General features: G+C 37.1%; 3 protein-coding genes and 1 long non-coding RNA gene across 14 annotated transcripts in view; 3 read left to right on the forward strand and 1 right to left on the reverse strand.

Annotated features, from left to right (window-relative positions):
• Positions 1-60,631: 60,631 nt before the first annotated feature.
• Positions 60,632-68,192, forward strand: TRIL (TLR4 interactor with leucine rich repeats). The gene has a single exon (XM_058181168.1). It carries the CDS (start codon positions 60,807-60,809, stop codon positions 63,102-63,104), a length of 2,298 nt encoding a protein of 765 aa, XP_058037151.1. The 5' UTR covers positions 60,632-60,806; the 3' UTR covers positions 63,105-68,192.
• Positions 68,193-133,387: 65,195 nt separating this feature from the next.
• On the reverse strand, positions 133,388-408,684 carry CREB5 (cAMP responsive element binding protein 5). 11 transcript variants are annotated; one of them, XM_058183476.1, is made up of 18 exons: positions 408,584-408,626; positions 407,030-407,797; positions 406,566-406,731; positions 374,870-374,923; positions 338,768-338,864; positions 336,435-336,513; positions 333,620-333,691; positions 332,368-332,461; positions 321,778-321,908; positions 320,334-320,414; positions 302,806-302,978; positions 205,600-205,726; positions 203,859-203,969; positions 148,236-148,553; positions 143,334-143,561; positions 141,360-141,404; positions 140,626-140,734; positions 133,388-138,540 (listed from the first exon to the last, which is right to left on the reverse strand). In XM_058183476.1, the coding sequence occupies exons 7-18, from the start codon at positions 333,671-333,673 to the stop codon at positions 138,380-138,382; spliced, it is 1,632 nt and encodes a 543-aa protein (XP_058039459.1). In that variant the 5' UTR covers positions 333,674-333,691; positions 336,435-336,513; positions 338,768-338,864; positions 374,870-374,923; positions 406,566-406,731; positions 407,030-407,797; positions 408,584-408,626; the 3' UTR covers positions 133,388-138,379. The 11 variants fall into 11 exon arrangements, 9 of the variants coding, with proteins under 9 accessions (XP_058039459.1, XP_058039458.1, XP_058039457.1 ...); XM_058183475.1 differs by having other exon boundaries at positions 406,566-406,778; XR_009155127.1 differs by lacking the exons at positions 406,566-406,731; positions 407,030-407,797 and adding an exon at positions 138,799-139,118 and having other exon boundaries at positions 138,408-138,540; positions 408,584-408,684.
• Positions 407,807-459,167, forward strand: LOC131198639 (uncharacterized). Its single transcript, XR_009155129.1, has 6 exons — positions 407,807-408,236; positions 410,338-410,421; positions 415,994-416,180; positions 417,631-417,812; positions 420,650-420,762; positions 457,828-459,167. It is a non-coding gene; the product is annotated as an uncharacterized LOC131198639 (long non-coding RNA).
• A 39,798-nt stretch (positions 459,168-498,965) lies between these two features.
• Positions 498,966-524,585, forward strand: part of JAZF1 (JAZF zinc finger 1) — a 161,503-nt gene continuing 135,883 nt past the window's right edge. Inside the window, exon 1 of the mRNA XM_058183484.1 lies at positions 498,966-499,410. Within this exon, the coding sequence (XP_058039467.1) occupies positions 499,062-499,410 (349 nt within the window). The 5' untranslated portion in view covers positions 498,966-499,061. The remainder of the gene's footprint in view (positions 499,411-524,585) is intronic.

Consider the following 524,585-nt stretch of genomic DNA (forward strand, 5'->3'; position numbering starts at 1 on the left):
TTAAAAAAAAAAAAGTTGGCCACGCCCACCCAGTCACATTAACCTCCCCACCAAGCCACACCCACAGAACCGGTAGTAACAAATTTTACATTTCACCTCTGAGGAATGGGGACCGAGACATTTGTTTCTCTAAATTCAGATCTTAAGTAGCTTCTGGTTCATTGTAAATAATAAACAAATGTACAGAGTAATTGAGTTTTCTTGCGCACCATTATTTTTAATATATTTCACATTCTGACATGAACGGCACAATCAGAGATCTTGCTGAAGTAAAGTAACCAGTAACTAAAGCAAAAGGAAACCACTTCCTGAAATGGTCATGCTTTCTTAATTCTTTTTCATATGTTAAGACACTGAGTGTTATGTGCTTCCCCATTTCTAAAACTGTACATTTGGCATTTTTAGGTCCATGCATAGTTCTTTTCTCTTTATAAAAGCATAAGCAAAACTTGACATGCATGAAGAATTAGTGGAATGGTTTGATAACCACTGAACTCTTCCCTACCAATCAGAGGCATCTAATATGTATTGTGTTTGTGTGTTAGTGTCAAGGCTGTGCAAATGATGAAAAGTCATTGTGACGCAAGCTCTGTCCCTTTTGTATATCTGTCATGAGGTCTCACATGTAAAATGTTGAACCTTCTTCAGCATTATTTGTGGTTTATTTTATTCATTCATTCTTTGCATTTCTGAGCTGTACATCTCTTTCAAAAAAGATCCATATCAGGGCATCCTCAGGATGGCAAAAAAGTTAACTTAGTAGTTGTTCCTTTTTTATATATAATAATAATAATAATAATAATAATAATAATAATAATAATAATAATAATAATAATAATAATAATAATAATAATAATGTTTATTATTATAAGGACTCAGGGTGGTGAACAGGCAAATAAAATACAAACAGAAACATACACCATAATTAAAACAACCCTTAAAAAACTGATTCAAATTTGCCAGAAAATTTAAAATAACATTACACCCCATAAAATTACAGAAATTTAAAACCCATCAAAGTTCAATTAAAATTTAAAATTTAGAATTTAAAATCAGGCCAGTCCAGCCATACGAAATAAATAGGTTTTAAGTTCGCGGCGAAAGGTCCTAAGGTCAGGTAGTTGTCGAAGCCTGAGGGGAAGCTCGTTCCACAGGGTAGGAGCCCCCACAGAGAAGGCCCTCCCCCTGGGGGCCGCCAGTCGACACTGTTTGGCTGACGGCACCTTGAGGAGTCCCTCTCTGTGAAAACGTACCGGATGCTGGGAGATAGAGGCCGGCAGTAGACAGTCCCGTAAGTAGCCCGGTCCTAAGCCATGGAGCGCTTTAAAGTGGTAACCAATACCTTGAAGCGCACCCGGAAAACAACAGGTAGCCAGTGCAGTCTGTGCAGGATAGGTGTTACGTGGGAGCTCCGAACCGCTCCCACAATAATCCACGCAGCCACATTCTGGACTAGCTGAAGTCTCCGGGTGCTCTTCAAGGGGAGCCCCATGTAGAGAGCATTGCAGTAGTCCAGACGAGAGGTAACGAGAGCATGAGTGACCGTGCATAGGGCATCCCGGTCCAGGAAGGGATGCAACTGGCGGATCAGGCGAACCTGATAAAAAGCTCTCCTGGAGACGGTCGTCAAATGATCTTCAAAGGACAACCGACCATCCAGGAGCACGCCCAAGTTGCGTATCGTCTCCATCGGGGCCAACGACTCGCCCCCGATAGACACCCGCATCTGCAGCTGACTGTACCGAGGTGCCGGCATCCACAGCCACTCCGTCTTGGAGGGATTAAGTTTGAGCCTGTTCCTCCCCATCCAGACCCATACGGCTTCCAAACACGGGGACAGCACTTCGACAGCTTCATTGGGGTGGCCCGGGATGGAAAAGTACAGCTGAGTATCATCAGCGTACAGTTGGTATCTCACCCCAAAGCCACTGATGATCTCACCCAGCGGCTTCATATAGATGTTGAACAGGAGGGGTGAGAAAATCGATCCCTGCGGCACCCCACACATGAGGCACCTTGGAGTCGATCTCTGCCCCCCTGTCAACACCGTCTGCATCTGGTCAGAGAGGTAGGAGGAGAACCACTGATAAAAGGTGCCTCCCATTCCCAACCCCTCCAACCGGCGCAGCAGGATACCATGGTCGATGGTATCAAAAGCCGCTGAGAGATCTAATAGGACCAGGGCAGAGGAATAACCCCTATCCCTGGCCCCCCAGAGATCATCCACCAGCGCGACCAAAGCTGTCTCCGTATTGTATCCGGGCCAAAAGCCGGACTGGAACGGTTCTAGATAGACAGCTTCATCCAGGTACTGGGGTAGCTGACATGCCACCACACTCTCTACAACCTTCGCCAACGGGCATCTGTGCGAGATGCCCATGTAAAAGGGACAGAACATTGTTTGCATAGGTGTGACTGCCATCAACCTTTTTAATGTCAGGTTCCAACTTACACTTTAAGAAACACCTTAATATATTTCACTTTTCTTACAGAAAAAATATCAACATTTTTTCTTACATTGTCTCTTAATTGTAAAAGACAAAAGAAAAAAGAAAAAGCATATACTTTCTTCAAAGTAGAAATTATGAGTGTTGGAAAAATTCAGCCATTATCACATCTCATAAAGGATCATAAAAATCCATATATAACTTGGACTATATTTCACCTTTTCTGTGTGAACATTGCCTATTTCCATAAACCTGTTAGGAAAAACAACTGGGTGGTGGACGTTCTTAGTATTTATGAGTAAAACAGGATGTAGAATTGGAAATGAAACTATTTTTAATAAAATTTGTTTTATATAATTCATTTAAAAATAATTATTTGGATTCTTTCCAAAAGAACAATGTTATAGTTTTATGTAATCAGAAATGGATAAGTTAACAAATGTTTATTTTTAATCTTCCTATGAAATTTCAATGCATTTGGTATATTTGTGGTTTATTTTTCATTGCTTTCAGTCATAATTCATAGTATATCTGCTTCTTTAGTGTCTTTATACAGCTTTTCAGCTGATTAACCTGAAAATGGTTTCTAAATAATAAGAAAAGTTGAGGGGTTTTTGGTGCTCTCTGAGCTTGCTTGTTTTCTTGCAGATGTTTCATTACTGTAATGAAATGTGTGTAAGAAAACAAGCAAGCTCAGAGAGTATCAAGGACATCTCATGTCAATTCTGAGCTACAAATATTCTCCTTTAAAAGAAAAAATAGATAATATACAATTCTTTAAAAGTAGTTGACATCTGAAATTATGCTTCTAAGTATCATAAAATAAGGAAAATTTATACTATTGGTAAGCCCCATCAGTGAAACAGAATTTAATATTACATTTCTTGGAGACAAGTGAAATGTTTAGATTTACTGTAAAAGAACGAAATACATGGTAATTTCTAGTCTGATAGATTTATCAATAGAACAACCAACTGCATTTAGTTGCAACAGGAATTGTTAGTATGACTGGAGAGGAAAATTATTGGATATGTGGGAAATAATTATTTTAATCGGATCAGGTGAACCGGTAGCGGTGGGGGTGGAAGCTTTTGTGCATGTGCAGAAGCTTTGCATGCGAGTGCGTGAGTGCCCGGAAGCGAACCAGTAGAGGCAGTTTTTGAAACCCATCACTGCACTATATCTACTTATCAGGGAAAACAGGTGGGCATGGAATGTTGCAAGTATGACAGGCAGTTGAAGGAGGGACAATGGCATTGGAAGGCTATCTAAAGGACAATGAAGAAGATGCACTGAAGCTACCATGCCAGGAAGGTTTACTGAGCCTGCAAGAAAGATAAAGAAGAGTCGGAGACCGCCGGAGCCTGGACTGCCGCAGCCGTGAGGCCGTCGACTGAAAGAGGCTGGAGCCGCCACCGAGCTGCTGCCAGCCCCGAGACTGCTGCTGCCAGCCCCGAGACTGCTGCTGCCAGCCCCGAGACTGCTGCTGCCAGCCCCAAGACTGCTGCTGCCAGCTGCCACTGGTGCCGCCGGAGCCACCGCCGGAGCCGCCGCCAGCCCCGTGAGCGCCACCGGAGCCGCCGCCAGAGCTGCCGCCAGCCCCGGGATTGCCGCTACCGCTTGTGCCGCCAGAGCCGCCGCCAGACCCGAGACCACCGCTACCGCATTAAAGGCGGCTGGAGACACCCGAAACCACTAAAGCCACCCCACCAGACCCGGGACTGCCGCTGCCGCTGCCGATACCGTGAGTCGCACCGCTGCCATCACCGCCCTCCATCATCGCCCTCCCACATTGCTACAAACTTTAAATTTCCCACCAAGGAGATAAAAGCCCAGCAACATTTACAACAACCCTAATCAACCTATCCCCCAATCGGCAGGACTGCTGCAGGACTACTGGTGAGTTCCTAGGAGACTCCAGTCTCCCGGCCTCTACTGACTTTTGAATCTCCGCCATTACAGCCACCTGTAAAGCTTCAACCACCCTATCTCACCATTTTAAATTTCCCGCCAAATCTCACTGTTACCATAGTGACTCCCTATTACCATAGCAACTGCCAAATTGACTACCATTTAAAGTTAAAGAGACAGATATAAAATCAAAGATAATTGATTAAGTGACAGACACTTAATCATTACTAAAATAAAATAATAATAAATAAATAAAATAAAATAAAATAAAAATAAAATAAAACAAAGGAATAAGAAAGATCATCATTATGCCAGCCAGAAAATCAAACGCTGATAAAATCTTAGAATCAAGATTAACAACTATTGAACAAAACATAGATAAAAGATTACAAGCTATTGAACAAAACCTAGAAAAAAGAATTCAAAATATTGAACAAAACCTAGAAAAAAGAATTCAAAATATTGAACAAAACTTAGAAAAAAAAATTCTATCAGTTATTGAACAAAGTTTCACAGATTTGATAAAACAAATTTCAACACTAAAAAATGAAAACTCTAATGATCTAAATCTCTTCCAAACTCATCTATCACCACAAAATATACAACTTACAACTCAACCTAGACATCAAATTAATACAACACAACCCAATCAACAAACAACTACTAATCAACTAATCAGAGATGCAATGGAGAGGACAAAAAATAAATAATGCAATATTATTTGGACTTGAAAACACAAATGAACCAGATATCAATAAGATTCACAACATCATTGGAAATTATAATTCATCAACCATCTCCCCAAATGAAATAATTGCTGTCTCCAGAGATGGACCAGAATATAAAAACAGCGATGGGACAACAGCACCAAGATTTTGTAGAGTTATATGCACTAATGAGGACAGCAAACGCAAATTCATAAAGACTATAAACTCAATTGCTAAATCCAACCCTACCTACAGTAAACTTAGATCACGCCCTGACCTATCCTTTCTACAAAGGATACGCCTCGTGAACTTCGCACAGAACTTAAAAGAAGACAAGACAATGGTGAATCCAACCTATACATCGACTACCATGCTGATTGCATAAAAAATAAAACCTGCAATCAAAAAATCACCTCCAAACCCCCCATCACCCATAACAATCAACCAGCCATCCCAGTATTCAACCAAGTACCCATCCCCCTACCTCCCATTCAACCAACCATCTTACCAACTATCCAACCAACAGCCATCCAATCAACAATCCAACCAGCCATCCAACCAACCATCCAACCAACCATCCAAACAGCCATCCAAGCAGCCATCCAAGCAGCCATCCAAACAGCCATCCAACCAGCCATCCAAACAGCCACCCAACAATCCACCCAACCAGCCATCCAAACAACCATCCATCCAAACACCCAAACTACCATCCAACCATCTATACAACCATCTATTGTCCACAACCCCCAACCTACTAACACCCAAAACTAGGTATGCACGCCTTACCTCTTCAACACCAATCATATCAGATCTCAAATGCAAATTGATAAATGCAAGAAGCATAGTCAACAAATTACCTGAATTTATCCTCTTATTAAACAGTGGCACATTTGATATCATTTTTGTTTGCGAAACATGGCTGAATTCATCCCTTCCTGACTCCATTATCTCAAACAAAGAATATCAAGTCTATCGATCAGATCGGGAAAACCCAAGAGGTGGTGGAGTGGCTATCTTTTACAAAAAGACACTGAATCTAAAAAATATCCAAGTAGCACATAAACTCTCTCTTCCTGAAACCATAGTATGCGACCTATCCCTTGACACTACTCTTCGATTCTTACTATGCTACAGAGCCCCCGACTATGACATTACCCACGCAAATATGCTAACCTCAATGCTAACATGGACTACCTCTTGCCCATACCCTCTTATCTTCCTTGGTGACTTAAATCTACCTCTCATTAACTGGACAACCAATGAATGTTCAACTGACCCAATCCATACTACACTATACAACGCTGTTACAAACCTAGGTCTTGAACAACTTGTAACTAACAATACAAGACTCAACAACTGCCTTGACCTCATCTTCTGCAACAATCCAAACTCAATTTACGGAATACAAATTAAAGAACCTTTTTCAAACAGTGACCACTGCATGATTGATTTTCGTCTCAATATCGTCCATACTTAAATCGCCATAACACCAGAACTCCCAACTACAACTTCAAGAAAGCCAATTACGACCTTATAAACAACGATCTTTCACTTCTGAACTGGCAAAATCTGTTTGCAACCTGCATAACCGCTGATGACCTCTATAGAATCTTCCTACTTGAAATCAATAGAGTCATTAAATTATATGTACCACGAATGACTACCATGTCCAAGAAAACAAACTACCCATATCAATAAAAAGCTTCAATCAAAAAAAATCCTCTGGAAAAGAAACAAAAAAGGCTATGTTACAAACTTCAGAAACCGTTACAGAAACATATGCAACCAAATTAAAACTGAATGCACAAATTACCACACCAAGCAAGAAGAAAACCTTCTACGCACAAATTCCAATCGTGCCTTTTATAATTTTGTCAACAGTAAACTTAAAGATTCAAGATCCATCCCACCACTAAAAGATTCTAACAACAAAGAATGCAATGACGAAACAGTCAAAGCAAACCTCTTCAACATTTTCTTTGGCTCAGTTTTTGTTAACTCCGATAACACATATCCAACATTCCACAAACGAACCAGCAATGACTATGATGATCTAACTCATATAGATTTCACAGAAGACAACGTTGGTAAAGCTCTTCACAACTTAAAACCATCGCTTTCTATTGGACCTGATGGTCTATGTGCATATTTCTTAAAAAAACTTTCCATTAATATAGCTGAACCCCTAAGTATTATCTTTGATAAAGCTTTCACTACCAGTTCTCTTCCCAAACTTTGGTCACTAGCCACAGTCATCCCCATCTTCAAAAAAGGAGACCCCAGCTTAGTCGAAAACTACAGACCGATCTCCCTTTGCTCGTCACCTGCAAAGTCATGGAATCTATCATCAATCAATCCATTACCTCACACTTAGAAACTAACAACCTACTCTCCAACAAACAATTTGGTTTCAGGAAAAGTTATCATGTAACTTACAACTTCTCCACTGCAAAAACATATGGACTTCAAATCTAGATCAAGGCAAATCAATAGATGCAATCTACATAGACTTCTGCAAAGCTTTTGACTCAGTAGTACACGATAAACTTCTCCTTAAACTAACATCCTATGGCATCTCAGGACCCCTCCACAAATGGATATCTGCTTTTCTGTCTAACAGACAACAAGTGGTCAAAATTGGCAATGCTTTATCAAATCCTGTTCCTGTCAAGAGTGGCGTTCCTCAAGGCAGCGCCCTTGGACCAACACTCTTTATTCTATACATTAATGATCTTTGTGACCATATCTCAAGTAATTGTGTTCTCTTTGCTGACGATGTCAAACTATTTAACACCACAGACAACACTTCTATCATTCAAAACGACCTTGACCATCTAACCGCTTGGTCTAAAATTGGCAGCTCCAAATTTCAACCAGCAAATGCTCAGTCTTACATATAGGAAAAAGAACTCTAAAACTAAGTACATACTAGATGGACATTACCTTACAGACGACCCCATCCCGTTAAAGACCTTGGAGTTTTCATGTCAAATGATCTAAGTGCCAAAGCCCACTGCAACTACATAGCAAAAAAGCTCTAAGAGTTGTAAACCTAATTTTGCGTAGCTTCTTTTCCAAAACACCACACTACTAACCAGAGCATATAAAACATTTGCTAGACCAATTCTAGAATACAGCTCACCTGTTTGGAACCCTCACCACATCTCTGACATCAATACAATTGAACGTGTCCAGAAATATTTTACAAGAAGAGTTCTCCATTCCTCTGAAAACAACAAAATACCTTATCCCACCAGACTTGAAATCCTAGGCTTAGAAAACTTGGAACTCCGTCGCCTTCGACAAGACCTAAGTTTAACTCACAGAATCATCTATTGTAATGTCCTTCCTGTCAAAGACTACTTCAGCTTTAATTGCAATAATACAAGGGCAACCAATAGATTTAAACTTAATGTAAACCGCTTTAATCTAGATTGCAGAAAATACGACTTCTGCAACAGAATCATCAGTGCTTGGAATACTTTACCTGACTCTGTGGTCTCTTCCCATAATCCTAACAGCTTTAACCAAAAACTTTCTACTATTGACCTCACCCCATTCCTAAGAGGACCATAAGGCGCGTGCATAAGCGCACAAACGTGCCTACCGTTCCTGTCCTATTGTTTTTCTTTTCTTCTTCCTATATATGTTTATATGTGTATATACTATATAATCTTTTTGTATGATGTTGTGACAAAATAAATAAATAAATAAATAAAATAAAGAATAGAAAAGAGATATGGCAAGTCAAAGTATTCCATGGCCAGGACATTAAAAATAACAGGCACAGTAAGTAACAAGAAGATTTGGTAATAGTTAAAAGCAAGAAAGATGAAAAAAGAGAGACCCAAGTCTGCCTGCACAATGTCAACCCTTAAGTTGTGTCTGCAACTGAACAAATAGTAGACCGCCAAGTTAGCTGCTGCAGGATTTAGTGCAAGTAACTACTGATGCGACCAAAGTAATAATAAATTAATAAGCTAAAGTGCTCTGGGTTAGAATTCAAACAGATAAGCAATTGCACATAGCACCCCAGACCTAACCACACTTAAGACAAAAAAAATAAATAAATCTGGATGGTAGAGGTAGTAGTATCTGCAGACAGCAGAGTAGAAGAGAAAAAACTGGAGAAAAACACAGAAGACAAAATAGAATGACTGAGGCAAAAATAAACAAAGATAGTACCAATAGTAATATGCTCCAATCCCCAGATATCTGGAGAACCACTTGAACACCACAGGCATTGGCAAAATCACCACCAATCAACTGCAAAAGGCTTCTTTACTTGGAACAACTTATGATACCTTTAACACTATCAAACACCATCTGCCTATTCTAAGTCCTAAGAAAGGATAGGTGAATCAAAATGACAACTCCATTCTAAACATCTGGTTGACTGCAACCCAAGCATAATAAAATGTATATTAAATTTATATACTTCCTGACTCGTAATGACTTTGGGACACATATTGACTTTATAATTTGAATGCAGAAAATTTGGTGCAATGATAACTAATAATAAAAGTATAATAATAAAATAAAAGTACAGTAGCTTTTGTTGACTAAATATATTTAACAAATATTTCTTTTGTAATATTTGAGTTTTTAGTTACCCTTATCAGACCCTGCTTGAGTTAGAAGCAGTTGTTATTATAAAAATCTTAGGTTCTCTTTAATAAGGCTTAAAAGAATGCATAATTAAATACATAAAACATCCATCAGGGGGTGCTCGGATATTCTGACAATTTTCCTTTTCTCATTTCTCAGTTCAAAGTCCATTTTCTGATTAATACTCTTAGCACTTAATTTGGCAGAAAGTGTTGTCCATGACTTCCTACTAACGATGTGTCTTTAAAGAAATGCTGGCTATTTTAAATAAAATCCAGACGCTAACAGTTTCTTAAATGTAAGCAAAATATGCTTTGATATTGACTATTAACACATGTGGTATATTGGAATTCGAGAGACATTATAATTGCTTTCATTACTGGTTTGCTCTTTGTAGATCCCATCTTTATTTCTCTTTCAAGAAAGCCCCCTCCCCCTCTTAAAAAAAAAATCCTACAGAGTTACTTGGAAAAACATTTGGTGAAGCAAGGCTCACATTTCACTTATGCCTTATACGTATATAGAAACCAATAATCCTGTAATCTGCTACGGGTAAACATTACCTCTGCTAATTGAAATATTTTACTATATTTATTGTATGTATTTGTCCTTTTCATATTTTTTAAATCTGCTATCTGAAACATGTTGCTCAATTTTTCCATATTATTTTAAATTTCTGGACCATCATGGCTTAAATATGAATGAAACCTGACACTATAGGGGACCCATGATAGTCTATGCTTGCAAAAACTCAAGAGGAGTCTCATAATACATTTTTCAACCCACATATTTTATTAAATGATATCAGCTTTTGTGAGCTGCAGTTCACGTCATTAGACCTGTAGAATTTGATAGATAGAAAAAAGTGTTACTGAATTCCTCTTCGAATGAATATGAACATTTGAAAATATTAAATCACGTTTTTTTTTTCTACTTTCCTACTGAATTTTATTCCTTTAAAGATGTTGCCGATGGTTTTGTGTATTTTATGTAGTTGGAGAACTAGACACATGCCACCAACACCTACCAACTACAAAACACATATAAAACCATCAACAACATGTTTATCCACGCAATTTCCAAAAAACTACCTGATGACTCAACCCAATACAGCACAAGCCACACAAACGGTGAAAAGAATAACATTGCCATACATCAAAACATTTCAGAAAGACAATATCAGCAGGGGTAATATTGACTTACCTTCGCTACCGGTTCGCAAATATTAGTGCCCACGCTTGTGCGCTTCGCTCACGCATGACACTCTGCGCATGTGCATGACCTTCTGCAAATGCATAAAGCATCAAAAATGGGACGTGATGATGTCCGAGTGGGTGACGGAGTCTCCCAAACCGGATAGAACCGGCTGAATATCACCACTGAATCACAGCTATATGATATCACTGTAGCACATAAACCAATTAAAACCATCTAAAACATTCTAAGTAAATCGAAGGACCTAGCAGCCTCAGAAGAAAATACAACAGTCATCTACAACATACACTACAAGGACTGTAAGCCATTTTGTAGGACAAACAGGCAGAACACATCCATGAACACCATCTAGAAGAAATGATGAAAACTCCTTAGTTTTACAACACATGAACAGACTTAACCATAGTTTCAGCTAGAAACTGTAAGTATCCTAAAGCAAGTCAAGTCCAAAAATACTATAGTATTCCTGGAAGCCTGGCATTCAGACAAATGGTCCATAAACAGACACATAAACAAGAATTACAGACTGAAGCCATGATGGCGAACCTACGGCACGCATGCCACAGTGGTACACAGAGCCATTTCAGCGGGCACGAAAGCCGTCACTGTAGATCAACATAAGAGGTTCTTTTTTTCATTTTAACCTAAGATCTATTCAAGTTAAGTAGTTAAATAGTTTTGGTAATTATGTTAGGACATCTAACTGCTTAAGCTAAACAGGTACTGTTATATATTATGAGGAGTGGGAAATGAGACAGCTGAGGAGTGCATTCACAACGTTATTTATTACCAGCGCAACGGCGCTGGTTGGAAAACCAGAACAGGCAACAACCAAAAACAGCGAACGGGCGAGCCTCGCTGACAGCTCTTAAATAGGGCTCCTGTCAGAAGCTACACCAATAGCGGCTCTCTGTTTTCCCGCTTTCAATCCTGCTTGCGCCGCAGCCAATCAGCTGCCGCTTGCTGTTGGCAAGGCTCTAGCCGGCGACGTGCGCTCCCAGGACTCTACACCCCTCCCTTCCCAGTTAGCACATGCGTAATCAGCCAGATAGGCCGGCCGACGGCGGCTCCGCCCAGACCTCCTTAATTCCGGGGCGGCGCTTGGCAGAGGAGGAGTTGTGAAGGCCATGCCGGGCCTAACTGGGGCTGCTGACGCTGGCTTCGTCGACGACCTGGAACCCGGTTCCTCCGGTAAGTTTTCCGACGAGAACGCTTCCGGTTCTGAGGGTTGGTGTCCCTCCTTAATGGCTAGCGGGGGTACGGGGGCCTGGTCGTCGAACGGCTCTGGTAGTCGTGGTCTGGGGGCCTGGTAGTCATTCCGATGAGGTGAAGGATGTTGTTGTTCCTCCACCTGGGGTAGTGTCATTCGCCTCGGAGTTGATTTATGGCGCCGCCACTCGTCCGTCGACCAATCTGACCCTGTAAGAACAGGGTCCCGTTATACTTATTATGTGGCCGGCCGCCCATTTGAGCGGCGACCCATAGTTCCTTGCAAAAACTGGATCCCCTGCTTTGAAGGTCCTAGTGTCACCCCCCCAGTCAGGACGTTGGTCGGGGCAATAGACAGGGTGCAATCGATCAAGGGCTGTTCTGATCCGCCCCATTAGTAATTCGCGGGCTTAGGTTGAGTCCGGGCACGGTGTAGCATGCTGTGCCATTAGGAACTGGCAGATCCTCGCATGCCAATTGGCAGGGCCCAAACGCCCAACGCTTCCTTGACTGACCTTACTGCCCGCTCAGCCCGGCCGTTAGCCGCCGGGTGGAACGGCGCCGTGGCGCATGCCGGATGCCATGCTTGGCTAAAAGATCTGGAAAGGTGCGCTGCGAACTGAGGGCCGTTATCCGATACCACTACGCCGGGCAACCCATGGGTAGCAAAGAGTTTTTCCAAGACCCTGATGGTAGCCTCCGCGGTGGTGGATGGCATGAGTGTGACTTCCACCCATCGAATAGGCGTCGACTATAACTAAGAAGTTTTGACCCATATATGGTCCAGCAAAATCCAAATGGATTCTGGACCAAGGCGCCGGGACTTCCATTCCTAACAGCGGCCGGGGTCAGGTCTGGACAATTGGCAGCGCTGGCATCTGGATACCCACAGCTCTATGTCGTGGTCTAATTTAGGCCACCACACATAGCTGCGGCCCAGAGCCTTCATTCGTACAATGCCGGGGTGGGCGTTGTGAAGGCTATCTAATACCGGTGCCCTAACCGCCGCGGGCACCACTACCCTGGTGCCCCACAATAGGCATCCTTTCAGCACAGACAGTTCATGCTGCCTGCGCTGGAAGGGTAGGAATTCAGGAGAGGTGGCCACAGCTGGCCAGCCCCTTCTTACCCAGTCGAGGACCTGAGATAAGGTCGGGTCCTTGGCTGTAAGTCTGGCGATGTCAGAGGCCGAGACCGGCCCTTGCCACTCGTCGATGAGCAATACTGTGGAGGCGGGGGCTGGGTCTACTGCGGCCGTGGGCAGCGGGCAGCGGCTGAGGGCATCTGCATGCCCGAGCGCCCTGCCGGGACGGTATGTTAAACGGTAATTATACGCCGCCAAAAACTCTGTCCATCTAGACATGCGCGGCGACAATATGGGTGGAGTTTGACGGTCCCCGGCCAGCAACCCCAAAAGGGGCTTATGGTCGGTGATCAAAAGGAAGAATCGCCCATACAAATAGTTGTGGAATCTCTTGATTCCTGCCACCGCTGCCAACGCCTCTTTATCCAATTGACTATAATTCCGTTCGGCCGCTGATAGCGTCCTGGAATAATAGGCAATTGGAGCCTCAGAGCCGTTGGGAAGGAGGTGGCTCAGGACAGCCCCAATTCCGTACGGAGAGGCATCACACGAAAGGGAAACCGGTTGAAGGGGATCGTATTGGACCAACACAGATGAGGATGTGAGTAAATCCTTCACCGCCCGGAAAGCTGTTTTAGCTTTCCGCCCCCAATGCCACGGAGATTTGGTATCCAAGAGCCGATGTAAAGGCTCTGCCACGGATGCCTTGTGTGGCAGAAATATGGCATAGAAATTTAGTAATCCCAGAAAAGCCTGCAGTTCAGCTTTATTAGTCGGGGTTGGAGCCTTCTGGATTGCTTCTATCTTGGAGGGAGTGGGGTGGATGCCCTGGGAGTCCACCAGGAATCCCAAGAATTCCACCGCTGATACCCCGAACTTGCATTTCTGCCTTTTTAACTTAAGCCCAGCTGACCTGATCCTCTGTAGAACAGCTCTCAACTTCGCGCGCAGGTCAGCGTGATTAATGGCGGAAATTAGGATGTCGTCAAAGTAGGGAACGACACCCTCGAGTCCATGGAGCAATCGCTCCATGAGACTCTGGAACAACCCGGGGGCCACGCTAACGCCAAATTGAAGCCTTTTGCACTTAAAAGCCCCCCGGTGTGTAACTATAGTCTGTGCCATTGCCGTCGCTTCGTCGACTGGCAACTGCTGGTATGCCTGTGCCAAGTCAAGCTTGGCAAATAGGGTTCCCTGTCCCAGTGAGTGCAACAGGTGCTGCACCACAGGGACCGGCACGGTTGGCTTGTAAGGCCCTATTGATGGTTCCCTTGTAATCAGCGCAGATCCTTATGGATCCGTCCTGCTTAATAGGGACCACAATAGGGGTTTCCCAAGGGGAATGCTCCACCTGCTCTAGGACTCCCTGCGCGATAAGCCTATCAATCTCTAAATCCACCTTCTGCCTCAGTGCGAACGGCACCCTCCGAGCTTTCAACCGGATTGGGGCAATTTGGGGGTCTAAATGAAAAGACACAGGCTTCCCCTTATATTCACCTAATTTGCCGTCAAACACGTCAGAAAATTCTTGTAGAACATCCTCAAACGGACCAGCTGTGGTAGAATGGATCCCTAAGACATTGAGGCCGAATGCCTCAAACCAATCAAGGCCAAGTAGGCTGGGCAGGTTGCCCTTCACCACAACTAGGGGAAGACGCCCCGAAAATCGGCCATGGCTGACGTTGAAAAGGTCACATCCCTCAATCGGAATGGGGTGGCCTTGGTAGTCCCTTAGGCTAACATCGCACTGCTTGAGGTGACTTTTAGACAGTTTTGGTATCACTTGTTTTAGCGCAGCCCAGGAAATTAGAGATTTAGAAGATCCCGTGTCAACCTCAAATTTGCAGGGAACCCCTTCCAGATTTACTGTGAGGTAGAGCTTGTTGGAGGCTTTTGTCGCGGTGGCATGGTTAACTTCATGGCATTCGGTTCGCCGAGCGAAGGGTTTATTAAAGGGTTTCCTGCTTCTTGTCGGTTCCCCCCATGCGTCGCTAGTAGGCAGCGTGGCCCGGCAAACTTTTGCCAAGTGACCCTTTTTTCCGCACCTCAGGCAGATTGTGGTCTTGAAGCGACAGGTTGCCCTGTCATGTTTCTCACCGCAGCCCGCGCACTTGAGGGTGAACGGATGGGCCGTAGGGGCCCGTTTCTTCTTTTGCGCGGCTCTGAGGCGACTCACGCTGTTGCTGTCATCCGATGATTCGGTGCCCTCAGATTCTGCTTGGTGGACAGTGGAATCCGCAGATGGGGGTCCCCGGGAAGTATTGAAGCTTTGTAGTTCCGACGCTGATTTTTCCGACATTTCGCTTGCTTGGGCTTCATCGATAGCCGATGTGAGGGTCAGTTCTCTGCGAGCCAATAACCGCCTTTGCAGCCTCATGTCGCGAACCCCGTTCACCAGTTGCTCTAGCAAGGCATCATCTAGGTCACTAAAGTCACATTGTGAGGCTGCTGACCTGAGGGAGGCTATGAAATCAGCTATAGATTCTCCGTCCGCTGAAAACGGCGGCGGAAAACATGCCTTCTGGCAATTCGTGAGGTGCAGGGCGTAGTGGTTTGTCAACTTGTCCAGCAGGACCTCCCAGGGGACATCTCGAAGCTGCTGTGGGGCCACCAAAGCTTTGGCTGTCTTGAACATTTCGCGACCACAAAAACTGAGAAAATACCCCTTCTTCCTCACCTTGGACATTTCCGTGTAATCATTAGCCTGTAGGTAACACTCAAAACGCTCAATGAAATCGTCCCAATTTTCGGCGGCCGGCTCAAACGGGCCGAAAACAGGTTGGTTTGCCATTCTGGGCGATCGACTGGATGAGCCGACGCTAGCCGCTCTTACTGTTGTTGCTCTTAGCTCCTCAGAATCCCATCCTCGTCGCCAGTGTTATATATTATGAGGAGTGGGAAATGAGACAGCTGAGGAGTGCATTCACAACGTTATTTATTACCAGCGCAACGGCGCTGGTTGGAAAACCAGAACAGGCAACAACCAAAAACAGCGAACGGGCGAGCCTCGCTGACAGCTCTTAAATAGGGCTCCTGTCAGAAGCTAGACCAATAGCGGCTCTCTGTTTTCCCGCTTTCAATCCTGCTTGCGCCGCAGCCAATCAGCTGCCGCTTGCTGTTGGCAAGGCTCTAGCCGGCGACGTGCGCTCCCAGGACTCTACAGGTACCTCAATTTTTAAATTTCATTTGCAGATTGATTTATCCCCAATAGTATTCTATAAAAAGTCATTGAAGGATAATATGTGTGTGTCATACAATTTAACTATCATTTGCTGAGGATTAAAAATTTTCGGAATTGAAAATGCTGCACATCTAAATTGATGAATATTATAATTGTAAATGTTACAACTGAACCATACTAGACAAATTATATTTATCTTTTAGAACAGAAAATAATAAAAATGTCTAATGCTAGATCCAAAGTATAATTTCCTGATTGATCCAGATATTTAGAAACATCAAGGAAAGTGATAGTTTCAACATAATGCAACCCATTCCTTATCTAAATTGTAGTATTGAGTGTTAGTGTACAGATTGGTTTTTAGACTTGGAAAGTTTAGGATATTTGGGCTTCAGTTCTCAGAATTCTGGGAGTTGAAATCCACACATTATCAAGTTGCCAAGTTTGAGAAAAGTTTGGTGTTCAGTTAGGATATGTGAGAAGAAAAACATGAGAGTCATAGACTTTGCAGAAATATTTATATTGAATAATGAAGGTGACTATTATTTTACCCTGTTTTAGTTCTGATCAATTACCAAATTTTCTTCAATTTGAGCCTGTTAAAAAGGTAAAGGTTCCCCTAACACATATGTGCTAGTCATTCCCGACTCTAGGGGGTAGTTCTTATCTCCATTTCAAAGTCAAAGAGCCAGAGCTGTCTGAAGATATCTCCATGGTCATGTGGCCAGCATGACTAAATGCCAAAGGCATACGAAACGCTGTTACCGTCCCACCAAAGGTGGTCCCTACTTTTCTACTTGCATTTTTTATGTGCTTTTGACTGCTAGGTTGGCAGAAGCTGGGACAATTAACGAGAGATCACCCTTTTACGTGGCACTAGGGATTCGAACTGCTGAACTGCTGACCTTTTGATCAATAAGCTCAGTGTCTTAGCCACTGAGCCACCACATCCTTTGCATATATATTTTCATGTATATATGTATGTTTGTATTATGTATGTATGTATATAAGCCTATTGAATTGTTTCAAATTTCAAAGTTAAAAATGAAATGACAGTTCAATATTTCCCAATTGTTCATGCAAATATAAACACTCCTCTCTATATAGGTTGATGGTTCCTTCCTTCCTTCCTTCCTTCCTTCCTTCCTTCCTTCCTTCCTTCCTTCCTTCCTTCCTTCCTTCCTTCCTTCCTTCCTTCCTTTGAAACCATTCTTGTGCTTTTAAGTGTTTTACTTCAGTTATGGGCAAAATGATATTCATTACTGTTCTAGAAAAACATCTGCTTCTAGGAGTTCAAGCCACAGAGCTGAGGGTAGCTGTTATATAATCAGTTGCTTGAAAGGAAAAGAACTAATCAAGATAGATCAGATCCAGGAGTGTCTGCAGGGTATGATAAAATAAGTCCAGATGGCAACTTCAAGGGTGTGATTGAAATTCAGCCTACTTTTTTATATCTGTTGCCCATTCCCTTTACATTTGGTAGCTTTTTATTTATTGGCTCCATTTCAGCAGGTCCTGCTTGTTTTCAGGGCCCAAATCTTTAAAACAAGGACCAACAGCCCAGAATGACTTCAGAATTTACCTCATGTCTCCCAACTGTAAAGTTTGGGTGGCACCAAATTCCAGCTACAATGCTTAGTGACAATACAATATTCACATCATTATTCTGACCTTATATTGAAGTGGTTATTAGTGAGACAGAATAACTATTTCAATAGCTATTGATGGCGATAGGCTTGAGATCAGTTTACTGTCTCCAGAATGCATACCTTAAACATCAGCTGCTAAATGGATGGTAGTTATCCTTCTGTTCATGTTAATCAGAATGGCTTTGATTGTGTGACACGTAATGTTGGATTAACTGGGCTTTTAATTTTAATCACCAAAATTTAGATGATCAGTTTGGTCTAGGATTAAGGCACAAGGATAGAAAGTGGGAGACTGTGAGTTCAAGATCCACCTTAACTGTGAAAGCTGGCTGGCTGACCTTGGGCCAGTCACTCTCTTTCAACCAAACTGCCTGGCAGGAAATGAGAGGGGAGAATAGAAGGACAAAGGTGTGTTACGTATGTTCACTGTCTTCAGTTATTTGTAAAAATAATAAATATGGGTTATAAATTAAATAAATAAAATAAATAGCAAATAAACTGTCTAAGTTCTACTGGCATATGAGAATGAAAATGTTTCCGTTCGCAACCTTGTATATTCAATACTTTCTGGTATTTGTTTGGACGATTCTATGTGTGTTTAGAATTTGTTTGAAGTTAACCTTATTAGTTACCTTTTAGTGACAATGTAGGTTAAAAATAGTTTGAATAAGCAGTAGGGAAATTTAAAGTGGAAAGCAATTAGCTTCCTCATTTGTTTCATGCTTTAAAACTTATATAAATATCAGAAGTCTTTTTGTTTTCTTGACTGGTATGTTCCTGTTAATTCTACTGATGAATTATATAGACACTAAAGATGTAAAAATCCTCTTGAAAATATCCCATTTCTCAGGAAAGTGAATTTGCTTTTACATACTTTGTTCTGTGATTTTTGTTCAGATTCTTATCAGTTTGCAGCTTTTGCAATATCTCAACCCACTTTTTCATTCAGTTTTGGTAACTTTTTAGTTATTAAGGGGTTTTTTTTGCAGCTGAAGTGATCTGCAGGCAGTCCTTGACCTACAATTACAACTGGGCCTAAATTTCTATTCTAAGCAAGAGAGTTAAGTGAGTTTTTTTTCCCATTTATCACATTTGTTGCCACAATTGTTAAGTTACTAACTGCAGTTGTCAAGTCACAGTTGTTAACTTAATCTTGCTTCTCCATTGATTTTGCTTGTCAGCAAGTCACAAAAAGTGATCACTTGACTTTGGGACACTGTAACCACCATAAATACATGCCACTTAACGAGTGTCTGAATTCTGATCATGTGATCATGGGGATGCTGCAATGTATGTAAGTGTGAAAAATGGTCATAAGTCATTTTTTCCAGTGCCATTGTAACTTCAAATGGTTACTAAATGAATGGTTTAGCATTAGAAATTTCATCAATGTCATTCATTAGATGTTTGGCAATATTACCTATGAAAAAAACTTACAGCAGTAGTGTAATGTATCTTTAAAAGTTTTGGCGGGAAAAAAGCACGTTGCTGATTGGTTGAAACCTCCGGCTAAACTGTATATAAAGAGAGGTTTTTCCCAGCACTCGCTGCTGGGTTCACCATATAGTAAAGAGCTGTTGTCACTATCCTGGTCTCCTGCCTCGTTATTGCCCGAATCTAACAAGTAGTGCTTATTTATTAAATTTCTATGTCTCCACTTCACCAATAAAGTGACTAGCTCTAAGTCAGGGGTGTCACGGATTAGTCACACACAGGCCATGCCCACCCTGGCTCCGCAAAGGCAAAAAACATTGTGATACCTCGAGATATACCATGTGACGTGATCAAGTTTGACACCCGTGCTCTAAGTATACCCTCACAAAAGTATGAAATGTCTACTTCTGATCCCCACATAATCTCACTGTTTATAATAGAGGATATGAAAAATATTTTGTTTTGCAACATATAAGAGATACACTTAAATACAGGTAGTCCTCAAATTATATCAATTTGTTTAATGACAGTAATAAATGGTAAAGAAAAAAGTGAATTGCAACTATTTCTCTCACCTTTATGATCCTCGCAGCATCACATTATTTTGGTCACATGACAAAAATGCAAGCACCAATGACAGTGGCAATATCCTAGGGTCTCAGGATCACTATTTGCAAACTTCTCAGCTGATTCCTTGCAAACAAAATCAATGGAGGAAGCTAGATTCAACAAATGATAACATGATTCACTTAACAACTAGTGATTAATAACCATAGTGAAAAAGGCCATAAAACTGGTCAATAAAAGTCAATAACCACCTTGCTTAGCAAAAGAAATTTTAGTCTCACTTTAGCCATAAGTTGACTACCTGTACTGCTTCTCCTTGAAATAAAGATCAAAAATTCAATAATAATAATATTGACTTATTTAGCCATATGCACCATAACAGCTTTGTTACATTTCATAACTATTATCTAAGTCTGTGATGGCTAACCTATGGCAGGCGTGCCAATGGTGGCACGCAGAGTCCTCTCTGTGGGCATGCAAACCATCGCCAGCTGCAATTCTGGGTTCCGTCATGCACATGCATGCCAGCCAGCTAGTCTTCAAAAAAAACAGTGGAGATTTTTAAGAAGAGACTGGATAGTCACTTATCTGAAATGGTATGGGACAGTGATGGTTAACCTTTTCAGCACCAAGTGCCAAAAGTAAATAGCATGTGTGCGCGCACGCACAGGAGTGCCAGAACCTGGAAGAGAGCAGCTGGCCAGTGCGCATCCATGCAACAGAACCCAGAAGTGCAGCTGGCTGCCGCATGCATGCACACCAACTAGCTACTCTTTTCCGGGTTCCGGTACTTCGGCGCACATGTCCATACACGCACTCCACTTTCAGCACTCGGTGGCGAAAAGGTTAACCATCACTGGTCTAAATTATGGTAATCTGCGCTGTGCTCACTGTACAAAAAACTTCAAGCTTACTTTTTCTTAATTTTGTTGTATATTAAAGCCTGACCAGCCTCATCAATTTCATATGTGATTTTCATTAGATGTGTATTTCAAAATGAAAGCTGTTGTAGCTTAATGATTAATGTGTTGAATTAGGATCAGAGTTGTTACTTGTCAGAAAAATAAGTTTACTATCTTACTATATTTGGATATAAGAGCATAAGTAATATTATTGTAATGACAAGCTACAATAATGGAATGGTGAAATATTTTGTGCCTAACAACAACTGTGTAATGAATCGTGTAAATTAATAAATTGTGTAAATCATAATTCAGTGTCTCACCTATGTGTAAGCAGATAAACTTGAATAGACTGTTTATTCCAGTGCCTGTCTTTTTCATGTTTTTGTGTATGTCTGGATATGTGTGAAAGTTTGTGTATTTGTGTGTGTTCCAGCTGCTTTAAGAATGCATTAACTTCAATGAAGTGACTTAGTAGAATAACCACACCTCTTTTGAGCTTGCACTTTTATAAAAAGCAGAGATCTTATATAAGGTCTCAATCATTGTTATAAACTTTTTTCTAGGACAAAAAATAATTTATATCTAGCTTTCAAAAGATTTTTCAAAAGGTTTTAGGTGGCAGATTTAGCCTATGTTGCTGGTCTTTTTTTAAAAAAATACATTTTCTAATAAATCAATAATGGACATAACTGTTTGATCTGTTTCTGATATACACACATATTTCCCCTCACCAACTCTCTGAGGAAATTTACATTTTTAGCATGGTTCACATGGTTCCTATAATATATTGAATGTTTCAGAATATAAAACTAATATTGAACAGCTTTATATACATGATACTTTTAGGATTGTAAAAGTAAGAATAGTTAATGCATCAGATAAAGTTGTAGTATAAGTACCGGTACTTCTACTCATACTGATAATTGTAATTATAGCCATACTGCAGAATACAGCTGTTGAAAATTTTGCAGTCTATGGAGAATCAAAGTTTGTGAGGCATAGCTCCTTTGTATAAACAATGCAATCAGATATACTTAAAGAGTAGTTTTCAGCACGTTTTTGTGCTGAAAACGCCCTCGCTTATACTCGAATATATCGGCTTATACTCAGTTTTGTTTTTTAAGCCCTCGCTTATACTCGAATATATCGGCTTATACTCAGTTTTTTTTTCTTCTTTTTCACATTTTACCGGACGGCGCTGGGAAGCCCTGCCGGTGCAGTGAGAGGCGGGCGGGGAGCCGCCAGCCTTCTCAGCTGAGGAGGAGGTTTCAACCGTAGGTGCCTCATTCCACCTCGGCATACTGAGTCCCCAGTTTACCCCAGTTTTTGGGGTAAAATTGGGGACCTCGGCTTATACTCGGATCGGCTTATATTCGAGTATATACGGTATTTCATTTTAACTAGTTTGGGTGAATGTTTCGGAAAAGATTTTAACCCAACAGGATTTTTTTAGTAACAAAATGTAATCTTCATAGGAAGCAAGTTGTAGCAATGCAAATGATTCTATTTTGGCTTGAGTCCTTTCTGCTATTACACCCTGATTAATATAAAGCATGCATGCTATTTTAGTTATAAAATATTGTAGAGCATTTTGCAGATTTTAATATAACATTTTATTATAAATTTTTGGTTCCATTTTGTGCATTAGTTAATGGAATTCCTAATGCACAATTTTTGACCAAATTGTCTAATTGCATCAGGTTAAACCATGAACACATGGTAGTAATCCTAAAAACAGTTCCTGATATGGCATATTTTAATTTCTGTAACTTTACTAAAATATTTGAGTTTAAATTGTTTTCCCACTATTATCTTATAAATAAATACTGTATAAATTATTTACCCAGTATTTCACTTAGTATACCCAATACACTTCAGTAGAAGCTAGGGTTGAAATGTTCCCAGTTTGGACCGGATTGCCCGATCCGGTAGCAATTGTGGTGGGTGATTTGAAGAACTGGTAGAGATCCCGGCGTGAGGCTCTGTCCACCTGCCCAATTAAGGGGCGTGCACCAGCGTGCCTACCGTTTCTGTCCTAAAGTTCCCTTTGGTTGTATTCAATTTGTGTGGTTATTTCATGCTTATACTTATATATATTGTTGTGTTGGGCAAAATAAATAAATAAAAATAAATAAATAAATAAAATAAATTGTTGTTATTTCCTGGTTCTGTCAATCTTGTATCACTTAGCTGATCATCAGAACTTTTTTAAAAAACTTTTTAGGCATTTTTTACTACCGGTTCAAGTGAATAGGTAGTAAAAAATGCTTTAAAAAAGTAAAAAAAGGCTCCAACAATCACAGCTGTGCCACACGATCATTGGAGCCTTTTTTTTTTATTTTTTTAAAGCATTTTTTACTACCTATTCACTTGAGCTTGTAATAAAAAAAATGCTTTTAAAAGATTTTAAAAAAGGCTCTGAGGATCATAGCTGCGGTGCACGCTCATCGGAACCTTTTTACGGGGTGGTGGGGTCCATTTTTGCACCCAGGAGGCTCCCCTGAAGCCTGCAAGGCCAAAAACAGAAAGAAAGGGAAGGAAGGAAGGAAGGAAGAAGGGAGGGAGGGAGGGAAGGAAGGAAGGAAGGAAGGAAGGAAGGAAGGAAGGAAGGAAGGAAGGAAAGGGACTTGGAGATCATCTAGTCCAACCCTGCTCTAGCAGGACATTATTAGTGAGTTTCTGTCTTTTGAGCTCCCAGTCACATGGTTACATAACTACACCCACCCAATCACATCACCCATGAAGCCATGCCCAAAGAACCGGTAGGAAAGAAATTTAGATTTCACCACTGGTAGAAGCTGAACAGAAAGTGATCTGTTGCACTAACAATTTATATCTGAAGAAGCATCATCAGCCTGTACTACTGCACCGAAAGCAACAACAGAGAACACCGGTGATACAAGTGGCAAGCAGTGTTTCCCTTCATATTTTGTATTACACATCAAGGGTAATCAGATCTAAAAAAGAAGTAGCCCTTTTATTGTTGTGTTGAGATACAGAGGGAAGGTGAAACTCCACATACTTAATGCTGAAGCACCTGGCTGAGGACAGAAAATTGTAAATTGGCAAAGTTTGGACCTTCAAATTCAAGGAGTTTTTCCCATGATCCCTGGAACATGTTACCCCACCTAATGGAGAGATTAGAATTGCCAATTCCAACATACTGTCTTATGTCTTACATCCATATTGTAACTTTTTAATTGATCCTGATTTTGCATTTTATTGTATACTTATAGAACACAAGTCCTGCTGCTATCTGGCTTTCTATACAAACTATGTATATATGTACTACATAAAAAGTCCATCGTATGAATAAAAGATTCACTTGTGAAGAATATAGTCCCCAAAGAAAGGGTAGAGTACCCAGGAATTTTCCAATTGCTTCTCCATTTCAGATGGACCTTGATTGGTTTCTTTGCTTCAGACACAGAGAAGAGAGAGAATTTCACGAGGGCTTGGACTCCTGTGCTTTTCAGGAATGAAATCCGTGTTGTGACATCACAATGAGTCTCAATAACTATGCCTAGAGCACCACTCAGGAATATGATCTCTAAATGGAAACAAATCAAAGTCTTTGTTCAATTCATATACAATAATATGTTTCCCTTTGAGAAATAATTATTTGGTTCCATTTAACAATTCCATTTAATAGTTATGATTTTGCAAGGACTCATTGAAATAAAAGTTTCCATCACTACAAATCTGGGAATACATTTAATGAGGAAGGCCAGATTTTACAAATATAGCCATAGTATTTCAAGCTTTTCATTTCAGGGTTTAAAAAAGGCCAAATGTTGATAGTAACAACTGAGTTTAAGCATTCTTGGAATAAACATATATCCATCATTTGACAATAAAATAAATAATTTAAAAAAAGAAAAGGAAGGAAGGAAGGAAGGAGGGAGGGAGGGAGGGAGGGAGGGAGGAAGGAAGGAAGGAAGGAAGGAAGGAAGGAAGGAAGGAAGGAAGGAAGGAAGGAAGAAACAGACCCAATGGACAATTAGGTCTTTTTCTGATAACAATTTTCTATGTTACTAAAAGATGAAAAGTTGGCTAAGTTTTCAATAATTTGCTTCTATAATTTAAAGAACTTTAAAATGCAGATATTAAAGTAATTTGTACTGAACATCCAGCTTCCAAAGACTTTCTCCCTTGAGAGTTCTACATAAATATTTAATTTTAAAAGATGCAATAGTTTTGTTTCATGTTAATCAAGAAATGCTTATTTGCAATTTCACTGTAGTCAAGCATAATAAATGTCAAATTAAAGTAAATTGAAACTCCTATTTTCTCATGCTGTAGATTATTAGCTCAGAGAATCAGAATTATATATATATGGGGCGCTGCAGTACAACTAAAAAATAAATGTCAAACATAAATAGAATTTATAATCCAGAGTTTTTAAATTAAAAACTGTCAGAAAATAGTAAAAAAAAGTAACATTCTGCCTGAAATAATTAACCTTGCTGGAATAATAAACCTATTTTCTTTTATCCTCCCTGATAATTAGCAATAAAAGCAATAATTTGAAACTTTTAACAGAAATCCTAAAGTAACAACTTATTTCAGATACAAGATTAAATACATAATGTTCTTCTATCTGAAATAAGTTGTTACATATATATATATATACATACATACATACATACATTTGTTTTCTGAGGTTTTCGCGGGTGTTTGTATGTAGGTCTTTGGTTATTCAGGTTTTCTCCCACATAAAATTGGAAGTGTCTTGGCGACGTTTAGACGAAGTCTCATTCGTCATCTTCAGGCTTCAGCTTCGTGCTTCTGGGAGCAAGGTGTGATTGCAGCTGTTTCTTCCTTTTTAACTGCTAGTGGGGGTTTGAACTGATTGGGTGGGAGCTTGGCTGTGCTCTGATTGGATGGGGGTTTTTTGTGCTCTGATTGGCTGGGGGTGTGTCCTGTTTGGGTGGGGGCTTGGTTGTGCTCAGATTAGTCTGAGTTGCAGGGGGATTTGAGCTGGTGAGCTGCATTGCTGTTGTTTGGCTTCGTGTTTGTGGTCGTGCTACATCTTCATAGTGGGTGTCTGCTGCATGTATGGATTGGAGGGCTAATGTTGAAATGGCTAATGTTGCAGTCTGGCTTCTAGTCCTTGGTTGTGCTTCATGATTAGTGTGGATTTGGGTCTGCTTTCTGGGTGGATGTGTGGTGGTGACATCCTGTGTGGACCTTGTGAGTGTGGGTCTGGTGTCATTCCTCGTGTTAGGGACTCGTTTGTCAATAAGGGTGGGTTTTCAAATGGCTGGTAGGCTGGAGGTATCATCTCGTTTGTTCATGCTGTGTGGGCATTTTTCTATCTCGATGGCTTCTCTGATTATTCTATTGTTAAAGTGTTCAGTTTTGGCGATAGTTCTGGTCTTTTTAAAGTCAATATCATGTCCTGTGGTTTTAAGCTGTTGGACCAGGGAAGAAGTTGGTTCCTCTTTTTTGACTGAGTTCTTGTGTTCTTCAATGCGTGCACTTATTCTTCTGTTGGTTTGTCCAATGTATGTGGTGGGGCAGGCGGTGCATGGGATTTCATATACTCCTTGATTTTCTAACTCAATTTTGTCTTTGGGGTTTCTTAGGATGGTGGATATTTTTCGGTTTGTGCAGAATGCTGTCTTGATGTTGTGTTTGTGGAGGATCTTGCTGATTCTGTCTGTAGTGCCTTTTATATATGGGGGGAGGGCTGTGCCGTTTTCTTGTTCTCTGTCTTGGATTTTAGTGAGAGGTTCTTTTTGGATTAGTTTGGTAATCTTATTTCTCTGGAATCCATTGGATGTTAGTACGTTTGTGAGAGTGTGTAGTTCGGTTTTTAGGTGTTGTTCGTCAGCTAAGCGTTTTGTTCTAGAGATGAGTGTCTTGGCTACGGAGTTGATCTGTGCTGGGTGATGGTGTGAGAGTGCGTGCAGATAGCGGTTTGTGTGTGTTTTCTTCTGGTAGATGGTGTGTCCTAGGGAGCCATTGGGTTTCCTGTAGACTAAGACATCTAGGAAGGGAAGTTGGTTGTTAACTTCTGTTTCCATGGTGAACTGTATTTTGGGGTTTTAACTAGCAGTTAAAAAGGAAGAAACAGCTGCAATCACACATTTCTCCCAGAAGCACGAAGCTGAAGCCGGAAGATGACGAATGAGACTTCGTCGAAACGTCGCCAAGACACTTCCAATTTTACGCGGGAGAAAACCCGAATAACCAAAGACCTACATACAAACACCCGCGAAAACCTCCGAAAACAAACAAACATACATACATACATACATACATACATACATACATACATACACACACACACACACACACACACACACACTTGTATATAATCTATACAAATTTAAATGTATAGACATTTCATTTTCTAGTCAAAGTTTTAATAGTCTTTTTTGTTACAGCAATGTTGGGCTTGCTATAATTTTCCTGTATTAAAGAATACATTAAATGTACTTTAGCAACAATTCCTCTTTTTAAAGAGCATTGTTGGATTTCAGTTACAGAGAAAGGCTTAAGTTTCACTTTCTTTTAGGAAGTCTTAAATTCATTCAGCTGAGTGTTTTCCCTAACAAGGGTTTTTAGAATACCTTAGGGATATTTCTGAACAAATATAAGCAAACATGATTCTAGTGAAGAAAGACATTTTTATATAGAGTTGGGACAATTATTGCTTGAGGCAACTTCCACAGTTCCCAATAAGACAAGTCTTAACTTTGTTAAAGACTTTGTTGGAGATAAAAAGGAATGACTTCCTTCATACTTTGAACTTGAATGAGACTCCTAATATCATTTAGAATTTTGTAGAAATATGAATTATATGTTTAGTTTGGATTGGACATTCTCCATTCTCTGTGAAATGCATAGATTGGGATAACTAACAAATTGAAAACTTTAGAAAGCTTTGAAACAGTTGTATCAAGTCTTTGAATGCTTATGATTATTTGATACCTAGCAGTATGATTTATACAGGCAATAGATTTCAATTGCAATTATACTATCTCATGGCCCTTACGTTAATGTAGCTCTTAGATTAGCGTAAAATGATAATCCGAAAATTAAACAACAGATAATTTTGCAACCAGGTAGATTCTGTTTTGATAAATTGGTTACCTGTGGTGTAAAGATGATCTTCAATACAATGTTCTGTAATGGAAGAATTTCTGGTTGTTGCTCCAGTGACTATTCATATATTTTGTTCCATTTACTTTTGAATTTCTGCTTTTGGAACATGCCTTTTTAAATCCCGTTAACCCTTCTGAATTCCTCCACTACAGTTCTCTAAACATTGCATTGATCCTCCACCATAGTGGGGTTCAAGGTTTATGAGCCAGGACTCTAGAGAGTAGAAACAGCTTATCATAGTCCTTTGCATAAAGAAAAAAATTGGAATGGTATTTCTTTTTCAAAGCAGCATCTTGACTCTCTCCTAATATCTTTCAAGAAGTTGGACTGTAAATCTTTGACTCCAGGGCCACTTGTCATAGACATGTCATTTGGGAGAGGGAAGGGATGTGTTCCAGACTACTTCTAATGCATTTTCCAAACCACAGATATTGCAGTCACAATTTGGGAGAATCTCATTTTTTTCCTTGGGTTTCCTCAATCTTTCTGGTTAGCACAATTTTGTCCAATCAGTGTCTAAGGGGAATTGTCACCTTGATATCACCACCCATTCAAAATGTATGGCAATGATAATTATGGTTGAGATGAGTGATCTGATCAGAAGAGGAAAGACCTGCCAATTAATCCATTTCTCTTCCCTCTATGCCAATTCAATCAAAATGGCACTGTGTTTTTCAGCATGTCAGAACTCTGAACCTTTGAAAAAGTTTTGAATTGAAAAGGGGTGAATTAGAACTTCTGCTCTGCTTTTGATGCATAACAATCTGTTCCAAATTATCTTGACATACTTTTGAATTTGTCTGTATCCTGAGCAAGCCCTTTGTATCTTTTCCCCCCCCAAATTCCAATTTCTTAAACTTCCTGTATTGCTTGAAACCAGCCATCTTATATCATTCTTCTGCTTTGTTCAGCAATGTCTGAGTTCAGAGTTTTATCTTTGAAATATAAAGACGGGCAAAAAAAGAGTCTGTTTTTAATTCCCATATTTATTGGAGAGGAAAATGATTCTGGATTCAAGATGTCTCTTCTAATGAAAAAAAAAAAATAAGGCCACACATACAAACACAATTCAAGCTTCTTTGGTCAGATACAAGTTTGTCAATTGTGGTTAAAACCAGTCCATTGCGAAAAACAGACCCATATATGTAAAGATGCTTAGATACCTGCCAAAACCCACTTCCCCAAAATGGATATTTATTTATTTATTTTATTTATTTATTTTGTCACAACAATATATGTAGATATCATACAAAAAGATTATACAGTATATAAACACTTATATGAGTAAATATAAGGAGGTATAAGCATATATATATATATATGAAGAAGAAAAGAAAAACAATAGGACAGGAACGGTAGGCACGTTTGTGCGCTTATGCACGCCCCTTATGGTGCTCTTAGGAATGGGGTGAGGTCAATAGTAGAAAGTTTTTGGTTAAAGCTTTTAGGATTATGAGACGAGACCACAGAGTCAGGTAAAGTATTCCAAGCACTGATGATTCTGTTACAGAAGTCATATTTTCTGCAATCTAGATTAAAGCGGTTGACATTAAGTTTAAATCTATTAGTTGCTCTAGTATTATTGCAATTAAAGCTGAAGTAGTCTTTGACAGGAAGGACATTACAATAGATGATTCTGTGAGTTAAACTTAGGTCTTGTCGAAGGCGACAGAGTTCCAAGTTTTCTAAGCCTAGGATTTCAAGTCTGGTGGGATAAGGTATTTTGTTGTTTTCAGAGGAATGGAGAACTCTTCTTGTAAAATATTTCTGGACACGTTCAATTGTATTGATGTCAGAGATGTGGTGAGGGTTCCAAACAGGTGAGCTGTATTCTAGAATTGGTCTAGCAAATGTTTTATATGCTCTGGTTAGTAGTGTGGTGTTTTTGGAAAAGAAGCTACGCAAGATTAGGTTTACAACTCTTAGAGCTTTTTTTGCTATGTAGTTGCAGTGGGCTTTGGCACTTAGATCATTTGACATGAAAACTCCAAGGTCTTTAACGGGATGGGGGTCGTCTGTAAGGTAATGTCCATCTAGTATGTACTTAGTGTTTGGGTTCTTTTTTCCTATATGTAAGACTGAGCATTTGCTGGTTGAAATTTGGAGCTGCCAATTTTTAGACCAAGCGGTTAGATGGTCAAGGTCGTTTTGAATGATAGAAGTATTGTCTGTGGTGTTAAATAGTTTGACATTGTCAGCAAAGAGAACACAATTACTTGAGATATGATCACAAAGATCATTAATGTATAGTATAAAGAGTGTTGGTCCAAGGACGCTGCCTTGAAGAATGCCACTCTTGACAGGAACAGGATTTGATAAAGCATTGCCAATTTTGACGACTTGTTGTCTGTTAGACAGAAAAGCAGATATCCATTTGTGAAGGGGTCCTGAGATGCCATAGGATATTAGTTTTAGAAGAAGTTTGTCGTGTACTACTGAGTCAAAAGCTTTGCAGAAGTCTATGTAGATTGCATCTATTGATTTGCCTTGATCAAGATTTGTAGTCCATATGTTTTTGCAGTGGAGAAGTTGTAAGTTACATGATAATTTTTTCCTGAAACCAAATTGTTTATTGGAGAGTAGGTTGTTAGTTTCTAAGTGTGAGGTAATGGATTGGTTGATGATTGATTCCGTGACTTTGCAGGTGATACAGCAAAGAGAGATTGGTCTGTAATTTTCGACTAAGCTGGGGTCTTCTTTTTTGAAGATAGGGATGACTGTGGCTAGTGACCAAAGTTTGGGAAGGGAACTGGTAGTGAAAGCTTTGTCAAAGATAATACTTAGGGGTTCTGCTATATTAATGGAAAGTTTTTTTAAGAAGTATGCGCATAGTCCATCGGGTCCAATAGATAGCGATGGTTTTAGGTTATGAAGAGCTTTTCCAACGTTAACTTCTGTGAAATCTATATGAGTTAAGTCATCATAATCATTGCTGGTACGTTTGTGGAATGTCGGATATGTGTTATCGGAGTTAACAAAAACTGAGCCAAAGAAATTGTAATTGTATTACAATTATAATTATATTATAATTATATATATATTATATAATTATAACAAATTGTATTGGATAGAACCAATACAATTACAAAATTTATTAGACAATACCGACTAAAAATAATTGTCTGTAAATTTATGCATAATCATATATTTCCTTTTCATCCAGAAGAAAAGTAAGAAGAATGGGAAAAGTTGGAAAAGGAATTGGAGGAAGAAACAGAGGAACAGAGTTGGATGGTGATAAAGAGAAGGGAAGAAGGGATGAACAAGGAAAGAAAGAGTTAAATGTTAAGAACAGAGTATTAAGAACAGGCTTAAACTTCATCAACCCAGAGGCCTATCCCAAATAAAGTCTAATCTCCAAATGCATCTATGCTTTTTTGCTACATTGATGTCTACACCATTTGCATTCCCATTCATATTCTTAGTCTCAACAATACCTGTGAATTGAAAAGAGAAAGGAAAAAAAAGCAATACTATCAGATAAATTCAGGAAATGAGCCAACACTGATCCATAACAGTCAGTGACGTAGCTGTAAATAGCTCGTTATTGCTCAGTTAGAACCAGCTGGTGGTATTTTCTGGTTTTCTAGTATAGCAGATAGTCACAATGTTTAAAAGACTAGGAATCAAGAGATTGGGGGTTCTTAGCCCTACCTTAGAAACAAAACCAACTGGAAGCTTTGGATTGGTCACCTTCTCTTAGCTCTAGGAAAAAGGCAAAGGCAATGGCAAATCCCTTCTGAATTTTTGCCAAAAAAACCTTGCAGGGAATTTTCCAGGCAGTTGCCAGAAATCAAGATTGAACTGAGCCACCTTCCCCCTCCAAGACTACTATGTTCAAATGAGGAAATAACTCCAAAATAATAATCTACAGGCTGTTCCGTATGACTTTCTAAAATACTCCCATAAGCTCCAGAATTGTTAAATCAGTCATTCATTAGCTGTGCTGAATGTCATTGATCTTAAAAATAAAGTTTTGGTATGATTTTTTTCTTTTCTTCCCGTAGTTTTGGTTGTCAGTTACTGTGACTGTGGATATCTGTTTTGCAGCATTCTGCTTGCTTTTTATATTTGAAAAAGAACTATCCTGGCACAAAGCTTAAAGAATTATTTGTGTAGACAGTAAAACCAAATATCAGTTTTGTCATAGAAAGGCTTCATTTCTTCATTTCTGATAAACAAGACAGATTAATTCCTTCTTCTACTTATTAAAACCCTTGCACAACTTTTTAGTCTCTTACGAGATTTTCTTTTTCCCATTTGACCCAGAGGAAAAAAGAATCGTATTTATAATTTCCCACTTCTTCCACCTTTTTAATAAGAAAAAATACATGATGAGACTGCTAATTAAAGTGGTGACAATTCTTCAATCCATACACTTTTGAAGCAAGCCCTCTTTTTAGTCACCAAAATATTTTCATATATGTTTGCTCCTGAAGTGATCACCATCAGCTCTCTTGAAAAGAGAAGTCATAACATTCATGCAAAAGTGTGGTCCTGTCTATCCAGGGTGGACCTCCAAGCAGTGAAAGATCTTTTTAATTCACAGCTGTTTCTGCAAGGAGCCAAATTGTTTTGCAAGGACCTTACCCACATTTTGGCTTCATTCTGCTGCAGGCATACACAATTATTTTACACTGGTGATATATAGTTAGTCCTTGATTTACAACCACAATTGAGCCCAAAATTTCTGTTGTTAAGTGAGATATTTGTTAAGTGAGTTTTGTCCCATTTTACGATGATTCTTGCCACAGTTGTTAAGTGAATCACTGCAGTTGGTAAGTTAGTAGCCTGGTTGTTAAGTGAATTTGCTTTCTCCATTGACTTTGCTTGTCAGAAGTTTGCAAATGGTGATCACATGACCCCGGGACACTGCATAAATATGAACCAGTTGCCAAGCAGCTGAATTTTGATCACATGATCATGGAGATGCTGCTAAGGTTGTAACTGTGAAAAATGACCATCACATTTTTCAGTAGCGCTGTGACTTTGAACAGTCACTAAGTGAACTGTTGTAAGTTGAGGACTACCTGTACTGAATTTTCATACAAAATGTATACCTTCTAGAAGGTGGCCTTGCTGGGTTTGCAAAGTGCACTGTCTGACAGCACACTAACATACCGCAGCTGCTGCCCTTCTTTTCAACGTTAAGGTCAAAGAGGAAGTTTGGGTCACAGCAAATGTAAGCAAAGGGCCTGCCTTCTCCTGTTACTTTTTGTGGTGCTTGAATGCCATTTGAAATTCAGCCCTGTGAACTCTGCTGGCTAATTCCTCATGTCACCCTCCTCCCCCAAGAACCCTGTGTGTTCCATTAGAAGTTGGGTGGAGAAGGAGGAGAAACGCAGCTGTTTCCTTCTTTTACTGAAACAGTCTTTGTATGTATGAGTGAGATTGGCTTCAGCTTTAGTAATTAGGAACAGCATTGCAGTGATTGGATTAGAAAGACAAGGACTGTCTGAAAGGAGTAACAAGCACTTAGGAGTCAACCAGTTCCCAAATCCAAAAGAAAATGAGTACGATGATGGTGGTTTCGAGCCAGTTAACAACATCAGCTCCAAAATGTTTGTGTGTGTTCCCCAAGTAAATTATTATGTTTGGTTCTAGCAAGAGAAAAGATTAACCATGGAGATTGTCTTTTGAAATCTGGACTCCTTTGCACATGTGGGGAAAAAATGTTTCTTTGTGTGGAAGACGATGCTTCCTTGACCATATTTCTTTGTTCATTCTTGGATTCTTTTCAAGCTGATGTAACTATTCTGAACCAACAAATTCATTACTGAATATTAACTGAAAAAACTACCATATCGTTGTTGTTTTTTAATTAAAAAAATGCAAAGTGTAACTCGTCACCACCACAACCCAAAGTATTTTTAACATATATCCTGTTCCTTCTCCTGCCTTACCTGAGTAAGGAACTCAGGGTATATGTTTTTGAAAGATCTCCCTCATTATTTTGTAAAAGGAGAGAGCTTTGCTCTAGCCACAGAAAATAATAGATCCAATTATTTGGCATTTAATTAAAAAAGGAACAGAAAATAGTAAAAGGACAGATCATTCCAATGGACTCTAAAAGCAAATACTTGTTAAAATTAAACTAAGATAAGAAAGGATTATTTTCATACTGAGACACTCAGTATAAAGCAGCTTTCTAAATATGTTGCAAGAAATACCCTTTGTTTACCTAGTATCTTGGTAAGTGAAATCAAAACTAGCAAGGATGGATAAATATTTGCAAATCAGGATTTAAATTGGTATTTAAAGCTGGTTTCCTTGTTTATAAGTTTCTGGTCTAAATGTCTTGAGAAATTACAATCAAAGCTAAACTTTGCATTAATGTTAAGTTAAAAACCAGATAAACATGCTGATGAGTAAATTATTGGACAGAAAAAGTTAATCCCATAGCTTTTAAAGCTGTTTTCACTCACACAGATGTGAAATGGATTGGTTATCTCTGGTTAGATTGTCTCTAATATTTCTAATTCATCCTGAAAACATATACAGGTAATCTTTGATTTACAACTAGTCGTTTAAAAATATGTCAAAGTTATGAAAAGGTTTTGGGACTATACTTTGTGGCCCATAAAGCAGTTGGCTGTTGTAAAATGTTGTGCTGTATCCTGTCCTTTGGTCGCATGATCACGTTTTGGTTGCTTGGCAGCCAGCATATATTTACAACTGGTTGCCAAGAGCCATGGGATTATGGGATTATCATTTGCAACTTTTTCTGTCAGTTTCCATTGAAAGTACAGCAGAATAACTGGCAGGGATGGTACAAGCAGTTATGGAGAGGAACAGAAATCCTTTAGCAGACTGTAGGAATAGGTCAAAATCTAACCTTGTAACTTTATGATTTCACCTTCATGCTATGAAAGGAAGAAACCCTTTGGTTGGTTGCAGGAGTAAAGCTGAAAACCTGAAGATTTCAGCTAAATTCATGCAGTCTCATAAAGGATTTTCATAATCATAAAGTGAGCTGAAATACTTGGGGGGGGAGGGCTCCAGGAATGTTTGACAGCAGAAGGACTGACCACTAGGAAGATTTCAATTCCACATGGAGTGTTGAGATTGTGGACACAATCATATAGCATCTTGCTTAATGACTGCTTTATTCAGTGACTGAGATACCAATCCCAATTATGATTCTATATTGATGACTATCTGTATTCTGAAATTAAAGAATAAATAGATACAGTTCAAAAAGAAATCACTTTAATAGTAACAAGATGGACATTTAAGGCTTCAGATATGCTCGTGCCAAGCATTCATTAATAGAGAAAAATGCTCTCTGAGGTGACACTTTTATCATGAAGACAAATGTAGGAAAATGTGGTAATTAATATGCTAGACTTCAATCAGGGGACTCATGTCTATGTCTTCAGCCACGGAAACTCTTTGGATATACTTGTCATGAATTTTACTGGCTTAAGTTGCTCTCAGTTTTTCTACACCAAAGAAATAGTTTCATTTTACAGCAACGTTTTTACAGTTTTGTTTTACTAGAATTAGCATTCGGCAATTTTTAAAATTATGTAAAACAGTTTACTCTGCCCTTCAAAAACCTGGTGCAAATTAAAAGTAAAACAATAAGAAAGGTGCATACATTGATTACAATAATGCAAATAGTCATGTACACAGATAAAAAATATCGGTGCTTAAAATGCTACTAATTAAAATGCTTGAACAATTCTAAAAATAAATGAAAGCCTTAGAGCTGTCATTAAAGAGAGAGAAATATAGTCCTTTGTCTTTTTAAAAAAAATCGGTTACATTTTTATCTTCTTTTGGTTTTATTTTTTAAATAAAAATGAGTCTGCTATATACCCTGCTAAGGTCAAATAAAAAAAATGAGATTTGACCTGAACATTTATCAAATACTTTTCACAGTGTGGTAGAAAAGATCTGCATAGATTAGAGCTTTTATATTGCTGGCAGTGTACAATGTTTCTGTAGAAATCTGTTATAATTGGCAACAGGAACAAAAAAGAGCCATTCGCTGTCAGTCTTTTTTTTCCTATTTGATTTCTACTAGCATGCAGTCCAGGAATAATTTTGCTTTCTGACCTGACTATTAATGCAATATTTTTTAGGAAAAAAACTTTTCAGATGCAGTAAAAAAATAGAAGAAACTTAAAGATCTACACGTTTATTAAAGTACAGCTTTTATGGATTAGAATCCATTTCAGCAGATGTTTGGAATTGTGATCTAAGAGTGGGAATTTCAAATCTGTGCCAATACCAGTAGGCTCAAAGGCTTCATCATCCTATGTACGCATCTAGGGAGTGGTTAGATAATTGTGGATTGGGAAAACTATTATAGAAATTGTCAATCAGACATATAGACAGTGAAATTACCTATAAACATTTGTCTTTCCCTCCAAAAACAGATATTCAATTTAACATAGATACTTGGATTGATAAAATGATTCATACATTGCATTGATAAAATGTGATAAATAGGATTAAAAATCTTATGAACTGTAACTTAGATTTTTCATAGTGAAAATAAATTTTATCTCCTTCCTTCCTTCCTTCCTTCCTTCCTTCCTTCCTTCCTTCCTTCCTTCCTTCCTTCCTTCCTGTTAATGAAGCTGCAAATTATTTAGTTTTCCCATACTATGTTTTTACAAATGTTTTAAAGCTGTTCTACGGCAGTGTTTCTTATACTTTGAGCCACGTTTAATTCATGTATTTAATTTTGCATAATTCAATAAGGTGGAGGAAATGCCACATTTCCTCCACCTTATTGAATTATGAAAGTATTCTGCAGGATTTAATCTGAGTCAGTCACTGGAATCAGAGGTTTGTTGTTTCAAGCTTTTGGACTCGTGATGGAGATGGACCGCTTTATTTCAGGGAGAAGATGGAAAATTTCATAACCACAACAATTCCACTTGCTAAAAACTATCAGAACCCCCTATTTTAGACATGAAGTTAGTTCTTCGAGATAATCCAGACAAAAAGTATAAGAATGAACACTATCTGTCAAATCTTGAAAGAATCACACCAAGGATCTTTCCAGAATCACGTGTATTCCTTTTTCGGTGTAGTAATAAAAGGGTATATTAGTAATAATATTGAAGATATTTATTGCTCCAGAGTTCCATATTGGTGTCAATAGCATTATATTGTTCTCATGCCACTTTCCATTAGCACTGCTATGACTATCCCACTTCTCTGAGCATTTTATTTATTTAAGAAATTTATATTGCTGCGTTTTCGCACATGGCAATTCAAGGCGTCTCACAAGAATATAAAAACCTCATATAAAAACAATAAAATTAATAAAAGAGAGATAAGCACCTGGACACAAATCTAGAGATGTTCTGTTCTGCTTCCTCTTGAAGAAAGTGGCTGCAATTTTATTCTATATTATAATAACTGTACTTGTTTACTGATGTGCCACAAAAGATTAAGTGGACACACAGTTTAAATGCTCTGATGGGCAGCTAAATTCACTGCTCCACAACTTCAGAGAGAGGCAATTACAAAAAAATCTGACAGAACCTAAATTCAATTTTCTACTTTTTTCTCTGTTTCTTATTTGAAAATTACAGTAAACTATTTGTTTGTCTTCAGAGGTGCCTGGAATATATCACCCTCAACTCTCTCTTTTTCTCTCTCTCTCCCTCCCTCCCTCTCTCCCTGTGTATGTGTGTTGGGGAAATGCTTTGCTTTTGTTCCACAGCACATAATCAGGTAACTGAGGCTAAACTGATATCTCAAAGATTTAAAAATAGTGAAGAAAAGAAGTTTTGAATTTTTAAAAAGCCAAAACTATTTTGAATGCATAGGAAAACAAAAATAATAAATAACATGTAGAGAAAGCCTACAGTTTAGAATAAACAAATACTTTCAGTGTTTTCACAAATACTTGATTCAGTGTTTTCTATTTTATTGTTATCCTGCTTTATTATTTTTATTAATAACTCAAGGCAGCAAACTAATATTCCTTCTTCCTCCCATTTTCCCCACAACAACCCTGTAAGGTGAGTTGGGCTGAGCATGAGTGACAGGCCCAGAGTGACCCAGCTGGCTTTCACATCTAAGATAGAATTAGAATTCAGTCTCCTGGTTTCTAGCCCACTGCATTAATCACTAGAATAAACTGTCTCTCATTTATATTCTCAACACTTTTAAAATTTTAGTTGAATGTTTAAGATGCAAACTAACCATCTACTACGATGGCTTTATATTTTGGTTTAGTGTGGAGACAAAAGATCAAAGTTTACTTCTTTAATTTCCTGTTTTCATTTTATTTTTTTGATCTGTTGGGGAATGTGGATATGCAATGTGCATGTGCAGTACATCCTGAATGAGTAAAAGAAAGAGATTAATCTCTAGTCTGAAATCTGAAGTCTGAAAGGATCTCTTAAGTCCTCTCTGAATTTTTGCTTTTTTGAAAACATTATCTCAATTTATAAATAGAAATTACCATTTGCACTGCAGCTTTGATACTACACTTATTATCTTCTTATCCAGAAAGTCTCCCACCCCAGTAGCTTCCAGATGCATCAGAACACAGTTTTCATCTATCTTAATTAATGTCTTCAAGTTAACACTGGAGTCTTCCCCTTCATGTATGCTGTTTGTGATCTTCAGATGGTTTGAACTTCAACTCCCATCTGCCTCAACCAACATACGTTATCCAGAAGCAAGGAGTTGCGGCCATAGTATCCAAAACATATGGAGGATATCATGCTTATTGTCTTTGTTTCAGTTAAGTAATCTATTCTCTTATTGATTATAACAATTGTTCAGTTGATATGGAGAGTGTGAAAGATACTTGGGCAGTGTTCAGGACCACTGTTTGATCCAACGTAGAAAGTTTCTAAGCAGCTGGATGTGCTGTGAAATTAGTTATTGCTATGTTCTACATTGTTATGAAATTACTCAAACCTCATACTGCTTCCTTTATTATTTCAGTAGAAGTAGTGGATTAGTAGGGGGATATGAAAATTCTATAATCATTCAAAGTTACAACAACACTGAAGTTACTTGCAACCAATTCTTATGGCCTTCACAGCATCCCAAAAGTCACCTGATCAGACTTTGGGCACTTGGCAATCAGCATGTATTTATGATGGTTGCAATATTCTGAGATCAAAAGATCACCCTTTGTGACCTTTTCAATCAGCTTCCAACAAGAAAAGTCAAAGGAGAAAGCCAGATTCACTAAACAATCATGTGATTTGCTTAACAATAACAGAAAAAAAAAAGCTTATAAAAATTGAATCACTTAATGACTGCATCACTTAACAATGGAAATTCTGGTTGGCCTGAAATCATGGATTACTTGTACATTCAGCAGCAGAGAACCAATTAGTTTAATAGTCAATCACAATTCACCATTAAAGTTTTTGTTTATCCTACTTTTTCTCCTTTTTAATGATTCAAAGGTTATCATCCTGTTTTCTGTTTTCTGTTTTCTGAAGAAGCAAAAAGTAAGCAGCAAAAAGTAAGAAGCAAAAAGTAAGCAGCTGAAAGATCTGGGGTAGACTCCCTTTAATTTTGCAAAGCTCAAAGGTTCTGTCTACAGAGTGCAGTTACTATACTTTGTTTCCCAAGAACATTTCTCTGGCCATGATTCCAAGCTTCGAGGTTGACATGACAACCTGAAAAGCAAACAATTAAATCAACAGAAAGAAGAACAAAACTAAGTAGCACTTGGGGACAGTGAAATGGCTATGAAAGAAGAGAAAGTATTGCAAATTCTAACCTAACTGGAATTATAAGCAGGTATCAGGAATATTGCAGCCAAGAACAAAACAAAGTGAACCATCCATGTAGAACAGGAAGCAAAGTTATGGAGTCGCTGAAGCAACTCTCTTCAAAGGATAAAAGTTTAATGTTATTTCTCAACCCACCAATAAAATCCTTAATGTTTTAACCAAGAAACAAACAGGCTTCTAAAGGTTAGAAGCCGGGGTCTAAAGAATACAAGCGCTTTCTGCTAGAGAAAATAACAATATTTATGTTAAATATTGTTGTTGTTGTTGTTGTTGTTTATTTCAACCACTTTTCTCCTGCTGCCTCAAATTCATTACAAATGTAATCTTTTGCCTTCTAAGGTGTGGATGTGGCTTCTCCCTTTTTTCTTTTGGTGCTTGGGAATGGAGATTTGTGACATGAAAACTCATGGAATTACCTTCATGGATCTGTAAGAGTATGTGCTGAGCACCAACATTAAAATGATAGGTGCAGCCAGGCACTTGAAATGCCATTCCTTTTCGAACACCCATTAACAAAGGGCAACTGCCCACTTATGCCCACCATTTTTGATACTGTTGACCTCCACCCTGCAGATGCCCCCTTCATGTTGGTATAATAATTACAACAAAGGGAGCTATCATGAGCTGCATAAAGGTGTTGGTTAAAGAGCATGTCTGCATTTCAGGTAGGTGACGCTTCAGGAAAGCAAACTAAGTATAGAGAGGTGTATTTCACTTAAGCATACCTTTGATCTATCCAACCCAATATACTAAGGATCACGGTGATTGGAGCTTTCTAGAGTTTGCAGTAGGGATATTCTTGGAAGTGTTTCCTGAACAAGACCACAAATATTTTTTATTCAAAACATATAGTAATTATAAGTGTACACCAGATTTGCTTTGTTGTAAAACCATGATTCTCATTCTGAATCAGAGACACGGCCTATTCCCTTCATAGGTCCACCATTTATTATGGTAAACAAAATGCCTATAGGAAAACTGATGGTTTTGATGTTGTAATTAAAAGCTGATGGACTTCTGAAGGACATTAAAGCCATGAAATGCCATTAATACATCATTCTTTTTTACAAGCTGTTGGTATGTGTTTACTTGTTCCATTTGAATCCCACCCTGCCTCAGAAATGCTTTGAATCCCACCCTGCCTCTAATGTCTAAGTAATTATCTCATGTTATCCTTGCAACAACCCTAAGGATGAAGCAAGCTGACTCGATCAAGACTATACCCGAGGGATCCCATACTGAAATTAATCATTCTAACTTCTCAGTGTGTAGATTAGGCATAAAGTATTTTTCCCCAAACAGAAAAAGCATTGCAGAGGAGGAAGAGGGAGAACCTATTTTCTAAATTTGAACTGAATACAGCTCAATGCTATTTTAAATATATACTTTCAGAAATGTTGAATTATTTGTAATCAAAAAGAATGTAGAACTGTTGTAAAGTATGTAAGCATTCTGTCCTTATTTCCTGTTTGAAATTAATATTCATGAGCAAGTGTGCCAGTAAAATGAAATCTTTGTTATAGGTTTTTTGGCCTATGGGAATGGGAATTCTTTTCTAAATTAGAATACACTTGTTTTAGTTGTAGATTAAGCATTAGGCATCTATAAATAAGCCACAAATGTCAGATTTCAGAGTCAAAGCAAAGAAACAAAAAATTTAATGCACCTCAAAAATTATGCTAAGATAAATCAAGTCATGCCCAATTTTATTAAAAGAGCAACCTCAAAAACAGTTTGGAAGAGAAATGAAACATACAAACTAGGAATAAAGCATATGTGAAATGATTATCAAAAATTACTGTGTGAGATTCATTGTTTAAGGCAAAGACTCAACTCTCTGGAGAAGATTCTAATGTTCAAAAAAGTATAAGAAAGAACTGGATGATTGTCAGCAAATGGAAGGAGGCCCAGTTACAATGATGAAGCACCTTTGGAAGAGCTGAAAGACCAGGTTAGAGCCAGATTGTGATAGAGAAAATCTATCTATGTGGTTGCTAGGACTCAAATACTATTTCATGACACATAAGGCGATTCAGTGGAGCTCATTGATATACATTACTTCACAGTTCAACACTTCTTGTTGGAAAAGTATACCCTTCATCTGATGTAGGTAGCATTTGATCAAGGTAGCATACCTAGTACTCCCATCTCTCCCTTTTCCTCACAACAGCCACCCTGTGACACAGGCTGAGTTAAGAGACACAAGTCCAAGTTCCCCAAGATTGGTAACCAGATCTTCTGGTTTGGTTCAGCACTACATCACACTAGTTCCTCTTCTTTCTTCTATATGCTTTACATCTATTTTCCTAGTATTTTAGTAACATGGGAAGATAGAGTGATTTGTGCTTACTGTCAATAATGCTGCAGGATTTATTCTTCCCATAAACCAAATGTCTGGTTTGCTTCATAAATGATTGTTTAAACTACTAGATTGTATTAGAGTGTGTAGCAAAAAAAAATTATAGTGTTGTGACTCACTGATCATAACAAAGGCAAACCTCCCAGATGACAGCAGTAGTTTCTAGTGCAATTTTTATAGCTTTTGCTCATGGTTGCTTGCTAAAACTTAAAATGGTCTGTTGTTAATTTTAAAAATGCTTTGGCATCATGCATCAGCTGTTCAGCTAAACTATTTTGTCTGCATTTCTTTATAACCCTAACCCTACACCCATTATCCATACATAATTATTACTTTTAACTGTTTGGCACACAACTGGGAACACTGGAAAGTCATGGAGCTTAGAAAAAAATGATGAGTCAGACAGTGCTCTTATTAGATATTTATCAATGTTGCAAGACAAAACCAGAACTGATCAATTTTCATCTGGAACTTTTTTCACGTCCTCAGCTGATTTTGTGAAATCATATCATACCAGTTGGATCCAACAATAAGAACAGGAAGTACATGATTGAGTCTTCATTACCGCTGCCAAACAAGCTACTGGAAACACTTTTTGCATAATAACATTAGTGTCACTCAGCAAGTGTCTTGCATGGACAATGTCTGCCAATATGAATCATTATTGGAACATTTCATTTCATTGGCTCCTTTTCTTATACTAAAAAATAGCAAAAGTACCTTACGAATTTTAAGGAAAGGTAAATGTGTGCCTATCCATTCTGTTGTGATAGTTCAAAGAAAACAACAATATATTAAAAATACTACATTGAAGCTAAGTAATGGAGAAAACATTTGAGTCTTATTTTCAATAGATTGTACATATTTCCTATTTTTATGTAATGCATTTCCGCATAAGAGCACCTTGTACTACAGCCTGTTGAACATAAATGTTGTTGTTGTTTTTTTTAAAAAAGTTTTACAGAAAATTCCCCCCCCCTTAGCATAAATGTTGTTAATGATGTCTTTTTAAAACAACCAAAAGCTGTGTTTCAGTTATCATGCATGTTTTGACCTTATATGGATTTTGGGGTATTTTGAATAAGTAGTTATGTTCTATATTTTAGTTCTTGCTCAGTCTAGTTTTACTAATGTATATGATTTGCACTACATCCATTTTATTTATTTATTTATTTATTTTGTCATAACAATATATGTAGGTATCATACAAAAAGATTATATAATATATAAACACATATATGAGTAAATATAAGGAGGTATAAGCATATATGTATATAGGAAGAAGAAAAGAAAAACAATAGGACAGGAACGGTAGGCACTTTTGTGCGCTTATGCACGCCCCTTATGGTCCTCTTAGGAATGGGGTGAGGTCAATAGTAGAAAGTTATTGGTTAAAGCTTTTGGGATTATGGGAAGAGACCACAGAGTCAGGTAAAGTATTCCAAGCACTGATGATTCTGTTACAGAAGTCATATTTTCTGCAATCTAGATTAAAGCAGTTGACATTAAGTTTAAATCTATTGGTTGCTCTAGTATTATTGCAATTGAAGCTGAAGTAGTCTTTAACAGGAAGGACATTACAATAGATGATTCTGTGAGTCTTGTCGAAGGCGACGGAGTTTCAAGTTTTCTAAGCCTAGGATTTCAAGTCTGGTGGGATAAGGTATTTTGTTGTTTTCAGAGGAATGGAGAACTCTTTTTGTAAAATATTTCTGGACACGTTCAATTGTATTGATGTCAGAGATGTGGCTAGGGTTCCAAACAGGCGAGCTGTATTCTAGAATTGGTCTAGCAAATGTTTTATATGCTCTGGTTAGTAGTGTGGTATTTTTGGAAAAGAAACTATGCAAGATTAGGTTTACAAATCTTAGAGCTTTTTTTACTATGTAGTTGCAGTGGGCTTTGGCTCTTAGATCATTTGACATGAAAACTCCAAGGTCTTTAATGGGATGGGGGTCATCTGTAAGGTAATGTCCATCTAGTATGTACTTAGTGTTTGGATTCTTTTTTCCTATATGTAAGACTGAGCATTTGCTGGTTGAGATTTGGAGTTGCCAGATTTGTTTTAGACCAAGCGGTTAGATGATCAAGGTCTTTTTGAATGATAGATGTATTGTCTGTGGTGTTAAATAGTTTGACATCGTCGGCAAAGAGAACACAATTACTTGAGATATGATCACAAAGATCATTAATGTATAGTATGAAGAGTGTTGGTCCAAGGACGCTGCCTTGAGGAACGCCACTCATTTATAGTAAATAGCTATTTTACAATATAGAGATGTATACATTTGCTTAATTTCCAGTATTTAATTTTAGAAGAAAAAAAATGCTTTATCGCATAAAAAGACTCTTGCTGTTTAGAGCAAGTTTAGTCAAACTTAGGTTTGTACTTCTTAAGGAAAATCGAAATCTAGACAAGCATTGGGAGTATGAAGAACGGTTGCAGGAACTTGGTATTTATTTATTTATTTTATTTATTTGTCACAACAATATATATAAAAGTATAAGCATGAAATAACTATATGAATTGGATACAATAGAAGGGAATATTAGGACAGGAATGGTAGGCACGCTGGTGCTCTTATGCAAGCCCCTTACAGACCTCTTAGGAATGGGGTGAGGTCAATAGTCTTTGGTTAAAAATTTGAGGATTTTGGGAAGAGACCACGGAGTCAGGTTCCATTCCAGGAATTAATAACTCTATTACTGAAGTTGTATTTTCTATAATCAAGATTGGAGCTGTTCACTTTAAGTTTAAATCTATTGGTTGCTCTTGTATTATTGCAATTAAAGCTGAAGTAGTCTTTAACAGGAAGGACATTACAATAGATGATTCTGTGAGTTAAACTAAGGTCATGCCGAAGGCGGCGGAGTTCTAAATTTTCTAAACCCAGGATTTCAAGTCTGGTGGCATAAGGTATTTTGTTGTGATCAGAGGAGTGGAGAACTCTTCTTGTAAAATATTTCTGGACATGCTCAATTGTATTAATATCCGAAATGACATGTGTGGGTTCTGGACAGGTGAGCTGTATTAGAGAATTGGTCTAGCAAATGTTGTGTATGCTCTGGGTAGTAGTATAATCTTTCTGGAAAAGAAGCTACGCAAGATTAAGTTTAAAACTCTTAAAGCCTTTTTGGCGATGTAGTTGCAGTGGGCTTTAGCACTTAGATTGTTTGATATGAAAACTCCAAGGTCTTTGACGGGGTGAGGGTCATCTATAAGGTAATGTCCATCAAGCTTGTATTTAGTGTTCTGATTCTTTTTTCCAATGTGTAAGGTATGTCTAGTTTAATGAAAAGAAGGACTAGTGGAGACATGATAGCACTGTTCCAATATCTCAGGGGTTGCCACAAAGAAGAGGGAGTCGGGCTGTTCTCCAAAGCACCTGAGGGTAGAACAAGAAGCAATGGGTGGAAACTAATCAAGGAGAGAAGCAACTTAGGACGAAGGAGAAATTTCCTGACAGTTAGAACAACTTGCCTGCAGAAGTTGTGAATGCTCCAACACTGGAATTTTTTAAGAGGATGTTGGATAACCATTTGTCTGAAATGGTGTAGGGTTTCCTGCCTAAACTGGACTAGAAGACCTCCAAGGTCCCTTTCAACTCTGTTATTTTGAAGTATAAAAAAATTGAACTTTGCTGTTGTCACAGTGCTGCCATCTAGAGGCCATCTGGATTTCTGCAGTTTAGTGAAATTGAAACTGATAAAACCCCATGTTAGCTGAGATGACTGGAAAAAAGATTCAGAGAAACAATTCATCATTTATTATTGTAATAAAAACATAAAACCATAGCATATATACACATTTCATAGGCAGTTGTGTTATTCTAATTATTCTAATTATTGCACAGGAATTAAAACTACTTAGTTTTGATTCAACTTTCTTATTCTTGGCTTAGTTTTCTTATTTGGATAAAACTTCAGATTATCCATAAAATGTGATCCACAAAATTAGATTCACACTTTTTGAATACACTCTTAAGAAGTGTATTTAGAAGAAAACTATGCATAGAAACAGGCTTGTGAAATAATATTTCGCAGGAGAGTTCCACCTGGAAAGTCCCACCTGCCAATAGGAATGCTCTGGATTTCCTTTAGACCCATTGAATTACTTGGGCACATTTTGATACAACTGAGGAGGAACCTCTCACAAAAGAATGTGACTAATGATAATTGGATTGGGTCCAGATTTGGCTGTATGCAACTGCAGACTTTCTTTCTTCCTTATGGAATATTATGAAATAATCTACAGGACAAATTGCTATAGAGTAGGCTTAATGAGGAAAAATAACTCTACCAAATACTAACCCTCCTCTCCTGCTAGTATTCCCTATCCATTAACCTTTGTTAATAAGAAACTCTGCTTCTGGCATGAACACACATGTATTTAGATTTGTATTCTATCTAACTTGTGTGGGTGGTGAATTTTTTAAAGACTGAAATCTTACATGGTCCGAGAATAAATTTGAGTGGGTAGAAATAGATTTCTATTGTCTTTATGTCTAAACCGATGGTTAAGTACTGGCTAGGACGTCTGGGAGTTGTAGTGTAGCACAACTGAGATATAGCCAGTTAGGGCCTTACATTTACTCCCTATTTACCCAGTGTTAAGAAAATAATTTCAGGAAGAATACATTTTACATTCCTAAGAAAAATATCCTTATTTATTTTTATGATATTTGGAGCTATGCATTCTGTCCACAGAAGAGTTGGAAATTTCAGATGGCATTCCATTCTTAAATGAAAGCAAATTAATCCCACCAGAAAATGCCTTATCTGCAATGTTACTCAATCAATATGAAGTACAGATGGCAGATAGATTACTTCCACAAGTAAGCCATAAATCTGAAGGAGTGGTGTACATATGGGGTTCTCCTGTGATGTTTGGCAACAAAATGCCCAAATTAGTCAATGCAGTTGTATTAAGTTTAATAGCATTGGCACTGAAAATCATCATACTGTATTTTATCAGCAGAGAAAATACATTTGCTAGTGTGACTTATAATGCAATCTATGTATGTTTATGCAAGAAATGTCACAGTGTTCAACAGACTTTATTTCATCATATTTCAGTTTTCACTGAAAATATTAAACATATTGTATGAATTAGCTTGATAAAAAAAGTTTTCTTTTGCTTCAAGAGTCTGTAGAATCTTAACAGATTGAAAAACAAAATCTGTACTGAAGATCCTACAGATGTTATGTAGATGACGGCATTGTTGTTCTTAACATGATTATGTAAGTCACTTTGGGAATGTTTTCTGCATTGAAGGGTGGGGTATACTTTAATCAAATAAATGCATTGCTTAAGTATACAGGGAAGACATCATATATGTGCACTGGGAACATCTGTTTATTCAGGGATTAGTAAAAATATGGAGTTGTGGAAATGATAGAGAGTGGGCTACTGATGGGTCTAGATATATGGTTTCTCAAAAGGAGGTGAGTTTGTATGTGTGTCAGAGAAAGAAAAAAATTAACCATGTAATGCCATCTGTAACTATTTAGATATAACTCCAACTACATTTAGTATCTAGCTGAATATCCAGTCTTCCGGAATGCAACCTGATGGATGCAGGTCTGGCCTCTTAGCCTATCTACTATTAGTATTGCAGTCATTGAACACAAAATGAAAATAATGTCAACCTCTGTCATATAAGCACTGGAATACCTATTCAAATCAAAAGGACTGTTGATTGCTCATGTACAAAGTACAACAGCATCCACGGGAGCTTTCTGCTGTGCTCAGAAGGACAGAAAGCCCAAAAGCAATACCATTTTAAAATCAACATGTGACATCATTATGTACTGTATATTCAAGAGGGCAAGGCTTGTATTGCAGTGACTTTGCTTTCTCACCACAGATGCTGCTATTCATGTATGTGATTTGAATCTGAAACCCATAATAGGAGTGCTAAGCTTTATTATGGGACAATTTGCCAATCATCTGGAGTGTTATAACAAATCACATATGGAAATTTGCAGTAAGACTGCAGAATTATACAGTCTAGCCTGCAGGCTGCTTTTCTATAATATAGATAAGAAAGAATAATGGCATAGGAGTAAGTCCTACACTGCCTGAGTATATTGCAAGGTCCACAGTTTGATTAATTATGGTTTGTTCAATGGGCTGGAATTGGATGGATATACTAAGTGATTCTTGCTATTCTCATATTTCCACAAAGGACAATTTCATGAGAAAATAACCACGCTTCAGCAGTGGTAAATTGGCAAAAATGCCAAGCTGTTTCTCTTTCAACTTGCAGTGACACAGCTCAAATTACAAAACGTCCATTTTGTTATCTGCTAAGATGGAATTCTGTTGAGCTTTCAGGCTGGGATAGTTCCAATTGTCAGAGCTGACTCATCCTACTATCTTCTGCCCGAACACAGGACTCTCCAGTAGATCTGAAAGGCAACCTTATCAACAAGTTTTATTTTAATTATTCTTGTTAGCTTCCAATCAGAATGACAATTTCTTTAAAAACAAGCACACCTTGACGTTTATCCCAGAGGCTCATGTGAGCCTTATACTCTCTTTGCATCTTGGCTTCAATGTTGGGGAGAACATCTGGCTGGAAAACTATAATATCATTGTAACTCTCAGTGGCAATCTACATGCAGGAAAAATGGCATCATAATGGCCAGGAAGCTCTACCTTTTACCACCATTTGGATGATGACTTTGTAGTTTTTCTATTGATGGAATGAAATGGAATGGAATGGAATGGAATGGAATAGAATAGAATAGAGTAGAGTAGAGTAGAGTAGAGTAGAGTAGAATAGAATAGAATAGAATAGAATAGAATAGAATAGAATAGAATAGAATAGAATAGAATTTTTTATTGCCCAAGTGTGACTAGACACAAGATGACCCCCACCCTGTTAAAGACCTTGGAGTTTTCATATCAAATGATCTAAGTGCCAAAGCCCACTGCAACTACATAGCAAAAAAGGCTCTAAGAGTTGTAAACCTAATCTTGCGTAGCTTCTTTTCCAAAAACACTACACTACTAACCAGAGCATATAAAACATTTGCTAGGCCAATTCTAGAATACAGCTCACCTGTCTGGAACCCTCACCACATTTCTGACATCAATACAATTGAATGTGTCCAGAAATATTTTACAAGAAGAGTTCTTCACTCCTCTGAAAACAACAAAATACCTTATCCCACCAGACTTGAAATCCTAGGCTTAGAAAACTTAGAACTCCGTCGCCTTCGACAAGACCTAAGTTTAACTCACAGAATCATCTATTGTAATGTCCTTCCTGTTGAAGACTACTTCAGCTTTAATTGCAATAATACAAGAGCAACCAATAGATTTAAACTTAATGTCAACTGCTTTAATCTAGATTGCAGAAAATATGACTTCTGTAACAGAATCATCAGTGCTTGGAATACTTTACCTGACTTTGTGGTCTCTTCCCATAATCCCAAAAGCTTTAACCAAAAACTTTCTACTATTGACCTCACCCCATTCCTAAGAGGACCATAAGGGGCGTGCATAAGCGCACAAAAGTGCCTACCGTTCCTGTCCTATTGTTTTTTTCCCCTTTTTTTTCCTTCTTCTTAAATATATATATATATGCTTATACCTCCTAATATTTCCTCATATATATGTTTATATACTATATAATCTTTTTGTGTGATGCTTATAATGTTATGCAACGCACGGTCCGTGGCCAATAAGGCCCCCCTAATACATGACCTGGTTCAGGGGGGTGCCACGGATATTATAGGCGTTACGGAGACCTGGGTGGGCACTGAAGGGGTGTCCCCTGGTTGAGATGTGCCCACGGGTTTCCGTGCATTCCATCAGCCGAGGCCCAGGGTAGGGGTGGGGGTGGCGGTTGTTATTAAAGAGAGTCTAGAGCCGAGGAGGCCACTGTACCTCAGATTGCCGGGTGTGAATCCTCTTTGTGAGGTGGGGTCATAGATGTCAGATGGGCTTGCTGGTGGCGTACCTGGCTCCTTGCTGCGTGACAGCCGCCCTGCCCGAGCTTCTGGAGGTGCTTGCCGGGTGGCAGTGGAGACCCCAGACTTTTAGTCATGGGGGACTTTAACTTGCCATCTGCTGGCTCGTCATCGACTGTAGCTCGGGAGTTCATGGCCTCCATGACAGCCCTGGACCTGGCTCAAGTAGTTGATGGCCCTACTCACATTGGGGGAGGCACACTGGACCTGATTTTCATCTCTGGTCAGTGGTTGAAGGATCTGGACTTGAGAGATATAGTCACAGAACCTTTGTCATGGTCAGATCACCCTCCTTCGCCTGGACTTTCTGACCGCTACCCAACACCGCAGGGAGACGGAACCACTACGCTGGTACCGTCCCAGGCGCCTGATGGACCCAGAGAGGTTTCGGACGGAGCTTGGGCCATTTCCTGAGGATCTGGCCCACGGCACGGCAGAGGAACTAGCCGCAGCCTGGGAACGGGCTGCGGCTGGGGCTTTAGACCGTGTCGTGCCTCTGCGGCCTCTGACCCGGCGCAGATCCCAACCGCCCTTGGTTCTCCGAGGAGCTGAGGGGATGAAACGCCGGAGAAGACGCCTAGAGAGTTCTTGGAGGTCCAGCCGTTCAGAGGCTGATCGGACACTAGTTAGATCCTATACTAGGACCTACCTAGTGGCACTGAGGGAAGCGAGGCTACGCCTCCCTCATTGCGCCGGCAGATAACCGCCCAGCTGCCCTGTTTGGGTGACCGCTCCCTCCTTCACCAGGGGAGCGGGATGACCCGCTGCAGGGACGTGCTGAGGAGTTTAACGGTTATCTATACGATAAAATCGCTCAGCTTCGAGACGGTCTGGACCAAAATTGTGGCGATTCGGACGGGACGGCTGAGGGCGGTCTTGGTGATATTGTCTGGGATGAATTTGACCCTGTGGCTCCGAGGACATGGACAGGTTGCTGGGTAGATTGAATGCCACCACGTGTTTACTGGACCCGTGCCCTCCTGGCTGGTGCTGGCCACTCAGGAGGTGACACGAGGCTGGCTCCAGGGATTACGAGCGCTTCCTTGTTGGAGGGAGTCTTCCGCCGCCTTGAAAGAGGCGGTGGTGAGGCCCTCCTCAAGAAGCCTTCCTGGACCCGGCTGTTTTAGGTAATTATCGTCCGGTCTCAACCTTCGCCCGGCGAAGGTTGTAGAGAGTATGGTGGCATATCAGTTTCTGCACCTGGAGGAAACTGTCTATCTAGACCTGCTCCAGTCCGGCTTCCGCCCGGTTACAGCACTGAGACGGCTTTGGTCGCAGGTGGATGATCTCTGGAGGGCCAGGATAGGGGTTGTTCCTCTGCCCTGGTCCTATTAGACCTCTCAGCGGCTTTCGATACCATCGACCATGGTATCCTGCTGCGCGGTTGGAGGGATTGGGAGTGGGAGGCACCGCATCGGTGGTTCTCCTCCTATCTCTCCGACCGTCGCAGACGGTGTTGACGGGGGGCAGAGGTCGACCCAGCGGCGCCTCACTTGTGGGGTCCGCAGGGTCGATTCTCTCGCCTTCTGTTCAACATCTATATGAAGCCGCTGGGTGAGATCATCAGTGGCTTCGTGTGAGGTACCAGCTGTACGCTGATGACACCCAGCTGTACTTTTCCACACCGGGCCACCCCAATGAAGCTATCAAGTGCTGTCCCGGTGCTTGGAAGCCGACGGGTCTGGATGGGGAGAAACAGGCTCAAGCTCAATCCTCCAAGACGGAGTGGCTGTGGATGCCGGCATCCCGCACAGTCAGCTGAGTCCACGGCTGACTGTTGGGAGCGAGTCATTGGCCCCGATGGAGAGGGTGCGCAACTTGGGCGTTCTCCTGGATGTACGGCTGTCTTTGAGGACCACCTGACGGCCGCCTCCAGGAGAGCTTTCCACCAGGTTCGCCTGGTGCGCCAGTTGCGCCTTTCTAGACCGGGATGCTTTGTGCACAGTCACTCACGCCTTGTGACGCCTCGCCTGGATTACTGCAATGCTCTCTACATGGGGCTCCCTTGAGGGGCATCCGGAGGCTTCAGTTAGTCCAGAATGCAGCTGCGCTGGTGATAGAGGGAGCCCTCGTGGCTCCCGTGTGACACCTATCCTGCGCAGGCTGCACTGGCTACCTGTGGCCTTCCGGTGCGCTTCAAGGTGTTGGTGAACGCCTTTAAAGCGCCCATGGCATAGGGCCGGGCTATTTACGGGACCGCCTGCTGCTACCGAATACCTCTCACCGACCTGCGCCTCACAGAGAGGGACTCTCAGGGTGCCGCCGGCGCGACAGTGTGCCTGGCGACGCCCAGGAAGGGCCTTCTGTGGGGCTCCCGCCTCTGGAACGAACTCCCCAGGACTCCAACTTCCGGACCTCCGAACCTTTCGTCGCGAGCTTAAAACTCACTTATTCATCTGCGCTGGACTGGGTTAGTTTTAAATTTATGGGTTTTTTAATGGGTTTTTATTCTAAATTTTAATCTTGGCCAATTCAATAAGTTTTTTAACTGTATTTTAATTGTATTTATTGTATCATTGTGTATTTTAATTGGCTGTGAACCGCCCTGAGTCCTTCGGGAGAAGGGCGGTATAAAAATTTAAATAATAAATAAAATAAATATATATTGTTGTGACAAAATAAATAAAATAAAATAAATAAATTTGTCTTGGTGTATACGCTCTTGGTGTACATAAAAGAAAAGATACATTCGTCAAGAATCATAAGGGACAACAGTTAACTATAGTCATAGGAAACAGTCAATATAAATCCTAAGGATACCAGCAGCAAGGTTGCAGTCATACAGTCTTAAGGTAGGAGGTGGGTGATAGGAACTTAGAGAATATTAATAGTAGTGCAGACTTAGTAACTAGTTTGACAGTGTTGAGGGAATTATATGTTTAGCAGAGTGATAGCATTTGAGAAATAACTGTTCTTGGGTTTTTTAAAAATTTATTTTATTTTGTCATAACAATATATGTAGGCATCATACAAAAAGATTATATAATATATAAACACATATGAGTAAATATAAGGAGGTATAAGCATATATGTATATAGGAAGAAGAAAAGAAAAACAATAGGACAGGAACGGTAGGCACTTTTGTGCGCTTATGCACGCCCCTTATGGTCCCCTTAGGAATGGGGTGAGGTCAATAGTAGAGAGTTTTTGGTTAAAGCTTTTAGGATTATGGGAAGAGACCACAGAGTCAGGTAAAGTATTCCAAGCACTGATGATTCTGTTACAGAAGTCATATTTTCTGCAATCTAGATTAAAGCGGTTGACATTAAGTTTAAATCTATTGGTTGCTCTTGTATTATTGCAATTAAAGCTGAAGTAGTCTTTAACAGGAAGGACATTACAATAGATGATTCTGTGAGTTAAACTTAGGTCTTGTCGAAGGTGACGGAGTTCCAAGTTTTCTAAGCCTAGGATTTCAAGTCTGATGGGATAAGGTATTTTGTTGTTTTCAGAGGAATGGAGAATTGTTCTTGTAAAATATTTCTGGACACATTCAATTGTATTGATGTCAGAGATGTGGTGAGGGTTCCAAACAGGCGAGCTGTATTCTAGAATTGGTCTAGCAAATGTTTTATATGCTCTGGTTAGTAGTGTGGTGTTTTTGGAAAAAAAAGTGTCTAGTTGTTCTGGTGTGCAGTGCTCTATAGCATCGTTTTGAGAGTAGGAGTTGAAACAGTTTATGTCCAGGATGTGAGAGGTCTGTAAATATTTTCACAGCCCTCTTTTTGACTCATGCAGTATACAGGTCCTCAGTGGAAGGCAGGTTGGTAGTAATTGTTTTTTCTGGTTTTAACAGTAACAGAATTGGAAGCGATCTTGGAGGTAATCTAGTCCAAACCCCCTGCTCAGATTAGCTCATGGGTACCCTACCTGATTTCAGCACATCTTTGTCTGTAGGAATGGAGATGATCATACTCCTTGGTGGGATTGGAAAGTAGAAAGTAAGAGTGTAGTATTGAAGTGCTCTTGACTGAAAATCAAAACATAATGGCACTGTAAATAGCAAATACAGTATTTGAGTTCCCTGTAACTTTCACCAGGATCGGTAATAACTAAAAGCAGACCACATATTAAAAAAGAAATAACAGAGGCTATAGACTTAATATCTGTATTTAATTACAGTAATCTTCCCAACCTGGTGACTTCAAATGATAAAGTTGCCAGAATTTCCATTTAACACAGTCATTGTACATGCTAATTGAGGTTTTACCTGCTGAAGACTGACATATCTAAAAAAATATCAGGCTGAGGAAAACTGAAAGGATGAGTTCACATCACTGTGCCAAGCATGTTGTTTTGTTCAAGCATGTTGAACAAGCCATTGTGAACTTATTTATATATCAAACAAATATATAAAACACAGTTTAGAAACATACTAAGTTAAAGCCAAAAACCTACTCTAAAGCAGGGATGAAATCCAGCAGGTTCTGGAGAACCGGCAGTGGAAAGTTTGACTAGTTCAGGGAACTGGCAAATACCACCTCTGACTGGCCCGAGAGTGGGATGGAATGGAGATTTTTCAATATCCTTCCCCCAGGACTGGGGAGGGAATGGGGATTTTGCAGTATCCTTTCCCTGCCACGCTCACCAAGCCAAGCCACAGAACCGGTAGTAAAAAAAATTGGATTTCACCACTGCTCTAAAGATTATCAAGATTGGTGAATTAGCTATGGTTTTCAAGGCAAGGTGGCAGATCCTTAATTTACACCTTACCAGGTGCTGAGATGGTTCCTGAGCCTTCAATATCTGTAGGAACTGCTGGGATGAAGAAAAAAAAATGATTAACCTTCATTTACTAATAGAAAATCCAGCTAGTACTTGGATTGGAATAATGTTCATTCTTACAGATGTTTGGTTTGAAATGTCAACTTTATATCCAAAGACTAGTACAGGACTTTTTTATCCATATAATTTTCTTGTCCTCTTTCCAACAGTTCTTCCCCATCTGGCTAACCACCAAATGCTTCTGCTGAATCCCATTCAGAATAGTATTTCACTCATTTAAGACCGAGCTATGCCAAGATCATCTGCAGGATTTGTGTAGTGTTTGACCTGAGTTCGGAAATGCAAAACAGGCATGAATAAAGCTACTTAAAATTAACATTTTATTTCTCCACTGCTAATGAAAGGGAATGAATGAAAGAGAAATTTCCAATTATCCTCACCTAGTGTCATTACCTGATTATCCCAAAGGAAAAAATGTCATAAATTTATTGCAACAATATAGCATGTATAGGAATAATAAGGGTACCTTTAATGTTCCTTTAAATAGCTGGGCTGGGAATTTTTTGCAGTCCTTGCTTCCATGTAGGGATTAACTAGAAAACAATCTAGTTTATATCGCAATATAAACCCAGTGCAAAATTCATTTCTAGCACATGCCAACATACCTCACTTCATTCTGTTTTCAGAATCATTCGTTAGGAAGACCTAAACTATCAGGTTTCTGATATAACCTGGGAGAAAGTCTGATTCTTGCTATCAATTCAGCTATAAGAGTAAACAGAACACCTCTTTATATCAACTAAGTTAGAAGACGCTTTCAAGATGTTTATGCTACTAGACAATTCTATCTGATTTCATTTCAGCTGTCTTTACCCAGCAACGTTGCTTAAATAGCTCAATATTTACTGCATTACAAATCTCCATATTTTATTCCTACTGTTCTGTCCCCTCCCGGCCTCAGCCACGCGAGCTGGCTAAACGAGCCAGTAATTGAGTTCACAGCTGATATCAGTCCTGGCAGGGAATCTGCAGCTGCCTACCAAAGTCTCCCTTATCTTGGGGTTGCCGGACAACCAGGAAATCAGCAATCCAAGCCGAATGTTCAGCTCAATTCTCCACGAGTCAAAGAATTGAGCTCACTTCTCCACGAGTCAAAGAGTTCAACTCAATTTTTGCTCATCACGGAGCAGAAAAGCAGCCAGGGCTGCTTTTATACTCTGTGGGATGTGGCTCCGTGACTCAACACTCTCTAGGCCTGCCCCACCCCTTCCTTTGTTGTAGCCGCCTCTAGTATCTCCAAAACCTGGGATCTAGCCAGGCCTGATTGCCATCAGCCAGGTCTGGAGGCGTGGCCTGAGGCGGGAGAGTCAGGGGTTGGAGGCCTCGTTATTTCCTCCACCTGGCCTGCCTCTGGCTCCTGGAGCTGAGCCAGAGGAGCTGGTGCTCCAGAGGTAAGTCCTGATGGCCCTTCCCCCTCACTTTCCGAGTCACTTTCTGGCAGGGGGTCCAGCTCGGGGGGTGCAGACACAACACCTACTCGGGCAGGTGTCAGCAACTCATGGCTCTGGAGCCACATGCAGCTCTTTCATCCCTCTGCTGCCACTCCCTGTCACAGCAGAGGGATGAAAAAATGTCACCCTGTTGCGACAGTGGTGATGGCGATGGTTGGAGCCTTAATGTGGGAGCGAAGAGCTCCTTTGTATGGCAATAGGATTCTGCCTTCGTTCTCATACATTTGCTGTTGCCGCCAGCAAAGAGGCCTGGGAGAGAACAGCAGAGGCGAATGTTGCAGGGTGGGGGCCATCCCCCAGTTCTGGTCTTCTTCCTCCCTCATCGGCAGAGCCAAGAAAAGACAGGGTGGTGTGAGGAAGTGCTCCTCCCCTGGCTGAGCGCCAAGCACAAAAGCCCAGCAGGGGTTGGCCCATCTGGCAAAAGCATCCCTATTGGGGAGTCAGATGGTGGTGTTTTCTTTTCTGTGGGAAATGGGTCCAAATGGCTCTTTGAGTGTTTAAGGTTGCTGACCACTGTACTAAGGGATATGAATATGTTTCAATAGATTAAAACAATTTTGATTTCAGTAGTGGATATTGTATTTCTCAAAATAAGGAGCCAAAAGTTTTTCCTCTTTTCTTCTCAGGATGCTTTGGGAAAATTCTCATTTCTGTATTGTTTTTAATTCAGCAACATTAAAATATATGGATTTCAGCTCCCAGAATTCCCCATGCATTTAGGGAATTCTGGGAATTGGTGTACACACATTTAATATGTTGACTTGTTGAATTTAAGAAATACTAATCTAAAGCAATCTAACTAGTATGTTGTTCCGTTTTCCGACTAGGTTCTTCTTTACTTCAAAATCAGCCACAACTATCCCTTCTGGATTTTCATTGAGAATGTTTTAAAAATTCAATTTTTAAAAATGTTCACTATAGATGAAATTAGATTTCACTATTAGATGATTTTTTTTTTCATTTAATGAAGTTAGTGTTCACTGTAGTTTGGTTTCCTACCAATACCTATTTGTTTTTCAGTGTGCAAAAGCTGCAAATGTAAGAAATTTGTTAAATTATGGGATCATTCCCTAAAGATGAGATCTTAAACTTAAGCATGTTGAGGTGAAAAGAGTCTAGAGCCTTCAGATTAATTTGTCATGCTCTAATGGTTGGACAATCGGAAATATTGCCAGGTTGGAAAAGTAAAGGAAGTTGTAAAACTCTCTCTTTTGAATATCTGAAAAAAACCTCAACACAGTATCAATAAAAGGCTAACACTTTATGGAAAGCCAGAATATTAAATGCATCTGCAGACTGTAAAAATAGAAGATCCCAAAACCATGGGCTTATCATTTAAATTGTTTGAAGAGATAATACAATTGAACGTGTCCAGAAATATTTTACAAGAAGAGTTCTCCGCTCCTCTGAAAACAACAAAATACCTTATGCCACCAGACTTGAAATCCTGGGTTTAGAAAATTTAGAACTACGCCGCCTTCAACAAGACCTAACTTTAACTCATACTGTAATGTCCTTCCTGTTAAAGACTACTTCAGCTTTAATTGCAATAATACAAGAGCAACCAATAGATTTAAACTCAATGTTAACCACTTTAATCTAGATTGCAGAAAATTTGACTTCTGTAACAAAATCATCAGTGCTTGGAACACTTTACCTGACTCTGTGGTCTCTTCCCATAATCCCAAAAGCTTTAACCAAAAACTTTCTACTATTGACCTCATCCCATTCCTAAGAGGACCATAAGGGGTGTGCATAAGAGCACAAAGGTGCCTACCATTCCTGTCCTATTGTTTCTCTTTTTTCTATATATATTATAGAAATATAATATAGTGTCTTGGCGACGTTTCGACGAAGTCTCATTCGTCATCTTCAGGCTTCAGCTTTGTGCTTCTGGGAGCAATGTGTGATTGCAGCTGTTTCTTCCTTTTTAACTGCTAGTGAGGGTTTGAACTGATTGGGTGGGAGCTTGGCTGTGCTCTGATTGGATGGGGTTTTTTTTGTGCTCTGATTGGCTGGGGGTGTGTCCTGTTTGGGTGGGGGCTTGGTTGTGCTCAGATTAGTCTGAGTTGCAGGGGGATTTGAGCTGGTGAGCTGCACTGCTGCTGTTTGGCTTTATGTTCGTGGTCGTGCTACATCTTCGTAGTGGGTGTCAGTCTGCTGCATGTATGGATTGGAGGGGTTTGAAATGGCTAATGTTGCAGCTGCGGTCTGGCTTCTGGTCCTTGGTCGTGCTTCCTGATCAGTGTAGGTTTGGGTCTGCTTTCTGGGTGGATGAGTGGTGGTGACATCCTGTGTGGACCTCGCGAGTGTGGGTCTGGTGTCATTCCTTGTGTTAAGGACTCGTTTGTCAATAAGGACGGGTTTCCAAATGGCTGGGAGGTGGGAGGTATCATCTCGTTTGTTCATGCTGTGTGGGCGTTTTTCTATCTTGATGGCTTCTCTGATTATTCTGTTGTTAAAGTGTTCAGTTTTGGCGATAGTTCTGGTCTTTTTAAAGTCAATATCGTGTCCTGTGGCTTTAAAGTGTTGGACCAGGGAAGAAGTTGGTTCCTCTTTTTTGACTGAGTTCTTGTGTTCTTCAATGCGTGCACTTATTCTTCTGTTGGTTTGTCCGATGTATGTGGTGGGGCAGATGGTGCATGGGAAACGTCGCCAAGACACTTCCAATTTTACGCGGGAGAAAACCCGAATAACCAAAGACCTACATATAAACACCCGCGAAAACCTCAGAAAACATATATATATATATGCTTATTCCTCCTAATATTTACTCATATATATGTTTATACACTATATAATTCATGCAGCAGACTGACACCCACTATGAAGATGTAGCACGACCACAAAGCCAAACAACAGCTATGCAGCTCACCAGCTCAAATCCCCCTGCAGCACAGACTAGACTGAGCACAACCAAGCCCCCACCAACACAGGACACACCCCCAGCCAATCAGAGCACAGAAAAACCCCCATCCAATCAGAGCACAGCCAAGCTCCCACCCAATCAGTTCAAACCCCCACTAGCAGTTAAAAGGAAGAAACAGCTGCGGTCACACATTGCTCCCAGAAGCACGGTTGAAGCCTGAAGATGACGAATGAGACTTCGTCGAAACGTCGCCAAGACACTTCCAATTTTACGCGGGAGAAAACCCGAATAACCAAAGACCTACATACAAACACCCGCGAAAACCTCAGAAAATATATATATATATGCTTATACCTCCTTATATTTCCTCATATATATGTTTATATACTATATAATATCTTGTGTGATGCTTATGTATATTGTTGTGACAAATAAAAATAAATAAAAAATAAATAGAATATTTAGTGTCCCTATGTTTTTCAAAAACATTAGATACAGCCATCCCCACCCTCTTGAACACAAAACAATGCAGTTTCAACCTTTTATCTTAATACAATTTTATGAAGTGGGCATAATCAACCCTAATTTCTAGCCTAACATTTTCTGAATCCAAAGCCCTCCAGTTCAGATGGTGCAATCTCTCCGAGGACGCCAAGTAAGTGCAGTCAAGGAAGCTATAATTTCCAGCCATTTGGAAGTCATTAGGTTTACGGAGGGGATCACCAGATATATCCTGTTGGTTTTGAATGCTTTAATGGTGTAGCGGAGCAGGAAACACTCCAAGCGCATCTCAGCACCAGGGAAATGTTTTGGAAAAGAGTTGCAGGTCCAGGAAGCGCCCACCTTGGGCTCTCAGGCAATCAGAATCAGATTTCCGCTTGTGGAAGGGCAGATTCTAAACTGCTCTAAGCCACGGCTGTTAATTTGGGCAGACAGGCGACGACGACCTACAACACTGGGATTGGGGAAGGGGAAAGCCACGAGGAATCCCAGTCTCCTCCCTATGTTAAAATTTATGAGCGCTTTATCTCCGGTCCACGGCTTCTATTTCTCTCCCCCTTCGACCCTTCTCTTGCCTAGACGGCAATCCGGCAGTTTAGCTACGCTCCCCTCACTACCCCTCCCTCCTCTTCCCCCAACCCCGCGCCGCCCTGGTCCGGCTGTCTCCTTCCAATCCGCTGGATCTGGCCTTTCTCCCGCTCCCCTCCTTCCACCCGATCTCCAGGTCTAGCAAGTCCCCGGGGGCGAAGTGTGGGAAGTGCGAGTTTCCGCTCCGATTGTCTGTCCCGGGCCACCACCCCCGCCTGGCTTGCAGGCTTCGAGAGCAGCCGCTCAAACACAGACAGGAGAGGGTCGCGGGAAGCCAGAACCCATCGCGAGGGCGCGGCGGCGAGAGCTGCAGGAGCTGCAGGCGACTGAGCGCTGGGACAGGGTCTGGAGCAAGGAGCCGTCGGCGCTGTGAGCGGGAAAGAGTGCGGCTGGTGGCCTGCGTTGCACTCGGACCTGGGTTCGTAACCCGACCCAAGCCACCGCCTATAAGGAGGGGATGCCGGAGAGACGCCGAGGGAACTGGGGAAGAAGCCCGCCGCTCGCCCTGGAGAGATGGAGCCGCCGCCGTTGCTGTTCCAGTTCAGAGTCCTCCTGATGCAACTGCTGCTCGCCCACTCTCTCTTAGTTTTGCTTCTGCCGGCGGTGGCGCCCATCTGTCCGGAGTCATGCGACTGCCAGCAGCAGCAGCACGTCCTCTGCACCAACCGGGGACTGCGGTCTGTGCCCAAGGCCGCCGAGCCGCAGGACATCCTCACCTATAGCCTGGGCGGCAATTTCATTGCCAATGTCTCGGCTTTGGACTTTCACCGCTTGGTGGCGCTGCAGCGCCTAGATCTGCAATACAATCGGATCCGTTCGCTCCATCCGAAAGCCTTCGAGCGCCTGGGGCGTCTGGAGGAGCTTTACTTGGGCAACAACCTCTTGGCTTCCTTGGCGCCGGGCACACTCCGCCCGTTGGCTAAACTGCGAGTCCTCTACATCAACGCTAACGAGATCAGTTATCTAAGCACGGCTTCTTTTGCTGGTCTAGGAAATCTGATCAAGCTGCGGCTGGACGGCAACTTGCTAGCCTCTCTGAGCGATGCCACCTTTTCAGGACTAACCAACCTGCTGTATTTGCATCTGGAGGCCAATCAGATTCGTTGGCTGAGTCGTAATGCCTTTGCTGGTCTTGGCAAGCTTCGCTTCCTTGACCTGTCTGGCAACCAGCAGAATTTGCTGCGCCATCCAGACACTTTCAGGTCTTTACGCTTGCTTAGCACCCTCCTGCTCTCTGGGAATGACATGCAACAGCTCGGGAAAGGACTCTTCCAACATCTCTCCAATTTGGCCAGGTTGTCACTGAGTGGAAACCGCCTGACGTGGTTGGCAGTGGAAGCTTTTGCTGGTCTGGGGTCATTGAAAGAGTTGCACTTGGAAGGGAACCTGCTAAGCCAGCTGTCTGCCACCTTATTTCAGCCTTTGCAAAGCTTGGAGGTGTTGGATCTGAGTAACAACCTCCTCACTACCCTTCCTGCTGGCACCTTTAGTCCCCTAAATAAGTTGCGGGAGCTCAGTTTGCAGGGAAATGCCCTGGCCTCCCTGCCTGGAGACCTCTTTACCTCCAACTCAGCATTGTATCGCTTGGAATTGGATGGGAATCCCTGGAGCTGTGATTGCCATTTGCGAGGGCTGAAGCAGTGGCTGGCATCCTGGCATTCCCAGGGCCGTCTCCTGACTGTGTTTGTCCAGTGCCACCAGCCACCTGCTCTGGCTGGGAAATACCTTGATTACTTAGAGGATGTGCAACTCTTCTTGCTTTCTAATGGCTCTTGTTTGGAAGGGTTAACATCTGCAAGCCCTGGAGGCAATGGTAACTCTAATTTAGACCTGGGCCTGGATAAACAGAGCTCCCCACCTTCTGCTTCAACTGGGTTGTTAACAGGGTCCCAGAAGATGGTACCCGAAAAGGGAAGTTGGAATGTAGAGACCAATCCAACCACCCTATTGCCCAACTTTCTTATCAGTACTAGGTCTCCCTCTGTACTTGCTGCTGCCTGGCCTCGGCGAGCAGGAAAACACCACTTGGTCTCCTCAGTGTCTAGTACCCTTCCTCTGGTCACCGATCCATGTGATTTTAACAAATTGTTTCTGTACAACCTGACAGTGGATACTGTCACTGAGAGTGCAGTGACAGTGCACTGGGGGGTCCGCCCTCACCGCAGCCCTCGCTTGTTAGGGCCAGTGCGGTTCAGAGTCCTTTTTGATCGCTTTGGCGCTACCATCAAGTTCCAGCGCTTTGTTTATCTCCCTGAATGGAATGAGCCGGTAGCTACTCTGCGAGAATTGCGTCCGGATACCCCATATCTGGTTTGTGTGGAGGGAGTGATGGGGGGCCGGGTTTGCCCAGTGGCACCACGGGACCACTGTGCAGGGCTGGTTACTTTGCCTGAAGAGGGTGTGGGAGCAGCAGTTGCTGCAATGGCTGGGGGGACCCAAAGCTTGGACCAGCAGCTCCTCACCCTTGTGCTACTGGCGGTTAATGCACTGCTACTCTTCCTGGCTTTGGCAGCCTGGACTTCCCGCCTGGTGCGGAAGAAAGTCCTAGGGTGCCGTCGGAGAAAGGCAGCCTCGCCAGTCCATGTTAGGCAGATGTATTCCACCCGGCGGCCCCTCCGGTCCATGGGGACTGGTGTCTCCACTGACTTTTCTGGCTTCCAGTCCCACCGTGCACCACGTAGTGCTGTTTGTGCCTTGCGTGAGGCTGACCTCATTGAGTTCCCCTGTGAACGCTTCATGGATAGTAACACTGCAGGGAACAGCAGTGTTCTACGTGGAGAAGATAATTTGTTGCAACGGTTTGCAGACTAGAGATAGGGCTCTAAGCTAATTTGCAAGTATGCTATCATGAAGTGGCTGCTGACATTATGATTTAGTGAAGTCTATGGGAATGCAGCTTCTGCAAAGGTGCCCCCCCCATATTGCAAAATTACAACTCCCAACAGCCTTAGTTAGCATGGCAAATCATGAAGGGTACAGGAAATTATAATTCAGCAATAACTATATTTGCCCCTGTTTCTGATCTTCCTATCTTATCTTTAGATCTGCAAAAAAAATGTATATATAAAGATGGCTGATTAAAAATGGGTAACTCCTAGAATAAGATATACTAAAAAAAAAATAAGATAGCAAAAACGGTTTCCCCTGAATTTACTGTTTACTTAGATGATTTGCTGTCTATGATTCTCTAAAAAAACCATGATTGGAGAGATTATGATTTTCTAAAAAGAATGGGAACCTACTACACTCTTAAATTGCCATAGTTGTGGCTAAATGGGCATTGATCTCTATTTGTAAATTAAGTAGATACTAATAGAAAAACAAATTTTAGTTGTCTAATCATCAGTTGCCAAATAGATACAGAATCTAACAATTCCTAACTTGTTGATGTAACTCTGTAGCTACTGAGTATTATCCTTGGGTAAGAAATGAACTAAAATAAGTGGAATCAAACAAGAAAAGGTACAGATAGTTTTATACAAATGTTTGAAGCTGTACAAATTTGGGGGCATTTCAGGCTACATCAGATTCTTGCTTTTGCACCATTTGTTTAAAACTGATATAAACAAGATCAAGCCAGAAAATGTTATTTTCAGTGTCACTTGCCAATAAATAGATCTGCAAAAATCTGCCATAAAATGACAGTGAAGAGATACAAAGATGTAGCTCTTTGTTGTCATTTCATGGTTGTCTGCATTTATGGAGACCAGATATAATAGCATTAGAAAATAAATGCTGCAAAAAATATTTTCTACTTAATACATCCTAGACAGTAGAGATATAATTTCTTCAGACACATAAAGTTCTATAAACATGGAGCCTAATGGTTGGAGCCTTTTGCATGCTAGTTCTGACTTGGCTTTGCAAACATTGAGAGTAACAGGAGAGGAATCAGTATAATTATTATTGCGTCTAAATAAAACTCTACTCAGAGAAGAGGCTGTTAAGTGTCACTCCCTTGATAGATAGCTGAGAATCTCCTGGATATAACTCAAAGTACAATTCAACTTTCGGTAAATGCCTGTTGGCAGTTAGCATCACTGGTATTTCTATGTCACTCTTATCTAGAATATGTATTTAGGATGAGCCAGATTTGCTTCTTGCTTTTCAAAAAATGTGAACCCCAATTACTACTACGATGCAGGGAATATTCTTGAATTTGTGCTATTAGACACTGATTTTTAATTCTCATCAGCTCTTCCAAATTGTAGTTTTAGATTAAAAATATTTTTTTCTAGAAGGGCTTTGAAAACATGTTTAACTTGTGACCTAAGAATGGTGCTTTTTTTATACTGACCAGGGCTTTCTTTTATTAAACGAATGTAATAAATTTTAGTGTATGTTTATATAACATGTTAAAATAAATAAATAAAAAGATGAAGAAAGGGAGGAAGAAAGGAAGGAAGAAATGTTGATTTTGGAAAATTCAGACGTCGACACTGCTAGGGAGTGGAATCCTAATCCAATTTGTTATAATTTGTTTAGAATTATTTTTTACAGCGGTCTTAAATAAATACTTTTTGGTACTTCTACAGCTTTGCCTATTTTTTAAAAAATCTTGTTATTCATAAATTATTTTGGATAGAGATATAGGAGCTTTCAGCTAAACTGGAGGAAGTAGATTATGTTGCTGTCCTATGATTGTTGTGCAGCAACACTATTTTATTTATTCGTACTTTTATACTATCCTCCCCAATTACATAATGAGCCACTAAACCCTGCTAGGTTTCTAAAAGGTTGCTGAAGGAATTGGAAAAATTTCCTTATAGAAAATACTTCTATCCCATTTGGAAGGAATTCCCAGCCCCATTCAGCAGAGGTTACTGGCCTAGTGAAATGCATTTTTGGATAAATGCATAGGCTGCAAGAGGAGGAAAGAATAGAGAAGCACACATTGTGATTTTCATGATAGAAATTTTACTCTGTCTATAATGCCTTGGTATGACCATACTGTATCCAGTTTTGGTCACCATAATGTTAAAAAGATGTTGAGACTCTAGAAAGAGTACTGAGAAGAGAAACAAGATGATTGGGGACTGGAGCCCAAAACCGATAAAGAGTAATTGCTGGAACTGGCTATGTCTAGTTTGATGAAAAGAAGGACTAGGAATGACATGATAGCAGTGTTCCAATATCTCAGGGGTTGCCACAAAGAAGGAGTCAAGCTATTCTCCAAAGCACCTGAGGGCAGGACAAGAAGCAATGGATGTAAACTAATCAAGGAGAGAAGCAACCTAGAACTAAGGTGAAATTTCTTGATGGTTAGAACAATTAATCAGTGGAACAACTTGCCTCCAGAAGTTATGGATGTTCCAACACTGGAAGTTTTTAAGAAGAGATTGGACAACTATTTGTCTGAAATAGTATAAGGTTTCGTGCCTGAGCAGGGGGTTGGACTAGAAGATCTCCAAGGTCCCTTCCAACTCTGTTATTCTGTTGTTTGGAGCACAGGATAGACTCACTAGATTCATGCATCTTTAATCATGACATCACATATGCTGTATAAACCCACCCATGAATGCCTATATGATATGCTAATCCCAAGTATTAGAGTTTAGTTTAAAATGGAAACAAAATAAATATTCAGTAATAACTCATTTTCAAGTGTATTTCTGATTTAAATCTTAATTTGAAGAAACACAAGGAGCTGAGTATTGCATTTTTTAATGAAATTAATATCTTGCAGTATGTAACATTGCTCCAAGACAAGATAAATTATGTTTGTTAAGCAAGTTTATATGCCACCAAATTCCCTAAATTGACCCCAAGCAAAAAAATACATTTCAAACAACCCATCATTGAATCTTTAAAGCCACTCTTAATGGACCTTCTCAGAAATGAACTATGAGACAAAAGCTAAAATTCTAAATATTGGCAAATAATATCCCCGTGTGACTAAAATTATTTTAGTTAAATTGGCAATGCTGTTAATCTAGGCAACATTTCAGTTTCAGTATAGAAATGTATAGATTTGTTCTGATAATACTCCCGGGAAGACGTGAACAGGAACTAGACTGAAATTACTGTCTATGTTTGGAATGTAGTGACTCCTAATTGAAATTTCAGATTTCCAGTTGTTAAATAAGAGAACCAAAAAGGTTCCCCAGCTTCAAAATAAGATTGCTGATATTAAAAAGCATGAAAAACTGGAATATAGGGAATATAGAAAAACTGTAATCGATACTAAAATACATTTATACTCAGAGATATTCTTGAGTTTTGAGTGCAAGACTTTGTTTTGCGCATGATTTCCATTTTTGGATTTTGACATTCTAAAAAAAACTATATTGAAACTTGCTCTTTCCATCCATACTAGTAAATATAAACTTGGCTTTTGTGCTAATTAGATTATCTGATGTTAATACAACAGGCTTTGTAAATTCCATGTGAGATAATGCTTGTTAGTCTCAAGCTTCACAAGACTTGCAGAGGAAATCGTGGCTCTATAGAGCTCATGCGAACTCCATAAACAATTTTCCCATTTTTCCTCTAATCTGGCTACTCTGCAACTGTATGAATAATATTTTTAATGGAGTCTGACAAAAAAGCTATCCTATCTTGATCCTTCATACTGGCTCTTAACTAAAGAAAAGTGATACCCATCACTTCATCGTATGTACATTCATTTAACTTTTTGGGACAGGGCGGTATTACTTTTAATTGATTTTATCATAATTTATTTATCTGATTATTGTGATTCTCCCAGAATTACTGAGAATTGGGGAGTATACAAGTTTGATAAATTATTATTATATTACCACTACTACCAAAATAGACCAGCCATCAGTGATGAGAGGGCAGTAGAAGGAATGTCAACATAACAAATTGCAACTTTCATAAATATGGTCAAAGTTCTTGCCTCCCTCCTTCCCTTGAACATAGTTCTGGCCCTAAGACATTGTGCAATGTTGCATACAAAATTCTAGTACTTCATTGTAATCAAACCTTGGGAACTACTGGTATTCCTCACTTAACAACTGCCCTGTTTAATGACTTCAAAATTACAAAGCAGTGAAAAAATAATGTTATGTCCAGTTGTCCCATTTATGGCAGTGTCCCATGGTCATGTGATTGTCATTTCTGCACTTCATGGCTGATTTCCAACAACCAGAGTCAAAGCTGGCAGTAAAATCACATCTTGATTGTGTGATATTTCAATGATTTCCTTAAGAACCATGGAAGTGAAATCATAAGTCCATCATAGGCATATGATAACTAACTGCATTGCTTAGCAGTTCCAACTATAGTGATTAAGTGAGTATCTTCTGTTCAGCCTTAAATTTAACTGTACTTCTGTGAGACAATATTCATAAGGTCAAAATCACTGCATTCCAATCAAAATCAATCGTTCATTTGTTTACTCCTAATGGACAGAATCTTGCCAGACTAAATCTATACCCTTATATCTTGCTAGATACAGCATGAGAAATTCTAGGGGTAACTATGGCTACCCAGAATACCTTCCTGCCTCCCTGGGACTGTGTAGTATCTTAATGTAACCCTCTTTCTGGAAAAGCTTTTTTGCCAAAACTCTCGCTCATGGCTCCTCGAGGTACACATTCCAGCTCAATAGCTTTGGTTATCTAATGCTAAAGTTTAAACGTTGAGTATAGGTAAGTATGACCCTATCCAATCTGATGCTCTTCCATGTGTATTGGGTTTCAATATTCAATATGGACAACCTAGACTCTTGTATTATTCATAACACCCATTTTCAAAAGAAAGATGATATCTGTTTGCATATGCCAATAAACCCCAAGGTTTCCAGAAATGTAAAATGTTACAGATAAGTAATTTAGTAAAGACTGAATATATTCACCACAGCACAATTAGTAATGGAAAACTTGGCCTCAAAATGATAGTATTTTTTTTTTTTAAAGGACATGGCTAGAATACAGAATAAAAGCATTCCATAATAATAGAATAGAATAGAATTTTTATTGGCCAAGTGTGATTGGACACACAAGGAATTTGTCTTGGTGCATTTGCTCTCAGTGTACATAAAAGAAAAGATACGTTCATCAAGGTACAACATTATAAGAATTAGTAATGTGAATTAGTAACCTCAAAGTGTTTTATATTCACTCTTCTGCTGCATCAAAAATTAAATGAGAAAATGCCATTTAAATGTGTACTTAGGCTGCCTGGAGGGGAATTCATTCATGTTACTGTTAAGAGTATTTCTTTGAAATTAATAGTTCCTTTTGCTTATGTTTATATTTTGCATACAGCAATTTCATTACTGTAGTGCAAATTTAGAAACAAAAAAATATAAGTGGAACTGCACTAAAAATGGTCTCTTCAATGTGTGCATGTGTGTGTGTTTTGTGTGTGTGTGTGTTTGTATATACCCACATATATACTTGTGCATGTACAAACTGGAAAGAAAAATTTCATTCATGCTTCTTGCTATTGTTTAGTTCCTTCCTATGCAGAAGATACCAAAGTAAGGGCAGGAAACAAGATTTCCTGGCTGCCTTCACCCCAAGGCCTATCGATGAGCCATATAGTGATGTTTCCTGCCCTTACTCTGACATCTGCTGGGTTTGAAAACAACAAGGATTAGAAAGCTCAGGGCCAGAAAGTGGGAGGCGACATAGCTGTTGCAACCATCACAAGAAGATGCAAACAAACAGTGGGTGAAATCTCTTAATTGTCACTTCGTGGAGAGGAAGTGGCAGGATTTCTTCTTGTCGCAATTTATCCACACATTTTCAAGAAAAAGGGGTTCTCTTAATCTCTTTTAACCCAGATTCTTTCATATTTTAGAAAAGGAAATGAAGCAAAAAGACATCCATGTAGGAAAATTTCAGGGGAAATATAGTGAAGTGGATCTCACACTCAAATTGTCATAAGTGTCTCATGAGGACTATTCTAGTAATTGGAGGGCTATAAGGCTGTCTTGTCATATATTGTCATATCACTAATTAGTGGGGTGGAAAAATTCAAATCTTTCAAAAGTGGATTTCACTGGATGACTTTAGGACCATACCTGTCTGACAGGTATTTGGTGGGAATAAGATCAGGAACCCTACAGTATAAACTGGATTGAGTTATCAGAGGAAACTCCTCTGTTTCTGTGTAATGTTATTATTATTATTGACATTGAAACATGTTTTATATATATATATATATATACATACATACATGAATATATATATATATTTGTAGGTTTTCACGGCTATAGGTATGTAGGTCTTGGCATATTTGTGTAAGGGAAAAGACATATATATATATATATATATATATATATATATATATATATATGTATGTATGTATGTATGTATGTATGTATGTATGTATGTATGTATGTATGTATGTATATGTATGTGTGTGTGTGTGTATGAAACAAATCTTTTTGTTTCAATCCAATTACATTTTCTATACATCTTAGTGGGAATTCAGGCTATCATTTATAAAATCCAACCAATCCCAAATATTCCCCAGTTTGTTTTTAAGCACCTTACTAGATCTTTATCAAGCAAAGGAATCAGCCAACCAAATCTTTATAATTTTTCAAGAGAAATATTGAAAAATGTTGAAAGCAGGTAAATAATATATTTCTTGCATCCTAACATTGCAATTCCTTACATTCAATATATGTGTTGTGTTCCGCCTGTTGAGGGTGGTTTTATTTGTACGGTAAGTGGGAGGGGCAGATATGGCGGAAGTGGGGGCTCATATCGTTCTATGGGGGCACGCACTCGATGTTTGCAGGCGGTCGCGCGCCCCGAGCCCTCAGACTTCCCCCGTTCCCCGGATGGTCAAGACCCTCAGGGCCCGGGCCTTCGGCTGATGTTATGCAACACACGGTCCGTGGCCAATAAGGCCCCCCTAATTTATGATCTTATCCAGGGGGGTGCCGCGGACCTTATGGGCGTTACGGACACCTGGTTGGGCGCAGAAGGGGGCGTGCCCCTTGTCCAAATGTGCCCGCCGGGTTTCCGAGCATTCCATCAGCCGAGGGCCCAGGGTAGGGGTGGAGGGGTGGCGGTTGTGATTAGAGAGAGTCTGGAGCCAAGGGAGACCACTGTACCTCAGATTGCCGGGTGTGAATCCCTCTTTGTGAGGTGGGGTCATAGATGTCAGATGGGCTTGTTTGTCACGTACCTGGCTCCTTGCGGCGTGGCAGCAGCCCTGCCCGAGCTCCTGGAGGTGCTTGCTGGAGTGGCGGTGGAGACCCCCAGACTTATTGTCATGGGGGACTTTAACTTGCCATCGACCGGCTTGTCATCTTCAGCTGCTCGGGAGTTCACGGCTTCCATGACGGCCTTGGACCTGACTCAAGTAGTTGATGGCCCTACCCACAGTGGGGGTGGCACCCTGGATTTGATTTTCATCTCTGGTCAGTGGTTGAAGGATCTGGACTTGAGGGATTTAGTCATTGAGCCTTTGTCATGGTCAGATCACTTCCTCCTTCGCCTAGACTTTCTGACCGCCACTCAACACCGCAGGGAGACGGAACCAGTTGGTTCCGTCCCAGGCGCCTGATGGACCCGGAGAGGTTCCAGACGGAGCTTGGGCCGTTTCCTGAGGGTCTGGCCCACGGCTCGGCCGAGGAACTTGTCGCGGCTTGGGAACGAGCCGAGGCGGGGGCCTTGGATCGTGTCGTGCCTTTGCGGCCTCTGACCCGTCGTAGGTCTCAACCAGCTCCCTGGTATTCAGAAGAGCTGAGGGAGATGAAACGCCGGAGAAGACGCCTAGAGAGTTCCTGGAGGTCCAGTCGTTCGGAGGCTGATCGGACACTAGTTAGGTCCTATACTAGGACCTACCTAGTGGCAATGGGGGAAGCGAGATGTTGCTACGTCTCCTCCCTCATTGCGTCGGCAGATAATCGCCCGGCCGCCCTGTTTCAGGTAACTCGCTCTCTCCTTCAACAGGGAGAGCGGGATGACCCGTTGCAGGGACGTGCTGAGGAGTTTAGTGGTTATCTATACGACAAAATCGTTCAGCTTCGGGACGGTCTGGACCAAAATTGGGTAGATCCGGGTGGGATGTCTGAGAGCCGTCTTGTTGAGGTTGTTTGGGATGAGTTTGACCCTGTGGCTCCCGAGGACATGGACAGGTTGCTGGGTAGGCTGAATGCCACCACGTGTTTACTGGACCCGTGCCCCTCCTGGTTGGTGCTGGCCGCACAGGATGTGACACGAGGCTGGCTCCAGGGGCTTACAAATGCTTCTTTGTTGGAGGGGGTCTTTCCGGCCGCCTTGAAAGAGGCGGTGGTGAGGCCTCTCCTCAAGAAGGCTTCCCTGGACCCAGCTGTGTTAGGTAATTATCGTCCGATCTCCAACCTTCGCTTTGTGGCGAAGGTTGTAGAGAGTGTGGTGGCATGTCAGCTCCCCCGGTATCTGGAGGAAACCGTCTATCTGGACCCGTTCCAGTCCGGTTTCCGGCCCGGTTACAGCACCGAGACGGCTTTGGTCGCGTTGGTGGATGATCTCTGGAGGGCCAGGGATAGGGGTTATTCCTCTACCTTGGTCCTATTAGATCTCTCAGCGGCTTTTGATACCATCGACCATGGTATCCTGCTGCACCGGTTGGAGGGATTGGGAGTGGGAGGCACCGTTTATCGGTGGTTCTCCTCCTATCTCTCCGATCGGTCACAGACGGTGTTGATGGGGGGGCAGAGGTCGGCCCCAAGACGCCTCACTTGTGGGGTGCCTCAGGGGTCGATTCTCTTGCCCCTCTTGTTCAACATCTATATGAAGCCGCTGGGTGAGATCATCAGTGGTTTCGGTGTGAGGTACCAGCTGTACGCTGACGACACTCAGCTGTACTTTTCCACACCGGACCACCCCAATGAAGCTATCGAGGTGTTGTCCCGGTGTCTGGAAGCCGTACGGGTCTGGATGGGGAGAAACAGGCTCAAGCTCAATCCCTCCAAGACGGAGTGGCTGTGGATGCCGGCATCCCGGTACAGTCAGCTGCAGCCTCGGCTGATTGTTGGGGGCGAGTCATTGGCCCCAATGGAGAGGGTACGCAACTTGGGCGTTCTCCTGGATGGACAGCTGTCTTTTGAAGATCACTTGACGGCCGTCTCCAGGAGAGCCTTTCACCAGGTCCGCCTGGTCCGCCAGTTGCGTCCCTTTCTGGACCAGGATGCCTTATGCACGGTCACTCATGCTCTCGTGACATCTCGCCTGGACTACTGCAATGCTCTCTACATGGGGCTCCCCTTGAGGAGCACCCGGAGACTCCAGGTAGTTCAGAATGCGGCTGCGCGGGTGATAGAGGGAGCCCCTCGTGGCTCCCATGTAACACCCCTCCTGCGCAGACTGCACTGGCTACCTGTGGTTTTCCGGGTGCGCTTCAAGGTTTTGGTAATGATCTTCAAAGCGCTCCATGGCATAGGTCCGGGTTACTTACGGGACCGTCTACTGCCACCGAATGCCTCCCACCAGCCCGTGCGCTCTCACAGGGAGGGACTCCTCAGGGTGCAGTCGGCCAGGCAGTGCCGACTGGCGACGCCCAGGGGAAGGGCCTTTTCTGTGGGGGCTCCCACCCTCTGGAACGAGCTTCCCCCAGGACTTCGTCAACTTCCTGACCTTCGGACCTTCCGCCGCGAGCTCAAGACACATCTATTTATTTGCGCAGGACTGGACTAGATTTTTAAAAAAAAATTAAAATTTTAAATGTCTAAATTTTAGATTTGGTTTTAATTGGGTTTTATTGTTTATATGTCTATTTTAAATTTTGGCCTATATAATAAGTTTTTTAGATGAATGTTTTACTTTGTATATTTATGTGTTTTTATATAGCTGTACATTGCCCTGAGTCCCTAGGGAGATAGGGCGGTATAAAAGTACGAATAAATAAATAAAATAAATAAATAAATATGCAATAAGCCTAAATTTAGTGAGCATTTAATCTTATGGACATTGCTATTATTTCATTAAAGATTTCTTTCCAAAATTTCTCAAATTTATTTTATTCCCACCAAAAATGGGGCGAGGAAGTCCCTCAGTACCTCATTAAATAATTATATGTTATATGTGAAATTCTTATAGGGGGTTAAATGCCACTGATGTAAGATCTTAAGGTATAATTCTTGTATTGAAGTACATAAAAATTTGTCAGATTTCCACAAAGGTTGCAACATTGCATTACATAATTATTTTGTCATAGTCAGACTCCCAAGCTTATTTCAAGCTTTTTGTATAGTTATCAAGACTTAATTTTTTTTTTAATTTACATTTATATCCTGTCCTTCTCCGAAGACTCAGGGCAGCTTACAGTGTATAAGGCAATAGTCTCATTCTATTTGTATATTTACAAAGTCAACTTATTGCCCCCCCAACAATCTGGGTCCTCATTTTACCTACCTTATAAAGGATGGAAGGCTGAGTCAACCTTGGGCCGGGCTTGAACCTGCAGTAATTGCAGGCTGCTGTGTTCTAATAACAGGCTTCTTTACAGCCTGAGCTATCACGGCCCTTAATTCCAACAAGTTTGAGTGATTACTAATATTACACCTTCATCACTATATGACTGTAAATAAAATCAAAAAGCTTTTCCAGCTTTAGGCCTAATTAGGCCTGAAACAGCCTAATTTTTAATTTCTAAAAATTGGACAGTGGGTATTGAATGAGTTCTATCATCGCTAAGTTCACATCCAACGCTCTGGGCCATGTATTCTTGATTCCTTTGTTAATGGCAGAAACAGGGAGGAGAAATTGCTTTATGACTGTTTTACTAGATGGACTGGCAACTCTTGCATGCAAAAGTGTGATTTCATCTGGATAAACATTCAACACATGGGACTTTTCTGGCTTCTGGTGTAGTCCGTTCCATTCCTGTCTTTTGCTGCCTTGCTGCTGCCAGAAACAATCTGCCGGCCTCTCTGATTCATACGGTTGCATTTCTCATGGAGAAAATTCTTGGCTGCTAAGACAAGAACACATGACGTGTATCTTCAGAAATGTTTCCCCAGACACAGATGATACCAAGGTTTTCTGAACAATTCCTTACTCTCTGGGGTAAACAAAGTGAGGCACAAGTGCAATGTGCTATCCTGGAAAAGAGACAGCTGTAACTTTGAATGAATATTATTTATCAGTTATTTATTAAACAAATTAAGCCTAATATGAGAAAAGAGACTATTTAATTAGCCAGATACTTTATCCCAATTAAATGCATTATTTTTCTCAGGTAGCCATTATACCATGTGCAAAAAAAACATACTGTAGAGAAGTTGGACCAAATTCATGCTACATATAGTATCCAACTGTATTTTCCAAATTAATTTTCTGGTATGTTAAGAGTTCTGTTATTCCATCTGACATTCAAAATGGCATACCTAACATTCAGTGGTTCAATTTTTTCTTAACAACTAATCTGTGGTTGGGACAATGGGCCTAAAATCCAGTTTTATCCCAACATCTTAAGCCAATGATTCTCAAGCTTGGTAACTTGAAGATTGGTGGACTTGGCTGGCTGGAGAATTCTAGAAAATTTAAGTCCACACATCTTCAGATGGTTAAGGTTGAGAAAACTGCCTTCATCACTCTACTTGCCTTGTATGTGCTTATCATTTAGGGATCCTTGGGGAAAACCACCATATTTGTTACACATTCTCCTGTGTTGGAGCTCCTGTTGAGGAGCACATCACCTCCTATAACTGTCGAATGAAGATCATGCTGTGGCTGGCTAAACAATCTCTTCAGCTGAGAACATTGGTATTTGTTATCCATAGGATTGTGCATTGAAACAAAGATGGTTGTTTTGGTTTGTATTATATGAACTAATAAAAGCTAACCAGGGATGTCTCCATTGTGTGGTCAAAAAGGTGAAGTTGAATCTACAACTGAAATCTCAATCGTACTATCATAGTCATTACCTTCACTTTTTTTCACTGGACCATGCAGAAGTCCCTGAAGCTGATTAAACATTCCTTGCCAGCTATTCCCAACAAATTTAAGGCTTGAATAAAGTCTAATAAAATCAGACTGATGTTCTCTGAAGAAAAGTCTATCATACTTTCCCAATAACTTAGTATCAGAGCCCTTCCCCCTTTTATTAATTGGATCTGCTTACTTTTAGTTATAAAAAATGGTTGTATTGTTTAATATGCACCACTTAAGTAAGAAATTTTAGTCTGTGATCTACTGCATATTTTATCAGAATTTATGTCCCTCTTGACATAAGGGAAATTGCTTAAAAGTAAATATGAATAGAATTCAGTTGCATGTTTTTGGATTACAAATTGCATTATAGTAGACTTTATTTCATCATACTGCTTGGGTTATTTAGATTCTGACTTTTTTAACAGGGAGATTACTAGTCTGCATCCAAAGGATATTAATACATAAATATAGGTAAAGACTCTATGGATTTGAAGATTCTTAAATATTCACATGAAGATCTAGTGTTAGGATTGGCTGCAACACGGATAGGTGACAAAGGCCTAAGAACGAGGTTATTCTGTAAACCAATGTTAGGATTGGGGTGACTGTTGAAGTTCAGTTATTATATTGATCTTCTAAGAAGTAGTGGGTTTCAATTTCGGCCGCTACTGTTTCGCTCATGGATACACTCCGTGTGATGCTTCTGTGCATGCGCAGAAGTTTCTATGCATGCGCAGAGATGTGCAGGTGGGTGGGCAGAGCCTCCTGCTGCTGATGCAACCAGTTCGCCCAATTGGTAGCAACCCACCACTGCTTCTAACGAGAAGATATAAGAACATGTAAAGTTGTTTTGTGATTGCAAAGCACTGAATTTATTAAAAATAGGTAGGATTAATTCACCAAGTATGATACAATCCATGATTCTGTCTGAATTTTCCCTAGGTACATTGGACTACAACCCCTATAATTCCAAGCCAATTTACTCTTTCAAAGTAGGAGCACTAGACGTGTCCAACTGCAGCTCCTTTCATTTCTAATCCCCAATATACATACTATCAGTAATTGTGAGTGTTATACAGGACAAGAGTAGGCAACATCTGACTGGGGAAAGTTAGATTAAGCAAATTAATCATAGCATCATACTTTTGTCATAGAAGATATGGCCTTATTAATGTTTAGGACAATATTAATTAATTAGTGTCTGAAAATATTTCATTTCATGCTTAGATATGATTATTACATCTCATATGAAAAGCCAGTTAACAATATGAAACATCTATTCTCTGTCTCTGCAAATGAACTTTTGTACTGTTAATCATTTTGCTGTTTTTTGTGTACTGGGCTAGATGTGATCTTCGAGGTAGGGCTGAGATATTTATTTATTTATTTATTTATTTATTTATTTATTTATTTATTTATTTATTTATTTATTTATTTATTTATTTATTTGATTTTTATACCGCCCTTCTCCCGAAGGACTCAGGGCGGTGTACAGGCAAAAGTAAAAATAGACAATACAATATACAATTATTGTGGGAATACAGTTGATCATAGTATTCCATCAACTTGAGTTCCAGTTTTCCTCTGGGAAACAGTAATTTTGTTTGGATTTCAGAAGCCAATAGCTTAGTAAAGCAAGACAACTTTAGAGAGAAGGCATTAATAAAGGGAAGAATGTACAGGAACCCTAAGTTTGCAGCTTTTTAAGGAACAGTATACATATTCCATTATCTTTGTGATATTTATAACAAAGAAATAAAATTGAATGGGAGAAGAACTTGTACTTCAACTTGTACATTTCTAGATATAAAAGTTTTATTTCGTTGTCTTTATTTGAATCATAGGGGGAAAAAACTTTGTTTTTAAGGATCATATAATTATCAGTTATCAATATCTTCTCATTTCCTCTTTCTGCATTTCACAACAAATTATTGTTCTTCATATTGTTTATTCGTCAAGAGGTTTGGGGTGGGAAGTAGTTTGCAGAGTTTCAATGATGTATTGTCAAATGGAACCCTTTTCCTAGTTTTAAAATGTGGGCAACATAAATTTGCTCAACCACTTTATCCAAATTATTGGGACAGATTTCCAGGTCTCCTGATGTATTTCTATCACTTGTCATCTTTTATTTGTTCCTTGGTTTTCCTCCAGCTCTCTTTCCACTTGACTTTAAAATATAATTGGATTCTATCTACCAAACAGCCAAGCTAATTTATTAAGGCAGGCTTACATTTCATAAATGCCAAATGTATGTGAATATTCACTTATTTCTGAAACTCTTTCTTCATTATGTTCTGCTAAAATGAAAGCTGTAATAGAGTTTTTGCTTTGGCCAAAGGCAAAGACGTCCAGTTTCTGATGTTATACTTAAAAACTAGCTAGAGAGAGTACATTTTTCAAGTCTACATAACAAATGACTTAATTGTTGGCTTCAGGATTGTGACCTTAAATTACAAGATAGAAAAATTGCTTTTTCAGATTTCAGAATTGGCATCACTGTTCTTCATCCACTTGAGCTCCAGTTAAAAGCCAAATTCTGGAGCATCAAGACTTACTTTTTCCTTACTATTATCTCTGTACATTCATAAAAAGCAAAATTCCTTTTGAAGCATCTTACTCTTTGGTAAAGAGCTGAGAATACTACCAGCTACCTTCAAGGTTAGGGGCTATTTTCCTAATACTCAAGTAGATATTCTTCTTCTTTCATGCATGCATATATGTGAAAAAGGAATTCTAGCCCACATTCCATTTAATCATTGTAAATTATTCCATCTAAATATGGTATGTACAAGGGTAGCTTTATGCATCTGAAACAAGAAACTATTGTATATAGTTCTTGGTTCAAACAAGAGTTGATTACTGGATTAGTCCATTTCCTGACTTCAGAATACATTGAATCATAAAGTAATCAAATGGACAGAACTTCTCATACAAAATATAACCTTTGTAAAAATAACCAAGCCTAGCATATTTTGTGAATTCAGCATTTCATTTTGTAGTCCAGATATATTATGCAAATTCAACTGTATCTTCAGAACTATCCGTATTAATATTGTTTGTACCAGACTTCATAACTGATATTCTTGAAATATATTGGTCCATCTCCCATAACTTACAGCCAACATGGTCAAAGGTTGGGTGTTGTATGGAAGTGGTCCAATACATATGTCAGGAACTAAGCTAAAAGAAGCTGTTTTGCACTGAGTAACAAAAGATCTCCAGATAAATTTTCCCAGACATTTTTGAAATGTTGGAATTTGAACTAGGACCTTTTGCATTTCCAGCATGTGGCTTAACTATGAACTTCCTTCAGTCTCTTCTACTGAAAATTTCAGAATGAAAATAAAGAAGTCAGTCTAAAAAGCCTCTTAAAACAGTCACTTGAGTAAATTTAAAGTAGTTAAAGTACTTACAGAGAGTTTTCAATTTCTGTAGAAGTCCAGTTTGGATGACTGGATTAAATCCTTTTTAGGGTTATAGAATAGAATAGAATAGAATAGAATAGAATAGAATAGAATAGAATAGAATAGAATAGAATAGAATAGAATAGAATTTTATTGGCCAAGTGTGATTGGACACACAAGGAATTTGTCTTGGTGCATATGCTTTCAGTGTACATAAAAGAAAAGATACCTTCATCAAGGTACAACATTTACAACACAATTGATGGTCAATATATCAATATAAATCATAAGGATAATATGTGTGTGTTGGTCGATCAGTTGATGTTCTGCTGTTTTGAACAACTTTGGAAGGCATTTGTACACATGTAATACTAACACCCAAGCTCCCAGTGTCTTTTATATGACTTTTTCTTTCTTCGGTCCAGAGTGTATTTAATTTCACTGAGCTTGTCAGTGAATAATGTACTTCCGTGTTAAAGATCAGAAAGAGGGACAAAAGATGGGTTCAGGAGAAGCCAAGAAGAAAGAATTCTGCCTTATCTAAGGATCTTCCTGTGAGTTAATCACCTCAAGCAGTGTCTATACTTCTGTTTCAGTTTTAAACATCTTGCTACTATGAAAAGCCATGTTCTTGTATATACCACTTGAGGTTAGGTTTGTATAGTTGCCACTTTAGTGAGCTACAGTTTGAGGCTGAATTCAAACCAGATGTTTATTTTTCTCTCAAGAGTTTTTTTTCATGTTGTCTAGGGAGCATTGGTTAGTAGGAAGGGGGAGAAACAGAAATGGGAATAGAAGCAAAATGATTATGAAAATAAGATACATTTTTGATGGTGGAAAAGGAAGAACTATGCAGGTAATGAGAAAAAAAAGCAACAAATAAATTTCCAAATGTGTAAGGCGTTAAACACCGCTTCATCCTCATGAGGAAAAACAACTTAGAGATTTTAAAAAAACATGCATTGCAAATTGTTGAATGACAAGGAGGCATATGAGTACAGAACAACTGGATTTCATTAAGCCTACAGAAATTGAATAGTTTCATAGCTTGCACATATCTTCTACTTTAGAATATCCTTTTCAGGTATAGAACATTTTACTTTACTATACTGATACTTGTACAGTAACACTTAGTTTTATTGAAAATGGTATTGTCCTAAGATTATTTTATCTGCGGGAAAATTTCTATCTCTGGAGGAAAGGAAATGATCACAGTTCTAACATGATGTGCTCCAGACATTTATTCATTTTAGTTTTTAGAGTCTGCTCAATTCAGAGGATCTGAGCAGATAATAACATATGAAAATTATAAAAGCCATATAAGTAAATAAATAAAATCTCACATAAGAAATCTCTGCCAAAGTAGAAACTTAACTAGGGTTGAAATAAATCTGTCTTTAAAGATCTTCCAAAAATCAAGCAGAGGGAGTTATAAGATTTTAAGTGAATGAAAGTTTCAAAGTGGAAATTCCAAGCATGCCTACATGAGATTGAAGACATTTAAGATAGGATATTTGCATCTATGGATTTTCACTCATATTACCATACATGAAATTCTAATTGAGAACTATTTTATATGCATGTGTTGGGGTATAAAACCCCTTTGGAAAAATTAGGTTTTTTTCATAGCTATTATTCTAAATATATATCAAAAAATATCAAAAAAATATCTTAAAATTAGACTAAGCCATTTAAAAAAATCCTTTTTCAGATCCATGGTACTCTTCAGTGTCCAATACTTTTCTATGAGGGAAATGCAACAGAAGGTATAATAACATACATGGATTTAAGATTAGGAGTAAAATTTCAGTCTCAAAATGTGGAATTATTATATTTTAAAAATTTGGAATTTATTTCACTGTGAAGGGCTGTTGAGTCTGGATTGATGCAAAAATATTTTATGTATTTTTGGACAGACATTTGTATGCATACTAACAAGGTTGGTTTGTGAACTATCAGCCAATATACTCAGCAATATCTTGGGACGAGAGTTGGGGAACCAAAATCTGCAAAATGATGCATCACAGTGCAGTGTCATTATACAAACCTTATTCCATTTTATATGTTTTGCCATAGCATGCCTATGTAAATTTGTATCATAATGTGTACACTTTTTCAAGTGTGTTGTATTTTGAGTTATCAGTTGTTGTTTTTTCTTCTCTCTTCTATGCATATGACTCTTTTCTTTATTATTTTAAGAGAAGTACTTTAAGATATTGGCACCTTGCAACTCTTTTTCAAGGCCCCAAAGAAGGTTCTTACTCTGTGCATAAGTGATTATTTACTATTGTTACTTGTTTTATAGTCTTCTCCTGAAATCCAAAATACTGGGTCTGCTTATTCTCTTAGCAATAATGAAAAATAAATGCAAATAATAAAAATGTAACAACTCCAATCTGGTTTTAACTGAAATCATTTGCTGTGGCACATAATTGTCAGAGAGGGATAAAGCACTAATTTTAATAGCAAGCTCTAGGAGTGGCTGATGACAGGGAGCCAAAATGAAAATGAATTGGATAAAAGCCTAAAGATTTTTGAAAGATGAAAGAGAAATATCCAAAATTTTTAGAAATACCAAACATTGAAAGATAAAAACAGCAACACCAAGAAACAGTCTTTACCCTCAAATTAGTCATGTGGCAATGAAACATTTCATTTCAGCATGAGGAAAGAAGGAAATATTGGGCAAAGGGATAAAAGGATGAGGCCTGATCATTTTTAAAATTCAAGAGAAAATGATGAGTGGCTTTAACCAGGAACACTTCTCCAGCATTGACTTATGGCTGCTTAGATGATCTGTTGCCCCACCGTCATGTTCCCCGATCTAGATAAATAATAGCCATACCAAACTGATTGACACACAGCTGAATCCCACTATAGGTATCATATAGGGTACAATAACATCTACCCCCACTTTCTAGTTATCAGTTTTGAGCCATATGCCTCCCCCTCATCTACGAAGCAAAAACACTTTAGTGTGAGAGTATAAGAAAATAATTAATAATACTTACCTACAAAATCAATGCAGATATTACTGATGCTATAATAACAAGTTTCACTTGAGACACCTAATAAGACAGTCAGAAACTTGCTGGATAATAACTTCAATCTGCTTCAGGCCGGGATGCAAGAATGCTCCTCTAGCGCTTCTCTAGAATGTCACAACATTCCCTGCTTTACAGCTGAACCAAAAGGATTCAATGAACCTTGTAAAATCTGTTCAATCCTCAACAGGATTAGATTCCAACATGGCAGGTATGCTACTGATGTAGGTGTAAATGGGAAAAGCTCTTCTCTTCGGAATGTAACTCTGGTTCTCCAAAGTAAATGGTGCAACATATTGTGGAACAGTGCCCTCTAAGTGCATTTTTGGGAAAGCCCAGAGAATTTCTGTATGCAACTCCACATTGTATAGATTATATAAATAGTCTACCTTTGAATTTGTAAATAGAGTAAACAGTTTCATATTTGCTCATTGACAATGTAATTGTGATATGATTTTTAACAATTTTGCCATATGCTAAATAAATAAATAAATAAGATCACCACCATGTTAAAATAATTTGGAGTTTTTCAACTTAAAAAAGTGACAATTTTCATTCAAGACTATGCCAAGAGAGGAACAGATTTTTAAAATACCATGTCAGATTCAAGGATCTTTCTTGGAAGCAACTACTCCTGACTTTTCTTGTCATTAAGAGGGATAGTGGGAAAACCAATCCAAAATCCAGTTCTTTGTTAAATGGAATGAAATTTGTTTAGCTGGCCATGATGGAAGAAAATAATAAACAATTTTTTGTGATGGCTGTAAGATCGTCCCTGGATACAATCAGGCTCACAAAAAAGTAAAGAATAATTTTAATTCTTGTAATACAGGTATTTGAAGCACTTTTCATCCATCCAGCTTTTTTTTAAAAGCCAAAGTGCAGATTATTGTTGACCTAGTGGGACTTAATATCAAAATCCCTAGGAAAAAATTGATGTTCCAAAGGCAACAGGTAATCTTTAAGCATTTGTTTTATTGTCCTCAGACTACTGAAATCTGGCAGCAGACCTGTGTCCAGATGTGTGATTTCCTGATTTTTAAAATGAATATATAGAAAATATGTAAGAACTGTGATACATTTAACATATGCACACAAAATTTAATATTCCTTTGTCCTTGGAAACCTAAAGGTGCAATGAAGTCTTGGCTAAAGTACTTATGATGATGTTGTCAGATAATGTCTCTGCCCAATGAAAAACAAAAACTATGAGTGTAACTGCTGCAATATTAAGGGATACCAACAGATCGCCTGAAACATGAAAGTGAACTTGCTGTACTGAATAAAGAGTTGGCCTCTATGGTCCAAAATGGCCTCTTCTAGCTGTATCACTTTGAGGGGTACCAACTTGTTTGTTTGACAAGAACTCTATGACTTACAAAAAATTGTATTCTCAACTTTCTAAATTTTGATAAAATTAAGAATGAAATTTTTTTTTTCCCTGGGAGTGAAAATAATGGTTTCCTCTGCTTAGCAGTAGTATAGGTCCACTTATTTCGACAATTGTTTTACCTAGTTTATTATCCTATGCCACAGACCTCTGTCCTATGCAAATGCCTTCTTGCTACAGTTCTATAAACTGGGCCTTTTCTTTTTGACTTCCTTTACTTTTACTGAAAGACTATGGTATTCTTGTTCTGACATGCAATTTTCTGCATTGTCTCCATTTAATCTTAAAATAGGAAAAAAAAAATACAAGATCAAAATGCATAGAATGTTTTTATGTCAAATCCCTTATCCTATCACCTGGCCATGCAGATTAGGACTTGTGAACCAAACAATTGGAAAATATCAGTTTGCATTCTTTTGTTTGATTGAGAACAATGTACATGTAGAACTACAACAGTGATATTTTTGTAATAGAATATGGAAGTGATTTACCATAGTAGTCTTTTGAGTCTCCCCCCCCCCAATGCCTAATATAGCCCATGTCCTGGGACTATTTTCTCAACCAAGCACTAACCAGAACTGATTCTGCTTAGATTTGGCAGAATAAAAGAAATTACTTAATTATGAAATCTCAAATCTATAAGAACCTATAAGGCTCTATGGAAGACTACATTTGAAAATTCCTGTGTTTCTGCATGCCACTGTTTTGCCTGCAGAGAGGAAACTAACCATTTCCCCAACCCGAACGATATCATATTGACTACAAGGCTGAAAATGAACAGTCAGATGCCCCCCAGCTGCAGATCTGGTATGACAGAGATAACCAATTTAGCTTCTATAGCAGTTTGCTAGTGAGTTATGACTTTTAGATATAAAAAGTCTGTGCAACAAACTTTCATTACTCTGGACTTAATACAGAGTAGCTCTCATTATGGTGAAATCTTTATATTGCTATAGTGCTAGATGATAGTAAAGCACAATGATACAAACCCAGGTTAAACTTCATTGCTTATTACTCAGAATGGCTTACAATGCTGCCTGAGAATATCAGTCTTCAGTTTTTAGGGCTCAAGATTTTATCTAAAGAAACTTGATGCCACCTTGTGGATCTAGGATTTATTACAAAAGCATATTCTAACCTTTTGTAGGGAGGGCCAAACTTCATAGTATTTTGGGAGATAAAGAGGGAACCAGATTATGTTTCTTGCTTAGTTTCCTAACTTCTACCCAGTTCTGTAATATTTTGAATATATGAATATTTTGAAAATATAAAATAAAAATACATATGTTGATATAATAAACATATGGCCTTTATATGAATGTTTGGAGACAGCAAGCACATATTACTTTTTAGTCCCTCCTAATGCAATGTCAAACTTGATTTCATTGAGGGCTGCATCAGAGTTGTGTTTGATCTCGGGGGCATGGTGGGTGTGACCAGGGGATGTGGCCAGCTCAATGTCACTTGTGTCAGGAGTACCTGAGGTGGCCCAAGTTCTCTGCCAATGAAAAGGAGCTTGGAAGGGCCACACATGGTCCTCCCAAGCTCTGTCTTTGCTGGTTGCAGGAGGTGGTTGCAGCCAGAAACAGAGCTCAGGAGGGTCTTGCGCAGCCCTCCGAGCTCCTTTTTCACTGACAGAACAACGTGGTCCAGTTGTTTGGTGTTTCCAGGCAGCCCAAGGGCCAGATCTAAGCACCCCATGGGCCAAGTCCGGTCCATGGGCTTGAATTTGAGACCTCTACTCTAATGTATTTGTGAGGGTCGGGAACAATGCATTTAGATAAGATCTAAATTTCCTGCCTGTGTATTTCCTGAACTTGTAGGAAAGATAAACATAAACAGAAAGAAAAGTTTCAAAAGGTGTTTATATTTCATCAACAATTAAGCCCAATCTGGAATTATGAGAGAAGATTGCATTTGTCACCGTTATGAGACGATCCTATACCAGTGGTGAAATCTAAATTTCTTTCCTACTGGTTCTGTGGGCACGGCTTGGTGGGCATGACTTGGTAGGCATGGCTTGGTGGGAGGATCATGTGACTGGGTGGGCATGACTATATGACTAGGGGATCAAAAGACAGAAACTCACTGCTGGAGCAGGGTTGGACTTGATGACCTCCAGGTCCCTTCCAGCCCTAGATTATCCTCTGAAGCTGCATCTAGTACCAAGTTTGTAGTCCTTTCTTCCTCTCCTTTTTCCTCCCTCCCTCTTTCTTTCTTTCTTTCTTTCTTTCTTTCTTTCTTTCTTTCTTTCTTTCTTTCTCTTCTTTCTTTCTTTCTTTCCTTTTAAACCCTTAAAAGCATTTTTTTACAACTTCTTCTGCCGAAGAGGTTGTTATAAAATGCTTTTAAAAGTAAAAAAAAAAAAGGCTCTGACAATCGCATGGCTCAACTGCGCATGGGGGCGGGGAGGCAGGGATTTTTGCTACCGGTTCTCTGACCCATCTGCCACCATTGCTACTGAATCAGCCGCTCCGCTCCGAACCGGGAGCATTTCACCCCTGTCCTATACCATTGTTATTTTCACAAATACTGGTCCAATCTGTGCTAATTTCACTATTTCATCTAATTCAGATCACATTAGTTTACGCTGAAGAATATATAATTGAATTTTTGAAGTTTGCTGCTGAATTTCCATGGCTTAAATTTGTCGGAAGCTTTGATGAGGAATGATAATAACAACGACCTTGTAAAAAGCAGTCTTGCTTGACACTTCTTGTACTACTACAATTAAACCTCCGTAATTACAAACTCTTTGTTAAACTTGAATAATTGAAAAATTCCCAAACTTAAAGATTCTGATATCCATTGGATTGAACATCTTACATCCTGCGATGATCTCTATAACACTATCAAATATCCATATCTGCCATTTCCAGGTCTTTGCAAAGGACTTGATAGATAGACAAAAATGTTAATTCCAGAACATCTGGCAGATTAGGCAACAAATCATAATAATAATAAATACAAACTGATTAAGTCTTGGCTTATAACCAGTGGTGGGATTCAGCCGGTTCGCACCACTTCGGGAGAACCGGTTGTTAACTTTCTGAGCAGTTTGGTGAACTGGTTGTTGGAAGAAATTATGAGGGCAGAGAACCAGTTGTTAAATGACTTAAATCCCACCACTGCTTATAACACCTTAGATTTAACTGTTTTTGAAAAGAAGAAAGAGTGGATAATTGAAGTGAGCAATAGAATGGAAGATAAATAATTGACTATCACAAAATATCAAGTTCTTAAAATTGAAACTCAAAGATTATGACATAAACTGTGGTTATCGGCAAACTGGATGCCATATCCCAAACATGTGGAGATCACAACAAATCTGTGTATTGACAATATTTCCATCCGACATTTACAAAAGGCCACCCTGCTTGGATTGGCACATAGTCAATACTAAAATATTATTCTCAGTTCTTGGAAAGAACCTGATGCACATGAAGCCCAGCACCAGCTAAAGAACTGGCAGCTATGATTTTACATTTTTGTGTATATAATAATTCAGCTCAAACAACATGTATGCAACAGAAATAAACAGTAACAAAATAACCATACAAAATAAGAAATAACCATACAAAGTTTTAAAAACAAATAACCATATGAAGTTTTTTTAAAAACCTAATATATAAAACATAAAATAGTGAACAAGCAGGAATATTTGAGAATCCAGCTTGAACATTGTTAGCTGTGTATACAGATATACAGAACCCATACCATATATCTGATATCAATACAGTTGAGTGTGTCCAAAGGTATTTTACGAGAAGAGTTCTCCACTCCTCCGAAACCAATACAATACCTTATTCCACCAGACTTGATATCCTGGGTCTAGAAAACTTGGAACTTCGTCGCCTTCGACAGGACCTGGATTTAGCTCATAAAATCATCTGTTGTAATGTCCTTCCTGTCAATGACTTCTTCAGTTTAAATAACAATAACATAAGAGCTACCAACAGATTTAAACTCAATGTCAACCGCTCCAGTTTAGATTGCAGAAAACACGATTTCTGTAACAGAATTATATATGCTTGGAATGCATTACCTGACTCTGTGGTCTCTTCTCATAACCCCAAAAGCGTTACTCAAAATTTATCCACGGTTGACCTCACCACATTCCTAAGAGGACTCTAAGGGGCGTGCATAAGAGCACAAATGTGCCTACCGCTCCTGTCCTATTGTTTTCTTCATATATATATATATATATATATATATCAATATTTTTATATATATATATATATATATATATATATATATATATATATATATATATATATATATATATATATATATATGTATATATATATATATATGTATATATATGTATATATGTTAATATGTATATATATATATATATATATATATATATATATATATATATATATATATATATATATATATATATATATATATATATATATATTTGTTTTCAGAGAAGCCATTGAGATAGAAAAACGCCCACACAGCATGAACAAACGAGATGATACCTCCCGCCTACCAGCCATTTGGAAACCCGCCCTTATTGACAAACGAGTCCCTAACATGAGGAATGACACCAGACCCATACTCACGAGGTCCACACAGGATGTCACCACCGCACATCCACCCAGAAAGCAGACCCAAACTCACACTGATCATGAAGCACGACCAAGGACCAGAAGCCAGACCGCAGCTGCAACATTAGCCATTTCAAACCCCTCCAATCCATACATGCAGCAGACTGACACCCACTATGAAGATGTAGCACCACCACAAAGCCAAACAACAGCTATGCAGCTCACCAGCTCAAATCCCCCTGCAACACAGACTAAATTGAGCACAACCAAGCCCCCACCCAAACAGGACACACCCCCAGCCAATCAGAGCACAATCCCCCCATCCAATCAGAGCACAGCCAAGCTCCCACCCAATCAGTTCAAACCCCCACTAGCAGTTAAAAGGAAGAAACAGCTGCGATCACACATTGCTCCCAGAAGCACGAAGCTGAAGCCTGAAGATGACAAATGAGACTTCGTCGAAACGTTGCCAAGACATTTCCAATTTTACACGGGAGAAAACCCGAACAACCAAAGGCCTACATATATATATATGTTTATATTACCTTGTTTCTCCTCATATATATGTTTATATATTATATAATCCTTTATGTAATGCTTGTATATATTGTTACGACAAATAAATAAATAAATAAAAATAAAAAATATGTATACAGATATGTTTTGGGACACTATTCTCAACTATATAACTTGGTCATCATGACCAAACCATGTCAGACGTTGTGTTCACACTAGTCGCTGATATTTTGTATTCGACTTGTATTTATTCATCACCATTTCATTCTTGAGCTTGTTTGTTTTTGTGTATGGTAGACTACCCCATTCCCATTGCATTCAACTTATTCATATGTTTCTCCTGACTCTCATTTTCATATAGCAATATAGGTAGAATCACACTCTAACATATAGCAGTTTTCTTCTTTTGAGAAACATTCTTCACATCTTCACATCTTCACAACAGAAAGCACTTTACTATTAGTATTTGTAAAGCTTAAAATGTTCCTATCTGTTTCCTAATTTTTACATGCTTTGCCAAAGTACATAGTTTCATATGAATTACTATAATTTTTCACCATCTATATATAAATTGAAATTATTCACCCGTTTTTGCTATCAAAGACATTAGTCTTTGGTTTATTAATTTCCTTTGCTCTTACTTAAAAGTTTAATATGAACAAAGACTACCTGAGTGAACAAAGGGAGTGAGTTTGTTTCCATAGGGGTCAATGTTTATGGACATTTTGTTTTCTTCACATGTAAAACATGGTTGACCTTCAAAGGGAAACATAGATTAAAAGTTCTCCCCAGCATGGTTAGTACTAAGCAGTACAATACTGGAAAGCTTTATTTCTAATTGAGACACAACAATATTATAAGCTAAGATATTTCTGTCAGAAAATTGTCTCTCTCCACCCCACTGTATCCACCACTGAAATGCTAATATGCTCTGAGCCCTTTCTGAACTCAGGAACCAACACTGTGTTTGATGCTACAATTATTGCTTTCACATTGGTCAGTAAATTAAAGATGCAGAGGATTTGCAGAGTATGAATGACAAGTAAAATGTTAAATAAGTAGTCTGAAGCACACTCATTTTTATAAATCCCCAAATGTTTGCATTTTTCTGAAAACTGTATTTTTTTTTAATAAGAGGAGGAAAGAAAAAGGTAGGTTTTAATTTTTTTTCTTTTTAATTTCAGGGATTCTTTTTCCTGTTGTCAGAATAATGAAATGTTTTGCGTAACTTCCAAAATTCCCCTGTCACTATACTTGATGAGAATGGTTTATCAACATTGTAGAAAATAATATTGTTAGGTGAGGCTCTATAAGTTAAATTAAACATAATTTTAAAAATATCATGGCAATTTAACGAACAGTCAGGTTTTCCCAAAGTTTGGCACCCAGTAAGAATAATTACCACTTCTATTTATGTCTGACAGATTCAATTGCTCAATTACCGAGTTTTCTTTGTTATTTCCTCCAGTAACTCTTGCTAAAGGACTGGATTCATTTGTTGCTGGGTTTTTTTTTTCTGTTGCCAGTACAGCACTGAACATGTGAAGCATAATAAGAGATGGGAGTAATAATTACAATTACTTTATTGCTAGTTCCCCTCCTCTTTCCCCCCCCTCTCTAGGACGTTTTCCCATTCTTTGCCATGGTTATACCACTGTTTTTTTCAAACTTGATAAATGCTCTTATATTAATAATACAGAGGTAGCAAAGGAAGCAGCTGAAATTGTGAATTGAACATTTGTAGTATCTGTATTAACTTTAAAAAACAATATATAGCAATAATTTTTTAGGCAGAACAATATTTCTGGTAGAATGAGAATATTATACAGAGTTGTTCTATGATGTCAAAATATGGAGAAGTTTGGTGGCATCTTTTTTGATTAACACGTATTAAATAGACTTTCTTGACCTACATCTCCATTCTTCTAATGGAAGGGAGACGTAAGTTCTGAAGTTCACACCAAGAAGGCAAATGACAGACAAAATGACATTTACAAGAAAATATGTCTTCATAACAAAGTTTCCTTCCTTGTTTCCTAAGACAAAGAACTTTGTTTAGCTTTTCAAGTCTTGGGGGAAGAGAAGATTCCAGAAAATTTGGGATCCTAAAGATTCCATTTCTCTTGGGATCTCCAAGGAAATTCCTTTATTTTGATCTACCACTGTGTATTTTACAAGCCTCAAATATTTCTCCAGAAACATATGGATAGCTTGTGAGCTTGAACATCCCAAGGTCATATCTTCCTTCTCTTAGAAACAGAAATCCATAGGACTTTCTCTTATTAATATTAAGCACATGAGGACTTTCATACATAGTGCTAATTGTTTGAACAAAAATTCTGAACAGATAACAGAGTGCAATTCAATCAAAATAGTATGAAGTCATATCTACAGTGAATTGTCCTTATGATGGGGTGAATCTGAACTGACAAGCTGTTTATGATTGCAAAAGAAACTACAGAATAGGCAATAAAATAAAGGCAAATGTTACATAGGATGTTAATTATCTTTCCCTTTAACATGTAGATTTTTACAGAGATAGTATTGAAGGGGCCTCTGGTGGCTCAGACTGCTAAGTCTGTTATTAACACAGCTGCTTGCAATTACTGCAGGTTCAAGTCCCACCAGGCCCAAGGTTGACTCAGCCTTCCATCCTTTATAAGGTAGGTAAAATGGGGACCCAAATTGTTGGGGACAATAAGTTGACTTTGTATATAATATACAAATGGATGAAGACTATTGCTTAACATAGTGTAAGCCGCCCTGAGTCTTCGGAGAAAGGCAGGATATAAATGCAAATTAAAAAAAAGGGAATAATTATTGGAATCATAAGATATGCAGTGAAAGGAATGTAACATTTTTTGGAGGGTCCTGTTTTACTTTTGTCAATTTCCTTTTCTTTTCATATCTGCCATGGTCTAGATGCTTAGCATCTCTTACCAGCTGATAATATTGCATTTTAAAATATGCACATTTTACATGCAAGAAAATGGGCAGTTTGACTTTAGAAAAAGGAAAATTAAGGGAATGTTATATACAGATTGTAATGTTTACAATATGAGGTTTAAATATGACAAATTAGTTTTTATGCTATTTCCTGCAATTCTCAGCTCTCGAATTAAAAAAATATATACCATGAATGAAGGCAAATATAAGTGCTTCAGGATAACGTTGCAGGATCCAATCTGGATCAGTCAACAGGATCAAAGGTTTTGTACTTGTGCTGGTGCCGATCCTTTTAAATTATACCAGCTAAATCGTTTGATGTCAAATTTTTTTGCCAGATACATAGTGATAGAAGTGTGTGCGCACAGGTGTTTTAAACAGTGGTGTTCACAGTGGAATCAACAATGTCAAGATGGCAACTGAATAATCAAAGCCCCAATCCTTTGTCACATGAATCACAAACAGTTAAAAGGTAAGGGGCTTCAAACACCAAGTTACTCTCACCATTTTAACTGCACTGATCTTCCTATGGACATATCTGTTAAAATGCTGGTGTTACAGTTTGTGAGGGATCCTTGGTGCTCCCTGAGTTTGCTTGTTTTTCTTGCAGACGTTTCATTACTGAACCTAGGTAACATCATCAGTGCTAGTGCTAGTCAACACTGATAGCATGATGTTACCTTGTTTAGGTAATGAAATATTTGCAAGAAAATAAGCAAGCTCAGAATTGCACCAATCACCCCTCATTTCAACTCTGAGCTACAAATATTCTCCTTTATTGTTAAAATTTGTGAAAATATTCTTGAATAGGCACTTAGTTTTGCTCTTTTTATGAAACTGATGCTTTAAACAACCACACTGATTAGAAAAGAGTCCAGAGATTGAACTTGTGACACTCCAGAATTCAGAAGGCAAATATTGAACTATGAACATATAAGGTTTTGATTAAAAATATCTCCATGCAGGAAATATCCTATATCCCAAGATAATCTGTTCCACAATTCAACAGCTGTATCACAGAGTCTACTCTTTTTTTTTTATAGAGGGAAGACCAACCCTAGCATTATTACGTTAGCTCATACTTATTCATTACTGTAAAATTGGCTTTAAGAGTTATAATTTTCTCTGTATTAGATTATGTGAAGCAAAACTATTTGGCTTGAAGAAACATGATTCTGTTTCAAGAAGAAAAATTTAGAAACATCTGCCTGAAGTTTGAGGTTTGTAATTATCCACAGTCAAGTGAGAGATTTGCTGTTATTCTCCTGCCTATTCTTTATTTCAATAGACTCTTTTCCAAGTGAGGTAGTAGAACAAGACCACCTGCAGTTCTAACACTCCTCATGTTCCCTGAAACAATTTTCCTGGCCAGAAATCTGAATTTAATAAGGTTAGCCTAGCTCTGGTTTGAAGTATGAAAAGTTTTACACATGATTTTGTAGCAAGTAATTTGGGAGCTCTCACTTTATGGTGATACCAAACTATTGCTCAATTGGGTATCAATTGTAAAAAATATAGCAAGTCTTTGTAATCAAAGTTAAAAATCACTTAATTTTAATAATAATAACAATAATTTGAATAAATCATATTTATAATTTTCTTTTATTGGTGAAGAATATTTTCCCATGCATCTCAGTGTTTGAACAATCTTGTCAATGGTTACTACCTGATATTTCTCATGGATTGCAAATGCCACTGTTTGACAAAGCTAATATTTTCATACAAGCCTTTATGCCAACACTTACTCTTATTCCCATTTTTGTAATGCATATCACTACAGTTGTCTATTTATATGCATTATAAAAACATTTCTCACCAAGAATTTTTGTACCATATGAATTCTGTGAATCAGAAGAATGGCTGGATAGACTGGACTCAGATTGTTCAACTATTAATCAGCAAAAGAATAAAGTGATCCTAGATCATAAATGAGGGCCACATGAGCTGGATAAGCAGTAACACTTCACCAGAGTGAGCAAAGAAGCATTTCAACTTATTTGTCTTGTTCTGTCTTTCATTTTACTTCTTGACCCTTACCTTCCCCAGGGAAAATCACTTTGCTATATTGAGGTTTTCAGGGAATTTTGTCACAGAACCACCTCAAATATTCAAAAGGGCTGATAGCATTGCTCTAGTTACTTTGAAATCTGAAAAAATTAACAGTTAAAACAAGAGTGCTATGAACATGATGGCATGCATTTTGTTCCAAGTGAACTGTGGTTACTTTTTAAAGGTGTAAGGTTAGTTGGTCCAGGTGTAGCCTGAGACATAAAGGAGCATAGGCATGAATAATAGATATAGAAAACATAAATACACTGCTTTGTTAGGTCCAAAGCAGCTGTTTTATACCAATACAGTAAGATTACACCAAATAGTTCCAAATACAATGTCATGACTCACAAATATTTTTCTAACTTTTTCTTAAAACGATTAAGAAATTTGATCTATTTGTGTAATAACAGTATGTTCCAGGAAAAGAAACAGAGTTTATATAAGAATCCCTATGATTCCATCTGAGAATCTCTTTAACTTTTTTGTCCATAACATAGTGTAACTATGCTCAATGTAATTCTTGGTTTGCAGAATTACCATACTTAGTTGCATTTAGTAGTTATTGCTTCCGAGGCAATTTAAGTTTGATACACTAATCCTATTGCGGGGAAGTTCTTACATAATTTTTTATTTTAATGTAGGAATTTTTGCAAAGAACCTTGACATGAAAACCAAGATGTATTGTTATTAAAACATTTGCATATTAAGTTATATTTTGATAATAATATATCCAATACAGCACATTGGTATTGTTTTCTATCTCCTAAAGTCTTTTTGGCTGAAAGCTTCATCTGGTTTTTAGGTTGCTATTCTCCAAAAATTGGGAAGAACCAGGTGGGCCTAAGACTAAAGCTAAAGTTGACTAAATTGGTATTATACAAAAATTAAATTAATCAATAATTATTTTTAATATACTTAATAGAATCACAAAATGATAGAGTCAGAAGGGAACTTTTATCCTTCCAATACAACTCCAACTCAAAAATGTCTAAATGTTGTTCATTGCAGATATCAGACCAAGCAATCCAGGTCAATGGTTGTCTAGCCTGCATGTATATAATATGAAATTTTATTAGTGTATAAAAATATAGAATACAAAATAAAATGAGAGTAATGGGAAAGTAGGACAAGAAAAAGAGAAAGGAAAAAGAAAAGGAACTCGACATAGGTGTCAGGAATTCATCCGGCCAGTAAACAGCTCCCTTCAGTCACCCTGACCCCACTCTGACTCAAAGAGTTAAATAGATAGATAGATAGATAGACAGACAGACAGACAGACAGATAGATAGATAGATATAGATATAGATGATATAGATATAGATATAGATATAGATATAGATATAATAGATATAGATATAGATATAGATATATACCAATCTAATTCCACAAAACCCAAAATCAAAGTTTTATTTTTTTCCCCCTCAATCACAAAGTCCAGAAGTGGTTTCCAAGTAAAAACGAAGCTAATTTTATTCTTTTCTTTAATTAAAGTAGTCAATTTAGTTGTCTGCTAATTCCATCAGCTTTTGCAGTCAGTCAATCCACTGTGGGAATTAAAGTATCTTTACATTTATGTGCATAGAGCATTTTGCTGCTCTCAGCATATATAACATCAAAATTCCTCCTTTTTTTGTTGAGTTCTTTGTCCAAGAGAAAAGCTTCTGGTTTTATTTTAATAGTCACTTTAAGAATCTTCTGTATTAAAGATATCCTACTCCAATATTTCTTTACCGTTCCACAGGCCCATTGCAAGTACATTCTTTGAAGAGGGCTCCATTAATCCTTTGGGTAAATGGTTCTACTTTGAATGCTGTTATTGCTGAGACCTTTTCCCTGATATTCTACCTGAATTTACCTACATGTAATTAAATCCAGTATTTTGCATTCTGGAAGAATAAAAATAATTTTGACTTTATTCTACCTGACATATCTTCAAATATTTAAACAGTGCTCTTTCACTCCATCTTAGATTATTTTCATCACTATAGTACAAATTGTGGCTGTATAATCCTGCAATATATGTGCACATAATAAAGAGATATAGATAAATGATAATCATCTGGTAATAACAAAATCAATTTGGTTGTAAAACTGACATAGTACTTTAACGATGACTTTTCTTCAAAAAAATGCTTAGGGGTCTTTTTAAGACAAGACATACTGGTAACTACTATTTTATGTATTTAGAAATAGTGATTGACTGATATGTGGTAATAGCACAATTGCTTAACATTGGGCTTAAAATCTCTGTCTCAAACCTTGTCATGTGACAAATCACAATTTCAATCCTTGAAAAAAATGATTGTTAATATGTGTCTTGAAATCCTACTTCCATTCTCTAGAGTTCAGGTAAAGGAAAAGATGTTGTGACAAAATAAATAAAATAAAATAAAATATGTGTATTTTTAAAAATGGTGCTTGGCTTTTTACTCTAGCTAGTAATTGTTCTTTAGGGACAGTCAAACACAGAGACAGTTCTAAGAGCCATTCAATAAGCTTAATGAGAAATCTTAGTGCAAAAGATGAAGTATATGTAAAAAATTTTCAATTGCATTTTTCTGTGGAGGATTCCAGAATCCATTACAACTAGGCAAAATAATCTGCAGCAATTGTCCCCAATGAAGAACATTAACCTTTACTCTGCATAAATTCACAAGTGATGATGGAAAAATATCAATGAGGTTTTTGTACCTACAGGAAAAGAACTTGAGGTCTGTCTCCAGGCTAATCCTTGACACAATATAATTAATGAAAAGTAAAAGAATTCTTTGAAAGGGTAGTCTAAGGTTCTAAAGAGGAGACATTTTAAACTGGGAAAAACCTCCCACAACCCATGAAATCTGAAATCCATTTTAGTATTAAGTATTGAGTTATCTTAGCTTTAATTCAAAAGTGACTTAAAATCTCAATTGTTTCAGCTGTCGATGAAATCCATAATTCCAAACTATAGTTGCTGAAACCAGTCCAAGAGCAGATTCTAAGGTTGATGTGGGAGGGTCAGAGAGAATCTGTAAATGAATGAATAAATGAAAGATGAATGGAGGAAAAGAAAGATGGAACAGTTACTTATCTAACACTAAGTGCATTTCCTACTTCATTTCTCACCTGTTTTAAACAAGCATAATGCATATCTTAAGCTTCTGCTTACCCTCTTAGTATCCTATTCCTGGGATTCTAATCCATTTTAGGCCCCTCATTAATTGTATACTCAGCCAAGATTTCTGCAGTGGAAATGAACCTGATATACACTGTGTAGAGACATTCCTGCTGTCACCACTAGCCTCTCAAAGCATAATTCTTAGAGGAAACATTCTTGTGGAGCTCCATTTAAAAAAAAAACAACAGTTGCATATAGTGTTCCTAACAGCATTAAATGCTGGGTACATCATGAATAAACTCTCCCTTTCCACCATCTTTAAAATAATAATAATTCTCTTCCTCTTCTGGAAAAATATGATGCCTTTCACATGTCATACTGGGGAATTTTTTTTAGTATACTTTGGGCTGCAGGAAAGCTAAAAAAAATCAGTAAGATTGCAAATATTGTAGCTAAAATGTAAATAGTTTGGACTCATAATGTGAAGGCAAGAGTCCCTAGAGGAGAACTTGACAATCAGAAATGTGAAAGGTGACAAAAAAAGATGCTACCAGAAGACAATGTGATCATAAGCTAACACTGAGGACCAGGCAGGAATGTTACAAAAATTCCAAGGAGCAGTTAATGATAGACAATACTAATGAAAAGAGGAATGATTCAAAATTTCAATCCAATCCTGCTCAGTTGAAATAGCCATTTAATTCAACAAATATTAGAATACATAAAATTTGCCACAATGATGATGACCGCTACAATAAAATAGTTCTGTTTAAATTAGTTGAAGTTTGTTGAGAGAGATTCAAGGTGATATCTTCACATCTTTGCTAACTTCCTTGACAAACAAAAGTATCATGTAAAAGATATTAAAAAGAATAACAACTTGTCTCAGAGCAAAGAGAGAAAGACAACTTGATTAAATTGTTCTGAAGAACAAGTGAGAACCTGTCAAAATAAACAAAAGAAGTGTCAAAAAAGGAAGGCTCTGTAAAGGGGAAATGAACTTTAACTACAAATAAGTGCTTATGAGGAGAAAAATGCTGGATCGTAGTGAAATCTCTCAGCTTCAAATTTATGTGGCTAGAATAGCTCATGAAAATGTGATATTCAGTGTTGCACTATAGGGAATTCCTCTGAAACATAGTATGTTCTACTGAGCTCTTAAAAAACGTTCCCCTAATTTATAGTGCTGTAAGACAAAAGGGGGGAAAAAACTATGTAAAGTTGTTTTAGCTCTGGAAGTGAATAATCTTCAGCTAGTGAACTGCAAAGTTTTGGGATAAAACTAGAAAGGAGTATAGCATTTGCTAGTTTAAACTTCTGAAGTGCAAAGAAACAAATAGATTTTTTAAAAAAGGAAAGAGATGAAGAATTAAGGATGAGAAAATAAATTGGGGGGGAAGCAGGGATGGGAATGAAAGTAATAGAACAGTTAGAAAGAAAACCAGATTGTCATATGTCTATTATCTTTTATAATCAAGATCACATGAAGTGACAATGACCCTTATAATGCTTTGATAAGACCATACTTGGAATACTGCATCCAGTTTTGGTTACCACAATGTAAAAAAGAGGTTGAGATTCTAGAAAGAGCACAGAGAAGAGCAACAAAGATGATTAGGAGGCTGGAGACTAAAGAACGATTGCAGGAATTGGGTATATCTAGTTTAATGGAAAAAAAGGAGTTGGGGTGACATGATAGCAATGTTCCAATATCTTTGCCACAAAGGGCTGCCACAAAGAAGAGGGGGGGGTCAACCTATTTCCCAAAGCACCTGAGGATAGGACAAGAAGCAAATATTTATTCTTGCTAATTGCTCAAGAACAATAACAAGACTTTTTCCTGATTTCATATCTTGCCTAAGTAATGGATGGTCAATGTTTTGATGAAGAGGGGGGAAATCAAAGACTGATTTTGATACACTACTCAAAATTAGATTAACAAAGTTAAGTTTTTACATATGTACATTTCTACGTATTTGTAGTATAAAGGTAAAGGTTCCCCTCGCACATACGTGCTAGTCATTCCCGACTCTAGAGGGCGGTGCTCATCTCCGTTTCAAAGCTGAAGAGCCAGCGCTGTCCGAAGATGTCTCCGTGGTCATGTGGCCAGCATGACACAATGACAAAGGCGCACGGAACACTGTTACCTTCCCACCAAAGGTGGTCCCTATTTTTCTACTTGCATTTTTACATGCTTTTGAAACTGCTAGGTTGGCAGAAGCTGGGACAAGTAACAGGAGCTCACTCCATTACACAGCAGCACTAGGGATTCGAACCGCTGAGCTGCTGACCTTTCAATCAACAAGCTCAATCTCCTAGCCCCTGAGCCACCGTGTCCCTATAAGGTATACATATACCTTATTTTAAAATTATCTAAAATTCAAATACATTTAATATGTGGTTCACATATGTACATTTCTATATGCATGCACACATGCACACACACATGTACAAGTAGACAAGGATCAGCAGATAGTGGTTGTGATAAGGCAGTGGTGCCAAGTGATAGCAACATCAGGAAGGAATATGAACATCTGGAGAAGTACCAAAGCCTGAAAGAGGAACTGGAGAGGATGTGGAAAGCAAAGGCCAAAATGGTCCCCAGTAACGGTCTCAGTAATGGTACACAAGACTGTGACTCCTAAGCTAGAAGAATGGCTCCAACAAATATCCTGGATGTTTCAGTAGCAGTTGTTAAGTGGAATGAGGTATGGCAAACTTAGGACACTTGCTTTAATTAATAGTTTTGCTGTTATTAAACATAAGCTTTGCTGAAATCAAATAGATGGTGGTAGCTTACTATTTAGACCATGGGTGTCAAACTCGATTGCGTCACATGATGTATTGTGATGTATCATGACTTTTTTGCTGGGGTGGGAGTGGCCTGTGTGTGACACATCTGCGTGTGATGCCAATTTGACAGGCCTGATTTAGACAATAATTTGTTTCAGATACAATATTATGTTTGTGAACCTTAACATAAGTCATTCCCTCTCTCTCCCAAACCTACTTGGTTATAGAAGTGCAAAAATGACCTCAATTTAGATCAACATAGGAACCCTGCCTTCATTCATATCCGGAGTTTTGCCTCTCCCCCAAACATTAATGCACAATATAATTTTAACATACTTACTGATAGAGATACAAAATGAGATTAAACATGCCAAATACTTGATATTTTACACATTTATTGAAATATCTGCCTTCATTTAGAAATAGCTAGAATTCCCAAAAATGTTAACCACAATTCAAAAGGATGCATAATAAATAACAGTTTTGCTCATTTAATTTACTATTTGCTGTACTAAAGCCAGCTAATATTAAATATATTAAAAAGTGAAGATTTCAGTATTCACAAGTCTGTCTTTCTCTATATGTGCATATGTGTACACCTGTATGCCAACAATGCATGAAAATGTTAGGGAGTTACAGACTTTTTAGTTTTCACAAAATTATTTGAAAAATAATTGTGAGATAAATAATAGTGCTTATTCATTTGTTTTATGAGAATTCTGAAAATTTCTCCTCCATTAATGGTTTGTATCATTACCTGCATGAACTGCTTAAGTTGGTTAAGTTGTAATAATTTGTAAAATAGAAACATTCAATTCACTTCTAAATGGTTTTTTCCCTTCAATTTATGTCATCTGCTATATATCAATACCGTCTAAAGCTGGCAATATTTCAAAAGTATTAAAACGAACAGAAAAAAGTATGTGATTCAGCTCTTGACATGTTGGTCTATTAGCCATAATTTCGTGCTATAAGGTGATAGAAAGAAAAGAAATTATGAGCATAAGTGTAGCCATTTTATGATATTTCTTATGACACATACAATAATTGCTGCAGCCAATGAAAAGATTGATGGCTTCATTGTCATTGTGGTCTAAAGCAAAGAGAAGATTATAAGTAGATAACTTGCACATATAAAACATCAATCAGAGTTGAAATTGCACTCAGTTTGTTCATTTTGTACAATTGAAGATACAGTACATTAGTGTCTGATTAATATAGTTCATTTTTTCACCTGCACATGATTAGGATACAGAGAAATACTAACTAAATTCATGTATTATGTTGGAAATGCTTTTGGTATAATTCCAAATCACTTCTGTTAAATTAGCACTGATCAATATCTCATCAGAGACATTCTATAGGGAAGGAAGGAAGGCCAACTAAAGAGATCTATGAAGCCATGAATGATCCTTGACCAAAAATCTATCAGTTGCTAACAAATATTGCATTTTCTGTACAAGTTCTGAGTTTAGTTTTATTAAAAAAATCAGTACATAAAAATGTTGAATGTATATTTTCTTTCTCCCCGCTCCCAATCTTCTATTATCTTCTTTTAATTTGATTAAATTAATTAAATCAATTAATTGTGGGAAAGTAAAGATCATTCACTTTCAAATGACATTAATGACATTAAACAGAAATACTAGAAAAAAGTAATCAACCCAAAATAAACTACCATCAAAATCCAAATTGGTGTTAATTCTAATTTGTGTATATTTAAGTTAAATGACCATATTTTTTGGGAAGGGAGAAATACCTGCAAAACACTTTCCTACTGCAAATAAGATAGACTGTAGAATATTTAATTCATATGTTTCTTCATGGCAGTTGGAATATCCTTATCAGGGGTAGGTTCTACTTACTTTTACTACCAATTTACATGCACAGAAGAGTTTTGATGATGTTTGGTCAGTGGGCGGAGCCTCCCACCAGGTTTACTACCGGTTCTATAGAACCAGTACAAAGTGGGGCAACCTACCTCTGATCCTTATAGAAATATACTGCTTTGTTAGATTCTGAGATTAGATTCTATATTGGAGTGACGTATGTTTACTATCAAGATATGAGATAATTATTTCACTTTTACGTACTATAGTAATGTTATTTATTGACTGGAATATTAACATCAGCATAAAGCAATGATAAGCTATCTGTAATGACAAGATATTTAGTTTCAAAGAGCTCAGAAAAAGAAAATTGTGTTACCATAATTAATTGAGACGACTTTTGGAAGCCCTTTTAGAGAAGGAATAATTCATTCATGGAAAATCTTGACAGAATTTACTTGAAGCTTCCATTCATTTCATGCAGAAGTGGGCGGCACATGAATTAACAACCGATTCACCCAGTACCGAAAATGTAAGAAAGAAAAAGAAAAGGATTCAATTATATTGTCTGGCAAGCTTAGACAAAAATGTGACTTTTTCATGGCAACCACTAGAGGGCACTGTGAGCTACATAAATGTAACTTTTTTTTTTAATGATGCTTATTATTATTTAAGAGTATGAAGTTTAAAAAGCAAATCTATTTTTGGTTTGTACTTTAGGAAATATTGGTAGTATATTACATCTTTCAAACTTTTTCTTAGCCTGATGGCATTATTTAAAATAGATATCCAGTCTTAACATTTCTTCAGCATATACAATTTGTTTTGGCTTGACAGAATTTTAAAAATGTTTCAATATTTATTTGTTTGTTTGTTTTGTCAAACACATACCGAACAATATATATAAGTATAAGCATGAAATAAACACACAAAATGAATACAACCAAAGTGAACATTAGGACAGGAACGATAGGCACGCTGGTGCTCTTATGCACGCTCCTTACAGACCTCTTAGGAATGGGGTGAGATCAACAGTAGACAGTCTTAGGTTAAAGTTTTGGGGATTTTGGGATGAGACCACAGAGTCAGGTAGTGCATTCCAGGCATTAACAACTCTGTTACTGTAGTCATATTTTCTACAATCAAGATTGGAGTGGTTCACTTTAAGTTTGCATCTATTGTGTGCTTGTATATTATTGTGGTTGAAGCTGAAGTAGTCTTCGACAGAAGGACATTGTAGCAGATGATTTTATGAATTATGTTCAGGTCATGCCGAAGGTGGCGTAGTTCTAAATTTTCTAAACCCAGAAATTCAAGTCTGGTGGCATAAGGTATCTTGTTGAGATCAGAGGAGTGGAGGACTCATCTTGTGAAATATTTCTGGACACGCTCAATTGTATTAATGTCCGATATGAAGTGTGGGTTCCAGACAGATGAGCTGTAATTGAGAATTGGTCTAGCAAATGTTTTGTATTCTCTGGTTAGTAGTAATCAATAGTAATTCTTCATGGTAGCAGGATATTTGCAAAATAAAAGATCTCTGATTCCACACACATGGAAGTTGAAATAATAGAGATCACTCAATCTTGAAAAATAATATATATCACACACATATAATAGAGGGTGACAAGCAAGTTTGGTCTAATAGTTAAGGCACAAGATTAGAAACTAAGAGACAAGGATATGAAGTCTGGGCTTAATCATTAATTCCAGCCATGTAAAACACCCACACCCACACACCCACACCCACACCCACTTTTATTCTTATAGTGTCCTCTTGGTGTCCTCTTTTTCATCTGTACTGTCATGATTGGTTAGCCTGTTTGAACTGGAGTGTCTATGAAGTTGTGCATGTGAAAACTTGCAACAAAGTTGTAAATTGAGCTCCTTCAATTCAACAACACAACTATCCTAGCAATTGTCAGTGAGGAGTGAAATTTGAATAAATGCATTTATTGGAAAGTTTGCAATAATGTTTTTACTGTTAGTTAAACATTGTTAACTGTGATCTGCAAATAATAATCCTTATTTCAAGAAGAAATCCCTCCTTTAAAATTATTATTACCGTATATACTCGAATATAAGCCGATCCGAGTATAAGCCGAGGTCCCCAATTTTACCCCAAAAACTGGGGTAAACTGGGGACTCGAGTATAAGCCGAGGGTGGGAAATGAGGCACCTACGGTTGAAACCCTCCTCCTCAGCTGAGAAGGCTGGCGGCCCCCGCCCGCCCTCTCACTGCACCGGCAGGGCTTCCCAAAAATGTGAAAAAGAAGAAAAAACTCGAGTATAAGCCGTATATACTCGAGTATAAGCCGAGGGGCTTAAAAAAAAAAAAACTCGAGTATAAGCCGTATAGACCCGAGTATAAGCCGAGGGGACGTTTTTCAGCACAAAAAACGTGCTGAAAAACTCGGCTTATACTCGAGTATATACGGTATATATATTCAAATAAGAATGTAAATTCTAAGTATATTAGCAGGGATATATCATTTTTATACATTTATACATCATTAAATACAAAGAAAATAATAAAAATATGTTAATAACAACTATTTATAACAAAATGTATAATTAAATGTAAATGCAAATAAACAGATACAAGAGGTATTTGACTTATATAACTGTCAGTGAGAAATTCCATTGAAAATAATTTGACTTATGTTTAATGCAACAAGCAAACAAACAAAAACCCTCCAAACAAAACAAAGGTGGACCAGGTTAATAATTTTTCATTTTATGTTCAGGATTATTTTTTTTAAAAAAACCCACATCCCAATGGCACAGGCTTTGTATATTTGTAAGTCTTCTGTAGTTGAATTTCCCCCCCTTTGGCAGACATATTATAAACAAGTTTTCCATAATATAGTGTAACTATTCCAAGAATATTAATATATTTTTGAGAAAATAGGAAAATATTTTTTTAAAAAAGAAAAATATATTCTATTTGAATCTATGAGTTGCTTTCTAAATTGAGACTATTTGTTATGTAAATGAACAAGTAACTCTAATTCCCATTGGATTTTGGTTCATGAGATTGTTCTACCTAAACCTAAAGACATCTATTAAAATGCATCAGAAAAAGTGCCAAATGCAATTACTACAGTGTGGTGCACATGTTTATTTATTTATTTCAATAAATATTTTTTGTAATGAAGGTATTCCTTGGGAATGCAATCGTACTATATAAATATATAGCCTTTATTGAAGGTTGCTGATTTTTTTTGGACCAGACTTTTATTAGCAAGCCTTAATAATTATGCAAGACCTCAAAATGTTTATACGACAGATCAAAAATCAGCTATCCAAAAGCAGGCAATGTTTTCAGGAGGGCAGGGAAATATTCCATATAAACAATCCTTACAAAAGGGCTAGCATGTGCAAGGTGTCTGAGGCAATACCAAAGAGTATCTTAAATGTAATCCAAAGAAAATTTTTCCCAGGGTGATAATGGCATATATATGTAGGCACCGGAGCTTGAAAAAGTGAGTTATGAAGTGTGGAAAGATATCGTTAAGAAAAATTCAGTCACTTTCTGAAAGTAAATACTCCCCAACTACCATGGGCAAGATATATGAAAAATTGTACATGGAATTTGTGACCTGTGAGGAATCTAATTGGCCTTTATATGGACATGCCTTTATTGAAAGAACTTCTGCTGCTAGGAGAAACAATTTGTGGTCCAGAAAGAAGAGCAAAATTGAGTGGTGCCATCTATTTGACAGCTATTTACTTGATTCCCACTGAGTTCAAAGAGTCTAGTTCCTCATTGTGTGCATAGGGTTTCTGTAATGTCTTCCATGAGCATCAATCATTTGATTTCAAGCACTGGTTAGTTTAGTGGAGATCCAACATGAATTATTTGCTATTAGGGAGTGTTGTGGAAAAAAGCTTGAAAATGAACAAAATTAATCAGAGAAGGATACAGAGGAGTCATTTACCCTTAACATTTGTTTTATTGCTACCTGAAGATATAATATTTATGTTTCACTCAGCATTTTAATCCAACCGCCAACAGAGAATTGCTGCTCTACAACTAGGAATTCAGAAAGGAAGAAAAACACATGACCATATTTTAATCTATGTTGGATGATGGAAAAACAAAGGAGTACCAAAAAGACCTCTACATCTCCTTCACTGACTACCCAAAATTTGTTAATTTATTAAATATATTTCTATGCAATCAAAACAAGTCTTGATTGCTTATATAGAATAGGTATGCTTTAAATCAAGGTAAAAATATGGTGCTTCCAGATACTTTGTTTTTATTGCATTGGCACAAAATAGGTTTAATAAATAAATTAACAAATATTCATAGGTTATTGTCCTGATTTGAAATGGATCTTCTATATTTGATTTTGGGTAAGACCAAATAACATATGTTGTGGTATGATACATGCTATAGGCTTCACTTGACTTTCAGTTTAGTTGGCTGTGTGCTTCAGTAAGTTTATTCTATTTGGCAGTTTAATCAAATGTTTTGTGTCCCATCAACAAAATGGTTGTGCTTCCTGAGCTACTCCCTGTAGCTTTCTTGCCAAGGTTTTTCAGTTATCCTTTGCCGTTGCTTGCTTTTCAGGATTGAGATAAGTGACTTGTCCAAGGTTAGCCAGCTGACTTAGTGAGGGGAGGGGACTAAAGCCAGACTAGAATTAACAGTTTCTAGCCTGATCACTTCCCCAAATGGCTCTCGGTAAATTACTTCTATGCATTCATTCTGTTCCTTCAAGACGTTCTTATGGAGAACCTCTCATCCACACTGAATGAATAGCACATCAGAAACTCCTATATTTCTTTCCACCGTGATTCATTGTGGCTGAAGGGTAGGTGTAGCAAAAGCATTTAGCAGTCTTACAGATAAGATGCCCCACATAAAATATATTATAGTTACCAGATTGTTAAGTACCAAAAAGATTCAAAATAAATACCATGTAGGAGAGAAATCCTGTATTTGTGGGATAGTGTCTCCATTTCCAGGTGATTTATTTAGTTTGTATTCACATCAAAGCTGCTTACATGGCAGAAGGTAGAATATAAAAAGATACTCATGATTCACTATATGAACTAAAATAGTATGAGATGCAACTTCCTTTTTATTCCTGGATGAAAACTTATTTAAAATGTGGACATTTATATTTGCTCTTAAATTTAAGAGCTCCGTAACACAAAATTAAGTTTCTAATATCTTGTGTCTCTTCTAATAAATATAGCAATGAAGGATATAACACAACCTTGGCAACTTTTAAGATATATGAACTTCAGTTCCCAGAATTCCCCAGCCACCTTAAAGTTGCAAGTGAGAAACAGTGTCATGGAAGAAATAGGATAAATTTATTAGAGAAAATAGGAAGTTTTGCAATGACATTGACTTCTTTCACTGAATCACTATAGAAATAATGACTGTGGCCAAAGGAAGAAGTTGTAGTAGGAAAGTGAATAGAAGACTCACAATTGAGGATAGAGCTCGATTTTTAATTATATTTGGCATTCCTTTCATTAGATCAGGAAAAGCTGAATTCAAGCTCAAGGTATCTATAGATGTTCTGCCTGATACCAATGTTGCCTAGCAAATATTAGAATAGAATAGAATAGAATAGAATAGAATAGAATAGAATAGAATAGAATAGAATTTTTTATTGGCCAAGTGTGATTGGGCACCAAAGAATTTGTCTTGGTGCATATGTTCTCAGTGTACATAAAAGAAAAGATACGTTCATCAAGGTACAATATTTACAACACAAATGATGGTCAATATATCAATATAAATTATAAGGATTGCCAGCAACAAAGTTACAGTCATAAGTGGAAAGAGATTGGTGATGGGAACGATGAGAAGATTAATAGTAGTGCAGATTTAGTAAATAGTTTGACAGTGTTGAGGGAATTATTTGTTTAGCAGAGTGATGGCCTTCGGGAAAAAACTGTTCTTGTGTCTAGTTGTTCTGGTATATAGTGCTATATAGTGTCGTTTTGAAGATAGGGGTTGAAACAGTTTATATCCAGGATGTGAGGGATCTGTAAATATTTTCACGGCCCTCTTCTTGATTCGTGCAGTATACAGGTCCTCAGTGGAAGGAGAAAGCATTCAATTGCACCAGAATGTGAGAAGAGGAAGAAACATATTGGGAAAGTACTGAGTGTTAAGAGCCACCAGTATCTAAGGCAAACTATGGCAACATCCAGATGACACATGTCCTGACATCATCACAAATGGTGTCTTGGAAGGAGAAAGCAAAGAAGCATCATGTTCTAGTGATGCAAATCTGGTCTTTTCCCAAGTACATTATGATGTCGCGCAGCCATCCAAAATGGGAGGTGCTTATTTTTCATTTTGATAAAAGCAGCAAAAGTTTGCAGTCACCACTGGTCATTATGCAAAGGATGCAATTTAGCACTTGCAACACAAGAAGAAAGGAGATGAAAACTGTAGCTCAAGCCCTAAAATAGTCATGTCGGTCTTGAACAGTTCTTCAAAACTCTCAGATAAAGCCAATTGCAACCTTGTGGTGTGATGTGACTCCATCTAAATTGTAGCCTTGAGCCTTTTAAACAAAATTAAGTGTGGCCCTTGGCCAGAAAAAGATTTCACAACCCTGCAGAAAGCCTTTGAGAACAACATCCTGTTTGTTCAGAAATCTGACTTGAAACATTCCTGACCTATGGCTGTCCAGACTCCAGCTGAACATGAAAGGGACCTTATTACCTTTTTTGGGTAAGTAACTAATTAAATGTTTTTTTCTAAATATGCAGCTGGAATCTCACTTCCTGTAACGTAGCATCTATCTCTCTTGATCTCTGCACTCTGGGATGATGGGAATATATTACAATTTCCTTTTGTGTGACAACTTTTCAGATATATGCATGATGTGCAGAAGCCCAAAGATTTAAGTTCAACATCTAATGTTGCTAATATGGTTGCCAATATGAATAAATCCCATTCTGATGAGAATATCATTATATCACCATCTTTATGTCCTCTTGCACCTAGACAAGTACATAATGCTTTGAATGCCTCATTCCTAAGGCTTCAGCTTACATAAAAGTAATCTTAGAATGATGCTGGTTGGCACAATAAATTAATGGATATCCATTTTGTACAATATTTATCCAATTTAGCATTATAGAATAGAATAGAATTTTTTATTAGCTGAGTGTGATTGGACACACAAGGAATTTGTCTTGGTGCATATGCTCTCAGTGTACATAAAAGAAAAGATACGTTCATAAAGAATCATAAGGTACAATATTTAATGATAGTCATAGGGTATAAATAAGAAATCAGGAAACAATATCAATATAAATCATAAGGATATAGTCATATAGTCATAAGTGGAAGGAGATGGGTGATGGGAACAATGAGAAGATTAATAGTAGTGCAGACTTAGTAAATCGTTTGAGGGAATTATTTTATTACAGGAGACATTGTGCCTGGATGTTTCTTATCAGGATTTTACTCATAGACCATCCCTATCACCAAATTGGGTTGGTATGGAAGAGTTACTGGTGGTTGTAATATGAAAGGAATTATATAACAAAGGGCAGGTCAGATACTGATTATATTCAGGCAGTCCAAATAGATTGCAAATATTTTGGGTTAATTCTTTGCATTAATATCTGTCTTCCAACAGGACGGAACTTAGATCTATGACCTGGGTCTTCCTGCAAATCCTTTTGAGAGAGCTGAGCAAAATGCAGATCTCCTATTAGCTGTTATTTCAATGCCAGAATCAGCAAAGCTATAAGCAGAAGTGTTAGGAAGTTTAGTCCAAAAGGTGAATGGTATTTGCCCTGGTCGTCTATGGGCAAATTTCTATATAAGGTAGACAAAAGATTTACTTATTGAATCTGGCTTTTAATTAAAATGTATACTTTACTTACTGTAAGTTGATAATTCTATGCTTTTTAAAGCTCATTTGGAATCAATGTCATCAAAAATTCCAACATTTGATCAATTGATTCCCCCTTCGTACCAACAATAAGTACAACAATAAGTAGTTGTAATTATTGTTACTTATTGTTAAGTACTTATTGTTACTTATTATTGTTACTTAACTACTTAACTACTCAAGAAGCTTGGGAAATTTTGAAAAGTGAGATTATAAATGCCCAGTCTAGCACAATACCAATGAAGAAGAAAAATAATAAATCTCAAAAGAAACCAGCATGGATGCATAAAGAACTATCTGACAAATTGAAAGACAAAAAGGACAAGTATAAAAAGTGGAAAGAGGGGCAAATAACTAAGGCAGAATATCAGCAAATAGCCCGAGCCTATAAAGATGAAATGAGGAAAGATAAGGCTCACAACAAACAAAGACTAGCGACAAAAGTAAAAAATAACAAAAAAATCTTCTTCCAGCATGTTAAAAACAAGAAAGGAAACAATTGGCCCATTGCTGGGAGAAAGTGGCAAGAAGGTGAAAAGCAACAGGGAGAAAGCAGATCTACTTAACTCATTTTTTGCATCTGTCTTTACACAAAAGGAAAAAAACAATCCAACCTATCAAAAACAGCACCACAAAAAACAGATTAGGAACACAAGTTAAAATAGGGGGAAAAAATGGTAAGTGAACACCTGTCTACCCTAGACGAGTTCAAATCACCAGGACTGGATAGATTACACCCCAAGGTTCTGAAGGAACTGGCAGACGAGATCTCAGAACCACTGAACTATATCCTTCAAAGATCCTGGAGCACAGAGGAACTGCCAGAGGACTGGAAAAGAGCTGATGTAGTTCCCATCTTCAAAAAAGGGGGAAAAAACAGATCCAGGAAACTACAGACCTATCAGCCTGATCGCAATACCGGGGAAGATTCTGGAAAAGATAATCAAGCAATGAATCATTGAACACCTAGAAGCAAACAAAGTAATAACCAAAAGCCAACATGGGTTTGTCAAAAACAGATCATGCCAGACTAATCTCATTGCATTCTTTGACAAAATGACAAAATTAGTGGACCAGAAGAATGCTGTCGATATAATTTACTTGGACTTCAGTAAAGTATTTGATAAAGTAGACCATAATCTACTACTACATAAATTAGAAAAATGTGGGTTAGACAGCATCATCACTAGATGCATTCATAACTGGCTGACCAACCGCACTGAACATGTAGTCCTCAATGGAACTACATCTACATGGAGGAAGTATGCAGTGGAGTACCCCAAGGCTCTGTTTTAGGCCCAGTACTCTTCTACATCTTCATCAATGACTTGGATGAGGGGATAGATGGGGAACTCATCAAATTTGCAGATGACACCAAGCTGGCAGGAATAGCCAACACTCCAGAAGATAGGCTCAAGATACAGAAGGATCTTGACAGACTTGAACATTGGGCACTATCTAACAAAATGAAATTCAACAGTGAAAAAAGTAAGGTTCATTTAGGCAAAAAAAAACCAAAATGCACAGGTACTGTATATGTGGTACCTTGCTCAATAGTAGTAACTGTCAGAGGAATCTTGGAGTCCTAGTGGACAACAATTTAGATATGAGCCAGCAGTGTGCAGCAGCTGCCAAAAAAGCCAACACAGTTCTGGGCTGCATAAACAGAGGGATAGAATCAATATCACGTGAAGTGTTAATACCACTTATGGTATTGCCTTGGTAAGGCCACACTTGGAATATTGCATTCAGTTTTGGTCGCCACGATGTAAAAAAGATATTGAGACTCTAGACTCTAGAGACTCTAGAAAGAGTGCAGAGAAGAGCAACAAAGATGATTAGGGGACTGGAGGCTAAAACATATGAAGAACGGTTGCAGGAACTTGGTATGTCTAGTTTAATGAAAAGAAGGAGTAGGGGAGACATGATAGCAGTGTTCCAATATCTCAGGGGCTGCCACAAAGAAAAGGGACTCAAGCTATTCTCCAAAGCACCTGAATGCAGGACAAGAAGCAATGGGTGGAAACTAATCAAGGAGAAAAGCAACTTAGAACTAAGGAGAAATTTCCTGACAGTTAGAACAATTAATAAGTGGAACGACTTGCCTGCAGAAGTTGTAAATGCTCCAACACTGGAAATTTTTAAGGAAATGTTGGATAGCCATTTGTTTGAAATGGTGTAGGGTTTTCTGCCTGGGCAGGAGGTTGGACTAGAAGACCTCCAAGGTCCCTTCCAACTCTATTATTATGTTATGTTAAGTACAACGACCAAACACAAATAGATTTCACAGAAGATAATGTTGAAAAGGCCCTTCGCAAACTGAAACCAACTCTATCTATTGGACCTGATGGTCTATGTGCTTAAAAAATCTTTCCACAAATATAGTAGAACCCCTAAGCATAATTTTTGAAAAATCTTTCAGGACCAGCTCTCTTCCCAAATTATGGTCACAAGCCATGGTCATCCCTGTCTTCAAAAAAGGGGACCCCAGACAAATTTCTTTATGCTGCGTTACCTGCAAAGTAATGGAATCAATCATCAACCAATTCATTACCCTCCACCTGGAAACAAACAACCTACTCTCTAATAAACAATTTGGTTTCAGAAAAAAAATTATCCTGTAATTTACAATTTCTACACTGCAAAAACATATGGACTACAAATCTTGATCAAGGCAAAGCAATTGATGCAATTTACATAGACTTCTGTAAAGCTTTTGACTCAGTGGTACATGACAAACTTCTAAAACTAAAATCCTACAGCATCTCCAGACCCCTCCATAATAATTCCTGTCAAACAGACAACAAGTGGTCAAAATAGGCAGTGCCCTATCAAATCCCGCTCCTGTCAATAGCGGTGTCCCCCAAGGCAGCGTTCTAGGACCAACACTCTTCATATTATACATTAATGACCTCTGTGACCATATTATAAGTAATTGTGTTCACTTCACTGATCATGTTAAACTATTTAGCAGTACCAACAATACGGCTACCCTTCAAAAAGACCTTGACTTTGTGTCGGAATGGTCAAAAATTTGTCAACTCCAAATCTCAACCAGCAAATGCTCTGTCTTATACATTGGAAAAAAGAATCAGAACACTAAATACAAACTCGATGGACATTACCTTGTAGATGACCCTCACCCCATTAAAGACCTTGGAGTTTTCATATCAAATGATCTAAGTGCCAAAGCCCACTGCAACTACATCACAAAAAAGGCTTTAAGAGTTGTAAACTTAATCTTGCGTAGCTTCTTCTCCAGAAACATTACACTACTAACCAGAGCATATAAAACATTTGCTAGATCAATTCTTGAATACAGCTTGACTGTCTGGAACCCATACCTCATTTCGGACATTAATACAATTGAGCCCATCCAAAAATATTTTACAAGACGAGTTCTCCACTCCTCTGAATACAACAAAATACCTTATGGCACCAGACTAGAAATATTGGGTTTAGAAAATTTAGAATTCCGCTGCCTTCGATATGACCTGAGTTTAACTCATAGAATAATCTGTTACAATATCCTTTCTGTTGAACATTACTTCAACTTCAATCGCAACATTACACGAGCACACAATAGATTTAAGCTTAATGTGAGCCGCTCCAATCTTGATTGTAGAAAATATGACTTCAGTAACAGAGTTGTTAATGCCTGGAATGCACTACTTGACTCTGTGGTCTCTTCCCAAAATTCCCAAAGCTTTAACCAAAGACCATATCTACTTGTTGTGACCCAGGTTCCTGGACCCAGACTCCTGGACTCGGATGATTCATAAAGTGAGGGAGAACACCTGGCAAGGCCTACTTCCCTTGGGCCCTCTCCCTCCCTGGCACCCACCCAAAGGGAGGAGGAGGGGCCGGCAAGGCCTGATTCTCCCGAGCCTTCTTCTGATTTGGCAATGCCCCAAGAACAGTTTTGGAGTGATGCAAGACTACACAGACATGACCGGCGTGCGCAGCAGAGGAAGCGTTGGGACAAAGCCAAAGAATGATGGTCATGCAGTGACATCTGCAGAGACTATAAAAAGGAGGCGGGACTTCCTGGTTTTTTGTCTTGGACAAAGCAATGAATTCGCGCAGGCAAACTGTATCAATGGAGGGAAGAATATATTTGTGAGTAATTCTGGCCTTATCTATAATTTCCCCGTTATCTCCAGAGACTTGGCAGGCCCGTGGGTAGATGTGGCCAGGACATTTATCTATGTAAATAAATTAGAAGAGAAGGCCTTTGACTGACTCTTTGTTGGGAGTATTGGGGGACGGAAACAGAACATTTTGTCCAAGACCCCGACTAAACCATCTTCCACCAAAGATGGACCAGCAGCAGGTACAGCAGTAGTTACAGCAGCTACAAGCAGCTAATCAACAGCTCCAGCAGCAAGTGGCTCACTTGGCAGGCCAACTTGCTGCCGGGAATGTGCCTGCAGCCCCCCCCGTCCTCCCACTCCTCCTCCTCGTCGCAAGTGCCAGATAAATTTTCTGGGCAGCCTGAGATGTTCCCGACCTTCTTGGGACAGTGCCAGCTCTACATGGCTATGCGGCCAGAGAATTTCCCAGAATACTGGGCTAAGGTGCCTTCATGATTAACCTTCTTTCTGGCTCGGCTGCCCAATGGGCCACGCCCCTCTTGCTCCAGGACAGCCCCCTGCTGGCGGACCAACAGCGTTTTTGGCAGCACCTGCGCATCATGTACGAGGACCCCGTTCGGACGCTGACGGCAACCAGGCGCCTTAAGGAACTCCGTCCAGGGAAACGCCCCCTGCAGGAGTACATCACCAAATTTCGTCTTTTGTGCCAGGACTCTGACTGGAATGATGCAGCGCTGGTGGACGCATTCCAGGAGGGACTCTACGAGGAACTAAGACGAGCTGGCCGGGTGGAGGAGCCACGGACCCTCGACAACTTGGTGCCCCTTTGTCTCCGCCTCGACGCCCGTCTGCAACGGCGACCGTCCCATCGCCCCCCGGGACCCGCCGTCGACATCTGCACCCCCGCTTCATGCACCACCAGCACCCCAGGTTACACGTTTTGTAACCGCTGTGGAAGAGCCCATGGAATTGGGAGCGGCCAGACCTCGCCTGACAGCCCAGGAGCGGAACCGGAGGCGCCAAGGGGGATTGTGCCTGTACTGTGGGGAGCCCGGCCACTTTGCTGCTTCTTGCCCCAGAAAGCGAAGTGGGGCATGCACGCCGGTCCCCGAATCACAGCGTGACCAATTGGGAAACAGAGCAGGCCCGACCTCGGGGAAACCCTAGGTCGGGCACGTACTAAGCCCCCACTGGATGTTGCGGAAGTAGACTCTGGGCCCCCTTGGCATCTGATTCTGGACACACGGATATGGTTGGGGAACCAGTCGGACGGGCTCCAGGCGCATATACTGGTGGACTCAGGGGCCACAACAAACTTTATGGACCAGGCCTTTGTGACCCAGTTTGTTGTCCCCGTGGTTCCAGTGGACCCGCCGATGCGGGTAGAGACAATTGATGGACAAGAACTGGTTTCCGGCCCCATTAAATTTGCCACCCAGCCTTTGCGCCTGGCTATTGGGGGCCATGAGGAGGCGATCCAGTTTTATGTCACGGCGGACCTTCATTTTCCCTTGGTCCTTGGGTTGGCCTGGCTTCGGATGATCCTCAGGTGGCCTGGTCGCGGAACGCCATCTCTTTCCCGAGTCTGCAGTGCGTCAACCACATCTGCCACACCTGTGCTGGCCAGAACGTCCCTACCGCTGCCATTTCCTTGCCTCCTGAGCTGACGGACTTCGCCGACGTGTTCAGCGAGAAGGAGGCGGACTGACTACCCCCGCATCGGCCCTACGATTGCCCCGTGGACCTTCTGCCCAACGCACCACTGCCTGTGGGACGCCTGTATTCCATGTCGGAGCCCGAGTTGGCCGCCCTCAAGGACTTCCTGGATAAAAATCTGGCCCGAGGGTTCATCCGGCCTTCAAAGTCCCCTCTCTCGGCCCCGGTCCTCTTCATGAAGAAGAAGACAGGGGACTTGCGCCTGTGCTGTGATTACTGCCGGCTAAACGCCATTACGGTGTGGAATCGCTACCCCCTGCCGCTCATCCCGGAGCTGCTGGAGAGGTTGCGAGAGGCCACAATCTTCACCAAGCTCGATCTCCAGGGGGCCTACAACCTGGTGTGGATGCGAGAAGGAGATGAATGGAAGACGGCATTTGGCACCCGATACGGACACTACGATACACTGTCATGCCATTTAGGTTGACCAATGCTCCCGCCGTTTTCCAGCACTTCATGAACGACGTGTTCCGAGACATGTTGGATCGGTTCGTGGAGATCTACCTGGTCGACATCCTGATTTACTCCCGGTCCAGGGAAAGCCACCTTTGACACGTCGGTCTGGTTCTGCAACACTTGCGGGAGCAACAACTCAATGCGAAGCTGGAGAAATGCGTCTTATTCCGGACTTCCATAGAATTCCTCGGGCATATCATCTCCCCCGAGGGCATAGGCATGGACCCATGCAAAGTAGAAGCTTTGTGTAGCTGGGAAGCCCCTTGTCGGGTAAAGGATGTTCAGTGCCTGCTGGGCTTCGTCAACTACTACCGGACCTTCATCCCGGGCTTCACCACACTGACGACTCCACTTACCCAGCTCCTCAGGAAGAAGGTCGCGTTCCGGTGGGGTCCCCTGCAGCAAGAAGCATTCACAGCCCTCAAGAAAGCCTTCGTCACGGAACCCGTCCTGAGGCATCCCGACCCGCTCCGGCCTTTTGTGGTGGAGACGGACGTGTCCAATGTGGCTCTGGGAGTGGTGCTGCTACAGGCTCCGACGAATGGCGGCACACTTTTTCCCTGCGCTTACTACTCCCGGAAACTCAATCCTTCCGAGCGCAACTACACCATCTGGGAAAAAGAGTTGCTGGCTATCAAGGCTGTACTCGAGGCTTGGCAACACCATCTGGAGGGGGCTCGACATCAGGTGGAGGTCCGAACGGACCATCGGAATCTTGAGCACCTCACCACAGCTCAGAAGTTGAACCAGTGGCAGATCCGGTGGTCGTTGTTTTTTGCCCGGTTCAACTTCCGCGTGACCTACATTCCCAGCAGTCACAACTGGAGGGCGGATGCCCTGTCCCACAAGCCAGAGTACCTCTGCACCAAGGACCCCCTTCGTCTACAGACGATGCTGCCGGCAGAAGCCTTGGCTGCAGCACGGGAACCAGTGGACTTGTGGGCCCAGGTGTGAGAGGCGCAGCGCCAGGATGCCTGGTTGCAGCAAAGGAGAGTGGAGGTGGGCCCCGCGTCTCCTTGGACTTTGGAGGAGGACTTACTCAAGTTTTGGGGGTGATTATACATGCCCACAGGACCACTCCGAGCCCTCGTCATGACCCAGTGCCACGACAACCCTGCAGCAGGACATTTTGGGTTCTTCAAGACCCTCCACCTGGTGACACGGACCTTTTGGTGGCCCCGAGTGCGGCATGTTGTACATGCCTACGTGACATCCTGCGTACCGTGCCGGCAAGCCAAGGCTGCCACGGGGGCCCCTCCTGGGCTCCTCCAGCCCTTGCTGACACCCGACAGACCCTGGGGGGCAATCTCCATGGACTTCCTGACGAACCTGCCGCCGTCCTCTGGGTTCACCACGGTGCTGGTGGTGGTGAACATGCTCACCAAGATGGCACACTTCATCCCATGCCGCGGACTGCCCACAGCCGCAAAAACGGCCATCTCTTCCTGCAGCACATCTTCTGCCTCCACGGTCTACCGGACAGGGTGGTTTCAGACTGCGGAGTTCAGTTCACAGCTCGCTTCTGGAAGAGCCTGATGGCCGCGTTGGAGGTGCAGGTGTGTCTGTCGTCATCGCACCATCCGGAGACCAACGGGGGTACAGAGAAGGTCATCAGTATCCTGGAACAGTATCTCCGTTGCTTCATCAACCAACAGCAGGACAACTGGGCTGATTACCTGTCCCTGGCGGAGTTTGCTTTTAACAACTCTCAGCACACCTCTACTCAGATGATCCCGTTCTTTGCCAATGTGGGGTACCATCCGCGGCTCTCCCCTCTGGCACCACCAGACTCTCCTGATCCCGAAACACAGACCTTCCTGACGGAATTGCATGCGGTCCGACAGTTGGTACGTCAGCAGCTGGATTGGGCAAAGGAGGACTACAAATGGTCCACTGACCGCTCCCGACGGGCAACGCCCCCGCTGGCGGTCGGAGACCGGGTGTGGCTCTCCACCAAACACCTCCTGTCTGACCACCCGGTAAAGAAGTTGGACCACCGATTCATCGGCCCGTTCCCTGTCGAGGCAGTCATCAACCCGGTAGTCTACAGACCTGCCACGATCCATGCGGATCCATCCCGTCTTTCACCGGTCCCTTCTGGTTCCTGAGGCCACACCGAGTCCCCTTCGGTGCCCAACAGCACCCATCACTGTCGCCGAGGACGGGTCGGAGGAATACGAAGTCCACAGCGTACGAGACTCCTGCTGGCTGAAGGGTCGATTCCAATATTTGATCATGTGGAAGGGATACGGGACTGATTTCTCCTGAGTAGATGCCTCTGACGTTCATGCCCCTGACCTGGTGCAGGCCTTCCATGAGCAGAACCCAGCCCGACCGCATCCCGATTGTCAGCCCCGGGGGAAGGGCCCTGCGGTGAGGGATAGTGTTGTGACCCAGGTTCCTGGACCCGGACTCCTGGACTTGGATGATTCAGAAAGTGAGGGAGAAGACCTGGCAAGGCCTGCTTCTCTTGGGCCCTCTCCCTCCCTGGCACCCACCCAAAGGGAGGAGGAGGGGCCGGCAAGGCCTGATTCTCCCGAGTCTTCTTCTGATTTGGCAATGCCCCAAGAACAGTTTTGGAGTGATGCAAGACTACACAGACATGACCGGCGTGCGCAGCAGAGGAAGCGTTGGGACAAAGCCAAAGAATGATGGTCATGCAGTGACATCTGCAGAGACTATAAAAAGGAGGCGGGACTTCCTGGTTTTTTGTCTTGGACAAAGCAATGAATTCGCGCAGGCAAACTGTATCAATGGAGGGAAGAATATATTTGTGAGTAATTCTGGCCTTATCTATAATTTCCTCGTTATCTCCAGAGATTTGGCAGGCCCGTGGGTAGACGTGGCCAGGACATTTATCTATGTAAATAAATTAGAAGAGAAGGCCTTTGATTGACTCTTTGTTGGGAGTATTGGGGGAGGGAAACAGAACACTACTATTGACCTCACCCCATTCCTAGGAGGTCTGTAAGGGGCATGCATAAGAGCACCAATGTGCCTACCGTTCCTGTTCCAATGTCCCCTTTGATTGTATCCAATTTTTTTTATACTTATGCTTATATATATGCTTATATATCATATAGTTATTTCATGTTTATGCTTATATATACTGTTGTGACAAATAAATAAATAAATAAATAAATAAATAAATAAATAAATAAATACCGTATATACTCGAGTATAAGCCGACCCGAATATAAGCCGAGGTACCTAATTTTACCACAAAAAACTGGGAAAAACTATTGACTCGAGTATAAGCCTAGGGTGGGAAATGAGGCAGCTACTGGTCAATGTAAAAAATAAAGATAGAGCCAAGACCCGTGGACCGGCAAGCTATCTTTTCCAAAGGCGAAAAGAGGGCGAGTGAGAGGAGGGCGAGTGTGTCAAATGCCAAGGGGCGAGAGTGACAAACGCCCCCTCCGCCCCCTCCGAGGGCGAGAGGAGGACGAGTGAGAGGAGGGCGAGTGTGTCAAACGCCAAGGGGCGAGAAGAAAGTAAATAAAGAACTGAGGCGTGCAATTTTGAGGATACGCGCTGGGCTTGGGGGGTAACGGGAGGGGAAAGAGAATCGTTCCAAAAGCCACTCGCGAGGCGGAGTTTGCGGGAGTATCTGGATTCCCCTTCTGACATCGCCCTCAGCGAGCCCTCCTAGTGCTGCTTCGATGCCGTTTCAGCCTCCAAAGCGACTGTCAGTCTAAATCCACTTCGCTCGAAGCCCCTCGTTTCTTCCTTTCCCACTACACACCTGAGGTCCCCGAGGCGACGCGCGTTACCCGAGGCGGCGGGGCCCGCCGTCCTCACGTGCCGCTAATCCCCCCTCCCCCAGCAAATCCAAGAGTAGCTGAGAAAGAAAGCGGGCTGGCTTCACCCTCCTCCCCGACCTGCGCAACGTTCCCGGGCTCCGCGCTCGCCTTTACCTTCGAAGAAGCGCTGCAGAGCCTCGGTCTCGTCCACCACCTCCATAGCTGGGCCATACACCAAGCGGTCGGGCTAGTCGCCGAGCCCGCACAGGGGCATCCCCCCAGCCAGGGCGCCTCGAGCGCACAACACCGGCGGCGCGCGCCCCGGAGCCCTTTTCGCCCTGGGACTTCGCACTAGGCTCCACCGGACTCTGGCCCCGAGCTGGGGCGTGCCTCCGTCGCCTGAGCAGAAGCCACACGCTTTCCACCGGGGCGATTGGCTCCCGGGCTCCCCCAGCCGGCACTTCACGGCGGCCTCCCCCCACCCACCCACCCCCACTGCCGCTTCGCACTCAATTTCGGCTTTTCGGAGAGGAGGCGAGGTGACAACGCCTCCGCCTCCGAGGGCGAGAGGAGGACGAGTGAGAGGAGGGCGAGAGTGACAAACACCCCCTCCGCCCCCACCGCGAGAGGAGGGCGAGAGTGACAAACGCCCCCTCCGCCCCCATCGCGGGCAAGAGGAGGACGAGTGAGAGGGGGGGCGAAAATGTCGAACGCCCCCTCCGCCCCCCGCCCCCTCCGCCGACCACCGCCACCACCGCCATCAAAAAGCGGCGGAAGAAAGCGCCGGAGGCCAGCCGCCGCCCCAAAACGAGCCGGCCGAGCTGGCAAAGCATGCCGGCAGCATTTGGGCTCGTCCTGCCGGCCCAGCTGTTCCCGAGGGCAAAAAACCCTACAACTACAACTAACTCTGCAAGGGTAGACTCGAGTATAAGCCGAGGGGGCCGCTTTTCAGCACAAAAAACGTGCTGAAAATCTCGGTTTATACTCGAGTATATACGGTAAATAAATTGTATCTTAATTTATCTTGCAATTCTTTCCTGAGTTAACTCATTTGATATTTACAATAAAACAGTGATGATTTACCTGTGGTTCTGAGCCTTTTGGATTCTATTTCCACTCCCTCCCACCTGGTGAGACATCATAATCTTGCAGAGATTAAATATAATTTCATCCATCCTAACCTCAGCAAGAAAATTATTTCTTTTTAAAATCCCTACAAATGCTAAATCAAAGATATCTTTGCAATCCAACTCAAAGATATCGTTGCTAGGTATTATTAGTTCAATTAAGAAGAGTTTAGTTCTACTAAACTCTGAGATTACCACTGGTTGCCATCCTAGAAGGAATACTAAAAGGAAGGTATGGTACAACCAGGATCGTAGAACTAAAGCTTTGAGAAAGCTACAGGGCAGAGTTAGAGGGGAAAGAATGAATTCAAATTGAATAACCAAGTTATTGATCTAATTTCAATCTGCGTATAAACAATTATTAAAGAACAAGAAATTATCCTTTTAGAGAAATCAATGGAGGAAACTTGGCCTGAGATTAATTTTAAAAAATGGGAGGACATTTTGATTACTAATGGCATTTCTACATATACTACCATGCCCTAGACATGTAAAAATTGGATCCAATTTTTCTCTTGTGAACAGAGCCAACAACATCCTCTACTGAATTAAACATATTACCAGAGTGGTTAGTGTTGTGTTCTGAATCTCTGCCGGCGTCAGCTCCCCTAGCAGACGGATGGCATCAAGGTTGTTGCTGATTGGCTGCCTGTTTGACAGCCGGGTATAAAAGAGTTATCAAACGGCATGTGCATGTTCTGTTGTTGGCTGTTGCCTCAGGGTTGAGTTTGCCTAATAAAATGTTAGCTGTTTGAGAATCATCTTGCCTCAGTCCTTGCCAAAATCTTGTTGAACCCTAGTAGTTAGCACTGGCGACGAGGATGGGATGCAGGATGAGCAGACATATTGAGTTGAGTCACTAAAGAGCAGTCACTAGGCAAACTCCCGCAGACTGAAAACAAGCCGCTCAGGCTCCAGTCACGCAGAACGAGTCCGCTTAGAGTTGGTGGGAAATGGTATCCTCTTACAACTTTGCACCATTTAACCCAGCCACTGAATCGTGGGAAGCATATGTGGTGCGTTTTGAATGTTTCCTCATCGCCAATGCGTATACAGACCTCTTGAGTGACTGGAAGTGCGCCTACTTTCTAAGTTTTTGTGGGACTGAGATGTTTGAGACTGATGACGCTGATGGCACCTCAATCGATGCATTCAGGGACATGGGAAGATTTTATGTATAAGTTTAAGAAACACTATGCCCCAGCACTATCCTAAATTACGCGCAGCCAACTGTTCTACCACAGAGACCAGGCTGAGGGAGAATCTATCAATCAGTATGTAGCTGCCCTGAGAAGAGCAGCGTGACATTTTGAGTTTGTAAATTTGGATGATTATTTACTGGACCGTCTGGTGAGCAGAGTAAGAGACAACTGCCTCAAACAACGGCTGATAACAAATCTGAGTCTCACTTTCCAAATGGCTTTTGAGAAAGTGTGTGCAGCAGAACTCACCATCCTCTTCATTGCTGACATGCCAAAGGGAGAGAACCCACCAAAATCAAAGGAACCGGCTATTCATTTCAGTGAAGTTGACCCACAATTTGATCCAGGGGAAGATGAGGAGGACGTCTATCCCCTTAATGAGGCGAGGAAAAAGACCTGGCCCACAAATAACAGCAGGTCTCCTCAGATGAATTGCAAGTGCTATGGAGGAAATCATCCCAGAGCTGCCTGCAACTTATAAAGGTGTCATTTGTCACCATTGTGGCCGAAGGGGCCACTTTGCCAGGGTCTGCAGGTCCAGCCAAATCCCGAAGGGACCATCCAGCAGGCAGCCATTTAATAGGCACATAACCCAGAGAAGATACAGAATCCATGAGGACTGCTATTCCATTGGCCGTGAGGTGGCCAGAAAGAAGGTGGCTGGGCAGCCGGCTGAGGAGCAGAAAATCTGCCTCACAATACGAATCAAGGATCAGCCAAGCCTGATGGAGGTGGACATGGGCTTGACCACATCCATAGTCTCGTGGAGCACAATCAAGCGATTGGTGCCAAAGATTGCCAAGAGACATCTAACTCCATGTAACATGCTGCTAAGGGACTATCATGAACAACCCATTCCCATCGTGGGCAGCGGGAAATTCAAAGTGTAGTTAAAAAACTTATCAGGTTGTCTGCTGCTAGTTGTGGTGGATGGCTCAATGCCTAGTCTCCTAGGGCTAAATTGGGTCGCAGCCCTGGGGTTGACCATCCACCAGCATCAACTCAATCAGGGTCAATGAGTTGGAAACACTTATCAAGGAATTTCCCACTGTCTTTGATGGTGAGCTGGGCACTTACAATGTAACTCCCATTTCGTTCAACCTGGATCCTCTGGTGTCAGCAAGATGACTGAAGCCTCGCCGAGTGCCATTCGCACTTAAACCCAAAGTGGATGCCGAACTGGACAGACTCATTGCCCAAGGAATCCTTGAGCCAATGGACCAAGTGTGTTGAGAGACCCCCCTTGTGACTCCCATCAAACCAGATGGCTCAATCCACATCTGTGCGGATTATAGGGCAACTTTGAATAGGGCATTGCAAGCCCACACATATCCAGTACCCATAGTGCAGCACTTGGTTCACTCCCAGGGGAATGGATCCACCTTTGCAAAGCTTGACTTATCCCAAGCCTACCAGCAATTGTTGGTGGATGACGCCATTGCAGAGGCACAGATAATTGTTACTCATAGAGGGGTGTTCAAATGCTGCCGCCTCCACTTTGACATCAGCATGGCCCCAGGATTATTCCAAAGCCTAATGGAACACCTGCTCCAAAGAATCCCTGGGCTTGTGCCATATTTTGATGATGTGCTGGTTTCGGCAACCAGCACATCAGCCCTGATGTCCAGGCTCCATCAAGTGCTCCAATGTTTCAGATGTGCCGGCCTCAAAGTAAAGAAGAACAAATGCATCGTGGCCATTCCGCAAGTAGAATTCCTTGAATTCCTTATAGACAGTGCTGGACTACATCCCATGGCAGCTAAAACAAAAGGGATTAGGGACTCACCACCACATCGCAGCAAGGCTGAGCTCCAGTAATTCCTGGGTCTTTTAAACTTTTACACTATCTTCCTCCCTCACAAGGCATTCGTAGTGGACCCCCTTCATTGATTACTATACCGGAGGGCTCCCTGGATCTGGGATGCTAAAGCATCGGCAGTGTTCCGAGCTGTCAAACAGCTTTTGGTGTCCAATTTGGTGCTCACTCAATACAGTGAGAATCTTCTGCTGTTGTTAGCCTGTGACACTTCCCCTTACAGGGTTGGCGCTGTCCTTAGTCACAGATTCCCCAATGGATTGGAGGCATCGATAGCATTTTTTCCCAGAACTTTGGCTGCTGCCGAGAGGAACTATTCCCAAATTGACAAAGAGGCTTTGGCTCTTGTGGTGGGAGATTTCATGACTACCTGTATGGCCGCCCCTTTGAACTCTTGACCTACCACAAGCCTCTGTTGGGGCTATTGGCTGGGGATCGCCAGATGCCCCAGATCCTTTCACTGACTCAATGGACCATGTTCCTGGTGGCATATTCCTACCCCTTGGTCTATTGTCCAGGGAAGCACCTCGGACATGTGGACATGAGCCGCTATCCCCTACAGTCCATGGTGAAAGACCCTGCACCGGCCTCGCCAGTGTTCCTGATTGACAGATCCTCGTTCCCGGTGACTACCTGTAACATTGTCTGCTAGGGATCAGGTAATCTCCCGGGTCTTAGACTGGGTGCACAGAGGGTGGCCCCAGGGAGAGGCCAGCACAGAGATATATAAGATAGGGCAGCATGAGCTCTCCTCACAAAAGGGCTGCCTACTATGGGGACACTGGGTGGTGATTTCTCCCACCCCTCAGGCAGTCCATTCTAAGGACCTTACATCAGGGACACCTGGGGATTGTGAGGATGAAGGCCTTGGGGAGGAGCTACCTCTGGTGGCCTGGGTTAGATCAGGAAATAATGGGGTGGGTCTCCATCTGCCAAAGGTGCTAGAGACCCAACCCTTGCCACCTAAGTCACCGCCCCAGGAATGGGAGGACCCTAGGGCACCATGGTTCTGCATCCATATCGATTTTGTAGGGCCATTTCACTGGCAGGTTTTCTTGGTAGCAGCTGATGCGTATTCAAAGTGGGTAGAGGTTGCCGTAATGCAGTCTACCACCTTGGAAGGGTCATTCGGCCCTACAGAAATGGTTCACCACACATGGGTTGCCTGACCTATTAGTGTCAGACAATGGGCCCCAACTGATGTCCACCACGTTTGAACTGTTTTTGGCCAGGCTGGGGATCAGACACAGGTTGGTTTCCCCATTTCATTCGGCCAGTAATGGTTTTGCGGAATGGGCCATCCATTCGATCAAGGAATCACTAGGAAAAACAGACCCAGGGATTGGCAGGAGAGGATAGATGATTATCTCTTAGTGCAACACACCATGCCATGTCCACTCATGAACAAAAGCCCGGCGGAATTGCTAATGGGCAGAAGGTTGAGGACCACCCTGAATAGGCTACTCCCACAGTACGCACCCAGCAGGCCCCTAGACTCTATGGGTGTGGCCTGTACATTTAGCATGGGCGATGCTGTTTATGCCCGGATTATGGGGGCCATAATCTATGGCTACCGGGTAAAGTAATGGGAATCACAGGGTCGTGCTCATACAGGAAGGAGGTAGACCACAGCAGAGGGTGGCGGCGGCACTGTGACCAGCTAAGGGCCAGATGGATCACTGGAAAGCAGCGAGTTCCCAAGCAAGCAGCACCGAAAAAGAGCAAACACATGGCACCCTGAACCTCTTCTGAAAACAGCAACCGGCTTTTCCCCCTGAGAGGCAACCGCGAACTTACCAGCTGCATCAGAGAGTGTTCCTGAAATGCGTCATCCAGATATCTCTGACAAAGAACAAGGGACCCACGAGCCGGCTCTTGAGGCTGTGATTGGGCCTCATAGATATGGCCGGGTCCAACAGCAGCCAGTGTACCTAAAGGATTACGCATGTGCTGTCTAAAAAGGGGAGGAGTATTGTGTTCTGAATCCCCGCTGGCATCAGCTCCCCTAGCGAATGGATGGCATCATTGTTGTTGATTGGCTGCCCATTTGACAGCCGGGTATAAAAGAGCTGTCAAACAGCACCTGCGTGTTCTGTTGTTGGCTGTTGCCTTAGGATTGAGTTTGCGTAATAAAACATTAGCTGTTTGAGAATCATCTCACTCAGTCCTTGCTGAAATCCTGTGAAACCCCAAAGTAGTTAGCAGTTAGCTATATCTGAATGTAAGCAACTGATTTCAACTTTAGGATTCTGGATTAATCCTCATCCTGACCAGACTCTTCTCAGAATTAGATGAAACACTGTAAAAAAATTATAATATGTATAATATTTATAAAAGGTAACTGGCAAGAACCATCATTTTATCATTCATCATAGTTAGAAGTATAGTCTTGATAGAAAATTTTCTAAGTTCTATGCTTAGAAAGTTCCAAATAAACTTGAAGAAACAAAACCCTTACATCCAGAACCAGCAGGATTTTAAAAATGATATAATTGTCCTTTGAAGACCTTTATTCAGAAATATACCAATGGGCATACAAATAACTGCCATATTTATTGAACTTTCCTCTGTCTTTGATTCCATTGAGATATCTCAATTATGGAAGAAACCAGCTAGGACAGATATTGTTAGGTATCTCCTTAAATTAATTATTGAACTATATAATGACTTTATAGCTGAAGTATGAATGGACCTTCAAAGATACTAGTCAGATCCAATCTTATTGGAGAAGGACTGCTTACCTAATTCCTTCTTATTCAACTACTACATAAATGATATTGTGGGGTCCATGAACTCACCTTTGTGCCTCCCTCTCACTTAATGGACAGAACATTTCAATGTTTAGGTATGTTGATGATATAGCTCTGATTTCCAGTGCCAAGTTTAGTCTTAGAAGATTATTACCCAAAGTAGCTTTTACCGTGAAAGAGAAAACCTGAAAGTGAGTTTTGGACAATAGTAATATTAAACATAGACAATTAATGTCCAACAAACAAAGCAATGCCACTTTTTTAAATACCTGGGCATTACTTTCACAAGTATATTTTATGAAAAGCCTTGACAATTGCCCAGCATAAAGTGGGTGCTATTCTGATATTTTTCCATGTTAAAGGAAGGCAGTTGGTGAGCCCTGCATTTAAAATATTCAAAATGTTGATTTGAGGGTAAGATGAGAAAGTCTCTGTCCAATTGGACATAGCTCAAAACAATTTCATAAGGAGGACCTGCCCAGGGCATTTCTACTTTCTACTTAAGGAAGGATTAAAAGGTAAAGGTTCCCCTCGCACATACATACTACTCGTTGCTGACTCTAGGGGGCGGTGCTCATTTCCGTTTCAAAGCTGAAGAGCCAGTGCTGTCCGAAGACGTCTCCATGGTCATGTGGCCAGCATGACTGAACGCCAAACGTGCATGGAACGCTGTTACCTTCCCACCAAAGGTGGTCCCTATTTTTTCTACTTGCATTTTTACATACTTTTGAAACTGCTAGGTTGGCAGAAGCTGGGACAAGTAGCGGGAGCTCACCCCGTTACAAGACAGCACTAGGGATTTGAACTGCCAAGGTGTTGACCTTTCGATCAATAAGCTTAACTTCCTAGCCCCCGAGCCACCACGTCATCAGAATATATCTTGCATTGTTGGGTCACTATAAAAAACTAGAAAGCCTTCAAGGATTCCATCTTGCCAAACTCTCCTTTCTCCATTTCATAGCTGGGAATCAATGAACTAAACTTTTGCCTTGCATTCTACAAATGTACTATCCCACCTTTGGAAGAACTTAGATCTTAAAACACAGAAAATAATAGAAATTGGCTTTATGAATAGGATAATAATAAATACTACCATAGTATAATCATCCACATTTTTAACTTGGTATGATCATAATAAAAAAAAACATAAAAGTCTATTCCCAGTATCTAGTCAGCATAACCAGTGCTTCTCTGAGAAGGATTTTAATATCCTTTCATCTGCACATGTTCTCCATGTATCTCAAAGGGAGTTTTGTTTTACAAGATCTCTGACCTTATAGAGTTGGTCAAGTGGAAGTTGTTACCTATTATGTTCCTCTCTGCTACATTTTTAGTAAGATCAGTTCCAAATTGTGAATGGCCAATGAACTCAAGTGCTTCAATCTTGAAAAATTGAACTATCTTCTTGCAAATGTGTTCCCAATTGTCAACAGCCAAGTTGCTGCTTTTATTCAACTGTCATTTCAAGTTATAAGTGCTTAAGTTCTTAGCTGTAGCATTGGCTTTATTCTGCAGTAACCTTTTACTTTTAATTATTTTGTTACTTTATTTTACAATTCCATTATTTTGTTGTTATTTTACTGTTTTTATTGTATTCCATATGTTGTGACTTCTGGTTACAAAGGTAAACTTAATTACTAATCAATGTTGTCAATAGATCAAGTCAGGTTTGCCTTCATGAGTTGTGCTTGAGCCTCTGCTATATACACAGCTGAGATGGTCTGTCAATATAGCCTTTTTTCTGATTGTTTAACTTCAGAAGCTTTATTTATCAATTAGACGATAGACCCCTTTTTTGTGGTAATATCCTATTTCTTGAAAATCCTCCCTCTGCAGGTCTACTTGGTAACATTATCCTCTGTCTGTCTGTCTGTCTGTCTCCCCCATCCTTCTTTCTTATTTTAGATATCAGGTAAACATTTGATTGATATTTTCTATTGCTAGTTATGTGATTTGATTTTTGACAGAATATTGGCTTGCTTTTTAATTGTGATAGTGGCTTGATGGCATGTCACTTTGGTCCCACAGGAATCTTGATATATCTGCATTAATTTAAATACACGTAGATAAATTTCTAGGACTTTTAAGTATGAGAAAAGTGTGCTGTTGCTGTTTTATTCCAAACTGTCTTTCTTGAAAGAGATGGTTTCCTTGCTTTTACCGGATTTTTCTAGGCCTTTTAGTAGTTATGTCAAGTGTTTCCCTCCTGATTGATTACTGCTGCTGCCAAACTCCCCCCCTCCTTTAAAGATGCCTCAATTTCCAATGGGATGCCAGCAAGATAAATGCCTGGCCGGACATCCCCAGCTGATGATACTCCCAAGCTCTTTCTGAATTTGAGGCAGCTTCTCAGCTTGCCTGTATCTGCGGCTCATCTTGATTGTGCTCTACGCAAATCCTTGGAGATTGGGTTGATCAGGTTCACTAATGGTCAGACTTCACTTGGTATTTGCTTACATAACACTATCAGAACACATGTCTTAAATATTTAATCAGTTTTAAAGGGTCGCTTTCATAACAAGGCATTGTATTACACTAGAAAAGCAAGATTAGGTTGAAGGAAAGACGGTCTGTAATGCCCTACAGGAAAAACAATAGCTCTGGGTATATAACCTGTGGAACTCGCTGTTAAAGACACATTTCTCCAAAGAAGAACAAGAGGAGGAGGAGGAGGGGGAGGGGGAGGGGGAGGGGAAGAGAAGGGTAATGGTGGTGTTGGCCTTCATGAACATGTCTAAGAAAACTCACTTGCAGGAATGTGAATCTCAGGCAAATGGTCTACTTTATGCCTAAGCATATCTTTCCTAGTACATTTTCATTAAAAATAAATGGAATAAATTGTAGCATTTTCCCGTGGTTCTGCATAAGCCTTCTGAAGTATCACCAATCCATATTTATCATTCCTAAACTGATTTTTGGTGCTTTGAATTTTCCTGCCCCATGGTCACTGACACAGAAATATATCAAAATTGCTCACAATTCCACCCATCTCTATATTTTTAATATGTGATCAACAGAGGGCTCAACTCATCCCCACAGTTGGGACTGTACCTATCAAAAAAGCTCTGGAAAGCTTTTGGTCTTCATTAATTTCATGGTACAAAAACCATGAGCCATGTGATACTTCATCAAGAAGCAAAACTTTACTTCATAAATTTGTTACAACTAGGGAGTTATGGAAGGAATTAGAAAACATGTTTACAGGTAAGTTTTTTTAATTGTCCACTTTTTCATAAGCCACGTGATCACCCATAAGAAATAACTGCCACTCCTTAAACAAGGGTTCACATAATACTTTTTAATAAGACAGAGAAACATAGTTTAAGTTTCACTCTTTAGCTGAAGATGTGCTAAATAATGGATTCCAAGCTGATAGAAAGACTAATATAGGTTTTAATACCCTGGAACATCTCAAACCCATTCATTACATGGGTTTAGATGTTCCATTCTTATTTATTGAATTAGTTTTACATGATGTTTTATTGCCAGTTTTAGTATTTAAAAGTTGTGTTGTTAACTACCATAGGCTTGCCAGGAATGTGTGGGTAGACATATATCAAACAAATGAATATTTGGCCAATATGTTTCATGCCATCAAAGCCCAATTTATCCCAGACCTGCTTAAGCTATTCCCTGCCAGTGGGATTTTCTGTGCTGCATCCCACCAATCTGGAGAACCTCAAATAAACTGATCTTGCATGTTTCTTCTGAAGATACACCTTAGCCTGAGTGGGTGAAGATCATCAACCACCAAGCCTAGCAGTAAGGGCCACACAACTTGAAATGTTATGCTTAATGGAAGGATAGATTACTTTAGCAACACAATCAAGAAAATGTTTCCTTGTTTTAGTATTCCTATTTCTAAGAGCTAACAAAGCTCTACGTTTAAGAATATATCTGTTGGTGTAATTTCCAATGGCAGATATTTAAAATTTGCATTTGTGAAGTCTTTTATATATACCTCCTATGCAAACTAACATTAGCTGTTGAAATGATGGGGAAGAGGAATTGGATGGCATGCATCTTTCTTTTTCATTATTAGTGAGGCAATGCTTCACCCAAAGGGAAGGGAAGAAAAACACCTGTTTGTGCAGAAGTACTTAAACTTGGCTAGAAATTAGGAAAATCATTCCAACATACTGGAAGAGTAAACAAGGTTGGTATATAGATATATCACATCAGTGAGGCCATCAACAGAGGATTTGTTTGCTATATGCTTCAAGAAACATCAATAAAACCTGATAATCTAAAAGTCTGCTATTAGATTGTATTTTTTTCTTCGAAAGAAAAAACACATGGACAGATTTTGAAAGTGTTATAATGAAACCATTCATCAAACACATTTTGGTATCTGAATTTTCCATAATAAATGAAGGACTAATGTAATTAGTGTTAGAAAATAAAAGAGCCAAGAAGTACTAAGAAGTAATACTGTTAAGTAGTAACAATTATAATATTAAATAAACCATGCATTTAATTGCCTTTGAATACTTTATTATATTGGAATTGCAATGATATTAACATTTGTACAAATGCATAAAATTTTTGCTAGTTAGAAAGAAGTGTAGAAATTGGTTCAATACGTCCAACATCAATGAATGTGTTGTCCATTTTTAATAATTGTGTTCACAATCAGAAAGAGAGAGAGAGAGAGAATAAGGCATATTAAAAGCAACTATGACAGCCAAATATTTACAGGTATGTATTAATTTTGTTTCTGTTCTCCCAGGAGATTGTTATTTTCATTGTTATTTTTAACATATATTTTTTAAATGGCATACAATACAAAATGCAGATCATAGCCCAAAGACTATTAGCATCCTTTTCATTCCCCTTTAACATTCCACGGTGTTTTTCCTTTCTCCACTACTAAATTATTTTTGAAATCAATAAAGTTAAATAAAAATATTAACATGAAGGAACTAATGTTGTTCAAGCATCAGTTAAAATGGATTAAGTTGGAAATTGGAATTGATGATGGAAAGAAATAAAATACATTTCCAGAATTTGTGAAACAGTAACTGCTTTTTTCTTTGATTGTATCCTTTTTATTTTTATAGAATCATCTTTTCTGGAGATAAAAAAGTTGTAGAAATGAACTCTTGATAAACTCCAAACTCAAAATCTATCTCTCACTAAAATCCTTTTTTTTTTTAATGATTAGGTGATTTTAAAAAATACATGATGATGAAAACTAATTTATAAAAGGATTCTTTAAAAAAGAATATATTCTATTTCCTGCCAATATTTATAATTTTCCTGGGTAGAAAACAAAACAAAACTAAAATATAAATTGTTCATACAGTATATTCATGAAAAAAAGCATGATACCATTGACAGAAATTCAGATATTTTTACTTTTATTTCCATAATTTGCAATAAAAGAGCCCTGGAAAATAATCAGAATAATTTACTGCAATTTTTAAAATCCATACTAATGGTTGATTTTACAACTACATGGAAGCAACCTGAAACTTAACACAACAAAACTACGATTTGACACAGGCAGAACAATAACATGATCTTTAAAGAGAGCTGCTTCATAAAACATAATGTGACATGTTTGTTTCAATAAAACAAGAAACTACAGATGGCATATTCCACATGTTGTATGTGTTTTATGTAAACAGATTCAAGGAAAATGTTATCCAAAGAAAATTTTGAAAGGATTCAGATTTACACTCAGGAGAATTCATCTCTCTGCTTTACAGAAACGTGCTGGATGCACATTGCCAACTCTAATCCACTTAAGTGGTTTATAGAGATAGGAAAATGTTAGCATTTTCAGATCCTATTTCTTCCAACATTCCTGTTGACAAATAGGTATTTCTAACAACGTAGCAGACTGTAAAATCAAGAAAACATCCATCAGTTAACTTAAGATAACCAAATATGAACCATTGAAAACATTTGTACTCAGTTGTGTCTGAATCTCAGAGATTGCCTGGATAAATCCCTGATGTTTTCTTGGCAAGGTTTTTATGAGTAGTTTGCCATTGCCTCCTTCTTAGGATTGGAGAGAATGATTGGCCCAATGTTATCCAGCAGAGTTTGTACCTAAGATGGGATTAGAATTCATGATCTCCTGGTTTCTAGCCTGATGCCTCAACTACACTGGAACTGAAACAAAAAAAAAGTAAACTTGCCTTTTTTTTTTTGCTTTCGCATTTTATTGTTTTAAATATAATAACCCTTTTAATTAGATTGTTTAAAAATTAAAGTTTCTGACCCCATTAATCAAACTTCTCTGTGCTTTTTGGGATTCCATCAGTTAGATATCTTAAAGGTACCAGTGGGAAAGGCTGAACTAGAAGGATCTGTGATCTTAGCGCACAATCTTTTACATCTCCAGTCAGATCAAAACCCACATATTTCAGTCAAGTATCTATAGGGCTGCTAAAAGTCTGTATGGATTCAAAAACTTGGCTACCACTATTAATAGCTTTAGGTCTTTACAGAGAAGTCTGATGGAAAACAACATAACAGCAATTTATACACATTAAATACATACTTGCTATAGTTCCTAGCAAGTGAAGGAACAAACCACAAGTGACTTGCATCAAAGTGTTCTTAGCTTCTCGCAAATTTGTTCCCAGAATTTGCAAATGTGAGGGATCCCTTCTCATTTAAGTGGTACAAAACCAGGAAGGTTTATTGTGCACATAATATTCTTTCTTATTTCTTTCTTATTCTATGGCTTACACAAAAACATTATTGAATGTTTTTCCTGTTCCAATCTCAGAGCAAAATTCTTTCAGAGCTAGTGTGATAAAAGTGAATGTGCCACCAGTTCAAACATGTATTATTGAATAATATTTTATGAGTAAATAGATTGTGGGAGAGATGGTTGAAGTGCAATTTTCAAATAATATTAATAATTGAAATGTAATATGTTGCTAATTAGTTGTAATAGTTTCCATTTTCTAGGCACTGTTTAATATTAAAACAGAATTAAATCTTTATTTCCCATCTCCACCATCCTGGCAATATGTTGACAATTTGATCTTATTCACAATGGAGCTTCAATAGTTTAAAGCTACTGAAGACTGTTTAGTTATAAAAACAAGAAGTACTGATAAGGTGATTTAGTGCAATTCACTAGGTCATTATTAGAAAAAAGCATCAGGAAGGATGACTTGCTTTTAATAGGCAGCTTTCCAGTTACATGGATTATTTCTCTTTAGCAGACCTTGCACACCTTCAACAAAAAAACAAAACAAAAGAACAATATGTTTGTTCGTTTTGGTTGCTACAGAAAGCAGATGCTGCTCTGAGAAAAGAAAATCAGAGAAAACAGAACTGAATTCTGGATAATTCCAGGAAGCATATCTCAGCAACTACAGTCATCTAAGATGAGTAATTCTTGCTGGCGATATACAAAAACCACTCTTTTAAGTATATATATATATATAGAGAGAGAGAGAGATATTTATATTTATATATTACATACACTTACACTGAGAGTTGTGCACTGTAACTTTAATGGGGAATTCACCAAGATGTACTACTGCCAACCTGTTTTTTTTAAATTTCATTGAGGCTTACTCAAGTGAAGATACATAACCACCACTTGGCGTCTACTCCCAAAACAATTCAGAAAAATGTAAACAGATTCTGCAGAAGAATACTGTTTAAATGGAATGTTAAAAATAACATTTAGTAATAAATACTTTATAAAATTCTCTGTGAATACAACATTTAATAGATTCCTGGTTTGGGTTTTTTGTTGTTATTTTAATTTCACTTTGGTCCTCATCAGTTTGCATAAATCCACCATATACTTTTTTCATTTTCTTTTGTTTTGTAGGAAAAATGTTGGCTACAAGGCAGGAGATAATTAAAAGACTTTTTATAAAAACACAAATACAGATATATACTCACCATATAGTAAATATTGTTATTTTAAAAAATATAGATTTCACCCTACAGCTATAGCTAGCTTGTTAGTAAAGAGAAGAGCGGTTATGTTGTAATGTTTGCTTTTGATTATTTGCCATTCACTTTCTATTTTTTTTTAATGGCTTGCATACTTTTACAAAAATGCACAATCATGCAATAAAAAAGCTCACCATTATCATAATAAATACTGTAAAGTAACTGTCATTTAGATTACAATATAGAAATATGGCTTGCAGAAAAGCTTATGTAGCATAGATATTTTGTATTGCAATCCAGCCCTTTTTGATAAATATTGCAATTTGCAGTGTTTGGGTTTTTCCCCCCCTTCTCATTGTACTTTATATTTAATTGAGTTTTTGGACAGACAGAAAGATTCAGTTTCAATCTTTGTGTAATTAGGCTTCATTCTCTCCTCAGTAAATTAGGCAAGGCTGCCAGATCTGAGCTACAGAACTTCGAGTAACAAAGAGACACCCAAAATGTAAAAGTTTGATGGCATCTAACATTATTCAACTATTTTGAACTCAAATCTTGTACCTTTAAGTTTGGGAAAGGGGTGAGTTTATTTTAATTCAAATATAAAGTTAGCAGGGAACTGAAATGGTGGGTAAGTTAATTAGTTTTATCACTAGAAATATGCAAATTACCACCCAGATTAATTTTTTCTTTCTTTCAGCCTTTATATGATTGTCAAGCATTCAGAATTACTTGAACTCTAGATTCCAAGAGTAAGAAATTTCTCCACAGTGTTTGGTGATATTTATACTAAAGTAAGGATGAATATGGTATAAAGGAGGAATGCTCTGTATTAATTCATGGGTATTACATATTGGAGTTGGTAACAGTATTTATATGTATAGTAGTGATTTGATGTTTATCCTGGGGAAATAAACGGCATTATGTTCTATTTTGGTCAAATGTGCATTATTCCAAGGCAGTTGTGCATGCTTTCTTTGAAAATTCTTTGACGTTATTCCAGCTTGCCAGAAATTAACACTCTGCCCAGGAGTGGAAGAAGTGGACAAACATAATGAGGTATATTTGAGCTTATGAAATCTCATGCACAAGAATAATTTAATTTCTCAAGCACTGCTGAGCTCTTTAGTAGCTTCAGGTGAGCACACATACCTGCTTCCTTTGTTCCACTTTTCTTTAATAAATATTTAAATAGTAGTAGTTTGAGGAGGGAAAGATGCAAACAATTATTTTAAGATGAACAGCAGCCTCAGTGTTGAGTCCATATATTTTATATGTGCACTTCAATAGGAAGTAAGAATCACTGAATTACTGGCTTCAGGGCAAAAATATCCAGGACTTTTTGCATTGTCAACCCTGTATGTTACAATCTCTGGGAATAATATGATACATACATCAGATGTCACTTTCCTTTTCAGTAAAGTTTTTCCCCCAATTCAAACACTTGCGGGAAAGTATTTTTTCAGATGTAGTGGCTGCCCATTAGGCTGTGCCATTCACTTCAGTGGAGCGGTAGTACTACCTATAAATTCCAGAATAGATTGTGCTGTAGTGCTCATTCCATTAAATTAAACAGCAAAACTGTTCGTATACAGAACCTTTTGCATTTCTAGCAACGTAAAGAATCAATATGGTGACTATGTTTTCAAAGTTCTGTATTTCAACAGAATTTCTTCACAGCCATTGATATTTTACAGGTATTGTATCTTTTTAGCATTAATTAATACAATATAATAAAAGGCTTATGTTTTTGATATCTCTATTGTTGTTTTTCTTTTTAAAAAACTTTTCAGCAGTATTTATATTTCTTCTGCTTCCCTGCTATTTTATTTATAAAAAGAATATAATTTAGAAATATTTGTAGTTTACTAGTTTGTAAAAAATAACTTGGTTGGTATATTAGTGAAGTTTGATTTCTGAAGGTATAACAAATTCTGAATTCAGCCTGTTCTACTCTATTTTTAAAACATTTCATTTTGGGATCAATGGCCAGACAATGCTACTACCATGTTTACTACCACGTCTAAGTTGCAAAAAAGTGAATTTGTTTTCTTTATCTTTTTGCTGATTTCCAGTGGCATTTTGTATAGCTTTTTTTTTTTTTTTGGTATCTCATCTGGCTTTTTGTAGCCCAGATCTGGCAGTAAAATATTTGTGGAAGTTTCCACAGCTAGTTTAGATAACTCTGCTCGCGGATGAGCCTTCAGCCTTATCCAAATCTATAGAATGTACAGATCTGCAATTTTAGTCCACAGTTGTCAGCACAATTATTTGGGGAAAGAGCCCCTTGTTCACTGCAGAACTTTCTTTAAGTGAAATTTACAAAGGATTAGGATGCATATTCCTGTGAAAGGAGTCAAAATGAAGAGCTATAACAAACATGATTCCATTGATTTCATGCAACTTTGTCACAAGTAATTATAGCTGAATTAGAATCTACAACGGGCAAACCAAGTTACATATACTCTTAAATCTTGAACAACAACAAAAAAAACCCCACATCCCAGTAATTTTCAAACCTGTCTACTTTCTACTGAAAATTTTCTTGAATTTTCCAGCACCTTCTTTGTGCTGTAAAGTACATTTGTATCATTTGTATCCATTAGTATACGTAAAATACTAACATATTATACTGTTTAATTGTAAACTTTTATAAAAGGAAAAGGTAGATTAAAAAGAGCAGCAGTATTTGAGTTGTTCCTAGCTGCTAAAATATTGATTAGTTTTAGCAAAAATGCAATTTTTCCCAAAATGCATTTTTTAAAAATATATATTTTAAAAATATATGAAAATAGCCAGTTTATCTGGTATTTAATCCTGTTCAAAATGCATATTCTAAACCTGAGGTCAGATATAATATAACCTTAGTATTATTATCAAGGATGAGTTCTTCTAAAACTTACACATAGCATCTTACTTCACTTTTCAAAATGATCAATTTCATGACTTGAAATTCACCTGAATGGTTTTTTAAAAATCTTTTTGGAGAAAATTTATTTGGAACTGTGTCCTTTTAACAACACTGAAAACTTCCTTATATAAAATCAGACCACTGGTTAAAATAGGTATCTAGATTGATCACCAGCGATTCTTAAGGATAGCTCAAGTTTTGTTTTGGACCTAATCTTTAATTTTAGGAAATTAATTCTGAATTGTTTGAATGAATAGTTTTATTTGGAAATATGCTAAAACTTTGAATCTTATACCATAAAGAAGACCTTATTAGTATCTCATAAGAAATACCATTTCCCAATTATTGATTTTAAAGCACCCTCTTTCACAAGCTAATTAGAGGCAGAGCGTGATACCCATCCTGTGATGCCTGTGTTAACATGGCATTGTGTCACTGACCTACACAATTTGTTTACCCAAAGTTGCTTAAGTGTAAGCAGATTGTTCTCTGTGGTTTCCTTTGTTACTTTCAGATACTTATTTGTAAAATCATAGTTTATTCAATGAACCAAAACCAACTGGGTTCACACAATATTTTGTGCTAAATTATTCCTTACAAGACTTAATGGCTGGGTTTACATATAATGTTAAACCAAAAGCAACCAACCATATGACTTAATATATTTGGTGAACTCAATTCGGTGATAATATTAGTCACTGAATTAGTGACTTAGTGCAGCTACAATACCTACAAATGATGACCATTTTTCTTGTTAACAAAAAGCATAGTGCTGAGAGAGTGATATTTACTATTTTTCAGTGCTATGGATTCTTACAGGAACAATTTTACAGGGCTTCTTTCCACTAGCACTGTGATACTATTAGTAGCTTTACCTGAGGTAAAACTGATTTCAACCTTCACTGTTTATTAAAACACCATAAAAAGTGTTTCAGAGAAAATAAAGCCTCCACACAGCTGTGGAGCAGAGGCTGCTGAAAAGTGTGAACTAGTAAATACTTTTGAGAAAATAGCTGGTGAATCTGCAAAGCTTTTCATCAATGTCAATGCGTCTTCAACGTTACATAGAAACTGCAAGCAGCAAAAAGCAAGAGTTTAGTATGAAATACCATAAAGATTTTGTAAAAAGACAACTTACAATTATATGGTTTATAAGGGAAATAGAAAAGTGCAGAGGAAGGTCACAAAAAGGAAGAAAAAGAAAACTCTTCCAAAAGAAACTCAAAACCCATACCCAATTTAAACATTTCATGTTTTGCATGAATATTCCATTTTTACATGAGTATCCTAGTGGTAAGCAAAAATCCATAACTATTTGGTAAGCGAAAGGCTGATATTAAAAAATAATCTCTAGATAGGCACACCCTTTCTGCCAACATTCAAACTTTTCTAAAAACAGTAGGCTGAGAAAAATTGGATTCACCCTCCTCTTTTCAGAAAATTTCAGAAATACTGAATACTTTGAAACTCTTTCATAATCAGTTCCAAGCTCAGAAAAAAGAGAAAATAAGCTGAAAGCAGAACCCCAAGGCTGTAATTCCAACAGATATAGAAACATTTTCAAAGCAGAATAATGATTTGCAAAGCTGTAAGTATGATTGAGAGTTTAATGGCGCTGAAAAACCATGTACTTATTGCACTGTCAACAAGTGTATGGCTGTTTCATGTTTTTAAGCTTCAATTTTTGGCTAATGATATTGTTATAAGATGCTTTGGTGGTGCCAACTAACAATGATAAGAAGGAACATTGCTATGTACAGAAACAGTTAGGTTACAAACAAATGAAGAAGAAACCGGTACCAGAAAATTAGAGAAAGCACCAAGCATCTCCCAAGCTGATAGCATAATCATTGCATAAATCCCTTTATTATTACTAAGCATAAACAATGTTTTAATAATTAAAAAAAATCAAACTCATAAGTCTTTTGGGGCTGAAGAGTCCTTCAAATCAGAAATAATCTTGAGAATGCAATGCCTTTAGCAGAAAAGAAACCTGATAGGCTATCCTATTTATCATCACAGTTGTTTAACTACTTAATTTTAAAGGACTGGGTTCATGTCTTTTTGATGGCTTGCAAGCTGGCTGAGAGTGGAGCCTCCAACATCACTGACGGCAGAGGAAGTAGTAATGGTATTCTGCTGAATGACTTGTTTCTGTGAACAGGCTGGACCAGGACTAGAAGGAGGACTATTTTCGGGACCTGCACAGAATAGAAAGAAGATTCATTCCAGGTAGAAAGGAATATTATAATCTTTTTTTTAGCAGAGCAAATAACTGAGAAAGTAGACTGCAATACAAAATGTTTAGCTGCAAAAAAACTGGAATTAAATTTAGAGAACCACTAAAACTAAGGAATAAAGAAATAAAGGAATCTGTAGAGTTGTCTTCATATTATGGATACTACATTTCTACTTTAAGCTATGTCTGCATATAGCACTTTTAAATAATGGAAAGATACCTCAGTGTAAGTAGTAAGTCAGCAGAATGCTACTTGCATTGACCGAAGTATCATCTCCTTTGGAAATATCAGTCATGTAGTCAAGGCTGTTCCAGCGAAATACTGAGTACTTTGCCTCTTCTGTCCATGCTGTTGTGTCTCCTTTTCAAGCCTTTTGATAGGACTCTGAATGATGCCAAGCAGGGAAAGGAAGGGAGTGCTAGTTCCGGATCCCCTCTACACCAAATGGTTGATGGAAATCTGGAAGTAACTGGCTTTACTGGAGTTGCTGCACCATCCCTAGGAAACCCAGTTGGGCTCTGCCATGAGAAGAGCAGTCTCTGGAAGTACAAGAGGTGGTCACTCTGCAGATGCAGAGAAGATGGAGCAGCAGCAATTTTTTTTCCAGAACTATTTTATTCTGAATTTCAGCTGAGGGACAGGCCATGCTTAATAAAGAAGCAAAACCAGATCTGCCTCCAATTACTCCCTCAACTAAATCCATAGTCTTGTATCAGCTTTCTGATGACAATGACAATATATATATTATATTATATAACTTTGCATTTTTAGGTGTGCTACTGAACTTACAGCTTTGGTTTTGTGGACAGTACAAATGTGCATATTGACTATTATTACTTCAGATTTCAAATGCAGACTCTGATGGTAAAAAGCTCTTTCATTATATTGAACGCAAGGTATGGCTCCTGCCCTCTTGAATATTCTATCCCTTGAGGTAAAATCCACCCTCACCTTCTTGTCCTTCTGTAAGAGCCTCAAAACCTGGCTCTGCCAACTGGCCTGAGGCACCGAATGGGATTTTCCATGTTAGAGGTGGTTAGTGGACTAGGAACAAAATCTAAACTTCACCCCATAATATTTTGGTTGAAAACTTAGTTAATTTTGGTTTATCTAATATTTAATGTTTCAATGTTTTATACCTCAGTTATGGTTTGGTATGCTTTCTTATGTTTTTCCTTCAAGTGCAGTGTCTAATCTTTTGTTGTTTTTTGGATCAACCACGTTTTGATTAATTGGTTGTGCATGGAATTGATTGACTGGATTGTAACCTGAGTTTGACATTTTGGGCTGAGGAAAAGTGTCTGGCTCAAAATCACCCAGCCAGCTTTCATGGCTAAGGTGAATCTACAAGTCTTAATCTCCTGGTTTCTGGCCTGGTGCCTTAACCATTAGGCCAAGCTGATAAATGTGTATGTATTGTTTATGCACATGCATATGTGCCTGTGTACATGTGTGTGTATGTATACAATGTATATGTGTGCAAAAACACACAAACTGCACAATAAAAGTTCTTAATACAGTCCTATGCAGACTTATGCAATAGAAAAACAGACAATTAACTAGAAAAAGATTTTGAACACTTGCTGTTTTATAGAAAGTTGTCAATATCCATTTTGAAAACTGGAATTTATTATACATTGTCTTATGTAAACATTACATTTGTTAAAAATGTAATGTTATATTTTATTATGACAATAATAATTTATTAATTATACTAATTATGTCTCTTATTTTTGTGACCTCTGTACTGTTAATATTTTAGAAACTATATCTGTTCTTTTAAAAAAGATATTGCTTCTATGATATATTTAGTGATGATTAAATAACTAATCAACTTTGGCAGTGGCTTCCACAATCCTTAAGATATTTTTGGAAAAGGATTTGAGATGCCTCCATTAAATTCTTTTTATAACTATATGTCTTTTACTTAATAGCCACTGCTAATTCAGTGCCATTCTTAACGATGTATTAAATATTTGTTCAGGTATCAAGGTGAGCTGAAAAAAGGAAATCTACTATTAGTATATACTATCAGATAACACTTACTTAGGTATCCTTGTGATTCTTTCTGCATGGCTGTTATGGGACAGTCTTTATGGGTTAACAGCAACTGTTTCAGCTGTGCTACCTCATTTTTCAACATGGAAACCTCATTCTAGAAAAGAAAAAAAGATAATTTGATTTTAGTAAGTAGGAGGACAAGGAGCTGAGAAGCATTGCTTGGGGCCTGATTTTTCCGACGATCCTTTTTCCCTAGGAAAAACACAGGAGAAAATCTGTGTTCTGGGATATGCTTTTACAGCCTAGTTTGAAAGCTTTGAAGCAGACTCTCATTTTTATGACAATTTTAATTGTCAGAGTAGAAGAATTGATAGCAAGAAGCTTTCTTGGTAATCTGATTTTAACAGCCTAATCATTTGCTTTGTTGCTCAGTAACAGCACAAAGAGAGCCTGGATTCTGCAGACATAGGAGTGTCTGCAGGAAAATAGCAATCTATAAGATGATGGACACAACATTGTGATGGAAGGCCCATCATTTTTTGTATATGTAGCATGCATATATATAGAAATGGGTATAGCTTTGATTGTGATGCATGTCCACCAACTTGCAGAATTTGACAGATACCCCTACCGACAAACTAAATTGTACTATTGAAATGGAATAGCAGAGAAATAACTTTTCTTTATTCTCAGTCATCCTGGTTTGTCATTAAGGTCAAATTCAATACATGAAAGTGGCTGTTTAAAACTTTAAAGTTATGTATTCCTGTTCAGATTACCTTTTGAGCGGTATTCCAGAGGCTGCACTTTGTTAAATGGGTGGACTTAAATAAAAAAAAAAAAAGAATTTTGTTACAATGCAAGATCCTCCTTTGCATTGAATAATATTGTTCTCCTGTTACAATGATCTACGTTTTGGAAAACCTTGGGAATGAGACCCAAGAAAGTCCACCCCACCCCACATCCGATCCCAGAAGGCATTCTGTTCACAAAACATAAAATGAAGACTCAAAACATGTTTTAACTGCTTTTTTTAAAAAAAGCTATAAAGAACAAGTTGAATTGCCCAAAAATATATTTATCTATAGTACAAATCAAGAAAGTCAGACAGAATTAATCAAAAATGGAAATAAAGATGGCTGATAAGATATTCCTATCTTGAGTAATAATATTTATTATTATTATTATTATTATTATTATTATTATTATTATTATTATTATTATTATTATTATTATTATTATTACTTCAACAAAGGTAAATTGGCTTATGGATTTCTACATAAGCCAATTTACCTTTGTTGAAGCTTAGTCCATCCATCCATCCATTCATTCATTCAGAAAAGACTATCAGGAATCAGATTTCCTGGTCTTTTGGCTGCATTTACATAATACAGTATTAAACACACACACACATTACCAAAGCTTAATTTACTCATCAGGTGATGTCATACTGTACAAAGTACTTTTGAAAAAAGAAAAAATATTGCATAGAACAATAATATGCCTTTACACCTTCCCGATATTCAGACCATCCTAATTTAGATTTATTAAGCTGCCATTATTGTGTTTTAACTGTTCTTGAGGCCAATAATTTGAGAGCCATTTTTTTACATATAAAAATATCAATTATTATGTCCACTTATGCAGGAACTTCAATTTACCAGGAAATTAGGAAAACTTATAATCAAGGTAAGGCTATACATAGTCTTACTCTTGTGTTACTCTTGTGTTCAAAGATCAACAGCAATGACTCTAATTGTTTGTATTAATCCAAATGGAAGTGGTGTGATGTTTCAAGATGAAGCTTTTGATAAGGCTCACTTTTATCCTCAGAAATTAATGGGCAGAGGACGGAGATGATATACTCCTGACCCATAATCCTGATCCCCAAATGCCATCAACTGTATATATAGAGGTTTATACTAGATACTTTTAAAAATACTAGTATAAAAAAGAAATCATTTCAATGAGACCTAAATTTCAATGAATTAAACAATTTAGGCCACCTTTGTAGGGAAAAAGGGACCATAAAGCATCTTTTAGTAGCTAGTAATTCAAATACAAGTAGTCCTTGACTAGTTTGAAGTTACATTAGCACTGAAAAAAGTGACATTACCTACTTATGACTGATGCAGCATCCCCATGGTCATGTGATCAAAATTCATGTGCCTGGCTACAGACTCATATTTATGATGGTTGTAGTGTGCCATGACCACCTTTCATAATCTTCTGACAAGCAAAATCAATGGGGAAGCCAGATTCACTTAACAACCGTGATACTAACTTAACAATTGCAGTAATTCACTTAACAACTGTGGCAACAGAGGGCATAAAATGGGACAATATTCATTTAACAACTGTTTTGTTTAGCAACAGAAATCTTGGGCTCAATTGTGGTCTTAAGTTAAAGACTACCTGTAATATGCGTTAGGCTAAAAGAGAAAGGGTCCTACTATCTTTAAATACCTATCGGTGTCCTAATGTAGAGATGGCTTCATGCTGTTAATTGTAAGTCTTTGTATGTGAAGAAAATAAAAAATAATAAAAAAAAACACTTTTAGGTAACTTTTGGATTTTAAGATCCTTGGTTAAATGTTTGCAAATTAAACATTAAATTTGATCAGATTTATTGTTTTTCCATTAGAAGTATAATGTAGTGCATTAAGTTAAGTTTTAACTTCAATGTTAAGTTTTCTTTGTTAAGGTTTCATTGGCATAAAAACCAAGATATGTATCTTGATGATAATCTGTACCTGAAGTTGCATATTTGTCTGGGTCAGTTCTTCTGCTTTCTTTTCCAGTGACATCACCCAAACTTTCCTCTTCTGTCTGCATCGTGTGGCAGCTGCTCGATTTCGTTCCAGAAATTTCCTTCGTCTTTCATCTGGATCTTCATCCACCACTCTTCTTCGACGACCACCGGTGGGCTGTGGTGGTTGTAGGCTCTGTGTGGCTTGCATTTGTTGAGCTGCTGCTGATACCTAATAAGAATCATAACTGTTTTTAATTAAATAATCAGTAAAGGTGTACACTAGAAGACCAGCCAAAAGAGATAAATGGCATCTGCCCCAAATTTCAGATGAATTAGCACAGGGTAGAAATTCTGAGACTTCACAAGATATCCTTATATGATTCTTTGCATGAAGCAGGAGTTGGCCTTTTGGAACTAGGTTGTGGGAGAGAGCTGCTCCATGTTATTAAAAATATTTTTAGTTCATTTCAGTGCATCAAAGAGAGCATTAAGTTCAAGTGTGAATTATTTCAAATGTTGTGACACCTAGTATTAATCAAACAAGGAAAGAGACCCAGGACTTTTAATTTTGTTCACAATATAAAGTAATGCATTTCTCCTTTGCAACCCAGTCAGCCTTGGCCAATTCCCAAAAAAGTTAAGCTTTGCTGGGCCTAGTTAGTACTTAGAGGAGAAATTACCAGGAAATTCTAAATACATATATTGACTGAAAATATTAAAAAAAATATCCCCCTCCCCCAAAACCATGCATGTAATGATCAGGGATCAGAATTAACTTGATTCAAATTTCAGCTTTTATTTTTTCTTTATATGATACTGAGCATCTTAGATAGACAATTATTTTAAGACGGCAGCCAATATATCTGCTCTATGTTAGGTATTTGAAAGTGAAGTAAATATAAAACTGAAACAGATTAAATGTTGAAAATAAAAAGAAATTCTTCTTCCATATACTTATATGGGAGAAAAATGGGAATGAATTTATATGAAGATGATAAACATGAATTGCTACATTCCTCTATGTGTGTGCTTTCTCAATGAAAAGATAATTTTAGTTTATCTATTTCCATGCAGAATAAAACATATATAAGAATTAATAAAATGTGGCCTTCTACTTTAGAATGAACAGGAAGACTAAAGCAAGAGGTTCGAGCAAACCATTTTATAGAAATTGAAAGCCTTCATGATGGATTTTTCAATACAGAATTCTATATTTAGAATTTTATTTCATTTTTGAAATAAAATATGTTTCTTCTAAGTCTGATTACAACCCCTGAGTTTATTAAATTTAGTGTATGATGGATATACTTGTGGGATATTTATCCTATCCAATGAATACAGTAGTAATCTACTACTTCAGGCTGCTTTACTTACATATAAACCACCACCACTACTACCCCTCCTCCTCCTACTTCTCCTACTCCTTTTTCCATCTTTTCTTCTTCAGACTCTGCCATGTAGTAGCAGTAATAGCAGCAGCATCACCACCACCACCACCGCCCAGCTGTCTCAGCACAATTTTATAGCCAAGGTTATTCTGTGGCTGGGAGTGCGCTTAAAAAGGAAGGACAGCAGCACAGGTGCTGGCCATTCTGCAGCCTGCTCTCTCACAGTGTTAGAAGTATTTTACAAGAACACTTCATTCCACACATGAACTCAGGTGTATAATCATGCTCAAAGGAATGCATGACTTCTTCCCCACGTCTATAAGCCATATTGACATGGAAAGCTGATGCTGAGTAATGCCAGATGCCTTCTATAATAAAATACCGCTGATATTTACTTACCTGAAATGTACAAGACTTACATTTGGAATCACCAAATATTTGCTAAATAAATAAATAAATGTGTATGTTTCAACACCTTTCTAAACTTACATTTTAAACTACAAATGCTGTTTCTAATATCACTTTCAAATTAATTTACTCCTACATATACAAAACAATCTTTTCTGGCTTTTAATAGCTTTGCTCCAAGTTAATAGTGAGCAGAAAGCAATTAAAATATGTTGAGATTACTGGAAATATTAATTCAAAAGATATAGTTAAAACAAACCAACAAAGTATGCATGAGAGAGATTGATACAGTATTTTCAAGTTAAGTAGATCAAATACAATCTGGTATATTTCCAATATTTGAACAGAAACAACTTGAAAACTCTAAATATATTCTTCTAATATATAATATATATTCTTCTAACCACAGTGGTGGTTCTCACTGTAGTTGTTGTAGGAGAAAAGCTATGTCAATCTATATTAGCAAAAAAATAAATAAAAATAAATAGCACCCTTTCCAAGGAACAAATTTTACTAAGTGTTAATTACAGCTCATTTCTATGTGATTCTTTTTGATTCTACCTTTGAAATAATGGCAGGATAAAGTTAAATTAAGTAAGGTAAAATTGTTACTTTAAAAAAAACCCAACTAGAAAAATCATAGAATGAATTCTATTAAGTTCTATTATATTTCTCAGATGCTGTATATTTTTCTGTTTGATCTTACAAGATAATGAATAAATGGGACTTAATTATAATAAACATTTTGATAAACAAAATGTAATGCTAAAAAATTGCTAGGGCCCTAAGAATCCCTTTTGACTTTATATACAAATGTATATAATATGTGAGTTAATCCATTTGATACAGCAGCAGAAGAAAAGAGATGTGGTAAAAATTGGCTGGATTTTGCCTTGATCCCTGAATCTGTATTTTTCTTCTGCTCTTTACAACCTTAGATTTCTAGTTATTCATTTATACAACATAATTCATTAGGTTCCTGTTGGCTGTTGAAAAGTTTGAAATTTAATACAGGGATGTGGCATAACAATCAAAATTATGGCAAAAGGGAAATGTGACTCCTAGCAACAAAGTTTGGTTTTGACATGAACCATGAAAATCAAAAATCTGGTTCAATACAAAGAGTTGGTTAATAATTAGTAAACTGTACCATAAGATTAATGTGTCTGTTGAAGCAGTCTGACCTTAAAGGGGCCAGTACTGAGGGGAATTATAGATGGGTTTGGAAAGTAATAACCTTATGTTTATTACTCACTCAAACCATCTTTTATCCCAGGCAATGCCCTCTTCAAAAGTGTCATTACTTTTGCATTCCCATGAGGAATTAAAACTGTTCTGTTGTCTAGCTGACCTATAGATCTTAAAATCGTCATTTATCCTCTAAGCAGCAGACACAATGTTTTTGAAAAGAAAAATCACTCTCAATGTTCTGAAAGCAGGCTATTTCTTTTCTTCCTTCATCTGCTAGAGTGTGAGTGTTATATCACAAAGGTGTTTTTATTTAAGAAGTAACAATTGTTTCAGTGTGAACAGTTGGGGAAGGGATTGAGGCATACCTGCTTCTCCCAAATCTGCAATTTCAAATATAAAAAAGTTAATTTTCTAGGATTCTAATTCTAGGAAAATCATTTAAATTCAGTTCCATACAGATTCAACTGTTTCAAAAAGCCACACTGTAGAGCAGGAATGGAGAATGATGACTTGTGGACTTTAACTCCCAGAATTCCTAAACAGCCATGCAGGCTCAGGGATTCTGGGAATTGAAGTCCACAAGTCATAAAGGGGCAATTGTTTCCCACTTCTGTGGTAGAGCAAAGAGCAGTGAATGAGAATCAAAGAGAATTCCTGGTCTTAACTTCAGACCTAAATATTATTTACTTATAGACCTCATACATGTGGCAGGTAGTCAACTAATTATTATACCACACTGAACCTATATCTGAGGTGCATAATATTATATATGTTATGTATCAACATTTTAATTAGTTTTTTTTTTCTTATGGCAAAGGAACAAGAAAGAGAACAATCGTAGTGTGGATAATGTGGAGAGGGAAGTCACTTATATTTTTACATGCCCTTCTTTAAAAACAACTACAAAACCCCCTCTATCATATGGTTAATATGGTTCTGGGCATTCGGGTTGGTATGATATATAAAAACCAATTGCATACATGGCCAAATTCAGCACTCATGATACCATGCACTGAAAGAAATTTTTGCAGCAACAAACACTTGAGCTTCTGCACCATTTATGGAGCAGCAAACTGCTGGTTGTGGTTATCTATAGCAAAAATTCAAGTATGTAGCATGCAACATTTATTTAATTTACAATAAGAAATTTTGCTACATAAAGCATGCAGTACAACTTTACAATATGGAAAAGTAACTCAAAGGTCTCTTACAAAAAATAGTACAAAAGGAACATTCTTGTATAGAAAAATAAAAGAGCTCACACCTTCTTCAGTTTTAGGCTGCAATCCTATGGTCCTGAGAAAGACATGCACCTCTGAGGTGAGAGTGAAAGAGAAAGAAAGGAGAAATTTTCCCGTGGAAGGAGCCTCTGACATTGGAAACCATTTCCAGACTTACTGTGGAAGTTCTAGGACTATTTTTTTAAAGTCCTATGTAAAGAATGACAAAGACATCTACAGTCTCCATATGTGTCTCTGTGTTATCATTACTAAGGGAATTCTATCTAGCTGCCTGTCTATCATCTACCTAACTACCTACCTATCATCTACCTAGCTATCATCTCTCTCTCTCTCTCTCTCTCTCTCTCTCTCTGTCATTTCAAGAATATTTCAATATTATTTCAAGAATGAGATATCAGCTGGTGAAGTATTAAAACACTCAGGGAAGGAAAGAAAAGTGAATATGTTTTTGGTCATTTCCTTCTACTCTGTTGGTCTTTTCTCTTGCAATATGCATTAAGTCATATTGCTTAATCAGAATCCCCTGGTAAACTACTCAAGACCTTTCTTGATTTGGCAACTTCAAAATTACAAAAATAATTTAGGAAAATTAAAATCTGCAAAAAAAAAAAAAAGCCACCACAAACTCTTGCTTTTAATATCCATCTTCACATAAGAGAGGTTAGAAAGCTCTACCTGTGCTTGCCCGCCTGAATGCAGTGGCGGATGTGGCGAAGTCTGATGATGTGCTGGGTGGGCCTGAAGATGTGAATGAGAATGATGGTGCGGGTGCTGGTGATGAGGATGAGGATGTGAATGATGTGCTGGGTGTTGATGAGGATGGGAATATGGGTGATGGGGTGGAAGGGTCTGGTGTTGATGTGGATGTGAGTGCATATGATGGTGGGCTGGTTGGTCTTGTCGAGAGCTCATCATTTCCATCATATGACCCATGGTGTTCATATTTCCATTGGAGATGCCCGCAGGAATATGAGTCAAAGCTGCTTTCAACCTCTACAAAAAAAGAAAAAGAAAAAAGAAAGAAAGAAAACAGTATTAAAATGGAGCATGCAGGTGATTGTTTGAATATGTTACAAAAATTTGTGTGTAGAACAGAGGATTTTTGCTCCATTCAGTGTGTATTCCTATTCTTGACATCTCTGGGTTTAAATATGCTTAACTACGGCAGGATGATGCCCACTTTCCTTAGGAATCAGTGCCCCCACAAATACAAATCAATTTAACAGTTTTAAATAGTTTACTATTAAAGGGAGATATGCTTTATGAGTTTCTAGTTGCAATATTTCTAGTTGCAAATTTCTAGTTGCAATATTGACTAGCTTGATAAAGAAATAAAACATTAATCCATGATAATACAATTCTTTTTCAATACTTGGACTGGAGTAAAAAAGAAACACAACTTTCTGTTTTCCTATTTTCCAGATTACCTATAAATCGAAAATAAAAAAGTTAAAAAATAAAATAAAAAAGTGAAGTAAAGCATTTAGTGCAAGAAAAAAACTGATGGCTTTATACATCGAAGAAGCTCATGTATTTTAAGTGCAGTACAGAACATTCAGCTAAAAACAAATTCATAAAAATACAACTCAATATAATATCATATAATTTCAAAAGAGGATTATATACAGACATACCATATTACTTAAAATCTGATTTGCTGCCTAATGGATATTAAAAACGAAGAGGACAAGAAAGAAATATATTCATACCGTTCATGAATTTTTGCACAAGTAGTAGCAGAATGCTGTGTGTAATGAATGACCACAATGTATCCAGAGTTATTTCATGATATGGCATAAGTGACATGTAAGACATTTCCAAGTTGCAGCCATTCTTCTACAGTTCAATAAAAACATCTTGCACAAACAGTTGCACAAATAGAATAACCTTTTTGCATTTGAAATAATTTTCTTCTTCCCTACTCTCTACTTGGTTTGTCAGTAAATAGAAGTTTTCTATTTAGAAGAGCATCACTGAATCAAATTGTAATGCTTTATTAGTAATATATGGTATCTTTATTTCAAAATATAATTCCTATGGTGGGCAACAGTAACTCCTTAATAATAACAACAGAGTTGGAAGGGACCTTGGAGGCCTTCTAGTCCAACCTCCTGCCCAGGCAGGAAACCCTACACCATCTCAGACAGATGGTTATCCAACATTTTCTTAAAAATTTCCAGTGTTGGAGCTTTAAAATATAAAACAAATGTATTCTTTATATCCTTTAAAATATAAAATATATCCTTTTATAAAATAAAAAAAAATAAAAAATAAAAAATATATCCTTTAAAATATAAAATATATCCTTTAAAATATAAAACAAATGTAATTAATATTACTTGTTTTAAAATATCTTTAATCATTAATTAGTAAAAGACTTTTAATCTGTTAAATTCAACAAAATCTAGTCTGCTTCCAGTTAAAATTGTTAAATTTCTCTACTGGTTTTTAAAAATAACTGAAGTTCAGAATATTGCTTCTCTATAAAGTATATTGCAATTTAATATACCAAAACACATTGTTACGGTTTTTTTTAGCAAATCCTGAAATAAAAAAAATCAGTGCAAATATTCATTTCTTTTGTTAATGTCAAATATTTTTAACATATTTTATTTTTTCTCTCTATTTATATAGGATGGAAAATTCTTATTCTGGACATATGTATAATATATAAACAATTTACTTTAAAGAATCTGAAATCCTTCTGTAAATAATTTTTAACTTTTCAGTATATTACAGCACTTTATAGAGATTTTTTGGTGTTGAAATGTGTATTTTCTTTTTGGTGAAGAATTGGAGATGTGAGAAGCAAGGAACCTTAAATTGTTGAAATATCTATGATGATTCTCGGTGTGACAAGAGACTGAACAAAAAAAAGCACTTTCTAATTTCAGAACTTAAGAGATCAAAATTAGTCTCATTAACAATAACTTTTATTGACTTGAAAAAAAGTTATCTTCTTTTAATTTGTTAAGAAAGAAAACAAGGGATGCAAATTCCACTTTAAGAAACTCTTTTCCTTATTTTAAAGATTTAATCATAATATATGTTAAAATATTTTCATATTGGTTTGATTTTGTTTAATTCATGATGAAAACATCAATTCCAATAATAAAAATGTAAATGTTAAGAGAAAACTGCATACTAAAATAAGATGAATTGAACTATGCATGTGTATTGTACGTGTAATGTTTAAATTCAAATTTATGAAAAAACACATATGAAATTCATAGAATATAAATGAACTCATTTGAAAATATCATTTGAAACTTTTTTTTCATTAAAGACAACAACATGAGCTGTAAAACAGAAAGAAATAATGGCACAAAAGAAAGTGTACGAAGTAGAAAGTAGAGAGCAGGGGGAAAAAGGATTGACATTAAATTTTAGTAGTAAGTTCCTTAATATATAATACTTGGCATAATAGAGAATCCAGTACAAGCAAGATATATCAATATGTGATATTAAATGGTATGTAATGAATTCCTTTGGACTAATCCAAAACTGATCTAGACCATAAATTAAGGTAGCTGGAGGACTGGATTGAATCATGCTTAAATAGTCTTCTTTACCCCTTGCCTACAAACCCAATTTGCATCAAGAAAACAATCAAAATTTGGCTTTGCAAATTAGTCCATCCATCCATCCATCCATCCATCCATCCATCCATCCATCCATGCTCTCTAAACATATTTGTCCTTGATTTATTGTAAAAGAACACAGAAACATCACAAACCAATGTGAAAGAAAACAGTTATCAAGAAATTCTAAATCATTCTTACCTCCTGCACAAAACCACAAGTACATCAAACTTTGCTCATTGCTCTTTCTGCAGTACACTACACACAAATGAAAAATATCTTCAGCTATCCTAATTGTTAGTATGAATACATACTCTTGCCTAACTGCAAAATAATAATAAAACAGTATCTGACAGAATACATCCAAAAATAGGAAAGATATAGGAAAATGTACCATCTTTTTCAAACAAGGCATTCTTTTTCAAAGTAGAATCGGCTGAATGAGGTAGGTTGGGCAACTACCATTATTTTGGTAAAGGACCAGCAATATATTATTAAGTGTGTTCATGCAATCCAAATACAAAACTCCCACAAACTTCTATTTGCCAATTTTTTAAATAAATGGTGACTATTAGTCGGTAAATGTGCCCACACACTGTTTATTCAAACGATTCTTCTTTGATGGTATATTGCACCATTTGCCATTATAAATGACACATTACACAAGCAGGCTCTTTCTCCTGTTCCCACTTAGCCAATTTCCCTAAAGTTTGTAGGATGAGAAGGATGTTAATATAGAAAGGAACATTTTACCTTATTACATAAACAACTAACTCTCTGACACAATTTTCATTCTCCAAATAATACATTATTCTGTTTTGTTCTCTCTTTAGCTTTATGATAGGTCTACTCAATTTTGACATGAGGGTTATATTGCTCCAACAAAAGTTTACTACCCACATCCTATGATGTGCTCTTCACTAATGCTCTTCATTACAGAATCCCTCCCTTGATGTTGAACAGGGTAGGTGAGAGAATCGACCCCTGAGGTACCCCACAAGTGAGGCCCCTCGAGGACGACCTCTGCCCCCCTGTCAACACCATCTGCGACCGGTCAGAGAGATAGGAGGAGAACCACCGAAAAACGGTGCCTCCAACTCCCAATCCCTCCAACCGGCGCAGCAGGATACCATGGTCGATGGTATCGAAAGCCGCTGAGAGATCTAATAGGACCAAGGCAGAGGAACAACCCCTGTCCCTGGACCTCCAGAGGTCATCCACCAACGCGACCAAAGCCGTCTCCGTGCTGTAACCGGGTCGGAAGCCGGACTGGAATGGGTCTAGATAGACAGCTTCCTCCAGGTGCCGGGGAAGCTGCCATGCAACCACACTCTCTACAATCTTCGCTAAAAAGCGAAGGTTGGAGACTGGACGATAATTTCCCAAAATAGCTGGGTCCAGGGAAGGCTTCTTCAGGAGAGGTCTCACCACCGCCTCCTTCAAGGCGGTGGGGAAAACCCCTTCAACCAAAAAAGCATTTATAATCCCCTGGAACCAGCCTCGTGTCACTTCCTGAGCAGCCAGTACTAACCAGGAAGGACACAGGTCCAGTAAACACGTAGTCGCATGCAACCTCCCCAGCAACCTGTCCACGTCCTCGAGAGCCACAGAATCAAACTCATCCCAAATAACCTCAACAAGACGAGTCTCTGCCACCTCTACACTTGCTATGTAGTTGCAGTGGGCTTTGGCACTTAGCTCATTTGATATTCTGGATAAGAAAATCTGATACATCCAGACTTTCACGCTATAGACTCAGATGTTGTCTGCAGTCATATATTTAATAATTCAATTTAATCAATTTTATATGCAAACTAGACCACTGATATGTTTAACAAGCTGTAGTTGTAAAAATCCTGATTTAGCTTTATGTCTGCATGCCGTTAGAGATTTAATGATTAAAAGGGGAAAACTATACTGTGGGGCACAGATAGTGTATTCTGCCAATATATTTAACATACTTAATAATATTGAAATATAGTCTTTGTATTTCCAGTTATGGTATATGGCAATTATTATGTTTTGCCCTATTCCAATATTGTAGATTGAAGAAGTTGTGGTCCAACAATCTGGAGGATATTGGGTTAATGAAAAATGGTCCAGGTGCACCCACAATTCTATTAATAATATTCCAGATTCTTTTATATATAGTATATCTATAATCACCATTACAAAGGCTCTGCTTATTCTTTGGAGATCACTGATATATAGAGAAAAGAGACAAGTTCAATTATTCTTTCCAATCTGTTTTCTGTGTGGGTATGTGTGAAACCCTATTACAAGAGTCATAATGCTGTTTATCATTAAGTAGAGATACAACCGGAGAAAGAAGATCCTGTAGTATTAAGCTAGCAAACTACATCACACACCCCATTCATTTTAACAAGCATCTCGTATGCTTAAATTGTGGCAGCCTTGGATCTGATTGCTCCTTACTGGTGGAACAGACGACCTCTTTTTCCCACAGTCTGTTTGCATCCTACCAAAGTCTAGGATGTTTAATAATCTGTTATCAGCATGGTCAGGAAAAAAAGTTCTTCTCATACTTCTCCTTGGAGGATTTCCAAAGTATAAAAGAGAACTTGTAGGAGAGGTAGGAAGCACCTGGGGGAAGGCGTGTCAAGCAACATCCCCAGTCCAAAGAACAACTGGGTGGAGAAAGGTCAAGGACTAATTCTTTTCTAGTTTTAATTAATTATGGGGATTGATGCTGATATTCCAGCGGAGAGAGTTATTAGTTTATTAATTTGAATGATCCACAAAATGATCTATACTTATGGAAGACAAGTTGAATATCCAATCACAAAGCAAGGTGTAAAGAATTTCTGCAGCAGGTGTGACAAGAAAATGGGCATTAAGGCATTTTTTGCCCCAGCGACCTGATATTTTTATCAAATGTCAGGGACATGGAAGACGAAAATCTTTATAGAATTACTCTACATAGGTGAAAACAGGAAACATTTCCAGGCTTTTGGTGTAGTGATAGCAATATGCTCTTTTCTTTCCTTTTTTAAAATCTAATCTAATCCTACAGGAGAATACAAAGGAAAGGAGTGAAATAAAATGTTTAGAAGGATTTGTTTTCTTTTGCCTTCCCAATATTTAATTTTAGAAACAAAACTTCATTATTTTAAATCAGTTTCATTGTCAATCCTGCCCAGAACCGTCCAACATTGGAAAAGGTAATTCCGCTCCAAAGAACCGAGGTTAATGGGAAAGAAGATAATGGGAGAAGGGGTGAGATGGCGGTGGCAAAGCTTTATTTGATGCATCAGGTAAAACAACCACCACCCCTGCCCTGGAAGAAAGATCTTGTAGAGCAGAAGTCTCCAAGTGCGGAAACTTCAAATCTTATTGAGTGTCTGGTTGGGAATTCTGGGAATTGAAATCCGCAAGTCTTAAAATTGTCAAGATTGGAGGCCTCTGCTTTACAATGTCTAGACAAATAAAGAAAAAAATTAGAAGAATATGTATCTTTGGTAAAATGATTTCTGGATAGTCTAATAGGAAACAACAAATGTGTGCTGAAGTTTCACTATCTGTGACTATTCACTGTCTCCCATGGCATTATTCAGAAACCATATTTATTTAAGTAAAACAATCATAGAAAATGGAGAGCCACCAGTATATATAAAAGCAGTTGCTTTGATGTAAATGCTGAAATAATCTTGTTTTATGAGACAGAGAAGCTGCACAGAAATTAATCAAATTTAATAACTGCATGACTATATAAATGGGATATTAACTGAATTAATAATTAATTCAATATGGGTATACTAAGTATATTAATAGAATAACAGAATTGGAAGGGAACTTGGAGAACTTAGTCCTAATCCAACCCCCGCTGCTCAAGCAGGAGATCCTATACCATTTCAGGAAAATGGTTGTCCAATCTCTTCTTAAAAACTTCCACTTATTAATTGATCTAACTGTCAGGAAATTTCTCTTTGTTTCTAGGTTGCTTCTCTCCTTGATTAGTTTTTATCTATTGCTTCTTGTTCTGCCTTCAGAATTTGATTAACAGCAAATACGTTCTAATCACTGAGAAAGATTTTTAGCAAGTTTCATCTCAAATTTTATTATGATACTTGTCTTTTGTGCATTTACTAACTTTGGAATTTCCAAGCCTATTTAAAATATTTGTTTTAGCCTAAAGAACCCAATTCAGTTTCAGACCTTGGGACCTAAATCCACCCTCATAGTCTGCTGTCTTTTAAATGTTATGAAGTTAAACTCTTAGAATTCTGACCAATCTGGCCAAAAGTAACTCATAATGTTTCTGACCTATCACATCTGCAAACTATTAGTCTGGGCAATACTGGCCTAAAGGAACATCTCTTCCATTTGTCTGATTCCTTTTTCTTCAAACACCTGTAAACCATCTATGAGAAAACTTTCTGATGGTAACCTCCTACACTATACAATAGGTATAGGAAAAATTAATGAAATCAGCAGACTGAAAAAAGGAGATTCTGAAAATATGATCAAATGATAGGCTCCTTTCTTGCTATTGTAAACCTTCAACGTTTTCTGTCACATACAGATCCACTATATGCCAAGATAGATTTTTTAAAAAACAAATGTCTTACGTATGTCTCATGTTATTCTAACGTAACTTCTAACTGGAGTTGAATAAATAAATATCAACATTTGTTATGATCTGGTATAAGAACACTAATCTCTCTCTGAAGTTACACATATTACTCTCTTCATTTTAGAACTCCGATATTATTCATACACATCTGTTTCACATGAAAATCTGCTTTGAAACAAATCTCTGAAACACTTTTATATGATTGTAATTATAAAGCATCCAGAGCAAGAATAATTTAGAAAAGAAATATCTTCACTGATACAGGTGCCCTCATAGTTCTTTCACAATCTTAAAGGACCAACTATACTTCTTATGATCTCTTCTTTGATTTCTAAGCATGTTTTAAATCTATTTTTTTCTTTCTTTTGGAACTACAATGAATTCAGAGATTATCTTGTCATGATTCCATTATTATTTAATTCATTTTTTTAAATTTGCATTTATATCCCACCCTTCTCCGAAGACTCAGGGCGGCTTACACTATGTCAAGCAATATATCAACCTTTTATAAATTCTGTGGGTTTTTTTATTGCAACTACAGTGAATAATTTTGTATAAAGGAAACTTATAATTAATCATGTAAATCAGCCCAGGAAGGTATTTCTTTTGACCCATTTCAGCTGTCTTCCTTGAAAATAGGATTCTCATCTGTTTCCCTCCATTCCAGTTATCTGAGTGGCACTGACTTTTCAAACTGGATTTATTAATGACTCTACAACACACATTCTCAAAGTTTATCTTAGAATGAATCTCTTTAAGTCAAGAAGGAAAAAAAGAGAACTGGACCATTCCCAAATGTAATTCAGTCACTTCACACAATATGTAGACCATGTGTACAGCAACTGCAACAACTCTAGTGGCAGTTCCTTGCAGTTAATAAACACACCTTATTGTTTCCCATTACGCAGAAATCCAAGAATTGGAGCACTTTGGTACCCCAGAGGCAACCCCCCCCCCGAGGATTTATCTGGCCAAATTGCAAGGTAAAAATTCGGATAATATGATTTAATATTTACAATATGATTTGAGGGCAGCTAACCACAGTACATGTTAATACCAATAATGGGTACTGAATATAATAAAATATTTTATACTGGACTATAAGCATAATACAGATGTAATTTAATTTAATTAAAATACTTTGAACATGGCACATTATGAGATGGATGGGTATATAAATTTGAATAATAAACAAACAAACCTTTGTGAAGTTATCATAGTGGAACAATATAGTTAACTCCTTGCACAAATGAAGACAGTAAATTCTATTTACTGCAAGAGTTTACAGTAGACCTCAAAGGAATCCAGAACACATGGTGGTTACTTAAGACAAAAGAAATATTCCTAAGCAATTAGTCATATATATTCAGTTAAATTTTTTTCTTGCTAATTTATTCCATGGGAACTTTTACCATCTTCCTTAAAGTTGATAGTTAAATATGTTATAGTGCAATGAATGTTTTTCCCCTTTGTTCAATTGTGTCTGATTCTCTGAGACTGCCTGGAGAAGTTCCTTCAGTTTTCTTGGCAAGGTTTTTCAGAAATGGTTTGTCACTATCTCTTTTCTAAGACTGAAGGAAAGTGATTGGCTCAAAATCAGCCACATGACTTTGTGACTAAGATAGGACTAGAAGTCACTGTCTCCCAGTTTCAAACCTGATGCCTTGATCATTACACCAAATTGGGTTTTCCAGTGAATATACTGTACCTTAAATGTAATCTTCTACAGCTTAAATATATATAACTAGAAAGTACAGTATATTTACAAATAGGAAATCAGCTCTTCTCTTTAGATGACTGCTAATAGCATGAACAGAAAAATCTGATTTTATGTAACTCAGATCCTCACTTGCTAAAACATTTGAGCTGAAAAGAAATCCAGGCTTTCTCAGAATTATGTCTTTGCACTTTTTTTCCATAATGGGACAGCGCAGTGGCTCAGTGATTAAGGCGCTGGGCTTATCAGCCTGAAAGCTGGAAGCCCAGGTTCAAGATCCAAGAACCATGCAATGGGATGAGCTGCCGTCCTTGCCCCACGTCCTGCCAACCTAGCAACTAGAAAGCATGCAATTGTGAGTAAATTAATAGGTATCACTTCACTGGGAAGGTAACCCCATTTGACAAAAATATCTTAGGATAGCATTGGCTCAATGGCCTTGAAATGGAGCTCAGCACCCATTATAGTCGGCAATGACTAGAGTAAAATCTGCAGGGACTCCTTTACCCTTTTTTTAACCTTTACTTTTTCCCCATAATGTTAAATTTAATATACTACCTATATAAACATCTGCAATGTCATTGTTTATTTATTTAGTTTAGATTTAAAGCAAAGGCAGATGCACGTATGGCAACTTTATCCTTTGCTTTTAATTTCATGCATTCAGTATCCATACATATTAAGGTTAAAACAGGCATTAAAATTGACAACAAATACAGGAATATAAATACCAATGTTCTATATCCATGTCTATCCCTTCTGTGAAAAATGTTCGTATAATCATTGACATAATAAAATATTTTCCAACCAAGGACTCTAACACGGAATCTGCAACTCTCAGCTGCTGTAAAGTGAATTATGAGCATTGTGAGCTGAGTTATGGAAAAGATAGAGACAAAGACTCAAATTTCACTTTACTAATATACTTAGCCAATTAAATTTTTTTAAAAAAACTTATGAACAAAAATTGTACTGTTTGTCCATTATAAAACAAAATGAGATGAAAAATTTCAATAGTGAATTTACTATGGGAATTTTGAATAAAATAACTAATCGTTTGATATAATATATAAAGGACTAAATTATAAATAAAATAAAAATAAACTGATAATTTCAGTTTAATCAATACATACTATCTAAATGTATAGGATTTTGTAACATACCAATATAGAGAGTGATAAAAAGTGATTTCACCTTCATTCTTCCTTTCAGTCTGGTTGGCACCAAACCTGTTCACAGAAGGTGAATTTTTCCACCTGCTTCCAAACCACTCTCTTGTCTTTAAAGTAAAGACCATTCTCAAAATTATAAAAAGACTCCTGGAGTAGAATGAGGTCCTCTTCCAATAATCCTTCTAAAAATCTAGTTTTAATGAGCATTACTGCAAACTAATTTGAAAAATTTAAGGTCTTTTCAAATTATGAGCAAGAGTTTCAACTTCCTGTTTAATGAAAAAGGTTTTATATTCAACATTTCAACATTAAAGTGATATTGTTCATTGTTCTTACAATATGCTAAAGGATCAGATGTGTAAAGTAATGAGAATTAACTTCACAAATGATACAACAACAATTTTTCTTCTAAATAAGGTCTATATATAACCCAGGATCAAATTGCCATAGATAATATACCAGTAGAAATTGAAATTTCCATTTCCAAATTCTGTGCTTTCCCTCTATCTCTACTGATAAACATCAAGGACAGAAATGGGATCATTACAACACAATTATTCTAGGGAAGATGGAAGAATTTGTTTCTCTGCCATACAGATGAGGCTGCTGGCTGGCGACAGCTGAACAAACAGCTTGCAAAAGTCTTTTTGAAGACAGCCAACAAGTTACGCCCATAATTTCATCTCTGTTAACAAAAACAACTCATAATGAACTGGGGCCTGGGGTTTATTTGATAGTCTCTGAGTTACAAAGTGTCAAGATGCAATTTAGGTACCACCTTATTGATTTATAGCATACAATATAATGTCAGATCACACTAAAAGTAATGTGAAGGTATGCAAACATATTATATGTCCAATAGAAAAATGGTACAGTTCTATTCAACATATTTGTCTTTTACAGTTATTTTTGCAGGATATGAAACTAAAATATAAATAAAAATAAATTGACAGGTGAATCTTATTTGTGATACAGACCCTTATTAAAATATCTATTTAAGGATCCTCTGCATGGTGAAACAGGTATATTTTATTAAACTGTGCAAATGACACATCTTCAAAGGAACAGAAAATAATAAAGCACCATCAAAACATCACCCAGAGTCACTTATTGAGATGAGTGGCTATAGAAAGTAAATAAATTTTTAAAAAAGAAATAAGGATCAGAACAAAGATAGTAAATGGAGAAAAAGATGAAAATATTTTAAACAGATGTAATAAATGGAGCTAGAGCACAGAAATGCATAAAAGCACATCATCACAAAACTTTAAAAAGTATATTAATTTTCTTTTTATCAAAACAATGAAGCATATATTTTTAAAAGTTGAATTTATTTATTTAAAATTCCCAGTATCATTTATATTTATATTACAGAAACTTTTAAAAACATACAATCAATATATGTGGATTTTAATCATATATCAATAACGTGTGTGTTATATAAACTTGAACAGGTTTTGAATTATGTTGTTAAGTACCTCCATGCTCATGCTTAAAATCAAGTGTATTAAAAAGCAGAAGAATGTTTACTCCTGGGTTTTTATTTTATCTAGTGCATGTGTACAAATTTGGAAGAATACTATCCTGCATAAGGTAGGAAGAAACTTTGTTTTGTATTCACTAGAACGTCAATAAGTATTGTCCCAACACATATTCATCATAAGAGAAAAATTGTTATGGGTAATAGAGGGAGCACAGGAGGAGTATATGAAAGATCCAGTGGGACTTAAATTTAACTGGATCTACTGACAAACATATTAAATTCATTTAGACTTGGAAACCTTATACACTGTAAGCCGCCCTGAGTCTTCGGAGAAGGGCGGGATATAAATGTAAATAAAAAAATAAAAAAAACTGAAACTAAAAGCAAATTGCAAAATAAATCCAAAGTTTTGGTTGGTTGCTTTGATACAATCTAATTCAGAAGAGTTTTGTCACTTCAGGATCTGTCCAAAGCAGGCTATAAATATGGGCATTCAGAACTCACACAAATGCTATGCACAAGAAACTATTGTATGTCTCCAATTTCAGGACTAAGTTGGGTTCTGTACAGTAAGTCCCAGTACAGTAAGTCCCAGTACAGTAAAAGTTGCACTCTAGAGTAATTTAATTCAGAAACAGACTTTCCACATAATTATTTATCTAAATTAGTAAATCACAGTGAACAAGCAATCCTAAATGGGCAAATGATTTTTCACGGCTGGATATCAATTTCTGAAGGAAAAAACCCTAAGCATTTCCAGCCTTCCTCCATTTCAGGAGGTATATAATACATCCAGTGAACTAAACATAATCCTTAAAAAATTCTTTCCAAATGAAAAAAATCTGAAAGAACCAGAATGCCACAACGCTCCCACCCAAATACATATGCAAAGTTATAAAATAAAATATTAACAACACAGCAAAGTGGCAGCTGGTGCAGCAAGTTACATTCAATGCCAGCTGTGAGTCTCTTTACAGATATTTTTTTTTCTTTAGGCATTCACAGCTATATTCACAATTAAATGGACCATTAAAAGCACACTGATTCACTGGGCTGAGCTGAGCAGAACCTAATCAGATATAGACAATATAATTTATATTTCATGTTTTTTAACACTGACTGATAACACATGGAACTGAAAACTCAGGCAACATATTAAATTCTATATGGAGAATATTAGAAGTAAAAAATACCACAATTCAAATGGTTCTATTATATGATTTAACTATTACTATGTTAAAATGAAAAGGCACGAAGACCTTATTATTTCCTAAAATAATGTCTGAATCTATCTTATTTATGGGTTAATTAACGTTACAGACAAGCCAGATTTATTTATGCACATTCTGAATTTATCTAGTAAGTGTTAATTTTTTCTTAAATTCATGACTAATATCAAAATAGTTGAAAGAGCTATTTTCTCATTCTGTTTAGTATTTGTGTGTGTGTGTGTATTATGTGTGTATGTGAGCACATGTGCACACATACACATATGCTCATTAAGTATTAACTAGTTCTCTTAATTCTAAATTTTATGCATTTGAAAAGAGCAAGCTTGTATCATGTCAGACCATTGATCCAATGTGTTATGTATATTTAGTTGCAAGGATACTTATAACATTTCTAGCCCTACATGGAGATATCGACTATTCAAAGAATTTAATTTGAGACTATTCACAGACAAATTATGTACCTTATCATTAAATATGGCTGTTATCAATGTCTACTTTATGGGCTAAGTACTCTCCTAGTAACTGCAGTCTGAGTTACATGTCAGTTACTGATTTAATCAGGAGTTTTACTGTTTTGATTATTACTATATTGTCAAAATTCCTGGTAAATAAATTAAAAATGCTTATTCATATTTTATTAAAATGGATAATCTTATACTGAAATGATGACAATATAATGACATGCTTTTAAAAAACAGATTCTATAAATGTACTTGTTGATACAAAGTGCAAAAATTCATCAATTCTTTATAATAATTCCTTATTTCACAGGCATTATCAGAAGAAAACTCTCTTCCCTATTAACAATTAATTATGAACTTTAAAATAATAATAATAGTAAAAAAGTAAAATAGTAAAATAATAGTAGAAAAGACAATTATATTGTTGCATTCTATAAGATAATAAGACACTGTCATTCATTTTTTAAAAAATTTACATTTTACATAGGGGCCGGGATAGCTCAGGCAGTAGAGAAGCCTGTTATTAGAACACAGAGCCTGCAATTACTGCAGGTTCGAGCCCGGCCCAAGGTTGACTCAGCCTTCCACCCTTTATAAGGTAGGTAAAATGAGGACCTAGATTGTTGGGGGGGCAATAAGTTGACTTTGTAAAAAAATATACAAATAGAATGAGACTATTGCCTTATACATTGTAAGCCGCCCTGAGTCTTCGGAGAAGGGCGGGGTATAAATGTAAACAAAAAAAAAATTATTTACAAATTTTGTTTCTAAAATATGCAGTTTTCTCATACATCTACAGTATAGGACCATTTACTAAACTGACAAGCATGGATAGGGAAGACCCAATACTTAAATGACTTCTGAGTTTGGAGAAGATCAGGGAATAAAACTGGAACCTTGTCTTGGACAAAGGGTTTTCAGGTTTTCACTGCTCTAATTTTGATAGTGGGCAGAAAGCAGCATCTTGATCTATGCATTCTTGACAACTCATTTATAATCTATGAATTCAGATGAAACTTTAAAAAATCCTACCTAACTTCTCTGATTAGCTCTGAGTTTTATTACTTGTCTTCAGTATAAATATTTTCTAAAATGCCTACGTCCAACATTTTCTTCCACTGGGTCCAGGGCAAAGTGGTGCCTTAAAAAAGCCAAGCCATTTTTTTTCACCATTAGAACCCAGCTTCGACACCTGCATGGATGTGAATGCAACTTCCCAACAGCATGTACACATATATATCATAAGACAGATTCCTCCACCTGCCCCCCCCTTGGTACACTTACAGTTGTTCAAGAGTTATACTTGAAGAGTTAAGTGATGGCAAAATATGGCTGAGCTTCTATTTAAAAAAACCTTCAGACTTTAAAATAAACAATATGAGGTTTTGCTTACATTAGAGGTGTAAAGAGGTCTCCACAGTGCACTTTACACAAGCTGAGGAAATAGTATACTGCGTATTAGACCATACAGTACAATAGAGTGAGTATTTCAAGTCCTGTGAGAGGCATTCAGGCATATTATGGAAGGCTTGCTATAACTCTGTTTCAAGAAGAGACTATTGCTTTGAGAATAGCTGGTGCAACATATAGCAGAAAAGCCTGTAGATTCAGCTGCGTGCCTACCTCACTTTCCCTTCTGCAGTGACCTCATCACGTTACAAGGCTTCTATTCATCAAAATGTGATGGAAAACCACACAGAAACATTTCTCTTACTCACATAAACAACTATATTTAGCCTCTGATTAAAAACAAATGCTTAATACTGTCATATTAATTTTATGTCTGAAATAATACATTAAGAAATGTCTCATACCAATAACTACTTCACATACATAAATGTACAACAAAAGCAAGTCCATGATTTTAACAAAGCTTCAAGTCTCTCCTCTCCTCTCCTCTTTCCCATCCCATCCTATCTCATCTCACCCCATCCCATTCTCCCTATAGTACATTTAAACAGTAGCTAAACAGCTATTTCACAACGATAGAGTAATTGGTTTCATTATTCACTGCAGGGGGTTGGATTAGAAGGTCACTGTGGTTGGTTCCAACATCACAATTGCATGGTTCTATGATATTGCCTTTCAATTGATAACTGACAACTTAAAATTAGTGCTTCTCTTTGTGTGAAAGGCCTGCAAAAAGAAGACCAGCCCACTTCCCACAATTCAAGGCTTATGGATGCTCATTCACATTGCTGTTATATCTGAAGAGAGACATAATTCAAATAATAGATGTCCATTGAATTTATCCTGGAACATATCTAGCACTCCAGGGACATATCTACCATCTTTTTCATCTGTTCTCATACAAGAAGTTTGTATACCAGTGACTAATTATTCAATCATCTGGGCACCTTTTATCTTCTCCTTAGGAAAAGGCTGCACTGAGGGGCAGATCTGCTGATCCTCTTTTTATTAGAAACCTACTGTTGCCTCTTTTGAGAGCAAAAGCGATCAATGAAAAAGAAAAAAGAAAGTAGCAAGCACATGTCTGAAAGAAAAATATGGGGAGATGCTGAAGAAAGAAATGTAAAACATGGAAGGAAAAATCATATAGCCAACAGCTCTTTCATCACAACAGCAAGATGGGAAGCACAATAAGATACCCATAATGCATTCCATTCCACGTATACAAGTGTGTGTTTCATAATCTATTATATTCATGGACCCACTTTGAAAAAATGCTTCAATCTTGACAGCATGGTCTAAAGATTGTTGCAGTCCAGAATTTCAGCATTTGATTAATGAATGGGGCAGAATTCCATGTTGTGCCATTTTATGTAAAGTCTGTATAGCATACAGGTTTATCTCAGTTATGAGTGCTTCTCTACCAATGCAAATATGATTCTTACATAAATTATTCTTGCAGGATCTTCTTTCCAGGAAAAAATTAAATATATACATTCAAATATATTTTATTCTTTTAGAAGAACATTAATCTTATAAGATGCTTAGTAAAAAAAAAAAAGAATCACTGCCAAAAATGATGTCACTTTTTAAATTGTTAGCCAAGTTTTCAACCAATTGGATACCATTCCAGACATGTTAGAACCATTTATCCTCAAAAAAATCTGGCATTCACATTAAACACTTCAATTCATACTTCATTAGGTACCCCTAGCAACTCAATAAACACACAATAACTGGGGAAGTTTTCTAAAATAAAGAATGAATTGATTTAATTAGAAATACTGTTTCAATTAGCTTTCAATTTAAAAACAAAGAGCTGATTTTTTGAAAAACAAAAACCCTACATAGCACACTTCCCAGTGCATAGTCTTAAGTCAGTGTATTCACTCTCAATGACTTCTTACAGAATGTGCCTGGTAACAGAGCCAATAATCATAAAAATATGAAGCACTTCACTTTGTTTTAAATATTGTCTGTCCTCATAATCCTTAAACTCACTATTGTGCTCAATTCATAGAAATGTCCAAAAGAAAAAAAATAAAATCCTGGATAGGATTATGATCTGCTGTAAGATTAGAGCCAAACATACATTTATCCCTCAAAGGCATTCACCCCAACTCACTTCAAGTTGGCACTGATATTCAATGGTTAGGGAGAATAGAGAAGTGGGCATGTGCAGTGAACCAGAATCTTCATTAGGGAGGGTTCCAAAGGGTTGCAGGTGTTCCTATTCAAATGTTCTCTGTATCTCAGACACCTACTTAAAATGTACTATATAATGTACAATCCAATTATTTTATTCTTCTATCCTAGGATAAAATCTTATTCTTTCATAACTTTTCCCTAGCAGAGTACCAAGAGCTGCAGTGCAACAGTGGTTAGAATGCAGCACTGCAGGCTACTTCTGCTGGCTACCAGCAGTTTGGCAGATTGAATCTCACTAGGCTCAAGGTTGACTCAGCCTCCCATCCTTCCGAGGTCGATAAAATGAGGACCCAGATTGTTGGGGGCAATAGGTTGACTCTGTCAACTCCTAGAGAGGGCTGTAAAGCACTATGAAGTGGTATATACTGTAAATCTAAGTGCTATTGCTATTGCTAGAGTCAGAATCTTCATTAAAAAAAAACCAAAAAAAAAAACCCCAACCAAAAAAACCACCTGTGTCTTAACTAAATGATTTAAAGTTTTGTCCCAATCCCATAAAGGCCTGCTCTTGATTCCACTTCTAAGTTCAATTTCTGAGTGCCTATTAAAATAATCGTGAAAGAATTAGTGTTCTTTTTAACAATTAAATGCACCTACTACCAAAAAAAAACAAATAAAAACATATACCTATAAAAATAAAAGATAGTGTAAGATGTACATTTACTAAATTTATGCAATCTAGTGTTGATTGTCATTTATGTCTTTTTCTGAAATTGTCTAGCAGTTTTCTGTTGTCTAGCAAAATTTTGAAGAATGTCGTATCCTGATGATGTCAAAATGATGATACAATAAATTGGCTTGCCTTGGATAATATTTGCCAAAATATTTACAATACATATTACTGTTTATAAATAAACTGAATTTTTTAAATGGAATTAATTCATTGCATCAAACTAAAAGTATACATTTATACAAACTCAAAGTATATATTGCATACTTCCTAAAAAAACTTTCAATTAATATAGCAGAACCCCTAAGCATAATCTTTGATAAAGCTTTCACGACTAGTTCCCTTCCCAAACTTTGGTCTCTAGCCACAGTCATCCCTATCTTCAAAAAAGGAGATCCCAGCCTAGTTGAAAATTACAGACCAATCTCTCTATGCTGCGTCACCTGCAAAGTAATGGAATCTATCATCAACCAATCCATTACCCTCCACCTAGAAACAAACATTCTCCCAGTCGGGGAAAACGGCCGTCAGGACTGGGTAATTTCTCCTCGTTGCTGATTGGACCGAGTCTTTTAAATTGTAGTTTGTGGTCCCCGCCTCCTCCTATTTCCCTCCAGCTTTTTCGACTCGGTTTTTGCTAGGACCGGATCGTTTTTCAGGTACCTCAGGCTAGATTGTTCTAGTTAGAAAGGTCCTGGTTTGTGGTTAGTTAATTCTTAGTTGAAGTTTAATTTTTTCTTTTTTCCGGGTTTTTCCGGTGCCTCCTTAGAATTTTTATTATTTTTTAATTTTAATTTTAATTTTTATTTTTATTGTTTTTGGATTGGTGGAGAGCGGTGAGCAGGGATCTGCTCCCGAGCCCACAGTGGGCCGCCCGGGCGACTTTGACAGCTAGCCAGAGCCGATACCGCCCACGGGTTTCGTCCCCGCGGCGCGAAGAGCGGCCGAAAAATATCTTTAAAAACGCGAGCGGCTCACGGGCTTCATCCCAGAGCGCCCCGTGTCATTCCGGCTCCCATCGGCCTTCCTCTCTCTCTCTCACCTTCCCCGTCTCGCTCGCAACCGCGGCAGGACTCAGAAGCCGCGAGGCGAGTCAAATCACCCGGCCTTGCTTGAGGAAATTTTTTTTTTTTTTCCTTCTTCTCTCTCACGTTCAAGGCCGCGGGCAGGCGAGACATTGAGCGGCCTTTTCAGGCGGGCTAGCAACAGGCGGCGCCGGTTCAGCAGACCAGAGAGAGAGAGAGAGAGAGAGAGAAAGAGAGAGAAAAGAACTGAAGAAACAGAAGAAAATCTGAGGGAGCGTCGACGTCGCGAGCAGCAGCAGGCCCCTCAAGCACTCCAAGGGAACTGTGAGTAGGCCGCAGCAGCATTAAATTGGCGGGAAAGGCCGTTTTTCAAAATGGCGGACGCCAGTAATTCTCGGCCTACTTCTCCGGCTCCCACCCTGGGGGAGATGGTTCCGGAGGACCCAGGGGAGGGCCCATCCTCAGCCCTTCAAGTTTCCCCTTCCAGGGGGCGAAAAGTGTTAAGAGCAAAGACTAAGAAGGGGGCAAGAGCTGAGGAAAGGCGTCACAGGGCCCTAGAAAGGGTTTTCTAAGGCCTCAAAGAGAGTTCACTGCTCCTTCACCTAAACAAGGGGGAAGGCAAAATGCGGGGACCCTTCCCGAACCTCAAGGGCCGGATGTCTTATCCCAACCTATTCAGGGGTCTGGATCCTGGTCTCCAGATAGATTTTCCCCCTTGCCCTTAAATCAGGCTGCAACTGCCCCTTTGTTCCGCACTCTTTCTGAGATGGAACTCACAACTTCCCCAGGTTCCTTGCAGGCTCAGCCAGCTAGAGAGTCCCAAGAAATTGGGGTGCCCCAGGGAGTGGGTGTTCCCTTGGCCCAACCTGACACCAGATTGCCCCAGATACCAGTTTTTCAACTGCCTGACTCATTTAGTCTAATGATACAACAGGCCATACGTCAGGAGCTAGCTCAATCCTTTCAACAGCAAACTACGTCCTCTTATCATTCCAAGTCCAGTAAGAGGGACAAGAAGAGAGAATCCTCTAATTTGGCACCTGCTTTGTTCAACTCTCAACGAGAGAAATCACCTGAGGAGGTCAGCCAGGCCTCAGTATCAGAGGATGAAGATGCTGGGGACGCGTTATCAGAAGATGAGGGGCTGGGGCCTGACCAGTTTTCTTTGTGGGGCTCTTTAAGCCCCACTTGTTTCTGCTCACTCCTGTTCAAGGCCCTAGCTACCACGGGTCTAGGTGGGGTCCCGGTCTCCCCAGCTAACCCTCCATCCCTGCCCAGCACTTCATCTAACCTGTTTGTAGAGCCCACGGTGCCGGCAGAGGTGATTCCCGCTCCCAAAATGTTTGTTGACGTGGTCCAGCGTCAGTGGTCAAATCCGGGTTCGGGTTCAAATCCCAATGCCACAGACAAAAAATTTTATAATTGTGCACCAGATCTTGAAAATATCCTGCAAATCCCCACTGTGGATGCACCAGTAGTAGCATTAACGGCATCCTCTCACGTCACGGGCCCAGAGAACGAGGCTCTTCGTCCGGAGGACAAAAGGGCTGACCAATCGTTGGTCAAATCCCATCAGGCCTCAGCCTGGTCGGTCAGGTCCTCCATGGCTTCCTCATTTTTTAATAGAGCATCTATCATGTGGCTCAGGCAACTTCAGGGCCGTTTACCATCCTCTGACGTGAGAGCCCATCAGGACCTTAACAAGGTCATCGCGGCCTTAGAGTTTTCCGCTGATTCAACGCTGAACGCAGCCCGCCGCCAAGGCCATCGGGTCTACGGTTACATCGCGCAGGCTTCTATGGCTCCGCCACTGGCGAGCGGACACCAGAAACAAATGGCGCCTAGCCTCTTCCCCTATGCGGCAAGCACTTATTCGCGATCTCTAGACCCTATCTTAATAGAGACCAAGGACAAGAAGAAGATTTTGCCCTCTCTATCCCGACGGGAGAACTTCGACACCAGCCTTATTTTCGCCCTTCACCATCAACATCTTCGCCGCTTCCTTTCGTGGCCAGGAACCGGAGGGTCGGGGTTTCACGAAGGTTTACACCGACAGAGGAAACTCCCAACGGGCCGATCAGGTCAGATCAGGGGCCAAATTCTCGGCCAGAGGCCATTCCGAGGGGGCGGGCAAACAGTACAACCGCTTTCAAATAGTCCCAGCAGAATTTCCCATTGGGGCCGGCTGGCTCTTTTGCTTCCCAATGGGACCTTTCCACCTCAGACCGTGGGTCAAGGATACCATTAGACACGGTTTGGCCCTAGAGTTCCTTTCCAACCCCCCGACGGTTTTCGTTCCCTGTCCTGTCTCCTGTCGCAGCTCTAACTCTTCCCTGGTGGGGTCTGCGGTCAATCATCTGTTAGCCATTCGAGCCATCCAATTGGTTCCTATCGATCAACTCAAACAGGGCTTCTATTCCAGGCTCTTTGTCGTACGCAAACCGTCGGGGGGCTGGAGAGCTATTCTGGACCTCAAGGCCCTTAATAAGTACATAGCATACCACCGGTTTAAAATGCACTCGTTACGTTCCATATTGGAGTGCATTAGGCAGGGAGATTACATGGCCTCTATTGATTTAACGGAAGCTTACTTACATATTCCCATTAGACGAGATCACCGTAAATTCTTAAGGTTCTGCTTCAATGGCTCTCACTATCAATACCGGGCCTTACCCTTTGGGTTGTCTTCGCCCCAGGGTCTTCACAAAAGTCATGGCAGTACTCATGGCCCACATTCGAGGTTTCCGTTAGACTCCAAGCCTACCTAGATGATATTCTCATTCTGTCATCTACCCAGGATACGGCCTATAGAGATATATCTTTAACCATTGAAGCACTGCAGTCTCACGGGTTCTCGATTAACTGGGAAAAGAGCCATCTTACCCTCTACCTCCATAGTACACTTGGGTGCACAGATCGATTCACTAAGTTCAATGGTATTTCTGTCGCGAACGTCAGGTCAGCTTAGCCGAATTAGCTAGCAGCTCTAGACTCTCACGGTCGGTCCCTTTGGACCGACTCTCCCAACTCCTGGGGAAGATGGTGTCGTCATACGATATTGTTCCATGGTCTCGCCTCCACAGTCGGCCGCTTCAGTGGTTCCTCTTACCACATCAGAGGAAACGATGCAGTTCATCCAAGCGGCGGGTGAGTCTTCCACAGGAGGTGGCCGACTCCTTAGACTGGTGGAATCCAGAAGTGATGGCCAGAGGTTCGGTCTTCAGGGAACCGGTGAGGGACGTGATTACCACAGATGCCAGCCTCTCGGGCTGGGGAGCACATTTAAATCAACACCTAGCACAAGGCAAGTGGTCTCTCTCAGAAGTCCATCACGGCATCAATTTTCTAGAACTGCGCGCCATCCGTCTGGCTCTACTAGCCTTCGAGGATGTCATCCGGGACAGGGATGTTCTTATCCTCACGGACAATGTGACGGCAAAGGCGCACATAAACAGGTGGGGGCACTCACTCGCACTGATGACGGAAACCCTCTCCCTTGGACATTGGGCCGAATCCCACCTGCGCTCGGTGAAGGCAGAACACATTGCAGGGACGGACAATTGTACAGCGGACTCCCTCAGCCGCCAAACTATCGACCAATCGGAATGGTCCTTGTCCCCAGCGAATTTCCAAGAGCTGTGTTCCCGCTTCGGACTCCCTCAGGTGGACTTATTCGCCTCCGAGACCAACAATCAAGTGCCTCGGTTTTTTTCGAGGTTTCCCTCTCGGGGAGCGGAATCAGTGGATGCTCTGCGCAGCAGATGGCCTCAGGGCCTTCTCTATGCCTTTCCACCTATCCCACTGATTCCCAGAGTAGTTCGCAAGCTTATCTTGGAAAAATCAGAACTGATTCTGGTCGCCCCATTCTGGCCCAGGAGACCCTGGTTTGCAGACCTTTTGACCCTGTCAGTTCGGGAACCGTGGAGGATCCCGGACAGCCAGGTGTCTCTTCTTCAGGGACCAGTTCGACACCCCGAGCCGCAATGGCTACGCCTAGCCGTGTGGAGATTGAGCGGAGCGTCTTGATTAGGGCTAAGGTTCCAGGTCAAGTCATCCCCACTATGCTAGCTTCCCGCAGAGACTCTACCAAACGGATTTACGAGGCCACGTGGCGCGCATTCGAAGGTGGTGCGCACCTCAAGGTATAGTGACTTCCTCAGCTTCTGTCTTAGACATTTTGGCTTTTCTGCAGCGAGGTCTAGATTCGGGATTGGCGACCAATACGCTCAAGAGACAAGTAGCGGCGATTTCGACAGTCTTGAGATGCGGTTCGCTCGTATCCCTTTCCAAGGAACCGCTCATTCAACAGTTTTTCAGGGGGGCTAACAACGTCAACCCGCCTGTGGTTCACCGATTTCCATCCTGGCGCTTAAATGCTGTACTCAATGCTCTCACTAAGGCACCGTTCGAACCTCTTAGAGACTCATCTCTACGTATTCTGTCACTGAAGGTGGCTTTTCTGATAGCCATCACCTCAGCCCGCAGAATTTCGGAATTATCGGCTTTATCAATTAGGCAGGATCTTTGCACCTTCCTCAACGACAGAGTGGTGCTACGTCTCGACCCCTCCTTCCTCCCGAAGGTTAACAGCCAATTCCATAGGTCGCAGGAGGTCGTTCTGCCTAATTTCTGTCCATCTCCCAGACATAACTTAGAGAGACTATGGCATACTCTGGACGTGAGAAGAGCACTGAAGATATACATTGAGCGGACATCATCCTTCCGTAAAACGGAGGCCCTTTTCGTGTCGTTTCAACCACTGTCGCTGGGTCAGAAGGTGACCAAGTCGGTGCTGGCCAGATGGATTAGGGCCGCAATTGCCACAGCATATGAGAGTCAATCGCTACCGATCCCGAGAAGGATTACAGCGCACTCTACCAGAAGTGCAGCCTCTTCTGCCGCTTGGGGAGCCCAGGCCTCTATCGAAGAGATCTGCAGAGCGGCGACGTGGTCCAACCCTTCTTCGTTCATTCGACACTATCGGGTGGACTCCTATGCCTCGGCTGACGCGCGCTTGGCAGACGGGTCCTGCAAACGGTTCTTTCTCAACAATGACTAGCCGCCTTCGACCCTCCCGGTAAGACATGGGGGCTTTGGTATATCCCAGTCCTGACGGCCGTTTTCCCCGACTGGGAGAAGGGAACGTTGTCTTACCTGAACGTCCCTTCTTGGAGAGGGGAACGGCCAGCCCCACCCAAGGCGTCTGTCTATTAGGGGTTCTGGGGCGGGAGGGCACTAATTCTCTATCATTTCAGCAAGACTTGCCGGCCTACAGTTGAATCCTCGCCGAAAAAGCTGGAGGGAAATAGGAGGAGGCGGGGACCACAAACTACAATTTAAAAGACTCGGTCCAATCAGCAACGAGGAGAAATTACCCAGTCCTGACGGCCGTTTTCCCCTCTCCAAGAAGGGACGTTCAGGTAAGACAACGTTCCCATCTACTCTCTAATAAACAATTTGGTTTAGAAAAAAATTATCATGTAACTTACAACTTCTCCACTGCAAAAATATATGGACTACAAACCATGTTCCGTGCGCCTTTGGCGTTGAGTCATGCCAGCCACATGACCACGGATTTGTCTTCGGACAGCGCTGGCTCTTCGGCTTTGAAACGGAGATGAGCACCGCCCCCTAGAGTTGGCAATGACTAGCACGTATGTGCGAGGGGAACCTTTACCTTTACCTTTACAGACCTTGATCAAGGCAAAGCAATAGATGCAATCTACATCTTACAGACTTCTGCAAAGCTTTTGACTCAGTAGTACTTGATAAACTTCTTCTAAAACTAAAATCCTACGGCATTTCAGAACCCCTTCACAATTGGATAAATGCCTTCCTGTCAAACAGACAACAAGTGGTCAAAATTGGCAACACTCTATCTAATCCTGTTCCTGTCAAAAGTGGCGTTCCCCAAGGCAGTGTTGTTGGACCAACTCTCTTCATACTATACATAAATGATCTCTGTGACCTTATCTCAAGTCATTGTGTTCTCTTTGCTGATGATGTCAAACTATTTAACACCACCAACAATACTTCTACCCTTCAAAAAGACCTTGATTTTGTATCCGATTGGTCTAAAACTTGGCAACTCCAAATCTTAACCAGCAAATGCTCAGTCTTACATATTGGGAAAAAGAACCCTAACACCAAGTACAACTTGATGGACATTACCTTACAGATAATCCCCACCCTGTTCAAGACCTTGGAATTTTCATATCAAATGACCTAAGTGCCAAAGCCCACTGCAATTACGTAACAAAAAAAGCTCTAAGAGTTGTAAACCTAATTTTACGCAGCTTCTTTTCCAAAAACTCTACACTACTAACCAGAGCATACAAAACATTTGCCAGACCTATTCTTGAATACAGCTCACCTGTCTGGAACCCATACCACATCTCAGACATTAATACAATTGAACGCGTCCAAAAATATTTTACAAGAAGAGTTTTCCGCTCCTCTGAAAACAACAAAATACCTTATACCACCAGATTTGAAATCCTGAGATTAGAAAACTTAGAATTTAGGGGCCTCTGTGGCTCAGACTGCTAATGCAGTCTGTTATTAACAGCAGCTGCCTGCAATTACTGCAGGTTCTAGTCCCACCAGGCCCAAGGTTGACTCAGCCTTCCATCCTTTATAAGGTAGGTAAAATGAGGACCCAGATTGTTGGGGCAATAAGTTGACTTTGTATATAAATATACAAATGAAGACTATTGCTAATATAGTGTAAGCCGCCCTGAGTCTTCGGAGAAGGGCGGGATATAAATGCAAATTAAAAAAAAAACTCTGCCGACTCTGACAAGACCTGTGTTTAACACACAAAATCATCTATTGCAATGTCCTTCCTGTTAAAGACTACTTCAGCTTCAATCGCAATAATACAAGAGCAAACAATAGATTCAAACTTAATGTTAACCGCTTCAATCTTGATTGCAGAAAATATGACTTCTGTAACAGAGTTGTTAACGCTTGGAACTCACTACCTTACTCTGTGGTCTCATCTCAAAATCCAAAAATCTTTAACCAAAAACTGTCTACTATTGACCTCACTCCACTCCTAAGACAACTATAAGGGGCATGCATAAGAGCACAAACGTGCTACCTTTCCTGTCCTATTGTTCCCTTTCATTATATCAAGTTAATACTTTGCTTATATATATACATATTTTAGCCTATATTTTATATATATTTTAGCTTATATACATGTTTATATATGTCAATGTTTGCGTATACTGTTGTGACAAAATAAAATAAAAAAATAAATAAAATAAACTTGTCTGATTCTAGGTAGTTTATAGGTTCATATTTTTTACAATTAAAACTGATAATAATAGTATAAAAAGAATATGCTATAAAATATAATATGGTACAAAGACCTACAATGTTTCCTACAGCTATAGATCTTGTTATAATATTTATTACTAATAGGTTAATAGGGCTTAAAGGAGTAATAATTTTGGCCACAACCCTTTCTCAATTACGAGTATGCCTATTATAAATAGTCTGCAGAAACATTAGGTAAGATATGAAAAATTGTAATAGTTTAAAATTTACTATAAATGATCATTGTAACAGATTTATAAACCTATAAATTTTTTTTGTTGAAAGAAAAGGATAAATTATTTATACAAAGGTGGGAGTTAGTTTCTCTGAAAGGATTCTAAATAAGAGGAATCATAGGCACAGAACACTGTTTCTTTCACTGAGCAATGTGAGTTAATAGTAGAAACGTTTCACTCAATAATGAATTAATTTCTTTTTTGAAAAAGGGAGGAATCTTTTTTTTCATAAAAATATATTTTGTTTTGCTGAAAAGTATGGTAGAATGTCAAGCTATCTTTTAATAAATGGAATTGAACTTCCCCATTCCTATGTTTTATTTAAGGATGAAATTTCTGTCCCCCTTGCCCTAGATAAAGCAATATTTATACTTATCTAAATCACATTAGAATTTTATGGTTCTGAATATTTTGGAAGTTTTAAAGTGATCCTAAGAACACTTTTGTATATTAACTTTTCATACTTGTAATAACAACCATGCAGACTTACAGAGAATCAGGTGGCATGTAAACCGCCCTGAGTCCTTTGGCAGAAGGGCGGTATAGAAATTAAAATAATAATGTATAAATTTAATATATTATTATGGTTGCTTGCATAATCAGCCAGATGTTTAGACTGCATTGGGCATTTTTATCCACCTACCAAGTTTTCACAAAACCTGGGATATGCAGATTGTTCTACATGGTTCTGGGGGTTTAGAACAGGGGTCTTCTTACTTGTCAATTTTAAGACTTTCAGACTTCAGCTCTGGCTGGAGAATTTTGGGAATTGAAGTCCACAAGTCTTAAAGTTGATACATTTGGAGACCCCTGTTTTAGAGATATCATCAGGAGATGATTCCCTGATGGTGACATTTACAATTGACTGTTGGTGATTTTGTTAATGCTGATCTCCCAATTTACTGTTTTTCTGTTTTGTCATGCCATTGTCTGTAGTCCACCTGTGCCATCTTCTTGCAACGACTAACTTGGTGGTCCACTGTTTCTTCAGTTTCTTTGCACAGGTGGCATTTGCTGTATCTTGCTGCCTTCTCAACTCCTGCTTTTGTATGTTGTATATTGTTCTTAATAGGACTTTGTATTGTTGTATTGTGTAGCTAAAATTGTATCTTTCTTCAACTTTCCTACTCTCAACCATTGACAGGTCTTCTTTTTGTTGTTGTTATGTGTGGTGAATCTACAGTTTGTTTACAGTCTAAGACTGATGGAAACTTACTCTTAAATTAAATTAAGTCTTAATTCAAGTCCTAATCAAGCAACTAAGAATTATTATTATTCCCATCAGAAAGCAAGAGCCATTTTATATGCATAGTTAAGATATAAACCAGAGAATATTTATGTTATTGGAATTCTCCTATGATCCTTTCCACATTTGGGGACTTCTATGTTAACTGAAAGCAGTTTGATAGCGTATAATTTTCATGGTGTTTCATAAAGCATTTTGTATCCCTTTGAATTATCTTTTGGGAAGGTTTCAAGGAACTGTGGTTGGGAAAAAACAATGGGAATATCCTCTTCTATAAACTTTCTCAGAAACCACCCAACATTTATAAAGAGACCGACTTTCTTTTTAAATATTCCTTAGCTACTAATTGATTGTATTTCCACACATGCATCCAACTTACCTTCTGATTTAAATATCAAATCTGCCCTGACTGCTCGGTACATGGGATTTTTGTTCCAAATTCTTCTGCATATTAACAGCATTCATATGTATCACAAAAAAGCGTGAGAAAGGAAATCTGTTTCTTTGAGCCACATAGCAAACATCCTCACTCTCATTCAAAGCCTGAGCAAACTCTAATCCAAATTAAACTATCCCTGAAATTCTGCATTCTTTTCCTTCATTATGATAATTCATAATTAACATATCTGACACATTCTTCTAATGCACAGTTAAATAATTACATAACTCAATTAGGAAAGTATATGGGCCAAAGAGAGTTCCTTTTGAGACATCACTGAATAAAACACACAATCTAGGTCCTGAAATATATGAATATTCTCTGCAAAAACAAAACAAAACAAAAACTGAATGAAGACATATTTAAAACATGGTTATACTTGCAAGACACCACTGATTATTCCAGAGATATCTCCAGATACACAAGATGTTGTTTATCCGGGAAACAGCAAAGTGCATGCAGCTTTTGTTTCAAGTACTGCATTTCTTCCAGAGGAAAGTGTATGGATTAGGTTTCAGTTTGCATTTTTGTAAGCAAAACTGACTCTAATATATTTTATTCAAAGAAGGAATATGCAACTTAAGGAGGACAGGAAGAATAAGTTAGCAAGCAACTGAAGCAAAGGCTTCTTTATAGACCTTCCTTATCTTACAAACTGTTTGTAAAATGCAACACTAATAATATAATCCAAGTGGTGTATTCCATATATCAGGGATTATTGAAACAGGAATATTTTGAAAGACAACTGGTGAAAAAATATCAAAGAACCATGAATACTTACAGTCTTTTTGTGGACCCAAGAAGTTTTTATTTTCCTGACAATACATGGGGAATTGAGCTCTTCAAACATTCATTAAATTATCTGAACCTTCTTGCCATTAAAGATTTGCTATGCATCTAAATTTGATTGCAGAAAATAATTTGTGATAGAGTGAAACTGGGGAGATCCTGCCCATGTTCCACTGAATCACAGTGTTTAATGTGAGCTTCCATCACTATTTTCAAAACTAACTTATCTCACAGTATTATTGTTTTGAGGACAGAATACGGATGGACATCTTTTCCAAACTGAGTTACAACTCAGTACAGTAGACTAAGTAGGCTTTGTGCTGTGATATGGTGATATTACTAAAACAGGCATCGCCAAATATTTCAGATGTAACTTTTTGCTTCTGAAAGTTTTCTATTTTTGCAGCAAATTTCAGCAATGCAGATTTGTGGTATTTTGACACAGCAAATGGGATGTAGGGACTACCTACTAATCTAAGGAATAATCCACAGGCTGCTTCTGTCTTCTAAGAACCCTCCATGTATTTTGAATTTCTAGGTTGAACATAAAAGTAATCCTAATCATGATCATCTAGTGAAACTAAGTATCTTGAATTATAGTTCTTATTCACAGTGACAATCTTGGCCAGAAATTCTGGCAATTGTAGCCTTCACTTTCATGATACAATATACCAGCTATAATATGATTATATTAAATATTAAAACATATGTGTTTACAATCTTTTTCTCAATATATGTTACTAGATATAAATGTGTTAACATTGTGCAATGTTAGGAAACTATTAAACATAAAACAATTTAAATGAATCACAGGCTTCAGCTCCTATAATACTATTATAACTTTCTAATATTACATTTATTAAGGTTAAACTCATCAAATGGATCCCAGAAGCTTCATACACATTGACTGAGAAACATGTACCCAGTTTGGGCCTGAGAATAGGAATATCCTATTAAAAAACTGAACTATTATAGAATAAACAGATGTGAGATTCTGATTTATTGAACAACCAATCAATTAGATACCTTCTTTCTGTACAAAACCCCACCCTTTTAAAAAAAAATAAAGTCAGTTGTTAATTTTATTTTTGCGTACTTTTCCAAGACAACCCAAGGATGGGAAGGGAAATGAAGTGTTTATGTTTATATGGGAAACAAAAGTCTCATCCTTGAGTCACTTAGGCAACCCATGCAGGATAATAACTTCTCAAAGCAGTTCTAAAGCTCAATACCAGATGTGTCACTTTCACCAAATGTCAATGAAATGCTTCAGTAACTTGAGAAGCCCAGTGTTCCACCATTCATAGCAACTCTGAATTTGTCTTCTCTAGGCTACAAATATACACAGAATAAGTCCATTGCCAAAGGAAAGGTTTTTGGTGAGCAGAATTGCCTGGTGGTGGATAATAATGTTAGTTATTAGAACTAAACAGGAAGCAAGGGTTTAAAAATGGCTTAATATTGTAAATCACTAAATATTTTTCTGGTTAAAGAAAAGCATAGGCTTCAAATGAGCAAAATCTTTTTCTTAAGGAACACTGAATGACATTTATTATTTTCTGTACGTTATCTGGGATGAACGCATATCACAACTATATCCCATCAATCATATATTGGCCTCTTAGGAATTCAGTGCTTAAATAATTGGATTAGTGCCATGGAGCGCCAAATTTAGATCAACCCTCAGTCACTTTGGGTTTCCGCTCCTTCCAGTATTACAAATATTTCTTAAACTCTTTCTTACAAGTAGTATTAATATAAATGTAGATTTCTGAGGCTATCTGGGCCTTGATATGGGGATCAATTTATAGGACTGTGACAGAGACATTCCTATACTTTCTTCCCATAGTTCTTGTGTGCTTGGATATCTTTGTTATTGTTATTTATACAACAACACATAACAGTATCATAATTATCAGGATCATTTACTTATAGGGTTCAGGCTCAAATATAGCACTGAGACATCATTGATAATTTCTGGGCGCAATTCAAAGTGATGTTTGTCACTTTTAAATCACTGAATGGCATGGACTCGGGTTATTTGTAGGATAACTTCTGGTTAATGGTTTCTGCCTATCCCATGTTATCTGGCAGTATGGGCCTGTGCTGGATCCCTTTGGTGAGGCATTATTACCTATTGAGTTATAGGAAGTCAGTTTTCTCACACCTGACCTAGGGAACAATGTCTGCAGAAAAATTAATCCCAATGTTACTGGTTTTTGGGAAGGTTAGAAAATACCTGGGTATTGCCCTATGCTCCAGAAGCAGATTATTAGTTTGGGACCTCTTGCTTGGATGCACACTATATAACTTTTGTGTTTTTAAGAAGAGAGCCTTTAACTATTTTTTAGTACATGGGACTATGTTTTATTACAGGTAATCTTTGAAGTATGAATATACTAGAGCCTGCCAATTACATTTGTAATCGGAGGATTCATTTGATTGGATCACATTAAATGAATGTGATCCCTCTCTGCTTTAACCAATGCATTTGCTAATTGAATGCACAGGTCATTAAATGCACATGAAGTATTTCAGGGTGATGGTCTAGCACTAAAACAGGCCACCCAAGGCCTCCCTTGACCCACTGAGATATCTCATGCTTGCTTACAATCCATTGGGGACCCCATAGTTTCTTTCCCTCCCTCCTGCCCCTCTGGGTCTTCACAAGCACTGGATCTGCTTTGCTAGCCTCCTGTATTCAACTTGCTTACTTATCCAACTCCCATTTCCCATTGCTTACTTACTATTTGAAGATCTCCAGAGTTCCAGAAGAAGCTGACCCATGTGGCAGAAAAGTCAAAGTCTTTTATTCCAGTGCTGCTGAAGCTGTAAAAATATGAGATCTAAGATAACAGCTTCACCAACATTTGAATAAAAGACTTCGGCTTTTCTGCCATGTGGGTCAGCATCTCCTGGAACTCGGGAGATCTTTGAAAAGTAAGTGATGGGACATGTTTTTTTTTTCCACCAGGAGTTCTGATGGATATATCAGCAGCCTTAGAAATTTGAGTCTCTTAGCCAACTACTATACACATTTTCCATTAGGTTTGTGGGAACATATGCCTTGCAGGGGCATGTTGGGAGCTTAACAGCCAAACAGTAATATATAAATTATCTCTGCAGAATTAGTATTCTACAAGATTAAACACCATTTAAAAAATTGAAATCAAGAACAATTATAATTCACAAATTACTCTTTATAGGTAAACACTGAATTAATCTATTTAGCATGCCCTCTCTTCTTGTATATCTATTACCAAAAGTTTGTAAAGTAGTACATTGTGTTACTGTTTTCGCTGAATTCTATTGATTAAGTAGATTATTGTTGTAAACTTCTGAGTTGCCAGTCTTTGTAGCATAAAAGAAGAAATAATTTTCAATATTTGGGTAGATAAATTGTTTGCTAAAACAATGACTTTTGAAAGGATCTATAAGTGCAAAGAAGTCATAGTGGTAATATGTAAACCTGATTACACAGAATGGTATAGTGCACCAAGCCAGATTACAATACTTGGTTCATATATAAATATCACCATGGACAAGTTCATATATCATATTATGATCAAAACAAAACAAATTAACTACTAAATGTATGAACTGCAAAGAATGAATCCAGCTAATAAGCCTAACTTATCCAAAGATGGAATATGTAAAAAGCCTGTAGACCTTCAAAGTACCTACCTGTAATGACTTCAAGTTTCACACATAATTACAAGGATTACAAAATAAGGATTATTTCCTATATAAGACACTATGAAATCCAGCTATTGCTTGAACCAGCTTACATTTCGAGCCAAACTATACTTGGAAAACCTGGATAGTTTTTCTAATAACAAAGTTGGAAATCATTCTACTGTACTAAGGGAAAAAACTGTCAACAGTAATATAATTACTACTGTGAAGTGCTGTTGATTCTGTTACCAGCTTTTTGCAACAGGAACATATTGTAGCACTTCAGAGCCTTTTTCCAAATCTCTTAATATTCTCACACCAGGCAGACTGGTTTCAGTATCCCACCCTCTCTGCTTGTGGCTGGTGTAACTTGCAGAACATTCCTAAGGTAGCTTCAGACGAATGAGTTTAGACTAACGTTAATGACCCTCAACTGCAGCCATTTATCAAACCTAAAATCATAATGCTACACTTGGTATAGTATGTTGCCACATGCTAGAAAGAAAGAATTTAGTGAATACATTCCTTTTCTAAAATAACATACTGTAGACACTAATATTATATTTCCTCTATAGCATTGGTACTTTTGACCATAGTAGGAGATTCCTGAAACGTCCTGGACACTCTAGAGCAACACAAGAAAGGGTAAGCACATTTCCGCATAGGTATATAACTCATTCCTACAGTGGCACAGTGGTTAGAGTGCAGTACTGCAGGCTGCTTCTGCTGCCTGCCTGCAATTTGGCAGTTCAAATCTCACCAGGCTCAAGGTTGGCTCATCCTTCCATCTTCCGAGGTGGGTAAAATGAGGACCCAGATTGTTTGGGGCAATATGCTGACTCTGTAAACTGCTTAGAGAGGGCTATAAAGCACTGTTGTTGTTGTTAGTTGCGAAGTCGTGTCCAACCCATCGCGACCCCGTGGACGATATTCCTCCAGCCTTCCTGTCCTCTACCATCCTCTGGAATCCATTTAAACTCATGCCTACTGCTTCAGTGACTCCGTCCAGCCATATCATTCTCTGTTGTCCCGTTCTTCTTTTGCCCTCAATCTTTCCCAGCATTAGGCTCTTCTCCAGTGAGTCCTTCTTTCTCATTAGGTGGCCAAAGTATTTCAGTTTCATCTTCAGGATCTGACCTTCTAAAGAGCAGTCAGGATTGATCTCCTCTAGAACTGACTTATTTGTTCGCCTTGCAGTCCAAGGGACTCGCAGGAGTCTTCTCCAGCACCAGAGTTCAAAGGCCTCAATTCTTTGGCGATCAGCCTTTCTTATGGTCCAACCTTCACAGCCATACATTGCAACTGGGAAAACCATAGCTTTGACTATACGCACTTTTGTTGGCAGGGTGATGTCTCTGCTTTTTAGTACACTGTCTATATTTAGTACGCTGTCTAGATTTGCCACCTTTCCTCCCCAGGAGCAAGCATCTTTTAATTTCTTGGCTGCAGTCCCCATCTGCGGTGATCTTGGAGCCCAGGAAAATAAAATCTGTCACTACCTCCATTTCTTCACCATCTATCTGCCAGGAATTGAAAGGGACGGATGCCATGATTTTAGTTTTCTTAATGTTGAGTTTCAAGCCAACTTTTGCACCCTCCTCCTTTATCCCCATCAAGAGACTCTTTAGTTCCTCTTCGCTTTCTGCCATTAGAGTGGTATCATCTGCATATCTGAGGCTGTTGATATGTCTTCCGGCAATCTTAATTCCAATTTTTGATTCATCTAGCCCCGCCTTTCTCATGATGTGTTCTGCATATAAGTTAAATAGGCAGGGTGATAATATATAACCTTGCCGGACTCCTTTCCCAATTTTGAACCAATCAGTGATTCCGTGTCCAGTTCTCACTGTGGCTTCTTGACCCGCATACAGGTTTCTCAAGAGACAAATAATCTCTTTAAGAACTTGCCACAATTTGTTGTGATCCACACAATCAAAGGCTTTAGCATAGTCAATGAAGCAGAAGTAGATGTTTTTCTGGAACTCCCTAGCTTTCTCCATGATCCAGCGTATGTTGGCAATTTGATCTCTAGTTCCTCTGCCTCTACGAAATCCTGCCTGTACTTCTGGTAGTTCTCGATCCACATATTGCTGGAGCCTAACTTGTAGGATTTTAAGCATAACCTTACTAGCATGTGAAATGAGTGCAATGGTGTGATAGTTTGAACATTCTTTGGCATTGCCTTTCTTTGGAATTGGAATGTAAACTGACCTTTTCCAATCCTGTGGCCATTGTTGAGTTTTCCAAATTTGCTGGCAAATTGGGTGTAGCACTTTTACTGCGTCGTCTTTTAAGATTTTGAATAGTTCAGCTGGAATACTGTCTCCTCCCCTAGCTTTGTTGTTGCTCAGATTTCCTAAGGCCCATTTGACTTCACATTCTAGGATGTCTGGCTCAAGGTTAGTGACCACCCTATTGTGGTTATCAGGGATATTAAGCTCATTCTTGTATAGTTCTTCTGTGTAATTTTGCCACCTCTTCTTAATCTCTTCTGCCTCTGTTAGGTCCCTGCCATTTTGGTCCTTTATCATGCCCATCTTTGCATGAAACGTTCCCTTCATATCTCCAATTTTCTTGAATAGATCTCTGGTCCTCCCTATTCTATTGTTTTCTTCTATTTCTTTGCACTGTTAATTTAAGAATGTATTCTTATTTCTTCTAGCTATTCTCTGGAATTCTGCATTCAACTGGGTGTATCTTTTTCTTTCTCCCTTGCCTTTCGCTTCCCTTCCCTTCGCTTCCCTTCCCTAAAGCACTGTAAAATGATATATAAGTCTAAGTGCTATTGCTATTGCTCAAATATGTTTTGGTACCATTTATTTGAAGGATCTGTTATTCTTTTTGGACATCATCCTTTTTTACTGATACATTTACTGATGCAAAGGAGAGATCAGAACTGTCAAAACCATTAGACAATGGTTTACCAGATCATTCTGGTAAACAGCTGTTAGAGCAATGTAGACAATGCACTTTAATTTTTATGAAATATTCAGAAAAGTGTGGAAGATCCGATCTACAAGCATGTAAAAGGCTAAATCTGAACATGTCTACCACTAACTCTCATATGGTGTGAATTGTTTAACTATGACTAAATGAATAAAGATCAATAGCTGAAATCAAACATGTTAAGATAAAACCAGACAAATCATACTATAATGTATCATAACTATGAATTCAGCAGTTAACTAAATTAGTAAGAACATTTTACCATTAATCAAACTTAAATATTTTGGTAAGGTGGCTGAAATCAAGTTTCAACTATTCATTTAGTGACTGCTTGAAGTTACAAAAAAAAATAATGAATTATGACTGTTGCACCATCTCCATGGACACACAATAAAAAAATTGGGTGCTTGGCAATCAGCATTTATTTATGAAGGTTGCAGCTTCCTAGTTAGCTTCTGACAAGCAAAATCCATTGGTAAAGCTGGATTGACTTAACAACTCTGTGATTCACTTAATAACTAAAGTAATGACAAGATAGATCATAAAATTGGGCGTGAATCACTTAACAGTCACCTTTCTTAGCATCAGAAATTCTGGTTTAGAATTCAAGGACTTCCTATACAAATTTAGCAGTGTTGATTTTATAAGGTATCCTGAATGATCTGGAACTCATTTGATGCTATTTAATTTCTGTGCATATTACTCCTATTCACTCCTATGGAATCATTTCTCTACAGCTAAATTAGTTGAAATTGACATTTATGATCATGTTGTTTGATCTGAAGGTAAAGTTGATTACTGTATGCTACCTAGAGTTATAAGAAGATATATGGCATTGCAATTTGGTTATATAGCGTATACCACCAGAACGTCAGAGTACTTTGTAAGCAATTGCCACATGATTCAGAAAGGTCTATGTAGGGAAGCAATTTAAAGGATGAGAGATATAGAATCTTAGTAGTAGTAATTTAATAGTAGTAACCAGAGAAAAGTAGAAAAAAGTCATTTTTTTCAGTGCCATTGTACCTTCAAGCAGTCACTAAATGAATGGTTGAAACTTGAAAACTACCTGTGTAAGTCGAAGTCATGTGAATTGGAACTATTTTCTGCTTCTTCTGTTGTGTCATCTCATAATCCTCTTGTACTATTGATGTCATCACTACTTTGACCTTTTCAGTTCTGACAATTCAATCTTCTGTCCTTGTAACAAAAGTGATCATTCCAAGAAAAACTAGTTGCCCGTTCCTGCTGCCAACCTATTTTCGCTCTCCAATTTAACAAAACTTTAAGACTTTTAAAGGAAACCTCTTATACCCAGTCTTCAGCATGCCTTAAAGTTTAAGTCAATGGCAGCAACTAGATAGAGTTTTGTTAGCTTGAGAAAAATAATAATGATCATAAATTGGGTGACAGTGACAGATTCACTGGCATGTTCAAAAATTTCCAAGCTGGCTTTGCAGTCAGAATGAAACGAATACTATGATTTGTCTTTTTATATTACATCTGTCTTCACCCTCAATACATCTGACAATCACGTAATCCTCCATCTGGAAGCACTTCGGCAGTTAAAAGCAATTTACTGTATGTTCTCAGATACTGGGTTCCTGGAAGCCACTGTATTCATACTGACTTTGTGGATAGTAATATAAATAATGTTGTGTTTTTTAAAAAAATGCAATCAGTCCGACTTGGCAAATACTAAACTGATGGGTGCATTTTGGGGGTGCGGGAACATTAGAAAACTAGGAGAGGGGAAAACACATGCCAGACTGAAAGTTGTATATTCTGTATCAAATTTACCCTGATAGACAGATTAAATGGACATATTACCTTTGAAGTTATATGAAATTTGAGACTGACTTATCTCCCCTCTTTAAAATTTAATTAAGGGCCTTTTCCTCTTTGGAAACTGTTTAAGAAGCTTTCAAATTAGGTTAGATTTCTAAATAAAGAAATCAGAATTAGATTTTATATATATTTACAATGATACAGATAGTCAGTGTTTAAAAACATATAGATTTATGCAGTTTTACAATCCTCACAATAAATTTGAGAGGTAGAGGTTTCCAAACTTTCATCATTTTTAAAAAAATACTTTTTCTACTGGTGAAACATCCTTAAGATTAGGCTCTGTTCATGCAATTCAATAATATGTAACAAATTGTGTGGAACCATGCATGGGGTTGTTGAATGATTATATTGGAATGTAGATACAAGATCTGTGTCTATTTACTGTGTAAATATAGTAAGTATTTATCACTGTGAAATATTAATATAAATGCCCTTTATATATATATTTGTACATAAAAAATTGTATAGAGTCCTTGTCGATAAATGGAATAATCTGGGAAATGTGACCTACTAGGAATGTACAGTGCTTCCAATTTAATTTTTTCCTGATCCCAAGAAACAGCACATTTTAAAGCATTGCAAACAGGTGCTATATCTGTGCAGTCATACACTGCTTTTTGGCCATGAATTTGAAGCGCAGCAGAGCTACTTCACAGGTACTGACTTCCTTGACATTTTTTTTAGACCAAGCATATTAAGAGTTATCATTGTTTAAACATAAATAAGAATTCTATGACTTTACTAAAGATCAAATACAGTCAATGCTCCTGACTTTTGGAAACTGCACAAAGAAAAAGAAAATTTCATTTTCTTGTCCATTTCATTCTACCCTACTACTTTATTTCATTAAATAAGGATTAATAATAGAAGTTTTAAAACTGTTATATAATAAAAATTCTAATATTACTGATCCATTAATTAATTGATTAGCACTGTTTAATTAATTGATTATCTAGCTGAATATTCAATTGTCTAGTTAAGTAATTATTAACAATTCATTAATTGATTAGATTGACATTATTTACTTATCTAGGTTAATTGATATATTATTGACATTGATTAATTTGTTTACTGATTAATTACTTGCTAGATATTGATTTATTATTGATATTGACTAATTAATTTTGTCAAACATTGACTGATCATTGACCATGTCAGGCAGAAACTCCAAATCCACCAATATCACTATCAATGATGACCCAAACGACTCCAGCACATGCTATAAATGTAATGAATCTATCAACGAATATGATGAATTCAAGAAATGCTGATTATGTACCAAATATGCCCACCACACCTGCCTGAAAATAAACGAATGGGTAGTCAATTTCCTACAAGCATATCCTACATTTCTCCATCTATGCCCATCTTGTTTATCAAAATTCAACAACTTAATTGCCATGTCTGATAGGGTCCATACCATGGAAACAACTATAAAGACACATCAAAGAATCATAGATTTCATAGAAACAAGTTTAGAAACACATATACTAGCATGTTTAGAACCATGTTTTACATCTCTTGAAAAAAAATTACGAGCACAAAAAATGAAAATTCAACAGATCAAAATCTTATCCCAATTCAACAAACATTTCCTCAACCACAACCAAAAGCATAAATATATGCCAACCAACCAAACAAACAAACAACATCTCCATACTCATCAAAGATACCATTGAAAGAGAACAAAAACATCAAAATACTATTTTATTTGGGTTAGATGACACCAGTGAACCTGATATCACAAAGGTTCATAACATCATTAGAAGCTATAATTCACCAACCATCTCCCCTGACTAAATCATTGAAGTCTCCAGAGATAGATCAGAATACAAGAACAGAGATGGCTCAGTGGCCCCAAGATTCTGTAGAGTCATTTGCAAAAATGAGACCAGCAAACGAAAGTTCATTTATACTATAAATTCAATTGCCAGATTCATCCCCAACCACAGAAAAATTCAACCACAGCCTGACCTATCCTTACTACAATGGATCTGCTCCTGTGAACTCCGCACAGAATCAAAAGATGCCAAGATGAAGGCGGATCTAACCTAATATATTGACTACCATTCTGACTGCATAAAAAGTAAAACCTACAATCAATCCCCCAACATCCAACCCTCCATCACCCAAAACATCCAACTATCCATCGTACAGAACATCCAACCATCCGTCATCCAAAACTAGATACACACACTTCTTACTTCCTCAATACCAACCACTACTGACCTTAAATGCAAACTAATAAATGCAAGATGCATCATAAACAAAATGCCCAAACTTCTCCTCTTATTTTTTTTTATTTACATTTATACCCCGCCCTTCTCCGAAGACTCAGGGCGGCTTACATTGTGTAAGGCAATAGTCTCATCCTATTTGTATATTTATATACAAAGTCAACTTATTGCCCCCCCAACAATCTGGGTCCTCATTTTACCTACCTTATAAAGGATGGAAGGCTGAGTCAACCTTGGACCTGGTGGGACTTTAACCTGCAGTAATTGCAAGCAGCTGTGTTAATAACAGACTGTCTTAGCAGTCTGAGCCACCAGAGGCCCCTGATTAAATACTGGTACATTTGACATTATATTTGTCTGTGAAACATGGCTAAACTCATCCCTCCCTGACTCCATTATCACAGTAAGAGAATATCACGTCTACCGGTCTGATCACGAAACCCACAGAGGTGGTGAATTAGCTATCTTCTACAAATAATCACTAACCCTAAAAATTATTCAAGTTGCACATGAATTCGCTCTTCCGGAAACTGTCGTCTGCGCTTCGCTTTTTACGATCATACTTCGTTTTTTACTATCACGCTTTGCTTTTTACTATCATGCTTTGCTTTTTACTATGTTACAGAGCCCCCGACTACAACATCACACATGTGAACAAGTTAACTACACTACTAACATGGGCCTCTCATCTTTCTGGGTGACCTCAACCTACTTCTTATTAATTGGACAATAAACAAATGTACAATTGAACCCATCCACACAACCCTATACAATGATGTTACTAATCTAGGTCTAGATCAACTAGTAGCTAACAACACTAGGCTCAACAACTGCCTTGACCTCATCTTCTGCAACAGCTTAAACTCAATTTACGGACTACAAATAAAAGAACCATTTTCCAACAGTGACCACAGCATGATAGACTTTTTTTTTTATTCAAAAAGTTTTACAGAAAATTTTTCCCCTTCTTTCCCCCAAACCCCCCTTCCTTCACTAATACCCTCCCCCCTCCCCCCTGGCTTCCCGGAACAAGCACAAGGTATAGTTAAAAATAAAACAAACATATGCTAAGAAAATTTTCTCCCAAAACTATTATACCAATTTTCCTTCTCTAGCTCTGACTTCCTCCTAACATAACCAAAATCCTTCAAAAAATAAAAAAAATAAAAATAAAAATTAACAATTAACAATAGTAAAATATATAAATCAATAGAACAAATTAATCCTAAAGTATTTAAAACCAACTAAAGCATAAAAATCCAATCCAATTCAAAAAATATGTCCCTTATAACTTCTATAACCATATAATTTCCCCCCCCATGTCTTTCTTACATAAGATCTTTTGAAAATATTCTATTTAAAATTTAGTGCAACACCTTATAAAATTTCAATACAGAAAATTACAATATCTATTCAACTTTAGTCCTTCCTCATCAAAATCCAGTATAGATCCAAATATCTAGTCTTTTATGATAGATATAAAACATATAATCAACCCATTTCTTCCAGATTCCTCACAAATTGTCTTTCCAGGACACTAATATTTTTGTCTATTAATATTTTAAAAAAACCTTGTTTCAAGAATAATACTTTTGTCTCTTGCCATCTTTTTTGGTGCATTAATCTCTGGCTTTCCTTCGTTACTCCTTTTAAAAAGTCAATCACAATATTTCCTAGTAATTCCTTATGTCCAAGAATCCAAGAATTACTGCCGTATATTCCATCAGTCCAAAAAGAGAACTATTGGGAAACATTAAGCTTGTAAGTCTTTTCCATTTGAGGGACAATCTCCTGTAGCACAAATTCAGGCAGTTCATCCAAACTATTTAAAGAAAACTTCTTTACATCACCTTGTTTCTTCACGATCAAATCTTCATATTTATCCACTTTTATTTGTATCTCCTGCATTCCATTTTCCAAATGATTGCACTGGTTAATTTGCTCCAAGCTCTCATCCAAAACGTCCCCATTTTTTATCAATTCGTATTTTTGAATAATTAAATACATACTTTCTGTGTAGTCCTGTATAAAGTCACAAATCCATTCTTCTGAAAGAACCTCCATGACAAAGTTCCTGCTGAGAATCCCCTTGTAAAGTACTTAAACAACGTAATATAATCCAACAGTCCACAGTCAAACACAATAAGATAAAATCTCCATTCAGTTTCGATTCAACAGCAAAGCTCCCTTTGATGTATCGCTCTGCTTTCAGTTTCTTTAAAACGAAACTGAAGGGGGGGCGGAAATTTCTCTTTTTTTAAAAAAAAAAGGTAGAAGTCAGAAAATCAAAAATACTTGCAAACCAATAATTGTTCACTCACGCTTGTTCCACCTGCTTTTAGTAACCACAAAAAGAAATCAATTACTAGCAGAAGTGGACACCTTCCTCTTTTCCTGCTTTTTCAGGAGCAGAGTGAATACTGGAGGTTGGGGGAGGGGTTCAAGGGGATTCGACCTTTCAGGACTTTGCATTACAAAAACAAAGCCCCTAGGGGAATCTACCACAATTCCCCCCCCTTGCTCTTTCTCTCTCTTTCAACCAGAGAGAGAAATTAAGCCGGGATCAGTTGTTATGTCCGGCTTTTACCATATTCAATGCGGAGTGCCATAAATTAGCACCCAGCGAGAAAGGTGGCGCCACCCAGAAGCCAGCATGATAGACTTTTGTCTCAATATACACCCTTACAAAACACACCATAATAATGGGATACCCAACTACAAGTTCAAAAACGCCAACTATGATCTCATAGACACTGACCTCTAATCTCTTGATTGCCAAATTCATTCCCTAACTGTAACACTGCTGAAGACCATTAGAATATTTTCTTACTCAGTCAATAGAGTTATTAAACTATATGTACCACTAATTACCCCCAAAACCAGAAAAAACAAATTACCCATTTCAATAAGAAAGCTCCAATCAAAAAAACAAAACAAAACTGGCTATGTAGCTAACTTTAAAAGTTGCTACAAAAATATATACCACCAAAGACTGAATGCACCAATTACCACATCAAACAAAAAGAAAATCTTCTGAGCAAGAAATCCAATCATGCCTTCTATAATTTTGTAAACGACAAACTTAAAGACTCTATCCCACCCCTAAAAGGACCTAATGGTAAAGAATGCAATGATGAAGCAGTTAAAGCAAACCTCTTTAACACATTCTTCAGCTCAGCCTTTGTAAACAGCAATGGCTCATGCCCAACATTCCCTAATCGTACCACTAATGACTATAATGATCTAAGATGAATAGATTTCACGGAAGATAATGTTAAAAGGCATTACGCAGACTGAAGCCATCTCTATCTATTGGAACTGATGGACTATGTGCATACTTCTTAAAAAAGCTTTCCACTGTTATAGCAGAACCCCTAAGCATAAACTTTGAAAAATCTTTCAGGACCAGCTCTCTTCCCAAACTATGGTCACAAGCCATGGTCATCCCTATCTTCAAAAAGGGGGACCCCAGCCTACTCAAAAATTACAAACCAGCATAATGGTTTATGCTGCATCACCTGCAAAGTCATGGAATCAATCATCAACCAATCTATTACCCTCCACCTAGAAACAAACAACCTACTCTCTAATAAACAATCTGGTTTCAGAAAAAAATTATCCTGTAATCTACAACTTCTACACTGCAAAAACATATGCATGACAAATCTTGATCAGCAATAAATGCAATTTACATAGACTTCTGTAAAGCCTTTGATTCAGTGGTACATGACAAACTACTTCTAAAACTAAAATCCTATGTCATCTCTGAACCACTCCATAATTGGATAACAACGTTCCTGTCAAATAAACAACAAGTGGTCAAAATAGGGAGCATCCTATCAAATCGTGCATCTGTTAATAGCAGTGTCCCCAAGGAAACATTCTAGGACCAACACTCTTCGTACTATACATAAATGACCTCTGTGATCATATTATTTATTTTATTTATTTATTATTTAAATTTATATACCGCCCTATCTCCCTAAGGACTCAGGGCGGTTTACAGGCAATTAAAAGCAAACATATAAATACAATTTAAAATAACACATAAAAAACTTATTAAATAGCCAAATTATTAAAACAATATAAATACTAAAAACCCCATTAAAACCAATAAATTTAAAAAACTAACCCAGCCCCGCGCAAATAAATAGGTGTGTTTTGAGCTCGCGACGAAAGGTTCGGAGGTCCGGAAGTTGACGAAGTCCTGGAGGGAGTTCGTTCCAGAGGGTGGGAGCCCCCACAGAGAAGGCCCTTCCCCTGGGCGTCGCCAGACGGCACTGCCTAGCCGACGGCACCCTGAGGAGTCCCTCTCTGTGGGAGCGGACGGGTCGGTGAGAGGTATTCGGTAGCAGCAGGCGGTCCCGTAAGTAACCCGGCCCTATGCCATGGAGCGCTTTAAAGATTGTCACCAAAACCTTGAAGCGCACCCGGAAGGCCACAGGTAGCCAGTGCAGTCTGCGCAGGATAGGTGTCACGCGGGAGCCACGAGGGGCTCCCTCTATCACCCGCGCAGCCGCATTCTGGACTAACTGGAGCCTCCGGATGCCCCTCAAGGGGAGCCCCATGTAGAGAGCATTGCAGTAATCCAGACGAGTACCTGCTTTCTCTTTGCCGATGATGTTAAACTATTTAACACTACCAACAATGCAGCTACCCTTCAAAAAGACCTTGACTTTGTGTCGGAATGGTCAAAAAATTGGCAACTCCAAATCTTAACCAACAAATGCTGTCTTACACATTGGCAAAAAGAATCAGAACACAAAATACAAGCTAAGTGGACATGACATTTTAGATGACCCTCACTCTGTCAAGGACCTTGGAGTACTCACATCAAATGATCTAAGTGCCAAAGGCCACTGTAACAACATCACCAAAAAGACACTAAGGGTTGTAAACCTAACCTTGTGTAGCTTCTTCTCCAGTAATATTCCACTACTAACCAGACCATTTGCTAGACCAATTCTCGAATACAGCTCATCTGTCTGGAACCCACACTTCATATCAGACATTAATACAATTGAGTGCATCCAGAAATATTTCATAAGAAGAATCCTCCACTCCTTTGCTCGCAACAAAATATCTTATGCCACCAGACTTGAAATTCTGGGTTTAGAAAATTTAGAACTATGCCGCCTTTGGTATGACCTAAGTATAGCTCATAAAATCATCTACTACAATGTCCTACCTGTCAATGACTACTTCAGCTTCAACCACAACAAAACAGGAGCACACAATAGATTTAAATTTAATGTTAACCGCTTCAATCTTGATTGCAGAAAATATGACTTCTGTAATAGAGTTATTAATACTTGGAACACAGTACCTGACTCTGTGGTCTCTTCTCAAAATCCCCAAAGCTTTAATCAAAAACTGTCTACTATTGACCTCACCCCATTCCTAAGAGGTCTATAAGGGGCATGCATAAGAGCACAAATGTGCCTACCATTCCTGTCCTATTGTTTCCTTTCATTATATCCAATTAGTATAGTTATTACATACTTATGCTCATATATATGCTAACATATTATATAGTTATTTTCATGCTTATGCTTATATATACTGTTGTGACAAAATAAAATAAAATAAAATAAAATAAATAAAGAATAAAAGTTAAATTTAAGGAAAGATGTTATAGAAGAGGACAGGGAAACTCCACTACATTGTTGTGTTTTTTGCAAGATGAAGAGATGTAGTTTGGAGTACCTGAGAAATTTATTCTTTGCACTGATACAATTGATTGCTTGTATTCTTCCAGCTTTAAACTGAGATCACAATATGTTGTTATTCCCACAGCCATTATATACGTGAAAAGTATTGAGTTACTAGTCATTGTCCTGGCTAGTGAATCTTCTGTTGCCCACTAAAAGTGCAATAGACAATGCATTTTCTTCTGAAGATGTCCCACCTTAAAGTATAACATTTGTGAGATAACATCAGGATTTTACAAGAACTTTATTTATATTCTCTGAGAGTGGAGATGCTGAGTAGATAAGAACATGCTATGAGAGACACAGACTCCGGCCTATGTATGGTATGTCAGCTACTACAAGAAACATGTACCAATAATGACTTATATTTGACCAACAACAAATCCAAGAAGGTAGCTTCATTCTGGCAGTTTAAAGTTTGATCAGCATGAAAAAAGACGACCATGGTCAATTTCAATCTAGACTGATAGGAAATACAGTTGAAACTTCTTTAAATAAAAAAGGACACTTTCCTGTTAAGATGATAAGGTTCTTTTAGTTGGAGAATTTGGTTTATTCCAGAATTAGGGAATTATTATTTGATAAATACAGCTAATGAAGCAGCTACATTTTCTTACCATAATTCAATAAGGGGATCTAAGCAGTCTTGTTATATAAAGGAGTTAAAGGCACACTTTTCATTTATTTGTATTTCTTTTCACTCCAGTGACATTTATGGATGGAAAAGGCCTAGTTAACACTTCTTTCAGTTTAGTTTATATCTAAAATAAGCTGAGCAAAATCTTGCAGACTGCTGAAAAGTGAGACTAGGAAGAAAAAGGCTTTAAAAATGTTTCCTTAAATAGATAAATAACACAATCTCCATTTACCTTCAAACTTATTTTATTTTTGACTTTTATTTATTACATTTATATGACTGCCCTCCTAACAAAAAGTGAGTCTAGATGGCATACAGCAATCAATTTCAGATTTTTATGCTATCTTTATTAGTTTATAAGTAACTAAGGATGGCAAACATATCCAATGCACCTTCCTCCTATTTTCTACACAACAAGAATCCTATGAGGTGGGTTGCACTGACAGAGACTGACTGGCTCACAGTCACCCAGCCAGTTTTCCTGTCTCACAGAGTTCTAGTCAGAACCTTAATAATTAGAGCAAACTGATTCTGCAACATCTGTACAAGAAAGTTATTTTTTGTAATTAAAATGCTTCATGTCTAAAAGTTTAAATTTTAATTAGATCAAAAGTATTCAGATATACAGAACAAGACAATATGATAAAATAATAATATGAAAGCAGCCAGAAATAGAAAAATTAATAAAATATAGAAGGATTTAACATAATTTAGAAATAGATCTTGTTATGCATAGAGAATGAGGAAACATAATGCAAAACAGAAATGTATCCCTTGAGTGACTATCAAACCTGTTGTTTGTGACGCATATATGATAATAGTGATGATAACAATTATCAGAATACTAATTGTAAAACTAACTAAATGAGTAAAGTATTGAAAGGTTGTGACATACATAAAGTTGTAACCATTAAGGTCATAGAGTGCATTTCATTGTCACACAGCACTAAGAAAAAGTTGTATTTTGCACTGTAGGCATTTCTTCCTTCCTTTGACATTTATTTAGATGTATGTCTTATTAATAGGAAAAAAATGCTTTAAAGATAGAAATATCTTTAAAGCATTTTTTTCCTACTAATTACATGGAAAATGCTTAAGTAAACTTATCAAATGTATAATACATGAAAATTTGCTATTCAAAGTTAGATGAAAAATGTTTTCTCTTTTTTCTAATAAAAATGTACTTTCAGTTTATTTATTTTACTGATTTTTTATTATGGTGTATGTTCATAATTAATTCATGTTTCAAGTAATTTAAAATAACTATATTACATAATCATTAAATTTTATCCTTCTGCACTTTCCATTGCATAGCATATACAGTATAAGTGAATGTGTGGGTGAAAAACGAAACTAATTTGTTGGTATCTACTGCTTCAGAGGATGACTATAAAAGTATTATTGTACACATGTCCTGATTTGGCTTCCTTTTAGCATTTCGTTGGTATTGGTACCTATACTTTTATCAGGATATGGAAGCTGTACATTCATAGATGCTCAAGCACCTGGATTCATACAAACTATCCAATCCTGTGTAGCAAACAAGTAAAAACATGAACATGTGCAGTGGCTCTTTTTTATTGTCCTATTAAAAATATAAGATCATTGTTTGTACTATTTTAATGTACTGAATTTCTGGCTTCAAGCAGAAATAGAAATTAATTAATTTGAAGAATATCATTTTAGAAACATATTCTGCATTGTAAGTAATATAGCTTTTCTTTTCTATGAAAACAATAAAACATTTTAAAGAGCATTTATGGAATTTAATTGGTGCCATAAATATATGGAGAAGAGGAGTCATATAAAGCATGATTCAAGCATGTCACTGGTTTTTTAAAAATATAAATAAATGTGAATTATAAAATGTTTATATCAGCCTAATGACAAATTCTTCAGTTTATGTATAAATAAGAGCTCTTAAAATTGTCATTCTTTTGGAAAAGCATGGGACCATCCAATGCTTGCTTTGAATACTCACAAAATTTTTTTCCCCGTTTCAACTTACATTTGTATTCACATGAAGTTTTGGTAATATCATATTCTAAGTTTCATATTAATTCCAATGGGATCTTCCAAATGTTTAAATGCCTAAAATATCTTTTCCTAGACTTGTGCAAATTATTTTAAATTACACAAATATTTTCAATATGTCTGGCTTCTGACAGAACATCAGTATATAAAGGAGGATGGCACTAGCTATTTTTCTGCCAACTTTTTCCATTTCCTCCTTCCATTCCCACTTTTTCCTTGAAATAACCAACCGTATTATTAGTTCAAAAACAGTGTTGCTTTCATGTATTTTGTGTTTTATTGAGTTAAGCATTTTATAGAACGTACAGCTCTTAATTTGAGTTTCTCTGAATATCTGGAACTATAATTCAGCTTAATTTTGGCACTGAACAATATTTGGAGATTCCTACACTGGAATATATTGAATACATAACAAACTGGATTCATGATCATCTAACTGCTTGGTCTAAAACTTGGCAACTCCAAATCTCAACCAGCAAATGCTCAGTCTTACATATTGGAACCCAAACACTAAGTACATACTTGATGGACATTACTTTACAGATGACCCCCACCCTATTAAAGACCTTGGAGTTTACATATCAAATGATCTAAGTGCCAAAGCCGACTGCATCTTCATAGCAAAAAAAGTTCTAAGAGTTGTAAACCTAATCTTGCATAGCTTCTTTTCCAAAAACACTACACTACTAACCAGAGCATATAAAACATTTGCTAGACCAATTCTAGAATACAGCTCGCCTGTCTGGAACCCTCACCACATTTCTAACATCAATACAATTGAACGTGTCCAGAAATATTTTACAAGAAGAGTTCTTCACTTCTCTGAAAACAACAAAATACCTTATACCACCAGACTTGAAATCCTAGGCTTAGAAAACTTAGAACTCCATCACCTTCGACAAGACCTAAGTTTAACTCATAGAATCATCTATTGTAATATCCTTCCTGTTAAAGACTACTTCAGCTTTAATTGCAATAATACAAGAGCAACCAATAGATTTAAACTTAATGTTAACCACTTTAATCTAGATTGCAGAAAATATGACTTCTGTAACAGAATCATCAGTGCTTGGAACACTTTACCTGACTCTGTGGTCTCTTCCCATAATTCCAAAAGCTTTAACCAAAAACTTTCTACTACTGACCTCACCCCATTCCTAAGAAGACCATAAGGGGCGTGCATAAAAACAAACGTGCCTACCATTCCTGTCCTATTGTTTTTCTTTTTTCTTCATTCATATATATATATATATATGCTTATACCTCCTTATATTTCTTCATATATATGTTTATATACTATATAATCTTTTTGTGTGATGCTTATGTATATTGTTGTGACAAAATAAATAAATAAATACATAAATACATAAATACATAAATAACACTTCATTAGGCTAACCCTGCCCAAAAGATTGGGTAATTCTGTAACACTATCTAAATGTACTTATTAGTAAACCTGAGTTAACTCAGTGGAATTATTTCTAAGTTAAATTGCACCATTTTTCAAGAGGAGGAAAATGTATACATGATTATGTCTTCCATTTGAATTTTAAGGCTAATAATAATTTGAATTATTGCTAGAATAATATATGATTGGGTAATTATAGCATATACAATTCCATTTTTTCTTTTAATTATATCTGTATTTAGTGATTTATAAATATAGGGTTATGGTCTGGATAAAGATTATTTGGTTGAGTTTAGTGATACTAAAAAATTCAATATGACTTGGCCTGGAATTTGAATTTTCTATTGTGGAATACTTTGCTGTGATATGATATAAGCACAAATCATCTTAAAGTTTCTTCTATAACTTGAAATGTAACTGTAAAGTTTTAGTTGACACCCAAAGATTATGGCTTTGCTATTAATGTGCAAACATTCTTATGCTGAACATACTACAATAAAAATATAACCAAGATCCTACTTTTTAAATTAAGTCAAAACTGCATGTTTTTGATCAGTCTTCTCCAAATTGTCTTCCAGTTCCCATGATTCCTAGGTATCATCATTATTCTATGTAACCACATTGATATTTTACCAATTTTTGTGAAAATGAAGATAGAGACTCTTAGTTAATTAATTTATTTATAGCCTACAATACATTAGTTGATTATTGAAGGTTATTGCTAATCAAATTAATTAAACATACTTTGGTGACTTAGCCCTCTTTTAGAGTCACTTCTCTTTTCCATTCCTTTATGCATAATAGTATTATGAACCGCTTAGTAAGAATTCTAAGTGGTCCTCAAATATGTTACAATATTGAATATGGCAGCAACTAAATTACATAAGCAAATCTTTAACCTATCTTTAAATATCTAAATTACACTCATAAGACAATAGACCAACAATAAGCACAATGATACACAAACAACCTTCTTAATACATGCATATTACTCTACACTACTACTAGGAATAGAATGGATAAAAATTAACAAGTGGAAATAATTTCTTTAAAAAGTACTCAAAAGTTTTTTTTAACTAACTTGGGAATGATAAAGCTACGCGAATCTCAGGAAGAAAAACTGAATTTTATAAATGAGGGGCCACCACTGAGAAAGGCCTACTGTACTTGCCTATGTCAACATGCCACATTCCAAATGATGAAAGACATCTCTGAAAACAAACAGACTTCTTCCAAACTCCTGCCAGAAAACCTTTTAAATACTAATTCCAAATTGAGCTGTGGGAAGTCTGCCCAAGACTAATGAGTCCTAGTCCATCACTTGGTGGATTAAATCTGAATACATTTGCATGTGAATAGCTATGAAGAAAATACTTCCTTTACTTTTTGAGAATTCCCATACAAGTTTCTAGGCAGCATTTCAGAAAAAAAAGGCCCTTCCTGAGTGCAAGGCAATGAATATCTTTTGTGATGGCACCTGGTACCAGTAACTTTAAAATAAATTTACACTACTGTAAAGGAACCCTGTTTTTTAGTAACTTGCTAACAATTAATCTGATTCATTTCAATATCCTGCAATTTTTGTATAATGTGGTCCTTTAATTTAATTCCTTTGTTTTAGTTACTGAATAAACAATGTTATTATTCTTTTATATTCTTTGGATGCATTTTAAGTTATGATTTTTGTACCATATATCATTTTTTGAGCTGCTGTTTTAAGACAGCTTAGCCAATTGTGTGTCTGTGTGTGTGTACATGCAGATTATCCACAAAATTGAAGCTGCATTCGTATTCCCGCTGATATGGAATAAGATATTTAAAGGAACTAGATTCAGTGATGCTGAATTGCATCTGGATTGCACCATAAATCCTGATATTAAATCAAGGCTTACTTCCATCAAATTCTCTGATCCCTTATGCAACACTTCTTCAAATTCATGCCACACCATTGAGATACTCATGCAGTTCTACCTACTTGATACTGCCACATTTAAAGAATCAACAACATTTAATTATTACAATCCTCATTACTCAAACTCTAAAATTATTGGGTATGCAGCAAGTCAAGAATTAGTGTAGCATCATCATGCTTATAAAAGTGCATCTGATTTCACATTGTTCCCAAAATGCGTAAATGGAAAATGAAAATGGTGGTTGATTTTAATCCAGTATTTGGTAAGTATGCTTACCTATTCAGAAAAGACCACAAATGAAAGCAGAGTGGGAGTGAACATTTCATGACAAGACTTTATAAGCTTGTATAACATACTATTAACATTCTGTTCATGTCCAAAAGCCCCAAAGGTTGCTTAGCTCTGTTACACACACATATATATGTTGACTCTAAATAGCATTGCAAGTTGTCAAAATGACTGAAGCTAAATAGCACTACATGTTATCAAAAAAAAAAAAAATATCTGGAATGTGTCTAACAATGGTTACATCTGCTGTATTTTTTATTGATTAATTGATTGATTATTTTCCTATATCTATTTATCATTCCAATTGTAATCCTTACTTTGATAATATTTCACTGTGATTTACATATTGTTTTCTGTTACAATGTTAGTTTCCATTAGGATTTTATTTATTTATTTATTTCGTATGGCTGGACTAGCTTGATTTTTATCTTTAAATTTTAAGTGAATTTGATGGGTTTTTAAAGTTTTGTAATTTTATGGGGGAGTATGTTATTTTAACATTTGGGCAAATTTAATTTAGTTTTTTAAGGGATGTTTTTAACTATTGTGTGTATCTGTATTTTATCTGCCTGTTCACCGCCCTGAGTCCTTCGGGAGAAGGGCGGTATACAAATTAAAATATTCATTCATTCATTCACTCAGGATCTAGACAAAACACAAGATAGGATATAAATAAATACCTGCTCCAAATGCTGATCCCTTCTTTTATCAAGCCTGCTGTCAATTGACTCTATACTAATCTAATCTAAAATATAGCTGTTGTGTTGATCACTTTATTTTTATTATTTTAAAGCAAATAATTTCTTGATCAAGTATAATAGGCAGAGGAGAATAAATATACAGATTTGATAAATTACAAAATATTACCCAAAGTTAATTTATAGCTGTTTTTCCAGTACAGTTAATGCATTTTTATGCAGCCCCTTTTACGTCTTTTTCTATATAATACTTTTCTTTATGACAAGGACCCAATCTGCCAAAAAACTATCATTTTTCAGAATGATATCCTTCATTCTGATTACAAAGTATTTTAAAATATCCTAATAAATGTTCCTTTAAAAATGTTTGGAAAATACACTAATGTTCCCAAAAATGTTCTTAATTCCTATTCTCATGGCTAGGAAATGATGCTATAATTCAAATTCTGTCCCCTTGGAAAAAGCAAACTGCCATGAAAATTATCTTTGGGAAATGCCTAATTACACTAGCAATATCTTATCACTGAAGGCGAGCTGCAATAAGACAGTCACTTGGTTTTATTTGTAATTGCCTACCTGGTAACTATTATATTGTGTGCTTTTTTTAATAGACCCACATTAGCGGTATGCTGCAGTTTTGCAATCCAGCAGGTGCCTTCCAGCTACAGAAAGAAGGATAGCATAAAAGTATCTCAAAAAATTGCTGTCCTTGGCAGCCTTGAAAATCTTAGTCTCAAGATTTACTGTGCTCCCTGGGCTCTCAGATAATTAAGCAAGAGAGTATATAAAAGGCTTCCTAACAACCTGTTCATCTTGGCTCAACAATAATTCCTGGGGCCACACTTCATATTACATAGCTGTTATATGGGGAGATAGTGTGGTAGATTAAGTATCTTCCTTATGGCTGAATTCTTTTTACCAGACATCCAGGAGTAAGTGTGGCTGCTTTTAATGGTTTTTACAGCTAATCTAATTTGCTAGATTTACAATACATCTAATTTACATTATATCTACACTATATATCTAATATACAGTAAATTTAAGAAATCTAATCTAGATTTATAATCCAGAAATCTATTTTATTAGACTTGCAGTATAAATTCAAACAATGAAACTTTCTGTTCCCCAGTTTATGGAAGATTATCAGTGAGTAAGACAAGCATTTTTGAGTTTGCAAGCAATTTACAACAGGCAATTTTCACAAAATGGAAATTAAATTCTGAAAATCATAGCATTTAGCCAAATTTTAATTTAAGTATATAACCTCATACCATGTCTTAAATGCTATTTCTATTGAAATCAATTAACTCCACAGTTAATGGCATTCTAATATATGCTGTTTCCTTGGAATTATCTGACGTGGAAGGGTTTACCAAAGCAACACTTTATATATCTAGGACCTAAACCAAAACCAATGGATTCAGATTAAAATGCAATCCTCTTAATCTCATATATTAAACAATAGTATTGTCATTGTAAGCATCAGTACCTTCCTTTTTAAATCTTCAGAGGGGAAAGGCAGAGAAGGCAAAGTAAATCTAGAAGTTTTAGTCTCCAAAAGAGTTGCCAGGGTGGTGTTTCTTTTCTTTTGCCAAGAACTATTTTGCTTGGCTTGCTATAGCTTGGTTTGACAGGAGAAAAAACATAACAACAACTTGCCAACTGCCTAAGATTTAATAAGCTGAGCTGCAAATGCTATTGGTTTTTGGCACATCATGAGCCCTGTACACCACACAACATAGGAACCAGAGGTTTACTTTGGCTGTTGTAGTCAATGCTTTTGAGCCAACCAAGGGTATGTTTAGAGAGTGTGGTTTTAGCTGAGGTGTTAAAAAGCTTGGGTTGGCTACCTAGCCAACATTTGTACTGAGGGAAAGATGTGACCATTCATGTCTACCCAAACAGGGCATGAAACCTACTGTCAGGAAAACATTTCCCTTTACCCCATATGGCAGCATGACAGGAACTTCAAAGGTGTCCATTGGCTTCCTTCCAAACCAGCTGTAAGCATTTATAAGCCAGTGATGACAATACAAGGTGCTATGTCAGCCTTTCAGTCCAATATGGAACCATCCAATTGTGCTGGTATATTATCAAATGTGCATTCAGATAAAAAATTTACAATTTGTAATCCATACCAAATTGGGAGGGTTTCATGAGACGAATCTTAGCTTTGTATCTAAGGCAAAGCACTTTGGTTCTTGTGCATATGTATCTCTCTCAAGAATTTATTTTTACAAAAGCCTATATAAATCTGATTATTACAAAATCCTACATACTTTCCAAATAAGGATCAGAACATGGGTATCATTTCCCTGAATGCTGTAATGTATTTCTTAATTCAAATAGTAATACTTATTTAAATGGCCACCCAACTTGTAAAACACCATTCTGAATGGTTCACAACTAGAATAATAGAAAGTCAAAGAAGTAAAAACCAGGTGCATGAGTACACTATAGTAAAACATTAGTTTGATTCACTTACAAATGTGTGTTTCTTTGACATACTTAAATGTAAATTTGAATTTACATGAAGATATTTTTAAAAATTTCAGATGAATCAAGAAACTGATAGATAGTGACCATGACAGGGAATATCCATAACAACAAAATAGAAATGTATTTTTTCCATAATCCAAAAGCCTAGATTCTACTTTGTAGGAACAAGCCATGTAGAAAAGCTCAAGACAACTAACAGATACTTATAGCCAAGAGAATCAAAGCTTCTAATATTGGAAATGAGAATTCTTGCCATTTTATAGCCTTTGGATGACCAGGACTATACTTAATGTTTTGTAGATGGGATAAAATGGTGCAAATAGAAAGGGCTAGGGATTCCTGTTTTTTCCTTCTGTCTTTTTGTGGGGACAAGGAGGAATGTGTGGGGGTTTTTATATATAAATTTTAGGGTTTATAGCATATTTTCTGAACATTTCCTATCTTAATATAGTACAATTTATGCCATCAATTTCAGTAACTAGGGTTAGAGATGGTTCTGGAAATGCAGATGTTGAAAATGTTACCGTTACCTGCCTAGATTAAATCAGTCAGTACCACAAACATGCAGAGACATAGACAAAAATATTATGTTGTCTCATTGGCATTAAATATTTTCCTCATCCAGTTTTCAATATTCCACATAAAGTGATGGCTAATTATCCAATTCCTAAAGTTCTTGGTAAAAATGATGACTGGCAAGATCTGAAGCTGTGAAGTGAGAAGCCCAAGCATAAATAATAATGTAACTACAAACCAAATACTCACGTTGTCCCTTGTTTTAAATAGGACAGTATAAGTAGTGTTCAACATCTTACCATTTTAGCTTCTGAATGCATTGGAGCAACTTGAGGTGAAGCACATGGATTACTGAGGTTTGGACTTTGCATTCCCATGATACTTGAATTCATAGACATATGTCTTTCCATCTTGAGAAGTGAACAGAAAGAAGAAATAAGTTTTGGCATGTGGAAGATAAATCTAAAGATCAAAGATAATTGTAATTTTCACATGACATGTTGTTTTTCTTTAAATAAGCAAAAGCCAAGCTATAGATAAATATAAGAGTAATTCTATAGGAAGGTCTTATCTAGTTCAGTGTTTTGTTTCATTAATGGTAACAAGCTACGTCTGGGAAGTTGATAGATTTTCTTTATGACATTGTGTCCAGTCAGGATGGTACTAACTTGCTGATTGCCTTTATCACAGGAAATAAAACACCCACACCCACACGAATATATATATATAATCAATTGAGTAGTTACTTTGCAAGAAATTTATCTTTTAACTAGAAGTACAAAGTCACCTAAGTTAGATTTTTTTTAATAATAGCAATAACATTTAGACTGATATACTGCTTTACAGTGCTTTACAGACCTCTCTAAGCGGTTTCCAGAGTCATTATATTGCCCCCAACAATCTGGGTCTTCATTTTACCTAAGGGTGAGTTAACCTTGAATAATTTGCCTTTTAGTTTGAAAAATAACTTAGGTTATAACTTAGATATAATAACTTAGGTATAAAATATCACTACATGAAATTATGGTTAATGTTATCTAAATTATCTGGAATATTTAAACAGTGATTGTTAAAAACAATCCCTAACGGAATTGCTAAATTTGATAGATATAAAAGCTCCAGGTTCTTATCTTAAAGTTCTTATCTTAAAACACTAATTAAAAAGGTAAAGCTAAAAAGATGTTCCTGCATCTGCAATACAGATCTTGGTAGATTTCATGGTATGTGTGTATGTATGTGTATATGTTTGCATGCATGTGTATGTATATATGAAAACACATAGGCACACAAACACACACACAAACACACACTGCAGGAAAGAGAGCCAATAAAATTGAACCCTGGAAGAATCGGAATAAAAAGTATGTGTGTGCACACTTACACATATACACACACAAAAACATATACACATTTTCACATTCACACATTTCTATAGCACATAATTCAACTTTGGGATTTGATAGTATAAGACATGCTTGCTATCAACTTGGGTGGCTGCAAATGGGGATTACTCTAACTCACTGGCATCAATGGTTATTAGTTCTAACAACAGAATGCTTCTGAAGACCTCACTTGGGTGACTAGACTTGTCTGGCCACTGTAAGAACAGACTGCTACACTAGATGGACCAGGTGCCTGATCCAGCAGCATTGCTCATGTTTGTGCCAGTGGTGGGATTCAATTTTTTTTTACTACCGGTTCTGTGGGCGTGGCGTGGCGTGGCGTGGCGTGGGGGTGTGGCTTGATGGAAGTGACAGGGGAAGGATACTGTAAAAATCTCCATTCCCTCCCCACTCGAGGGGAAGGTTACTGCAAAATCCCATTTCCTCCCGATCAGCTGGGACTCGGGAGAAGAGAATAGATGGGGCGGGGCCAGTCAGAGGTGGTATTTACCGGTTCTCCGAACTACTCAAAATTTCTGTTACCGGTTCTCCAGAACTGGTCAGAACCTGCTGAATACCACTTCTGGTTTCTGCTAATTATGCTCTTACATTATTTGTTACTTTTGAAACGATATATGCGCAAAAGAAATATACTTACTGGCATCAAGACAGCAGAGGATCCAGGCATTGTAGGATTAGGTAAAGTCCCAGGCATAGAAGCAGGCATGGGCTGTCTTTGACGGTTGTGCAGGTGTAGCAGTGATGATAAGGAGCCTGGAACAGGCCTATAAAAAAGGAACATGGAAGAACGGATTAAATATAAAACTTTAGAAGAAACAACTGCACATTCAATGATTCCTATATCAAAATTATGAATATAAAGTTAACATGTTGTAAAATAATTCTCAAACGATTAAGATCCAGAATAAAGAGTGTCTAGTCTAGTACCATAAGAATTCCTAAGTGCTTCTTTCCCATCCCAACTTTTTGGTGATATTTCATGGGAAATGTGGAGGAATGCTGAATAAATAAGATGTGATCCAAAGAGAATGGGAATTCCTATAGGGAAGACATAAACCATCCAAGAAATTTTCACATTCAGATTTGTTTTAAAATTTTGATGCAAAAGTGAGAATGAATACAGAATTTGTTTGAAATGCTATCAAATACCTGCATGAAAAAAGCCATATTTTCAGATAGTAAAACTTTGAGACTTGCCTCATTTTATAGTCATAATTTTATAATGTTTACTAGATTCTCCAATATTTTGAATTATTTTAACAGAATTTTGCATTGAATAATATCTTCAGTTTATTTAAGATTAATGCTAAAAATCCATTTAAATATTTTAAGGAATAACAGTTTGAATTTAAAATCCACTTAAGTATTTTCCGGATTTAGCAAGCCACATTACTTTTAAAAAAAAACACCTCTGTAATATTCTTTCCCAACACTGGCAGTAATAGTGAAAGACATCAGCTTAATATGCGCAGCATAAAATATAAATAGGTGCTATAATCAATTGGCACATTTCTTGTCCAACGCAACAAATTGTTACACAACAAATCAGCATCTGTTAGCCAACTAAAACATCTTTGAAATCAACAGGGAACTTATTAGATAGGTTTAAATGGTACTTATATTACATCAGTGTCCTTTGCCTCTTTAAAGTAGGCAAAGTAGGCAAATTCTACTGTGTTTTCCCAAAATAAGACCCTGTCTTATATTTTTTTGAACCCTGAAATAAGTGCTTGACCTTATTGCCATGCACTCAAAAGCCCAATTGGGCTTATTATCAGGGGATGTGGTATTTTGAGGAAAATAGGGAATCTGCCATTTTGTGCAATATCAGTCCAAACATCTTGGAATGAATATGTACACAACTGCTCTTAACTGCATTTTCATAGTAGCAACTTTTCTAACTACGTTGAAATTAGTTTTTGAATATTCTTTTATATTCAATTAATTATGAAAGAGGAAGAAAAACTCTTGATAGTCATATTTCTTTTTAAAATTTTCTTGATTATCCAGTTTTCTGAACATTATCTGCAACAGATTATTCTTTCTTGATTACCATTTTTTTTTATTTTCCAAAACTGGCAAGCCATAGCATTAATTGGTAGATATTAATTAATAAATAAAAACAGTGCAAAATTATGGCACCAAAATTTACAGTACTGGCTTTAATAATTTCACCTTAAAAATTAATTGTGCAGAAAGGAAAAAATGAGTTAAATAGTTAATTTACTTTTCTTGATCACTAGATCTCTAGTCACATAACAAGTAATAATATTTCAGCATTCCTTGTGATGGAAGCCACCTTGTAATATTGATCTCAGGAACAGTGGTGCAGATCAAAAACATACAATGAAAGATCTAGTCTGAGCTTCCACAGTGCCAATTAATTACTGAACAGGGCTGGTTTTTTTCCATCACTATATTTGAAATTTTGTGCGTATTAGGCAGGAAGGTATGGTGTGCTGTCAGTAAAAGAATTTCCTATATACATAAATATTATACTTCTTGCAGGGGTGAGTTCTAAATTTTTTTACTACCAGTTCTGTGGGCGTGGCTTGGCAGTGATGTGACTGGGCAGGCGTGGCCAATAATAATAAATAATAAAAATAATAAAGTATACAAAACAATAAGAGGTACCAAAAACCAACTTTCACACTTTACACACACAACACAATACAACTGACTCATACACAATGTAAGAGCAGCTGCACTTCACCCAAAATGAGCCCTGCAACAAGCAGATCCTCACACAGCCACAAAAAGCTCAAAAAACAACTTTCACACTTTTACACACACATGAAATGCCACATACAGCTTTGTGAGATTCTGTGTGTTTGTGTAGTTAGAGTGAAACACTACCAAAACACACCAAATCTCAGAAAGCTGCACAAATATTTTTTTTTATTATTTTATTTTATTAATATTTTTTAGATCAGGGGTTTCCAATTTTAGTCACTTTAAGGTTTGTGGACTTCAACTCCCAGAGTTCCTCAGCCAGCAAAGCAGTTGCTGACTGAGCAGATGGATTCCAGACAGGCAGAATAAGTTGCTAGCTGATTCAGTTGCTAGCCCGAAAGAAACTATAATGAGATAAGTGAGGAGAGGGGATTGGGTGGGCCAGAGGAAACAAAGATTTTAAAAGGTTTCTCTGAGGATCCAGCTGAAGTTGCCTAATGGCAGCCCAGAAGCTCTTAACTCAGCTGGGATATCCAGAGGAGCCTTTTAAAACCTTTTAACAAAAGGTTTAACAACTTTTTCTGCCAAAGAGGTTGTTAAAAAAAACAACAACTTTTAAAGGGTTCTGATGATCCCTGCTCAGCCGCACGATCATCAGAGGGTTTTTTTTTCTTTTAAAAGCCTTTTTTTGGCTGAAGAAAAGAGGCTTTTAAAAATAAAAAAAACCCCAAATCTCTGATGATCAGGGAACCGGTTTGGGGGCATGGCCAGCCAGCCATTACTACTGGTTCTCTGAACGCCAGCAGATTTTTACTACCAGCTCTACAGAACCCGTCCGATCCGGGGGCAACCCACCACTGACTTCTTGGTATGGAAGGCATGATTTTCAAGTCGCCGCCTGGATTGATTGAAAGCTTGCAGCCAAGCCTCCATTCTGTATTGTTTACATTCTTTTATAGAAACTTTACTTTCATATTAATTTTCATATTAAGACATTTGAAAAATGGCTTAATTTGTGCACAGATAGGTCTTAGAAGTTTCTATTATTGGAATTTTACTTACATGTTCTAGAGCCAAATATTCTACAAGTTTTATTTAATGAAACTGGAAGTAGGAGATTTAAGTATAAAGGAAAATATTTACATATGCTAAAAAATAGCAAATTAACTACTGATTGTCTTCATGCTGAGTTCAAATTTTGCAACTCTATATTTTGTACTTGAGGAAAGACTAGATTTGCTGTTATTGCTTTTTCTTTGTAGGACATGGGGACTTTTTAAAGATTTCTTAGAAAAAAAATTACACTTTTGAAGGTCATGAGTCATTTTTGTCAAGACTCTAATAGTACAAGAAAAATGCTCATACACAGTTTTTGATTGGTTGATGATGATCATATGGGCCCATATGTCTTACAGTGTCAAATATAGTATGTCTGACATTAAATACCTTTAATATCTAGAAAATGGGCACTAATAAACACATACGGTACTTCTATAAACTTTGAAGTCATCTCCAGAAATTTCCCCAAATTTTCTTACCAAATACACTTCATCAGATGGTTAAAAGCCTTAAGTTCTATGGAGTATCTTTTCCACTTCTAAGTCTTTCCAAGATGTTGTAAAGGTGACCATATCTTAACTAAAAACAGGCATAAATATCATGTGCCAATCAGTTCTCCCTTCAGCTGACAAACAGGAGATTGGAAGAATCATTATGAAATTAGCATTTTGCCTGTTGAATTATATCAATTTCTGATGTAATAAATTCCCATTAATTACTCTTTACAGAAAACATATATATATCTCTACATCCCCCCACCCCAGCTGCTCTGTGGACACTTTTGGGGGAAAAAAAAGCTTCAGCTACTGAACAATAAAACAAAATTAAGTACAAGGCACAGAGTTCCACAACTTTTCTGGCTTTGTGAACTAGCCAGGGGCGAGGGGGGGGAGGGGGGGAGGGGATGGTTACTTGCAGCATTTTTATTCACACTGTTGATTTTTTATAGAAAGATACAATATGTAATTTTTTTCTTGAAACTGATATTATTTAAGCCATATTCTAAACAATTTTCAAGTGATTATATATTTCAACACTTCCTAAACAAAACACTTCCTAAAAACTAAATTACTGTAGACTCATGAAAACAAAGTCTCAATAGTCTCTCTAGTGCAGGCTTGTTACTATGAGGTAATATTTTCAATCTTTAAGCAAGCGCAGTCTTCTTTTCTTAATAACGGTGCACCCCAGGCAAAACATTTCTACTGAAATCCATTAGAACAAGGCAAGGCGTATAAGCTAATAAGGGGCTGTTCAGCCACAAAACCAATTCCTGTGGCACCCAGGGTGTTCTGTATCAACAGATTTTATATCTCCACATACACTTGTAAATACACTGCTTTAGGTTAAAATCTGTTTAAGTTTTGCTTTTCAATTAAAATGTTAAGATGATGGTTCTTCTGATGCTCCCTAAGTAATGTCAGAGTAGCATTTTTTCTTCTTCCAGGAGTTATCTGAGATTCAAACAATGGATATCTCGATGATAATAAACGGACTGTGGATGTATACAACAAATACTATTTCAATACTCTGTTCCAGAATTTTAAGGAACTCCAAGAATGAAGGCTGGATTTGGCACCAATTGGGTTGATAAGAAATATCTTGGGGGAGAATTTAGGATAGCACAAATGCAAATTTAGTTGGACTAATCTGATATGGATCTCTGAAACTACAAGATTCCTATAAAACAATTTTGATTTCTAGGAAACAACACTATAAAATGCAGACAGCATGAGTATTATACTGTATCTAGAAATCTGTATAACTGAATAATAAATTATGAAATGATATGAATGACTAAAATTAAGAAAGCAAGAGGTTATGGATAAAAGAATGGATTAAAGTTTTGCTACTATAGGTCTTGGTTATAATAATGGATGTTTTAAGCATAACTGTGGTTGTATGGATCCAACCCAGTGCATTAGACTTCTGTTAAGAAAGCTCAGATGCAAATCTCAATTGAATCATAATTCTCATTGATTGTAACTGTGCAGCACAACTTTGTCAAGGAAAAGATTTAGAACCCAGGGCTAGGTTCTACTTACCTTTACTACCGGTTCGCATCATGCCCACTCGTGCTCTTCTGTGCATGCGCAGAAGCTTCTGCGCATGCACAAATCACTTTTGATGATGTTTGGGTCAGTGGGCGGAGCTTCCCGCCAGTTTTATTACTGGTTCTATAGAACCGGTGCGAACTGGGGGTGGGCAACCCACCACTGGTGCACACCCTATCTCAATCCAAGTTCTCCCAATTGGTAAAAAAGAAGCAGTCATTTTGTTTTTTAAATTTCTCAATAATTTTTAAAAGAAAAACATGTGATAGCCAAATTTGCGTCACTTTCACTATGGCTGGAGTTGAAGGAACTCCATGCCATCCTCCATGGAAGAAATATGCAATGGCAGGCAAAACAGGCTGTCTAGAATAGCTCTATTATAGGACAGGGGTATGTAGAACTTTCTCTTTTTCATGCAGTGGAGAGAATTAAGCTTCCATCAAGCTTCTCCATCCTTATGTGGTTGACCTGAATTACTGAGGAAACTGCTTGCCTCCCTCCAACACTTCTGGGATCAACTCTCACTGATCCAATTAACTGTATTATGTGAACAGGACACCAAAAGAGTATAATCATTATTGTTCAATTAATCTGAAGTAATATATGTATGTACTACTTTCACATCCACATGAAAATAATCTTTGGTATCCTTATTGATCACAAGTTAAATATGAGTCAGAGTGTGATGCAGCTAGCAAATATTATGTTGTGGTACATTGTCAAGAATATACAGTAATTGTAAGAGTAATTGTTTCACTGTTTACCCAGTCTTGGTCAGACCCTAACTGATTTCATTCTTTGATTCTGTGGTTCCATGAACTTTTCTCAAAAGTTTTGAAAAGATAAAATGAAACCATAACAATCAATATAATTATTAAAATGCCAATGCAACTCCTATGGGCTATGCAGTTTTCCCTGTAAAATTTCAAAAATACGAAGAGAAGTTTGTAGGGACAAAAGTTGGTAGACTTTTGCAAGGAAACTGACTGTAAATGAGCTATACAATAATTAGAATCTCTCATGGTGATGAATGAGATAAACTCTACTATTATATAGTTAAATTGTATGCAGTGGGAAATCAACACCTCTCTCCCTAATATAGAATAGAATAGAATAGAATTTTTTATTGGCCAAATGTGATGGGACACACAAGGAATTTGTCTTGGTGCATATGCTCTCAGTGTACGTAAAAGAAAAGACATCTTCATCAAGGTACAACATTTACAACACAAATGATGGTCAATATATCAATATAAATCATAAGGATTACCAGCAACAAAATTACAGTCATACAGTCATAAGTGGAAAGATATTTGCTTGTTCATGTATTGTTAACATACATACATACATACATACATACATCAAATACATCGCGAGCTCAAGACACATTTATTCATCTGTGCAGGACTGGCTTAGATTTTAAATTTATAGGGGTTTTAAATTGGTTTTAATATTTATATTTATATTTTAAAATTTGGCATTAGAATAAGTTTTTTAATGGTTATTTTAATGTGTATATAAATGTTTTATTTGCCTGTGAACCGCCCTGAGTCCTTCGGGAGATAGGGCGGTATACAAATATGAATAATAAATAAATAAAAATAAATAAATAACTATATGCTTAAGGCTTTAAACTGTACATATTAACCAATCAAATTACAGCTTTTGCCCTATTTTAACCTATGTTGCTGACATTTTGGAGAGTGAGAGGAAGCAGACAATACACTAAACAAAAGGTATTTAGATAAAAAAACATCTAATTTTTGATAATTGGGTTAACTTTTCCTATGTTTTCCTTAAAAGTATACATAATGTGCATTTTCTTAATGTTGAGAATTTTATTCAAGTATGGCCTTCAAAGGCTCACATTGCCTGAGATTAGTCTAATGATTTTAAGCCTCTGTTTTTTTGCTTTCTCCCCTAATGTATGCCACCATACATTAGAATGCTAATAGTGGTAATATTTGATTACCTGTCATTAAGATAACTTAGTATAGAGTGGTCTGAAACTGGGACAATTCTAAATACTATCCACTTTAACAGCAGAAAAACTAAATTAAATCCTTTTCTGTTGTTAGTTGAGAAGTCATTTCCAACCCATCGCGACCCCGAAAGTAAATTAAAGTAAATCCTTTACTTTAATGCAATTATTCCTGTCTTCTAACCCCTCTTCCATACAACATACACATTTTCTCACTTGTATAACATATCTCCCCTATATTTAGCTTTAACAAAGCAATTCTATTTGTGCAGCAAAGCATGTACTATTCTTCGTTCCTTTCCAGTTACAATTTGAGCCTGCTATACTCCCTTTCAACATTGCAGCTGATTTTGTGGTTAGAGTCCATTTATTTTTACATCAATGAAATTAATTTCCATTGGAAACTGCATCTGAGGCATTTAATCAAAATGGGCCTAAAATAATCCTGAAAAGCTCATCTGTCTTCCAATCTATATAGTGTTTTAAAAATTGGACATGTGCCCTGCAATAATATTGCACTTTAGAGAGCTTAATGCTCTGTACTTCTAAGTATCAGTTACATCAAGACACTGGCAAATTAAAACAGTTCAAGATTCTGATTAACATCGATTTTGTAAATATATAGACAAAACTACTGTAACTATATTTCTATGTCAAGTAAAATGGAATTTGAATTGTTTGATAATGACAAAGTATTTAATACTACAGGTACATTTCCTTGTTAAAACATAGGACAAGATCCATTTTCAAAAGAGTGAAACTTTTATCCAAAAACTTTCTACTATTGACCTCACCCCATTCCTAAGAGGACCATAAGGGGCGTGCATAAGCACACAAACATGCCTACCGTTCCTGTCCTATTGTTTTTTTTTCTTTTCTTCTTCCTATATATATATATATTTCCTTATATTTACTCATATATGTTTATATACTATATAATCTTTTGTATGATACCTACATATATTGTTGTGACAAAATAAATAAATAAAATAAAATAAACTTCAAGTAAAGTTGTTGCAGAATGAAACAGATTTTTCCCCCTCACCAGCCTTTCTCAAATTTGTGCCAAAACAGTACACTTGGTGCCAAGTGACAGCCATTTTGTATTGGACATAGATATAACAGTATAAAACATTGGAACATGGATACCCAATTCAAAATCAAAAAACCTCTTCCCCTCAGAAGTACATCTTCAGGAAGCTGTTTCTCAATTTTTTTCCCTTAAAGGTAAGTTTTAAAGCAACCTTCAAGATGTCCAAGAATGTTGGAACTAGGGTATAATTACTTTTCCCTTCAACAACAAATCACAGAAATACACATTACAATTCTGATCTATAAAAGTCTCAATGAGAAAATGCACAATCTAAGAATTAGTTGTGTAACAATTCTCTGTAAATATTAGGTGTAGTTAATCACAACTTGATTTTTTTCCCTTTTTTTAATCCATTAAGTTTTTTAAGTTGCATTTTTATCAACATTTTATATATTTCAACTATTAAAGAATCTTTTGAGTCCACAGGAGATAAACACTGCAAAACATTAGTTTAATATATCATGTAAGTATCTGGGAAAAGCTGGGAGTTTAGAAAGTACTACTAAATATGCTGCCAAATTCCAAGGATCAAAAGGAACCGGGAAATGCCTGTATGCATATGTAGCCTCACAATGCAGTTCTTGTCTGAGTGATATGTTCTCCTGTACAGTCAATTTTTTTTTATCATTGCACCTGCTTTTGGATTCCATCTCATGGGAGTCTGCATGGCCTTTACCTTGCCTGTCTTCAAGCAATCTTTAACGACTTGGTTGTTTCTCTAGGCCTGAGGCCAGGAGGTTTGGACAGGCCTCATCTTAGCAGCAGGTGTTAGAAAAGTATGTTGTGGTTTTGGTGGTTTTCTCCCAAAGGCCAATCATGTTTTACACTACATTGCATACTATTTTATATATATTACATATTTTATAATTTTGTGAAGCCACTCCAGAATCCTTAGGTAATGTAACTAACTAACAAACAAACAAACAATATGCCAGGAACAACAAGGAATCCCTTGCATTTATATGTTGCACTATGATGTCATTCATGGGTAAAGCCTTTGCTTTCATATAAATAGTGCTGCATGATCTAGACTCCTCTGTTCCCCTCTGCAGGTAAGATGACCAGATCTTCAAGAATATCACCACTGAAGAAAGAAGGATCTGCTTACCATTTGAATTCCACATGCTAACATGATGTCTGAAGTGAAAATGCAATTTTATTGTGAATTCAGCCCTAGCTTTGTGTCACTGTTTTCACAAGACAGAGTAGATATAGCAATGTATCATATGAATGGCATCTTTCCTGTTAGAAAACCTGTGAGAAAACTTGGTCATAATGAGCACACTTCAATCTTGTGACTAGTAACTGACCTAAAATTCTATTTTTTAAAATTTATTTTATTTTGTCACAACAGTATATGCAAACATTGACATAAAACAACAACACATCATATAAACATATATATAAGCAAAAATATGCAACAACTATATTAATTTGATATAATGAAAGGGAACAATAGGACAGGAACGGTAGGCACTTTTGTGCTCTTATGCACGCCCCTTATAGTCCTCTTAGGAATGGGGTGAGGTCAATAGTAGACAATTTTTGGTTGAAGTTTTTGGGATTTTGAGAAGAGACCACAGAGTCAGGTAGTGAGTTCCAAGCATTAACAACTCTGTTACAGAAGTCATATTTTCTGCAATCAAGATTTAGTGTACTGCTTATTATGCTGTCTACCTGAATCCATGAACTGATACAGATGGTCTTATATTAAGAGTTGGAGTCATGTGGGCTCATGATATTGAATTCCATATTTACCTTGGGCTACTTCAACCCCTGGAGCATCTCAGAGGTTCCACAGGAACTAAGCATTTCTCTAAGATAATCATATAGCCAATAACAGACTTGATTTAGGAGATGTTCCATAGGAAGGGATGCCTTAGATTTTTCAGTCATGGTAGATCAACACTAAGATATGATTAGTGGCTACATTTTACCTAAGTATGGGCAAGATGTGTGGTTCAAAAATCTACTAGATCTAATTGAATTTCAAAATAAAAGAGATTGAAGTAAATCCTATCAGTTTAGATTGGTACTTATAATACAGAACACCCGACTGACTGTATCCTCTGTAAACTAGATTACAAATGATATATAATATAAAAAAATGGCTATAGAATTGCAAGATAGGTATTTTATAGTTCAGTGAAGAATGATCTGATTCATATTCATAAGGTAAACCATAAAATTAATTTAAGACTTATATATGGTGATTGTTGCAAAAAAACAACAACACCTTTCCTTCCTTCCTTTATTCCATCCTTATATAGTTTTTAGATTTTGTCGGGCCTCCCTATACTACTACTTCATCCTCTTTCCAGAGTTGATTATTCACTAGCTGCTTTGATGCTTTTCATATTTTTCCTCTTATATTTTTGCTATTTTGGATGCTGATTGATGCCAAGAGATATTTAGTAATACTTATATGGATAGATTGGAACTGTTCTGAAATGTGGTATATGAAATGTGGAAAATCTTTTTGATTTATGGCTTCTACTGGGAGTCTCTATGACAAGTATGTAGGACGCTTTCTTCGTTAAAAGAGGCAAATATCAAAGTAAGACCTAATATAAGGTGTTTTTCAAGGTTCCATTTGCTCTATGCTCTTTAGTATTTATATGAAACTTATGGGAGACATCACTGGATACTATCAACCAGACTTTAAAACCCACTAAAGCAGATACCATAGAACTGACTGAAAGAATCTTCAGGATTTATAGATGATGAATGAGATGGTATGCACTACCTAAATGAAAGTTAGGAACCTCAGATTAATATATTCCATATTCTGGCATATACACTAATTCACTTTTTCCCATCCTGGTTTCATCCAGGAAATTAATATTTTAATAAAACTGTTGAAGAAGCATTTCTGTTTGACTTACCGGACAGAAATAAACCACAATTTTTCGGTTAAATCGCAGGCTAGAAATATTTATTGGACTACTGGCATATTTTGCATCTTGAAGAAGATGCTGTAGTCACAATTGAAGAATAACTACCACCTTATTTTATAACACCTACAAAGTCTTTACAAAAGTATTCTAGTAAATGAAGATAATTCTAGACCAAGTTATTTTGTTGTTGTTTTTTTAAAAAGTTAAAATAATCTAGAAGAACTTCAGGATGGATTAGGAACTAGGCGATTAGGAACTCAGGTTGGATTAGGAACTAGGAACTAGATGATAAGGTAAGAAGGCAGTATACTGCCTATTCTTTGCTTATGCAAACTAATATACAATAAACTAAGGCAGCAAATTGTTACATGTAAAAAGAGCATGAGTGTAATGAAGAGCACAGATTTTGAAATCATGTAAAAAGAAACAATAAAGTCAGTTTACTATAATGTGCTCAGCACTGCTTGATTTTTCCCCCCTGAATCTATTCAGCTGAACACTTACTATTTCTCCATTGGGTAAAGAAACTCTCTCGTGATTATAGAATCATGGAATCATAGAATCACTCATAGAATCAGATTAGAAGGGAGCTTGGAGGTCTTTTAGTCTAATCCCCTGCCCAAGTAAGGAAATCTTATTCCATTCCTGACAAAATGCTATCCAATATTGTCTTAAAAATCTTCAGCAATGAGTACCCAGAAATCCAGGAGGCAAGCTATTCCTATACTTAATTTTTCTCATTGTCAGGACATTTCTTTTTAGTTCCAGGTTTCTACCCATTGCTTCTTGTTCTGCCTTCAGGTGCTTAGGGGAATAAATCAACTCTCTTTTCTCTATGATAGCCCATCAAATACTGGAAAACAGCTATTATGTGCCTTCCCTAAGAGAGATGTTATCCCCAATTCTTCTCTTTGTTACACTAAACGTATTTAGTTCCCTTAAATATTCATCTCTTAAGCATTCATCATATGGTTTAGCCTCCAGACCCCTTATCATTTTTGTTGCTTTTGTCCATATTCCAAATGTGGCTTCACTAGTGCATTACAAGAACATACTATTACTTCTTGTGATCTTGATGCTATCCCTCTGTTGATGCAGCTACCTAGGACTGCATTATTATTTTTTTGGGCAAATGCAGCACACTTCTAGCTCATATTTTCATGGTGATCCATTAGGATACCTAGATCCCTTTCATAGTTTCTACTGTTGAGTCAGGTATCACCTATTCTATACCTGTGATTTGGGTTTTTTCCTCCCTGAGTGCAGAACTTTACTTTTCTCACTACTGAACTGCATCTTATTTGAAAGAGCCCAATGCTCAAGATCCTTCTGAATCTTGAGTCTATCTTCCAAACTGTTGGCAGTTTCTATCCCCAGCTTGGTCTTTCCCTGGAGACCAAATTTTTTCAATGATTGACAGGTCAGGTTAAAATCCCTACATCTATATATAGTTGGACCAATGAGTCTGCTGCCTTTACATCTCCTAAACCAAGGCCAACCATCAGGTCAGTTCCTTATGACAGGTCTGCTCATCAAAGCCAGAATATATCTTCCCCCTTTTTCTCACTCCGTTTGCTGACTTATTCCAACAGATCTATAGCTATCCCAGGCCACTAAAACTTGCACAAATTCTATCTTTTAAATATGAATGACAGAACACTAACACAATGTAGAGTGTGAAAAAGTGATTCTCCATACTAGGCTATTTCATGCATGCTTTAACAATTGTGTATGAGAGCTGTATTTCACTGACATAAAGTGCCTGCATAATGCAACAATGTGTTGAAACTCTCTGGAGAAATCTGTCACTGATTCACAGACCTAAGCAACAGATTTCTGTGGGAAGATTTAGATCCAACTATAAATTCATTTGGTTCCATGTTTACTCCATTTGTTCATTGCTTTGTTGTTGTTTTCTTGAACGTATGTCCCAGATGTGCATGAGTATCTGTTTGAAGTCACATTGTCTGTCATGAGATTTTTTCAGTTCAAGATGTTAAAAGGAGACTATAAATGCCACAGAAAAGTGGCAGAAATTATCTGGTGCCTTCTTTACATTTTTCTTCTTCCTATTATTAAGCATTTCAGATTTGTTTTCTAATTATTCACGTACTAACCGTAATACTTTGAATTAGTCATGGCCTTCAAATACAAAAACTGAACTGCTACAGAAATACACATATAGCAAGAATGCATAATAGAACACACTCTAGCAAAGTTTAGAAATACTGTAGTTCCATTTGAAATAAATATCTGTAAGAGCATTAGCACTTATGGAGGGCGGAGCCATCTATATCCTTTATCTGCAAATGTTTTTAAGGAAATATAAACAAGGTTATAAATCTGCATAAACACAGAAGGAAAACAATGTGTGCTACTAAAGAACACTAGAAACAAGTGAGAAGCATTAAGCAAAAGTAAACACTAAATCAAATCAATCAAGAAATAAAATTATTGGTTGAATTAGAAGCAAATGACCATATGTAACAAGCTGCATTGATCCATGATTACCTACATGACTGGGAATCTTACAGCACCCCAAAGTATTGTAAGGCAGAATAGCTGGCTAAGTGATTTCATGAACCCAGTTACTTGTGGCTTATTCAACAAATCATGATTCATCCATTACCTCTGATCACACATCTTTTGAGATAAAAACTGGCCATACTGACATGCAGCAGCAGTTCAAATTTTGTCTTTTTTCCCCTTGAAAGTAATGGATTTTCTCTCTGAAACTTTTTATACATATTTTTACTACTGAGCCATGTTTCAAATATATGCATAAAGTGATTTTATTTTATCTCTCTGTGAATTACTAGAATATCAAATTCTGTTGTGATAAATCTGAACTTTCCTAGACAGAATTGCTTAATGCTTGATCACTCCAATAATTGTAACTTTCATTTAAAATGATAAAACTCTATTTTTATGAGTCAACCAAACTGGTTTGATATACATGCTAGAATTTCACTCCTAAAATAAAATTTCCGGTCTTATTACTCGCTTTACTCACCCAAATATTAACTCTGCAGAAGACCCTAGTCAACATAAGTCACAATCAGTCCCTTTTACAGTGACATCTCAGGCAAACCAAGAAATGTGCTTCTACTCATCAATTCAGGTATGTGAAACATAAGCAAGGCCAAGCTATTTTGATTCATAATAATAATAATAATAACAGAGTTGGAAGGGACCTTGGAGGTCTTCTAGTCCAACTCCCTGCCCAGGCAGGAAACCCTACACCACTTCAGACAAACATATTCTTTAAAATTTCCAGTTTTTCATGGAGCAGATATTCCCAAAACACTTTTCCTCTTCTTTGGCAGGAAGTATAGACAATGACATATACAACTTTATAGTTGGGAACGCTGTTAGATACCTTTCTTAAAAGCAATAATTTCAATTACTATCAAAACTCAGAAAAATCTGTAATATTGGATTTCTCTGAGTTCCTCCCTCTCTCTTTTATGTTTTTCATTCTATAATTATAACAATAATTATATTGCTATAGTTTGTTTGCATTAACAAATGTTGATAGTTGAAATGTTGATAGTTGTGGGGGTTTTTTGGAGCTGTCCTTGTTAGAGGGTTGAAATGTTAGTTTACTAGTTGGCTCTTTTTTATTTGCTTACACATTTTCTTTTATTCTCCAGGAAGTTCTACTATTGTAAAAGCTTTTATTTGCCTTTTGTTTTTTTGCTCTTGCCATTAACAAAAGAGAGTTATCAGGCTACTGGGTCACTGAATTTGAGTTTCACATGAACTATTTAAAACGATGCTGGCTTTCTCAGAAGATTCATTGTGTACTGTGTATTTACAGTATTTCCAATAGGTAGCTCATCAAAGCTCAACATCCTGCATAACAGCTGACTGTTGGAGGCGAGTTATTGGCCCCAAAGGATAGGGTGCGCAACTTAGGTGTCCTCCTGGATGAGCGGCTGTCGTTTGAAGATCATCTGACGGCCGTCTCCAGGGGGGCCTTCCACCAGGTCCGCCTGGTTCGGCAGTTGCGCCCCTTCCTTGATCGGGATGCCTTGTGCACAGTCACTCACGCACTCATTACCTCTCGCTTGGATTATTGTAATGCTCTCTACATGGGGCTCCCCTTGAGGTGCACTCGAAGGCTTCAGCTAGTCCAGAATGCAGCTGCGCGGGTGATAGAGGGAGTGTCGCGTACCTCCCATGTAACACCTCTCCTGCGCAGACTGCACTGGCTCCCTGTGGCTTTTCGGGTGCACTTTAAGGTTTTGGTTATGACCTTTAAAGCGCTCCATGGCTTAGGGCCTGGGTACTTACGGGACCACCTACTGTTACCATATGCCTCCCACCAACCCGTACGCTCTCACAGAGAGGGACTTCTCAGGGTGCCGTCCGCCAAGCAATGTCGGCTGGCGGCCCCCAGGGGAAGGTCCTTCTCTGTGGGGGCTCCCACACTCTGGAACGAACTTCCCCCGGGTTTACGCCAAATACCTGACCTTCGGACCTTTCGCCGCGAACTGAAGACACATCTTTTTATTCGCGCGGGGCTGGGTTAACTTTTATGGATTTTATAGTTATTATTAATTTTAACGGGGTTTTAGTTTTTATATATTTTTAAATTTTTAGGCAAATTATAATAAGTTTTTTAATTTTACATTTTATATATAGTGTTTTGTTTGTTTTTATTTGCCTGTGCACCGCCCTGAGTCCTTCGGGAGAAGGGCGGTATAAAAATCAAATAAATGAAATGAAAATGAAATGATATTTATCTGAAAGAAAATCTCACTATCTGACAAAACCAAAAACCTTGGTCATCCTTGAGGGGGAAAAAAAGCAAAGAATTTCCCCACAGATAATAAAACAATTAATTTATCTTTTAAGATTGCAGACTAACTTCCCTATCTTCAAAAAGGGAGACCCCAGCCTAGTTGAAAATTATAGACCAATCTCTTTATGCTGTGTCACCTGCAAAATAATGGAATCAATCATAAACCAATCCATTACCCTCCACCTAGAAACAAACAACCTATTCTCTAATAAACAATTTGGTTTCAGAAAAAAAAATCCTGTAATATACAACTTCTTCACTGCAAAAACATATGGACTACAAATCTTGATCAAGGCAAAGCAATAGATGCAATTTTCATGGACTTCTGTAAAGCTTTTGACTCAGTAGTACATGATAAACTTCTCCTAAAACTAAAATCCTATGGCATTTCCAGACCCCTCCATAATTGGATAACTGTGTTCCTGTCAAACAGGCAACAAGAGGTCAAAATAGGCAGCGCCCTATCAAATCCTGCACCTGTTAATAGCGGTGTACCCCGAGGCAGCGTTCTAGGACCAATGTTCTTCATGTTATACATAAATGACCTTTGTGATTATATTATAAGTAACTACGTTCTCTTCGCCAATGTTGTTAAACTATTTAGCAGTACGAACAATGTTGCTACCCTTCAAAAAGACCTTGACTTTGTGTCGGAATGGTCAAAAAATTGGCAACTCCAAATCTCAACCAACAAATGCTGTGTCTTACACATTGGCAAAAAGAATCAGAACACAAAATACAAGTTAGGTGGACACGACCTTGTAGATGACCCTCACTATTAAGGACCTTGGAATACTCATATCAAATGATCTAAGTGCCAAAGCCCACTGTAACAACATCGCCAAAAAGGCATTAAGAGTTATAAACCTAATCTTGCATAGCTTCTTCTCCGGTAAGATTATACTAGTAACCAGAGCATAGAATACATTTGCTAGACCAATTCTTGAATATAGCTCATCTGCCTGGAACCCGCACTGCATAACGGACATTAATTCAATTGAGCGCGTCCAGAAATATTTCACAAGAAGAGTCCTCCACTCCTCTGCTCGCAACAAAATACTTTATGCCACCAGACTTGAAATTCTGGGTTTAGAAAATTTAGAACTATGCCGCCTTTGGTATGACCTGAGCATAGCTCTTAAAATCTTCTGCTGCAATGTCCTTCCTGTCAATGACTACTTCAGCTTCAACCATAACAATACACAAGCACACAATAGATTCAGACTTAAAGTGAACCACTCCAATCTCGATTGCAGAAAATATGACTTCAGTAACAGAGTTCTAATGCCAGGAATGCACTACCAGACTCTGTGGTCTCATTCCAAAAACCCCCAAAATGTTAACCTTAGACTGTCTACTGTTGACCTCACCCCATTCCTAAGTGGTCTGTAAGGGGCATGCAAAGACCACCAGCGTGCCTACTGTCCCTGTCCTAATGTTCCTTTTAATGGTATTCATTTTATGTATTCAATTCATACTTATACTTATATATATATTATTTATTATGTATTTGACAAAATAAAAATAAATAAAACATACATTCAGCTGGAGGCAAGCCCAAATTAATCTATGTTTGAAACTCATGCATTGGCTTGCTCTGTTGATTTTGATAATGTATGCAATTATAATAAGTGACTTAAAGAAGGAAAGAAACATGCAAAATATATGGGAAAATACACTAAATAGAAAATCCAACAGTTGTTCTTTAACTTGTGGAGGAAAAAAAACCCAGTGAAAATAATTTGGCTTCTGGTCTGAGTTGTAATGCAGTCTTTATCCATTGCTATGGATAAATGTGGTAGTTGGGGTTTGAAATTAAGTGTCATTTGTACGATTTCTGATATATGCTATCATAAGCATGATCTTAATTTGTGGCAGTTATGACTGACTACAAGTAGACACATATCTCAGCTATATATGAGAAGCTGCTAATACAGTTGAATAAAAATAATTACTTTTTTTTTTTTTGGAATCTTCATGCATAGAAAGCAAACACAAAACCCAAATCCCTTCCTGACAGGTCTTTTCTCCCCTCTCTGAACTCACCACATACAAAGCAGGGGTGAAATTCACTTACCTTCCCTACCAGTTCTGAAATGTGTGTGTGCCGCCCTCCCGCGCCTTTCGCTCACTCGCACCATCGTTTGCGCATGTGCAGAGGCTTAAAATCATTGCAAAAAAGTTATGTCATTACATCCACACTGGTGGGCAGAGCCTCCCACAGCCGCCGCTACCAGTTTGCCCGAGCTAGATAGAACTGGCTGAATTTTACCCCTGATACAAAGTAATACAAAACTGAAGTAATGGATTGACTGAATTATGTCTGTCTTTTCACTAAAAAAATTCATATGAACCATATCAGGTCTGCCAAGTCTATGTGCATGCCTCTGTCTGCTCGTTTATTCCCCCTATTCTATCATCACATCTTCTATAATTATTATAAAATTCATCAGAATGCTTCCACATGTATCTACAAAAGTTAGTAACAGAAATGCCAGTGAACTTCAAGAAGGAGCATAAAGGAGATTATAGTGTCATGTCATCAAATTTCATTAATGTTCTTCCAAAATATCAGGATTGCAGTTCTTATAATTCACACCCACAAAATTAAGTTTGGTTTGCATTTGAGGTTTAATTACAAACATTTCTTGATAATTTAATGAACAGTATCTTGAAAAAAAATCTGTAATACATGACATCATCTGGACAATATCAAAGCCATTCAGATTTAGCACGTCCTTATTCTGAAATATTCAAATTATCCCAGTATCTATATTTGATGTTAGATTACTTTACTGCAACTAAGGCATCAGGCAGAGGAGACCAAGAGTTTTAGCTCTATCACAGACACAAAGCCATTTCTCTCAACCTTAAGAAACAGGCACTGGCAGATGACTTCCAAAAAAATCTTAGTAACAGAACTTCAGAGACTTAGCCATGCAGTCACTAAGATTTAAGGTACATTCAAAGGCATACTTGCCTATGAAATTTTAGGTATTAATAATATAAGAGTTGAATACTACGGTTCCATCTTATTCAAATTAGTGGATGAAAACTAACCTGCATTCTGTCAGGTTTGCAGGTATGACTCTTTCCCAATTATGTTCTCTAGTCCAGTTCACATTGGTACTTTCTCTTATGCGCTTTGCCTTTATCATCCAAGAATGTTCTTTATATCTGTCATATGTATATAGGAAACCTTTTTTTCTTAAATAACAGTAAGTGGATTAATATCTTTTTCTCTATTTTTCACTGTAAAAAAAGAGCTTTGTTTCAAATTGGCAGGTAAATCAGCATCAATCTGGCATTAAATATGAAAATCTAATACAATGATATTAAGTTCCAAACATACTTTTGGTAGATCAATATGTTTGTGTTCTTAGAAATAGAACTTTCAGAGTTCAATTTACTCAATTTATCTATTCATAAATTACTGAATATATAAATAAAAATTTGTGTGAGAATTGGCAAAAAACAAAAAGGCAAATCACATTTAAAAATTTAATCTTAAAATTAGGACATTTTAATGGATGCTGACAGTTTTTAATTGAGATTTGGGTTAGGGTTACAGTTACAGTGCAGTACGTTAAATCAGCAAAATGGACAAGTTAAAACTAAGCTAAATTTGGTAAAAAGCTAAATCTACATTTTGTGTTTACATATATTAAGTACACTTTCTACTTCACTATTCTGTTCATTATTGGGAAGGATTCATTGGGAAGAAGAGTGAGGTATAACAAGGGAGAGTAGTTGATTCGTAGCTAGTCCTCTTGGATTGGTTGCCTAATTTATTCTGTAACATTTATTTGTGAAGAACTGTACAGATTGGCTTTTAATGCAGTTTTATACAGAGTAAATCCGGGAATATGTCCCAAGGATTAAAATGCAATGTTCTTCAATTCGTCATGAGTTTTCATATATTTAATAATATTATCACTAGTTCAAAGCTAAATCTTTTTGCAAAATCACCTAACAGAAACTAAACTATGTTACACACAGATGTGACTCTGCAGCAGTTTTACATTTTGAAAAAAATGCCAATTTCTTGACAGTGTGACCAAAAAAAAGAACATGGGAAACAAATGAAGATGCTTAATCCTTCTCCACTTTCTTTTCTCTGAGAGTCAAATATGTATTTGAAATTTCAAGCTTGGTATGATAGTTAATGTGTAGGATTAGGGGCAGGAAACAGATTGAAACTGAGCCTTAGCTTTGGAAAACTCTGAGGATGATTTGAGCCAGTCACACACTCTCCCCATTTAGCTTATCTCACGAAGCAGTTGTTAAGAAAGAAAAAAAGAATGTTATCTACATCATCTTGACCCCCTTGAACAAAGGAGGATATAGCCTTAAAAACAATATCAGGATTTCTATTACTAACAAGAAGCTAATGATTGGAAGAAGAAAGGAAAAGTCTCTTCCTTTTTACTATTTCTAATTATTTCAAATACAAAACCAACAATTGCAAGTGTTATATGTAATATGTAGTTAACTCTAAACTGTAAACTGTAGTCATCTATCCATCCATCATCCATCTTTCTTTCTTTCTTTCTTTCTTTCTTTCTTTCTTTTTCTCCATCTATCTTTCTTTCTACCTTTCTACCTTTCTATCTTTCTATTTCTATCTATCTTTCTATTTCTTTCTATCAGTCTGTCAGTCTATCTTTCTATCTTTCTGTCTGTCTGTCTGTCTATCCATCCATCCATCCATCCATCCATCCATCCATATTTCCATCCTTCTATCTATCTATCATCTATCTATCCATCCATCCATTTATCTATCTTCTTTCTTTCTTTCTTTTCTTTCTTTCTTTGTTTCTTTCTTTCTATCTCCATCTTTCTTTCTACCTTTCTACCTTTCTATTTCTATCTATCTTTCTTTCTATCTGTCTGTCTGTCTGTCTGTCTATCTATCTATCTATCTATCTATCTATCTATCTATCTATCTATCTATCTATCTATTATCCATCCATCATCCATCCATTTACAATCTGCACCAATCAGCTAGATGAATATAACCACAGTTAAAAACCATATTTAAGACTGGCAAACAAAAGAAAATAACAAAGCATCAAAGCCTCCTTAAAAGACAAATAGATAAGGGATACCAGCAGAACAATCTAGAAGCCAAATGTCATCTGGAATAAAATGACTTTAACTTTCCTCCTAGATACGAAGAAATTTTTCTTTTAAGATTAGAAGGCCTATTAATACACTTTCTTTAGGCATTCATACCAGCAAGGTATTGTGTTAATGAAACCTGATATAACACCTTTCTTTAATGACTGGTACTTCCGGTTGAATTTGAAAACTATCTGGCAGCCAATACAGAGATTTCAAGAAAAATATAATTCTATTCTGATGCCATTGCATTCTGAACTAGTTGTAGTTATGAGTTATTTTAAAGCAACCGAAAATAAAGCACCTTAACAGTAATCTAATGCTATGGTGATCAGAGTAGTCTGTACCAGTTAAATTCAGAATAGGAATATGACTGGCAAAATAATCAAAGGCCATGGTTTTCATTTAAAGTTTCAGCTGAGCCATTAGTTCTGAAGGACATTCTAATTAATGTCCTTGCATTGTTTGCAAGGAAACACTGTCCCATCGAGAGTAACTACCGGGACAAATGTTAAAGAAATTTCCCAATGTTTATTGGCAACAAACAGCTAAGCCTCAGCTTGTTTAGGCTGAACTTGTTTTATATCAGGCAGCTCCTCATCACTTTGTCATACCAAATCTTGCCTTTCATCTGTTTCAGTCAAAGATAGTAGTTATAATTTAGCATCAGCAAATTAGTTACATCCCAAACTGGCAACTTATTTCCCTGGCAGTTGCATGTGGATGTTAGGCAGTATGAGAGAGAGCCAGGCCTTGAGAAACTCCATAATAGAGCTCCCAAGAATTGAATCACTAGTCCTCCAATTACAAACTACACCCACCTGCTGAGCTGCAAATAGTTAAAACTATATACTCTGTTTTCCCGAAAATAAGACATCCCCTGATAATAAGCCCAATAAGGCTTTTGAGTGCATGTGCTAAAATAAGCCCCTCCCCCCACAAAAAATAGGTCTTCTCTGACAATAAGCCCTCCCTGAAAATATTTAAACACATGCGCAGCTAGTCGCCACCATTTCCTCTGGTTAGGGTTAGGGAGACAGAGCTGGAAATCAGGTAAGATGGCAAGAGGAGCCCCGTCTTATTCCATGCACCCCAAAATAATAAGACCTCCCCAAAAGTAAGGCCAAGTGCTTATTTTAGGGTTCAAAAAAATATAAGACAGGGTCTTATTTTTGGGAAAATACAATACGTATTTTAAAAAATAGTGCTTTCAATTCCCAATCACTGCAGGCAGTCTAAAGAGACACCCTAGTTTATTGTATCAAATGCCATTATAAGATCTTTGGAGATGACCTTACAGTGACATTCTTCTTAATGAAGATTATTTAACTGAGCAGCCATGACCAGCCCTGAAATCTGAATGGACAGTATCCAGAAAATCCATTTCTGCATGATCCAATCCATGAAGTTCAGTTGCCATCTTCTCCACAATCTTTCACAGAAAGGAGAAGGTGGGTCTGGTAAAAATGGTGAACACAGCTGGGTTCAGGAAAGGCTTTTTTGGGATAAGGTGCATTCTTCAGGGCAGGTGGCATTAGAGCTTTCTTCAAAGAAATATTAACAATCTCCTGGATTCAACTTCACATACTCTGGTTAGCAGAAATAGCCAAGAAAGTCAAGTGTACTAGTCTTAATGTTGAAACTTCAGAGAAACCTGCTTTCTCAGATTCTACACACTTAAATGAACCCCAGGTTATTCCATAAGCAATTGCTCAACTCACCAATGCAGAATCTTTGAAAGACAATACTTCACAAAATGCATAAGCTGATTTTGATTTATGTTCATTTAGTTGCTCAGCTACAAGCAAATTTTGAAATAAAAATGGATCTTATATATGCCCCTATTGATCAGGTTTCTTCCTTAAAGAAAGGGACGTCAGTATTGTAGAGGTTAAACAAGGGAGAAAAATGCAGACTGTGAACTGCAAAACTGTTGGCACAATATTTAGCTTGCTCTTGGTCTATCGCCAGTATTTCCTTTGTAAATGAATCCCACATCTTTATTAAGTTAACATTTCTTTCCTTTTTCTTTTTTAATTTAAAACGTATTTGAAATATTTTGATTTATAAAGTCCTGGAACATGATATGGCCCCTTTTAGATCAAGAAAAATGAGAATGTAAATTAAAATTCTGACATTAGCCATGATCATATAAACACATGCTCCATCAAATCCACAATTATTTTTAAAAGGTATGTCAAGATACCATAAAGAAGACATCAAAAAAACATTATTATCTCACTGATAAATTGTTTAAAAATGACAGTGTAGTTGTGGATGAATTGGTTGTAGCATATGCAAATATAAGCAAAAAGTGGAAATCAGGTAAGATTTCATGTAAATCTTTACCATAAAAAGCAATATTAGGCTCAAATCTAATTCTGGAAGCATGTATTAAATTGTACATTGCTGGTGATGATACATTATTATTAAGTTTATTTGATGAGTTTAGATAATAATGGCTACATCAAGATTATTGGGATTATGTTTTATAATTTAAAAATCAATTATTGCTTCAATTGTGTGTAATTTTTTTTTAAAAATTAACCTTTGCAACTGTTCAAGAATTCCTAAATATTCAACATTATAAAAATGTAATGTATAACAATTTTATTATAGATTCTAAATATTTTTCATCTTGAATATAGATTACATGGTTTTATTCTACAAAGAAAAACATTATAAATGTCTCAATGATACATATTGGGCCTTTTCTATGGTAAACTCCCCCACAATATTGATAAAAAAAATCTAGAAATGTTTTCACTTTTTTTCCTCTAAAAATAGCATTGCAATTATTATTTAAAAATAATGAATATATTTAATCCATTGGTGCTAAGTGGGTGTCAATATACTTAATATGATATGATTAAAAAATCAGACTAGGAAACTTTATTGATTTATACAAATGTGATGGCTTTATGAGATAGTCCATGAGCATTTAACCGGAAGCATGATAAAAATAGAACTGGAAACCCTTGATTGCTCCAACAACAGAAAGTTCTTAATAAACAGAGCCATGCTCCTATCACTATATCTACAGGTATAGGGAAAAAGTTCAACAAATTAGTTTCAATCAAGGCCACCAAACTGAGAGGTTTCATAAACAGCATTTGCAGAACTGCTAACAAGGACCATGGCTTCTTTATCTCAGCAATCCTTTCATAGATCCTGAATGCAACTTGAAATCATCACAGCCTCACATGGGTTAAATTTGAATATCTTCAGCTTATTTCCTTGGGCTTATCTTGGGTCTATTGTGATGACTCAGGCTCCTCACCACATTGTCTACCCTGATTTGTTTTTTCTTTGTTTTATTTGATGCTCATTTTTCCAATGTTGAGCAAGCCTAAGAGAATAAAATATTACCCTCATATGGATTCGGAAGTTTTAAAATTATACTAATATAATATTAATATTAATGCTGCCATGTGCAGTACACAGTGGTACATAATCCTGCAACTCTTGTCCTTCTTCATATTTAATGCAACTCCTGGGTCAACATTGCTTAATCCTTCTATTAGAGTATTTATCTGAAAGAAGGAAGAAAGTTATAGCTGATATCTGCAAAGCATTTCTGAAAATATGGTAAAAATCCTTTTAAGACAGATATAAAAATTAATTCATGACAGAAAGTTTTAAATATTTATAATCTTTTAAATGTTTATGAAAAACTAGAATATATCTATAACACTCTATGCAAAGGGACTCTGCAGTTGGAGCACCTGTCAGAGCCCAGGACTCAGCAGTGTTGCGTCTGCTGTACAATAACTTTAAATCCACATACTGTTCTTTAGATTATTTCAAGGAGTTCTCCCTCATGTTTATAGGTGATTATATTGAATTCACCAGGTATGAATGTATATACACAAACTTGCACAATTAGGTTTGTGCCTTAGGCTCCACAATCCTATCCATGTGTTATTTCAACCAACAGAAGTTAAGGTACAAAAGGTACAATGAATACTACTCTGAAGCTGAACTATCTGACATGCTGAAAGAGACCTTAAAATTTTTACAAAGAAGCTCCCCAATTTGATGCAGTAGTGTTTGTGAATACGTCTGCAGTTATAGAAAACTCTGCTTTCTTGAGAAAGAGTTAAAAAAGTCTCCTGATATACTTTCATGATGAATATAGATAGAGGTACAATAAAGTTCCTTCTGTACTAGTTTGTTCTATGATTTGATGAAATCAAATTTTAAAAGAAGTTAATTAGATGTGCATGGTATTCATAGCATGTGCTATTTATTCTGAAATTCTGTATTTTTATTGCTCTAACCCAAAGAAGATATACTATCTATTTGTAAATGGATAACATGCGATTTTTGAAGAAAAAAACCCTATCAATACTTACACAGTGTCCACAACTTAGTTGAATCAAGTCTGTACATTTGAATCCTGAGACTGATGCTAACAACTGGCTAAAAAAAATCTATTTTATTTTTAATTAAATAAGGTACCTTATTAGAAATGATAGCACTAATCCTTGTTAAGAAGTAGAACATAAATTCTGTTCTCTGCTTCAAGTGGACTTTTCTGGATTGGGGCCAACATCTCAGACAACAATCCTATACTTTCTGAGAACCAAAATATAAAATAATTCATTTTAATTGATACTTTAAAATATTAGGTGTTCACAAAGCCCAGCCCGATCGTTTTCCATGAATTATTACAACACGTTAGACTCATGGCGATCTTAATAAGCTCTGGCAAATGTAACTGTATATTTTAATGGATTGAAGTCTCTTTGGGGAAGCCCCTGCATAGATTTAGCAGTCATTGATTAAGAACATAGGTCCTTGTATGCATTAGTACTGGTCAAAAACAGGAAGCCATGGGCAGCAGTAAACGGACAGGTCTCACAATGAAAGGAAACAGGGGGTTCCCCATAGATTTTTATTGGGACCAGTGTTACTTCACTTCTTCATGAAATATGGTGTTTTTGTTGGGGTGAACACCGAGTTTTTCCAAGCTGATGAATAATACCAGACTGTGAACAAGTCCTAAAGGACTTCTTCAGTACAATGCTCCCAAAATAGAGCTTATATTTAATGTAATGTAAATACTAGTTAGCAGAAATTATTCTGACAAAAAGATATCTACCAGTACATGTAGCAAGATAGAGTCAAAACTACCAATCACTAACCAAGATACAAATACAAACTTATGGCAGCAATAAATAAAATTAAGATGAGATTTATATTATCATGTAAGGTTTGTCACTACACAGAGAAAATAAATCAACCATCTTTGTGTTAGTATTGTGTTCAGTTCTAGTTCTTCCATTCCCAGAATAGGACTATAGAACTGCAAGAACTAAGAAAAAGCAATTATGATAAAGAAAGGACACAATGGAGGAAGAACATAAAAAATGAAAAGCATGTGAACAACAACATAAGAGATATTTTTCATCTCCTTTTTAAATTAGAATTTGAATAAATGAATTGATGGTAATATAGTTGGAACAAACACAATAAACTGCTTAGCTAGATGCTATATATTAACGGAAGGTGCTGTCAAAACACGGGTTGATGAGTATTGTTTAAATAAGAATTAGAGAGATTTATAGAGGCCACTGATCAGAAACCTGCATAGGTGTAAAGGCAATCAATGCAGTTGCTAAGAATGGTCTGTAGTAGATAATTATTGCCCCCAGATTCAGCTATAGATTTACTAAAAGCATCTTGCTGGGAAAAGGATGCTGGACATAAACCTCTATTTTGATTGAATAAAGTATTCTTTCTATTTTATCTTATGTCATTCTCAGATTAAAGAGTTAGAAAAGAAAAATATATACCAAGATATCGCATTTTGATTAATACAACAATTACAGGGAATATATTTCATTCTTATTCTGGTAGATCACTGATACCAGTAGGTAAAATAAATAAATGGCTAAATAATACTGCAGAAGCAATATAAAAAAGATAAGAAGAAGAAAAACAAAAAGGGTAAAGTAAGATTTCGTTTCTGGCTAGCCAGCAAGTATAAGATGAGTAAAGGTCTCCTTAACCGGTGAATTTTCAGTATTCTTACCAAGATAAGAAAGTGATTTGCTTGTCCTACTTTCCTTCAAAGACAACAAAACCTAATAAATGTATCTTGAATAAATATAGCATAAAAATTATCTAATAATTGGTGTGGATTCATATGTAATTTTGATAAAATGAAAACAATGAATGAGCAGGTAAAAGGACAAAAACTGATCTATTCCATTTATTTATTTAACAAATTTATATAGCTGTTCACCTACTCATAAAACTCTGAATTGCAAGCAAAACCCAAAACATAATAATCAGTTAAAATAACTAAGTTGATATCACTATTAAAACATCTTGCCACTATATGCCCCCACATAGGCTAACCTTATTAACATCATGACCAAAGCCAGATCTTCATAGTCCTATCCAAAGTCAAAAGGGCCAGGGCAAGAATGTCTAAGGAAGACTATTCTATTGGGTAGCCACCAAACCATTTTATTGGGTAACCATCATGATGGCTTCCTATGACCAATCAGATGGCATCTGATTCACAGAGACGATTCAAACATGACCATTTGGTTAGACCAGTCTAGACAGTGGACCTCACATGTTTTTTCTGCCTCTGAGGAAGAAAGCCAACATTTGTTTTGGGGGATATTCTGTGACCCCCTACAAAAATGCCAATCAGAAAACTTATATTTTGACAAAAGGCATAGTATGTGCTATGTACATGTTTTTTGTTTTAAAATACTTTTATAGCTATTGTTTTATTTAAATATTTAATATTTGTTTTAAATAAATCCATCAGATTGTATGAATGGTTATGGAGCAGTTAAAAGCAAATAACAACATTGTATTATGGATTCAATGCAGTTTATTTTCATCTTGTTTTGATGGTAATGGGATTTCAGGCTGAAGGATCCTTCATAAAAACAGGTTTTTAAATGGAAGATCCTATACTGTAATCTTTTTTTGCTAAATACAATATTGATGTATGTAAAGTCCAAAAGATTTTACTAGGTCACATGAAATTCATCAATAGCAAATAAATGAATAGCGAACAAAAAATAAATCTACTTCTCACAATTAATGTTGCTATAAAAGCCATCCTGGTTGCTATGTGCATAATAAAATAAATGCACGTTTATTTCATATATGTTTTACAGACGGAATCACAATATAATCACTATTGATTATAGGGAGGATATCATGTATAGTTTACAGACCGCTTCTTAATATCAACATATATTCTATAGGCTACAAAAGTCAATTGGTGTTCTGTGTACAGACTAATGCATAATATTTTTATAAGCAATATTCAGTATTTTTATAAGCAATTTTTTAGTATTTTATGATTTTTTCCAGATTTTTTATAAGAAATGTCAGTATTTTATAAGCAATTTTTCAATATTTTAGTCAACATAATTTCTTCACAGTTCATGCTAGATAATGCTATATACAATGCTGCTTAAAAATTTGTGAATTATTTTAAATTTTATTTTATTAAATTTTATTGAATAATTTTTACAGAATAAAAAAAGCATTAAAGAAAAAGTAAAGTAAATAGAAAAGTAATAAAAAGAGGCAAAGAAGAAGAAAAAGAAGAAAAAAAGGTAAAGAAGAAGAAGGAAAAAAATAAAAAAATATGAAGGATCAACTTCTGATCTTCCCTTTAGCAGTTTTAAATGCATTTATATTTTATCCTTTCTCCCTAAGGTTCCATCATGGTTCTCTTCTTTTCATATTCCTTACCCTTTCTAATAATCCAATTCATAAATCACAAGTTCATTTTTTTTTCTTTGTAGCAAAAAGCCCAAAAAGTTTTTTTGGTTACTGACAAATGTAGTTATTGTTTTTTCCTTAATGCAACAAGTTAATTTCTGTAAATTCTATTATATTCATCAATCATTTTGTAAGTATAGTATTTCAGAATTTTTATATCTTTGTGCATATAATAATCCTATTGCAGTTAGCATGTATAAAAAGAATATTTTGAATTTTAAATATTTCCTGATTGCTTATTTGTACCCTATGCTTATTTGTACCCTATGACGATCACTAAGTGATGAAAGTATCTTTTCTTTTATGTACACTGAGAGCATATGCACCAAAGACAAATTCCTTATGTGTCCAATCACACTTAGCCAATAAAAAAAATCTATTCTATTTTAAATATTTCACATAAATATGAGCTAAAATAAGAACTGCTCTCTACATAAATCTCAGTACTAGTTAAAGAGAATACAATTAAACAAATCAGTCAAAAACACTATGTTTGTACATTTTTTTATTGAAGAAAATCATCAAAAACTGTATATATGTGTCTGGCAAAGTATCTGAATCTCTAAGGTTATTGTACATTTTAAGGAGAAATTAAAATCAGATGTTTCAATCAATCAGATGATAATCAGGTGTAAGTGTGAGAAATCTTGCCTTATTTAAAAACAGAAACTTGGTATTTAATATCGAAGTCTGATCTTTACAACACAGCTACATGAATGTGTGTCATTCAAGAGACATGAATGTGTGTCATTCAAGAAAAGAGACATTTCTGAGGACATTCAGGAAACAATCGCTGATGCTCACCAGACTGAAAAAAGTTACAATTTCCAAAGAGTTTGGATTCTACCAGTCCATTCTTTAGGCAGATGGATGCAATTCAACAATTCTGTTACCTTGTTCAGGAGTAGGCTTGCTAAATTGATGGTGTTTATCACTTCAGGAAGTCTTGAAGCCCAGTGTAATGTCTAAATAATAAAGGCTCTCTTGCATAGGCAAATGTCAGTGAACATGAGACCACCATCGGGAGAACACTGAACAATGGTGTGCATGTCAAGATTGAAAACTTTTCAAAAAGAATATTGCTGCCCATCTACAGTTTGTGAAAGATCATGTAGATAAGTCAGAAGGCTACTGGAAGAATGTTCTACGGATTGATGAAAGCAACGTAAAGTAGTATGTTTGTTGAAAGCCAAACACTGCATTCCATCAGAAGAACCTTATGCCATCAGTGAAATGTGTTGGCAATATTATGATTTGAGCCCACTTTGCTTCTTCCAGAACAGTTTGCCATCATTGATGGAACCATGAGTTTGGAATTGTACCAGAAAATTCTACAGGAAAATGTCAGGGTATCTGTCTATGAATTGAAGCTCAAGAGAAAGTCATATAGCAAGATAATGACATAAAATGCATAAGTTGAACAACCTATGAGTGATTAAAGCAGAAGATGTGATAAAGCAAAAAAATGGAGTATGATTTATATTTTAATAGAGAAAATTTTGAAAATGAAGATAAAGATGAAAACAGAAATTTTTGGGGCCTAATGGAAAAAGACCTGGAGGAAAAAAAACTTTGTTATTATATATGTTGACTGCAGCAAGACTATTATATGCACAACAATGGAAGGACATTTCGATTCCTACCATGGACGAATGGTTGCAGAAACTGATGGAGTTGGCTAAAATGGCAAAATTGACTATTTTGATTAAAGAAAAGAATACAAATGCTTTTGTTTCCAAATGGAGATCACTTCTGAATTTTGTGCTTAAAGTGGAAAAGAATGAAACTTTAATTTTAAAACTTTGAATAAAACTTTGATCAGTCTGATCAGACTGATAGATCTTTATAGAAATGGCTAGTTTATATTATTATGAAAAAGCAAAAAGTTGTGATTTGATGTTAATATCTTATTTTACCGCAACAAAGTCGGAAGTCAATGCTTCTTTTTTCTTAGTCCTCCCTCACTTTTCTACTCCCCCTTTCTCCTCATTGTCTTCCTATTTTCTTTTGTATTTTGTATCTTTTAATTTATAAGTCAATAAAAATGTTAACGGGCAATGATTAAAGCAGAAGAAAGTTAATGTTTTGGAATGGCCAAGTCAAAGTTCTTAATCCTTAATGATCTTAATCCTATAGAAAGGACCAGAAGCAGGCAGGCAGTTAATGTTCGTGTGTCCAAAAACAACCCTTCATTGAAGCTGTTCTATAAGGAGGAATGGGTTACAATTCCTCAAGCCAATGGGAAGGACTGGTAAACAATCATTGGAAACATTTAGCTACAAGTATTACTTTTCAAGAAACACCAATTACTGAAAGCAAAGGTTCACGTACTTTTGCCACACACCAATATGTAGATTGGGTCATTTTCTTCAGAACAAATATGTTTTTGACTCATGTGTTTAATTGGATTGTCCTTATCTAGATTTAGAATTTGAGGGGAGAATACATCATATTTAAGTACACATTTACTATATACAGAAATATTGAAAATTCAAAATGGTTCACATAGTTTTAAGTACCAAGCAGTTTCATTAGTGTATATGTGTGCATAATACTAGATAGTAGTAGTATAGTAGTAGGCTTATATAAGGTTTATGTAAAAAGTGAACGTAATTACATAATAAAAAGTGAATGTAATAGAAATATACCTTCAGGGTTTGGGCATTTTGAGCATCATTGATATTGCTATTAATATATTACTCCTAATCTTTATGATAAGCAAATTTCATGAAAGTTCAATTTCTGTCACTTCCATTTCTTTAAATTGCTACCAAAAAATTAGATTTTGTGTTGTTGCTACTCATCTTGAGGATTATATAATGGAAAACCAAGATATAAAATGAATAGGTTCCATTAAGTCAGCTTGAAGTCTGAAGACCACATGGGAAAAAGCTTATGTCTATAACAGTAACCAGTAGCTAGTCCAAGGATAATCTTGCAATTTCTTTGATCTCGTGCACTCATTTTATTATCTAATCCTCCTTATTCATTATTTTGCCTGATGTCAATCATATCTCAGGAAATTTCCTCATTAAAATGTTCTGGAGAAACGCTTACTCTGGATTCGATCCTTTCCAACAGACTTCAACTTGATAGTTTAGCACAGGGGTGTCCAAACTTGGCAACTTTAAGACTTGTGGACTTCAACTCCCAGAATTCCTCAGCCAGCTTTGCTGGGAGTTGAAGTCCTCAAGTCTTAAAGTTGCCACGTTTGGGCACCACTGGTTTGGCATATGCTTTTTGCATTGTTTTCTTCCCTATTATTGGATCTTCTATTGTTTAAATGTGACTTAAAATAAAAGGGAAATAAATTGAACAAAATACAAATACATCATTTTTACAAGGTGCAGATTAGATAAAACTTTAGATGTATAAATTTCTAGTATTATAATCCCAAGGGCAATATAAATTTTGGAAATTAAAATCTAGTACATCTGAATTTCAGTCAGAGTGACTGTCAGGTTTTGATCTGAAAGCCATCCTGTGATTATTTTATTTACAGGAACAATCCAGAATGACATGTATGAGCCTGGTGATTTGAACCATTTTACCAACAGTGCTAGATTCTTTGTTAACAGAAAACTTTAGGAAGTGCTGTATCTTAAAAAAACACCCAAACTTATAAGAGCAGTTACCTTTCAACAGCAAAAGATAATTTTAGTCTTTCCTCATTCTGATATAACAAGGTGATAGTGATAAAACTGAAAGCAATTGTTTTATTTATTCCTTTCATGCAAAAATTCCTTTGCGATAACATATCATGGTCGCTGCCTTTTACCTGCCCATTCTATAGATTAATATCTGTTCAGAAAGTAACTAATCAGTCAGTAACTAATTAAACAGATCCGCTCAGTTCAAGTTTCATTGATACAACAGTCAATTTCCATCAACAATCAAGCACATACCCAAGATTATGCACATTCTTGACATATGAAGACTTTTAACTTTGCCTTTCAGAATTGAAACTACTAATTATGGATGCTTTCAACCATTACGTTGCAAATAATTCTATTTATGATACAAGACATAATGGACATTCAACTGTAGTCTGCTCTGAAAGTGAAAGCAATAGCCATATATGAGAGAAGGATCACCTTTAGTTAATTCTAGTTGGTTTTTGAAGCAGGATTATAGAAGATTGTCACACAAAAAGAATTGGTAATACAGTCAATAATGACTGGGTTCATAAATTGCATTAAGATGTAAGATGTTTATCATTGACACAGCATACTGCACAAATCTAGCCACTGTCATCTGTAAATCACAGTTTATGACACAGCATATTGTTGTGGCTTCAGTTACATATGACTTGCCCAATAAATTATGTTTAGATATGCATCAACCAAACTTGTTTCATTGTTGGGTACAAGTATTATTTGAATGCACTCTTATCCTTCTCTTACCACTACTGCTGCTCCTATTCACTGAAATATTCCCCATGATCTTCTGTCTCTGAGAAAGGGTAATGCATTCTTCTCCTTATTACTGAATTAGGGAATAATGTGGCTTTTAAAAAAAGATTGTGATCTATATGATGTAATTGAAGCTCTGACCATTTTTAAATGTGTGCTGAATGTTTCATCTTAACTTTTTCTTACCTGCAATGCTTGCCCTGCCGCCATAATGAATGATTGGAAAAGATAAACAAAGAAGCAGCAATAAGGGTAGCTGGTGGTAAGTCCAACTGCCATCTCTGCAATTTGTTCTAGGAAGTCTGAATTTGGATGTGAGGAAGGGCAAAGAGCTGATTGTGAACAAAAGTCTGTTTACTTAATCTGTCATAACCTGCCCATGAAATATGATATACAAGCAGATTTTATTAGCATTCTAAAAGTGTAACAATCAAATAATTTGTAGCCTGCATACATTTCACTTATAAAATATTGGCACCAAAATTGATATTATTTATTGTTAATCGTTCGGCTTAAAATATTTCCAAGGAAGTATTGTTTTTTCAGCATTAGAGATGCTGATTCAGCACATATGACTAATAAACTCCATAGAGGCTCAATTCAAGTGCAGTTTGAACTGTATAGATCAGGGGTCTCCAACCCTGGCAACTTTAAGACTTGTGGACTTCAACTTCCAGAGTTCCTCAGCCAGCAGAGCTGGCTGAGGAAATCTGGGAGTTGAAGTCCACAAGTCTTAAAGTTGCCAGGGTTAGAGACCCTCGGTATAGATTGACTACTGGGTCAATTCAACTTCAAGGAACATCTTAATTTTTTCTATCCATTTTCAAGGTTGTTGTTACAGACCCAAACATAGGAAAAGGAGTAACCTCATTATATTATAAAAGAATAATTTAAAAAAGAAATCTAATCAATCTATTGGAAATCAATGGATATAATTTGTGTTAGAAGCCTTATTAAATGACTATTTGGTACATTATATATTCCTGCCTAACTCTAAGAATTAAATGCTTAAGTATTTTATTTGAACAAGATTTTGTTTTTGTTTTTATTTACTTTTTTTCTTTTTGTTCTTCAGGCAAAAGAAAACACTTTGTAAAGGATTCATAGTCTTGAAATCACAGCAATCTTAAATTGTCCCACTGACATAAAAAAATGGTTGCAAAGCTTGCAGAACTTTGCAATGCTAGGCTGGCCAAGTATTAGCTTAAAACCTGAGTGGCACCTTTGGGATACGCTACACAAATCACATTCCTAAATGATTTATCTCTTAGAGAATGTGAAACCTTTTACTCTACTAGACAGCAGTTAACCGATCTCAAATTGACCAGTGGCATTTCAAGAACAGCCTTCCCTTACTTTTCTGAAAGAGTGACTGAGCGTGTGTGTAAAAACCTAGCAGAAAATAATTTGCAGCTGTGATAATATCAGGTTGGGATTTTTAAAAAAATTAAAAAGGATATGGAGAGAAAAGAAAAACACTCCAGTTTTACATCGAATAATAAAAGATTAAAAAGGAGAGCCTGTAAATAATTAGAGGCTGCTGTCTGAAGCCAGTTGCAGTCGCTGCAACTGATAATAAACTTAAACCCTCTTGAGAGCAGGTAAATGCTTTGCAACCCTGACCCCCTACATCTCACATTACTTAACTACCCTGCAGCTTCACCATTACATCACCATCCCAATGATTGGTCCCTGCAGTTTAACTCTCTCCCTGTCTCCTCCGATTAGGGACGAAGGAGGGAACGGCACAGAAACTTCTGTCGCAAAGTTTATTGAGCCCCGTCCGGTCGTGGCCAGAGAGTCTTTTGCGTGTTTAGCATAATCCCAAACAAATTCGAAGAGCAGAAAAAGGGCGAGAGAGGAAAGGCGAGAGGTCCTCTTCAAAGAGGAAACGTATTACATTGGAGACACAGGGAACAGAAGTGATAGTAGCAGGGTGAGTCGTAGAGAGCAAGGAGAAGAGGAAAATTAAAAACAAACCTCATGGACATCACTGGGTCTGAATTCCCTGCTGAGGTGCAGAACATGAGAGCCCTGGAGTGAATGTACGTAGAACCTGAGCCAAAGCTTAACTAGCCCGAGTGAGTCATATCCTTCCCATTTGATTCCAGTCCAAATGATGATGTAATGGTTCTGGCCCGCTCCCTCTGCTCCGTACGCTGCCTCCCTCCTCCTTTTTAGCTCGGTGTTAGTGAAGTCACCATTTAAATCTGGCACAGCCGAAACAAAAAAAAAATACACAACAAAAAAAATCTTAAATGTAACCAAAACAGCCCCAGGCGAAGTTCCAGACACACAGAGACTTCGATGGTGCAATTGCCATTGGATACGAGTAAACAGAAAAAGAAACAGTGCCGCGTCAGAACGGCCACAGCAGCTGCATATAGGAGATCAGAAGCAAGCCCCCAGCATGGGGGCCATCACAAATACATACAACTTTTTCCCCGTGGAAAGGTGCGCCGCTCTTTCAGACGCGCGCATCTAGAGCGACGCGTCCCTCGCGCGCATTCGGACCTCAGCAGAGAAAAGGGCGCGCGGAGTGGGAGGTTGAGAAAAGGAAGACGGAGCGAAACAAGCAGGAACACGAGGGCAGAACTATGTGAAATATGTTGAGCTTGATGGGGAAACGAACGGGACAAGTCTGCGTCGAGTATTCTACCTTGCCTTAGAAGCGAACGGAGTTCTCTTAAGTAACGGAGTGACTTTCTGGAGAAGGAAGAGAGCCTGCAGGATACAAGTCTCTTGTAAAAGGGCTGCTTCTGACAGTAGCATCTTTACTTGCAATACTCCGGGTGTCTCCCTCCCCCACGCCCCCACTATCCATTGATTAGTGACTGGTGCAGCTGGACCTCAGGGCAAAATCCATAGCCTAAGAAATTAATATTAATATTTTAATTTTAATTTTAATTTAATTTTAATGGGAGGGGAGGGGAGGGGAGATACCTTTCTTTTCTCTAGTATGATTTTGGTACCATCTGGGCAAATATACAAATACTCGGCTGTAGCAGAAATGGCGATAGCTTTCCTTTTTTCTTTCCTTTATTAATTATGGGAGGGCAAGAATATAGCTAACAGAGTTCACTTTCTTCCTATTATAAAAACTATTTTAAATAAATAAATCATTATTACCAAATTCTATTGCACTATAAAATGTGACTTCTGTCCAATGAAACAATTTACTTTCTGATCTAAAATTATCCAGCAGCATCACAGTTGCCCAAAAAGCAGATGTTTCTTCAAATCCTTTTTCATAATTGTCTGACAATATTATTGACGCTGCACCTTGCAAAAGTGGCTTGATAAGCAAAGGTGTGTTTCTGCCTTCCTTTGTAAGCCCTGTTTTCCTAATCTTTCCCACTCCATTTCACTTGACAAAACAAGTAAACTGGGTGGACATTTCAACAATAATCCATTTGCTTTGATTTGATTTGATTTTCACATATAAGGAGGAAATTTCACATATAAGGAGGAAATTCACATATAAGGAGGAAATCACATATAAGGAGGAAATTGCCTCTGGTGGCTCAACAGACTAATTCAGTCTGTTATTAACAGCAGCTGCTTGCAATTACTGCAGGTTCAAGTCCCACCAGGCCCAATGTTGACTCAGCCTTCCATCCTTTATAAGGTAGGTAAAATGAGGACCCAGATTGTTGGGGGCAATAAGTTGACTTTGTATATAATATACAAATGGATGAAGACTATTGCTTGACATAGTGTAAGCCGCCCTGAGTCTTTGGAGAAGGGCGGGATATAAATGCAAATTTTAAAAAAATTGTTCTTGATTGTTAAATTCCCAGGATTTTAAGTCTCATTTGTTGCACCCATTTCTCCAAAGTCTTCACTGTTGGTTAGATGTTGCCCCCAAATTACAATCTTGAATTAAAGATAAATTGCATTCTTTGTCCAGGCTTTGTCTCCATTTAAGGAGTATGGTTTAAAATACTTAATCCAAATGTAGTTCTTGGCCTTAAAAAAATATGTACCGTGTTCCCAAATAAATATGCTGGATAATTGCTATGTCAGCTTTAACAGTACTTGTGTAATTAACAGTAATTGTGTATCTGCAGCAATTAAAAAATGTTCTTCTGGATATCTGAAATAATTAAAAAAATATCCCAGTGATGTATACAATTGCATGTGCATATACCCAATGATATGAATTGAACACAAGGAGGTTTGGGCAGAAAGACCAGGATCTTAGTTCATTCTTTTACAATAGCAATGTGAAGACAATTAATAAAATTGAAGTGGGGAAGAAAGAATTAAATAAAATTATTAATAATAATAATATCACATTTATTGGAAATTAAACCTGGCAATGGAATTGTAACAGATTACATGAGAAAACCCAAGGAAGAATGTAGCATATATTGGAAAAAAAACACCTGTCTTTTAAAAGAGCCAATTTGGTCTAATGGTTAAATCACCATGCTAAAAAGCAAGAGGCTATGAGTTCAAGCCCTGCCTGCCTTAGCCATAAAAGCTAGCTGGGTGATCTTGGGCTAGTCACTCTCTATCAGCCCAATCTGCCCCACAGAGTTGTTGTGACAAAAATAGGAAGAAGAAGCTATATTGGATATGTTGCGCCCTTGAGTTATTTGTAAAATATTAAAGGTGGGATAAAAATACATTTTATAAAGGGCTATAATTGTGCAAATTGTAGTTTTTAAAAATGCATCACTGAAAATATATTTGATAAAATCAGTTATTTTTCTTTTTGGTCAACAGGCACATAATTTCTAGAATATGTCTTTGTTGTAATTTTGATTATCTCAAATGGCTAAATTCCAGTTATGAATTTTAGTTATCTCCATAGATAATGAACTATAGGTACAGGGAATTAAAGATCCTGTGATTTGGATCTATCTACTAAACTGGCTTGATGTCAATAATGTATTATATTGGAATATGACAGATTCATCAAGTGAAAACATTGTGCATAAGAGGTGATCAGCTATAATTATTACTGGCGCCACTAAAGCCAGTAACTTGACAATATCATATGTAGCTGTTATAAAGTTTGCTTCACTGTGTCACTGGCCTACATAACTCATTTTTGTCCCAGTGACTAGTTATTGATTTTTCATCTTCTGTAACTTAATAAAAAAATGTTTAATCACTCTAAAGCTTTCTTTTATTTCCAGGCATTGCAGCCTATTTCCACAATTTAGAAACGTTTTTTCTCTTTGCCAGCAAACTTTGTAATTGTTTTTAAGGGAAGAATATTAATTTATATATAACATAAAAGAATTATAATAATTGTACAGACATATTATATCCCTTCAGTTATAAATTTTCCATTAATTTTTAATGTATGAAGGTTTGACACCAGTACTAAATATTTAGAGAAAATATTAAGAAACTTTGGTCTGAAAGATACAAATAAATACAGTGGGTTTTTTTTAACTGAAACTTGGAAAACATTTTAGTAGATAGATCTAAGATAGGTAGAATAAAGATATATATATAAAAAGCAAAACAAAACCATTTAAAATGGAAAGCTTTAATTCATAAGGCATGTAACTACAGGGACCTGTCTGCAATGTTTTTATATTAGTACCAAAAATAACACCTTCCGCCACAGACCCGGGTTAATTTTTCTGGTAATAGGCCTTTCTATATTATTTTAAATGCTAAAATATTGGTTGTTGTTTTTCTTGAAGATATAAAACTGTAGTTGTTGTACAACATGCCATAGCAATTGAACATGCAACAATATTATGAAATATCAGATTCGGGTGCACAGGAACTGCTTTAAATAAGTTGCATACATCCCTAGGTAGAGTTTCCTCTTAGTTTCTCCCTGTTAGCCATAATAGAAAAATGTTAAAAAGTTGAGAGAGAGATGAGGCACTTTTTCAGTTCTTAAACTCAGAAATGTGATTCCTGTTTGGGAATATCTTTCCTCATTAGATGACTGATGATAATTTAACTTAGTTTTAATCTGCTTGAAGCTCCAGATGTAACCAGGAATGCTGCATAGAATTGAAAAATGCTGGAAATATACTTCCTTTTCTTTCATATGTACTTCTTTCCAGTTAAAAACTCTTGTGAAACACTGTATTTCTAAGATATAATTCAAAAAGAACTTTGCATCATCCCCTCCCCCCGCTCTGCTTTTTGCCATGCCCACTCACTAAACAAATATCTCATTAAGCAACAGAAATTTGGGGTTCAATTGTGATTGTAAGTTGAGGACTATGTATATTACACCTCACTAATAGATTTTTTTTTTGGTCTAGTGCCAATACAATATTATCAGAGATATTGAACAAAGCATTTCTAGGTCCCTAAGTTTTCTAAGTTTGATGCCTCTGTGCAAAATATGTGCGACTGGGCTTGTACTAACTAGTATTTAGAAATATTGTCTTATATTATAGAACTCTTTCAGAATCAAAGGGATTTTGAATGGAATGTTGCTCACTCTGACAAATATCAAAATCAGTGTGTTCCAACTTGTGTTGGAATTAATATGTTTGACAAAATTAATAAAAACTTAATAAAAGGTTTGATTGCTGCATGTGATATTCTAAAAAAAAACCTAAAATAATATAGATAGTTTCCATTCAATAATACTAGGTTCTTCAGGTCTATAGTATCAAACTGGTTTAATTCCAAATATAACAGTAATAGAGTTGGAAGGGACCTTGGAGGTCATCTAGTCCAAACGCCTGTTTAGGAGATCTATACTAGGGATTTGAACTGCCGAACTGCCAACCTTTCTGATCAACAAGCTCAGCATCTTAGCCACTGAGCCATCTAATCAGGCTAATATAGTTGCCATCAGTAAACCAGGAAGTGTTTTTCAATACTAAGTTAAATGCTTAAAAGGGCTAAAATGAAATTGACACTGATCTGAGAGCATGAAAAAGTTATTTCCAGCTCAGGTATTTTCTAAGACTGTTAATCTTTCCTCCTCTGTTAAAGGAAGCACCATTTTCCCATTTTCCTTCCTGTGATCTGTCAATGATTAATAATTTCCTGTAGTCCAGAAGAATTTCCCCTCAAATATAATACCAAATATGCATCTTTTCATGCACTCATTAATTTTGTTCATTCTATTATTTCCTACAGATACTGGAAATCTTCATATGTTTAATATCCAGATAAATGTGAACTGAGCTATGGGGTGGGAGGAAAAGGTATTTAATTCTAAAAGCATCCATCTCAGAGCAATGCCCACAGCCACAGTTGACTAGCTAAGGAATGTTTACTGCTCCTCCCTTTAGCCTATCTCTTCCTCAGGGAAAGGGTGGGCAGACCTCACAGCTGTCTGATGTAAGCACAGTTACAATTCCAGAGCTCTGGCTGCAAACTGAGTGTCTGCGTACACAACCAAAATATCTATGTTTTGAAATCACATCACTCTAGGACTATTTGGCAGGATCAGCTGATGCTAACTCATGAGTAACATCTGAAATATTTATAACCCTAGTAACATGAATGCATCGTTCTCCTTCAATCTTTAATTAAAAACACTTTTACACACCTGTCTACAAAAATGCTTGTGAATATAAAACTCTCAGTAAAGTAAGCTGTTTAGAAATAGGTGGGAGTTACATATAAGTAAATATTCTTAAGATTAGGGTCACTTCCAAGTACTCCAGTGCTGAGTACAATAGATACCCTACAGCTTCAATTCACAAACTGACCTATGGTTTTTATGTGGTGTCAATTTCATTTATTAGAACAGTGTAAAATCATCTTAGGTTTTTAGGAAATAAGATGTTGTTTTTAAAAAATCTTTAAACTGTACGTACATTTTCTTTAAAAAAAATCTGTATTTCTCAACAATTTACATGGGCTAAATAATTCCAAAATAATTATTGTCCATTGAAGAAAGTTTCCCTTTTCTCCAGACAATTTTTTTTCTTTTCAACCCAAAATCCTTCTACTCTCTATGGAATCATGAAAGCCAGAAAAATTCAGAGTTAAATAAGCTTTAATTATTATCACATGTACAAAGACTTAATAAACCTATCATTAAAAAAAACACCTATTTTTTTAAAAAGTGGCATCTTTTCCTTTTTTAATTTAAAATAACCATGCAGATGGTTTCTTAAGGACTTCTCTCCAAATTGCTTTAAGTGAACCTTTTCAGTCACAGATCACTGCAAAAATCATGTGGAGATATTCAATGCTCAGTTCTACCTGGGTGTCCTATTATTTTTAGTGGACAGAACCATAGAGAATTTTTTATCCAAAGACTAAAGAGTGATAAGGATAGAACATTTCTCAGTTTGAAGTGGAATGCCAAACATGGAAAAAAGGAAAGAAAGAATGTTGGGATTATGGATGATTGAGTCCTGGAAGGCAGGAAAAAAAAATAAGAGTTCTGAACCATAATACAGAGGTTGTGGGTAGAACTCCACATTTTAAAAACTATGCTCAAATTTAGATCACATCTGGATGATATTCAACAGGGTCCTGTTTTTCAGGTTCAGTTGCCCATCTTTTCTGCTATAAACACTTGAGCAGAAAAATATATAGAGCCAATATAGATAACTATCTTTTACAGTAGAAAAAAATCATCCCACAATTGCAAAAGGCTGATAGAGAAGACTTTATTTGGCCAATAAAATGGCATGAGGAAAAGATTACCAATATTTTTCTCTTTTCCTCCACCAATTTCACCATTCTAATCAGAATCTAAGCCTGTCATAGATACATCGTCTAAAACAAAATGGCTTTGATTCATGTACTAGCCTTTATCATGTACACAAAAATATTGTGGACCACTTCCAGTTGAAAATTAATGAAGGGCGGTAATCAATTTTCAATATTTTGTAATGCTTCAGTGGGACTGAACTAATCAGTAAAGGCATGGTTTCCATCTTCTCTGATACATGAAATGGTGAAATGGTGAAAATCCAGGCCTTATCCTAGCCATTATCAAATTAAGTCGTTTGCATCCTTATTACTATTTTTGAACCATGTACGGTAGATTTTTAAATTACAGCTGTAAACCCTCCACTTTATTTATTATTTATATCCTGCCTTTGTTATTTCTACAAATAATACAAGGCAGCAAATTTATCCAACACACCTTCTAGCTCCTATTTTTTCCACAATAACACAATTCCCCTGTGTGACTGGCCCAGAATCATGCAACTAGCTTTCTTGGCTAAGATGGGCTTAAAGTTACGTTGTCCTGTTTTCTCCCCTGATCCATAAATCAATCTTGTATCTCTATACCTACTAAAAAGCAATCTAGTAAGAATATATAGTAGACATATGTTCACTGGAGTTTTAAAAAGTGAATATAAAATTAACCTCAACCTGTTAATTTTAGTCAATGAAATTTGGGTGATATTTTTTATTTTCTCTTTTCCTTTTTCTCTAATATATACTGTACTTCTGTAAAGGGAACAGAATAATATACTGATATTTGAAAATATAGATACTGTATCACATTATACATTTGTATTAAACAACAGACCATCGCAGCTATAAAATAATTTTTATTAATATTTCCTACATGTTTTACTTTCAGTTCTTGTATCTTATTTCATTTTTGTATGAGTATGCTAACTCATAATTCCAGTGTTGAAGAAAACCTGGAAGTTTGATTATTCATAAGCAAATTGTTTCAGATTTGGATTAGCTTCCTTCAAATGAAGACAGTCCAAGACTAAAGCTTATATCTCAGGAAAAGAGAAAGTTGGAAAATTGTTTTTAGTAACTATTGGTATTCCTTTCCTACCGAAGCCTTTCTTAAATTCCTATTTATCTTGGCCGATTAGTCTTCAGCTTGTAAAGGGCCACAGATTGTCTATGTGCAGAAACAAGTCTTTCTGTTTGTCTGAAACCTGTTATGCATAATTTTCATGTGGTGCCCTTTTCATATTTTATGTATTATCTAAATGGCTATGTAAGTATTCCCTACTCACTTTTTCCAGCCAATTCATAATTTTATGTATTTGGCTGTATTCCCTCAAGCAGACTTCTTCCACCCCCCTCTTTTCCAAACCAAGATTTCTGAATCATCGTAGCTCTGCTTTCACAGGGTCTTAATTAGGATAAAAATGAAAGCATTACTCTAAATCCAAAGCATTTTAACTGGAGAGTAAGTCCCATTGAGTTCATAATTTCCAAGGATATGTTTGGAATTGGGTAATTAATTTTTTTAATGTATACACATATGGTTTCCTCAGAGTAAATGTTGGACTCAGTTAATTACATCATGCAGCATGGTAAAATGATTCCAGGGTTCCCAAGGAAACTGTTTTCATTAAACAACAGGATTCCTTCATTTTAATCTTATGCTCACACAAGGCAAACATTTGGTTTTATCTAACGTCGCAGCAGTTTCAAACTATATAATCCTCTAGTGGATATCAAGATCAGCAAGGATAAGTTGGGCGGTTCAAAAATGTGAAAAATAAATAAATAAATAAACTTGTTCTTGATTCCAGAGGAAATGTCTCTTGAGACAGCATCAAGCATTGTTTAGGAAGGCCACTTGTATTTTGATTCACTACATTTGGCAATATGCCAAAAATCTATGCTTGGCAAGCATGGAGGCATGCTAGAAAAGGACATTAATCCTAACTATAATTTGGTTGATTATTTTTAAAGCTTTGGTTGACTTTAGCCTACCTTCTATCTTTGCTTGGATTAATTTAATTTTGCTTATGCTGTCAGACTGTTTTCCATCTTTGGCTGTTTAGCCAAAGTTTAGTACCTGACTGAACAATCATTGCAAGTTTTAGCCAAAGTTTAGTACCTGACTGAACAATCATTGCAAGTTGAGTATGATGGTTTTCCATCAGCAATTATCTGTGCAAAAATAGCTGGTCTTTTCCTTCAACTACACTTTGTTAGGGCAGAAAGATGTTGAAATTTAAATTTCTGACTGAATGTGGAAGAATTCCCCTGTGATAACATAATTATCTATTCAGTGTTACACACATGACCAATTCTTTCATGCACAAGACACAAAATGCAAGAAAAATAAAAGTATAACATATTTTCTTAACATTTCAAAAAAGAAAATTATCTTTTGTGTATCAGAATTTATAAGGCATTGTTAAATTATTATTTATAACAAATAATTTATTTCAAAGGATGATTTTTTTCCATTTCTATCCCACCCTGCAGACTTTGAAATAGAGAATAAATATGCACAATAACTTTTGTGAAAGAGGGCTACAGTCACACTATATCAAAACTGCAGTAGGTAAGTTAAATATGTTACCTTAATTACTTTCTTTTTTAAAAAAACTGGGTGCTTTGGATGGCATCCAAAATGGGAAAATAGTTCCATGTGTTCAACAATGAAAGGAAAGAAAAATTCAAAGGAATTGCGGTATAGTATAAGAAGCTGCTTTTTAAAGTGATCTCATGAAATACAAAACCCATTCTGCATATACAAGATGTAATAGATAGTAAGCATGCAACTTGCTTTCTTTAACTTGTGTGGCCTTATATACTTTAGAGTGTATAGTAAAAATTTCAGGTCTAACATCCACAATTGAAACTAATAGAGTAACAGAACTAAAAGTCCAAAGAAGCTCTTCCTTTTAGTTAACCCCAAAATAATAGCAATAGCGTTTAGACTTATATACCACTTCATAGTGCTTTACAAAACCTTTCTAAGCAGATTACAGAGTCAGCATATTGCCCCCAACAATGTGGGTCCTCATTTTACCAATTTCGAAAGAATGGAAGTTCTGACTCAACTTTGAGCCGCTCAGAATCGAATTCCTGGAGTGAGCAGTAAATTAGCCTGCAGTACCGCATTCTAACCACTGCACCTCGGCTGTTATCTTAAGTTATAACAATGTCTAATTCTTTTTTAACACCATTGATATTTTGATAAAAAAAGAATAATCAAGAGGCTCCATTTAGTCACACAAATATAGCTGATACTTGAGAGAGATGTACCTCAAAATTTTTGAGGTCATATCATTACAAGGTAGGCAGCAAATAAATTAACTGTTTAATTAAATAAATAAATTATTTACAATAAAGTAACTAAGTAAATAAGTACATTTTGGTCATAAACCTTAATTTTTTTTTACTATGATCTAATTTTAGACTGCTGCCAAAAAGGGCCAAACCAACATATAGATTTGTTCCCATTTCAGAAAGGAGAATTTATATTTCTACAAAATAGTGCTTCAGGAATAGATTCTCTAGACTAGAAATGAGTAACAAGAACTATGCAATTTTTGGTCTACCTCTAACCACTTGCTACAACTCATGGTAGTTGATTCCAGATCAGGAATCACCTGCTTTAGATAACGTCTTGCTAAGCAGTTTATTGCACAGATGATTACTTTAGCTATAAAAATCAGCTTGAAAAGAATGGAATAACTGTTCACTTAAAATCCTATAATGATCTGAAGAAAAGTGTTAACAAATAACTACTATCAATAATTAAAGTCATTATTTAAAAGTTCATTCAAATAGTTACCACAAGATGCCAGCAGTTCTTTATTATAAGTTTATTGTTTGGATTCTAAACCAAACCACTTTTATGATATTACAAAGAAGAGCAGTTCTTCAAATAAAGAATTAAAGAGTTGTGTCAGAATAAAAATGAATCTTCCTTTTTCTTCACGGTTAGAATAGAAATAAAAACTTTCTTGCCAATTATAATTATTATGAAACGGTGTTAGTCTAATTTGCTCAAAATGCAGAGATTTTGTCACTGAGAGTGAAAGTGAAAATATTACATCATTTGAATATCAAACAAATGTGCTGTAGCTTTCAATGATGTCTTCTATATAAAATTTTAGAAACCTACAACGTACTGCATAATTATTGAATGAGTTAGCATTTGTTGTTTTCCCCCATTTTCAGTCTTTAGAAAGTATTTCTATACTTTCTCCTGTGTTATAATCATCCTAGCTATTTAATACTTGAGAAAGAAAATGGAAAACTGGACATTTGGACAGCAAGGAAGTGAAACTAAAATGAGCAGGTAATTTTTCTGAGTCTTTGGAACAGCTTTAACAATCATAGATTTTTTGGGGGAACAAATTGAATTAACAAATTAACATAAGGCAAGCTTGGGAATTGCTCTTGGGCCAAACTAGAATTACCGACCTCTCTATTTCACATTGCAGATACAGGAATATCCACTTTGTACATATTATGTCCAATCCATCAGTGAGATTACAAAGAGGATAAGGATAAACCCATATGTGGATAGGAAATTCTATATAGAGGCAAAACAAGAACTTTATGAAATATTTTTATTATTCCTATTCAACGTTGCCAGTTTCAAAGAAGAAATGTCTCTGCTAGATACTATCCTTTCTTTTCTGGCCAAACTGAATAATAAGAAATCTACACTATTTAAAGTAATTTATTCGGTTTCCCACAAGGATGTTTTATTTCACTTTTCTCTCTCAGATCTGATCCAAATACTTTTGAGAAACAACATATTCTGAAGATGTGTAATAAATGTTAATGGTTATTCACAGAGATCTATGACTAAATATCCCCAGTGACTAATATGTCTTACAGCTATACCAGCCCAAGGCTAAGATTTTTTTTCCTGGTCTTTAAAAATAAACAGGGCTCAGGCTCTTTAATAATTCCATGGAAGGCCAATAAAGAAATCCTGGGGTACTACAGGAAATACTTTTAGTGATTAAACAGGTGTTATAATTGTCTTCTAACCAATAGCTAACAAGGTTTGAAGGTTGACTCAAGAGAATATTCTTATTATATGTAACCAAAACTAGATTGGAAACTTTGAAAAATATACAGATATAGAAGTTAATCAAAGTTTGAAATGCACTTAAATGCCTACACTTTTTGTTGTTTTCCCCCATTTTCAGTCTTCTGGTAGGCCAAAGTGTTGTTTTCCTATCTCTTTTCCTATTTCTATACTTTCTCCTGTGTTATAATCATCCCAGCTATTTAATACTTGAGAAAGCAAATGGAAAACTGGACATTAGGACAGCAAGGAAGTGAAACTAAAAAGAGCAGGTAATTTTTCTAGGATAAGGAAGATTCAATCAAAATCAAACATGGGTGGTCTTATAATTTTAAATGATAAATAAATACATAACATAATTCCTATACTTTGTAATGCATTTGTAAGGAAAGGTATCTGCTGAACTTTTTATGTGGTTTGCTACACTGTAAATAATTCAGTTTGATCACTGTATCAATTTGGCTCCATAGTCTGACTATGTTTATTATTTGCAAATTTGTATTGTATTTATTGTTTTGATGTTATATAATGGTTGGAATGATGAATGCAAAAAATAAATCCAATAAATGTTAACGAATTGTGAGGACTATTCATCTCAACAAAAAATGTTATTTATAAAGAAGCAGGTATATTTTTATTATTATTGCAAATTATTCTAGAAATGCCAGTGGACTTCTAGCCATTTAAAAAAGAAAAGCTAACAATATCAGCTTTTGCCTCAGGAGAAGCACAGTTAAAGTAGTTTCAAAGTGTTTCTTCTGGAGTTGCAGACTTGAATAATTTCCTGCTGGAATGAACCCCGCCACCTCATTCCATTTTTTAAAAGGGTTCTTCTCACCCCACCCCACCCATCTAGATGCCCAACACCTTAGTTTCTTGATTTTCTTTATTCCCACTGAAAAGACAACAGCTTTTAATTGTTTGTAATTTTTCCCCTTACTGTGAGAAGTTAATTAATGAAGAGTGGTGATGAACGAAGATAGGGTCCGGTATCTTCTATAATTACATTGCTGCTGGAAAGAAAACTGGCTAATACAAGTGTGTGTGTGCATGTGAAGTGAGGACAGATCCAAAGTTAATGGAAAAGGGACCTGGATTGATGGCCCTGTAGAAAAATGTTAGATAGAGCCATTTGCCTAGTTGGTGCAATTTTGTGCACTGGAATAGGCAATGATTGTTGTTTTAATCAGCACCATAAGTTGTCATATAGAGTTCAGAATATAACAGAAAAAGAGAATTGGAGATTTTCTAGTGCAAGCAGGGGACCCCATACCATTTTAAATAAATGGTGTCCAGTCTCTTCTTAAAAACTTCCAGTGTTTGAGCACAACTTCTGGAAGCAAACTGATCCACTGATTATTGTTCTAACTGTCAGTAAATTTCTCCTTAGTTCTTGGTTGGTTCCTTCTTGGATTAGTTTCCATTCATTGCCTGCCTTCAGGTGCTTTGGAGAATAGGTTGATCCCCTATTCTTTGTGGCAGCCCTGTAGATATTAGAAGACTGCTATCATGTCTCTCTCTCTCTCTCTCTCTCTCACACACACACACACACACACACACACACCCTAGACCTTCTTTTAATTAAACTACACATAGCCAATTCTTGCAACCATTCTTTCCAAATTTAATATATTTTAGCAAAAAAAAGTCTGGCAATTCAGCTTTCAGAAAGAATATAGGCCATGTTTCCTTCATGAATTGTTTTTATACATACTTCATTTGGTCATTCTATCTAGCAGCTGCTACCTGAATATAGCTATATAGCTTTTTCTTCTTTTAAAGGAAGAAAGATCGTACTGTACTATCCAAGTTAATGCACAATAATAACCTCATACTAATCCAATATCTGTTTATCCCAGTACTTTAGAACATTTTCATTTAAACAAAGGTTTTTTTATGTCCCTGGAAGTTGAAGTTCAACCCTGCCCACATTTCATGCTATATAAAACTATGCCAACCAATAGGGATTTTCTCTTAATGAAAATGTAGGTTTGATATGCTACCATAAATACTAGCAGCACAATTATAGGGATATGGACATTTTAAAAGGCAAAAAGAATATGGTCCTGGAACCATATTTTAATGTACTTTAATAGCAATATGGATCTGTACATGTTTAGAGGAAGATAAAAAAAAATGGTGGGGTAAATGTTTCTACAAGTCATTCTACTTGATGCTTTAAGCAAAGATTTGCATCACATTTTAACATAGTAAGTTGTTCAGGCTGGATCATTGCTATATTGCAAATGATGCCAGCTGCATTGAAGAGAATTTTATTAGAAAGGATTCTGAATTCTATCTCATTGTTATCAGTGTAACTGCTTAGCTGATTATTTGCAGTGGTCTTCATTTCATTATTTCCCTGTCCTTAGTTTTTGGGAAATTTATTTCAACCTGAAACGATTAGCTAAATAGATCAAATAAATAGATAAATTGAGGTTTTTTTTCCCAACAGAAGAACAAAACTTATCCAAAATAGCTCTCTACTTTCTCTAATTTTTAATACAATATTTTGTTTCCTTTTGGCTTATGGCTATAACCAAATATTCTAGCTGTAAATTATGATTCCTGTAAAAAAAAATCAGTATATAATAGGGCTGTTTAGACATGGTTAAGAAACTCTTCTGAAGTATTAAAGCTGCTACATCTTTTTTAAGTTCACATGGTGGCTTCAGAGGCTACATTCTGAATAATTCACTGCTGCTTTCATAAACATCTTTACCACTTTGTTCCCCCACCCACCCAGACATTTACAATGGCTGTGTTGAGAGAAGCTTCACATTTGCCTGGCAAAAGACACAGCTTTTGTAATAATAGGAAGGAGGGTGCTTCATTTATTGCCTTACATATTGTATTGTACTTTTATTGAATAATTTGCATAGTTATAGCACTTAGCAATGGTAAATTTCAAAAAAACTATAATGACTATATTTAACCAAGTTCTGTTTTTCTTTCAGTATACTTATTAATATGAATTTTAAAGTACCTATAGAGTATATTTTATTACCCAAATTATTTCTCCTGTTATATTTTGTTGTATCTGATGGACAGATGGCATGTCATGTGTGAAAATCAATATGTCCAGGAATGCCTAGTTACTGCTCAGTATTGGGGAAACCTACCTTACTAGATTAGATTTGGTATATGGGGGCTTTCATTTTTTTTTCAATTTAAAAATGATATAGAGAACAACTGCAGCATTTTGCTTTCTGCTGCACTTTATAAAGGAAAACTACTGCTTCCCCACAAGTCATTTAATTATATCAAAGTAGTTTTTAAATTCCTGGCATGTTTCCAAGTCCCCTAAATGTTCTATAAACCTATTGTATCTCATTTTCCCACTTGCACAGTATGCTCTAATTCCGTTGACCAATTTCTTAATGCTTTTTAAAGTGTTCTACAAACATTTGATATTATTCAGAATTTTGTATCTTACAGCTCATTTATTTTCCAAAGCTCAAAAGTACTTGATTGTAACCACATAAAAATTAGGAAACTTAGATGTTACTGTTTATTTTGTGTATGTGTGTGTGTGTGTGTGTTTTCTGTCAGACATAATTCTCAATAAATTAAAAGACTGGAGGACCATGCAAGGCAAGAATAACAATTTAACAATAATCATTTGAAAGGAAATATAAATTGAATAGTTTCATGAGACCAATATAGTAAAATCTAAAGCCTAGGTTTATATCATGTCCTTACATTGTTTTATTCTATTCTTTTACTTCTTATTACTTTTATCTACCTGACTCTCATAATACAAATTATTTAGTGGCATAAGTTTTTTAGAAATAGATACTATGAATGTGAACTCACAACAACAAAATGAGTATACTAAAAAATCTCCAAGAAAAAATTAAGTTACTAAAATACATTAGCAATGAAAACATTTTCATTAATCCTTCAGAATACAAATATTTCCAAATTCTGCAAGTTAGCTTGCAGATTTCCGTAAAATGAAATACATTTACAAAACATACACAAAACATATCTTATTAAAAAACTATTTGTATTGAATACATTTATATAAATGTGTAAAACAATACATGACTACAAGTAAAATAGGAACTTCTTAAATAATTTTTCCCATTTTTTCTTTCATTGCCCTCCATTTTACTAAAAGCGAATGCTACTTCTCCAATCCCACATCTTGTGAAAATTGTGTTCATAGCCATTTTTTGCCAGCATTCAATTGCATTACTTCTGTGATTGATGAAATAAAGAGCTAGGCTTCCATTCCTTTTGAATATAACTATTTTATATATTCACTGGTATTCATTTAAAGCCAACCCAATTGTCCTCAGGGAATGGCATGCACAAGCACAACATTATAAGTGTTAATAGGAAACGGATCTGAACAAAGAATCACATTTCCCTATTATATTGTGTTTCTCTCTTAGTACAACATGTCAGCTTCCGTCACAGCTGCCTGTTTTTCCTTGTTGTTTCAAGGGAAGCAGCTATCATTTGGCCTCTTCTTTTCAATCTAATTTATTTCCTATTATAGACTCCTGCCAGCAAGGTCATATATTATGGTACTGTTGAATCTAAGCCTTGTTTATAGGTCTTAAAGCATACAGGAGCAAAGATATTTGATGGCGCTAAGGCAAGTAAGCATTACAGATAATTCTGATGCAAGCCCAATGTTGAATACATTACAACTAGCATAACGAAAAGAGAAAATAAACAAAGCAGTTAGGGTTGCAATCCCCCTCCTCTCCATAAAGAATTACATTTCGGAGTGATAAATAATTTCCTCCTCCCTATGGGAAAAATTTATCACCTATACAAAAAAATATTATAGAAGTGGTTCTGTATCAGTCTTAAATTTACTCGATCTCTAAAGGAATTAATTTAAATTTATTCCTTGAAATTAAAATAATAGAAGCAGGAAACCTTAATTTGATGCTAATTTATACATCTGAACATGTTATTTCTGTGTACAGACTTAATAACATAACAATTAGCAGATTTATATATGTAGATAAAAATGCAACAGAGAAATCTAAGCAATGCATCACACTTTTAGAGAAAAAAGCCCTAGACGGTAATAAAACTAGTTAATCAATATATGAACTTTCTAAACTGTTTGAAATCAACTATACATTTTGTTTATTTTTTGTCTCTCTTGCTATTTAGCATCAATTTAAGCATATTTTTGTAATTAGGCATTAAACTTTTAGAATAAAAAAATATTTCAAATGTTCACATTGAAATTTTTTGCAAATTTATTCAAGGGTAGAGCTTCTGAACTGTGCAAGACATTCAGTGAATAAACATGCCTAAGTTTAAAGTATCTATAACAATTAAATTTAAAGGATTTTAAATAATGAACTGACTGAAGCCTTCTAAATACTGTTTTTGCATAGTTTCATGTTTAAACAGAATGTCATACAAGTTCTATTAAAACAAGCATTAGTTGGTTCAATAATCTTTATTATTATTATTTGCATTTTATTAATCCTCATGAAAGTTATGAAAGAAACTTTTCAACAATTTGATTCCCAGTTCATTGGTATCTTTGAATAATATACAGTGTGTTTTCATATTAAGCAGTGTTCTATGCTATGAAAAGTGAAATATGCAGCATGAGCTATATGGATGAGTTGCCTGAAATTCTGCCACCAAAACACACGTCTAAGGAACAAACAGGAAGTCTGAATGGAAGCCAATTTCCATAGAAAATGCTTGGAAGATACCACTGGAAAAACTGTATCTAAAACAAGCAGAAGGTATCTTTCAGGCAGGAGCTTATTGATGAATTCTTAATCATATAATTATGCAATTATGTCAATCAATTAAATTTTTATTTTTTTTATTTTTTTTATTTTATTTGAATTTATATCCCGCCCTTCTCCGAAGACTCAGGGTGGCTTACACTGTGTTAAGCAATATTTTAAGCAAAATTTTAATTGAGATAAGGATTAACATTAATGAACTCGTAGATATGTGTTCATTATATACTAAACAGCTAGTTCCTTAGATTATAGAAAAGGAATTCACTACTTGTAATGGCCTGCTTCTCCATCTGGGTGGGCAGAGTCTCTCCCCAGTTTTACTACCAGTTTGCAAGAACCCAACCAAACTGGGGGAAACCCCCCACTGAAGCACACCATAATATAACCCCTAATTCCAGTGGAAATAATTGTGAAATATGGATGCTGTACAGAGATTTAGTGGTCGAATCATCAGTCTTTAAATCAAAAGGAACGCCTTTCCAGTGAAGAGTTTTTAAAGACAAGCATATTCACTTAGGTGGTTTTAGAAGAAGTTAATTTGCTTCTTTAGTGTTCAATAGAAATCTTAAGCTAAATTTTCTTCAGGGTTTTTTTTAGAATATTTCTATTCTTTTTTATTTATTTATTTACATTTATCTCCCGCCCTTCTCCGAAGACTCAGGGCGACTTACAGTGTTGTAAGGCAATAGTCTCATTCTATTTGTATATTTACAAAGTCAACTTATTGCCCCCCCAACAATCTGGGTCCTCATTTTACCTACCTTATAAAGGATGGAAGGCTGAGTCAACCTTGGGCCTGGTGGGATTCGAGCTTGCAGTAATTGCAGGCTGCTGTGTTTTAATAACAGGCTATCTTACAGCCTGAGCCAACATGGCCCCTTAATTCTTAATTCTTAATAGTTGCTTGCTAATATCTGCTAATGTAAGCTTCCATTCCTTTACCAACATATTATGTTTGCAGTCTATATGTTTTTTGTTTGTTGGACCATGCTATTTTTAATCTGCTGCCCCACTATTATTTTTAAATATGTTAAAAGTGTCTTAGAGTATAATAATATATAGACTACCTAATCTGTCACAACTTTGAGAAAACCAGTAATCAAAACAGAAAATAAAATCATTAGAAGAAACACAAATTGGGTATTTTCACTTTACAAAATCAGAAATTTCAAAAATTGGCTTACAACTCTAGCTAGAACATACAAGGTACACAAAGGAGTTATATTGGAAAGAAAATGATGATATGGATCTAACAAGGTATTTCTAGCAACAGAAAAACTTCCATCATTGTTCAATCTTATGGGACATTCCTTATCTTTATAGCTTAATATTGTTAGTCATATTTATAATCTATTTTACATTGTTTACATTGTACCTGTTCCTGTCAAGAGTAGCGTTCCTCAAGGCAGCGTCCTTGGACCAACACTCTTCATACTATACATTAATGATCTTTGTTACCATATCTCAAGTAATTGTGTTCTCTTTGCTAACGATGTCAAACTATTTAACACCACAGTCAATACATCTATCATTCAAAAAGACCTTGATCATCTAACCACTTGGTCTAAAACTTGGCAACTCCAAATCTCAACCAGCAAATGCTCAGTCTTACATATTGGAGAAAAGTGGACATTACCTTACAGATGACTCCCATCCCGTTAAAGACTTTGGAGTTTTCATGTCAAATGATCTACGTGCCAAAGCCCACTGCAACTACATAGCAAAAAAGGCTCTAAGAGTTGTTAACCTAATCTTATGTAGCTTCTTCTCCAAAAACACTACACTACTAACCAGAGCATATAAAACATTTGCTAGACCAATTCTAGAATACAGCTCACCTGTTTGGAACCCTCACCACATCTCTGACATCAATACAATTGAACTTGTCCAGAAATATTTTACAAGAAGAGTTCTCCATTCTTCTGAAAAAAACAAAATGCCTTATCCCACCAGACTTGAAATCCTAGGCTTAGAAAACTTGGAACTCCGTCGCCTTCAACAAGACCTAAGTTTAACTCATAGAATCATCTATTTTAATGTCCTTCCTGTTAAAGACTACTTCTGCTTTAATTGCAATAATACAAGAGCAACCAATAGATTTAAACTTAATGTTAACCATTTTAATCTAGATTGCAGAAAATATGACTTCTGTAACAGAATCATAAGTGCTTGGAACACTTTACCTGACTCTGTGGTCTCTTCCCATAATCCTAAAAACTTTAACCAAAAACTTTCTACTATTGACCTCAAAGATCAGCAGTTCGAATCCCCTGTATAGGTCTCCTGCGTGAACAGGGGGTTGGACTAGATGACCTCCAAGGTCCCTTCCAACTCTGTTACTGCTACTTCGAGATATCAAAATTACCACAAAATCATTGCACTATGTTCTTCATTATCACCTGTTTAGAACACAGATCCAATAAATAAATATTAATAATTTCTGCTATAAAAGTTCAAAAGCTTAACAAAGTGCACATATTAAGTTGCAGAATACTGGGGATATTATCTTCAATTTCTTTTACTGCTTTAAATAATGTATGCCCTGTACAAAAGCACTTGAATTTACAGGCAAGAAATACATACAGAAAGAATAAGGTAAGAAGTTATTTTTCAGTACATGCTCCTGAATAGAAGTCTTTTTGAACAAGTGGTTTGTACTGAAACTCTGCCTCAGTAATTCTCAGTTGTGGGGCAGCTGTTGGGTTCTTCTCCTAATCTTCTTTCATCTAAATTAGAGACTTGATACAGCCTCAACTTTACTTTTGGTGCTAATCAGTTCAGAGTCTGAGAAACTTAGCCATGCACTCCTGGGAGCACTGAGTAACCAGCTGGCTAATCTTTAGGTAGCTGTCTACTTGATGCTATCTCATCTATTTTTATGTACAGGCATGATTTACTTGGAAAATGCAGGCACTCAGTTGTGTATCTGAATTACTGTTATTTGAAAAAGAAGATAAGAACAAAACCAATTCTTTCTTGATTTCCTTTGACTGACAAAGATGGGGCAAATTTCTGATAGGCATTGCACTTATATATGCACATAATACTGCCAGATTAGTAATTAATTACAAATCTGGCAGTACTAATTAATTAATTTATTTATTAATTAATACACTGCAGATCCATAGAAATACCAACAAGATATATTTCTGTCTTGACTATTGCAACGTGTTCTACATGGGGCTGCCCTTGAAGAGCATCTGGAAGCTCCAGTTGGTGCAAAATGCAGCAGCCTGCATGGTTTTGTGCAGACTCCGGTGTGCACATGTATCACTTCTCCTGAGGGAGCTGCATTGGCTGCCAATTTGTTTCTGGGTGAAATTCAAGGTGCTAGTTCTCACCTTTAAAGCTCTTCATGGCTTGGGACCAGGTTATCTGAGTGACAATCTCTTTCCGGTCACATCTATCCAACCCATCACAGTGGAGAGGCAGGGAATGCCGTGGGTCCCATACCCGAAGGAGATACACCAGGGAGAAGGCCCAGAAGCAGGGCCTTCTCTGTGGTGGCTCCCTCTCTCTGGAACATCATTCCCCCAGAGATTAGAATGGGCCCCACTTTAATGTGCTTCCAGAAGGTGCTGAAGACCTGGTTCTGCCAGTGGGCCTGGGGAACCCAGAGCAGGATAGAGTCCATTGAATGGCTCGTGTGATCTGCTGTCGCCGGGCCAGGGGTGAGGGATGATTATTATATTATATTATATTATATTATATTATATTATATTATATTATATTATATTATATTATATTATATTATATTATATTATATTATATTATATTATATTATATTATATTATATTATATTATATTATTTGATTCTTTTAATTAATTTTACTGTTTTAAATAAGGTTTTATATTCTGTAAGCTGCCTTGAGTCACCATAGGCAAATATGCTGCAATATAAATTCAATAAATAAATAAATAAATAAATGAGCTTTGCAGCGTTTTTATTTGGCTATGTGGTTATGGGATGTTTCTCTGGCAACAATTCTAGAATGTTTTCACTCTGTCTTGAAGCAGGGGTGCTTGGCCCTTTGCCTTCATCTTACCATTTATCAATGACTATATGAGGATCTTACATTTTCCTCAATTTTTGTCCTAGCAATGTAACAAAGAACCTGAGAAGCAAGAAGAGTGCTGGTTTAAGCACATATTCCTTTTCTTTACTGCTCTATGGCCTTTTATGACTTTCCCTTCTCATTTTTGTCAGCAATGATGTCTATTAAAGGTGGAGAAAAGAAGTCAGTAAGTTGGTCAAATTGCATGTTGGAAGGGAATAATCATGGCAATATGAACCTGTTGCAGAGTGGGTTAGAGGACATCCTGGCTATGCAGCAAAATCTTTACCATGCTCATGGCTGAAAACAGGCAAACAACCTCCAATATTGTTGTACTTTGATGAAGGTATCTTTTCTTTTATGTACATTGAGAGCGTATGCACACAAATTACTTGTGTGTCCAATCACACTTGGCCAATAAAAAATTCTATTCTATTCTATTCTATTCTATTCTATTCTATTCTATTCTATTCTACTCTACTCTACTCTACTCTACTCTATTCTATTCTATATATTTATTTTACTCCATGTATAGATGCTGACAAATGTAGGATCTTTCTTTGGAGTACTATCTTATCAGATAAGTAGTTTTTCATCTCTTGATAGAGAAAAGTATGTGGTTGGACAACTGCTGACAAAAATGCTGCTGAGCCAGAAAAATCAGCAGCTCCTTGTTTAATTTTATTAGCAGTAATTACCGCCAGTGCTCCAGCTTTCTATGGCATGTAGTTTATTTGTTGCTTATTCATTGAAGAGGTACAGAATGAATGATGTCAGCAAAAAATTATTTAAAAGCACTGAAGAGGATTAAACCCAGCCTATACACCTGCTTAGTAAACAGTCCGGAAATTGTAACTAGCGGCTGTTATTTATTTATTTCCCCTCCAAACAAATGGCAGTTATTCAGCATGTACAAACAAAGAGATTTACAGACAATGAAACTTACAAAAACATCCTCCCAGAATTTCTTCCCTCTCAACTTTATGACCGCATTAATTAGCAATGTCAGCATGCTGGCAGTTTAGGAAGGCTGATTGGTTCTTTTACACTATAGCAGAGGCCAAGAGAAAGGCAGTTGGGAAGAACAGAAAATACAATGCTTATAAATTAAATTAAACATAATACTAAGGAGACCAGACCTATTCATAGATATGTTAGAAAGCTATGGGATCATAGTTACGAAAGGAGAATCTCTTTCAGTCCATGTCATGGTTAATTTGATAGGTTAGTCCAAAAATTTAAACTTCCTAATGGAAATATAAATATGTTTTACTAAAATACATGGAAAAATATCTAAGCTGTAATGCAAGCAGATTGCTTGACATTTGCAGGGTGACAAAGATTGATAAATCAGATCAGATTGATTAAGTATATGTCTATAGTGCATTCTGAAAATGTCTGCATGGCTTTATCTCAAGAGCTTTTTAGGGTAGAGATTATGCTTTTTTTAAAAAAAAATCAAATTGAAAGAGATTGCAGAATCCTGCAGCATTGTACCATCACAATGAACTCAGATGGGACAAACAATAGATTTAAACTTAATGTCAACAGCTTCAAACTTGATTGCAGAAAATATGACTTCTGTAACAGAATTGTTAACGCTTGGAACTCATTACCAGACTCCATAGTCTCTATTCAAAATCCCAAATCTTCAACCAAAAACTGTCTACTATTGACCTCACCCCATTCCTAAGAGGACTATAAGGGGCGTGCATAAGAGCACAAAAGTGCCTACTGTTCCTGTCCTATTGTTCCTTTCATTATATCAAATTAACATAGCTGTTGCATACTTTACTTATATATACATATTTTTCTTTCATGATGTGTTGTTTTTATTTATAACGATGTTTGTGTATTCTGTTGTGACAAAAATAAATAAAAAAAGCAAAAAAACCAATGGGATATAGTATAATGTCAGCTATATCGATCAGCATTAAACAATTAACATATTAAACATGATGTCTTTTTTAAAGAAAAGTTTAAACAGGTACATGTTTAAACATGTACCTAAAACAGAAATGAAAATGTTAGAACATAAAAAAGCAAAGGCTTTCTGTTTTAGACTGTTAAAAAGTGACTGGATAGGACAGACTGTGTAAAAGTTCTGTCAGCTGTAAGCAGGGAGGACAAAGAGGGTTACTGGCCGAAAAGAAAATTCTGACCTTCTGAAATGATTCTTTGGATATAGGGCAGATAACAGTAGTAGGCCAGCTTCTAAATTCAGGCCAAGTGAGACAGAGAAGTGTTACTTCATCAGATGTGCTGTCAACTGCCTCACAGTTCATTCTGTAAATGAGTCAGTAACTTTTTGTTGACCCAAACTGAAATATTAGATTCTTTGGAAACAGTGCATATATGTTAGATTACATGTATTTTCTCTGTGCTCTTTTAAAGCACTTTACTTAAATATGACGTCTCACTTTATATATATATATATATATATCTTTAAATAGATATATAAAATTGTAGTCACAAAAACTATACATGTCCAGATTAATATAGTTCCTTTTTTTGTATTTAAGTGTTTCTACATTATCATAAAGTATCATATTTGATATCATTGTTTCAGTGTCAATGAGGATATCATAAAATCAGAATATTAATGATAAAATTTGAAGTTTAATTGCATATGAGAAAAACATTCTGAATCTCTAAAAGCTATATTTTATTTTTTTAACTTGTATCACTGTAATAATAATAACAATACTTCAATACCATCACCATTGGCAGAATTACCATCATTCAATTTTAAAAGGCAGCTTTATTTAAAACAGGTTTATATCCTGCTATAATACTTTTAACACTATCCAACAGCAACATTGCCTAACCCAGGTCTTTGGGAATTAGATGTATTAAAAATCCAAAATCCAGTCTAAATATTTGGCTGACTGTGCTTAGTAGTACACCACAACAGTACATATTTTGATTAATTTTCTTTCTTCATTTAATTCCTTTTTGCAGTTATATATAAATTAGAAAAATATTTTTATCTGTTCTAAAACTGAGAAATATATGCAAATATGCGTAAAATAATTGTTATGATGAAAAATGTTAATGAACTTTTCTGTGTAAATGGCAAATAGAATGATTTAATATAAGAAATAATTGGCACATAATTATTTGGAGCAAACAATCACAAAGACATTATTAAAGAGCTTTACTCAATGAATTAAACATAAAAGAAACAAAATAAATCAAATCCTCCAATTTGTTTGTTTTCAGCTCCTCATTTAACTGACAAAGCAGTAAGCAGTAGGTATAGCAATAGCAATAGCACTTAGACTTATATATAGCTTCACAGTGCTTTACAGCCCTCTCTAAGCGATTTATAGAGTCAGCATATTGCCCTGAACAATCTAGATCCTCATTTTACCCACCTCAGAAGGATGGGAGGCTGAGTCAACCTTAAGTCTGATGAGATTCGATCTGCCAATCTGCTGGCAGCCGGTGATCAGCAGAAGTAGTCTGCAGTACTACATTCTAACCACTGCGCCACCATGGCTCAGTATAGTTATGGGTCACTGACTTCATGCTCTGATTAGTTACGTTTTGCTTTGTTAGTTGTGGAGTTTTTAAATATACTTCTAGATTGGCAATAAAATAATTATGAATTTGATTGTTTGCCCTGCTTTATTTGTTCGGGCCACTTTCACTTGAGCAGAATTGAAATTAGACAGTTTAACATTAACAGCAAAATGTGCCCTTTTTCCTCACTTCACAAGATTATAGCTAAGTTAATGATAACCTGAATTGTCAAATCACACTGACACCTTCACTCTTTTAGGCCGTCTGCTACTTGTTGAACTTACAATAACCCCCCTCCCCAATGGGCTACTATTGATATTTTTCTAATCATGGCTCACTTCCAAATTATACACAAAATACATATTGTATATGTATTTCTCTACTACAAATGAAGGTAAGTTCTCCAGCACTCATTTTCACCATGCCAGCAACAAAGCTGCACACACAAGCAAAGCTCCATCCGTAAGATGATGGCAGCTCGCAAAACCACACCCCCTCCAGTCCACAGAAAAAAACTCTTGCCATGGAATCGGTCCCTGTTGTCCAGAAAGATTGGCAACTGCTGCTCTACAATCATAAAATCTGATTGGCTCCAGTTAGGATGAAGAGTCCCATACCTACACTTGTGTGTACTGGTATAATGGTGTCAAAAGGACAAGGATAGCAAGTTAGGGCCAGCTTTCTCCAACCATAACCACAAAAAACTGACTGCATGGTTTCTATTGTTTTCAACAAAACCCTTGAAACCATAACGGAAGATGTAGACTGAATTACAGTAATCCTGGTTATATTTTACAATTATCTTCCAAGGTTTTTCAACTCCCCCACCCCCAAAGGCCACGGTTTATGATGATGATGATGATGATGATGATGATGATGATGATGATGATGATGATGATGATAATGATGATGATGATTAGCTATAAGATTGAACTGAAGAGATGTGAGTGAAACAAAACATCCATAATCTATATTTGGGTAATGAAGCATTTCAAAAATGCTAACAAAGGCAATATGAAAGCATTTTGAGCAAGCCTCACGCACCTACTACTTCCAGTCCACATCAATTTTCAGGAAAGAAAAATAAAGCTTTTAGGGAAGGATGAACATTCAATTTCTACAGAGTAATTATTGAGTCTGTCCTTTGCACCTCTATAACTGTCTGGTTTGGTTCTGCAACCCAACAAGAAAGACACAGACTTCAGAGGATAATTAAAACTGCAGAAAAAATAATTGCTACCAACCTGCCTTCCATTGAGGACCTGTATACTACCCGAATCAAGAAGAGGGCCGTGAAAATATTTACAGATCCCTCACATCCGGGACATAAACTGTTTCAACTCCTATCCTCAAAACGATGCTATAGAGCACTGCACACCAGAACAACTAGACACAAGAACAGTTTTTTCCCAAAGGCCATCATTCAAATAATTCCCTCAACACTGTCAAACTATTTACTAAATCTGCACTACTATTAATCTTCTCATTGTTCCCATCACCAATCTCTTTCCACTTATGACTGTATGACTGTAACTTTGTTGCTGGTAATCCTTATGATTTAATTGATATTGATTGTTCCTGATTGCTTATTTGTACCCTATGCTTATCATTAAGTGTTGTATCATTAAGTGTTAAATTGTACCCTATGACCATCATTTGTGTTGTAAATGTTGTACCTTGATGAAGTATCTTTTCTTTTATGTACACTGAGAGCATATGCACCAAGACAAATTCCTTGTGTGTCCAATCACACTTGGCCAATAAAAATTCTATTCTATTCTATTCTATTCTATTTCCTTCTTTAGTCTTAGATCAAACTTGACCCAAGACAAAAATTTCTGTCTAAAGCAAAGCAGCAGATGGCTGTGCTCCCTCCACCCACCACATTGTATCACAAGTTCACACCATTTATTTTGACACATGCATCTCTCTCTCCCCCTCCTTTCCCTCCCTCCGTCTCTCCCTCTCCCTCTCTCCCCTCTCTCCCCTCTCTCTCTCCCGCTCCCTCCTTCCTTCCCACCCCATAGGAGATTTCTGCTTCTACATTGTTTTTGAGATATAGTCACTATCTTAATGACAAAGATAGGACTGGTAGACAAACTTTGTATATAAAGTACAAATGCTACATTAGCTACTGTATATACATTGTGTTAATTTATACTATACCCTGGTATATTAAGCTTTTAAGCTTCTAAAGATCCTTAACCAATCTTGAACATGTTTATGTAGATGAGATCAGTGGCATATAGTTGCACATAATTAGGTTTAGAATTGTGGTTATTAGACTTCATTTTAATATAGCTTAGAGTTAAGAGGAAACAAAATGAATACAGCATGAGTCATAGATATATGAGGAGGATACTGTGTTTTCTAAATAAGGTGATCAGCAAAAGAACTAAGTATGATATCCAAATAAGGTGGCTAAGTAGTTCTACAAATTAGAAGGATATTTGTTCTTTGGGTTGCAAATAATTATAACTTACTTACCTAGTAGTAAGTCCCATAGATTTCCTTCTCAAGAGATATGAATAGGACTTAAACAAATGCTTTAGTCTGTTGTTATTCTCGTACAGGTAAGTTTAAATCATATTTAGGATAGCCAATATGTTCTGCCATTCTTTACCCCTTGATATGCTGAATAGTATTCTGTGTCATCAAATGGTATCCTCCGTTTTCTTTCTTATTTATTGTGCCTGTTTGTTTCTGTTTTGTAAGGCTTATTTACCAATAAATATCTATTTCCTATACGTTGCTTAAATTGAACTTATCAGTCCATTTTTGCAGTTGATTTTTGATATCAATTTGCCAGTCCAAACAATAAACAGAGATTTAGCAAGATAGCTTCAGAAATTTCAGCATGGAAGTAGTATGCTGATAACGTATACCAATTATTACTGGGATCTAGTTTGCTCTAACCTGATTTCATATTCTATTTATTCTCTGCTTCTAGTTGGTTACAACTTGCAGTACATTTGAATTGAACTTCTTCAACCTGATTTATTTCAATAAAGCTACTCTAAATTTGACTGGGTCTAGATTGGATCCATACTGTATGTATGTATGTATGTATGTATGTATGTATGTATGTATGTATGTAGAGAGAGGGAGGAGAGAGAGAGAGAGAGAGTGGAGGGGGTGTCTCGGAATTTTTTTTTAATAATGAATATACTTCTAAATATCAAGTATGTGGAAGTTGGAGGTAAGTAGTAAATAATATGTTAGTGATTGCTCTGCAGAGTTATAAATAGAGCATAATCTCATAATTTTTAAAATAATTTTAAAAAACTTAATTTTATACACTCTAACCTAGGAAAAAATTCAGTACATTTCAATAAATTTGACAAAGTGGAATGAACAGATCAAATAAGTTTATTTTTTTAAAGTTTGGTCAACCACTCAATTTTACAGCCCACTCCTAAAACTGTTTTTGTAGGAACTACTCCAGTGTTTTTCCTCCTGGAGGGCAAATGATACATGTTTAAAAAGGGAGATACTGTGATACGTTCACACTCACATTTAACAATGTTTTTGCTCAGGTTTATCCAAAGTAATATTTGCTTGATAATATAAAGTATTCTGATATCTCAGGGATTGCCACAAAGAAGAGGGGGTCAAGCTATTTGTCAAGGCACCTGAGGGCAGGACAAGAAGCAGTGGATGGAAACTCACTAGAAGACTAGGACTAGAAGACCTTCAAGGTCCCTTCCAACTCTGTTATTCTATTCTATTCTATTCTATTCTATTCTATTCTATTCTATTCTCTGTTAACATATCCAGTGAAGATGAGAACTTGATATTGATTTAAAGCAGGGTGTCAAACTGGTGGCCCGCATGATGTATATCACACAGGCCACATACACCCTAGCTCCACAAATGGGAAAAATGTCACAAAACATCACATGAAAGCAAGGTGATGCAGCGAGTTTGACACCCGTGATTTAGAGGGTATTTTTCAAAGTTGGCAATTTAAAAATATGTCGGCTTCAACTTGCAGAATTTTCCAACCAGCATGAAGTCCACATCTTAAAGTTTCTAAGTTTGAAAAACATTGATTTAGATAGTCAGAGAAAATGAACTTTATTCTAGAAATGCAATACTGGAGTCAACTGATTAGGATGGGGACTTAAATATATATCTATCTGCCTGTTATTTTTCATTGTCATTTAATTGTTTAAAAAAAATGTTTCCTGTAGATCTGAATTTTATCTTTCCCCAGTTGGAATTACTTTTATACCCAGTACATTACCATTTATTTATTTCAACAAATTTGCACTGGAAAAATGTGTCCAATAATTTCATAATCATATTAAAATAAATGTGTATTGAACTTTTCATGAGAAATCATTAAAATGGGACAAATATGCGAAAAAACTTGTTTTAATATATTTATTCTAAATTCAGAGTTTGCTGAAAATTGTCATCTCTATAGAGATCATTGATAAATCAAAGTCTTACTTAGAATGCAAAAAATAATCTAGTCGAAACACAAAAGAGAACATTTCTGAACTTAGTTTGCCTAAGGGAAATAAGTTCAAATATAATTAGAGAACATAATCGTTCCAGTAGCAGATAATTATTGTTCTGCTGCTGAACAAGTTGCTTGTTTCTATGATTACTCTAACTACACAACTGTCAGATCACCATAAATGTCCAGTATTCAGAAAAGCCTCTTGCAAAATAAAAGGGAGAAAAATCATGTCAACTTATAGAAAAAATAAGTAAAAATAGTACGCTTGACTATCTACTGTTTTTGACTTTGTGCAATTTTAATTGCAACCTGGTGAATTTAAGAAAGGGAGAAATGGGAAGGAAACATAACTTTTAACAGACTACTTAGTTGCTGCCCCCACATTTATTGTTTTTGAACTACAAACAAAACAGAAATCTCCACAGGCTAAAATTCTTTACATTGCGTATAAAATTGTTTCCTCCTGATTTTTATCAACAAAGGTCTCACAAGGAAATGTCAGATGGTTTATGTCAATTTGCTGGAGTTATTGTTTCTGAATTCCTGTCCCCTACCTTTCCTCACCCTTTTTTATACAAAAATGCATGTTAATGCAAATGGTGCTAATCATAAGCAGAAGGCTCCAATTTAGGGTTCAAACATGAGTGCAATTCGGTATAGTGCAAGTCTTTGGGAAAAGCAACTGTGATGATCTAAATAGTTTTATACATATTTAGGCATGGAATCAGTTCCCATTTTCCTGAACAATTTAGAACTAGATGCATTTTCAGTCACTCCATGTTCTTAACTCATGTACAAAGGCTCACTAGACAGATTAGAGAATTGTTTTTATCATAAACTTCTCTCTCATACACATGGAAAGATCACTTGTATACTTGAATACTCACACAGACTTCATTGATACATGCATAAACATAGAAAGCATCAGTTTAATGATGTGATGAGCTACAGCACAAAAATATGATAGCAGCTATCACATATGGAACAATTTTATGGAAAACTGTCTCAATGAGATAGCTGATAATAAAAAACTGTCATAAAACCTAAACATTTACAAAAGTATACAAACTTTTCTGTATCAGGTGGTATACATTATGCTGCTGCATTAAAAAAAATTCTAAATCCTACACAATGGACTTTTCTCTTTTATGATGATAGAATTGATCGAAGTGGAGTAAGAGAGTGAGATTATTCTTTTCTAAATGTAGCTGCTTCTTGTCTGTAGCTTGGTGTTGGCGATTATTTTGGAGGAGGGAGCATGGTGGAGAGAGATTCTGTCAAACCAGTCAATATTTCAGAGAGAATGAAATATTGATTGAGAGAAACTAAAAAATATTGAGTGAGATCACTAAGAACCATCAAATGTGTAAGATTTCATGAGATTTAAGCCACCATTTGTTGGTTTTTTAATTCTAGTATTCCTTTCTATAAGTTTTAGGGTGGGAGAACTGACTCCGATCCTAACATCCAAATAGCTTCACAGGTAGTAAATTGCTGTCCCAATAAGATTTGCAAAGAAAATAAGAAAATATTAAGAATATTGGTAAAAGAGAAATGATTTTCCCTTGGAAGGTGCTTCTTTGTCTTTAAAGCTTTGAGGAACTTCTGGGATTAGCGCCTATTTTTAATATACCAAATTTATTCAATTAAAAAGTGCATTAATCATATTTCATGGAGGATTTAATGCACTTATTTAATTTATATTAGTTCAGTATTTGAATACAACTTTTTGAATTCCTTTTCATTTATTTCCATTTGTATTGCAACCTTAAATTAAATAATATTGTAGAAATTATTTTAAATAATTAAAATAAATTATCTTGTTTTATTTACTACAAAGACATTTAAGCCTCTAAATCCTATGATTAAATTATTTATAAATACATATTCATAGGATTGTATTTTACCATAAAATTGTTATTGAATTAAAATAATGCATTTTTATTATTTCTAAAATGTAGTTGAAATTGTAGGTATTTATCTGTTGCCTTTGCCAAGAGTTTTTCTTTCTTCATTGTTATTTAGGTTTGTTAGACTTGTTAGGCTAAGTAGATAAGAATTTGGTTCCTATATATAAGTAGAAAGTAAAAGTTTGGCTTCAAAAGTCTACTGAGTTTGGGATACACAGAAAAATTAAATATTTTTCCATGAAATCCGGTATGTTTTACAATGAGATAATTGTATTGTGATATGTATCAAACATTGATTCATCGGTTGCACAGAAATTGATCAACCAGCTTGTTTTCCAAATCTGATATTATTGGCTAAGAGAGAGTGCCTGGTCCAAAGTCACTGAACCGGTTTTCATGTCTAAGATAGAACTAAGACTCACAGTCTCCTGCTTTCTAGTTTGATGCTTTAAACCAGGGTCACCAAACTTTCAGATCTCAGGGACCACTAAATTCATAATTTTAAATACCATGGACCACTAATATGATTTTTAAAAAAATAAATAAATAGTATTAGTGCTATATAAAAAATGCAAATAGGTTTTCTGCCCACCACCAAAATTTTCTCACAGACCACCTGTGGTCCAGGACCACCAATTGGTGACCGCTGCTTTAAACACTGCCAAACTGGCTCTCTATTATAATGTAATATCATAGCATATGATATATCATATATCATACCATATCTCATTATATTTTATGTACACATATAAATATCTATTTGGATAATTTTAATAGTATCTAACCATATTTTTATTCATTTGATCTGAATGACCAAAGGTCATCAAAGCATTCAGAAAATGTGCCATTTTTTTCTTTGTGATTTGTATTTCCTTATCTGAGATGGAACAGAATGAACAAGAAAGCAGCTGCTTTTAAACAAATGCTTTTAAAAGGTCTGGTGGGAAAAATAACTCTCTTTTACCATTTTATTGTAGTTTAAAGAAGAACATCTGCTAAATTTCATTTAAAAATTTCTATAATGGACATTCACAATGTAGAGTTGGAGAGTTTCAATATCATAAATTAATATTTGTAACATTATATTAATATTAATAACAGATTAACATTGTGTGTGCAGCTGTATTATGATTAAAATTTGTTAAATAAGCATAAAAAAATTATTTTCTATTTGTGACTGAAGCATCTATTTTTTTCAGTCAATTCTAATTTTAAGGATATATTTCTTAAAACATTATTGATTCATTGGTTGACTGATTGATCACCCATTTTACCACAAGCTAACCAACTGCACCAATATTGAACTAGATTACAGCAGAAAGCTATTGTTTGCTTATGTGTGCTTAATGTTGATAAAACTTACCTAAACATGAAGCATTATTAATGCACAGACGTAACAATGATTATAAGTCCATCCGTACTCTTGTGTGATAGTTTGATTTTTAATAAATGAAGCAGAATAATTATGGTTTAAACATTTTTTTTTCTTCAACACTGCAATTTTTTACAATAGATGTAACCTAATCAATTGCATTTCTGAAATTAATAGGATTCAATTCTCCCTTTCTCCAATTTGAAAAGAAGTTCTTGTAAAGAACTTACACCTGCATCCTATATTGTAAACTTTAATTTGGACCAATTAATTTTCTCTTTATGATCTTATTTCTGGTTTTTTTTAAAAGAAATACTACATTAAGTATAATATTTCAATGCAAATCCATACACATTGATTGAATTCTCTATAACAGGGCTTATTTCCAGATTAAAAAATGTAAATAGTAATATAAATGATATGCAGGAAATAGTCTAATTTAATGATACATGGTAGAGATAAGTGCAAATAATAAATAGTAGTAAACCGTAACATAATCACATTCATGAAAGTAAATCATGAAGCTCCATAACTAGATATACAAAAAGTATCGTGCCATTTTCAAGAAAGCACATTTTTTTCGATCTGTAATTAAGAACTGCATTCTTGAAGATTTAATATACAGATTAAGAGAAATGTAGTCCTTCTTGAACATGTCTACAATATAATTAATCTAATTCTTATCTTCTCCTCAAAAATGTTTTTTTTTAAATTAACAAGGTGAAATCTTTAAAAACAGCAATGGTAAACAATATTCTAGAATTGCCTTGAAGCTTTTATCAGACTTTAATAAAAGAGGCTCTTGATCACACAATACAATCAATAAAACACTCACAGTAAAATCAATATTTTAATGCATACATTGCACAAGAATAGCAAGTTGGCTTATGAACTACTCTTATCAGAATGAATTTTTGGCTCTGGATCTAATCGTATAATTTGAATTTAAATTTAATAAATTCCACACTTGTTTAGCTTGGCTTTTTGATCCCAGTTCGATACTACCGAATTATTTGAAAGCAATAACATTCACAAAGAGGTTTGCTTTTAAAGAATTCAGCCCTGATTAAGTGGGGGTTTTTTGGGGTGTGTGAGAATTCATCTTCAGCTTATCCAGGTTGCTGCTCAGATTTCGTAACCAATGCCCTGTCATTTCTGGCCTCCAAGAAATATATTTCAGTTTTTGCCCAAATTGCAAAGACAGGAAACAGAAAAAAAAATATCAAAGAAGTTTGAGGATAGAAGTTCTGCGTATTAATGAGGGATTAATGTGAGAACCTGAATGGTTGTGTTTGTTCAGCTCTGTTGTCTATCAATTCAACATAGAAACAAGGTCTCAACCTCTGAAACCAAGTAAACAAAATGTAGCCAAAATGTGAGGGCAAGTCTAGACTTACACAACGAAAATGATTTAGAAGTAGACTAAATTAAGGTACTCCATGCCAAGCAACCAAAACTATAATCCTATATTCTTTCTAATATTTATGAATATTTATCTTTACGAAGATGTGCTTTAAAAAGCTGTAGAATGTTGTGGACTTTTCAAATACAATCTCATCTGCTAATGCATTCTAGAATTATAAAAATTAGATAATTAATTTTCAGCATCTTGCATCTGATAAATGTTAATCTGGTCTTTTATTCAAGGCTACTTCCTCATAGCTATCTATTAATTCCTAATTTATACTATTAAATAAAATTGAACAATATTTCTAATCTACTTATTCAGCCATCCAATTTATATAGCCGACTATCTTAAACATGGGACTTTGGGTAGTCAATAAGGAATAAGTAAAAGGTAAAAAAGTAGTAACAATAAATAACAAATATAGTAGCTGTAATAAAACTAACTACAGGACAATCAGCATAATCACAATAAAGGCTCAAATAGGCCCACAAGGACTTAGCTTGGTAACAAAGCCTTAGTAAGACCTTCAGAATCTTACAAAAAGACAGTACAAGCAGTCAAATCTTCAAACTTATCAAATAGTTTGACTTCCTTCCTCAACTGTCTGAAAATGTTTTTTTACATTTTCACATGAACATCCAGAAGACCCTAAGAAGATCTCAACAGGATTTTAAGCCATTGTTAGTCTTTCACTATATAGGAGATTCAAAGGGATGCTTCATTTGAAGCAAAGCAAATTCAGGATAGAAACTTTGTTAAATTCCATTCCTGGTAATAAAATAATATAAGATGAAATAGAGTGGCACACTTTAGCAATAATTTGTCTCTGTGGCAAATACATCAAAATAGCTGCAAAATATAAAAATTGTACCATTTGAATATTGTATCATAATGTTACAAAATAGCTTTTTGCCATTCCTGACTTTCGGTTCTCATAATTTGATAGGTTTCTTGGATAAGTACTTCTATGACCCGATGTCTGAAATTGAATTGAAGAGCAAGTTTCTTCATTGTTGATTAATTTTTTAAAAAAGCTACAATAAGCTGTTTTGCTTATTTTTTTTGTTTTATTTAATTTTATTTATTCTAATTTTAATTTTATTTTGTTTTACCAGTGGAATGCCTTGCCTTCAGAAATTGTGGTTGCCCATCACTAGAGGTTTTCAAGAAGAAACTGGACAGCCTCATCTGAAATGGTATAGACTCTCCTGCTTGTGCAGGAAGTTATACTAGATGATCTCCAAGGTCCTTTCCAACTCTGTTATACTAAGTTCTAATTTTAAAAAAAGTATACTAATATTCCTTATTTTTCACTCAGAACATACTAGACTTTCTTCAATATTTTACATTTCTTCACATCTCGCTTTATTTGCTACTTATCCAGGGCTTCTTTGAAATGAGATACAGTATTTCATGTTCCTAGACTCTTTTGGTAATGAGCTTTTAAACAAAACCACTGAAAAATTCACCTCTTACCCCAGACATGCATCTGGCATACTTTTAAAGGTACATTGTTCAGCATTTTGTATGAGCAAGCACATTGGAAACCATACATTTCAGTTGATTGTTGCACTCATGGAGCAGTATCCTTAAAATACATTTTGAATTGGTGAATCATTAAAGTGACTGATGCTACCAGCTAGAAGAATGAAGTATTTTTCTATCTGTTCAAGATAAATAAATAAAAGTTACACTATATGAACCACAGGTTTCTACCTGAGCAGTTACAATTTAATAGTTTTTCCTGAATTATATTTTGCATCAACCAAAGCACAAGGTATTTAATTTAAGATATATCAATATCATTCAGTTGTGAATAAATATCATGTCTATTTTGAAAGATTCTTGTGTAAGAAAGTGAATTTTACATAACATTGATCTACTGCGACCAAAATAGGGCAAGTTATTCTATCTGAAAATTCATTCTGCAGCTGATGTACCCATGCTTATCTGGCTGTGTAGGTGTCTATTTCTATGTAGCAAAGACACTTGATATATGGAAAGTAGTTCAACTTCCAAAGATACAAGCATATGTAATACCAAGAGTAAATAGACAGATAAATATAAGCTACCAGCATCTCTGACAAATGTATAACAGGACAGAGTCACTTAACCACTTTCAATGCTCTCAACTTCAGAGATTCTTGTAATGGAAATATTTTTAGCCTAACAATAATGAAATCTGATTTCTTAGGGTATGAAATTAATTAGCAGTGTTCCTTTATTTTCAGACCACTCCGATTTCTAGTTTTACAAAAGGATTGCTGTTGGAAATAATGCATCTTTTTAATCATAAGGAATGGACTTAGTTCAAGGAAGTGTTTACCTTTCTTAATATTACAAATTGGATGAAGGTGAGCCTAAAAGTGCCTTAGGATTACTTAATTAGGAAGCTCAGAGTAAAATACAAGTGTTTACACAAAGTGTTTACATTTAAGCTAGTGATCCCTGCAGCTGTCAAATAGGAAAGCAAAAGTTAGCATCCAGTCAAATTGCACCTTGATCCCCATTTTCAAATATTTGGTCATTTGTTATCTTGATGATACAACAATATTCAAACATCTGCTGAAGGGGACTAACTTTAACAGGAGGAATAGAGGAGAAGCAAGAGAAGCAAGAGAGGCGCCTAAAATGGAATGGTTACAAATTAGGATCTGACTGTTCTTTGATTCCTATGAGATGTAAATTAATCCAACGTGATCTGCTCGTTGAGGGCAGAAGTGCCAATTGTTCTGTCAAGCTGGAAACCAGGAAGCAGTTCAAATGTATATCGGGTTTGTTGCAAGCGTTAAGGTCTCTAATCTAAACTACTAATGCTCAAAGAAAATTGGTCACAGATAAGAATCAATGGAATTCAAAGTGATTTGGGCTGGACTTAGATCTCTTATGAGTGTGAAAGCACTCCTGGTCATCTCCTACACAAACACAAACACACCTGGAAGGAAACTCAAATTATTTTCCCTGAATAACATATCTTCTCCCATCTCTCCCTCCCTCCCTCCCTCCCTCTCTCTCACAGACACACACACATTTTTTCCCCAAATTCTTGTAATGTTCCTAGTATGATGCAGCACTACATCCCTTTCTTGACAAAATGGCAACTTCCACTGATAAAGAGTAGCTAAAATAGTAAAATAAAAATGGTACTTCATTTTTAGTGCCGTAAAGGGCTATGATTAATTTAGTGCTTCATTATAATTAAAAGCCACCACAGATCATGTGGACAATGACTTAAATATGACTTAAATCTAATGGATGATCACTTAAATATGATCCAGCAGTGTGCAGCAGCAGCTAAAAAAGAGTAATACAATTTTTGGTTGTATAAACAGAGACCCAGAATCAAAATCCTATTAAGTATTAATAAAGCCTTAGTAGGGCCACATGTGGAATACTGCATCCAGTTTTGATCACCACATTCCAAAAAAGATGTTGAGACTTTGAGAAAAGTGCAAAGAAGAACAACTAAGATGACTGGAGATTGAAACATATGAAGCAGGATTTGGGTTTGGCTAGTCTAGAGAAAAGAAGGACCAGGGGGACATGATAGTGGTGTTCCAGTATTTGAGAGTATTTGCCACAAAAGAAGAGGGGGTTAACTTATTTTCCAAAGCACCAGCAGGCAGGACCAGAAACAATAGATGGAAACTAGAGTAATCAAGGAGAGAAACAATCTGGAATTAAGGAGAAACTTCCTTGCAGTGACAATTAACCAATGGAACAGCTTGCTGTCAGAAATCGTGGGTGCTCCATTCTGGAAGTTTTTAAGAAGAGACTGGACAGTTACTTGTCTGAAATGGTATAGAGTTTCCTGCCTGAGCAGGGGTTGGACTAGAAGACCTCCAAGGCTCCTTTCAGCTCTATTAAGATTGATTGATATGACATAACTTTCTAGCCCAAGAATACAAAATATGTTTTAAGTGTAGAAAACTGGGGTGAAAGGATGATTAAAAACTAATGCACTGTAAGTACAAATAAGCAGTACATCCACGTTTAAAAAGAGCTAGAATAATATAAAACTCAGTGTAAGCCTTCCTTATTATGAAAATATTATTTCAAGAACTTACATAGACTCGGTTTATAATAAGGAAAGAATTAGAACTGTTTTTCTTTAAACACATTAGACTGAGATCTGCAATTCAGATATATAGTATCTCACAACATTTTTGTAAGGCTAGTTACTATTTAGCTGTTCTTTCCCTGTGCCTATGTAAAATAAATATGAAATTTAGTTTTGTTTCTATTCTGACATTTAAATACAATATAAAAGCAGCAAATTTCATTTTTTTTGTAATCAATCAAATCTCTGCTTACTAAAAACACAAATGAAACAGAGATATATCTGATTAAAAAATTTCTCTATATTTATAACATGTAATACGTACATTATAAATTGTCAACTTTTGAAAATGATTTTTGTTAATAGAAGGTGCTCAATGTTGAAAAACTTCCTAATACTAGAATATATGAACTACTATCACAAAAATGGATGGATGAATAAACCAAATTTGATTGCTATCCGTTTTTCATTTTTACTTTTTTCCCATTTCTTTCTATGCTTTACAACACAAAAACTTCATTTTGAATGTATCTGTACAGCTTTACAGATGCATTATTTTGCAAACAGTGGCCCCAAATATCTTACTTATTTGTATTTATTTTCACCTTTTGGTGCATACTTTCTGCTGATGCATCTACTTATATATTTATTTTATTCATTAGAATGCTACATCACAAGTTTCGAAGATCTGGGGATTCAAATCACAACTAAGAATAATAAGATTTCAATTTGAGTAATATTCTAATTCAGAAAGTGAGAATTGAATCAGTTTTTCTGAACATATAAACTGAAGAAATGCAAACATCTCTAACTCAATGTTACTATGCAGACCCAGCTCGTGATTGTGGTATTTCATAATTAACCATATCAATCCTGTGGAAACTTCTCTTCAGTAAATTCATCTTTCTATACATTGCAAGGATTGCCCACAGAATCAACTGCTAGTCCTTACCAATGACAATTACTAAATATTTTTTGTAGCGATAGTCAGTTTTATATATAGAACTGGTTATTATTCCTTTCAGTATTAATACTGAATTAATACTGTATTAATAAAAGGTAAGACCTGGGTGGAATCAGCAATTGTCTTTTAGAATGGTCCCGAAGTTTATAAAAAGTAAAAATGTGGAATATATTCATAATTGATGAATATTTTTTTTTTTAAAAAGAATACATTGAGCTGTTTGTGCATTTATTCCACATAGCCTTTCCTGACGGACAGCTGAACAAATATGGAAACAAGTTATTCCATGCATATATTAATGGTGTTTTAAAGTTACATATCTAAAATTTTTTTTTTAAAAAATCAGCATGTTCTTTATGAAACACAATACGTTTTAGAATTAGAACCATTGGGAAGCAATAACAAGACTGTATTCTTATTTTTTGGAAAGCCATGGGCTTTTGAATGTTAATTTTTTTAAAAAAAATCTGACCAGGAAAGTAGATAAAGACCAACTTTTATGGCAGCTTCTAGTATGGGAAATCTCATTCAGTGAAGAGTGGGAAATCAAGATAATTTTCTAGAATAAGGCAATGTCGTCCCAGGAATCAAACTGAACTGACATTACAGTAACTTTTCTTCTAAGGCAGACAAAGTATCTTCAGTTACAGAGCTGTTCTGAGTCAAATATTAACATCATGTGTCTCAAGGGTACAAGCTTTTCCCATTTGCTTTTTTCTCCAATAACTTTTGTCCAGGATAACTTTACTAGCTGACACCGTGGATGAAATAAATTAACAAAGCAGAGAAGGAGGCATAAAGAAAAAATATGCTACTGAGCTTTTAAAATCAGGGATGTAAAGATTTATTGGGAGGTCTGAAGGGACACTACTCAGAACTTGACAGTGTGACTTACAACATATAGGGAGGAAAGAGAAAAAATGGGGGATGTAGAAAGAAGCTAAAAAGCCCTTTACTCTTGTCTCTAAAATGCTCTTGGACTCATGCCAAATGTTAGTCTAGAGAACAATGTTGACATTTAGCCTTTCTAATCAGTGTTGTCTGTCACCCAGGGCAGAGATTCTTTGTCCATGACGAAGTTCTCCAGCAACTGGTGGCATTATCTTTCTTTCCTTTTTTCCTCTTTCCTATTTTTCACTACCACAAACTACCAACACTCATTTGTTCAGACTCTATGAATGCCACTTCCACAGCATTAGTGGATTGGAAGATATTTTTTCAAGAGATATATAAGTCAAGATTACTTGCTGCAGAATTTTCCAGATGACTTTTGCCTAGGAATGATTCCTGCCTAAAGGAAGGAAGGACGATTACCCTACTAGCATTCATATTTCTAAAATTGTGAACCCAGTATTAGAAAACTGGAAATAAGCACTGATTTTCTTATAAAGGAAAAAATATTAGAAGCTCAAAAATAATTTCTCTTTCATGGGTTAGACTCATGAATGCTAGAAGTCTATATTGAATAATTAGAACATAACATTTCTGAAACACTCTTTAAATCAAGTATTTCACAGTATTAAATTAAATTAGTTTTCAGTTGTCATAGACAACTGAAGAAGAAAGTATGATCCATGAACCCCTTCCTAAAAAATAGTCAACAACAGGAATTTTTAGGGATGTGGAACATAAAAAAACCAAGCTATCATATATGACTGTTACCATGCATTGACTACCATTGTAGATCATTACATGCTGCAAACACAGAATAAATGTGAGCACTTTAAACCACCTAAATTTCCTACTGCCTACATTATTAAAAAAAAAGTATAGTAAAACAATCCAGATTGCTGAAGTAAATATGCCTAGGCCCACTGCTTTTAATTACTGCCCTTTTACATTAACAAAAATTCTATGATTATTTCCTGTTCTGGCAACCATTCCAAAGGCAGTGTGATTGCTTAATCTGCTATTTTCACATATGCTTAAATAGTGCAGTGAAATATTTCATATGGACAAAGAAATTGATTCACAACCTGGAGCATACCATCTGGATGTAAATTTCCCTGAACTTAAATGAAGCTTGCTTCCAAGAAAGAAGATTTGCATGATTTGCAATTAAAATTTTATCCACCCTTATTTGGCATAATTGGAAAATTATAGTTCCTTTTGGTTTCTGCATTTTCAGAGTAATGCTTGATTAATCGTTGCATTATGTACATATCTTTTTTCATATTTAGTTTGACAAGTTCTCCTTTCAAGTAGATCAATCTGTAACACAATTGAAACGCATGACTGAAAACTAATTTTAATCATAGATTACCAATCATTCTTTAAATATCTTTAAATTTGATTTAAATTAAATTTAAATATCACACCTACACAAATATACAGAGATACATCTAACTTATACATGGTTATGTATATGATAGATTGTCAAATTGGGACAGTTTTGCCCACCCAAACTGAGGAATTTTTACTCCCACATACAATGATCCAATGGAAATAGGAGTCACACCTATCCCAAAATGCAGGCTGTCTAGGACAGACAACCAAGCTTCTTTTAACTAGGGCAGGAAGATGTGGAAATCCTGCACAAGAAGAACAGTCATCCCCTGTGGGCAGGGAGTGGCTGTCTGGCTTTCACTCACACACAGCTGGCACTGGCACCTTCCAGATGGACCTGTTTCCAGTTTTCCTTCGCCAAAGTGAGAGTAGCTGTGGGCGTCCTGGGGCCTTTGGGGATGGGCGGAAAAGAGGAGCAGTATACAAGTGAACACATGGCAAAAGTCTTCCTGTTTCCATGTTTTATTATTTCTTCTATAATTTGACTTTCATAAACTTTGCCCATGAAATACTGCTGTGCCTGGTATCAGGAAATCACACAGACTTTGCTGGCACATGTGGATAAGCCATCTGAATTAATCTGCATGTAAATATGGGCTCTGCATGGAATCCAGAAGACCAGCCAAGCAAGTTGTTTCAGTAAATGTCATTGGATTTTATGCAACAAAATATTGGGACCAATCCCTGATTAGCACAAAATGACTACTAAAACTTCTGAAGTCAATAAAACCTGTGTTCCTTGAATTAGCCTACCAAAAGACCTATTCTAGACACTATAATTACTTTTCATAGAAAATCCTGTTGGCCATTTTTCATATAGTCCATTTCCCACTGGTATTTTCTTTCTCCTAGAAAAGGGATAATTTTTTTTGTTACTAGCAACATTTTAAATTCATTAATAGGTCAAAATATCATCCATTCTCTTGCTTTTTTAAGATGGCATTCCAAAAGGAAATAAGTCTCATAAATACTTCTTGTTCCATCTTGTAATATATTAATGCTCAAAACTAATGAAATCGATGGGGACATTCAAGTAATTAAAGAGAACTAGCTTTGGTCTAATTGGCTATCTTTCCTGAATTATAGAGCCCCATCTCAGAGAACATTTCTCCCATTTTTATCCTCAGCCTTGTAAATGTCGGTAAATTGTCTGCAATGTTCCATTCTGTCATCAATATGTCTATTTTCATTTTTACTATTGTTCAGTTCTTAGTCACAGTGTCTAACTTCATGCTTCAATCGTGATAAATGTGAAAGAGAGGAGGAATCTGTGATCCATCAAAAATTGCTCAATACATATCCCAGGATTCTTTAACATTGGTTGTTGACTACAGCTACTAGAAGTAATTTTGCAAGATTTTCATGGTATAAGGCAACAACTTCTTTTCCTCATCCTAAGTAGGTCCATCTAGCCCTTTTCCATGATGGCTTCTTCACTATGAAACATCATCTCTGCAGAAATAAGACTGGCCCCCATTTTGACAAGCTTTCACGAGGCCCTAAAGAAGGGATTCTACAATAGTCTGGGACCCAGAATGATATAGAGCGGCTCCTCTGATTGTTGCCAGGATGTGGGTATGTGTTATAGGATGGGGTGTGTTATAGGATTTTGTATTGAGTTTTTATTCTAGTAAACTGCCCAGAATCACTGAGGGTGAGTTAGTCAGTCAAATAAATAAAATAAACTATCAAATTCAGAGATATGGTAAATAACAGGATTAGAAACATTGCTTCTTACGGGACCGTCTGCTGCCACCGAATGCCTCCCACCGACCCGTGCGCTCTCACAGGGAGGGACTCCTCAGGGTGCCGTCGTCCAGGCAGTGCCGACTGGCGACGCCCAGGGGAAGAGCCTTTTCTGTGGGGGCTCCCACCCTCTGGAACGAGCTTCCCCCAGGACTTCGTCAACTTCCTGACCTTCGGACCTTCCGCCGCGAGCTTAAGACACATCTATTCATTTGCGCAGGACTGGATTAGGGTTTTAAATTTTAAATGACTAAATTTTAGATTTTGGTTTTAAATTGGGTTTTATTATTTATATGTTTATTTTAAATATTTGGCCTTTATAATAAGTTTTTTAGATGAATGTTTTACTTTGTATATTTATGTGTTTTTACATGGCTGTACACCGCCCTGAGTCCTTAGGGAGATAGGGCGGTATAAAAATATGAATGAATGAATGAATGAATGAATGAATGAATAAATAAATAAATAAATAAATAAATAAATAAATAAATAAATAAATAAATTCTTTACCGAGAGTCTGTATGATGTTTGGCAAAGAACAAAACAAAAGAACAAAAAAGGGAGAGCGCCTTCCTTCCATTTCTATACATAAATCAAATTAGATCGATGTTTTATCTTTTCCCCTGCCAACTATGTGCTTTTACTACATTTGATTGCCACAGGCTAGATTCAGGGACCCATTCCAGGCGTCCCAGTTTTCCAAAGCAAACTTTTGAGAAAATAGAAAGATCCAAGTTGCATCTAGCTTTCCTTCCTCTTTCTGCAGTAGAGCAGTTCCATTGCATTCCATTTTTGGTTCCATCTACTATCTTTAGCCCAATGATCTGAGCTTCAAGAAGAGCATTGAATGGCCTAAAATGCATATATAGGAAAGCAACACCTTCTGGAAAGCGGGCTTTTTTTCTTGAATTGGGCAAGGTCATTCCAGAAAAGGTTGTATGACACTGAGTAAAATAAAAATGTCTTGAAATTTCTGAACTATCCTAGCAATCAATTTGACTGTTAATTATTGTTATTCTAATTATTCTTAATTCAGCTAGTGAACTATGAACTTTTCTAAAAAGAAATCCACTTGTCTCTTTCTCATGGGGTTATGAATGTTACTCACAGTCAAAATAATATGGATAACTTCTCATGCAGATACAATTGTAAAGTCAGCCTTTACAGTCCTATTTTCAGACAATGGCAGCATATACATTCTAGCCATCCATACTGCTTTCTTAGTGTGCTTCAGCACCCGTGCCAAATTCAATGTTTTTTGCCTTCCTTTCAGTCTCAGCAAGCTACTGTTAATAGTGCTCAGAAATGATAGTACATTTATTTTATTTCATACCCTGAAAATATAAATGAGTGCATTGAAATTGTATTCAATACTTCTTTTGTTATGTCTACTTATTCACTTATTTAAGTTTACAGATTTTCCTGTTCTTTGGCCTTATACAGATATGTGCATACTTCTACAGCCCAAGAGGGGAAATGGATGTGGAATTGCATTTCTCTTCCAAGAAGCTTCTTTAGTTCTTGAATGAGAATTGGATGACAAGTGAAAATGTTTTCAAAGAAAAAACCAAAAAAGACCAGTTGCCCTTTGGAAAAGCACCTTTGAGACCACCATGACCTGGATGATTGAGAGTCTCCACAGACACATGTGTTCTTAACTCCATGTCTTTGCACTTCCAACGTTCATCATTCCATCACAGAAGTTTTTCAAAAAGTGTTTGGACAGCCATTTGTCCAGACTGGTACAGAGTGGTATGGAATAGAACATTGGACTAAAAAAATCTCTAATGTCCCTTCCAAACTTATTATTCTATGTTCTAAAGCAATATGGAAACTCTGAAAGTAAAACCTGAATGAAAATAGACACTTGATTAATGCAAAATATATGGTTTATAAAAGAAAATAAAGTCTAAGTTCAGCAATTAGCAAAGAAGCCCTATCATAAACTATTTAAAATAGTTTTTTTTAAAAACTATTTAAAAATAAGTAATACCTAGGAAGCATATATGACGTAAAATCTTATCAGTTGAGATATTGATTGATTAGATTTATATCCTGCCTTTTCTCTAGAGGCTGGTAGTTGACCTTAGAGAGAAAATGAAGAGTTCAAAATTATCCAGCGACTTTTTATATGGCTGAAGATGTCTCTGATCATAGTCAACAACTTAACCACTAAACTACATGGTTCCAATTGTGTCAAATAGTTAATACATTGTATAATTCATACTAATAAGAAAGACCCTGAATATTTTATATATTTTCCTTCCTGAAGTAATTCAAAACTTTCAGAAGATTCATAATATCATAATTAGTATTTCGTCTCTTCAATAAGACAGAGTTAGATCAATATTAATTTTTAGAATTATACATGCAAAATGCAGTAAGAATAGAAAATTAAGATAGTGTGTTTGTTATTAAGATGTGCCTAACAGGATGATTACAAGGCATACTTTCAAAGGATATATTTGTTTTTGGCTTTTTAACTCCATGGGACTTCTACATATAACTATGTATAGGTTACAGCCTTAAAAGAAACAGTTGTTGAGAGAATCAATTATAAGAAATAGAAACTGCTGAAACAGACTGCTGCTGATCTAACTGAAACAACTTCAAGGACATATTAGGAAGCTGGTTCACCAAAGAACAAGTTCATTAAGCAAGTGAACAGGACTCAGGTAGGAGTAAGTTACTTTTTAAATTGTTTGTTATTCATCAGAGAAATATAGAGATGGAGAACTCTATCTTCATAATATACAGAGACATACTATGTTCTTTTTCTCATTGAAAATGACAACAGCTACAGATTACAGCCTGAATGTAAGTGGTGCTTGGAGATGAGAGGGACATCCATGCTTCCCTGTGGTACAGTTTGCAGTGTGACTGAATAACTCCCAAGTTTCTTTAAGTTTACTAGCAAAGATACTTTTTTACTTATTCGTATTGGAACAAACAACACATTCCTGAAGAAATCACATGGGTCTATTAAATGCTGGGCAAGAGAATAAAGAGCTTAGGGCACAGATGGAGTTTTCTTCACTCATTCCTATCAAAATAATACAGAAAAAGAATAATTGGCTAAGCAGATGGTGTCAGCAGGAACAATTTGAATTCTTTCATAATGGAATGTGTTTCTAAGTTGAGGTACACCTGGTAAAAGATGGTTGAACTTGCATAATAACTTTGAAGGATATGTTTGGAACTCTTTAACCAAAATTTCCACCTGATCTGATGGCTTTAAACTAAACCATGGAAGAAAGGAGCAGAAGTTCACAAAACATCATATGTCAGTACTAGCATGGGTGTTCAGGATGTGCTGGCATACAACACATCACATAAATACAGGAAACAAATAAAATTGGGAGAAGGGGATAATATATTACCAAAATATTCCAGTAACTCTATGTGGAACCCAAGAATGGAGGACAAGCAGGTAACAAACAGGACAAACTAGAATTCTTAATTTACGAAAACAAATGATTTAATAGGCTTTCTGGAAACATGATTTAGTAGGCTTACTAAAACCTGGAGGGATAAAGCTCATGAGTAGAATTCAAGAACTGAATGGTAATATAATATTTATTCAAAAGTATAATAGCAGAATAGAAGGATATTTTATATAAAGGAATTGCTCACAGGTACAGAGATCCAAGAATCTGAGCGTGACAGTTCATGCTGAGAGTATTTCGATAAGCATGCAAGGGAAATAACACTTCTATTGCTGCCATAATGTGTTCAGACTTCTGGCAGTTAGCAACAGTAATTGTAAAACTATAATCAACACTTAATATATCAATTGTAGGAAAAACTAAATTAAGATTTTGAAACACAATAGCAGTTTTTAATAATAATAACAATAACAACAACAACAACAACAACATAGTACATCAGGAGTAATAATAAATAAAATCCAAGTATGTCATCTTGAGGTTCTGAGGAAAATGCAATATTCTATATCTGGATAGGAAAAATCAAAGGCATGAATCTAGAATGGGGGACATTACTGGGCATCAGTATGGAGATCTGGGTATCTGAGTGAATCATTGTATTGAATTTGAACCAACAGTATAATGTGGAAAAGAGAAATGCAATTGTGGGCTGCACTGACAGTTATGCAATCTTATTTATAGAAAAGTCACTGTTCTTTCTATCTGCATCACTCAGACTGCACCAAGACTGCACCAAGAATATTGTGTCCAATTCTGGGCATCATAGTTTAAAAGGGACATTGGAAAACTTCTGTACATTAAGAATAGAAGAATCAAGATGGGCCTGGAAGGAAAAAAAATATGTGGAACACTAGAAGGCACTGAGTATGATGGAATATTGATAGCATTGGGTATATTATATCTGAACCTTACAGAAGAAGAAGGAGAAGGAGAAGGAGAAGGAGAAGGAGAAGGAGAAGGAGAAGGAGAAGGAGAAGGAGAAGGAGAAGGAGAATTATTGTTTCAAATCATATGACAAGCAACAGTGGTTTTAAATTACAAGAAGGTAGATTGGTTCCCCATCAGGAAAAATCTCTAATGATAAGAACCCTTCAACAATCAAGGTTTTTTTTATTTTTTTTATTTTGCATTTATATCCCGCCCTTCTCCGAAGACTCAGGGCGGCTTACACTATGTCAGGCAATAGTCTTCATCCATTTGTATACTATATACAAAGTCAACTTATTGCCTCCCAATAATCTGGGTCCTCATTTTGTGACTACCCCAATAGGTAGTGGACTATTCTGGAAATATTTAAATATTGTCTGGGTAGCTATCCATTAGGGAAACTGCAGTAGAAGATTCTTGCATTAGTCAGAGAGTTGAATTAGGTGATCTATATGTCAGCATTCCAGAAAACCCTCCTTGCAGGAAAGCCTTGTATGGCTTCCAAAGCTGACACTATGTTTCTTTCCAAGTTTTCCTTCTACAAGGCTATGCCTATTAAGATAAAAATTTGCCATGAAAAATTAAAGCCTGATTTTTAAATCATGTCATAATTAAAAAAATAGTATGTCTATGCCACATAAGATTGACATGTCAGTGATAGAGTCTCTTTACTATATAGATGTTGCTATTTTTGCCTGAGGGAATTTTTGTTGAACTTGATCTTAAAAGAAACAGTGGAACTTTTACTATGAATGATCCCTTGCAATTAGCTCCTAATCTCTTATATATATATATATATATATATATTGTTTACATTTATACCCCACCCTTCTCCGAAGACTCAGGGCGGCTTACAGTGTATAAGGCAATAGTCTCATTCTATTTGTATATTTTTATAAAGTCAACTTATTGCCCCCCCAAACAATCTGGGTCCTCATTTTACCTACCTTATAAAGGATGGAAGGCTGAGTCAACCTTGGGCCGGGCTTGAACCTGCAGTAATTGCAGGCTTTGTGTTCTTAATAACAGGCTGTACCAGCCTGAGCTATCCGGCCCCCTTATATATCTTTATCCCTTCCCCCAGAACTGCTCCTCTTACTGTGTGTGTGTGTGTGTGTGTGTGTGTGTGTGTGTGTGTGTGTGTGTTTAAAAATCACTTATTTGTCATTGTTATATAATACAATTAGTGCAGCTCTCATACAGAATGACATAGATAGGAAGAGGTCATATACCCTGTTTCCCCCAAAATAAGACATCCCCTGATAATAAGCCCAATCGGGTTTTTGAGTGCATGGCAATAAGGCCAAGCAGGGTTCAAAAAAATATAAGACAGGGAATTTTCAGAGAAATACGGTATGTGGAAAAACTGAAAACTCAAGCCTATCTGGGTTTATAAATCTTCCAATATGCTCAGTTTAGGAAAACATGTGGGATATTCAAAGATAGTACAGAGTCGACCCTCAACATTCAGTATTTAATATATCTGTAATCTGAAGTCCAGGCACAGAATCCCTGTCTTCATCTAGTGGAAGTTGATAGTGGACAGAGGAAGGAAATGAATATTGTGAATGTTTTCTGCACTTCTCAAGTGAAACAGAGCTGACACTGTAATGGCTGGATGTTCAGACATTGCTAAACTTAGGTCATAAACATCTCTTGATGGAAAGGATTTTCTGATAATGGAAGTCTTGGAAAGCTGATATTTGAGAAGGCCTACATAAACCAAATTGCTCAGCCTTTTTGCAAATTAGACCTAACACCCAACATGCAACAAATGTGGAGCTTTAAGAATATTGCTGGGGGAACTTTTCCCTCATGGCAGAAGGAGTAAGATAAAGTAAAGATAAAGTGAGATACAGTAAGGATCATTCAGATGATATTTTTCTTCACACATCTATACATTGAGGAGACATGTCAGACATGAAGAACCAATCTGTTCTTTCTGATGAAGCCCAAAGTCCAAATATTGAATAAAAATAGGATCCAGGTTGCAATCCAGATCATGCTCACTTTGTTATCTGAAAACACTCACTCGATGTCTCAACAGAAAGAAGCACTCTGATATATGTATTAAATTAAAGAAATGCTATTTTTGTCTCTAAATTAAAACAATTAGCACCTGTATTAAAGTAACGGTTGACAGCAAAACTAGACTGTTCCTGTCTTCTGATAAGTTTTAGTCTTTCCCACTAGAGCTTTGCATGGTCTCTGCACAGGGCGACATTCCTTGTATTACTTATTGGAACTGTGTGTGTTTGGAAAGAGAATTGCAAAACTACTCCCTTCTATTACAATGTTAAAAAAAAAATAACAATGTTTAAATAAAACACCTTATTCCGCTTTCCCCTGAAACTGTATCTCTTGCTCTTAGTTAAATGAAACCTGATGAAATACAAATCCGACCCAAAGAAGCTCACCTTAACCTTTCACCCTGAGACTTCCATGTGCTTAAAAAAAAAAAGAGGGGGGAGGGGGACAGAGGGCAAAAATGAAAAGGCATTAGGGCTGAAACAAATGTTTTACATTTATTCCCATTTACTGGACTTCCACCCCTTATCCTGCTTCAGAATTCTGTAGAAACAAAATATTTGGACTTAGCAGATACTATAGTTTAGACAGAAAATGATTTCTTTCATTAAAGGACTTTTATAGAATACAGTGAACTGAACTGTAGTAAAACTGGATTCACAACAAAAGTGTACCAGGACTTCAGTGACATTCACAGAGAAAAAATCTTGGGTTGAGTCAAACAATTTGGAGGCAACTGGATAAAAATAAATTAAACTTGTAACGGAAAACTACTATTGGCAATATTTTAGAATATATGCCATGAAACCATTCTATGCAGATTTATGACAACATATTTTACAACTTTGCAAACAGTTGTGATGCTTAACTGAAGAAGGTGGTAAATTAAAAGTAAGATTGTAGGTCAAACCTTCCTGTTACAACAGGAATGGACAATATCCAAGAGAAGGGCTCTGGACGAATCCCATTTTTAATATACACTTGGTTATAAAAGGCTTTCACAAACTGATCTTCTTTAATGGTTTAAGGCACAGTCTGCTTAACTTAAGTACTTGTTTATTAATTTTTCATTGCTTAGCTTAACCTCTGAAGGGTAAAATTCCCTCTCTCTCCCACTAAATCAATGATGTTATGTTTATAATGGAGTTGAAATTAGCACAAATTCTCCCCCTTTCATTCTTTGTCTCTTCCTTTTTACATTATTTATTCAGTGGCGTCTTTAACACATTAAGGAATTACTGGGTTGGAGTCTTTTGCTGGTGCTAGGGCAATTTTTAAATACTTTCTTGAAATCCCTAATTTAAAATGTATACTTTGACATCTCAGAAATGATAGCATGAGGGAGAAGCGCTGTTTTTCAGCGAATTCTGTTAAATAACCATTCTCACTGAAGCACTCCATGGGTTTTAATGCACAATTCTATCCGAATCTTGAATACATTTTATAGAATCAAAAGGCAATACAGTTCTATCATCTCAGGTGTTTTTGAGATACACACAAAACATTTTTATAAATGGTTAATTTTTTTAACTGCAAAATTTATTTTCCCAGTAATGACCATATACACTTCTCTCTCAGGCACATCCTGCTTTTCTGTTTTTCTAATGGCAGAATTAGTACTGAAGTATGTCACTCAAGCTGCCAGTTAAATAGTATTTACCCCTGTTCCCAAATGAACATTCAGATTTGCAATTGATTTAGTGCACTTGCCTTCTGAAGCCTTCTATTTTGAAAAAGTAATAAGAGAGCTACTGCACTATTACATGAAGGAGAATACATGCTTCTAAAGTAAGAGGAAAATAATGTTGACTGCAAGCTGAAATCAGTCTTAATTCATTCTTTATTGCTGCTTGGGTTCAGTGTTATTTGAGCTGGTCTCAACTGTTAAAAGCATTTCAAATGTTCACATGGTGTGCATTAGGTTACAAAGTAAAAGCAACTAGAGCTCACCAAATATAACTTTCTGAATGCAAACCACATGAATTTGATTTCTTTGTGGCATAACTTTAATTGGGTTCAGAGATCTCTCAGATGTACCTGTCTATCTGCTTTCTGATGGCCTGATATGATAAGGCTAATATGAAGAAGCTGGTCTGAACTGCTCTTAGTTACAGGGAATCCATTACTTAGATTATCAGGTTGTGGTCCCTTACTTGGGAATCTCTAAGACTTTAGCCAGGCATCCATCACTAAGGAACTAGACCAAGTATAATTGTACAGGTCTTGCGTACCGGGCAATACAAGAGGGAGAAAGCTGGCTCAAGCTGACTCGTCCTCTCCAATGTTACTTCTTTCATCAGTACAGGTTATTCATGCATGAGTAACTTGAATCAAGTACAGGGCCTGCCAACATGGAGTATACACAGAGGTGCTCTTCAGTCACTATACTGCCTACATAGGTGCTATCTGCAAGTTTAGGTAAAGTAGGAGAAAAGAGGATTCTGTTGAATTAATGTGGTGGGGGGGTTGCAGCAGTGCACTACTGCAATGTAATGCTGAATAGTGGTATGTAGTGCCCTAATTAAGAGGTCATTGGCGACTTATCCCTTTCAAATTACTCTAATTTCTATTTATTTCCCCATTTTTTTTCTTATATTCTCTTTAATGTGCTTTAATTTGCTTCTTTCCCAACATCTCTGCAACTTTGTTCCTCATCTTCCACTCTACCAAATTTCTACTTTCTTCCCAGGCAAAACCAGCTGGTTTTATATAGTAGTTTTCCTTCTATCATTTATATTGTAAGCCGCCCTGAGTCTTCGGAGAAGGGCGGGATATAAATAAAAAAAATAAAAAAATAATAATAATAAAAAAAAAAAATTAAGTAAGTACATTGCAGACGATGGCAACCCTGCCTGATATCTTGATTTCCTAGGTGTTCCTGGGCACAAATGGCTTTTTTTAGAAGTCCTATGGAAAAATTAAAGTGTTTGATGTGATTAAAAAGTTTTTTATAATATAAAATTTGTCTTTGAAAAATAAAAAATAAAATTAAAAAAATGAGAATCAAGCTTCTATTACTTGTAAACTAAGGTAAAAGAGAAATGTGTGAAGGAAAATAAGGGAAGAGTATGTATATGTGTGTGTGTGAGAGAGAGAGAGGGAGGGAGAGAGCGAGAGAGGGAGGGAGGGAGGGAAGGAGAGGGAGGGAGGGAGAGAGAGAGAGAGAAAAGGGTTGTAAGTGCAAAAGATTTAGTATCTATAAAAGCAAGCCCTGGTGTGTCAATGTGGAGATCCTCCAAAATGTTGGATCTGGACCTTTGCCTGGTGGTCCTGCCCCAGTGATGCCTTTGATGCTAAATGATTTATATAGTCATTGGTGACTAGGGGCAAATCTTGCAGTTCATCAGACAGTCATTGAGAAATGAATCCATAGTGATCCAGGCATCTGCATTGCTAGTCCAAATGTAAAGTCCATCTGGTAAATTAATAAAAATTCCAGACCCCAGGAACTGTAATTTAGGTACCTTACAAATAGTTTTCAAAATGTTGTCAACATAACTGTCCTGTTAAATAAAATAGTTTTATACTCTTTTTGGATTAGTAATAATACTAATAATCCAAAAAGAGGTGATAAGGAGTTGAAAATAACAGAATATATCCCTAGCAGATGAGGTTTTTATTTGGGGATTTCATAAGCACTTCTTAATCTTCTATATCTTACAGTTTCCAATCACTTATCCAAAAGCTATCTCTCCTTTTTAAATTTGCTTTCTATGTGCATTCTGATCAAAAGTTAAGGCAATGTTAGAAATATCATTGCCAAATGAAGATATATTAGGAACGGGTATTTTTTGATAGTGACATAAAATCTTTGTAACTGTTTCTTTCAGATGTCATAATGTTTTAGATTTTTTTTAGTTTTAAGGTACTTTCAAAAAAAATTGGGTGATATGATTGAGTATATATGTACAGTAAGATGTACAGTATGAATTATTATTGTATCTGACATTTTAGTTTTGTTAAACTATGTTCTTTTATACGGGCACCTGAATAACTTGCCTTTATTTTGCTGATGTTTTGCTGTTTATCAGAGGGAAGTCTATGAAGACCTAAATATTTACCAGTAGATGATCATCTTTGTGAAGGAATGTTACTCCTCATTTCCAGCCAGGAGTATTAGTGTTACTCCTGGTAGCAAATCCAGTCGCAAGTTTCCCAGAATTTGATTTGATGAAGAATGTGATAGCTGAAGCTTCATTAACTGTTGCATGTAAATATTATTTGCATTTTTTAAAATAAAGCAGATAAGGCCTTGATTCACCAGAGACATAGGTCAACCACTTCCATAAATAATTTATTCTCATGAAGTGGGCCATGTGTGGTAATTTGTCATCCTTTTTCTTACTAATACTCTTTCCCTAGTTTGGAAACGTTCAAACCTACTACACAATGAGAAATTCTTAAACAAGTCAGGATGAATTTGATTTATATAGAACTCTGAAAATTGAATTGAAGTTTGAATGGTGGACCTAGTATCTTATTTACTATTACTTATAGTATCTCCAACAATGAAGTCTGTACAAATAACTTTTTAAAAAATAGTAATAAGTCTAATTAGACTAATTTTATCCAAACGGTTTATTAAGGTTCGTAAGTAAAATGGCTGGTAGATACCTTTATAAGAAATTTTCCAGTTCCAAAAATGTGAATGTACTAGCTGAGAACCAATTTGGATTTAAGCATGATGTATCAACTTTTGATTTATGGAATATCACTAGGTAAAAAATTACTTGGTTGTTTCAAGGAATTTATTTTGCAGACCTTCCTTGATCTTAAGAGAGATTATGTGAGAAAAGGGCAGCCACATGTATAGATTGTCAGCTATACATGAATGATCCATGGGAATATTTATACAAAGTATTAAATATATTGCCAGCTGACGAATTTCTGCACTACACTTACTCTAAAGAAATAGGTATACCCTTGTATTGTTTTTATTTAATGTTTTTATAATATTTTATTTAATATTTTTATTATTAATGTATTTAAAAATGTCATAGTATACAGGAGGTTCTCTGGTCCAATCTCAAACTTTAGATGCTAAACCTATTTCCCTCTTCATTTATACATATGATACTGTCATTCTTTTAAAGGCTGCCTTAATCATGATTCTTCTTTACAGGCTTACCTAGCAAACAAGATGTGATATATATCTCTCCTGGCAGACTGTCAGATCCATGGTATATGTTCAATAGCCAAATTTTGCTTAGCAGCCATGAAGGTACGTACTCAGGTTACATCTGACATAGTGAAGTATCTACTAAATACTTAAAATGATTCAGGTTTCAAAGCAGAGAGTGCTGCAAATTGAAGATAACAATAATAAATAATATCCAGATTTAGGACTTAGACAAGTAAAACTTGGACTTAATTTCTCTGCACCTTATTAACAGGTTAGTTCCTTTTAGGGATTCAATTATTTTTATTTCTGATTTTATTATTTTTTAATTTTAATTTTTCGTTCTTTCTGTTGTATTTTTTGTATGCTATATGTGAGTGACCTAAAGGAAAGCACTACTGATTTCCAAATAAAGTGAAACAAAAGCTCGCTTACAGTAGCTAAAAGCCATTCTGACTTGGAAGGAAGTTGCACTGAAATTTGTGAAAATTATTTGCAAATACACAAGTATATGGGATTATAGTCCTTGCTATTATTATTGTTTATTTCAGTGGTCTGCAATTCAAAGCCATTGAGAGAGAAAAGAATATACCTCAAGGTCCTTTCATGCAATCAGAAAGGAGTAAGTTTTCCACAACTACCTGGAATTTGCTCGAACTGCTATAGGAGATGGTCATCATTTAAATTACCCTCAATGTGTTCAAATCACTACTGATTTCAAAACACTATCATGAATTTGACTAATTAATGAAACTGTTTTAAATTAAGATTAGGAAATTTTTCAAGGAATTGATTCAATTGTTAGGGACAGTACAATGGGTCATTGGTTAAGATGCTGATCTTGTTAACTGAAAAACTGACGGCTTAGACTCGAGACCCAAGTACAGAGTGATGGAGTGAGCTCCCATTACTTGCCCCAGTTTCTGTCAACCTAGCAGTTTGGAAATATGCAAATGCAAATAGATAAATAAGTACTGCTCATGTGAGAAAGCTTACTGCCATGATGATAGAAGTGTCTCTTAGACCAGGGGTCCCCAGCCTTTTGGACCTCAGGGACCACCAAGTTCATAATTTTAAATCCTGCAGACCACTAATATGAATCCAGAGTGCCACTTGTTGAAGCGCCTGGACTCCCGATGACGGGATGGGGTCTTTCAGGCACTGCCCCTCCTCTCTCTTTCTCTCTCCCCCCATCTCCCACTTTCTCATTCTCTCTTTCTATCCCCCTCTCTTTCTCTCTCCCGCCCACTCTTTCTCCCTCCCCCCTTTCTCCCTCCCCCCTTTTTCTCTAATTCTCTTTTTCTCTTCCTCCTTTCTCTCTGTCCCCCACTCTTTCTCTCTCATTCTCTTTCTCTCTTCCCCACTCTCTTTCTCTCTTCCTCCCCACTCTTTCTCTCATTCTCTTTCTCTCCCTCCTCTTTCTCTCATTCTCTTTCTCTCCTCCTTTCTCTCTGTCCCCCACTCTTTCTCTCTCATTCTCTTTCTCTCTTCCCCACTCTCTTTCTCTCTTCCTCCCCACTCTTTCTCTCATTCTCTCTTTCTCTCTCCCCTTTCTCTCTTCCACTCATTCTCTCTCTCCCACACTCTTTCTCTCTCTTCCCCACTCTTTGTCTCTAATGCTCTCTTTCTCTCCCCCTCCTCTTTCTCTCTCTCTCTCTCCCACACTCTTTCTCTCATTCTCTCTTTCTCTCCCCCACCACCTTCTCTCTCTCATTCTGATTCTCTGCACGTCCCTTTCAGCTTCGAGCAAGAACTGCAAAGAGAGCGGGGGCCCCTGGGCGACATCCCTGGGGAGACGGGCAAGCCAGGCAGTGGAGCACCCTTTGAGTTTTTCCTCCAGCTGAGTAAGCAGTCCAGGAGGAGGAGGAGGTGGGCAGAAGTGGGAGGGGGGGCAAAGTGCTCCAGAGAAATAAAGGCATGCCAGGAAGGACCACTGCCCGCTGCGCCGACCACAGTGCAAAATTGAGGTGGGGGGGTCGATACTTAATGCAAGACATCCCCCTTCAGCCCCACCTCTGCTCTCTCGCTCTCTCTCATTCGCTCTTATTCTCTTTCTTTGTTTCTCATTCTCTCATTCTGATTCTCTCTCATTCTCTCTCTCTTATTCTCCGATTCTCTTTCTCATTCTCTTTCTTTCATTCTCTCCCTTTTTCTCTATTTCATTTTGTGCACCATCAGCATTCCACCTCGGTATATTTGCCCAGCTGGTGGAGCAAAGCAGCCCATCTCCTGCTGCTTGGGACTCGGAGCTGTAAACGGCGTCTGATCAGGGGAGCAACCAGATTTTGCTCTCCATTCCCAGGCCCCTCCTTTTTGCCAGATCAGCCCCCTGCAAGCTCTCATCTCTCAAGGAGCCTGGCCGAAGTTTCCTGTCCCGCTTCAGCGAGTGCTCCTTGTGAGATAAGAGCTTGCAGGGAGTCAATCTAGCATCTGTTATAGAGAGCAAAATCCAGCTGCTCCCCAGACCAGTTGCCATTTATTGCTCTGAGTCCCAAGGGGCAGGAAACAAGGGCTGCTTTGCACCACCAGCTGGGCAAATATACCGAGGCAGAATGCTGATACTGCTCAAGTGCATCTAGTGCTTCGCTCCCACAGCTTCCAGCCATCGCAATTGCTGCTTCGGCCTACTTGCACCGCAGCTTCTCCACCAGGGTTGATTGGGAAAAATACAAAGATTTCTCCACAGACCAACAAAATTTTCTCGCGGACCAACAATGGTCCGTGGACCACCAGTTGGTGACCACTGCCTTAGAAAACACAGCCTCCGTCAGTTGAAAATTGGAAATAAGCACCACCCTTTGAGTCAGTTATGACTGGCCAAGGGAAACCTTTAAACCTTAATTCAGCTGTTGATTTCATTATTCCTTGGAACATAGTGTATTAATAATTTCTCAGCATTTCTATATACTTGTTTTAATAGAAGTCAACCATCTAAAATAGCTTATTTACTTTAACTTGCTATACTTCGCTAACTTCAAAGTATAACTTCAAGAACTCCTGATCATTTAATTTTCATCATGTATGTCCCCAAATACTGTACTTAAATGCCAGCAACTCACAATACTAATCTTAAATATATGTTTAAAGTGGGTAAATTTAAGAAAGTGCCCTCAGTTGAAAGTTGGATCATACCAGGAAGTTTTGAGCTAATTTCTCTGCAGAACTCTCACTATTTTTTTATTTTTATTTTTTTGCTCTGACTCAGTATTCAGGGGGAGGGGTCTCTGCATTCCCATATCACAAAAGAACTACCCATTATGGTAAAATATGCTAGCATTGTGCCAAATTCTTGCATGGAAATTATTGACCAAATCAGCTTCAATTGATTTCAGGCGGGTGCTTGCCTTGTCATATTTGAAGAAAGTAGCCATAAAGCCTAACAGAAATTATACATTATTTTGTAGACAGATTGTTTTATTGACAAGAAGTTTCCTGTTGCACAAAGGACAACCACCTGCTGCTATTGTACATGTAGCTTAATTCCAGTTTGAGTGACTATTAAAAATGTTTTAGCATCAGCCAGCTACAAAAACTACCCAAAATTGGAGAAAGGTTATAGAATCAGTAGATTTCCCCAGGAAATAGTGGAGCTAGGTTAGGATTGGGATCCTTTCATTGAATTATTTTACTACTTCGACTACATTGTCCTGCTGTTCTGTTCTATTTATATTTTCTGTTTGTGTGTATGCATCTGTCTGTCTATCTGTTTGTTTGCCGGTCTCTATTTCTCTCTCTCTCTACCTGAGAGACTAGCTACTGAGTACATACTGCTGGATTCTTGATTATTTCCTTTTTCCCTTACACCATTTTCTTCAGTTTTCAACTTTAATATACCTTTTTTTAAAAGGTAAACAAAACAAAAAAACACAACTTCATTTTCTAGAATGAATTCTCCTTCTGTCAGGGAACTTAGCCTCTTTTACATCCTGCTTTTTTACATCCTACAAGCTGCTTTGCTGCTTTTCAGGAAGAATGTAAATAAAAAGATTTTATATTCTATTCTTCCTGAGTAAACCTAAAGATGCAGAAAGGAATGTTCTTGACAAAAGGATGGAAAGTGGTTGCAAGAGAGAAGGTTCTTCCCAGGAGTGTGAGAAAATGCAACAATAGGGGTTGGGTAGGATTTAAGGATGCCCACTCCTTTAAACCAAAAGATTAAACCACCACATATTTTCATTAGCAAATGCGAATATGTGCTGCTTTGTAGCTTACACAGAATAACACAGAAGTGTTGTGAAGCAGATTATAGCTTATACAACTTTGCAATAAATTAATTAACTGTCCAAACCCAACTTTTAGATATGTCTCAAAAATATGTTTTGGGACCCTCTTGGGAACATCAAATGTTTTTTTCTTTTAACATACAAATATTCTTTGTTGTTTCCCAAACAATCTGTGAGTTTTGATCCCTTCTTATCTTGCAATTCTAGTTTTAGGGCCCTAGATCTCTAGGACTAGTGGAACCCCAGAATATCTAGCAAACACATAAAAATAGTGGCATCAATCTACTCTCAGCAACCGTTACTCTTTATTTTATTTTTATGCACCTACCTTCCCTTTCAGTTTGAAGACAACAATAGGAAAATTTGGAACGAAAAAATAAATTACAAAGCACACCTAGTTCTGTTTCACGGAATGCAATACACATGCTTCAATCGAATTCCAGCCGTTTGCAGAATTAAAGGCTGAATGCAACAGCCTAAATGAAACTTTATCTTGCCATTTGTTGTTTTTGTTGGACTGCAGCCAGTGCAAACATTTGCAGGTGGCCGAGCCATATTTTGACACTCAGCTATCTACAGTTGTGATTAAAATCAGAATGCTGCTAAAGTGGGATTCTCTACAGCCTTCTGGGCCTGATTCTGCTCCCCCTTTAAATACGCTAAGACCATGACAATACTGCTAAAAAGTTTAAAGTTCACGACCAAGCATATTTGTGCTGTTTGTGTTCATTATATTTTTTTAAAAAAAAATCTTCCCAAGGTATTACATTCTTCTAATTAGTTTTGTGCCAAACAATACCACAGCATAACTAATCTTGCATTATATTAAAATACAAACGTAAAATTCCAAATGAAACCATTATAAAACAGCTTTTTGTGCTTAAGAAATGTTAAAAATATGGATAAATTTATTAAAGTGAAATTATTTTGATTGTGCTATTTATTTATCCCCAGAAAGTTTGATCAGCCAAGGTAAGGAATTCAAAAGGAAATTTCTATCCAAAGAGTATTATATAAAAATTAATACTGAATGCATAGATATGCACAAAAATAAATAAGACATCAAGACTGTATATTCTTTTATATTCCCCTGAAATTTTTTACATATCACTATTAAATGAGTTCTCAAGCAATATAAACATTCAACTTAAAAAAAAAAGATAACCAACACAACAATAACCAAAAAAAAAGGGACATTCACTGAGGAATGTATTAATGAAAACATACTGTACATTTGCTGATATAGAAAAAGCATATAATAAAATAAGTAGGCATGTATTTCTGGATACTATATTCTAGTTTTCCTCAATCATAGAAACTTAAGGATGTGTGGACTACAACTCATAAAATTTCCTAGCCAGCAAAAGAAGTAAGATCAGAATATGCCCTTTACTGTTTAATGTATTCAAGCATAAATGTATAATTAATATTTCTGATCATATGAAAAGTGTGTTGCTTAGAAATGAGAATGTATCCATACTTTGCATTATATAAATTATACCACAAAGCATAGATACAGCATACTCTGCATATATGATGCCATGTTGTTGGCTGAGATGATGGTAAATGTTAGACAAATTGCATATAGCAATGTGGACTATGATCTAAAAACTAATGTATCAATAATCAAGATGTTTGACAAGGAAATTGGAAAGTATAACTACAAATATACATAAATGGCAAAAAACACAGGTGGACACAGTAAATTTGTGCACTTGGACAGATTTGGAGACAGCAAATCGATTTGTAGATCGCAAAATGGGTAGATATATTTTAACACCTACAAATGCTGACTAAAATGCAGTGAACATGCTATTATATTGTGAAGAATATTTTTTTTGTTCAAAAATGCACAAAAGGTATATAAAAGGGTCCCTTAAACACAGGGTGATTAAATACAAATAGGAGTGACCAGTACAAAATACATTAATATTATAGAGAGAAAACAAAGTCAAATGTAATAGAAAGATACAAAGAGTGAAGGGAACGAAAAGAAGGGGTAAACCAAGAATACGGTGGTTTGAAATACTCAAAAAGTGAATAGATTTAAAAAATAACAAAAATGCATGAAGCATATATTCACAAGGTTAATTTATGAAGAATTGTGAAGTATGAAGAAAAGTGCTGGGGTAAATTACATTTAGTTATATTTCTTTTTTATAACCTGCCTTTAGTTCCTTTGGCTTATTATTTCTTACTCATTTTCTATGATTTGCATAGTGTTGCTTACCTTGAAAGGGAATATTGCAATGAATTTGTAATACATAACAGTAGCATTAATCACAATAAAATCATAAAATGACATTAGAAACAACTAAAATTCAACATAATATGCTCATCTAAAAGCACCATAATGAGACATTAAACTGACCATGTGAGGCAAAAAAAAAAGTTTTGCAACTGAAGAACAAGCAGCAGAAAAGGACATGTATCAATTTCCAACCTAAGTAATATTGCTATCAAATTTGTGATCAGAGAAATTCTTGAAATGCTTGAAGAAACTATTGCCAATGTATACATAATCTAGCCCGGTAATTATAATTTTAGCAACTTTTAAGATTTGTCAACTGCAACACCCAGAATTCCTCAGGCAGCATGTCTGATCTAGGCCGATAGTACACAGTTCATCTAATCAAAGCTTAGTACATCTGAGCAAAATGTCTTATGGTTGTTTGATCAACAAAAGACGTGATCAAACACACACATACATATATATACATCCCTCATGTATATTTGCACCCAGAAAGAAATACATAAACAGTGAAGTTTGACATTATAAACCAGAGCATCATAGCTACATTCTGTAAAGTATAATAATTCAGCAACAATGCCTGCCCTGATAGAGATATGTATACATTTAACTTATAAAAGATATAATAAAAGATAAAGTTCAATCTCCATACCTGGCATCATATGCTGGTGAAGCCACCAATACAAGCAAAATATCCCTTTCTTCTGCTTTACAGGAGAAAACATTAAGTGCAATAGTTTGCATCCACATAATATTTTAGAACTACTGAAGATGTACCTACCCAATCTGCCGATTTGTTGAAGGTGCTTGTGTTATGACTGAACTTGATTGTGGTGATGGCATGGCTTGTTGAATCACAATGCTGGTGTCGTGGTTTGGCATCCTGGGATTAGAGTGCTGGTGCACCCCTGATGCTGTCATGGTATCTCCCACACTGTTATGCATTGGAACATTCTGTGAAAAGGGGAGGTGGGGAGAAAAAGACAGAGATAACAAATTAGATGCTAGCATTTGTTCAGATTTTTCTTATATCTAAAATTACAGATTGGCCAACAGTGTGTACTTTAAACATGTTATTGGCCAACAATGTTTCAGTTGATCCTACTCTAACCAGCTCTTAAGGAAATGATAAAACACTGCTTTTTCAGTGTAAAATGCTGAAACCGAAAATAGCTTATTTATTTATTTATAATATATATAAATATATATATATAATTTATTTATATATACTATATATAAAAATAACTGAGAATACTATTCAGAATCATAATTTCTAATGTAAATTTTGTTCCTAACCATTTGCTTGAACTATATTATTTCATTTGAAAATGATCTCCCAAATTTGGTGTAAGGCATTTTACATTTACATTGGCAGTAAACATCATTGTGCAACAGAACAGTATTATTTGACTCAGTTTTTTGCTGTTTTGCTATCATACTATCAGTAACATTGAATAACTTTGATTAAACATTAAACTTTAGATATAATATAGTCTTAGCTCAGAGGAAGACTTAGTTCAGAGGAAAAAAAGAGATGGATTTGAATATTTCTAACTTAAAGCTAACAAAAGGAACCATATCAAAGGATGAGACTTTTGTCTATACATATAAAGTTTAAAGATAAAAAATTGTACCTGATAGACAGGGGTGAAATCCAATAGGTTCTGGAGAACCGGTAGTGGAAATTTTGAACAGTTCAGAGAACCGGAAGCAGAAATTTTGTGTAGTTCAGAGAACTAGCAAATACCACCTCTAGGAATGGAGATTTTGCAGTATCCTTCCCCTGCCACGTCCACCAAGCCAGACATGGCCACGAAGCCATGCCCACAGAACCAGTAGTAAAAAAAATGGATTTCACCACTGCCCATAGACTTCTATCCACTATTGCTAATGGTGCAAAAAATTTGCACAGTAGGTACAATCATATGCAAAATGGATAAGAAATATGTAAACAGTGCTAGCGTTTATTTTTAGTATAGTTCAGTTAATCAATAAAGTCAACTTTTGGGGTGTGGGAATAGGGAGGGGAGAAGCAAAACTTTGAATAGTAGTAAGAGACATATGAGCAACTTAATGATAGCTATCAAATATGGGATATATTTAGGGTTATTCTTTGTCTTTCATAGAATTTGATGTCTTCTTCTGAAATATTGCAATTAATTATAATTCTTTGATGTAGGAAAAAAAACTTTAATATTTTATATAAATGAGCTTGGTTGTTTTTTTGCAGATTTTTCATTACCAAAATAAGCAACATCATCAGTGGTGGAAAGGAATGGGGTTTGCACTGTCCTATCAGTGTTAATGATTCCTTGTTTAGGGTGCTGTTTACTGTTAACTTGTTTATCTGATTTGGTGGTTCCTTGATTTGGGATATGGTCTTGATAATTGGTCCAGTATTAATCATGGTGATAGCCTCTACTAATCTGGGTATTAATTGTTGGTGAAGAGATGTTTTGGGGTTTTTTTCTTTTTTTTTACACGATTTGTTTGATTAGGTTAAGAATGAATTAAGGCCATCAGTCTACAGTTTAAAAAATTTTAAATCTATATTTTTAATATTTTAATATATTTTAATTATTTTTCCATTTGTTTTGTAACCTGTGAGCTGCCCAAAGTCGCTTTATAGGAGGTGGCATAAAAATTTAATAAATAATAATATCCCTTTATAAATATATGAATATGGTGCCTTAATCTCACAACCAAATAATTCTTAAATACTTTTTCTAATAGCTCTCATTAACATCATAAAAGAAAATTTATTTCTAATATATATTTTTTCAAAGAAATTTTTTTTTTGCTGAAATTCTTAAGCTTAGAATATGGTGTTATTGGATTTATTTAGCTAGGACGTAACCAAGGTGTGTGTGTGTGTGTGTGTGTGTGTGTGTGTGTGTGTGTGTGTGTGTGTGCGAGCGCAAGCGTGCGCAAACACACACACACACACACACACATAGTTAATATGTTGTTACTCATTTTACAGTTAGGTCTTTACGAGGTCACAGGTTTCTTTGCTTTCATGAGATCTTTTCAAACTGGGAAATGTAGGAAACCAAAGAAGCTTGAGGACGGAGAGCAAAACAGCAAAACTAGAACCCTACAGTAACTCAAATAAAAAAATAAATTCAAAAAACATTTCTCAAGGATCCTGAAAATAACTTATAAGAACAGAAGTCACTAGCTCAATCAATGGGAAAATTAAAGGTGATTTTAGCACAATGGTAGAAATAATTCCAATTAAATTGTTTTTATAGATCAAAATTATATTATTGGTTGAAGATGACTGGGCTAAATCTTCTTTTATTATTTTGATCTTTTTTTTTATGTTCTTATAAAGCCATCTTGAATCAGTGGGTCCTTAGAATCAATGCTCTGCAGAATACACTATATGGACAAATCCTATTGAAACAACGAGTATATTTTTACTTGTTGAAGACATTCTCTCATCGATCGAACTGAACTTCTATTGTTATATTGCTATTGTTATATTCCAGGAAAGAATTAGCATTTCTGAGAACAGTTCAACATCCTTAGTGCACTATGAGCTAGCTTGTTTTGTTGTAGACATTTCACTATTCAAACTAGATAACACTTATCACATTTCCTATTTTTGATAATAAAATGTCCGCAAGAATACTGCCAAGCTCCGAGAGCACCAAAGACCCTTCATTTCAATTCTGAGCTAGAAATATTCTCAACATCTTTTCATGTGACCAATCTCAGAATTGCAGGGGAGAAGCTAAACTACTATTTTATTAACAGGTTTACTGATAATATATTTAAAGACTTAAACCCTGGTTGGTCCTGTGTCACCTATTATATCTCATGAAGAACAGGAACAACATATATCTAGGAATAGTGGTAGACCAGGGGTGGGTTCTACTTATCTTCACTACCAGTTCTCAATGGGAGCGCTTGCACACGCTTTTGTGCACGCGCAGAAGTTTCTGTGCATGCGCAGATCATCAATTATGATATCCAGGTGGGCGGCCAGAGTTTCCCACACTTTTACTACCGGTTCTAAAGAACTGGACAAAACCTGGAGCAACCCACCACTGGGCCAGACTCATCATGGTCTAATGCTGGGCCCAGAAAATTTTCTGTATGTTTCTTTTAATTTTACAAAAAAAGGAGAAATTATTTCAAAGCATAATTTTTGCAAAGCCTTCATAGATAAAGGCATGAAGCTCATGAACTATGTGCTGATCAAGAAGTATGTGCAAGTGTATTGCTTTTCCTCATATAAGCACTTTTTGAAGATTTAGACATCCTGCACCCAGCGAGCTGTTTCAATGGCAGTGCTATCACTATTGTGAGTCTACTCTAGCCCTTGAACAAATGTAGGATATGTTCTCTTTTTTGGGGCAATATCAGAAAATGTGTCCATCCAATTTCTTAGTTTGCAGATTTGACTGGGAATTCAAAAAAAGTTGTTTGTACCCAGTTCTACAGATACCATCTGACTATTCTGAAAAGTCTGTCCCATTGAATAGCTTTCACCACTCTGATTAAGTGACTAGTATAAATATGAATGCATTATATTTATGGAAACTGCATCTGATAATAGCACAATTGCCAGATTTATAATATCCAAACTGTAGCAATTAAATTTGAGAAAACTTCAAAATCTTCCTATATTTTTAGCTGTCTCTGCTACATACATATTACTAATTCTCAGGATTGAACTTCAGTATCTTGATGCAATCTTGCTTTATTTTATTTTAGTGAAGGCACTTTGCTCTGCTATAATAATGAACAATATACACACTGAAAGTCTTCTAAGCTTCCTTTTTACCTTTATCTGCCATACTCAAAAAAAAAATCTCAGACAACAGTCTTCTATTAACTTAGTCATAATTGGGGAACCTTCTTTGGTTCCCAAAGGGAGGCTCATTATACAACAACCAATACTGCTTGATCATCCTATAAGTCCTATAAACATTCTGAGATACAAATATGATTTCAAAATAAATAAAGGCAGCAAAGTCTGAATAGCAAAAACTATGTCATGATCTCATAAAAAAAGATGCTTATATTTCTAGTCTCATTATAATTTGCATTTGACTTTTGGTCCAGCCCAAAAGGGAACAAACTGTGTCTCTGAATACCATGTAGCCCTTAGGTCACTTAGACAACACACTATTGAATTGTGACAGCAAAATACCTAACTTTAAATAGTGGATTGTCTTGCACCTTTCCCACTCCAAGTGTAAGATGGGATGTTTTAAGCCCCTATAAACGAACATATTCATTTCTGCCCATAACTCCAAAAACGAATTTCATTTATCCTTTAATTCCTTTTTATTTCTGTGCTTGGACAAAATGTATCTTTTATGAAAGCCCTTGGACCAGTTAGCCTGCTCCTCTCTCTTTCTCTGTTTTTCTCTGCTTCTCCCTCTCTCTCTCTTTCTCCCCCCTTCTCCCCGTCCCTCCATCCCTCCCTCCATCCCTCTCTCTCTCTCTCTCTCTGTAATGACATACCAACAGAAGACTTGCAGTGCTTTCTAGAATAAAGTCTCCTTCCTTTGTGGTCTAAAAGAGGTTTTTTCATTTCTTCTCCAACAAGCAATTTGTGTAAACTTCACTAAATCCTCTGATGTGATGGCCTGCTCAAAAATGCAATAGATTTAGTGTTTTTCCTCTTTTATCTTAATTTCTTTGACATGATCTAATTAGTGGTGCCCTCTAATTATCAACAGAAATGAATAATGAAAGATGCCTCCTGTTTTCCAGATCCATCTATCTTTCCATTCATCTTCTTTTTGAATATCTGTGCAGATTGCTTTCTTGACATGCAATATATGCCAGATGTAACAACAGAACCTTATTTTCTCTTGTTTGGGGTATAATTTTTTTTTATTTTTTAAAATTCTAATTGAAAGAAGAAACTTTTTTAAAATGCATGGAACCCAGTGTCCCTAACCATTTGATTTGTCCATAAAAATATATTACCTTAAGGAAAAGATATGCCGCTTGGAAGATCCTAATAAAACAAGTTTTAAAAGAAGAAGCCCTTTACTGCACTAAAGGTTATTTATTTCTCAAACAATCAAATGTCTTAGATCATCATTCAATCAGCATTCCACACAAAGCACTTCTTATGTTCCAATGAGATTTCAGCAGTACTAAATGTGTACTGCACAATTAGGGTCATTTAGTATAAGCCACTCTAAGATAACTACATAGCATCCTGCTAGATGAAGGCTGAAAAGCAGGGAATTAAACTGAATGGCCAGCTTTTTATTTATATTTGAGTTAATAATATTGAAGTCATATATGGATTTTGCTTTTGCTCTTGACATTGCCTGATGTGTTTATAAACAGGAATCTGGCAGAATGTCAGTGGTGCAAACCGATTTCCTTTTCTAAATGTAATTTTTAAAAGCAAACAAACAAGATTATGTCTGCTAGTGAAACATTGCAGGCTACTCTGCTTTTTGCTCTTTGGTATTTTTTGTCAGGCAAATGCAATCCATTTTTTTTTCCAAAAGAGATGTTGACAAGATAGATTCAATAAGTAGTAAATTAACAGTAGCCTATGCAGATCTTTTATTTAAAAATACTGGAATAGCAATATACTTTTATATACATTTTCAGGGGTTTCATCATAAACAGTGATGCTCTCTTTAATTTAAGCATATATCCTGCAAAATGATATTTACAGACACAAATTTACCACACTGATCTAATGCAGGCTGGTAGAAAAATGTTTTTCAATTTCATAATCTAGGGCTGAGGTGGGGGCGGAATAGAGAGAGAGAGACTGCTACCAAAATAACCCTGCCTGCTTCAGAAGCTAAGGGAAAATTAAACCTTGGTCTCTCAGTTCCTAATCCAACATTTAACCACAATAACACACTGATTATATATATTCTATATGCATCTACACACACACTCACTCATATCATTATATTCATTATTTTTGCAGTATAGCTAAATTAGCAGAAAAATATAAAACCCATATAGACTGCCAATAAATAACTTTTTTTCTTATTATTACCTATTTTATCCTGTTTCTTTTCTACTGTGAGCAATTTTATCTTAAGATATAGCCTTGGAAATCAATGCTTCTAAATATTTTGTAAATTCTGAAAATCTGCCCATTTCTTTAATATTACAAGAATGTGGATTTTAGCTATTGTAATCAGAAAGAAGCAAGCTGATGATTGACTTCCAGTGTTAATATAGTTTCTATGCACCATTCTCATGTAATATTGTTTTTTTTTAAATTATTTATTAGTGCTGCTTTAGAACAGCAGTAGCATAATATGTATTTTATTCTGAGGTTAACCATGTAAGCATTTAAATTACAGATAATCCTTTAAAAAAAACTAACTTCCTCCTCCTGTGTTTTTAGCCAAATCATGTCATTATGGACTTCTAAAAGAGTACCTAAGTGAATCAACATAAAAAAAAATATGTCTCATAGTAATGAGAACAGACAAAATAATAAATGAATATCTTGCCCCAAGGAAGGAATGCCAACATGTACACAATCATACAGAGCACAATTTTATCTTGGTCTTCAGTAAACATGCATAAAGCTCTTGAAGAATGTTGACCTTGCTAGCCAATTACATTATGCTAATTTGTCAATAACGATAACTCTTGCAGAGACATTTACACTCAGAAAGATTTATGTTAAACCTTCCAAGCAACAGACTATAGATGTTAATCTCTCACCTTGTCTTCTCCTGTTAAGAGTTTACATGACAGTATCAATATGAAATAAGTTTCTATTTTATAAGTTATAGTCATAGTTGGTTGTGATGGTAAGGTGAGAGTAGTTTATCTTGATTTGAATATTTTCCAGCATGTGGAGTAAAAATCATCATCCCATCATCCAAATATTGGGAATTATTATACTGCATTATTTTATTCTAACTTAGTATTAAGCAACCTGGAGATGTTTAACAACCTTCCTGCCTCACCTGACCTTAACTTTCACCTAGATTCCTTTAATTAAAGAGACATGCTGCAAAGGAAAGACTAGCTCTTGTATCAAACCTTCATTAGGTTCTATATAAGCATTATTAGAAAATTTAAATGGCTGAAAAATGCAGTATTCACCTATTCAGAAACCCGCCTCCCTAACAAAATGGATTGTAGTTCACAGAGATTGGAAAAGGCTACTTTTTCATATAGAAATGTTTTGTGATTGACTATGTCCTTCCTGATACCTGTTTTAGAAATACCAATTACTAAAAAATATTTGTAGAAATAAATAACAAACTACTCATATTTGTATGTAAGATTCCCCCCCCCCTTTATTTATTTATCCCCCTCCCTACATTTTAATTCCCTATAGGCATTTGTCTTTATTTATCCTTCTTAAAACTTTTTTTCACTAAACTAAGCTTTATAATATCATGACAGGAAGAATTTAGTTCTATTATCTTAGGCTGTGTGACAATATTGTCATTAAAATATTGAAATATTTACTAAAAGATCTTCTAATCTGAAGATAACAGCATGGAAACCTCAAATAATAGATCATTGGATACACTAGCTGTTAAAGCACTAATTCAACTGAAGAAAAATTTAAGTCATCGTTTTCTTTTATCTGTTTTTCAAAATGGCCTTTTCTCAAATTACAGCTTTGTATGTCTGTTATATTAGCAATATATCTTATAAAACATAACTAATAACAGACTCCTATGTAAGTCTTCTCAAAAATAAGTTTTCATTGTAAAATGGATATAAATCTTATAGTATTTTGTTGGAGTCACTTGTAATCTCTATGTGATTATTGCTCTAATGAGTTGAAGTAAGCATCACCTAACTCAAAATTCCATCTTAATATTTTTTGCCAGTTGCATATACCTGCAATTGTGTTACAGATATATGCAAAAGATTGATACAAGTGTATTAATTTATTTTGCATTGCATTTGAACAGGAGTGTCATCCACATGAGATTAGCCTCCATCAAGACACTATTTTGAAAAAGCAGGCACTTAACAAAAAATATATTTGTTTAAATTAAAATAAATTTACCATGCCTATAAAAAATAGTTTACTGAAAAAAACATCCAGATTTTTTTTTAATTTTCTGTCTAAATTTCCCATTATGAAATTTAATATCAATTTAAGGGACAAATTAGTTTTCATATGTTAAGTAAAGAGGATTAAATTTATGGAGTAAAGCTCCTGGAGAAGATTGAAATTTGAAGATAACCCAGAATGTATGCAGGTAAGCATATAATAAGTCAATAATGCATATTATTATAGCATCATAAACTTTGAAGAGTAAGATTTTACTAATCCCCTACTCTTCAGTTAAAAAAGAAAATAGGTACAAAATTTGAACCCCTTTTGAAAGTAAACATTATTTTTCTTTATGCTAAAATTCAACTAATCATCCATGTATTAAGCAGAGAAATTTTTAAGAATGCAGTGACAGTAAAATAATACTGATCTACTAATAAAAATTACAGGGATAAAAATACAGATGTTCCTACCTATTTTCATAATTATGCAATATATTCGTTTTTTAGAAACTATGCTAGAATTTAATATTCTGTTGCCTGCTTCCAGTTCACTATCCTATCATTGTATGAATAGAGTGGAACAAAACAGAGAAATACTAACTCTAGCAAACAACTATGACCTTCTGTTTGCATTGTTATCTTTCAGAGATCATACTCTCATTGGGAACAAACCATTGGAAAATCTCAAGTGAAATTGATATGATCTTTCTAGCTCCCTTGTAATATTTCCCAATAGGCATGCCCTCAAATAAGTTCCAATATTTGAGGAGCTGCCACAAAGAAGAATGGTCAACCTATTTTCCAAAGTACCAGAAGGCAAAACAAGAAACAATCGATGGAAACTAATCAAGGAGACAAGCAAGCTGAACTCAGGAGAAATGTGTGAACAGTGAAACAGTGAACAGTGAAACATCTTGCCTATGGAAGTTGTGGGTGCTCCATCTCTGGAGGCTTTTAAAAAGAGACTGGACAGCCATTTGTCTGAAAGATAGAGAGTCTCCTGCTTGAGCAGGGGATTGGACTAGAAAATCTTAAGGTCCCTTCCAACTTTGTTATTCTGTTATTCTATTACAAAGGCTCTTCCCAAAGAGAAAATGTCAGAGAATAATACATATTCTCTTTTTTATTTCTGCCTGTTGACTCTGAGCAGCAGAATAAGTCAGGGATTGTTCTTAGATGAATAAATATTGTTTTATTATTTTTCTTCTTTAAAATTAATTCTGATGAACTTCACCAGATATTCTAATAAATACAAGTTGCCCATAGCAGCTTGGCAGGGTTTAGACTATATATAAGTTGTTTTTTTTAAATTTACATTTATATCCCGCCCTTCTCCTAAGACTCAGGGCGGCTTACAGTGTGTAAGGCAAGTCACCCTATATAAGTCACCCTAGTTAAAGAACATTTAACAGTTCACATCTTAAATTAGAGAACAAATAATACCTAATCGGAAGGAAGGAAGGAAGGAAGGAAGGAAGGAAGGAAGGAAGGAAGGAAGGAAGGAAGGAAGGAAGGAAGGAAGGAAGGAAGGAAGGAAACCTTAGAGCTGTTTTGGCCTATACATACACACACATGTATAGATGCACATACCTTGTAGGGCTAGCAAAAGCCCCTTAAATGATACACTCTCACTAAAGCAATTGAACAGGTTTAAGACTCAATGCTTAGTATCCCATTGTCAATTACCATTAATATGTAACATATCAAATGTAGTTCTTGTATTTTACCAAAGGACTTTGCTTTATAATCAGTTTGTAGTTTTTGTTTTGTTTCTGTTTTCTTTTTGTTTGATTTGAGACTCAAATTAAGGATCAGCTCTATGAAATTACCTGTTACATTTACTTTCACACTTAATTGTTGTTATCTTTTCAAAAGGAAGCTTGCCTTTCAAAGCAGGCCACCTCTTCCCTATTTCAAACGAACTAATTTAGAGTTAAAATATAGTATTCTTTTGCAACCTAATAAGAATTTGGTTTCTTTTTATCTTTTGCTTTGTGAAACATTCATCATTAAGTATAAAAGCAACTTTTAAATAATCATCTATTTAAATGGCTTGAAATATTAGTACTATAGAACTCTACTATTTTCTTGTTATACTGTATTTCAAACTAATTATACTTGCATATTAAAAAAACTAACATTCATAATTAGCACTCAAATCAATGACATCAATAAAACTAATCAAGACAATAAATAAGTTATTATAACCTTACAACTTACCCTTCCATTCATTTCAATGAGACTAGACACAGGTAGTCCTTAACTTGCGACTGTAAGTTTAACAATGGTTAAAGTGATTTAAAATTAAAGTGATTTCTGATCTGTCCTTGAAGTTACAACCATTGTACCACCCACATGGTCACATGATTGTAATTTGGGCACCTGGCAATGAAGTTTACACTGGTTGCAGTTTCTTTAGTCAGGTGATTGCAATTTGCGACTTTACTAGCAGGCTTCTGACAAGCAAAGACAACTTGAGAAGCAAGAAGAGGTTTGCTTAACAACTGTGGCATTCACTTGATGAGTGTTGCAAAACAAGATACCAATGATTTATGCCTGTAATTCTGGAATTACCATTATAAATCAAGGACTACCTGCATATAAATCTACTTATTTCTATGAGAGGGTATCCCGTTGGATTTGTTCCAGCTTATTTTTTGAGAAACATTTATCATGGACAACCCTGTCAGGGTCAATGCCATGAAACAGCAAATCATGAAAGCTTATTTCTGTGGCTGAAAGAAGGAGAGCAAACTGGAAATCTTCAGCACCATCTTCAGCCATTTACCAACCAGATAAACCCTTGCCTTGGAATGATTCCCTTATGGCTGAAAAAATTCACTGGCATTTCCTGTTCTCAGCTTTTTGGCTCTAGCTGTGGAATTACTACTAAATAAAGGTGGCAATAGCCACTGCTGGTTTACTTTATCAAGCTTTTTAGGTCCTCTTCCCAATTTCCATTAACAATATTTCTAAGATTAATGTCCCACAACATACCAATGATACCACTTAGAAAGCATAAATAGCTCACAAACAAGGTTGAAAGGGACAAGCAGTTAGAAGGCATGCTAGAAGGGAGAAACTCGGAGGCTGACCTAGTCAACTAAAACCAGACTTCCCACATTAATGCACAATCAGCATATGGTTCTAATAGGCTTTCTAGGATGATTTATCAAGTATGATTAAGTCCTCAACCTGTACGTCTGTCTTCATAAATAAAGCAGAAGTGCACCTTGCTCTGAAATGGATCGGGAGTGTCCTATTACCCACCCATGTGGCAGAATTCTGCTCAGAGCTCAACTGGAGTAAGTTAAAAGATTGTGTAGAAAAGCTGCCAAGATTTCTGAGTCTTATCTTAGAAAAGTACTACTAAAATGTTATTGCAATGCAGGTTTGGTCCTTAAATATATCAGCCATAAAAGCCACTGACATGCCTTTAAAAAAAAAGTTACGATTTTTCCACTTCAGTGTAGAAATTAGCAGCAGGCGCAAGGGTTTTAGTGTAAGTGCACATGTCTGCTTGAAAAGCTTCCACAATCACATATCTAGGACCACTAAGGCTGTATGCTCCTACTCCCACTGACATGAATACATGGAGCTGTGGGGCAAGGTTCACATACTTTGCAAAGTGGAGAATAGACATAATTAATAATGAGTATAGAAGTAAAGATTCCCAAGATGTCATCTTCATTTTAATTATTCCAATTGTTGCCTGTTTCTGGTCATTGAATGATGTATTAGGAGCCACACCTTGTCAACTTTAGGACAAAGACTTTTACTTATTTAATTCAAAAACAGTCAGATTAGATGTAGAAATATGATTATTCCCATATATTTCATAACTTCATCCTCCATTAAACATTTAAAGTTACAGTTAGGTGGCACTTTGGGAAATGGTCTGGAGATAAGTTTTAATTTAGGAGGGACCATTTGGAAATGAATGGAAAATATTAGAATGTGCAGAAATGAATAGATTAACGCTTGCAATTAAGAAGAAAGAACAAACTGAATATTATATGACATGGGAACTATTTTATCGATGGTTAGAGGATAAAAATGGAAGCTAAAAATAGGGAAACAAAAAAAGATCAGCAAAATATAGAAAATATGTTAAGAGGAAGCCGTATTGTGATTATTATTATTATGACTATTAGGATTATTATGTTTAATATTATTATATTTTTATTAGAAGATATGTTAAGAGGGAGAAGTGAATATGTTTATAATGTTCAATATTAGTATTGTAAAATTAGAAAAGTAATATTAATGTAATGAATACTGTTGTAAATTTTGATTATTACTGCACAAGGATACATGTACTCAGACAACACACTGTTTAATGGAAGATGGAATTATTATATTTTATAAAAAGGGAAATGAAAGGCCTATACATTATGAAACCTCAGAATTTTAGGTGCTATGAAAATATTGTACCCTACTGTCATTTTCTGAGGACTGAACCTACAGGTAGTTCTCAACTTACAATCACAATTGGGACCAGAACTCCCTTCATCATGTGAATCGCACCTCGTTTTATGAGCTTTTTTTTGCTATGATTGTTAAGCGAATCACCATAGTTTGGTAAGCAAACCACTTTAATCCATTATTCCCCATTGATTTTGCTTTTTGGAATTCTGGGAAGGTCACAAATGGCAAACACAAGCTCCTGGGTTGCTGCAACTGTCAAAATACTTGGCAATTGCGAAGCACCCAAATTTTGATCATATGATTGTGAGGATGCTGTTACAGTTGTAATAAGCTACTTTTTAACAATATATCATTGTCACTTCAATGATTCTACACTACTTATAGATTCCTTTCTCTCAATATTACATCAAGATTCAAGGTAATGTTCAAAATTAATGAAAGAGATAGGAGTAGTCCAGAACTAGGATTTGGGATATGGACTGACTATATTTTTATAATGCCAATCAGTTATTATTAGGATGGTCAAGGTTCCACTGTCTTTCAAGTAACGCAAATAAAAGGATAAACTTAGATTATTTATCTCTTTTACAAAGATCATTCTGATTAGCTAAGATCTTGCCAAGTATATGAACTTGCTATGGGTCCTGAAAAGATCACCAATAGCCCATCCATGGTGTCTTTAGATGTTTCTGGACTTAAAATAACTGGACAGCATCTAGAATTTCTTATCACTATTCACTTCCCACGGAAGTACTCATTTAGCTTTTCTGGTGGTGTGTCCTTTAAGCCTTCTGGGACAATTATGGCACAATTCGGTTCCCTTTCAACAGTCCTTTTGTAAGTCACAGTCATTCATAGGAGTGAACGCTTGGGAAACATGTTAAACAGACTCTGGACAGCTGCATTATAATTACTGCCGCTTCCAACAAGCATTCCTATGAATTCCCTGATGGCCAGCTTTAAAGGCAGAATGCATCTGGAATAATATGCTTAAGTGTCTGAAATTTTAAAAATGGCCATCTATTGATATATTTCGAGAGGCTCCAAATTACAGTGCATAACAAATCATGCAGTAAAATGCCACCACAGCACACTTTTAGAAAGAAAGCTATTAGCTCTTAATGCTTTGTGCTAAATCAATAGTCAATATTGCCAATGACCCTAACATATTTCTAGTCCGTTTTCTCCTTAAGGCATCTTCAGATAGAAAGGAGTGTAATCCATTCTCTCATCTTTAGCAGAATAGTCCCTGTCATAATTACTTATTAATGGTGGCTGGCTTTCAGAGTCACTCTTGAAACAATTGCACCACATTATTTCTATTTTATTTTTGTCTTTTACACAAACCTCCATTTATTCTTTACTTATTGGAAAAATTTTATGGTACCTCTAAATCCCACAGTCCACATTTCTAAATTATCCCATGAAATTGAAGATTGTAATTTGAGATCTAGGCTTACACTTGACTCCTCAAAGACCTTCCATGGAGCCTTAAAAATCCTTCTAAAATTGCCACTGAATTATAATGCTTAATGAGATAGAAGGCAAGAGAGATTATTAAATACTTATACAGCTCTTAATATGAATGCAATTAATTTAATTTTCATTGCAAGTAAAAATTAGCATTTGTGCAGCCTTATTTCTTTGGATTTCCCCTGTTTTTGTTTTTATTTTTTGCCTTATAGAATTTCCAAAGTGTTATGGAAAGAACAAGTGCATTCCTTACACTGGGGGGGAAAAACCTTAGGTCAGAGAATGATTTCCCAAAATTTAGCATTTTTCACCATTCCAATTATTTTGCAAATTTACTGGGATTAAGATTAAATCCTTAGTACCATATGGAAAGATCCATATAGACATTAATTAATATTATTTTTCAGACTGTAAACTATGTTGAAGAGCATGGGACTTACTTAAGACAGATCATTGATGGGAGAAATGTGATCTAAACCAGAGATTTCTCAAGAATAGCTTTGTCTTATAGCTGTTTTGTTACATTGTCTCTCAACCAAAAATGCTAAGAATCAATGAATATTTTTGCCTGAAAACGTCCAGACCAACAGTACTGAAATAAGTGTATTTATTTGTAGAAATAAATAAAATTAATAATACATTTTATTTATTTCTTATTATTATTTGTAGAAATATTTATTTTCTAACTCTTTAAATAATGTCAGCACATATATATTTCAAATACTCAAATTCTAGCTAACTAAGGTATGTTTAAATCATAAATCTGAATGGTGGCTTCATAAAAGTATTTTAAATATCTATTATTTATTATATCTATTAATTATCTATTTATTATTACTCATAGGATCATAGTCTAAATTGATTTTTAATAAGGTTAAGTTTAAAACTAATTTTCTAGTAAACAGCCCCAGTATTGAAGAACAATAATACCTCATTTATGTAATGAAAGCACACAAATAAAAGAATCTAAACCTTTTAGCAATTAGAGCTTCTTAAAATAACAATGAATAACAATTTAAGTTTTTAATATTTTTCACTGCTAATAAATATTATCTTTGCAATCTTCTTTAATACTATAATGATATTTTGACATTTAGCAGTGGTATTCCATTGTGAAGTTCACCTTTATAGTATGTTGGTATCCCTAAACAGGGAGATATATAGCATTATTTTAAAAGCCTATAATCTTTCTATAATGAGTCATCATGCAACAAAACCACAAAATAGAAGTGTCAACTCCCATATACACCCACCTCCATCATTTTCATTGCTATGATTCACAGTCTTTTGGAACAAAGATGCATATACCAGTTGGATTATCACAGCAGAATTCATTATATATATAAAATAAGTTGCTGAGTTTGACATCTTTGACAAATGTATTGCTACAATCTCAGATGCCTGCAAAGTCCCTACTGATTTAGGTGGCAGACTGAGCAGGACCAGGATGTCACAGATGGCATAATCTAAAACAATGCATTTTCCCCTATGCTCCCTGTTTATAGCACTCTACACATGCATTGCTAAATAACCTATTTCGAGAGCAGTATCATACTGTTATCTATGTAAGTTGATTATTTCAAACAGGGTACTTTAAAACACATTTAATTTACAGATGTGTGAACCACAATTTGCTAAACCCTGGTCATCCCGGTCAGTTGTAACCTTCAATTGACCAAAAGATGCATCAGAGGCTAATAAATTTTGAACCAAGGTACCAAATGGGCATACACAATGCATCCAAAATCCCAGACTCATTATTCCCATAAATTAAAATTTAGAAAGATTGTGGCTCCACATCATACACCATAGCCCTTGGCTAATTAGGATTATTGTGAGAAAAATAAGAGAACAATCATTCATGTTTTAAAATAAATTCACAATAATATCATGAGTAATTTTGGGATTATGGACAATAATAACACTAACAATATTTTAAAAATACTCCTATCTCATTCTTTCAACATACCATAGTGAATATGCGTACTTCAAAAAAGGTACCACAGCACTTGTTCATTGGAATCTACTTGCTTGTGTTTTTTCTACTCACATACAGTACAGAAAAGAAGGTGATGTTTAATATCCTAATGCTTTGCAGGCTTATTCCAGGTCTGCATAAAAGCTATACTGATTGTCAGGTTTGCCCTTATTCTCCCAGCCCTTTTGCAGTGCTCTGGACCCAATCTGCCAATAGTTCTACTCCAACAGCAGATGCAAATATAACTCCAACAGCACTTGCAAATATAACATACAACAAATGCTATGGAGACTTTTTGCACACTATAAACCTAAAATCTGTTGCCTGATGATAGCTTGATGTGCTGACACTGTCTACCTTACTGCTTTGGGTTGCATTGTCTGACTGATACACCCTCTTACCTGAGGCACCATGATCAGTTACTGTCAGCAAGAGATGGCTTTTTGACTTGAGTATCAGACAGAGAGTCTTCAAGGTGTTTTTTTTTAAAAAATCCTGCTTTATACCAGGGATCTAAATTTGCTATGGAATCTAAGATTAAAAACAATAGTTGTTCTTTTATTTAATCTTATTTAATTCTCCTTTATGGTCACAAATTATTTTTGTCAACAATTTCTTGTTTTTATTACCCCATTTCTTCCTTTCTTCATTCTGTGTTCTTTTCAAATTTACATTTTAAGTCATGGGGGGAGCCAGCTGTATTTATTCTCTAAGGTGTCATGTAAACTGAAAGTACTCCATAAATGAAACATAAAAATTGGAATTTTTTGATTCACTCATATAGAGAATTCTGGGATCTGATCCATTAATTATAACAAGTTGCCCCAAAAATAGATGACATCCGACAAGAAAAAATGCTTATTTATGCATGGGAGTTGTTAAATGTGTGATGAAAGCAGAGAAACAGATACCTCCTTTATGACCCTCTACGTTTTTCAGCAGCATCCAGGAGATGCTGAAACTATTGAATTCCAATGCTATTCTTATACTGGATATGTGATGAAAGGTTATGAATTAGATTTATCACAGGACTGTATGCATGGAGACTTTATGAAAACATTTAACTGAACATGTAAGGGTCTGACCTAGTTGTAACATAATATTGGATTGAAGTTTTATTATTATTATTTCTGTAAACATTCTTCCTGGCAAAAGAAATTTAATTTTAGTACTTTTTTCTTTTAATTTACTTTTAATTTAATTTTTACATAAATTTTAGTCAAATGTGATTTTTTGTGGGAAGGGAAGGGGGGAAATTATATGTCCCTCATTGCCATAGCTTGCAGATATCCCTCCTTCCTAATCTCAAAAATATCTGGGGGAATATATCCCTTGTGAAACCCTCTCTTAAGATTTAATTCAATTATAGGAACCCAACAAATCTATAAACAACCGAAGAGATTATTATACAGTGAAAGACGGGGCACACGCATTCAACACACCAGAGCCATCTTGTTATTAAGATAAGTACAGGGACTTTCGATTCCTTCTTTAAGAATTTCGATGATTTTTTTTCTTCTCCTCTGGAAAAGAAATGAAAGGAATTCCCCCATCAAATTTATGTGCAGAATAAATTTACGTACTAGTGGACTGCTATTGTGTAATCAATATACTTTCACTCTATATGGCTTTTGCATATGTTGCCTCTTAAATTCATTCTACTCATTTTTTATATTTTAAGAGAAAAAATATACACACCAGAAAAATGATTTTCTCTCAAAATATGCATTCTAAACATTCTCGTTGTCATTTATTCCCCACTCTTTATCATTAAATATGAATGTATTTGCATAGGCCTTTGAGACATAAAATACAGTGAATCGTTCAAAATGTACAAAAGCCATTGCAAGCACATTTCCCTGAAAGGTGTGAATCAAGTTAATATAAACCACTAAAACTAAATTTCCCCGCATATCCTCAACATGATGGGCAAAAAGATCTATTAAATCCTGCACATAATGTGCATTTTAAAACTTTTTTTTGTATACAAAAAATATAATGTGATGGAAACTTTGCTAATTTCCCAATTTTCTTGAGGCATGATATTGTGGCTTCAGTTTAAGAGCAATTGTACCTATTTTTTTCAAGAGCAATTCTAAAAATTATCTTTCATAAAGAGGTAGAAATGCCTCATAAACTTAGCTTGAATTTGTTCTATCAGACTTTTTATCCTACTTTTTTCTGTTTTTTAAACAGAGAAGTAAAAATGTTACAATGCCATTAAATCGAAGAGCCTAAAGCAATATTCCAAAAATTTAATCTGTGCACTGCACAGTTTTTTTGGTTATATGAGGCTTGGTACTTTTTTCTAGCAGCAACTTTTCTTTGTTAGACAAGTATTATTTATAGACAAATAAGTCTGTCTGGTTTGGTGGACTGTGAGTTATTTACTCTAAATTGGGAAGAAAGCAAACCATAAAGATTCCATCTTCAGTTTGATTTCTACAATCTCAACCACTTTTGAATTTAGAGCATTGCTAACCAATTTGTCTTGCAAACATGGCTGCAGTTACTGATTATAGAACTGGGACTTTTAAAATTATTCCCTCACTTATCATAATTAGATTCCTTTTTTTTTGCAAGAGATTTAAATATGTATGTGTTTGTGCACATGCACTTGTATCCAATGTGTGCATTTCTTCTCAAAATGAATGGAAGTTATATAGTATTCTAATGAACTACTTAATCCATCCTGTTTGCCTTTAAAATCCAGGTTATCTACTTAAAGCAGGTTGCAAACATGTCATAATCTATAGTGCCACCTAGTTTCTAATCTAAATGTTTTCCCACCCCCACATCTTTCCTCATTCAGGTAAAAGATTTCCTCTGTTTTCACTCAGATTCCAGGAAATGCGGAAGGAATATTTCCATGATATGAAGGCATACCGTTTTATTGTTGTTGTTGTTGTCTTCTTCTTGTGCCTTTCTAAACTCATGCTCTATGCTGCAGTCTATCTCACTGAAGAGTCCCACTTCCTCACAGTTTTTTAAGAACCGGGTTGGTGTTGGAGTTTGGTCTGAGGAGAAATATCAAAAGGAGTAGATATTATAGTGAAGAACAAGAAATTGTGTAACATCATCTATTACAGTATGTTAAAACACTGTATGTAGGTTATGTTAAAATACAAGAATCATCAGTGCTTGGAATACTTTACCTGACTCTGTGGTCTCTTCTCATAATCCTAAAAACTTTAACCAAAAACTTTCTACTATTGACCTCACCCCATTCCTAAGAGGACCATAAGGGGCGTGCATAAGCACACAAATGTGCCTACCGTTCCTGTCCTATTGTTTTTCTTTTCTTCTTCCTATATATATATATATATGCTTATACCTCCTTATATTTACTCATATATGTGTTTATATACTATATAATCTTTTTGTATGATACCTGCATATATTGTTGTGACTAAATAAATAAATAAATAAATAAATAAGGCAATACCAGTTTAACAAAGTCAGGTTCTGGAGCCCTTATTAGTTATTTGATGGAATTCCCATACAATTTATAAAAACTCCAGCTGTTTGAAAGTACAAAATAGACATAGCTTTTATGCATGCAAACACACACATTTGCAAAGTTTAATATTCAGTAACCTGTCCCCAAGCAATTGGGTTCCCCAGATTTTCAAAGTAGCACAATGTGGCACTAAGTAGCAAGGTAACTTCATGGGGAAAAAGATAATTACAGATTTCTGCATCATGTTTGTTTTTGACTTTAATTAGAAAGCATAGCTGACTACTCAGACTCTTATTTTGTAAAACACAGATATATGCACACACATGCCCCCTCCTTAGATATAATTTCTAAAATGAGTAGAAAAATATATAGAAATGAATCATGCATGACATAAAGGGAAACACTACACCATTCCTAAACTGACATAACTGATATGGGTAACTGAGAAGCAGGGATGGTAAAAAACAAAATAGATCATGCCTGCATAATGAAAGCCTTGCAGACAATCAACTTTCTAACACAATTCTTAATATTCTTATGCATATGGAGCTGTGGATGGGTGCTTGTGTGTACCTGTATCAGTTGGAAAATGATGGGATTTTTAAGATAACTAGTTGGTAGACAAAATAATGAAGTTTGGTTTCCTGTAGCTGGATATTCTGCACTTGTTTGCTGAAACATTTGCCTTTTTGCCTTTATTGATGTATTTTACATCCATGCAGAATGAAGGAAAGAGACTGATTTGGTAAAGATGATGGGATGGCAATTAGTAGAATAGAATAGAATAAAATAGAATAGAATAGAATAGAATAGAATAGAATAGAATAGAATAGAATAGAATAGAATAGAATAGAATAGAATCTGGAAGGGACCTTGGGGTTCTTCTAGTCCAGCCCACTGCTAAAGCAGGAGAATCTATTTCAGATAAGTGGCTGTCTAGTCTCTTCTTAATATGGGTTATGATTGCTTGATGGACAATGAGAAAAAATTGTCCTTCATTCTGTTTATTGCTGCTACTATCATAGTGCCAAGGTGGACATAACAACAGATTACTTCTCCTGGCTGAAGTTAGACTGCCCATCGAACATTTTATGTGTTGACCTGTTTTACCACTGAAAAACACAGCAATCAGCCAGCACCTATTTTTACCCCATCTGCCTGCACTTGTGATGGGACCCTGTATTTTTCTCCCTGTGTACAGAAGTTTGTAGGAGCAGTAATACAAAAGGCTCTTTTTTTTCCCTCAGCATGCTTACTTTTGTAAGTGACTTTTACTGTCCAAAAGCTGTCTTGATTATTTTACTTCTTTTTCTTCTGAAAGCTGTACGCAAATTGTGGGTCTGACTGTGGTGCAAAAATAAAGCAAGGCCAAGGTATAGACCAGAAGAAACAAAAAGATCCTGTTCTTCAAATGTCAGTTCACTGCCAATTTTTAGTTGGCAAACTCTGCCATCAATTTTTGGAAACCAATTGTGCCAGAAATGGAAAAATGGCTTGTTAGGCCATAGAAGAAAAAAAGAATCAACTATCCACCACATTCCAATAAACAGCATTTATGCTTAATAAAATAATATTATCACATTTTAGAAACAAGCTGTGGACAGACATCAACTTCACAAAGTAAGCACAAAATGGCCCATAGCCTATCACAACTTTAACTATACGTGATTCCTAGATTCATATATATATTGGTGTATCATGCTCATTTCCTGCTTTCTGATACAGAATTCTTTGATGGTTTTATACCATACAAGGCAGGACTTCATTTTTATGAAACAATTTATGTATTAGAAGTAGCATAAATGAAGATATTGTCAACAGGTTTATCTAAACTGGTATCCTCCCAATGTGCTTCACGGTGCTTTATAGCCCTCTCTAAGTGGTTTATAGAGTCAGCCTGTTGCCCCCAACAATCTGGGTCCTTATGTTACCAACCTCAGAAGAATAGAAGGATGAGTCAACCTTGAGCCTGGTGAGATTCAAATATGTAGAAACGTGTGCACATATTAATCCTACAAGTATGGACTATGATTCAATTGCTGTGATGTCACAAAAAGCATGAAAACATAGATCAAAAATAGCTAACCTGAACAAGAAATCTACAGTATTAAAAATTCTATCTTCTGTAATATATCTAAAATTAAAGAGCACTAGAAACCATTCACACTATTTTTTAAAAAGTAATGTCCTATAGGCTGGCTTAGATTTCTTCAAGAAAGCAGCTGAGTGCACATATTCTTTTAAAATAAAATGCATATGTAAAATGAAAAAGATGGGTAAAACCCCCAAAGTTGCAGGTCATTGATTGCTTGTACAGAAGCATTGGCAAATGACACTATTATTTTATTATTTCTGTTTTACATCAGAATTGTTAAAACAGAAATGTATGATGTTTCAAACCTAGCAGGCCCACAAAATAATCATTTTTTTAAATACTGATTGGCAAGGACAACAACAACAAAACAACCTCAGAGGCTAATATAGAAAACTTTTGTTTTACTTTAAAAGAAAAATCCAAAGCCTTTCAAACTAAACCATAACAAATGTGATTAATCTACAGTGTAGATATGTGACAAGCAGAGATCCAAATGGTGTAATTTGATTCCTGATATTTAACACAAGTGTTTAGTCTGCTGCACATTTAATAACAGGAATTTGGCTTATTCAGCTGGAGAGCTCCACTGAAGTTATATATTAGACACATTTCACTTCCATGCAATGATAACAAAATCAGAAGAATAAAAGTAATGGGAGTGCTTAAACAAAGGCTGCCCTATTGCACCACAGAGGGGTTCAAATCTCTCTCACTTTCCTTTCCTTTATTATTTTGACAACGTTTTTATTTCCATTTATTTGTCACATCATTACTCAAATACATTAGACAATGTGTATCCCTGGCAGCTGTGTTTTTTTATACAGGTGCCTCCAAAAACTTGAAGGGAGAAGTCTATATTGATGAGACCTATGTGGATGAGAACAATGGAATGCCTTCGAACATGCAATGGTTGACTTTCTGCGCAAACCTAGATATAATCAAACTTGTGTTCAATTTCAAATGAGCTTACTTTTATCTATTTAAAGTAGGTATATTCTGCATTAGGATTGCACCAATTCAATTAGATGTGTATATAATATGCTTATTTGCCTAAGGTTTCTGAGATATTTTATTTCCCCAGATATGGGGGAATAAATTAAACTGTTCCACAGCAATAGAAACAACTTTCACTAATTATTTTAAGTAATTACAATTGTTTGATGCTGTTTGTATGAAAGGTTTCCAAACTTCGATGCAATTTTCTTTATCTTATGTACAGTGGTCGCATATTTATCATGTGGATGAGGTAGGCCCAATGCTTTGGATTCAGTTCCTTTTATTTTTAATGACATATTATTCTGGACATTTTAGATGTGTGAACAGGAGCTAGGTAGCAGAATCCAAAAGATAAGAGCAATGTTTCTCAATCTGATCAACTTTAAGATTCATGGACTTTAACTCCATGAGAAGAATTCCCCAACCAGCAATCTTGGCTGAAGAATTCTGTGAGTTGAGATCCACACATCTTAAAGTTGAGAATGTTAAGAAAAAATGGCTAAAAGAATTGGACCTGATCAGTACTGTACTTCAATGCTGCCAAATCTATAGGCTAATTCGGGAAGTAAAAAAATATTCTCATAACAACAAATCACTTTTGTAATGTTGCAAAAATAGTCTGCAAAAATCCATATCCATAAAGATACAGGGAAAAGCTCAAACTCAATTCATTAGGTACTATATTTTTATTCTACCATAAGTTTTGACCAAAACATTCTCCTACTTTTGAACTGAAATATTCTTGAATATCCTCTCTATATCATGTTTTAAGCTACTCAATCAGTTTGCCATTTTGCACATTGGTTTTTTTATTAATAATACATGGTTTAGTTTTGTGCGCTCTCTCTCTCTCATTCTCTCCCCACACCTCTCTCTTTCATTTTGCTCTAGCCTTGGCCAAGTCCCAATGTTTTATTTATATAGGCAGATATATAAATGCTTGCAATAAATGAATAAATAAATGCAAAAACTTTTGTTACACCATTTCTACTTTTAGACATTTGTAAAAAATCAGCATATAGAGAAATTATAGATAATATAATAAGTAAAGAATTCTTCTAGGACAAGATTTTGGTATAAGGCTCCATTAGGTTTCCACAGAAATGACAATGAACTCTGATAGAAACTACATATTTCCAGTATTTTTGAAATAATAGCTATCTAAAGAAGTTATCAGTTTCTGAGCAAGAAGAGCAGTAGTTCAGAATTCATATAAAATTAGATTGCAATTCTGTTGTGTTTTCTTGCAGTGCTGTTCTCTCTGAATAGAAGTGCCATATCCAGCGCTGACAGTGACCATTAATATTTGTATTCCTACTCTTCTATTTAAATATATCAAGTAAAGCTAGAATCTGCCAGATAACAGAGCCTTGACCATATGGGAATCAACAGTTAAAGCAAAATCCTGTTTAGAATAGCCTTCCAGCATCTGTAATTTGCATAAGTATGGATATGGAAATGAACCAGCTTTTTCTTCCACACTGTTTGCAGCTGAGGTGTGTGTGTGTGTGAAGGAGAGAGAGAGAGTAGATGAATGCTGTATTTCCTTGTGAATGGAAGGATGTAGATGTTAGGTATAGGTCTGTGGAAGACAAAATAGTCTAGTTTACTTCTTCATTAAGTATGCATCTAGTTGCTTCTTTTAGATTTAGGCTGAAGTGTGCGCCTACCCACTGTGGCCTACATACCGGTGTGGCAAATAAAGAAGATGTATTTTTTCTCTAATTTTCTGAATGACCTTTGATCTCTTGGAGCATTGGTTTCTTTATGTTCATTTCTAAACGTACCTGATCATAACATGTATGACTGGAATGAGTGAAAGAAGAAAATAATAGCTATTGTAAGGGCGAGGGGGTGGGGATGGATGAGGGAATTTACGTACGTTTAAAAATACTGCACCTGAATTTGCTAAAGGGCAACTACAGCTATGACTCTTTTCAGATGCAGATGACATGAAACAACTTTGCCAAAAATAAGGAAGAAAAGAGAGATAAATGTCTAAAAGGAGAGTATGTCTGAAGGGGAAAGCCTCTCCCTCTCATATATCATCTCCAAATTTCATTAAGAAATCTCAGAATAAAACATTTAACTTTAAGGGATCTAGATTTCCTGAGGGATTACTTCTATTTGAGGAAACAGCTTTTCCCTCGTATCTCTCTATCAGAAGAAAAATGAATTATTTAAATAAAAATTTAAAAAAGACTATGCACCCTAAAAAAACAGGTCAACGAAATTGCTGTTAAACTAAATCAGGGTGTGGAATCTGTAGCCCTCCAGATGCTTTTGGGCTACAACTTTCATCATTCCTCATTCTTGGCCAAGAAACATATGGAAAATCAGCCCCCCCCTCCAATTCTTGAACTTGTGGCAAGCTAAGTCAAATACATTGTCAAAGGATTGCCTAGACAAATGCTTCTTAAACTTCTTTTTCCCACAAAAGAGCTTTTGTTTGTGTTGAGTTAAATATAACAATATTTATTATATTAAAATCTGAATTTTATACTCACTGCTTCTACCATAATTGTTGATGGGATTTTAATATTATTTTTCAACATAAACTGGCAAAAAAAAAATGTGTGAACCCCTCACTCCAGAGCACCTGGGGGGACCCTTAAAGATCTTAAAGGTAAAGGTTCCCCTCGCACATATGTGCTAGTCGTTGCCAACTCTAGGTGGCGGTGCTCATCTCCGTTTCAAAGCCGAAGAGCCAGTGCTGTCCGAAGACGTCTCCGTGGTCATATGGCCAGCATGACTCAACAACAAAGGGGCACGGAACACTGTTACCGTCCCACCAAAGGTGGTCCCTATTTTTTCTACTTGCATTTTTATGTGCTTTCGAAACTGCTAAGTTGGCAGAAGCTGGGACACATGTGATCTAAGATCACATGTGATTTTAGGACCACATCATTTAGAAAATTCCCTGCTTAGAACACTTTTTTGAACTATAGGGGACAAATGTAAGCATGTTTCTTTGGGAAAAATGGGCTGGACTAATATGTTTGTGTCTATGCATGAATAATATAAGCTTGTGTGAGTATTTGTTTTTCTATCTGTTATTTTCATTGACATCAAATTTAACATTTAATCTACAAAAAAGAAAAAGGTCTCATTGCTGCAGGAGATTAAGACATTAAAATCCAAATCTTCCTTTACACCGATTATGATTCTTAGATCTAAGATCTGAATAGGCCCAACCCACTCTGGATCTTATCCAATACTCCAGGCTAAACTTACTGATCACTCAGCATGGCTTGCTTCATGCTTAACTACCAAGATTAGAAATGAATTTGGAGACAATTCTGAAAAAATAACCTCCAGCTAATTCCCCCATGTCAAATGTTTTGCAAATATTCTCCTAATCTCATTTCCATTCAACAGTTCCAATTATCTTTAATGTAAAGGTTTTAGATTAAAGCAAAGTGTAAATTTATGAAATGTACCAGCATGAACTTCTGCTTTGTTGTCTTTAAAGCACCAAGAATTGCATTTTTAAAAACTGTTGATTAGTCCCTGTGATTAAAAAAATGAGGTGTTTTTTTAATTCAAAAATTAAAATGTGAGTTTAAAAATATGCAACATTTAAAATGGTGTATGTATTTTGAAATATTGATAAATATTATTTTGTGTATCTATTTAAGCTGCTCCAAATTCTCTTATAACCAATAAAGACAGTAGAGTTCTAACTACAAAAATGGGTGGACAATTGGTTTTTTTATATTCTTTATCTGCATCTAATAGGAATCTTTCCTTAACTCAACCTTATTGTCTATTATGATACTTAAAATAAATGGAAACTACCTCATTAAGCTCTAATAGAGCAGGTGCCCTATGGGATAAACGCATTAAGACATTATTCTTCTCACAATTACTTTTCTCTCTTCTGATGTGTGTTTACCTATGGCATTTTGGCAATTTACTTACTGTGTGTTTCCTTCAGTGATTGTCTAAAAGTGATGAACAGTCTGACTCAACTCCCGGGAGCCAATCTTGTAATATGTAGTTTGGCTTCCTTTGCTTTGAATAAATTGTTGCAAGAACAAATCCAAGTTGTATGTCAAACTTACTAGAAATAGAACATTCTGATGAACTCCAGGATATTCTGTTTCTCTTCTGGACCACACTACTTTGAGGATGATCACTCTTCTAAATCAAAAATGGTCTGTGGCATTCCAAACATAATCCAGCCCTAAGCAGTCCTCATAACAAATCCAAACAACTACCTAGGTAATGTCCACAGTAGTATGAATTGGTTCAGTGATCCCATTGTAACATGTAGTCGCAGCTAACCTCCCTATAGTCAGCTGTAATCTCTGGAAAACTCCAGAACTGTATGGCTACACATCTAGTTTAATTTATGGATATATATATTTTTTGTGGCTTTCCCATCCCTGACTTTACGTAAGCCCTCGCCTGATAAAGGATGCTGATACACATCAATGCTTTGTATTAATTTGATTGTTTCCAGTAAAGATATTTCCCAAATTGTAATATTGTTCTCATTAAGGAGGTGGTAACACTTATAGTATAGTTAGGTAAACAACTGGGCATACTTTCATTTTAAAAAAAGCTGAAAATATTATTTAATATGCATGGAGTTAATAGGAATTTTAAAAGTTGTTAAAGTTTCTGCATATTTCACCTAGAGGCTATAATGAATGGGGGGGGGGGAGTGGTAATAGAAAGACATTTGTGTGTGCATATCTCCCTCTCTCTCTCTCTCTCTCTCTCTCTCTCTGTCTCGTGTGTGTGTGTGTGTGTGTGTGTGTGTGTGTGTGTGTCTACAAATCAGTCTTAAATCCTGGAAACTGCCTGGACAAGTCTCTGCAGATTTCCTGGCAAGGATTTTTGGAAGTGGTCTCTGCTCTTGCCTACTTTCAAGTGCTGAGAGAGAGTGACCATCCTCCTACCTGGCTTCATAGCTAAGGCAAGCTTAGAACTCATAGTCTCCCAGCATCTAACTAATACCATAATCACTACACTAAGCTAGCACTACAATGAATACTGAAAATGCTTGTTCTATAATATAATATAATATAATATAATATAATATAATATAAAATAATATAATAAAAAAATATAATATAATATAATATATTATAATATAATATAATATAATATAATATAATATAATATAATATAATATAATATAATATAATATAATATAATATAATATAATATAATATAATATAATATAATATAATATAATATAATATAATATAATATACTGTTAATCTTTAGCTGAAGGGCTACATTTTTCAGTGAAGGAACTAGCAATTATTCAGAATGGGCCATGTCAGCTGGGCAATGTACCTCCTCAAACCTCCTGCAGGGCTTTAAAAAAAAAAGGCTTACACTGGGATAATAACATGTGGCAAAGAAATATATATATATAATTTGTATGATAGTAACTGCAAATGTTTGGGGACTTTTTTTGTAAACTATTTGGTTGAGAATTGGGAGCTAAATAGAATGAAAAAGTATATTACTTTAGGCGGTATTGATATGAGCTGAATTTTCTTTCCCACTGCTCTCACCACCACTTTCACTATCCACAACAGATGGCAAAGCTAGAGAGATTTTGTTCAGATCTAAGTTACATTTTACATAAAAATATGGGGAAATAGATTGGGTAGAGAATCAACTTATAGATTAGTCCAAAAGCCTCTCTAGTGTAGGGTCTTGTTTCTCACAGAGACCAGCCAGATGTCTGTGAGAAGCCCACCAGCAAACATGAAGCACGAGCAATTGTAAGCTGTTTTGATCCTTGAGTTAAGATATAGACTTCATAACTAGTAATTGTTAAAGGGGGATTTGTTTAAAATCCCCTTGGAAGCCATCTAAGTTGGTGGCCATCACCCCATACTGTTCTAGCAATTTCACAGATCTAATATATGCTGTGGATAACATGTTTTCAGTGTTGTCTGTCTGTCCCTCCCTCCCTCTTGAAGTACAACCGAATTATGTACTCCATGCATTATTTTATAAATAAGCTCCTAGATCCACTATCTATTTGCATGTAGCTGGTTTCCAACTTTTATTTACTTGATACAATCAAGTTGCAAGGACTGAAATCTAACAATGGAAACAGTGCAAGACACAATGGTGGGAGAGTAGAGCACTATTTCTCAATTTTGGCATACTGACTGGGAAATTTAAGATGGGAAATCCATACATCTTAAAGTCTCCAAGATTCAGAAACACTAGTATGAAGCTTTCCTGTTCTTTTTTACATAGTTAAAAGTCACAATTGTTAGTATAGAAGTAGCCTCCTTAATATAAAAGTAGCATTTCTCCTTTCATGATATTGTGACTTGTTTTAACCTGCAGTTTCCACATCACTGTTGTCCAATCTCAAACTCTAAAGACATCTGATTCTACAATACAAGGACAAACAAATGTCTTTTCATAGGGTGCCCTATGAAGGAAGCACATAAGGTTTTTAATAACTCAAACATTTGGGAAATAGTTTCTATGTTGGTCATGTGTTGCAGTGACAAACATCACCAACAAAGCATAAGCAACCAAATAACTTATGACTAAATTATAGGAGTGTTGGACTTATAATTTTAAGTCATTTAGGGACTTACCACGTCTGTCTACTTTATTGATTTCAGTTCCTGTACATCAGGGGTGTCAAACTCACATCGTCAAGGTGTCATCATGTGACGTATCATGACTTTTTTCCCCTTCACTAAACCGGGAGTGGTGTGGCCAGTGCATGATGCATCTGGCCGATGGGCCGCAAGTTTAACAGCCCTGCTATATGCACACCAGAAAATCTGAACTAACTCATGCATAAAGTAAAGCAAAAGAACAATTATATTTGCCTCATTAGCACACAATCTGATAGCATCAGAACAGTCGTATTCATCCTTATCACAGCAAAATTGGCAACTAAATTTCTTTCTCATACCTATCTTCTCACCTGATAACATGTTGTCTGTTTTTAGTGAAGGAAACTTCAAAGTCATTTCATGCTTGTGACTGTGGATCATCAGATGGTCCTCTGTTGGAAAGCGCTGTTGGGTAAAGACAATGAAAAGTTTCAGCTCCTGAAATAAGGGCTGAAAATTGATTTTTTATATATATATATTCTAAGCATTAAAATGACAGATAAGGAATGTGAAGAATGAGTAGAATTAAATGATGGAAGCAACTATGACTGAAAGCTTTCTTGTTACTTAAATATTACTGTTTAAAAGAATACTTCATGAGTCGCTGTGGTAAACCAGCCAGAGTTGCTTAAATGGAATAGAAGTAATAAATAAATAAATTATACATTTTCCAAAGAAAAGTTTTCATTTTGTTGGTCTATGTGGTTTTTTGCTTTTCTGTGTCTCTTTTTGCTACTGGTTAATACATTTTGGGATATACAATCTTATGAGCATATTCGAAAATAATCTATTGATAGTATTACCCCTTGAAAAAATGTCTGCCAATGGCTGAGGCAATAATTAATGGATCTGTATGAAACTTCAAAAGTGTTTTTTCTGATAGCAGATCAGATAAAGCTGAGCAAGCATTAAATTATTTGTGTGCTCAGAAAAGAGAGCACCAATAGCTTTGAAGGTTGTCCATTGTAGCTGCACAAGGGTTCAGAGGCCATACATCATCCTTTGCATGACACCCTTTTCAAGTCCTTTATTTAATATTACTTCATGCATATGAGACTATACCTTTATAAACATACTCTGAGTTTTTTTTAGAAGTTGAGTATGAGTATGAACAAAGCAATGTTACATAGGAAATTGGAGGAGGTCTCCTTCAGAATTATCTGGCTTTAGTTCTTCCAGGACATCAGGCAGAAAAAGATGATTATCCATCCTAAAAAGCATCATCAAGTGTTCTGTTTTTTCAGATGTTTCCTTCATAATAACTGCTTTTTAACTTTATGGTCTATTCAATCTTAAAACCCAGATTGCATTAATGTAATAAAATATTTTAATGAAGAAATGTTTCTTATGGGTATAGTTTGGTTAGGTATGTAAGTTGCTATGAGGCACGTTCATTGATACTAAACAGAATAGCCATATTTATTATTAATTTGTGTTTTATGGCATGAAGTTGCAAGGAGAAAGAGCACTTTCAAATGATACAATAAAAATTGAAATTATGATAGGGACATGTTAGCATGATGGAACTCTACTAGCAGCTATATTCTTGCAGGTTTAATTCACCTGTGAACAGCCTGGGGCACTGCAGACAAAAGGTCTCTCTTGTTCCAAATTCATTTTTGATTCTTCATAAATCTACACATTAAAAGAAAAAGGGGGAATAAAAAAAAACATAAATATAGCCATCCATAGCTTTAGCTTTAGATATGGAAAATACAGGCCAGCCTTCCCAATCTGGTTTCTGCAGATGTAATAGATTATATATTTCAACCACCTGGTTATACTGTGGTTGGAAGTTAAAATAAATATTACAATAGCTTAGGTACATTCAAGAAATGCAAGTTGGATATGCTTGCATTTAAGTTTGCATTTTAACATTTACCGTATATACTCGAATATAAGCCGATCCGAGTATAAGCCGAGGTCCCCAATTTTACCCCAAAAAACTGGGGTAAACTGGGGACTCGAGTATAAGCCGAGGGTGGGAAATGAGGCAGCTACCGGTCGGCGAAACCCTCCCTCCCTCGGCCGAGAAGGCTGGCGGCTCCCCCGCCCCGCCCTCTCACTGCACCGGCAGGGCTTCCCCGCGCTAAAGCAAAAGCCCGCCAAGTTCGCGCCGGCCGGTATAATGTGAAAAAAAGAAAAAAAAAAAACTCGAGTATAAGCCGTATATACTCGAGTATAAGCCGAGGGGACGTTTTTCAGCACAAAAAACGTGCTGAAAAACTCGGCTTATACTCGAGTATATACGGTACTTTCACAACTCTTTTTTAAAAAAACTTACTTAATAACTGAAATACAGTTGACTCTAATCCCTATGTTTTCTAAATTTTTCATTGCAAATTTACCAATTAGAAAGGATTTATAAAAATTTATATTTGGAGAAAGTGTGACAAAAACATATTCTATAACAGGAAGTTGTAAAAAATAAGTTGCAAGCAAATACATGAAAAAAATGTCTATGGCTTAAAATAAAATTTTAAAAAATAAATTCACAAGGATATTTATATAGATTTCTAAAAAGATATTAAATGTATAAATAGGCATGAATAAATTTAAGAAATGGCAGAAAAATTAGGACTCAAAGTTGAAACTATCAACCATTTCCATCAAAATATTACAAGGTTTTAGAATGAAAAGAGCATAAATATTATATTATTCTGAAAGAAGGATGACTCTAATTTCCACATTTCTGGAAATTGAGAATTAGTTTCACTGAGAAGAAGCTACTAGAAACAAAGATGGCCCTTCAATTTTTTAAAAACAAAAAATCAGGGTGAGAGACTAATTTGCTTGTGAGTACAGCATCTGAATACTGTATTTGAATTTCTGTCTGGAAAACATGGTGTCTGTCTGCAAATAAACCTTTGGCTATTGGAAAAGTGCTTGTCATGTTTTAGTCTAGAAAGTGCTTTGTTTTTATTTGTTCATTTACACCAGGGGTAGTCACCTTTTTATACCTACCGCCGCCCACTTTTGTATTTCTGTTAGTAGTAAAATTTTCTAATCACCCACTGGTTTGGGGGGAGATGCATGAGCTATTCTGGGACGAGGCTCTTTTGTTTGCGGTTGCACTATAGCGCCATTTAGTTTCACTTACGTAACATGAACTAAACTTATACGCGAGCGATACAAATACTATTTTTTCAGAAATTTAAATTGTCACGGGGAATTTTATGAAAACCTAATGAAAATGTTTTTAAATAATGCTATGAAATTTTTTTAAAAAGTCAATTAAATAAAAAAAAAGGAAAGTGCTTCAGTATCGGAAAAAAACCCTACCACCCATCATGAAAGCTGGAACGCCCACTAGTGGGCGGTAGGAACCAGGTTGGCTACCACTGATTTACACAAATGAAGAGAAGTGGGGAGAATCATTTAAAGCTTACTAGTTTTTCATTCCAACAGTTTTCCATTTGATAAACTTCAGTTTTATACTTTGAAACAATTTTACAGTAATACTGTTTTGTTATAATTTGAAGAAAAATTAAAGAGAACATTTTTCATATTCTCTTCCATGTGTAGTTTTGTGCTATTTTGGGAGTTATAATTCTGACTGATGCAGCAAATTCTTTTTCTCGGAAACAGGTTGGGAACTTCCCAAATTTCACTGCTGTATGACCTGGCATTCTCTTTCATTTGGAAGTTACTGCAAAGATTTCAATTTCTAACTATAAAAATATCAAAATATTCATTACTTCAACTAGTAAAAAAATACAATGGTACTCCAGCATTTAAGATTTATTGAAAAAAGGAGAATTATCATGATACATATTAATGCTTCCAAAATTACCAAAAGCTCTTGACAGAATCTTTGCATAGATTGAAAATGTCTTCATTACCTGATCCAGTGACAGATATGTCCAAACCAAATACTGAATAAATGCATGTGAAATAAATTAACTCAATTGACTACTTATTAACTTAAATCCTTATTAGCAAAAGTCAAGTCTGCCATTATTTCTTTGAAGCAGATTTGCCCACTCTTCAATTGAATTGGCTTACATGGAATCGATGAGAGAAAAATAGATGCTGCATAGGGATATTATATGTCATAAAAAATGTATGTGAAAAGTGTAATCAGATCACAATTCATAAAGTTACATCATTAGTATTTTTTATTTGCTTTCCAGTTTGGTAGAGCTGATAATCAAGAGAAATTTACCTCAGTTTTCGGATGTTTCTTTTATAAACAGATTGATCTGCCAGGTGAATCCTACAGCTTATTGTTTGTATCAGATGGAACAGCTTTATTATCCGATGTGCAAAACGGCTGCTTCTCATTTCGTTCAACTTTTAGAATGTTTTGTATTAACAAAACTTTGAGAAACTTACATTTTACATTTATCAAGAGAGGGAACCAAGCTGACTTGCTTACATTCTTCAGTTGCAGATCAAGAAGAGGGTGTCCAAGGAAGAGTCCGTCACTGTTTCAATAGTATTTTCCTCTAATAACACTATTTAAGAAAGGGAGAAATTTTTGGTTAAAAAGAAGTCATTTCATCCATCTTAGACAGAAAAAACATTTTTTTGATTATATAGGGTAAACAATGAAGAGGAGCAACTAGTTATATTCTTACTGAAAGTGACATCAGAGCTGTGCTGAGTATTTTTTAAGATAATAATGGAATTGTAAGGACCTTGGGGGTCTTGAAGTCCACCTCCCTGCTCAAGCAGAGACCTCATGCCATTCTGGACAAATGGCTCTCCAATATTATCTTAAAACTCTCCAGTGGTGGAGCACCCACAGCTTTTGGAGGCATGCCATTCCACTGATTAATTGTATTCAATGTCAGAAAATTTTCCTTAGTTCTAGGTTGGCTCCCTTCTTGATAGTTCCCATCCATTAGTTCTTTTCCTGCCCTCAAGTGCTTCAAGGAACATCTGAGATTGTCACCAGGTACCGAGGGGCTGTGACAGCTCCTCAAATATTGGAAGACATCCCTAACTGTAGACTTCAGACAAACCTTGGAGTACCCCACAAGAATGCTTTCCTCCATGTAGATATAATTCCATTGAGGACTACATATTGAGTGCAGTTGGTCAGCTGGTAATGATGCTGTCTATCCCACATTTTTTATCTTTCCAAGAAGTAGCTTGTAGTCTAAAATGTCATAAAAAGCCATAGCAATAGCACTTAGCCTTATATACTGCCTTTTAGTACTTTACAGCCTCTCTAAGCAGTTTTACAAAGTCAGCCTATTGTCCCCAACAATCTGTATCCTCATTTTACAATCTGAATCTGACCTCTGAAGGATGGAAGGCTTAGTCAACCTTGAGCTAGTGAAATTCAAACTGCCAAATTGCTGGCAGCTGGCATTGAGCAGAAGTAGCCTACAGTACTGCATTCTAACCACTGCGCCACCACAGCTCATGAAACTAATAGTATATTTTTTTTAAAGAATATTGATTGGAGGGACAGAAACCATACTGAATTGTTTTTCTATCCAAAGGCATACACTCCGTGGTAGTAAAACAAAAACAAAAAGGCTGTATTTCGTTTTATTTGGTATATAGTAAAGACATTATTTTTAAAAAAAGATATGATCATGGAATCTAGAACCCAGGACTAAGTAAGTATACACCACTATTGCATACAGTTCATTAAATCAGATAGGATAAAATCATTCTGCATTATTATAATACAGATGTGTTATGCGCTGTGTGCATGTGGGTGGGGAATTTATAGTTCCATTAGAGCAGTTTTCCAATTAATTTCCCACAGTATGGAGATATTCAAATGCTTTTCTGTTTTCCAGAATCTTGCCACTGTCTATCAGACTACAACTAAGCAAAGAATACCATATGCTCTAAGACAAGATTTTTCAACCTTAGAAACTTTAACATTTGTGAATTTCAATTCCCAGAATTCCGAAGCAAGCATGTGGGAGGTTCTTAAAATTACTGAGGTTGAGAAACACCTCAGATGTCATTTGGATTATCAAAACATTATAGACATTTTCTTTTGAAGTTTCTTAAGTCTAGTAATGGTCTTCATAACTATTGCATATCTACTCCTTAGTAGTTGTCAAAAGACAATGGTTGCATACATTATTTTTGCTGTTCATTTTCCCATATCTGTACATTGTTATGCCTATTCTGAAAGGATTTTATTCTCTCTGAGATTTATAAATTGTAATGCTCTTTTAGATCTTTCTGTGATTTAGAACATGGCTCCCTGAAGGACTGTCCTCTAATGTGCCTGTTTAGACAGATCTATCAAAGAATTTCCAGTTTTAAGCTTATTGTTAAGCAAAAAGGAACAGCTCCTAAATGTTATTCAAATTTCTCTTTGGAACACATCCAGTCTTTATTTTCTCTTTTCAAAAATGGTATCAAATAACAATGTTAACTTACCCTTTAGAATTAATAAATAATATTTACTGGTTTTTGAAAGCTTTACTGTCTTATTACTATATGATTTTTAAAACATATTTTTATTATTTCTATACCTCTTAGGTATAGAAAGAAACCTTTTTTAGAAAGATGGCATTATGACATTTTTAATAAATAATAAATACAATCATGCTTGCTACAACTAAATTGCGCTGGACGATTATTTTTAGAACTGCAATGTTAAACATGCATAATGTCTTTCTATTTTTAAGTTTTTACTACTGTTGTGAGAAATTTTGAGTTGACCATAGTCAGTGGGTGACTATGACCTACCATCAATTCACATGTCTTAAACTGATATGGTGGTTTGTTTACCTCTTAATATGAATACAATACAGATGAGTTAGTTCCTCAGGCTAAGAACCTTAGCAAAGGATCAAGTATTCTTCCGCCTTGGGTCAAGGTGATTAATCTACAAGATATTGAAAATAATGACATTTCACATTATCCAATACATTTACTTCAATATAAATCAATATAAATAAATAAAGGAAACCCAAATAATAAAAATCATTAGGACAACATTAAGCCAACCTATCAGAAATAAAGTAGATGTAATTTCGTTTGGTGATGCAGGTGACCGCGTTATTGTGGCCTGAACCTTCACTCCAACCGTATCCTTCATATTAAAATGATATGGCAGACATATGCACAAATATACAACTGCTTTGAAGTCAAGTTTAATATAATGGAATAGGGAAAGGGGAAAGATTTTGTCTAAATGAGCTTGACTATAGGGATTATTGATATTTCCGTATAATTTTCTCAGTCAAAATACATAAGTATTTTTTTTCTAGCCTCCTTCTGCAACATCTTTAGCCCCAAGATTTCTTGATAATGTATAATCCTGGTTCAAGCAAGTTTACTTGGTTTTTATTTTCAAAGATGAACTTATTTCAGCTAGGTGCTATGAACTGTTGGGCTAAACTGAATTTATTTATTTTATTTATTTATATATGTAGGTCTTTGGTTATTCGGGTTTTGTCCCGCGTAAAATTGGAAGTGTCTTGGCGACGTTACTTCCCAGAAGCACGAAGCTGAAGCCTGAAGATGACGAATGAGACTTTGTCGAAACGTCGCCAAGACACTTCCAATTTTACGCGGGAGAAAACCCGAATAACCAAAGACCTACATACAAACCTCAGAAAACAAATATATACACACACACACACACACACACACACACACACAAATATATATATTTGTTTTCTGATTCTTATTCGGGTTTCTCCCACGTAAAATTGGAAGTGTCTTGGCGACGTTTCGACGAAGTCTCATTCGTCATCTTCAGGCTTCAGCTTCGTGCTTCTGGGAGCAATGCTCGAACCCGAATAACCAAAGACCTACATACAAACACCCACGAAAACCTCAGAAAACAAATATATACACACACACACACACACACACACACACACACACACACATATATATATATATGTGTGTCTTTGGTTGTTCGGGTTTTCTCCCGTGTAAAATTGGAAGTGTCTTGGCGACGTTTCAACGAAGTCTCATTTGTCATCTTCAGGCTTCAGCTTCGTGCTTCTGGGAGCAAGCTTCAGACACATCCAATTTTACGCGGGAGAAAACCCGAATAACCAAAGATCTACATACACACACATATATACACACACACACACACACACACACACACACACACACACACACACACACACATATAAATATATATATATATATATATATATATATATATATATATATGTAGGTCTTTGGTTATTCAGGTTTTCTCCTGCGTAAAATTGGAAGTGTCTTGGCAACATTTCGACGAAGTCTCATTCGTCATCTTATTCAAAGTCTCATTCGTCATTTCGTTGAAACGTCAACGAATATACGCCAAGACACTTCCAATTTTACGTGGGAGAAAACCCGAATAACCAAAGACCTACATACAAACACCCGCGAAAACCTCAGAAAACAAATATATATATATATATATACTCATATATAATAAGCATATATATGAGTATGTAATAACTATATTAATTGGATATAATGAAAAGAAACAATAGGACAAAGTTAATTCACACATTCTCTGGAAAGGTTAATTCACACATTCTCTGGAAAGCAGGGGGGAAGCATTTGGCTCCACAAATTAGGTCTGCATATTGTTCATACATGTCTGATGTGTCTCTGATACGTATTTGTTCCAATGGCAGTTAAGGCACAGCACATGAGTAAATGTGAATATACTGGAATACACTTAAATATACAAGTAAAAATTAATAATAGTCCTGTTGTAAGACATAGCAAATTCTGTTGAACTATTAATTGAGTTATTCATCTGCTAACTTGATGGGCACATTTGTTAGAGATTAATGTAAAAGAAAATGTAGAATTTGACAGAGCCAATTACAACACAGTAATTAAGGAACGGGTCAGATGCCTAGTAGAATCTAACCAAGCTAGGCTAACCAAGCTAAAAGGGTGAAACCTCTTTAATAATTAGATGAGAGAGTGCTTGGAGTTTCAATAGACTAGGAAGTCAAAATGACAACATGAAGGTGTCCATTGACACTCAATTGGAGTAGGAAACTATTTTGCTATAAGTAGAAAGAGAGGGAGGGAGTTGGGAGAGAATCATTCTTCAGCCGTATCTATGCTTAATAAACATCTGGATAATATTAAACTTGATTTTGGTTAATTAGAACAGAATAGATGTACCTTTTGTGCAATCCCACTAGACCACAAAGAAACATTAAAAAAACAAATGAAGCAATCACCACTTTGTTGCAATGATCATCCTTGCAATAATTTTGAGAGTTTTTCCTCTTTGCTTTGCATAATATCCTTCTTGATAGCACAAACACAAATTTACCATCGCACTATCACTACTAAGGAATGGTGCGAAATAATTAGACTTAAGAAAGCTCATTTTGTTTTCCATCTTGGAAACTAAAACAAACATCAAAATAAAATATCCACAAAAATGTGTATGGCTTTATGGCTAAGAATATCACACAGGCTTGCTTCCTGTTCCAATGTTATTCTTGAAGTGGGCTGCAGTCAGAATCTGATTTTCATCGAGCTATTATTATTTGCAGCTGTGTGACCTTCTTAACCCTGTTTCGAAAGTGACATTTTAGCCCTTAGTTTCAAACTGGCTGAATTTTCAACCTTGTGATTAACCCTAAAATAAAGGACAGGCTAATTGTTGTGCAAACCTCCAGTGTAGGTCAGAAGCTCAGTTTTACATTTTTGCTATGTCTGTTTATCTGCCTATTCATGCATTCATGTAGAAACATACAAAGTTTTAGTGGAATGTGATATCCAGATGGATTTGCAGGAAAAAATATCTGACTATGAGTGAAGAAAAATCCTGGTTTCTCAGTCATCCAGGCCATGGTTTTCCCAAATTTGCCTTTTCAAAAGGCAACTGGACTTTTTCTGTTTTTCCTCAACGACGTCTCACTTCTCATCCAAGAAGCTTCTTCTAACTGAATATAAATCCTTCCATTCCTACCATCCAGACAGAACTGAAGAAGTTTCCTGGATGAAAATGAACTGTCTTCCAGGAAAAACAAAGAAAGTCCAGTTGCCTTTTGAAAAGCACCTTTAGGATATCTAATGCAGTATTTCTCAACCTTTACAACTTGATGGTGTCTGAACTTCAACTCCAATGTGTTGCGTGAAACCAGCCACTCAAGTTCATAAGTAATAGTTTATGAAAGAAGTGGGAAATCATGTTCTTTGGAGCCATCAGAACCAGTCCCAGATCAAGCCACTGAAATTTTCAACTGTTAACAGTTTAATTTGCCCCTACCATTTATAAAATAGTGAAAATGTTGGGCTTCATGCATATATTTTCCCTTGGATTCCAAACACTCCAAAATGCTTAAGCAAGCCCTTCCAAAATCTGCCTGAAACAATGGTTTAAATCATCAATCAGTGAAAATAACCCAATTGAAGCGCTCCAGACAAATGGCTGTCTAGTCTCTGTTTGAACACATGCAGTGAATCGAACTCCATGGTTTCTCTAGTTGTACTTTTGAACAGCTTACTCTCAGAGATTATTTTTCTAATGTTCAGTTAGAATCTGTCTTCTTGTAACATAAATATATGTAATAAAGTGGTAATTCTCTGGTTCACAATGGTTATTGTCAAACTCAATTTCATTGAAGGCCACATCAGGGTTGTGTTTGACCTTGGGGATTCAGGGAAGACATGGCCAGGGTGGGTATGGCTAGTTCAATGTCACTTGTGTCAGGGTTGCCTGTGGTGGCCTGAGTGCTCTGCCAATGAAAACAGTCTACCGAGCTCTGTTTTCAGCTGTAACAGCTTCCTGCAACCCTCTGCCAGCGAAAATGGAGTTCATGAGGGCCACCCACAGCCCTCCCGGGCTCCGTTTTCCCTGACAGAGGCACCACAGGCTGGTCCTTCACTATTTCCAGGGTGGCCCTGTGGGCCAGATCTAAGCACTCCAGGGCCGTATCTGGCCCCTGGGCCTTAAGTTTGATACCGCTTGTTTAGACAGCCCTGGAAGAGGAACAAATTCAGTTATAATTGCATTCTTTCAAGAACAAATTCAGTTGCAAATGCATTCATTACCATTGCTAAACAAATCAAGTACAGTGTGGAATTAAACTGAAGGTTTCTATCCAGATCATCATGCATCATTGCAGGTGTTTATCTTCATTCTAGAGACAAGGAGTACAACAACCGAAATCCAATTTTCGGTTCTGAGAATCCGGTCAACATTCTAAGACAGTTTCTTTCTTATAGAGAGGCCAAGAAACTGGCAATTGTTCTCCACACAGTAGTGGAGAAAATGTTAAAGAAAATACACTTTTGAGATACAACTTGGAGTGGCTCTCTGTCTAGTTTTTCCCATGCTGGCCAGGAATATTTGTGAAGGACTAATCCCAGTTCAGATCTAACAAATCTGAATCATTTATCTGAACTGTAAACTACCAGATTACACACACACGCACACACACACACACACACACACACACTGAATTTCATCCAAACTTTCCTCATACTTAACATCTGCAGCAAGATGTGTTTTGTTCAAACAATGCTAAATGCTTTTGAGAAAAGAAACAAAATAGGAAACAGGAATCCTTGCCTTGAAGGTGAAAAGAAAGTGAATATGTTTAAGCACAAAGCTTATGCCAGCTTGGAACCATAAAAACTATAATTAACTCCTACACTTGCATTTTAATTTATATTGTCAGTCAGATCTGTCCTGCTTTATATACAATAATGACCTACATATTTATATTTAAGTAGGGCGCATTCTAATAAAATAAAGTTTGTGTGTCACCAAAAGTAAGATATACATTTATTTACTATATAAAATCCACCATATATACATTATATAGTGTGTCTGGTTAGTATTCTAATATCTTTAATTATAATATTAATTCTATCTTCCAGAATATTAACTGTTTTGTGCCATTGCCTACAAAAATCCATGCCACAATAAGCTCATTAAACTCTCAAGACCATTAAATGCTCCTTAATGTTCTCTCTTTGGGCCATTAGTCCAAATTAATGGCAAATTTTCTAGAATTTGCCAAATAATACCATAGTTCAAAACAGAGAGACAAAGAGTTAGGCAAATTTTGTTACCAGCTTCTGCTTGTGTGAGAAAATCCTCACTTCAATTTTCAGGATCATTGCAATGAAATGGAGTATGGTATTTTCCTTCTGTCCAGCTAAAGTGTTTGTTTTAAAAACAGCCAGCATCAAGATTTCCATATGTAGACATAAGGATTCATTATTATACATGTGGCTGTTATAATTAAGGACCTGTCACAGATATTAAAATATTTCCAAGTGGCCTGAGTTCTTGGAATAATTCCACATTTGGAATTCCCTAAGTAGGTCTTAGCATGATCGAAAGCTGGCATTTAAATTTTCAATAATGCTTTGGTGAAATTGTATATAATTATATATACGTAGTGCCAATATACAGAAATGCAATCAAATTGGAGTATATTAAAAAGGAATGTCATTTTCTTATAAATGCATTTTTCCAAGAAAGATCCAATGGGTAAAAAAACAACCATCATCATCTCAAACAATAAAGAACATATAAAATACAGAGTACAGGTGCAAATAGGTGTAAGGTCTGTCCTTCACATTAACTGCAACTTTTAACAACCATCCTGCATTGTTTACTGTGGGATCTATATCTTAATTTGCAGTTTGAGATAACATTGTGTAAAAAGAAAATTACAAGGAATTAATTATAAGAACATAAAATAACAGAATGTGAAGAGCATTGCTATAATTTATATCAGAACATAATTCTGTTTAGTTCTTGCATTCTTTTTTCACCATAAGGCCAAATGTAATAGTACTTTACTTTGTGATCCCCAGCATATGCTTTTGGTGCTACATAATATGGCCTATAGCCATCATGATTAACAGCTACTGACAAACCTTATCTTCCAAGAATGTATTTTATCTCACTCTTAAAGCCAATCAGGCTTGTGATCTTCTCTACATACTATAAATTAAATAGGTACTGAGTGAAAAAGCTCATAATTAAATTTATGGAATTTGTGGCCAGAAAATATAGCAGGAGTTATACATTAAAAAGAGAAGCATGTTTAAATAATAGAATAAATTGTTATAAGCTTCCTAGTAGTGAATATCATATAGATATAGAAGAAAAGAAATTACATAAATTCTAACTAAATGTTATATCTAAGCTTAAGAACAAATTAGGAATATTAACTGGAAATCTAGAATTATCTAATGGGAACACACTGAATCTTTTTAAATTTTGCATGTTCAAATCATGGGTTTTGAAAAGAAGGATTTTTATTTGTTTAACTTTTGTGACTGGCATCAAGCTGAGGGTTGCTTTAAAAACCACTTGGAAATTGCAACCTTTACAGAATTCTGCAGTTTCTGTGTCAGCTGACTTCAGATATTGAGAGCATGTTACACTGACAATGTAGGCTCTGCAGTCACGTATTACCAATTCAGCTTCAGGCATAATCTAAGAATATTGATTTATATCTGCAAAAGCACAAAAGTAGTAGCCTGAATTAGCCCAGCCCACTAAAGCACTTGGGGAGGGCATATTCTCATCACCCCACAATTCTGGAGAGCGATGGGAGCCAAGGGTAACAAGCACTGTTTATCAGGGGCAATGCCAGTGACATGGAACAGTGCCCTCGGAAGATCAGTATATTACAGCCTTCTTTTTGATGACTTTCAGAGATTATTAAAAATTGAACTTTTCAATTGAACAGCATTTTAGTGCTATCTTTTTCTTTTAATTATTATATGACTAGTATCATTATGTGACTATTCTTATGTTGTTATCTCTGGTAGCATGGAAGGGATTTGTTATTGTTTTGTCCACATGACGGGTTTTATTGATAATTTTATAGCTCCTGTGTCTGTCATACCATCCAGAGTATTTAGAGTTATTCAGTCTGGAAATTTGACAGCTAAATCAATCAATAAATAACACAATTCCGAGTCATGTTCTTGAAACTAGATCAAATGCTTGAAAGTGATGGCGAAATTAAGGTTTTCCATTAACATTTTCTTGACCAAGCTATAATATTGGACCAAATTCATCTGAAATATAAATAGCAAAAAAAAAAAAAGACTGCAAGAGAAAGAATATCAAGAAGAGAAAAAAAGAGAGAAATAAATAAAAAAAGTTTGTGAAATTGAAAACTAAGAAATTGGTCTCCTATAACATTTGAGTAAATAATAGCTGTCCTACTAATAGCTTAGCAGGCATAGACTTAGCTAATATTTAAGTGAAAAACTACTAGGAAATTTCAGATATTTGAAAAAAAATCGTACAAGACTGTAAAAAAAACCATTTTTGCTTTATTTCAAGAAAATGCCATGAATCTTCAGGAACCAAACTTGACTTAAAAGAACAATTCCATATACCAATTACTATATGTAAGTCTGGCTTGCAATAATCCGGATGATTATTAGATGACAGCAAATAATCAAGGTTTTCTATATTCCTTTTTTTGCTATTTAGAATCATCATGTTTTGCATCTAAGAACTGGTTAAGTAGGGTTTCACCATATGTGGACATTCATGAAAGTCTTGGACGGAACCTCAAAGATTTATCAAAAATTCTCCAAGAATTCTAATTTATAATTTAAAAAATGGGGGAAGATGAAAAATATAAAAGTTTATCAGCTAACTTTAATTTTAAGTAAACACAATTAAATTTCAATTTTGTCTTTCCTGTTTTGTTAGGACAACCACTAGCCTGCCATTCATCTGCAAATGTAATCCTTGGCCACCAAAAAATATTATGCATTCTTGTTCTCTCATCTTTGTTCTTCAGCACTTCTTTAATAGCAAATATGGATTATCCCCTCTTATTATTTTGGAAACAGTTGTAAATTGGATAATCAAAGTTACAATCTATGCTGATTAATTTAACCTGTGGGAGTCATCTCAAGATTGCTTTGGCCATGGAATGGCGGGGAATTATATTTGTACTGTAAAGTCAGCGCTAAGTGGATGAACATCTCTGAGAAGTCAAAAACTGCTAGTAAAAGCAACAGCTGAGAGAGGAAAGGCATAAATCAGACCACTGACAACTTTTTTTAGATATACATACAAAACATGAGACACTTTCCAGTATTTACCAATAGGATGCTGTCAAAGGCTAGCCCTCATTTTTTACCAATGGATTTGTGGCATGTGGAGTTGTGCTCTTGTGAGCAACAAACATCATTACTGAATGCCAAGCAACTGTTCCTGTTGTTGTTATTTGTCTAAAACACAAGAATTTCTCTCCAAAAATAATATTGGAAGACATGATTTTTAACAAAGATAGTACTATAATTCCAGTATGTTAATTGCTTTAGTTTATAGTACCTAATGAGATAAAAGAATTTTCCTACCTTGAGTGCAAATAAATATTCTAATATTTAGGAAAAGGAAAACATGAAAGCTATCCTGGGGAAAAACAACAAAACAAGACTATTTTGCTGACTTTCATGCCAGGAGCAGATGCAGTGTTTTGTTTTTCAGTGCGAACTTTGAAAACATATCCAGGAATTTTTTGCCTTCTAGTTTATCTTAAAATATTTGTGTGGTTTCTAAAATCAGCAAGGAATAGACAGTCCTACAATTATGAAATGGGCTGATCTCAACTTGTTTCAAATACTCTACAAGAGAAACTTAATAAATCATTTTGTCCTCTTTAAAGTAAAAGTACTTAAAATCTTAAACAGGAGATTTGGGAATATAGTGTGATTATCCTGTGGCCATTATTCAATCTTCCCATTTTGTTTGGCAGAATGAAAATGCTCATAGGCTCAAGGTTATCTACCATGCTGGTATAAAAAAGAAACACAGAAAACTGCAAGGTCAATTACACTTCTGAATTATTGCTTTTCAACTGCCCACAACATCTACTTGAGTCCCCTAACTCATTTCTGGTATTTGGGGGAGGATGCCAGAACATAGCTGCATGGAGTAACACGGAGTCCACATACAGACAGAGGTTAGCTAATTGTAAGTTTATGAGATTCTGCCCCATGCTTTAGTTCCAACTAGTATGCTCTGCTTTCATTTTTTTAATCCAATAGGACAGGAATGCAAAATTCGTTATTGACCTCCAATTCCCGTAAGCGTTCAGGAATAATCAAGGTTAGAATCAATGGTGGGATTCCAGTAATTTAACAACGGGTTCTCTGCCCTAATGATTTCTTCCAACAACCAGTTTGCCAAATTGCTCAGAAAGTTAACCGGTTCTCCTGAAGTGGTACAAACTGGCTGAATCCCTTCATTGGTTAGAATTCAGCAACACTTAGAAAGCCATAAGTTTGAAGATTTATTTTGTGACTTTCTTGGAAAAAAGCATAAAATTGCTGATTTAGGATCAGAAATAAGTAACATACTTAACATACTTTCAAAAATGGGGGGAGGTGGCTTTTGTTTGTCACAAAAAAGCAATGCTAATATTATTATATTACTATAAAGTGTATTCCAAAAGACTGAGCTTAAATGCAAATTTTCCTGTTTAACTGGTTTGTAGACTGGGCTATAAATTATTCAGAGAACATATCCAGCTTTACTTCATAACTTCATAAAAGTTAAGCTCCAATTTTTACTTTGTTCTTGATAACTTCCAAATACATGCATGACAGGTGTCAGAAGCATATATGAGAACATGAAGACTTGACTCTTCCCCAGACATAAATAGCAATGCCACATACATTTTGCAGCCTTAGGATTAGAAAGTGTAAGAGAAGTGAATAAAAATTCGTTCAAATCAATAATTTCCATTTAAGGCTTAATAAATAGGTGCTCTTAGTTTTTCCTAATTCCTAATTTTTATACTATATGAATTTTATATTATATGAATCCAAATAACTTTCCTGTTAGTAAATGTATTCAGAAATCTCAGGGAGTGGACAAGATGTACTCAGCTCTGAATAATCCAGAAAATAAGACAGAGGCTCCCTCCACTTGCTAGACTTCCCCATCTCAGATGTATATAATATAATAAAAAATCATACTTGCACTGCTATGTGATGCTCACTTATACTAGGCAGTGGAGAATGCAAAAATAAAGGGACATGCCACCTGTACCCTCAGTTCTCATCTCATCTCATTAGCTTTTGATTAATGTTGGCTTTCTATCCCATCAGGATGGTATACAACACACAGCCATCATTTTTCCCTCAGAACAATGATCCTATGAAGCAGATTGACCTCAGGGAACATGAATAGCCCCAATCAATCAGTGAGTTTGCATGTCTGGGGGTGCACTTAAACCTAAATCACTCTGGTGCCAGCTAAAAACCTTTATTCCTACACTATAGTGCATTGCTTTTGGTGCAAGTGAAGTGTGTTGTGGGGGGAAACTGGTTATTGTTTAGGCAAAAACAAGGCTGCAGCTGTGCAGGGAAAGTTTGTGGAAGAAGAAATTGAGAAACCAAAGTATCTTAGCTTCTGAAGGAAAAGAAATCTCAGAAGGGGAGATAAGACAAGGGAGGGGTACCTTCCAATGAGACCTATCCTGTTGGGCTGTTCCAAAAGATGTACCACAAAACTGTCATAGCAGCATTTCTTCTGGGATGAAAGCCAAGCTGATTAATTTACCTTATTTGCAAAGATAGCTGGAAATATCAACATCTTGTGGGGGAAATGCCCAGGCGGCATTAATCTCAAATAGGTATGTTTTTTCCAACCTTCCTAGGAGCACAACCCTCTTTGTATATAAAAGACTATAGCAGACAAAATACTTTTAGGAATGAGCAGAAAGGCTCTGACTATAGTTTGACCTGTTAAACAAAGAAGAAAGGCACATATACACAGATACATTTGGGAAGACTTCAGGTAGGTATTTCCTTACTTCATCCACCTGAATTCTCACTTCTCCTGCTGCCTCACTAACCTACCTAATTCTTCTTCTCTCAATTAACTTCATGCCCCTGCACTCTCATCACCATGGCTACCTTTGCTAACGTAATGTCCTGTACTATTTCTTTTTAGACAGTGTTTTCTGGTACATATAAATGGAAGGACATGAAATAATGGCTGCTTCAGAGAATGGAAGGACATGAAATAACGGCTGCTTCAGAGAAGAAGTTTCTTATTGTTTTCTCATTGCCCTGCTAACCATCCACCTACAAGCAATTGGGTTGGTTTGTATAACCAACACTTAAATACTAGTTTGTTTCATTTTCAAATGGCAGGCTTACAACAACAGGGGCAAGCACTGATATTTATTCTTGGGTCATTCCTTTTTTTTTTAATAATTTTTTTTTTCATTTTTCAACATCATATTTATGTACAAACTATTATCCATAATTAATCGTTAATTTTTATTTATTACTGATTCAGGCCTGCCCGACTGCCACTTCCTTACTACACAACCTCCCTCTCTACCCTCTACTACTTTCCCATCCTTCATCCCCTTCACTTTACTACTTCCTCTCCTCCTTCTCCACTCCTTGGGTCATTCCTTTTAAACACCTGCTGTTTCTATTGCTTAACTAAATTTTTGTTTGGGTTGGGGGGATTGCTGCCATTCCATCATCATCATCATCATCATCATCATCATCATCATCATCATCATCATCATCAGTGTCTTCCTGATGAGGGTAGGATAAAAAAGTTAAGATAGCAGTCACAATTATGTAAAATCCCACTACCTCCTTTATTTGAGTCACAGGGTGTGACTTTCCCTATGAACTTGCAATCACCATCTTGATTTTTTGTTGTGCAGCCCATATCCATGTTGCCACTGCTAACTGGTATAGCAGTCTGCCATCTCCTGGACTCAGTTGGACTTCTCCTAGACAACCAGCATAGCTGCCATTTCCCCTGGCCTTAAGTGTGCTGAAGTATGTGATGTTGGTGAGTCCATGGATGTATATGTGGATGAGAAAGTGTGCAGGAGAAAGAAAGAAACAGAAATGCTTCTGTAAACGAATTATAAACATAATGAGCCAAAAGGAGGCATCACATAAAAAGAAATGCAACTGAGAGAAAAATGACTGAGTTCCACACTACAAAAGGACTGCTGTACGGAACATTAAGAAAAAACACAAATATCACAAAAACTTTAATTTGTTGAAGAGAACAGTAAGCTGAAGAAACTGGAATAGGTAGAGATATAATAAATCAACTCTTCTGCTCAGAAAAGCAGAAAAATGGATAGAAAAGAGATATATAAGCATTTTTTTTTTACATTTTATCCCGCCCGTCTCCGAAGACTCAGGGCAGCTTACATTGTGTAAGGCAATAGTCTCATTCTATTTGTATATTTATATACAAAGTCAACTTATTGCCCCCCCCCAACAATCTGGGTTCTCATTTTACCTACCTTATAAAGGATGGAAGGCTGAATCAACCTTGGGCCTGGTGGGACTCGAGCCTGCAGTAATGCAGGCAGCTGTGTTTAATAACAGGCTATCTTTCAGCCTGAGCCACACCGCGGCCCTTTATTTACTATAAAGCATCTAAATCTAGTATTGAGTGTTAAAACTTATATGGAAAATGGTGTTGGCTTGTCTTTAAGAGGATTCAAGCAGCTTGAAAAGCAACTTTGCTCCTACAGGAAGGTGCAATGCTTCTCTTTCAGTTTCATACAGTGACTGCCAGGAATTTACCACAGGGTTGCACTGGATGAACTGTCTGTGATAGGATAGCCAATTCTGCATATTTAACAAATTTGTTAAGTAATAAACTGAATGAATTTCTGTGCCCAAGGCCTCTTCGTAGATCATCAGAGGAGAAGGCCATTGCAGAGTGTAAAATTCAGGGCAAGCACTTTCAGCAGAAAGGCAACTCAGTAGATTAACTTGAGGTTTTCCTGGATAACAGGATGTGGCTGCAACCTTTAAGTTTGGCTCCACCAATTAGGGCAAGACAGAATCAGCCTGTAAGATTGTAGAATTGGAATTTCCCATTGGGCAGACAGCAAAAACAAACGGACTGCAGATCTAACAGACAAAATCTGCCCCCTGCAGATGCCTGTTGCAAAGGATCACTTGGCAAACTAATGAAAATGTGACAAGGAATTTCTGTTGAAATTGGAAGGTCTGTCTATTGCTCTTTTCCTCTCCTTTTGTCGAAAACATTGAGATATGCTCAAGAGCCATGTAAGGTGCAAAAATTATAGAAAAATTGATATGTTTATCTATACTGCATAAGAATACCTAACAGTAGCTAACATAAATGGTTAACATATTTCTTTCAGGGAAGAGAAAAATCAAAAAGAAGTACTATATTTACATTATATTGTTGTGGAGAACTTTCCACAGTTAAGAGAATTATTAATACATGTAAAAGATTGAGGACTAAAATTGCTATGTTTTGGGGCATATAATGTGGAGAAAAAGGGTTTTAATGCTGGGAAACATAGAAAATGAAGATCAGCACCAAGCTGAATAGACTTGATTACAGCATAATGGAAGTACCATTGTAAGATCTAAAAGACCATGTTAGGACATATTGTTCTAGAAAGGATGCTATGTGGTTAATAAGACTTGATAACATAACAGTTCGATCAATTATTAGTTTATATTGCAGAACAGTAATTGCTATTATTATAAGTTTATTATGTCTCAATCTTTATCTACATTTATTGTGAAACATATGGTGAGATGATTCACTCAGCAAAAGCAAAAAAAAATGAATTTCAGCACACATTCTCAGGGTCCAATAACTAAGCACTGTGTTATATCAGCTGACTCATATGTCCATGTTAAGTTCTTAATGACACAGAATTGCAGTTTTTCATTTGTGATTGAACTATCACATATAGGCACCTGATGCAAACTATCCTGGTGTGAAGATGACAAATTGTGCACATGACATTGCAACAGTAAAATTAATCTTTCTTATTTGTATCACAACATTGCAAGCAAGTTTGCAAGACATGTAGGTGGGTTACTACAGATAATCCTCAACTTACAACCATTTGTTTAGTGACCATTCAGAGTTACAACCACACTGAAAAAAGTGACTTATTACCAGTGGTGGGATTCAAATAATTTAACAACCGGTTCTCTGCCCTAATGATTTCTTCCAACAACCAGTTCACTAAACTGCTGAGAAGGTTAACAACCAGTTCTCCCGAAGTGGTGCGAACTGGCTGAATCCCATCACTGCTTATTACCCTTTGTCATGCTTACAACCATTGCAGCAATTCATAGTCACATGATCATTTCCGACAGTTGGCAACTGGCATGTATTTATAATGATTGTAGTGTCCCACTGCAAGGCAGTCATGTGATCTCCTTTTGTGACCTTCTGACAAGTAAATCAATGGGAAAGCCAGATTCATTTAACAACCAAATTACTAACTCAACTGCAGTGATTCACTTACCAACTGTAGGAAGAAAGATTATAAAATGGGGCTTAACTCACTTTATAACTTTCTTGCTTAGCAATGGAAATTTTGCAATTTCCATTTCAAGTCTAGTCATATGTTAAGGACTACCTATACAGTTCACTTTGTCATTTGCCCCTTCTTGTATTCATTTGGCATACCCATGTCAAAAATATCTTTTCTAAAGCCATTGCAAATGTAACATGCCTCAGTGAAGAAAATTGTCAAGTTAAACTGCAAGGCTCTAAATGTTGATGAGTCAGCATCTGACTGAATCCCTATGTGTAGGAATCTGAAAATAGTCTCTAAAGCAGGGCTGTCAAACTCCTGGCCTATGGGCCGGATGTGTCACGCTATAACCACACCCACTCCCAGTTTAGCAAAGGGGGAGAAGTCCCAATATGTCTCATGACGCTGCCATGACAAGGGGAGTTTGACACTTCTGTTCTAAAGTATTTCCATTTGACATGTGAAATTTGATGCTTTGAGATTTTAGTATTACTATATCTCAATTTTTTTTAAGAGAAGGCTTTTGGACAGCAAATAAATTCTGATGACATTTAATATAACATCTTTGCAACGTTGTTGTTGTTTTAGGTAAAATATGCACCATTGCACAAAAACATTTTAAAAATTATGAAAGGAAAGTAGAGGAAGGAAGAGGATTTGAAATGAAAGAATTGCTAGCTTGAGTCTGTTTGGGGAAGCACCTGTACACAATTTGTGAATGATCTCACTGACATGGATGGTAATTCAAGTTATATGATGGGGTCATGGACAAATCAGCTATGGAAGTATTCCAGATTTCTTGGCTTTGAACTCTACTCATAATATTTTAAAGAATAAAATTAGATGATATAACATTTGGAAGTATGGCTTTATCCTCGAGGCATCTTGTAGATTGCTAAATTGTTGGGTAATTCTGTTCCAAAACATATCTCCATTTAATTATTGTTCTCTTATTCTAAAGACCCTTGTAAAATTGTTACAGATTGGATTTATATTTGCTTGGAGCAAGTGATTTATTTAAGAAAAATAAAATGCAAATACTCCTTACATTCCCAGAGATTGTCTGAAAACTTTTCTTTCTTTCTTTCTTTCTTTCTTTCTTTCTTTCTTTCTTTCTTTCTTTCTTTCTTTCTTTCTCTTCCCTTTTTTCTTTCTTTCCCCTTTCCTTCTTTCCTTCTTTCCTTCCTTCCTTTATTTTTTACATTTTTGAACCACCCATTTTTCTCAAATAGAGACCCTTCCTTGCTTGTTTTTTTATGTTGGTTTGTATGTTTGTTTATTTTTATTTATTTTATTTATTTATTTATTTGATTTCTATACCGCCCTTCTCCCGAAGGACTCAGGGCGGTGTACAGGCAAAAATAAAACAAACAGTGCAATATATAATTTAAAATGCAATTAAAAAACTTATTTTAAAATTGGCCTGAAAATTAAAATATACAGTAAGCTAAAAACCCCATTTAAAATTAGTTAATAAGAATTTTAAAAATTTGATAAAATTCAATTTAAGCCAGCCCCGCGCGAATAAAAAGATGTGTCTTCAGTTCGCGACGGAATGTCCGAAGGTCAGGTATTTGGCGTAAACCCGGGGGAAGTTCGTTCCAGAGTGTGGGAGCCCCCACAGAGAAGGACCTTCCCCTGGGGGCACCATTGTTTGGCGGACGGCACCCTGAGAAGTCCCTCTCTGTGAGAGCGTACGGTTCGGTGGGAGGCATGTGGTAACAGCAGGCGGTCCCGTTGATTCCTAGCAACTGCCTGGACTCCCTGAATTTTCTTGGTAAGGTTTTTCCAAGGTGGATTTCCACTGCTTCCTTTCTAGGGCTAAAAGAGAGCAACTGACCCAAGGTCACCCAACTGTTTATGCTTAAGAAAGGCCAGGAGCTCACAGTCTCCTGATTTCTAGCTCGATACCTTAACCACTGAACCAAACTGGCTCTGTCAGAAATTGTGTCTAATTTCCTGTATATGATACCTATTTTTCAAGGTTTTCACAGTGCACAAAATACCTTTAAATGTGTGCAGAAAGGGCTATCTTTTCTGTCATTTCTTTACAATAATGGTCTTCAGTACTAGAAAGTATTATAAACCCACTTTGATTAAGGCCTGTGTTTTCAGCATATGGGAAGAAATTCCCATCCTGTTCAAAGTAATTTTACCCTTTGCTTATTTAGTTGAAGGAATAGAAGTTCTATAACTGGGCTATATATGTGGGCTATGTAAAATTTGTATCTGGGCAGCAAAGAATTAGAACTTTTCCCCTCTCTTTGCTGGTTTCCAGTGATTATCTGGAATTTGGTAGTTCAGATGTGGTAACCCTACTTAAACAGAGAATTTTTTTTAAAAAGAAACTGAGCTTGCTTCCAACTAAATATTGGAACAAGACAATACAAACAATTTCTTTAAGCATTCAATTTAACCATGCAACTGAAAGCATTTTATTCCTTATATCAACAAAACCAAAAAGTAACATCACTATTTCTCTCCTTAGCTGGGAAGAACATGGCAAATATTCTTTTCACTGAAATAATTATGCTTGATATTCTCTAAGCTACGAACAGATGGAAACAAATATCAGCCCTCAAGTACCATTTAACAAATTGCTCCAAATCAAAACATCACCTACCGAACATGTTATGATGTAATTAATTGGTAAAATGCTGACTTTTTTTAATCTTGCAGTGAACAATTTAAACATCTGCTAAGCTTTCAAAGAGCCCAAAAGCTATACTTAAATGAATCAATGCCATTTGACTTTAAGACTGAGAAGTAATCGTCAGCAGAATTTGTGAAACAGCCTTTAAAGATATGTATGAATTATTTACAAGTCTAACAGCATGAGCCTAGACATGTTTACTTGGAAGTAAACTCATATTAGTTCAATGGGATTTTCTTTCTAGTGAATATGCTTAGAATTTCAGCCAAAGGCCATGCCCGAAAACATAATTTTTACAAGAAAATAATATTACCATTATGGGTGGTTACTTCTGAAGCATTGGCTTCTATATTCAGTACCTGCTAATTAATCTCTTAGAGTTCTGGACCAATTCAATGCATATAAACTTATTGCTTTGGAAAACTGATTAATCTTATATTGCATTGTGATTACAGCTGTTAATAGCAATAATAGTAATAATGGTACAGGAATATAAAACAATGGAAGTAATCACAATGTTAACTGATAATATGCTTTCCTTCTAATAAAGCTAAAATAGAGGCAACTATTTTCTTGAATTATTGTTATTCTTGAATATTGTTATTGAACTATTGAAAAATAAGAACTATTTATTGTTATTGAAAATAAGAACTATTTTTTTGAATATTTTTATTGTTATCTGTTATACACCAGTTTAAGTTTTGGGGCACAATTAAAAATAAGGGTTGCTCATAGATTTTTATATCCACATAAAAAATAGGTATAATATATATACAGGCATGGGACCAGTCAGTCAAGGAAGGATACAATATGGACCCTGTCAGTTAAAGAATTTTGACTGATGGAATCCAGAAAAAGATTCTTCTTTGCCATTGAATCATATCTTCCCCAAAACTGAGGCAGATCCCTACCCCCACCTTTCCTGGCCTTTTGGGTTAGGGTCAAGACCTGATTCTATGGTATTTGGAGGGGGAGGGTCAAAGAAAACCATGCAGCCATGGGTCTTGTTCAAGCCTTGCAGGCCTTCCCCTAACCTTTTTAACTTTGGATTTTAACTACCGTATATACTCGAATATAAGCCGATCCGAGTATAAGCCGAGGTCCCCAATTTTACCCCAAAAAACTGGGGTAAACTGGGGACTCGAGTATAAGCCGAGGGAGGGAAATGAGGCAGCTACCGGTCAGGGAAAGCCTCCCTCCCTCAGCCGAGAAGGCTGGCGGCTCCCCCGCCCCGCCCTCTCACTGCACCGGCAGGGCTTCCCCGCGCTAATGCAAAAGCCCGCCAAGTTTGCACCATCCGGTATAATGTGAAAAAAAGAAAAAAAAAACTCGAGTATAAGCCGTATATACTCGAGTATAAGCCGAGGGGACGTTTTTCAGCACAAAAAACGTGCTGAAAAACTCGGCTTATACTCGAGTATATACGGTAATTTGTCTTCTAATATATTTATAGACATTTTTAATTTTTTTATATATATTTTGCTTATACACCGCCAAGAATCCCTGTGTGAGAAGAAGATGGGCAGTTTCCAAATTTGATAAATAAATAAATAAATAAATAAATATCAATGTAATCAAACATTGGGATAGGTTAATGTATCAAGAAAGAGTACTGGATCTGAAGGAAACTCTTCATTTACAAAAGGCCACCTTACAATGCAGTAGTCTCTATCTTTAAGCAGAATGATGATTTTGGATCCAAGCCTCCTGTCTATCATATGCTTCCTGGTTGACATATCCATTCTTTACCTCAAGGATTCTCAATATTTCTGTCAAAAATTGAATCATGCTCAATTGTGATAGTGTTACTTTATCCCAAACAAAAATGGTACCTGAGTCTATTTATTCAATTGAGCAATTTTATTTTATTTATTTTATTTATTTATTTTGTCACAACATCATACAAAAAGATTATATAGTATATACACATATAAACATATATAGGAAGAAGAAAAGAAGAACAATAGGACAGGAACGGTAGGCACGTTTGTGCGCTTGTTTCCTAGTATCGTAAATTAAATAAGCATAAAGAATAGATTTCAGTTCCTAATGGCCATTTAATTTCAAATATCAAACAGGGCATTGTGGAATGATGGAGAATGATAATCACTTTTTTAAATTCTCATTTATAGAAAGCTACTGAGGCATTTCTCTAACTTACATGTAAATGCTCTAAAGCAGGGATCCACAATCCCTGGGCCAAAGATGGACACCGGTCCATGAACCAGCAGGAGCTAGGATTCACAAGCGAGCGAAGTCCGATCCGCGCATCAAGGGGATGCAGGCAGCACACAAACCACACCTCTCCCCAGTCTGTAGAAAACTGGCACAGAACCAATCCCTGGCTCTAAAGCAATAAGTATTCTAGTCCATTATACCGTTCACTTCTTTGACAAATGCATGCCAAGTGATTTAAAGAAACAAATGTCAGCAGCAGCAACAAATGTGTGCAGAAAACCCTGTCTCTAAGAAAAATGTAACAATATAACTGATGGATTCAAACCTGCAAGTTACTGCTCTTTACTGAGCAAAATTACTGTGTTATTTATTTAAAAGAGTGGTACTTTTTAAAACAAAAATGTCAATACAATCCAAAAGATAACCCAATTGGTATGAAGGAGTAGGAGATTAGAAGTAGAGTTAACCACTGCACCAAAAAAACCTAAAAAGCAAAAGATATGTTTCATTGCCTCTTTCCTAGGACTGAGAAAAAGTGACTAGAACAAAGTCACCCAGTTGCCTTTGTGACTAAGATGGAAGTAAAACTTAAACTGTCCCAGGTAATTCAAATAAACAGAAGCCAAAGATCTAGGATAGGTAGGCAGTTAACTAAATGGAATGAATAAACAAAAAACAGCAGAGCAATGAATAAGTTATATGATGAGAAAGAAAGAAAGCCATGTTACTTTCAAAACTGTATTTGCTTGATTTAAATAGCTTTAGTTCAGTATCTTTTCATCCATATACAGTAAAAGAGATTGGATAATTAGTTTTCTAGGATGATTTTTAATAATTTGCAGTAGTTGGAAGGAAATTCTACAACACTTCTTCAAGAAAAAAAAATTGAGACTGAAGAATATGTATAGTTGCACGTAGCCTAAGAAATAAAGAAACGAATAAATTAGATTAATTGCAACACAATCTCCTATATGAAGGGCTAGAAAGGAGGCACTTGCCACATTCATTGTTCTTATAATTTGTTGTTTGCCTTTTATGTATGAAATATGAGGCTAGATATAATGTATTTTTCAGTTCAGTAAACACATTTATGCCCCTGTAGCTAAAACCATATCAAATATACATACATACATGTACATATTGTACATACATATGACTGAGTTCAGGTATAAGTGAAGGACTAACAAAATTTATTCTGGTTCCCTTCAGCTATCAAAAGAATATGTTTACCTTTTTGGCCCTATATTCTCCTTCTGGTGTGCACATTCCTAAAATCAAATACTATCTAGCTTTTTAAGTATCCGGGACGGTTGGGTTTTTATTTTCAACTGTTTTCACAACAGTAGTCATGCAAACTTTTGTGTATAGTAACCTTGTAAATTGTCTGCTTCTCTTTTTCCCTGTCCATCAACAGCCCAGACTTAATTACTTAATTTATTTCCTAATTCCAACAATCAACTTCAACACGGTCCCTTCAAATCTACAATCACTGTAGTTTTGGATCACATGACTCATCATTTATAACTAGATATTTGGAAAGCGTATGCTGATTGTATATTATCACTTTCACATGTTCTTGAAAATAAAGAATTGTTGGAAAAATATTGTAATTAAAAAAGCCTGATGCTGGAAAAAAGAATTTCATATACACGTAGACCTAAGGGATAATTTTTTTTGCAGTTTTTGCTATAAATGTTGTTGTGGATGCCAAGAAAGTTAAACAGTTAGCGTGTTCTTCACACCCTTCCCCATTTGTTCTCCTTTGTTTGTGTTCTTGTCTGGATCCTCCTTTGCCTGTTCAGATAATACATATAAGCAGCACTGTGAAGCACTATATTAATGCTATTGCTGTATCAAAATATTGTTAAGACAGCATCAAATTGTTCTTGTATTTATTCAGCTTGGTCCTATATGTCTCACTTGACTAGAACGTTTAAGTCAGGTGAACATATTTTTAAAATACGTAAATAAATAAACAAATGTTAAAGGCGTGACAATTTGTTGTTGTTGGTTCCGAAGTCATGTCCGACTCATCGCGACCCCATGGACAACGTTCCTCCAGGCCCTCCTGTCCTCTACCATCCTCTGGAGTCCATTTAAACTCATGCCTACTGCTTCAGTGACTCCATCCAACCACCTCATTCTCTGTCATCCCGTTCTTCTTTTGCCCTCAATCTTTCCCAGCATTAAGCTCTTCTCCAGTGAGTGGAGTGGCATGACAAATATTTCACATTAAAATATGCATTTGATTTAGAAATACTTTAAAGTCATGATCAAATAGAGGCCATGCATAACACCAGAGCCTAAGAGATACAGAAGCCCTTCTGTATGCCTGCTATGAAGGCCTCTTAATGCAGGTTTTTTCCCCAAAAAAGTGGGGGGGGTTGGGGGGGTTGCAGGCAGGCTAATATTGGACACATTCCTTCAGATTGTCAGGTCAGGCCCTTACTAGTTTAGATTTTGATAGTTAATACCTTAATCTGAATCTAAAAAACTACTGGAAACAGATACAGATCTTTCAATATAATATCATACAGTTATAGTATTGTGCTCCACTTTACAGTATAAACTACTAAATTTACCACTGAATCACATTTCAGAAGTTGGGAACCACCCTTTTTTATTTACTTTTTTTTTTTTTGGAAACAAAAAATAGAAACAAAAAGTGATTAAATGATGGAATATATTTGTGATTGGTGCTTCTTTCTCTGTGTGTTTTTAAAATACATTACAGGGGCTATAGGAACAATAAAACTCTAGTGCACTAAGTTGGTCTAAAAATGTAATGCCCCATATTTCACCATTGCACTGTTAATGTACACTTTTCTATAAAAATTAAGGGTCGGGGGGAAGGACTAAAAACAGAAATGTAGGAAATATACACAAGTGACAAATTATGCAACCTTGATCTAGGACTTTATGGGGAAATGATGAGTGGTTTTTCAGGTGTAAGTCCCAACAGGAAAATTGGGAGATGGCTGGGCCCAAGTCCAAAGGTGGCATCAGCATTAATGAGCTGTACAAGGTATTGGTACTCCAGCAATTGCTTGGAAATGCCAGGTGCTGGCTGTGTCCCATGAGCGGGTGCCAAGATAACTGAAGTTTTAATAAATTTTTGTTTTTTTTTGTTTTTTTGTCACATAGTATTTTAATTTTCCCCAAGGCTTTGCTACATTAAATCATTTATTTCTTTGTCTCAGAAGAAAAGAGAAACAGATACCAGAGAAAGATATGGCTGAGTATTTAATTTTGGAATACCAAAGTTATCTACTGCTTTACCTAAACCTATAATAAATCAGCTAATATTAAAATAATCTTGGATCATCAAGCTGTTCACAGAAAATATCATCTATGAAGTTTCCTTTAAACATGGTTGGCTTTGTTTTGTTTTGTTTTATTTTGGCAAACAAAACGTATTTTGCAATGATGAATTTGGCTCGTGCATACATTTATACCAGCCACCTGGGAATATCTTGAGCAAAGCACAGAGTTTGCACCTTTGAAAGAGTTTAGAGTTTCATTCTGTGAATTAATCATGAGTAGAAGGAAGTTTCTAAGTCCAACTAGAATAAATTGCTCAAAAATATACATTTTAAAATCAGATTTATTTTAAAATCTGAAAAGTCAGTGAACCAGATTTACAGTTATGGATGAAAAATGTAATATATATTGAAGTGAATGTATTGTTTGCTATCTTGAAACAAAAGCATTTACTTCTAAAAACACTGCTTCTAGATCCTATGCACACATTTCTGCAAGCTTTATTAAATATTTTGGGTTTATATATTTAATATGTATTAAGATTGCAACAGAAATCTTAATTTTATTTTAAGGCATGGTAGATTTTAGAAAACTAACATAAACATGCATAATTTCACATATGTAATCTGTAACTTAATCTAAAATATGTATTCTTTAAAAAGGTGAATTTTGTTGAATGAATTTGTCAGGGCCATGCCCAGAACTGCCAGCTGTACAGTAGGATCCTACGCATACACACTCTGGTCTAAACAAAAAGTGCCACATAATTACATACAGCACACCTTTCCCCCCACCTATTTTTAAGCCAACATTGGAAGCTACTTTTTAAAACTCATAGCAGAGTGAACAGCCACATCAGCCTTTATCTATTGAAAAATCACTGTCTCTATGTAGACCTGCAGGTGGAAAGATACAATCTGTGTTTGGAACTTAATGCTAATTTAGTTCAATGAGATTTAATCCTCACTGAGCTGATCTGTTAAATTAAACAGATTATTTTAAACTCTAATTGTACTGAATAAAAAAAAAATAGATTTCAGCTGTGGTGCCAGGCAAAGAGACTACAAGCAGAACTTGTTTGAAGGGACTAGATAGGCCCTTTTTCGCATCCTTTAATACTCCAAGCCATTGAGATAAACTGTGCACCACTTTAACCCTCTTCAAAAGACATCCGGATGAGTCATCGTCACTATATCTTGTGGCACTGAAGCAATCAGTTATTTTCTATGACACCAGACTTTCAGGCTACACTGAACAATTTATCAGGGAATAATTTTAAATCCAGAATTATGCCATCAAGATCAGTTTGGCAAAATAATATTATGCAATTCATGGATATTTTCATAATCAAATTCTCTTTTCAATTCCTTCGGTCTTTGTATTTTTATTTTCTTTTATTTGGGGAGAAAATCTGTGAAATTCACAAGTATAGTGAATTTTCCTTTCCACAATCACATACCCAGTTGCATTATTTAAATTCCTTGACGTGGTCTATATTTACAACTTCAAAGCCTCCCTCCTATAATAAAAGCTTTTGAGGTTCACATATGATTTTTTTTTCAGACAACAGATTAAAGGTTTGAGGCAGAGTTGAATGCTATGAGACATGATATAAGTAGGTATTTGTTTGTTTTTAAACCATAGCTTAGCACAATGAAGATGTTTTCTGTCTAGTCTGAGGTTAATTATGAAATGTACGCAAACTCTACCAAGGATAACAAAATGGAATCAGCTACTGATTGTAAATATCTTACACTTGCAAACATTCATTGTGGCTATATGTTAATGTTTAGATGGAGCAAAAACAAAATAACACCTAGTTGTCACATATTGCTAGTACCATTCAAAGCATAAGAGCTTGTCTACATGTTAAACTTATAGTATGTGCAGTTTTCAGTGGTATCGAGACTGTGCATTGTAATTTCAATGTAGCATATTTGAAGTTATTGGATTATTTTGTAATTCACTATGCTATACAAAAATATTTGCTATTTGATGAATGTATTTTTCTTAACTCTTGAATTGCATGGGCCATTATGTAAAATGCCTTAGTAAAAAGCATTGGGAAAAAACCAAGCTAGAGATCCTAAGTTCCTTCTTCATACGAAGGATTTATTTTTTTTTGGTCTCATATAGCAGGCACATGTTTATTTATTTATTTATTTATTTATTTATTTTATTCAATTTTTATACCGCCCTTCTCCCGAAGGACTCAAGGCGGTGTACAGCCAAGTAAAAAATCACAGTATCAATATTAAAAGAGATTAAAACAAACATATTATAAAGTGGCCAGATTTAAAACGAATTAAAATATTAAAATATAAATAACCCAATAAAATTTTAACCCAATAAAATGTTCCTTTCCATGATACCCCAGGTGAACCATTTCAAGAATTCTTTCTGAGAAACTAAATCTAGAAGTAAGAGTACTTTATAGAGATTTGTCTCAGATAAATCAAGGATGATTCTTTTTCTACCTTTTGATTGAGTCCAGTATAGTTTGTGACAGAACAGGAAATGCCCACTGCATCCCACCTTCCTGCTTAAATAACTCACAATAAATCAAATTCAGAGTTGGTCACTTCATTCATATACATCCGCATTTCATTACCACCAAACTGATAAAGATATATCTAATAATATACTAAATAATAGTTTGGTACCCAGTTACAATATTCAAAAGCAACTCCATCCATTCCTTTATGTTCTTTGCCTAATGACAAACATAGCCAAACAGCCTCATCCTATATGTTCATAACTTGTTTAACTCTGAGCTTCCAAATTTTGTCTTAAGAAAAAAGTGAACAATCTTAAAGCCATTTTACCATCTTGTCCCAGTGCAGATATGAGCCATTTCTTAGACTTATAACAATATCTTAAGATCTTAAGAATGTAAGCAGACATCTATTAGATTAAGCGCCTAGTCCAGCAATTTGTTTTCATATTGGCCAACTAACTGCACAAAGAAGCCCAACCGTGTCCCAGAAGATTTTCAGAGGCAGTCACCCTGTCATCAAGGTTAATAGGTATCATACCTCCATGACTTCCAAAAATTGGTCCAATCCTTGTCCTTTAAGTCAGCCAGGCCAGTAGCCAGCACCACTGTGCATAATTTTGTGCATAATTTTATACACCTCAATCATATCCACTCCTTCCTTTCTAGATTAAAAGATTCCAACTGTTTCAATTGTCACAACCTTTCTTGGTAATCCCTTGTTCATGTTAGCCACCCTTCTTCGAATATTCACTGGCTCCACTATGTCCTTTTTGAGATGCAGTGACCAGAAATAACACTTAGACTTATATACCACTTCAGTGCTATATAGACGCCTAGAGATTGTCTGGAGGTCCAGCCGATCTGAATCTGATCGAACACTAGTAAGGTCTCATATTCAGACCTACCTAGTGGCGATAAGAGCGGCAAAACATAATTATTTTTCCATTCTTATTGCATCGGCAGATAACCGCCCAGCCACCCTGTTTAGGGTGACCCGCTCCCTTCTTGTGCAGGGAGCTCGGGAGGATCCCTTGCAGGGCCATGCTGAGGATTTTGGACAATATCTGTTCAATAAAATCGCTCAGATCCGGGACGGTTTGGACGCTGATTGGGTAGATTAGGGTGGGATGACAGAGGTAGTTCTTGAGAATGTTATCTGGGAGAGTTTGACGCTGTGACTCCCGAGAACATGGACGGGATACTGAGAAGGCTGAATGCGACCACATGTTTATTGGACCCGTGTCCCTCCTGGTTGGTGCTGGCCACACAGGAGGTTACGTGAGGCTGGCTCCTGGGAATTATCAATGCCTCTTTAATGGAGGGTGTCTTTCCTACTGCCTTGAAAGAGGCGGTGATAAGGCCACTCCTTAAGAAGCCCTCCCTGGACCCGGCTATTTTGGCAAACTACAGTCCTGTCTCCAACCTTCACTTTGTGGCAAAGATTGTTGAGAGTGTGGTGGCATGTCAGCTTCCCCGGTAACTCGATGAAACTGTCTATCTAGACCCGTTCCAGTCCAGCTTCAGGACTGGGTACAGCACGGAGATGACTTTGGTCGCGTTGGTTGATGATCTCTGGAGGTCTCGGAACAGGGGCTGTTCCTCTGTCCTGGTCCTATTAGATCTCTCAGCGGCTTTTGATACCATCGACCATGATATCCTGCTGTGGCGGCTGGAGGGCTTGGGAGTGGGGGGCACCGTTTTTCAGTGGTTCTCCTCCTATCTCTCCAACTGCTCGCAGACAGTGTTGGCAGGGGAGCAGAGATCGACCTCAAGGCACCTCATATGTGGGGTGCCGCATGGGTCGGTTCTCTGGTCTCTCCTGTTCAACATCTAGATGAAGCCGCTGGGTGAGATTATCTATGGTTTTGGGGTGGAATATCATCTGTACGCTGATGATACTCAGCTGTACATCTCTACCCCTAACCACCCCAATGAAGCCGTCGAAGTGATGTCCCGGTGTCTGGAGGACATGCGGGTCTGGATGGTGAAGAACAAGCTTCAGCTCAACCCGTCCAAGACAGAGTGGCTGTGGATACCGGCATCCCGGTACAGCCAGCTCACTCCATCGCTGACTGTTGGGGGTGAATCACTAGCCCCCAGGGGGAGGGTTCGCAACTTAGGCGTTCTCCTGGATGATCAGCTGTTGTTAGAAGAACATATGACTTATTGTCATGGGGGATTTCAACCTGCCATCAGCTGGCTCGTCATCGACGGCAGCTCGGGAGTTCTTGGCTTCCATGACGGCCTTGGACCTGATTCGAGTAAATGATGGCCCTACGCACACGGGGGGAGGCACACTGGATCTGCTTTATATCTCTGGACAGTGGTTAAATGATCTGGTATTAGATGACTTAGTAACGGAACCAATGTCATGGTCGGATCATTTTCTCCTTCGCCTAGACTTCCGAACCGCCATTCACCACCGCAGGGAGATGGAACCTATACGGTGGTTCCGTCCCAGGCGCCTGATGGACCCCGAGAGGTTCCTGACGGAGCTTGGGCCATTCCCTGAGGAACTGGCCCATGGCACGACTGAGGAACTGGTCGTGGCCTGGGAACAGGCCGCAGCCGGGGCCTTGGACCGTGTCGCGCCTTTGCGGCCTCTGACCCGGCGTAGATCTCGACCGGCCCCTTGGTTCTCCGAGGGGCTGAGGGAGATGAAACGCCGGAGAAGACGCCTGGAGAGCACCTGGAGGTCCAGTCGCCCGAACTGATCGACACTAGTTGGGTCCTATTCTAGGACCTACCTAGTGGCAATGAGAAGCGAGGCGTTCCTCGCCTCCACCCTCATTGCATCGGCAGATAACCGCCCGGCCGCCCTGTTTGGTCACCCGCTCTCTCCTACATCAGGAGGTGCGGGATGACCCTTGCAGGACGAGCCGAGGAGTTTAGCGGTTATCTATACGATAAAATCGCTCAGCTGAGGGACGGTCTGGATCGAATTTGGGATGATCAAGCGAGGGAGAGGAGGCACGTCTTGTTGAGTCCATTTGGGATGAGTTTGACCCTGTGGCTCCGAGGGCGTGGACAGGTTGTTGGGGAGGCTTCACGGCACGACATGTTTACTGGACCCGTGCCCTTCCTGGCTGGTACTGGCCACTCAGGAGGTGACACGAGGCTGGCTCAGAGGATTATCAACGCTTCTTTGTTGGAAGGGTTTTCCTGCCGCCTTGAAAGAGGCGGTGGTGAGACCCTCCTTAAGAAGCCCTCCTGGACCCAGCTGTTTTGGGTAATTATCGTCCAGTCTCCAACCTTCGCCGTTGCGAAGGTTGTAGAGAGTGCTGTGGCGCGACAGCTACCTCAATACCTGGATGAAGGCGTCTATCTAGACCCGTTCCAGTCCGGCTTCCGACCCGGATACAGCACGGAGACAGCTTTGGTCGCATTGGTGGATGATCTCTGGAGGGCTCGGGACAGGGTTATTCCTCTGCCCTGGTCCTATTAGACCTCTCAGCGGCGTTCGATACCATCGACCATGGTATCTTGCTGCGCGGTTGGGGGATTGGGAGTGGGAGGCACCGATATCGGTGGTTCTCCTCCTATCTCTCTGACCGGTCGCAGACGGTGTTGACAGGGGGGCAGAGGTCGACCGCGAGGGGCCTCACTTGTGGGGTCCCTCAGGGGTCGATTCTCTCGCCCCTTCTGTTCAACATCTACATGAAACCGTTGGGTGAGATCATCAGTGGTTTCGGGGTGAGATACCAGCAGTACGCTGATGACACCCAGCTGTACTTTTCCACCCCGGACCACCCCAATGAAGTTGTTGAAGTGCTGTCCCGGTGTTTGGAAGCCGTACGGGTCTGGATGGGGAGAAACAGGCTCAAGCTTAATCCCTCCAAGACGGAGTGGCTGTGGATGCGGCACCCGATTCAGTCAGCTGCAGCCGCTGGCTGTTGGTGGCGAGTTATTGGCCCCAAAGGATAGGGTGCGCAACTTGGGTGTCCTCCTGGACGATCGGCTGTCGTTTGAAGATCATTTGACGGCCGTCTCCAGGGGGGCCTTCCACCAGGTTCGCCTGGTCCGGCAGTTGCGCCCCTTCCTTGATCGGGATGCCTTATGCACGGTCACTCATGCGCTCGTTATCTCTCGCTTGGATTACTGTAATGCTCTCTACATGGGGCACCCCTTGAAGTGCGCTTGGAGGCTTCAGTTAGTCCAGAATGCAGCTGCGCGGGTTATAGAGGGAGCTACACGTAGCTCCCATGTAACACCGATCCTGCGCAGGCTGCACTGGCTGCCTGTGGCTTTCCGAGTGCACTTTAAGGTGTTGGTTATGACCTTTAAAGCGCTCCATGGCTTAGGACCTGGGTACTTACGGGACCGCCTGCTGCTACCACATGCCTCCCACCGACCCGTACGCTCCCATAGAGAGGGACTTCTCAGGGTGCCGTCCGCCAAACAATGCCGGCTGGCGGCCCCCAGGGGAAGGGCCTTCTCTGTGGGGGCGCCCACACTCTGGAATGAGCTTCCCCCGGGTTTACGTCAAATACCTGACCTCCAGACATTTCGTCGCGAACTAAAAACACATCTTTTTATCCGCGCGGGGCTGGCTTAAATTAGTTTTAAGGGGAAATTTTATTAATTTTAAATGGGGTTTTTTAGTATGGATAATTTTTTAAATCTCAGGCTAATTTAATAAGTTTTTAAATGGTATTTTAATCTGTATATTGTGTTGTTTTACTTTTGCCTGTACACCGCCCTGAGTCCTTCGGGAGAAGGGCGGTATAAAAATTAAATAAAATTTAATAAATAAAAATTTAAATAAATAAATAAAATTTAATAAATAAATATGATGGCCATCACCAGGGGAGCTTTTTACCAGGTGTGCCTGATTCGCCAGTTGCGTCGCTTCCTTGACCAGGATTCCCTATGCACGGTCACTCATGCCCTTGTCACTTCCCGCCTGGACTACTCCAATGCTCTCTACATGGGACTCCCCTTGAAGAGCATCAGGAGGCTCCAACTGGTCCAGAATTCGGCTGCGCAGGTGATAGAAGGGGCACCACGATGCTCCCATATAACACCTCTCCTGTGCAGTCTGCACTGGTTGCCGGTGGTCTTCCGGGTGAAATTCAAGGTGCTGGTTGTCACCTTTAAAGCGCTCCATGGCACAGGACTGGGTTACTTACGGGACCACCTACTGCCATCTATAGCCTCCCATCGGCCTGTGCGCTCCCATAGGGAGGGCCTCCTCAGGGTGCCGTCAGTCAAACAATGTCAACTGGCGGCCCCCAGGGGGAGAGCCTTCTCTGTGACGGCTCCTGCCCTTTGGAATGAGTTGCTTCCTGGGCTGTGTCAACTCCCCGACCTCCGGTCTTTTAAACGCGAGCTCAAGACCTTTTTATTTCACCGTGCGGGGCTAGCCTGATGAAATTTTTTAGTGGGGGTTTTATGATGGTTTTGTCTTGTTTTAACTTTATTAGGCCATTTTATAATCAGTTTTTTAATAGTGTTTTTAATTTTGTTCATGTCTATGTTGTTTTCCTTGGCTGTAAACTGCCCTGAGTCCTTCGGGAGAAGGGCGGTATAAAAATCAAATAAATAAATAAATAAATAAATAAATAAATAAATAAATAAATAAATAAATAAATAAATAAATAAATAAATAAATAAATAAATAAATAAATAAATAAATAAATAAATAAATAAATAAATAAATAAATAAATATTCTAAGTGGTTTACAGACTCAGCATATCACCCCCAACAATCTCATGCAAAGAATATTCCAGATGTAGTCACATATTGATTTATGTCAAGTAATTATGATATTGGCAGCTCTATTTTCAATACTTCCAATACGTTCCTTGTTATTTCTAACATTCTGGTGGCCTTTTCTATAGTAGATATACATTACGTCAACACCTTCATTGATATATTTATTATTAGTCCAAAACCTTTCCTCGTCAGCCATTGCTAATTCTGATTACATCAGTTTGTATGTATAATTAGGATTTTTGCCACCCATGTGTATCACTTGCTCATATTGAACGACCCCTATCATTTAAATTGCCCACTGCCCTAAGTGCAGAGATTCCTTTGGAGATATTTACTACTTTGAAAAATTTAATGTCATAAACAAGCTGGACTATTTTACTAGTAACACCTTATTCCAGATCATCTATCTAGATCAGGGGTATCAAACTTTTGTCAGCGTGGCAGCGTCATGTGACATATCTGGACTTTTTTCCCATTTGCTAAAGCAGGCATGGGCATGGCCAGTGCATGACGCATCCGGTCCGTGGGCCACAAGTTTGACAGCCCTGATCTAAATGAAAAGCCATATTAGTTGAAGACAGAACAGCGAACTGTGATTCTCTCTCTCTTCCCCTCCTCTCTTTCTCTCCCCTCCTCCCTCTTTCTATTTAAATTAGATGAAATTGATAAGAATTTTGGAACTTTATAGCAGGAACAATGGCTAAAACAGATGCTTTTGATTGTGGTTTTAGTATTATAATGGACTGGAGGAGGCAAAAAACTGGAGAGTCCAACAATCACAACTGTGATAAAAATGGTAAGGACAGAACCTCAGATTATTACTGTGGTCAAAGCAGGAAAAAAGGAGCTGAAATTGGAAAAGGAACTTCTAAAGCACATGCCGGATGCATCATGTGCAGGCCATGCCCACCCCAGCTCCATGAAGGGAAAAAACATTGTGAAACATCACGTGACAGCAATGTGACACCACAAGTTTGACACCCATGTTCTAAAGCCAGCTTCCTTTCCAGCCAGTTTTCATACACAGCAGATAAACAACTAAATCCTCTATCTCTTTGACCTATACAATTTATAAAAATAGACTTAGTCGCAAGTCACTAAACTCTTACATATTTCTGCAAATTACATTTTCCAGTGCTTTTTGTAATGCAGGAAAAATTGGCATGTGCAATACACAAAGACCAACAACATGTTCTTCCAGTAGTCAGGAGAATAATTCAGGAAATATAAATTTGCAAATAAACTGTCCAATAGCAGTTTGTTACCAGTTGCCATAATCTATAACCTCTCAATTTTTTCCAAGGGTATGGGACTGTGGTCTTTTGCTATAATTATCAGCATACTCCATATCATGTTCTTCTAATCTGAAATATAGTTTTTATATAACTTAAAAAGTATTATTTCTAAAACCTTATCTATCAGAAAAATTAAGAGCAATTCAGAACAATTTATTTAGATCTATAAAATAATCTAAATTTAATAAAATAATATAACAAGATATAAATTTATTTAAATAAATAAATGAAATAATATCTAACTTCTCCTGAATATTTAAACCATATATGTTAGGAATAATAAAGCTATGTTCATGTAGCTGCTTAACATAAAACGCTTCAAGCAGTGATATACTGGAAAGGTAATAAAATAATGCAATAGGAACATAAATATTTGGTGCATAGGGATGTGCCAAATACTCCTACATGTAAATTCTTATGGAATGAATGTCTTGAGAAACTGTTGGATGGGGTTCTGAATGAGGTTCTACGGAAGACTAGATGTCCCTGAAGGAGTGGGAACAGTTTTTCAGTGGAGATTGCCAGCCAGCCAGTAAATTCTGGTAAATACAGTCTTCCAGACAAAGATTGTGAGATTATCCACTGGCACTCCGGACAGCTGATCCTTGTAAAGAGACTACAAGAACTTAGATATTTGTGGTCAACTCTTGAGCTGAGGGGCTGAGCGTGGAGGAATTTCAATGAAGTTCACAGCTGTAAGGCAATCTACTTAGATAAGAGATTTGCAAAAGCCTCACTTTCTTAATCATTAACAGATGCAATCAATTAAAATTTTAAAAAAAGAGATTTTTCCAAGTGGTGGATAAAAGAAATCCACTTGATGAGTCAACGTTCTTTCTGGATTAAAGAAGGAGAAAAGGCCTTTTAAAAAGCCTAAAAGCTTAACAAGAATAGGATATAAGAAAGTTTAAAATGGATAAAGGGGACAGTAATTTTGAAAAAGTGAATTTTGGTGATAGTGCTTTTGAAATATTGGAATTAAACTGACAGATGAACCTGACCTGACAAACAGACAAACCTGACCTGACAAACAGAATGTTATCTATTTAACATTAAAGAGTGTAGACAATTGATGAATTTTACAATCTAAAGATAAAGGTAATATAAATCAGATTATGATTGGAATGTAACCACATCTCTGAGCTTGCTTGTTTTCTTGGAGATGTTTTGTTACCAAACTAGGTAATATCATCAGTGCTAGTTAACGACTAGCCTTGTGGTGCAACCAAAACAATCTGGAACTGAACACACTCAAAACCGTAGAAATGGTGGTAGACTTTAGGAAAAACCCTTCCATACTTCCACCTCTCACAATACTTGACAACACAGTATCAACAGTAGAAACCTTCAAATTTCTGGGTTCTATCATATCGCAAGATCTCAAATGGACAGCTAACATCAAAAACATCATTAAAAAAGGACAACAAAGAATGTTCTTTCTGCGCCAACTCAGTAAGCTCAAACTGCCCAAGGAGCTGCTGATCCAATTCTACAGAGGAATTATTGAGTCTGTCATTTGTACCTCTATAACTGTCTGGTTCGGTTCTGCAACCCAACAAGAAAAACACAGACTTCAGAGGATAATTAGAACTGCAGAAAAAATAATTGCTACCAACTTGCCTTCCATTGAGGACCTGTATACTGCACGAATCAAGAAGAGGGCCGTGAAAATATTTGCAGATCCCTCGCATCCTGGACATAAACTGTTTCAACTCCTACCCTCAAAACGACGCTATAGAGCACTGCACACCAGAACAACTAGACACAAGAACAGTTTTTTCCCGAAGGCCATCACTCTGCTAAACAAATAATTCCCTCAACACTGTCAGACTATTTACTGAATCTGCACTACTATCAATCGTTTCATAGCTCCCATCACCAATCTCTTTCCACTTCTGACTGTATGACTATAACTTGTTGCTGGCAATCCTTATGATTTATATTGATATATTGATCATCAATTGTGTTGTAAATGTTGTACCTTGATGAACGTATCTTTTCTTTTATGTACACTGAGAGCATATGCACCAAGACAAATTCCTTGTGTGTCCAATCACACTTGGCCAATAAAAATTCTATAAAAAAAAAAAACACTGATGATAATCAGCACTAGCATTGATGATGTTACCTAATTTGGGTAATGAAGCATCTGCAAGAAAACAAGCATGTTCAAAGACTATCAAGGAACCTCATCTCAACCTTGAGCTACAAATAACCTCCTTTACTGGTTATCAGATTCAAAATAGGCAAAAGAATTGGCTTCGAAGACTGACTTTGAAGAGGAATTGGGTACAAATGATGAATATGCAATTTCTAAATGTTTAAATTTTATTGAAACGGAAGACAAGTGAAAGATTGTATGATAAAGTGGATTAATACTCGTGATGTCTCGCCTGGATTACTGCAATGCTCTCTACATGGGGCTCCCCTTGAAGGGCATCCGGAGGCTACCGTTAGTCCAGAATGCGGCTGCGCGGGTGATAGAGGGAGCCCCTCGTGGCTCCCGCATAACACCCATCCTGCGCAGACTGCACTGGCTACCTGTGGCCTTCCGGGTGCGCTTCAAGGTTTTGGTGACCACCTTTAAAGCGCTCCATGGCATAGGGCCGGGTTATCTACGGGACCGCCTACTGCTACCGAATACCTCTCACCGACCCGTGCGCTCTCATAGAGAGGGACTCCTCAGGGTGCCGTCAGCGAGGCAATGTCGTCTGGCGACGCCCAGGGGAAGGGCCTTCTCTGTGGGGGCTCCCACCCTCTGGAACGAACTGCCCCCAGGACTTCGTCAGCTTCCGGACCTTCAGACCTTCCGCCGCGAGCTTAAAACATACTTATTTAATTGCGCAGGACTGAGCTAGATTTTAATTTACGGGTTTTAAATTGGGTTTTATTCTTATATTTTTAATTATTAGGCTTTTAGAATAAGTTTTTTAATTGTTTTTAGACTGTATTTATCTGTTTTTAAATGCCTGTAAACCGCCCTGAGTCCTTTGGGAGATAGGGCGGTATATAAATATGAATAATAAATAAATAAATAAATAAATAAATAATATACAGATGGAACAATGGAAAAATATGATTGAAAGGACTGAAATGTAATAATCTTAAAGAAAATTTTATATAATTATGCACTGTTGATATATGACATCAGAAACATCTAGCATGTATACAGGTATTTTAAATTTACATTGGAAATAGAAAAACAAGAAAGGTACTTTTATCATGTTTTGTGGATATACAAAAAAGCTAGAAGATTTGGGGGTTCAAATGCATACATTAATTCAGAAAATTTTAAAGATTAATATACAACTGAAACAGAAGTGGTATTCAGCAGGTTCTGACCAGTTCTGGAGAACCGGTAGCAAAAATTTTGAGTAGTTTGGAGAACCAGTAAATACTACCTGTGACTAACCCCGCCCCCATCTATTCTCTGCCTCCCGAGTCCCAGCTGGTTTTTTTTTATTATTTGCATTTATATCCCGCTCTTCTCTGAAGACTCAGGGCGGCTTACACTATGTCAAGCAATAGTCTTCATCCATTTGTATATTATATACAAAGTCAACTTATTGCCCCCAACAATCTGGGTCCTCATTTTACCTACCTTATAAAGGATGGAAGGCTGAGTCAACCTTGGGCCTGGTGGGACTTGAACCTGCAGTAATTGCAAGCAGCTGCTGTTAATAACAGACTGCATTAGTCTGTTGAGCCACCAGGCTCAATTTGGGGATTTTGCAGCAACCTTCCCCTCCAGTGGAGTGGGAATGGAGATTTTACAGTATCCTTCCCCTGCCACCCCCACCAAGCCATGCCACGCCCACAGAACCAGTAATAAAAAAATCTGAATCCCACCACTGAACTGAAACCAAAACTTTTCCTCTTGGAACTGATAGATAGATAAAACAATTGAGGAAAAATGTCATGAATTTTGTTTCTATAGCTAATAATATCAACAAGATTATTATATGCCCAAAGATGAAAAATTCAGCAATACTTACAGTGAAGGAATGGTTGGTGAAGGTGATAGAACTTGTTGAGATGGCCAACTTGACCTGTATGATTAGAGAAAAGACAATATTTCCATTTATTGCTGATTGGAAATGTTTGTGGACTTTTTGCATCAAACAGAAAAAATGAAGTTATGATCTATGGTTTTGATGATTAGAGAAGATAAATTATAGAAAGAAAGTCACAATGTAACTTTATAGAAAATAGAAAAAAATAAATCTACAATTATAACTGCTGTAAATAGGCTACTTTTTTATACCTTGATTCTTTCTTTTCTATTTTTCTTTATTCTATTTTTTCTTTTTGTTCTTTAGCTTTTTTTATTTTTCTTATTTTTTCCTTTACTCTATTTTACTTTCTATTAATTTTTACTCTTGACTTTAAAGCTTTCAATAAAATTATATTTTACAAAGAAAGTTTGCTGAACAAATAACATAATATGCATTCCTGAAATGATGGTAGTGCATCTCTATTCATGACCTGTAAAGATGAAGGAAGGGAGATATACTTTTAGACTGGAAGGAGTCTATTGTCTTTCTAGAAAACATCCTGCAGAAAGCACAGTTCCACAATGCGGTCTTTTTAGCAGTTCCAAGAAGGCTCCATACCCATTTGCACTACTCAGGTGACCCTGAGGACACAGACAAACCCCCAAGTGGCCCAACGACTTTCTAAAAAATGCAAATGATCAGTTATCTGCAAGGAATATAAATTATTCCATTCCCCACCATCCAGTCAAAACTGAAGAAGCTTCTTGAATGAGCTTTGGTGAACTTTGGTGGCATGCTCACAGAACAGAAAAGGGCCGGAATAGCTCAGGCTGTAAGGAGCCTGTTATTAGAACACAGTAGCCTGCAATTACTGCAGGTTCAAGCCCGGCCCAAGGTTGACTCAGCCTTCCATCCTTTATAAGGTAGGTAAAATGAGGACCCAGATTGTTGGGGGGGCAATAAATTGACTTTGTAAATATACGAATAGAATGAGACTATTGCCTTATACACTGTAAGCCGCCCTGAGTCTTCGGAGAAGGGCGGGATATAAATGTAATACAAAAAAACAACAACATGTGGAATTAGTACTTCTACTTCTGAGAATGTAAAAGATGTCATTCACTCAGTGTCCTAGCTACTGGTGACACAGGAATAATAAGAATCCCCTTATAACAACATAAGGGGATGATAATGTAGCCTTTACATCAAACAGAATGAAATAGATTGCTCAGTCGTCCACATTTTTAGTAGGTATTGGAAGTATCTGTCTAGCTAATTGGTGAAATATGCAAATAGTTGGTAAGAAGGTATAGATAGTGGTGAACCAACAGCCTTCAACAGCACCTTTTACAGAGAGTCCCTACTTCAAAAGTTGGAACCGTAACTCTGACATGGAAGTGAAGGGAATTGTTTTGAAGGCAGGAAGAGACAGAAGTCCCTGCCATCAAGAACAGATTGCCCAGGGAGCAATCTGTTTCAAATAAGCTCACTGAAAGACCAAAAATAATTGAATGACAATCTAAATGAACTAATGCTGTGTTCTCAAGAAGGGCTAGAACTACTTCTGAAGTGGATCAGAGACCTTTCCCTTAGAATTACTTGACAATCCAAAGACCAAGAAAGTGCCCTTATAATTGGTCGTGTCAAGGGCACCACCATTTAATATCTATGGTGGAGAAAAGACTTTGGATTACTAGGCCTTATATGCTGGATATACCATATTTTTCGGAGTATAAGATACACCTCCCCCCCCCAAATGTGAAAATGTCTGTGTGTCTTATACAGCAAATGTTGCCAAAGCTCCGCCCACACACCAGCCCCCATCTTTCCGCTGTTTTTAGCCTCCATGCATCACGTTTTTCACCTCTGCAGGCTCCATTTTAGACCCATTCCAGGCTGCAGAGATTGACACAACACATTGCTGTCGATCACTGCCTCTGTGTGTTGCCTTTTCAGCCTCTCCACATCCCATTTTTGGCCTCCGCACATCATGTTTTCAGCCAGGTCCAGGTGGCAGGGATCTGCAGCGGTGGGTATCCTTGCCTCCTGGAACGTGTGATGTGCAGTGGCCAAAAACGGGGCATGTGTGGAGGCCGAAAATGCAACGCACGGAGGTCAAAAATGCGACACACAAAGACAGTGATCAGTGGCAATGTTCTGTGGTGAACCCAGCAGCCTGAAATGGGTATAAAATGGAGCATGCAGAGGCCAAAAACACAATGTATGGAGGCCAAAAACACAACGCATAGAGGCAGCAATGGGCTGAGGCAATCCCCGCAGCCTGGAACAGCTGATTGGTGGTATTCTAGAAGGCCGATCCAACCATCAATCAGCTGCTTGTGCTGAATCAGGCTGCAATAATGTGCTGAAGCTGACCAGGCTGTTTGCTGTTTGCTGCAAGGACACTAGCCAGATAATTTTTTTTTTTATTTGAATTTATATCCCGTCCTTCTCCAAAGACTCAGGGCGGCTTACATTGTGTTAAGCAATAGTCTTCATCCATTTGTATATTATATACAAAGTTAACTTTTATTGCCCCCAACAATCTGGGTCCTCATTTTACCTACCTTATAAAGGATGGAAGGCTGAGTCAACCTTGGATAAATACCATCAAATACCGATGGATGCTGGTAGGCAGAGGCAGATTTTTTTTTCCTCCCCAAAAACTAAGGTGGGTCTTATACTCCAAAGTGTCTTATACTCCAAAAAATACGGTAATAGTAAGTCAAACTGTAGCATGCCATGGATAAGAATTTCTGAGCCTGAGCAAATCCTTGGACTTACATGATTTATCATTCAACTCGATTTCTTTTGGATATATCACTATACATGATTTAAAACAAATTATAGTACATTGATGAACAAGTCAACTACAATTCCTCAGTAACTTAACCAATTGAGCTTTATTTTAAACCAGAACAATGCAATTCCAGTAGCTAATAGATACACATATCAGCAGCATAATTGCCCATCTCCTGCTATAAAAATTAGAGTCAGAGATCATTCTTGAAAAACAAAACAAAATCATATTGTATGAGTAACTCAGATGCCTTTTTTTAAAAGGGTTTTTTTTGTAAAAATATTCCTAGCTTTTTTTAATTTTTACAATCTTTGTGGAAATTTATCTTTTTCATGTAAATGTACTAATTGTCAAAACAGTGGAATGAAGAAAACAAATTTCTGGGGCCAAAAATGATATAGCATTCATACAAGTCACTTTGTAAACTTGTGGAATTAGTGAACTGGACAAAATACAAGGATTCCAATGAAATAATTGGTGCTTTTGAAACTACTTTCAAATTTCTACAAAAAGAACGTCTAAAGAAACTATTCTTTTTTCTTTTACAGGGTCTCCATACTGTGTAAGATAGTCATGCCATAAAACCAGCCAAACCCTAACTTTAAACTATAAAATTGGCAATCATAGCTGCCTTAGTTATAACTGTGAGAACAAGACATCTCTAAATTGATAATATTTTTTAACAATTAGAGGTCACCTGCAGCATGAGAAATTTTCCAGTTTGGGAGAACTATACAGAGAAGGTGCTTTGATGAACTAAAGAAACTTGTTAATGTTCTACTCATTATGTTTGAAAAATTGGATGAAGTGATGAAATATCAGATGAGAGAGAGAGAGACAGACAAGACAGACAGACGATGTTATCCCTTTCTTCAGAAGACTGAATTTTTACTAGATTGTTATAATGCAATGGATATTAGATAGTTTGAATTATATTTGCCTTGTGGGAAAGCACTGAAGGAATTAGGAATCTATATATATATAAATGCAAAAACAACTCACACATTAATCACGAAATCTCCATAAAGCCTACAAACTTGAAATTTGCCACGTATGTTCCTCTTGGCTTCTAGATGCTCACTAAGAAAGGATATTTTGAAATGATCATCAGAGCATTAGTATTTTCTATATTATTATTAACACGCTCTGATGCTAATTAGTTAGACATTCTACTGCCCCTCCCAACTTGAAAATAACTCTGGAAAGAATTGGATAGCATAGGACAGGCTTCTGTGGTACAATCTCATGGAGAGAAGGGGCTAGAAAGCCTGAGGGAGATAAGGGGATAGGGTAGGAGATGTTTCTGTGGGACAAGGCTGAGGGAGAGAAGGGGATAGGTTTCTATGGAGCCAGCCTGAGGGAGAGAAGGGGAGAGGAGAGGATCTATGGAGCTAGCCTGAGGTAGAGAAGGTAGGATAGGAGAGGCTTCTGTGGAGCCAGCCTGAGGGAGAGAAGGGGACGGGAGACGATCTATGGGGCCAGCCTAAGGAAGAGAAGGTGATAGAGAGGAGAGGCTTCTGTGGGGCAAGCCTAAGGGAAAGAAGGGGACAGAGAGGAGTGGCTTTTGTGGGGCTATCCTGATGGAGAGAAGGGGAGAGGAGAGGATTTATGGGACCAGCCTGAGGGAAAGAAGGGGATAGGATAAGAGAGCCTTCTGTGTAGCCAGCCTGAGGGACAGGAGAGGCTTTTGTGGGGGAAAGGAGAGGATCTATGGGGCAAGCCTGAGGGAGAGAAAGTGATAGAGAGGAGAGGCTTCTGTAGGGCAAGCCTAAGGGAAACAAGGGAATAAAGAGGAGAGGCTTTTGTGGGGCCAGCCTGAGGAAGAGAAGGGGAAAGGAGAGGATCTATGAGGCCATCCTGAGGGAGGGAAGGGAAGAGGAGAGGGCAAGCCTGAGGAAGAGAAGGGAGTAGGATAAGAGAAGCTTCTGTGGAGCCAGTCTGGGGGAGAGGAGAGGCCTTTGTGGGGCCATCCTGAGGGAGAGAAGGGGAGACTATAGGATTTATGGGGCCAGCCTGAGAGAGAAAAGGGGAGAGGAGAGGACAGGAGAGGCTTCTGTGGAGCCAGCCTGAGGGAGAGGAGAGGCTTTTGTGGGGCCAGCCTGAGGGAGAGGAGAGAAGAGGATCTATGGGGTCACTCGGAGGGACAAAAGGGGAGATGAGAGTACAGGAGAGGCTTCTGTGGGGCCAGCCTGAGAAAGAGAAGGAGAGAGGAGAGGCCAATCATAACTACTCATTAATTTTCAAATTCTAAGTGTCAATTTATCAAGCTCGATTACATAGTTTCATAGCGGTGGTATTCAGCTAGTTAGGTATAATGCCTTCAGGAAAAATGACTAAGAAAGGACAAAGCAAGAAACTTTTCTTTTGCCCAGGTAAAAACTCTGGAATGATAATTTTTAAGTTGAAAGAAATGGAATTCTTGTTGAAAATGGTAAGAATGGAAGCAGTTCACAAGGGGAATGGCTGACTTACTTAGATATATTTGACCAGATTCTGGATAAGCGTTTGTTAAAGATGCTTTGATCTGAATTCTGTATTGAAGGAAGTTGGCTATGTCATCTCATCCAACTTCTGATGATTCTCTAAGATCAAGAAGCTATGATATAAAATAATGCACACAAAGTCTTCAAGTAAGGTATGATCTGTGAAATTCAGCAAATAACTATTGAAGTTAGCCAATAATTCCAAAAACAATTCAGAAACTAGAAGCATAAGAATTTGAAACAAAAAAGAAAACCTGGAAGTGGTTTAAAAGCAGATATTTGAGAGGCATATCACCTACACTTTGAGCTTTTGTACATCGCCCCACAAAGAGATGCATCTTAATCCAGACAAAAGTGAGTGTAGATTAGGGGAAAAACTGCTAGGAAAAATAATTGTTAGAAGTTTATGGAACAGGGTTAGTTTCCATTGCAGATAAGCATTTATGAAATAAAAACTTTAAATTTAAGCACACTATCCTTTTCCTTATTTCTTACATTTATAATTCTGTTAACAATTTTTTATTTATAATATATATTATAAACTTACCTCAAGAAGTCAGTCTCAAGCCTTGGTCAGTCTCAAATCTTTGTCAGGAATCAAAGCTATGGACTTATAAAGGCCACTTTTGGACAAAAATGCCATCCCATTTTCATAAATGAGTAACATACTGATAATAAAAATGTCATTGTGACCAGGTTATCTAAACCTAATTGGCAACATTTCCATATGTGTACTTTTTCTCTGATCGTGGAAGCTTATTTTCTGAGAAATAGCCAATATACTAATAAAAAGTCTTGCTCTGAGTATGCTGAATCATCTCTTACAAAGAAAATTGTAGTCAAGGACAGGTAAATTTGGCATCTGCCTTGCTTTGGAGAAAATAAATATTGCCAATGTTCTATTCCTAAGGAACAGGTCAAATTAACTCCCTCATTTTCCATGAGCTGTTTTTCCTGTTAAAGAGAAAACAGCAAATAGATCTGCAAACAAACAGCCTGGATCAATGATATTTTATAAAAGATGACATATAAAAAGAAAAGTTGGCATATAAAAAACCCAGGTTGCCTACATATGTTTTAAAAATGTATAGCTAACACTATTTTATTTACTGTATACCGTGTTTCCCCCAAAATAAGACATCTCCTGATAATAAGCCCAATCGTGCTTTTGAGCTCATGGCAACAAGGCGCTTATTTCAGGGTTCAGAAAAATATAAGACGGGTTCTTATTTTCAAGGAAGTTAAAAAACAAAGAACTTGACAAAAAGGATACTGTTTAGCAGAAATAGAAATGTCACCCTTCACATTGCATAAAAATACAAGCATTAGATTGGAAGAAGCAGAGATTCAAGGGAAAGAGAAAGGTGAGGATTGCCAACATTTATTACAGGTAATCCTTGATTTACAACAGTTTGTTTAGTGACAATTCAAAGTTACAATAGCATTGGGGGGGGAAAGTGACTTATGACTGTTTTTCATACGATCATTGCAGCATCCCTACGGTCAGGTGAATAAAATTCAGATGCTTGATAACTGACTCATATTTATGATGATTCTCGTGTCCCAGGATCATGTGATTATGTTTTGTGACCTTCTGACAAGTAAAATCAGTGGGGATATTAACAACCATGTTATTGACTTAACAGTAACAGTGATTCACTTAACAACAGAAAGGTCGTAAAATGGCACAAACTCACTTAACAACTTGCTTAGCAACATAAATCTTGTGCAGAATTGTAGACATAAGTTGAAGACTACCCATAACTTCTTGACCAAGCTATTCCAAATGCTAGGTAACTGTCACCTAGCATTTGTCTGGAGTAGGATCTGACTTGATAATTAGCTTGTTCAAGTTCTCAAGTCACTTCAGTGGTTATGGTAACACTTATCTCAAATCAGTGTAGTCCTTGCCTGTTAGAAGGTCCTTAATATATAATACTTAATACAGACTATAGCACCATGCAGTATTTTGTCAAAAAAAGTATTTTTTTTACTTTAACACAGTGGTGGGATTCAAATAATTTAACAACCGGTTCTCTGCCCTAATGGTTTCTTCCAACAACCAGTTCGCCAAACTGCTCAAAAAATTAACAACCAGTTCTCCCAAAGTGGTGCGAACTGGCTGAATCCCACCACTGCTTTAACACTAATGTTAAAGTTTGTTCTGGCTTACTCTCTACTCATAGGCATTTTTAATGTACAGTGAAATTTTGTGTACAGTATCTTCCTACATTATTGTCTCTTAAATTTGGAGTTCTGAAATATCTAATTTGTAAACCAGCACCAAGATATTATCTGCTATTTGTTCCTTTTTATTAATTTTCACAGTTTGTTCAGATTTTGCAGTTTCATTATTTAAGTTTTTCCAACTGATAAGTAACCACAAATGTGAGTTGGAAAAGGAAATTTGGTATGACTTCTCAATCACATTGGGATTCTTTATTGCAGTGTAACTTAACTAATGATTGTGTACAAGCAGTTTCTTGGTACTTTACAAGAAGCGGGAAAAAGGAAATACATTAACTTGAAATTGTGGCAAACTTTGCCTGAAGCTTCCAGAAAATTAACTTCAGACATTATTCAGGTAAAACTGGAAAGAAGACAGAATAGAATATAAAAAATCATTGAGATGTGGAACAGTAACAGAACCTTAATGCCATCCTAATTACATTCTCCAATTTCTTTTCGTGGGAAAAGCCCCTAAAGTACAACCTCGGTGGCAGAGTGGTTAGAGTGCAGTACTGCAGGCTGACTGCAATTTGGCAGTTCAGATCCTACCAGGCTCAAGGTTGACTCAGTCTTCCATTCTTCTGAGGTGGGTAAAATGAGGACCCAGATTGTTGGGGACTATAGGCTGACTCTCTAAACCATTTAGACAGGGCTGTAATGCACTGTAAAGCGGCATACAAGTCTAAGTGCTATTGCTATTGCTACATGGTACTTTTTAAATCACTGTTTCAAACACATCTACAGGAATTCCTTGACTTATGACCATAACTGATTTCTATTACTAAGCATGTCAGTAGTTAAGTGAGTTTTTTACAACCTTTCTTGTCAGTTAAATTAGTAATATAGTTGTTAAGTGAATCTAGCTTTCCCATTGACTTTGCTTGTCAGAAGGTTGCAAAAGATCATCACACGACCCCAGGACACTGCAACTGTCATAAATATGAACCAATTGCCAAGTATCTGAATTTCAATCACATGACAATGGGGATGCTGCAACCATTGTAAATGGAGAAAATTGTTGTAAGTTACTTTTTTATGCCACTGTAACTTCAAATGAATGATTGAATGTCAAGGATTACTTGTAGCTAAAAATGTTTCATACTGAGTGTCCATAAGATATAGTTTAAAAAATAAAGTCAAGATGGAGGCCACACGAGAGCAATCCCATAAAAACCAGGCAGAGCTTCAATCACATCATCATGACAATTATTTTAACTTTTTTTATTACAATCAGTATGTGTCTATTTTAGAGTCACAGAGGTAGTCTTGAGAGACTGCAGATAGTCCTTGACTTATGACTACACTTGGGACCAGAATTTTGGTTGCTAAGCAAGGTGGTTGTTAAGCGAGTTGTACCTGATTTCACAACTCTTTCCCCCACAATTGTTAAGTGAGTGATAGCAGTTGTTAAGTGAATCGCATAGTAATAAAGCAAAACTGGCTTCCCCCATTGACTTTTGCTTGTCGGAAGCTGGCTAGGAAGATTGCAAATGGTGACCATGTGACTTTGTCATGCTCTGACCACTGTAAATACTTGCTGGTGGCCAAGAATCCAAATGTTGATCACTTGACCATGAGAATGTTGCAACAGTCATGTGAGGAATGATTGTATATCACTTTTTTCAGTGTTGTAACTTTGAATGGTCACTAAAAATGGATGTAAGTCAAGGACTACCAGTATTCAAAAACTGTTCCATAACAAAGAGGAAAATGTGCTTTGAGCCCCAGGAAAGGAGAACGCCTTCAGATGAAACTGAGCTGGCCCAACCCATCCAGAAGGGCTTAAAAAGGAGAGAAGGTAAGATACAATCAGTTTTGAAAGATGCTGATAATAAAGTCTATTTGAATAATTCTAGCTTTCTTATGAAGCCTGTTTCCTGGACAATCCTATGGGGATGAACTCCTGCACATTCTTATTGGAGAAAAATGGAGTCAATAGGGATATGGTATGAAACCATGAATGGGGTTCAAGTATTATAGTAAATCATAATTTAGTTTGTTTGGATCATACACTTTTTATTGTGTTTAAATACTAGAAAATATATTTTAATGGTACTCATGATTGTATTCTCAATTTTAATGTCTAGCCATTAAATTTAAGTTAAAAATGCTGTACATCCTGAAATGGAAAGTATATCTTACTTTGATACTGTTTGCTGTCCTCCATGAAGCAAATACAAGTTTGAAAAGAAACTTGTCAAGAAAAATAACTGAAAATCGGAATAAAGTGTTTTTCCTACTTTATCTAAACTGTGTGTGTCCACAAAGCACAGCTGATCTGATTCTTTTTTTTATTTTATTTTTTTAATAATATAGATAAAAAAGAGCAAAATGTTCAAAATTATATATATAATGTTTTGCCTGGTTACAGTTCTTTGGAGTAATATTCATCATAGTACGATGGTACTATAATAGTATCCTCTGATGGTAGTTTCATAATAACAGTGCTTTTCCCTCATAGCATTAATACATATTAATTAGTACCATATTTCCCCCAAAATACAACCTATTCAGAAAATAAGTCCTAGTTTTATTTTTTGGGGTGGGCCTAATATACGCCCTACCCCAAAAGTAAGCCCTAGTCCAGTGATGGCGAACCTTTGACGTCATTGAGTGCCAGCCTGCATGCTGGAAACGGTATGCAAAAACATCCCGTGAGGTATGTGCAGCCCCACTGGCCTTCACGTGCGTGGGAGCACCAATACCCGGAAGAGCAGCATTCCGTTGTGCATGCATGAGCTGGCACCCAAACACCTGGATACTGGGATGGACATGTGCCTGAAAAACAGCTGTCCATCATGCATGCACGCGACGTCAACATGGAAGTTCAGGTGCCAGCTTGTGCATGTGTGATGGAACATCACTCTTCCGGGTATTGGCGCTCCCACACGCACAAAGGCGCAAAAAACCTGTTTTTGGTTTATTGTTACTTCCACCATTAATATTTTTCCTTCTTCATCTGTGTATGTAGATTTGGCTTTTATTGTTTCTTTGATGTATAAGACCACCACCCCTTTTCTTTTGTTGTGCCAGAGAGAAATATAATTTCCCAATTTTGGGGTACTCTAAGAGTTTATTGTATTGTCTTTTGATAAGTTCTTCTTGTAAGCAAATTATATCTGTCCTTTTTTTGCAATTTTGTAAAAAGTCTCCTTTTCATGGGAGAGTTTAGTCCATTAATGTTAATTAGAATAGAATAAAATAGAATTTTTTATTGGCCAAGTGTGATTGGCCAAAGAATTTGATTTTCGTGCATCTGCTCTCAGTGTACATAAATAAAAAATAAAATAGTATGTTTGTTTCTTCTTTCATTGTGTCACTTATTCGTGGGTTTTTCGGTTCTAGCTGCTCTTGTTTCTCTCTGCTCCTTTGTTCTTATTCTTTCTTGTTCTGCTCATCTCTTTTGTTCAACTTTACTTCCTTCTTGTTGTTTAGTCATAGTTTCATCTATCATTAATTCCTCTTGCCTCTATTTTCTACTTCCTCTCTTCTTGTTTGTTGCTCCTGTGATATAAAATAATAGTTGTAGAATTCATATGCACTATCTAGGGAGTCCAGTCTGTGTCTTCTATCATTCCAGGTAACAAAATTCCCTCTGGTATCAACCATCTAAAGTTTACTTGGTGTTTGATCAACTGTCCTGTCAGAAACTGATTCTGCTTCCTCAGATCTCTAACTTTTCTGGGTACTTGTTTTAGCACCACAATCTCTCTTTCTTTATATTTCAGGGTTTCCCCTTTTATTTTTTTAAGAATTTCTGCTCTTATTGTTTTTTTCATAAATCTTACATATACTTCCCTTGGGAGTTTGTTCTTAGCATAGCTAGTGTAGATTCTGAATACTTCGTCTATCTCCAACTTCATCTCCTGTCTTGTTATTTGTAATGTTTGAGCCAAGAGGTCTACCATCAACTCAGCTATGTTTTCTTCTTTTCCTTCTTCGATATTCTGAAACCTCAAGAAGTGTTCAGCCTTTTTTTATTTGCAACTGGATTACCGTTCCTTCAAGTTCTTTATTGGCCTGTGTTAGTCTCTGATTCATTTCCCCTGGGGTGGGGGTGTTCTGCTTGTTCTGATTTTTCTTCAATTATTTTAATCTTTTCTTCATTTTTGGTTAACATTTGTTGAAAAGTCTCCAGTTTTTATCCATATTTTGTATTTTTCCCTTGATCACTCCCATTTCAGTTCTTATCTCCCCTATCTCAGACCTTATTTCAGTATGGTTCTTGATTATGACCTCTTGTAATGATTGGAACATTTCCATATCTTTTTGAATCGTATTGATTTTTTCCTGTTGAATTAAGCTTTCTATTGACCTTCGTCAATTTTCAACGAAGTACTGAAAAACATTGATGCTGGCCTCAAAGTAAACAGTGCTCAGATCAACAATTTAAAATATGCTGATGATACAGTTCTGCTTGCCAGTAAACATGAAGACCTTCAGCTCTTCATCAACAAAGTCTCAGAAATATCTGAAAAATATGGCTTGAAGCTTAATACCTCAAAAACCAAGATCATGGTCATCAGCAAACAACCCATTAATTTACCACTGATAAATTCAGAAGGAATACCACTAGAAAAAGTTGAAAGAATCATATACCTCAGTTTTAATTTACATGAAAGCTGGGACATTATCAGTGAAGTAAAGACAAGCATAGAGAAAGATCAAACAGCATTCTTCAAAATGAAAAAGGTCTTCTGGCATCATGACATAAGCCTAAGACTGAAAATCAGACTTGTCAGATGTTACATCTTTTCTATCCCGCTCTACGGAGTAGAAAGTTGGTCTCTGACAGAAAGCCCCTTGAAGAAACTAGAAGCATTTGAAATATGGATTTACAGATGGCTGTTACGTATAAACTGGCTTAACAAAATCACAAATGAGGAGGTGATAAGCCATCTGGGAAATCAAAAGAAAATCATCAAAGCCATTAAAAAGTGAAAGTTAGAATATTTTGGACATGTGATGTGACACCCAGAAAAATATGGCATCCTTCACTTAATCCTCCAAAAAAAGATTGAAGACAAATGAGGTCCATGCAGAAGAAGAACATTATGGCTTCAAAACCTAAGGGACTGGTTTGGATAAAACTCATCAGCACTTTTTCATGCAGCTGTTGACAAAAATAGGATTGCCAACATGATTGCCAAAGTCCAATGACAGATATAGCATAAGAAGAAGAAATTGATTTTTGACTTGAAGGGCTTGAAGTTGCTGATGATGGGCTGGATGATGGGGCAGATGATGGTGCCGATCCAGTTTTTTCCCCTAATTTAGGTAGGTTTGAATTTGACATTTTGAACTTTATCAATATATCAGCAACTTTATATAAAGTGATCTGATTCTTAAAGGAAACAAAAAGAAGAAAGTTCCTTCATAGCTTCTCAAAGTCATGTACAGTTTTGTTGCATAAACATTTTTTGCTGGCTTGTAACAGAGGTCTCGAATTTTGTCTCAGTTAATAGCCAGCTAAAAGTCCTTAGGCAAAGAAGCAAGACTTCTTTTACAGATGTTTTATACCTCATATAATGATAGCAGGAAGTCATTTAACTTTTACTAATGTCAAATTCAATGCCTCCACAATAGAAATAAGACTGTGAAATACTTTTTTTAAAAATTTGCATTTATATTCCGCCCTTCTCCGAAGACTCAGGGCGGCTTACATTATGTCAAGCAATAGTCTTCATCCATCTGTATATTATATACAAACTTGATTTTATAATTAGTTTATGGATATAAAATAAAATATGTGAGAATAAATTATGAGTACTCTAAAATCGTGGCATAAGAAACACGATGGGGGAAGTCTGGGATTTCCACCATTGCAAAGGCATGTTTCTTAAACTTGGAGAAAAGAATACGTTCCCATGTATCTGCTCAAGTCTTCTCCAAGATGCAACTATTTGATGTTTTGAAAAGAGGTGTATTACAGAATGTTACAAAGCAGTCTTTGAATGCTTTGCTCAAATCACATTTACACATCTTTTTTAGATTTTTTTTTTTTAATTTAGTCTTCATGAAATGTCTTATGTGAATCCAATGACTGTGGTTTATTCACACTAGAATCAAGGGATGACAAGACTCAATCCCCTCTTCTTCGCCTTGGCTTTTCTATCAATCTTCTATATCCAAAAGTGATTATTGGACTGCAGTCAAATCTACTAATATGATTTGATGAATTTAAAAGAGCATGGATTCTCATTTTCATTTGTTTCAATACATTTCAGATTCTAATATATTCCAGTCATCCTTATTTGCAAACAAGTATCATTAAGTTCACTTGGATGGATCCCAATTAAATATGAAGTGGGAAATCAAATTACATCTATCAACTTTTTTTATCCAAGAAATGTACTAGAGAAGAACAATTTAGATTAAGAGTGAAGCACAGGAAAAAGAGGTTTTTATATTTTTCCTAAAATATGTTTCTGATTTATAGCCCCAGTTTTAAAGCTGCTATGGCTGTATTGTATTGATTGCTTTCAAACATGGTAAACCATTTTGTTTTTAATCTGTCCTTTTCAACTAAATAAGGAATGTACAAGAAGTGATATGATTTGGACATTGTATCCAATTTGCTAATTTGGTACATTTTTCTGAATAGCTTTGTTCTAGATACCAGAACACTTAAGGCATGTATTGACTATTTCAACTGAATGATGTTTTCCACAGGAGAAACATAAATCTTATTTTTCTGATAGGTATATGGCTTTTTCTGAAATGGCTTTTTGTGAAAAAGGTGGAAGATAAACGAAGTTATTGCAAGTAGAAATCTTTTAGTAATAACCAATGGATATAAAAGAGAATAAAAAGTATTTCTATTCTTTTTCTAAAGTATTAGGCTTAATAAAGTAAATAATGCTGCTATTATAATAATTCATGTTTACTTAGATAATTATTCTACTATTTTCAGTAGAACTGGCATACAGTATGAGATTTTACTTCACAATATTTCTAAAGTATTGATTTAAAAAATTCCTAAATAGTGCATATTTAAAAAAATAACTAAAAAATGGGTTAGACTTCAATCCCATCTTCCTTTACTTTGAAGAAAATTCTATTCAACACAGAAATACTTTTTATAGGACACAGCTATACACAACATTCCTAATCCATGAGTGTATTTAATAAAAAAAAAATAAGATGTACCCTTTAAGATACCAAAATCTGAAACAGTTCCTAATTTTGCACTTTTCTGTGTAAAGAACTTTTGATTCTTTAATAAAAAATTTTTAAAAATACCTGAATGGACAGAACTGTATAAGAAATTGATTTAATTTCCTACTAAGTTTTGAGGGAAGAAGGCAGTAAAAAAAAACCTCTCTTTTTTTCAGTTTCCATCAATTATTGGTGTGAAAACATGACATTGAGCAGGCTTGATGATTCGATGCTCAGCAGTGGGCACAGTGATTTCTCTTCCTTTCTACACATCAGGCATCTTTCATTGTGGGAGGGGAATTTTCTCCTCTACTGTGACTGAAGCTGAAATTAACAGTAGGTTTTGGCCCAGCAAACACCACTTTTAAAATTATATAGTGACTTTATCGTGCTAAAACACGTTTGTTTTCACACCATTGTCATGGATGATCTCAGTAGGGCAATGTTGCAGAGAATAATGGTTTAGTCAGTCTCAGAGTTAGCAAAGAGAACACAAAACAATGTACTTATATTGATGCAGATGTAAATAATGCCATTTACAATTTTTTGACAATGGAATAATAGTGTTTTTTTTAATAATTGTCTGGTGATTATTGTAGCCTGGCAAGCTTCCTTCCAATCAACTCTACAGAGACATAAAATGCATAACCTTAGATGCCTCTGTGACTTCATGCTTATCTGTTGTGCAGCAGTTTGAGAATGCTTCAAGACATTCCTGAGAAGTTTAAAATCAGCACATTTTTATGAACCCAGTAGAGCCACAAAAAGGACAGAAAAGTCTGTAATTGTTTTGCCTTCATTTTTAAAAATTCTACAATTAGAAAGAAATATATTAAGTAATAAGCTGACAATTTGAAAATAAAAAAGTTACAAGAACAGCTCATGAATACCCAACAATACAATACTATTGCTGTGAATCGAACAAACTTTAATTATGGATTTTTAAGATTTCACCATCTGTACAATTTATACATGATTTTTTGCTTCTCTTGATAGAATTCGGTGTCACTTCAGGAAAAAAAATGAAAACGTGTTCAGAAGTAAGGTAGGATGAATTTAGAACTGTGCTGTCTATGAACATATCTAATTATGCTTATTTAGCCATAATATTGCTCTAGCCAAGTAGACAGTTTACACATACAGTAGATAAAAAGTTTTCTATTTTATAAATATACCAGATGATTCCCACAATATTTTTCCACTGTTGTAAAATAATAACAAATTAACTTTCTCAGAATGAAAACAGAGTGTTTTACATATATTTCATTACATTTTTGTTCAATATATATAATCTACCCAATCATAATGTTTTCTTTCAGCCCAAAAAATCACTCCTATTTTTCCTATTCATCTGAAAGATTATCACGGGCTTCCAACAACATGAATTTCAATAGAATTTCAGCTAGGATAATTTAATCCACAGCAGTTATACTTATTTTTAAAATATGTGGATCTTACATTTTAAAACTGCCAAAATAATTATTTCTTATTGGAAGGAAGGGCAGCATGGCTTAGTGGTTACAACATCTGCTTAAGACTTGAATTCAAGTATCTGCTGGCCCTAAACTTGCCGATTAAGGCTGATAATCCCTCTCTCATGGGATTAATTGTAAAACTTGGTCAGAGGAGGGAAAAGAAACATTTTCTAGAAATTTGTAAAAATGTATATCCTATCCTATCCTATCCCAGAATAAAAATTCTCAGAACAATTCTCAGAATTCTCAGTAGGGATAAAAACAAACCAAATTATGATAACTAATATAACTAACATGACTAATAAAAACTAATTCAAATTCGATAGCATTTATAATAATATACAAGAAACATAATGCACCTGGCTAAACAGTATTAAATTATGATGTTGATGAAACCAACTTGAGAAATATACATTTATTTGGTAATGGAAGAAAACTGAAATAGGTTACAGGAACTTCTTTGGAAATAGTGTATCATATACACTGTATGTATGCTGCTGATATGATTCGTCAAACAATAATGAGCAGCAAATAAAAAACTGTTTAATGATTAAGCAGATCTGAACAACATCCAGTGACATTTTTTATTTGTTCTGTTTATCTACTGATGCCCTTAAAAGCTAAAGTGAACTTTAAAAGCATTGTGCCCCTTAAACAGGTCATTGTTTATGAAATCAGCTATTTCTGCAATTATTCCTAAATCAGAATTCAAAGTGCACCAAAATTAGGGAACAAATTAAATAAGATACCATTCATATGTTTATGCAATTGTGAGTAGTTTTTTAAAAGGAAATCACTTATAGAATTATACTGATCTCTACTAAGAAGTAGAGATTTTAAATTCTTCTATGAGATCTTACTTATAGAAGAGTTCATATTGAAATGAAAATAAGCATTTTTTAAAATAAAAAAATACACATAGTAGATGTTATCACAGTCACAATTATCATGGACTACAACAAGGGGCAAATAGTTAAAAACCCTAACTTAGAACAAATAAATTCCTTGCTGTCTGTCTAATTCATATTCTAGTTTCTAGGTTTTTATATCATGAACAATTGGGGAAAAATTGCTTTAGATCAGATTTAAATCAGAGACTGATTTCTCTTAATGGAAAAAGTTCAGTGTAAAACAAAACAAATTAAACAGTTGTAATTGAAGCATGCATTTAAACAAATATAATGGATATCATTGAGACAAACTTAGGTAGATTCCTGGGCTTCCCATTAAAACCAGCATAGTCTAAAGATAATTATCATTTGGCCCATGTGGATAGTTGTATGTACAGCTACACAAAATACAATAATTTGTGGCATAAACACAGGGCTTGAAACCACAAATCGCGTAAGTGTCACTAGGAAGCTATACCTAAGAACAGTTGCCATTTGATCATGCAATAAATAAAATAAGTTCATTGGTTTTTCACATAATTTTAAATATTTCATGCCAGCAATATCAGCTTTCTAGAAAATAATACTTACCTAGTATCAGTTTAAGGAATATTCAAATGAAGAAACAGTAAATGCAGGGTATCTCTGTAAATGAAACCTGAACTCTCTTCTAATAAAAAGATGATGTTTGAGAGACAAAGTGGACAGATCCATAGGCTGGGAATTTCTGAGAATTTGAATTGGGTTGTAAGTTAACTTTTTATCTTAAATAAAAATACTATGTAAAATGGGCCTGTTTTTATTAGCAATTTGCCTCCAAGTTTCAGCAATGGAGTCTGGCAAAGCCCTGAAAATTGTGGAAAAATGGGTCCCAATCCCCATACTGTATTTTTGTATTTCAACCATGATAAGCACATTAAACGTAAAAGTCTTAAATCAAAAAGGCAACTATGCAACAGCTTCTCTTGATTGAAAATTTAGCTACCTCTCTCCTGTAATTAGTTTTTGGGATTTTTATTCCTATTTAAACAATTTCTCTAGATATGACTATTCCTTGATTCCTACTTCTATTCATTCAATTTCCAATGATTTGCAAATTATTTACAAAATAGAAAGAAAATGTAACAGCATGAAACAAAAGTAAATAGTATAAATAAGCAAATTTTCTTAAAGCTGGCCTTGATTATAGCATCTACTAACCCTTTGAAAATAAATTTAAAAATCCCAGTAAAAAAATCCAGACAAGTGACCCACAAGGCTGAATATTCAATGAAAGAATCAAGCTATTTTAATAATATGGAACATCAGAACAGGAAAATTTTGTGTTGCTAGTCTTATAATTTCACAACTCAAATTGAGCAGGACTTCCAGTGGCTACTCTGAAGTATTAAAGCTATCAGAATGCTATGGATATTTCTTGCAACAACTCCACAACCAGAATGTTCCTGATAAATATTCACTATATCACTATTCAGTAAATGGCCAATAACCAAATTCAAAATGAAATTCAAGTACTTCTGCAGTGCACTTGCCACAAATAGGGATTTCCATTTGCTCTTCCCAAAAGCAACAAGAGCAAAAGAAAACTATAACCCACTGCATAGTCTTCAACTTAAAAGCATCAACTTAAAAGTGATTACAGCATCAACTTAAAAGTGACAAGGCGAGGGCCCGCTGGTCAGTTCAGTCAATGTGCAGATCTAAGTAGGTCATAATGGATATAACAGTCAACACCTCTATTTCAAGCCTTAGAGAATATCAAGGGTAAAAACACTAATTTTTATTTTGATAGTGCTCTAAAATTAAATGTCTGTTCAGCTTTTTAACTCAGGTGACTCTAATTCTGGTAGATATCTGAGAAAGTTAAATCTAATTAGATAATAGCATACACTCTTCTGGCTATAGTCCGAAGACAGAATAATGACACAATCAGAGCTGATAATAATAACTAGAAATAATACGTTATATGAAAATGAAATAAATACTAGTAATTTTCTAAAATATTTCGTTAAATTGCTTTTGAGGATCAACTGGTTCTAATTTCAGAGCTCCAAGAGGGAAATGACAATTAAAGTATTACAAGTAATAAGCTCAGGAAAGCACATTAAGCCTTAAATATTTTAATTTGAAAGCTTAAATAATCCACAGATCAAAATGTCTGAGAGAATCTTGTTTATAATAATACATCATCTTAGAACACATGTAATAGACATAGAAGTCTTGTTTTAAATAAGCCCATCAACCCAACATTTTGCTAGAATTCCACTGACAGACCAAAACCTCACAAACTCCATCTGGAATGCAACTTTTAATTAAAGAAGGGAGTAATACAAAGACAGTGGGGTTGTCCTTGAAGAGTTCTCAGATATAACAGCTGGTTTAAAATGCAGCTGCCAGACTGTTGAGTGTGACAGACTACAGGAATATTTACAAGAAACTTTATTAGCTCTTTTCATACCCGATTCAGAGTCCAGAGGCTATCCTTATATGGTTAAATATATAAGCATTCAATAATGTCTTATGTGAAATCAACAATTGCTCCATTTTTCTACCTATTGTATATCTTGATTGATGGTACCTCTCCAGGGCCTTTATATTCACCAATCTTATTCATAAGTGGAATTATCTGTACTTTTGTAATTTTCCTTGGAAGAACAAACCAGTTGGAGCAAGGATGCAAAATGTTTTCTGGACTATTTCTGGTTATATTTTAACTTTCAGACCCCATTACAAAAAGTATTGGGTGAAATAGTGACAGAAACTAAATTTGATGTGATTTAGTTTTTATTTAACAATATTTGAATACAAATAAGGGTAGCTGTGAAATGCTTTGGATTGCATTTGGAATAGGTGTTTCAGAATGTCCAAGGAACAAACGCAGCATCTGATTGAGCTATTATTTTCTCAGATTAGGCAGGTACTGTGAGGAGGCAGAGAGAGTTGTGTTGTCTTGCACTCCCAAATAAGCATTTTTTAATCAAATCTAAAATAGTTTAGATTGTATTGTTTTAAAACATATAATCTGATTAACTGTTGGAGAACTCTGGAGGGCGCACTTAAGTCTTCCATGGACAGGAAGTGCACATACAAAAGGAAAAAAGTCATATCTTGGAAGCCCCCAAACTAGGAAAATTATTTACAATATTAGCTGAACCTAAATAACGGGGAATAGCCATATATATATATTAAAGAACGGCTAAAGCCCAAACAATTATTTGCAGATAAAGAGGGAAGGACATTATTGATAGAAATTTATATAAAACAAAAAAGAGTAGTAATTGCGATTATATATGCACCAAACATAAGGCAGAAAGAATATTATAGTAAACTACACGAACAATTAGTAAAATTAGAATTAGATAATATTTGTATATTAGGAGATTTTAATGGATTGGTAGACCCAAAGAAAGACTATAAAACAGGGCCAGAAAAAATTATGCTAGAAAAACCCTATCAACGGTGTTTTTTGACATGGTCCACGAACTCAATTTAAAAGATATATGGAGAGAAATTAATCCACAAAAGAATCAATATAGCTTCCTCTCCAATCCTCATCAATAGTGGTCCAGGATATATATGGCGTGGATGGACCCAGAAACAGCAAAAAGAGTATCAAAAATAGAATTTATAATGAATATCTGGGCAGACCACAGTCTGATAACAATTAAATGGAAAGTAGAAATAAAGAAGAAAGGGAGATGGATCATAAACCAGAGGGTGATAAAAGAAAAGAATTATATTCAATATACAAAAAAAGAATTAGAATTTTTCCTAAAAGAAAATTGGAACGAACAAACTAGAATTTATGGGACACATTGAAAGCGTATTTGAGGGTTATATCTATTGCATATACAGCCCAGAAAAATAGAAATAAAAAGAAACAATATACAGAACTTCAGGAAAAATTGGAAAAAATAGAATTTAAATTACAAGAAAAATCCCTAAATCAGGAAATCAAAGAACAGAAAGAAATAACTAAACACAAATTAAATTTAATCCAATAGGAAGAAGTAGCGCAAAAATTAGAGCAGTTAGACAAAACTACTTGAAAACGCTAACAAACTGGGAAGATGGCTTACTCACAAACTGAAAAAGGAAAAGGAAAAGAAACTAATACAGAATTTAGAAGATGAAGAAGGAATAGTACATTTTCAGAAGATAAAATAAAAACCATAGTGATAAACTATTTTCAAACCCTGTATAGACAAGAAAAAATAGAAGAGAAAGATACTAAGAGATATTTGCAAGAGAGGGGCCACCCAGCCATACCAGATTTAACTAAAGAAATATTAAATGGGAAAATAACGACATCTGAACTGAAAAGGGCAATACAAAAACAAAAAAATAACTAAACTCCAGGCCCAGATGGAATCCTAGCTGAATTTTAATAGGAATTTCAAGAACTATTAGACAATATACTATTGCAAACATACAATGAAGTATTAGACAATGCGAAGATACCAAAATCTTAGACAGAGGCTTTAATAACACGTATTCCTAAAAGTAACATTGAAAAACAGAAGATTCAGAACTATAGGCCAATCTAGTTGTTAAATGCCAATTATAAGATATTTATAGTCATAATAGCAGAAAGAATTACAATTATATTAAATGAAATTATTCAATCAGACCAAAATAGTTTTTTGCCCAACAGACACATCAAAAATAATATAAGAACCATTATAAATGTACTTGAATACTATGAGGCTCACCCAGGCAAGCAAGTAGCTCTGATATTCCTGGATGCACAGAAAGCTTTAGATAACTTAAATTGGGACTTTATGATTAATCAATTAACAGAAATGAATTGTGGAAAAAACTTTATAGAAATGATTGATTACCCAGAGGAAAAAATAATCATAAATGGTGAATATACGGAAAGTTTTAATGTAGAGAAAGGAGTACAACAGGGATGCCTTCAATGTCCTCTATTATTCATTCTTTCTACAGAAATATTAATATCACAAATTAGAGAAAATTTGGACATAAAGGGATTAAAAATTAAATCACAGGAGTATAAAGTTCAAGCATTTGTAACGATCTGGTATTTATTATTGAGGAACCCATAAAATCCGGACAATTACTATTTAAAGGTATAAACCAATTTGGTACAATGGCAGGGCTCAAAATATAAACAAAGACAAAATTAAAATGTTGACTAAAAATCTAACAAATAAACAGAATGAAGAACTAGAGGAGAAATTGGGGATCTCGAGAGTAAAAAAAATTAAATATTTAGGAATATAGATATCAGCAAAATGTACCACAATAAAAAAGTTAATTATGATATACTTCTACAACAAATTCAAAAAGATTTAGAAAATTGGTCTAAATGGCAAATAGCGTTGATTGGTAGAATTTCAATGATAAAGATGAATATATTACCCAGAGTTTTATATTTGTTCCAAACTATACCAATTAAATTAGAGAAAAATTTCTTTGAACAATTAAATAAAATTACATCAAAATTTGTTTGGTCAGGGAAGAAACCTCGCATCAAATTTAAAATACTGCAAAATAGTAAAAGTAAGGGTGGCTTTGCTCTCCCAAATTGGGAGCTTTACTATCAGGCCGCAGCACTACCATGCCTCAAAGAATAGATTCAGCTACAAAACAAACAAATACTAATGATAGACGGTCACAAGCTTCAGATTGGATGGAATAGTTTTCTCTGGGATAGGAAAAATAAATATCATACATACTTTCAAAGATATTTATTAAGAAATGCCTTTTTACAAGTCTGGGTGAAAAAAATCAAAAAGAATTACTACATAAAAGTCCCAATTTGGTTATCCACTATGGAAGCAATATTACACCCAAACACCACAGACTTGTATAAAACGATAAGATATGCAGAACTACTTGATGAAAAAGGAGAATTAAAATCAATTCAAGACCTGAAACTATAAAAAAAATTGTATAAAATGTTCCATTGATGGTACTTGGCACCAGTGAGATTGGCCAAAATGTTCCCAAATTTATCACCTAAATGTTGGAGATGTGGTTATAAACTAGGCACATACTACCACATATGGTGGATGCGTCCTAAGATTTTTAAAAAATTGGCATAAAATTAAAAATTGGTTGAAGGAAATCACACTATATAAAATGAAATTTAATTCAGAGCTCTTTTTATTAGGAAAAATTAACCCAAAAATAGACAAAACTTCGCAATATCAATATTACATATTTTAACAGCAGCATTACCGTTGCAAATGAGTGGAAGCAAAATAATGTACCAGTAGAGGAAACAGTAATTTGAAAAAATTTACAATGTGCAGAAATGGATAAAATGACATTGGAAATTAAGGAAAGGGAAGATTCAGAATATTATAGAATGTGGAACAAACTATATGAATGATTAGAAAAATGGAATCAAAACAATAATTTGGAATGTTAAATTAATTGGGTTAAAATTAGGAAGTGTAAATTACAGAACATTGTTAATCTGACAGTGATGATTGTGTGAATAGATACAATGTAAATATAAGTACTTAGATGAATAATTGAACAAAAATAGACAAAAAATATTTATGTCGATACAGAAACTGCAAAAAATATATAATATAATGTTATGTTTGTTATGTTTTTTACTGTGTTTTGTCTGTCATGTTTTTCTTTATTCTGTTTTTAAAAGTCAAAAGCTTAATAAAAACTATTTTTTAAAAAAAAGTCTTTCATGGACCACCTGGAGCCCTGGGAATTCCAACTGTGTAACTATTTAAAGATATTTTTCAGCATAAGAACTTTCCATCATTTTAGCAGGTCTTTAGGATTTGTGGAAAATTAAATGCTGCTATTTTGTTAGTTCATAACCAGCAAACAAAGATAACATTTTTAAAAGAAAATATTGCAGCCTTTCTGTATGTGCATATTCTTCTTTCTGCTATGAAACTTACCTAAATTGGAAAGATTTCAGGTAAGTTTGTATGTATTATTTTTGTTTGATTTTTATCCCAGCTTTATTGTTCTTTATAAATAACTCAAGGCAATGAATGTACTCAGTACTCCTTCCTATTTTTTCTACCTACAACAACCCTGTGAGATGGAGCTAAGAGAGAGTAACCAGCCCAAATCACCCAGTCAGTTTTTCATGCCTAAAGTTGGACTAGAACTCACAGTCTCCAGATTCCTAGGCCACTAGACCAGTGGTGAAATTCAGCCAATTCTATCCGGCTCGGGAGAACCAGTGACGCCAGCGGTGGGAGGCTCCACCCACCCACCTGGACATCATCATGTCCCATTTTGACCCTCTGCTCTATGCATGCATGGAGGAGGCGCTCACGCTCACATTTGCGAACCGGTAGCGAAGGTAAGTGAATTTCACCCCTGCACTAGACCAAACATATTTATCTATTTATCAAAATTGTATGCCATCAATTTAGCTAAAATAGACTCTACACAGCATACAGACTTTGAATAAAATGCAGCATAAAACATTAAATTAAAAAATAAGAACCTTAAATTTAATTAAAACAAAACTAAGCAGGATAGAAAAGGAGGGATCAAAGAGCAGATAGGGAGGAGGTAGATATTTCTTTTTTTCTTTTTATTACATTTTTATTTCATAACAATTGTGCATATTTAACAAAGCTGTGACATTATTGTATATTTCGGATCTACCTTCCATATAACTTTGATATACATTATATACATCTAATCATCAATAGCCTTATATATATTTTGTTTTCTATTTCTATTGATTGTCCATGTGTACCAGTTTTCCCAGACCGCATAATATTCTGAATCTTCTTTTTCTTGTAGTTCTATGGTAAGCCTGTCCATTTCTGCACAGTCATATACTTTTTGGATAATCAGACTCTCTGGTGGTATAATACTAAGTTTCCAATATTGCATGGACACAATCCTTGCCGCTGTTAGAATGTGCAAAATCAAGTATCTTGTTTTTTTATCTAATTTTGTCTTAAACATTCCCAAAAGAAATGTTTCTGGATTCAGTTCAATTTGGCATTTTGTTATCTCCTGTAACCATCCCTGTGTCTTAATCCAGTACTTTTTCGCTACGGGGCACGTCCACCAGGCATGAAAGAAGGTACCTTGATGTTGATTACATTTCCAGCACTTTGGACTTAGGTTCGGGTACATTTTGGCCAACCTATCTGGCACTAGGTGCCAGCAGTAAAGCATTTTATATTGATTTTCTTTGTAAGCAGTAGATTTGGTTAATTTTAAATTTTTATTCCAGATTAATTCCCAATTATCTAAATCTATATTGTGCCCTATATCCTTTGCCCATGGAATCATCGGTTCTTTCACCACCTCTTCCATTCTATCAAACTCTAATAGGTATTTATATAATTTAGATATTAATTTTCCTTCTGGGCCTATCAATAATTTGTCTAGTTGGTTTGGTTCCAAATCAATTCCAAATTGAGGAGGTAGGTATTTCATTAGCTATCTTCAATATGCCACACCCCTATGGGACCTCAGGCTGGTTGGCATCGCCATGTATGGAAGGCTTTTCAGAAAGCCAAAAAGATGATAGTGTATCTGACCTTGGGGGGCAGGATGTTCAAGATGGTAGGAGCCACAGCAGAAAAGACTCTTCTTCCAGATCCTACCTGCTGAAATTCCTTGACTGACACAGTCTTCAGCCTTCTGCCAGCCTGAGACAGTGGGCTAATCCCATTTAGGTGAACTGGTTTCTCAGATAGCCTGGACCCAAGCCTAAAAGACTTTTAAAGTTGATAATCAGTACCTTGAATTAGATACACAAGCAAGTTGGCAGCCAGTGCAGCTTGCAGTACACCTAGGGCTCCCAAGAACATGTGCATTCTGCACCAGCTGACATTTTTGGATACTCTTCAAGAAGGGCCTATATAGATAGAACACATTGCAGTGTCCAGGTGTGAGATAAGCAAGGTTTGAGTTACTGAACACAGGGACTCCTGATCCAGGAATGGGCACAGCTGATGCACAACAGTGGTTGGTTGTTACCAGTTTGCCCAGGTTCAGGTGAACTAGTAGCAGCAGTGGCGGCGGTTCCAAACCTGTAGCAGCAGCCCACCCACCCAAATGTCATCAAATACAATCTGCGCGTGAGCAAACCAGTAACAAAGGTAAGTGAAACCCATCCACAACTAAGTTGTTTAAAGGGTCTCTTAGCTGTGACTGCCATGTGTTCATTGAGTGGGAGTCATGAGTCAGAAGAACCCCCAGATTGTACACCGGGTCGGTCTGAGGTAGTGTAGCCTCATCCAGAACTGGACAACTATACAATTGCATTTCCTCTGATATTGATGGGCATTGTCATTCAACTTTTCAGGAATGTTTCTAGCGTGGGAAAACTATCACAAAGCTGACTAACTTTCCTGGAAGAAGGGAATAAAGTGAAAATTATTAATGGCCATAAATTAGTTATTGTTGAATAATTCATTATATTTTATATGCTGGAGTTGGATGGCCTTCCAATATAATAAATACAAAAATAAACATGATTTCAGTGATGAAATGCTACTGGTTCTCACTGCTTTGGGTGAACTGGTAGTAATAAAAGCTACCTGTTCAAGTGAACCAGTAGTAAAAAAAAAGATATGGTTCACCCGAACCGGTATTTCTGGCAATCAGCTGTGCCGTACAATTTAAATTCACTACTTTCTAGCAAATTTAAATTCACTGCTTTCTAGCAAATCTAAATCATGCGGCACAGCTGTTCCCCCTCCCCACTGTTCTATTTACCTTAAGCTTCTTTTTTGCATATGAAGTGTGCATTTGGTGCGCACTGCGCATACGCAGCATGCATTTGCACACATTGTGCATGCACATACAGAGTGCTTTTGGCATGCACTGTGCATGCATGCGCACAGCACGCATTTGGCGCATGCACTGCATTTGCGGGCAGCGAACTGGTAGCAATCTGCAGGCGATTTCACCACTGCATGATTTGTATGTTTTAATGTTTGGTTCTTCCATAAGGTAATATTAATAAGATATACCGTACAAATTCTAAGAAATGCACTGACGACACCAGGGCTATTATTATAAAGTTTACAAATAGCTTGCAGTGGTCTTAAAGATACCATAAGAATAACTGCTTAACTGTCAAAAGACAGTTTCTATTATTCTAATATTGATATTTATTAAAAAGTTTATGCATAGAATAAGTAAATTTTAGGGATATGAATAACCATAGGTAATAGAAACTAAAGTACTACAAAATGAGTGTATCAAATTTATTTGACAATGTTAGGTAATTATTAGTCAATAATGAACAATTATATGCTAATTAATATTCAGAAATATATTCTAAAGCAATCTGTAGCTACAAATCAGTGGAATTTATCTGAGAATATTTGAAGAAGTACTTTAATTTTTTTAATAGTCAATATTCATATTAGAATAAAACATACCTTAGTTTAATTATTCCAGAAAACCAGTTACGTCAAAACCAGTATAATAATACATTTATTAGTATCTCATTCTAAATTGAATGAACTACAGTTTTGTCCAAATCAACATAAGTCTGATTGAGAGATATACACCTATAACATACTTAACAACCCCAGATACTTAGTAAAAAAAATTAGATTTTGATTAGTTGAATCTGGTTCTAAGCATTGCCTTAATACAATATAAATGTTGGGAATGATGTTGTTTAGCATCCAATTCATCATTTAACACAAAGAAATAGTTGCATAGTACCAAACAGCTACAGGTCATATAAATTATCGCTCTTACTTTTCCATCTCATAAAACTGAGTCAACATAATGATTAAAGCCTTTAAAATGGAAATAAATGACTACTAGTGGGAAAAATGCTGGTTATTTCATTTATTTAATATTGTTGCCAAATTTTCCTAAGTAGCTCCTGAAGCAGCAAAGTGACACATACTACATTCTCTATGAACTGTAGCTGTAAAGCTTTAGACTCGGTTATGTTTTGCATCTGAAATATATAATATATATATATTATAGATATAATCCTACATGTTGCCTCATTGACTTCGTTGGAATTTAAGTAACTCAACTCTATATAGAATCACAACCTTAAACAATAATTCTTCCTTGGATGGAAAACGTAAGTGTTATAACTTAAGATTCAGTGATCGGACTTCTAAAGCTAAGTTAATGAAACTAAACAATATTAACAATAGGTGATCAATAACACCATTTTTATTAACATGTAACTAGGATTATTAAATCTAATTAATTTCTGAAAACAAGAAAAAGACAGTCCTTAATTTAAAAAAAAACAGTGTCAACCTCCTGAACTAATAATGAGTTTGGGTTTTGGTAAAAGGCTAAGAATATTGATTGATCTTTACAATTGTAAAATTCAGCTTGGATATAATTTGAATTTTCATCAGAGAGATAGTTCAAACTCTAAGTAGCTTTTTATTTACAACACATGCAGCCACAATAGCGAATGTTAAGTTATACATTTCATCACTAATTTTTTGTGACTAATGATTAAAAGCAGAGATCAAACCATCACCATCCCAACTTACTTCATTGAAAAAAATCAGAATATTCACAAATTGTTACGTTTATGATGATTTATTTTAGGAGGCAATCATAATGACAGGCAGCAAAAATTCTATATGATTTGAAGTTATTTTACTGTGAAAGGGGGTTAATCTTATCTATTTTAAACTGAAAGTTAGATTTTCAATCACTTGGTCCTATTGAGACTTTATGACTCGGTAGTAGGAAAGAACATATAATCTGCTGTGATCTTGGAAAATGCACTATGGTGGCATTGTTTACTTACTAGGTAAAAAGGTTGGAGGTTGGTATAAAATCATAAATAATGTACTACTATTCTAATGAAAAGGCATATCAGAAGCAATTTTAAAATTCCAGAGCATAACACATTTCTGCAGCAATCACACACCTTTCATTATATGTGATGATGACATACATCTTTCATGGCTTGAAATAAATGCATAAGCAAATATCTGACTTGTCCGGGAATGAAGATGACAAAGAACTTGTGTTTGCTCAACTACATTTGGGACTTTAGTAGTGAACTTTTCCAAAGTGTTCTGATTTTGGACCAATTCAACAGGTTCATATAGGACTATTCTTAACAAGCATCTGGGAATATCAATTAGTTTTTGTTCTCTGGATATTTTTATGTGATAATGGAATATAGGAATTCTTTAAAGTATGAAGTTAAGAATAGTTCTCTTGCAATATATGAATAAGGCTCAAAGGTATGAGAAACAATGAAAAGGTATGTTCATTTATATGTGTTGGTGATTCTAGATTTTTAAAAGGCTGTTTCTCCATTAAATATGTTTTTGCATTTTATACGTAAATAGATATATAAAATCTCACAAAAAGATATTAATATATGTTGTATGTGAATGATATGTACATATATATGATATGTACATATACATAAATACACACAAATGTGTGTCTGTGTGTTAGTGTGTGTTGTTGAATTATAAAAGTTCAATTTTGATTTGAGTTTAGTGCTGTTTTTTTACTCTTTCCATAATCCCACTGGCTCTACAGATTAATTTACCTAAGAGGCAACAGTAGCTTGGGTCCATTAATATTTTAGATGGTTCTTAATATTGTATTCGTTATGGGAAACATATAATTATATGTTTAACATATAGTTATTTGTATAACATGTAACATACACTTTTTTAAAAGGTAAAGTCTAAGTATTTAAAACAAGGTTGAAATAAGAGACATTTTTCCTCCTTTTTGCCTAATGCAATCAAATGTATTCTTGAAATTCAACTATTTCAATCCAAATAAAGACTTAAGAAGTATAGTAAGTGACAAAAAGTAGTTGTGTATAAAACATGAACAGCCTAGGCAGCAGTAGACAATTATAGGTGACGGACTGATCCATTATTGAGGTAAGTTTCTACATTTTATTTTCCTCTCCTGCCCCCCTCCCCACACATACATCAGCCCCACACTGTCCATTTTTTTAAATTTATATCCAAATAGTAAAAGTGAAATAGAGAATCTATGGTATCTATTTTCTTCTGTTGAAAGTAGCTGTTACTCAAGATCTTATTACTTATGGTACCTGCTTTACCTCCTCTACAGTATTTCTTTAAGGGGTGAGGCTTACTTTTCCAGGAGCTTTTAATTCACGTGGAAAATATTATTTTAAGAAATGTAGAACAATAATTATGTTTATTTATTATCCTGCTTTTATTATTTTTATAAATACTATAACTCAAGGCAGTGAAGACACAAAATACTCCTTCCTCCTCCTATTTTCTCCAGAAAAGCAATCCTGTGAGGTGGGTTGGGCTGACGAAGAGAGACTGGCCCAAAGAGAAATACCTTGTTGTAAGCACTGAAGGATATATAACACGCTAGCAAACAGCTGCATGTTAGATTCATTCATAATTCAGAAGTAAACCCTTCCAGAAGTGTATAGTATTATTAAATTAACTAACAGCAAGTGCCTCCTGTATCTGAAGCAGATATCTTGAACCTGGGAATATTTTTGTTGCTTTTAAGATCTCAATTATTTCTCCAAATGAAGAAAGAAATATCACAACTAGGATTATGTCCCATGGATATGGGAAAATCTAGGTTATAATAGCCCAGTGAATTTATACATCCAACTTGGATTTACAAGATAAAAGCAACTTTTAAATTAAAGTGTTTTTTTCTGAACTGAGCTTATTATTCTGAAGACAGGAATGATTTTCCTATAAAGTTGTCTCTTTATGCTTGGCTATTATCGTTGATTTTCCCCTTCCGCTAATGAGCATTTATCTAAAAGAGCCTCTTAATCCTCTGACGTATGCTTCTGGTCAGAGGTAACAGTTTGAATAAAACCACTAATCACTTATCACTGATCATTAATCACACTTTTCTCTGAGGCTTTGCGACCTGCACAGGGATTAAAAAAAAAAAGACATAAAGAAGGAATTCAGTTCATACTTCCTCCCTTTACTCCCCCAGTATTAGTTGTTTTAAATTCTTCCTGAAAATTTAATCTTGGGCATAAAAGTAACAGATTCCAAAGAGAACTTTCAAAACTTAAACAAATTCCATTCTCTTTCCCACTTCCCCAATTTTAGCAAAGTCTGTATAACTTGTTATAACTTTAATACATAATATCTGTTTTCTATACTATACTATGCTATGCTATGCTATGCTATGCTATGCTATGCTATACTATACTATACTATACTATACTCTATACAAATGCTACACTACACGCTATACTTTATGCTATACTTTACACTATGATACGCTATACTACTATAGGCTATACTATTCACTGCCCTACTACTTCTGTATACTATTATAGTATAATATACTACACTATACACTACACTACACTACATTATACTATAGAGATTTGTGTACCAGCATGTGTAATATACAGAAGTACAATATTTTCACTAATATATTCAGTCAAGAAAATATATGAGTCTGTATAGATTTTTTTTCTCTTTGAGAGTTTATTTTTGAGAGAAGGAAGGTTTTCTTCAGAATTGATTCCAGTGTAATCTCTAATTGTATCTCTCCCTCTGAAGTCCTTTGTGAAAGATGTGTAGGATCCAACTTCAAGGCTATTATGAGAAGGATCCGTGATGAACCATTGTTAAAAACCCCTAAAAAAGAAACCCACATTATTTTTCCAAGTAATGGAGATTATCATTTACAAGGTTTAGTTGGGGAATTTAAAGAGACGTGCAGGTTACTCACTTATCACCCTCCTTAGTTTGCCGGGCGACCAGAGACATGCATCTCCTTTCGGTCTTCCATCCTGTCCAAGATCCCGAATCCTACGGTTGGCCCGTGCGGCTGAGTGCTAGTGGCAAGTTTAGTTAGGCAGGTATTCCCCCATAGTCTTCTCATTCCCAAAGTAAAACTTGAGGGGGCGGAGGGAGAGAGACGTCTGCTGAGAATGCAAAGAATCTTGGAAAGAAGGGGTCATGCTGTTTATCTCAAGCTAGGTGGCAGGACTTCTGCATTTCTAGCCTGTCCCTCCCAAAAACTGCCCCAATATCCGAACCTCTTAAAATACTCTTACTAGCCTGCAGAATGACGTAATGGTCCAGGAGCCAACTCTGACTCCCAAAGATAATGTCAGACAGGGCGGGGGCGACATAAGGGAGGGGGGGTGCAACATAGCGATGCAGCCACCTATCAACCAAATATATACATACCATGAATCCTTGGTGATATTATTTTTAAAAAAACAACAGGAGGGGACCATGTGAGGACTGGAGATGGAATGGTGCCGTGTCGGAGTGGAGAAGCAATGGGTTTTTTTCATTCTTTTTTTTTTTTAGTCCAACAACTCTTGTTGAAACTTCTCTCGTCCGAGTCTTCTTTGCTTGAACTCGCGAAACGACGTTTAAAAGTTTTCGCGCTGCCGAGAAGTACTAGAAAGGACGCAGCTAGAAAAGGCAGCCGCAAGACACGGGAACGGGGGGCGGGAGGGAGTTTAGTGCTGTCATTCCACCAAAAAAGAAGAATGTTACGAAGCAGGCAGGAGGAAAGGGAGACAGAGAAAGAGGAAGGAAGGAAGGAAGGAAGGAAGGAAGGAAGGAAGGAAGGAAGGAAGGAAGGAAGGAAGGAAGGAAGGAAGGAAGGAAGGAAGGAATACACCCCTGATTTGTATCTCTCTCGCCAGTTCCCTGCAGATAGGACTCCGGTCACCCAGGTTGTTATCGTTAACCTGATGATATATTTACGGTCCCTGAGAAAAAGCGGATAAGGCAGACGAAACTGGCTCAAGCCCCGGAAGCGAGACATTTGGAGCTGGTCTGAAGGCTGATTTGGGCCATTCTGGAAACTCCTTTCCTAAGTGACAGGGACCGTAAGATCAGATGCTTGTGGAGACAGTGTTCCTGAAGGTATACAGAGCGCACATCCAGGGCTCAAGCAGGGATCGATCGCAGTTAAGCGAATGAAGATTCTGGATAACGCTTCTTTAAGTTCAGAAGTTCCCGGCAAATTTGAGGGGAAAGAAGAATTATAACTCAGTGAAAACGGAAGACACGCGCGAGATGAGACATTCCCCGTTACCCTTCTGGTTAAGATTTCAAACTTTTGCACACTAATTTCTGTGTTTGGCAATTACAGGAAAAGATATCGCCGAAGATTCTCTCTACAGCTGCTGTTTCAGAGTCTAAATATCTGAATGCCCACGTATCATTTTAAATATGCACGTCCTAAACATTTTACTCCCCCTTCCGTTCCGATTAATAACAAATGACCAGGGCTACTACACCGGGCAGAGGGGACTGGGCAAAAATCTGCACCGTTCCGCATCTTCTCGGAGCGAGTCACTCACTTTCCAGCTAGTGTCATGCGCTGACGGGCCGGATCGTCTGCCTGAGATAAGACCGCTTCATTCCCCAAGTGAAAGTAAGTCACTATCAATCATTAATTTGTACACAGTCAAGTAAAATCTCGGACTCAGCTGCCAAACTAAACATTTAGCAAGTACCATTTACAACAATCTGACTATTTGGTCGGGATCGCACTTTCTCTCGCTTATTCGCCCGCTTCACTTCAGGTTTTTTTTTTTCGTTTGCTCTCCTGTCTGTACGTTGATTGCACACACGTTCTGGATTAAAGGAAAACAAACACCATCCTCTGCAACCCAGAACTTTTAAGAGACCCTCCGGAAAAGCGAGTTTTCAAATGTAATATAAAGTTGATAGGAAAAAGGGAGGGGAACCAAAACAGTTCAATATTTGTAAGGGACTTACCCAACAAGTGTAAGAAGGAAAGGGACCAGCAGTCTGAGTGAAGGAACCACGTTGGACTGAGAGAAGGTTACAATACGTTCTATTTAGAGAAGCATTACATCACCCTTCGTGACGTCACGTGGGATTCCTGAACTTCTAAATCATTGCGGTCCCCGCTCGAGAGAATCAAGAGAGAGGCGGAGACGGGAGAGGCGTGTTCCAGGCGGACCCCGCCCCCGCCCACTCCGCTCCAGCCAGCCACAATGCAGGAAGGCGGAGGAGGACTGACTGTAAAATCGGAGCGGCGCAAGCAAGACTTTCTGCACCGAGGATGACAGGACTCTGCCATTCGTTCTGTGAATCAGCCTGGGAAAAATCTACTTGCTGAGTTTGGGAGAAGGAATCTGCTGGAGACTGAATCCCACCCGCACCCTCCCCAGTATGTGGGTCAGTCTCAGGATGCCAGGTCGGCGTCCCAATTCACTTCGTAAAGGCAGCAAAATAGGTCTTCCTTTTGCTGTTCTGAAGTGATCGGTTCAGGTTTTATTTCGGTCCAAGAAAGTTTCCAGCAGAGGTCTGAAACCAAAAAAGGGGATCTCTGACCAGGTAGAGAGTGCATTTCTCAGCATGTTGTGTATCACATAAAGATAAGCAGTGAGTGTTATGGAAATAATGTTCCTTTCAGAAATTAACCATTAAATAATGTTAAATTCTGAGCTAATAATGGAGGTGAGAGTAAAAAAATAATATAGAATAAAGTAATACTTTTTTCAAATGTTCTATTACAGTTTATGGTCCTTTAGCCTGGGTATGGTTTCAGCCACTCAATCCTCCACTATGTTACTAACTTTCAAGGACTGCAAACAGCTTTGTTGATGTCTTAAACATGTTTTTAAAAACAACAACAAATACAAATACACAGCTATGTAGTGTAGTGATTTAATTAGGATATGCAACCTGCAGCCCTGAGATTAATATTATATGTAAAATTAAATCTTAAAATTTTAAGCAACTAAGCGTATAAATGTGCAACATTAGTGAAACAAAAGATCTCAAAACAATACACACACACACACACATGCTCACAGAATATAAGCATCAAATTAGGACTTGTTTGTGTGTTCAAATCTTTGCCTGTTTTGAGAAAGACAATTTCATGGAAAGATTCGAGAGAGAGGTTATATCACGAAGTTTCTTCAGCTGGTTTTCAAGTTAGAAGAACTAACATTAGTCAATACTTGGGAAGTCATTTTCCTGGAAGTTTATCCCACCAAATGGAGTGGGGGTCACTTCTGACTAAAATTGAGAAAAACTAAAAAAAATTAATTAATTAACCCAATGAAACAGTTAGAATTAATGTAACCTCACATTAATTTAGGTTTGTTTTTTTGAAGCTGAACAAAGTGCACTCATTTTTCCTGACACCTTCTTGTGGCCTACCCAAAATATTTCGAACCCTGGAGAGCCAAATTTCCTATTTCTCATAACAAACTACCAGAACAAACACTTCTTGTACTGGTTCCTGGGTTTCCTTGACTGCATCTCAACCCCCATGCAGTGTTAGGTCACTTTCATCACTAGGAATCAGGCCTAAACTTCTTTCCTGGCTTAAAATTTCTGTACATGAAGGCCCAAAAACCAAGAAGGCCTGACTATCTCCCACCACATTTCATAGCCCTGGTGAAAAGGCAAAAAAATTATTGGAAAGAGTATGTTGGATGTATTCTGCCTCATGACATGAAAAATAAAGACCAGTGCTTTAATTTTTGTTCTAGAATATGCTGTTGAGAACCAGTACATCTTCCTAAGGCCTTGTCTCTCCTGACTGATAGTAGAAGAGCAGTGTAACATGTACTGTGGTAAGTATGTTTCTTCCTTCTTCTTGTGTAGGTCTAAACCAGGGGTGTGAAACTCAAAGCCCACAGACTATATCTGGCCTGCAGGGCCGCCCTGGAAACAGTGAAAGACTGGCCTGCGGTGCCTCTGCCAGTAAAAATGGACCTTGGGAGGGTCATGTACAACCCTCCCACGCTCCTTTTTTCATTGGCAGAGGATTGCAGGAGGCTGTCCCTGCCGAAAACGCAGCTCGGGAGCCCGTTTTCTCTGGCAGAGTTCTCAGGCCATAGGCACCACTGACATGAGTGATGTCAAGCTAGCAGACTCTGTGGTCTCGTCCCAAAATCCTCAAAACTTTAAACTAAGACGGTCTACTGTTGACCTCACCCCATTCCTAAGAGGTCTGTAAGGGGCGTGCATAACAGCACCAGCGTGCCTACGGTCCCTATCCTAATGTTCCCTTTAATAGTATTCATTTTATGTATTCTATTTATTTATTTATTTTATTTATTTATTTTTCAAATTTTTATACCGCCCTTCTCCGAAGACTTAGGGCGGTGTACAGCAAATAAAACACCAATAATCCAAAAACTTTTTAAATACAATATCCAGTTTAAAAATCTAATTTGAATTCTGTATGTTAAAAATATTAAGTAAGAAAATTACAAAATAAAATAAAACCCCTGTTAAAAGCCCACTAAAAACCCAAAGTATTAAAATCAATTCATGCTTATACTTATATATATTATTTAATATGTATTCAACAAAATAAATAAATAAATAAATAAATAAATAAATAAATAAATAAATAAATAAATAAATAAATAAATAAATAAATAAAATAAAGCTGGCCCACCCTGGCCACTCCCACCCTGGGCCCCAAGGTCAAACACAACCCTGATGCATCCTTCAATGAAATCAAATTTGACATCCCTCTTCTATACTAACAATATTTCATTCATAAGGAAAACTAACTATAGGTGGTCCTTGACTTACAACAGTTCATTTAGTGGCCATTCGAAATTACAACATCACTGAAAAAAGTGATTTGTGACCATTTATCACACTTAAGACCAATGTAGGATCCCCATGGTCACATGATTTACATTCAGATGCTTGACAACTGATGGTTGCAGTGTCCCAAGGCCATGTGACCATCTTTTATGACCTTTTGACAAGCAAAGTCAATGGGAAAGCCAGATTCATTTAACAACCATGTTACTAATTTAACAACTGTGGTGATTCACTTAAAAAATGTGACAAGAAAAATTGTAAAATGGGCAAAACTCACTTAACAAATTTCTCACTTAGCAACATAATTTTGGGCTCAACTATGGTCATAAGTCGAGAACTACCTGTAATTCCTAAATGAGCTTACCACTTTTTTTCTTTATAAGATTTTTTTATGGTATACATGTATGGTTTCAGTGGCACCAAATTTTCCATGAACAGAGGCTGATAAATTTACTTTCCTGTCAGTATTTATACAGCAAAACAAACAAAACAAAAGCTGCAATGGCAGTCCTAGATGTCAGCATTGATTTGATAGAACCACTCTTTATAACTATTTTTAATTCAAGTCAAATAAAAGCATTTCACCGCAAATTTCTCTAATATCACATCTAGCCTATACTTGAAGTGTCATCAGTGAATTCTGTATTTTTTTGAATGTTATTTATTTCAAAAATGTATACCATATAATCATTGGCAATAAAGTACAACATTCATGAGATGCAGCTTTGAGAAAAAATCTTATAGGGAAACACTGTGCTAAGTTATGTTAAGTTAAAGTATCTTTGTTGAAAATAAGGCAGGATACTTCCTACAAACTTAATAGAAATATTTTCAAACTAAGGTGGAAGGAGAATATACTGTACTGTAAACTGAAAGATGTCTTACAAAGAGTTCGTGCATGTGATAAAATAGTGATCCATAAAGATCCCCGCATAATAAACTTAGGACTCTGAAAAGCCTCAGAAGGATATTTCCTTCTGATAGAGCTTCAAACATGCTTCGCAATGACGTGCAGACTCATAAAGCAATGTTGCCACTGTAATTGCTATGCTTTGCTCTAACTAACTACATCTAGTAAGTAAAAGATGCTTTTGTGCATAAAATATTCAACTAAAGGAGTACTAAATTCGCAAAAAGAGACAACAGGAGTGAGAAAGGTATTGTCACTTTTGTACCTCATCAAGATAAATTAAGTATTAGGCAGCTGTTGATCTCTACTTTTCCAATAAGGCAGATAATGGGAAAATTTTCATATATACAGTAGTCCACATTGAGCAACCATAACTGGAAGTGGCAAATTAATTGTGTGGGATTCATTGTCTAGTTTTGGAATAAACAATCACCAGCCAAAACTCCTAAGAGAAAACAATGATAATTTTATTTACTACTTTGCAAAGAGGGTGCACCATGCACACGCAAGTACAGTGGATACATCTTAAATCATGAATGTTTTCTTTATACTCTCTATTGTTGTTGCAAATTCACTTCTCACCTTTTCCTCATTGGCTTGGAATTCAGGCCATCACAACCTACCTGAAGAGCCCAAAGTGAATATATTATTTTCCACGTCTAATTATATCTCTCATTACTCGAATTCTATCGCCCCCTGCCTTTATTTACAAATTACAAATAAAATTACCTTTTATGGTATTGTTTCCTAGGGATTGTTTCTAGAGTAACTATCATAACCAGCAAATTCTGGTTAAGATCCTGGCTCCTACATATACTTCCCAAGCTTCAGCCTAGCTCATGAGATTAGAAATATACAAAGTATTTTCTTCACAGGCTAGCATGTCTTCTGTAATTTCTGTAAAAGCAATAGGTTCTGTTTCCCACAGTTGTTAAATGAAGTGGTCACTAAGTGAAGCCGCAACTATGCTTACTATCTTCCTTTTGCCTTCATTTGCTTTACATACCAGCGAAGGTCAGCAAGGTGAAGACTGGTCATAAGCAGGGGTGGGTTCCAAATTTTTTTACTACCGGTTCTGTGGGCGTGGCTTATTTGCCGGGCGTGGCTTGGTGATCATGTGACTGAGTGGCCGTGGTCAACTTGAAGTCACTCGGGCAAGGTGGGGCAGCACTTTGCTGTGAATGACATCAAGTCATTCACATAGGGGCCGTGGTAGCTCAGGCTGGTAAGAAGCCTGTTATTAGAACACAGCAGCATGCAATTACTGCAGGTTCAAGCCCGGCCCAAGGTTGACTCAGCCTTCCATCCTTTATAAGGTAGGTAAAATGAGGACCCAGATTGTTGGGGGGGCAATAAGTTGACTTTGTAAAATATACAAATAGAATGAGACTATTGCCTTATACACTGTAAGCCGCCCTGAGTCTTCGGAGAAGGGTGGGATATAAATGTAAATAAATTTTTAAAAAAGTTGGCTACGCCCACTCAGTCACATGACCAATGCTGCAGAGATAGGGCAATTTCTCCTGGGGGACAGCCAGAGCTTCACCGCCTCCTCTTTTCCTCAGAGGAGCTGCCTCCAAGTCCTTGCAAAGACACACACACACAACACAACACAACACAACAGACTCACACACAATGTAAAAGCAGCTGCACTTCACCCAAAATGGCCCCTGCAACAAGGAGGAACCTCACACAGCCACATAAAGCTCAAAAACCAACTTTCACACTTTCCACACAACACAACACAACACAACAGACTCATACACAATGTAAAAACAGCTGCACTTCACCCAAAATGGCCCCTCCAACAAGCAGGAACCTTACACAGCCACAAAAAGCTCAAAAACCAACTTTCACACTTTACACACAACACAACACAACACAACTGAGTCACACACACACACACACACATATACACACACAATGCCACATACAGCTTTGTGAGATTCTGTGTGTTTGTGTAGTTAGAGTGAAACACTACAGAAACATATCAAATCTCAGAAAGCTGCACAAATATTTTATTATTTTATTTTATTTATATTTTTTAGATCAGGATCTCCAACCTTAGTAACTTTAAGGTTTGTGGACTTCAACTCCCAGAGTTCCTCAGCCAGCAAAGGCACTGAGAACATGGATTGCAGGCAGGCAGATTCAGTTGCAGCTGATGCAACTGATTAAAAAGCCAAAGGAAAGCGAGCCCGAAAGTAGCTTACTTATTTATTTATTTATTTATTGTTCACATTTATATACCGCCCTATCTCCCCAGGGACTCAGGGCAGTTCACAGGCACTTAAAAATACACATAAATACAAACTAAAATAACAAGTAAAAAACTTATTCCATAGCCGAATTGTTAAAACCATATAAATAATAAAACCCATTTAAAACCATAAAATTTAAAATCTAATCCAGTCCCGCGCAGATAAATAAGTGTGTTTTAAGCTCGCGACGGAAGGTTAATTAATTATGTAAGTGGGGAGGGGGGATTGGGTGGCCAGAGGAAAAAAAGATTTTAAAGGCTCCTCTGAGGATCTCAGCTGAAGTTGCCTAATAGCAGCCCAAAAGATCTTAACTCAGCTGGGATCAGCCGAAGAGGTTGTTAAAAAAAAACACTTTTAAAGGGTTCTGATGATCCCTGCTCAGCCGCACGATCATCAGAGGGGTTTTTTTTACTTTTAAAAGCCTTTTTTTGGCTGAAGAAAAGATGCTTTTAAAAGTAAAAAAAACAAACCTCTGATGATCGGGGAACCGGTTCGGGGGCGTGGCCAGCCAGCCATTACTACCGGTTCTCCGAACGCCAGCAGATTTTTACTACCGGTTCTCCAGAAGGAGCGAACCAGGAGCAACCCACCACTGGATAAGGTTACTTTTTCATCATCCTTGTAACTGTGAACAGTCACTAAATGAAACAAGACCTAAACAAGAACTACATACAGTGCTAAAATGTTATTTATACAATAAATGGAGAACAGGACTTATCTCATCAACTGCTAGAAATTTAAATTTCTTCTCTGCTCTGGGGCTTATTAATTTTTTTTCTAGGTGATTAAAGTTCTATTTCCAATAGAATTGTTACATTTTTAATAGTAGCCACAGCTTGCAATAATCAGTCTTCCTTGTGCTATTAATTGCTTCAGGGTTTTCTGAATTTTCTATGTTATTATTATTCCTTATTTTTTAACATTGTTTTATACTTGATATGTTTAATAACATTTTGTTGAATCTTAAATAAATAAAATTTCCATAAGAATGTTCCATAATGAGAAGAAACATATTGTCACCAGAGTTGTGCACTATTTTGTAATAGTGCTAAAACTGCATATAATCATAGATTATGATTATGTTATGTCAACTATGATCAAAGCAAGACAGCAGTGTATGCCTGCCCATATGTTGGATTATTGCCCTTTCATTTTAATAAACTACAAAAGTGGTATTTATTTGAAATAAGAAATTCCAGGCCTAAAGTCACAGCAATATTTCTAGGAAAGGCATAGGACCCCCTCAAGAGAACTAACAAGACTAATTTCCCCTGAGAAATCAAGATTGGCTTATAATATTTTGATTTTGAGATAGCCAGTAGACAAAGGACTGATCTAAGGTATTTTTCTGCTGTAGACTAAGGCAAAGGCTTTGCTTGAAACAAATGTTTTTTGTTTCATTGTGACAAGCAGTGGGATTCAGCCGGTTCTTTCCGGATTGCGCGAAGCAGTAGTGGCAACTACGGGAGGCTCTGCTCACCCGTCCAGATGTAATGCACGACTACTGCGCATGCACAGAAGGCCATGTGCATGCACATAGGTGGAGCATACAAGCAAAGTGTGCATGCGCTCTCACATTTGCAAACCAGTAGGGAAGGTAAGTGAATCCCACCTCTGATTATGACTAGATAAAATTCCAACCTCAGTTGCTGTGAGCTATAAACGACAATATTAATATTAATACAAATTAATTAATCAATATTAATTTATACATTAAGTGATGTTTTAATACAGATATTAATATTAATCTAAAATACAATGCTTTAAATATACAATGTACAAGAGCCAGTCTGATGTAGTAATTAAGGCACCAGGTTAGAAATCAGGAAACTGTTAGTTCTAATCCTGCCTTAGGCATCAAAGCCAGCTGGGTGAGTTTGGACCAATCTCTCTCAGCCCAGTTCACTTCACAGGGTGATTGTGGGGAAAATAGGTGAATGGAAAACTGTTAGATATGTTCAACCTACAGTTCCAACAGAAGAATTGTTTGTATCTATATTGCATCTTCTGTAAGCTATTGGAAAAGTTTGGAGAAGTGAAGCAAAGCAAGGTAATGAGTATGTTTTGCTGGTCAAAGCAAAGGAGTCATGTAATTTAGTAAAATGGCTTCAGGTGTGTACTTCTCTTAAAGCATTGTTGAAGCACAGCATGTGCCCAAAAGCTTTATATAGCCCCATTTTCACACCACAACTTTGAGCAGCTGATTATATTTACTGTACAACATTGCTTTCCAAGAAATTCTTAGCTTTCTTCTCTCTTCTTCCTGCTACAATATTTCTCAATCTAAATGTTCCTCTTGTGCAGGTACTTATGTCCTATATTTTAAATTAAAAAGATAGCCACCAACTTCTGCATGTGCAAATAAGTGCCAATAGTAGTGGGTTTCAAATCCTAGCGCTACCAGTTTGCTATCAATAGTGCGCAGTCGCGCATGCTTGCTTTGTGAGCACACAGTGCTTCTGTGCATGTGAAGAGTGTTGTTTATTATGTCTGGGCAGGTGAGCGGAGCCTCCCACCGCTGCTGCTACCATTTCACCCGAACCAGGGCGAACTGGAAGCAACCCACCACTGGTACCAATGTATACTAGGTCTCAGGACTGAAATAATTGTCTTGTAAATGCATTTGTATCTATCTGGCCTTTCCTGTGAGTTTGCCCACTTACCTTTAAAATCAGATTTCTGGACTCATATTTATATATATATATATATATTCTAATCAGAATGAAAGGCATGTATGCTGTTTGGATTGACAGAAAAATTGATATTTGTGAAAAGAGGTGTTAATGTTGAATAGGTTCAACTGTTATACACTTAGGCTAATATTAATCTTCTAAAAAGAGCTTATGTATGCCTGACTCTAAATGTTTATTATTCCATTTTATTTTATTTTTATTATGTTTAGCACTCCATATTTAAGACACATCTTAAAAATCAATGAAAAGAGTAAAGTTTAAATAAAATACAATTACTAAAATTGTAAAGTTTAAATAAATAGTAAAGTTTACTGAAAAATGGTAAAGCAGTTAATCTCCACTTTCTATGTATAGAGATGGCCTTCAAAAGAACTTGAAAGAACAAGACAGATGAGAAGTGGCGTGATATCAATCTTGGCATAAGCCCTATGGAACAGTACACCAGCATTCAGAAATTCAGGTGCCCTCGACCTGCTGATGTTTCAAAATACACTGAGGATTTCAGTCTTGTCCTGGGAATTAGGCCAGGTTATTGGGTAAGTCTGGGTACTGGTTGCATATATTTTTTGAGTTTGCCTAAGCACATTGTGGTGCTATTTTCTTTTAATTATTATTATTATTATTATTACAAGTTTTTTTAAATTGTTTATATTTATTATGACTATTTTTAATTTTTTGTTAGCCACCAAGAGTCCTGTGCCAAATTTAAATTTTAACACATGCATTTTAATAAATTTAAATAGTAATTGTGAACATTTCCAGAGTTGGCATAACCTCCAAACTCATAATCTTTGCTGTTAGTTCAGTCAATTATCAACTTTTCCCCCTTACACTATACAATATTTTGTACCTAAGGTTATAATGTTCTAAGTTGATTGCCAAGTCATACAATGATGAAAATATGATATCAGGGACACCAGAATATTTTACATACATACAAAGGGGTATGTTTTCATAGTCACTGCTGCCATCTCACAGATGATTTTTGTATAATAATTCCAAACAGCAAAATAAAGGTATGATAATCATATTAAAAACAAGACTATCTATAAGAACCTTTATGCTCTGATTATCTTCTATGCAAATCTACTATGATTTATCATTAGTAAAACTGTAGTTATGAGGAAGGGAAAGGCAAGATCCTGACTGAGTCCATTTTTTCCTTTCTACTGCTTATTTATTATGATATAACCCTTGGAGCCCTAGTAGATTGAAACAGTATCTAATCATATTAGTAAAAAACCAAGCAAGTCATGTTAGCTTGTGCCAAGACTACAACATTGCGATCATATCCCACCCAATCTGTATTCTAAATGGACTGCATAGATGACATGAATGGCACACAAATCTAAATAAATAAATAATATTCATTCTATTCATAAGTATATTGAATTTAGATTTCCCTTAATCAGTTGGCAACAGAATAGAAATTAGCACAACCAGTGGCAAGGTTCCTCTCTGTTTTTAATTCATATTTAAGGCAGCCCATATGTGGCTGCTAAGAATCAATACCAGCTGGTTGGAATGTAATCAAAATAATTCAAAGCTGGTAGCAAAATTATATTATCCCGATGTGCCACCTATTTAATCACCACTGCAATCATTGTAATCTCCAAACCTAGGGCTATCAGATCCAAATGCATATAAGTACTGAATGATCTGGGTGATCATCTGGATTTTTGTAGCCAAATTTGTAGCCATACCAAAGCCAATAGTTTGCAGTTACAATAAGAAAACAAACAGAATTGAAAATTATAGGATCTGGATTTAGGGTCTCTATTGCAATCATTTATTTAATTATCTCAATCAAGAGAAAAATAAGGTTTTCAGATTCTGGGACTTAAATGACCTCCGGTTCTACTTGCCGAGATGGTGGTGCCTCAAGTGTTCTTAGAAGATTCATCTGTTTGGCAAGGCTCCCAGCCTCGAAGGGATGGGTGTTTATGGAGTCCTGTTGGTTGAGGAAGTGTATTTGACCAGATGCATGGGATTTTCTTTCTACTAGCTTCTTTTTATTTTTCTTATTTTTAATGTAAGCCGCCCAGAGTTGCTCTGGAGTCGGGCTAAATTTGATGACTAAAAATAAATAAGTTAATATGATCACAGAGATAATATGTACACATAAATTGTGAGATGCTGCATTCAGACTGTCAGTTAATCCTGCTTGTTATGTTGAATGTGTTATGGCTATGATCTGAAGGGAAGAATATATCAGTTTGCTAATAGTAGCAATAAGAAGTTGAAATACTTGCTATTTGCCAAGTATATGAGAAAAGATTGACTTTGATTTTAGTAAAAAGGATTTTTAAAAAGATTTACTTTGATTTTAGTAAAAAGGATTTTCAAAAAAATTAGTATACCTATGTTTTATCTAATGATTAAGTGCATTAATATATCCTGTTGAATAAGGAAAGTTTACTCACATAGTTTACTCATGCTGCAGAGGTAGGGATAATAAGCTTGAATATTCCATACATCTTAGAATGCTTAAAGAAGAAGAGGTCAATGTCTTCAAAGGCTAGATGTTCTAGCAACTGATATTCTGCCTATTACTCTTTTAAAAAATGAATGTGATTGCTATAATCATTGTATAAACCAAATTGCATTTATAATTGGATTCTTCTATCATTTCCAGACATTCTTTAAGAGTAACCCCATGTACACTGCAGAATTATTATGTGCAGAATTAATGTGAAACATTTATATTAGTGTCTATGATTTATCTGACAGTCCATTATTCACATTGCTTTTAGTATGTATTCAAGTTCAGTTAATTCCAGAGTTAATTCATACAATCTTTCATGAGGTCAAAATGTCATGAGAAGGTGATTTCTTTTCAACCTATTTTCTGAAAGTAGTGAATGATAAATCCAGAAAAACTCGGTTCTAAATATTGTGATAAAACTGTATATGGAGATGGCACTGAAGAAGGTATTGAACAGCTGCCTTGTAAACATCAAGTTAGATGTGAAAAAGGACGAATGAATGAAGAAAGAACATCTTGATCTTCTATAAGAGAGGGTGAGAGAAAACCCTTTACATTCAAAATATCAATATTTTTATCAATAAAGCACAATTCCAATAGTCCTTGGAGAATATGTTTCCTGATCTGGCCTACCTTAAATTAATTACTTTTGTGACAATGTTGAGTCTCAAAATTAATTCTGAGTTAACTTTTCTTAGACTGATGAATGGCTACAGTAAAGCGTCTTTGCAATATATGTTGACTATTTTGGTGCGCTAAGAAAGCTGGATCCAGAAAGCTGGATTGGTGTATAGCGATTAGTACATCAGGACTGAAAGACCATGCGTTCTAGTCCAACCTCAGTCATGAAGCTAACTAGGTGGTCTTTAACTTGTCATTCTCTCTCAGCCTTTGGAAAGAAGCAAAGACAAACCCACTTCTAAAAAATCTTGGCAGGAAAACTGCACCCAAACATTTTCCAGGAGTCAAAAACTGATTTTAAAAAACAAACAAACAAACAAGTAAGTAAATAAGTAAACAAATAAGTAAGTAAATCTGCCCCACTAGCAGAGGTAATTCATGATAATATTCTTTTCACTCTCTTAGAAGTTGGATTTTAAATTGGGCATTGGAATTAAACATAAATATTTACCTGTGCTATTTTGAGAATCATTTGTTGATAAACAATAATCAAATTAAAACATTTCCATTTTTGAAATTCACACAAATCTGTGAGGTAAGGAAGGAAGCAAGCAAATATAATCCAAGTGACAGATTCAATAATACAGTAGTTAGTTTGAGCAGTCAACTGTTTAAACATAGAAATTACAGTATATGATTAATTTAAAAAATCTTAAAAATTTTGGAGATAAACAGCTAGGTCCAGATGATAGTATTGCTTTGTAGTATCTCCTATTCTAAAGGTGCTTTAAGACTTTGCTGGAGTGCTCATTTACTACAAACTCTGCAACTCCTGAGCTTAATTTTTCTCTAGCATCATATCACTGCCCTTTGCTGCTGTCATGCGATACTGAGAAAAGAATGTGTTGTTTAAGGTACTGTATTTAATGATTCGTTAAGTAAGAATAGATTTTCATTGTTTGGCAAAAATTACTGTAATTCCTAATCTTATTTTATAATTTATATTGTGTTGATTATTACTGTGATATTTATATATTACTGGTGTTTGGATTTTAAGACTCACCTATTTTTAAAAACAATGTAATATACTCACTTGTATAAAATTAACCAATGAATTATTGAAAATTTTGAATACAAGAAATTTAATCTTGTTTAATTGCTAATGCTTGTATATGCATTTTGTGTTTTATTTTTCTCTTTTGCTTCTTTTCTTTTTTCCCTTTATTATAATAAGCATATAATAAATTATATTTTTTAAAAGTTTAAATGGTTGTTTGCATAAAAGAGAGAAATTGTAGCTGTTACATGTAAAAGTTACGAATTTGTAAGCACTGCATAGCCCTGATAATTAAGGTTATGTGTTTTGGGTCTTTGAAATATTTTCCCTTTTTCTTATATTTAGAGAACTTTCTAAAGTAGTTAGATTTTTGACATGCAACCTAAACCTGGTTTGAAAATAAATATGTTTAATGGGACTTATTTTCAAGGGAGTGTGCATAGAACCTCTCCCTTAATATCACAACTTTATGAAAAAAGAATTTTTTAAAAAAAGAATGAATTTATAAGCAAGAATACTAAAATGAAATTAATATATTCTGGATTAGCTATTGAGCTATATTCCTCTTCCATGGCCAAGCATAGCTTTCTTTGTACTGTGATCTAACATATGAGAGATGGAACAGACAGTTCCCAAATAACTTTTTTTAAACTTAAGAATTTCATAACAGAGTTCAACTTTGCTCTTCTTGCCTTTCTGTTTTAAACAAGCCTGGATGAATGCCTATAACATCACTGGTAATATCCAGTAGATCTTTGATGATCATAATGTACTATGAAGTGCAATCAATTGTATGTGTAATGATGTTTTTTCCAGATTCTAACTATCATACCTTAAATACCAGGAAAGCGAAACAGCACAAACACAGGGAAAGATTAAAAGGCATTTACAAATGATTTTATTTTTATTTATTTATTTATTAAATTTTTATACCGCCCTTCTCCCGAAGGACTCAGGGCGGTGTACAGCCAAAATAAAAACAAAGATGTATACAATTTAAAACAACAATTAAAAAGAGCAAATTTTAAAGGCTGATTATTAAAATTTAAATTAAGAAGTTAAAAATATTAAAAAACCCAATTAAAATACATCACTAATTATGCCAGTCCCGCTTTAATGAATAAATATGTTTTGAGCTCACGACGGAAGGTCCGAAGATCAGGCACTTGACGCAGGCCGGGGGGAAGTTCGTTCCAGAGCGCCACTGCCCCCACAGAGAAGGCCCTACTCCTGGGGGCCGCCAGCTGACACTGTTTGGCGGACGGCACCCTGAGGAGACCCTCTCTGTGGGAGCGTACGGGTCGGTGGGAGGCAAAGGGTAACAGCAGGCGATCTCGTAAGTACCCGGGTCCTAAGCCATGGAGCGCTTTAAAGATAGTTACCAAAATCTTGAAGCGCACCCGAAAGACCACAGGAAGCCAGTGCAAGCTACGGAGCAGCGATGTCACGTGGGAGCCACGAGCGGCTCCCGTTACTACTCGCGCAGCCGCATTCTGGACTAACTGCAGCCTCCGGGTGCACCTCAAGGGCAGCCTCATGTAGAGAGCATTGCAATAATCCAGCCTAGACGTAACCAGAGCGTGAGTGACCGTGCATAAGGCATCCCGATCAAGGAAGGGACGCAACTGGCGAACCAGGCGAACCTGGAAAAAGGCCCTCCTGGCGACGGCCGCCAGGTGTTCATCAAAAGACAACCGTCCATCCAGGAGGACGCCCAAGTTGCGAACCACCTCCTTTGGGGCCATTAACTCGCCCCCAACAGTCAGCTGTGGATGCAGCTGACTGTACCGGGATGCCGGCATCCACAGCCACTCCGTCTTGGAGGGATTGAGCTTGAGTCTGTTTCTCCCCATCCAGACCCGTACAGCTTCCAGGCACCGGGACAGCACTTCGACCACTTCGTTGGGGTGGTCCGGGGTGGAGAAGTACAGCTGAGTATCATCAGCGTACAGATGATAACTCACCCCAAAACCACTGATGACCTCACCCAGCGGCTTCATATAGATGTTGAACAGGGTAGGCGAGAGAATCGACCCCTGAGGCACCCCACAAGTGAGGCGCCTCGGGGGCGGCCTCTGCCCCCCTGTCAACACCGTCTGCAACCGGCCAGAGATAGGAGGAGAACCACCGATAAACGGTGCCCCCCACTCCCAATCCCTCCAACCGGCGCAGCAGGATACCATGGTCGATGGTATCGAAAGCCGCTGAGAGATCTAATAGGACCAAGGCAGAGGAGCAACCCCTGTCCCTGATCCTCCAGAGGTCATCCACCAACGCGACCAAAGCCGTCTCCGTGCTATAACCGGGTCGGAAGCCGGACTGGAACGGGTCCAGATAGACAGTTTCCTCCAGGTGCCGGGGGAGCTGCCATGCAACCACACTCTCTACAACCTTCGCCACAAAGCGAAGGTTGGAGACTGGACGATAATTACCCAAAATAGCTGGGTCAGGAAGGCTTCTTGAGGAGAGGTCTCACCACCGCCTCCTTCAAGGCGGCGGGAAAACCCTTCCATCAAAGAAGCATTTATAATCCCTGGAGCCAGCCTCGTGTCACTTCCTGAGCAGCCAGCACTAACCAGGAAGGGCACGGGTCCAGTAAACATGTAGTTGCATGTAACCTCCCAGCAACCTGTCCATGTCCTCGGAGCCACAGAATCAAACTCATCCCAAATAACCTCAACAAGGCGTGTCTCTGTCATCTCAGCTGGATCATCGCAATCTTGGTCCAAACTATCCCGAAGCTGAACGATTTTATCGTATAGATAACCGTTAAACTCCTCAGCTCGTCCCTGTAAGGGGTCATCCCGTCCCTCTTGATGGAGGAGGGAACGGGTCACCCGAAACAGGGCGGCCGGGCGGTTATCTGCCGATGCAATGAGGGTGGAAACGTAGGAACGCTTCGCCTCGTTCATTGCCACTAGGTAGGTCTAGTAAAGGACCTCACTAGTGTCGATCAGCCTCGGAACGGCTAGACCTCCAAATACTCTCCAGGCGTCTTCTCCGGCGTTTCATCTCTCTCAGCTCCTCGGAAAACCAGGGAGCCAATTGAGATCTACGCCGGGTCAGAGGCCGCAAAGGCGCAACACGGTCCAAAGCCCCAGCCGCGGCCCGTTCCCAGGCCGCAACCAGTTCTTCAGTCGTGCCGTGGGTAAGATCCTCAGGAAGCGGCCCAAGCTCCGTCAGGAACCTCTCCGGGTCCATCAGGCGCCTGGGACGGAACCAACGCATTGGCTCCGTCTCCCTGCAGTGGTGAGCAGCAGTCTGAAAGTCTAGGCGAAGAAGAAAATGATCTGACCATGACACCGGTTCTTTCACTAAATCTTCTAAATCCAGATCATTTACCCACTGACCAGAGATAAAAATCAAGTCTAGCGCGCCTCCCCCAATGTGTGTAGGGCCATCAGTTACTTGAATCAGGTCCAAGGCCGTCATGGAGGCCTGGAACTCCTGAACCACCGTCGACGATGAGCCGGCAGATTAAGGCATTAAAAAGAGATTGCAGTCTTTATTTTTCTTAATGAAAATATAAGGCAGGTTATGGATACTTTGTCAAGCCTTGAAGCCATCTTTTGCTCACACCCATCTTCATTGGGTTTGTTCTTTGGAACCCTGACACACTTACTTGTTTCTGGATCAGTTAGATGTTAAAGCAATGGTGATTCCAATCAACATTGGGAATGAAGTAATAGATGCCTGCCACCGTTACAAGTATTTGATTCTATTGACTAACTATCTGTAAAAGTTGGTCTTTCCATAAGCTAAATCAGTCAGCTGCTTATAGCATCACATATCTTGTAGTTTGATCTTATCTCTTATATAATTTTTATGACTCTTAAATCTCTAGAAAGATTTCTGAGATTTCAGCTGTATGTTCAAGAATTCAACATGATACATTTTTTAAAATTTCTCATTATCTATGTGTATTAATTAATGTCTGGACATTCTAAATTAGCCAGATAAAGTAGAGATATTTGGGGAGATAGGATTTGGAACAACAGATGTTTTTGGATGCTCCTGAATTTGATATTTCACCTGGATGACACGATGGTATCTATGGTCAGGTGTGCCTTAAGCCAACTGGAACTGCCCCTATTCTTGGGATAATTAATAACGCACTTTATGCATATTATATTGTTGCAGCATGTTATACAGTATATAAAAGTAATATCTGAAGAATTTTCCCCATCACTTGGTCCAGAATGTGGCTGCTCAAATGGTTGTCATACAAAGCTAAATAGTTATAATCCAATCCTATGAAAAATTCACAATTATGATGACTTTTTTTGCAAGTCTACATGGCTCAGCAAAAGAATATTTTAAAGTACTTTTTTCTGCCTGTTTATTAAAATGGGTAGAGCCCTTCTTAGCATTCCGGTTAGTGTGTAATCAGAGAGAGGGCCTTGACCTCCTGTACTATAGAAAGTTTCATTTTAGAAGTATTTGCTTCCCCTCCATTTTTGCTGCTTTAAACTTTTTAAATATTTTGCTCAGGAATGAATTATTATAGGCCTTAATGATGCTTTTGCACTCCACTAAGAAACATTGAATCATTGGAAGAATCCATAAAATGATTCTTTGCACACAATTTTCAACATTTTCCTTCATTAATTTTTCTAGCCCCCCCCCGCCCCCCCCCATGATATTTGCACATTTTTTTGTTTTGTTTTGTTTGGCTTTTTAACAAACAGTCTGCTGTATTATGCATCTCCTCTGCAAATTACTTTTATGATGTTTTATTTATTTATTGCAAAAAAAGCTTTTATCCATCTGGCAAACTAAATCTTAAATAATGAAGAAAGAAAAGAAGTTTTGAAAAACTGAGTAATTTAGTAAGGAAGTTTACAATAAATAATTGATTTTTAATGACAAGAGATTATTGTAAATTTAAAAATGACTTGGCCTAAAGAAAAGGAAAAGAGATTTTTCTCCCTGAATTTACAGCAAACCTGAAGAAATCTATGGTTAAAATAGAAAAGCAGTTGGTAATATTCTGTTTTCCAAGAAAGACCAACATCAAAAAGGTCCATAAACTCTCACCAATCATGTAACTAGGGGGGAAATGTAACTGAAACACTTAATTGAAGAAATGGCTGAAACTGTAGCTGAAATACTTCAATTTAGAAAGCATATTGGATACCCTGGAAATGTAAAAGAAGTATATAAATGAATGGAATGAATGTAACAGACCTGTTTTTTGTCCTTTTTATAATAAACCTTTCCATCTGACTTTTCTAATCTTACTGTATACCTACTTAATATCAATAGTGCCCTCTACAGGAGATTCTCAGAGCTAATTGTATTTCTTTTCAGGTAGGGTTTACTTACAGAGTAGATATGCTGAGGAAAAAGTAATTATTCTTTTAATTTATTTGTTGTAATCAATTTACCAAATATAACACTTATCTTTTGAAGCCCAGAAGTAAAATGGGAAGGGGGGGAATATTTTTCTACACAATAATCCAGATATATGCCCCATTCATTTTTACCGACTCAAAGCTATGAGAGCTATGAATAAATCCCCAATATGAACATCAAGCCAATAGAAAAATATAGCGATAAACCACAAGTACAAGTCTTTTTAATTGTGAAGTTTAGCATGTTTACTAAGCTAATTCCTCTTCCTACTCGCCTGCATTTATTTTCCCCACATTTAATTCATAAGCATTCCCAAGAGCTAATGCCAAACTATAAATTTATTTAAACAATTCCATAATTACAAAGAACTGGCATCTAGCAGAAATCAGTATTGCCATTCATTGTTTCTACAACCCCATCATTACCAAGGTGGATACAAATCAGGGTACCTCTCTTTTTGGTACAGAATTTTTGCTTCCACGCAATGATTACTGGAGAGAAATGTTGTAAGAAAATGTATATTCACTATCACTAATATATATATGAATATGAAGTATTTATATAAAGTATAAATAGACATGAAGTATGAATTACAGTAATAATTAAACCAGAATGCAGTATAGCGCATTTCATCAATATTGGCAAGATTGTAATTTGCTGGTCTGTATGATGAATTGAGAGAGCTAGTTTGGTATAGTGGTTAAGGCATCAGGCGAGAAGCTAGGAAATCATGAGTTCTAATCCGGTCTTACACACAAAACCATCCGGAGGACTTTGAACAGGTCGCTTCCTCTCAGCCTTAAAAAGAACTTAATGGCAAACCACTTCTGAAAAATCTTGCCAAAAAAACTGCTGGAACTTGTCCAGGCAATCTCCAAGAATAGACCATGAATGGAAGAAAAAAAATGGCTAATTAGGCTACTCACACTGTAGATGGACAGTTGCTAAAGACCAATTTACAAATTTGTATTGCATATGCTTCAGTGACCACTGCCCTCCACAAACTGGTCAGCCTTTCTAATGGAAGATGGCTGACTGCATTTTACTATTTGGAGGAGCGTGAGGATATTGGAAGGAAGCATGAAGGGTAGGTTAAGATTCTTATTATTGTTTCTACAGGTTTGTGGGGTGTCTGACTTTGTTTCTTTAAAGTATACCAATGCTATTTTAGGACTTGTACAAGAATTCTAATTGTTTCTTGCATCAAAAGACTGAAAAACCACACTACCAATTTTCAGCAATTACGGTTTGAGCAAGTCCCAGGGGCCATAGAAGTGAGTCTGGAGCTTGGGTCTGCTGTTGCTCACCTCTGAAATAGATGAGAATGTACTCAAATGCATTTTTCTATCAGGCACAGAATCTCTGCCAAAACAATATATACTTTAAAGTTTATTTTTCCACATTCTCTTTGTTTACCATCATCCTTTTTTCAAGCATTACCCCCAGACCTTGAACCCAGTATTATGAATTATCTTTTTTTACTGATGTATATATATCAAAGAAGAAAGATAGGAAAAAATGCATTCTATATCAATTAAAACGGACTCTAATCTTGAGTACAATACTTTTACTGACATTGAGTTATAAATATTATATTTATGTTGGCTTAATCTTTCTTACAACACTTGAGTTTTATTTGTGTCAAAGTTGATGAAATAACTCAGAGATTCACTTAACAATGTTAGCACAATTGATGTTAGTAATATTAGTATGTTAGCAAAGGCATAATTAGCCTGCCTTTTCTTGAAGATAAGGTGAGATAATTTACTCCATTTTATTCCTGTAATTATTTTAAATCCCGAAGCAGAATTGCCTAATTGTCTTTGATTGTTAATGTGATTGTATCCAATGCATTTTGTCTTTTCCAGGCACATACTTAATATTCTCTTGTTCTAAATATCAATTAAAAGGTTGTCTTCTGATTTTTGGTGGGTGTGTGCGTGCACTTGCATGTTTTGTTGGTTCTTTCAGCATTATTCTCTTTTTCCTGTTGTTTAATTTACTTATATTGTAAAGAGGGTAAAAGTGCCAACCCAACATTTCTCTATCTAATGATCTAGAATCAAGATGCTCCATGATACTAATCTGTAGGAATGAGCTGCTATCGGCAATATAACCCTTCCCCCCCAGTGGTGAAATGTAAAATTCATTACTACAGGTCTTGTAGGCATGGCTTGGTGGGGGGGGGGAATGTGACTGGATGGGCATGGCCAACTCCTTTTTTTACTTTTAAAAGCATTTTTTCTACAGCCTCGTCAGCCGAAAAGGTTGTAAAAAATGCTTTTAAAAGCTTCTGACGATCAGGCAACTCAGCTGGGATTGCCGGAGCCTTTTAAAAGCATTTTTACTACCTCTTCAGCTGAGGTTGTAAAAGGCTCTGACAATCCCAGCTCAGCCACGCGATCATCAGAGGCTTTTTTTTAACTTTTAAAAGCATTTTTTTGGCTGAAGAAAAAATGATTTTAAAAGTAAAAAAAAACCCCACTGATTATCACGCAGCTTAGCTGGGTATGGGAGGGGAGGGATTTTTGCTACCGGTTCTCTGAACCACCCGCCGCCATCACTACCGGATCATATGATCTGGTCCAAACCGGGAGCATTTTACCCCTGCTTCCCACCCACCCCATTCTGCTATTTTTACTCCTTTCCCTGACATTCTATTGTTGATTGTGGTTCTTGATTTTAAGTTCCAATTCCCTAACTGGCTCAGTTAAATATACAGTAGTTTATGCTAGTTGCTATTGTCTAATGATGACAAATTGTGCAACTACATAGTTCATCACAATTATTTGAGATATTTTTTTTAAAAAAGGCTATTAGCATTACCTTAGATCAGTGTTTCTCAACCTTGACAATTTTAAGACATTTGGACATCAACTCCCAGAATTCCCAGCCAACAAATGGGCTTTACTGAGTTTAAATGAAATCTCATAAAATATTATTTTATTTTATCTGATTAAATTAAATTAGTAGAAAATATACTGTATTAAAACTGAGGTGTCTGGAATTAGGGATACAACAAGCATTCCAAAGTGCACATGGGGAAAAAACATTTTATTTTAATATTATTTAAAGAATAGAAAGAGAAATTAATTAAAGCCAACAAACTAATTTATCATTGATATTCAGCAATGTCCATTTATTTCATTTTAATTTTACTGTTGTTTTACTTTATGGTATATTTCCAAGGAACGAAAAGTAATGTTTATATACCACTATTATAGATATTATAATTAACATATCTCACAGCAAATAACACTTCTATTCCATAACTGACAAGCTTCTTCACAAATCATGGAATTGTTTGTATTAAATCCATTTCTCTAGAATGCATTCTCATATGTATTAGTGGATCTAATTTCTAATTCTCTATGAAGGGACATACTAGATTTGGACAAAGCTTCAGCCTCAATAATACTCCAGCAAACAATAAATACAAACTTAAGGTAAACTGTTCCAAACTCGATTGCAGAAAATACAACTTCAGCAACAGAGTGGTCAACATCTGGAATGCTCTACCTGACTCTGTTGTTACATCCTCAAACCCAACAGCTTCAACTTTAAACTGTCTACCATGGACCTCACCCTATTCCTAAGAGGTCCATAAACGGACCCCTGTAAAGGGGGCATGCACCAGCGTGCCTACCGTCCCTGTCCTACAGTCCCCATTTATTTGTACTCATTTCCTATCTTCATGTCCATGTTTATACTTATACCTATCTTGTACATGTTTGACAAATAAATAAATAAATGTTCCTTTAATACAGCTCTGAGTTTCTAATCAGACTCATCAAGGAAGATCTCTGATAAGACATGAATTCAAATGCTCTTTTTCTTATTTAATTAATTCCCAGGGTCTGGTGTTCAGAGGCATGTGTTCTCTGGTCTTGGTAGTACCATAGTAGCTATCACTGATAATTTATGCCTATTGATTATCCTAACATCCTTTAAAATCTTCACAGTTGTAACTATTATCTCATCCAGTGACATCTAACTCGAGATTTTAGTAAAAGCCATGTGAAGGAACTTATCTTCATGGCCTCTAAAATCAACCAAAATTGTGACTACAGTCCTGAGATCAGAAGGCGTATAGCACATGGAAGAACTGCAATGTGTGCCATGATAACATCTGGAAGCCTTAAAATCAAAGATTAGCTACTATAATAATTTTTCCAATTGCTATTTATGGCTTATAAAACTTGGACTCTGAAAAAGACAGATAAAAGGATGGACATCTTTTAACTGTGGTGCTGGAGATGGACTGCAAAAATAATAAACTAGATTCTAGACTCTAGAAGCTCTAGACTGAACCATGCCATATCAACAAAGATGATTAGGGGACTGGAGGCTAAAACATATGAAGAACGATTGCAGGAACTGGGTATGTCTAGTTTAATGAAAAGAAGGACTAGGGCAGACATGATAGCAGTGTTCCAATATCTCAGGGGCTGCCACAGAGAAGTGGGAGTCGGGCTGTTCTCCAAAGCACCTGAGGGTAGAACAAGAAGCAATGGGTGGAAACTGATCAAGGAAAGAAGCAACTTAGAACTAAGGAGAAATTTCCTGACAGAACAATTAATAAGTGGAACGACTTGCCTGCAGAAGTTGTGAGTACTCCAACACTGGAAATTTTAAAGAAAATGTTGGATAACCATCTGTCTGAGATGATGTAGGGTTTCCTGCCTGGGCAGGGGGTTGGACTAGAAGGCCTCCAAGATCCCTTCCAACTCTGTTGTTGTTGTTGTTGTTGTTGTTGTTGTTGTTGTTATTATTATTATTATTATTATTATTATTATTATTATTATTATTATTATTATTATTACTTGAAGCCAATATTGCTAAACAGAAGCTATCATTCTTTGGTCATGTTCATGAGAGCTGACTTACTTGAAAAGTCAATCATGCTGAGATGGATCAGCAGAAAAAGGAGAAGGGGCTGCCCTGGTACCCGCTTGCTGAACACTATAAAGAATGACAGTGGAATGACTATGGCGGATCTGAAGGAGGTGATACAAGACAGAGGGCATGTAGAGTGCTGATCCATAGAGTGGCCGATGGTTAGACATGACTGAATGGCTGACAACGATGACATGTAAAGTATTTCATGATGTCATCTACCTTATCCTACCTAGATCTACCTTATCTTGATCATCATGAAGTAGGCAAAGGAACATTTGAGAATGTTATTATATCATTGTGCATATTTGGCTCAGATCTGCACTTGGGATAATATTAAGTATGAAACCTTAGAAAGACCCAGAAAACGTTACAATAATAATGAAGTATGAATTGTGTATGTGTATTTTTTAATTTGTATTTTTATATACTGTTTTTAATATTCCCCTCTTTGAGGTAGCTGGTGCTTTAAAAATGTGGAAAATAAATAAATATATTTGTTTACATATTTGAACCATCATGCACATATTGTATCTGTTTTAAAAGCCCTGCATTGCTTCCTATTAGCTTCCAAGTTTAATATAAAATGTTAAAGCCTTTATGGCTTGCATTTAGTTATCCACAGGACTACATCTTCCCACTAGAGTTCGCCCAACCACAAAGAAGGAAGGGAGGGAGAAAGGAACGATTATATTTAACAAAGAAATACTAATGATTATTTATATCTAAACAAAGATTTAGTACAGCAAAAAGTAACTTCTATAGTCAAAGAAGGCTAAAAAACAGCCTTAGAATATTTGCCAAGAATGAATTTGAAGCTGACACACTCTTAAAAGTGATCAAGGTCATAGGGGCAAATCCTACACTTTTTTATTCTTCCTGTGAAAAAACATAATATTTTTAAGATTAAATAAACTAATATACTGCTTAAGATAAAATTCTAAACTTAATTTCCTGAAAAATTGTCCAATTGATGTGTATTTTTATCATGTCATTTATAAACAATATGGGCTGTTGCTATGAGCTAAACTAAAAAGAGATAATATAATTGTGTAAAATATTTTCTTAAACACAGAGGGTTATATCCATACATTGGGCTGCAGAGACTACTAATTTCTTTGCCCTCCAAAACTCACTGAGAATAGTCTTCTCAGTGAAATGCACGATATGTTATTGGGAGCTATTAGGAAGGTGGAACTCCACATATTTATTTATTTATTTATTATTTACATTTCTATACTGCCCTTCTCCGAAGACTCAGGGCGGTTTACAGCCAAGTTAAAAAGACATATACAAAAATTAAAACACAATATTTGAAATTTAAAAATCTGAAACCATAAGGCCGAATATTAAAATAACAAGAAATAAAACCACTCAATTAAAAATTACTCTTAGGCCAACCCTGCTCGTTGAAACAAAAAAGTCTTGAGCTCGCGCTTAAAGGCCCGGAGGTCGGGAAGAAGGCGTAGCCCCAGAGGCAGTTCGTTCCATAGGGTAGGTGCCCCAACAGAGAAGGCTCTTCCCCTGGGGGCCGCCAGCCGACATTGTTTAGCTGATGGCACCCCGAGGAGACCCTCCCTGTGGTAGCGCACAGGTCGATGGGAGGCTATTGGCGGCAGTAGGCGGTCCCGTAAGTAACCTGGTCCTATGCCATGGAGCGCTTTAAAGGTGATCACCAACACCTTGAATTGCACGCGGAAGACCACTGGCAACCAGTGCAGCTTGCATAGGAGAGATGTTATATGGAAGCTCCGAGACGCTCCCTCTATCCCCCACACAGCCGCATTCTGTACCAGTTGAAGTCTCCTGGTGCTCTTCAAGGGGAGCCCCATGTAGAGAGCATTGCAGTAATCCAGGCGGGAGGTAACGAGGGCATGAGTGACCGTGCATAACAAATCCCGGTCCAGGAAGAGACGCAGTTGGCGGATCAGGCGAACCTGATAAAAAGCTCCCCTGGCAACGGCCATCAAGTGTTCTTCCAATGACAGCCGTGCATCCAGGAGAACGCCTAAGCTGCGAACCAACTCCCTGGGGGCCAGTGACTCGCCCCCCACAGTCAGCGACGGAACTAGCTGACTGTACCGGGACGCCGGCATCCACAGCCACTCCGTCTTGGATGGGTTGAGTCGAAGTCTGTTCATCCCCATCCAGACCCGAACAGCTTCAAGGCACCGGGACATCACGTCGACAGCTTCGTTGGGGTGATCCGGGGTGGAAATGTACAGTTGAGTGTCATCAGCGTACAGCTGGCAACTCACCCCAAAACCACGGATGATCTCCCCCAACGGTTTCATATAGATGTTGAACAGGAGGGGCGAGAGAACCGACCCCTGCGGCACCCCACATGTGAGGTGCCTCGCGGTCGATCTCTGCCCCCCCCCCCCCCCGCCAACACTGTCTGCAAGCGGTGTGCATATAGGATATGTGGTGGATTGAATGGGCTGCTTTTTACTGAAGTCTTTGGCCAGAGGACTTCTAATGGGGAAGAGGGTGGGTGATGCTAAGTCAGAGTAGAAAATCATTTGCTAGATCATCTTTAAAAGGATCTCTAATTTCTTTATTTAAAATGTTTAATAGCTGTTAGTATGTTATTAGCAGAATGGGCTTTAATTCTTCCCCCACATCCTATACGATTTTGTCAACTAAAATTAAAGTTTGGCAATTTTGCAATTGAGACAACTAATCATTGATATTTAAAGAGAGCATTAGGGACAAGGTGGCTCAGTCGCTAAGACACTGAGCTTGTCGATCGAAAGGTCAGCAGTTCAGCGGTTCAAATTCCTAGTGCCATGTAACAGGGGGAACTCCCGTTACGTGTCCCAGCTTCTGCCAACTTAGCAGTTCGAAAGCATGTCAAAAATAGAAAAATAGGGACCACCTTTGATGGGAAGGTAACAGTGTTCCATGCGACTTTGGCTTTTAGTCATGCCGGCTACATGACCACGGAGACATTTTCAGACACCGCTAGCTTTTCAGCTTTGAAACAGAAATGAGTACTGCCCCTAGAGCCAGAAAAGACTAGAACGCATGTGCTTTACCTTTCCTAAAGAGAGACCTAAGACAGATTCAGGACTACTACAGTACTTAGTTTTAACTTTATCCTTACAAAGTTGTTACAGAAATTACCCAGTTACCTGCCAGACAAAAATATAATTTAAAGTGACTGAAGAAAATAGAGTAATATCTAGATATTACTTATAGCAACAACAATTAGCTTTATATACCGCTTCACAGTGCTTTACAGCATTCTCTAAGAGGTTTACAGAGTCAGCATATTCCCCCAACAATCATTTTACTGATCTTGGAAGGATGGAAGGCTGAGTCAACCTTTATCATTGAGATTCGAACTGTTGAACTGCTGGCAGTCAGCAGTCGACAGAATTAGGCTGCAATATGGCATTCTAATTACCGTGTTACCACGGCTCTTAAAGATTTTCTCTAAGAAATTGTTTAGATTAAACAGAATTTCAATGAGGTTCCATTAACTGGATAAGGCAATCATAATGTAATCATATTGCTGAACTGTTCAAGTTAATTTTTTTAAAATATGAGCACCAAGGGAGACAATTATATGTGAAATAAATTATATTTTAAAAATGTTTAGGCTGATCCATATTTTTCACACAATGCACAAAATTTTTCAATTAAAATATAGCAATAAGAGAGTTTCATTACTTAAAATTTGGCCCACAGTCTTGATTTTTAGACTATTGATTTCAATGGAAAAATAACAATGGAGAAAAATTATATTGATATAGGATACCTGAAGGGCAGGTATTCAAGTGAACATTCTGCCTCCAAATCTCTGAGATTTTTTTTAAGATGCCATATATGCAACAAATATTATTTCATGAATCACATGGGCCAGTTTTATTACTGTTATTAACTTCTGTTTCTCTTTGTATGAAAAAGTGAGCCAAATGTAACATTCCAGAGAATTAGCCCCATTGCCGGAGGCTTTGGTTCAAATGAAGTGCCTAAAGTTCACAATCAGGTTTGTGAACTTGCGTTCATCCTAATAATGGGGAAGAATGCAAATTTATAGCCCAAATTGTTATTAAATTGCACACGCCACAACATATACTAACAAGGATTTTTGTAATTATGAATATACCATTTTACCACTATGTAGATTTTTTGGAATTTTAAATAACAATTAAGTTTTATAACCCACAAAGCTGGATGTTTATAATTATATCCAATTATAAATATATAAATAATTAACTAGACAGATGATTTATATATTATAATATTATATAAATTAAGTTTCTTAAATTTTAGTGTGTGTGTGTGTGTGTGTGTGTGTGTGTGTGTGTGTGTGTGTGTGTGTGTGTGTAGGTCTTGGCATTTTCAGGTCTTTTCCCATGTAAGGTTGAGAGTATCTTGGTGATGTTTCGATGAGGTCTCACTCATCATCTTCAGGCTGGTGTCTTCGGCTTCGCGCTTCTCGAGCAAAGAGTGGTCGGAGCTGCCGTCTCTCTATAAATACTGGTGGGGAGGTGGGAGTGTTGCTGTGAGTGGGTTGGTTGGCTGTGTGGTTGCATCTTGATTGGTAGATGGAATGGGTGTTTGCAGATTGGTCGAGGTCGGGAGTGCTTTATTGCTGAACGCTATAAAGCATGACAGCGGAATGACTATGGCAGATCTGAAAGAGGTGATACGAGACAGCAGATGGCTGTGATGCAGCATCCCGGGCCCTGGTTTGGCTCCGAGTCATCACAGCCATCTGCTCAAGACATCACATCACAGAACTTCAGAGGCCACAACACCAAAGCTCAGGAACAAAAGACCAGGACCACATCCACACAGGATGCTACGAAACAGCCGACCAATCTGCAAACACCCACTCCATCTACCAATCAAGATGCAACCACACAGCCAACCAACCCACTCACAGCAACACTCCCCACCTCCCCACTAGTATTTATAGAGAGACGGCAGCTCTGACCACTCTTTGCTCAAGAAGCAGGAAGCCGAAGACACCAGCCTGAAGATGATGAGTGAGATCTCATCGAAACGTCGCCAAGATACTCTCAACCTTACACGGGAAAAGACTCAAAAATGCCAACACCTACATACCTATACCCGTGAAAACCTACGAATATATATACATACACCTCTTTTAGCAGAACCCCAAAGTAAATATTTTTCTCTCTTAATTCCACTCTTCTAGATGTATTACATAAGAAAGTGTGAACACTTGGCTGCCATTTATAAGCTAACATGCAGCAAATGAACAAAGATGAAATTTTGAGGATACATCTCCTTTACTTATGCATATGTTTAGAATAATCCATATTTAACCTATGAAATTGTGGATGAGTAAAATTGATAAGAAAATGATTTGAAAGTTGTTGTTGAACAAGGTGTTGCTGGTAAAAGGGAAGAAAGAACAATTTAGTAATGTGATAATGTTAAGTGGAAAAACTTTCTTAATTGTTTTAGACTTATTTGTCTAAATAAATCTTGACTTATTATCTTACTCAACTGATAATTGCTTATAGTGAATTAATAGGGGTTATTCTGAGTATCCTATAGGAGTATCTCCTAGTTCTTTTCAAGGTTTTAAGAGATTGAATTTGGTAACCTTTTGCTGCTAAATCTGTATTTTTCTAGAAAGCTACATTGCTTTCTAGTTGATCTCATCACTTCGTTTTAAAGGAAATCATTAGGAGTAAAAAATTTTGACAGAGCTGAAACAAGGAAATCAAAGGAGAGAACATAACTAAAATAATACTTCTCAGTTCCCCACATGAGCTATATACAATTGTGTATCAAAATATAATTGTTCAAATTACTTCAGATTAAAAATATGTACACAAAAGTACATATTTTAAGAAATAATTTATTTTTTGTTGCAAAAAGATGAATTTAAGGGTTAAGGAAAAAATGTACATGGAAATATGGACCTTTTAAACAAAAATTACAAAGTGATACAGGACATGTGAACTTTATGTTTGAAAAATGACAAATCAAATTTGACAGAATTGCTTATGCCTGTCTATGGTCTCCTGAGTAAAATGTTAAGCAAGGTTAACAAAAGTCAGTCGGGCAGAAAATTTGCTTGGATTCTTTAGCCCCTCATTTCCCTGTCCATCTTCTCCCCCTCTTCTCACTTTCCCTGTCTACCTTCTCCCCCCTCCCCCTCCCCCCTTTTAACCACCTACATTAATTCTTTTAAACTTAGGTAATAAAATGGGTAATAAAGAATATTCAGCTTCTAAAAGAATTGGTATAACACTGTCCTAAAAAAATTGGTATAACACTATCATGAAAGCAGGTAAAGCATTAGATGAAACTGACATTTTCTAATAGCAAAATATTTGATTACATTTGGAACAAAAAATTGGGGGGGGGGGAATGTTGATCTGTTGGAATTAAATGAATTCCAAATGATATCTATTGTGCTTGAAAAATGTTTACTTGTTTTATTGGTAAAAATTGTAGCGAATGAGTTTTTTTTAAATGCAGTCTACCAATGAAATAAATACAAGAAATAGTGTTTTGCTTGGGCTCCTTCTTTATTATCTCTATTAGTTATATTTATATCTTCTGTATACCTATTACGCTTATTCTTTTAAAATAATTTTGAAGAAATCACTTTATTCTATATTTTCGTAGACACAAAGTCAATATTTCCCTGATAGCTAAGTCTGAAAAAAGATGCATTTAATGAAAAAAAAAATCATTTAATGAGATGATTTGTAAAAAAGCAACATCTTTTTTCTGAGTGTAATAAATTTTCTAACATCTATGACTGCTGCATGATAATGTTAAATATACTTATTACCCCAGACCAAAAGTGCCAAATTGGAAAAAGCTGATTTAGTTCCAGGTTAACCTCAGTTTAGCAGACTTTGATACAAAAGATATAAATTCCCACAACATCAAATTTTCATATATAATGGCCATTAATAAATAATGTATGCCTTATGAGGTTTCTATTATTTCATCCATATATTTTTTAATTGTTATTAATCTGTAGTCATTTCAAGTATTATTATTTCTGTTATATGTTTATTATTCCCTGATATTTAATTCTTGTTGCCTTTAATTCTTGTGTGCTGAATTTAATTATATTGATAAGATTGTTGCTTTTTGAATTTTGCTACTTGTTATCATTTTTTGATTTATACGTCTGTCCACAAGTTTTTGAAAGAAAACTTCTTGCTTGATAAATTTATATATGAGATTCATTTTGGAATGCCGGCACAAACATAACCACACATTTATTTTAGAATGAAACATTATGATTCAATAGTTATGTTGCTGTGGGGTGGCATAGGGGGAAGAGTTAAATTGTGAATTTTTAACATTGCATACCACTAAGACTCACTGCGTGAGTTGGGCAACTACATAAATGTGTTTAATAAATAAATTAAATAAATACAAGAGTAGTGATTGATAAGAAACAAATTACATAATGTACGAAATAAAGGTTAAGAAGTAGGATATGGCAGCCACCATTAAATGAAATGGCTTTTTATTTATTGACTAGCAATTTAATCAAACACAGAATAATTCATTACTAATAATTATATTAATAAGATTTAGTCTAAGAGGAAAGAGTGTCTGCTGGTTAGAACATCCCAATAATAGAAATCCTACAATTAGCAAGTTCATAAAAGTTGCTATTGGTTTCTGGGTCTTGTTTCTCCATTAAGAGCAAAGAAAAGACTGTCCTTGAAAATAGTTGGTTTAAAAAAAGATCATGCCCCTCTACCCTATTAGCTCCAAATTGGTTAATCATGACAAGATAATTGATCAAAGAGCAGTCTGATCAGTATCATATGGCACAGCTGTTTAACAGCCTATGTGTCAGATACCAAGGTAACCTTAAAAACAGGAAATATCAAATCCAGCTTGGGAGAGAGTGTAACTGTTGTGAATTTGTACTTTTCTGATTTTGCCAATGATTTGCAGATGTCTCTTGCTAATTCGGGAGAAGGCTAGCTTTTCATATGGAGCTCACCCATCATTTGCTATAAGGCCCACTAAGACTGAGAAGTTACAGGGTACTTGCTGCCAGACATGGTGGAATGATCCAAGGAGTTTCTAATTACTATATTCCTTGTGGGAGCGCTTGATAAAAAAAAATCATTAGTGAGGAAAAAGGGTTACAAATGTTTTGTTATTATTATGGGAGATAAATAACATAAGTAATTAATTCTAAAACCAACCATTTAAAGGAAGTTATATAATCATGGAAATAACTTTGCTACATTCATAGGAATGAGTTACAGAAGAGGGTTGTTCTGCCTTTCTGGAAATTCTTTTTTCCAGATTTGCAAAGGAATTGTGACACATTTAACTTGGCCTAATTTGCAAATCAAATCAAGAACCTGAGAAGTAAATTTGTTTATTACTATTTTTTTTTATATTAATCCATACTGTAACATTCAGATGGCCAGCAATAGTATACACTAAAATAGATAACTATAATAATAATTATAATAATTCAAATTAACAAATTAAAATATTCATTCATTCAATTCATACAATGAGTGGAAGGCTAGTAAATCAGCCTGGTACAGTAGCTAAATTAAAACATGGCCCAACATACACAATCCCTGTAAAATAACTGCTTTTCTAAATAATGTGTACATCAAATGGCACAGGGATAGTAGTCAGGATGTCAGTTTAGTTTTCCAAGATAAAACTTTCCACAATTTAACTGTATTCAACAAGAAAACCTTTCTTTCTTTCTTTTTCTTTCTTTCTTTCTTTCTTTCTTTCTTTCTTTCTTTCTTTCTTTCTTTCTCTTTCCTTCTTTCTTTCTTTCTTTCCTATCTTTTGGACTCTACCAAATAAAGAGGAATATCTCTAACTGTTCCTAGGCTGTGGGCAGGTTGGTATACCATAGGCCGGGGATCTCCAACCCTGGCAGCTTTAAGACTTGTGGACTTTGCTGGCTGAGGAACTCTGGGAGTTGAAGTCCACAAGTCTTAAAGTTGCCAAGATTGGAGATCCCTGCCATAGTTGATAATGTATTTGTGCATATATTGCAGATGTTATCCTTTCTTCTCTACTTTCAAGCCAGCTGCGGATTGTCAATAGATACTATCCATTAAAAGAAGAACATAGAAAATCAACTAACAAACTCTGAAATTAATCTGGTATGGCCCAGTAAAATAGGGAGTTGGGAGAAGGCAGAAGAGCTAGCACACCACAACTGGGAACATGCTGGCTAATGAAGAAAACAAGAAGAAATGTGGTATGAGAAAAATCTGGGGGAAATGATAATGGCACAGTTCAGGGGGAATAGGAAAAAATAAGAGCCAAACTAGAGACAAACAAGAGATAGGCAGGAAAAAACAATCAGATTTGCAGATTAGTGCAGGCTAGAAGAATGCAAATAATTCTGACGAAGAAGGCTAAAATCAAGTCATCCGTTCCAAAAATTGAGAGAGCAACTACCGTATTTTTCCATGTATAAGATGATTTCTTTTCTTTAAAATATTTCCTTAAAAATGGAGAGGTGTCTTATACGCAGGGGACCGAGAGAAAAACGTGTGGCCTATCCCATCCTCCAGCTCTGCTGCAAATGCCAGACGAGCCTCAAATGACGGTCAACCTGACCCTGGAAGAACCAGTTGTTAAATTATCGCTGTGCTATCAAAGTGGATCCTGGACACTGTGTGCAATGGAGAAATGGGAAATGGAGCAGCTGGCACGAGGAAAGAAGGAAGAGCAGTGAGAAGAAAGAGGGAAAATGGCCTGACCCTTCCCTCATGCCAGTAACTCTGTTGCCCATTTCTCCATTGCAGCACTACGCTGTGGTGAGATGCCCAGATGCCCTCATTTCCCCCAAGCATTTCTTTGCCTATCTGATTTCCAGCTCCATTGCATTTCTTTGTCGCATTTCTCGCCATGTCCTGCCTACAACGTCCATGCCAGCTACCCCCTTTTTTTTTTTTTAATTTACATTTATATCCCGCCCTTCTCCGAAGACTCAGGGCGGCTTACAGTGTATAAGGCAATAGTCTCATTCTATTTGTATATTTACAAAGTCAACTTATTGCCCCCCCAACAATCTGGGTTCTCATTTTACCTACCTTATAAAGGATGGAAGGCTGAGTCAACCTTGGGCCGGGCTTGAACCTGCAGTAATTGCAGGCTGCTGTGTTCTAATAACAGTCTTCTTTACAGCCTGAGCTATCCTGGCCCTTCTTTCCAGCCAGAGCTGAAATGCCACCATGTTTAAGTGCCGGTAGATGCCAGCCTTCCCTCTGGTTGGCTTGGGCAACTGCTGGAGAGAGAACTGCCAAAGTTGGAATTGATTGATTTAACTTTTTTTTTTTAGTCCCACAACTTCTTTCCCTGCACACGATGGTGACAAACACGATGGAAAAACAGAGCTGACAGAGCTGGAAATCAGGTAGACAAAGAAATGTTTGGAGAAAGCGAAGGCATCTGGATGCTAGGCGCTGAAAGCACCAGTCTCTCTCCAGCAGTTGCCCAGTTGCCCACCAGAGAGAAGACCGTCATCTACCAGCACTTAAACATGGTGGCATTCCAGCTCTGGCTGGAAAGGGGCAACCAGCATGGGCACTGCAGGCAGAATGCCTGCTTGCTTCATCACCCTCCCCAAACCTTCTGCATTTCACCAGCACTTTCGCCCTGGGCTGTTGTCTTATGCACAGGAACTTCCCCCACGCCTGAGACAGTTTTTGCTTGATTTCTGAATTTCAGGTAAGAAAAGTGGGGTGGGTGTCCTAAACATGCGGGAGCCTTATACAGTAAGTCCTTCAGAGAGCAAATGGAAAACTCATAATGATTTGATATATTTAAAAAAACTTGACACTTTCATGAAGTGTGAAAGTCAGGTTGATATACATTGATAATTAACAGCTAATGTATAGTTTGGTTAGTGAAGAATTCTAAGATTTATTTTTGCAGCGTTGAAAAAAGACTATATAGAACAGAATAGAATTTTTTATTGGCCAAGTGTGATTGGACACACAATTTGTCTTGGTGCATATGCTCTCAGTGTACATAAAAGAAAAGATACCTTCATCAAGATACAACACTTACAACACTTAATGATACCCATAGGGTATCATTAACATTTAATGATACAATACTTAATGATAGTTATAGGCTACAATTAAGTAATCAGGAAACAATCAATTACAGTAAAAATTGTAAGGATATAAGCAACAAAGTTATAGTCATAAGTGGAAGGAGATGGATGGTGGGAATGATGAGAAGATTGATAGTGCAGATTTAGTAAATAGTTTGACAGTGTTGAGGGAATTATTTGTTTAGCAGGATGGTGGCGTTCGGGGAAAAACTGTTCTTGTGTCTAGTTGTTCTTGTGTGCAGTGCTCTATAGCGTCGTTTTGAGGGTAGGAGTTGAAACAGTTTATGTCCAGAATATGAGGGGTCTGTAAATATTTGCACAGCCCTCTTTTGGACTCGTGCAGTATACAGGTCCTCAAAGGAAGGCAGGTTTGTAGCAATTGTTTTTTTCTGCAGTTCTAATTATCCTCTGAAGTCTGTGTCTGTCTTGTTGGGTTGCAGAACCAAAGCAGACAGTTATAGAGGTGCAGATGATGTTTTAGATGCTAGCTGTTCATTAGAGATGCAGTCATTGGTATACAGAGAGAAGAGAAGTGGGGAGAGCACACAGCCTTGGGGGCCCCCTGTGCTAATTGTACAGGTATCTGATGTGATTCTGCCTAGCTTCACCTATTGCTTCCTGTTTGTTAGGAAGCTTGTGATCCACTTACAAGTCTCTTCAGGTACCTGAAGCTAGTTTAGCTTAGAAGAGTGTCTGGAATGATGGTGTTGAATGCTGAGCTGAAGTCTACAAAGAGGACCCTTGCATAGGTCTTTGGAGATTCAAGATGTTGTATGCAATTGCTCTTGTTAAAAAATTATACAAGGAACTGTGATAGCAATAGTATTTAGACTTATTTACTGCTTCATAGTGCTTTATAGTTCTTCTAGGTTTACAGAGTAAGCTTATTGTCTCCAACAATCTGGATCTTCATTTTACCCATCTCAAAAGGATGGAAGGCTGAGCCAACCTTGAACAAGGATCAAACTGTTGGTAGTTAGCAGAGTTAGCCTGGTATATTGCATTCTAAACCCTGCACTACCATGGCTCGTGGGTGATAAATACTGAATTTTGGAGATGCGGGAACTGAACAATCCTTCAGTCTATATGTCAAGGTGAAATGTATAACCTTCCTTACATCTTCTCTATCAGCCATTTCTTTATCACTATTTTTACTTATATAGTCTAAAAGAGGACTGTGTAAAGTTTTCCAGCTTGTGGTTCATATTTGGTGTCTTAATTTTATTCAGAGAGCAAAATGAACAGAGCTGGGCAAAAATTAATTTACTATTTGACTTATATAAATGTAATTTAAACTGACTGAATTTAATACAATTATTTCCATGAATCTTCCTATTTCCATTACATTATTATTGAGAGCCATGGTGGCACAGTGGTTAGAGTGCAATACTACGAGCTAACTCTGCTCACAGCCAGGAGTTGCTTTACAGTCAAGAAGTCTTGACTGGGTCAAGGCTGATTCAGCCTTCCCTCCTTCCAAGGTTGGTAAATGAGGACCCAGATTATTAGGGGCAATATACTGTTTTTGTAAACTGCTTAGACTGCTGTCAAAGCAGTTCTATGCTGTGGTATAGAAATCTATTGCTATTGTGATTATAATTCCAATGCAGCTTTTGATGGACTGTGTAAATCTCCATAAGGGGTTAAATGTACTGATTGAACTAGAAATCTCATATTAAGTTAGATGTGTTAGAACTTTAGAGTATAGATATGGAATCTTCCTCAGCTTCATTCAGTTCAATTTAGGTAAATCTGTAGATTCCATTGCCCACAGCCTCAGGAAAGCTACTGAATTATGCCACGTATCTGTACTCTCTTTCAGCCTTAAAAATCTCTGAGGACTCCTCCTGCACAATATATCTGAGCTGTGATTCGTGTGCTGGATGCAGATGAGAACAGATCCACTTGCAAAATCTCATTTTGCAATTAGAAATGAAGATTTTACTGGGGGAAAAAACTACTTCATTTATAATTTACAGTTATAAGCTGGAAAAATTATGTACTTCAATGCCATCAGCAGGCACATTTATATTAATTTACATGAAACAAGTCCTACAAGTAGCCTTTGAAACCCTGCAGGTTGGTACAAGAGCCATTTGGCAGAACAGAGAGGGTTTTTTGTTTTTAAGTCCACTCTAGAAAAGACAGAGTTGCCTAGTTAGCAAAATAAACACTTCAATTTTTCAAAACCATTAAGTTAAAAATGTGTGTGTGCATGCATATATAATAACCATACCCTGAACAGAAGGGGAAAAATCATTAAAATTGCCTCTTGAGCAAGCACAAATGATTCAGTTGTACATGGATTAAACTATAGAGCTGTACATGAATTAAGCTGTAGAATAGTTTGAATCACAGACAATCAAACATATTTACCATCCTGAGAAGGCTTTCCAGAAGGTTCAAGTGGAGGACAAACAAAATTATCTGAAGTAAGTAAGGACAATTAAAAAGAAGAATCCTTGGTGCTCTCTAAGCTTGGTAGTTTTCTTGCAAACATTTCATTACCCAAACTAGGTAACATCATCAGCACTGATGATGTTACCTAATTTGGGTAATAGAACATCTGCAAGAAAATAACCAAACTCAAAGGCCTTTGAGTCAACTTTAAGTCATGCGGATTCCAGGTGGACTGTCTCAAAATGTCCCTCAACTGTTCTTGGCAAGATTTTTGAAAGTGGTTTGCCCTTGCTTTCTTACAAGGGCTGGGAAAAAGTAACTAGTCCAAGGTCACCCAGCTGCTTTTTTGACTAAAGTGGAAAGGGAAGAACTGAGATAATCTAAACAGATGACAAAATATGCAGAAATGAATTCTCCTTCTGATATATTACTGACATAATGCAAAATATTTTTATTATATTTAAATTCTAAGTTACTCTTTCACCCAGAGAATGGATCCCATGATAGTATTGGCATTGAAAGATATTGAATGTCGACATCTGCTTTATCTGCTTCAGGAACCAAACATGGGATGTCACTATGGAAATAGCTCATTCTTTCAGAAGTTCATAATGTAATCCTGTAGACAGAACATATAAAAGAATTTCATTTTTTTATCAGTATGGTTTTAAAGTTATTTAAGGCTGTAATGTTATCTGACATGACAGCTCTCTGCAGTAAATAGGTTGCTGGAATATCCCTTCACAAAATATAATACGTTCTATGTAGACAAAGTATTTTAGCAGAAAAATTCTACTTTAGTTGCAATTTCCAGACTATCTTTGGGCCAAGATACATAAATACCTAATGCATCCACAAATTTCCAATATGGAGGTTACTAGAGTGTGAATCACTATGGTTATGAATATATTATCTGTTTGGAGCCTAGAATACATGGGATATTTCAAAATCTTAAGTATAAGTGGATAGGCCTGTCTACAGATTTATCCTTATTGTTGTTGTTCAGTTTATTTATTTTTATTTATTTTATTTGTCACAACATTATATATAAGCATAAGCATGAAATAACTATACGATATATAAGCATATATATATATATAATTATAAGTATGTAATAACTATATGAAATTGGATACAATTAAAGGGAACATTTGGACAGGAACGGTAAGCATGTTGGTGCTCTTATGTATGCCCCTTACAGACTTCTTAGGAATGGGGCGAGGTAAATCATGTCTGACTCTTTGTGACTCCATGGACTATAGCATACCAGGCTCCACTAGCCTCCACTGTCTCCCAGAATTTGCTCAAATTCATGTTTATAGACTTGATGACATATTTAACTATATAATCCTCTGCTGTCCCCTTTTCTGTTTTCCTCAATCTTTCTCACACCACGGCCTTTTCCAGTCCTATCTCATTAGCTGACCAAAGTATTTCAGTATCTGTCCTTCCAAAGAAAAATCAGACTCGATTTCCTTTAGGATTGACACAGATTTATCCTTAGCTATTCTAATTTGAAGTCTTTCCCTGATTTATCTAGAATAATATCTGTTTAATTGATAGGCATTTTTATCTGCTTTAAATCCTTTCAACAAACACAGAAAAAAGCAGAGCCCTCCACAATTTTAGGACTAAAATGATATTCTTTTAATTGAGAATACAATATGCTTCTGGAAATAATGCAGTTATATAAGATTCAGATGCAATCCATTACATATCTAGAACAAAGAGATACAAGTCGTTGATCTAATCATTGTATCAGTTTTGGAATCTGATCCAATGCAATTTATTTAGATCTAATGATAATTTCAATTAATTGTATTATAATTTGTTCCAGAACTCCTTCTTATGACCTTCGTTGGTTGACTAGGCTTTTTTTTCCATATATGTCTGTTCATATTTAGAAACTTGTCTTGGTTACCTCTCTAGGGATAAATAATAAGAGCTATATGAAAATGAAAATTGAAAATAAAATTTACAAGAGATTGGAATATAATTAAATAATGTCATGATTTGAAATTGGCTGCAATTGTACAAACTTGGGGTTTACGTGCTCCCAACCATTACTCAGACTACAATTATGAAATGTAAGTTGCTCAAAAGATGCTTTATGGTTTATAGCAATAAATAATAGAAAGGCAAACCTGACTCCTATTTCAGGTTTGTTTCCTATTGGGTCAGTTTTATCTGTAGTTGATATTATCATACATTTGAAATATAAAAGAGAAATAAATGCACACATGCATCCATGAAAACAAACTATGCCAGCATCCAGGAAAATGAAATTAAGTTGTCTAATTTATCTATTTTTATGACATCAAATTGCAAACGTATTAATATTTCTAGATGCTGGCAATTTAAAGTGGCGTTAAAAAATAAGCTAACAAATTTGCAGTAGATGTTCAGTGATCAATCCTTTGGTGTTAGAAACTAGAAGTTTATGAAAATAGCATGTGAGTGTTGTTCCAGAAATATTTATTAGGCCAAGATGTTCAAGAGGAGCATGGAATGCAACAAATTTGATTTTTTTTCCTTTGGATATATGCAAACCAGGCTAAAATAGAGCTTTTAGTTTTACCTCTTGTTAAATTCTTCTCATTATTTATTTATTTATTGGGATTTGTCAAACAAGAACAAGAATAAGAGAATAAAAATACAATAGCAGGGAAAATAGACACATTAGTGTAATTATGCATGCCCCCTCACAATTTGAGTATTGTGTTCATGTTTTTCAACTTTGAACTTTTCAAAGTTTACAGCAGTAGCATTTAAGGTTTCAAGCAAAAAACAACTATAATCTATGATATAGCCAGAAAGAACATCAAAAGATTTTGTCATGGATGTCAGCAAACTGACTAGATTTTCCTCTGGAACATTTCCTCCTTGATTGCTTAAAGGTGTTTGAGAAAAGTTTGTAGTGTTAGACAACTACATAACAGTATCTGAAGAATAACAAATAATAGCTATCACAATAACTTTTAGCTGGAATTGTGGCCCATATCTTTGAAAGTATAATTCTTGCTTTTTACACAAAACAGTGCTTATTCCTAGAACTCCTGCCATGGCATTCCAATTTCACTAGCCTGGACATATTTCCATCACTCTTCGCAGAATCAAAGCCAATGATCAAAAATAAGTTGGGATAAGAAAAGGCCTAATCTGCTAAAACTGATTTAGCTTATTACACAAGGTATTTTGGTATTGAAAATAAATATTTTCAGATTTTCAGTTTTGTTTTGTTTTCCAGAAAGACAGATTGGTCAATGAAGCTAAACTTTCAAATCATTGCAGAAGTTACTAGGAATATAAGTCATACGTCTTCAAATCCATGCAGAGCTTTGAAATCATCTCCTTCAGTTTTCTATACTTTCTTTTGGGAAGCTAGATCACTTATAGTTTAAAGTTAAAGCCTAATAGGAATATGAACCAATATCATGAATATCAGCTTTACCTCTTTCCCGCATTCTTCAGTTGAGCTTTGTTGTAGGAATGGAATAATTACACCTATTATTGTTTGTTGAACTACTTTGCATTGGAAATATAGGACAAAGAATGACACAGTACAAGGCTTTTCACAATTGTAGCAGTTATTTTATCAATGGAATAAATATTCTGCTACTTTCATTTAAGCAATTTCTTCTAACATGCCAAAGTGTTCATTTTTAAACAAATGGTTATTAGGATTTATCAAAGGGATTTTATACACAGGTTTTGCCAAAATAAACATTTTTCCTTCACATATTAAAATGTTCACTATAAATGCACAGTGTAAAAATCAGAGGACATTCACTTATTATTTGTGAAACAGGAGCAAGTTTAAACTCTAGGCTACAAGTTCTGTTAAATGTTTTGGTTATACTAAATTGACAGTCTTCTATCACTCCTCATATCTTAAGGGTGTTGGTGTGTTCATTATATTCCAAGAGTGTTCATTATATTCCAGGTATCAAAGTCTAAAGGAGCTATTTAATATAAATTTATTTAGAGAAAAGTCTAGCATGAAGGCAGGAGAGTCCATCAGGTAATGCTCTCCAAATGACAATAACAAGGACTGTGGGAAAATCAAAAATCTAGAAGGTAATACTAAGTCATCTGTCCTATTTTTTTATTATTATTAAAAGCTTTTTGCTATGTATTTTGATGTACTGGTACAGAATGTCCTTGGACGTTGTAAATTAAAAAGAGCAAAGTTCTGATAAAGCCATGACTAGATAAATTCTTTCCTTTCACCATAAAATTGTCCTTCATAGAGAAACGCTGTTATGGATTCCTTCTTTATGTTTGAAAATTCCTGAGAGATACATTTATTCAAAGAATGAAGTGGCAGGATGTTTTTTTTCACTGACTGTACTTTATTTCTTCATTTTTATCTAGAAAAATTTGCTGACTGCATATATTGTTGACTTCAATCCTTTTTTCTAACTAAACAAAGCCCTAAATGAGTATAGGAACATACAAAAATCTGTGTCAAGCCATTCCTTCCTCTCACATATTTTTGTGTTATTATCCCCATTTTCCCCAGAAGCCCATTCAGGGCAAAAGTGAGCAGCATTGAGAGGTATGAAGTTCTGGAACATATCTTTCCCTCCCTTTAACTGGGGCTTTGATCAAGAAAGACTGTTTATTCATATCTTCTTAGAGTGTCAGAGGATCACAGAGCTGTAACCTTCTACTCAGAAAAGTGGTTCTTCTCACCACTGACAAGAAGTTAATTCTGGTTTTCTTCAATCACTATTTTGACATACTTGCATATTTAGCTTAGGACAGATTTCACATCATCTCCTTTGGAGTATTACAATAACGTCTGGCCGATACAATTGCCTATTGAATCTGAATTTGCTAGATTTTTCATTTTTTAAACTCAGCTATGCGCAACTATTTTAATTATGCAAAGATTGCCCTCTACACCTGATAAAATCAATTCCATGTGGCAGAAAATGTCTAAGAAATGTTTCTCAAATTAATCATTGAATGTTGTGCTTATACAGACCTGTCTTTCACAAGGGCCATATTGCCTAAAAAGTACAGGATTTGAACTTCAACACTTCAGGAAGACACTGGATTAAAGGAAGTTGGAATATGCTCTTAGACAAAACTAAAGTTATTTTGGGCAACCATAGACAATGCAGACTGAATTTACCAATTCATGATCTCTACAATTGGGAATTAGAAGAAAGGGAGAAGTATGTCTAAGTTCAAAAACCATTTAAAAAAAAACAAGAACATCAAAAGAACTAGATAGGTTTCTCTGATAACAGAATACTACAGCTACGGTGCCATCACTGAAGTGAAGAAAAAGGTTAGAAGTGAACACATCAAGAGAGTGAAGAAAATCTTTAAGTCCAAACTTAGTGGAAAAAATACTATCAAGGCAATTAACATCTGGATAATTCCAGCTGGAATAGTGGACTAGACCCAAGCAGAACTAAAAGCTCTGGCTAGAAAAATAATGACAATGAATCATGTCCTTCATCTACACAGTGACTTGACAGACTTTACTTACTTGGGCAGGTAGGTGAGTGTGAAATGTTGCAAGTACATTAGATGATTGAAGGAAAAAAGGGGGCATATAACAAGAAAATCTGAAGGACAATGAAGTTTATTTATTTATTTAATTTTGTCATAACAATATACACAAGCATAACAGCAGATTATATAATATATAAACATATATATGAGGAGGTAGTATAAGCATATACTTCATATATATATACTTCATATATATATATATATATATATATGAAGAAACAATAGGACAGGAACGGTAGGCACATTTGTGCTCTTATGCACGCCCCTTAGAGTCCTCTTAGGAATGTGGGGAGGTCAACAGTGGATAGATTTTTAATAAAACTTTTGGGGTTTTGAGAAGACACCACAAAGTTGCTCTACTAGGAAGACTTACTGACTTACTGAACACTAGAGAGAGCAAACTGAAAAGACATGGGAAGACAAAACATTACAGGGCCGGTTCATTAAAAAAAAACCAGCAGGCAAAGCAGATAATAACAAGACCAGGCAATGGCTAAGAGCAGGAAAGTTAAAGAAAGAAACTAAGGGGCTAATTCTGATTGCACAAGATCAAGTATTAAAAATAAATAAATACAAAGCCAGAATTGAGAAGACGGGAACAGACAGCAAGTTGTGTCTCTGCAAAGAAGCTAAAGAACCAGTGGATCACCCGGATAGCTGCTTCAAGAAGATGATGCTGAACCAGTTCTGTGTAGTGGCTAAGGCAGCAAGCAAGAAAATGGGAGACAGTTGGGTCCCCAGTGGAAGCCTTGACATGGAGTTACGGACCACACTATTGGGCCAGTCATTCTCTCTCAGCCCGATCAACTTCACACCGTTATTTTTCTGGGGAAAACTGGGGGGGAAAGTGTTAGATATGTTTGCTGCCTTGAGTTATTTATAAAAAATAATAAAGATGGCATACAAACAAAAAACAAACAAATATGCTTTACTTTAGGGCACATCAAATGTCAGTGACAAACCTGAACTAGAAATGGTTAATTCCAATCTTTCAGAGGTGGATGAATAAGATTTATTAAGTAGATTTTATTATTAAAGTAATACAAGAATTCCAGCAAGGAGTCTTATTTTCAAATGAGAAACATTTATGTAGCAAGTTAGAGTAGGAAGATTCTTCCTTTCCTTTCCTTGCTCTTTTTCTATGTAAAGGAGAAGAAACTTGTTCCTATTTTGAATTGTGGACAGATTATTAGAACAGAACAGAACAGAACAGAATAGAATAACAGAATTTGAAGGGACCTTGGAGGTCTTCTAGTCCAATCCCCTGCCCAGGCAGGAAACCCTACACCACTTCAGACAAATGGTTATCCAACATCTTCTTAAAAACTTCCAGTGTTGGAGCATTCACAACTTCTGCAGGCAAGTTGATTCACTGATTAATTGTTCTAACTGTCAGGAAATTTCTCCTTACTTCTAAGTTGTTTGTTTCCTTGATCAGTTTCCACCCATTGCTTCTTGTTCTAACCTCAGGTGCTTTGAAGAATAGTTTGACTCCCTCTTCTTTGTGGCAACCCCTGAAAGATTGGAACACTGCTGTCATGTCTCCCCTAGTCCTTCTTTTCATTAAACTAGATATACCCAGTTCCTGCAACCATTCTTCATATGTTTTAGCCTCCAGTCCCCTAATCATCTTTGCTGCTCTTCTCTTTCTAGAGTCTCAACATCTTTTTACATGGTGCAGCCCAGAACTGTGTTGGATGTTTTTGGCAGCTGCTGCACATTGCTGGCTCATATCTATTGTTTGTTGATTGACTTCTTGTCAATCCAAGAATCAGTTCTCAAAACCAGGAGGCTTAAAATGGAGTACTAGGCAAAATTATAATTTGCTGTCCAATTGTCACTCCCATGAGCATGCAATAGATTTTTCTTCTCTCTCTCTCTCTCTCTCTCTCTCTCTCACACACACACACACACACACACACACACACACACACACGCCTGAACACCAGCTCAGTGCTAAGGAAAAAGAGGAGAATAGGAGAGAAACTCAAGACTGCCTAATGTGATTCCCTTTAGTATAATATGCAATAGGGTATCTGCAGATTATGGTAAAAAGCCATAACTGTTGTTGTGGTGTCTGTTTCCAGTCTGGGTTACTTTGAAGGCTCATCCAGCCTAATCTGGCCCACTTAAGACTTAATTGTTCTCTTTTCAGGGTGCCGTTTTCAGAGAATTAACTCTTCCAATGGACACATAGAATCATTAAAATTTATTTTCAGCATTTCATTGAGTTTGAAAGAGGACAAATTAGGGAAAGAATGCAGGGCTTTTTCCAACCTCTTTTCCAACAAAGATCATAGCATGTGATGATATGTTGTACTATGTAATTAAGTAATGTGTTACATATGTATATGTTCCTATACATTCAGGCATTCAAGGGCACACAGCAGAGTGCATGCATTCCTCTCTGAGTCACATAAATAGAGAAAGGAGGGATTAGAAAGAATGGTTAGCAACAATGTGAGCTCAGTACGGTGCCAGGAGGATTCATCCATCCAACCGTCCATTCGTCTGTCCATCCATCCTCCATCCATATGCAGATTCCACACAATCAGGCCTATGTTCAAACTTCTATCTTTTCTTTTTATCTACTTCTCTTTTCCAAATTTGATTCTGTTCTGCTCAGTTTTTTTCAGCAATCAGATTGTGATATGTCTGACCATATATGGACTTGGACTGAGAGTTAAAATTTGACAAAGAATGATACTGAAGCAAATGAAATTATTAATAATAATAAGGAAAAATTGTGAAGGAAACACAAGAGGTAGAACTCCTTTAAGTATGCCTCATTATTGAAGTTGTGTTTCTAATCTTTAATTTGGAAATAGATTAGAAAAGACTTTTGAATTACAAACATCATTACAAACTCTTGTAGAAACTGATTAGCATTATATTTTCACTACACGTTTTATAGAATCTGGATTTAGGAAACATCAAAAATGTATCAACAGCCCTCATGATTTTTCAGGTCCTGAGCTTAAAATTCTCTCAGTTCACTAGATCATCAAGTGTGCCACCCAGTGGTACAATTATTTTTGTTACCAGAAAGTTCCAACCTAAGGAGTTCCAATAGGAAATAATGTTTTGTTTGAAATGTTATTGCAATTGTAACTGCGAATGAATCAGTCTGTCAGAAATGTCTTCTTAAACCTATAATCTGCCTTAACTATTTATAGTAAGGGAATACACCTACAATACCGTTTAGTAGATGCAATTCTCTCAACATGATAAATTTAGCTAACATTCTTAGCTATTTTAAATGTGCAAGCAGCAGATACATGCTAAGGCCAAGTATGAATTATTTATTTTTCCTTGAGAGATTCAGATCAGAATTCATGTCTTATTAGAAGCAAAAAATTAATTTGCTAATTACAAATCAGAATTTTCTTCTCTTCTTCTACCACATCCCACCATGACAGAATCAATCTTTAAGTATTTCTTAGAATGACAGAAATAGTTTTTCTAGTGTATTCTTGGAATACATTGTCCTACTGTTCATTTCCAAATGAAGTTTAGTTTTGATCTGGGACATTTAAAAGGGCTTTTGCTTCACTTCAGACAAATCTCAAATCTTCATGGTAAAGTTCGCTTTTACTCCGGAGAATGGTTTCAATTATATTTGCCCATAATACTGACCTATCAGATATCTGTTCTAGATATTACAAAGAAATTCATGAAAAACCCAGATTTGTAATATATCTGTCAGTGAATTACACTACACATAACACAGTATACAGTATCTCACCATGCTGGGGAGTCTAAAGGACCTTCTGCAGTTGTTTGTCATGTATAGCCTTGTTCTGCCTTGGACTGGACAAACATTATAAAACCATGTAAATGGGGACAGTAGGACAGGGACGGTAGGCACGCTGATGCACTTATGCACGCCCCCTTAGGGACCCCTTAAGAAACATGAAAGGTCCATGGTAGACAGTTTAAGGAAAAAAATATGGGGATTAGCAAGACTAACAACAGGATCAGGTAGAGTGTTCCAGACATTTACTACTCTATTGCAGAAATCATATTCCTACAATTAGGATTAGAGCAAATTACATTGAGTTTGAATCTATTGATAGCCCTTGTGTTATTACGGTTGAAATTAAAGTACTCATTACAGGTAGGATGTTTTGGTAAATAATCTTATGAACTAAGCATAGGTTGGAACGTAGACGGCGTAGTTTGAGGCTATCGAGACCTAAAATTTCAAGCCTGGTGGTATAGTGAATTTTATTTCAAAGAGAAGATTTAAGAACTCTTCTAGTAAAATACCTCTGGACCCTCTCTAATGTATTGATGTCTGAAATACAGTGAGGGTTCCAGGCAGGTGACCAGTATTCAAGCATAGGTCTGGCAAAGATTTTATATGCCCTAGTTTAAAATATGTTCAAACAGAAGTAGAAAAAGAGGGAGGGAGGAAAGGAGGTGGGAGGGAGAGAGGACGGTACAGAATCCAATAGTTCTTTAATAAAATTTTAAATGCTGATTTTATGCAAAGAATAATATCGAATTAATGAAATGTATACAGGTAATCCTTAATTTAACAACGGTTCATTTAGTGATTGTTCAGTTACAAGGCACAGAAAAATGTTACTTATGACCATTTTTCTCACTTATAAAATTTGCACATTCTCATGGTCATGTGATCAAAATTGAGATGCTTGGTTCATATTTATGACAGTTTCAATGTCCCGGACTCATGCGATCATCTTTTGCGACCCTCTGACAAGCAAAGCCAATGGGGAAGCCAGATTAACTTAATCATGTTGCTAATTAACAACTGGAGTGATTGACATAACAGCAAGAAAGTTTGTAAAAATGAGACAAAACACACTTAAGCATGATTCTGCACACTCTGATTTAGCAAAATTTTGGGGGCTAAATTGGGGTCATAAGTCAAGGACTATCTGTATTTATTTAAACTATGTTCTTATTCCTATACTTTCAGATTTCTTACTATATGACTTTGATTTTAATTAAGCAAATTGTTACCCTGTGTTCTTATCACCCCAAACCTTTCAAAATTAAAAATACCACCATGAATATAGTGTAGAAATGCAAGGTGATAATCATTGCTAATAAACTGAATCATCATATGACTAATTTTCTCAGATAATTATTCTCATAAAGAAAATGGAGAAAGTTAGCTATTAGAACCAGCCACAGGTAGCTTTCTATAATTGGAAATTCTGTATGAAAGTCAAATATTTATATCTAAATATAGGAACATGTTGAGCATTGGAAGAGCTTATTTGTGTTCCATATCATCCCTTTACTAATAAGGAAAGCAGTGCCTCAAGTATTGGATGTGTGGCTTAGCATCCCATAAACTACTTGATCCAAAGAGACAACAGGATATTTTATTCTACTGTATAGTAAAGGTAAAGGTTCCCCTCGCACATACGTGCTAGTCATTCCCGACTCTAGGGGGCAGTGCTCATCTCCATTTAAAAGCCGAAGAGCCAGCGCTGTCCACAGACGTCTCCGTGGTCATGTAGCCGGCATGACTAAATGCCAAAGGCACACGGAATGCTGTTACCTTCCCACCAAAGGTGGTCCCTATTTTTTCTACTTGCATTTTTACATGCTTTCAAAACTGCTAGGTTGGCAGAGGCTGGGACAAGTAACGAGATCTCACCCCGTTACACGGCAGCACTAGGGATTTGAACCGTCGAGCTGCCAACCTTTCGATCGACAAGCTCAACATCCTAGCCCCTGAGTCACCACGTCCTCTATTCTACTGTATATAGATTGGCAAATAATTCTGATTTCATGGACCCTAGGAGTGTCTTGGGGGTCATAAAGGAATCCTAGGACCACACTGCAGTATGAAAACTTATGGGGCTTTGCTTTGCATCATAAAAGATGGAGGGAGGTAGTTAATCCTCACTACCAATTGGAACCAGCCACTCTGTTGAGTGCCATGGGTGGCTAAATGAAACATCACATGATTTCATTGGATGTACAACCCCACTTCCACTTCTATCTTTAAGTGAATCACTGAGACATCATGTACGCATGACTTGATATTTTACTTCTGCATTGTTCAGTAATTCTGCTTCTAGTGAAGCACCCGAATGGCAATCATGTAACCATGGGATGATCATTTCCAAAGCTATTTTATTGTTGTTGCTGCTGTTATGACTTTGGTTGCTAAATGAGGCAGTCAGTAAGACTCCCCCTCCCTCTCATTAAGATGAGAGGGAGAGAGATGGAAATAAATTTGTTTTTTCTTCTGTTCAGTCATGTCCAATTTTCAGAGACTGCCGGAATAAGTTCATGAAGGGTTTTTTGGTGAGTTTTTTTTTTTCAAAAACTCCGTTGCATCCTTCCTAGGACTGAGTGACCTGAAGTACAAGCTACACACAATTTGAAATTACTTTAAATTAAAAAGGTGGGCTAAAGTTTCTGTGAGCTAATGAATAAATAAATGATAAGGCATGGCTCTTGAAGGGCGCTAGAACAAGTGTTAATTATTATTGCGCCTAAGAAAGAGATGAACAATCAGCACTGTGAAGTTTTCATTTAGAATGTCTACTTTTTTGATGAGGAATCCAGACGCTCAATCCTATTTCACATCTGCTAAATTGAGTGGGCCAGATAAGACAGTCTGGAGGGGAATGAAAATGCATATTTGTATTCCCCTGCCCACGGGGGTTTGCCATTATCTCAACATGAAAATAAAAGGATTTGAGTACAATAATTCTGGCCTTAAAGTGAAATATCTTTTAAATAAATATATAAAACTTTCATCACAGGGTTGGTATATAAATGAAAGAGATGGCATTGGAAACCTCTGTATATATGAAAGGCTCTCACAACTATTATTTACAGTACAGGAATGTCATATTTATCAACATTTTCTTTGATGCAGATAATATATATTTCTTGGCTGAAGAATTCTTCCTGTCCTTGTAATTCAGTCTTATCACTTAATGGTGGTATTTTTATTGGTGGGCCCAGTAATCTCCTAATGGATGATTTATGAACAAAATAGACAGGTCACCATGTTCTGTATCTTGTTCCACTTTTGTAAGGGTATAATTGAAAGAAATATTTCTGCATCTTTGAAGTTTAAAGAACAAAAACAATATAATTTTCATCTTTTTTCTTTCTTTTTTTCCTTAGCCATCCATGCTTCTTACATGCTGTTTGAAGGGGTCTCCAATCTCTTTTTTAAAAACTTGAGCAGCCCAAAGAAAGAAGAAAGAACCATAAAACTCACATCTTCCCTCCCCCTCCCCCAGTTCCCAATTCTAAGAGCCAGAAATGGTTCTTGGCAGCACTCAAAAAATCTCCGGATGCACTCACAAAGTATTGGAAAACAAAATGAGATAAATAACAATCATTTTCTGATAGTCATATCCTCTTTCCTGTCTTCCTTTTTCCCCTTTGAAAGTGAAGAGTTTCATTTAGATTTGGCCTTTCATTTACAGTGCTCATGTGTACAATCTCTGGACAATATATGTATATAGTATATACTTATTTCATATATGTTTTCTGAGGTTTCATATTTCATATACTTTAAACAATTTCCTGTGCAATTTATAATATACAAAATACAGTGAAATGATTAACAATTGCAACTCTATAAAACATTGCTCAGTAAGTAGTTGTGTGTGTAGGGGAATGAAACAAAAGCAAAAAATGAAGTTATCCAGCATTCACGCAGGTAAGCTAAGGCCCAAGGAAGAGTGTAGAAAAGAGCAACAAATATGTTAAAGGGTCTAAGCTCTAGACACAGCCAAAAGGCACCAAGTATGTTTAGCTTAATGAAGAAAAGACTGAGAGGTCTTAGCAATATTCCAATACTTGAAGGGCTGCCACAGGGAAGGTAATAGGGCCTTTGAGCAGCTTACAACGTTGTAAAACCAAAAATACAAAACATTAAAGCATTAAATATCAAAAACTAACAGAAATTAAATAAATTAGGAAACAGAATGTAAAAATATAGAAGAAGGATCTTCTTCCTAGTCACTAACTATCTTCAATGTGGAATGCCCTCCACATCAGGGCCTGAGTGCAATTGATAGAGCCAGGATTTGAGACTCTGTTGGAAGGCCAAAAAACTGGGGTCAGATCTCACCTTGAATGGCACAATGTTCCAGGAGGCAAGAGTCATGGCACAAAGGATCCTTCTCCTGGACATCACTGGCCAGAACTCTTAACCAAGAGGGTCCACAGCAGATAACTTCTTCTGGAACAAGTACTACAGGCCAGTCCCATTGAGGCAAGACAGTTCCCCAGATAGCCTGGACTATGCCATAAAGGACTTCATAGATAATAACCGGTGCCTTTAATTGGATCCAGAAGCAAACCAGCAACCAGCGCAGTTTGCACAATAGTGGAGTTACATAGGCATCCTAGGGGTACTACAACTGTCAGCATGACTGCAAACTGCATCAAAATACTCTTCAAGGGAAGTCCTATGAAGAACATCATGATAAATTTGGAGCACTGATACTGGATTCTATTATTTACACAAATAAATGCCTCCCTTTCTGGAGAGTTGTTTCAAGTTGCTAGAGCCTGGATTTCCTACACCGAAATGGGAATTCAATCATGTATGTACAGTGAGAATTGAAGTAATCAAATTTTGCTTCTCTACAATTTTCCAATTTACATGTTAAAAAAAGAAAGTAAGAATTTAAAAGTATTGTTGTCCCCTCTCCCTCGATGGCAATGTCAGTTTGGACAAAGGCATATTTCTCAGAACATGCCCAGTCAGGTTTATACATAAGCATGGCTTGTTGGGTGCTTGTTGGTGCCATAATTTTATTTTGGTACTCTTGTAAGGAGGAAAAGAGAAGTGATTATACACTCTCTTCCTGAATGCCAATGTAAGAGTAGCAAAATAAACAACCACAGATAGCCACCTATGATTTACTGTAGTTAAATAGTGTTTGAGTTTAAACAGCCTAGTCTATTTTTGTTATTGCTTGCCTTGCCTTGAGAATATAATGAGTTGCATATATAAGGGATTTGTTTATGTTTTTATTAGTGATGAGAAAATCCAGTTCAGAAGTGGCATAATTCAATTTGATTCAGCACTCTGAGAATCAGAGGCAACCTAGTTATAAATCTACACTGAGTTTGAAAAATCTATTGACAAAAAGCTTCAACTATACACTATAAGAGCCATGGTGATGCAGTGGTTAGAGTGCAGTATTACAGGCTAATTCACTGCTCGTTCCTGGAGTTCAATTCTGAATGGCTCAAGGTTGGTTCAGCCTTCCATCCTTCCGAATTTAGTAAAATGAGGACCCAGATTATTGGGGGCAATATGCTGACTCTGTAAACCACTTAGAGAGGGCTATAAAGCACTGTGCAGCAGTATATAAGTCTACGTCCTATTATTATAATGTGGAATCATTAAAATCTTGTGGCTTTATTATTACCTGTTCATAATGATATGAAGTCACAGCTGCCAGTTTTTAGCTGATGTTGGGGTTCATATGCATCGAGTTTTTCCCAAGAACTTAAGATGTCATAATGTATCTATATATTATATGTGTGCATCCAAGCAGTGTAGTCTTTTGTAATTGACACATGGAAATTTTGTCAGTGCCCAGATTTTGCCATACAAGTTTATTGGATGAAAGCACCACAGCTGGTTTATGCCATATCTTTCATTTTTTTATTTTCAGATCTTGATATTTTTTTATTTTTTTCCAATTCTTTATCTTCTTGTCAAGCCCCAGTCCGGCTCACCATACCTGGGGGGTGGGGGTGGAAAGGACATGGGGAAACATACTGGAGATGGCGATCGTAGTGACCAGGGACTTCCGATAGCAGTGCCACCAGCCACTCACCAGCTGATCGCCCCTGTGTCCATGCATGCGCCTCCGGTCGGGATTCACAAGGCCTTGGAGCAGGTTACCAACCTGGCCACACTGCTGTGACCAGATGTTAGCCACAGGCTTCAGATGCTGGGTGATCAGCAGGCATGTCAGGCCAGCCGGAGTTTGTCGCCCTGGAGTATAAAGTATGCTGGGAGGCGAAATGTCCCAGTGCTGACTTTGCACAGAGCTGTGTGTTATACTCATTGTGTACCAAAGTTATGGCCCACTGTTGGGGATTAAAGTATGGGTTACTGAACTGCTTGGTTTCCGGTGTGTTTGCTTTAATCCTCACCCAGTCCGGGCCTTTGAGAAAAAGTCAGCCCTCTTCCTTTTTCCTTTTCCCTTAGTTGTCTTCCACAGCTTTTAGAGAGGAAGAAGGAAGCCAGTGTGATGGCTGAAAGGAAGATGCCAGAGGTGGCTGAGATGGAGCCTGCTGTGGAGGAAGAGGTGCTCAAGCCAGAGTCTTTGGAGGACAGTGCACAACCGGTTGTGAGGCCAAAGGAGTGTGAGACACGTAGAGCAGTGCAGCCAACGGAGGGGCAAAAGGGCCCAAAGGCCCCAGGAGTGGTGGCATATTTCATGGTAAGCAGGGTTTCTGGGCCGCAGTTGCCTCCCCCCCCCATTCTGGGGCTCCTTTGACTGAGTGGTGGGAGAGGTGATAGTCAGATGATGATGAGAGAGAGTGGAGTTAATCAACAGCTCGGTGAAGTAGCACCATGGATATACTGCGGGGGCAGTCAGGGAGAACAGCTTTCGGGAAGCTCCATCCAGACAGCAATGGGAGATGGGAGCTCCCTAGGATCTTTTGGGGGTCTGTCAGGGAGGCCTTGCAGTCTTTCCAGAGCTACCAGCTGGTAACCGTGGTAACTGCAGTAAAGGCACTATGCATTCATTGGAGCCCTCACATCCCAGTTGGTTACACTGGAAACACCATAGTGAGGTCGAACAGGGCTCACCGGAGGGCCCAGAGTAATAAGGATGGTTACGTTTCACCAGTCAGTACTTCCGTGGCCTTCTGGGGCTCAGGGCCAATGTCCCCTTGGGACGGAACTCCCATAACCCCGTATCCAAATTGATGACTGCCTGAAACCATATTTGCAGCCGATGTAAAAGACCCCAGTAAACACAGGCCTGTCAGAGATTGTGGTCTAAGCCCACCCTGAACTGATGGATCAGCAACCTTTCCAGCCAGGCCCTCAACTTTCCAGCAACCTGGCAGAACTCCCGCACATACTCCACCGCTGGCCGGCCCCTTTGCTTCAGAGATAGAAGGTCTCCTTCCACCCATTGTGCATAGGACCCATCCTTGAACTGGACTTGAAGCACCTCCAGGAAAAGACCCACATTCGCCAACTCCTGGGCATGCTTCCTGTACAAGTCTACTACTTACTCAACAGCCTTACCTTCCAGCAATGCAGTCATGGTTACCACCATTGCCCACTGCAAGGGGGACAACCAAGGATACTGGTCCAAATGGCATATGGCTTGTCTCAGGAACAAGGCCACTCCCTTCCTCAGTAATCCAAGTGAGTGGTCAAATAAGATACCGGAAGTGTGGAATGCTGTAAAGATGGCACTGCAGAAGGTGGCCAAAATCCATAAGGCTCAGGCAACAAAAATGGGAGACTGGGTGTACCTATTCACTAAGTATCTCAGATTAAAAGTACCATGTAAGAAACGGACCAAAGGTGAAACTGGAATCAATAAAGGTGGCCTGACTAGAAGCTAGAATAGAGGTAGAAATAAGAAATAGTGGGGATATTAGCAGATATAATTTTCATGTAATAAAAAGGTAAAGGTAAAGGTTCCCTTGCACATATGTGCTAGTCGTTGCTGACTCTAGGGGGTGGTGCTCATCTCCGTTTCAAAGCCAAAGAGCCAGCACTGTCTGAAGACGTCTCCATGGTCATGTGGCCGGCATGACTCAACGTGAAAGGCGCACGGAACGCTGTTATCTTCCCACCAAAGGTGGTCCCTATTTTTTCTACTTGCATTTTTACATGCTTTAGAAACTGCTAGGTTGGAGAAGCTGGGTCAAGTAACGGGAGCTCACCCTGTTACACAGCAGCACTAGGGATTCGAACCGCTGAGCTGCCGACCTTTCGATCAACAAGCTCAACGTCCTAGTCTCTGAGCCACCGCATCCCTTTCATATAATAGAATATAACTAATAATTAGATGGAAAGATTAGAGATTGAAAAATGGTATTACTATTTATAGTTAATATATCATTGGCATTAAAATGGAACATTGAAATATTGAATACTCTAAAATTATCATGTATATAAATACTAGGATTATATAAGTTTGACTAATGTAACAAGTATTATTATTATTATTATTATTATTATTATTATTATTATTATTATTATTATTATTATCATTATCATATCATCTCTTTTATTCATTAAACATGAAACTCGGTCAACTGAACATTTAAAAATGTGTCACAAATATGATTGACTGGTGCTAATGATTAATACAGGTTGCTGCCAGCCTTCTAGGTATCAACCATATATCTTCTTAAAATATATGATGTTCTGAGTAGCACAGTTTTTTGCAGTTCTGCTGGTATTATTGCAGGAAGCTGCAATTTCTTGATGTGTTTTGTAAAATTCTTGGACATGGTACCAAGTGCCCTGATGACAATGTTACATGTTTCATTCATAGCCGTGTAGTTTTGATGGCCAGGTCACGATAGTTTGTGATTTTTTTTCCAGTTCTTTTTCTTCCACTCTGGCGTTTCCTGGTACAGCGATATCAATAAACTTTATGCTTCGTCCCTCAACAACCGTGATATTTGGCGTGTTATGTTTCAAATGACAATCCGTCTGTATTGGAAAGTCCCACAAGATCTTCATTATGTCATTTCAATAACTTTTTCCACTTTGTACTTCCATGTCTTTTTGGATACAGGCATGTCATATTTTTTACACAATGATCAGTGGACTAATTTAGCAACTTATTAGTATTATTATTATGGCTGTTTGTATCAAAATGAACTATACCCAGAGCCACACTGTTCATGTATTGAGATTGATGTATACCAATATTTAAAAATAAAAAATCCAATATAACTTTTTAAAAAATTGTTGCATACATGATGATGATTTTGCAGGATTGGATGGAAATATTCAATTGATGATTAGAAGTTATTTCAAGTGAAAAGAGAAAAGGTCAGCACAATCCCAGTGAAAAGCTTACAGGGAAGTATTATTGAACCTGCACATAAAGTCCTAGTCAAACTTAAAAATAAGCATTTCAAACATTATTATAAAAGTAAGCTCTCATTTGCTTTTCTGGACTGCCAGGCTAGGTATGACTCATTTGCACATGCCATCACCATAGCACATAAACCAACTAAAGCCCTCCCAAACATCTTAAGTAAATAAAAAGACCCAGTAACCCTACAAGAAAAAGCAGACATCATCTACAACATATATTCTAAGGGCTGTAACAGCAACTATGTAGGACAGGCAGAAGATTAACAGATCATATACATGAACACAATCTAGCAGTTAGAAGACATGATGAAAACTTCTTAATTTCACAACATGTGGACAGACTTAGCTATAGTTTCATCTGGAAAACCATGAGCATCCTACCTACACCAAGCCAAAAACACTGAAGAATTGCTGGAATTTGGACAGATCAGCATCAACCAGCACATAATGATAAGCAATATTAACATACCAGTCAAATGAAATATTCAAAAATGTAAAAAGGAACTAAGATCAAAACACCTCCTCCCAGCACCCAGGCAAACAGAGACAACACCAGAATTAATATCAAACCTACAATCAAGCAGTAAGCAATGCTCCAATCAAGAAACTATCAACTCAGGCAAGCAAACAATAACAGCCTAATGAAAAAGTATCAAGAGCACTCATACCAAACTGACTAAGCCACTTGCTTACAAACAGAGAGAAAACCCCACTCCTTTCTAGTATTGGTAACATTACCTAATTGGATAATGAAATTTCTGCAAGAAAATAAGCAAGTTCAGCACCTGCAAACCTCACTGAGCTAGAAATATTCTCTTCTATAGGCTCAGCTTCTTCTGAGAATAAAACTGAAGAATGCCAATTAACACACCTTTTGGTGTGAAGTAACCTTCCACTCTAGGTGTGTTTATTGTATGTTATAACATTATATCAGTGTTTCTCAATCTCAGCAACCTTAAGCTTCAAATCCCGGAATTCACCACGTCAGTTAACGGGGAATTTTGGAAGATATTTACAGGACCGCCTGCTGTCACCAGTAGCCTCCCATCGACCTGTTCGCTCTCACAGGGAGGGCCTCCTTAGGGTGCCGTCGGCCAAACAATGTCAGCTGGCGGTCCCCAGGGGAAGAGCGTTCTCTGTGGGGGCTTCTGCCCTGTGGAATGAACTACCTGTGGGGCTACGCCTACTCCCTGATCTTCGGACCTTTAAGCGCGAGCTTAAAACTTTCTTCTTTCATCAAGCCGGGCTGGCCTAATGATAAATTTTAATTAAGGATTTTTAGTGGGGTTTTTAAGTGGGGTTATTCTATTCTATAATTTTATCTACGTATTTTAAATATTCAGCTCATGGAATTAGATTTTTAATTATAGATTGTATTTTAAATTTTTTTGTATATGTGTTTTATCTATGCTGTACACCGTCCTGAGTCTTCGGAGAAGGGCGGTATAAAAATTTGAACAATAAATAAACAAATAAATAAATAAATAAAGTAAAATCTACACAACTTAAAGTTGCTGCGATTGAGAAACACTGCATTATATAAAGAAAAACAAACACTTGGGTTGACAGAGATATGCATTTGTCATTGTTAAACCTTAGCTTCTATTAAAGTTCACTCTGTAGGAAAAAATAATATTGTAGTTGTAAAAAACAAGATCACTCTATCTTCAAATAATGTGCCTTCCTGAAATAATTTTGCAACTAAAGTTTTCTACATATTTTTTCAATTGCAAAAAATGAAGTATTGGATCATAATTCCATATTTTTTCCTAAGCAATGATAAAATATTTCTAAAATAGTCATACACTCTTCAAGAGCTGTACTTTTGAATTGAAAGATCAAGAGGCTATAAACCAGGGGTGTCAAACTGAAGGCCCACAGATCTGGCCCTCAATGTGGTTGGATCCAGCCCACACGGCTGTCTTGGAAATTGTAAGGGGCCAGCCCACATCACTTTGGCCTGGCATGTATGGCAGCGGGTGCACGCGCACACAGGCCCACCCCACCCCATCTCAGCATCTATGTGTGCGCACAGGAGGCGACAGGCCAGCATTGCCTGATCCATAGCTCACCCATCAGCTACCACCACCACCTCCATTTCCTCATGGATCAGAGGACGCAGCTGCTGCCACCGCCATCAGCAGCAGCCCGCAACAAAAATAGATTTTCCAATACTGTCAGTTATTTTAACATGCTGAATACTACTAGCCTTGCTCCAGAATCCACATTTTGAGAAACACCATGACTATATTTTTTCTGTAATATAGAGAATCTATTGCTTTATTCTTTAACTTAAAAATAATTATAAAATATAAAGTTAGTGACATTTTAATTTTAGCAAAATACAAAATACAAAAATTATTTATTAACTATGATAAATATTTAAAAGAGTTTACAAAGTCCTGTATACTGCAGAAACTAGTCCATGCAGACTAGTCAAGAAGTCAAATGAAGGTGCGTGCATGAACATGTGTCTACGTAACAGGTACATTTGTTAACAAAAACAGCTAACTGAGAACCAAACTGAGAATAAGACCATTTATTTAGTTGTTTATTATTTTTTATTTAATCAAATTTATACATCTGTCTATCTTCCTTACTGAATCTGGGCAGTTTACCAATAAAAGAACCATAAGAGTTTAAAAGTTAAAAGGATAGGATTGGAGAGGAAGGAGTAGGGAATAGCTTCTTTCATGAATTATGATATTTTATAAAAACACAAAAGGATAATCTAATGCAACACCAGTCTGCTATATCCAAGGAAGGCAGGAATTTTTATATACTTTTCAAAGGGAAACATTTTGAAGCAAGGTGTGCTTCAAATCCTAAACTTAGTTAGGTTAGTTCAATCAGACTAGAGGATGGATGGAGTAAATAAAATTTACTTGACACTGACCAAGTAAAGTGGTTTAGCAATTCAGACATTACCTGCCTAGCAGAGCAGGAAGGCAAGAATTATCTTTCTTGGTTTAATTAAAAAATATACTAATTAGCTGTGGTGCTGCAGTGGTTCAATTCTTACCGACTTAAGGTTGACTCAGCCTTCCATTCTTCCAAGGTCAGTAAAATGAGGACCCAGATTGTTGGGGGCAATATGCTGACTGTGAAACCGCTTAGAGAGGGCTGTAAAGCACTGTGAAGGGTATATAAGTCTAAGTGCTATTGCTATTCCTTTAGAGAGGTTAACAGAACTGTCTTGACATCATTTAATGCCTTTTTAATTTGTATGACAGCTGTGGAGACTTTTTAATGCATTCTTCATGTATTGTGGTAAGTAGATAACATAGAATTTTTGAATGGGTGGAGGCAGGACTCTGGATAGCAGGTAATTTACTTTATTAACCTTAACATAGCTAACAGCAGTGACAAATAAAAATGAACAAAAAAACTCTTTCTGTTGACAGCCCTTTTATACCAGCTGTCAACTGGCTTAGACAATCAACACAGAGAAGTACTATCCTCGTTCTCCACTAGGGGAACGGACCCCGGGGGTGGGGGGGAAGAGCTTAGAACACTACAGGGTAAAAATGTGGGAGGATAGGGATGAACATATCCCCTATATCAGTGGCTGTTAAATTGTTTACCCAAGTACCCATTTTCTTAGTCTTGAATAATGTCATTACCTCCCCCAAAAAACAAAAAACAAAACCCCAAACTGTTGCTTTTTCCAAGTGTGTTGGTAGCAACAGTCCCAAAACTGGATTCCCAAATCACAAATAAGCAGTAACAAATTGTTCTAGTACTTCAGACATATGCCCAAATCGACCCCTTCTAATAATTATTTCCAATGTTATGAATCATTTGAATTCTGGAATGTGCAGTTAGTCAAAAGTTCAGAGTTTAATAAGATATTCATTTTAAAACCAAGTCTTATATGAATTTATGAATGTTAGAATTACATCATTTAAGTACAATTTGGATATACACATAATAAAAATAATATTTTATTTAACAATGTTTTTTTCTACATTATCCCTTCGAAAATATGTAAATAATAATGAAACATATTTTAGTCATGCAAAAGCAATAACAAGCCCAAAACAATTTCAGTTAACATTCAATAAATAAAGCTGAATGCTGTCTAAACTATGTAGGGAAAACATGCAGTGTAATGCTTCTAAAATTTTAACTCCTTTACAAATTGACCATAAGAGGCAATTGTATTTTATTCTCTGTAAGGAAAGTAATGTCTTGTGTATATCCACATTAAAAATACACAGTAGTTTGCATGTACTTTGCTCTAGATCAGGGGTATCCAACTCAAGGCCGGCAACGAAATTGACATCCCTGCTCTAGGTCATGTGATCAGGAGGGCAAAGGTTAGAAGAAACAGCCATCAATACATACAGAATATATATACAGTATAGTTTCATTCTGGTTTTGGACAGTTATTCTGCTGAGGCAGAAACATTAGCCCTTTATTTTATTTGTTTTCAACATTTCATTGGATTGGGAAAAATAAAAATAATTTCTTCACTGATGGAATACAGATAATTATTTGTCAATAGTTGACAAATGACAAAACCTTTATTGTCAATGCGCAACATGTGTACAACGAGAGTATTTATTTCTAATAATGGAAATAGATTTACTTTTAGATTTAAATATATATTTAACTTCTTAACTGCATTAGGCAAATAGTTCAAGCAGCATTGCATGTTGTGGAAGTCACCTGTGCAATTTGTTAAAAGAAAAATGTTCCCAAATATTACAGATGGAACAGCAGATGGTACTAATGAGTGGTTTGTTTATATGGGCAGGTCCATTAGAGGCTTTAAAAGATCTCAGTGAAAATCCTAACATAGTGAGAATGCTCTTTTTTTCTTTTTTCTTTTGGTCAGCCTGTTTGGAAACCTGGAGTTTTCTCCTGTTAATTAGTAAGAGAGAACATAAGGTAGATTCAATGACTGCCATCTACTGTGTTGGTCAGGAAATTACTTACATCAGTTCTCCTTTTAGTATTCCTGTTAAGCATTCCTTTCTCTGTAATTTTTATAGAATAGAATAGAATAGAATAGAATAGAATAGAATAGAAAAGAATAGAAAAGAATAGAATAGAATAGAATTTTTAATTATAAGACATTCACTTGAATTCATATTTCATAGTAAATCTTATAGAGGATTTACATTTCTCTATTATGTTGCATCTCCTACCAACACACAAAATGAACACTCATTTTCTTATCTTCATTTATCAAGGCAACTTTATCCATCACTGGGCCTGCCTCACTTCAATTTAGCTAATAGCCTCTTATTATGAAGCATAGATAATCTAGTATCAGGTCTGCCTTGGAAATAGATTGAAGGTTGATAATTACAGTATTATCTTTCCTGATGTGGCCTTGGATATGTGAAAGCAGCTTAGTCTTGTTTTGCCTAACACAAATGCAATCTAAAATACCACAATTTTTTTCTTCAATGATATGTAAAAGGATATATAAAACCAGGCACTTTATCTCTTAAAATATGGAGGTAACATTTATACATCAAGAAAACCAGTTGTGAGCTTGTAGTATTTCTTTTGGGGTCTCTAGAGAGCCAGGATGGATCATTTATAAGAGTATCCTCAGGAATAAAAACTGTTGTACAAAATTTTATAAGGAAATCCTCCAGTAGTGGGTTTCAAATCCCGTCACCACCATTTTACTCATGGGCGCATGCGCGTACAACACTTCCCTGCATGCGCAGAGACATCCGGTGGGTGGGCAGAGCCTCCCACCACTGCCACAACCAGTTCGCCCAATCCGGGACAAACCAGTAGCAACCCACCACTGAAGTCCTCACCCTGGCCTTGAAGTCTCCTGCTAGAATTATAGCAGCTTTCAGGGGATTTGAACTTATCTTTAACACTGCCCTTTCTAGATTCACCCAAATATTAGAAAAAAGATGGAGAAACCTGTGTGGTGGTAGATATATGGAACCATTTCAGAGAATTATATGAAAATTTAACAGCTAAATAGTGAGGAGTGCTTTCCCTGAGGACCAGCCTATCTCTGATTTCACAGGTATTCATCTGATGTTCACTTTAGACTTATATTCCATTGCAGAAATAGTCCAGGATTTAAAACCTGGTAAATGAATTATTTTATCATGTATAGTCAACCAGGTCTCTTGGAGTGCTATGAAAGGCATTCCACCAGGTCCCCATTCATTACTCTTTTCTTCCAGATAGCAATATTCCAGGTCAGTAAATGTATAGACCCTTTGCTTAACATTCATGGGAATGATTGGAAGGATATTGGAATTTGGGGTTGAAAAACTTTAGGTTTCAGCCATTCAACAAGAATGATGATATCCAAGATATTTCCAGTGCTGAAACAAACACACTGGTCACTCCTGACTTATAAGCATCTGTGGTTTTTGAGATAAGCAGTAAATTGGGTGGGGTATTTTTTTAGTAAGGATATATCAAAGTCCAGAAGGGATAGTTTACCTCCAGGTGGTGTTGATTTTTCTGCTTCAAATTCTCTCAGCTCATTTTGAACAGCTTTTGTGAGATATAGATCTAATGATGGTTTGAGGCTTGTATGTATTTTTAGAAGCTTGAGCTATGAATATCTTCTTTATTACTCAGTTCTACTCCAAAACTATCCTCGATTAGTAACTCCACAAGATTTGGGCTGCAACTTACTTCGCTTGACCATCATCTTCTATTTTATTTCCACTACTTACATTTTCTGTATGGTTTGATGTTTTATCAGGGAGCAGCAGGAAAAGGTGGAAACTATTCCAAGGACTCTTTGTTATTCCCTTCCATGATCATATTCCATGTTGAAATAAGGTATGAAACAGCAGATGGTTTATCAAAATGGCATTGTTTGGCCAGTTTGAGTAATCAGTTCCCTTAGACCAATGGTGTCAAATTCCAGGCCTGCGGGCCAGTTCTGACCCATGAGGCGGTTAGATCTAGTATGCAGGGCCTCAGCCAGACCCAGGCTGACCAGGCACTGCTCTGCAACCTGGTGGCATCCATCTGAGCCAGACCACGGCCACCCTTCAAACTGCAGCATTGCATCGGCCCTGCCCTTTGGGCATAGGCACAGGAGGTGGTGAGCACTTGGGTCTGGCATTAGTGGAGACTACTTTCTGAGCACTTCCCTTTCACACCAGCTGTCATGTGCTTGCTGCTTCCTATGCATACACCCAAAGGGAGGGGGCAAGGTAGTGCCATGTTTCTATGGTTGGCCATGGTCAATCCAGATGGATCCAACCAGGTTGCAGATCAGTGCCACTCCCACATTAGCACCTCTATGCTCCGCTCACTGGCCTTTCATGTGTGTGTCTTTGCGCACGTGGGAGGGGAGGTATCTGGCAGCAGGGGCTCCACAGCCCACTGCAACCACCAGGCTGACCCTCCATGAAGCAGGCATAGCAGCGGCAGGAGACAGAGTCAGGGGAAGGCATGTGATGTGGACTACTGGATGCTCCTGGTCCATCCCACATGGCTGGGATGGGCAGGCAGCTGACAGGCATATCCAGCAGGCCGGAATGCAGGCCCCCCCCCTGCACTTTTGCCTCCTGCTACTGCTGCTGCCATGGGCTGAGACACAGTAAGGCAGTGAGTGGGGCTGCTGCTTCCAGAGACCATTGGCCCGCCTACTCTGTCCTGTCTGTTTTTGTTGCAATTGGAGAGCAGGTCGCTGCTGGTCATATCCTCATTCCCCTCGCTGGTCTTGCCCTTGCCCTGCATGTGGAGTTTATTCTCCTGGCACATCTGAGACACCTTGGCACTGCTGTGGATCGCTGCCACCACTGAGGCTGCTGGCAGCTCATACATGTCCATTAGTCCACTGCCATTCCCGTCCAGAGCACCATGCCCACCCAAGACAAAGGAGGCAAAGCGGCAAGCTAGAAAGCCCAAATAGAGGTGGTAGAGAATGCCCAGGCTCAGCAGGCAAAAAGTGACCACTATGAGCAGAGAGAGCCGGATCCCCATCAGTGCCATGACCACCCAGGCCCAACTGGGATCATGTGCTTCTCTCCCTGTCTCTGCTGGGCCTGGGTGGCCATGGCACCAATGGAGATCCGGCTTTCCCCACTTTGGGTGGCCATCTTTTGCCTACTGGGTCTGGGCATGCTTTACCACCTCTACTTAGCCTTTCTAACTGGCTGAGGTGCATTGGGTGCTCAAGGCGAACATGTTCCATGTGCAGGCCAAGGGCAAGACCCCATGTGAGCAACATTGAGCTGGCCATGCCCTCCTCTAGCCCCTGGAGGATAACCACAATGCTGATCCAGTCCTCAATGAAATTGAGTTTGACAAAAATGTAAAGCTGCAAAACCTGTATTAGAGGTTTTGCAGCTTTACATTTTGTTTATAATAGTTTACTCAGGTTGTCTAACTTTTTTATAAAAACCTGTGTTCAATATCTGGCACGCACTAAAAGAGTTAATCAAGTCTGTCTATAAGGGTCCTTCAGAAAACTAACTTGCTGTGTGATGTACAGATTGTTTATTCAGGCTATCTTTTGTCAAGGATAGTGGTTGGAGAATACCCTTGATGTTACCTAGATTTAACAACTGAGTCATTGAGAGTGATTTAGGTGGCCATATATATTTTCTTAAATAAAAAATAAATGAATATATATTGTTACAATTAAACTTTGATGTACAAATACTCTTATTGTTGAATTATTAATTTCCTCTATGTAAAACATAGACAATGGGGAGATCTCACACTTCTCAAAATAGGCTTTGGTTTGAATTACGTATTAGTAATAGCAAGATGTTTGAATAATAGAAGGATTCATCTAGTCTCTAAACAAATAAGGAGCCATTCAACCAACTGCCTTCCACAATGTAGAATCTCAGGTGTTAAGAGGTAAAGAATGGCTGCATTTTTAAATTCAATTCTTTTCTTTATTATTTTATTTTTGTGGAGTTATTTGATTTGGTCACAACAGATATAATTTGCTTTCCTTTCTTCTAATTCAGTGTTCCCCCAGCTTGGAAGAGAGAAAGAGGATGGTTTTGTGTAAGGGCCAGGCATGCACACACATGTAGCTTCATTGTACACACACTGCCATAGGCTGGTAGTGGACCATGGCCCACAGGTTTACTTTGCTTGAAAATCCATTGCTGTCATAAAAGTCAAACTTCTCAGTCACCATCAATAGACCTTGATTAATAAAAAACTATTGTCAAAAAATTCAAAAATTGTCTGTGAGTTAATATAATTCTAGATATATTAGGAAGAACAACATGAGAATGCCTCTTTTAGAGTTACTTTTTAGGTTTGACTTATTTTTGACATTTCATTACCCAGAGGTAAAAGCAAGAATTTAATTTCTGATGGAGCCAGCATATCACAGGCTTCAATTTCTCATTCGAAAAAAGCTAGGGTTAGTTCTGTAGGGATGGGAAGAAGATTCATTCCCCAAAGATTCAGTTATGGAATAAAGAAATCCTAAATTTATTCTGTCAATCTACACCCTCTGGATCTCTTAGCTTACTCTTCACTCTCTTTTTAGGTTTCAAATTAGTATCCATCTTTCCACCACTATTATCTGCTTTTGAATCATGCTTGCCTCTGCATGAGCTTGTGTTAACTCAACAATAGTATCTCAAAGGTGCTTTTTCAGGAGGCAACTGGACTTTCTTGTTTTTTCTTTGAAGATGTGCTGCTTCCATCCAAGAAGAATTTATATTCTTTGCAGACAGCTGGTCATTTATATTCCTTGGAGACAGCTGGTCATTTGCACCTTCCATTTGTATCTTCAATGACCCTCCAAAAGGATGCAAATGACCATCTGTCTGCAAGGAATATAAATAACTTCCATTCCCCAGTATCCTGTCAGAGCTGAAGAAGCTTCCTGGATGAGAAGCAAAAATGTCTTCAAAGAAAAAACAAAGAAGTCCAATTGCCTCCTGAAAAAGCACCTTTGGGACAACCATGACTTGGATTACTGAGAATCTCCACAGACTTTCAACAATAGTGTATGGATGGTGGATGTTTTTAAACTTAATATAGATACTCAATTTATGACCACAATTGAATCCAAAATTTATGTTGCTGATAAATTTGGTGTGGATTTTGCCCCATTTTACGACTTTTCTTGTCACATATGTTAAATGATGCATTGCAGTTGTTAAATTAGTAACACGTTTGTTAAGTGAATCTGGTTTCCCCTTTGACTTTGCTTGTCAGAAGGTTGCAAAAGGTGATCACACAACCCCAGGACACTACAACTGACACAGAGTCAGTTGTCAAGTATCCAAATGTAAATCACGTGACCATGGGTATGCTGCAATGGTCGTAAGTGTGGAAAATGTTCATAAGTCACTTTTTTTAGTGCCATTATAACTTTGAACAGTCACTAAGTGAACTGTTGTAAGTCAACAACTACCAGTGAAAGCTCTTTTAGAGTGCCCACTTTGCTGTCTACTGTGATCAGAACCTCAAAAAGTGATAATACTTCTGCCCTCTGTAGACACTGTCTGGTTATAAAGTCAGTAACATTTTTTTTTGTTTTTTAGCTCCTCATCCCTTGTTTCATAAGCCTTTCAGCAACTGGATAAATGGCTGCAATCTGAGAGAGAGAAGCTTGCTCAGCAATACAGGCAGATAGATCTAATAGTTGAGAGACTCTGTTTGTAAGGTTATCAGAAAAAGCAGAAAAGGTTTGGTTACTTATGGAAGTGGCTGGTTACTTTTATTTATTTATTTATTATTCACATTTTTATACCGCCCTTCTCCCGAAAGACTCAGGGCGGTGAACAGGCAGATAAAATACAAAACAAACATACACAATAATTAAAACAACCCTTAAAAAACTGATTCAAATTTGCCAAAAAATTTAAAATAACATTACACCCCATAAAATTGCAAAAATTTAAAACCCATCAAAATTCAATTAAAATTTAAAGTTAAAATCAAGCCAGTCCAGCCATACGAAATAAATAGGTTTTAAGTTCGCGGCGAAAGGTCCTAAGGTCAGGCAGTTGTCGAAGCCCAAGGGGAAGTTCGTTCCACAGGGTAGGAGCCCCCACAGAGAAGGCTTTCCCCCTGGGGGCTGCCAGTCGACACTGTTTGGCTGACAGCACCTTGAGGAGTCCCTCTCTGTGGGAATGCACCGGACGCTGGGAGATAGAGGCCGGCAGTAGACGGTCCCGTAAGTAGTCCAGTCCTAAGCCATGGAGTGCTTTAAAGGTGGTAACCAATACCTTGAAGCGCACCCGGAAAACAACAGGTAGCCAGTGCAGTCTGCGCAGGATAGGTGTTACGTGGGAGCTCCGAACCGCTCCCTCAATAACCCGCACAGCCGCATTCTGGACTAGCTGAAATCTCCGGGTGCTCCTCAAGGGGAGCCCCATGTAGAGAGCATTGCATAGTTCAGGCGAGAAGTAACAAGAGCATGACTGACCGTGCATAAGGCATCCCGGTCCAGGAAGGCACGCAACTGGCGGATCAGGCGAACCTGATAAAAAACTCTCCTGGAGACGGTCGCCAAATGATCTTCAAAGGACAACCAACCATCCAGGAGCACACCCAAGTTGCGCACCTTCTCCATCGGGGTCAATGACTCTCCCCCGACAGACAACCGCATCTGCAGCTGACTGTACCGGGGTGCCGGCATCCACAGCCACTCCGTCTTGGAGGGATTAAGTTTGAGCCTGTTCCTCCCCATCCAGACCCATACGGCTTCCAAACACCGGGACAGTACTTCGACAGCTTCGCTGGGGTGGCCCGGGGTGGAAAAGTACAGCTGAGTGTCATCAGCATACAGTTGGTATGTCACCCCAAAGCCACTGATGATCTCACCCAGCGGCTTCATATAGATGTTGAACAGGAGGGGTGAGAGAATCGATCCCTGCGGCACCCCACACATGAGGCACCTCGGAGTCGATCTCTGCCCCCCTGTCAACACCGTCTGCGTCCGGTCAGAGAGGTAGGAGGAGAACCACCGATAAATGGTGCCTCCCACTCCCAACCCCTCCAACTGGCGCAGCAGGATACCATGGCCGATGGTATCAAAAGCCGCTGAGAGGTCTAATAGGACCAGGGCAGAGGAGTAACCCTTATCCCTGACCCTCCAGAGATCATCCACCAGTGCGACCAAAGCTGTCTCCGTACTGTATCCGGGCCGGAAGCCGGACTGGAATGGGTCTAGATAGACAGCTTCATCCAGGTACTGGGGTAGCTGACATGCCACCGCACTCTCTACAACCTTCGCTGTGAAATCTAATTAAACTGCTGTATACTTAAAACTATTAGATAAAAATACAAAGATAAAACCTCTGTTAAAAACCCGCTAAAATCCCCAATTATTAAAATCAATCCCAAGGCCAGCCCCGCTTGGTGAAAAAAGAAAGTCTTGAGCTCGCGTTTAAAGGTCCTAAGATCAGGGAGAAGACGGAGTCCCACCGGTAGCTCATTCCACAGAGCCGGGGCCCCCACAGAGAACGCTCTTCCCCTGAGGGCCGCCAGCTGACATTGATTGGCTGACGGCACCCTAAGGAGGCCCTCCTGTGAGAGCGCACTGGACGCACCGGACAATGGGAGGGAACTGGCGGCAGCAGGCGGTCCTGTAAGTATCCCGGTCCGATGCCATGGAGCACTTTAAAGGTGATAACCAACACCTTGAAGCGCACCCGGAAGACCACCGGCAATCAATGCAGCCCACGCAGGAGAGATGTTACATGGGAGCTATGAGGAGTTCCCTCAATCCCCCGTGCGGCCACATTCTGTACCAGTTGGAGCCTCCGGATGCTCTTCAAGGGGAGCCCCATGTAGAGAGCATTGCAGTAATCCAGGCGGGAAGTGACAAGGGCATGAGTGACTGTGCATAAAGAGTCCCGGTCAAGGAAAGGGCGCAATTGGGGAATCAGGCGAACCTGATAAAAAGCTCCCCTGGCGACGGCCGTCAAATGGTCTTCTAAAGACAGCTGTACGTCCAGGAAAATGCCTAAATTGCGCACCGATTCCCTGCGGGCCAACGATTCGCCCCCCACAGTCAGCAATGGGGTAAACTGACTGTGCCGGGCTGCCGGCATCCACAGCCATTCCGTCTTGGATGGGTTGAGTTTTTTAGGTATCTGTCAGTTTTGAGCTGCTTAGTAGCTTAAGTGAAGACTAAGATGCAGAATGTGAGTGCTTCGTCTTCTTCATTTTCCCCATGGCAGAGGTGGTAAAGTACCAGTCTCTAGTAAAAATAATAGGTATCCAGCAGAAGAATAAAAGAGAGTAAAATAAAATGGGATGAAATAAAAGCAAAAGAGCTAGTTAAAACTAAATTAAAAAGAGACTTAAGAGCAGATGTCTCCAATACATGCCCACAGGACCCACATGTGGCCCTGGACCAGGGGTGAAATGCTCCTTGTTTGGACCGGATTGCCCAATCCAATAGCAATGGTGGCGGGTGGTTCGGAGAACCGGTAGCAAAAATTCCTGCCCCCCCCCCAGCCCAGGCTGAGCCGCGCGATCATCAGAGATTTTTTAGAAATCTCTAAAAAAGAAAGAAATCATCAGAGATTTTTTAAAAAACTTTTAAAAGCATTTTTTCTTCCACCCAAAAAATGCTTTTAAAACTTAAAAAAAAGCCTCTGATGATCCCAGCTGAGTTGTTGATCACCAGAATTTTTAAAGCACTTTTACAACCTCTTCGGCTGAAGAGGTTGTAAAAAAAAAAAGCTTATAAAAGGCTCCTCTGGCGATCCCAGCTGAGTTGCTTGATCACCAGAATTTTTTTAAAGCACTTTTTACAACCTCTTTAGCTGAAGAGGTTGTAAAAAAATGTTTTTAAAAGGTTCTGGTGATCAGGCAACTCAGCTGGGATCGTCAGAACTCTTTAAAAGCTGATCATCAGAACCAGGGGTGAAATCTAAACATTTTCCCTACCGGTTCTGTGGGCGTGGCTTAATTGGTGGGCGTGGCTTGGTGGTCAGATGACTGGGTGGGCATAACAATAAATAATAAAAATAATAAACAAAGTATACAAGACAATAAGAGGTACCAAAAACCAACTTTCACACTTTACACACACACAACACAACTGACTCACAAACAATGTAAAAGCAGCTACACTTCACCCAAAATGGCCCCTGCAACAAGCAGGAACCTCACACTTTCACATTTTACACACACACAACATAACACGACACAACTCACACACACACACACAAAATGCCACATACAGCTTTGTGAGATTTTGTGTGTTTGCGTAGATAGAATGAAACACTACAGAAACACACCAAATCTCAGAAAGCTGCACAAATATTTTATTATTTTATTTTATTTATATTTTTTAGATCAAGGGTCTCCAACCTTAGTAACTTTAAGGTTTGTGGACTTCAACTCCCAGAGTTCCTCAGCCAGCAAAGCAGGCAGATTGAGTTGCTCATGGAGGAGATGGATTGCAGGCAGGCAGATTCTGTTGCTAGCTGATGCAACTGATGTAAAGCATGGTTTTGCCAGCCCGAAAGGAGCAGCAATTAGGTAAGTGGGGAGGGGTGTGGGCTCTTCTAAGAGGTTTATTAAAAATGATTTTAAAAGCTTGTGATGATCAGGAAACTCATCTGGGATCGCCAGAGGAAAAAAGTTTTTAACAGGCTCCTTGGATGATCCCAGCTGAAGTTGCCTGCGCAGCCCAGAACCTCTTAAAAGGATTTTTTCTACAAACTCTTTGGCCGAAGAGCTTGTAGAAAACATGTTTTTTAAGGTTCTGGTGATGAGGAACTCAGCTGGGATCGCCAGAGGAGCCTTTTAAAACTTTTCTTTTTTACAACCTCTTCCGCTGAAGAGGTTGTTAAAAAAAAGAGTTAAAGGGTTCTGACGATCCTAGCTGAGCCGTGTGATCATCAAAGGCTTTTTTTTTCTTTTAAAGGCATTTTTTCGGTCAAAGAAAAGATGCTTTTAAAAGTAAGAAAAAAAAACACCTCTGATGATTGCGCGGCTCAACAGGGACAGTGGGCAGGGATTTTTGCTACTGCTTCTCCGAACCACCCACTGCCATCACTACTGGATTGGGGGAACCAGTCCGAACCAGGAGCATTTCACCCCTAATCAGAACCCTTTAAAAGCATGTTTTCTACAAACTCTTCGGCCAAAGAGGTTGTGGAAAAAATGTTTTTAAAAAGTTCTGCAATCAGGCAACTCAGCTGGGATCTTCAGAACCTTTAAAAGCTTTCTTCCTCTGGCGATCCCAGATTTCTTCTGCCTGATCATCAGAACCCTTTAAAAGCATATTTCTACAAGCTCTTTGGCTGAAGAGCTTGAAAAAAAATGCTTTTAAAAGTAAAATAAAAATAAAAAAGTTGGCCACGCCCACCCAGTAACATTACCCCCCACCAAGCCATGCCCACAGAATCAGTAGTAACAAATTTTACATTTCACCCCCACCCTGGACAGCTAGTAAAGTGGTTCCAAAAGATCATAAAAGTTTAACATTCTTATGTAATTTTTGTGATTATTTATATACATTAATTATATTATATGTTTGAGAATAGAATAGAATAGAATAGAATTTTTTATTGGCCAAGTATGATTGGACACACAAGGAATTTGTTTTGGTGCATATGCTCTCAGTGTACATAAAAGAAAAGATATCTTCATCAAGATACATCACTTATAACAATTAATGATAGTCATAGGGTACAAATTTAACACTTAATGATACAACACTTAATGATAGTCATAGGCTACAATTAAACAATCAGGAAACAATCACTATCAGTATAAATCGTAAGGATACAAGCAACAAAGTTACAGTCATACAGTCATAAGTGGAAGGAGATGGGTGATGGGAATGATGAGAAGATTAACAGTATACTTATACCCCCTAATATTTACTCATATATGTGTTTATATACTATATAATCTTTTGTATGATACCTACATATATTGTTGTGACAAAATAAATAAATAAATAAATAAATAAGTAGTGCAGATTTAGTAAATAGTTTGACAGTGTTGAGGAATTATTTGTTTAGCAGAGTGATGGCGTTCGGGGGGGAAACTGTTCTTGTGTCTAGTTGTTCTAGTGTGCAGTGCTCTATAGCGTCATTTTAAGGATAGGAGTATCCCAAAATCTTCAACCAAAAACTGCCTACTATTGACCTCACCCCATTCCTAAGAGGACTATAAGGGGCATGCATAAGAGCACAAAAGTGCCTACCGTTCCTGTCCTCTTGTTCCCTTCATCAAATTAATATAGTTGAGGCATATTTTTTTTACATATATATATGTAAACATATATATAACAACATATTCTTCAAGATATGTTGTTTTATCTATGACAATTGTTTGTGTATACTGTTGTGACAAAAAGAAATTAAAAAAAAAGAGTTGAAGCAGTTTATGTCCAGGATGTGAGGGATCTGTAAATATTTTCACAGCCCACTTTTTGATTCGTGCAGTATACAGATCCTCAATAGAAGGCAGGTTAGTAGCAATTGTTTTTTCTACAGTTCCAAGTATCCTCTGAAGTCTGTGTGTTTCTTGTAACCAGACAGTTATAGAGGTGCAGATGACAGACTCAATAATTCCTCTGTAGAACTGGATCAACAGTTCCTTGAGCAGTTTGAGCTTTCTGAGTTGGAGCAGAAAGAACATGCTTTGTTGTCCTTTGTTGATGACGTTTTTGATGTTAGCTGTCCATTTTAGATCTTGCGATATGGTAGAACCTAGATATTTGAAGGTTTCTACTGTTGATACTGTGTTATCTAGTATTGTGAGAGGTGGAAGTATGGAAGGGTTTCTCCTAAAGTCTACCAGTATTTCTACGATTTTGAGTGTGTTCAGTTCCAGATTGTTCCGGTCGCACCTCGAGGCTGGTCATTCAACTTTCCGTCTATATGTGGATTCATCATTGTCTTGAATGAGACCGATCATTGTTGTGTCATCTGCGAACTTCAGTAGTTTAACAGATGGATCATTAGAGATGCAGTCATTGGTATACCGAGAGAAGAGAAGTGGGGAGAGCACACAGCCTTGGGGGGTGGGGTGTATAGGTATCTGATGTGATGTGATGTGATGATTTATGTACAGCCCAAGACAATTCCTCTTCATTCAGTGTTGCTCAAGCATATCAAAATGTTAGACATTCATGCTTTAGAAAGTGCTCTTAAAAACAGGTGCTATCTTTCTAGGCTTCCCAACTTTCCTAATAAAAAAATCTATTTAACTGAAAGGAATAGATCGGGGTCGGCAACCTGTGGCTCCGGAGCCACAAGCAGCTCTTTGGGCCCTCTGCCATAGCTCCCTTTCACATCAGTGGTTTGCCCCACCCCTCTTATTTCTTTTTGGGACTCCAGCCCAAAGCAGCAGCAAACGAAGGCTGCCTTATGCGTAAATGTGGGGTGAAGGCAGGCACCGGGCAGCTTTGCTCCTGCACTTTCCTCCCACCACCCCTCCTCTCAAAACCGGGCCAGCTGTGGCTGAGCTGGGAGCATGCACACGCATGGAGAGACCCTCCGTAAGTGAGCCACTACCTGCCTTGTGGGCACCTTTTCTGAGCTTTGGCACTCGCTTGAGAAGTCTCCTCGCATGTGCACACAGTCCTGGCTCAGCCACAGCTGTCCCGAGCGTCCTGAGAGGAAGACGGGGAAGAGGGTCACCGTAGAGTGCAGGAGTGAAGCTGCCCTGTACCTGTCTTCATGCCACATTTGCACATAAGGCAGCCTTCGCTTCTGGCCACTTCAGGCTGGAGTCTTCTGTGCATGTGCACGCTCCCGCTCAGCCACAGCCAGCCAGGGAGTTACGAGAGGAGGAGGGGAGGAGGAGGACGGTCACACAAAGGGAGCAGGGAGACACAGACACACACACATACAGAGAGAGAGAGAGAGAGTGATATACAGAGAGGAGATGAGAGAGACATAGAGGGAAACATAGAGAGTGATACATAGAGAGGGGAGAGGGGGGGAGAGAGAGAGAGACACAGGGAGAGAGACACAGAGTGAGGAGAGAGACATAGAGAATAGTTTTGTGGCTGGGTAGGCGTGGCTAGGTGGTCATGTATCTTTTCTTTTATGTACACTGAGAGCATATGCACCAAGACAAATTCCTTGTGTGTCCAATCACACTTGGCCAATAAAAAAATTCTATTCTATTCTATTCTATGTGACTGGTTGGGAGTGAGTGACATTGAGTTGGCCACACCCACCAAGGTTTTGTGTTTTTTTCCTGTAGGAAATAGGTCCAAGTGGCTCTTTGAGTGTTTAGGATTGCCAGCCCCTGGAATAGATGAAGCATGGCACCATTTTACATACTTTACAAGTAGCATATTGTCCAGAAGGGGCCACTGTCTCAAAAGTAGTTTCTTTACAGAAAAAGAAACAATTTAATGATACATACCGTTTCACATAAATCATGCTTTAAAACATAGGAACCTAATTTAATAGACTGGTCTAAGCTGCTTAACTCAGCAGCAAATTCCAGGTAACCATGCTTTGAATTAAATTGAAGCTATATTGTCTGAATTGTCTATAATGGCATCAAAATAACTTGTGGCACCCTAGAGATTAACAAAACAACTTTTATATATACATTTATAAACATTTATAGATACAAACATCCTTCATTAATATTACCTGTTTTCCCAAGAATCTTGGCAATCTTATAAGTCACTTCAATAGAAAATTATCTCTAATAATATTTGTAAAATGTCTAAAACATCACAGAATGTCTTATGTTAGTAGAACATGACTGAAATATTTATTTTAAAATAACGTATCTTTCATTGGAAGTCATAAATAAATTGTCTATTTGTCTATCAGATTAACTCTACTAGAGTAATCATAGTTTCTATATCCTGGATTTTAAATAATTTAGAACAGTCCTGCCAAGCCATATGGACTTCATAAATGAATACAGCACAAATTCATTTACAGTACAGGTAGTCCTCAACTTACGGTACATCCGTTTCTTTAGTGACCTTTGTAGTTACAACAGTACTGGAAAAAATGACTTATGACTGTTTTTCACACTTACGACCATTGCAGCATCCCCATGGTCACATGATCAAAATTCAGATGCTTAGCAACTGACTCATATTTATGATGGTTGCAGTTTCTGGGGGTCATATAATTACCTTTTACATCTTTTTGACAAGCAAAGTCAGCATGAAAGTCAGATTCACTAAATAACTGCAGTAATTCTTTTATTTATTTATTTATTTATTTATTTATTTATTTATTTGTCAAACACAATAGTATATATAAGTATAAGCATGAAATAACTATACGAATTGGATACAATCAAAGGGAACATTAGGACAGGAACGATAGGCACGCTGGTGCTCTTATGCACGCCCCTTACAGACCTCTTAGGAATGGGTCAATTGTAGATAGTCTTTGGTTAAAGCTTTGGGGATTTTGGGAAGAGACCACAGAGTCAGGTAGTACATTCCAGGCATTAACAACTCTATTACTGAAGTCATATTTTCTACAATCAAGATTGGAGCGGTTCACATTAAGTTTAAATCCATTGTGTGCTTGTGTATTGTTGCGATTGAAGCTGAAGTAGTCTTCAACAGGAAGAACATTGTAGCAGATGATTTTATGAGTTATACTCAGGTCATGCCGAAGGCGGCGGAGTTCTAAATTTTCTAAACCCAGGATTTCAAGTCTGGTGGCATAAGGTATTTTGTTGTGATCAGAGGAGTGGAGAACTCTTCTTGTAAAATATTTTTGGACACGCTAAATTGTATTAATGTCCAAAATGAGGTGTGGGTTCCAGACAGGCGAGCTGTATTTGAGAATTGGTCCAGCAAATGTTTTATAAGCTCTGGTTAGTAGCGTAATCTTTCTGGAGAAGAAGCTATGCAAGATTAAGTTTACAACTCTTAAAGCCTTTTTGGTGATGTAGTTGCAGTGGGCTTTGGCACTTAGATCGTTTGATATGAAAATTTCAAGGTCTTTGACGGGTCATCTACAAGATAATGTCCATCAAGCTTGTATTTAGAGTTCTGATTCTTTTTTCCAATGTGTAAGACAGAGCATTTGCTGGTTGAGATTTGTAGTTGCCAAATTTTTGACCATTCCGACACAAAGTCAAGGTCTTTTTGAAGGGTAGTCACATTGTTGGTAGTGTTAAATAGTTTAACATCATCAGCGAAGAGAATACAATTACTTATAATATGGTCATAGAAGTCGTTAATGTATAATATGAATAGTGTTGGTCCTAGAACACTGCTTTGGGGGACACCGCTATTGACAGGAGCGGGATTTGATAGGGCACTGCCTATTTTGACCACTTGTTATCTGTTTGACAGGAACGCTGTTATCCAATTATGGAGGGGTCCGGAGTCACTTAACAACTATGGAAAGAAAGGTCATAAAATGGGGCAAAACTCTTGGCAAGAGAAATTTTGGGATCAAATGGGGTTGTAAGTCTATAACCCACTTCAGAGAGCCAGCTTGGTGTAGTGGTTGAGCTGTAAGACTAGAAAATGAGAGGCAGTGAATTCTACTACTGCTGGTGAAAGCCAGCTGGTGATCTTGAGCCAATTACTCTCTTTCAGACCTAGGAAGCAGAGAGTGGTAAACCACTTCCAAAGTTTTGCCAAGAAAACTTCAGGGACTTATAATATGAGGAACAAAAGATACAAATCAACCACTAAAAAAACCCTAGATAAAACCCAAGAGTCAAACCACAATAAGTTAGTTGGGACAGAAAACATGACAAAATTAAATTGTTTGAAATGACTTGCAAAGTTTCTGCTAGGTGGAGGCCCTAGATACTTATAAGGGGATCAAATTTTTCAAGATAGAAACTGCCACAGAGAAGGCTTGTGACCCTCTCACCCATGACCCACAAACATCTTCTCAATGTTGCAACCAGAATATAAAATGCTCCCTGGCAACCCAAAACAGAGGAAAATCTATGGTGGCATTTCAGCACTTCTGTTTATCATTTTGTTTTTCATCTCCCAAGGATATATAGACTTCATCCCACCAGATGTGAACATAACAACGTTGGTGGGTGCGCCTCGCTTTCCTAATTAGCCAAACAGCCAGCTGGAGCTTTCTTTGCTCCATATAATCTGGGACAGGGTGACCCAATGCGTGGTGTTCCCTGTGGAGGTATAAAACGTCCCTGAAACTTCCTGGAACTAACCACCAAATTTCGTTAGCAAAGTTGATGAGATAAAATATCTTTGTGGGATGAATTGGCAGCAATTTACATATGCTGGCAGTTCCCTGGGAAGCAATCTATTTTATTCAGAAATGGAAACATTTCAACAATTAGGACTCTGAACTGTGCATTCCTTGGTTGTTGTTGTTTTAATAGTATGTGGAACTAAATTGAGATTACCTTGAAAAGCAGAGCGCCTCAAACTACTAAGAAGTTTTATTTTGAAAATTAAAAGAAAGGGACTCTGATTTTTTTTTTACAAGAATACTGTGTATTGCCAACATTATATGCTGCATACCACTTGATAAAAAATAATATATCCAAGTATTTCAATGAGATTATTTAAAGGCTATTTCATAAATGTTTTAACATATGTCTGCTACAGAAGAATGTTCTTTTCCCGGTAATATTTACAAGAAAACATTTGTCTCTTATTGCTTTTCCCTTTTAGGTTTCAGATTTCACAAATGGATGGGAATTGCCAAACTGTTACTGTTAAATTTGCTTATAAGCATTGTACTGCATGTTTATTCAGATGTAAGACCAATAAGTAAACAATCAAATTTCAATAAATAACTCTGAATTAAGACTTTTTTTTGATGATGTACTTAATAGTATTGTAAATATGGGCAAAAGCTTGAACAAAAGCCCTGTAAAATTTTGCTGCCATCTATTGATCATTCGGATTTTTGTTCTACCTATGTGATAATTGTAGATTTATTGAAAATCATACTGTACTAGTACTAAACTATAACAAATAAGTTTACACATCAACAAATTATAATGGCTTAGTGCTGTATATGAATTAGTCCAATATGCCCATGTTTTTATTCAGAGCTAAATTTAAACCAGGACATTTTTTAGATGAAATAACACATTTACGTCACAAATGAAAAAAATCAGCAATAAATAAGTGAAAGTAAATGCCTATGAACAACAGAGACCTTCAAGAACATATGTCTGAATATCCTAATTTTCTTAAATGTTAATAGAATTTCTAATCATACTCTGCTTGTTCTTTTATGTGACAAATGCATATGTTTACTGTGCTGCCCTTTAAGGCATAATCAATGACACCAGTTTGAAACTGGAATCACAGTGTAAAGTATAAAGTATCTGGCATAAAGTAACATGAGTTTTAACTGCTACGTGGTGATATAGCTATGTAACTAAGCCTATACATATTAGCCAGTGAAAATATAGGATAAAATATAGCAAACTACAGAAAAGGATTATAGCTGAGTGGTAACTCTGCTTGTCCCAAGTAGTTGATAGTAAGCATCAGTAATATTAGATATGTTTTTGTTTTTTGTGTGTGATTTGCTTTACTTTTTTATCTGCCAGTTAACTTCAAGTGATTGTCAGTGTATATGTAAGATAAAATTGTGTCCCGTTTAATTTATTTTTATGTTTATCCCTAGTGCTCCCTAAGCTTGGTGGTTTTCTAGATGTTTCATTAGCAAACTAAGTAACATCATAAGTGCTATAAGAGAGTGGAGTTTGCTGTTATTTTCACTAGCGGTTTGCCCTGTCAGTGTTGGTGAAAATATTCTTGGTGGTTCCTTGATTAGGCTGTGCTTGTCTCCATTGGTAGTTCTTTTTTTTTTTTTTTGGTCACAACAGATACGCAAACATTGATATAAAACAACAAGACATCATAAAAGAAAAACATATATATATATATAAGCAAAAATATGCAACAACTATGTTAATTTGATATAATGAAAGGGAACAATAAGACAGGAACGGTAGGCACTTTTGTGCTCTTATGCATGCCCCTTATAGTCCTCTTAGGAATGGGGTGAAGTCAATAATAGACAGTTTCTGGTTGAAGTTTTTGGGATTTTGAGAAGAGACCACAGAGTCAGGTAGTGAGTTCCAAGCGTTAACAACTCTGTTACAGAAGTCATATTTTCTGCAATCAAGTTTGAAGTGGTTGACATTAAGTTTGAATCTATTGTTTGCTCTTGTATTATTGTGATTGAAGCTGAAGTAGTCTTTTACAGGAAGGATATTGCAATAGATGATTCTCTGTGTTAAAAACAGGTCTTGTCGGAGTCGGCGGAGTTCTACGTTTTCTAATCCCAGGATTTCAAGTCTGGTGGTATAAGGTATTTTATTGTTTTCAGAGGAGCGGAGAACTCTTCTTGTAAAATATTTCTGGATGCTTTCAATTGTATTAATGTCAGAGATGTGGTATGGGTTCCAGACAGATGAGCTGTATTCAAGAATAGGTCTAGTAAATGTTTTGTATGCTCTGGTTAGTAGTGTAGAGTTTTTGGAAAAGAAGCTGTGTAAAATTAGGTTTACAACTCATAGAGCCTTTTTTGCTATGTAGTTGCAGTGGGCTTTGGCACTTAGGTCATTTGATATAAAAACTCCAAGGTCTTTAACAGGGTGGGGGTCATCTATAAGGTAATGTCCATCAAGCTTGTACTTATTGTTAGGGTTCTTTTTCCCAATATGTAAGACTGAGCATTTGCTGGTTGAGATTTGGAGTTGCCAAGTTTTAGACCAATCGGATACAAAGTCAAGGTCTTTTTGAAGGGTAGAAGTATTGTTGGTGGTGTTAAATAGTTTGACATCGTCAGCAAAGAGAACACAATAACTTGAGATAAGGTCACAGAGATCACTTATGTATAGTATGAAGAGCGTTGGTCCAAAAATGCTGCCTTGGGGAATGCCACTTTTGACAGGAACAGGATTTGATAGAGCATTGCCAATTTTGACCACTTGTTGTCTGTTTGACAGGAAGGCATTTATCCAATTGTGAAGAGGTCCTGAAATGCCGTAGGATTTTAGTTTTAGGAGAAGTTTATCATGTACTACTGAGTCAAAAGCTTTGCAGAAGTCTATGTAGATTGCATCTATTGCTTTTCCTTGATCAAGGTTAGTAGTCCATATGTTTTTGCAGTGGAGAAGTTGTAAGTTACATGATAATTTTTTTCTGAAACCAAATTGTTTATTAGAGAGAAGGTTGTTTGTTTCTAGGTGGAGTGTAATGGATTGGTTGATGATAGATTCCATTACTTTGCAGGTGACGCAGCATAGAGAGATTGGTCTGTAATTTTCAACTAGGCTGGGATCTCCTTTTTTGAAGATAGGGATGATTGTGGCTAGAGACCAGAGTTTGGGAAGGGAACTAGTCATGAAAGCTTTATTAAAGATAATGTTTAGGGATTCTGCTATATTAATTGAAAGTTTTTTTAAGAAGTATGCACATAGTCCATCAGGTCCAATAGATAATGGTGGTTTCAGGTTGCGAAGAACTTCTTCAACATTATCTTCTGTGAAGTCTATATGTGTTAAGTCCTTGTACTCATTGTTAGTACGATTGGGGAATGTCGGATATGAGCCATCGCTGTTTACAAAGACTGAGCCAAAGAATGTGTTAAAGAGGTTTGCTTTAACTGTTTCATCAGTACATTCTTTGCCGTTAGATTCTTTTACTGGTGGAATGGATCTTGTTTCTTTAAGTTCACAAAATTATAAAGAGCTCCATTGGAATTAGTGCGTAGAAGGTCTTCTTCTTGCTTGGTGTGGTAAATGTTACATTCAGTTTTTATTTGGTTGCAAATATTTCTGTAGCGGTTTTTGAAGTTTGCTACATAGCCCTTTTTGTTTCTTCTCCAGAGGGATTTTTTTTTGGATTGAAGCTTTTTTTATTGATATGGGTAATTTGTTTTTGTTTTTTGTTTTTTATGGTGATTTGTGGTACGTATAGTTTGATAATTTTATTGATTTCAAGTAGGAATACTTTATAGTGGTCTTCTGCAGTAGTACAGGTTGAGAATAGATTTTGCCAATCAAGAAATGAGAGATCATTGTTTATAAGGTCATAGTTGGCTTTTTTAAAATTGTAGTTTGGAGTACTATTATTATGACAATTTATGTGAGGGCGTATATTGAGACAAAAGTCTATCATGCAGTGGTCACTGTTGGAAAAGGGTTCTTTTATTTGTAGTCCATAAATTGAGTTCGTGTTCTTGATTGGGGTATTGTTTACTTGATTGCTTATCTAGCATTAATCTTGGTATTAATCTCTGCTCATCAAGGAAAAGACGTATTTGGGTCTTTTTGTTTCCTTTGGGTCTTTTTAGTTGTCCTTTTGTAATAGTATGTAGATAATTGTTTATTTCTACATGCCTCTGGGTGCACGATATTCTATTTTTGTGTAGAATAGAGGTTGTATCACATAGATCTCTGTGTAGGTGGCTGAGACACACGGCAGAATTTGCATGATGACCTCACTGCAAGTATATTGTCATTCTGATGTCATTGCAGATTGCTGCAAATGTTGTTGCTGTGTGTGATAGTAAATATTTTTATCTACCTTTCTTTATTCATAATCTTTAGGTTTAAACATTTGTATCTGCAGTTACAAGATGGAAAAATATAGAACAGGGGTGTCAAACTCGCATCATCACGGCATTGTCACGTGACATAGAATAGAATAGAATAGAATAGAATAGAATAGAATAGAATAGAATAGAATAGAATAGAATAGAATTTGTTATTGTCCAAGTATGATTGGACACACAAGGAATTTGTCTTGGTGCATATGCTCTCAGTGTACATAAAAGAAAAGATACCTTCATCAAGGTACAACACTTACAAATAATAATAATAATAATAATAATAATAATAATAATAATAATAATAATAATAATAATAATAATAATATCAGAGTTGGAAGGGACCTTGGAGGTCTTCTAGTCCAACTCCCTGCCCAGGCAGGAAACCCTACACCATTTCAGACAAATGGCTATCCAACATTTTCTTAAAAATTTCCAGTGTTGGAGCATTTACAACTTCTGCAGGCAAGTTGTTCCACTGATTAATTGTTCTAACTGTCAGGAAATTTCTCCATAGTTCTAGGTTGCTTCTTGATTAGTTTCCACCCATTGCTTCTTGTTCTACCCTCAGGTGCATTGGAAACTAGTTTGACTCCCTCTTCTTTGTAACAACCCCTGAGATATTGGAACACTGCTATCATGTCTCCCCTAGAGAGAGATTAATGACTCTATTGACTTTGAATAGGAAAACTCTGTAGTGGTCTTCAGCAGTGATACAAGTTGAGAATAGATTTTGCCAGTCAAGAAATGAGTGGTAGGTGTTTATAAGATCATAGTTGGCTTTTTTGAAATTGTAGTTTGGAATACTATTATTATGATGATTTTTGTAAGGGCATATATTGCGACAAAAGTCTATCATGCTGTGGTCACTGTTGGAAAAGGGTTCTTTTATTTGTAGTCCATAAATTGAGTTTGAGTTGTTGCAGAAGATGAGGTCAAGGCAGTTGTTGAGTCTTGAATTGTTAGTTACTAGTTGTTCAAGACCTAGATTTGTAACAGTGTTGTATAGGGTAGTATGGATGGGTTCAGTTGTACATTCATTAGTTATCCAGTTAATAAGAGGTATATTGAGGTCACCCAGGAAGATAAGAGGATATGGGCAAGAGGTAGCCCAAGTTAGTAGTGACGTTAACATGTTAGCATGTGCGATGTCATAGTCAGGGGGTCTGTAGCATAGTAGGAATCAAAGTGTGGTGTTAAGAGACAGGTTGCATACAATAGTTTCCGGGATAGCAAGTTTATGTGCAACCTGAACATTTTTTAGATTCAGTGACTTTTTGTGAAAGATAGCTACTCCACCCCCTTTGTGAGTTTCACAATCTGATCTAAAAACATGGTACTCTTTGTTTGAAATAATGGAGTCAGGGATGGATGAGTTCAGCCATGTTTCGCATATAAATATAATATCAAATGTACCATTTTTAACATGAGGATAAATTCAGGCAATTTGTTTACCATACTTCTTGCGTTTATCAATTTGCATTTAAGATCTGCTACATTTGGTGAAGAGGAAATAAGGGGCGTGCGTACCTATTTGTTGATGATAGTTGGTTGAAGGTTCTGATCCACGAATGTTTGGAAGTTCTGTTCTAAGGGCATTTGAAGGTTGGTTTTTTTGAAGGTTTTTTTTTAAGGTTTTTTGTAGGTTTTTGGAAGGTTTGTTTGAAGGTTTTTTGAAGGTTGGTAATCATAAAGTTACTTCTGGGAAGGATGACACTGCTATAATAATTTATTTTCTTTGATGCTTTTGTAATTTGGTAGTTCTTCCAAATGTACATTTTAATCATCTCATATGCATACATTCCTTTGCAAATATATATTTTAATTCCCTTGCATGTATATGAAGGTATATGTATGTACAGTTTTAAAAAACTGTTTTTTTTCTAGGTTGGCAAAGATGTTATGAGACTTTGCTGGTTCTTTAAACCCTTTATTTTTTCTGCCATCATTTCAACATTTGAAAATGTTGCTATGTGATGCAATGTTGCTAAATATCTGAAAAATAGGTTTAATGAAAAACACCGAGTGCCTGTATTAAGGTCACATATTGATCTTAAAGGAGATCTCAAAAGAGAAAATACCTGATTTTTCATGTGTAAAATGCATCTAACACAACCATATATCTGACACCCATAATGAGTAGAAAGATTACAGGTTTGCCCAAAAGTTAAAAGGATAGGATGGAATGGAGAACAGCCAATGTCATAAATTACAGATTAGTGAAGCTGAAGCTGAAATATTCCTTTTACCAAGAAATGCCATTAAGAAATTACAATGTAGAATGCTATAACAATTGTATTTGACATAACAAAAGAAATTTTTTAAAAAATCTTTAAAAAGGAGGATAGTTTGGTCATATTTCATATGGCAGGCATTTAGGTTTTCACAGGCATATGCCATTGCAGTACAAATCTTTATTGCATTTATTTCAATAAATTCAGTTAAATTCTGATGGGTCTCTGTGTTGAATCAGATCAAATAACCTGATACGATCTTTTTGTTGTTCTTGTTGTTCCATTCAATAATGTCCAATACTTGGAAACTGCCTGGAGAAATCCCTAGAGTTTTCTTAGCAATTCCCATTGTCATCTTCCTGGGCCTGAGAAAAAGTGACTAGCCCAAAGTCATTCAGCTAACTTTATGCCTAAAGTAGAACTTGTGGTCTACTGTCAAGCTCTTCTATCCTCTTACCTTAACCACTTCAACAAACTGGCTTTCTTTGTTTGATATAGAAGATAGATAAGTAAACTGAACTTTCATGTTTTAACTATTTTATTAGTTTATAATATAGCATACAAAGAAAATACAAAATAAATAGTAGGGAAGTTAGGGAAGGGAGAAGAGAGAAGTGAGGGAAAGCAAAGGCCATTGAATTCAAACTCCCTTTGAAATAAGGAGTTTGAAAGCAATAAAATAAGGTAAGTAGTAAGCAGTAGAATTAGGATTAACATCAAACCTCATTTTTTGTTGTTGTTGTTGTTAATTGTGAAGTAGTGTCCCCATGGACAATGTTCTTCCAGGCCTTCCTATCTTCTATCATCCTCTGGCTCATGCCGACTGCTTCAGTGACTCCATCTGGCCACCTTATTCTCTGTCGTCCCGTTCTTTTGCCCTCAATCTTTCCCAGAATTAGGCATTTCTCCGGTGAGTCCTTCTTTCTCATTAGGTGGCCAAAGTATTTCAGTTTCATCTTCAGGATCTGGCTTCTAAAGAGCAGTCAGGGTTAATCTCCTCTAGGACTGACCAGTTTGATTGCCTTGCAGTCCAAGAGACTCTCAGGAATCTTCTCCAGCATCAGAGTTCAAAGGCCTCAATTCTTTGGCATTCAGCCTTTCTTATGCTCCAATTTTCACAGCCATACATTGCAACTGGGAAAACCATAGCCTTGACTATATGCACTTTTGTTGGCAGGATGATGTCTCTGCTTTTTTGAATGCGGTCTAGATTTGACATAGCTTTCCTCCCCAGGAGCAAGCATCTTTTAATTTCTTGGCTGCAGTCCCCATCTGTGGTGATCTTGGAGCCTACGAAAATAAAATCTGTCATTACCTCCATTTCTTCACCATCTATCTGCCAGGAATTGAGAGGACCGGATGCCATGATCTTAGTTTTCTTAATATTGAATTTCAAGCCAACTTTTGCACTATTGCTACCAACCTGCCTTCCATTGAGGACCTGTATACTGCACGAATCAAGAAGAGGGACGTGAAAATATTTACAGATCCCTCACATCCTGGACATAAACTGTTTCAACTCCTACCCTCAAAATCGACGCTATAGTGCACTACATACCAGAACAACTAGACACAAGAACAGTTTTTTCCCAAAGGCCATCACTCTGCTAAACAAATAATTCCCTCAACACTGTCAAACTATTTACTAAATCTGCACTACTATTAATCTTCTCATCGTTCCCATCACCAATCTCTTTCCACTTATGACTGTAACTTTGTTGCTGGTAATCCTTATGATTTATATTGATATATTGACCATCATTTGTGTTGTAAATATTGTACCTTGATGAAGGTATCTTTTTTTTTATGTGCACTGAGAGCATATGCACCAAGACAAATTCCTTGTGTGTCCAATCACACTTGGCCAATAAAAAATTCTGTTCTATTCTATTCTAAAAAGAAGCTCTTTAGTTCCTCTTCACTATCTGCCATGAGAGTGGTATCATCTGCATATCTAAGGTTGTTGATATTTCTCCCGGCAATCTTAATTCCAACTTTTGATTCATATAGCGCCGCTTTTCTCATGATGTGCTCTGCATATAAGTTAAATAGGCAGGGTGACAGTATACAGCCTTGCCGGACTCCTTTTCCAATTTTGAACCAATCAGTGGTTCCGTGTCCAGTTCTCACTGTTGCTTCTTGACCTGCATATAGGTTTCTCAAGAGAAGAATAAGATGGTCTGATACTCCCATCTCTTTAAGAACTTGCTACAATTTGTTGTGATCTACACAATCAAAGGCTTTAGCATAATCGATGATGGAATTCAACTTAAATTTCATTTATGTGTTTGTTCCATGTCTCTGCAGTTTTCAAAGCAGGGAAGAAATCTAAAAATTTTCCCTACTACCAGTTCTGTGGGTGTGGCTTAATTGGTGGGTGTGGCTTGGTAGTCAGGTGACTGGGTAGGTGTGGCCAATAACAATAAATAATAAAAATAAAAAACAAAGTACACAAAACAATAAGAGGTACCAAAAACCAACTTTCACACTTTACACACATATAACACAACACAACTGACTCACAAACAATGTAAAAGCAGCTGCACTTCACCCAAAATGGCCCCTGCAGTAAGCAGGAACCTCACACAGTCACAAAAAACTCAAAAACCAACTTTCACACTTTACACACACACAACACAACACAACAGACTCACACACAATGTAAAAGCAGTGCACTTCACCCAAAATGGCCCCTGCAACAAGCAGGAACCTCACACAGCCACAAAACGCTCAAAAACCAACTTTCACACTTTACACACACACACACAACACAACACAACACAACTGACTCACACACAATGTAAAAGCAGCTGCACTTCACCCAAAATGGCCCCTGCAACAAGCAGGAACCTTTATTTTATTAAATAAAATAAAAATAAATCTAAACAATTTTAACAAAACTAAATACAATAGTCTAAGAACAAAGGATAAGGGATATGAAAAAAAATATTTTAAAACTGAATAGAAAAGCATTCAAGTATACCAACAAGGTTTTTATTTAGAAAACAACAACAATGGAGAACATTACAGAAAAAACATTCACAAAATTCCACATAAAAATGAAGTCAGTATATGTCATCTAAATATTTGAGAAGAATCTTCTTGTTTCAGAGAAGATGGTCCTTCAGCTCTTATTATGTGATTGCAGAATACAAATATTCCTCGTGTTACAGCAGTTTGTTTAATGACCACTTGAAGTTTAATGGCAACGAAAAAAGTGACATGACCATTTTTCACACTTATGTAGCATCTCCATGGCCTTGTGATCAAAATTTAGACACTTCACAACTGACTCACATTTATGATGGTTGTAATGTTCTTTTGCAACCTTCTGACAAGCAAAGTCAAGGGAGAATCCAGATTCACTTAACAACCATGTTACCAACGTAATTGTCTATACACTTAAAAAAAAAACTATTTTAGCATAGGTGTTGTCAGAAAGCAAGCATTCTTTATGAAAAAATATATTTTCATGACTCTCCTGTAAAAAAAAGGCTTTTTAAAAAAGGGGTGGTGGTATATTAAATTAACTATTTAATTCTATAGTGATTTGTTCTCTTAATATCAAAAATGCTGATATAGGTTCTTAAGCAAGTTCATGCATTTTAATATATTTGATTTAATTATTTTTAGTTTTGTATCTTTCATCTAATCCTGACTTTCCTGTTCACATTGATGTGCTAATGACGAAATTGTGTAGCAAAATGAGAGTATGGCAGCTAAAATAAAAATCCTCCTTATACAGTATTAAGTCTTCATTTTGCTATTAATATCTAATTTTCAAAATAATATGAATAGAGTGCATTTATGTCATTGTATGACTACTGGTAGTTGCCTGAACAAGCAAATGTCAAAATATCTGTTTGTATTATATCTTTATTGGCCTTTTCCATGAATGATATCTGCTCTCAAAATAACCACTACATTTTTACAATTGGCAATTGGCATACCAGACTGAAGCAATTGATTGGGATAATGCCGCATACACATTTTATAAACTGAGAAATTCAAAATCATAAAGGTGAATACATAAACCTGCTAAACCCAAACCAAAGAAGCTACATTTTACACAGTTGAGGGCACAGTACAAGTTGTGGTCTTATATGCAAATCAGTCATATGATGCAGAGTGAGATATTGTCAAAATCCATAATTACTGACTTACTGTCTCTGACACTAGAAAGTGAAGAGTACAAAATTAATGCACTGACAGCCTTAATTATATAAACATTTTATTCATGTATTTATCAATCAGATTTAGGTACATTTCACCCTTAGTGTCAATATCTTTTATAAGGGAAAGCATCCCCTAATATAAATCTTTCACAACCCTGAGAATTGTCCTCTCCCACAAAAAGTCCTTCTGGAAGGATTTACATTCCTTACCAGTCAGAAGGCTCTTATTACTATGAAGGTCAGTCATTAGCTCTCTGAGACTTGTTGAGGCCATTTGGAGGTTTATCTATACTCTCAGGGTCACTGAATCAGAGTGCAAATGGGTGTAGAAGCTTTTTGGAGCTATTAAAACAGTTCTTTCAGCTGTCTTCCTTTCTGCAGTTCCAAGAAGGTCCCACACCCATTTGCATTCTGATTCGGGTGTATGTACCGTGAGAGTACAGAGTGGCTAAGGACCAAATGACTGCTAAGGAATATAAATCTTTCCATTCCCCACCACTCAGTCAGAATTGAAGAACTTCTTGGATGAGAAGGGAAACATTTTCAAGGAGGGAAAAAAAACTCAGAAAATCCAGCTGCCTTTTGAAAAAGCACCTTTGAATTAATCTTGACCTGGATAATAAAGAATTCTCATTAAATTCTTGAGAATTAAAGTACAGATAGCCCTCGATTATGACCACAACTGTGCCCAAAATTTCTATTGTTAAACAAAATAGCTAAGTGAATGTTGTCACTGCAGTTGTTAAGTTAGTAACATGGTTTTAAGTGAATCCCCATTGACATTGTTTGTCAGAAGGTCATAAAAGGTGATCACATGACCTGGGAATACTACAACTGCAGTTGCCAAGTGTCCAAATTTTGATCATGGGACCATGGGGATGCTACATGGAAAATGCTCATAGTTCATTTTTTCCAGTGACACTGTGACACTGAATGAATGGTTATAATCAAGGGCTGCCTATAAAAGCAAAACAGGAGAGGAAATTTACAAAACATGACCAAAGTACAACATAATGCCTTACCATTTTCACCATACAGATTTTTCACCACCTGGAAAAGACCTGACATACATGAAACCTGAAGGGCACAAACTAAAGCGACATTAAGACACTCCAAATCATGTGTTATTATGAGGCACTCCTATCTGAAGGTTCTCTGGGTCAAATGTATTTTAGTAAATTAAAAATGTCCATGCAACATTTATATACTAGTACATATATTATAGAATGGAATAACTTTAAAATCTGAATGGAATAACTTTAAAATCTGTACAACAAACACAATAGCTCCACCAGTCTTTCAACTCAACTTTTACAATGTGTTCGTTAACCAGAATTTATACACTGAAGTATCGCTAAAAGTTTTGCATTTTGGAAACAGATTCAGTCCTGTACATTTTGCAGCCTGGGAGAGAGAAGATACCCATCCCATCATGATAGAATAGAAACCTTTATCATACTGTACGTAAAAGTCAATAATAATGAATTGGATTCACAAAATATTTGACTGTATTTTACAAATTCTTGATTCATCATTACTACATGATGAATAAATGCTTCTCGGGTCCAAAGAAAATTTTTGAATCAGTTTTCATTTCCTTTGAACAATGAGATCTAATCTGCTTTATTTCCTGAATCTTCCTTGATCACCAAGATTCACATAAAGCCTCTCCACACTTGACATTTGGATGGCTTCTGATTGGCTTATGAATTCTGTGATCTCACACTGTTGTTCTTGTTGGATAGCTGAACTGATTTAATTTGGAAAGAATTGTTCTGAACAGTTTTCAAGTTGAACCTTGGAGCACAAAGTTTTGAGGTTGGCTAACCTGAAAATAAATGTGAGTTGGGTTGAAATTTTCTCTTAAGATATGGTGACTCAAATAGTTTGGAATATAAAACAAACATAGCCTTAATTTTGCTTGCGGTGCTTTTTATTTTCACATGATCTGTCACTAAAACACTCTCTTGTTCACATGTCCTAATAAATTCCCATTTGGATTTCTGTATATTGGGCTATCTTGGAATCCGATTACAGATTTCAGTTGGCACTGAAGAAAGTTATCTGACTTTTGAAGGTTAACATATAATAAAGGTATTCTGCCAATAGTTTAAAAATACCCTTCATTTTCAATCTGTCTACTTCAGAATCTAAGTAATATAAAGTATTGATCTAAACTTGGGCGTTAATCTGGATAAATTATAAAATGCTGTTTAACTAGTGGAGATAAACATCTTATGATATTTTTGACCACTAACAAAAAGCAGGTTATAAAATGACATTGTAAAATGTATTTAGTACATGAAGAATATGAATCTATGCTTTTTGAAATAGGAGATGGGTCAGGCATACTGACACAATTGGGGCACTAAAAACCTGGCTCTTGTTTTACACCTGGATTCAAATTCTATGGATTCTATGAGTTTGGATTCAAACTCATAGAATCATCTATTGCAATGTCTTTCCTGTTGAAGACTACTTCAGCTTCAGTCACAACAATACAAGAGCAAACAATAGATTTAAATTTAATGTTAACCGCTTCAATTTTGATTGCAGAAAATATGACTTCTGTAACAGAGTTATTAATTCTTGGAACACACTACATGACTCTGTAGTCTCTTCTCAAAATCCCCAAAGCTTTAACCAAAAACTATCTACTATTGACCTCACCTCATTCCTAAAAAGTCTGTAAGGGGCGGGCATAAGAGCACAAACATGCCTACTGTTCCTGTCCTATTGTTTCCTTTCATTATATCCAATTAATATAGTTATTACATACTTATGTTTATATATATGCTTATATATTATATAGTTACTTTCATGCTTATGCTTATATATACTGTTGTGACAAAATAAATAAATAAATAAAATAAACAAATAAATAAAATAAATCTCTAAGCTATTAAATTTAGTGTTGGACCACTATCAATTATATAAATTCTTCCCCCAGCAGCAGGAAGATTTGAAATGCTGTGAAGTTGGATGGCGAAAAACTGTAACAACCTTTTTTTTTCCTTTCCAGAAAATTACCTTAATAACTTTATATCCTAAATATTTTATATGTAGTGTCTGATGATCTATGTGGGGGGAGGGGAAACAAGTGTTGTGCCCCTAGCAGGCTTCAGCACTGAAACTCAGGATCTGACTATGTTGAGCCTCAATCCGAGCTCCAGCTATTCAACTTTCATTTTTGAAGTGGGACGCCGGACTTTTTCCTGCAGATATCTTTCTATAGCGTGTGGAAAGAAAAAAAAAACTTAAGAAGTTACTGAGGAATAGGCTCAGACACACCCCCAACTGTTGTGTTCCCCTCCCCTCCGCGCCCACGCTGCCGCCCAGCTCATAAAACTGCTGGTCGCTCGTCGCCGGGAACAGTTACTGCTCAACGTGGCTCGGGTCTTAGGCTGCCGTTGCGGAGGCAGGCAGCGACGGCTGGGGTTGCCCAGCTGTTCGAGTGCGGCAATGATCCCTCCTCCCAGCTGCGCCTGCCTCATCTCCCCCCACCCAGCAGCCCGTCCCTCCCCTCCGCCGCTCCCGACGCTGCAGCCGCCACCTCCTACTCTTCTTCCTCCCAACCCCCAGCCTCCCTCGACCGCTCGATCTCCATCTCCTCTCGCTGGCTCTCCCGTTCCCGCCGGCGGCCCTGGCAAAGTAGGCACCGCAAGGCGGAGGCGGGAGGAATCTCCATGCAACACCATGACAGGCATCGCCGCCGCCTCCTTCTTCTCCAATACCTGCCGCTTCGGGGGCTGCGGACTTCACTTCCCAACCCTGGTGGAGCTCATCGAGCACATCGAAGACAACCATATCGGTGAGCCAGTGCAGCCGGGTGACGCGGGAGCATCGGGGGTGGGGTGGGGGGGACCCGGCCCGGGGATGGTGGCGGCGGTGGCGGAAAGGGACCCCACTCCCAAGCCGCGCTAGGGCGGAGGATTGGGCGTCAGCGGCATGGAGTGCGGAGCGGGAAAGGAGGGGCGTGGGGTCGAGGGAGCGGGTGGGACTGCAGCCGGGATCGAGCGTGGGATGAATGAGGGTAGAGGCTTGACTGGGAAGGGGGTGCCGGGTTTGGATGGCAGTCAAGCAGGCACGAGGGCGGGTGGGTGTGTTGGAGGGTGGGGAGGATGAGGGAAGGCGGCGGCAAGTAGCTGCAGGAGGTACATGGCCGGGTGGCTGCAAGGCGCATGCAACCGCAAAGACGGCAGCGGTAGAGCGCCGAGACCCGGAGGAGGTGGAGGACGAGTCCAGCACGCCGCCTGCTGCTTCCGCCCCGGCTCTGGCTGTCAGGACTGTGGGGAGGGAGCAGCCGCCGCCGAGGCGGCCATTCCGCTTCCTCCTCCTCCCGCTGTAACGGCGGCGGCGGCGGCGGCGGCTGCGTCCTGTCAGAGCTGTTGCTAGGTGTGGAGGCTAGGATGGCGCGCTCTAGCTCGCGACCCCTCACTGCCGATCATCCCCAGACCGACTTCACCGTGCACCGGAGGGGACTGTTGGAGAAGGCGCCGTGCCGTGCCGAGCCGAGCCAAGCAGGCCGGACGGACGGACGTCGCTTGGAGGGCGCTGGCGGCGGCAGAAGGCGGGGAGGTTAAGAGGCTGCTGCAGGGGTGGCGACGGTGCGGAAGGAGTTGCCTATAAAGCTGCCGGCTGGCGCAGTGTCAGCGCGGCCGTGCGGGACACGCGAGGGGGCAAAGGGTGTGGGAAGTGCACGGTCGAAGCTGCGGTTAACTCCGCCTTGCCTGGTTTCTGGTTGTTTCCAGTGGGAACTGGGCCTCAAAGCCAAGACCTGCAGGCTGCAGAATGAGCACGACTAGATCGTCACCTGTAGCATAGTATCCCCCATTTTTTCCTCTACTGCCAAGCAAATGCTTCTGGAATTCAAAGTGTCCCCCCCTCCCAGTTCTCTGAAAAGGCCAGAAACGGCGCCCACTATGAAATTCAGGCGGCCAGAGTGAACTTGCTGATGGGAAATCAGAACGGTGTTCTCTTTTCAGGGCGTTGGCTTTTAGTTTCTTAATCTATTTTCAAACAGACATTAATAAAGTTCAGGAGGAAATCCCAGAAAAATGATGGTCCTTTACCTAAACTGCTGCTCCTTTATCTAAATGCCTACAAGTGAATGAAATGAGAATTTTGGAGGGTGATTCCAAAATAATTTCAGATTGTAATCCACTAATGCCCTAAAAATAAGACCAACAGGTAATAGAAAATGTGATAACTCCCTTAATTACTTCAGGGAACAGTTAAAATCTTGTGCAGGAGGTTTAGCAATTATTTAGGATACCTTCTTGCTTTCTAAACTTACAGCCTGCAAACTGTTGGGGAGGAGGACATATAGGAATGAAGTTATATAACTGCTGCAAAATAAAGATTTGTCATTTTAAAAGTACTTGTTCTGCTTTGACTTTATATCTCGATCTTGCAAGCTATACTAATTCAGTAAAAATGTAACCAAGTGCCACATTAGGCTGTCCTCTAATGGTGGAGTGGACATGCTGTTCTATTTTATGATTCTCAGAAGAGAGGCCTAAACAGAGGGCAGAAAGAGGATAAAGCGAAAAGTCTATCTAAAGTAAATTCCAGACTTGGACTTAAAACTATGCACTCACTTTTAAAAACTCTGAAATTTTTTGTGAAACCAATTAAAGGTGAACAGGCAGTTTGCCAACAGAGCATTCAGGAAATCAGAATGGCAGCTTCAAGGAGTCTTACTGATTTCAGAGGACTTTCTGATGAATAATTGGGAGCTGCATGCTTAGACCGTTCAGCAGTTAGAGAAAATTCCAAAGTTCCCATATTATTAATATTCATGATACAATATATTTTGTTTCAAAGTTGATGGAATTCAGTCCTGTATCTTACTTGTCAAGATCAGGTCAACATCCTGGCATAGAGCCCACCACTTTTTAAGACCCAGTTTACCATCTAGAGTTGCTATCATTCTGTAATTAATAGCTGATTTTTTCATCTTTACTAATCCAATGCAGTGATGAGAAGGAATTATTCAGCTGCATCTTACTCTTACTTTCACCTCACACAAGCAACAATAATTGCTACACTATGCTACACTATCCCCACTGAATCAAGAGAAAGAGTAAGCAAGTGTTCTAAAGGCTGCATTGGATTTTACTGTGACTGTCAATCAGACTCGGTGGTGGGGAGGGAAGATCTGAGTGTAGGGAGCATTTGTAGTGACTGGAGTCCATTGAGATTCAACAGGGAGAGGAAAGAATAGCCAGTGAAAGTAAAGTCGGTTTTGATACCGTACACATTTTCTTCCCATTCAGTAATACAAATTTTGGTTCAATGGGTTTATGTGTTATAGATGTATACTTACATACTTGTACACATTCTCTGCTAGAAGAAAAATGTGACACTTTTTCCAGATACCCTATCCTTTAATTAGGCCATTATACAAGGTGAGAAAGTTCATGCTGAAGGATGCAGCACATGGGTAGCTATGGGAATATTACAGTATATCACTTATAGCACCATTGCTTTTATAATGACGCCCACATGCAATACAATGTGCTGGTTATCACCCATAAACTCCTACAGGACCAAGTTATTTGCAGCATTGTTTGTTTCCCATTAGAACTCCCATTCCACATACTTTTCCACACATTTTTTGCTCTAAGCCCCATCTGTGCACCAATGTCATTTGGTTGGACCTGGGACATAGACTTTTCCATGGTAGTATCTACCCTTTGGAGTAATGATCTCCCACTGCTCAAGATTTGTTTGGTCCTGATCCTGCTACCCTTTCAGAAGACATTAAAAACTGGGCCAGGAAGTTAAAGGTGTCCATTTCAGAAGATGGTATAATGCATTTGATGCCAGAATATATAAATTTAAAAACAATTTTTAAATCTTTTGATTATTTTTAATATTATGTTAATCACACTACATTGATTTTCCATAATCAATAAAACCAATACATGTTTTAGCTCCTCTCTTAACACAGAGAAGGAGACACCCTAAAAGTTGCCTTCTGAAACATGGACTAATGTTCATCTCTAAAAGAAAGAGAAAGAGAATAAATGGTATTGGTGGAATATTATATTTATCTGCTGATGTTTGAAACATGAAAATACCCAAAGCTAGAGTAGTTTGCAGAGCCCAAGCTGAATTTGGGATCTGGTCCCATATCTAAGGCCTTACTATGAGTAGAAAACCTAAGTTTCAGAAGATCACACTTAGAAGGATTTTTATTCTTGTATTGGACATTTTCTGGACAAGCAGAAGTGTTAAAAGCACATTAAAATGGACTACTCTGTTGCTACTCATTCTTGTCCAGGACCTCCTAAATAGGCCTGCAATCTACTATTCTTTGCTACAAATGTGGATCTGGGAAAGATTAATTTGTTACTATATTACACATACAGAGGGGGGGAGGGAGGGGGGGAGAGAGACAGAGAGAGAGAGAAGTAATGAGTAATTTCCACCTCTGGAATCCTGGTATAAATTACTGCTCCAATTTTTAGGCTGAGTTCACACTGACTAAATTATAAGTGTTAATATTTTAACACTGCAATTTGATATGCAATAACAGGGTAGCCTAAAATAGGCAATCGTTTTATGTTATGGATTTATTTGACATGATAATATTTATGAATATACACTAGTTGGAAGCAGTGTTACTCAGAAGTGCCTATTTAATGTTACCAAAATATTCACTTGTTATAGAGCTTGTCAGCTGTTATTCTCATAAATTTAAGTAACCAGCAAAAAAAAATTCTGCCTTGGGGTGTGAGCATCTCTTTTTAGTCACCCATGTCTTCATTGCTTCATGAGTGGACTATTGCATGCGTTCTACATGGGCTACACTTGAAGACAGTGAAGTGTCTTGGCAGTGGCAGGAGCAGGCCAGATATGTAGCATCTTTGCAGTGGTCACCAACAAGCTAAGTATAATTCAAGTGTTGCTTGTTATCTATAAAGCCCTGTGTGACCTTGGGTCTAGCTCTCTGAGGGACAATACATTTCCTTCAGTAGTTGCTTGTCCTACGTGATCAGGCAGAGTCAATAGTTTTGGGATCCCATCATTCAAGCAGTGCCATCTAATGGTATCCAAGAAGTGCATTTTACCTGTTGCAGCATCTGTCCTCTGGGACAGAATGTACCCTGGACAATTACATGCTCCCTCATTCAACCCACTGCTAGGGCTAGTGATAGAAATTAATGTTTCATTGGGACAAGTATTGTACTTATTTTCCTATAAGATTTTTCTTTCTTTCTTTCTTTTCTTTTTTGCCTTTTATTCTTGTGAAATTGCCCAGAGATGTTTTCGAGTTGAGCTGTTTATGTATTTGATAGATAAATTACTTACAAATTAATAAATTACTTACAAATTAACAGAGTTGGAAGGGCTATTGTAGGTCATCTAGTCTAACCTCCTGCCGGAGCAGGAGACCCTACATCCGTGATGGTGAACCTATGGCACGTGTGCCAGAGATGGCACACAGAGCTTTCTCTGCTAGCACGTGCGCCATTGCCCCAGGTCAGATCTCCATGGAGTTTCTTTCATGAGCTTCTGTTTCCCTGCAAATGACGAAACAGAAGCTCACAAGGGAAACCTCTTGCTGCACCACCTGTGTTGGGATGCCCACCTCCTGTCGGCCAGCTGGTCTACGGGCTTCTGCTGTGCATGCACACATGTCCACACATGCACACGCACATGTCCACACATGCACATATCCATGCATGTCTGTGGATGCGCATATGTCAGTGCATGCACATATGTCAGCACTTTCATGTGCACACACTTTTAATTTGGGATGCGCACATGTGCAGTTTGGGTACTGGTGTCACCATCACTGCCCTATACCATTTCTGACAGCAGTCCAGTATCTTCTTGGAAGCCTCCAGTGAAGCTCACACAACTTCCAAAAGGAAGCTGTTCCATTAGTTGATTGTTCTCACTATCAGAAAATTTCTCCTTATTTCTAGGTTGAATCTCTCAGACACTGTATCCTTATGCAAGGGCATAAAATCCACCTGCCATTTCTGCATATATAAAGTGTGTAAAATACATACACATAATACTCAACAATTAATGCATGCAGAAAATGCATAAATCATGCAAAATGCACACATAAAGTCTGCTTTATCAAATATACACTTTCCTACATCAGTTTATCAAGCTATAGTTTATTCTACTTGTCCGGCAATTGCTTGTTAAAAGACTGCCTTGCTTATCTTTTTAATCTACTCCAAGGCCAGTAAATAAGGAGGCCCCTACGATCTCAACCAATTTGCCTTCTTGAAATTGTAGCTTGCTGTGGACAAAGACTGAATAGCTAGTTTTTGTTTATAGGAAAGTACTTTATCTGTGCACCAATTAGCAGACTTTTTGCCTTCTTCAGACTAAAGCTGTTTTTAGCAAACTTCCATCTAATGACCTGCAGTTCAGTTTCTTCTATCCTGCCATTAATTAATAGGTTTTTTTGGTTCTCTCTTTTGAGTCCCAAAATCTTTTTCTAAGATTTTTGGCAGCTTTTCCTCTCAATTCAATTTTTATTCAATCTTAATTTTAATTCTTCACTTTTAATTCTTCTACTTTAATTTTTCATCACTGTGGTTTATTATAGAGCATCTTGAAAGTGTGGGTAGGAAGATTTTGGTTTTGTCTTGGTTGTCCAATATGGCTGAGAGTCATCAAACTATTTTAATAGGATAAGTGGAAGCTATTCCCACTTCTTATGGAGCACAAATACAAAGCAGAGAGTGCATCACATAACTCACCAACCTCCTTGTTAGTTTGGAGGCCCATAATCCTTTACCATTGATCACAGTGTGGTAATAGGAGCTCGCTACCCCACTATGATGGGCCTTAGATATACGAAAAGCAATTTAGGAAGTTAGCACACAAAGCAGCATTTCAGACGCAAGATGCTTCTTCCAAGAGGCAACTGGACTTCCTTGTTTTTTTTTGAAGACATTTCACTTCTCATCCAAGAAGCTTCAAGAAAGTCCAGTTGCCTCTTGGAAAAAGCACGACAACCATGAGCTAGATTTATTTTATTATTTTATTTTTATTTTTTTATTTATTTTTGTCACAACAATATATGTAACTATCATACAGATATATATATATGTATATATATGAAGAAAAAAAGAAAAACAATAGGACAGGAACGGTAGGCACATTAGATGACTGAGAATCTCCATAAACATGTATTTCAGACTGATGCTACAATCATAACCCTTTTGATAACAGAGCCACCTGCCACAACAACTCAATGCTGAATTATGAACTGCAAACATCAAAAAACAATAATTGCCTAGGTACTGAATGTCATTATTAAAAATGGTTTCCCCTCTCCGTTCTCCTTGTTCCCCATACTGCAAACATAAATGTAGCTCTGCCAGATGTTAACTGCCATTTGCTAGAGAATTATAATCTAGCCAATGTACCAGAGTTCATTTAGATTTCCCCAACAGTATTTATAGCTAATGGTTTGTTTTTCTTTACCAGATAAGTAACAGAGACTAAAGAAGTTGCTTGGACCTTTTTTCTCTCAGCGAACTTTCTACATTGCTATTGTTAAAATATTTTTTATCTGTGTACTTTATCTATTCATTCATTGACTCATCAATTTCTTTACTTTGCATGGTGGTTAAACTCACTATGTCTCTGGAAGGTTGCAAAATAATTTTTAAAAAATTAGAAAAATTAATGCACATCAATTTCAACTAATGCACAATGTCCCTTAGAGAGAAACTTATTTAATACTCCAACTCAGTATTGAGGAAGCATCCAATTTTCCAGAGTCTTACAAAAGAGCATTATGATCAGGCCTATCTGATTTTGAAGGGGGGGGTGAAAGAGAGGGGAGGTGAGAGAGAAGGAGGGGGAAGGGATGTGGGGCTTTTCCAGAGAATAGCTTTAATGCCTTTGAGGTCTTTAAAAATATTTTTCATGTGTGAATGTTCTTTTCATTCGAATTTTGTAACTCAGTACTTATTTAGTCCATTTTTCCAACTAGCATTAATCAGCTGCCTGTAATTAAGACTTTGTCTTAATTACAGGCAGGAAAACAAATGTACACTTCAATCAGGACTGTGTCACAGGTTATCTTCCGAGTTAATATTACATTAACAGTAATGTGTGTTTTAAACTCTGTCACTCAGTTTCAAGTGGCTCAGTGATTTCTTTATTAATCCCATATTTAATAGTGGATTGATACATAGAATGTTTTGACACGTTGTTGAGCTGTAGCTTGAACAAATGTCTTCAGGTATATGCAATATAAATTCTGTACAGCACTGAGTCTTACAATCTCTTTCTCACGAGTGAAAATAATTATTCAAGTTCTATGTCTTCTGCCATATTACGTATCTTACATTGCAGCTTTGCCTTCTCATACAATGAATAGCTTGCTATTCTTTTCAGTTATACATATGTTTGCTTATTATGTATAACTGAAATATACATATGAATTGGTTAGATATACTCTTTGATGGGCAGTCATTTTTACTTTAGGGTGCATTGATGCCCAGAAGTGCTTTAGGAATGTTGCATGTCTGTGGTTGCACATGTGTTCTTCCCATACAATTATCTATGATCCCTAACATGCATTAATAATAGCAATAGCTCTTAGACCAGGGATCTGCAACCTTAAACACTCAAATAGCCATTTGGATCCATTTCCCTGGGAGAAATGGGAGCCACAAAACCTGGGTGGGTGTGGCCAACTCAAGATCACTCCCACCCAGTCACATGACACTCCCAGCCACCCCTGCCCAGGTTTTCTGGCTTCCAGTGTCTTCTGTAGAAAATGGGTCCCTCTCTCTCTCTCTCTCTGTTTCTGTCTCCCTCCCTCCCGCTCCCTCATTTCTGTTTTTCTTTCCTTTTCCTCTCCCTCTCCCTCCCTCTCGCTCTTTTTCTTGCTTTCTTTTTCTTTCTCTCTCTCTCTCCACTTCTCTCTCTCATTTGTTTCCCTCTTTTCCCTCTCTCTCATTCTCTCCCTCCAGCTCTGTCTCATTTCTCTCTCCTCCCTTTCTCTCCCCCTTCTATCTCTCATTTGTTTCTCTGTTTTTCCTCTCTCGTTCTCTCCCTCCATCATTTTCTCATTTCTCTCTCATTCCTTCTTTCCCTCTTTCTCTCTCACCCTCTGTCTGTCTGTCTTTCTGTCTTTGTGTCTATTCTCTCTCTCTCTCTGAAAAAGAGTTCAACTCGGTGTGCTCTCCTTGGGGCTCTTCACTACTCCTTTTCTTTCTTCTTGGCAACTTCTCAGAAATCCAGGCTGGCTCAGGAGTGAGCACAAGCCACAGTGGTGGCTTTGCCAAAGATGACCTTCTTCCTCTTTCTTCTCATCACACAACCCACTGGCCAGCTGTTGCGGGGCCTCTACCTCAAGTGAGCAGAGTGGTGCCACCGGCGAAGTTGATTAAAAAGCATCCTCTGGGTGGCTTTAAATCTTGCACAGAGGACGTTCACCACCCAGAGGATGCTTTTCAATCAATTCCGCTGGAGGAGTAAAGAAGCTCAGCGCAGCAGGAAAAGCGGGCTGGCCCCACCAAACCTCACATGCCCACCCAAGGGATCAGGCTCAGAGAAAGCCAGAACACCAAAGACAGTCAGCTGGTCATCCCACTCCCTCCATGCATCTTCGCTGTGCTTTGGCCGAGCCCGGCTGTCACTTGAGATGGGTATCCCTGTTCGTGCGCGCCCTCCTTGCCTTACAGCCGCTGGTCAGGGGGTTGCGTGAGGAGGAGGAGGTGGGTTGTCTTGCAAAGCCACTGCTGCAGCTTGTGTTCGCTCCTCAGCAGGGGACCTGTCCCCCTTTCTGTTGTACCCTCCTCCCAGATCCCATTCCCACCCCACCAGCCCTCGTGTTAGCAAGGTTGGGCTACGTTGGGCACACAGTTGTGTGACTGGGTCGGCAGGGAGCCACAGGAGAGGGGTCAAACACCCGCATGCGGCTCAGGAGCCACGGGTTGACAACACTTGTCTTAGACTTATATACTGCTTCACAGTGCTTTACAGCCCTCTCTAAATGGTTTAGAGAGTAAGAATATTTCCCCCAACAATCTGGGTCCTCATTTTACCAACCTCAGAAGGATGAAAAATTGAGTCAACCTTGAGCTGGTGAGAATCAAACCCCTGGCAGTCAGCAATTAGCCTGCAATGCAGCACTCTTAACCACTGTGCCACCATGGCTCAATAGATCTCATTCTGAAAAGAGTTCCCACAGGGTTTCTCCTTCATTCTGGCCACCCTACCAAATTCCTGCTTCTATTTGTACTTTTTCCACTAAAGCTGTGCTGGTTTCATAGCTGAATTTGTTACATGTATCACAACAGGAATAGGCAATATTTTGGGGCCATTTGGAATTGAACAAGGCATCCTTACAAAACAGCAGTCCTGGGATTCTGTTAGGTCCCCATTTATTAAATAATAGGCATCCTACAACCTTCCTCCCGCCCCAAAAAATCCCAATTGGAACTTTATGGGTCTCAAGGCTTTTGCTACATGTAAATATTAAGCTACGTGCTGCTGTTTTCTTTGCAGCACATCACTTTATTAAGTTTTAAATTTTTAGTTTAGAGGCAGTTTGAGCAGAGAAACCACTAAATCAAGGAAAGTGTCTGGGACATACGGTATTCAACAGTGTCATATTGCTTGCCAATAAATTAGAAGCATTATTTCACTTTTAATTGGTCTTGTTTTATCTCCGTTTCCAGAAAAACCTATTATACCCTTAATTGATAGCTGTGTGCTATCAGGAGTTCTCAAAGGATGGAATGTGACCTGGGAAGTTGTGAACAGCTTGGATGGGGGTTGTAATTATTTTTCTTTTGCAAAATAGAATCAAGTTTTGAAAGCGCTCTTGCCTTGCCTATGTAGCTCTGGCAGTTTGGCCATTACTTTCAAAACCTGCTTCCAGTTTTCCTGGATAAATCCCCAGCTGACTTGCCCAAGCAAAGTAGAGAACAAGCCAACTTTTAAGATGGCTTCCATGTTGCCTGGGCAAGCATGCAAAGTTGGAGGATTCTTAAAAGCCCTTTCTAGTTTAATTGAGAACAGGCTTATATATAGGCAAAGTTGGCAGTAAAGCCCCAAGTGAACTTGGAGACTTATTTTTATTTCTTTACTAAATTTATAAGCTGCTGTAGTAATTATTGACATAATATAATATAAAACTCTACCATTAGCATACTTATTAACATTAAATATAAATGGCATAATTAAGCAAACACCATGTTGCAAAAAAGAACAATAGTTGCTACTTCCTCATTCTTAGGTTTTTTAAAATTCTAATAAGTTTGGGAGGACTCCTTCAGAGGAAAGTTATTTCCTAGAAGGTAGCAATTGAAAAGGACTTCCTCTGAGAAAGAAGGAAACACAGCCCGGTTTTCTAGATCTCATTGGGCATGTAGATACTGTTAGAAATAGGTGATTCGAAAGGTATTCCAAATGTTTCTGTGTCATATAGGCTATAACATACAACATAGAAGCTTCTGGGTTACTGAGAGAATCACCCATTGAGAAAGGAAGATACCATTTCAGAACCATACCGTTCCTCTTCTTGGAGGCAGGGTCAGAAAATACCTGATAGAGGGTATCAAAGGCTTCTGACCAATTGTGAAATTCAGCCGGATCTATCGGGCTCGCACGAACCAGTAGCACCAATGACGGGAGGCTCCCACTATCCATCATTTGACCCTCTGTGCATGCTCATGTGCACGCTCACACTCCCGAACCAGTAGCAAAGTGCTGCTTCTGACAGATAGCTGGCACTCCCCCTATACTGTTCTAAAAAGAGAAAGTCAAAATATGATCAAAGTACTCTCAGGTATACTCAAAGTATACCTGAGGCTGCAACTGGAAACAGATACAGATGAGCCAATTAATTCTCTGCAGTTGTAGCTTCACTAACTTGCATAAAAATATGAGTCTGAAGACAAATTGATTACTGTACAAAAGTTCTCAATTCAAGACTGAAGACTTCTTCAAGGTAAGCAGCAATGCTTAACAATGTTTTCATAAGCAGAGGACTACTTATATATACTTACAAACCTTTTACTTTGACATTAAATGTTTTGCTAGGTTTAGGACTTCAAGCTTTTCCTCAGAGTCATTCTTCTAGCCACACCTTACAAATCATCCCCTCATCAAGTTTCCCCTTCCCTCTGGAACAGGAGTGGGGAACTATAGGTCTTTATGACTTGAGGACTTCAACTTGAAGACTTCAACTCCAACGTAAGGACTTCAACACCCAGAATTCCTGAGTGAGCCATGGCTGGCTCAGGAATTCTGGGAATTAAAATTCGCAAGTCATAAAAGGGCCATAGTTTTCCACTCCTTCCCTAGAGGATCTGTGCTATCAAATCCTACTTTTTGTAAAATTAAGAAACTGATCTCAAAGACATCATGTATAACTTAGTTCCATATAGTTTATCACTTTCTGTTCCCTTAGGGCAGTGATGACGAACCTTTTCAGCACCGAGTGCTCAAACTGTGCACATGCACATGTGGTATGCACATGTGCGCACCAGAGCACCAGAAACACAAAGATCAGCCGGCCGGTGTGCATGCACATGCTGGCCACCGTGTCTTTGGGTTTCCGGTGCACGCATGCGCACACCAGCCACCTGGTCTTTGGGATTCTGGCGCACACATGTACACCGCCAGCTGATCTCTGTGCATGTCAGAATGCCAGAAAATCGAAGACCAGCTAGCCAGTGTGCATGCGCGCACCGGAAACCCAAAAACCAGGTGCCCAGCACGTGCATGCGTACCAGCCAGCTGGTCTCCAATTTGGACACTCAGTGCCGAAAAGATTTGCCATCACTGCCCTAAGGGAACAGAAAGTGATACATTATATGGAACTAAGTTACACATGACGTCTTTGACATCAGTTTCTTAATTTTACAAAAGGTAGGATTTGAGGACAATTAAGTAATTGAGGGAAACCCTCTCTTTCATGTAGCAATCCAAACTAAAACATTAAAGATGCAGAAATTTATAATTCCTGGAAATTCTGAAGCCAGGGAGAAAATCTTAAGTAGTTTATGTTTTTATGAAAAATGTAAATACATGTAGTGTCCTTTTTATGAATTCATTTTGCTGTTGTAAATTATGAAATGCAAATGAAATGTAAGATTACTCATGAAATTATCTTACATTTTATTTCATTGATTTACTACCACAAAGAAAACAATATATGTGACTGTAAAAAAGCAAAATATATGCTAGCTCAGGATATACTTTCTGTTTTTAAGTTTTTAAATAAAAAAAGTAATCTTGATTATATTGAATGATATTAAACTTTCTTTCATGATTTAAAAAAGGTAATTCATGGTAATTCAATGCTGAGAATGCACACATTTCATAAGTCAGTCTTTGAAGTATCGGGTGTATATGTCTGTGGCTAAATCACATAACAATCTTTTGAAAGATAAACAACACCAGAATTCTTCAGAATTAAATTTTAATATTTTAGAAGTATAATTTAACAATACATTAACATGTTCAAATCTTAAATCTCCTCCATCTCCTCCATCTTTTCTTCCATTTCTTGATAAAGTAAACTCATTTTAAGGTTAAAAAAAAAATCAATTTTTTTAAAATGTGATAACTTCAGAACTTTATCCAGTGACTCAATCCTTTTAAAAAATAAAATACAATTGTGAAAAGTTGGAGTTTTTTCTTCCTTCACAGAAGAAAGGTTGAAAAGCGTAAAAATAACAGATTCATAGACCAGATAGAAGAGGATAGTCCCAAGGAACCTAGCAAAATCACTTGGTGCTATACGAATATGGTGCTTGCCATTTTAAGCCATGTCCTCCCATCCAGCCACATACCATACATTTTCTTCCTGCTGCATCTGGAAGCAAACTAAAAGGAAAGGCACTACTTTCAGAACATAGCCCCATAAACCATCTTTAAGCTGGTGGACCATCTTCAACTGTGGGTGGACAGGTAGATTTATTTATTATTTAAATTTTAGATAAATATGGTGACATATCAATCTAAATTTTAGATAAATATGGTGACATATCAATAGTGGTTTTCACTTACCTTTGCTACTGGTTCGGAACTGGGAACACGTGTGTGGCGCTTCTGTGTATGCGCAGAGCATCCATGATGATGTCAGGGTGGCTGGGCGGAGCCTGCCGCCTCCACTACCTGTTCACCCGAACTGGGGCAAACTGGTAGAAACCCACCACTGTGACATATCCCCTTGAAACAGCTAGTGGCTGTCTCTGTGCTAAAACAAAGGTGAATTTGTCCTTTAAGACGAAAAACCTCATGAAAACATTTTTTTTTTGTAATAGCCACTAGAGGCTGCTGATTAACTGAATGGAAGATTCAACACTCTGAACTTTTTTGTGTACAGTCAGCCTTGAACCTGTATTAGTGCTTGATACAATGTCCCCTCCTTTGTGTCCCCTTCAATTTTTCACAACTGTTTTTGTTTCAAGCATTTTGTGTTTTTCTTGATAGACAAATATTATTTTCCTAAGGTCTTTAATTTTATTCCAAATGGAATCACTTTCTCTTTCAAATGCATCATCAATAATTATGGATATACAGGAAGCCCTCAACTTACAATCATTCATTTAGTGACCTTTCTAACACCACTGAAAAAAGGGACCTTGCACTTATGATCGTGGCAGTATCCCCACAGTCATATAATCAAAATTCAGGTGCTTGGCATCCAGCATGGATTTATAATGGTTGCAGCATTCTGGGGTCATGTGATTGCCATTTGTGACTTTGCAAGCTGTCTTCCAACAAGCGCAGGCAAGGAAGGCCAGATTCACTTAATTGTTGCATGATTCAAATGAACAACAAATGCAGCGATTCAGTTAACAGTGCAAAGATCATAATATTGAGCGCCTCTCATTTAATAACTGCCTTGCTTAACAACAGAAAATCTGGGGTTGTAAGTCCTGGTATGTTATGAACTTTCATGTTACAAATTGCATCATAACAAGGAGCTCAAGACTAGTCACTTTTCTTGGCCCAATCCGTGGCAGTCAGGAGTTAATATAATTCTCTGTACCTCTCTAAAACAATAATCAGATAGTCAGCCAAACTGGCAGCATTCTCAGAAATAATTGGATTGGGCAGCTGTTAAGGATTTTTTTTTTCTCTCAGCTAGGGATGATCCCACTGATGATATATGGGGGATGAATCTTTTTCTTGTCCATGAGACTAGTGCCAAACTTAGTAGAAGCTTTAATTAAAGTTTTTGCTTACTTTATATTTACAAGAAGTCAGATTACAGTTTCAGCAACTCATGGAGGGAGAGAAAAACAAACTGCAGTTCAGTGTTTCTCCACCTGGTCCTCGTTAAATTATCATCCCTACAAATTATCATGCTGCTGCTTCTCAAGATAAACTGTTATGCGGAAAGGGAATGAGAAATAGGAAACAAAATTAATTAAATGTCGTTGGTGACAATAGGTTAGACCTAAATCTAATTTATCCTACTGGCATTCACTGTAGCTTTCCAGATTTTTTCTTTCCGGTTACCCTTGATTTCCTGAGTTCATAGAACAGTTATGAACCCTCGCTCTATTTCAGACATCATTACATTAGAAGGGGTCCAGAGATACTTTACTAGAAGAGTTCTTAAATATTCTGCTTGAAATAAAATTCCCTATACCACCAGGCTTGAAATTTTAGGTCTAGATAGCCTCAAACTACGTTGTCTACATTCCAACCTATGCTTAGTTCATAAGATTATTTATCAAAACGTTCTTCCTGTAAATGAGTATTTTTCTTGAGCTTCCCTTTTCTCTTTTTTCATTCATTATTTATGTATTTGTTTTTAATTCATTAAAATATTTTTCATCAAACCACTTGCTATTTATTTACTTTTGTATTCAATTCATATAAATTCATTCATTGCTCATTCATCCTTAATCCTTTTCTTTTCTGTTTTCTTTCATGCACTTTTCCTATTGCCTTCAAATTTTAGCCTTCTCTTGGCATATCCAACTGTTACTTTCATGTAACAAATAAAGTACATTCTGACTTTTTTTTTCTTTCGAAAGATGGTCATTGCTTACAACTGACCTTCTACTAATCACTGTCTTTTTGATAGTATGTCTCAATTAATTTTCCCAATTTTAATAAGCATTCTAGTACTTGTCTATTTTTTCACTATTTCTGTCCAACTTGCAATCCTTCAATCCATTTTCCCTATTAAAGGTGACTATTTTAGACTTTGATGTCTTTGTTTTCAAATGTATACTCCTACAAACAATTTGGGCTTCCGATTAACAATTCTGCACCACTGACTTAAAAAAGGAAACACCCATTTATATCCTGACCCAACACATTTGTAATGTCACAAGCATTTCTTCTACGTACCGGTATTTCCAAAAATGGATTTATAACACAAAAGGAATATCCCTCAGCTCATGTCACTCCTTACTCAATGTTGAACCATGTGCTAAATAATTCAGATGAAACTTTTTTTCTAAATGGACATTTAGAAACGGTTTGCTTTTTTATTCATTCTAGACTCCCAAGCTGCCCGCTCGTGTTTTCTGTATCATGTTTTATTTTTATACATCCAGTCATGTCACCTAATAGAATTAGCATTTTTGCACTATTTTTCTCAAAATATCCAATTTTTTTTTATCATAATTCACTAAACATAATATAGAATTACTGCCAATCTGTGAACCCCTAAGGATCTGTTTTGTGTAGGGGTTAAGGTATTAGACAAGAAACCTGAAGACTATGAGTTTTAGTCCTACTTTAGGAACAAAACCAACTGGGTGACTTTTAGCCAGACATTCTTTCTTACCCTTAGGAAAAAGGAAAAAACAAACCATTTCTGAAAATGTTGTGAAAACAACTGCAGGGAAATGTCCAGGCAGTCATCAGCAGTCAAAACTGACTTGAAAGTATCAAAAAGAAACAGAAAAAAATAATTTCTGCTTTCATATACATTCCCCGCAATATAAATCATACCAACTGATTTTTTACACACATTTTAACCCTTTCATAATTAAATCTGCCATCTCAATTTTATGAATGTATTAACTCCATTCTAGAGGACATCATATTTTATTCACATCGTTTATTATACTGTTCCTCTTGTCTTTGTTTCACAGATACTCGAGATTTCTTCTTTTTCCTTTTTCATGCATTAATTCATGATCTTTATTATATATTCAATTGCAATATTCTATACATTGTGGTCATCACCAGAATATCATGGCTTTGGTCAATAAGTTTTCACACAATGTTTTTTACTAAGACAAAAAGAATAAATTACCAGCCTTGTTTAGACTATAGGTAATCCCTAGTAATAGGTCAAAACTGTCAGTTTGGGAATCTTTTGCCTATATGTCACAAACTCAAAGATTAATTTTATGCTAAGCAGTTTAGGATCTCTAATAAAGAGTGTCTTGCAATCTGATATATTATTGTCTACATCCCATCAATTAGGAGGTAGGTGCGTTGTAGTGACATTTAGGAAATTATATTATCTATAATTGTTAAAGGAACATGTAATTTAGTCATGCAGTAATTATACTTTAAAATGTTTTAAATTGCTTTAAATGTAGCCATATCCTGCAAAATTCTAAGAAAGATAGAACCTCTTAATTCTCTCAGTTTGACAAGTTGGAAAAAAGTTCTGTTGTAGACTGAAGAAATTATCAGCATCGTAATAAAGGTAGTTATGGATGTTGACCATGGATTCTTTCACACGTTCACATTTCTTAAACTAGGTTTTTATGCTCTTCCAGAAGGTTGGGGGTGATATAGGACACGACCACAGAAAGCTGTTCTTCTAGACCCTGCCAGCTGAAATTGCTTGTCTGACGGGGATGGTAGCAAGCCTCTTCAGGCGGAGTGAGTGGGCCTGGCCAAACTTAACATGTTATGGGGAAAATCTTGATTGATCCGGAGCTCTGTTATTGGCTGCAGAGGCCTTCAGGAAAGCCTTGCTGGCTGCAGAAAAAGTGGGCCGGCAAGGCAGGTATCGGGGTGTGCAAGGCCTGCTCCAACTGTCTGAAGGTAAGTAGGGCAGCTCCATCCCCAATCTCCACCCTAGCTTAATTTGGAGTGGGCGGAGTCTTAATTAGGGCATATTTTGGGGGTAAGGCTTATATTGTGCGCACATGTAAAAATCAAGCTAGGACTTACTTTCATAGGTAAGTAGATAGTATTTTTGAGGAAACACAGTATCTATGTGGTCACTAGGAGTGCAAAAACAAAGGATAGAAATAGAATACTTATTAACATAATATTGGTGTTATCAAGATGCAAAATAGGAGGGAGACGACTTCCGGTATCCAGCGGCAACGGACGTCTGGAAGGCTTCTCCTGCCTCCAGCGCCCGAATCCGGCCGCCGCCGAGGCCCTCAGGGGCCAGGTGTTCCGAAAAGGACACCTGCCGCACGGACGGCTCGCCAGGGGTCTCCCAGCCGACATACAGGACTGTGGGGACCGATGCTGGCGCGTCCTAGGCTCGGCGGGGTTCGGAGGCCTCAGGCCGCGGCCATTATTTTGGTCGTCGCCTGGGCGCTGTGCCAGTGACACGGGGCATTGGATTATAACTGCAGCAGCCTGGTGGTGAACAGGGCACGGAGAAGAATTGAGGAGGAGAAGGAAGGGAATATCGGTAAACGTGAGTGGAGTGCCCGGAGTGCGGGGGTTTTCTCCCCTGCGGTTGGAAGGAGCACGAGTTATTCTGGAGAGAGGAGAACTTAAAATAAGAAGATTACCGGTTTTGTGGAGCTCTGGAGAGAAGAGGTGATGGAGAAATTTAGGAGGGAAGGTTTGAGGCCCCTCCTTCTGGGGAACAGTGGTGGCGTCCAGCTTCCGCCTTCACTATGAGAATTTTGATGACATCACTTCCTTCGGCTTCCTGGTTGACTAACTGTACTCTGGACTCGTTGCTCCTGTGAGTGCCCCTGGTGGATCCGGAGGAAATTACAAGGATACTGTGCCTGCCTGAGGATTTTGTATTTTTTTTCCTTAATGGCAAAAGGTCAGAGACCAACTGCTGGAGAGATGGAGAGAATTTTGGAAAAAGTTATCTAATATGGACAAGAAATTGATGAAATAAGAGCAGAAATTGTGACTATCCAAAAGGATTTAAAGGATACTCAACAAGTTTCAGCAGAAAACAAGCAGAAAGTGGAAGGTTTGAGGGTGAGATGGGCAGTGCAGAAAAGAGAGGAGACGACAGGCAATGCTGTGCTTGACCACAGATGGATAAAATGTCTTATTTCCTTAGGTTTCAAAATTTGGAAGAAGTGGACCAAGAAGACTTGAGAGATGTTGTGACTAAATTGTTGGGAGAATTTCTTGGGAGAGGTGTTGATTTCATGAATTGGGATGTGGATCGAGTTTATAGAGTTAATTCATAATATGCACGCATGCAGTTCCCAGAGAGGTTCATGTCAAATTTGTGAGAAGAGAGACGAGATGAAATTCTTAGAAAACATAGGAGTGGGGCACTGATTTACAGGGGCAGGGAGATAGCCATTCTGAGGCAGATTCCCAGACAGGTACGTGAAAAAGAAAGAAAATATTATTTTTGTCAAGCAAATTGTACCAGAAGGGAGTGGGCTTCAGATGGCTGATGCCAGAGGGATTGATGATTTTCCGGGAGGGCATTACGAAAAAATCAGTACAATTGCGGAGGCTACGGCCTATGTGGAGGAACACAAAGCCTTCCTGGAATCAGATGACCCAGGAATTGAAGAAGGGAGGTTATAGATCATGGGGCTGAAGGCCGCTGTTGCGGCCCTGGAGTTGGGTCAGGCTGAACCCAGAGTTCTGAGATCCAAAACTAGGAAGTGATAAAGATATTTGGGATTGTGTTGGTTTTCCTTATTCTCTTTGTACGATATTCTGTTTATTCTTGACTCTTCTTTATTACGTATTTAAAATTTGCAAACTTAGCTACTGTGTCACCTGCTTGCCTTATGGCTGTTGTATGTGTTAAAAATTTGAGTAAAATTTTATTTTAGATAAGAAAATGAAAATTTACCATACCTGATATGTATTTGTATAAACCTTTTTGACTACAAAACTTTTGAATAAAAAGTATAATTAATGCAAAATGATTGAAATTGTCAATATTAATATTTAGTATCAAAATTAACACCCAGAAACCACACTGTTCATACATTTAATACTAATATACTTTTTTTTTTTACATTTATATCCCGCCCTTCTCCGAAGACTCAGGGCGGCTTACACTATGTTAGCAATAGTCTTCATTCTATTTGTATATTTATATACAAAGTCAACTTATTGCCCCCAACAATCTGGGTCCTCATTTTACCTTATAAAGGATGAAAGGCTGAGTCAACCTTGGGCCTGGTGGGACTAGAACCTGCAGTAATTGCAGGCAGCTGCTGTTAATAACAGACTGCATTAGCAGTCTGAGCCACAGAGGCCCATTTAAAAATAAAAAACTTAAATAATTTTAAAAAAACTTGATGGTACATAACTACCCATCAATATGAGTGCATAGTTTTACTGAAGTTCTTTCTAAAAGAAAATATTTTTCTTTTTCCAACATTTTATATCTTGTGTAGTTCACATACATACCCCAACACAAGTCCAAAAACAAAGGATAGAAATAGAATACTTATTAACATAATATTGGTGTTATCAAGATGCAAAATAGGAGGGAGACGACTTCCGGTATCCAGCGGCAACGGACGTCTGGAAGGCTTCTCCTGCCTCCAGCGCCCGAATCCGGCCGCCGCCGAGGCCCTCCGGGGGGCGGGGGTTCGGAAAGGACACCTGCCGCACGGACGGCTCGCCAGGGTCTCCCAGCCGACATACAGGACTGTGGGGACCGATGCTGGCGCGTCCTAGGCTCGGCGGGGTTCGAGGCCTCAGGCGCGGCCATTATTTTGGTCGTCGCCTGGGCGCTGTGCCAGTGACACGGGGCATTGGATTATAACTGCAGCAGCCTGGTGGTGAACAGGGCACGGAGAAGAATTGAGGAGGAGAAGGAAGGGAATATCGGTAAACGTGAGTGGAGTGCCCGGAGTGCGGGGGTTTTCTCCCCTGCGGTTGGAAGGAGCACGAGTTATTCTGGAGAGAGGAGAACTTAAATAAGAAGATTACCGGTTTTGTGGAGCTCTGGAGAGAAGAGGTGATGGAGAAATTTAGGAGGGAAGGTTTGAGGCCCCTCCTTCTGGGGAACAGTGGTGGCGTCCAGCTTCCGCCTTCACTATGAGAATTTTGATGACATCACTTCCTTCGGCTTCCTGGTTGACTAACTGTACTCTGGACTCGTTGCTCCTGTGAGTGCCCCTGGTGGATCCGGAGGAAATTACAAGGATACTGTGCCTGCCTGAGGATTTTGTATTTTTTTTCCTTAATGGCAAAAGGTCAGAGACCAACTGCTGGAGAGATGGAGAGAATTTTGGAAAAGTTATCTAATATGGACAAGAAATTGGATGAAATAAGAGCAGAAATTGTGACTATCCAAAAGGATTTAAAGGATACTCAACAAGGTTCAGCAGAAAACAAAAAAAAAGTCTATTTTAACATACCTAATGAGGAAAAAGCCATCATTTTCTGAAGAAGTCCTATTGACTATAACTCAAGGTACAAGACATGAAATAAAGTATTAAATTTAAAAAGTCATGTTTGAATTTGATCTGAACCCCAACTCTACAATAATTTCAGTTAGTGGAACCAATTCTCCAGAGAAATAGTTGGCTCCCCTTCAAGTGGAATGAAGATAGTTTTTTATTGTGAGTCCTTTAACTTGCATTCTTATATTGAATAAGCGGTTGGTCCTAAATCAGGGGTGAAATCCAGCAGGTTCTGACAGGATCTGGAGAACCTGTAGCAGAAATTTTGAGTAGTTCGGAGAACCAGCAAATGCCACCTCTGACTGGCCCCAGAGTGAGGTGGGAATGGAGATTTTGCAATATCCTTCCCCTGGAGTGGGGTGGAAATGGAGATTTTGCAGTATCCTTTCCCTGCCACACCCATCAAGCCATACCACACCCACCACTGTCCTAAATAGTTTCTTCCATCACAGAGCTAGAAGAAATTATTTAGGCCCAACCACTTATTCAATACATTTTGTGGTAGTTGAAAAAATCTTCGGGTTCATTTCCCAGATATCATCCTTTTCTTCCTTTTTTTTTTTTTTTTTGTTTACATTTATACCCCGCCCTTCTCCGAAGACTCAGGGCGGCTTACAGTGTATAAGGCAATAGTCTCATTCTATTTGTATATTTTTACAAAGTCAACTTATTGCCCCCCCAACAATCTGGGTCCTCATTTTACCTACCTTATAAAGGATGGAAGGCTGAGTCAACCTTGGGCCGGGCTTGAACCTGCAGTAATTGCAGGCTACTGTGTTCTTAATAACAGGCTGTACCAGCCTGAGCTATCCGGCCCTTGAAAGACAATGCTTGCCCTCTTCTGGTTGTCTGATGCTTCACTGATATCTGGGATTTCTTAAAGATAATACTTAATAAGTTCATTCAGACCACAAGTATATCTCTTCTGTGCTGTAAATTTATCTGGCCCAGAATTTAACTTATAGTAAACACCAAGTCAGTAGCAGGAATGAAATCTGATCAAGCTGGTATCTGCTCAAATCTGATCTAGATGTAATACTAAAATGAGGCCTATGATTTAGTGCTTACAGCTCCTTTTTAAGGAGCAGGTGACAGCTTTGGTTAAGAAGACTTTCACAGAAATCCATCATGTTCCAACTGACTGTTGCCTGGATTGTTCGAGTCCCTTCAGACATCCATTCACACCTTATGCACAGATTCCTATAATGTATTCTATATGGGGCTGCCTCCAAGTCACTTGGAGGCAGCCCCATATAGATACAACTGGCCCAAAATTTTATTTGTTTATTAAATTTCTATACCACCCATCTCACTTGAGCGACTTAGAGCAATTTCCTATAGCTAAAGACTAAAAACACAGTTAAAAAGAAGAATTAAGGTTAAAATGTTAAGGTTAAAAGTGAGATTTTTTTTTTTTAATCAGAAGGCTTAAAAGTTAAAGAGGCGGAACAAATTGACTCAATCCTAACTAGATTGAATAGCTGTGATTGTTTGAGTCCCTGGATATTTACCAGAAGGACTTTTTCACCTTTGGTTTTAGATTTTATGGCTGGGGCTGCCTAGTGGATTGAGGGATTCCCTCCCCTTTGTTAATTTTTAAGCCTTCTGATTAGAAAAAAAACCCCTCACTTTTAACCAGTACATTCTGTTTTTAACTGTGACAAATACCAATCTTAATGAAAAATCACTACAGGGGAAGCTAAAATATCCTCTTCCCTGCCAAATCACTTTTTTTTTCATAGACAACTTCTTTCCCTCCATTAGCACCAATGACAGTGTAATATGCTATGTAAGAAGAGCGAAAGCTTTGATCTCTTGTTCTTCCCAGTGATCATCAACTTACTGTTTTCTTTTATGTTGGGAATGAGAAGAAGTAACATGTTCCTCTCCACTTGGTTTGGTTGCAGGAGATCACTAAGGAAAAGTAGATGGGACTTCTGGGTCCTGGTGATTCACAGAGCAGTTTTGTTCCTTTTGGTCCTTTTTTTCCTGTTCAATAGTGTCCAATTCTTGCAGATTTTCTGAACAGAAAACTGTCCGTGCAGTTTTGTTGGCAAAGTTTTTCAACTTGAAGTGGTCCAAGATCACCTAGATGGCTTTGTATATAAGGTAGGACTAGAATCCACAGTCTCCCAGGTTCTAGCCTGATGTCTTAACCACTACGGCAGACTGCTCTCATTCGATACATACATACATACATACATACATACATACATACATATAAAAAAATTTTTTACTACCGGTTCTGTGGGCATGGCTTGGTGGGCATAGTGGTGGCTTGGTGGACGTGGCTTGGTGGGCATGGCAGAGGAAGGATACTGCAAAATCTTCATTCCTACCTCACTCTGGGGCCAACCAGAGATGGTATCTGCCAGTTCTCCAGACTACTCAAAATTTCCGCTACCAGTTTTCCGAACTGCTCAAAATTTCCGCTACCAGTTTTCCAGAACCTGCTGGATTTCACCTCTGATATATACCGGCAAAACAACAAATAGTTGGTATTCAGTTGTTTGCTTTCCAGCTATGATTAGGGAATGATGACAAGTTTGATGCACTATCCCAATCTTTTTCTGGGTGTTGCATGCACTATGCTGGCATTCATATCTATCATCAACAATAACTACAATGGCCTAGTTAGGTAACAACTGAAATGTTGCCAATATACAAAGAACATCTTGTTCATCATCTATTACCACAAATTCTTTAACTGTTTCTCTCAGTTGCCAAAAGGTTGGTCTGGAAGATAAGAGCAACTTTGGTTGATGAGCTTATGAACTTTTCTCAACTTTCTTCACTTCTCATTCCTCAATGAAGTTTTTATGTAAAAACTTACAAACCTTACTGTAAAAATGATTATGATGGTTAAAAGAAGAACAAAGTGTCCATATATTCAATAAAAATCTTCACAGTACTTTTTAATCCTTCCAAATTTCTAAAAACATTGCAGTGAAGAAAATAAAAGCATGATTAGGAAGTAGATAACAACTTTCAGGAAGAAGAAGAATTTATATATTATAAATAATAGTCTTAATATATGTCAACAAGTATATATTACTGCTTTTGTCTAATAAACCTGTCTTTATGCTTTGTATGCTGGATAATTACAAAATGTTTACAGAAGGAATTATACTTTGCCACTAAATATATAACAGCGTTTTCAATGATTGCAGTAAGAATTATATTTGGGTTTTTTAAATTGTATAGATAATATATATTTGAATACTAATCTTAACAAGAGCAAAGAACATTTTAAGAAAAAATATATCAGGAAGGGGTTGTAGAGCGTATCTTGTGCTGTTGGCATATTTCTATTGCCTGTACCAAAACCAGAAAATGACAGTCTGTTAGGAGTATGCATATTGCAATAAGATTTAGAAAAAAAATACAGGACTTGATTACAGGTAGTCCTCAACTTTGAGCCCAAAATCTTTGTTGCTAAGCAAGATAGTTGTTAAATGAGTTTTGCCCCATATCATGACCTTTCTTGCCAGACTGGTTAAGTGAATAACTGCAGTTGATAAGCTAATAACATGATTGTTAAATAAATCTGGCTTCCCATTGACTTTGCTTGTTAGAAGTTCGCAAAAATCAAATATATGACTCTAGGATATTGCAACCTTCATAAATATGAGTCAGTTGCCGTGAATTTTGATCACATGACCATGGAGATGCTGCAACACTTGTAAGTCTGAAAAATGACTATAAGTCTTTTTTTTTTCAATGCCATTGTAACTTTGAACAGGATTTCCTTGTATTTCTTGGTAATCTGCACAAGGTATCAATCATATGCTAGCCTGTTTATTAATATTTTTTGAAAAGATTTGATTTCCAAAGTTCTCAGCCTCCACAACCCCTGAAAGCAGCCTACATACTTAAGATGAAGGAAAATTGTATCCTTTTAAAATTTAACTTAATAAAAGTATCATTTCTGTTGCTATTTTGATTTCACACAGCAGAGGGCAGGGCAACACATACTGGCTCCAAGAGCAGAAAAGCAGATATCAGTTACTGGATTGGAAACAATTTACAGGGGCAGATCTCCAGCTGTTAGTAACTTAATCTTTTAGAATTTTTATGTTAGACAAATAAAATTAATTTAGAAAAATTCCTGCAAGTTAACTTTCATTCTCTTTTATATTACTGTGGCCCCTCTGATATTTACAAACCAAGTTTCTGTCTTATGATTTGTTTGTATGGTATAGGTATGTGTGGGTTTTTGGTTTTTTTTGCATTTATATCCCGCCCTTCTCCAAAGACTCAGGGCGGCTTACATTATGTCAAGCAATAGTCTTCATCCATTTGTATATTATATACAAAGGCAACTTATTGCCCCCAACAATCTGGGTATATATATGTAGGTCTTTGGTTGTTCGGGTTTTCTCCCGTGTAAAATTAGAAGTGTCTTGGCGACGTTTCGACAAAGTCTCATTCGTCATCTTCAGGCTTC

The sequence above is a fragment of the Ahaetulla prasina genome, chromosome 4 (genome assembly GCF_028640845.1).
Source record: "Ahaetulla prasina isolate Xishuangbanna chromosome 4, ASM2864084v1, whole genome shotgun sequence".
Taxonomy (NCBI): Eukaryota; Metazoa; Chordata; class Lepidosauria; order Squamata; family Colubridae; genus Ahaetulla; species Ahaetulla prasina.

Bases quoted from the DNA above. Each gene is read 5' to 3' on its own strand.
- TRIL (XM_058181168.1), top strand. From the start codon at position 60,807: ATGGAGCCGCCGCCGTTGCTGTTCCAGTTCAGAGTCCTCCTGATGCAA.
- CREB5 (XM_058183474.1), bottom strand. From the start codon at position 333,673: ATGAATTTGGAACAAGAGAGACCTTTTGTCTGCAGTGCCCCAGGCTGT. The intron at 321,909-332,367 runs GTGAGAAGATAG...ATTTCTCCTCAG, and splicing joins AACAGACAACATGTTATCAG to ACCAAACTCCAACACCAACC. The intron at 140,735-141,359 runs GTAATCTGAACA...TTTCTTTTCTAG, and splicing joins TCTGGAATACCGCTCAAAAG to AATGAGGTTTCCATGTTGAA.